This window comes from Ovis canadensis, chromosome 8 (genome assembly GCF_042477335.2).
Source record: "Ovis canadensis isolate MfBH-ARS-UI-01 breed Bighorn chromosome 8, ARS-UI_OviCan_v2, whole genome shotgun sequence".
NCBI lineage: Eukaryota > Metazoa > Chordata > Mammalia > Artiodactyla > Bovidae > Ovis > Ovis canadensis.
In genome coordinates, this window is record NC_091252.1 from 13250843 (window position 1) to 13827558 (window position 576716).

The 576716-nt window shown below is 40.6% G+C and overlaps 3 protein-coding genes, 1 non-coding gene and 3 pseudogenes across 10 annotated transcripts; 2 read left to right on the forward strand and 5 right to left on the reverse strand.

The window, feature by feature from the left end:
- Positions 1–13690: 13690 nt before the first annotated feature.
- Positions 13691–16549, reverse strand: LOC138445175 (protein BEX2-like; annotated as a pseudogene).
- Positions 16550–20205: 3656 nt separating this feature from the next.
- MYO6 (myosin VI) lies at positions 20206–178107 on the forward strand. Of its 7 annotated transcripts, XM_069598031.1 has the most exons (38): positions 21050–21199; positions 23869–23915; positions 24211–24422; positions 78292–78433; positions 84398–84467; positions 88355–88428; positions 91443–91572; positions 93675–93780; positions 97747–97802; positions 100331–100428; positions 100763–100927; positions 105036–105116; positions 107768–107948; positions 113336–113480; positions 114580–114737; positions 116106–116197; positions 118062–118134; positions 133020–133147; positions 135896–135991; positions 136283–136456; positions 139777–139815; positions 141413–141506; positions 150693–150823; positions 150905–150982; positions 152814–152943; positions 154899–154989; positions 156535–156685; positions 158168–158376; positions 159010–159088; positions 159960–160123; positions 162819–162842; positions 163248–163277; positions 165020–165058; positions 168674–168777; positions 170036–170167; positions 172938–172964; positions 175542–175760; positions 176271–178107. In XM_069598031.1, exons 4-38 carry the CDS (start codon positions 78317–78319, stop codon positions 176468–176470), a joined length of 3885 nt encoding a protein of 1294 aa, XP_069454132.1. In that variant the 5' UTR covers positions 21050–21199; positions 23869–23915; positions 24211–24422; positions 78292–78316; the 3' UTR covers positions 176471–178107. The 7 variants fall into 7 exon arrangements, 6 of the variants coding, with proteins under 6 accessions (XP_069454131.1, XP_069454133.1, XP_069454134.1 ...); XM_069598030.1 differs by lacking the exons at positions 23869–23915; positions 24211–24422 and having other exon boundaries at positions 20206–21061; XM_069598032.1 differs by lacking the exons at positions 23869–23915; positions 24211–24422; positions 172938–172964 and having other exon boundaries at positions 20206–21061.
- A 3690-nt stretch (positions 178108–181797) lies between these two features.
- Positions 181798–367375, reverse strand: IMPG1 (interphotoreceptor matrix proteoglycan 1). Its single transcript, XM_069598931.1, has 19 exons — positions 367286–367375; positions 360066–360141; positions 359558–359626; positions 312066–312299; positions 306259–306425; positions 305965–305993; positions 303213–303277; positions 302531–302634; positions 298616–298768; positions 290665–290723; positions 286240–286260; positions 284638–284885; positions 282371–282447; positions 281365–281443; positions 220616–221157; positions 217430–217649; positions 200092–200257; positions 184319–184391; positions 181798–182867 (listed from the first exon to the last, which is right to left on the reverse strand). Exons 1-19 carry the CDS (start codon positions 367373–367375, stop codon positions 182832–182834), a joined length of 2508 nt encoding a protein of 835 aa, XP_069455032.1. The 3' UTR covers positions 181798–182831.
- Positions 250614–253994, forward strand: LOC138444711 (MLV-related proviral Env polyprotein-like). The gene is made up of 2 exons (XM_069598036.1): positions 250614–250918; positions 251618–253994. The coding sequence occupies exon 2, from the start codon at positions 251698–251700 to the stop codon at positions 253624–253626; it is 1929 nt and encodes a 642-aa protein (XP_069454137.1). The 5' UTR covers positions 250614–250918; positions 251618–251697; the 3' UTR covers positions 253627–253994.
- Positions 367376–370502: 3127 nt separating the features above from the next.
- On the reverse strand, positions 370503–371411 carry LOC138445177 (PITH domain-containing protein 1 pseudogene; annotated as a pseudogene).
- Positions 371412–431572: 60161 nt separating this feature from the next.
- Positions 431573–431645, reverse strand: TRNAC-ACA (transfer RNA cysteine (anticodon ACA)). Its single transcript has one exon. It is a non-coding gene; the product is annotated as a tRNA-Cys (tRNA).
- Positions 431646–511475: 79830 nt separating this feature from the next.
- Positions 511476–511966, reverse strand: LOC138445069 (peptidyl-prolyl cis-trans isomerase A pseudogene; annotated as a pseudogene).
- Between the last annotated feature and the right edge of the window lie 64750 nt (positions 511967–576716).

Consider the following 576716-nt stretch of genomic DNA (forward strand, 5'->3'; position numbering starts at 1 on the left):
TACATTTGTCATTTCACTACTCCCAAGAAGAAGTAAAACAGTTACGAAAACTGTTCTTCAAAACTTAAATTTAACCACAGAGGAAGTATTGGTTGATCAAGTGGAAGAAATGTGTGCCTTGGGGGAAATAGGTCTCCCATCTTAATTCTGAAAAGCCAGATGAAGAAATAATGGTAGAATGCCCTGAACTATTAAGGATATCAGAGTGCAGTGTACTTAGAGGAAAGTACCACAGACCCCATAGTCTGAAACAGAAAAAAGTTAAAAGCTTAGAGGCCTTCGCTATCTTTACCTCAAGTCATGCCATACTTACTATAGATTATAGCGAGGAACATATTATCCAAAACAAGGATTTTCTAGAAACGTGCATCAGAATCATCTGGGGAGCTTTTCTGAATACTCATATCTAGGCTCTTTACCCCAGTGGTGCCATGTACTTTCAGACAGTTCCTCAAGTAATTCTAGTAGTCACCTCCACTGATGTAAAAAGGGTCGACATATGTCCCTGACGTCTTTCAAGTTGCTGGTCCCAAAGGTAAAGGCTTGTCTGCATTTTCTTCTCTCAGATGCTTTAAGATACCACTTTACACCTACCTCCCAAGTTCTCATTAAGAACTTGATAGGTAAAGTTAATAAATTCCTGTTACTAAACTTTGCAGAATTATAAAGAAATTAAGGTACTCAAAGGTTAGAGCCCAGCTGATACCTTGTTTTTCAAAAGGCAGAAAGTAAATTCTGCAAATTACAAGAATGTCAACTCTTGATAGGATTCTAAAGTGGATTTATTAAATGGATGATTTGTGAACTCTTAATGGTCCACCAGGAGTTACGGGTCACTATAACCAGGGTTGTTTAGTATTTTAACTAGGATTCTGAACTTGTCAATCTGTAGAATGCAGTCAGACTAACAATTCTCAAAAGTGTTTTTGCTGACTCTAGTTTTGAGAGATATAAGTTCTCTGGTTGAATAAGTTTAGAAAAATTTTAAAACAAATTAGGCAGGCTTCTTGGAGCCAATATGCAGAATGATTAAACAAGGGAAATACAGAACACAGTATACTAAATTCAGAATTTAACCATATCCTCTTTCTCTTTTCCCGCACTGGTTCTCTAAACTTCCTTATAAATACTAGCCATCAGAAGACAGAATTAACTCTTTGGGGTGTTTGTGAACTGAACTTTATGAGGAGTTGTTTTTGAGACTTATCTGAGGCTGGTTATTTTTTTATATTTTATTTTATTAATACTTGGGTATACCATTTGGAAACTTAAAAATAAATGACTAATGTCTTGGGGAAATGAAGTTTCATGTGAATCATTCTGGGGGAAATGAAGTTTCATGCGAATCATTCTTTTATAATTAATTAAAAATTACAGACCTAACTCTTTATATATAAAGTGGATTCTTCTAGAGAAAACAGATTTGATGATACTAATTTTTATAAGTCATCAAACTTCCTAAACTCATTCATACACAAGTAGAGATTGTGTAAAAAGATGAAAGTGAGCTGAATGGTTATCTGGAGACTCTTCCTTGTTACATCTGAATCACTTAACTGCAAGCTTATGCCTCCCCTAATTTCCATTCCATCAGCCTCTAATTTAGAATTAAATTGAAACCCACAAACTTTATAGCTAGGAACATTTTTTTTTCCTTCTGAAGAAATCTGCAAAGAAGTACTCTTTATTGATTTAACATAGTTTCCATATGTTTAATCCCTGAAATAACTGAATATTAGTTGTTTAAAGCTTGTTATAAAACTTACTACATTTATCATAATTAGCTTTATACATGTTGATAGCAGAGGATTTGATCCAGAACAAATCAGATGAAAAGAAAGTGTTAGTCACTCGTGTCTGAGTCTTTGCCACCCCATGGACTGTAGCCTGCCAGGCTCCTCTGTCCATGGAGTTCTCCAAGCAAGAATACTGGAGTGGGTTGCCATTTCTTTCTCCAGGTGGTCTTCCCAACCAGGTATCAAACCTGGGTTTCTTGCTTTGCAGGCAGATTTTTTACTGTCTGAGCCATCAGGGAAGCCCAGAGATGAAAAGAAATTGATCCTTAAATACAGAAGAAATGCTCTGAGTACCTACTTTTGTACTAGGTACTCAGGGTTTAAAACAGGGAGCCAAACAGATACCATCTTCCCCCCCTTATAGTATAATGGAAAGACATCTGTTAATCAGCCTCATGAATAAATAATTTTAAATAAGTGCGATGCAGGAAAAGCATAAATTGTATGAAGGCTAATCTGGGGAGGTTGGGGACATCTTCCCTGAAGTTGTGACATTTGAACTACTGGTGGACATGAAGTATGGGAGGGCAGAAGAATCGTGCTTGCAGGCTGCAAAGTCCATGAGGCAGGGAGATGTGTAACCTGTGCTAAACGATGACGGCCTTGTTCGAGTGTGCACTATATGCCAAACATTGTTCCAAACTTTAAATGTATGAGTTCATTTATTTACAATGACTATGAGCTATGTACCATTATTACTCCCACTTGACAGAAGAACCAACAGGTCCAAAGACATAGTTTCTCCAGCAAAGCTCGGCACCATCTACCCTAGAGGCTAGGTCAGCCCGGCTAGATAAAAGAAGATGAAAATTAATGCAATGTCCTTATTTTTAAAAGATACCTTATTTCTAAGATGGACTTTTTTTTTTTTTTTTCACATTTTAACCTCTGAATTAAGGCTTCATCTTACTGAACAAGGAATGAGTTTGCATTGCATTGGAATCACCTGCAAAGCTCGATAAAACACATATTACTGGGCCTCATCCTCAATTTCTGATTCAGGATTGTCTTCAATTGAGCCTGCACATTCTCATTTCTAACAAGCCATGGAAGACCACAGTTCGAGAACCACTGAGGTGTTTCTTATTTAGCATTTGCAGCCATATCTGTGAAAACCTCTTGAAGCAGGTAAGACCAAGAGAGCACCAAGCATCGAAGCGTCCTAGATTCAGCAAACTACTATATGAAATTATTTGATGATATCTACTCAATAATACTTTATGTGTGATTACAGTTAAATGTGACTATCTCGGAGGCATGTGATCATACCACATAGCTTTTAAAAAAAATGGTCAAATCTAGATTTATCTTTTATAGCCTCATTTAACAACTTGGTATTTTTCGTATATTCTCCATACTCATATAATCTCTATAGAATATGTATAAAGAAGTATTAAATGTGTTTTTTATAAAAACTGGGATAACTATAAACTTTTAAAGCATCTTCTGTTTTTCAGCAATAACTTGTGAAAATCAATCCAAGCCACCTAGTATAATCAAGGTCAAAGTGAGTTATAGAAAGAAAGTGAAAGTGCTGGTCACTCAGTCCTGTCCAACTCTGCAACCCTGTGAACTGTAGCCCACCAGGCTCTTCGTCATGGCGTTCTCAAGGGAAAAATACTGGAGGGGTTGCTGTTTCCTTCTCCAGGGGGTCTTCCAAACCCAGGGATAAAACCTGGGTCTCTTGTACTGAAGGCAGATTCTTTACCATCTGACCCACCAGTGATGGACTCTAATTTAGCCATTGTCTTAACTCTAGCAGTCTGGATAGGCTTGGTTATGTTGTAGTAACAATTCCAAAATCTCAGTGGCTTACTCTGTCCAAAAGCTTTCTCCCTTTGGTCAGGCTACATGTCCAAAAGAGGAAGGCAAGGGAGTTCTGTCCCAGTTTCTTGGCTACCCAGACAGGAAGCTCCAGGCTGATACGAGCTTTCACGGCCACAACAGAGTAGGAAGGAAGCCTGATGACGAGCAGCACGTGAACCGAAAGCTTCTACCCAGAGGGGTGCGTCACTTCCACCCTCACTGCCCTGGCCCGAACATGCTAGGTGACACTCCTAATTTCAACATGAACAAAGAAGTTCACTCTTACCATAATTCCAAAATGGAATATTTTTAGCCGCTTCCATGACCACCACACTACTGATGGGCTTTCCCTTTATTTCCATGAGCATGTAATATATTTCCCTGTTTGTTTGTTAATACACTGATAGTTTTTGCTCTTTGGAGTGGATTCCTAGGGATTGTAGGATCAAAGATCCCCGATAGTTTTAAATTTTATAAATATTTTCTACTTATTTCCTAAAGGAATGTAAGAATTTATGTTTCCACCAGAAATTTATTAAAATACATTTTTTTCTGCATCCCCAGCAGCAGTAAGTATTCTAGCTGTTTTATTTTGCAAGCCTTGTGAACATGAAGCTGTTTGCACTATTATTTTGATTTGCATTTCCCTGAGCTCCAGTTTAAATTTGAGCATTTTTTTCATGACAGCTGTGCTTTTCATTTGTTTACTTTTCCATTGTATTAGTAGGTTTTTTCTATTAACATTTAAGCTTTCTGCATATTACATTGTCATCTGTTTTATAAGTGTGTCTTTCATGATTACTATTTGTAGCCTTGTTTACATATTTTTCATACCAGTTTTTTGTTGGCTGAGCCCTGTGGCATGTGGTTCAAAATGGGGATTGAACATGCACCCCCTGCACTGGAAGCGTAGAGTCTCAACCACTGGACTGCCAGGGAGGTGCTTCATACCAACATTTTAATGTATTTTCTGAGTTTAAAATCTTAGTTAAGAAGCTCCTTCTTGAATCCTGATAGTATACACAGTCACATGTATCTTTCAAGATTTTTTGAAAATTTAAGTAATAAAACTGTGGAACTCATTTCTGTATATGGCAAAAAGATATGGATGTTATATTATTAAATTTATATTCTTCAAATAGCCATTTGTGCCAGCATTATTTATAAAAACTTTTTAGCATTAAAATGAATTTCCATCTTTGTCATATAATTACTATAACAATAATTTATGAAATTTCCATTTTTTTCTTTAAGTGGTCTCATTACTCTATTTATGGGGCTTTTCAGGTGGCTCAGTGGTGAAGAATTCACCTGTCAGTGCAGGAGATGTGGGTTCGATCCCTGGGCTGGGAAGATCCCCTGGGGGAGGAAATGGCAACCCACTCCAGTATTCCTGCCTGGATAATCTCATGGACAGAGGAGCTCGGTGGGCTATAGTCCATGGGGTTGCAGAGAGCTGGATGAAGTCGAGCCCATGTGTGCACATGTACATGCACGCACACACGCACACACACACACACACGCAATTACTTCATTTATACCTACTAACTATAAGACATAATATATCTAACAACTCTAGTAACTATCTGGGGCTTCCCAACTGGTGCTAGTGGTAAAGAATCTGCCTGCCAGTGAAGGAGATGCAAGAGACTCGGGTTTGGTCCCTGGGAAATCCCATGGACAAAGGAACCTGGTGGGCTGCAGTCCATAGGGTTGCAAAAAATCGAACATGACTAAGCACACACACAGCTATAAAGCACAGTGACAGCTGAACCCAAAGGAAGTTTATAGATTTAATCCCTTCCATTATTACACAGAAGAATGAAAAATAAGGGTATTTAAAACATGTTAGAAGATAAGAACAGAACAATAATATTTTCTCAAAAAACTATGGCAGAGGAAATTAAGGAAAATGAAAATTAATGAGCTAGAACTAACTCTATTGCACTACCATTCCTTGGCACGGTTTAGTTCAGTTCAGTCGCTCAGTCTTGCCCAACTCTTTGTGATCCCTTGGACTGCAGCATGCCAGGCCTCCCTATCCATCACCAACTCCCAGATCTTACTCAAATTCATGTCCATTGAGTCGGTGATGCCATCCAACCATCTCATCCTCTGTCATCCCCTTCTCCTCCTGCCTTCAATCTTTCCCAGCAAGAGGGTCTTTTCCAATGAGTCAGTTCTTCACAGCAGGTGGCCAAAGTATTGGAGTTTCAGTTTCAGCTTCAGCATCAGTCGTTCCATGCATATTCAGGACTGATTTCCTTTAGGATGGACTGGTTGGATCTCCTTGCAGTCCAAGGGACTCTCAAGAGTCTTCTCCAATATCACAGTTCAAAAGCATCAATTCTTCAGTGCTCAGCTTTCTTTACAGTCCAACTCACATCCATACATGATTACTGGAAAAACCATAGCCTTGACTAGATGGACCTTTGTTGGCAAAGTAATGTCTCTGCTTTCGAATATGCCGTCTAGGCTGGTCATAACTTTTCTTCCAAGGAGTAAGCATCTTTTAATTTCATGGGTGAAGTCACCATCTGCAGTGATTTTGGAACCCCCCCAAATCTGTCACTGTTTCCATTGTTTCCCCATCTATTCACCATGAAGTGATGGGACTGGATGCCATGATCTTAGTTTTCTGAATGTTGAGTTTTAAGTCAACTTTTTCACTCCTCTTTCACTTTCATCAAGAGGCTTAGTTCCTCTTCACTTTCTGCCATAAGGGTGGTGTCATAAGCAGGGTGACAATATACAGTCTTGACATGCTCCTTTTTCGAATTGGAACCAGTCTGTTGTTCCATACACAAAACCTACCCAAATCTGGATTTTTGGAAAAGATAATAATTTATCTTTTCTTATCTCAGATAAACTCTGAGCCTGATCAAGGTAAAATGAAAAAAAGTAAAAAAGGAAAAGGAAAGATATCACAGATACAGAAAGGCTTTAAAAAGGGACTTTAATGTGTAATTCTATGACCACAAATTTGAAAGCTTGAAGGAAACAGGTCTTGGAGAGTTAGAGTATATTAGAATGGATTCAGGAAGTAGACAACTTGATTATATTATGTACAGTTAGATGCTGGCAAGGTATTACAGAGCCACTGTTACATTGCACAAATACCTTATCAATTCTTGGATCTGAATTTTTAAACAGTTAAATCTGAGGTTATTTAAACAATATAGGCCATAAAAATGGGTGAAAAACTCCCAACTCATTTATGAGGCCAGCATACCTTTAATTAAAAAGTTCCAGTGAAGACTGTATTAAAAAGCAACACTAAGGAAGTGCAATTTGTGCTTCAAGATTGACAAAATTTAAATAAAATATTGATCATTAGAATCCAGCAATAACAAACAAGTGATATCCTATGACCAAGTTCAAGGATGTTCAATATCAGAAAATATATCAACTTAATTATTACATCAAAACTTAAAGGGAGAAATTTATGGGACTGTATAAAAATTCAGTCATTCATAACAGTCTTTAAATGCGAATTGAGAAATCTGTTAAAATACAAATTCCTAATATATTCAATGATGAAACACAAAAAACTAAAATTTATACTGAGAAACTAGATGGCTCTCAAACTTTTAAACATTGTTTTTGCACTCAAAACATGTAAAAAGACAAGAATATGAGATATCTGGTATAAACTCAGTATAAAGAATATTTTTTGACATTTAAAAAAAGAACTGGTCCATTGCCTGGATAAATGCACAATGAGAATCTAGAAAAGAAATGTGGGGGAAAATTATTCCAGTAATGACCAAGAGCTATAAAATATTTCGGAGTAAATTAAGCAAGAAAAGGCATACAGCCTGACAGAAAACTACACGGTTTCATCGACAGCCACAGAATAAGTGCTGAAGGGATGGAAACATGATCATGTCCTCAGACGGGAAGGTATTACACTGTGAAAACGTCAGCTCTCTCAAAATTGAACTACTAGTCAATGTTACATAATACTGGTAGTGTTGTTTTAGATAGATTTAAAATCCCAAAGCTTATATAAAAGTAAAAAACGAATCCCTGAGAGAATCCTAGAGAAAAGGTATCAGAATGTATGACAAGTCACTATGAAAAATCAATACTGAATTTGGGAAGGAGGATGGAATAAAAACGAGGCGTGTTCAGAGAAACAGACTGAAGCAGAGGGAGGCAGGAGCGACCACATGATAAAGGCACTGTTGTACGGAATGAAGTAAGTCGGATACAGAGAGACAAACATACGATATTGCTTACGTTTGGCATCTTCTTCATGTGAAAGCCATGGCAAACCTAGACAGCGTGTTGAAAAGCACTCTGTCAACAAAGGTGCGTCTCGTCAAGGCTGTGGTCTTCCCCGTGCTCATGTATGGTTGCGAGAGCTGGACCGCAAAGAAGGCAGAGCATCAAAGAGCTGATGCCTTCAAACTGTGGTGCTGGGGAAGACTCCTGAGAGTCCCTTGGACAGCAAGGGGATCAAACCAGTCAATCTTAAGGGATCAACCCTGAATACTCATTGGAAGGACTGATGCTGAAGCTGAAACTCCAGTATTTTGGTCATCTGATGCAAACAGCTGACTCATTGGAAAAGTCCTGGATGCTGGGAAGATTGAGGGCAGAAGGATATCAGGATGTCAGAGGATGAGATGGCTGGATGGCATCACTGATGCAACGGACGTGAACTTGGGCAATCTTCAGGAAATGGTGAGGGACAGGGAAGCCTGGTGTGCTGCAGTCCATGGGGTCGCCAAGTGTTGGACACGACTGGGTGACTTAACAACACATGTGGAATCTAAAAAAGGATACAGATGAATTTACCTACAAAATGGAAATAAAGTCACAGAGGTAGAAGACAAACATGGTTACCAGGGGGTGAGGGGAGGGGGAGGACAAACTGGGAGATTGGATTGACATATATACCCTGCTGCTGCTGCTGCTGCTGCTGCTGCTAAGTCGCTTCAGTGTCCGACTCTGTGCAACCCCATAGGTGGCAGCCCACCAGGCTCCCCTGTCCCTGGGATTCTCCAGGCAAGAACACGGGAGTGGGCTGCCATTTCCTTCTCCATATATACCCTACTATGTATATAAAATAGATAACTAATAAGGACCTACTGTACAGTACCAGGAACCCCACTCAGTACTCTGTAATAGCCTATATGTGGAAAGAATAAGAGAGTGGATGTGTGCATGCCTGATTTCCTTTACTGTACATTTGAAACTAGCACATCGTGAATCAACTCTTCAATAAAAATTTTTAAATGTGTGTGCGTTTTTAATCATCACACTGTACACATTAAACTTATACAATGTGGAAAACAAGAGAGCAAGACACCAGCAACACACAAAGGGTGAAAAGAACAACATAGCAAATACTGACGTGACCAGTCATCCAACTGTTCATTGTTGCTACTTCTCTAACCTGCTGTTCATTTAGGCTTTAGAATAAACTGCTGCTGTCATCAGCCATGTCTGAAGTACTAATTAACACTTTATAATAACAGTCCTTTAGTTGTTTTTATCGTTCACTCACTGGAGACTTGGCTATAAATAGGATAACCACAATAACTCTGGGGAGAAGTTATTCTCTAGACACAGCACTAGTCACGATTTCTTCAAGTTGCCAAGTAACCTACCAAAGCCCCAGGCAAGACTAGGTTCATGGACTAGAGACTATACTCCTTCTGCAAGAGGCAGCGGATGTCAGACGTTTCTTTTCTTCGCAGGTTTTTCGACAGTGACATCACAGACAAATGTATTTTAGATTTTGACTCTGTATAAAGTCCAGTTCTCTATACATTGCCTCCCTGCCCCTGCCCCCTTCCCCCACCCCTTGCCTGCCACCTGAATTTGTCACACAAACACACAAACAAAACTGGAAAGTTTCAGGAGGAAACAATTCTTATACTCTGCGGGGATGCATTATGATAATTTCTGTTTTATTCTTTTTTAAAATGCTCCTTGAAAGCCACCACCTTGATATTATCATCCACAGTTTGAATAACACCAATGTTTTAACTTTATGCACTTCTTTTATGCACAAAAGAGTAAAATTTTATCTAGTGACAACTTGCATACATTGATATATCCATGTTGCATAAATTATGAAAATTGTTTTTTGAATTCTCAAATTTTTGTTTGACAATGTATCACTGATTCAAAGATGACGTTGAACTTTGGAATGTGTGGAGTATATGTTGAGGCAGGATGTTTTCTGATTATTTTCATTTTGCTATTGGCAAGATTATCTTGCATGACCAATATATTTCTCCACAGACTTTTATTTAATTTTTAGAATGGGCAAAGTATACAAGAAATCTAATAAAATATGAATGACAGACATGAAAAGACTTTCAACCTTATTAGTAATCAGAGAATACTTTGTTGTAGGAGTTTATACTGAAACAGCCACTTGGGTAAACAATTTTGTATTGTCTAGGAAACCTGAATATTGATAATCTAGGAAGCCACAGTTCTGCTCTCAGATTAATACTCTGGAAACATTTTTGTGTAAAAATGGACTTGGAAACATGTAAATAATAATACTTATAATAATACTATTCACAATAGCATAGACAGGGAAAAGCTCAAATGTTCACTGACAGTCGAATGGATAAACTGTGGTTACTCATATCACGTTATTTCACACAACAGTGAAAATGAATTCCATCCACATGTAACAACACGGATGAATCTAAAAAACACTACTGTGAGCTGAACACATGTATCAGGAGAATTTACAGTATAAGATGCTGTTTCTTTCATGTTAACATTCAAGCTAAAATTACATTGCATAGGAACTCATATATATGAAAACATAGAAAAGTCAGAAAATTATTAAACTAGAAATCCAGGTTAGTAGATGCCTCTTCGGGGGAAAGTTGAAGTTGTGAGTGCAGTGGAACACACAACGTACAGACATTTGTTTTAAAATGTCCAAGCGCAAAATTAAAAATTTTGTTTGTACCCAGAAATGACCTTAGACATTTTTTTAGAATTTGCTTGAGTTAATTAACTTAGCCAGCCTATCTTCACTTTATTAATAAATGTGCAAATATAATATTTATTTCATCTTAGGGATATATTTCTTTGAAAAGACCTAAGTTTTCTCACAGCAATTTTTTAACAAAAGATTTCAAGAATCATGCCATTTATTTCAATCTGACTCTTCTAAGGGAAAGTAACTAAAACTTTAGAAAGCTAAAAAAAAATGTTGAAAATGTCTCAGATTATTTTTTCTTTTTAAAAGATACAAGCTTCTATTTTTAAGTCTTACAAACTTACAGAAAAAGTACAAGGCCATAAATGAATGCATAACTCAAAGAATTAGCACCAATGAACCCACCTGAGCAACTGCCACCCACTCAGGTGAAAAACAGAGCATTACCAGAATCTCAGAAGCCTTCCACACGCCTCTTATTAAGCTACCAACCCTTTTTAATGCATCATTTTGAATTACTAATAAGTGCAATAGACGATTCAGGTTATTTGATTGCTGTTCAGCAAACGTTCACGGCCTGTGCATCCACGTTCAGACCACTCATCCTGCCCTACTGACGCTACACTTGGTCATCTGAACTTTTACATCTAATGGAACCGTGGCAGAAGCAGCAGGGTGCCAGTTCTGGGCCGAGGCTTTAGGAAACACAGCAGGTTTCTGACCTCAAGGAGAATGTACCCCCGGGTAGCCACTGGCCCTTCATTTTGACCCCTGGAATGAGACACGTAGAGCAGACCTGAATTTACTAGCAGCCTGAATTAGAGTTGTCCCAGGCAACCTACATACTTGACAGGAAGAAAAGTGAATGCTTTTTGCTATATGCCACTGAGATTGTGTTGGTTGCAGCAAAGGCTGACTGATACAGCGACCATTCAGTATACTCGACAAAGCATAAGTGAGTGAACCCCGCTTATTACTCTGTGAATCCATTTAAGGCTTTGTTCACTTCAGGCTCACGTTTATTATTAACTGAAGGATAATATTTAACTCTGACATATATTTAATTAGATACTTCCTGGTCAGAGATTACTTGATACTTCCTTGGTCTATTTCAAGATACTACTATTTTTAAGGCAAGGAAATCAGTCAGTGCCAATATTTTCATTTGTTTAAAAAACACTGCTTTCAGAATAATACTGTTTATCACTGATTTGTCTACATAGTACTCCCCACACTGAGTCTTTTTTTTTAATGTTATATACATAGCAATTTTTTGCATTATGCAATATCAACTTTGAATATGTTATTTACCTTCAGAAAAGGTACAATTTATTTTCATTTTTATATTTTTTGTAAGATAGCAGCATCATAATGTTTAACTCATATGAAACTGAAGGAGAATTGGTAAAAATAAAAATAAGTATAGTGACAGCTCAATAAATACTGAATTGCATGTGAAGTGGTGGTTTATATTTCAATGACTATAACCCTGCCTTTCTATAACATAGTTCTAAAATGTTTTAAAAATATTCATTTCTGAAGGACTGTCAAGATCATGGACACACAGAAAATCTCAAGTGTATTCAGCTCAGGTCCACTGCACAAAAATTTCCTCAATGCATGCCTTTTATGAACCCATTGGACCGGTAGGATCTCGGTGAGCTCACAAACTTGTAAATAAAACATCCTTTATTATTAGGAAGTGTGCTAATGTGGAGATCTGCACAGGATATGTCAGTGGGCATTAAATGCAGCCTGAGAGTTGAAACTTGTTTATGATATTAACTTCTAAATAAAGATCAATAAGGCACTGAAAATGATTAACTTGCAATCAAACTGGGATTAATTTGTAAAGATACAATCTTGAAGATTTTAAACACCACTAATGTTTCGGTGTGTTTTCTGGGACGATTTAAGCAGGATGTGCAGAACTGACCTTTCCAAATTGTGTCACTGAATATTTTAAGCAGATTATTTATTTAAAGCAAATATGTATGCATAGTTTCCTTTCTCAAAATTTAATTCAAACTTGTTTTGATAGCTTCTTAAGGCTTCTTTCAACTGGACATTTTGGTTTTTTAATTAAATAATATCCATAAATTCAACTGTAATCATTCACTCATAATAAGCAACAAAAATAGATAATCAACTACTTTTCTCACTATATTCCTAGAAGTACAGCAGAACTTCTGCTTCAGCAGAAGACTTCTCTAGACTGGGAAAATTTTTAGAAATTATATGTTTTACATAAATTTTTATGGATTTTTTAAACATTCATATTTCAGCACCTTAGAAGACATTTTATAACTGTCTTCTCAAATTAACTTCTAAGTTTAAAACAAAGTTAACTTCAAATAAATTTTATCATTGGTTTTATTTTTAAAGATTTATATTTTCTTTCTCAAATATATTTCAAACTTTTCTAGCATGTAACAAGTTCAAGATTATATGGGCATGTATTCTTACAAATGCATTTATTATTGTTTACATGATCTACACATGGGATTGGTAACGAGCTGTTTGCAAACCTCCATTTAGTTTGCAAAACGTTTTCATTTTTGTATCATCTTATTTAGTGCCTTCCCTGAGGAGGAGGTATCGTTATCATTGCTATTTTATTGATGAGCAAATTGAGTCTGAGAGAGATTAAGTGACTTTACAGGTCACAGGCCTGGAACCTAGTTTCTCTTCACATTATTCACCTCAAATTAAATAAGCTTTAATATAATATTGCACCTCTAGAGGGGCCTTCACACTTTTTTAAAAAAATTTCTACAACTTGATTAATTACAGTTGACCCACTGAAATCTGGAAAGAAAAAATAATCATCTTTCCTCTGCTTTTCTTCAAATTATCCCACTTGAGCTGGAGATCACAGGATATGGCAAATTAGACGAAACATTATTTTTAAGGCATTTGACAGTGCGATTAAAGGGTCTGAAGTGACGACCTTTGGTCAGACTGCTGTTTCAGTTTTATTCGTTGTTGCTGTTTTCTGCTTTTTCAAACTGCTCGATTAACTTCACAATATCTAATGAACATCTCTCCACGCAATAGGTAGAACTGTAGCTGGCAGAAACTTAACAGATTGGGTCAAAAACAACAGTCAGTGAGAAGCCGGTAACAGGAAGCCCACAAGAAACACCACCAGAAGATTTACAACTAAGGTCTGTCACGAACATGTAAGTTTAGGAAGCAGGTGTCCCTCTATTAGCATCAGGCATCACGGCATAAGGCGTAACTCATCATGATGGCCGTGGTGAGGCGGTCAGCGCTAACTGCCCGCAGATTATGACTCAACTGCTTCTCCCAAAGCTTTTCCATTAAGCTGCTTCACCCCTTCCCAGTGCTTCCCATATTCTCCTCTCTCACCCTTGCCTGTGGCTCTGCAAGCCTCTGAGCCATGTCCCATCTATAATGCAGAAAGGGCTGCCTAACATGGAAGCGCCTACGATTTCCCTAGGTACATGGCTTCCAAAAGGAGGGCCACAGGCTCTCTTTATTAGCGTCTTGCCCCCTTTCATCCTTGTTTTCAGTCTCCTGGTTGGCATTTTCCATGCCGAGATTTTTTTACTGCTGTTCCTCTTTGGACGCCACTGCTTCTGGGCCTATCCTTGCTGTCTCCTGGTCTTCCCCATCCTTGCTGCAAGAGTGACGCTTCCCCTCCTAGTCACTCCCAGCCCCAGCACATCCTATTCTTGGGGGCCGCCCCCGGCACACATACCCTCAGGGCCATCAGGAGCAGGGACTGAGAAGACAGTGGATGACCAAGAGGTCTCTCAGCCTTAATTTTAAGACCACTATAACAATTCAGGAAAAACTAGATGCAAGTTTAAATGAGAAAGACACTGCATTAGAAATTTCCAGGATCTAGAATCAACTAGATCTAGAATCAACTAGAAAAGTGTGTTGATCTGGTTAAGGAATTTTCTTTTAAAGCATCTATTGATAAATAAGAGACCACACCATTGTGTGTGGCTCAGTATGTTAGCAAATTTGGAAAACTCAGCAGTGGCCGCAGGACTGGAAAAGGTCAGTTTTCATTCCAATCCCAAAGAAGGGCAATGCTGAAGAATGTACAGACTACCACCCAGTTGCACTCATTTCACATGCTAGCAAAGTAATGCTCAATAATCCTTCAAGCGATGCTTCACCAGTATGTGAACCAAGAACTTCCAGATGTATAAGCTGGGTTTGGAAAAGGCAGAGGAACCAGAGGTCAAACTGCCAACATTTGTTGGATCATGGAGAAAGCAAGGGAATTCCAGAAAAACATCTACTTCTGCTTTATTGACTACGCTAAAGCCTTTGACTGGGTGGATCATAACAAACTGGAAAATTCTTAGAGATGGGAATATCAGACTACCTTACCTGCCTTCTAAGAAACCTGTATGTGGTCAAGAAGCAACAGTTAGAAGCAATGTGGAACAACTGATTGGTTCAAAAATTGGAAAGTAGTATGACAAGGCTGTATATTGTTACCTTGCTTATTTAACTTATATGCAGAGCACATCATGTGAAATGCCGGGCTGGATGAATCACAAGCTGGAATCAAGATTGCCAAGAGAAATATCAACAATCTCAGATATGCAGATGATACCACTCTAATGGCAGAAATGGTTTTTCTAGCAGTCATATTAGAGTTGGACCATAAAGAAGGCTGTGTACCAAGGAATTTATATTTTTGAATTGTAGTGCTGGAGAAGGCTCTTGAGAGTCCCTTGGACTGCAACGATATCAAATCTAAAGTCAATCCTAAGGAAAATCAATCCTGAATATTCATTGGAAGGACAGATGCTGAAGCTGAAGCTCAATACTTTGGCCACCTGATACGAAGAGCTGATTCACAAAAGACTGATGTTGAGAAAGATTAAAGGCAAAAGGAGCAAGGGGTGGCAGAGGATGAGATGGTTAGATAACATCACTGGCTCAGTGGACATGAATTTGAGCAGACTCTGGGAGACCGTGGAGGACAGAGGAGCCTGGCATGCTACAGTCCATGAGTTCGCACAGTCAGACATGCCTTAGTGAGTGAATGACAACAGCGTTAATAAATGAGGTTTTAGCTTTAATTTTTGTCCTTTATTTAGGAATTATTTCTAACATATATTAGCCTACTTTCTTTCTAGGGAATATGTTTAGGAATGATGTTCAAAACATGATTTAATCTTTTTTAAAGATTGTGCTTTTATAGTGACTACATTAAGCATATGTTTTTCCTGATAAATTATGGGAGGTACAGGTGTTGATGGTATCTGAGGATGGGCTAAATAATACCTGTAGGAAAACAATCATAAGACTAGCTCGTTAAGGATCAGCTTATTCCCTGTCTTTTAGTTGCCTATAAATTCTAGATGATCACCATGAATGCAAACTTGTTAATAACTAAAGCAAATCGAAACTTCTTTCAGAAGCTATATGTAAATATCTCATTCATTCTTGAAATAATACTTGAGTACCTACTCATTCCTCCTTTGTCGGATGGGGATAACAGCTGAGCTTTCTGTATCAGCCAGGTTTCTTTGTTGAAGACAACATGAGTGAGCTCCGGCTGTACCCTCCCTGGCGGGCCAGTGGCTAAGACTCATGCTCCCAATAGAGAGGGCCCGGGTGCCATCTGTGGTCAAGGAACTAGACCCCGCATGCCATAGCTAAAGATCCCGCATGCAGCCAGATACATATATGAATATTAAAAGGAGAATAAACCTTGGCTAACTTATCTGGAAAAAGATTGTGTTGGAAGAAAAAGGGGATGGAGAAGTCGCTGTGGAAAACGGGCCCGCCATGACCACCAGCACTGTCTCAGCCAGACCCAGGTCGCCACAGTGACGCACACCGCTGGGGGTTATCTCTGCATCTCTGCGGCACTTTGTGCAGATTCCAAGTTTAAGGTGAGTGCACCCAATTGACGTAACCTGGGTCCCATGCCCTGACTACTCCCTAGTTACCAGAGAGTGGTGACAAGTACGTGAGCCAGACTCAGCTTTCCAACTGCAAAGTGGGCACTGTTCCCACCAAGACTCATAATTACGGATTCTCCGCAAATAGAATGGGAGGTTAGAAATTAGGCAGGTAAAAAGCAGTGCTCACTGTAGGACCTCACAAGACTGGGAAGACTCAGTGTGGGGGTCTGTGTAAAGCACTTGGCACAACGCTGGCACAATGCTGGCACAAGGAGGCAGTTGATCAGCTTCAGCACTGTTATCATTATTAACTCTATGAGGCGGGCAATGCGCTCATTTTAGGGATAAAAATGTGATAGGGCACATTTCTAACCAAAAGCCTCAATTATTTTGGAAAGCTTTACGGGCAGAAACAAATGTAAAAACATAATAATAACACCAATAAATAAGTGCTACAGTATAGGTATGACTTATACTATAAGTCATATACTTTGACTCATACTGTGACTCATACTGTGACTCATACCTATGCTGGAAAAGAAGGAAAAGGAAAAACAGTCAGAACAGAGAGGAAAACAGACTAAGTTCTGAATCCTGAGCGCCGCATCCTGAAAGGACTTGGCATGTCTGAATTCCTGTGACTGGGGCAGGTTCAGGATTGTGAAGGATTCTGTGTATCACCGAAATGAGTGATTTCACTGATTACCCTTGGTAAAGGGGGTGACCTAATCAGACCTGGGGGGTGGGGTGAGAGTGGATGAGACTGAGCAGAGGCAATGTCGAGTTCAGATGAGAGAAGATGACGGGCTGTTCTCGGGGAAGATGAAAAATAAGACAACAGCTTAGAAATACTGGGTCGACCAGAATTCAGGGTTCATTCAGGGTTTTCTGTAAGAGATTATGGGACAACCTGAATGAACTTTTTGGCCAACCCAATAATTTAGTACATAGAATGAACTACATTCAGTGCCTCCAACACTAGGAGTGAGGAATGGAAGGATCCTGGGTGACTAAAAAAACCACACAACTTCTTATGTCGAGTGGATGGCCATGCTATCATTATAATGATAGGCAAGGGAGTAATTTGAAGCAGTTGGGAGAGGAAAGAGAACGAGTTTCTGCGTGGTTTTTGGCTTGCCTCACATTAAGAATTGGCAACAGGGAATGCAGCTGAAGCTATTAAAGTGGCTATCAATCAGGGAAGGAGGAAAGACTCAGTAGATATCTATAATATTGATTCCTATCAAAATGAAAGAACCAAATCACAAGATTTTGCATGCGATCTCAGAGGTAGTTCTTGGAGACCACATCTATGACAGGAAGAACTGAGATCTCTGGATCTCAGTTTAGGAATCTATGGGATAGCACAAAGAGACCTGGGGAAGTCTTACAAATATTCACTGAGTGAGAGCGAAGCTGAAATGTTTACAAACATAAGTATGGAATACATTTTTACGATGAGTTCTGGCAGCAGGTAAGATACAGTTATATCCACTATGCTTAGCAACATATGCTCAGTCTCCTAGAGCTGTCTATTCTCTTGCTGTTTGTTTATCTGTGGGTCCCATGTATTTAATAACAACAACAGTTGGCACTGTTAAATGAGATGTAAAGGCCATCATGTCTGGCACTAGGGACACAAAGACAAATTAAGGACCCTACCCTGCTCTCAAGGAGCTTACAGTCCAGGTGGGCAGTACTTGTAAATAACTAAAGTACCGACGGGGAAATGAGTGTTGGAAGATGTGCATGCGATAGGTGCTGAGAGAGAGCACCATACTGCACCGCAGTTTTGAAACAAGGTTTTGAGGGAAAATTTCTTGGAGAGGACCAAAAGGCTTTATTCTGAAGAATTCACTGTATTTAGTCTGGCAACACTTCAATGCAATCCATAGCATAGCTGTTTGTTCTGTACTGCAAGCACTTCAGAAGGGCTTGAACGTAAAGTACAAGAAATGGCAAAAGGCGGTGGGTGGAAATGAAACTAGACAAGTAAGCAGGGCTAAGACAGTAGTCTAAAAGGCCAGCAATTTCCAAGAAAGGTAACTCAGTCTGTGAGGAAGCTGTTAGGACGGCTTTATGGATTTTTAGCACGGTGATAAACTAGGAAACAATGAGGAGGCATCCAAATTCATTGGAAAAAAAAAAAGACAAAGGAGATCCCCACTGTGCTAGTCAAACAAAAACAGTTGAAGGATCATATGAGACATCTTAAGGAGTTTGGGCTTCCCTCATAGCTCCGTCGGAGAAGACCTGGGTTTGATTCCTGGGTCAGGAAGATCCTCTGGAGAAGGACGTGGCAACCCACTCCAGTATTCTTGCCTGGAGAATCCCATGGACAGGGGAGCCTGGCAGGCTACCATCCATGGGGTTGCAAGAGTCGGCTCGACTTAGCGAGTAAACCACCAAGGAGTTTGGACTTTATACCAAGGGTAGTGGAGTGCCTCCACAGGAGTTTAAAGAGAGGAGTACCTAATCAGGCTTTCATTTTATAAAATGCAAATCTGATGGTACTGTACAGACTGGATTAGGAGCAGACAAGATTGCAGCCTGGGAAATGCCGCGTGAACGGCCTGAAATAAGACAGCAGCTGCTAGGAGAAACTGGATACACCAGAGAGGCAGGGCTGCTGTTTAGGCACTAAGCTGAGTCAGACTCTGTGTGACCCTATGCTCTGTAGCCCACCAGACTCCTCTATCAAATGGGATTTTCCAGGCAACAATACTGGAGTGGGTTGCCATTTCCTTCCCCAGGGAATATTCCCCACCAGGGAGCCAATCCGCCTCTCCTGTACCGGGCGGATGGAGTCTTTACCTTTGAGGCACCAGGGAAGCCAGAGAAACAGGGAGCTAGGGGCAAAGAGACAGTAATGAATTGCAAGTGGAGGAGGAAGGGGAGGAAGAGGGAGAGAGAGAGAAAATCAAGTCACTACTCACAGTAAGTTGTGTGTATGGGCTTCTATTGGTCTGTCAAAGCCTTTTAATCTTAAATCCAAAATGAAGTCAAAGCAGTGAACTGAAACCATCCACTCCTTTTCGTTTTGAAATCTAATTAAGTTTTACCTCCTGGCAATCTGGAATTAAATTTCTGAGATTGCTGTCAATTATTTCCTTTCTTGGTTTCTCTTCCTCTTTCTTACTTTCCTATTTTATTCTTAACATCTTATGTTTTAACTCTATGCTAAAATACCTCATCATAACTTAGCTTTCCCCCTAGAACTGTGGAACATCTAAATAACTGAAACTTGTCCCCATCACAATCTTGTAGATTTCCCAAAGCTTTCCCAAACTTGTCCTTGATCAGAATCTTGTAGGTTTCCTGAAGCCTTCCCCTTGCTACTTGGAATGTTTCCGGGTTAATGTTCACAGGGTAATTGCTGTGAGTACGACTAGCTTTTTCTCCGCGGAGACTCTCAGCATTATAGTCATCATATCATTTTCTTAAAAAAACAAAACAAAAAAACTTCTTTTTGTCGTAAAGGCGAAACATATTTTCATCATATTAAACTTTCGAATACGACTCACAGGTATGTCACTTGTACAAACAGAAAAACAAATAAACAGATTATATCTGGGTTCCACTAAGTGTATACGGCGGTGGCAGAAGAAATGCAAAATTTCCATCTCAGACCCCCGTTCCCAAAGGCAGAACAGCAAGTTTGTTGCACGGGGAGGTGACCACCCTCGTTGAGCAGCGCAGCCCTAGGCTGCGGGGGAGTCCGCCTCCCCCCGCCTCCGCCCAGCGGCCCGCCGCCCCCCACTACCCCCCCACCCTCTCCACAACCCAGGGTCCTCGCCCCGTCCCCGAACTACTTTCTCCGTCCGGGAACTGATTCCTGCTGCGACGGACTGCACCGTCCCTGCAGCCACAGTCCGCAGGGGGCTCTGCAGGCGCCGGGAACCACAGCCCCGCGAACCAGGCGGTTTTGCGGGGGCAGGAACTAGGGCTCCGGGCCAGGCCAGGGGAGGCTCCTCCGGGAGCAGCCGAGCGCCCACCAGGTCCGGGAGGCTCGGCGCCGCGGGCTGGAGAGGAGGGGAGGGGCGGCTCTGCGCCGAGCGCGCCCCCTCCCGGCGCGCCCCCGCTTCTGGCGCGCGCGCCCTCCTCCCGGCGCGCGCCCCCCTCTCCCGGTGCGCGCCCACCCCGCGCGTGCCCCCTCCTCCCGACGTGTGCCCCCTCCTCCCGGCGCGCGCGCGCCCTCTCCCGGTGCGCGCCCACCCCGCGCGCGCCTCGTCCTCCCGGCGCGCGCCCCCTCTCCCGGCGCGCGCCCACCCCGCGCGCGCTCTGTGCTCCCGGCGCGCGCCCCCTCCCCGGCGCGTGCCCCCCTCTCCCGGCGCGCGCGCCCGCTCCGCCCGCCGGGCCCGCGGCCTCCCCGCCCCCTCGGGCGCTCCGTAGCCGTGACGTGCGCGCGGCGGGGCCGGGGACTCGGCAGGGCGCCGGCCGGCGGGTGGAGACGGACCCGGGATCTGTCCGAGCAGGAAGCGAGCCGGAGACCGGTCGCCGCCGCCGCCGCCCCGTCCCGGTGCCGGCGCTCGCCGTCGCTGTCTCTTCGCCCTCGTCAGCCCCAGACCCCACCCTCCAGCCTCGCCGGCGACAGGTAGCCCCGCCGCCGCGCACCTGCCCTCGCGTCCGCACCGGTGAGTGTCCGGGGCGCCCGCGCCTCGCCCTCTGCAGCCTCGCTGTCCGAGCCCGGCCTCGCTTCGAGGCCTCCGCCCGCCGCCCGGGGTCGACGAGCCGGCTCGGTTCTTCTCCCCAGGACGCCGGGGGTGAAGCAGGTGATGCGTGGGCCCGGGCGGCGGCGGTCCCGGGAACTCAGGGCTGGGTCTCACTTCCACAGGACAATGAGAGTCTCCATTCATGGGTTTGTCATCACTAAGATACCTTTGTGTATCACCTCTGGCTCCCAGGTTGAAACAGAGCACTCAGGTGTCCAGCTCAGACCTGGACGCTCCGTGACAGTTTTCTCTTTCGTCCACGAGCTTAAAATTCAATGCAGAAAGAGTACTTTTTGTTCTGGGATGCGAGAATCAGCTGCTATTACTATTAATCATACAGGAGCCCGGATTGGGACTATGTAAACTTGCATTTTTAGTCTTCGGTTAGTCTAGTGTTTTGGGTTTTTAAATTTATGTATCTGCTACTGAACAAGAGCTTTTCATATTTGTAAGTTTCCGAAACTCTTTAAACGATTAAAATTGCTCAAACTCTGGGATAAGGAAATACTTTGAGAGGGTTATTGTTATTAGAGCATCCGTATCAGAAATATTTCCATACAGTTTTAGAAAAAGTGTTACATTTTATCCGGCGTGAAGTTTGTAGTGGAGGAATGCTTAAATCCTAATCTACAGATCTGAGGAGCTAGGAACACTGCCCCAATTTAATAGGCTGCTGTTCATGCTAAGTAAGTTTTCCTGGTGGTTGTGCTCTGACCGTGTAGATGCAGTATAGGTAAATATCGTCTGGGTTTGAGAGTTTTAAAGTGTTATTCTTAAGATTTAGCTGAACACTGTTCACACCATAAAATGTGAATCTTGAACTTGGTCATGGTACAAAGGTTGGCAGCAAAAGGACGCTTCTCTACAAATTAACTAAACCTCTTAGATTCCTTGGCTTGTGGTTTGCCATTGAAAATTGTTTACTGAAAAAACTACCTTGGTGTCTTTTAATATTAGTTTTAGTAACACCACAACTTGGTCTATAGCCAGAGCTTGAAACAAAGCAACCTTTTAAAATAACTCATTGACTTTTAAATATCCAGCTTAATTACTTGCATAGTGGTAAACAAAAGTTATTTTAGTCTTATGCACACTTGCCCAGTTGCACTTGTATGTTCTGTGCGACATGCTATTCATTGTTGGCTTTTAAGTTACATTTTAGTTTCCAAAAACTGACTTTAAGAGGGAGTAATGGAAGTGGTGAGCAACGTTAAGAAAAGATAATGATTAAAAACTCTCTATATAATATTTTAAACTATGTATAATATATATTTTTTTTCATTAGTGCCTGGAAACATGGGCAAGAAAAATGTAATAAGGTATTGCAAAATTTAATGTAAATTCATGCAAAGTCTTAAAAATATCATAAGTCGTAACCCATGGAGCTCATCTGAAATGGATTTTTTCCTCTGTTTATGTTTGTGTGATCAAGTTTTAAAATAACAGTGGCCAGGAAATCTGAGAGAAGCTGAGGCCCTTTTCTCATCCTGTTGTGACTTTGCCTGGAGACTGTGGTAGATTATGTAGTCCATTGTTTAGATAACCCAGCTGTCTCCGGATTCTCAAATACAACTTTCTTTTTTTTTCGTTAATTAATTTTTATTGCAGTATAATTGCTTACAATGTTGTGCTACCTTCTACTGTACAGCAAAGTGAACCGGCCATACATAATACATATACCCCTCTTTTTTGGATTTTCCCTCCCGTTTAGGACATCACAGTGCATTAAGGAGAGTTCGCTGTTCTGTACAGTATATTCCCATCAGTTCTCTGCTTTATACATGGTATCAGTTGTGTAGATGTGTCAGTCCAATCTCCCAATAAAACACAGCTTTTCAAATAACATTTTAAAGAAATGATCATGAGGTTTGAATAAATATAAGCACCCCAGACTTTTTTCTAAGAAAACTTTACAGTCTGCCGATATCTTTTGTGTCAAATGTCAGTTTTACAAGGATATTTAACCTTTGTGAATTTTTTATTTCTATATATTAAAACATTTTAAGTAAAAGATTGAAAAAAAGTATGACAACTGTAATAAATTCCATACGGTTTATCTGCGATGCTTATGAGATATTTGGTATTAGTATAATTGGTGACTGGCCCTTTGGTAGGATAAAATTGTCGTTTATTAGGCATCTGGCATGAGCAGAACAGTGAGGAACTTGATCTACAAAATAATTTTCAAGGTTGGTGGTCTTGTGTGTGTGTGCATGCTCGGGTGCTCAGATGTGTCCGACTCTGTGACCCTCTGGGCTGTAGCCCCCCAGGCTCCTCTGTCCATGGAATATTTCAGGTAAGAATAGTGGAGCAGGTTGCCACTTCCTACTCTAGGGGATCCTCCTGACCCAGGGATTGAACCTGCGTCTCTTGAGTCTCCTGCATTGGCAGGCGGATTCTTTACACTAGCACCACCTGTCCTAAATTGTCCCTTGAGGAAATTTAGGCTCAGAGAGTAAATATTTGCTCAAGGTAATGAGGTCCTGTCAGTTCCTGAGAGATTCTGGATTCACGCTCAAGTCCTCTGACCGTGAAACCTCGGTCCTTTCCACCAGAGCGGGTTACCTTGATCTCAGGTGCATTTGGTAGACTCTTCTGGTAAACCTGCAGAACTGGTATTGTTCTAAAGAATGTAACTGCAGAGTGAAGGAGGTATAGAGGAGCAATGTTGAGAAAGACTGGACATGGGACTGTGGAACTAACTTTGAATTCTGTTTCTTCGTTCTTAGGTGGACAGCCTTAAACAGTGATATGATGTTGCTTTATCATTTTGGGGGTAAATTCCAGAATATTACATGTATTGTGCACTTTTAATTTTGGTGGGTTATAGGAACTAGAATCAGACTGCAATGTAGTACTGGTTTTCATTGTAGCTGAAATGAATAGCATAATATTCTTGGTTAGGATGGAACTTCAAATGAGGTAGACTATTGCCCATAAGTACAGTAGTTGCCTTTTAAATAATACATAATTAACTGTGTAATACTAAGGGGGGAAATGGTTTTTAGATCATGATTAAATGGGGACCTGTTCGATTAGAACAGTTTTTTAATGGCCTGTGTTTATTTCAGGAATGTCCCTCGAGCTGTAATAGACGTAGAGAACAAAAATGAGCACACGAAGTCCACCTTCTGTAACAAATGAGTCATTTCGGCAGTAGGATGTGGCTGAGTAAATGAGCAGAAAAATGGTGGGAAGGCGGAGTTGGGTGACTTCTGTTACAGGTGTTTATTTGTTTTAAACTGCGGGGAATTTCGCATCTGGAAGATACTCATATTCAACTGTAAGTACAAAACCATCATCCAAAGGCTAAGTGTAAATTATTAATGGATGATCTGTAACACATCTGCTTAGGGGTGTGTGTGTATGTGTGTGTGTGTGTGTGTGTGTGGATAATCAAGAACTAACTAAAGCTTAATAAGCTTAATTTTGTTTTTGATAATAAGCTTAACTGTTTTTGAGGCATATATAATGTTAAGAGGAACCAGGACGGTCTGCATTTAAAATAGTTACACTTTTATTTGACACATTTCAGTTCAGTTCAGTTCAGTCGCTCAGTCGTGTCCGACTCTGCGACCCCATGAATCGCAGCACGCCAGGCCTCCCTGTCCATCACCAACTCCCAGAGTTCACTCAGACTCACGTCCATCGAGTCAGCGATGCCATCCAGCCATCTCATCCTCTGTCTCCCCTTCTCCTCCTGCACACAATCCCTCCCAGCATCAGAGTCTTTTCCAATGAGTCAGCTCTTCGCATGAGGTGGCCTTTAGCATCATTCCCTCCAAAGAAATCCCAGGGCTGATCTTCAGAATGGACTGGTTGGATCTCCTTGCAGTCCAAGGGACTCTCAAGAGTCTTCTCCAACACCGCAGTTCAAAAGCATCAGTTCTTCGGCTCTCAGCCTTCTTCACAGTCCAACTCTCACATCCATACATGACCACAGGAAAAACCATAGCCTTCATACACTTAGTGGACTGTTAATAATCTTAAAGTGTAACTCTTAGGATATCTTTCTAATTATGGTGTTCAAAACAAAGATGAATTTTTTGTTTTCTTGTTGAGTGGTGTAAGAATGACACAGTGGTTTGAGAAATGACCACAAGTCAGCAAGAGTTCTCCTTGTGAGTACTGAAGCGTGGGAAGTCAAACCGGAAGAACAGATCCAGCTAGAAACCTTGCTAGTGTCAGAGAGAGGGGGAAGGCCTTTTCTATTCACAAAGCAGACCTCCAGTGAAACCAGAATACCTAGGCACATTCCTCAGGTGATATTCACATGCCTGCCAGGAGATGTGCACAAAGCCCGGCGGCGCTCCCGCAGAACCGCAGGCATCGCTCTTGTACCTTGCCTCACTTGTTCTTTTCTTTGAAGGTAATCTGCCGCTTAACCTTTAGACGGTAAGGTATTCGATATCGCAGATTTAAAATACTTCTGTTCTATATGGATGAGCTCCTTTTCCAACCAGTATTTACTGAGGGTCCATTGTGTCTAAACACAGCTGTTAATGGGCACTGGTTCTTCCCTGTCCTGGCAGATTTAGGGTACAGAAAGCATGGAGCAGATGCAAAAAGAAAGATAATCAGAAACATCCATTTAAAACCTGAAGACGTTTATGTCAGAAGTGAGCACCTTACAATGTGTGGTGCTTTCCCGTTTTGGAATTCGCTTATGTACATTTGGTCCTAGAGAAACTTGATTAAGTAGATGTGGTAAATTCATTCCTAATCTGCAGATGAGAAAATGGAGACCAGAGGAAAAAATAAAAGTATTAGGTTGGCCAAAACGCTCATTCTGGTGTTTCCTGCCACCTCATGGGAAAGCCTGAACAGACTCAGTGGCCGCGGCTGTACTGTGTTCAAGGCCACATGGGAGGCTGCTTGGGGGCACCCCTGAGAACTGGACCTTCTGCCCACATACTCCCGTAGATCCGCCCTCCTCCAGGTCTCTTAGCTCTTAGGTGTCAGTTGGGGTCAACCTTTCAGTCAGTCCAGTCGCTCAGTCGTGTCGGGCTCTTTCGACCCCGTGGACTGCAGCACGCCAGGCTTCCCTGTCCATCGCCAACTCCCGGATGAGTTTACTCACACTCAGGTCCATCGAGTCTGTGATGCCATCCAACCATCTCATCCTCTGTCGTCCCCTTCTCCCCCTGCCTTCAGTCTTTCCCAGCATCAGGGTCTTTTCCAATGAGTCAGTTCTCATCAACCTCTCAGCAGTGACTTATTTCATTTTATGGATTTAAGTCAGACGGGTCAGAAAATTCTGAATAATCAGAGTCACTAAAGTGATAATTATTAAATATGTAGTTACAAATTGTTTTTCCTTTTTCTTCCTTTTTTTTTTTAAATGGAAGGTGGAAGATGAGCATGATGCATTATTATGGAACTACTCTAACTTTTCAGTACATTAATGGAGTCAGTGTTGGTAGTTAACTTTTCTAGTTGTAGAGTTTTTAAGAGAAAACTGCAGTTGGTTTTGAAAAAGGAGAGAAGTATTCTGGGGAAATTTTGGAAATAAATTTTATGACTTGGCACATTGGTATTGATCTGATGGTTATCTTGCTTTTGTAAAGGCTCACTAATGAGCTGTAAGGTGTGACTGTGTTGGTATCTATATGCCTTCATTCATTCCACAAATATTTGAGTGTCTTGTCACATGGAGGCATGGTTCTAAAGTGTCAATAAGGTGGTAAATTAAAACCAAGTCCTTGTACTGAGTGACATTTTATTGTTGTTTTGAATTAAGTTAATTATAGACTCTTCATTCTAGTATGTCATTAACAGGGCTGACCCTAAAGTTGGGAAATAGTTGCCACAGTGGTGCAATTTGAGGGCTACTGAAAGCCTCATTTGCTCTAAAATATTCTATTCTTGGCCTTCAGTCCCCTGAGTCACAGCCCTATTACCAGTCGACTCCTGGTAAATACTAATATGTTCCACCTTTTATCACAGTTTCAGGAAACAAGGCTGAGAGATAAGTAAAGGGAGGAGAGAGGGTTGGCAAGGTGTGATTTCCATGGCAGCTATTGTTTGTTGAGCGCTTGCCGTGTGTAGGTGCTGTGTCAGTCGGGCGCTGTGTGTGCCTTAGCCCAGTTAATCACCGTGCCACTTCAGTGCCCTTGGCATTGTGACTTGTGTCTTGGGAAACAGAGACACAGGCGTGTTAAACTCGCTGCCAGCCAGTACTGGGTGAAGTTGGGACTGAACCCCTTGCTGTCCTCAGCGTGTGGTCGCAGACACTCCCGTGGGGAGGGCGTCGTGCCGACCGCAAGTCATGGCGCACCACGCGGGGGAAGGGCTTGGTGAGTGAGGGGTGGGCGTGGAGGGTCAGGGGAGCTTGTTGGGTGAGTGGGGGGAGTTGTGGGGGGGCAGGGACAAGGTGGGTTATTGTTGTTTGCGTTACTGCTGACCCCTGACCCGCTTCATTCCAGCCCCCAGGCCCCAGAGTTGCATTTGTGAAAAGGGCTTGCTTGTCCAGCCCCTCAGTGGGAAGGCAGGCAGAGGGGAGGGCATCCCGGTTTTGCTCCTTGTTACCAGGGTCACATGGCTTTGCTTCTCTGGGCTTCAGTTTGTCAGATGGAGGCTACAGTATTACCTACCTGGTATGGTTCTCGTGAGGACTGGATTAGACACTAATACAGGGAAAGCACATAGCTAGGGTACAGTATTATTGTTACTGTGTTGGGATTTTCCCCATGTTTAACGTGGAATGTTCATCCAAAAGGAGAAACAAGCTATGTATTGGAGATTCAGGTGAAATCTTGAAGGGCTGACCTGTTAAGTAGTACTTAAAACAGGTGCACACCACAATTACCTGGGGAACTAGTAAAAACACGTCAGAGAGGTGTGGGTGGGGTGTGGGCAATGGGATTTTAATAAGCTTCTCAATTGATTTATTTGTGCACCAAAAGTTGGAAACCACTGGCTGACACCTTTTCTTCATCCTCTGCTTTGGGAGGGTGTTCGCAATTACACCAAAACATTGCTTGGATTTACCAGGCAGCATGTGGTAGAAGGAAGTGAAATATCGGTTACCAGAATCTCTCCATTGTTTGTTTTCTTCATTTAAGCTTATTTGGAGCTCACAGCATTTATCATGAGAGGACAACGCAGTGTTAAATTTCACACGTTAATTGTATAGAGTATTTCAGCTTATTAACCAGCTTCATTTGGAAGGGAGCTGGTCATGTTTAATTTTTAAATGACTACACAGATAGCAGTGGAGCTTCCCAGATGGAGCTGGTGGTAGAGAATCCACCTGCCATTGCAGGAGCCATGAAATACTCGGGTTCGATCCCTGGGTCGGGAAGATCCCCTGGAGAAGGAAATGGCAACCCGCTCCAGTCTTCTTGCCCGGGGAATCCCATGGGCAGAGGAGCCTGGTGGGCTGCAGTCCACGGGGCCACAAAGAGTCAGACACGACGGGGTGGGCGCACACGTGCACACACACACAGCAGTGTTATATAGATAATTCTCATTTAAATCTCAAGACCTCTTTAACCTTTTTAGCTGGATTTCTTTAGATAATGCACTGTTTCTGAATAACCAGTCTTGGGCTTGTTAGCCACAGCAGGTGAGGTCCAAGCAGGAAGAGATTCCATCCTGGATGGTGCCTGCGAAGAGACTGCAGGGGTTGGAAGCAAACATGGAGTAGGGAGGTACCCAGGGGATAGCAGTGGTGAGAAGCCCTCAGTTCTCCAGAGATCCTGGGAGTAGAGAGCTGGCCTCGAGGAAGAGGGCGGGTGGGAGCCCAGGCTTCAAGGCGGGGAGCAGGGAGGTTCCCGGGGCCCCCTGTCTTCTGGGTCTTGGCCCGTGGCGTCAGTTACCAGGCAGCTGGGGAGGCCAGCTAACATGGCTCTGAGTAGGGAGCCTTGGGCAGGGTGGAGCAGAAGAGGGAAGGGGGTGCAGAGGAGCAAGTGAATAACTCAGGCATCAGGTGGGAACTGTGGGATTTTGTTGCATTGCCTTGGTGCATTTTAAATGATTTCTAGCTTTGTGATCTGTCGGCAAAGTGCTTGAGACTACCTGTCTTTTACATGCTTTTAGAAAATGCTTTCTCATTTAATCAAACGATTAGGAAATTTAATGATCCATATAGCCTGATGAGAAACATTATCTAGGCAGGTTAACATAAAGCAATTTTATTCATGTGTTGTTATGCCTTAGTAAGTCTTTCTGAAATTTTCTTCATTAGGTAGTCTTAGTTTGATAGAATGAATGTTTTTCATTAAAAATTTTTTTTTACTGATTAAGTTTAAAATATTATGGCAAGATAAGTCCTTTGCCTTCTGGAATTTATACTTTCTATTCACTTGGACTGATAGCAGGAACACCAGACTACGGTTCATAGAAGTAGGACTATTATGAAATAATTGTTCTTTTTCCCCAAGTCCTTTTAAAGACACATTGAATTTCTGTATGAATCTGTCACCGTGTACTGTTACACAGCTGCCTTCTGCTAATGCCAACTTTACCTAGTTAATCTGAATTCTGGCTAAAAGTTTAAACCTCTGCTCTTCATTTTGGATAGATTCCTGAAGATTACTAAAGAAAAAGATTTCTTGCCTTAAAGAGATGGCGTGAAGGTCGCTATGAGCATTATGAGCATTACTTGAGACAAGGCAAGGCATTGTCTTGAGACAAGGCAATTAGAATAATTTATATTTCCCCTCTTATGGGTTCCAGGGAAAAGAGTCCAAGATTTTATTCAGATTAAGCAGCAGCTAGACTGGATCTTACTCACAGCTTCCAAAAAAAAGAGCAAAGTAATCAGTAACCAACACCTAGGTATGAAACTTTTAACATACAAATAAAGAGTACGTCTGTGTAAATGTTATAACTGGAGGTGGGGTTTGGGGGAACAAATAAGTTTCTCAGCTTGTCTTTAAAAGAGTATGGTGGAAAAAATAAACAGGTTTGGGGTCAACAAAAGCACACCTGTGCTTGGAAATCATATATTTAGATTTTTTTTTTTTCCCCTGTAAGTGAGCCTTTTTCTGAAAGGAGCGAGTTCAAACTTTTGTGAAATCTTCTGAAAGCATATTGTTTATTTTGATTTGATGCTGATAGAATTAGTATCCCGCAGGAAAGGATTGAGGCTGTTGGCTTTTCCTTGTTACGCTCTTTGAATTTCCTTGATTTGAGGATTGAGTTATTCCAGAGAGAACTTTTCTCCCTTTCCTTGTTATTTTTTTTCTAAAATTAGATGAAACAGCTGTGTTTTGGTTTGTGGGCATGATTTTCTGTCTGTTTTCCTTTTGGTATTTTGGGGAAGAACAAAGTATGCGTGTGTGTGTGTTTTGAGAGGGAATGAGTTACTTTCTCTGTGTTTCTGCTCTGTCATTATTGAGTTGAAGATGAGAAGAGCAAGATGACTGATGTATCTGTTGTGCTTGAGGTTGCAAACAGAACTGCGGCTTGTGTTGGCTAATGAGATGATGGAGAAAACTGTTTTAAAGTGTAAAAATAGTTGTTTTGTATCCACCTGCTAATGAGGAGGTTAGCATTAGTTGGGAGATTCCCAGGGGTGCTAGTGGTGGAGAATCCGCCTGCCAGTGCAGGAGACGCAGGAGACGGGCTTGGTTCCTGGATGGGGAAGATCCCCTGGAGGAGGAAATGGCAACTTGCTCCAGCTTTGTTGCCTGGAAAATCCCATGGACAGAGAAGAAAGATTTTCTGTCAGACGTGGTGGTGAGGGGGAGTGGAGGAAGAGAATTGAATGAGTTTGAGCATATGACCAGATTCACCTCAGATGGCTTTTTGGCCAACCGAGTAAGTCAGAGAATAAAATTTGAGTCAGAATTTTGTGTTTTATAGAGATAGATTCTACTGATGAGTTTGCTTTTGAAAGGGGGGTGGGTGTGCAGCATAGATTAGGAATCTATAAACCAGTTGTATGCTCTGATGATTTTCACGAGTTACTAGCATAAATGGAGATAGCCTGATGGCTGCATGGAATGTTAGTGTGTCAGAAAATGGGCTGTTTGTTAACAGTGTGCCTCTGGAACTGGCCCAGAATCTCACGCACTTTGGTCCTCTTCTCTGCGATCCCGCTGTTTGGCAACAGCGTTGACCTAGACTATTTTCGGGACCTACAGACACCTGAGTACCTCAGCATGCTTGAGCAGTGAAGGACAGCAGTGTCTCATGATGGTGATTGAAGGAGTGGGCCCAGAATGACTCTCCAACAGTACACTTCTGACAGCTCCTGAGGGCCAGAGACGTGCCACCACTCTGCGAGCCCTATAGTCCTTTCCTCATTAATTCTAACGTGGGCCCTGTGAGGTGGCTCGTCTCACCTCCTTTTGTAGCTGAGAAAACCGAGGTCTAGCAACTTGCCTAGGTGACCCTGCAGTGGGCCAGGGCTGAAGGCGTCTTCAGGTGGTCTGGATCCAGAGCCTCTGTCCCGTTTAGAATGTTATTTCCTCTTCTGTGTGTTCTTTTGAAGACTTGAAGCTTTGAGGATTAAGCAGCTGTGTCCTTCTCTGTCTACACGAGGGTGGTAGCATCCTGACCCTCAGGCAGCAGTGGTGTGGGCGGATAGGTCCTCTGTGATGTGCTCAGGTGTCCCACCCACTCATTCCTGTTGTTCACAGGGCCCCAGCCTCTCCTCGGACTGATGACAGGGGAGACCTTGTGGGCCTGTAGAGGCTAAACCATTCTAGATGATGTTTTAAATTCCTTAACCACTATCCCTTTCACTTACCTTATTAATTTGCTTTAAACAAACATATTGCTCTCAAGTTTTGTATAAGTTAAATAACTAAATTGTAATTTTTTGTTATCCTTGGAAAGCTACTTGTTTAAAGGATCCCAATAAGTGACTTCTTTTGTAAAGGGAAGAATCTTTTTGTAAAACAAATGATTGTTTTCTAAATTATACTAATAAGTCTGGATCTTTCACTTATGACCTTTGTATAAACATAGACCCGGCTAAACACACATTTCATATGAATATGCCTAAATTGAGTTTGACTTCATACTGTGCTTGATACTGTTAATAAAAAGGGATTGAAAAAATTGGCTTATTAAGTGGTGTTTGTTGTATTTGTACTAAAATGTACTTTAGTAGGCTTATCTAGACGAAGAATAATGTTCTTTTAAGCAGTAGGTTGAGGTTAAATATATAGCACAACAGTAAATTATTTTTGTGTCATAAAAATTTATTAGGTAAATGTTAGTGTTCTGTTTAAATGCCAAAGTAAGTGTTTTACATGAGTCTGAAATACATTCTCTAAAAATAACAGATAAAGTTTAGAGTGAGAGTTTATGAAACAGTTGTTATGGTTGAAAAGCAGACAGACTGTTGGTTTGGAACACACAATTTCATGCAGTCCTGAGTTAAATATTTATTTCCTGCACCTAATACCTTGCTAATGAGGCTGTGAGCCCAGTTCCATTGTAATCTGTGTTCTCTCCCCGAACACTCAACAGAGACCGCTCTGTAACCTCCTAGTTAGTAGACCAGTGGCCTCGTTTAGGTCCTTCTTCTCGTCCAACCTCTTCAGCTGCTGCTGCTGCTGCGTCTTCCTGAGCTCTCCTTCTCAGCGCCTGTGTTCTTGCACTCTCCCAGATCTCCAGCGTTTGCGGTCTGGTTTTTGCTGCTTTTCTCCGCCCATGCCTTTACTGTTCATGTCTCATAAAATCCTGTGCCTGGCACTTTGCTCTACGCACTCTGTTCTTATTTTTGATAATTAGATCAGCTCTCATTTCATGCCGCTTTCCCCTCAGATTGCTTTCTGTGTTATCTTGAGCAGCCTTTCCAAACGGATGCTGCGCAGACATCTTCATGAACTATAGAAGTGATCCCTGAACGTATGTCTCCACAGACGCCTTCCCATTTCACGTTTCCTCCCAGGCCACCTCCAGGCAGAAGCTGCCTTTCCCCCGTTTCCCTTACGATCCCCTCCTTACCCTAATGGTTCACGCTCGGAACGTCACTGTCACACTCTGTGAAGGTAGGCCATCGCTTTCCTGCCCGGGACCAGGTGCAGCCTCACGCCTGCTTTCCTGCACGGCTCCCTGCATTTGGCCTTTGCCCTCAGCGTACGGGCTGCCCTGTGCATTGCCTTCAGAGTTCTGTTTCAGAGTGGAAATCTGACTGTAATAATCTCTTCCTCAGTGAGAGTCCCTGTTTACCGCTTTAATACACTGGCAAGTCCAGACGTTTCCTGTGGGATCTGACACTCTTTGTGGCCTGGTCTCTTGGCCCGCTTTTCACCTGAGCACTCGTCACGCTTTGGCATTGTCCTGTGCTCAGGCCCCATCGACCTGTTCCCCAGACACGTCCCGGTTCTCGCATCTCCCTTCTCCGCTTCAAACAGGCCTTTGTCTGGAATACTTTCCTTTAGTCAGGCTTACCCGTCTCTCAGAACCTGCTTGAATTAAATCTTTGAAAGTAGCTTTCCCCAGTTCACTGTTTTGGAAGCATGCCTGTATTATAGTATTCATCACGGGTTATGTAATATATGTGTGTCTTCTTTCATGCTCCACTACTCTTCCTAGATGGTGAATGACTCAAGTGTGTGAACTGCCAGCAAACGATTTGGCGATGTTTTATTTAGATCAGCAGATCTTGGGTCTTAGGGCTCCTTTATACTCTTCAGTTATTGAGGACACTGTAAAGATGTTGTTCATCTGTTTAGTTATGTTTATTGATATTTGCTGTATTAGAAATTTTAAAAATATTTAATCTACTTAAAAATAAAAATGCATGCATTTTAGCAGAAATGACATGTTTTACGAAAAAGTTATTTTCCTAAACACCAATTAGTGAAAGAGTGCCACTGTTTGACACTTCTGTAAAACTCCTTACTGTCTGGCAGTAGAAGACAGCTTGATTGTCATATCTGCTCATGATTCAGTTTGTTCCATTATTTTGATTCACTTTTTTTTGTTGAACTGTTAATGAAGAAAATCTGGCGTCCTACAGATACCTTATTGGGGAAGGAAGTATTAATTCTACCTTTTCAGTTAATTGTGTATATATGCTTCAGTCTTCATCACAACTAAACAAGTGGTAATTTCTTAAAGTCCCAAGTGAAATTTTAAACCGTGTCAGTAAATTTTTTGTGTCTTGTGACCTTAAAATTCGTTATTCAGTTTTGCGCTTTAAATGGGTCTTCTCCTCATATGTGATTTCACAATATAATGTAATGGTCATTTGAACATACTATTTCCCTGAGTTATGCAGACCTTCAAAATATAGGCAATCTCATCAAAAAGTCAAGTGTTTACACTTCTACAGGATGAATTGTTTTATGTTCAAGGTGGCACATACAGGCGTTCCCAGGTTCTGTTTTCGTTTGAATTTTCTCGTTGTTAGCAGATACTGTCAGTTGCTTTCCTTGATGTGACAGGCTGCACTCAGAAAAGCAAAACTTGCTTACCAAGAGCTCAAGCTTGAGTTTGTTAGTCAAGGTTTGTTATAACTAACCAAGCTTTGTTAGCCATTCTTTCCAGTGAAAAGAGTGTTTCATGAAAAAACGCCACTTCCTGAAGATGAGAACTCAAACACTCCCGTGAATGTTTTCCTTGGGGCAACACCATGCTTCGTTTTACAGTGGAAGTAATTTGTGCACCATCCCCGTTTATATGACAGCTTTATATCTGAGGATCAAAATGTAATAGAGTTGGGGCTTCTGTGGTGGCTCAGTGCTAAAGAATCTGCCTGTCAATGTAGGAGATGAAGGTTCGATCCCTGGGTGGGGAAGCTCCCCTGGAGAAGGAGATGGCAACACACTCCAGTATTCTTGCCTGGAGAATCCCATGGAAGAGGAGTCTGGCAGGCTACGGCCCACAGGGTCACAAAAGAGTCAGAGTGCCTTGACAACAACAGCAACAACTTTGGAGGCACTGTTTTTTATTGAAATATAGTTGATTTACAATATTGTATTACTGTTGTACAGCAGAGCGATTCAGTTATGTATATACACACACATACATACATATATTCTTTTCCATTGTGGTTTATCATAAGATACTGAGTATAGTTCCCAGTGCCACACAGTAGGACCTTGTTTATCCATTCTGTGTATGAAAGCGTGTACCCGCTAACCCCAGCCTCCCCTCCATCCCTCCGCCAGCTCACTCCCCCTTGGCAGCCGCCGGTCTGTTCTGTGTGTCTGTGAATCTGTTTCATGGATGGGTTCAGATGGCTAGTTTGTGCCATATTTTAGATTCCGTATGTTAGTGATGTTATGTGGTATTCGTTTTTGTCTTTCTGACTTACTTCCTGGGTGTGATAATCTCTAGCTTCACATCAGAGGTGCTGTTCAATGGGGCAGCCTCCTTTTTACTGTGGCAGCCGTGACCGTTGGTACGGTTTGGCTCCCCTGCCTTTATTCTGGCTAAAGTGGTGGAAGTTTTACCCATCATTGGTTCTGCATTATTAGGGCAGATTCCTCAGCATCACTTTGAGAATTGTTTTGTTGTGTTGACTGACTGTGAGGGTCTCGGAATCTCCTGCGGTCCTTTGGCCACACTTGGAGAACTGCTGGTCTAAATCACCATCCACCGGAGTTGTGTGTTCAGGTTTTCTGTAGATCTGACGTGGAGATGCCTGGAGAGTTAGAATTAGACATTCAGTTCAGTTCAGTTCAGTCGCTCAGTCTTGTCTGACTCTTTGTGACCCCATGAACTGCAGCGCGCCAGGCCTCCCTTGTCCATCACCAACTCCCAGAGTTTACTTAGACTCATGTCCTTTGAGTCGGTGATGCCATCCAACCGTCTCATCCTCTGTCGTCCCCTTCTCCTCCCGCCTTCAGTCTTTCCCAGCATCAGGCTTTACCTTCAAGTTAGTTTAATTCAGACTCCTGGGCAAGAAGTGGAGGACCCGCAGCGCTGTTCACAGCAGCCGGGACGTGGGAGTGATCTGAATGAGGACCCGCAGCGCTGTTCACAGCAGCCGGGACGTGGGAGTGATCTGATGAGGACCTGCAGCGCTGTTCACAGCAGCTGGGACTTGGGAGTGACCTGATGAGGACCTGCAGCACTGTTCACAGCAGCCGGGACGTGGGAGTGACCTGATGAGGACCTGCAGCGCTGTTCACAGCAGCCGGGACGTGGGAGTGATCTGAATGAGGACCTGCAGCGCTGTCTACAGCAGCCGGGACGTGGGAGTGACCTGAGTGTCCGTCGATAGAGGAGAGGGTGAGGAAGATGTGGCCCAGGCTTGCCGTGAGGTGTTACTCAGCCAAACAGGAAAGACGCTGGGTCGTTTCCAGTGATGTGGCTGGACCTAGAGTCTGTCATTCAGAGTGGAGTAAGTCAGGAAGAGAAGAACGTAGCATGTATTAATACATGTATGTGGGATCTAGAAAAATAGTACAGCTGAACCTGTCTGCAAAGCAGAAAGAGACACAGATGTAGAGAATAAACGTGTGGACGCCAAGGGAGTGGGGGCGGTGGTAAACCGGGCGAGTGGGGTGGACGAGTGCGCACGGCCACGTGTGAAACACACGGCTAGTGGGAACCTGGCGTATAGCTCAGGGAGCTCGGCTCGGTGCCCTGTGGCCGTCTAGGGGGTGGGGTGGAAGTTGAGGGGGTGCATGGCGGGTGGGGGTGGGCTGGGGACTCCTCCAAGGGGGAGGGGATATATGTGAGGATACAGCTGCCTCACTTCACTGTACAGATACTAACACAGCATTGTAAAGCAGCTATGCTGCTGCTAAGTCGCTTCAGTTGTGTCCGACTTCGTAGACGGCAGCCCACCAGGCTCCCCCGTCCCTGGGATTCTCCAGGCAAGAACACTGGAGTGGGTTGCCATTTCCTTCTCCAATGCATGAAAGTGAAAAGTGAAAGTGAAGTCGCTCAGTTGTGCCGACTCTGAGCGACCCCATGGACTGCAGCCCACCAGGCTCCTCCGTCCGTGGGATTTTCCAGGCAAGAGTGCTGGAGTGGGGTGCCATTGCCTTCTCCCTTTTTTTCAGCTAGTTGGCTATGAAATGGCTTGCTGTGATCAAATGGAAGATTGGGTGACTTACTTAAGATAATTTAGCAATTAATGTCTAATTACTACTAAGAGAAAACTTTATATACCTTAGTAAAAATGAGTATCATCAGCTTAACATTTGAGATGGTGTAGGATATGATTATATAGGAAATCGAAAAATAATTGAGCATCTTTTGGAGTGTATTTCTTTTAAAAATAATTTTATTGTGTAAAGTTTTAAGCGTATTCAGAAAAGAGCATGTGAACCACTTCGTACCACTCAGATTCAGCAATTAACAGCTCATTGTTAATCTTATTTTACCTTTTTTTAAAAGAAATGATGTATCATCTAGAAGCATTTCAGTTTGTAGGAGAGAATATTTCTTAACACTTTGTAATTAGAGGAGTTGATAGCTAAAATAACCTCTCAGGGGTTTTTTCCTAGCCTAACCAACAAAGCCAGAAGCAAACGAACCCTCCTCTTACACCCTGTCGTCTCTGTGTTCTCTTGCTTTTTCGCTCCCTTACCAGCAAACTCCCTGTGCACTGTTTTCTGTTTTCCTTCTGGTCACCCTTTTACCCACTGCAGTGTTGCTTCTGCTTCAGCTGACCCTGCTCCCAGGTCGCCGCTGCCCTTCCTGTTCGCAAATCCATTAGCTTCCTTTCAGTTGGCAGCCTCTTCTGAGCCAGCTGGTGATGAGGACAGCGTCGTCTTGTTCAGACTTTTTTCTCCTTTGGCAACATACTGTCTCCCAGGGTGCTCCCTTTCTGTCTACTCTTCCCAGTTGTCCCTTCCTTTTTCATTCATCCTTAAAAATGCCTTGCTTCTGGCCTCAGTCCTGTTCTCTCTTTTTTTTTTTTTAATTTTAGTTTTTTATTTTTTAAATTTTAAAATCTTTAATTCTTACATGCATTCCCAAACATGAACCCCCCTCCCACCTCCCTCCCCATAACATCTTTCTGGGTCATCCCCATGCACCAGCCCCAAGCATGCTGCATCCTGCGTCAGACATAGACTGGCGATTCAATTCACATGATTTGGGAGTCCTGTTCTCTTTTACTTAATACTAGTGATTCTCTATTCTGTCAGACTTGGGACCCCCTTTTCAAAACAATTGTAAAACCCTATTTGCTACACTGAATTAACCTACACTTACATGTATATTCATGTGTCTGTGCATGTATAATTAAAAACATAGTGATGTTACATAAAAGAAGTAATTATTAAATTATGTGTTTATCACAAATATATTTATATTAAACACTATATTTATTATATAATTTAAATATATTTATATTAGTTACATATTACTATGCATACTTCAGTATGTGAAGGCTTAGATACTCCTATACTATAACACAGAACAAAGTAATCCATTGCTAACATCCATATATAAAACAGTCATGAATGCAGCTACTTCAGCTTAGACTAACATATGATCAGCATTGCTCTGTAATAGAATATTCTCCAAAATAATAAACATCTTTGGTGAGAATCCAGATGAAAGACAGTCTTCTCTCAATTTATGTGATATTTTATTTCGGGAAAACTCAGTAAATGTTAAAACAGTGCAAAAATATCTTAGAGATGATTCTGGTCTCTACTGTCTTCTCTAGGTTCACTGTTTATTCTGCCTTCTATGTATCATTGATGGCATCAGAATAATTTGAAGTAAAATGTAAAGTGCGCTTTCTGCCCCTCCCCACAGGAGTCATATCAGTTTGAATTGTCCTAGATACTTGTTTTGGCTGCATTAATTTCATTGGATCATCATCTTTAATTCATTATGGATTGATGTGTAACCATTTTTAGGTGAAATACTGAAATTTAAATTGAGTAGAAAATACAAATAGTGAAATAATGAAAACATTTATTCTGATGTAAATTAGCAAAGGTGGTAGTTGTAAATATATGTAGTTTTTTAAAAAATGCCATATGATTCACAGATTCCACTCAAATTAATAGCTATTCATTGCAACTGATAACAAATTTACTACAGAAATCATATTTTGTCTCCACAGGTGTTGTATTATTAGCTTTTTAAAGGCCATATGTGTTGCAAAATGCATAAGTAACCTTTTATCTATAGTTTTAGAATATTGAGATCCCAATAATCTGCTCTATTTTGAATCTGAGTTTAAATACAAGAATTTTTCTTTATCTTATGAGAGATTTGCCCCAGATGGAGATAATCTGTTTTTTATCCTCAAGGAGATTGTGAGTCTCAGAATGAACAGAGGTTAGAAGTAAATTATTGCTGTAAGATATGTTAATTAGTTTGCCATAAAGATACACTAGAGAGAGATTGTCATGAATATACATAAAGAGGTATGTATTTGAAAAGATGGCCAGAAATAATTTTATCATGTTGTTTATTATTATAGCATTAAATATTTGTTGTGCTTTGTTTAGTGTTTGCTGGAGTAGGAAACGGCAACCCACTGCAGTATTCTTGCCTGGAAAATTCTGTGGACAGAGAATCCTGGCAGGCTACAGTCCTTGGAATCTGCTCTTTTTTATATACCATTAGTTTTATAGACATTTTCCAATGACTTATATGTGCAGTTGAAAGCAAGATATCTTTTAGTTGACTTATCTTTTTTGATTTTTTTGATGTCAAATTGACAGTTTAGCTGAACCTTGACAGGTAACAATATAAAGAATCTAAGTGTTGTAAAAAATGGTAGTTGTAGATGGCTTTGCCTAAGAAATATGTAGAAATGTAGACTTAGGAGATATACATGTAAGTTAGCAATGCTTTTCCTTACAAAAATTTTCTTTGAAAAGGATTCTGCAAAATCCTTTTTTTACTAGCCTTTGCTAAAGTGTGTATATATTCCAAGAATTGATTAATGAACAAAAGGGAAAGAAATGAATGAGTGTATGTTTTAACTCAAGATACATTTATCTGTAATTGTTCCTCATCAGAGCTCCAGTATTTATATTTGGACACCAGATGCTAAATGTTTTCTCTGTGAATAAAATTTAAAGGGAAAAAAATCAGTCAAAATTAGAACCTGAACATTAAAGTGAAAGCGAAAGTGTTAGTCACTGAGTTGTGTCTGACTCTTTGTGACCCCATGGACTGTAGCCGGCCAGGTTTCTCTGTCCATGGAGTTCTCAGGCAAGAATACTGGAGTGGGTAGGGGGATTCTCTTCTCCAGGAAAGCTTCCTGACCCAGGGATCAAACCCGGCTTTCCTGCCTTGCAGGCAGACTCGGTGTGAACCATTGGGAACTCCACATTGTGTAAGATAAAGAGATTCTATCTGATGAAGGAAAGGCAGTGGTGAGGAAATGACTGAAATGAGTTCAGAGACGGCCTGGAGCACTGGGAGCTCGCGGAGTCACAACCGTGTGGAGACGCCAGCTCTGTTCAGAAGTGGATGAAGCTACACATGGGGTTTTGGTTGGAGAGGCAGAGTATTGGGAAGTTTCACAGCTTATTGCATTTTTTTTTTTCCCCTGTCAGGTAGACATTAGGTCATCACAAGTTTTTATAAGGTAAAGGTGATATTGGGGCCTTACTGAAATTCCAGAGTTTTGAGATGATATATGAACTGTGTTAGCAATCTTGTGATTTTAGGAAACATACAGATAATTAAAGCAAATTGTCCAATTACCTAGTTCAAGGATTTGGATTTTAATTATATTTACTTGACTTTGCAAAAAAAATTTAAATTGATTCCATGAGGTTAGGAAGTAACTATACATTTATCTATATATGTCTCTTAAAAACAGAGTAAGAAGTTATCATGATTATGACATAGAATCTGTAAAAAGTAAAATAATACCATTGGTGAAAATACTATACTAGTGATGGTAGTGAAAGGGGAGAATGAAAGAAAGTCTTAGAAACTTGAAATTTTGTATTCTGGGAGGGCAGGATGTTTATGTATGGAGGGTATTATAAACACTTGATTGAATTTGTCCAGCTTTTGTATAAAATTATGTCTATTCCTCTAGTTACAATAAATAGTAAATAAGAATTCAAATGTTTGGCTTGTGAATCCTAAACTTTGCAACTGAACCATTGTGAAGAAACTAGGATTCAGAATAAGAGCCACGTATCTGGAGATAATTTCAGGGGATTGAAATTGATTAAATTGAAAAGAATAATGATGTGATTCAGATGTGTTTTCAAATACAGAAGACAATGATCTCTTATCAGACAGCATTTTTTAGTGGAAACAGAAGAAATCTTGCTTGAGTTGCATTCTGAGGGATTTAGACCAGTATGTTCATTCAGGTTCAGGTTCAGTTCAGTTGTTCAGTCATGTCCAACTCTTTATGACCCCATGGACTGCAACACGCCAGGCCTCTCTGTCCATCCTGGAGCTTGTAACTCCTGGAGCTTGCTCAAACTCATGTCCATTGAGTCAGTGATGCCATCCAACCATCTCGTCCTCTGTCATCCCCTTGTCCTCCTGCCTTCAGTCTTTCCTAACATCAGGGTCTTTTCGAATGAGTCAGTTCTTTGCATCAGGTGACCACAGTATTGGAGTTTAAGCTGCAGCATCAGTCTTTCCAATGAATATTCAGGACTGATCTCTTTTAGAATTGACTGGTTGGACCTCCTTGCTGTCCAAGGGACTCTCAAGAGTCTTCTCCAAGACCACAGTTCAAAAGCATCAATTCTTTGGTGCTTAGCTTTCTTTATAGTCCAACTCTCACATCCATACATGACCACTGGAAAAACCAGAGCTTTGACTAGATGGACCTTTGTTGGCCAAGTAACGTCTCTGCTTTTGAATATGCTATCTAGGTAGGTCATAGCTTTTCTTCCAAGGAACAAGCGTCTTTTAATTTCATTGCTGCAGTTGAAGGAGGAAACAGACAGAACAGGTTCCATCTTGCAAATAGGACTCCATCTTGGGCAGGACTGTGGACTTTGAGCTACGTGCCCTGTATCTATGGAAATGACATACACACTTTGATTTGTTCAGACTAGTTTCAAGGAATTTGGGGAGGTGGGTTTGAGCACGTACACTTAGGGAATATAACGTTTTCACAAAAACTGGTCGGGGTCCTCGGCTAAGAGGGACTCTGCCTTGGGCCCGCCGGTGTAATAAACTGCACTCCACTATCTGCATTGTCCTTCCGAGTGAGTTTGGTTTCCAGAGCGCGTGGCTACAACACAGTCACCATCTGCGGTGATTTTGGAGCCCCTCCCCCAGATCGCCTCTCTCTGTTTCCACTGTTTCCCCATCTATTTGCCATGGAGTGATGGGACCAGACGCCATGATCTTCGTTTTTTGAATGTTGAGTTTTAAGCCAACTTTTTCACTCTCCTCTTTCACTTTCATCAATAGGTTCTTTAGTTCCTCTTCAGTTTCTGCCGTAAGGGTGGTGTCATCTGCATATCTGAGGTTATTGATATTTCTCCCGGCAGTCTTGATTCGAGCTTGTGCTTCTTCCAGTCCAGCATTTCACAGGATGTACTCTGCATATAAGTTAAATAAGCAGGGTGACAATATACAGCCTTGCTGTACTCCTTTTCCTATTTGGAACCAGTCTGTTGTTCCATGTCCAGTTCTAACTGTTGCTTCTTGACTTGCATGTAGATTTCTCAGGAGACAGGTCAGGTGGTCTTGTATACCCATCTCTTTTAAGAATTTTCCAGTGTTTGTTGTGATCCACACAGTCAAAGGCTTTCGCATAGTCAATAAAGCAGAAGTAGATGTTTTTCTGGAATTCTCTTGCTTTTTCTATGATCCAGCAGATGTTGGCAATTTGATCTCTGGTTCCTCTGTCTTTTCTGAATCCAGCTTGAACCTCTGGAACTTCACAGTTCATGTACTGTTGAATCCTGGGTTGGAGAACTTTGAGCATTACTTTGCTAGCGTGTGGGATGAGTGCAATTGTGTGGTAGTTTGAGCATTCTTTGGCATTGCCTTTCTTTGGGATTGGAATGAAAACGGACCTTTTCCAGTCCTGTGGCCACTGCTGAGTTTTCCAAATTTGCTGGCATATTGAGTGCAGCACTTTCACAGCATCATCTTTCAGGATGTTCATTGATTTACCTTCAGTCACTTGTCAGCCTACTGGGTAGGGGCGCTATGCCAAGTTCTAGAGATACACTGCTGATCAGTATGGACGTGATCTCCCGTCATTACACTTGTGTTCTAGCAGGGACATAGACAGTCCTATGGCAGGACTTGAATGGACAAGCTGTGTGGGTGCTTTGAGAGCGTGTGATGGGGAAGGATGTGAGGAAGAGCAGTGCAGTGGAGCTGAAACATTAAGAAGGTTGTGGAGTGCCTTTGTGGACTAATCCATTCTCTTATGCTCTTTTCCTCCTTACGAATTAACTCATGGTTGGTTCATGGTGCAGAATCCACATAACAACGTGAAGTTAAGACTCCTCAATCTTCCTGTCACATTGAGATAATCACTATTGTTGGCATTCTGTTGAGTGATATTTTGGTATTTTTTCCTGTGTGTATATATGTGTGCCTATATATTCTTCACAAAAATGAAATTAATCCCCCCTTCCCCATGTCCTTTTTGGAAGTCCTTAAAAATTACATGCATTTCCATTTTTTGTACAATGATTTGAGAAATTTCATTTCTATACCTGGAAATTTATAAGTTGGGTCCTCTGAGTATTGTTGCTGTATAAAGAAAAATAACTACCTTTAGATACGAAAGTGCTGTAGCCCCACTTAATAATTACTTGATAACAAGTTGATGAACGTCTATTTATAGCCCAAGGCAGATGTGTTCTTATTAAGGTATTATAGATAACATGTAATACACGTTTATTGTTTTTTAATTTTGTACAACAAAATGGTTGTGAATTGTGTATTTTTCTAAGGATATAATTTTAAAGCATGATAGTCCAGTATTTTTGCACCAACTGGGATTAATGAATTTATACTAATTTTGTGTGTTAGTCAGTCAGTCATGTTCCACTCTTGGCAACCCCATGGACTATAGCCCCTTAGGCTCCTCTGTCCATGGGATTCTCCAGGCAAGAATGCTGGAGTGGGGTGCCATTCCCTTCTCCAGGGGATTTTCCTCACCCAGGGATTGAACTTGGATCTCCTGCATTGCAGGCAGATTCTTTGCTGTCTGAGCCACCAGGGAAGCGCAGATATAAATTATAGCCCTGCGCAAATTTAAGGAATTGTTAGATTTCCTTCTTATAATCTAACAGTTTGAAAAAACTTGCCTTTTATTTTTGACATTCTTTTTATTTATTTGCATAACTTTATGCCACCAAACTGCTAATATCCTTTAAGATTTTTTTTAAAACCAGTGTTAGAGAATGGATGTAATTAGTATTTTACGCGGCTATTGAGATCTGTAAATATTGAAATACACTGAAGCATCATGGGTGTTTCGTTTTTTACCTTTCAAAAAATGGCTTCTTAAGTAATGGGTAGAATTTTGTGGTGTAATTTAGAGAAGCCAAGTTCCCCTTCGCCTTTTTTGGGAGCTGAGTCTTATGGCTTGCAGGTTCTTAGTTCCCCAACCAGGAACTGAACCTGCGCCCTTGGAGTCCTAACCGCTGGACTGTCAGGGAATTCTCTCCCTTTATCCTTTAGCATCCCCCTTCCCTGAAACCTTGGGGGATTATTTTGCTCTAAACCGTGCAAGAGTGATGCTTAGCATTATCATTTATACATGGTAAAGGAGGTGCTGTTTTGCAGTCCTTAGTTTCTGTCCCAAGAGACCATATGCTCTCTGCAGTAAATATGATCCTCCCAGGACTTGAAGCCTGTGGTTGCTGGGTTGCCAGTGGTCAGGCTGGAGGCTGCACAGCTACTGGACTGAGCAAATTCCTGTCTGGTTATCAGCAGGTAGGGAAGAGTGCCTGCAGGTCAGCTCTGGGGCGGGAGTGCAAACTGAAGGTGCTGCTGCCTGGGCTCCGGGCGTGGGGGCTGGGCTGGACTTGGCCCCTGGAGACTTTGAATGGGATAGGTTGGCAGCTGTCCAGATCGGACATATACCTGCTCGGGTTCTAGGTCTCCCCTGGCTCGTCCGCCGGCAGCATGCAGAGAGCAGCACCCAGTGGATGCCCGGCCTGCAGGAGAGCCGTCTCCAGCCCTGAGGGCCTTGCTGCTGGTCTGTGGCCCCTCTGGGAGTGCTGTGACCTCTGGGAGGTCAGGAGGTGCACGTGACCTGTCAAAAGGATCCTCTCCTTTTCCAGTTAGGCTGTTGGAGGCTCGAGCTTTTCCGGTTGTTATTTGTTGATGTTATTTTGTTATTGGTTAACATTTTGGTGTTTAGCAATACATTTGTTTGAGGGACTGTGGCTTGTGTCAGAAATTCTTAGGACCAGTTTTATAGACCCGTGAAAGTGGCTTTTTAATGGCCTTAACTCGTGCATTTGTGGGAACAGTAATTTCCACAAGTGGTTTGAGTCCTGACCTGCAGAGCACGTTGGCTGTCAGCTGCTCAGTCGTGCCCGCCTCTTTACGACCCCATGGGCTGTCCTCTGTCCCTGGGATTCTCCAGGCAAGATTACTGGAGTGGGTTGCCGTTTCCTTGGCACATTGGAGTTTTGTTTTATTTTCCTAGAATGTGTAGCACACCACTGCCTTAAGATTTTGCTCTGCTCGTCTTTAAATACTCTGTTTAAAATGGGTCTCCTTTGTCCTGGCCCTTGTCCTTCACTGTGTCGCCCACCCCAGTCTCACCCAGTCCCTCCCCCTAGAATTCTCTCAGCACTTTTTTAAAGTGTTGCTCTGCAACCCAGTTTATTTACCTGGTCTTTCTCCTTCAGTGAGTTGTGAACACTAGTTTTATTCTTGTGAGTTTAGGACCTAAGACTTGGCCCTGTTTTATTAGATGCTCAGGAAATGTTTATTCAGTGAATAATTAAATCACAAATTTGAACTGGAGATATATTGTCTGCTTCTTTGAAAAAGTTTTTTCTCCAAATAGAAATGCTAGGTCATCTTGTCAACCCTAAAACCTCTTAGAAAATTACTTTAAAGATAACTTTTTAAAAAATTTCCTGATTATTAAAGCAGGTGAGATTGGGATAGTCAAGGGTTTAATGAACCCAGGTACCTAGAATATTGCTTAAAAAAAAGAAAAGCATTGAAACTAATGGCAGTGGTAAGAAAGATCTGTTTAAGGAAGGTGAGACTTTAGCTCAAAGAACCCTTTCTTTAATAATTTGGAGGATGTGGTGCAGGATACATGGTGGAGACCAGGCCTGCTTGTTTGCATAACTGTTAGGGTTTGATCAATCATTTTGAAAAATTAGAAAGCTAAATGTAGTAATTTGCGCATATTCGGCCTTTTGACCTCCATCCTGAAGTTTTGTGTACTATTGTTCTTGGCCTGAACAAGTTCACCAAGTAAAAGAAAGACTGTTGTAAACACACATACATGTATAGCATCAGTTAGAGTTTCTATACAGTTTATTATATATTTAAATGAAAGTTAAAGATAACTCTTCTTTCTATTATAAAAGCAGTCACTATCCTTCAGAAAACTTGAAAAATATGAAATGTGTAAAGGAGAAAAGAAAACTCATTTATAATGGCACCAGTTAGAAACAAGAAGTACTCATACTTTAATATACATATTTTTAAAACTTTATTAATTAACTCTTACTGTGAAATCAGGTAAGTATTATGCTCCACTTTCTCTTTTCCTAATTAACTGTAATTTGTCCTACATTTATTTTGGAGCATGGTTGAACAGTTACTTTAAAATTGTAATATTTGATCATTTTCCTTTTATCACACAGTGAAGTCTGATAGTTTGGATTGTATTAGGGAAATTTTACTTTGTAATTCCTCTGTATTCTTTGTTTTTTTTCTTTCCTTTTGGCTGTGCCACACAGCACGTGCGGTCTCAGTTCCCTGTCCAGGGATTGAACCGGTGTCCCCGCAGTGGAAGTGCAATCCTAACCACTAGACCACCAGGGAAGTCCCATTTCCACTACTCTTAAAAAAAAAAAAATTATTTAGTTATGTTTTGGCTGTGCTGGGTCGTCGTTGCTGCATGCAGGCTCTCTCTAGTTACAGCAAGTGGGGGCTCCTCTTGGCTGACGTGCTCGGGGGTCACAGTTTGGTGCCTCTTTTGTGGAGCAGGAACTGTAGGCTCCTGGCTCTGTGGTTGTGGCCCATGGGCTTAATTGTTCGCGGCATGTGGAATCTTCCCGGAGTAGGGAACGAACCCATGTCCCCTGCGTTGGTAGTCAGTTTCCTAACCACTGGACTGCCAGGGAAGTCCTCCTCTGCTCTTTATTAAAGCCCCATAAATTTTTTTGAGTAGTATCTTTTTCAGTGTGTTCATTTTAATCAACTAGCAAGTGATTTGCCACAACAAAACAGTACACTTCCAGTTGATGTTCCCATGGACACCGCCTTTTCTCCGTCTAGAAACCAAGCGTTGTTTTCAGTTTGTTGCATATACTTCTGTTTCTTTTAGTGTTATTTATAGTTTTATGCTTGTCATTTTGTGTATTTTGACATAAGTACTCTGAAAGATGGTTTGCAACTTTGTTTTTTCATGTAACCACATGACTTCCGTGGCCATGCTGGAAGGTGTAGACCTCCTTTATTGCTTTTAATTTGATGGTTTTCCGTAGTCCAGGTATTGTGTAGCTGTTCAGCTGTTTTCCTTACTGCTGGATACTTAGACTGTTTGTGGTTTTTCTCTCTTACTTATAGTGCTATAGTGAATAGCCTTGGTGTATCCTAAGAAGTGCTGATTCAGAGAATTTACCACTGTGTAATCTCACTAAGAGAACAACTTGATGTTATTGGATTTTAATTTTTAATCAGTGTAATGGGTGAAAAAAGTATCTTGTTTAATTTTATGTAATAATATCTTTCTTAAGGGGAAATATCAGAATTTAATGATAAAGATGGATAAAATGTGGATTTCTGGTGTAATTCTTTACAGAGACATGTCTGGCTATTTGAAATACAGACTTTGTGTTTGAAAGGCAAAAAAAAAAAAATTGTTTTGAATTCATCATTTTGTATAAAGAAGCACTTACCTCCCTACCCCCAATTCATTTTAGTTAGTTTAGGTTTCATTTGACTTGAGCTAAAACACAGGGACAAAAGTATTCTTTGCCTTTCAGTTTTTAGAATCAGATGTTTTAAAGTCTTAAGACCTTGAGAAATGTCCTCAAACTTAAAAAGGTGCAGTTTGTTTAATAAAATATGGAACCAAGATTTATTTTGGTTTAGAGGAATGGAGAAATAAGAATACGTTTTAGTTGTTTGGCAAATAGACAAGTAATGAATTAACGTTAGAATTCAGATAGATACTCGAGTGTAGCATTTGCAGCGTTAAGGTTAAGCATTTGGTACGTGTATCAGTGATTTTTGGTTGGCACTGGCATGATCTATATGATAAGCAAACAGAAACAGATATGAGTATGGTATTAAAAGGACCTGATCATAAAATACCCAGCGAAGTGTGGATAGTCCCCTCTGACATGAATTTTACTCTTTTTTTTTTTAGTGTTTTTCTGTCTCCATTATTTATGGTGGTCAAAGTCTAAAGCATCTTACAAATACTGTACAGTACATTTTCTTCTGTATTTTATGATTTCTTGAGAATTGAACAGCAAATGAATTGTTTGCTTCTTTTTAAGGTGTTTAGTTTCGTATGACTGATATTGGTTCAGTGAATATAAATAATAGGAATAGCTCTGCCTACACTTTTCTTATTTCCTGGTGGAAAAAAACAATGCTTTAAAAAAGAACCAGAATAAAAGGTAATCTTTCCCCTGTGTCTTTGACTGCCAGTTAACTTTCTTAAATTATTTTTAAAAATTTAATTTTTATTTTATATTGGAGTATAGTTGATTTAGTTGTGTTAGTTTCAGGTATACAACAATACCTTTGTTAATTAAGTTGCTATTAAAAATGCTTTTTTAAAAATGATAAGCACCTTTATTTATTTCTTTTTAAATTTTTATTTTGTATTGGGGTATAGCCAGTTAACAATGTTGTGATAGTTTTAGGTGAACAGCAAAGGGACTCAGTCATACATGTAGATATATCCATGCTCCTCCAAGCTGCTTTCCCATCCAGGCTGCCACATAACACTGAGCAGAGTTCCCGGTGCTGTACAGTAGGTCCTTGTTGGTTATCCATTTTACATACAGCAGTGTGTACGTGTCCATCCCAGACTCCCTAACTATCCCTTTCCCCTGGCAACCATAAGTTAATTTTATGAGTTTTGTGAGCCTCAAGATAAGCACTTTTAAAGCCAGTATATTTAAATGTTTTAATTCACGAAGTTGTCTTTCATTGTAATACTTTATTGTAGTGTGTCAGTTTTACTTAAGAAACCATTTTGTTATGTTTGCCAACATTTCTGGGTAATGGTAAAAATCATTTCTAAATTAGGACACTTTGAACGTGTGCTGTTAAAATTCCACTCAAGCATATTACCAATTTTTTGTTCTTTACGGAGACAAGATATGTTCTGTAGAGATGAGCTAGTAATGACACATACCTGCTTTCTTGAAAACCTTTATCTTAGCATCTGACAGTATCGTTCGTTCAGATTCTAACCTTAACATACAGCTCTGTTTAGTCATTTGGATTGAAGAGGGCATTGGCTACATATTATTTGATCAACAAATATTTAATAATCCCCTACATATGATACGTTAAGTGCTGGCAGTATATGAATAGGCAAGACATGGAAACAGAACTTTAAATAAAGAGGTTAAAATTTAACAAGAAGGTATGAAACAAAAGAGAAACTGATGCTATTCTCTGTAAAGTTGAAAGCCGATACAGAGGAGGGAACACCTAATTATGCGGATTATCAGGGAGGAGTGATTTGCTGGAGTCTTGGAGCTGTGATGTGTGAATGGAATGAATGCTGAGGGGAAGGGGAGTGTGCACTGTGTGTGTGTGGATGGGCGACTCTTCAGCGTGTTTGGGGAGCAGAGTGCATGAGATGTGTCGAAGCAACCCCAGCAGAAGCTGACCTGTTCAGGCTGGTGAAAGGGAGACCGTCCAGGCGCCTCGTCTCCAGAAATGCAGTCAGCACGTCCATCTGTGCTGGGCGATAGCTCGGCTTCCCGGGTTTGCAGGCTTGTGTGTGTTTCCTCTAGTGTCACTTGGAGAAACTGTTTCTCTGCGAGATAAGATAAGACAAAGGTATGAGGGTGGGCGTCACCTAAACCACCAGAACAGGTGAGCGGCTGTGCTGTAGTTCAGAGTGAGACTAATTGCTCTGAGCAACCTTACTCCAAATATTACAGAGCGCAGGGTGGATGATGGCGGAGATCACTTTGCAGTGGGTTTCCCAGTTCTCTGGCTTTAATGGAACTTTTATAAACACGTTTGCTTTGCATTTGGATCTAAATTTGTGCTGGGCATTTTGTTGGACGTTAGTGATAGGTTGAAATACAATTCATATTCATTAGTTACCTTAGTTTGTACCCATTTAAAATAGCTTTATGTTGTGATTTTATTTTGGTTTCTGTCTCTTCCTTACCCTTATATTCAAGGTGACGGTACTCACTGCTGCTGCTTCCGCAGAATCTTGGTGTTTTTTTTTTTTTTTAAACTTTTCTCTATAGCTGGTTAGAAAGAAAAGTAGAAAGATGACTTATGGTTTATCACTTAAATATGGTGGTGGTTACAGATCTCTCATTTCCCCTTGCCCGCCGTCATTGAGTTTTCAGTGCTGAGTGAGTTGCAGTTTTCCTAGCCAGTGTGTGTTGCCCTGGGTGTTCTGCTTTCATCCTTGTTGATAGCCCATCCCGAGATTCATGTTTCCCTTCTCTTCTTTCTTTTTCCCCTTTTCAGCCTGTTTTCCACCTGTCCTTGTTTCCTTGCCCCATATCTATTATTTCTGTGCTAACTATCTCTTAAGCTGAAAATAGAGATTCTGTTTGTCTGACCAAGGGTTCTGGCTGTCTTCATGAACCTCCCCGAAGTGGTATTTGCTGCAAACCTAGCTTTTCCCAAAGAACAAGCCATAGTCTTCGATATCCTCTGGGGGCTTTTTACTTTTTAGTCTTGCTTTCCTCAGAGTGCCTCCGGTTTTCTCCCAAAGCTTTAGTTTTCTCTGTCCTTTGGGAAACTGCCTGCTGGCATAGGTTCTTGTTTGATTTCAGATGATTCTTTCTGATTGGATGCACTGACCTGGGAACCCCACTTGTGAAATTAGGACATCGAAACAGCCTTGGTTTCAGCACGCCTCCGTCTCTTCCTGCGTTTTGGTGGAGCCCTTTATTTTACTAATGGACTATTTCACAGAGGGGTGTGCTGTGTGCACGCGTTCACTCAGTCAGGTCTGACTCTCTGCGACGACGCCGTGGACTGCAGCCCGCCAGGCTCCTCTGTCCTTGGGGATTCTCCAGGCAAGGATACTGGAGTGGGTTGCCATGCTCTCCTCCAGGGGATCTTCCCAACCCAGGGATTGAACCCAGGTCTCTTTAAGTTTCCTGCATTGGCAGGTGGGTTTTACCACTAGCACTACCCCGGAAGCCCCTTACAGAGGGGTATTTCCACCCTAAGATGGCATCTCATAGCTGTCCTCCTCGCGTCAGTGGTGCGGACACATGCCATCATCAGACAAGGCCTGGGGCTGTGTCAAGAGGTCAATAAAATCGATTATTTTGACAATAGCTGTAATTCTCTCCTACTCAAGTCTAGGATCTGTGGTCATTTTTATTATCATTTTAGCGTTCACTAGCAGTTTTGAGAGAGTTAGAAATTTCTAATCTAGACTGGAACAGTTACATGATCTCGACTCATATTTGTGAATCTCCTAAGTTGGGGACAGCAGAAGGCAGGCTGTGTTTAAGGGCGGCATCAGATTTCTGCTGTAAGGTGAAGGACTGGGTGGAAGAAGTTGGGATACAATTCTTGTTCATCAGAGTTTGCCTTCAGTAGGGCCCTGGTGGAAAGACCGTCTACATAAGTGGTTAAGATATCCTGAAGGGGCGTCTTTATTTGAGGGGTTAGGAGGGAAGTTTGAAGTAACTAGGGCTGGGCACAGAGAAATGGAGGTGAAATAGTGTAATAAAATCAGTCTGGGGAAAACCAGCAGACCACAGGGTGTGACAGTAAGGAGCAGACCAGAGGGGAAGTGAAGGTCCTACTTTAGGAGGCAAAGGAAAAGAAGAGAATGGAGCTGGGGAAGACAGTACCAGCCGACGTGAGATGGGAGAGTACTCGTGTTTCTGTAGTTTGAAACCACTGTAGAGAAAGCGAAGGCTACCTGCTGTTTAATTTGTTAATCCCTGGAACTGGGAGGAGAGACCCACGTGTTAACAATGTAGGGATCCCTCTGTAACTCATTATGTGTTAATACTCAGTGCATAGTCTGTCCTCCAAATATGTATTTGTCATCAAGTAAATGTAAATTTTCATTTATTTATCTAGTGGCTTACCCAGTAACTATTTCATTGAGTGCTAACCATGAGATTTTATTAACCATGATTAATAGTTAATCATTTAAAACACAGAGTAGCAACCTTTCTCATCATGAAGAAAGTCATAACTCGGTAACTGGAAGTTCTGCTAAAGTACCTTCTTTGGGGGAGAATAGAATTGTGTAGTAATTAAGATCACAAATTTTTCGCTTGTCAGATTTGTGCATCTTTTTCTTTGTGTTTCATCTTCCCTCCTCCCCTCCACGTTTAAAGTCCTTCCCTGTTCTGAGGCCATAAAGATAATCTCCTGTAAAACTTCCAGAAGCTTTATTGTTTGCTTTTCATGTATAGATTTATAGCTCACCTGTATATAATCTTTGTGTTTGATGTAAAGTAGGTCTCAAATTTCATTCTTTCCCAGACGTGTTTCAGTTTTTCTGGTAGCATTTATCGAAAGGTGAATCTTGGCCCTGCGTGGCTTCCTCTTGGGGACTGCTGCTTGTGTTGTGAAGCGGGTGTGCACGGATGCTTCGTGGGTGCTCGAGTCTTTGTGGCGTTCCATTGGTCTCTTTGTCCATGTTCCGTTGTCACACTGTCTTGTAGCTTTATACTAAATCTTACCTTTCTTACCATTCTTCTCAAAGATGTCTTGGCTATTCTTGGCCTTCACATTTCTGTATAAATTCTAGAATCAGGTTGTGAAGTCCTAAAAAAAAGACCTATTGGAATATTAGTTGGGATTCATTGAACCTAGAGGTCCCTGAAGAGAACTGACATCTGCGCTGTTGAGTCTTTTCGTCTAGGATCGGAACGTGTTGCTTTATTTAGGTCTTTGCTAATTCCTCATAGGAATTATAGGAATTAACATCATCCTGCAAGGAGATCCGACCAGTCCATTCTGAAGGAGATCAGTCCTGGGATTTCTTTGGAAGGAATGATGCTGAAGCTGAAACTCCGGTACTTTGGCCACCTCATGGGAAGAGTTGACTCATTGGAAAAGACACTAATGCTGGGAGGGATTGGGGGCAGGAGGAGAAGGGGACGACAGAGGATGAGATGGCTGGGTGGCATCACCGACTCGCTGGACGTGAGTCTGAGTGAACTCCGGGAGATGGTGATGGACAGGGAGGCCTGGCGTGCTGCGATTCGTGGGGTGGCAAAGAGTCGGACACGAACGAGTGACTGAACTGAACTGAATTCCTCATGGTGATATTTTCTAGTTTGCTCTCTAATAGTCTTACTTGTGTGTGTGTGTCTTTTTTAACTTTAATCTCAGACTTTCAGAAAAGTTCCTTTAAGAACAGTTCTTTACAAAAATTTCTGTATTTTACAAAAATATCCTTTACCGATATCCTTTACCGAGATTCCCAAAGTGAATACCTTGCCACATTTTCTTTATTCCCCTCATAATGCTTACAGACAGAACCCTGTTCCTTTACCCCTAAGCACTTCCATATGTATTTCCTAATAACCAAATGGTATCTGAAATTTTCAGGTTATAATCAGAGTTCATGCATAGCAAAAGTGAACCCCGGATCCTAGGTTGTATTTGGTCATCAAGGTGCTTTAGTCTCCTGCCATCTTTCTTTGCATTTCACGACCTTGAAGTTTCTGAATAATGCAAGCTAGCTCTTTTGCGTGAAGTCTCTCAGTTTGAGTTTGTCTAATGTTTTCTCATGGTGAGATTTAGGCTGTACGTTTTCAGAAGGGGTATGAAGTACTGAATAGAATTTTGATCATTTGGTTAAGGTGGTATCTGTCACTTTACATAGAAAGTTACTGTTTCTGCTTTGTATCTATGGGGGGATGGACGTATTCTAAAACAGATTTATTCCTGGGTATTTGGTGCTATTATAAATGGTATCTCAAAAATTGTTTTTCAAAGATATTTTTTTATTGTGGACCATTTTTTAAGGCGTCTTTATTGAATCTGTTACAATACTGCTTCTTATTTATATTTTGGCTTGTAATCACGAGGCATGTGGGATCTTAGTTCCCTGACCAGGGACTGAACCCATGCCCCTTGCATTGGAAGGCAAAATCTTAACCACTGGACCTCCAGGGAAGTCCCTGAAATTTTTTAATTTTTAAACTGTTGTTCGTGTGCAAAAATGTAATCCACTCAGTACATTGATCTTTATTTCACACATGTACTTAACTCAGTTATTGTCCCTATAACTTATCTGTAGACTTGAAAAGTATCTTTTGTATATAGTCAGGTCTGTGAATGAGATTTTCATTGTTTCCTTTCCACCCCCGACCCCCATGTCTTTTGCTTTTCCTTGCCTTACTGAATCTGCAAAGACCTCAGCTAAAATGGTGGGGTGGTGGTAACGGGCTTCCTTATTACACAGTGTCTGTTTTTAAAGGAGAAACTCTCTGTGTTTAACCAATACGCATCATTTTTCTTTTTTCATAGTCGGTTAGATCAAATTACGGACTTTATGTTTTCTTCCTGGTTTTCTGAGGGTCTCTTTTTAAAAAAAAAAAAATCACAATTGGCTGTTGAATTTTACCAGGTGTTTGTAGTGTAAATGAGTCCTAATAGTTGATTAAAAATAAATTCAAGTTTACTGGAGGTATAGTTTACATACAATAAAATTCACTTTTTAAGTAATATAGTTTCAGATTTAGAATAGCTCCCTTTCCCCGCAGAGTGCCTTCATTCCCCTTTGCAGTCAGTCCCATCCCCCCTCCTCGGCTCATGATCCCCTCCACAATCTGATTCCTGTTATTTTAGAGTCATTTTGCCTGTAGATGGTGTCTAACACTATATATTCCTGGTATCTTGTGTATTTTTTTTTTTTTTAATGCTTTTGAGTTTCATTCCTGTTGGCTATCAGCACTTCAGTCTTAATTTATTACTGAGTAGTTTTCCATCGTATCGATTTTTGTTTATCTGTTCTTCTGTCACTGGTTGCTGGAATTGTTTCCAGTTTGGGGCAATTAAAAAAAATTGCTGTAAACATTTGGTTATAAGTCTTTGTGTGGCTATTTCTTTTGGGTAAATTCCTAGGAGTAGGATTTCAGAGAGTATGGTAAACAGTATATGAGAGTTCTAATTGTTCTGCATCCTTGCTGACATTTGGGAGTATCATTTTTTAAATTTTAGCCTAAAGCGGATGCATAGTAGTATTTCATTGGGGTTTTAAGGTGTATTTCTCCGATGATTACAGTGTTGAATATTATTTTCTGTGCTGCTTTTGCCATCCATTATACTTTGGAGTATCTTTTCATTGATTTTTAAATATTGAAACAAAGTTGCTTTCTTGGAACAAATGAAATATGGTTGTGATTTATTTATTACTGGATTTGCTTTGCTGATGTTTTGTTTAGGATTTTTGTATCTACGTTTGTGAATTTTATCAAGTTTGCTCTATCCTCAGGATGAATTGTGGAATTCTTTGCATGAGGGCTCTGTAAAATATGTGTTGGTTTAACTCCTTGACTGTTTCGAGAAAATATTGGCTAAATGAAGTATATAAGAAAAGTTGGACTATTTTCATATTCTATGACAAACATGTAGGACTAAAAGCTTATTTCCGATGCCAGTTGTATTTCTGGAGTGTACAAGGTCTAGTTAGTTCTGCAAGTGATGTCCATTGCGCTCTAAACCCCTCTGTGTGCAACGTTTATAGAACATTTGTTGTGCCCTCGGCTTGAGGATACACATTTACGCACCGGATGTCCTCACCATTAGGTGCTTCAGTGTAGGGGGAAGAGCTTAAGTAAACACTAGTATAATAACATTTTCTCATGCTCTATTGGAAGATTTTATGTGGGATAAAGTGGGACCAAATAGGAGGAAGAGTTGGAGGGGAAAAGATTGGGCTGAGGCAGGAGAATCTTCAGAGAGAGCTGACGCCAGAGCTTTGGTTCTGGAATGATCTTGTCAGAGGAAGCTGATCGAGAGCAGTGGCTTGGGGGTTGCCTCAGCCTGGAGTATTACGCTTGGGTTGAGGATGGCTGGAGAAGGAGGTGAGAAAAAATAGTTACCCAAAGAAATAAGCATTTGCCATGCTCTTAAAGAAATGAAGACAATTAAGGCAACGTGATATTCCTTCATATGCAGCGTAGAGTTTAACTGAAGACAGTAATGGGAGGTCCTTTGTGTGTTATCGTCGGCTCACCTGATGGGCTGAGGGAGGCGGCCGGAGGCTCTGTAGGCTCACTTGCCATCCAGATGACTGGATCAAGGCGCCAGTTGTACTGCGTGCTACGCCTTTCAAACTTGAGCCAGGCTCTGCAGTCCATTGCCGTGTTTCACTGAATCTAAATTCCATCCTGCTGCTACTGCTGCTGCTGCTGAGTCGCTTCAGTCGTGTCTGAGTCTGTGTGACCCCAGAGACGGCAGCCCACCAGGCTCTCCTGTCCCTGGGATTCTCCAGGCAAGAACACTGGATTGGGTTGCCATTTCCTTCTCCAATGCATGAAAGTGAAAAGTGAAAGTGAAGTCGCTCAGTCGTGTCCTACTACTAGCGACCCCATGGACTGCAGCCCACTAGGCTCCTCCATCCATGGGATTTTCCAGGCAAGAGTACTGGAGTGGGGTGCCATCACCTTCTCCGAAATTCCATCCTAATAACCATCAATTCTAAAGTACCTAATTATTTTATATACTGTTGAAAGAGAAAAAGAAACACTGCCAATTAAATCATGACACACCATTGATTGTAAATAGATCTTAGTTCTAAACATGTTAGCACGTGAAAAAAGTACATGTTATGATTGTTGAGATATGTGGTATTTCGTTTAATCCTCACAATAATAGTGTTGGTTGGTATCACTCCTTTGTAAATCACTATATTATGGTTTTTCAGAGTGGCTCTTATTGGATATTCAGACCTGTGGTTTTGACCCCTCAAATGCTGAATTACACAACACTATAATTTAGTTAATTTTCCTTTATTATTAAACAGATAGTTTATTTCAAAGATTTTTCTTTGTTTTTCTGGTTTCTTTTTCTATTCATTGTCTTTTTTTTTGTAAGTACTTTAGAGAATTTAGCTAAACTTCTCATTATTTTCTTAAGTATAGATGCCTAGAAATAAGAAAAGTCTAAGCATTCTTAAAACAGCATACAGGATCTTAGTTCCCCAACCAAGAACTGAACCCTTGCCCCTTGCAGTAGAAGTGAGAGTACTAACCACTAGATCTGCACAGAACTGTAATACCAGTTTATATTTTTCACTATGATGCTGAAAGATGTAAGTTCCATCACAACTTCTTCAACATTAGTTATTACAGTAAAAGTTTTTTTCTAATTCTGTAGACAAGAATGGCATCTCATCTTAATTTGCATTTTTCGGGGTATTAGATTGAAGACTTGTTCACATTAATTTTTATAGGACCTTATCATTGATGTTAAGTTTCTGGATTTTTTTATGGCAATAAGTAAATTATAAAGTGCAGATTTAATTATGCAACTGTTATGACATTTTTAATTATTAGATTTATTTTTCTTCTGCAGTAGCATAATGGCCAAATTTTTAATTATAAAAAATAATCGTTATAGTTAGAAAAATTTTGGAGTCCTGTTGAATTTCTTATTTTGATCTGTTGCTCAATTTGTGTTTATTTTGTTTTCTTAGATGAGATTTTATATTTTGAAGAATTAATGAACTTAATATGTATAATGTTTATGATCCTGTTAATGGTAGGATAAAATTGTATCTGCTGTGAAACCGAATCTCTGAAAAAATTTAAATTATAATGGTATATGATTAAAATATAGTAATATGTATTACATTAGATGGTAAAAATAATTTTGGCACTTAATAGAGAGATACTGTAAAATCTTTTCCTCTTGATTTTATTCCATTACTAAAAGTACTTCATCAAAGAGACTGATTTTTCAGCTGACATAAGAACGAAAAAAGTATTTTTCATTTTTATATAAGAATCTTAGATTAATTATGAAGCATTTGGGTTGAACATTTAAAAAGTTTTTTCTTGAGCCACACTATCTGCTGTTTCTGAATGGCTGTCAGCAATATATTTAGAAGTGCATAATTGAATCTTTTGGGGGGAAGAAACAAAAATTGAATGTTAAGTAGTATATATTAAAATGCAGAATTTTCTTGTGGCTCTGATAGAAACAGGTCTTTGAAGGAAGGTTGAAGGGCTGGCAGTTTAGTGGAAAGGCAAATGGATGGACACAAAGTAGCCTTGTTCTGGTGTCCAGTGCTCCATGGCTATGGATGAGTCACCTAACTTTTCTCTGCCTTTGTTTTTGGAAATGAGGACAATAACATACGTCACTGATTGTTCATTACTGCGGAAACAGTTAATTCTGATATTCTGCGGAAGAGTTGGTCCACCAGTCTCTGTTGTTACTTGGTTCTTGGTTTTTAAGGTTTGAGGTAAGATGAATTTATTGAATGGCTCGATCCAATCTAGCGTGTTCTAGCTGATTTTGCTCTGTTTATACTAGTGGGGTACACTGGATGATGACATGGGTTGTCAGTATCTTGTTAACAGTGTAAAATTAGATTATTCTCTAGAAGATAGGTTGGACTGTATAATTACTTTTACAGAGTTAATAAGGGAGAATTTGTGCCAGAGAATTCAAGATCCCAAACCTGTATTTTTGTCTTGCCAAAAGATGACGTTAATGTTTTCTCTCGTGCTTACTCAGAGTGAACACTCGCGCGCTGCACCACCCCACACATAGTTTCTCTGAAGTTCCCTGCATCTTTCTACATCTGTTTTTATCCAAGTGTTGAATCTTAGAATGTAGTATTTGAGAATACTGAAGTAAAGCAAAACTGCAAAAGTTGTAGGCCTTTTGTGGGATTGGTACTACGTGGTGGGCACAGCATGTGAAGAGCGATGGGCAGGAGCAGTGCTTCTGCTGGCTTCTGGTTCTTGTATCTTTCATTTATTGTGCATTTTCATCTATTGTATGTATTTGAGTATTTCAGTTAACATTTCTGTGAAACTAAGTTTTTTTAATGACTAAAAAATTTAAAAGATACTAAATGGTTTTACTCTACCCTGGGCTTAAGCCTCTTTCCTCTTAGGGAAAACAATCCCAGTTTTATAATGAAAAGTAGAGTACAAGTCACTGAGCTCACCAGAATTTACCTACGTGAAATGAATTTAATTGTGCTCTGTCACTTCAGTCGTGGCCAACTCTTTACAGCCCTGGGGACTGTAGCCCACTAGGTTCCTCTGGCCATGGGACTCTCCAGGCAGGAATACTGGAGTGGGCTGCCGAGCTCTCTTCCAGGGAAGCTTCCTGACCCGGGGATAGAGCTCGTGTCTCCTGTGTCTCCCACATTGCTGGTGGGTTCTTTACTGCTGAGCCATCAGGGAAGCCATTTAATGGCAAACTTCAAAAAGTTAAGAAACAACTCTTAAGTAGTTATTAATGTGTTAATATTAAGGCAGTGGTAGATGAGGAATTTCAGCAAATTTGGATAAAGGAGCATTAAACTGACTCAGTTAAGCGGATGAATCTATATTCTAAGATTGTGCCGAGACAAAACCCAACAAGAGCAGATTAGATCAAACTGAAGAATCCCTGCGAGGCCTCGGGCTCCGGGGTTTCGGTTAGTGCAGAAGTGAGGCTGGAGGCTCGGGGCAGAGGATGGGGCGCTTGGCTGGAAGTCTGCATGTGAAGAGCTGAGGCCTCCAGTTCCATAACTGTCTCACCAGAGACAGAGGCCAGGTTGTCTGGGAAGCGGACCTTTACCAGACTAAGGTGAACAGACACTGCCGGCGGCTCTTGCCCACAGAGAGGCGGAGTCCTGCCTGGGCAATTGAGAATGAAGACTGCCCTCCGGGCGATTCCAGAGCTTCCCGTCAGAGCCTTCTCCTGCCTTGTAAACGCTGGAAAATAAATGTGTTGAGGAAAAGCCTTCCTACAAAAGAGAAAGAACAGAAACAGTGGGGAAACACACAACAAGGAAACCAAGATGGTGGAGGGAAATTAGGAATCTGATTACAGAACAAAAATTTTGACGACAGGACTAGCCAGTTGAATGGGGGACATTTAGGTGGAATAAAGAGGTGAGGGATGCATGCTGGAAAGGAGGAGAAGGGAGCGGACGCGGGGGAGCAGCATCAGGTTATAGAGCTGTCAGAGAGAGCAATAAGGCCTTCTAAAGAAGTAATACTGGGGGAGTTGTCACTTTCGCGTGACTTGTGACCCCAGCGTGAATGTCCTCTCCTGAGTGTATAGCTCAGTGAATCCAAGTACCCCACACCGAACGCATCCTCGGGGGGTTTCAACCCTTGAAGCTTGCAGTTCCAAGGGGATAAGAAAAGGAATATTAAGTGATGGGGAATCTGAAAGGCAGAACAGTCGTTGGATGCTAATTGTTACACCTTTGAAATCCTGAAAAGACTTTAATCCTAGAATTCAGTGTGTGTGTGTGTGTGTGTATGTGTGTGTGTTCAATCTATCACTGGTATGAAGGTGGACGTGAATGGGCTCCAGTGTGTACCCAGGAGGGAAGGGCACCTCTGTGATGCTGGGTGGCAGGTCCAGAGAGCAGCTGGCTGGGAGGGGAGAGAGGAGGACAGGGCCCTGGGGTTGGTTATATAAGCCTTCTAAAATAGTATATTTGGTTTAAATACTCTGTTCTTTTAAAATCAGTTTAATTTTTTAAAAAAGTTAATATAAAGTGCACCATCATGAAGTGCTATCAGTATTACATAGGACTCATGGGAAGATTGTAATTCATGCAACTTGAAGTGAACAGCTTAAACTGACGGAAAGGAAGACCAAAATTAGGGTGAGAAGAAATTCATGAAGAGTACTCAGTGATTCTAGCGAATTCTATTCCAGGACAGTAATTCTTGTGAATTGAGACTAAATTGTAGCTGAGTTGAATTTTAATTGTTGAATAATTACAGTGTAATTTTATGCCCACAAGATGCATGTGATTATAAAAATAGTAACTGAGGACAAGAACTACTCTGATTTAAAGTCTTTGGACTCAGTTGACCTTAACAACTAGGAACTTTACAAATAAAGTTGATACTGTAAAAACTCAAGATTGAATTTTGGTGTAGGTGGAAAGCAGCAGCTTTAAAGGAAACCATTCATAGCTATGTTGGAGTAAAGGCAAAATGCCCAAAGTGCGATGGAGGAGAGAGTTTTCGCCGTGAGAGCTGATTAAAAAACAAAACAGCTCACTTACTTTTCACTCTGTTTAGGGAAACTGAAGCCCTTTAACCCTGGAAGTAGCATTTCTTTGAGATGTCCTGTTTTATGAGCTGGGAAGATGTACGAATGTTTGGATTGTGCAGTCACTGTTTTACAGTTTTAGAATGATTAATTGATTTTGTCTGTGAAAAGTTAATTGTTTAACCCTTTAAGTGCTTTGACAAAAGCATTGTAGTTTCATAAAACACTTTGTATGAGGGATCATAGCAGTGTATAAATTGTGTTTGACTCAAGTCTTGCTCAGAAAAATAAAAAAATCCAAGTAGATTTTTCCACTCAGGGAAATCCCAATTACAGCGTTTGATTTATTTTGCTACTTATACTTTTTAATAAAAATCTACCTTAAGAAAAATTCTTGATTTTCACCTAAACTTTGCCGACTGGTAAAGCTTTGTGTTTTTATCCATGTTTTGAGAATCTGTTGTGTTACCCTGTTTCCTTAACTTACTTTTCCACCACATTTGCGGGAATTGCTAGGTTGGATGGCCAGCAATGAATATATCTGACTGGTGGGTGTATACAGTCCAACAGATTGTAACAGTCAGTGTTCTTTTAACTTTGTCTGAAACATCCAGTCAGTTACTAAACCTGTTCTGTCTTTTTGTCTGTTCATGCATTCACTAATTATTTATTGCTGTCTGGTTTCCATCCTATTTTGTCATTCTGTCTGACACTGCTTCAGTTTGGATTTTTTTTTTCTTCTCATCGTATTGGTTTCTTAAGTACAGGCTCTTCTATCAGAACACAGTGATCTTTCTCATGCAGATCTAATCAGATGGCTCTCCATTGCCTGTGGATACAGAATTAAGAGTTAGGGCCCTTTATACTTTGGCATGGATCTGTCTTGCCAGCTTTTTTTTTTCTCTTTAGTACCCTCCAGTTTCAGTTCCGCAGTTCTGAATTTTTCCTTTTTCTTTCATTTGTCTGGAATGCCCCTCCCCGATTCTCTACTTGTTGAAATCCTTGGACTTTTTTTTTTCTGTGCTTTTTTTTTTTTTAAATTTTTATTTTTACTTTATTTTACTTTACAATACTGTGTTGGTTTTGCCATACATTGACATGAAGCCATCAATCCTTGGACTTTTGAAACCCAGCTTACATCACTCTGTCTAAAGTCTCACCCCCACGTTGACTTCAGTCAGGTGGCCAGAGTCGTCCTGTCTTAATGCTCACATACGAGACTGTCTTACTTTGGCCTCTGGTCTCTTGTTTGTGTAGAACAGCAGGGCCCGGGAAGAACACAGGCGTTTGTAGGCGGGAGAGGAACAAGGACGGTAGATCCAGAAGCAGCGTGACCATTGTGAATGTCATCAGTGTTTGAAATTTTCAAATTAGTGTTTCTAAAAATGTACAAGCCCGAGGAGTTTATAAGGCAGGCAAATGTAGACTTGTTTATAAAGCAGGAAAATACTTCCTTTGGTTTTTTTTCCCCCTTCCTAATTTACTCACTAACCAGTAAGGTTTGTGTAGGTTGGGGTTTGAATCTTCACTTCAGGGAGTTAAGATAGCCACTGTGTCTTGATTTTTTGCCTGTGTGGATGCCTGAGTTAGTGTGCTTAGGTGGAGAAAGGTGAGGAAAGAGAAGATGGTGTAGGCTAATTTTACCCACATTATAACTCTGGGGGAGCGTTGCAGTACTGGTTTTCTGACCTCCTCTCTCCTCACCCCTGCATTTGGGCCTCTGGGATGTTGTCACCTTAGTTATTCTCCCCTGACCCTGCTGTGAAATAATTGGTATGAATTCTTTAAATGGCATTGGGAGATAACTTTGAAGTTTTTGGAGTTTTTAGGATGTGTTATGTTTGGTCCATAATTGTTTGATGTTATCTGCTGAAAAAATTGTATTTTGTAGGAAGGCATGTTTCTAAAGTACTTACACAGCCTCATCGTCCTATGACTACTTCAGATGGTTATTACTTAATATAAGTATGACAAGTGAAGGTGTTAGTTGCTCAGTCGTGTCCGACTCTTTGCGACCCCATGGACTGTAGCCCACCAGGCTCCTCTGTCCATAGAGTTCTCCAGGCTAGAATACTGGAGTGAGTCGCCTTGCCCTTCGCCAGGGGATCTTCCCGATCCAGGGATCCAGCCCAGGTCTCTTGCATTGCAGGCAGATTCTTTACCATTTGAGCTGCCTGGGAAGCCACAAGATAAGTATAGTTATGCCAGATACAACAGTGAGAAGAAATGTAATTAGCTGAATCACTCAGTATTCTCCATACGAGTTATTTTGGAATGGATTTGTCAGAGATTTAACTTTTTAGTGCTGTATGGTTGCGTGTCCTGTTAGTGGTTGGTAGTCGAGAAAGAAGAATGACTCCTGAAGTCCATAAATATGGTCAGTTTGTCCTTCCAAACCTGGTGCAGTTCCTGTTAGAAGATATTATTGAACAGTGTATTGTTGACTCAGGCGCCCACCTCATAATCCTAGGACATTTGGTTGAAGTCTGATTTTGTGGAAATGGTTTATTGTTTCTCTTACACTTGCTTGTTCGCTTTTTTTTTTTAAACTCTAGTGTCTGAGATATATTTACTTTGTGACTTTAATTAAAAGTTAAAACAGAGTTTCTGCTCTGTTGAAACCTTCTTTCTCTGCGCCTTTGGGGCTACTAAGAGTGTTCTGTTGGAGCCCCAGCTCCGGTGGCAGTGAGTCCCACTGCATCAGAGGGTGCTTCATGGGCCCACATCCTGTGGGGCACGACTGCCTGGGTCCCAGTGACTTTCACCGCCTTCTTCTTGGATTCTTGTTTGCTCTATATTGGAGTCACAGGAGACATGTGATGTCAGCCCTTACCTTTAACCCAAGAAAATAGAGAATTATTGTGAGGCTGAACAAATATGAATGGGTTAACATACCATTCAGAAACACCCGCCATGAGGTGTGCTCCCTAACAGATCAGCAGCTGGACCTGGGAGCTGCTGAGAAAGTACCGAAGTTCCCATCTTGAGGGCCCTCAGGTCCACATGGCTCTCCTTCGTCTGCTTTCAGTATTCCAGAAAGCCTGATACTTGCTCTGGTGGGACTGGAGTAGGCACCCTGCAGCATCAGCTTTCTCAGTTTTTGATTTTGAATCTCACTGCAGTGACCCTAGCTATTTTATGGTTGGTGAGACTATAGAATTAATTTGTCAGTTTAACAGATACCTATCTTATGCCAAGCATTGTTCTGAGCATCTCGATTTATAGCAGTGAATAAAGCCCCTGGATTGAAGAAGCTGATATTCTAAATAACCAAAACATATAATTAGTATGTCAGATGGTGAGTACTATATGAATAACAAAGTCGAGGGGAGTGTTAAGGGGTGCTGGTTTCGGTGGATGGGTGGGGTTTCTCTTTTAGTGAGGTGATGAAGGAAGCCTCCCTTTGAAGGTGACAGTGAAGCAAAGTCCTGAAGAAGTTTGGAGAAAGCAGTGTCGTTCACGCAGAGGGGTTGCACTGGTAAAGACCAGAGGCCTGAAATAGAGGCATGCCTAGTGGCTCAGCTGGTAAAGAATCTGCCTGCAGTGCAGGAGACCCGAGTTTGATCCCTGGGTTGGAAAGATCCCCTGGAGAAGGGAGTGGCAACCCACTCCAGTATTCTTGCCTGGAGAATTCCATGGACAGAGGAGCCTGGTGGGCTACACTCCATGGGATTGCAAAAGAGTCAGACATGGCTGAGTAACACTAATAGTGTGTTCAAGGAACAGCACAGAGCGGGAGTGAAGTAGTAGGTGGGGTAGCGTCAAAGGGGCGGGGTAAGGGAGGGCTTTTGTGAAGGGTCCTGTGGGCCCCTGGGAAGAGTTAGGTGTTCCGTTAGTAGTGGGAGGCATTTGGAGAGAGTGGAGCAGAGATAGGCACTGGCCTGAGTTATAAAAGGATCTGACTGACGGCAGGGCCAGCCCTGATCCGTGTGGGCGAAGGAGAGAGAAGGAGAGCCCAGTCAGATGCCGCGGCGGCAGTCTTAGCGAGAGGCCGTGTGGACTCGGGCTGGGGCGGGGCCCGTTGCACTGATGAGACCCTTCCAGGTTCTGGATAGAACTCGAAGTTGGAGCCAAGAGGTTTTGCAGAACTAGACAGAGAATGGAGAGAAAGAGGAGAGCTGAGGACTTCAAGGTTTTGGCTCATACACGAGTGAGGGTGACATGGTCATGGGGTGAGAAGACCAAGAGAGGAATGCATCGAAGGGGAAGTCGGAGGCCACTTTAGGATAGAAGGTCCAGGTGCCTGCCCTTTCCCAAAGAGTGATGCTGAGCGCCGAAGAATGGATGCTTTTGAACTGTGGTGTTGGAGAAGACTCTTGAGAGTCCCTTGGACTGCAAGGAGATCCAACCAGTCCATTCTGAAGGAGATCAGTCCTGGGTGTTCATTGGAAGGACTAATGCTGAAGCTGAAACTCCAATACTTTGGCCACCTAATGTGAAGAGCTGACTCATTTGAGAAGACCCTGATGCTGAGAAAGATTGAAGGCAGGAGGAGAAGGGGACAACAGAGGATGAGATGGTTGGATGGCATCACCAACTCAATGGACATAGGTTTGGGTGGACTCCAGGAGTTGGTGATAGATGGGAGGCTTGGTGTGCTGCAGTTCATGGGGTCGAAAAGAGTCAGACATGACTGAGCAACTGAACTGAACCAATGCGAAGCAGGCTGTGGATGTTGGCTGCCTGGAGTGAGGGGAGAGGAGTCAGCTGAGGTGGAAACTTGGGCGTTGTCAGCTTGTGGGGGGTTAATGCCTGAAGCCTTAAGACTAGGTGAAATAAGACTTGATGAGGGATGAGAGTAGATAAGAGAAAAGGCCCAAGGATTGATTCTCCAAGAGTTTCTGACCTTGAGGAGATGAGGAGAATCCAGCCAGAGAAGTTGAGGCAATCCAGGGAGCAAACCAGACGAGCTCAGGACCCTGAGAGCTGTGAGGAGCTGCTTCAGGGGCGAGGCCTAAGCTCTCAGGTGGGGCTGCTGATTTGCGTATGAAGACTGAGCCCTGGTCACGTGTCTTAGCAGTGTGGCGGGCTCTCTAGTGACCCTCCAGCGTAGGGATGTGGTCTGCTAAGGCAGGGGCTCGAGAGGGGAGGAGAAGAGCGGAAATGGAGGCAATGAGTGTGGACAGTGAATTGGAGGATAGTCAGTTGTGATGAGGGGGAGATGGGCAGGCAGCAGAGATACCAGCTTTGTCTTTGTGTGGCCGAGGGGGTAGGATCTGGTGGATAAATCGAGGAGCTGGTCTCAGGTCTGAGGAAGACTCACTCAGCCTCAGTAATAGACCGGAAAGCAGAGTACATGGGCACAGATGCAGGATGGTAAGTCGATGCGGTGAGGGAAACTCGGGAATGTTTGATTATTTTAAAAAGTGAGAAGAATTGAATTTTCACAGGTATTTTGGTAGATACTGTCTTCAAAGCATATTGTAAAGTAGGGTGGGACGTAGTTGCAGTCAGTTAGAATATCTGAACATTCTTATTGCGTGATTTTTACTGATGTAGCAGTTCAGAAAGAATAATATAAAAATATAACTGAATCAATAAAATGGAAAATTCCAGTGAAAAACTCCAGTCCTTTTCATTTTCCCTCTGACTCTCTGTTAGTCACTTGAATGCAGTACTAACTGGCAGACAGAATTAACTCCACGTATCATCATGTTTTAGTGAAGAGCAGGAAAACCTGGCGTGCTGCAGTTCGTGGGGTTGAAAGGAGTCGGACACGACCTAGTGACTGGACAACAGGAACAGCAGCAAGCATCGTGTTTGTCTTTCAGCACAGAGCACCCAGGCGGAAAAAAAGTTCTGGTTTGTGCTTCCCTGTAGTCTGCCCATTGAAGGATTTAAATCCGAGTTAAGACTTTACAAATAAGAAATAATAAATGTTTTAATGTTCATGAAAGAAGTAGTAAGAAGGTTTTCATAAAGCCTTTTCATGCATATCTTTTAACTTTCATTTGTTTCTTATGCCATTAAAAAACAGATCAGGACAGCACAGTATTATCCAGCTAGGTGCTCTTGCAGGTCTAGTGACTAATAGACATCACCACGTGCCCAACAACCCTGATGAGGCCGAGCTGTGCAGCGCGGTATTTTGGCCGTAGTTGCGCAGGATTCGGTCCTCCACACCTGTTTCTCAGTTGTCTCTATCTGGCTAACTCGCCCAAGCTTCCGAGCCTCGCTTTCAGAACAGGGCAGTAGCTGCCTCCCAGAGCTGTAAGAGTGAACTGAGGTAACATGTGGGAGTGACTCAGTGTGGCGTCTGTGTGTGAAGGTCTGTGTGACGTTGTGACTCTGCAGTTCCCTTTGACAGGCTGCACGAGAAGAAAAGCCGGTGTGCCTTCAGTTCCTGCTCTATGTGACACATGTACCCTCGTTAGTGCAGGTAAACAAGCACGCACTGGGACTTCCTGGTGGTCCGGTGGGTCAGACTCCATATTCCCAATGCAGGAGGCCCAGGACAGTTCCTGGTCAGGGAGCTAGACCCCACGTGCCACAGCCGTGACCTGGTGCAGCCGAAAGAAACCAGCCAACGAATGCTTAGTCTCATGGGTTACCTGAGAGCTTCACCGAGTATCCTGGATCATGTCGGCTCACTTAGGGGAGGGGGACAGGAATGACAGTGGAGCAGCACCTTCTCCCCTTCCTTTTTAATTTTTGTGTTTCTCTGAGTTTATTCCTCCTGATTTGTTTGTTTGTTTAAACAGTTCCTGTCTCAGGAGAACAGTGGCCTGAATTGGATTGGTCTTGCAGCCACCTCTTAAAACAACTCTGCTGTTCATAAGTGAAACTATCCAACTCCTGTTTTGGGACATTTTTGTTGCCGTCGTTCAGTCGCTAAGTCGTGTCAGACTCTCTGTGACCCCATGGACTGCAGCACGCCAGGCCTCCCAGTCCATTACCAACTCCCGGGACTTGCTCAAACTCAGATCCATCGAGTCGGTGATGCCATCCAAGCATCCCATCCTCTGTTGCTCCCTTCTTCTCTTGTCATCTGTCTTTTCCAGCTTCAGGGACTTTTCCAATGAGTTGGCTCTTTGCCTCAGGTGGCCAAAGTGTTAGAGCTTCAGTGTCAATCCTTCCAGTGAGTATTCAGGGTTGATTTCCTGGAGAGTTCAAATGCCAGAGATGTCACAGATGTGTTTAAAGGCCTAAAGGATGTTCCGACTTCTTATCATCTTGATGAATGATACTGTACAGTCTAGACTGTGGATTTGCTCACACGGAAACTTTTACTTCCTGACAAATCTTGAGTCACAGGGAACAAGGGGCTGCAATTTAAGCTGCAGAATGTTTTACTTTGAGCAGAGTGGGGCCATTTTACGTAGGTAGGGTGACCCTAGAGAAAAGGCATCTCTTTAACTTGAAGACCAACGTGGCTTCTTGAAATATGATTGTCCTTTTCATTAGCCACTTATTGGGAGGCTAACATTTCCCATTGGTGGAGAAAGTGAAAAAGTATTCAGTCTTTCACAGACTCCACTTTTGAAAGACCAACAAACTTTCCAGAAGTAGCTTTTAAGTCTAGCACTAATTATCCAGCGGTCAGGATGTAATCATTGGACAATAAATAAAATCCTATTATTAGTCTCAGGGTATGGAAAATTTAAATCACCTGGCGTAATGAATATCTTGCTGTTCTATTCTGATATTTTAACATCTGTAAAAGAAAATTTGAGCTTCTGAAATAAACTGGGATGTTTAGTCTCTGAAGAATATAGAACTTTCCTTCAGTTCAGTTCCGTTCAGTCACTCAGTCGTGTCTCACTCTTTGCGACCATATGAATTGCAGCATGCCAGGCCTCCCTGTCCATCACCAACTCCCAGAGTTCACTCAGACTCACGTCCATCGAGTCAGTGATGCCATCCAGCCATCTCATCCTCTGTCGTCACCTCTCCTCCTGCCCCCAGTCCCTCCCAGCATCAGAGTCTTTTCCAATGAGTCAGCTCTTTGCATGAGGTGGCCAAAGTACTGGAGTTTCAGCTTAAGCATCATTCCTTCCAAAGAAATCCCAGGGCTGATCTCCTTCAGAATGGACCGGTTGGATCTCCTTGCAGTCCGAGGGACTCTCAAGAGTCTTCTCCAACACCATAGTTTAAAAGCATCAATTCTTCAGCACTCAGCTTTCTTCAGTCCAACTCTCACATCCATACATGACCACTGGAAAAACCATAGCCTTGACTAGACGGACCTTTGTTGGCAAAGTAATGTCTCTGCTTTTCAGTATGCTGTCTAGGTTGGTCATAACTTTTCTTCCAAGGAGTAAGCATCTTTTAATTTCATGGCTGCAGTCACCATCTGCAGTGATTTTGGAGCCCCCAAAAATAAAGTCTGACACTGTTTCCACTGTTTCCCCATCTATTTCCCATGAAGTCATGGGACCAGATGCCATGATCTTCGTTTTCTGAATGCTGAGCTTTAAGCCAACTTTTTCACTCTCCACTTTTACTTTCATCAAGAGGCTTTTTAGTTCCTCTTCACTTTCTGCCATAAAGGTGGTGTCATCTCCATATCTGAGGCTATTGATATTTCTCCCGGCAATCTTGATTCCAGCTTGTGCTTCTTCCAGCCCAGCGTTTCTCATGATGTACTCTGCATATAAGTTAGATAAGCAGGGTGACAATGTACAGCCTTGACATACTCCTTTTCCTATTTGGAACCAGTCTGTTGTTCCATGTCCAGTTTGTTGCTTCCTGACCTGCATATAGGTTTCTCAAGAGGCAGGTCAGGTGGTCTGGTATGCCCATTTCTTTCAGAATTTTCCACAGTTTCTTGTGATCCACACAGTCAAAGGCTTTGGCATAGTCAAGAAAGCAGAAATAGATGTTTTTCTGGAACTCTCTTGCTTTTTCCATGATCCAGCAGATGTTGGCAATTTGATCTCTGGTTCCTCTGCCTTTTCTAAAACCAGCTTGAACATCTGGAAGTTCACAGTTCACGTATTGCTGAAGCCTGGCTTGGAGAATTTTGAGCATTACTTTACTAACGTGTGAGATGAGTGCAATTGTGCGGTAGTTTGAGCATTCTTTGGCATGGCCTTTCTTTGGGATTGGAATGAAAACTGACCTTTTCCAGTCCTGTGGCCACTGCTGAGTTTTCCAAATTTGCTGGCATATTGAGTACAGCACTTTCACAGCATCATCTTTCAGGCTTTGAAACAGCTCAACTGGAATTCCATCACCTCCACTAGCTTTTTTCATGGTGATGCTTTCTAAGGCCCACTTGACTGCACATTCCAGGATGTCTGACTCTAGGTGAGTGATCACACCATCGTGATTATCTGGGTCGTGAAGATCTTTTTTGTACAGTTCTTCTGTGTATTCTTGCCACCTCTTCTTAATATCTTCTGCTTCTGTTAGATCCATACCATTTCTGTCCTGTATTGAGCCCATCTTTGCATGAAATGGTCCCTTGGTATCTCTAATTTTCTTGAACTTTCTTTAGAATGCGCTAAATTGTGACCAGCTTATCTTAATGTAGGTTGTTTACATGTGTTATTTGAATGATGTCTAAATTAAAATCAGTTTTGTGATAGTAATTTAGGTAGAAGTTTATTTCTTAAATGTAGTTATAATTCTTTTCTGAAAATCTATAAGAACATTAAATAACCAGTTCTCATAATTCAGATTATGTTTATTTGGAGAAATTTGCCTCATTGTATTGGTTTTCAAGTAACCTTATAAGATATCTTAAATATTTAAGATATTAAATATAGCCACATGATAACCTTATTAATAAAATATTTGCCTTTATATTTTTACTGTCTTGTTTGTTAGCTAGTTAATTTTAGCTATATCGGTTAAGCTAAAGTTAACCTTGGTGTTCTGAGGCTACATCTAAGAATCAAGGGGTAATAGACTTAGCTTTAGACACCAGTGGGTGCATTGGGCTTTCTGAAGTTATATTTGGAAGTACTGTATAACCTTTGTAAAAACCATCTATGGCTGTGATCGCTGGACCTAGCACTACTAAGACCAGGAGCAGTGTCATAGCTGGCCTGGCTGCTCCTTAGACTAAGAGCTGTCTTAGACTAAAAAACATTAGAACTCTATTTTCTTATCAGTATATAAGCCTAAAACAGTAGCTAGCACTTGGTAGGTCCTCAGTAAGTATGCACTGAAAAAATGAATGAGTGAGTTCCAGAGTTACTTCTTCATTGAGATAGTCAACTTTTGGATCTTGAGATGTTTTCTTATTTTACTTCTTTGTCAAGAGTTTGTATTTAATGGTGGCTATTTTCTCCCCATTGTTAATGAATGTTTATTGCTGATAAAACCAAGATATTCATGATAAATTTTAATACGAATGTTTAGTGAATTCATAATATAGCATTAGAGCAATTAAATAATTGCAATTAAATAATTCCCATGTTGTATAAGTAGCTGAACAAGATTAACAGGGAAATGTTTTCTAGGAAAGCTTTTAGAAGATAAGTTAGTGACAGAAGGGAAACCTGCTGAATGTTTTTGAGAAATTTGCTCTACAGATAAGTTCTTATGGAATTGAAATGAAATGCTCAATGAAAGGTTGTGCTCGAAACACACGAAGCACACCGGCCACGGCCAGCGGTTCCCTGGTGCCCAGGTTTCTCAGTGTCTGGACACCAGGGAAGCTAATCGCCTTGAGGATACACTGATACACGCGAGAGAAGTTGCCAGTTTAAAGCTGGTGTGCCAAAGGTGCACGCAATATTCCTTTGATCAGCAGGGCTGGGGCCTGGCCAGATGAAAGAGTAGTCTTTTAAAAAAGCAAATTTGATACATCTATGCAGCTCCCTTACCCCCAGCTAGAATTTAAGATCCTGGAGGGCAAGGATATTTGCCAGTTTGGTTTACTGCTCTGTTCCAAGTGATTGTTTTACTGTTGGAAGGCTTTCATGAAGCCAGGCCATGTCTTTTTTCTTTTCGCTTGTTTCTGGCCTGTCATTATACCCTTAGCACTTAGCAGTCTGTGGTATATAGCAGGTGGTCAAATAAGTAATAAGTCACAGAATGAGTGACTGTGGGAGACAGTCTGTAAGGCTGCTTCTCACCCTGTTTAATGCTTCTTCCTTTTTGGTATCTTACGCCCGCTCTTTCAGCTCAATTCTAAATTAACTTCTGCTAGTGCTCAGTTCCTGATGCCCTCGCTACTTGAAACAAGGCGTTGTCATATGATCACAGTTACAGAATGTTAAGAGGGCGATCTTTGAAGGCGATGGTGGCATGGCAGGCAGTGGCCCGTGTGTGGTGGCTTGGGTCTACGCGTTCTGCTTGGCGTGCGTGCTCGCTATTGGGATCATCACTGGAGTTGCAGAAAAAAGAGAATATGAATGTGAATGTATTTGTCACCCTAGTCTCCAGTGTATTTGCTCGATAAGGAGTCTCTTGGTGATATACTTTTTACTTTTCAACAAAGCCTAAATGAAAAGTTAGGAACGTACCTCTCAACGGCTACAGATTACTGTCTGTAGGTTTTTTCTGTTGGTTACTGAACTGCTTTCTTATAAAAAGCTGCCATCAGGTGAGTACTGAAAATGAGGCAATTTTCAGTTGATGATAGTTCACTATAGAGCATTCCCTCTCTTCCTGAATAACTTAAAGAATTTCAAGAGTTTTAAATTTGCTTAGCCAACCCCGGTGCTTCTTATCATTTTTTCCCTTCGTATTTGTGTGTATATGTGGTCAGCTGTAATGTGTTTCTGGTTTCTAGCACAGTAGCGCTTGTTTAAGTGCTCTTCCTGTGCAGGCATTCTTGACATGTAAGGGTGTTGATTGCATTGGTGTTCCGAATGATTTTCTGGGGCCAAATAGTAGTATTTCTAAAAGAAAAAAATTTTTTTTTCATGGAATGAATAAGTTAAACTTCATTCATGAGAGATAATTTATGTCATAAATAATGAGGATTCCAGAAATAATTAAATAGAGTTATTTTAAAAGAGGTTTTGCTCTAGTGCAAACTTTGCCCACGATGGGCTTCCCTAGTGGCTCAGTTGGTAGAGAATCTGCCTGCAGTGCCTGAGACCCAGGGTTCGATCCCCAGGTCAGGAAGATCCCCTGGAGAAGGAAATGGAAACCCACTCTAGTACTCTTCTGGGGAATTTCATGGACAGAGGAGTAGGATAGGCTGTAGTCCATGGACTCACAAAGAGTAAAGAGTCAGACACGACTGTGCAGCTGACTTTCACTTTTTAACTTTGCCCTTGATATAAAATAATATTTAATTTAATAGAAGGGGGAGTGAGTGTCTAGCACCCCTCCAGATACAAGTTATAGCATTGACACAGAGTAAGATAAATTCAGATCAGAATCTGGGCCAGACTGGGTTGGTTCAAAGGCAGTGGGTATGTTTGATAACGGTGTTCAAAGTAGCTCTTCTGGAGTCACACTGCTCCAGTTTGAATTGGTAACTTGCCTAAGTGTTCTAGGTTGGAAATCATTTTCCCTCAGAACTTTAATGACATTGCTTTGTCAATTTCCTGCTTTCAGTGCTGCTGAAGCCATTTTGATTCATAATCCTTTGGGTGCGACTCAGGTTTTTTCCTCCTTTTTCCTCTCATCTCTCTGGAAATGTTCAACATCTCTTTATTTCTAGTGTTCTGAAATTTGACTGTTTTTTTTTTTTTTTGAATCTGTTTTCGGTTACTATGTTGAGAATTTAATGGGCATTTTGGTTAGACTCTGGAAAATCAGGGCTTTCAGTTCTGGTGAGTTTTCTTTGGATATTTCAAAGCTTTCTCCCCTCTTTATTTTGAAGGATGCAGGATATCTGCTTTTCCTGGTATTTTGATGCTGAAATCTTTGTCTCATTTTTTGTTTTTTCCTTTTATTTTTCTTTTTTGCCCCCACTTTCTCTTTTTCTCCCCTCCTTGGATTTCTGAAGAAAAAAAAATTGTCTCGACTTTATTTTTTTTACTTCCTAATAAGTATTTTGTTTCTGCTATTATGTTCTTAAAGAAAAATTATCTTGACACTTGTTAAGATGACAAATACAGCTTTATTTAAGACCATAAAAGTGTGTTAGGTTGCTTGTGCTGGCATAATAAAATACCATAGACTGGGTTGCTTAGACAAACATTTATTTTTTCACACTTAGGGGGCCAGAAGTCTAGGTCAGGTGCCAGCATGGTTGGAGTCTGGTGAGGACTCTCTCTGGGTTTCATATAGCTGCGTTTCTGCTGGATGCTCACAGGGCCTTTCCCTACATATGTACACTGAGGTGGAGAGATGGCTCTCTTGCCTTTTTTTGTAAGGCCCTGATGACTCAGATGGTAAATAATCTGCCTACAGCGCAGAGACCTGGGTTCAGTCCTGGGGTTGGGAAGATCCCCTTGAGAAGGAAATGGCAACCCACTCCATTATTCTTGCCTGGAGAATTCCAGGGACAGAGGAGCCTGGCAGCTGCAGTCCATGGGGTCGCAAATAGTTGGGACACGACTGAGCGACTAACACTCCCCACACCACCAGTCCTGTTGGATTTGGACGATGCCATGTAACCAGGATTACCTCCTGAAGGCCCTGTCTCCTGACAGTCACAGGGGGATTACGGCTGCAACATACGAATATTCAGAAGAATACAATGCAGTCCACAGCAGACACATACATTCAGTCTATAATAGGGGGGTTACGGTAGGGAGAGAGACTGAGTTCCACTTGGAATACAGCAAAGACAGCTGGGGACTTGGAGCCAGTGAGCAGGGATCAGGGGATGCAAAAATCTAAGTGGAAACTGCACAGGTAGGGGGCTACACTGAACTAAAGGGGCTCTTGTTGAAGGCAAATTAAGGATTTATATATCAGAGGGATGAGGAACTTGATAAGATATCAAGGGTGAGGGAATTTCCCTAAACAGGCTTAGCAGCATTCTTGCTAAACTGGCCTCTGTAGGCTTAACAAGGACCGGACAGACTCGGAAGGCCCAGCTGAGGCCTCAGCAGGAAGAGGGCTCAGAGGCCCGGTGAAGTTTGGTCAAGAAGAGAAGTTTTGGTCTGCACACCCTTCATTGTTCCTGGTGTTTCTCTTTCCAGAGACCTTCTGTTGGCTTCCCAAGTGGCTAAGACGGTAAAGAATCTAGCTGTAATGTGGGAGACTGGGTTCAATCCCTGGGTCAGAAAGAGCCCCTGGAGGAAGGCATGGCAACCCCCTCCAGTATTCTTGCCTGGAGAGTTCCATGGACAGAGGAGCCTGGCGGGCTATAGTCCATGGGGTCGCAAAGAGTTGGACATGCCTGAGTGACTAACACTTTTCTGTCTCCTTCGGAGAGGAACCTCTAGGTTTCTCTTGGGGCAAAGATGGGAGAGAGGAGGGGTTTGCCCAGTGTATGGAGCGTGTGGCCGGCATTAGAAAGTCTCTTTCAGAGGGTTTCTGTGTAGTCTCCCTTATGTTAGAGCTCTTTTCACCCTTGCTCCTAGAAGACTGTCGTTTTAAGTCTCTTGAGTGTCAGTGGTATAATTTGGGCTGTCTTTTGTCTTTCTTCCGCCCAGATCTGGGGTTTGGCTCTCGGGTGTGCTGAGTCAGCTGTCCTCCAGCCGCTCACTTCCCAGCTTCCAGAATGTTGTTGTCGTCGTCTCCTGGGTTCTCCCCGCCTTGTGGACTGATACCTTTTTACAGAACCTTTTTGCAGTAGATTTAGGAGTTTGATGGAACAACAGTAGGTGTATGCATTTGAGTCTCCTTTAAGTCTGTTGTCTTAACTGGGAAGCTGCAGCAAATGGTTCAGAATGGGAAAACAATTTGAATAGTTCCAGGAAATTTGCTGTTCTTTTTTGAACTGTGTGGGTTTTGCTTTATTGTGATTTTCCCCCAGATATTTAATGATTCCTAAATGATCCCTCTTAACTGTCCTGTAGTTTCCCTTTGTATGTAGAACTTAACAAGACCATTTTTCTTGAAATTTATTGGTGGCTTCAAAAAAAAGCCTGTGGGGAAATGTAAGGGAAGACGATAGTGTTGATAGCAACAGTTGGGTGCCACTAGAATGGGGATCTCAACCTTATGTCACTTAATCCTCATAGCAATTCTGTAAGGTAAGTGATATTATCACTTATGGGTAAGGATGAAGATAATGATCAGAGAGATTAACTAACTTACTTAAGAGCTAGTCAGACAGTGGTGGAGCTTCATTTCAAACCTAGACTTTAAGACCTTTCAGTTCCTCCTAGGCTACCAAACTGTGTGAACAATTCTTTCATTCTCTCAGTTTATGCTGTGTCGCCTGCTTCGTGCTGGGCCTTGGGGCCACAAGAGGACCATGCCCTGATGCAGCCAGTATATCATGATCAGACTTAACTTTCAGTAGAATTTCTGGTGATCTGTGAGTGTCGGCAAGAGTAGAAGTAGGCAACTAAGTTAATTACAGGAGTCCTGGTAAAAGGCATGTTGGTTTTAACCAGGATGGCAGAGGAGCTACAGAGAAGTGGGTGGATTTAAGATACCTATTGGAGGTAGAGCCTGTAGGATTAGGGGGTAATGAGGATTTGGAAGGAGCTGAAAGAACGGAGGATGACTCCAGGTTGAACTGAGTGATGCTGGTGCCTTTACTGACATAAGGAGTGTAGTGGAACAGAGTAATAATAACACAATACTAATAACAGTGTTGCATCTGTTAGATATCTCCGTAAGGAGGTGTCCAGCATGCAGGCAGATACCTGGGTATTCAGTGGTGTTACAGACTGGAGGAGTAAATTTGGGTATCACTTACACATAACTGTTGTTGTTTAGCAGCTAAGTCGGATCTGACTCTCTTGTGACCCCACGGACTGTAGCCTGCCGGGCTCCTCCATCCATGGGATTTCCCAGGCCAGAATACTGGAGTGGGTTGCCATTTTCTTCTCCAGGGGATTTTCCCGACAGGATCACAACTCATGTCTCCTGCATTGGCAGGCAGATTCTATACCACTAAGGCACCAGGGAAGCCCATCACTTACATATAGATTCTGCTTAAAGCCCTGGAACTGGATATGATTATTTAAAGAAGGTGTGTAGATATAGGTGTGGTCATCCAGATCTGAAGCCGTGTTGCTCATTCACTTCTGTGGAGAATCCTCAGTTTATTTCTTAACTGTGAATTGCACTTAAATATGATCGCATTTGGAGAAGGAAATGGCAGTCCACTCCAGTATTCTTGCCTGGAAAATCCCATGGACAGAGAAGCCTGGTGGGCTACAGTCCATGGGGTCGCAAGAGTCAGACGTGACTTAGCGACTAAACCCCCACCTCCGTGATCACATTGACTGCTTTTCGGACAGCAGATCCCATCAGGTCACCATGGCCTGGAAGACAGTAACCAGCAAGCACTTTGCCGACTTGCCACCAGCTAGCAGCTTTTCGATTGAACCATGTCCCAGACATCCTTATCCTTCATGAGGGGCTAGGCCTGATGACGAATCCACGGGGGACATCGCAGATTTGAGAGTGCCACACGGAAGGAGAGTGTGGGCGCAAGCGTCTTTAGGTGTCTTTGAGTAAGGAGGTGCTAGCGTAGCTGAGAGTGGGCAGGAGGTAAGCGCTGTGACCGCTGCTCTCTGCTTTGTCCTGCTCGCAGCGTAGTGAGTTCCCTGCAGTCGCCGTCGGAGGAAGGCGCTGGCAGAGTAGGTGCTCCCCTGGGTGCAGCGGCCGCTGCTGGGTCCTTCTGTGCAGTTGGTAAAGGGTGGGGCGAGGATTACCCGTGTGGGGGTACTCGTGTCTTTCTGTGAATTGTGATTTACTTGTTAACTGAAAGAAAGATTGTTGTTTGAAAAAAAGCCAAAAAACTCCAAAGTGATTCACGTTACTTTGTTCCTTTGAAACAGGAGGTCGTGGTAGCTCCCTTCGAAAATGGAGGACGGAAGGCCCGTGTGGGCCCCGCACCCCGCAGAGGGGTTTCAGATGGGCAACATCGTGGACATTGGCGCCGACAGCTTAACTATCGAGCCCCTGGGCCAAAAAGGCAAGGTAAGAAGCTTCTCAGAACGGCCTCAAAATCTCACTTCTTAGGTGTCTCCCTTTTTAATGAAGTAGGTGTGGTTTTTTTTTTTTTTTTTAGCTCAGATAAAGGGAACCAGTTTTCTGGGGAGTGAATCATAGTTTTCTACCTAGTCATTTGATTAAATTAGAGGTATAGACCCCCAGGGGGAAAATGATATCCCTTCCTAAAATCAGATAATAATTTAGTGAGCCTGTAAGTAACATATTCTTAAGAAGAAATAGCTACGTAATAAAATATAAACAGTACCATTTTTATTCCTGATGCCATATAACTGAAGTTATGAATATATATCTGTGATATATGCAACCTGTTACCAAGTAAAGATATGAAAAGTGAATGATATGAAATTTTGCTGTTTGCTTTAGCTTTTGAATAATTTTAAAAATCATTTTAAATTGAAATATAGTTGATTTACAGTGTGTTAATGTCTGCTGTACAGCGAAATGATTAAGTGATACATATATATGCATTCTTTTTTATATTCTTTCCCATTATGGTTTATCATAGGATATTGAACCTTGTTTATCCATTCTGTAATTATTTTTTGAAAACTTTTTATTTAGTTAATTTACTGTGTGATTAGAATAAAAATATTTCTATTAAGGAAAGATACTGTACTTAAGTCTTAAACATAAAACCATCTATTATTGTTTTTTGTTGTAATGGCATTTTTAAACCCTAAAAGCATATTTCTGTTTTGTACACATGGTATCTGTCTCCTTTTAGGCTTAGACACAGACTAGACTGCATAACAAAATGAAAGTCTGGCTTAAAAGTGACCTGGAGTCTTCATTTTTCGTGGAGACTGTAGGGCCTGTTTTGTGGGAGAGCTTCACTCTTCTTGGTTTAATAAATATTCCTGTTAAGTAGGACTTCTAACTTAAATTTGTTGATATCATTTCTGTTTACTTTAGACTCTGCCATTGTTCATGAATAATTTATATTCTACTGATACATGGTTAACTAATGCCATATGACTGCCATCCTTCTGGGAACCTTAGAAAAACAAGGTAGATCTCTCATGAGGTCTGTTCACAGAGAAAACTATTCTGTTACTGTAAACAACCCAGGAACCTAAATGCATAATATATAATGTGCCATGTTAGAGGCGGCCAATTAAAGATCCCCTCAGGAAAGAAAAGACAGAGTGTTTCTAGTTTTTCCTTTTATTAACAACTGCCTATTTGTACTTAACAATGTGGTACATGTTCTAAAAAAGAAAGAATTTTAAAAATAAGCACAATTATTTGTATATATTTGAAGTTGTAGGGGAGGAAAAATTTTCCTCTACCCTTTTGGATCTCCTGGCCTGAAAATTAAATTGACATAAGACAGATTCACAGTAGGAACACATACAACTTCTGTCACATTTTTACATGAACGTAGCAGCCTTCACAAGAGAATGAAGAATTAAAGAAGTAACCAGCCCAGGAGGCTTTTATGTCTTTTAGACAAAGAAACAACTCTTCTTTGAGAAGAATTGATAAGGCAGGGGCTTTTGGGCTAAGGGTGGTGAATTGTGGAGAAGTGGCAGGGAGGGCCGGGGTTAGTCTGACAAGACAGGGTTTTTCTGCACAGGTTTCTCTTGGCCTCCATTCCCTCCCCTGGTGATAAGCATGTCTCTCTCCCCCTGGTAGAGGGAAGGACCTTTCAAGTGGGAGTTTTATCTCTTGCTTTCAGGAATAAAAAGGGTCAGAGTGCACTTGTTACAGCTGCTGTTTCTCAAGTGCTTTTAACTCAAGATTATCAGTGTTCCAAAGTAGTATATTTGGGGGGAAGCGACAGAAATGTAGTGAGCCTTTCTTTGTCCTTCAGAGTCTCTTTTTTTTTTTTTTAACATATTTTGTTAGCACAGTAAATCAAAACCACAAAATGAAATGAAAAGTACATTTCCTAGTTATATTCTGTTATATTAATGTATATTCTGTTGTATCCACAAGTATTCAGTTCAAGGATGGAAGAAACTTGCTTTATGGGTCTATGCTTTTTGTATTTTAAATATTTTATGTGCTTTCTGCTGTGCCTTGTTAGTATCAATCAAGTGCACACATAGAATCAATTCAAACACAAAATTTAAATTGTGGAGTCATAAAAACCGTATGGATTATAGATTATTTGTAACTAAAATTGAAGTTTCTTTTCACCAGATTTTTTTGAAAGTGAACAAATTCTCAGTGATTTCTTTTAATTCCCCCTCTCCCTACTTCCTGGTCAGAGCCTTAATAAATTATAAAGTGTCATGACAACCATGTGGTTAAAAATATCTGTAAGAGAAGCAGCCTCTTGTGTGGATGATTCATGGAGTAATGATCATCAGCATTTGAAAGTTAAGAAAGTACAGAAAGCAGTGGACAAGTTAAACAGATCTATTTGCTGATACAGTGGAAGCGTGGGAGAGGTGGTTAGCTCTCATGGGGAGCATGTTTTAGATGATAGCAGTGCCTTTTAAAGTTTTTCAGTTGTGGTACATAGTAAGAAGTAGGTTTTAAATCGCATTAGGTGGGTGTATTATTCATGTGTATGTGTACTGATAACAAATAGATATTTCATGTCAACAGCACACATGTGTATGTATTCAGATGAAACGTCTTTTTCATGTGCGATGCATTCTGATATTTTCTGATATCTTTTATTCTGTTAAAAATGCTGTCTTGAACCTCTCGGTTGACTTCATGTTCCATATTTGCAGCTGGCTGGCCTTCAGACTAAAGCCCTGGGCACACGGCATTTAGGGCTACCTTTCCTTTTCCCAGTCTGCATTGCTAGTCTTGTATTTGTCGGCCAGCAGTCTCCCCCTCACACTGTACCCTGGGTCTTGTGTGTCTTTCTCTTCCTCTTGCAGACCTTCGCCCTCAGTCCTCAGGGGTCCGGGTGGTGCTGTGTGTCTCTGCTCACAGTACTCCTTTTGCCTGGAATGCCGCTCTCCAGAGCCCTGCGCTCAGCAAACACTAATCCATCTCTCAGGACTGACTGAAGTCCCCTCCTTTCTAGAATTTTCCCACAGATGCTCTGTCTCTTCCTCCTCCTCCCATGCAGTCAAGTTTACTGTTGATGACTGCTTTGAGGAGTGGTGTACATCCTTAACCTCCAAAACACTTCATTGGAGATTGGTTTACATTTCCCCCCGCCTACTCCACTGTAATCTTCTCAAGACGGGGGCGGTTTCCTTTGCCCAAGTTTCCGTGGAGCTGGATGCACTGTGTTTGCTGGGTGGTATGTGTTTACTGCAATCTCTTGAGAGGAGGAAAAGCCTCCTCCCTCTAAGAGAAAACAACTGCCTTAATGAAACAAATTTCCTCTTTCTCACTGAGTAGTCGTAAAGGGGGAAGAAGGTGGAGGCTGGTGGTCATTTGGGGGATGAAACAAGATGGAGAGAAACTAGCTTTAAGGGCTCACTACAGGCTGGATCATCAAAAAAGCAAGAGAGTTCCAGAAAAACATCTCCTTCTGCTTTATTGACTATGCCAAAGCCTTTGACTGTGTGGATCACAGTAAACTGGAAAATTCTGAAAGAGATGGGAATACCAGACCACCTAACCTGCCTCTTGAGAAACCTGTATGCAGGTCAGGAAGCAACAAGTTAGAAGTGGACATGGAACAACAGACTAGTTCCAAACAGGAAAAGGAGTACAGTCAAGGCTGTGTATTGTCACCCTGCTTATCTAACTTATATGCAGAGTACATCATGAGAAATGCTGGGCTGGAAGAAGTACAAGCTGGAATTAAGATTGCCGGAAGAAATATCAATAACCTCAGACAAGCAGATGACACCACCCTTATGGCAGAAAGTGAAGAGGAACTAAAAAGCCTCTTGATGAAAGTGAAAGAGGAGAGTGAAAAAATTGGCTTAAAGCTCAACATTCAGAAAACTAAGACCCCATCACTCCATGGGAAATAGATGGGGAAACAGTGGAAACAGTGTCAAACTTTATTTTGGGGGGCTCCAAAATCACTGCAGATGGTGATTGCAGCCATGAAATGAAAAATGCTTACTCCTTGGAAAGGAAGTTATGACCAACCTGCTAAGTCACTTCAGTCATGTCCGACTCTGTGCGACCCCATAGGTGGCTGTTCACCAGGCTCCTCCATCCCTGGGATTCTCCGGGGAAGAACAGTGGAGTGGGTTGCCATTTCCTTCTCCAACCTAGATAGCATATTAAAAAGCAGAGATATTACTTTGCCAACAAAGGTCCGTCTAGTCAAGGCTATGGTTTTTCTAGTGGTTATTGTATGGATATGAGAGTTGAACTGTGAAGAAAGCCGAGTGCCGAAGAATTGATGTTGGAGAAGACTCTTGAGAGTCCCTTGGACTGCAAGGAGGTCCAACCAGTCCATTCTAAAGGAGATCAGTCCTGGGTGTTCATTGGAAGGAATGACGCTAAAGCTGAAACTCCAATACTTTGGCCACCTCATGGGAAGAGTTGACTCATTGGAAAAGACTCTGATGCTGGGAGGGATTGGGCGCAGGAGGAGAAGGGGACGACAGAGGATGAGATGGCTGGATGGCATTACTGACTCGATAGAAGGGAGTTTGAATGAACTCTGGGAGTTGGTGATGGACAGGGAGGCCTGGTGTGCTGCGATTCATGGGGTTGCAGAGTCGGACATGACCGAGCGACTGAACTGAACTGAACTGAACAGGCCTTTCAGCTCTGAGCTTCCCCTTCCCACTGCAGGAACGCTTTTTCCTATAGCCCTTTTTCTGACCTCTTAGAGGCTCCAAACATAACAGAGCCAACACCTGTAGTCTGGGGAGGCCTTAGCCTCGTGGCTGAGGCTGTGAAAGTGGCGCGTAGCCCTGTGACGTCAGGAGCTATTTCTGAATGTATTTTTCCTGTAGAATCATTGTTACAAATTGTGGATTGTTTCATAGCACCATTAATATGCTAAATGTACATTATAGATTAGTTCTCTACTTGTGATTTATCCTTTAAACCTTCCCTCACATATAATGTTAAGAACATGTGTAGTGGGTTCCGAATAATTAACTTCTAGGGTCTTCAGGGCATAACAGTTTTCTAATTTGGATATGACTTTGAGTGGTGGTAGTACAAACAGCCTGATTTTAAGTTTACTCTGTAAACTGTAGCAGTAGCCTTGTCTTATACGCTTGTATATATATTCATATATAGAATTTATACAGATTATTCTAAAATCATTGAGCAGCTTTTCCTTAGAGATTTATTTGATATGGACGGTTTAGAACTTCAGCCATAAGAGCAATTGTAGTTGTTTGAGAAATAGAAATGTATAAGCAACTATTAGAATGGCATGGAGAAAATTTAATTCTCTTTAGATGTAATTTGAGATCATTCTTTCTTTCTTACAAGATACTATCTTAATTCTAGAGTTTCTGCCATAGCATTTAAGTGATACAGTAAACCCAGACTTATTCATAGGTAACTGTAATTTTATGTACCTAATAGTTTTCAGTACTGTGTATTTTTGACACATTCCTGTATAGGACTTTGTCTCTAATGTATTTTACTCAGACAGTAGCATTAATTAAATTATAGTCTGTTAGTGTATTTGATTGATTGGCTGTTACTTTTTCCTTTTTTAAAACAAAATTGCAGTATACATACACGTTAAAATTTTTATTTTTTGAGAAGTTATTAAAAAACATGTCTGTGTAGTGTACTATGCAGTGTGCTAGTATTAACATATTTCTTGTTTTGTGCCACTCTGGGTGTTAGAGCACAGGATTCTTTTTATTTATTTCTGTTACTGATTCCATGTTCATAGTAATAATGGATAATATATTGGACTGAAGTTATCCTTCTTTTGTGTTAATGACTTGTTGGATCTGGTATTGCATCTTAATGAAGAGCATATTATCGCCATTATTTCAGTGTGTGCAGACAGTTAAGCTGCTTTGTCTTTACCATTGATAAGCTTCTGGTCTAATAAGCTCTTGTTTTGGATTTTAGACATTTTTGGCTCTCATAAATCAAGTGTTCCCTGCAGAAGAGGACAGTAAGAAAGATGTGGAAGACAACTGTAAGTATCCGTTTAAAAAGTAGTTCTCATCATAGAAAAGGGAACCATTCCTTCCAAAAATATGTGAGTGATTATATTACAGGGTGCACTATCCTGGTTGAGAAGAAAGGTTTGATGTGAAGGTTTCTGTGAACGGAGAATAGATGCGTTGGTCTCTCACACATGGACTTTGGTGAAGGAAGTCTCTTGAATGCCTTTTAGTATTATCTCAGTTGTGTAAATACAGGGAATGGGAATAATTTATTTACTCTGAAGCTTGAACTGAAGATCTCATGGGGATTTTTTTTTTTTGGAAGAGTTATTTTGAACCTTATCTGGAATCAGTTTTTGTTGTTTTTTTTTTGTGTATGTGGTTCAATAATTTGGAAGTTGAGTCAAAAGCAGCCGTTTAATGCCTCTGTTTGAAAGAAAAAAGCATTAAAAAATACTGTGCAATAAGTACTAATTGAAAAATGGATTTCAGAACAGTATATTAAAGTGCAGCATTAGTTTGACTTATAACTGCTGTGCAATGTTTGGTGGAAAAGCACTATATCCAGAGCAGTAGACCATGTATATTCTTACCTTGTCCAAACGAAGCGGTAATCGTGTTTCATTTTTTATGTGGCAAGATTTAAGAGCCATGTCCAGTTGTCATGGATTTCTTTAAAAGTATGTGACTTTAAAAACCATTTAAAGAAGAGAGGTAAAGAAAGGAGTGTGTTTTGTCCTTGCTGGTTTTTCTGGAGTTCACATTTGAGCAAGCCTGCAGGATTCCCATCTATGATGCGGAATACAAGAGTAGCGGTGGGCATCCAGTGCCCAGATTCTGACTATGCAGTTAGGAAGCTGGGTGCCTGTGGGCAGTTTCTCTCTCCTTTGGGCTTCTCTGTTGAATGGGACTAATAATGATTCTGTTTCATCCTTAGAGATGATACATATAAAATGCTTGGCACAGTGCCTGACCTCTAACAGCCTCTCAGTAAATGGTATCTGTTGTTATTAGATGTAAGAGACTGAAGAAAAAAAATGTGGAGCTCCCCTCCATTCCAGAATTGCTAGAGTTTGTCTGATGGGATAACATTTTTCTAATTAGCAGTCAGAACCACAGCAACAGAAAGGAATGAGATTGTTCTGTATGTAAAATGAGAGAGAAAATTCTTCTCTGTTTTAACTTGCTACGGTATTCAGAATTGGTAGCAGTCCTTTTCGTGTATCAAGACAGTGTTTTCTGGCATTCTGTGGGAAGCACCATGAAGAAAGGAGAAAGTAGTCCTCGTGGGGGTGGGGTAGTGAGGATCAGTTCAGTTCAGTTCAGTTGCTCAGTCGTGTCCAGCTCTTTGCGACCCCATGAATCGCAGCACGCCAGGCCTCCCTGTCCATCACCATCTCCTGGAGTTCATGTCCATTGAGTCCGAGATGCCATCCACCCATCTCATCCTTGGTTGTCCCCTTCTCCTCCTGCCCCCAATCTCTCCCAGCATCAGAGTCTTTTCCAATGAGTCAATGGGGAGGTGTTGTTTGAGGGATCATCTTTGAGCTGACCGTAAAGGACAGGTAGGTTTTTGACATAGAGATGCAGAGGCATGATATTTGAGTTTGATGAGTGGTTTAGTCTGCCTGCAAGTTAGACCATATTAAAGAGAGTTATGGAAAATTACGTGAAAAGGTCAGTTGAGTGCCGGTTTACTAAGGGCCTTGAATAGTGGACTTGAATATGGACTTTGGTAGTTGATGGAGACCCACTGATGATTTTTGAGGAAGAAAGAGATTTAGTCAGGGGTCTAGTGTAATTATAAGCTTCCCTAGTGCCTTAGTCAGTAAAGATTCAGCCTGCAGTGCAGGAGATGCAGGAGACCCTGCTTTGAGCCCTGGGTTGCCAAGATCCCCTGGAGAAGGAAGTGACAACCCACTCCAGTACTCTGGCCTGGAAAATTCCATGGACAGAGGAGCCTGGGAGACTACAGTCCATGCAGTCGCAGAGTCGGACTTGACTTAGCGACTAGGCCGCCACTAGTGTAATTAGATGAGGGCCATGAGCAGTCAGGGTTAGAGGGAAGAGAGACTGGGGCAGTAGACAGGCGGGAGGCTCCTGTGATTACAGAAGTGGCGATGAGACCTGCACTGGGCTCGGGACTGTGGAGTTGGAAAGAAAGGAGAGCCATTTCAGAGGCCCAGACTGTTAATTTTGAGCGCCTTCCATGAGGCGAGTGCTGTGCTGCACCTTATTACATGTGTAAGGACTTTTCCAGTGGTCATTTATGGATGTGAGAGTTGGACTGTGAAGAAGGCTGAGCGCTGAAGAATTGATGCGTTTGACCTGTGGTGTTGGAGAGGACTCTTGAGACTCCCTTGGACTGCAAGGAGATCCAACCAGTCCATCCTAAAGGAGATCAGCCCTGGGATTTCTTTGGAAGGAATGATGCTAAAGTTGAAACTGCAGTACTTTGGCCACCTCATGCGAAGAGCTGACTCATTGGAAAAGACTCTGATGCTAGGAGGGATTGGGGGCAGGAGGAAAAGGGGACGAGAGAGGATGAGATGGCTGGATGGCATCACTAACTCGATGGACGTGAGTCTGAGTGAACTCCGGGAGATGGTGATGGACAGGGAGGCCTGGCGTGCTGAGATTCATGGGGTCGCAAAGAGTCGGGCACGACTGAGTGACTGAACTGAACTGAAGGACTTGGAAGTGAGTTCAGAGCAAGGAAGGGGAGAGGAGGGTCCTCGTATCCACTCGGCTTGCAGAACAGATGAGTGGGGAGTGGTGGTGCAGATGATGGAAGCGGAGTGAGTGGGGTAAGAGTGGGCTTGCCTGCCTGAGTGTGTGGTGGAAACGTGAAAATGGAGCTCAGCCAGCTGTGGGCTGGGGCAGTAAATCAGGCTGGGAGAATCGAGTGTTTCAGAGTGTTGGTGGAACAGACGTCAGAAAACCAGGATTTCGACCCCGATGCTGCTGTTCTAGTTTAAGACACACATAATTTCTCCAGGATTCTTATTTTGTCATATCAGTTGTAAGGCACTGACTGAGTGACCTGTTGCCTTCACATTCTGAAATTTCATCTTTTTTATTTTCTGTAAAATTCTAAGCATCATATTGGATTAGTGTCATCCACTAATCTTTGTTGTGTCAGAAATGTGTAAACTCAGCACTGTCTGTGACTTCCCTGGTGGTCCGTGGCTGAGGGTCACTTCCCAGTGCAGGAAGCCGGGGCTCTACCCCTGGTCAGGGAACGAGATCCAGCAGGCCACACCCAAGACCTGGTGCCGCCCTGTAAACAAACAGTAAATATTGTTAAGAATCAGCACTGTCTGAAGTAGTGCTGTCTTTCCACTTGAGTGGTGCCTGCTTTTTTAGCCAAACTTCATTACTGCGTGTGTGTGCTTAGTCGCTCAGTCACGCCCGACTCTGCAACTCTGTGGACTGTAGCCTGCCAGGCTCCTCTGTCCATGGGAGTTCTCCAGGCAAGAAAACTGGACTGGCTTGCCGCAGGTTCCTTATCGACTGAGACACCAGGAACGCCCAAGATCACTGGAGTGGGTAGCCTATCCCTTCTCCAGGGGTTCTTCCCGACCCAGGGATCGAACCAGGGTCTCCTGCATTGCAGGCGGATTCTTTGCTAGCTGAGCAACCAGCGAAGCCCTCCTCACTGTGTATTCACATGATACTCACTGGAGACACTCCTCTAGCTGAAAGTTTGTTCAAAAATATCATTATAACATGTATGTAAGCTAGATATATTTTAAATCGGCTTCTGGAGTTTACAGGTACCAGGGAAAAGATGGAATTAAACCTAACCTAACAGGTGAATTTTAGCTTGAGTCTGAGTGATTCAGATTAAGATGGCATTGTTTTATTTTGCCTTTTTCCTTCAGATATCTAATGATTTACAAAATTTCCATCTCAGGTTCATTAATGTATTTAAATGAAGCCACACTACTCCATAACATCAAAGTTCGATACAGTAAAGACAGAATTTATGTAAGTATTTTACCTGTGGTTTAAGTTTTGTGGGGGTTATTATTTTACATGCTGCTGTTTGATTTTATTGAGCTTGAAATTTTCTTACCAGGAGATCACACTTGACCTGAGCCTGTTGAATGGAGCCTGAGCTCCATGAGGATGACAATTTTTTCATAATCTAGTGCTCTTAATTCCAGAGCTTAGACCAGGCATGGTACACGGTACTTAAGAAATATTTGTGGAATGAAATAATGAATTCAGGGCATCATCTAATATTTTTCAGCCTTAAATCTATCCAATTTGGTTATTTAAAAAAGCATTAATTATTTTGAACTTTGATTTTTAAATTTTTGGCATATATCTATAGATGTGTTTAATTAATGCACTTTCCACATTGTTCTGCAAACATTTAAGTCAGACTTAAGGCATACACAATGAGATTAAAAACTTGGATGACAGAAAATGTAAATTAGAATAGAAGGCAGTATGTGAGGAAATTTCAGGAACACGGAAATGCTGACTATGAGCCTGAATAGTTGCAATATTTGATTCCACAGAGAGAACTTTCCTTAAAAGCCCAGATATTTAAAAATGAAAGACAGTGCTTCTAGTGTATTAAATAGAGTTTGCACCAAAGCATTCAGATGAATGCTTAAATGGTATGTTTTAATGATCATGATTCACTGGGCATGTATGAGGTTTTATTCTAGTTATAGGTTCCTTTGTTGGCTGGAGATAAATTACCCTGCTGTAGTTCTCCTGTTATAAAGATGGGACTCTTCATTATTTTTGAAAGAAGAAAACACATGGCTTCTTTGACACTTCCTAGATCAAATGACGTTCTTAATTTTTTATATCACTATCAGTTTGCCTAATTGTACTTACTTAATTCTGACTAAATTACCTTTAGTCTCTGCCATCTGTCCAAGCAGTGACAGCTGGGAAATAGAACTAATCTAGTTAGTCTTTTCCAAAAGAATTTATCTTCACTTATACATAGTATTAAGTCTTTCCTTTTCTCTTTTTTTTTTTCCCCCAAATTCAACTAAATAGTATATTTAGGTTAATATAGATATGGCTATTCTTACTTACAAATATATTTGGAAGCAAAATTCATTAATCAGCAGACTAATGTTGAGTATCAAATGTGTGCTAAATGTTTTAGGTACTAAAATAATAGTTTTTAAAGTTTGTTTGTTAAAGCAGTTTAACTTGTAATAGGTCCGTAAAAGTTGATATAGCTGTAACCATCTTTCAGGAGGAACTGGCCACTAGTTTTTCTTTACATGTCTACATTACTTGGTGGTAGTGAATCAGTTTTACTTACCTGAGCAAATTTTAATTGTTTTAATATCTTTTTCTTGAAGTTTACACATTTTAAACTACCTTTACAGAATCATCTTACTCAACAAAACACTGAGATAGTTGGTTTTTATTTGGGATGATTATACATAAACTTCTCACCCTAGAATTTTCACTGGTCCATTAATGTTTCCTATGCAGCGGTGATGTTCTACTTGCTGACCGTGGCCACTGATAACTGAAGGTTTACATGCAGAATTCATTGTACTTCCGTAAGAAGATTAGCACTACATTTGATCAACAAGTCTCTGCTTGAATCACATACCTGATAGAAATAATTACTTATTTGTGAAATTTTAAGTTTTTGTTCCTCATGTGTGAGTCTGCATCACTCTGGAGAATTTTAAGATTATTTCTATTTGTTCTGGCCTTCTTTTCCTAAGACGTGTATGCAGTTGGGTGTACAACCTCTGTTAGGCAGTGGCTGTTTAGCATCATCAGCCCTTGTTTGGAAAACCAGTGTTTTCAAAGTTAATGAAAGCCGTTAACTGGTAGGTTTTTGCCTAGCCAGTTATGCCTTTTAGTTATAAAACCATTAAATACCAGCAACACACAAACAGAATGGTCATTACTGTAACATATGTAAGAGAGTGAAGCAGTTCAGAATAGTTTGAGGTGGATATTTTTATACTTCTCATTGACCAGAATTGCCACCATTCTCCCATAGACATTTAACATTTTCCTTGGTTACTAAAGTCTTTTGTTTTCCATGGAAAGATTATTAACTGGAATTTACTTTTCACCCCACCCCAGGAAACAGGTTTGAGAGCATTCACTGAATTTTAGATTAGCAGGCTGAGAGTTTGGGGTTTCCACATCATTTCCCTTCCACAGCTAGAAGCAGAAGAGAAAAAAATATGGTCTTCTATGCCCTAGTTTGGTCTGCAAACCACAACCAATTGCTAAATCACAACTCTCTTTCTACCCACAAAGAATTTTATAAATCCTATTGGTGGCATTTTTTTTTTTTCAGTCTTTTGAAGCCACGATGAAATTTCAGATTTGAAAGCAAGCTTCATTGCTCATCAAACATTTAGCCCTTCAGTATTCTAGGCAGTAGTTAGCAAATGGTGTTTTGCAAAAGTCTGGGACCAAGTGGTCACTGCAGAGCCAAATCAGTCCTAGGTTTTCAGTGATGGGTACAGGCCTCAAGGGTTCCATGAGCTATGCTATACTCCTTAGTAGCTGTGTTACACTCTTCAGTGAAGAAAGTAGTCTAGACAAGGAATACAAATAAGCAACATGCAGGCTGTAGGGATAGAGCAGATGTTGTAAGTGGAGTCAGCAGAAGATGTCTGAGACGGAGGAGCAGGGGCTCAGCTCTGCCCATGCGGATCTGGTGGTGGTGTCTTGAACCTGTGAGGGCGGGTGGAAGGGAGTGTGTTTCCTTTGATGCAAAGGAAGGTCAAGAGAGGTGATTTTGATTTTGGATGTGGCGAGTTTTAGATGCCTATGGGATAAGAAGATGTAAATATTTATTAAGTGTTGAAGAAATAGGAGTCCAATAGAGATCAGGAATGTTTAGGGCCAGAAATGCAAATTTGGTATTTCTAGTTACAGAGAGAATTGGGGGTGTCTACTTGCTGTATGTTCTTTCTTTTATGAGCTTTGTTTGATTTTAAATGAAAATAATAATTGGAAAGTTTAATGTTTACGCTTTTCCCATTTAGACCTATGTGGCCAACATTCTGATTGCAGTGAACCCATACTTTGACATACCTAAAATCTATTCTTCAGATACAATAAAGTCGTACCAAGGAAAATCTCTTGGGACGATGCCACCCCATGTGTTTGCAATTGGTAAGTAATTTCGTTATATCTTAATTTTTATTTCAGTTGTACACACTCATTCAGTTTTTCTTTTGGATTAGTAAAAGATGCCGTGAATCGACTGTGTGAAGGCCTGTGTACACCTGACTGTGTCACTGTGTTAGGAGCGTGTCGCTCACACCGGGTGGGGAGGAATACTTTGGCTGCCGACTCATGGGGTGGTTGTACCTCATGACCTTTGTTAAATGCCTGTGTTCTCTTAAGTGTGTCTATCCAGTTGAAAGTGGGTCGTAATAAAATGTGACCTAATGTTTTTGTTTGACTCCATCTTTAAAGTGTCCTCCTTCTACAACTAAGACAGAGGCCCAGACCATTTGCTCTTACCCTTGCTTGTGAGTGTTTACCTCAGCTAGAAGGGGGATGTGAGAACAAACACCTTCCATGCTTTATCCCTCATCAGGGCATCTTAAATTGTAAAGGACGGGACAGTGACACATGTTTCATATCTCTGGAGAATCTGCATGGAATGGCAGCAGCGTCGGTCTTCGCCTTTCTTGGGCTCTGTCTCTCATCTCGAGGCACTTTAGCTCTGAAGAGCAGAGGTAGAGGTGCTTGAGAGGCATCCCCCGTAGCTGGTGGCTACAAGTACAGAGATGCTACCTAAGCCTTGGAATTCAGACATAACCAGCAGTTAAATTGTGACACGTTTTGGTTCAGGTGTTTAGCGCAGTTAGTTTCTCTTCGTACCTGTGTTTTGGCTTGACTGGGCTTCACCTCCAGATCTGACTGCACATGTTCTGGGTGCTGCTAGGCAGAGTGAATATGGGGCTTCCCTGGTGGCTCAGAGGTTAAAGCGTCTGCCTCCAATGCGGGAGACCTGGGTTTGATCCCTGGGTCGGGAAGATCCCCTGAGAAGGAAATGGCAACCCACTCCAATATTCTTGCCTGGAGAATCCCATGGACGGAGGAGCCTAGTAGTCCACGGCCCACTCCAATATTCTTGCCTGGAGAATCCCATGGACGGAGGAGCCGAGTAGTCCACGGGGTTGCAAAGAGTCGGACACGACTGAGCGACTTCACTCACTCACTCACTCACTCAGCCCAGTGCAGCTGGCTCTCTGATGCTCGGATGGGCATCTGCATGCGTTCTACCAGCTGGAGAAATGGTGAGCAAGTTCATCACTAGACAGAGTTACATGTTTAAAATGTAGCTGCTTACTACTAAAAAAGTGTTTACGACAGTTCCACAGAATTGGGTGAAACAGATTGCTGATGAATTGGTCAAAGGGGTGTGAACACGCTTGCGTGAGTTTGCATTGGGTCCTTAGAGAAAAAGCCATCTGTAGAGCCTTCTTCACTGGTACGGGTAGCACCTGCTTGGGGTGAGAAATAGCTGCCATATAGGGCTCAACTTGTCAGGACCTCATTTTTAATTCAATTTAATTTAGTCCACTTTAACAGAATCAAATTGTGGTCATCTTGTCTGCAAAGTCCAAAAGATATAGCTTAAATTGTTGGAGGATAATGAAGACAGTTAAAAATTGTATACATAAATAATGGCATATCTAAACAATTGAAAGCAGTTAATTTTGCCTTTTTATGAAATGTTGGTAAATTCTGCAAGATGTCTATGTTTAATGATAGAATTACAGGAGGGGGAAGAAAAAAACACTACAGATCTGTTGTGCAATTGTGTTTTCTTTTTTTCTCCAGCAGAAATTTTGGCTGCCAGATTTCTTAATTGGTAGCTTGTTACTTTTTGTTTAATTCTCTGGGGATGTCATTAGTTACGTATAGTGAGCATTTTTCGTCTCTCTGAAAATATGTTCTGGTATTAGGAAAAACTGAGCCACTGCTCATAATATGGAGACATTCTAGTGCAAATATAAGAGTTGTTTATTTGGACTTCATATCACTTAGCTGTCAGGATAATTATAGAGAACATTTAAAGTATACACTTGTAGAGATGTTTTGAATACTTTTAAATGATTTTATTTAAACATTTTGGTAACTGTAAACACATTTATAATTTCTTTCAGCACAGTGTTTTTTGTTAGTAAATGGACTTTCTGTCATTTGGAAATTTTTATACTTTGTTCATCACTAACAGTGTGGTATTATTTTGACTCCAGCTGATAAGGCTTTTCGAGACATGAAGGTGCTCAAGATGAGTCAGTCCATCATTGTATCTGGAGAATCAGGAGCTGGCAAAACAGAAAATACAAAATTTGTTCTAAGGTGAGGAATATTTAGCTGACCTAAAATGTTTTGAACAAGTTATTTTTAGTTGTGGTAAAAAAATATACAACATAAAGTTTACCATTTTAACTGTTTCTAAGTGTACAGTTCAGTAGTGCTAAGTATATTCACATTGTTGTTCAGCCAATCTCCAGAACTTTTCATCTTGCAAAACTAAAATCCTATACCCTTTAAACAACTCTGCGTTACCCCCTGACCTACCAGGCAACCACTGTTCTTACTTCCTGCCTTTTTGATTTTGACTACTCTGGACACCTCATATAGGTGAAATGTACAACTTTTTGTTTTTCTGTGACTGGTTTTCCCCCATTAGCACGATGTCCTCAAAGTTCATCCATGTTGAGGCATGTGTTAGCATTTTCCTCATTTTTAAGAAGTAATATTCTGTCATGTTGATATATCACATCTTGTTTATCCATTCACTCATCAGCGGGCACTGGAGTTGCTTCCATCTCTTGACTCTTGTGAATAGTGTTGCCTTGAACATGATATGAACAAAGAGTTAACAAAGATCTCCTTGATATTTGACCAGATTAACCTTGCGTATTTTGCATGCTTTATGACATAGTTTGAAACAGTGGGCTCTGTTTCTGTTACAAAAACAGGCACCTTATGTGGAAGCTAAGCTGGAAATTTTTGAAATCTAGCTCTGATATGTTATTCTCAGGAGGATCCTAGAGGAGACCAGTGCTGATTAGGCAAAGGGAAATCTCCAACCATTCCTTCAAAACCCAACCATTGCATTCTGTTTTCAATATTCCTGCAACTAGAGTGGTCAGAATAATTTTTTACCTCAAGTTTATGATGACTGAACTTCTTGCTTCTACCTCCCCACAACCCTCCTCCCAGCGTCAAAGATAAATATTTCTATGTGTAATGTATAAAATATTTCAGATACAATAGTTGGTTAAAATCAGAATGTTCCCAAAAAGTTCTAAAAAAATAATGCTGATTTAGATGTCAAAGACCATCCAAATAGGATTTTAAATATCAGAAAAGCTATAATAGAATACTAGGTACATTTAAATACAAATCTGTAATAGTAAATGAGCCATTCCAGTACATGATTCAGGTTTCAATGTTAGATGTGTTAAATAATATTAAAATTAGAATATAGGCTGCCAGTTCAAGATGGCAGTATAGAGGGACATACACTCATCTCCTCCTGCAAGGGCACCAAACTTGCAACTAGCTGTTGAAAAACCATCGGCAGGCAGAAGGACACTGGAACCCACTGAAAGAGACGCCCTATGTCCAAAGACAAGAAGCCACAGTGAGACGGTGGGAGGAGCACAATCGCAAGAAAATAAAATCCCGTTCCTGCCAGGTGGGTGACCCACAGACTGGAGAAAAACAACACCGAAGAAGTTCTCCCACTGTTGTGAAAGTTCTCAACCCCATGTCAGGCTACCCAGCCTGGGGACCTGACAAAGAGACCAGGACTCCCCAGGGAATCTGACCTTGAAGGCCAGCGGGATTTGATTATAGGACTTCCATGGGACTGCGGCACACAGAGACTTTAGTCTTTGAGGGCACAAAGTCTTGCATGCACCAAGACCCAGAGGAAAGGAGCAGTGACCCCAGGGGAGATTGAACCAAAACTACCTGCTAGTGTTGGAGGGTCTCCTGTGGAGGTGTCAGTCGGCAGGGGCTCATCACAGAATCAGGAGCATTGACAGCCGCAGTCCTGGAAGGTCCCCCATAGCATAAGCCCTCTTAGAGGTTACCATTAACCCTGCTCTAAAGTCCATAGACCCCAGGGCTGGGTCTCCTTCGGCTGTCAGGGAGGGAGTGTAACTCCATCCATCAGCAGATAGTTGGATTAAAGCTTTACTGAGTAAGGCCCTGCCCATCAGAGCAAGACCCAGCTTCTCCCCTCACCATTCCCTCCAATCAGGAGGCTTACACAAGCCTCTTAGCTTCCTCCATCAGAGGGAGACAGAAGAAGCAAGAAGAACCACAGTCACACAGCAGCTAAAACAAAGACCACATTACAGGATGAAAAAGAAGAAAGTTGTGTTCCAGGTGAAGGGACAGGATAAAAGCCCAGAAAAACAACTAAATGAAGGGGAGCTAGGCAACCTTCCGGGAAGAGAATTCAGAATAATGATAGTGACGATGATCCAGGATCTTGGGAAAACAGTGGAGAAGATCCAAGAAATGGCTACCAAAGACCTAGAAGAACAAACAAACAGATAGGTAATACACTAGAAGGAGTCAGTAACAGAATAGCTGAGGCGGAAGAATGGATAAGTGACCTGGAAGACAGAATGATGGAAGTCACTGCCAGAAAACAGAAGATAGGAAAAAGAATGAAAAGAAGAAAAGAGAGCCTAAGAGACCTCTGGGGCAACCTTAAAGACAACAACATTCACATTATAGGGGTCCCAGAAGGAGAAGAGACAAAGGACCTGAGAAAATATTTGAAGACATAATAGCTGAAAATTTCCCCAACATGGGAAAGGAAATAGTCAACCAAGTCGAGGAACCCAAAGAGAGTCCCAGGTAGGATAAACACATAGTAATCAAACTGACAAAAGTTAAAGACAAAATATTAGAAGCACCAAGGGAAGAATAGCAAATAGCATACAAGGGAACTCCCATAGGCTGTCAGGTGATTTCTCAACAGAAACTCTACAAACCAGAAAGGAATGGCATGATACATTTAACGTGATGAAGGGAAGATCCTGCAACCAAGAATGCTCTCCCGGCAAGACTCTCCTTCAGATTTGATGGGGAAATCAAAAGCTTTCCAGAGAAGCAAAAGTTAAGAGAATTCAGCATCACTAAACGAGCTTTACCACAAAGCTAAAGGAACTTCTCTAGGCAGGAAACAGGCAAGGAAAAGACCTACAGAAAATAAACCACAAACACTTAAAGAAACAGTAATAGGATCATAGGTACTGAGAATTACCTTAAATGTAAATAGATTAAATGTACCACCCGAAAGACAGACTGGCTGGGCAGATGGAAACGTGCCTGTATACACTTCCACTTACAGCATCACTCTGCTTGACTCCCCCGAATTGTGTATAATTATTTTATAATGTTAGGTTAGTCATGTTCCCATTATGACTTGCAGTTATAATTAGTTTTTATTTTTTGTCTGGCTATTGATTGTGAAAACTGATAAACATCTTTTACTGTTGTGATTATGCAACTGTTACTCACTCAGTACTATTTGTATTATGATTGGTCAACAGAAAAATAATAGAACTCTATGTCACCAGAACTATGATTTAATAGAAAAGCCTGTAATCACTTTTTAAAATCCAGATACATGGCAGAATTATCTTGGAATTTTTTGAAAAATACAAATGCCTAGATATCGCCTCTCTTTTCTCCAGAGCCCCAGATATGTTTCTAATAAGCAGCCGTGTTTAAAAACAACTGTATTGTATGGTGATATATCATTTTAATCTAGCTCGTTTCACTTTTTCCGTTTCATATTCAGTGCTCCCATTTCATTTAGTTTATGTCTTCCGTTTTTCCACCTCTTCTTGTTTTTCTTTTGCTGTTCTTTCTCAAGTCTTTAGCAAGTGTAGTAAAAAAGCTTTTATAGAAGTATATATGTAAATAATATATGTATTTCAGAAAACTTACGAATTTTTGCCTAAAAAATTTATGACAGTTTGATCCCTTGTTTGACAGTATGACTAGAATGCTAGATTTCTAATTAAAAAAAACAGATATGGAACAAGCAACAAAGGTTGACTTTATAGCAAAGGGAACTCTAGTCAATATCTTGTAATAACCTATAATGGAAAATAATCGCAAAAATAATATGTGTATATGGATAACTGAATCACCTTGCTATGCGCTGGAATCATTGTAAATCAACTGTACTTCAATAAAATATATAAAGAAAAAAATTGTTTTAAGCAATATAGTACATGCAATATCACTGTCATCTAACTTTTTTTTTTAATCCTGTATTTTAAACAGATATCTGACTGAATCCTATGGAACTGGTCAAGATATTGATGATAGAATTGTTGAAGGTGATAGAACTTTTTAAATTCTTATTTTTTATTGTTATGTATGAAATTAACTAAGAAGAACCCTCTAAGTGGTCTGGAATGTTCTCACAGAGATCCAGAAGACTCCAATCTCTTACAAATCTTTGCTCCGTTTTTATCTCGTCATTTATTTAATGTCGTTTTTCCCTGACCCCATGTACACACTAAGAGGGCGGAGATCTTATAGACTCAGAATCCCTGGAATAGCGCCTGATACGCGGCATGCGCACCGTCTTTTATGGAGCTGTGAATGAGTGAAAGGAATGCACGAAGGCTTCTGGCCTCCTGTGTGTGTTGCTGACCTTGTTTTAGTAAAGGAGAAAAGGGGAGAGTTACTTGGAATGGAGGTGCTGGGGGAAATCATTTTAACAAAAGCGTACACTTGGAAGGCAAGAGTCTGTATATTGATTTCCTTAAGCAGTCAGTGTCTGTACACCCCTTAGACAGTCTTCCCGTACCCCATTTGGACACTGCTGGTCCAGGCAAGTCTGCAGGAGCCTCCGGCAGCATGGGATCCTCTCTGGTCTCCCCTCCTGTAATCTGTTCTCTGTGTGGAAGCTGGAATGGTCTGTTTTGCTCTAAGCTCTTTATTGGCTTCTTATGTCTCTCAGGGTTAAACCTACCTTGCTTTTGGTGGCCAGGTACCTGCCTCTTCTGGTCTGATTGAGTCATTTTCCTGTGAATCCTCACGCTTTAGTCACGTTGGCCTTCTTGTAGTTCTTTGAGGTGTTTCAGGCCTCCTTGACACGTCCCTCACCACTTCCTCACTTTTTCCTACCAGACACTCGGTATTTAATGATGATGATGGTATTGGCATGTGTGGGATGCATTAGGTGTTATCTGATTTGCTTAAAATGGGTTACCTAACTTATATCTTCACAGAATACGAGGTAGGTAATGTTTTATCCCTGCTCCACAGGTGAGAAACTAAGGTAAAAAGAGTCTAAGTGACTTTCTGAAGAGTAAATAGCTCATCACTTGTGGAGAAGGGACATGAAGACAGACATCTTAATTGCATAATCTACTAAGTGCTCTTTTTAATACTCCTGACATTAAAAAAAAAAAAAAATTTCAGTTGAACAAAGATTTGTCAGGAGCCTTCATGCATTTTGCTAGATCATGGCAGGCAAAAGTTACATAAACTTTTCCACAATTATGTAAAATATCCATGTACATGAATATAAATTCTACTCTAATAAACATTTTAAAGTTTACATAATAAGATTTTTCATATTTCTTGACGTAAATAATTTTCTAATTTTATGTACAGTTCTCACTGAGGTATGGTGGCACACGAAAGTATAATCACAGTAAAGTTCCTTGAGTGAGAGAATTGTCATTTAAAATTGGATGAGTAGATAAAAACAAATTAGGGATTAATTTAATGAAATACTAACTAATATTCTCACTTGATGATGTGAGGCGCAGATTCACTTGTGAATTGCATATAAGCCTAGTTTCTGTCATGAGAACACTCTGTGTGCTGTGTGACAGGCTGTAGTTGAGGACCAATGGAAAGGGTTATTGCACATTTTTCTCCAGCCCCTTATGGAGGATAGTGTATGTTAACTGGCAGGACCCTAGAACTCTTGAGGTGACGTGTACATGCTAACATTGCTTTCAGTTTTAGTACTTTCTTACTTACTTTAGCAAGTGAAGCAACCTGGGAGTGATCTTTAAATGGATTTGGAGACTAGTTACGCTTTCTACTGTGGACAGACAGAGAGAAATGGACTTTAGACTACTTCATAAGAAATATTCGAGCAATAAACAAATGAAGCAGTTTATGAGATTGGTGAAGGAGTGTGTGAGCAAGGGTGACCCTAGTCTGGTATAATTATAGTTGAGACTGTGGTACGCACAAGAGTGGACTCTAGTACTCTTTCAGTAATGTAGAGTGTGTGTGTGTGTGTGTGTGTGTGTGTGAGAGAGGCATTATAAAATGAAGACAATTGAAATTGGGTTCATTGGGATTTCAAAAATTCTTCTTCTGAGCACCTTTTGTAGGCAGTTCTATAAACTGACTTTGTTAGGTTTTGTTGGATGTGCATGTAAAAATGTTAAATCTGGAGGTTATGTTAATATATGTATTTAAAAGTAGGTTAATAACATTTTGCCTGTATTTTATCATAGGAGGTCTGCTGTTTTCTGCTTGTGTAGGGCTGATGTGGAAACTATAAAAATATTTAGGGAGTAATTTTTAAAGTTGAGTTATAAATTTTGTAATCTAATGACTTTTGAAAATTTCATCTTTGCCATAATACTTACATTTTCTTTTGATAAATTTTAAATAAATTTTTCATCTCTTGTACTTTAATAGGGCCTGACATAAGGGGAGTCAAGAAATATTTGTGGGATTTGACATTACAAGTGAATTCATTCATGTTAGTTTTTTGAGAATATTTTTCTAGTTATATGTATTTATTAATAAATGGAAACAGTATGTATATTGCTTTGTAATTTTCCTTCATGTTAATTTTTATGGCATATTTTCATTTCTTTTTTAATAGCTAATCCACTCTTAGAAGCTTTTGGAAATGCAAAGACTGTTCGCAACAATAATAGTAGTCGATTTGGGAAATTCGTAGAAATACATTTCAATGAAAAGGTAAGTGAGAGTGAGTTTTGGGTTAATATATTTGGGAAGTGTTTTTAGAAAAAGCAAAAGGTCTTAATAGAATTGGTAGTGTACTTGAACTTATGGCAAATATATTAAAATTTTTCTCTGTTAGATATTTGGGAGAATATATATGTTCACTGTGATCTCTGTAAATTCTAAAGCTTGTATTTATTAATAGTTATCTGTTTTTCCCCTTTATTTGATAAATATTGCAACCTCTTTGATAGACAAATGGTTATTAGGAAAGATAGTTTAACACTGGTAGGTTATACTTTAAGACTTCAGATGCAAAACCGTAATTTCTCTCTGTTTTGTTTTCTAGAGTTCAGTTGTTGGAGGATTTGTTTCACATTATCTTCTAGAGAAATCTAGGATCTGTGTTCAAGGCAAAGAGGAAAGGAATTATCATATCTTTTATAGGTTGTGTGCCGGTGCTTCTGAAGATATTAGGGAAAGACTTCATTTGAGCTCTCCAGATAATTTTCGGGTAGGTTGGATGAAAAGAAATTTCATACAGTTTTTGCAAATTGAATTGTCTTCTATTCTAAAACTTATTTCAGTGGATTTTGATGTCTAGTTGCACATAACTTACCTTAAGTTCAGTATATTGGGATAGAATGACTTCTGTAATAAGTGGATCTGTATGGAGGTTTATTGCTCAGTTTATAACACTATATGAGAAGATACGTAATGGAATAGGTAGAAGGAAAGATGCTAAACCAATTATAGCAATTGGTTATCAACTTATCTTCAGTAAGTAGTTTATAATAGTTCTGTAATGCTAGCTTTACAGTTACCTTTGACTTACTTACAAAAAAAAAGTTTGACCACTGAATTAATATTAATAAAAGATTCCTACTTGCCTTCCTAAATTCATTTCAACAAATACTTATTGCTTACCCTTTGGGTACCAGGATTGTGACATAGTTAAAAAGATAAATGATACCCAGTTCCTGCTTCTGAGCAATTTAGAAACTGGTGGAAAACATGCACACACTTTTGACTGATCTGTTGGATGAGTAAGAGAGATGCATAGGAAGCTGATCATTTTGGAAAAAACCTTACTGGAACAACTGATGCTTGATCAGAATCCTGAGGGATTTTCAGGTATTAACTAGAGGAGGAAACATGCAAAGGGTATTCCTGGTAGATGCAAAAAGATAAAGAAAAGCAGGAAATAGCTTGAAGTGAAGGACAGGAAGGATGGGAGTTGAAGCTAGAGAGTTTGGTCTTTTTTCTGTAGTTAGTAAAGAGTGGTTGAAGGGTGTTAAGTAGAAAGTTGGATATCAGGTCTGTAGTTAACTTCAGGGTTAATATGGAAGGTAGCTTTAAGCGGGAGGTGGGGTGGGGTGGTAGAGGAGAGGGGATGGATAGAGATTGCAGCCGTGGGCCAGTGAGCTGGGGACCTGTAGGCAACATAGCAGTTACTCAGTGCCTGAGTTTGGTTTAGCGATGGCAGGGTTACTGAGGAGGGGATATGTGAAACAGGAGGTAAAATTGACATGACTCGGAGACTGAATTAGGTAAGGAGAAGGAGGAGTCTGAAATTATTTTCCAGGATTTGATTAGGATAACTGAGTGGCTATAAATACCATGTTGGGGCCAGAAGGAAGATTGGTGGTGTGTAGGATGTGTCCAGCTTTGGAGTCTGTGGAATATCCAAGTGGAGCTGTTCAGAAGACTGTTGGGTGGGATAAGATCGGGTCAGAGCTGTGGGGACAGGTTTGTGAGATGTCAGTACGCTGATGATAGTTAGAACTGTGAGAGTGAGGAGATGAGATTGTGCAGAGAGACTGCACAGTGTAGAACAGCATGTGCCAGGATCCAGACTCTAGAGGTAAAGTGGATGAGTAGACGAGCTGTCTAAGACAGGAAGCCCAAGTGGAGCTGGGAGAGAAGCATGAGGAAGTCAGGAAAGCCAAGGATCGCAAGTCAGTGTTCAGTTTCAGGAAGAGGTCACTGGGAGTGGTTAGTGTAATTTACAAGTTCTCGGCTGGAAAATGGCGTCCCTATTTGGGACGTGACAGTTGTGGAGTGCAAGTCGGAAGTGCAGACCGTATAAAGTTCTCCAGGTGATTCTCGTCGTCCTTTTTGGCCAGTGGTCCTCCACTTGAGAATCATGACACACATTTATATTTAATTATTGTTCTGTGTGTGTGTGTGCAGCCTGGCTTCTCTTTATTACTTCAGTCAATTTCTTTTAATGTATATTTGGACATCTAAAAACTCTGTTGTTTTAAAATGCTTTATAACTGCGTCTATGTAGGTAGTTCTGCAGTGTTCAACCTTCTCCGGTGGTGGTGGTGGTGGTGATGTAGTCACCAAGTCATGTCCGACTCTTGTGACCCCACGGACTCTAGCCCTCCTGGCTTCTCTGACCATCGGATTCTCCAGGCAAAAATACTAGAGTGGGTTGCCATTTCCTTCTCCAGGGCATCCTCCGACCCAGGAATTGAACCCAGGTCTCCTGCATTGCAGGCAGATTCTTTACAGACTGAGCTATGAGGGAAGCCTTTAACCTTCTCTAGAACTCACCAAATTAATTGGAATTGGGTTAGTTGCCCACGGTATCTTCATGACAGTAGAAGATGCGTTTCTCTAGAGTGATTTTTAGAAAAGGACTATAAATTAATATGACTCACATGGAATTTAATAATGTTGATGTGGCTTTGCCAACACTGAGTTAAGGATAAAGTGACATGCCTGCTGTCTTAACATAGCGTTTCTTTCTACTTGGGGGCTTGGGAATGTAGTTCCTGTGTCTCAGAATGTAGTCTTTCCTGGCACGAGGACAGCCATCCTAAGAGGGCAGCCTCTGAAATGCTTTATCAGGTAGGAGTTTCCTGTCCCTGTGCAGTGAGCTAGGGGCATGATTTCCTCTTACAAGGGAGTCCTTTTGGTGATAAGGGGAAAACTAGAGGAACAGCCTTAGCTTTTACCTAAAAACATCTGCCGTCTTGGACATTCGTCTCTGGCAGGCGGACATGCACCTCTGTATCCCTTCCGCCAAATTATTCCGCCTTAGAGGGACTTCGAGTCTTGGTCACTTCATCAGGTTTTTCTCTGGTTTAGTTTAGGCCTCCAGTTATAACTCGGGGATAAAGTTGTAAAGACAGAGGAGAAACTGCAGCAGGGTGAACACTTCCCCCCGCCCCCAGATTTGTTTGTCACTGCTGTATACAAATTAGTGACTCTGTCCAAGTTAGTGTATAAAAAATTGTAGCATTACAGCTGCTCAAAACCATCCATATTAACTACACATGTATTTTAGAAAATAAAAGGTTAAAAATGCTTGCATTATTCAAAATTTTGAAGTATTTTTGCACATGTTCCATGGAAGCATTCATTATAGTCATGCGAGGATCTTTGAATATAAATAAGGCTTGGACAGAATGAGAATGGGTGACTAGAATAGTTACAGCTTTTTAGTTACAGAAAAGTTAGAAGAAACAAGTATTGTCCTTAGGTTTTACTATTAAGTCCATCTGTCCAGAAACCTAGTATTTGATAAAAAACAGTTGCAGTAGGTGGATTAAACTCTTGCTAGCAAAGAAAACATTTGTTTTGGGTCCATACAGTTAAGCTGTTATTATCCTGCTAAATAAAAGAGCTCTGTTTTAAAAGTCAGTTGAAAATGCTTACCAGTATTATCCCTTTTATTTTATTCTTTCCCTCAAGATTTTAGTCTGCAAAGAAAAGTTCATTGGATATTATTTTCTGGTTTTAACTGTATTTTAATATTTCACTATAATGGGGGGAGATAATGCATTGATTATCTTCAGTATTAATTTATCCCTAAGTCATTGAATTTACTGATTTTTTTCTTGATATCTGTATAATCTTGGAATTCATTGTCATGGGAGAGTAGAATCCTAGTGACCTGATTTAAGAAAAGCTGAGATGTTTAAAAAACTTTCTCATCCTGTGCCCTGTGCCCTTCCTTCTGAACAGCCCCCACCTGTTGAATGTGGGTGGTAGATTCTGCTGAAGACCAGTATATTATTTTCTTTTCAGTTGCTTCCCTTGTTCTGTGCTTTCAAAGCACTTAATCTTAAAAAACTTCTGGGCAGGGAAGTAAATCATTGAGATAAAAGCTGAAATTGTTATTTGAATACCTGTGAAGGTTCATAAAGCAAATGTAATTTATGTACAGTTAGTGTTAACTGTCAGTCACTATGAAAGGCATGTTTTGAAGGACTGATTGTAAAAACCAGAAATTAAGAAACTTAATTATTTGTTAATTATTCAGAATTTAAAATATTACTCAAATATTACTCAGACTTTTTGCATATTTAGGTCATATCTTGTAAAGATTTAAAATTGCTCCCTTTTAAAAGTAGGAAAGCTTTATGGTACTGTTTTTTTTCTGCTAATCATTTAATTCAACTTTCAGATTCAGAGTTTCACCATCCCTGGTTTGACTAATAGAAGTAAAGTGTTTATGATATACAGAAGTATTGATTTTAATTGAGAAATTGAATGATGCTCAGGTTATGTTTAGAAATGGTTAGCACTGTTGGATAGATTGCGTTTTCCTCTGTGTTATTTTCCTGTGGATCATATTGTTAATTCTGTTTTAAATCTCTTTGTCACAGTATTTAAACCGAGGCTGCACTAGATACTTTGCTAACAAAGAAACTGACAAACAGATTTTACAGAACCGAAAAACTCCTGAGGTAAAGTAGGCTTTTAAAACAGATTATAATCTTTAATGCAAAAAAATTGTGCTGAAAGATACATTCTGTTTTTATTTTGAAACCCAAGTAAGATTTCTTGCTTTAAGCCTATGCGTAAAAGACCTACATAGTCATTCACGCCTCTCTCGCCATGAAACGCTTTATTCCTCTTTTGCTATCTCTAGAAGCTGCAGGTTCTGAGTCTTCTTGGTGGGACCTCAATGCACTTCTTTCCCTGTTATTTTCCAAACATGAGGGTATCAAATTGCCTAAAAAATCATCCTTTGCTAACAGTTTTGAAACTTACTCTCATATTAACCATTAGGATTAAATATAAAATATGTTCTTTATAATTTATTATCTGTGTCAGAGCTGAAAGAAGCTTTGATGTCCACAAAGAGTGAGCATTGTTGTGAACTAGTTCTTATGTATTATTGTGATATTTCTCTTTAAAGCAGCATGTTTCTGTGATTTATTATGAAAAGTTTAGTTTTATATGTAACTTTTACTAAATTATTGTATTTCTAGGATTAATTAGATATAATTATACCATTAAGTATTACTTTAAAAGAAAGAAATCCTTAATCTAAAAATCTACAACCTTTATAAATTTTAAGATACAATGTGTAAGTGGTAAGTGGTATAAAGGTATAGCTACTCAGGCAGCTTGAATTACGAGATACTAAGTCAGGATTAATTACAGGGACTAGTTCATATTGTCTTTATTAATTTTTTAAAAAGATTTGTGTTGAGTGTGTAATTGAACAAAATTTTATTATATTCAGTTTTTAATGTCTCTGCATTTGAGTTAGATGCATTTGAGGAGTTAGATGTTTGTGACTACTTTCAAGATAGTGAGAATTATATCTTTAGTATATTCATAAAAAAGAATAGAAAACAAAAATCCACATTATTTTGAATTCTAAACAGATGAGTCTGCAGTTAATGTTTGTTTAAATTGATATTTTGTTATTTTACATACAGATGTCTGGATTATAAATTGTAAACATCCATGGTAGAGACTTTAAGAAATGATGTTATTTATTATAGTATTCTCTTTTGTTATGATAATCTGTATTTTTACAAGGTACCATTGAAATACAGAAATTGTATTACTTACATTAAGATAATTGGGACATTCCCTGGTGGGATATTGCTGCTATCCCAAAGGGAAAAAACACAGATACACATATATTTAATCTTTTGGTGTGGGAAAGACTGAGTGGAGAGGAAAGAAGACTGCTATTTCACTTTCCAAAGAATATTGCACTCTTTGTACTCTCCTAAGAAGAAAGTGTTCACTTTCTGGTTCTAGAGTCACCATACATTGTTAAGAATCTTATTCACATTATTGAGTTTATATATAAAAATATGTAAGTGACTAATGGATTTAATATGTTTAAATTACTTTTTATTGTTTTCTGTATCAGGAGGATGAGGTGATCATTTTGACTATTCAGAATTCTTTGCCTAGTTCCATTGGCGTGTCTTTAAGCTGTGTGTAATTTTTAGGAGAATGCAGTATTTTTAGTCTGCTATAACAGCAATATATTCATGGACATTTGATTAGAAACAGTTTTCAAGTGAAATAACTGATCAACTGCAAGACTAAAAATTCTGCATGATATGTGTTTTCTTTTAAATTTGGCTGCATGTTGTTGTTTGCTTCTTTGAAGAATAAAATTAAATTTTTGTCTAGAAATTTTCCAGAAATTTTACACATGCATAATTAAACATTTTAAAGACTGTGGAAAGGCAGTTACAGCTTTAGCTGGGAAGCAATTGGCAACCCGGAGGAAAAAAGAACTCTCCTTGGGATGTCTAGAATGGCCAGTTAATTCCGACACTGTTACCTCATGTTTAATTTTGCTTGTTCATTCTCAAGTTCTGGAAAATTGCTAGTCCAGTCTCTCTGTGTCCAGTAACTTTGTTTTCCCTCCTTCTGGTTTCTGCAGGGCTGACTTTTCTTCTTCCTTTTTCTGAGTTTATTATAGGTTCTAGTAAAGAATACAGTAGATGAACATTCTTTTAAGAAAGAAAGCAAATTTTCTCTTCCATTTTTTCTGAAATGTTTTCAGTCATTGCGTGAATTCTTAGCATAAGCATAATGCTTACTAATACAGTTTACCTCATATATACTAACAGATACAGGCTTAAAAATTAATTCCCAGGCCATGAAAACTGTTTTTAGCCTTTCCACTGTTCACTGCTTTTGAATACTGGTACAGCTCAGATTTAAACTTTTATTACAGGTTTTAAAAACTTCAGTTCTTTTTGATCTTTGGTTTTATGTTGATTCAACCACTGATATTTTCACTCAATTATATTTCATTTTCACTCAATTTATATTTTTCTATAATATCTTTAGAGTTAAAACTGTAATTAAATTGGAAAACATCTCACTCCATTTTTGATTGAAATTTTCATGGAGATAGGTCTAGATTCACACATCATTGAGAGAAATAATATATAGATCCTGTGTACACTTTGCCCAGTCATTCAGTTTTTGAATGTGTTGAAACACTAAAGTTTTCTGATTGACACATTTTATTTTTGCATGTTACGTAGTGCATTAGTAGACCTTGTGTAGTTGTGTTGGTGATACTTAAGCAATATAGACCACAATTAATTGATGTCTTCTTGTTTTGTAGCATCTTAAGGCAGGTTCCTTGAAAGATCCTTTGTTGGATGACCATGGTGATTTTATTAGAATGTGCACAGCCATGAAAAAGATTGGCTTGGATGATGAAGAAAAGCTTGATCTGTTCCGGGTAGTAGCTGGTGTCCTGCACCTTGGGAATATTGATTTTGAGGAAGCTGGCAGCACTTCAGGTTGTTTTGTGTGTGTGTGTGTGTGTGTGTGTGTGTGTGTGTGATCTTTTTGTTTTGTTTTAAAAAGAAGTAAAATTTGAAGTTCTGTCATGTAATTGCATATGTATTTTGACTCTGTGTGCTAGTTTGTTAAGCCCCTACATTTCCAGACTATATTGTGTCACATGATGAAACTTGCAGCCGAAGGATGCTGCATTTTTGGTTATTGTGAGCTTTGTTTTTGAATAAATCAGTGATACTGATGAGGAATTCATTTTATGAAGGATAAGTAACTGACTACTAGGGTCATATTTGGACTGATGATAATCTTTTCCAATAAGTGAACAGAATAATCCTCTGCTATCTTTTAAGGTATTTTGATATTTTTCTGGTTCACTGATCTAAACTTGGATTAGTTAGTTAGGATCATTGAGTACATAAAAGCCCATATACATTATTATCGGAAATGAAAACAAGTTAAGCTTGATACACATTGAAAAAGCATTTAAATGCCTTCATGATACAACTTTTCAACCATATTGTTTCAGTCTCTGTAAATACCAAGGCTTCCCTGGTGGCTCAGATGGTAAAGAAATCTGCTTGCAATGCAGAAGACCCAGATTCAGCCCCTGGGTTGGGCAGATCCCCTGAAGAAAGGAATGGCTACTCACTCCAGTATTCTTGCCTGGAGATGTCCATGGACAGAGGAGCCTGGCGGGCTACAGTCCATGGGGTTGCAAGCAGTCGGACATGACTGAGCAGCTAACTCTTTGTATGATCTTAAGTTTGATCCATGAATGCGGGGGTTGGCTCATGGTCAAATCTGACTAGCTGCCTGTTTTTGTTTTGTAAATAAAGTTTTATTAGAACACATAAAGACATTTATTTATGTCTTATCCGTGTGAGCTTTCATGCTGCAGTGGCAGAGCTGGGTAGTTGTGACAAAGACTGCGTGGCTGGCAAAGCCTAAAACCTCATACTTTAGAGGAAAAGATTGTTGATTCCTGCATACATACATTGTTTTACAAAAAACCAAACGCACCATGTAACACAGCGATCAGTAACGTGGGCTTTAGTGTTAGATCCCAGAAGCTTTGTAAACCTTGACTTTTTCACTCATAAAGTAATGAGATAATCCACGAGGGAAGTGTTTTTAAAGTACAGTTACCTTAGCAGTAGTTTGCATATAAGGAGGGGCACCAGAGGAAGGAAGAACATAAAGAAATGGATGTGTCTGCTACGTGTAAGACCCTTCATATATTGTGTTTCATTATAAACATCATAGGCATAATCTGAACTTAATAAAGATAATGAGATAGAGGATATTATCTCTGTTTTACAGAAGTAGGACTTTTGACAAGTTTGAGTAGTATGGTCACTAGTGAAGTTGTAGGTATGAGAGCTGGTTCTCCTCGCATGCGACTGACTCCAGCGTGTGTGATAACTGCCCCTCATTGCCCTCTGTCACTGAGCGTCCTGAGCAGGTGGACGTCGACAGTCTTACTGGCTTTCAGGCTGAGTGTCTGTGCGTCTGTGACCTCAGCATCAGGGGACAGTGTGGTGTGTAAGGGTACGTTGTCTAGTCTGTGCACCATGGGTTACCTGCCTGTGTGACCTGGGGCAGGGGCTTAACCTCTCGGGGTCTCGGCTTCCTCACCTGTAAAGTGGGAATAATAAATACCAGGTCCAACCTCCTGTCATAAAGAGGAATAAATGAGTTGAATATTTGTAGAATGATGCAAATACTTATGCCTGCCATGTAGTAACCTCTGTTTTTAATGCATGAGTAAAATAAAAATACTGATTAATCCCAGTTTAAAATGAAACAAGCAAAAAGAAAAACCAGGCAATATCAGGTGTATACTTAGTATGCATTAAAATTTATATTAGGTTTTTTTTGAGGGATTTGAAAATGTAATGAATGTTAGTACATTTTCATTTGCTCTGTGGCATCATTATACCAAGGGAGCATGTAGGAATTCCAAGTATTTATAATATCCAAAAATATTTAATTAATTCACACTTTGTTTGTTTGAAGTGATAGGTGGCGTGTTCACACGCCTCATGTAATTACCTTGGGGTAGGACATACAGGTACACACAGAGAATCATGAATGTGGATCTAGTTAGTTGAAAAGCATTAAAAAATAAATAAATAAAAATAAAAAATGACCGAAAAAAAAAAAAGAAAAGCATTTAATTGTCAAAAGGCACTTAGTAGATATTTACATTGTCTTTTATTTTTCTTCTCAAACTTCCTTCTGTCGACGGGAAAATGAGCAGAAAGCAGAGCAGATTGGAATGAGGCAATAAATCAAAAGGATTAATAAACTTAGTCATTTTTATTTTAATAGCTAAGATTTTATTATATTAATCTTTATCATTCCTATAATCCTTCCTATAGATTCAGATGATTTCTTTCTAATTACAATTTATTTTTTCCTGTCCCAGAGAGCTCAATTTTGGCATGACTTTGCAATTTGAAAAAGCTCTGGATATTTTGTAATTATTTAATCAGAAAATTTATTCTTTAGTAAATATGTAGACAGCTCCCACTGCTATTTAGAAGTTTTTACTTGATGGAAATGCAAAAAATACCTATTGGGACTTCCTATGTTTTTAAAATTCCACATAATGAAATATACATTATTATAAGAACAAGTGTAAAAAATTGTTCAAAGAAGTTCATTTTTAGAAGGCGTGACATGAAAGCCTTACATTATTTTATAGTATTTGTGGGGTTTTTTGCCTTTTTGAAACGTTAAATGTTTTAAAAAGTTTAATTTACTAGCATAAACTACAATTCCTGAATGTATATAAGAAACTTTTCAAAATAGTTAAAAAAAAAAAGCAGCATTGAGATGAATTGATTGGTTATTGGTGGTAAATTTTTTGAGTTATATAATTTTAGATCATGTGTATGTGTGTACAAACTAGAAATTAGTAGTAATTTTATTTTCCTGGAATTAAAGGTTTAATATATCTTCTAAGTATTCCTCTTCCCTTATTGTTTTGTTCCGCTTTATTGAAACATAATTTGTATTGAGTTGCACAATAATCACACTAATCAGTTTTAGAACATTGTCATCACTCCAGAAGGAACTCCATACCCTTCCTTAGTTACTCCCCAGCCCTCCCGAATGAATACCTAGCCTTTAGGCAGCCCTTGTTCTACATTGTCTCTGTCAACTGGGTGTTTCATATAAATGAAATCAAACAACATGGGCTCTTCTGTGACTAGTTCCTTTCACTTAGCATAGTGCTTAGCAGGCTCATGTATGTTTAAACATCTGTCAGTGCACTGTTCCTTTTTTTGCTGACTAATGTTTCATTGCATGGATATATACTGCATTTTGCTTATCCATTTGTCATTTGAGGAACTTCTGGGTTGCTTCAACCTTTGGCTATTATGAATACTGCTACTGTAAGCATCCATGTGCAGACTTGTGTGTGCGTGTATATTTCCATTCCTCTGTCTGTATGCCTAGGAGTGGAATTGCAGAGTCACATGGTAATTCTGTATTTAACCTTTTGAGGAATTGATTTTCAAAGTAACTGAACCGTTTTACATTCTCACCACTCTAGTGCATGCAAAGTGCTGCCTCATTGTGGTTTTTATTTGCATTTTCCTGATGGATCAAGTTGCCGAGCATTTTTTCATGATTTTATTGGCCATTTGTGTATCTTTTTTTTTGAGAAATGACTGCTTATATTCTTTACTCATTTATTTGATTGCCTTTTAAAAATTCACTTGTAAGAGTTTTTAAGTATATTCTGAATATAAGTTCCTTATCAGATATATAATTTGCAAATATTTTCTCTCATTCTGTGATTTGTCTTTTAAATTTTTGATAGTGTTCCTTGAAACGTAAAAGGTTTTCACTTTGATGAAATCCAATTTGCGTATTATTTTCTTTTGTTACTTACGGTGCCAAATCTAGGAAACCAACCTAGTCCAAGATCATATGGATTTATGTCTGAATTCTTCTAAGAGAATGGTGTTAACTCTTACCCTACAGTCTTTGAGTTTGAGTTAATTTCTTTGTATGGTGTGAAGTAGGAGTCCAGCTACATTCTTTTGCCTGTGGACGTCCAGTTGTCCAATGCCATTTGTTTGAAATGCAGTTCTTTCCTCAATGAATTGCCTTGACAACCCCTTATTCATATGAGATCTCATAGTCTATTTCCCCTGAGGCCAGTCTATTAAATAGTTTATCTATTTGTTGTGATATAATTCTCATATGATTACATGCATTCTTTGTAATTTTGAAATTAGTTTTAAATGAATCATTTATACAGTCCTAAAAATATTAATTACTTTATTATTATTAATAAGACAGTAATTATATGTGCTTATTATGCACCAGACTCTCTTCCAGGCAATTCATGTATCCACCCTTACTAGTCTTCATAACGACCTTATTAGATTGATAGAGTTACTATCCTTATTATATGGGTAAGGAAACGGAGCATAATAAGTAACTCATTCAAGGTCACCCAACTAGTAAATTCTAGAACCATAACAGCCCGGAGTCTAAAGCACTATTGTATGCTGTCTTGCTATAAGAAGCATTTTGAAACAGCCTCCATACTAGGAACCTGTAGATATGATGTTCAGAAAAAGTAGCCGTGGCCGCCTCACCCTCCTCCTTTGTCCCCGGGTGTCACGAGCACATGCCTGTGTGCACACTCACACCTGCCCCTGGACAAACAGCCACACCCACGCTGACCTCACGGCGTTTACCACTGCAGCTACTCCTTGACGTTTTCTTTTTGTTGTTGTTAATTTTTATTTTTACTTCATTTTACTTTACAATACTGTATTGGTTTTGCCATGCATTGACATGAATCCACCACGGGTGTACATGCGATCCCAAACATGAACCCCCCTCCCGCCTCCCTCCCCACAACATCCCTCTGGGTCATCCCCGTGCACCAGCCCCAAGCATGCTGTATCCTGCATCGGACATAGACGGGAGAATGGCATTGAAACATGTATACTATCATGTAAGAATCAAATCACCAGTCTATGTCCTTAACGTTTTCTGCAGTCATACCAGTTTTGGTGATAAGGCATTCTATTACTCGAGAGACTTAATATGTTAACAAGGTTTGTAATCTATCATTAGTATATTTCCCTTGCAGAGTCATGAAAAATGAAACCCTGATAGGTTAAAATTTTGTCGGGCTGAGAGGATTGTGTCATGGGCTGCCCTGAATGAGTTGCCCAGTGACCTTGGCAATATGAGTGTCTGACAGGGGTGGGGAACAAGGGAGGTGAAGTTAAAAGTCACAAGTAAGCCTTGTCTAGTTCATAGCTTTATGTCAGTGAAGTGTACTTCTAAGAAATGCATCTTGAAAATATCGTGTAATGTGTATTAATTGGAAATTAAAATATGTTTTCAATAGGTGGTTGTAATCTGAAGAATAAATCTGCTCAGTCGCTGGAATATTGTGCTGAATTGCTGGGTCTGGATCAGGATGACCTCCGTGTGAGTTTAACTACAAGAGTCATGCTGACAACAGCAGGGGGCACCAAAGGAACTGTGATAAAGTAAGTGCCCTGCTCGCCGCTCCTTCCAAGCCCTGCCTTGTGGGGAAAGCCAGATCCTGTCTCTGTTCCTTACTGAGCAAGGCAAAGGAATGCTTCAAAACATTTCAGCAAATTTAAAAAGTAAGGATAAAAAGAGCCCATTCCACTACACAGAAAGTGCTGGAGCTTACTTTGGGAAATATTAGCAAGGCATGTTTAGCCTGGTTCTCTGCTAAGCTAATTCCCCACTGTGGTTATGATGAAGAAAATCTCAGTGAGGAGAGTATATGGTAGCGCCTGCAGTACTGTGGTCCTTCAGAGACGTTTCTGGAGCCCACGGGAAGGCTGGTAAAAGCCCCGGGTGTGGTCCTCAGCTCCATTTCCCCTGTGTTCTAAAGCAGTTCTGTGTTTTATGGATGGAGTGTCCACGTAAGAGTCCCTTTAGGAAAGGGTTCTTCTGCAAGAAATGCAAGTTGGGAAACCACTGTTTAGAAGAGGCCTGAATGACTTTTGAGATTTCTTTCGAAGTTTGATCATTTTTTCTGGTGTTCGCAAGGTGCCTCATGCTCTGTGACAGCATTTAGCACAGCGTCTGAAAATTCTTTGGCATGGCACTCTCTTCATTGGACCGTGTGTCTGTATCTGCAGCGTCTGATGCTGTTATACTGTAGAGTTACCAGTACTTAGTTGAAAGTGTAGAATTGGACAGTTTGGATTTTAAGATAAACTTTTTTTTCTTAAGCAGTGTTAACAAATTACTGAAGTTTAAAGTTGTCTGGAATTAAACAGTTTCTTTTGCATTTAAGAAAGTCACATGGAAGATTATTCCTTTGAATAAATTTTTTGTGTATTCAGCATGTACTGTGAGGTATAAAATTAAGGTTAGAAAGATTTTTTGAGCCTAATATTCTTCTACTCAATAATAGGTCTCTAATTATAGATAACTCTCTTGTGGTATTTTACTTGGCCCTATTCATTTGTTTCTATTCGCAACTGACATTTTGTAGCTATTTGCTTTGTCCTTTGCGTTGACTGTGTGTGCTCAGCTCCTGGGAACCTGGCGTTATTTCCATAACATATTACTAGGAAGAATTTCTGTTGACTCGGTCTTCTTTTACAGGGTACCCCTGAAAGTGGAACAGGCAAACAATGCCCGGGATGCCTTGGCAAAGACTGTCTATAGCCATCTTTTTGATCACGTGGTAAACAGAGTAAACCAGTGTTTTCCTTTTGAAACATCATCCTATTTTATTGGAGTCCTGGATATTGCTGGGTTTGGTAAATATAGTTTTGTTTGTGAGTTTGTATCTGTTTGATATTTTTACACCCAGTTTTTCCACACATGATTAAAAGTTTAAAAACCTTTTTTCCCTGTAGTACCTTTTGCTTAATGTATTTCCAGTTATATGTCCATACTATCATTTCATTTCATAATATGATTCAAATAAGAAGCTAATGTTTCAGAAAAAAAGGAAAGACTTGTGGATTTTGGTCACAGTAATGCTTAAATTAGAACATGTTGATTGAAACTACTGTGGATAGACATGTCTCAGTGCTCTTAAAGGAGTACAGCGGAATAAAGTCTTCAGTGTTGCTGATAAAGAGAATTGACTCATTAAGACCATTGACTCCAGTGTAGAGCTGGGTACAGGTTGACCTAGCACACAGGCCAAACTCATAACTATGTATAAAAATTCATTCTTACTGATAGTTGTCAACAGAGAGCTAGTTCCAGTTAATTTCTACCGAATGAGTAAGCTATTAAGATAAACATTTGAGAAGAACTGTGGCTGTGTATGACCAGAAATGAAATGAGTCACTGATGTCTGAATGCTTTGTTCGGAATGACCATGTTGTAAAAATCTCAACGTTAAGTCTGACCAATTTTTTATTGAGCTTTATAGGTGTGGGCGTTCCTTCTGTCTGTGCACAAGTGGTGTCCTTTGTAATTTGTTTGCAGTTGCCATGAGAAGATATGAGTGTTTACATTTTTGGGAAGGGCAGAGTTTTGTTTTTGACGTGATATAAAAATTTACAATAAAGCATTACCTTTTGTTCAGAGCTAGAGAAACACTCATTACTGACCTGAGAATTTCATAGTCTTCAGACATTTGTTTCCTGGTCTGCACCAGTTTCGCACAGCACATAAATACACAAAGTCATAACATTTTAAAGCTGCAGAGATCTTAGAAATAGTGTAATACAATGCCTTAATTTTAGAAATGCATTAGTATCTATAATATTTTTTCTAACTATAATCTCACAGATTATACAGAAAAATATGAAGTGCTTACATTTTAAGTCATTTTCTTCAATTTAGATTGCTTTAACTTCTGTGCCTTAAAAATATGTTACAAGTGACTTTTATTTTATTTTATAAAATAAAAGATATTTTATATCTTTTACTATATGATATTTATTTAACAAACAAATTTTTGTCAAGCCGAGGTGTTTCTAATACTTAATTTTAGTGCCTATCAAAATTTAAGTCTTGAAATAAGAGCATTTGAGGACTATGAAACAGTTGTACATACATTTTGACCTACTGTTAAATTAAGCATTGATACAATAAAATTTTATCCTAAGTTAAATTTATTAATGTGAAGTTGATCTGATGATGACTCTTGATTCTGGTTTTATTTTCAGAGTACTTTGAACATAACAGTTTTGAACAATTTTGTATCAACTATTGCAATGAGAAGCTTCAACAATTTTTTAATGAAAGGATTCTGAAGGAGGTAATTGGCGTCCAATTTAGATTTAAGAACGGCCCTCTATTTCAAAATTTCAGGGTACAGAGATAGACTGCAGTTACCTGGATGGATGGGGTGTGATGTAAGGTGGCCCAGGGACTCAGAGAGGCCCTGCGTGGGCTATGGGGGCACATCCTAAGTGTCGATGGTACAGCTGAGCTTAGGGACCAAGCTAAGTAAAAACTCTAAAATAGATGCCTCCTCAGAAGTGAGGGTATCTTGCCTTTTACTAGTGACTTTTACTAGACTTGAAATGCTTCTTGTTTCATTTCCTGATTTGGCTGTTTCCTCCTCCACTGCCAATCAACAGTCTCCTCTCATCCTGTCCTGGGCACCCCTCTCTTCCCCTGGGTCTCTGCTTCTGCCCAGTCGTTACCTGCTCACCCTCTCTGTATATGGCAGCGGAGCCCCCAGGTTGGGAGAGTCCGTGGGCACTGGCCTGGCCTGCCTCCCTAGCCCTGCCAGGTTACACTGTGCGCTGCCAGTGGCCCGTCGGTGCGGTGTTTTTGGCCGGACACCGTCTCTGGTCGAGTAAGGAACTTCCTGCTACTACTCATAGTAGATGGCTGTGGGCCTGTCCTACTCTTGCAATCTCAGGTTTTAAGGAAGTTCCTCTGTAACCCTTCAGAGTGCACAGGAAGTATAGGTAACTTTGGATCAGTAGATTTGTGGTTAGTCTCACCACTTTTTACCTTGTATTTTGAATTTTCTGCCATTTCCTATTAATACTCTTCCCTTTCCTTCGTTTGAGCTGTTTGAGATGTGTTTTCCTGAGTGAAGCAAGCAGAGGTAAAGGGAACTCAGAATCACCCCGTTAATCTCGTCCAGCCCTTTGTTTCACAGATGAAGAAGCCACAGCAGTTCAGTGACTTCTGCAGGTCTGCACCCTCCTTCCTGGCTGCTGGTTCCCTCCATATCAGCACTGCTGTTTCCTGAGCTCCCCTCTGTATCTGGACTTGAGATGTGAAACCCTTCCTTTCCTGCTCCGATTCTATTCCTCTTTTCCTCCTTTCTTACTATGTTTTTGTCCTTTCGGGTTTCCCAGCACAGTCCAACTCTTATACCGCTCCTCATATATTATAGTTAAGCCAGTTCTGGCATAAACAAACAGGTGAAAACAAGTACTTGGCAGTTAAGATAGTTTCTCTGAAAATGTTCCCTCCGGCTGCCTTAGTCCTTCCATTACTGTGTGAAGTTTGACGTGTATGCTTCTCACTTAACCTGCCTTAATTCTTCCCTTCCTACCAGCCCAGCAAGCTTTATCTAGAAACTTCATGAAGAGGAGACAGTCTTGATTTATATTTATACCAATTCTTTAAAATAAAAGTGAATTTCAAGTTCAGATTGAGTCCAAGTGGACACCGCCTCCTAGAATGACAGAACCTTTTGCTAGTATGTCTCTTAGGAGGAAATATTTAAACATTCAGGGGGAAAAATAAGAAATACCCATAACCCTGAATTCATTGCATTGCTCACTCATCTGTGATAAAATTCCTGCCTGCCTGCCCCGGTCTTGTCTTGGGTTGGAGTGATTATTAACAGATCCCTGTGTCTGTGCCTGGCTGCCCAGCGTATTTCAGGGAAAGCGTGCTTATCTGTGAGGGAATGTTTCCACATATGTAAATCGTATGTTATGTTGGCCATTGAAGTTGTGATTTCACCTTGCCTTAGGGGCAAGGATTTTTCTTCCCTAATGTTTTGTAAGACTTCTCAGTCACCGAATCAGTTGGTGTGAACCTTTGTACACTGACTAATCAATAAATGTTATGATTATATCTGGCACCAAACAGTGAGTCTTTCCTCTCACATGGCATCTCCATATCTATGATTATGACTGTTTTTTTTCTAGGAACAAGAACTCTATCAAAAGGAAGGTTTAGGTGTGAATGAAGTGCATTATGTGGACAATCAGGACTGCATAGGTACGTATTGGTTTTACTCCATTTGGGGGAACTATGGGAAGATACAGTGAATGTTTTCACTAGTCATTCTTCTGTGCTCTGTGGTTGATACTGCTGGTTATGGGACTTGAAACTGTGGTGTTCAAGAGAGCTTTTACTTCTCTAGCACTGCTAGGAAGTTGTTTTTTCACATGAAGGCACCAAATTCAGCTATACTGAAAGTATTCTGAAAATTTCTTCTGTTTACTGTGATGGGCATTTTCTTTCTTAAACAGTTAACATGTGGCTAAGTTAAGGAGGAAACAAAACTGTTTAAGCAGTGAAGGGATTCCTTACTTGGCGTGAGGAAGCCCGTGGTATAGCAAGGTCCCTGCGGGGTCTGCAGGGGGTTGGCTCTGCGTCTGCCGTTCTTCATCTCTGTTCTCTGTGCGTCGGCTCTACCCTCCAAATGGTTGCAAGTAGGCCTCACAGGTTCAGTGGGTCCCATCAGATAGTGCCACGCACAGGAGAACAGTCTCTTTCCTGGTCTGTTGTTGGTAGAGAGACCTTTTCCTGTTGTCACCCAGCTGGTGCTCAGGCTGTCTTTTCCTTCCAGCCAGTCTCTAAAATCAGCTGTTGGATAAACCTTGCTGTGAAAGTGGAATTTGGCAGTTGAGCCAGTAACTCTTGCTCGATTTGGACAAGAGGTAGCAACAACACAGTCGCAGTGATAACACTTTACATTTATGTAACTTCCCAAAGGACTTTCATATCCTGCCTGGTTCACTTAGCATATCCCTCCGCATGCCTTGTCCCTTCTTAGATCTTTGTGCCTCTGATGGTGTCGTTGGATATCTTGGCTGGAGCTCCTCCCCTTCCGTTTACCTTTCTGCCCACTTGCACGTCCTGCATCTGTCAGAATACTCTCGTTTACAGCTCAGCTAGTGTGCCCCCCTTCACCCCCACTAACTGCCCAAGATGCATCTTTCTCTGCCCAGTGCAGTTAGAGTCTTGATTGCTCTTCCTGTGTCCTGTAGCTTTTATTTATAATTAATTAATTAATTTTTAAATTGAAGGATAATTGCTTTACAGAATTTTGTTGTTTTCTGTCAATCCTCAACATGAATCAGCCATAGGTATACATATATCCCCTCCCTTCTGAGCCTCCCTCCCATCTCCCTCCCCATCCCACCCCTCTAGGTTGATACAGAGCCCCTGTTTGAGTTTCCTGAGCCATATAGCAAATTCCCCATGGCTATCTATTTTACATATGGTAATGTAGGTTTCCAGGTTACTCTTTCCATACATCTCACCCTCTCCTACCCTCTCCCCATGTCCGTAAGTCTGTTCTCTCTCTGTTTCTCCATTGCTGCCCTGTAAATGAATTCTTCAGCCATTTTTCTAGATTCTGTACGTATACATTAGAATATGATATTTATCTTTCTCTTTCTGACTTACTTCACTCTGTATAATAGGTTCTAGGTTCATCCACTTCATTAGAACTGACTCAAAGGCATTCCTTTTTATGGCTGAGTAATATTCCATTGTGTATATGTACAACAACTTCTTTGTCCATTCATCGATCGAGGGAAATCTAGGCTGCTTCCATGTTCTACCTATTGTAAATACTGCTGCAGTGAGCAATGGGATACATGTGTCTCTTTCAATTTTGGTTTCCCCAGGGTATATGCCTAGAAGTGGGATTGCAAGGTCATGTGGTGGTTTTGTTCCTAGTTTTTCAAGGAATCTCCATACCGTCTTCCATAGTGGCTGTATCGATTTACATTCCCACCAACAGAGCAAGAACGTTTCCTTTTTTCCACACCCTCTCCAGCATTTATTGTTTCTAGACTTTTTGATGATGGCCATTCTGACTGGTGTGAGGTGACAATCTCATTGTGGTTTTGATTTGCATTTCTCTAATAGTGAGCGATGTTGAGCATCTTTTCATATATTTATTAGTCATCTGTATGTCTTCCTTGGAGAAATGTGTGTTTAGGTCTTTTCCCACTTTTTGATTGGGTTGTTCGTTTTTTTTGGTATTGAGTTGTATGAGCTACTTGTGTATTTTGGAAATTAATCCTTTGTCAGTTGTTTAATTTGCTATTATTTTCTCCCGTTCTGACAGTTGTCTTTTCACCTTGCTTATAGTTTCTTTGCTGTGCAAAAGCTTTTAAGTTTAATCAGGTCCCACTTGTTTACTTTTGTTTTTATTTCTGTTACTCTAAGAGGTGGGTCATAGAGGATCTTGCTTTCATTTATGCCATCGAGTGTTCTGCCTATGTTTTCCTCTAAGAGTTTTATAATTTCTGGTCTTTCATTCAGGTCTTTAATCCATTTTGAGTTTATCTGTGTGTATGGTGTTAGGAAGTGTTCTGATTTCATTCTTTTACATATAGCTGTCCAGTTTTCCCAACACCATTTATCGAAGAGGCTGTCTCTGCCCCATTGTATATTCTTGCCTCCTTTGTCAAAAATAAGGTACCCATAGGTGCATGGGTTTATTTCTGGACTTTCTATCTTGTTCCATTGGTCTTATTTCTGTTTCTGTGCCATTACCACCCTGTCTTGATGACTGTAGCTTTGTAGTATAATCTGAAGTCAGGAAGGTTGATTCCTTCAGCTGCATTCTTCTTTCTCAAGACTGCTTTGGCTGTTTGGGATCTTTTGTGTTTCCATATGAATTGTGAAATTTTTTGTGCTAGTTCTGTGAAAAATGCCATTGGTAATTGGATAGGGATCACATTGAATCTGTAGATTGCATTTGGTAGTGTAGTCATTTTCACAATATTGATTCCCTACCCAGAAACATAGAATAGCTCTCCATCTGTTTATGTCATCTTTGATTTCTTTCATTAGTGTCTTATAATTTTCTGTGTACAGTTCTGTTGTCTCCATAGGTAAGTTTATTCCTAGATATTTAATTCTTTTTGTTGCAGTGATGAATGGCATTGATTGCTTAATTGTTCTTTCTGATTTTTCATTGTTAGTATATAGAAATGCAAGTGATTTCTGTGTATTGATTTTGTATCCTGCAACTTTGCTAATTTCACTGATTAGCTCTGGTAATTTTCTGATACTATCTTTAGGGTTTTCTATGTACAATGTTGTGTAAACTGCAAAGGGTGAGAGCTTTACTTCTTTTCCAGTTGGATTCCTTTTATTTATTTATTTTCTCTGATTGCTATAGCTAGGACTTCCAGAACTATGTTCAATAATAGTGGTGAAAGTGGACACCCTGTCTTCTTCCTGATCTTAGGGGGAATGCTTTCCATTTTTCACCATTGAAAATAATGTTTGCTGTAGGTTTGTCATATATGGCCGCTGCTATGTTGAGATAGGTTCTTTCTGTGCTGACTATTTGAAGAGCTTTAATCATAAATGGGTGCTGAATTTTGTCAAAGGCTTTTTCTGCGTCTATTGAGATTATCATGTGGGTTTTATGTTTCAGTTTGTTACTGTGGTGCATCACATTGATTTATTTGCGTATATTGACGAATCCTTGCATCCCTGGAATAAACCCACTTTGATCATGGTGTATGAGCTTTTTGATGTGTTGCTGAATTCTGTTTGCTAAAATTTTGTTGAAGACTTTTGCATCTGTGTTCATTAGTGATATTGGTCTGTAGTTTTCTTTTTTTGTGTTGTCTTTGTCTGGTTTTGGTGTCAGGGTGATGGTGGCCTTGTAGAATGAGTTTGAACATGTTCCTTCCTCTGCATTGTTTGAAAGTTTTATAAGGATAGGCATTAGGTCTTCTCTAAGTGGTTGATAGAATTCTCCTGTGAAGCCATCTGGTCCTGGGCTTTTGTTTCTGGGGGATTTGTGATCACAGCCTCAGTGTCAGTGCTTGTAGTTGTGTTGTTCATACTCTCTGCTGCTTCCTGGTTCGGTCCTGGGAGATTGAGCTTTTCTAGGAATCTTTGCATTTCTTCCAGGTTATCCATTTTATTGCCATCGAGTTGTTCATAATAGTCTCTTATAATCCTCTGCATTTCTGCCTTGTCTGCTGTAACCTCTCCTTTTTCATTTCTAATTTTGTTGATTTGATTCTTCTCTCTCTTTTTCTTGATGAGTCTGGCTAAAGGCTTGTCAATTTTGTTTATCTTCTCAAAGAACCAGCTTTTAGTTTTATTAATCTTTACTATTGTTTCTTTCATTTCTTTTTCATTTATTTCTGCCCAGATCTTTCTGATTTCTTTCCTTCTGCTAATTTTTCTTTCTTTTTCTTTTTCCAGTTGTTTTAGGTGTAAAGTTAGCTTGTCTATTTGATATTTTCCCTGTTTCTTGAGGTAGGATTGTACTGCTATAAACTTCCCTCTTAGAACTGTTTTTGCTGCATCCCATGGGTTTTGAGTTGTCGTGTTTTCATTGTCATTTGTTTCTAGAAATTTTATTTCCCTTTTGATTTCTTGAGTAACATGTTGTTTATATAGAAATTTATTGTTTAATCTCCATGTGTCTGTGTTTCTTACAGTTTTTTTCTTCTCATTGATACCTAGTCTCATAGTGTTCTGGCCAGAGAAGATGCTTGATACAGTTCCAGTTTTCTTAAATGTGCTGAGGTTTGATTTGTGACCCAAGATGTGGTGTGTCCAGGAGAATGTTCCATGTGCACTTGAGAAGAACATGTATTCTTCTGCATTTGGATGGAATGTCCTGAATATATCAATGAGATCCCTCTCATCTAATGTACCATTTAAGACTTGTGTTTCCTTATTAATTTTCTGTTTTGATGATCTGTCCACTGGTGTGAGTGGGAGTTAAAGTCTCCTACTATTATTATGTTACTGTCAGTTTCTCCTTTTCTTTCTCTTAGTGTTTGTCTTATGTATTGAGGACCTCTTATGTTGGGTTCATAGATATTTACAATTATTAGGTCTTCCTCTTGGATTGATCCCTTGATCATTATGTAGTGTCCTTCCTTTTTTTTTTGAATTTTTATTTTTACTTTATTTTACTTTACAGTACTGTGTTGGTTTTGCCATACACTGACATGAATCCACCACGGGTGTACATGAGTTCCCAATCAGGAACCCCCCTCCCACTATACTGTCCTTCCTTATCTCTTGTTCAGTTCAGTTCAGTTCAGTAGCTCAGTCATGTCCGACTCTTTGCTACCCCATGGACTGTAGCATGCCAGGCCTCCCTGTCCATCACCAACTCCTGGAGTCCACCCAAACCCATGTCCATTGAGTCGGTGATGCCATCCAGCCATCTCATCCTCTGTCGTCCCCTTCTCCTCCTGCCCTCAGTCTTTTCCAGCATCAGGGTCTTTTCAAGTGAGTCAGCTCTTTGCATCAAGTGGCCAAAGTATTGGAGTTTCAGCTTCAACATCAGTCCTTCCAATGAAGACTCAGGACTGATCTCCTTTAGAATGGACTGGTTGGAATTCCTTGCAGTGCAAGGGATTCTCAAGAGTCTTCTTCAACACCGCAGTGCAAAAGCATCAATTCTTTGGCGCTCAGCTTTCTTTATAATCCAACTCTCACATCCATACATGACCATTGGAAAAACCATAGCCTTGACTAGATGGACCTTTGTTGGCAAGGTAATGTCTCTGCTTTTGAATATGCTGTCTAGGTTGGTCATAACTTTCCTTCTGAGGAGTAGGTGTCTTTTAATTTCATGGCTGCAGTCACCACCTGCAGTGATTTTGGAGCCCCCCGAAATAAAGTCTGACACTGTTTCTCGAACCATTTGCCATGAAGTGATAGGACCGGATCCCATCATCTAAGTTTTTTGAAAGTTGAGTTTTAAGACAGCTTTTTCACACTCCTCTTTCACTTTCATCAAGAGGCTCTTTAGTTCCTCTTCACTTTCTGCCATAAGGGTGGTGTCATCTGCATATCTGAGGTTATTGATACTTTCCTGGCAATCTTTATTCCAGCTTGTTCTTCCTCCAGCCCAGCGTTTCTCATGATGCACTCTACATATAAGTTAAATAAGCAGGGTGACAATATACAGCCTTGATGTACTCCTTTTCCTATTTACAACCAGTCTGTTGTTCCATGTCCAGTTCCAACTGTTACTTCCTGACCTGAATACAGATGTTTCAGAAGGCAGGTCAGGTGGTCTGGTATTCCCATCTCTTTCAGAATTTTCCACAGTTTATTATGATCCACACAGTCAAAGGCTTTGGCATAGTCAATTAAGCAGAAAAAAAATGTTTTTCTGGAACCCTCTTGCTTTTTTGATGATCCATTGGATGTTGGCAATTTGATCTCTGGTTCCTCTGCCTTTCTAAAACCAGCTTGAACATCTGGAAGTTCACGGTTCGCATATTGCTGAAGCCTGGTTTAGAGAATTTTGAGCATTACTTTACTAGCATGTGAGATGAGTGGTAGTTTGAGCATTCTTTGGCATTGCCTTTCTTTGGAATTGGAATGAAAACTGACCTTTTCCAGTCCTGTGGCCACTGCTGAGTTTTCCAACTTTGCTGGCATATTGAGTGCAACACTTTCACAGCATCATCTTTCAGGATTTGAAATAACTGGAATTCATCACCTCCATTAGCTTTGTTCATAGCGATGCTTTCTAAGGCCCACTTGACTTCACATTCCAAGATGTCTGGCTCTAGGTGAATGATCACACCATCGTGATTATCTGGGTCGTGAAGATCTCTTTTTGTACAGTTCTTCTGTGTATTCTTGCCGCCTCTTCTTAATATCTTCTGCCTCTGTTAGGTCCCTACCATTTTTGTCCTTTATTGAGCCCATCTTTGCATGAAATGTTTCCTTGGTATCTCTAATTTTCTTGAAGAGATCTCTAGTCTTTCTCATTCTGTTGTTTTCCTCTATTTCTTTGCATTGATTGCTGAGGAAGGCTTTCTCATCTCTCCTTGCTATTCTTTGGAACTCTGCATTCAAATGGGTATATCTTTCCTTTTCCCCTTTACATTTCACGTCCCTTCTTTTCACAGCTATTTGTAAGGCCTCCTCAGACAGTTATTTTGCTTTTTTGCATTTCTCTTTTCTTGGGGATGGTCTTGATCCCTGTCTTCTGTACAGTGTCATGAACCTCCATCCATAGTTCATCAGGCACTCTTGTCTATCAGATCTAGTCCCTAAAATCAATTTCTCACTTCCACTGTATAGCCATAAGGGATTTGATTTAGGTCACACCTGAATGGTCTGGTGGTTTTCTCCACTTTCTTCAATTTAAGTCTGAATTTGGCAATAAGGAGTTCATGATCTGAGCCACAGTCAGCTCCCAGTCTTGTTTTTGCTGACTGTATAGACCTTCTCCATCTTTGGCTGCACAGAAATACAATATAATCAATTTAATATTATAAATCAATCTGATTTTGGTGTTGACCATCTGGTGATGTCCATGTGTAGAGTCTTCTCTTGTGTTGGTGGAAGAGGGTGTTTGCTATGACCAGTGCGTTCTCTTAGCTAAACTCTATTAGCCTTTGCCCTGCTTTATTCTGTACTTCAAGGCCAATTTGCCTGTTACTCTAGGTGTTTCTTGACTTCCTTCTTTTGCACTGAAATAATGAAAAGGACATCTTTTTTGGATGTTAGTTCTAGAAGGTCTTGTAGGTCTTCATAGAACTATTCAACTTCAGCTTCTTCAGCATTACTGATCAAGGCATAGACTTGGATTACTGTGATATTGAATGGTTTGCTTTGGAAACAAACAGAGATCATTCTGTCATTTTTGAGATTGTATCCAAGTACTGCATTTCAGAGTCTTTTGTTGACTATGATGGCTACTGCATTTCTTTCTTCTAAGGGATTCCTGCTCCCAGTAATAGATATAATGGTCATCTAAGTTAAATTCACCTGTTCCAGTCCATTTGAGTTTGCTGATTCCTAGAAAGTCGATGTTCACTCTTGTCATTTCCTGTTTAACCACCTCCAATTTGCCTTGATTCATGGACCAAACATTCCAGGTTCTTATGCAGTATTGTTTTTTATAGCGTCAGACCTTGCTTCTGTCACCAGTCCCATCCACAACTGGGTGGTGTTTTTGCTTTGTCTCTGTCTCTTCATTCTTTCTTGAGTTATTTCTCCACTGATCTCCAGTAGCATATCGGGCACCTACTGACCTGGGGAGTTCCTCTTTCAGTATCCTATCATTTTGCCTTTTCATACTGTCATGGGGTTCTCAAGGCAAGAATACTGAAGTGGTTTCCATTGCCTTCTCCAGTGGACCACATTCTATTAGATCTCTCCACCGTGACCCGTCCGTCTTGGGTGGCCCCACAGGGCATGGCTTAGTTTCATTGAGTTAGACAAGGCTGTGGTCCGTGTGATCAGATTGGCTAGTTTTCTGTGATTGTGGTTTCAGTCTGTCTGCCCTCTGATGCCCTCTCTCAGTGCCTGCCTCTTACTTGGTTTTCCCTTACCTTGGGTGAGGGGTATCTCTTCATGGCTGCTCCAGCAAAGCGCAGCCACTGCTCCTTACCTTGGACATGGGGTAGCTCCTCCTGGGCTCCGCCTCTGACCTCGGACATGGTGTAGCTCCTCTCCGCTGCTCTTCTGTGCCGTCTCGGCTGTCCGCGCTTGTAATCTTCTTTATTTTAAGGTCTGTTTTATCTGATGTGAAGATTGCTGCTCCAGCTTTCTTTTGCTTCCCATTTGGGTGGAATATACTTTTCCATCCTCTCACTTTCAGTGTATATGTGTCTTGAGGTCTGAAGTGGGTTTCCTGTAGACAGTATATATATGGGTCTTGTTTTTGTATCCATTCAGTGGGTCTGTGTCTTTTGGTTGGAGCATTTAATCTGTTTACATTTTAAGTAATTATTGATGTATATGTTCCTGTTGCCAGTCTATTAATTGTTTGGGGTTGACTTTGTAAATCTTTTTCTTCTCTTCTATTCTTGACTATATAAATCCCTTTAACATTTGTTGTAAAGCTGGTTTGGTGGTACTGAATTCTCTTAACTTTTGCTTGTCTGAAAAAGCTTTTGAATTCTCCAGCAGTTTTGAATGAAATCCTTGCCAGGTACAGAAATCTTGGTGGTAGATTTTCCCTTTCAGAACTTTAAATATATCCTGCCATTCCCTTCTGGCCTGCAGAGTTTCTGCTGAAAGATCAGCTGTTAAGTGTATGGAGTGTTCCTTGTATGTCACTTGTTGCTTCTCCCTTGCTGCTTTTAATATTCTTTCTTTGTGTTTAGTCTTTGTTAGTGTTATTAGTATGTGTCTTGGCATGTTTCTCCTTGGGTTTATCCTGTATGGGACTCTGTGCCTTTTGGAGTTGATCGACTATTTGTTTTTCCATATTGGGGAAATTTTCAACTATAATCTCTCAAAAATTTTCTCATACCCTTTTTTTTCTCTTCTTCTTTGAATGTTTAATTCAAATGTTGGTGCTTTTGATACTGTCCCTGAGGTTTCTGAGACTATCCTCAGTTCTTTTCATTCTTTTTACTTTAATCTGCTCTTCAAAAGTTATTTCCACCATTTTTCCTTCTAGCTCACTGATTCCTTCTGCTTCAGATATTCTGCTGTTATTCTTCCTAGAGTATTTTTAATTTCAGTAAATGTTTTGTTTGTTTCTGTATGTTTATTCTTTAATTTTTCTAGATGTTTGTTAATTGATTCCTGCATTTTCTCCATTTTGTTTTCAAGGTTTTTGATCATCTTTACTATCATTATTCTGAATTCTTTTTTAGGTAGTTTGCCTATTTCCTCTTCATTTATTTGGACTGCTGCATTTCTAGTTTGTTCCTTCATTTGTGTAGTATTTCTCTGCCTTTTCACTATTTTTTTTTAATTTTTATTTTTACTTTATTTTACTTAACAATACTGTATTGGTTTTGCCATACATTGACATGAATCCACCACGGGTGTACATGAGTTCCCAAACATGAACCCCCCTCCCACCTCCCACCCCATATCATCTCTCTGGATCATCCCCCTGCACCAGCCCCAAGCATCCTGTATCCTGCATCGAACATAGACTGGCGATTCGTTTCTTACATGATAGTATACATGTTTCAATGCCATTCTCCCAAATCATCCCACACTCTCCCTCTCCCTCAGAGTCCAAAAGTCCTCTCTACACATCTGTGTCTCTTTTGCTGTCTTGCACACAGGGTCATCATTACCACCTTTTTAAATTCCATATATATGTGTTAGTATACTGTATTGGTGTTTTTCTTTCTGGCTTCACTCTGTATAATCGGCTCCAGTTTCATCCATCTCATCAGAACTGATTCAAATGTATTCTTTTTAATGGCTGAGTAATACTCCATTGTGTATATGTACCACAGCTTTCTTATCCATTCATCTGCTGATGGACATCTAGGTTGCTTCCATGTCCTGGCTATTATAAACAGTGCTGTGATGAACATTGGGGTACATGTGTCTCTTTCAGTTCTGGTTTCCTCGGTGTGTATGCCCAGAAGTGGGATTGCTGGGTCATAAGGCAGTTCTATTTGCAATTTTTAAAGGAATCTCCACACTGTTCTCCATAGTGGCTGTACTAGTTTGCATTCCCACCAACAGTGTAGGAGGGTTCCCTTTTCTCCACACCCTCTCCAGCATTTATTGCTTGTAGACTTTTGGATTGCAGCCATTCTGACTGGTGTGAAGTGGTACCTCATTGTGGTCTTGATTTGCATTTCTCTAATAATGAGTGATGTTGAGCACCTTTTCATGTGTTTGTTAGCCATCTGTATGTCTTCTTTGGAGAAATATCTATTTAGTTCTTTGGCCCATTTATTGATTGGGTCATTTATTTTTCTGGAGTTGAGCTGCATAAGTTGCTTGTATATTTTTGAGATTAGTTGTGTGTCAGTTGCTTCATTTGCTATGATTTTCTCCCATTCAGAAGGCTGTCTTTTCACCTTGCTTATATTTTCCTTTGTTGTGCAGAAGCTTTTAATTTTAATTAGATCCCATTTGTTTATTTTTGCTTTTATTTCCAGAATTCTGGGAGGTGGATCATAGAGGATCCTGCTGTGGTTTATGTCGGAGAGTGTTTTGCCTCTGTTCTCCTCTAGGAGTTTTATAGTTTCTGGTCTTATTAATCTTTTTTTTTTTTTAACTTACTGTATTTGAGGTCTTCTTTTTCCAGGCTTCAAAGTTGAATTCTTTCTTCCTTTCAGTTTCTGTCCTCCTGAGTTTGGCCCAGGGGTTTGTGTAAGCTTCCTATAGGGTGAGATTTGTGCTGAGGTTCTGTTTGTTTGTTTGTTTCTTTCTTTCTTTTTTCTCTGATGGACAAGCTGAGTGATACGGTGATCCTGTATGCTGATGATTGGGTTTGTATTTTTGTTTTGTTTGTTGTTCAGATGAGGCATCCTGCACAGACTACTATTTGTGGTTGGGTGATGCTGGGCCTTGTATTCAAGTGGTTTCCTTTGTGTGAGTTCTCACTATTTGATACTCCCATGGACGGAGGAGCCTGGTAGGCTGCAGTCCATGGGGTTGCTAAGGGTCGGACACGACTGAGCGACTTCACTTTCACTTTTCACTTTCATGCATTGGAGAAGGAAATGGCAACCCACTCCAGTGTTCTTGCCTGGAGAATCTCAGGGACGGGGGAGCCTGGTGGCTGCCATCTATGGGGTCGCACAGTCGAACACGACTAAAGTGACTTAGGAGCAGCAGCAACAGGGTTGGTTCTCTGGTAGTCTAGGGTCTTGGAGTCAGTGCTCCCACTCCAAAGGCTCAGAGGTTGATCTCTGGTCAGGAATGAAGATTCCACGAGTGGTTTGTTATGACATTAAGTGAGATTGAAACAAATATCCAAAAATGAGAAACCAAAGATGAACCCCAGATAAATGGCAGTTACAAAATCAGGCAGATAATTTAAAAAAATGGAACATACGCATATACATATACACCCATGAGCAAAGTCAACACAGTCCAGGAAAAATAAAGTACAGTAGATTGACCTGGTGAATAAAGGAAATCAAAACCTATATTTACCAGTTAAGAACAAAACTAACTAAAGCAGAAAATTGAAAACAAAACTAATGCAAGCTTTCAAGTGGAAATAAAGCAATGATAACAAAACTAACAAATATGTTGAGAGGAAAGGAAGGAAAGAAAAGAAAGAAAGAATAGATACGCAAAGTTAAGTAGTGGTAGATGAAGAAGATTTACATACATTAAACATTAACTGCAAGGGGAAAGGAACAATAGGAAAGGCAGACAAAGGAATAAATGTAGAAAATATATAATAGGTTTCAAAAAATTAAAAATTATAAAAAAGAGAAAAGAAAAAAGTGAAGAAATCAAAAATTATATCTACCAGAACAAAACTACCTGAAGCACAAACTGCAAAACAAAACTAAAGCAAGGTGCCAAGTGGGGAATAAAACAATGAAGATAACATTAACAAATATGCTGAGACGTAAGGAAAGAAAGAATAGATATGCAAAGTTAAATAAAGGTAAATAAAGAAGATTTATATACATTAAGGATTAATTGCAAGGAGAAAAGAATAGTGGGAGAAGCAAACAAAGGGATAAATGTAGGAAAAATAATAGTAGGTTTAAAAATTAAAAAGTAATATTAAAAAATTAGAAAATAAAAAAAGGAAAACTCCACAAAACTGAAAAAGCCCAGCGTAGAGGTAGAGGTTCATAACAATAATAAAAAATGTAACTAAGGAAAAAAAGAAAAGCTCAAAAGCTTAGATTTCCTAGTGCCAATAAAATCGACAGCTGCAACAAAGTGGGGGAAAGGGGGGGAAAATCCAACAGAATCTACAGAATAAGTCAAACACAAGAATAATAAATGTTTTTCTTGGGTCACTGCTGTCGGAGTCCTCTCCCTCGCTGAGAGTCACAGCCCACCTCACCTCTCTAGGACGCCCTCCAGCACTGTGCTGTTCTCTCGACCTGCTATGGGGGCAGCTCAGCTTCTAACCTGGTCCTGCTCCTGTGCATTCTTGCCTCCAGTGTCCGCAGCTGTCAGGACTAGTGCGTTTTCTTCTGTGGGAACTCTCAGTGGCCTTTTAGATATTCCATAGACGCAGAGTCTGCCTAGATGATTGTACGGATTTAATCTGCAGCTTTTACAGCTGGTGGGAAGGTTTTGGGTCTTCTTCCGTAGCCACACTGCACCTGGGTTTCACTTGTGGTTTTATTTCCACCTCTGCATGTGGGTTGTCCACGGGGGTTTGCTCCTGAGGCTGCTCTGGAGGACTTGGGTTTGCCTGTGAGGGCCAGTTGTGGAGGTGGTGCAGCTGGTTGGGTCTCAGGGATTCTGGCAGCACCAGGTACTCAGGGGAGTTGGTGGCTAGGGCAGCAGGAAATATTGTGCTCTAGAAGAGTATGGCAACCAGTATTGGCCAGTATGCTCCAGTATTCTTGCTTGGAGAGCACCCCCTCCGTGACAGAGAAGCCTGGCAGGCCACAGTCTACAGGGTCGCAAAGAGTCCAGACACGACTGAAGTGACCGTGTGTGCATAGATGCAAGACTCTTTTGCCTGTGGCAGCTCTGCCCCAGTGAAAGGTGAGTGTGAAGGTGGAGCAGCTGCCTGGCTTGTGGGGACCCTGGCGGCACCAAATGTGCAGGGACATGGACTGCCTCTCTGGCAGGAGTTATGGCCCTCTCAGAGTTTTTTCGAGCCTCCTGTAGCTGGCGATCAGAAGGCCTCTTTGGCCAGTCTTTCTCTGTAGCTCCGCCCATTCATGCACTTAGAGGGCTCCCTTGCCTGGGGTCCTTCTCTGTTGTGTGGGGTGTCAAGCACATAGAGGGGCCCCCCCTGACTGGGATCCTAGTCAGTATATCCTTGTGTCAGGCACTTAAAGGGGCTCCCTGGCTGGGGTCCTACTCTGGTGCCTCAGGCGTTTGATGGGCCAGCCTCTGTTGTTCAGCTGCTGTTGCTGGCGTGTGGAGAGAGAGGCTCCATCCCCTATGCGTGACTCATCGCCTTGCTTCCATGGCTGCCTGGCTTTCCTCCACAGGCATTTCCCACCACAGTCTCCTCCCTCACGTCCCCTCGATCTGTCTCTCCACAGTCCACAGCAGCTCTTGCCCTGGGATTGCTTTACAATCCCTAAACTCTAGCTCTCAGCTGCTGCACCTTCCAGGGGACCTGGGTCCCTGTCCAGGGTATGTGTGGCTGCAGCAAGGACTGTCTGATTCTCATTCCATTTAGGCTGCCACAGATCACCTGTTTCAGTCTCAGCCTTAAATGTTTCTCCTCTGACTCAGACAATTGCCCTGATGTGGGGATCGGACCCCTGCTTGTTCCCCCACCTGCCAAGGGCAGGTCCAGTCGTACTAACACTCCTGTTTTTCCCCCTAGTTCCTTCCTACCGAGTTTTGTGTGGTTCTATATGTTCTTTTCTGCTGGTCAGTTACTCTCGTCCACTCTCAGCTGGTGTTCTGCCTACATTTCTGTGTCTGAAGGTGTGTTCCTGATGTATCCGTGAAGAGAGATGTACTCCATGTCCACCTATTCCTCTGCCATCTTGTTCTTAATTCCTATCTTTTAGAGTCTGTCCCATTTAACAGTTCTATCTACTGCATTTAAGCAGCTTACATTCTATAGTTATTTTGGACAGGCAGTAAATTCAGAACATACGAATATAAGGAGCATAAATATGTGTTGTTGCTGAAGTTTTGCTGGAAAGCTTTTGAATCCATATCTGTAAGTAGTTTTAAAAACCTAAGCTTACAAAAGCTTCTGTAGTTTTACTTCGTTTTGAATATAGAGGTCATCTGGGAGAGGAAGATTGCTGGCTCTTTGGCCTCTGTCCTAGCTTACAGCCAGGATGGTTATTACGTTAGTCATTTTCTTTATGGAGTTGTTCTCTAAACTGTGTTGAGTATATGATGTTACTTTCTAATAAATTGCCAGATGTAAAATAAAATTCATTTACTCTCTGTAGCTTTTGAGAGAAAACAGTATTTGTGGAATCATATTACTTTGTTTCTGACCAGCCCTCAAAATTTGTGATCAGTGTTTAAAGTGTTGTATTTTTACCCTGTCATATTTGAATTTTTTGAAATAGATTTAATTGAAGCAAAATTAGTGGGAATATTGGATATTTTGGATGAAGAAAATCGCCTTCCCCAGCCAAGTGATCAACACTTCACATCTGCAGTTCACCAGAAGCACAAAGACCATTTCCGACTCTCTGTGAGTTTGTCATTTCAAAACTGAGGCTTTGGCTGGAAGAGAAACTTTCAGAAAGATGTGCTAGATGTTAGATATTAGATAATCAGACTCCTAAGTTATGTAAGGCATTTAACAACTATATGCATCTTCTATAATTAATCCAGCACAGTGTCTTCTATAGATGACCATTAATTTATATCTGTATATTTTTGCTGCTGCTGATCTATCCAATCAAGGCCCTTTTAGCTGGATATAAAATACATTTCTCCCATATATGATGTACAAAAAGATTTATGTCCTTTTTTTGTACATTTATGTGCTGTTTTTATGTTCTCCCTTCTGGGTGAAGTGGCCATCAGTCACTGTGTTCCGTATCATGTGCACTGGATCACTTCCCAGGGGTTAGGACCTAGAGTCACATGCAGCCACCTGCCTGCACGTTTGTAAAACCAGCAAAGCTTGTGGCTAAGAGTCTGACTGGTAGAAGCAGTTCATTTAATGATGAGTGATTTCATTTCGATGCTCTTTCCTTAGGAGTTTTGAATGGCAGTCGTACTCAGAGAGGGTCATAGAAGCTGAAGCAACAGAAGAACTAGCTGAAGGGTAAAATAGACACAGAGAGACAAGAGACACAGAGAGAAATAAATGAGAAGTACTCTTCCAAAAAGGGTCAGAAGACCTGGTTCCCTAGACTGCTGTTGTGTCATAGAGCTGTGCTTGAATCCCCGCTAGTGGTGGTGGCTGGTAGGGCCATTCTCCATAAGGCTGGAGCATGTTTCTCTTGAGGTGTTTTCTTTGTTTAGGGAGCTCTGTGTTTATCTTTACAGTCAACCTACATCCCCTGACTAATCCAAATACAACTCCATCCTTGTGCACAGAATGGTTGTTAATTTCACCCATGTAGGTAGGTGCTGCCTCATCTTAGAATGAAGACAGGAAGGAAGGAAGATGGAAGAGAAAAGAAAAGCTGTCCAGAGTTGCAGTCGCCTCCTGTACTGTCACAGTTTTGAGACTGGGACATAGTATAACAGTCATTGCTTTGATGGGTCCAGGAGTTCAAGTGAATGAAGCAGATATTCTTGTTTCCATACATCATTAACTAAATCAGTAGCACAAGCGGGTTGAAGGCATTTACTGAAAAAGCTGATGTAATTATGCTAACCTTCTCTGGAGACTGCATCCCACAGCCACCTACTGCATCAACTTGCAGTTCTTCTTATCCTTAAATAAATCTTGGGATGTGAAGGCTGCCTCTCTTCACTTCAGTTGAGATAGAAATAAAACAGCATGTGTCCCCAGGAAAACTTCTGCTAAGACTGAAGACGTGTATCTAGTCCTGTTTATTCACTGCTCTCTGAGAACCAGTCTGGATGCACAGTCACTTTTGCTAAGAGAACTGACTGCTGGTCAACAAATTGTGACCAAGGTTTCAGAGACATAGCGCTCCAAGGACAGCCAACAAAAGCATCAGAAATGGGCTTTGGTCACTTTCCCCAAAACAGAACAAGAGCACAGCAGTAAATTCTAATTTGCACGGTTCACTGCTTTTGTTGTATTTCTTTGAAAAGGTAAAGAATGATAATCATTGATCGAATTGCTTGCCATGTGCCAGATGCATTCTAAGCATTTGCTTGAATTACTTTATTTAATCCTCATGGTGGGCTTCCCTGGTGGCTCAGATGGTAAAGAATCTGCCTGCAGTGTGGGAGACCTGGGTTCAGTCCCTGGGTGGGGAAGATCCCCTGGAGGAGGGCGCGGCAACCCACTCCAGTGTTCTTGCCTGGAGAATCCCCATGGACAGAGGAGCCTGGCGGGCTGCAGTCCGTCGGGTCACGAAGAGTCGGACACGACTGAGTGACTAAGCACAGCACCGCACATTGCTCACAGTAATCCTTTGCTGTTGCTCCCGCTTGCTTCCCCATGCTAGAGATGAGGGGACGGGCACGGAGCGGGCAGGTGACCTCCTTTCCTAGAATGGGGAGAAAGGGCTGGGTTTGGGCATCAGGCTGGCGTCTTGATCCCAGGGCCCCCCTCTGGCTCGTGCTATTTGCTGCCACACAGAGGGGAGGCTCTGTGGTCTGCCAGCTCTCTCGCCCAGGAGAAGCCTGGTGAGGTTATGGGGCCTTAGCTTTTCCATTTTTAAATGAGATCGTCTTTCTTAACTTTAGGCTATTTTGTGGGTCAGAGGTGATATTTTATCTTGGAAACTTTTAGAAATGATACCAGTAGGAGATATTATAGTGATAGTACAACCAGAGAGTGATTTTGTTTTCTTCAAATAGATTCGGGCTCATTGTGTAAGAGTGTTAGGAGGTATGGCTAAAATCAGTAGGTGAGTCCCTGTGCTGATTTCAGGTGTTTCTATAGAACAGTGCTTCTCAACCTTGGTCACACCTAGGAGTCAGCTCATGTAAATGGTTTGGTGGTTTAAAAGTGCTCCAGATGACAATTCAGCAGCTACTGCTTTAGACATAAACAGTTAACTTCATAAAATGCCTGCTGTGTTTTGCATGTGCTTCTGAATAGTGTGGTTTTGTTTTGTTTTGGGTCTTATTCCTTTTTTTTTTTCTTCCTAGGAGATTATGACCAAAAATATTTGCTAGATTTTATTGGTACATTAAGACTTACTTAAGGAGCAATATGATTGTATAAAGTATGAAAACTCCCTTTTTGATTTTAAGTATTTCACACCCAGATGTTTTCTAAAGGGAGTTATTAATGTTGTATATTTTTGATAATTTAATGACTGATATATGTATTGATTTTCAGATTCCTAGAAAGTCTAAGCTGGCAGTTCACAGGAACATCCGAGATGATGAAGGCTTCATCATCAGGCATTTTGCCGGGGCAGTGTGCTATGAAACAGTGAGTAGAGCATTTACAGGGAGAAAACCATTCGATGTTAAAGCTGCGCTGTACAATACGGTAATGTCTAGCCACATCTGGCTTTTTAAAGTTAAGCAAAATTTAAAAGTCAGTTCCTCAGGACCCTGCCACATCTCACGTGTCCGATGTCCCCGTGGCTGGTGGTGGCTGTATTGGACAGTGCAGACGCAGGGCGTTTCTGTTACCTCAGGGGGTTCTGTTGGACAGCACCGTGTTAAGGAATATTACCACAAGATGGACTGAATCGTTCCTGTCTGCTTTGTTTTTCAGACTCAGTTTGTGGAAAAAAATAATGACGCTTTGCATATGTCTCTTGAGTCCTTAATATGTGAATCCAGGGATAAATTTGTCCGGGAGTTATTTGAGTCATCCACAAATAACAACAAAGACACCAAACAAAAAGCAGGAAAACTTAGCTTCATCAGTGTGGGAAACAAGTTTAAGGTATTTGTGGCAAACGTATTGCTCGATTTTTTTTTTTCTCTTACTGCATTAAAAAATTGAGTTTTACGCTATCCGGGGGATAATGTCGCTCACTCTGAGAAACCCCGTGAGTAAGATTCAAAGAGCAGACTGGATTGTTGATGTTTGTATACAAAAGAACATAAAGTTGCCATAGTAACAGAACATACAGAAATCTTGTAATTTGGTGAACGTGCTCTTCCTTGGTGCTTAACATGTCTGATCGCTTCTCCTAATGTTCTTGCTTCTGCTTACTGTCTGGTTGACCTTCAAACCTTCTCTTTCCCACGTGTTTTCTGTTTCCTTCCTCATTCAGCAGTTTTCTTGTAGCTGGAGTAGTCCAGCTCGAGATGGCTAGAGAGGCCTAGTTGAGTTGAGAGAGGAAAAGCAGGCACTGCCAGGGGCTTCAGGTAAATGATCGCCTTCGTGGACTCCTACTTAATAGAGCGGCTGCTGTGTTAAAGCCCAGCTCAGTCAATGGTGCAGTTTGTAGTTCGTTTTTAATGTGTTCTTTCTCATAGTGCATTTTGGGTGTGCATATTATACTAAAATTTGATTAAAGCTTCTAATAACTTCCATAAAAAATAAATACTTGGTGTGGCAAACCCTTCTTATTGTTTAACACTGAAGAACGCTTCATTTGTTTCACTGATTTTGGACCAGGAATTTATTCCTTGAGGTCTGACAGGGAATTGTCACATGATGCATCTAAGAAATGGAACACTCCTGTTTGGTTCTAACTGTTGAGTATTTTGCATATAAAAAGATAATTTAAAACCTTTATATTACTTTTAATGAATAAATGAAAATGAATAGATAAAAGAAATAGAATAAATGTCTCCCTTATACATTTCCACAGTCTTGTTCCGTTTATAAGAAACCTGCATATGCCTTTCATTTTGTGTACTTCAAACATTAAAAAATGATTTAATTAGGAACAGTATTTAATTAAGACTCAGAATACTAGGCTACTGATAATGTAAGCTTCCTGAAATCCACTCTGGGCTGAAATGGGCTCTAAATAACTAACTTGATAAAATCATGGTTATAAAACAAAAGCTGAAGCATAGATATAAGAGAAGGCTTGTCACATATTTTTCAGGTAACTGAATAAAAAGTGTTAAACTCTTGTTAATTAATTACGAGTTTCTTCTCTTGAGTATTCTTTCTCTTATTTAGATATTCTGAAATTGTTATATAAACATGTGCTGACAGATTGGTTTAAAATAGTACATTAGCCTGTATGAAATGGAGATCATTTATTAAGTATTTTCTTACATGATATATTAGTATTGCTGGCAAGAACACACTTGAAATTTTAGACAGTTTATATAAATAAAATAAAAAACATTCTTAAAATTCTTTGGGCTAAGGTATTTCATGTTAAGACTTTAAGTGCTTAAAATTGCTTAAATGCAATATGATGCATTTTGCACGTCAGACTACTTGAAAACTGTAATTAAAAGCTGTAACATTATTACTAATAAAATTTCAAAATGTTCTTTTGTGATGCTTTGAAATGAAATAATAGTAATTCTTATTTTTAAGTATAGTAGAATAGTTTATTAAATTCAAGTTATGTGTGGCAGTAAAATAAAACAGGCTAGCATTTACATTACTGAGCATCACTGAGAACCAGAGGCTTTCCAATGAAATGTGACATTTTCAGGTTATTGAAACAGAACTCTTTTACTATAAGTGTTTTAGAAAAAGTTTTTTTTATGAAAATCTTATTCTTTTATCATACACAGGAATGATTGTATGTTTTAAAATAAAATACAAATAAAGCATGAGTTGCATAAGGCTGCTATGCCTTGTTGTCTTTGACCACTAGTCTTTGGTAATGGACATTCTTCCCTCTTCTCTCAGATACTGTAGTTCATTTTTGCTGCTTCTATTCTTCATTCTCACTTTATCTCCATTTTGAGGAGAGTACTGTGCTATGGATTAGGAACCATAGGCTTTGTGACAGTCATTTTCTTTCCAAATTAGCGGCTCGTAACACTTGCTTTTCATTTGTGTGCTGGTCCAGACTGGTTAAGGTTGTCAAAACTGTGGCAACCAGATAAGTGGGTGTATTATTTTAATCTAAATTCATTCTGTTTTTATAACTTAAGCCTCTAATGTCTGAAGCGTGCTGGAGAAGCGTGCTGGAGTACCGTGCTTAAGAGAATGAACCTTGGTGTTAGGCCTTTGTTAGAGCCTTGGTCTTGCCTTTACAAGCTCCATGATCTTGGCAAATAAGTTCTCTCTCTGGGCCTCAATGCTTTCACCTGTAAAATGAGACTGCTGCTGCTGCTACTGCCGCTAAGTCGCTTCAGTTGTGTCCGACTCTGTGCGACCCTGTGGACTGCAGCCTACCAGGCTCCTCTGTCCATGGGATTTTCCAGGCAAGAGTACTGGAGTGGGTTGCCATTGCCTTCTCCTAAAATGAGACTAATATATCCCTAATTAGAGTTGTGCAGATTAAACTAGATAGTACCTGTGAAAAGCTTTGAGCAGTGTCTGACTCATAGAAAGCATTCAGTAAAGTATACCTATTATTATTACTAAATATAGCTATAAGTAGATCTGTTAATTTATCTTTTGTTAAGTAGTACAATAAGCATCCCAGTATAAAATCAGTATAACAGTTTTACACAATTTACTTTGCAGAGAAGTAAAGCAAATACATGATTTTAATGTACTGAGCCAGAGTAAATTATAATCACTTAATATTTTAAAAAGGAAAGCACAGTAACTACTTATAGTGTCCATTGTGAATTTTACTTTGAGAAAATTGTCCTAGCCTTTAAAAGTAATTGGAATGAGAGATTTTTTAAAACAGTAAAGAGGCTTTCAACAGGTAGGCAGGTTGGTTTCATTTACGATAGGCAGTACATAAAGCAGTTCCAATGTACAGCATGAGTGGATATTTTGAGCACACCCTCGCTCGTAATGGAGTGAGACACAGGCTATGCCCAGCTTGCCGCCTATTCACATGCTGGTCCGTTGGTTTCTTTCTGAATGTATCACACCTGCGTTTTCTTCTTTCATTGCTGGTGTCCTTTTTCCTCATTCACCCCACCTCCAAGCCTGCATGTATGTTTTCTAGTATTGCTAATTTTCAGTCTTTTAATTACACAAGTTCTGTATATTTAAGTTATTGTCCTTGGTGTTATGTATTAGCCATACCTTTTTGCATGTTACTGTCTGTCAAAGAGATGTTGTAGATGAGCAGTATTGCATGTTGAAGAGCTAATGTTTACTTATGGTGTTGTATACTTTTGCTTTCTGAAATAATGAAATGATTTCTTCTACAGACACAGTTGAATCTGCTTCTGGATAAACTTCGAAGTACAGTGAGTATACTTAAAAAAAAAACAGGGTTTTTAAATGGTCTTCTTAAACTATTATTAGTAATTATTAAAATAAGCACAGTAAACCTGGAATAATTAAAAATTTATTAAAAAAATTTCCTCATTGAAAGAAAATCAGTTTTTAAAATGGTTATCATTTTGGTTAGGTTTGTTCTGAAGACAAGTCAGATGTATATGTGCAATCAAGTTGTTTTATAAACAAAGAATTCTCTGAATGTTACTAAGATTATCCTGTAGCTTCAGGAGAGTGAAAACAATTAGTTATTGTAGAGAAGGAAGGTGTAGTTTTTAGGATTGAAGACAGCGCATGTGATCCATTTCCACTCCATGTCTCTGGTGGAAACATTCAGTGCTGCACGACAGCGCGACGTGACAGTGTTGATATGGAAAAAGTGGACGTAGTATTTTTATGCCATAGAATAGAGGCAGTAGTTCCCCAGAGACTTTTTAAAAAACTGGACATTTTAATCCCCTCTGTTTGTTTAAAGAAAATTCACCATAGAAAGAAATTTGATACGTGGCTTATGTTAATGAAGCATGACTTTAGGAGAAGATTACTTTTTAAACAAATCCTCAGAACTTAACTAAATACTCTTCATTTTCAAGTAGTCATTTTGAAAAGCCAAATATTTATTCTCTGTGCTATTATTGCTTAATTTATTGTTAGACTTGCTTTTGAAACCATCAAGAAATTCTCTTAAATATCTTCATTGTTTGCAAACATTTATCTCTTAAGGACAAAACTTCTTTGAAAACTAAACCTGATGAGGTCTTTTATTTTTATCACCCAAATAAGATGCTACTGTAAAATGACTGTGTTATAGTTGTGATTTTTTTAAAGGCTTTTCTAAAAAGTATCTAAAAGCATTTGCAGTGAGCATCATTGCTGATATAACTGTTCAGCTTTGCAGGGTGTGACTACTTGGAAGAGAAGCCGTTACTTGATGTTCAGTGTGTTAGCTTCAGTCCCCAACAGCCTCGCTGTGTGCGTGGCAGTGTTCTCCCTGCCTCATTCAGCGTAATCTGGTAACTGACTCTAAAGGAACGCCTTTAAGCTTTTTAAAATACATACCATTTAACAAAACTTTGAGACGTACAGTAGTGCAGCTCAGGGACCTATTGTATGTTTCTAAAACAGAACAATGAGAAAAGTGATTTTTGTGTTTTTAATACTTTGCCCTAAATTTTAAGAGGCATAATTTTATTTGCTCATCTTGTCATAGGGCAGTTTTCTTATCACAGCAACACAGCACATAAATACATTTAAATGTGGAGTATAATCACATGTATGCCATCCTATGAAATATATTGTTTAAATATATTGAAACATTTTATTATGAAAGACTCCTTTTTACAATAACACAATTTTTGGCACTCAATATAAAACAGTATTTTTCTAACATTATTACTGTATAAATGCTTTACATTGTAAAAGTATGCTAGTTTGTTTTAAGTTCCTTAGTGATTATTTTAAGAGAGGCTCATAACTTAATGATAATATGCTCTGAAAGTTGCTGGAATTCTTAGAAAAATAAGAATGCTGCATGTATTATGTTTTAAAGTACCTTTATTCTTCTAGGGAGCAAGCTTTATTCGTTGTATCAAGCCTAATTTAAAGATGACAAGCCATGACTTTGAAGGAGCTCAAATTCTGTCTCAACTTCAATGTTCAGGTATTTCTCTATTTTATAATCTATGTTGGACTGTATCAAGAGTCTTATTTAGTTCAAATACAATTTAATATATCCAGTGCATTCAGATAATTCACAACCATCTTGATTATTTTTAAGCACAATAAGACTTTTATATTCTTTTATTTATAAGAAGAGAAAGGTGGACAAATTATTTGAACAATATTGGTGTATAATATCATTTCACAATAATCTTTTACCTCATTGAAGTATAATTTATAAAAGCTTTTCAACTGTGGAGAACAGTATGAAGATTCTTCTAAAAACTAGGAATAAAACTGTCATATGGCCCAGCAATCCCACTACTGCGAATATACCCCGAGAAAGCCATAATAGAAAAAATGTTTGTACCCCAGTGTTCATAGTAGGTGTGTGTGTGTGCTCAGTTGTGTCAAGCTCTTTGTAACCCCATGGATGGCAGCCCACCAGCCTCCTCTGTCCCTGGAATTTTCCTGGCAGGAATACTGGAGTGGGTTGCCATTTTCTACTCCAGGGGATCTTCCTGACCTGGGGATTGAACACATGTCTCTTGCATTAGCAAATGAGTTCTTTACCACTGTGCCACCCGAGAATTCCACCCCCTGGCCACCCTGCTCCCCGCAGTGTTCATGGCAGCACTCTTTACAGTGGCCAGGACATGGAAACAACCTAGATGTCCATCGACAGAGGAGTGGATGGAGATGGGGTGCATGTACACAATGGGATATAATTCAGCCATAAAAAAAGAATGCGTTTGACTCAGTTCTAGTGAGCTGGGTGAGCCTAGAACCTGTTAGACAGAGTGGAGTAAGTCAGAAAGAGAAAAACAGATATCCTATGTTAACTCATATATACGGAATCTAGAATAATAGTATTAATGAACCTCTTTGCAGGGAAGGAATGGAGACGCAGATACAGAGAACAAGCTTGTGGACACAGCAGGGAAAGGAAAAATTGAGACGAATGGAGAAAGTAGCATTCACATATACATACCACCATGTATAAAATAGGCAGCTGGTGCGAAGCTACTGTTTAACACAGGGAGCCCAGCCTGGCGCTCTGTGATGACCTAGAGGGGTGGGAGGCTCAAGAGGGAGAGGGAGGGCTTGTTGTTCACTTGCTCAGTCATGTCCGACTTTCTGTTACCCCATGGACGGCAGCACACCAGGCTTCCCTGTTCTTACTTATCTCCCAGAGTTTTCTCAAACTCATGTCCATTGAGTCGGTGATGCCATCCAGCCATCTCATCCTCTGTTGCCCTTTTCTCTTCCTGCCTTCAGTCTTTCCCAGCATCAGGGTCTTTTCTAATGAGTCGGCTCTTCACATCAGGTGGCCAAAGTATTGGAACTATAGAATCAGTCCTTCCAATGAATATTCACAGTTGATTTCCTTTAGAATGAACTGGTTTGATCACCTTGCTGTCCAAGGGACTCTCAGGAGTTTTCTCCAGCACCACAGTTTGAAAGCATCAATTCTTAAGTGCTCAACCTTCTTTATGGTCCAGTTCTCACATCTCTACATGACTACTGGAAAAACCATAGCTTTGACTATACGGACCTTTGTCAGCAAACTGATTTCTGCTTTTTAATATGCTGTCTAGTTTTGTCATAGGTTTTCTTCCAAGGAACAAGCATCTTTTAATTTCATGGCTGCAGTCACCATCTGCAGTGATTTTGCAGTCCAAGAAAATAAACTTTGTCACTGTTTCCATTTTTTCCCCATTTTTTTGCCATGAAGTGATGGGACCAGATGCCATGATCTTCGTTTTCTGAATGTTGAGCTTTAAGCCAGCTTTTTCACTCTCCTCTTTGACTTTCATCAAGAGGCTCTTTAGTTCTTTTACACTTTCTGCCATTAGGGTGGTGTCATCTGCATATCTGAGGTTATTGATATATCTCCTGGCAATCTTGCTTCCAGCTTGAGCTTCATCCAGCCTGGCATTTTGAATGATGTACTCTGTGTGTAAGTTAAATAAGCAGGCTGACAATATACAGCCTTGACGTACTCCTTTCCCAATTTTGAACCAGTCTGTTGTTTCATGTCTGAAGGGGATATATGTATAATTATGGCTGATTTGCATTATTGTATGGCAGAAACCAGCAGAACATTGTGAAGCAATTTTCCTCCAATTAAAAAATAAATTAAAAATAATTCAGAAAACCAAAAACACTCTAGCTGTGAACCCAGACCTCCTCTGTGGGTGCTTTCTGTGGCCTTCTTTCCACGGCCTTCTCAGTCCCACAGCAGTTCTTTCCCCATGTGACTGGGTCAGGTTTTGTCCTTGCTTCTCACTCTACTGCTTATTAAAAACAAACACCACAGTGCCCTTGAGAAAGGACAGACATGGCCAGGTGAGGGGTAGAGAGTGACAGTTTAACCAAGTGCAGAAAAGGTCCACAGGAGCCAAGGGCATTGTGCTGCTTTCAGTTTTATTTTTTTTACAAGTAGTAGAGTGAGAAGCAAGGACACCAAAACCTGACCCAGTCATGCCGGTCAGGGGCCCGGGACTGTTTTCTTTATCCTGTGCCCATCCTCCGTCCTTCTCATACCACCCCTGCCTCTCCCAGGGCACGGCCTTTCCCTCCTATAAATTCAGGCTTGGGACACTTCCTGAAACCCTCTTTGCCAACCTGACTCCATTTCTTGCTCCTCTTGGCGGCAGATTTATTAGAAAGCTGAGGTCGCCTTAGCTTCGGAGTGCCTTGTTTATATGGGCTCCTTTCAGAACCCTGTACCTGATATTATATTCTTTGTAATTTATAATTTCGTAGTTATTTCTTAAAGAGCCCTCCCCCAATTATATAAGCTTCAGTTCAGTTCAGTTCAGTTGCTCAGTCGTGCCTGACTCTTTGCGATCCCATGGACTGTAGCACGCCAGGCCTCCCTGTCCATCACCAGCTCCCGGGGTTCACTCAGACTCATGTCCATTGAGTTGGTGATGCCATCCAACCATCTCATCCTCTTTTGTCCCCTTCTCCTGCCTTCAATTTTTCCCAGCATCAGGGTCTTTCCAAATGAGTCAGTTCTTCGCATCAGGTGGCCCAAGTATTGGAGTTTCAGCTTCAGCATCAGTCCTTCCAATGAATATCCAGGACTGATTTCCTTTAGGATGGACTGGTTGGATCTCCTTTCAGTCCAAGGGACTCTCCAATGCCACAGTTCAAAAGCATCAATTCTTCAGCTTTCAGCTGTGTCTACCCCTGTCGATGAATGGTTTTCTCCTCATCTGCATGGAGAAGGTGGGCAAGGCAGATAGGTGCTGTTGTAAACTCATGATCACTAACCTTCAAAGGGCTCTCATACCCACCCACCGAGTTTCCCTGGCCAGCAGGTTTTGTTTCTCCCCAGAGACCAGTCTGACTCACCCTGCCCTGAACCTTTTCCAACAGGCAGCCTCACCTCTGTTTTACTCAAAAGCTGAACGCCTGTGTGCTGCCTGTGTGCTGCCAAATATCTTTACCTGCATACCTTCCCTCCTGATGGAAAGTAGAAAGTGCCTCTCTTCCGTATTGAGACTGTATTGTTTTGGATTCATCCCTCCCTGCCTTCTCAGGAACCTTGAGTACTGACGACCTGTACTGAAGCTCTGAGATGGCCTCTCCCTCTGAACCTCATCTTCTTTCCCTCTCACCAACATTTCCTTCCTGCTCCCTCCCCATCACTGGCCTTACTTTCTGATCTCCAGGTTTTGCTTTTCTCTCCAAGAATCTTCTCTTCTCGCTTTCTGAGTTTCCTGCCTTCCACTCACTCTTGAGCCCAGGAGAAATCAGCTTCCACCAGGGTGATTCTGGGTAGGATCTCTGGTGACTCTCCTGATCCTGAATTAGGCGTTTCTTTGCAGACCTTATCTCAGTGGACTGCAGCAGCATCAGGCTCCACTCTGTCCCTGTAACGTCACCTTTCCTTGGCTTCTAAAACAGCATGTGTCCCTGCTTCTCCTGAATGCTTGGCCACTCCTGCCTGCTCTGCAGGGTCGTCTTCTTCCCACCTGGGTATCCCTTGTTGGGGCTGTTCTTCTTCTCACTTCTTTCAGTGCTGTTTGATATGACTTTCTGTGGAGGTGGAAATAATCTGTACCCGTGTTGTGCAGTATGGCAGCCACTAGATACTTGTGGCTGTTGAGCCCTTGAAATGTAACTAGTATGAGTTAGATACTGAAGTTTTAATTGTGCTTAATTAAAAAAGATGAAATAGTCACACGCGACAAACCTAGACAGTGTATTGAAAAGCAGAGATGTTATTCTGCCAATGCTGCTGCTGCTAAGTCGCTTCAGTTGTGTCTGACTGTGCGACCCCATAGACGGCACCCCACCAGGCTCCCCCATCCCTGGGAATCTCCAGGCAAGAACACTGGAGTGGGTTGCCATTTCCTTCTCCAATGCATGAAAGTGAAAAGTGAAAGTGAAGTCGCTCAGTCGTGTCCGACTTCGCGACCCCATGGACTGCCAGCCCACCAGGCTCCTCCGTTCATGGGATTTTCCAGGCAAGAGGACTGGAGTGGGTTACCGTTGCCTTCTCCGAAGGTCTGTATAGTCAAGGCTATATGGTCTTCCCATTGGTCACGTACGGTTGTGAGAGCTGGACTGTAAAGAAGTCAGAATACCAAGGAGCTCATGCCTTGGAACTGTGGTGCTGGAGAAGACTCCCGAGAGTCTCTTGTACAGCAAGGGGATCAGATCTTAAGAGAAATCAACCCTGGGTACTCACTGGAAGGATTGATGCTGAAGCTGACACTGTAAAGAAGTCAGAACACCGAGGAACTGATGCCTTTGAACTGTGGTGCTGGAGAAGACTCCCGAGAGTCTCTTGTACAGCAAGGGGATCAATCTTAAGAGAAATCAACCCTGGGTACTCACTGGAAGGATTGATGCTGAAGTTGACACTCCAGTATTTTGGTCGTCTGATGTAAACAGCTGACTCACTAGAAAAGTCCCTGATGCTGGGAAAGATTGAGGGCAGAAGGAGATGAGGGTGTCAGAGGATGAGATGGCTGGATGGCATCACCGATGCAATGGACATGAACTTGGGCGAACTTCGGGAGAGGTTGAGGGACAGAGAGGCCTGGCGTGCTGCAGTCCATGAGTCGGACATGACTGGGCGACTAACTACCACCACCAAGTCACATGTGGCTAGTGCAGCTACAGAGCACGTGTCCAGCAGCTGCCACACTGGACGGCCTAGGCATGTGTTCTCAGTCTAAGGCTCCCGAAGCCCCCTTCCATGTGACCTAAGGAGTGTGTATTTTCCTCCTTCAGATTTGCTGCGATATAATTGACATGCAGCATCGTGTAAGTTCGAGTTGTGCATGTGTTGATTTGACACACTTGCGTATTGCCAAATGGTTACCACCATAGCATTGGCTCAGTCCTGTTGGGCCACGTAATTACCACTGCTTGCTTGTGGTGGGAACATTTAAGATCTACTCTCCTAGCAAACAGTGAGCCTTAGGACTCCCTAATTCAAGCTGTCACCTGGCTCTTTGCTGAAGTTCCTTAACTGTCCTCCTTGCATCTGCTTGGTCTGTTCTCCACATACGTCCAGAATTACTGCCTTAAAACTCACACCTGAGCATGGCTCTTCATTGCTTGACTTCTGACTCTGGTTGGGATGAAGAGCAGAATTCTCGCAGCTTCCAAAGCCCCTGTGGTCTGGCCCGTGGGCCCGTTTGCCCCTGTTTCCTCTCTGCTCTCCAGTCGCTCTGGCCTTCGTTTCAGTCCCTTAAATGCCCTGTATTCCCTCGGGGCCTCTGCATCTGCTGCTTCCTGTTTGATAAACTCTCTTCTCCCCTTTGTCTTTGTTGTTCACATCTGGGCTTGGTTGTCCTTTTCCTTGTGGAAGCCTTTCTTGATGCCCCAGCAAGGAAGGGGGCCCGAGTAAAGGGTGCCAGGCACTTTCATTTCAGAGTCACAGATTTTATTTAATTTCTCGTTTCTCTCATCTGTAAACTCTTGAGGGCAGAAACCGTACTGACTTGTATGCATATTCCTGCTTCCTGGCAGTGCAAAGCATGTACTAGACTTAGTAAACATGTGTTGAATGAAATACACAGGCTAGGAAATAAAGATTTATTCTTGACTGATTTTAGCAAATACTAGAAAGTTAAATATGGCAACCCACTCTAGTACTCTTGCCAGAGAAATCCCATGGACAGAGGAGCCTGGTGGGCTACAGCCTATGGGGTCGCAAGAGTTGGACACAACTTAGTGACCAAACCACCACCACCAGAAGGTTAAATAAATGATGTCTATTTAATTCCTACATATGTATAGTTGTGTTTTTGTAATGTTTTCTTCAGATCATTTTTGCTTGGAGTCTGGTTATTTTCCTCATTTAAATTTCTCTTTAGGATTTGGTTAGCCTAACGTAATATCATTTACTTCCTACTGAGCATCCAGTGTCCTGGCAAGTCAAGTGTGTTTAGATTTGCACTATGCACTATTAGATTAGCAGAATGTGGGCTCACTAATGCTTTAGCTGGGATTCCTCTTTCAGTAAGCAGTTCATTTTAACAAGATACGTTGGCAGTTTAATAGATGCCACCAATTCATAATGGTTTGATTTTTTTTAATAATTGTAGTAAAATGGCTTAGAATTGGTAATTGTATGACTAGGTAATGAGAAAAAGCCAAAAAATTTACCAATAACTGGTAGAAATAAAAATAGTTGTGATGCTTTTAAAATAAAGACATCTAAGATTGGAATTCTCCTTTGCCTTTCCTTTTCTATTTTTTTCCCAATTTAAGGAGAATAATTAATTTAGGACAGCTTTTACTAAAGGGACTATCTTCTGATCAGCCAGCCCCAGGAAAGTAGGGGAAAGGAAGAGAAGGCAGGTCTTCCTGTAACATGGGGGCCACGCTCCCTGCATGGCAGCAGAGAGGGTTCTGGGGATGGCCAGCTGGGACTGTGCCAGGAGGCTCCTCACTAGACTCCCCTGAGGAAAAGACAGGCGTGGGAATCTCCAGAAGGAAGGGTACTTGGTTGGGTGATTCTTATATTTTTAAGCCTCACAATATCTTTAGAGTAAATTAGCTTCAAGTGTGGAGAAAGCAACCACAGACTTGGTAATTTGTTAAGCTCCATGAAGTTCTTAATGAACTTCTGTGAGCCACTTCCTATGTTGGCTGCAGTGGTAGGGCAAGCCAAGGGACTCAGACGACGCTCACACTTCCAAGGGTGCTTGTGTATTTGATGTACGTGGGCAACAATTCTGACAGTACCAATTAAACCTTACTTTTATTTCTCCAAACAGAGCCAGAGCCTCAATCTAGTTCTGGAAATTTCTTTCCATAAGAACAACTGCCTTTATGTGTTCCATTATATTAAGTTAAATTTAATATTATATTTAATTTAGTATTAAACTTTATTTTATGTTATATATTATAGTAGTAAATATAAATTATATATTGTATATATTATATAATTATATTGAAAATTATAATAGTTATATATGTTCACTGTAACAAAAATTAAATGGTACAGAATAATGTAAGTAAAAAGAAGTCTCACTTCAAAAAGGTGACCATTTAACTCTGTGCCTTGAACATATTTTTTATACTTGCTAAAGCTCTGCTCTATTATTTTTAATTAATATATCATATTCTGTCATATGATTATAGTGTAATTTGATTAGTATTTAAGTCATTTCTGTGCTTTGTTTTACTAGCAATGACTCAGTGAATTGATGTGTATCTTTGCCCACATATGTGAAGTTGTAGGATAGATTCATAGAAGTGAAAAATCATCAAAGTGACAACTGTTATTACCATTGAATATTAATAATATAAGTACTTATTCCAAATTGCCATCTGAAACTGCGACGATGGCTTACTCTCCCCCTAAGAATGTACATGTGTGTTTTCCTACACTGTCATCATCCCTGAGTATTATTGGGGTTTTACACCTTTGCCAGTCAGATTAAAATTCAATCTGATTGCCTAGGGAGCCTCTCTTTCCAATGAGATTATTTTAAAATAAAAGCCTACCCATTTAAGAATACTTTATAATTTTATTTTGCTAATTTAAATTTTTGAACAGCAGAAATTTATCTTGGTTATAAGGAGTGCGGTACAGATATGATGTTGTTTTTGTTTTCCTTATGTCTAACCATTTGTCCTAACACTTTTTATTGAATAATCTTATTTTCTTCATTGATTTAAATAGTCCTGTAGACTGAAATCCACGTCTTTTTATAAACAAACGTCCTGGTATTATCAATAGTTGACCCTTTTCTTATGCTGTTCCTGCCATGAAAAGCTCACACTGACTCAAGGCTCAAATTAGTCATTTACTGAAGTTATACTGAATGTTGATAGTCATCCTGTAGACTCTTCACCCCGGTAGACTAGCTCCTTTGAGAGGTGAATGAAATGGGGGTCTTTAGAGTGACATAGTCTTCTGTCTTCTCCATTTGCTTCAAGTGCTGATGAGAACCAGGAAATATGTTTGACTTCGTCTTGGAAACTCAATCTTATTCTAGAAGTAATCTCAGAACTTGGAAAATAGCCAAAAGCAGGTCTTTGCCTTCTATACTGTGACCCAAAGGTTTCCAGCAGAAAAAATAGATACAAACTGCATTTGAGAGCGCCGAATCCTAACCACTAGACCACCAGGGACGATTACAAACTGCATTTGAATTTTCAAGAGACCAGTAGTTTATTTTTAGAAAATATAGTCAAGCTAGTTTTACTTTATTTTCATTTTATTGCAATTTATTTTATTTCTAATATTTTGCCTGACACTCAGGGACACAATGAACATCACTTGTAGATATCTTCATTTATTTCTTCTGGAGAAATCTGTTTCATCACTAAAACAGAAAATATGCATGTGTTTAAATTTGACAGATTCTGTAGCACTGCTCTGAAAATCCTGAAGCATCTTTTATTTCCAGAAATAGTGTATTAAAAAGTAATTTTCCCCCACAGTCTTAGCAGTACTAAATATTATCAACATTGAATATATTTCAAAAGGCTAGAGATGAAATTTGGTTGCAGTAGTTTTTAGGTGGTGGATGAGTTGGGAACATAAACATGATGTAAGTATGATATTTTCTATGTAATATTTCATTGTGGATAATTTCTGTAAATTACCCCTTTTAATTTGTGAAATTTTTTGATCATTTGCAAATTATCTTTGGACTTCTGTACGGTGATTGGCAGTAAAACTTGTGTTTGTTTATGAATCTAGGTATGGTGTCTGTCTTGGACTTGATGCAAGGCGGTTTCCCATCACGAGCTTCATTTCACGAACTCTACAACATGTATAAAAAGTATATGCCAGATAAACTTGCAAGATTAGATCCAAGACTATTTTGTAAGGTATAAATACTAAATTGAGATTTATTAGCTATAAACTCTTTCTTATTAATTCCTAATAGGCATTTAACTTTTATTTTTCAGGCTCTTTTTAAAGCCTTGGGCTTAAATGAAGTCGACTACAAGTTTGGGTTAACTAAAGTATTTTTTAGACCTGGCAAGGTAAATGCATTTTTATTTTAAACTGTAACATGATTAGTATGGACAGTTGGAGTCAGTGAATATTTTTAAGTGTTTAGTGATTTATTTTATTCTTAAATTAGATAATTGCTTAGAGCATGCATATATATATATGGGACACACATATACAACATTTTCCCGCTGGTGAGAAGTTTCCAATGTATAGCACTCTATAGAGATTTTGTTTCTGTTTTTTTTTTTTTCCCTCTAGCTTTGGAATTATTGGAATCAGAGGATTGTTTAGTTGAATTTTTTACTTAAACTAAGGGTTAACCAGGAATACTTCTATTTTAAACAAGTTGAAAGGTTTTCTAAACCATTGATTCGGTCTTCAGTAATTCAAAGTTTCACAGTACTTTTGAGTGTTTCTTGTGAGAACAAGATCTGTTAGAGCATGATGGATGTATAGCATATAGAAAATTAGACTGCAGTGTGTGCTGACTTCTTTCAAATCATAGAAGGGATGGCTGTATGCATACTTTTGTACTAATACAGTTTTCTTAGGCTACCCATAGTTTTAGCATTTACAGATCCTTGCACTGGTCTTGTGCTATGATACAGAATTGAGCTATGGAACATTTCATGACTAAATACATACGATGCAGAAATACTTACTTCCCATTCACAGTCTATTCATAGTATTTTCACCATTCTTGACTTCCTTAATATTGATTGAATATTGCTTTTTCATAATTTTAAACACAATTATTATTATATAATAGACAACTATACTTGTTTGACTAAGCAAAATCATTCATTAATATCTCTAGTGCCTTGAAGGCTAAATTAATCAGATATATAAATCTGATTTCACATTTTGAGGCATGAGATGAAATCTGTGTAATGCATTACCAATGTATGCCCTTTCCTATGAATATTTTTACTGCAGAAAACCTGTATCATCTCTTATCAGAAATGGAAGCAAGTTAAAATGAATATATAAGTATTCATAGTTGGCTTAGCTGTAATCATACATATTTATCAGAAACTCAACATTTCTTATTTCAGATCTGTAATAACTATTTTAGGGATTTATGGCTTGATAGAGAAAGCACTTGGTTTTATCTGCCTCCAGAAAAATTAATCAGTCAGAAGGACACAGTGCAGGCACAGGACAAGTTTTCAAAGATCTTTAATCTTACCTTTAATTTTGATTATAAGAAGCTGTTATTTTGATAGGTGTGTGACATCCTCAATATATTGTAGTGGGATGTTCGGTAAAGGATAGAAATCAATACGTAATTTGGTGGTAGATTGTGAAAATAATGCATTTTGTGACTTAATAACCTAATAGGTGTTTTATTTGTGTTGTCTGCCTCTTAGTAACAGTTTCTTCTTTCTGACCAAAAGAGGGATGGGGTTGGGAGAGACACGGTGGTTTTGGTGGTACCCAATTTTATAGAGCTGACATTCACTTGTACAGTTATCTGGGAATATGGATGAGCCAGTTCAGAGATATATCAGACTCTTTTTCATTCTCACCATAAAACCTTTTTGCCTGTCATCTAATAGTGGTCATTTAAGATTTTTTTTCCTACTTTCTGTTATTGAGTCTGCTAACTAGCAATGAGTAACTCACCCTCCCCATAACCTCTACACAACAAGTCCTGGAGGAAGGAAGAGAAGGGCAGCAGAATTCAGTCCCATGTGTCTGGGTTTGCTGTGAAACGCCGCTGAGACGTGTCTGTGTAACGGGCTTGTGACCCCATACAGAAAGCTAGATTTTGATTTCTATTCTGGTTATTTTGTATCTCGCTGTGTGTTTAAGCACATCTGTCTTTTGATATTATTAGTCAATTATTTGATTTCCCAGTTTGCAGAATTTGACCAGATTATGAAGTCTGACCCTGACCACTTAGCAGAGCTGGTCAAGAGGGTCAACCACTGGCTGATCTGCAGTCGCTGGAAGAAGGTCCAATGGTGCTCGCTGTCCGTCATCAAACGTAGGTGTTTTCTTCTCTCAGGCCTGGGATTATGTTGGAGACGAGCTGGTTTGTGGAATGTTATTAATTTGTCTCAGTGGCGAGAGCCAGGCCACAGGGACTGTGCCACTCACGCTGCGTCCCTGGTTCCTCACGTAGCACCTTACATGCAGTATGTGATAAATTAGTGCTTGGGGACTTTCTCACTTCTTGAGTGTATGATACTTAGCTTCTTTAATCACATGTATTATAATTAACTTCATCTTGTTCTAAAAATTCTATCTCACTATCTTGACTCCTTCCCTCTCTCCTCTCTGCCCCTCTCCCCTCACGATACCCCAGTCTCTGGGACTTAAACCAGAAGTTTTCTTTCCACCCACATGGCATCACCAGAATACACACTGAAAATTTCAGCTGTATTGTCTCTTCTTTCTTGTCCCTGAAATCATGCCAGTCACCAAACTCTGTTGATTCACCCTCCAAGCTGCACATCTTTGCTCCTTGTTGCCACTCTCTTCGTGGAGCCCCTCTCCCCAGCTTGCATAGTGACTTCAGCGGCTCCCAAACTGGTTTCCCTGGCTTCCCAGGCTTATCTTCCCAGAGTCTCTAATTAAAAGGCTTTGGTTATGTCTTTTCCTTAATACAGGGCAAAGTCTAAAGTCTTAGAATGTTACAACAACTACTTATCTCTGACCTAAAACAAGGATGAGGGACAGAATAATTGTGGGTTACCTGATGGTGGTGGTCTATGCAAAACCTTTAGTCATAGGGAGTATTGTCAGTAACTTGATTAAAATTTTAAACCCCCACCCAACTTTCTACCTTACCTGGAACAGTGCTAGAGGCACAGGAAAAGGATTCAGTACATTTCTGCTTACTAATAAAAAAAAAAAATTCCTTTGACTTAATGAGAAGGAACCATACAAGCAACATGCAACCATGAGGTCTTGTTAGTCAATTGTAATATAAATAAAAACAAGACTATAATAAAAAAGATAACAGAAGCTGTTTCCCCATCACTTTCCAACTGAAATATGAACATACTTTTTACTATAGTTAAATGCTTTCAGCTTTAAACGTTGTATTATGATGGAAAACATATTTTATTAACATTATTTCTACTATACTATTCCTTTGTAGACTATATTGTGCAGTGGTCAAGTCACTAAGTAGACAGAATCGTTGCAGGATGTTAATGGGGAATGTCTCCAGGTCAGATTAGTCTAGGATATTCTGAGTGACTGAAGTTAGGTAGAGTCCTTTGTGGTAGGATCCTTAGAGGCCACACTCAGTATGTTCATTGTGAATCTTCAGAAGGAGGCATAGCAGATAGCTTTTCCTGAGTTCATTTGACAGGTGAATCCTTATTTCAAGACACACCTGTTGGACTCCCGTGGTGATACAGTGGTTAAGAATCTGCCTGCCAATGCAGGGGACACGGGTTCAGTCCCTGGTCTGGGAAGGTCCCACATGCACAGAGCAGCTGAGCCCGTGTGCCACACTACTGAGTCTGCACTCCGGAGTCCGCTGCAGCCACCGAAGCCCGGGCCGCTAGATCCTGTGCTCCACTGTCCTATTGAGAAGCCACCACAGTGAAGAATAGCCCCAGCTCGCTGCAGCCAGAGAGCTCACATGCAGCAGTGGAAAAAAGTGCACCCAGTAAAAAAGAAAGAAGACACGTTTTAACATTTCCTAAGCCAGTATTGCATAGGACAGTTTGGGACACATTAGTGTAGTGTAACAAGGAAATAGCATATTTAAACTGTACACTTAGCCAGATAGTTGATATACTTTTTGTTTTAAGAAGTTTAAGGGACTAAAGAATTGTGCCAATTTTGATGTCTGGTATAATATGTTCATCAAGATTTTTATGTTTCTTGAGAATTGCTTTGTGGAAATGAGTGGTTTTTAGAAATACTGGAAGTCTAATTTAAGGTAAATAATTTTCTATCATTATATTTTTCTCTTACACTTAGTGAAAAACAAAATAAAATATCGAGCTGAAGCCTGCATTAAAATGCAGAAAACTATTCGAATGTGGCTTTGCAAAAGGAGACACAAACCTCGGTAAGATGAATAGATTCTAAAGAATCCAAGATACCTGTTTATCCTAATATAAAATGGCTATAAGGTCAAAATGAAGAGCAATTTGCATACTCAGAGTTTTCTTTTTCCTCGTGCTCTTTGTAAAAAGATGTGTTAGTCTGTTACTTATTGGATATTAATTAATTTCTTCACTCATTCATTCATTACTTGCCTCATTCTGTAATAGGATTTAAAATAGCATAGATTCAGTTCAGTTCACTTCAATCGTTCAGTCGTGTCCGACTCTTTGCGACCCCATGAACTGCAGCACACCAGGCCTCCCTGTCCATCACCAGCTCCTGGAGTTTACCCAAACTCATGTCCATTGAGTCGGTGATGCCATCCAACCATCTCATCCTCTGTCATCCCTTTCTCCTGCCCTCAATCTTTCCCAGCATCAGGGCCTTTTCCAAGGAGTCAGCTCTTTGCATCAGGTGGCCAAAGTGTTGGAATTTCAGCTTCAACATCAATCCATCCAATGAACACCCAGGACTGATCTCCTTTAGGATGAACTGGTTGGATCTCCTTTCAGTCCAAGGGACTCTCAAGAGTCTTCTCCAACACCACAGTTCAAAAGCATCAATTCTTTGCTGCTCAGCTTTCTCTATAGTTCAACTCTCACATCCATACATGACTACTGGAAAAATCATAGCCTTGACTAGATGGACCTTTGTTGACAAAGCAATGTCTCTGCTTTTTAATATGCTATCTAGGTTGGTCATAACTTTCCTTCCAAGGAGTAAATATCTTTTAATTTCATGGCTGCAGTCACCATCTGCAGTGATTTCAGGGCCCCCAAAAATCAAGTCAGCCACTGTTTCCACTGTTTCCCCATCTATTTGCCATGAAGTGATGGGACCGGATGCCATGATCTTAGTTTAGTTTTCTGAATGTTGAGCTTTAAGGCAACTTTTCACTCTTCTCTTTCACTTTCATCAAGAGGCTCTTTAGTTCTTCTTCACATTCTGCCATAAGGGTTAGGTTAGAGAAATGTAAACAGTATAAGAGATCAAAAGGAGCTGTTTTATTCTGATTATTTTAGTGACTTGAGTTTATTAGTAAATGTCAAATTGACATTGTTTTTAAAAACATCTCATTAATATTTTGACCATAATTTTCAAGATTATCTGTAGGAATTATACTGTGTCACTGTAAATTTAGCCTTTATTTCTTATTTGATTCTTTTATTATTAATTTATAAATTTTAAATGTGGAGGTCTGAATAACTGTTCATCTATAACACATTTTCAAAGCAATTACTCTTTAAAGTTTTTCTGCAGTTTGAATTCTCAAATTCTTCAGTGTAAGTATAGAAGTCTTAAATCTTACTGACAGACATTAATGTCATTCACATCCACGCTTGATGATTTCTTTTACCCTCAACAAGAGACCTTAAAAAAATATATATCGCATAACATGAAAACAGAAGTATTCTGTTTAGTCATATTTTTAGCATTTAATTAAAATGAAAAATCTATTTGTATGATTAAATGGTAGAATTAAAGTGATAAAGTATTATCTTTGCAGCATTGATGGCCTGATTAAGGTGGGCACACTGAAAAAACGGCTCCATAAATTTAATGAAGTAGTAAATGCATTGAAAGATGGAAAACCAGAGATGAATAAACAGGTCAAGGACCTTGAAATTTCTATTGATGCTTTAATGGCCAAAATTAAGGTATGTAGTTTTAACCCAAATCACTTTTGACTTTTAAAAACAGTTTAATATTTTTTGTTACTATATTGAAATTTTATAGAAAAATGTCCTTTTTTTAAAAAAATACAGACTGTTAGATGTGTTGAGTCTCAGTGATAAGTGATAGTCATATTATTTTCTCTACTCTGTGTTTGAAATTTTTCATAGCAAAAAAATTAAAATGAAGACAATTTTTGTGCAATTCATTTGTTGCTAGGAAAGACTTTTCCAAAATATTAACTAAAATATTATATTTTTGGTAAGCTTTTGCAAAATCATTACTGAGAGAAAATTAATGCAAATTGTTTTATTTTGTTTCATGTTTTTCTACTTTCAGAAACTAATTTTTAAATTTTAAAAGTAATAGTCTCAAAAATTTGGAGAAAATCTGCCCCACTTCTTTACCCCTCACACTAACACATTCACCTATAGACTGTTGCATGTTCCTCTCAGTCTTATTTTATATGCACATATTTTTGCACCGTTCTTATAAGGTACATTATATTTCACATTCCTATCATTATGTTATTGCCTCGTCCCTATTATTAAATTATTTTCATGTAGGCTATATCAGAAATTACTTAACTTTCACGAAATAACAATTAATTTTCTCCCATATTTTGTAAGAAAAAAAGCGAGAGGGCATCTTTGGTTTTGATTTTTGTTTGATTACTAGTGGGATTGAAAATTTTTTCTTTGTGCTTATTTGTTGATTTTGTTCATCTATTCGTATCATTTTCTGTAATATTTTAGGGCCTCAGTGTTTTTCTCATTGACTTTCATAATTCACTGCAGTTATGTGAAATATAATATCTTAAAGTGAGACTTTTAGATATTTTCTACAGATAATGATAAATCTTGGAGTAAGAATGGAGAAAGAAGTCAAGAGAAAACTGAAAATGCTTTGGATAGCCTTAGCTGATTTTACAGATCTGTCCAGAACCACCCCTGTTTATGTGGTATTAATCGATTAAAATCAACCCAGCCACATTTAAGAAAATCATCCAACAATTTTGGGTATAATGATAATTTCTTAAATATCCCCAATGTATTATTTGATCCTTAATATTAAAGAGTAGTAAATTCTGGCAAAATTAATCATTTCTTAAAAAATAAACTTTAACTACAGTATATTAGTTTGTGCACAGTATACTCTTAAGATACTTGATTACTTGATAGGAAGTAGACTCAAATTTTGTTCATAGAGATAACTTAAAATTTTAAGTATTATTTAATATTTAAGCAATAAAAAGATAGTGGGCCTCCTGCTTACCAGCTTTTTCAGTTTTGCTGTGTATGTGCATGGTGGTTTGTTTTCTTAATTGTGGTGAAACGCATACCATTAAACTTACCACTTTAACCAGTTTTTAAATGTACAGTTCAGTGGTGTTCAGTGTGTTCTAACTGTTGTACAGCAGAAGAGATGACTTTTTAAGTGCATGTCCATTGTGTTCTTTCTTTCAGTCCACGGTGATGACAAGGGAACAAATACAGAAAGAGTATGATGCTCTAGTTCAAAGCTCAGAGGTCCTTCTCAGCGCGCTGCAGAAGAAAAAGCAGCAGGAGGAAGAAGCAGAAAGGCTGAGGCGCATTCAAGAAGAAATGGAAAAAGAAAGAAAAAGACGTGAAGAAGATGAGCAACGTCGAAGGAAGGAGGAGGAGGAAAGGCGGATGTAAGGCATTTATGTTGTTGCCTTGGATTAGAAACTGACGCCATAGTGAACTCTGAAGTGTTGACGGTGGTTAATGAATATTCTTATCTGTAAAAGTGATATTCTTATATTTAAATACTAATTTTAGAAGAAGTTTGAAAATGGAGAAAGTAAGCTCACTTTACAATAACATAAACTGATTTAAATTATAATCTGAATTTTGGTTAAACTCACACCTGAGGATTTCTTAACTTCTTTCTGAAACTGACTTTCATATTATTTCATGATCTAGGAAGAAAGTACTTCTTTGCAGTTTTAAAACTGATAAAATTTTGGAAGCTTGACATAGTAGGGCAGACAGAAGGAATATGAGTTGTCTAATTGGAGAGGCAGTGTGATTAAGACCTTACAAGTAGGCTTGGTAACCAAGTTAATCCAGAGATGTTAAAGGTTATGGAATATAATTATTTCTTTTGTTTCTAAAGAGCTGCTATCAAAGTTAGATTTTATTTTTCAGAAAATAAGTTAATAATGTAATAGGTTAATTTGACTTCCCATTTTGTAACATTTACTTATTAATAGTTAAACTTTCTTCTGAAGAGTTTCTTATTTTCTGTTAATTTTTGAAGAGTTTTCTAATTTTTTTTTTTTTAGGAAACTTGAGATGGAAGCAAAGAGAAAACAAGAAGAAGAAGAAAGAAAGAAAAGAGAAGATGATGAAAAACGTATTCAGGTCTGTACTCTCTAGGCAGTCAGACTGAATTCTTACTAAATAGAATCTGCAAAACTATAAAACAAAAGAAGATCTTCATTTACTAGATAAATTGTCACTGATTTATCCTAGAGAGCAAAGGCAGTTTCAGAAGTGGTTATAGGAAGGGACTTTGGAGCTAGGGAAGTGAGTTCAAATCCAGCCTCTCACTGACAGAAATCATGATATTGCAGGAGTTACAGTGAGTGACTGTGGGCCACAGTTTTCTTTCTGGAATGGAGATAAATAATAATTGTGAGCATTAAATGAGATAATACCTATTAAAGCATTTAGAACAGTGCCTTGTTTAGTAGGTATTAGTTTGTCATCATTCAGAGGGGTACAGTCAGATCAGCATTCAGTCACAACATAATTATCTAATATTTTAAAATGTTATTTTATAACTTTGTAGATGCTAATATTAATAGGTTAGGATTAAGATACTCTCACTACTGCCACCATCTTTTAAAAAAAAAAAATCCATGTATGAGAATAATTTAATCCTATTTTGAGTGTCTGTCTGTCTTGGCTTTCTGATTTATCCTGAACACAACCAATACTTTAAATTCCTGAAATCTGCAGTGTAGGTGTTGGTATTCAGGTCACACCAAGGCTACTGATGTGATGTTTGGGAGACTCATATTCTAGTGATAGAATGGCGGATTCTTACTTTGGGGCATGAGGAAACATTAATCATAATATAGAAGGGGAGAAGATGGTAGATTTCTGGGTAAAGAGTATGTATTTCTTAGTTAAAAAAAAAAAAGAAAAAACGTGTATGGAGCAAGTGTGCACAGTGAGGGGGATGAGCAGAGAGAGAGGGGCCCGGCGTCAAGGCCTTCTGTGCCGGCAGGCAGAGGTGGAGGCGCAGCTGGCCCGGCAGCGGGAGGAGGAGACCCAGCAGCAGGCGGTTCTGGAGCAGGAGCGCCGGGACCGAGAGCTGGCGCTGCGTATCGCCCGAAGCGAGGCCGAGCTCATCAGCGACGAGGCGCAGGCCGACCCGGCGGCGCTGCGCAGGTACCGCGTGCCGGGGGCGGGGCGGGATGGGGCAGGCAGGTGGGCGGGGCGCTCGGGTGGGCGGGGCGATGCCGCCTGCGGGAGGGCGCTGCTGCTTTACTCACCTGCCGCCTTGCCTCTCCTTCGACGGAAAGGGGAGCAGGGGGAAAGTCACGTTGCCTAGGTCTTGGTATATTTGCCACTTAAAAGTTATTTCTGTTTACTTTTACACTTAAGTCAATGAAACTGTTGATTTCATCAAGCTGTGTTGAAAATGAAAACTGGTATTTCAGTTCATAAGTACTTAAAGGAAACATCTTGGTTTACTCTGAAACTATCAAAGAATATTGTATAAAGGGTAGACAGTTTTTAAATATCTGCCACTAGATACTGGCATAAAAATGGTGAATATGTTGTGATCCAGCTTAATATATTTGAGGCTGGAATGTATTACAAATTTTTCAAATGTATCATATACCCTAACCCCTGAGAAATTTTACACATACACATACCTTTCCCCACTGTGATTTAGAATAAATAAGATTTACCCTTCCAACAAGGCAGCTTAATCACATGGAAATAACTTTGCTCCTCGGATCTGAATTATCTCTAAATAGTATGGAGTGTGGAAGTGTCAGGTCAGTTTGTTTCTCTTCCTTGGTTCTTGTCTCCTTGCAACAAAAATTTGGAACAATGGACCAAAAAGTGTTAAACAACAGACAAGTTACAATTTCAGCTTAAGCAGACACTCCCAAGGGAGTCCTCATCCTTCCTATCCACCCCTCTTGGCTTCCCTGTTTTATTCTTCCAGTCTCCCCCTTTTTGTTATACCTGGTTCAGAGTAGGGCTTGTACCCACCACCAGTCAACGAAAGGGAATGCAAGTAGGCATACCCTCAAGGCCGATTGACGATTTCAAGTTATATAACAGCGGACTGTGTTGCTTACGTCTTCCCATAATTCAGTCTGTTAGATTAGTTGTAGAATATTCATCAGCCCTTACTGGGCTCCTCATGGCCAAAGGTTACTTGGAGAAGCCTCTGTGGTTCTTTTGTATCCACTGTGTTAGTAGGGTGCCTGTGCAGGAGTTGCAGAGTCTCTGTGGTTATCTTGTAGCATCTGTGAGCTCTCCTAGGTGTGTCTGGGATGGAGTTTAGAAATCAGATTGCATCCTTTTCAGCCAGGCCTCCCCTTGCTGCCCATGTCTAACTTCCTACTGAACAGAGGAATACAGAAGTTCTTGCTAAAAGCTGAAGGAAGGGTTTTACTATAACAGATTCATTTTTAAAAATATAGAATGTACAAACATTCGTTATTACTATTTATTTGGAAAAACAAAACAAAACTCATTTGTGGAATTCCTTTATGCATAAGTACCTATGTTGTATATATATTGCAGGCCTGTGTGTAACCATACTTTTCAGAATGTCCAAGTGCTGTTTATGACAAAATAATTAAAACACGACCACTAGATGTTGCTATTTCCTTGTGAAAGGTAGAAAATTTGGTCTACATCGGAACAAGGCAATTAGATTTTATTTAGTTGAAAACAAAGACAGGTAAGGAAAAGGGTATGTGAAGTTGCCTTTGCACGTTTTGTACTGAGTGATTATATTGGGGAGCTCTGGAGCTTGAATTGTACATGAAAGTTATATTTAAATAAAGTGAATAGGCCTATGTGTTATGATAATTGTTGAGGTCATTGGTTTGGAGCCACTCTTTGGGCTCTCAATTACTAACATTCTTACTATAGCTAAAGTGAGTTTGCTTGATACTGGCTTTTTAACTGCAGGCTCAGCCTAGCTGCGATTCAGTTCCTTCCACGTGCCTCTTGGTGATGTGTCTGGAGCCTTTGTGGATAACCAGCTAGTGGGCTAGGCTGGGTTCCCAGTGAGCCAAGGCTGGCCATGGTGTGTGAGGAAGTTCCGCACTTGACAGAGCTGACATTATTAAGGCTGAAGCTCTTTAGTGAAAAACTCTTTAATGGAGCCCGTGTTGGTATTTATGGCTTAACTCTGTGTTTAAGCATTTGAAATATTTAGCTCTATCCAGTGTCATTCCGTGTACTATGAATAAGATACTAGCTCATTCGTGGACTCCTTCCCATCCTCAGAAAGATGCAGTTCATCCAGTGTGAGTGGTCTTGGATAGAGGGGACCATTTAGGAACTTGAGCATAAGGGATGAGCTACCTATGATTTAAATTAAACAGCATTAACTGGGTGATGAGATTACTACGAGGTAATTAGGAGATATGCAAGTAGGTATGACTTGAACGGCAGAAGAGTTTTAGTTCTCCTGTGGGATAGCTGTAGGGATGATGTCGCCTTCTTGGACTGTCCCTTCAGATCCTTTCTGCCAGCTGTCTTCCAGGCAGCTTTTCTCTCCCCTCGGTTTCCTGTGAACTCCTCCACTTCTGAACCACCTGGTTATTTTGTACACTGAACTACAAGCATTGACACTTTATTGTGGGTGATGTTCTCTGTGTATTTTCCCATGTTTGATTATTTTATCTTACTCCATGGGCTACAAGAGTTTTTGAATGTTTATGTTACGTTAGTTAGCGCTGAACTTTTTCTAACATGTTTATGAGTAAGAACCTAAGTAACTCTGTTCTCAATATATGGCATGAAAATGTTCTTGGGATCTGTGATATATTTAAAAATATATATGTAGATAGATTCTGCTGCAGTGAACAATTTCAAGTTACTTTTCCAGCTTGGATTTCCATCCAGTAACTAAGTAAGAATTGTTTCCTATGTATGTAATGTATTTCAAATTATGATCTCATTTAATAACACTAATGATCCTTGATACAAAGTAATGATTTCACATTTATATTATCATTTCTAAATTCTACTAAAACCGAACACAAACCCCACCTGAGTAATTTTTAAAAATCTAGATATAATATATTCACTCCTTAATTTTCACAGAATGCCTTTAGTTTATTCTTTTCTAATCATTTGTAATAAAGATTTAAAAACATTAATATTCTGAGTGTTCTCATACATAGGTTAAATAGAGATAATGGAGTTTTGAAAATCAATTTGCAAAGTCACTGAAACATAAATTTGGCACAATCCAGATTTTCACAGTTCAGAATTGGTTATGGTATTCACTAAATTATATGTATTCTTTTCGCAGAATTAATGGAACAAGACGCACAATGACACCGTATGTCATTTCCCTTTTAAAGTTGACTTAATCGTGTAAACTTTTTTTTCTCTTTTTTAATAGGTTGTGGATACTTTTTAGGAGAGATATTTTCCTCATTGAAGTAAATTTTATGTCATTATTACTATCATCATCATTACTATTTTTCCCAGGAAAATGTTTGATGCTCCTTTTGGTGTTCAGTCACAGTGGTTTATGATTTGGTTTCTTTCTTTGTGTTTGGTAACTTTGTTTAAACTTTAACACCCATTTTATGTGTTTTTAATTTCCCTTGCTGATGTCTTTATAGAAGTAGATATAGAGATATAAATAAGAATAAACAAAATATTTAAAGTGTTTGAGTCATGGCAGGTAGCTGTCTTTCAGTATGTGTAATAGTTTATTCTGCTCACACCTAAAACAGCTCATAATTTGAAGTTATATATATGTATTGCTAGCTGTGGTACTCGTGTATCTTTTTGTTATGAAAATCTCCCCACAGAGAGAATCTAAGTAACATTTTGGGATATACATATACATTATATGCATAAAATATATACTTTTTGCATATATTTTTGTATATGTGCTATATATATAAAATTTGGAAGTTTGTTTAACAGCTTTTATTTCTCCAGCTGTACCCTTTATAGTGAAGGTTCTTAACTCTATCAGATCCCAGTACCAATACCAAATGTTTCATAAATGATGCAACCTACTTTAATAGTTTTCTCTAAATAATACACATAAAAGAGAAATAAAAGTCTACAATTATTTATTTTATTACATTTTATTTATTTTAATATGAAAGTGCTGACTCTCAACTATAGAAAAACAGTAGTTACTCAGATGTTTTCACATCTACATAGAATCACCATGAATGCAACAGCTACCAACGCAACTTGATGTGAGAAACTTGTTTTGGTCAGTTAAATGCCATGAGATCTCCTTGATGATCAGGGCCCGGCTCTGAGCCCTGAAGCAAACATGGCCATCTTCTTTTCTCTTGATTTTTTGCTGATTTATAAGATTTTTGAGGTTACCAGAGTCTGATGAATAGAATGAATGAATGATTGATTATGAAGGAAGAGAGCAAAACAGGAAAATAAAGTACTAATGAAGCTGATGAATATGATTACATGAACATTCCATTACACAGCATTAAGCAGATTTTGAGAAAAGTTACAGTCTTCTCGTTAATCAAAAAAAAGTAAGTTTTTGCCTTTGGGAAATGTTTATCCTTGGAAGGTCAGAACACTTCTGATCTTTAATTTAACAAGTGCTTGATGCATTTGAATTTTTTTAGGCATGATTTAATTTAGAATTTTAGAGTTTTGAGCACATCAGACTCTTATTTAAACTCTGACACAGTAAAATAGATCATTTGGTGTAACCACCATTATGCCCTAATTAATATTTACCAAGCAACCCCAGTGCAAAAATCCTTGTACAGATTCTGAATTCCACCAAGTTCCCTGTTTGCATTTAGAACATGCTGATTATATTCTGTACATAAAAATATCACAGAAGCATGGCTCTCATGAGCCATTATCCAAAAGTTTCTACTGCAAAAATGAAGTTCAAATAACTTTTTAACTGGATTTAAACAAAAATTTTGTTGTATTTTATGGCTACAAAAAGTGTATTACCAACTTTTGCAAAGTAAAATAATAGTATATGGTTACTAAAGCAATAATCTTATTGAAATTTTCATTATACTTTTATATAGTTGTCCTATATAACTTGTAATATTATTTTTCTTATAGGGAGCAAATGGCGAAAGAGATGTCAGAAATTTTGAGTAGGTTAGTGCAGTGTAATTTGGGGAGATCAGTGTCACATCAAAATCATATTTTCATCACTTGGACCAGAACCTGTTATATAGAGTAGCCTGTTCTTCCCACGTAAATTTTCTATACAAGTAATGTCACTCTGCCCTCTTCCCACACTAACATAGAAAAAGGTTAAAAAAAACCCAAAAAACCAGCGCTCCTGTAAATTGGCCTTTTTCAGTGGGGATACGACTGGTGTTTGGGCGGGACTGTCCCTTGTTGCCAATGCTGTCGCGCTCACCTGGGACCCCACCAGTTCAGCCTCAGTCGGGGAACCCTTCCTGTCCTTGTGACAGAAGGGACACTTTGAAACGCCCCCTGAGGGTGGTGCTGCCCCCTGACTGAGACCCACTCTGCCTGGGGAAGGAAAGAGAAGTGAGGAAGCGTGTGGCCCAAGGCCCCTGCCCACCACAGCACAGGGATGGAAGACCAGGGTGGAAAAGCTGAGCCACCGAGGGATAGGGCTTCCCAGCAGGATCTGGTCCATTATCACCTGGATACGAATCAATAACCTTTTAACTTTCAATTCTGAACTTACAGAGCTAATTGAAAGTGTTCAAATTAATGTTTTTTTTAAAATCTAAGTCAATTTTGTCACTGCCTTACTCTGTTGTTCACATGATTGTCTTTATAACAAGTCTAAATAATCAGTCATTGAAAGTGAACCTTCATTTTCTATCTTAATACTTCCAAAGATGAGGGGAGCATTTAAGTGAATTTGATTTATGTACTTCTTTGGATGCTGAATAAGCTTTTTAGCAGGTGTATTTTTCTCTGAGGTAATATGAATTAAAAGTTGGTAACAGTAAAACCATATTTCAAGCAGTAATAATTTGAATTCAGTGTGATTTTTAGAAGTATCAAAATACATCTTATGTATATCAACATCTCATATATATTCTGACAGTCTATAAAGCTGTATATTGTGTAGAATCACTTTCTCTTTCAAAAGGAAAGAAAACAGCAAAAATGCATAATTTGAGCTGCCTTTCTAGAAAAGACTGGTAGAAGAGCTAGGAAGAAAAGATAATTTTTTGGTTAAACTTATTGAATGGTGGTTTCAGATTGCAGGAAAGAAAAAAACAGATATTTGAATAATGTTAAAAGCATAGTTTATTGTTAAGGGTAATAGAGCTTGCTGACACACAGCTGGCTCTTTTTGAGCAAAGCATTTAAGAACAAAAAGCTCTGTGAAGAATGGCCAGTTACACGGCTTATGAAGAAATTCTGCAGTGAACTTGAAACAGATTGTAACCATGAAAATGCAGGAAGGGCTAAACAGGCACACATTATTCTTTAACTTGGCTTATAAGTGACTGAAAATCGTCAGGTCTAACAGTTTTTAAGTATGTAGAGTGAAGTATGCTACTTTTTATTCTCCAAAAATGCATAACTACCCCTTTCAAAGAGTCAAAAGTACCTTGTTTCAATTTTAAGCTTAGCACCGAAGGAGTAATTTTATTTCAGGAAGGACGATTCATATTTTCAAGCATCATTTTTAAATAACATTAGTCTCATTAAGTGTCTTATGTCTTGGTTGCTTGCCATGTTTGCTGTTGTCTTTCAAAATGTAAAATGCTGAGAAAGTATGAGGTCATTTTGAACATTATACCATGGTCATCCCTCAGGAGCATTGCTGTGAAACAGCTTATCCCATTTAATTTTTAAACTATTTATTATTTTACTTTTTATATTGTAAATACATGTATTTTATTTTTTATTTCTTTCTATTTTCCCACTCAAATGTTCCTACCAGTTGGGGCATGTTATAGTACTTGTACCCTTTGGAATCTCCATTATCTGTCTTATGACCTACAACCATTTTCCTGTAATTTACTAGTTGTCATATTATTACTCACTGAATACCAAGATGTGGTTTTATCTGCTTATAGAACTTTTCAAACTTTTGACCTGAACTCAAAAGTCACAAGAGTTTCCAGGCTCCAGCAGCTCTTCTGGAGACTTATGCAAAGGGTGGCAGTTTGACTACTCCCCTGGGGACTTGTAAATATCCAGACATTCAGGGAGAATCAGCCAGTAGGAATGGTTGGGGCTTGGTCATCTCTAGCTTACAACAGTCTGCAGGTGACTGGCCCTTAACCCGTCACGTGCTTCTAACGATCTTAAAGTATGTGATTTTTTAAAACAATTTTCAATTAAAGTATAGTAGGTTTACAGTATTGTGTAAGTGTATAGCACAGCAGTTCCGTTTATACTTTTTTAGATTCTTTTCTAGCCCATGGATGGGCTATCCACTCCAGTATTCCTGGGCTTCCCTGGTGGCTCAGCTGGCAAAGAATCTGCCTGCAGTGAGGGAAACCTGGGTTCGATTCCTGGGTTGGGAAGATCCCCTGGAGAAGGGAACATCTACCTATTCCAGTATTCTGGCCTGGAGAATTCCATCGACTGTATGCTCCCTGGGGTTGCAAAGAGTCAGATACAACTGAGCGACTTTCACTTCACATAATCACATAATACTGAGCTTAGTTCCTAGGCTATACAGTAGGTCATTGTTGGCTATTAATTCTATACATAATAGTGTGTATATGTTAATTCCAGCCTCTCAATTTATCCCTTACCTAGCACCTTTTCCCCTTTGGCAACCATAAGTTTGTTTTTTGTGTCTGTGATCTTTTTCTGTCTTGAGAATAAGTTCATTTGTGTCTTTTTTTCTTTCTTTTAGAGTCCATATATAAGAGATATCACTTGATATTTGTCTTTATCTGTCTGACTTAGTACAATAATCTCTAGGTCCATTCATGTTGCTGCAGATGGCATTTTACTCGTTTTTATGGCTGAGTAATAGTCCATTGTATCTATTAATTATACCTACATCCTCTGTCCATTCATTTGTCGCTGGACATTTGGGTTCTATGTCTGGCTGTTGTAAATAACTCTACTATGAACATTGGGGTGCATGTATCTTTTCCAGTTATGGTTTTCTCTGAATATATGCCCAGGAGTGGGATTGCAGGATCATATGGTAGTTCTGTTATTAGTTTCTTAAGGAACCGCCATAGTGTTCTCCATAGTGGCTGTACCAATTTACATTCCCACCAACAGCATAGGAGGGTTCCCTTTTTTTGCACATTCTCTCCAGCATTTATTATTTGTAGACTTTTTGATGATTGCTGTTCTGACTAGTGTAAGGTAATACCTCATTATGGTTTTGATTTTGAGGAATATATATATATATATATATATATATACTATATATATATAAATGTATTAAGTCTTGATCATATATCCATGAGTTAAAATATTTAAACAGATGTGGGTAAAATATTTAAACAAGTATTTAAAAATTTTAAATTTAAAAATATTTAAATCAGAACTTCTGAGTCCATGGTACTAGAATATTGGAATCAGAAGTTCCAATTTAAAATCTAATACAAAAATGATGCAGTGGAAAATTTTAATTTGCCTGGGCATTCCATAGTATACCATTTTTAATCTCATCTATTAAAGATAAAAAAATTATATTTTCTAGTAGTTGTTTCCACCTTGCAAACTTAGGTTCATTTTCTTGCCTATTTAGTCAGTATTTTGTGTTTCTAGTTTCAATATGTAAAAATGTAATAATTACAGAGGCCCTGCTGTACAAGCCACCAAGGCGGCTGCTGGTACCAAGAAACACGATCTTAGTAAGTGGAAATACGCAGAACTCCGAGATACCATCAATACTTCTTGTGGTAAGTGTACAAGGAGGATGAAAAGTGGGACGGTTCCATAGCTGGCAAGTAAATACCTAGATTGGGGTGGGAATTTTTTTCATATAAATTAGTTGAAGCCATTCTCTTTTTACTCACACCTTGCGTGAAGACCTAGTTTCTTCACAAAGCTAAAAGACAGGTATTAAGTTAAATTGATTTTGCAGGCCAGAGAGGAAGAGCACAGAGAAGTTACAGTTAGGGCTGTATCAGTGGCTGACTCTCCTAACATGTGCTTCCTGGTGGCTCAGACAGTAAAGAATCCTCCTGCAGTGCGGGAGACCTAGGTTCGATCCCTGGGTTGGAAAGATCCCTTGGAGGAGGGCATGGCAACCCACTCCAGTATTCTTGCCTGGAGAATCCCCGCGGACAGAGGAGCCTGGCAGGCTACAGTCCATGGGGTCACAAAAGAGTCAGACACGACTGAGTGACTAAGCACAGCTCAGAGCACTCCTGTCATTATTCGTAATAGCTAAATGCCTGTGTATCAGACCCTTTTGGTCTGTGAGCTCAGTTGCTTCAGTTGTGGCCAACTCTTTGCAACTCCGTAAACTATACCCCTTCAGGCTCCTCTGTCCATGGGATTATCCCAGCAAGAATTTTGGCCCATAAATGTAGAGTGAAAAATGGCAGTGGAGGTTTTCCTTTTTAAAGCTGTTTTTCTTCCAACAGAACAGAGTAAAATACTGTATCCAAGGGATCCCACACAGTTGTGTTCACGTGTCAGTCATAGTATTTGAATTTGGGACACTGTAACTAGGACCTCAGACGTCATAGCTGTACAGGATGCCTCACTATTGTTTTTTCCCTTGTCACTGAATTTATCTGCATAATTACAAATGTAAGACACGTGGTGCTTTTAAATCTAGCTTATATTCGAGCACAGTGACTTCTTATTCTGTTATTCTGGTCTATGACCTTGGACAAATGACTTAACCTCTCTGATCCAAGTTCCTTATCTATAAAAGACCTGTTTGGTCCAGAGTTCTTGTGTGGAGTAAAGATATAAGATAGTAGTTATGCATAAGAAAATGCTCTGTAAGTATTAAAAAATAGTATTACCATGAAAGTACTCATCTTTGGCAATAATTGGTTTACTTTTGATTTTGTACTGTTAATTTAAAAATGAAACCTTCATTTAAAAATATGTATGTTTCTGCCAAAGAATAATTATGCTAGAGAACTAAATTAGGATGTTAATTGCTTTTTTTTTTTTTAAATCTTTCTGTGTACCTGATAGATATTGAGCTCCTGGCAGCTTGCAGAGAAGAATTTCATAGGCGACTAAAAGTGTATCATGCTTGGAAATCCAAGAACAAGAAGAGAAATACCGAAACAGAACAGCGTGCTCCAAAGTCTGTTACTGATTATGGTAAAAACACATCTGTACTTCTGAATGTTCCAAAGTATATGTGTATAATTACATGTAACTATGCATAAGGCATTTGGGTAAAACTCTCCAAGTTTCGTCTTACTTTAGAACTGTGGGTCCACTGAACTTAACACACCCGTAATGGCTTATCTTTCAAAGTATTATTTCTGTTAGGTAAATAATACTTTAAAGTCATGTTTTTTTTTTTTACAAGTATTGAATTTACTTGTTAAGATAATTTCTAGGGGTAAGAATTGCCTCTACTGAGGAAGTTGTGTGATAATGCTGTAGATACATATTCTTTCCACATATGCATATACAGACATATGAAAAGATTAAATGTAGAAATATAAAGAGTACTATGAAAAAAGAATATTTACTGCAAATGCTGCTGCTGCTAAGTCGCTTCAGTCGTGTCCGACTCTGTGCGACTCCATAGATGGCAGCCCACCAGGCTCCCCCGTCCCTGGGATTCTCCAGGCAAGAACACTGGAGTGGGTTGCCATTTCCTTCTCCAGTGCATGAAAGTGAAATTTGAAAGTGAAGTCACTCAGTCGTGTCTGATTCACTTTATAATACTGTGAAAATATAAGAGTGAGAAATAGTACCTTGGTTTAGAAGAATTTTCCCGCAACCAGAATTTGATTTTTTGACTGAGGCCTAAAAATGAATCTTGCTACTTTGCTGTATATGTGAAATTGGGAATACAGCAGAAGAGTCATAACCTAGTAAAAGCGCATACTAGCTTTAACATTAAGTAAGAATAACTGTGAGTTGTAATTTCAGTCTTAATAGTTAGAATTTCATTTATTCAACTTGCTACAGGAGCAGTTTATTAGGTTAATTCTAGTTACTGTCAAGATGACAGCTATTAATATCTTTTTTTTTTAAAGAGGTATATCCCCAATTCTTGATAGTATAGTTTAGCCATGCATGACCCAAGCTGACTTAGGAAATGAGCTCACGGTTGTATTTTGTCTCTTTACTACCTTCCTAGCAAATAAAACAGTGTTTGATGAAAGGCAATTAGATGGTAAAATTTAAGTGTTTCTAAGCTGTTGCAAAGATTAGATTGAGGAAGGGACGTGCTAGTGACTGCTTATGGGTGTCGTCAGTCGGAATGTCAGACTCTTGAAAGAGCAGTAAGCTTGCCTTGCGACTAAGAGATGGCAGGTGGAAAGCCCTCTAAACATTGCTCTTCTGTAACTACCACACTCTTCTCTGGTTTCAAACTTGGTCTCTGGGAATTGAAGATGACACAGTGATTCCATTCTCTGTTCACTGTCTGTACCATGTTCCTACCACTGTTGCTGTGTTTTGTGAAAATGGCAAAGGAGTATTCTTTTTAGCAATAATCTTTAGCTGTAATGTTCTAATCATGACCTTCAACTGATTGACTTTCATTATGTTCTATTTTAAAATTTATACATCTGAATGATTGCACTTCTTTAAAGAAATAAATGTTATCATACTTGACATCCACATTTTTAATGAATATGTAAGTATTTATTGTATTATTGTATCAAACCAAACTTTGGCACCTTACTCAGCCAGCTTTGCCCCAAAAGGAGCAAATAAAATGTGGCTTACCTTACTGGTTCCCATACTGTTTCCATTCATAATGTACCACTGGGAAGAACAACAGAGTAGATTAAGAAAATTTCCCAAGGGTCCCATCTGATATGTGAACAAAACTAGGACTTGTATATGGACATACTCCACATATGTGTAGTCTTCAGAGAGTTTCAATTGAACATGGTGCATTTTCAGGGTAAAATGTAACTTCGGCTCTGAAAAGTACATTTTTCTTTTTCTTTTCCTCTCATGTAAAATTCATTCTGACACAGGAATACAGTTAAAAGGAAAGGTGATGAGCACCAAGATGCTTATTTGAGAAAATTCTGTTCTCCAGGAGGTTTCCTAATGGTGCAGCTGCTTGACTTATAAAAGCAATGGCTCTGCAATTTAATATTTAGAAGGATTAGAATTCCTTAATTTGAGAAAGCAAAATGATGACAACCTAGCGATTAACAAAAATATAACCTTGGTGTTGCTGCCTTAAAGAGGTAGACGATGGCAAATCATGATTAGTTCTGAAGAGTTAGGAATTGGGAAGCTCAGAAACCCCTTTCCTTTTGCTGTAGTAGGGGAGCATGCCCCTCAGCACATTTACCCTGGAAAGAGGCTTTCGGAAGTAATTTCGGGGGGCAGTAGCAAATTGCCCAGTAAAGATTTATATTTACTTGCTTGAAACAGTGACTTTGGAGAGTAGTTTTATTTCATCGTCCCTAAGTAAAAATGTTGTCAGCTTAAGATTTAAGACAGTGTGAAGAAATTAAAACCTGCTGAGTATATGTAAGTGTGGTAGTGCTTTTTCTCTATATAAAAAGCATTTTTAGTGAATTTATGAGTTATTCTCTCCCCCCCCCCCCACAAAAATTCTAGTAATACTTTAATGGTACTCTCATGTTGATTATTCAGTTGCTGTTTTGGATTTTTATTTGGATATTGCTGTGTTTAAAAATTAAATTTTGGTCCTCTTTGTATGTCTATCAAGCAGGATGTCCCCCAAACATAATCAAAATAGATATTTAAAAGTTGGAAAGCAGCATCTACTTGTAGGTTATTATAGGAGTACTTGGTTATGGATAGGGAATTTATCTGTTAGTCACCACCTCCATTGATGGGAAATCATTATGAATTAGAAGAATGCTTATTTAACATTTTTGGCATTTTTATCTTTTCTTCAACATAAAATATTTGTTCGCAGATTTTGCACCATTTTTGAACAATTCACGTAAGTCAATGGGTGGTTTACTCATGAGCTAACTGGAAGATGGGTTAAAAATATAAAGTACTAACTTCTTCTAGACATTGTTTTGCTACAATTTTAAGGTGAATTATAGTACATTAATTTTGGTTTATATGTACTAAGATACTTAATTTGAGATAGTACTTTGATTTGGATCACTCCAAAATATATTTGTAGAAAAAAATTTAATTAATCTGTTATTTTATCAAAGTGCTCAGTCGCTCAGTCATGTTTGACTCTTTGCGACCCCATGGACTATATAGCCAGGCTTCTCTGTCCATGGCATTTTCCAAGCAAGAATACTGGAGCAGCTCACCATTTCCTGCTCCAGGGGATCTTCCCAACCCAGAGATTGAACCTGCATCTCCTACTCTAGCAGGCGGACTCTTTACCAGTGCTCCACCTGGGAAGTCCCTATTTTACCAAATTGCTTCCTTTTTAAAAAACCTAGCATTTTAAGCTGAGTATAAACAATTCTTATTGTAGCAAAACTCTATCTGAATGAGCAGCTAGTCTTTTAGAATAAAGACTAACTTTAGGTGCTGGTTTCAAATGCTGTAATAGTATAAGGATTTCTGTCCAAAGAGATTTGACTTTCATGTGATAATATACACAGCTTAATAGAATACCTCTTACTAGGAAGAGAAGATTATTCTGATACTTCTATAGCTTCCTATGATACATGTGTTTTGATAATGTAAAAATCTTTGAGTCATCTTAGTGTACAGTAAATTTCTTCTAGAATCAGTTGAACAGTAATGATTTGAATATGATGCCATATTTATTTGCCAAATGGTTGCACATAATTATTTTTTACTGCTTCTAGTAACTTACAAACTTAAAGATTTGAAACATTTTCATACACTTTAGAAGAACAATTGAATGTGAAAGAAATAGTTGTTTAGAAGATTAGTTTTAAGCTTTCCACAGCTGTATCTTTGTACTTTTCCGGATGACTGTTCATTTCCAGGCTTCTGAAATACAGTTTGCTTTCTCACATTAGTAAAAAAAAAAAGCCATCCAAGGCTTTCTGTTGGGTTTCTTAATTTTATCCAACAGGAGATTGTTATTTTGAAAGAAAAAAAGTAGGTTATACTAATGTGTGGCCATTGGTATCTAGTATGTTTTGATCAGTAGGACCTTGTTTTCTAATTCACTGTTTAAGATGGAAGGGAGGGTTTTTTCCTTTTAGTCCTTTTAATAGACTGTTTTAGTTTTGAGTTAGTGTATATCCTGAAGAGTAGCTAGTTTTTAAAACTCGAAGTGGAAACACTGAACTGTAAGTTGTTTTAAGGGACTAGGAATGAGAGGATAAATAAGCTCATCTCTGGTAACATGCTGAAGGCGGTACAGCTTTTTTAAATCACTAATAAAGCTGGGACTCTCTTCTCATAGGCATATACAACTTTGCTAACTGCTTTTTGCTTTCTGTTGTTTGCACAGAAATAAATTCAGCTGCTCTATAGCTTTTGCTGTTGGTGCAAGAGGTAGAATAAGAGTAATTTCATCCTTTCAGTACTTGGAAAGTCTTACAAAAGCCATGTGACTGTCCTTGACTTAGACATATAAGTTTTCATTGACATACTTAGTTTCAGTGAGATTCTTAACTGAGCTGCAGTAAATGATTGGTCTACCTTTAAAGTTGTGAGTATAGAGAATATCAAGCAGATTTACCATAATTATGCTCCTGAAGATGTAAAGTCATTGCCCCAGAGAACTGTGTGTTTTCAGGAAAAAAAAAAAAAAAACAACCTTAATGAAAATTGAGCAAGGGAAAAGAGGTTACTGTGAGCTCAATACTCAGTGTTAACAGAAAAGCAAGGATTTTTCTTTTCTATTGGCAAAGAGAACCAAATATTATACACGTTCCACTTACTACAATGGATTTTATTCCAAGAGAAGTCTAATTTCAGAGTAAGTAAATCTGAGTGAAAGTTCATGCTCACTGTTACAGTTTTGTTGTCATGAAGTTGTTAAATCTTATTCATAAAATACCTGTGTTATCTTGGCCATTTTAAATCCCCAAATCAGTTGGCAAATGAGAAAACTTTTATGTCTTTCACTTCTTTGAGGAAATTGTGGTTAAATTGTCTAATATCTAGAATCCCTTAGATTTGTAAAATTGCTATTTGTTTCATCATAAATCGTCCCATAAAAATCATTCTGCAGTGTTCGTATGAACTCCTTGGAGGAAAACTATAAATCTAGTAAACAGAACTAGTTTGCTTTCCTGCCGTGTGAGTTCATTGCATGAGTTCATTTTAGGTAGGGATGCAAGCATTTGTGGGAATTGCTGGGGGCTGCTGTTGTTATTGCTGCTGCCAGTGGTGCTGGTGGTGTGGTGCTGGTGGTTGGGGGGTGTGTGGGGGGAGAGAATATTCTAAAAAAAAAAAAATCCTGCTTTGAATTGTATTCATTTGTAGAGAATTCATATTTACATTTTGTTTTAAATTCACTATTAGGACCCCCTGTCTCAGCTTAAAAAAAAAATTGGTAGTGCATTCTAGGATTAAAGACTGTTTACCTTATCCCTTGGGTGACTGTCCTTATTCCCTGTGACAGCTCAGCAGAACCCGGCAGCCCAGCTCCCTGCCAGGCAGCAGGAGATCGAGATGAACCGACAGCAGCGTTTCTTCCGCATCCCATTCATCCGCCCCGCAGACCAGTACAAAGACCCGCAGAATAAGAAGAAAGGCTGGTGGTATGCCCATTTTGATGGACCATGGATCGCCCGGCAGATGGAGCTTCATCCTGACAAGCCCCCCATTCTCCTCGTGGCTGGTGTGTACAATTCCCAAGAACAAACATTTATAAAGCAGAAAAGTAGTGCATACCGTCTGAATGAAATGGGCTAAGGTAATAATGCAGTGAAGTTCAGGGTTGAGGAATGGAGTTTTGCAGTTAAATCACATCAGTTGAGGATAACTTATTTACAGCGTGGAATCAATTGTTTGGATTGTGTCCTCGTGGAGCACACAGAAATTTGTCTGTGTCCTTTCGTATCTAATTATATAGGTTGCCTTGTAGTGGTTTAAGGAAATGTGGCATTTCTCTTAACCCTGGTAACTTGTTGGACCACCTGCATCCTCACTATATTCTGAAATGGTGTGCTTGGGGGAGGACACATTTCTTACTGATGAATTTATGAAGCAAATTTCAACCTTCGAGGAAGGAAATAAAGTTTTAAAAGTTCTCAAATCTGTGACAACTGGTGGACATTTCAGGAATAAAGTTTACAGTAAACAGATCTGAAAGGAGGTATGGTTAATTCTGATGTCTCTATCCATGCAGGGAAGGATGACATGGAGATGTGTGAGCTGAATCTTGAAGAGACAGGCCTGACTCGAAAGCGCGGTGCTGAGATTCTGCCAAGACAGTTCGAAGAAATCTGGGAGCGCTGTGGAGGCATCCAGTATCTCCAGAGTGCAATCGAGAGCAGGCAGGCCAGGCCCACGTATGCCACGGCCATGCTGCAGAATCTGTTCAAGTAGAAGGTGCGCTACCCTTGCAGCTGGGAGGCCTCGCCGTGGCACTAGGTAGGGAGTGTGCCCCAGAGCTTGAACCCTTCCACGATCAAGTTAGGATTACTCACACAAAGTGAACAGATTTTACTAATCATGGCTTTTTGTTAAATCAAGGTTAATTATGGTAGTGACTTTGGGACCGAAAAATTGTTTTCCTGTATCCAGCTGTAACTGTTAGACCTCTCATCATTGTGATACTTGTTACACTTGGACAGACTCTGACATCTCTCTTTCTTTGCCAACAGACTACCTTAAATCCATTTTAATTGTTCTCTAGGAAAAGAAGTTGTTGTTTTTTTTTTTTTTAATGCAGAATTCTTGCTTTTTAAGGAGGCCACAGTCCCATAAAACTGGAATAAAGAAAACTTAACTTCAGTTTTCTTACAAAAATCAAGGCACTTGGAATGATCAAGGCACCGGTGTTTTTTATCTGAAAGCTGTATCCTTCCTTACTCACTGTTTCAGAAATTCATGGAAATTTCCATCAAAGGTGGAAATCCGCCCCCCCCCCCCCCCACTGTTTCGCAACGTCTTAGTTTGAGTAAAGCAATTTACCTGAAGTTCTAGAATTCTGGAGAGAGCCTTGATGTGTCTGATACAATCTTTGATAGAGAAGGTACATAGTATTCTGCACAGATTTGCTCTGCTTTTCTCTCACATTGTGTTGCTATAAGAATATGTTCTTACACTCCATGAACAGATAAAGGAAATTTCGATCATTTAAAGGCTTGAAAGTTTTGAGATAACTTTTGTTTCATTTAGAAAAAGAAATAGGTGTTAGGAGGCAGTTTGGCTTAACTGACTGAATTCAGATATTTCAGTTTCATCTCAGTTGCAGTTTTATATCAGAGTCTTGTCCAAGTTGTTTCATGTGATTTTAATCTAGTGTTCTGCTGCAAAACTCTCCTGTTTTTTTAAAAAAATTCCTATTGTCTTTTTTGGCCTTTGAGATTCTGGTAATTGTAGAGCTCTTTTATAAGCTTTGTAATTCAAAAACTTAGAAATTGCTTGTTTCATGTAACTGATAATTTAAAAAATGTTTTTGTTTGTGTGCTGTTTAATTTTGATCAAATGTCAGCAGTTTCAAGCCTAATATTTCTAACTTTCATATTAGGAATTTGGAAACAGAAATACATCAAGGAGTTATGTTGACATAGTCCTAAGGAGTCTTGTTTGTGTTTTAGAATAAAATTAGAAAATAAAATTATTCTCTGTACCTTTTTCCCCTGATGTTCAAAGACTCTAAACCTTTGAAATGAATTTCTAGTAATTTTTTTTTCTCCTAGAGAGAGCCACCTCAGTTAGGAAAGTATTTCCCAGCTGACTAGATTAGAGCTTGTGAGCCAGACACTGTTTTCAGAATTGCTTCTCTCATAATGTGTCTTAGTGTAGAGATATTTATTTATTATGACACTGTGCAAATGATGGTCTTCTGTTAAAGAAATTAAATGGTCCTGTCTGTCCTGTTGAGAACGTTGATGTGATCATCCTTTGAAAGCTGTATTACTGCATAGACTCACCCACCCCTGGGTCATGCGGTCCCTGTGATTTGGTGACAGAAGGTCTGGTTACTGAAAATAAATGTCCTCTTCTTCCTCTTCTTATCACTTGGCTTTAACTGGTGTTTTTATTTGTACAGGATAGTGAATTAAAAGCTTTTTTTCTTAACTGGTAGCAAGTAGAGTCCTGGAAGAAAATTTAGTAACCAAATAGATTTTTAATGCCTGTGTCTTTAGTACTGTTTCCAGAAACAATTTTGTGTGTGTCCAAGATCCATGCAGGCATTTCGTCACATAGGTTAAATTATGGAAACGAGAGAACTTAAAGTTGTGAAGAATTTGTGGGAAATGTATCACAGTCCATGCCCATCTCAAGCACGGACTGGAACCTAGTGCTCTGAGAGCAGTTTACTTCTGTTTTTACAGCTCAGATCCTGTCCGAATCAAGTTTCTTTATGATGCCACAGATCATTATCTAGGCATTGGAAAGCTTTAGTTGCTCAAAGGGTTTGTGAAATGGGCCTGACCTTTATGCTCTTTGAATCACTGAAGGGTACAGAAAAAAGTTTAGCTAAGAAATAATAATTAAGAGTATTTTTTAAAAAAGAAATATATCACAGCAAAGCATTGTTACAGATCTTTATAGTGTTTTACTTTAATAGCTGATAAAATTATCGTCAGTCTTAAGCCTGAAGTCATTTTATTGCTAATTGTGTTACACAGCTGTCCTGGAACACATCTATTTTAAGTAGTCTCCTGAGTGAGTTCTGACTCCAGGAGACCTGCCCTAGTTCAGATAGACTTCCAGTCACCTCCATATAACAGCACCACCCACGCAGAAGCCCCTTTGCTGGAGAAGCCTAGGACCCTTCATCCTTTGAGGGAAATAGTGGAGGAAATAGTGGCGTTCTGAAAAATGTGGATGCAGCTTCTTGCAGTGTTCGCAGTCAAACCCAGAAATGCCAGATGAAAACTGGATGAATCAAATGTAAATTTAAATTTTAATCAGTCATTTTAATTGGGATATAAAATTAGAAGTTTAAACCAGCATACTCTACATTAAGAGTCAATTTTTCTTAATGCTTGTCTTGCTCAGTACCAGTTCCTTCCTTAGCATATGCTTTGTAAAGGTAGATGTCCATAAAATATTAAAACTGAGAAAACAGAAAGTTTCACATTCAACTATAGTGGAATTCCTAATTCATTAACACATTTAAGATACATATTGTGAGCTATGGGTAGGCTCGGAGAAAAAGTTTCTCTAATACTCACATGGTAAGAGAGAAGTGAGTTTTCTTAGTTGTGAGTCTGAGTAGATGGCACCGTCTCAAAGGATAACATGAGGAAGAAGTAAAAGAGTGCACTTAGGAGCCCAGGCCTGCACAAAAAACGTTCTATTGTAACTTACTTTCTGCGTCCTATAGTGACTTTTTATACAGCTTTCCAGCAACATAGTGAACCCTTTTGTAGAGAGCAAAACAGAAGATCATGTCAGATCACAAAAGAAAATAGCATCTTACGTGGAACCCAAGTGGTATTTGTGAAAACTTAGAGAATAGAAACTCACAGGCTCAAAGAATAATGAGGGTCTTGTAGTTTTATTAATTGGATTTTCAAACAGCTGTTTTCATTCACAGGTTATTGCAGTGGTTCTCAGGGGATCCAAATAGGGAGATCTTTGGTTTCTTCACCTGAACCACCTTGAGAGTACCAGATCAGTAGAATAAATAGTATTGGATGAATCAGTCAGTGAATTATCACAGTGTTAGTGCTAGACTTGACTGCTTTTACGTGAGAGGTTAACAGAGATCCAGACAGCTCGAGTAATTGAGTTCTAGACCGTGAAAGAGACGTGCCTTCACCCCACTCGTGGAGCGTGCAATCAAAGCAAGCAGACTTCTTCGAGTAACCCCTGGGGGTTGGCAGAGGGTTGCTCCCCTGTCACTCCCCATCTTCAGAAGGGGTGGCAGCTCTTGTCTGTATCGCATAACCACCAGTAACAATTACTGAGTATTTTCATTTCTCCTAGAAGATAAATTAACAAGGGAGAGGAGGGCAGAAGATACCTAAAGATTACAGTAAGGACAGGCAGGGGCAGGGGGCGGGGGCAGCTGTAACAGTAAGGAGAGAGAGGCGCGGATGGGAGAGAAAGAACCGGGGTGCATCCTGAAGAGCTGCATGCCAGGCGGAAAGCACTGATGCGGTGTGGGGGGCCGAGCGCTCCTAGATCCTCCCCAAGTTGTAGCATGAGCTGTATGCAGTGCAAGAGCAGAACGCATGGCCCTGCTGAGCCCGGACCGAGACAGGCCTGGTGTATACATTCTTAGCATATAGAAATGGTATGCTGGGGAAGGCCAGTGGACATTCTGTGCGTAAGCCTTGTGGAAGGATGAAATAGAGATCCTTCGAGAGGTCAAGCCTACCCATTCCTGGACCAGATCTGGAGGACAGTGAAGTTCAGGTCAAATCAGTGTAGCCTTCCTTCCCCATGACTAGCCTAATGTATGTCCTAGTCTTCAACAGGAGATAACCAGGAAAAAGTTCACATCAAAAAGAAAATCTTCAATCCTAACTTTTACCTGTACCGGACTCTCACCTTCAGATCCAAGCAGGTGTATTGGCTGTTTTCTTTTCATTTTGAAAATTCAATGAATTATATCTGTTACTTAAGTTTTCCTTATTTCCTTAAGATGTGTATCTGACACTGTCCTAAATACTGATGTCCTGGAAATACAAATAATAAATGCTTTCTATGTAGAACTTCCTCTTGCTTCTTGTGCTTTTCATACAGTTGCAAGGTGTTGCAAAGTTGTAAATGTTACATGTGTTGCCATGTTGCCTCCAGGCCAGTGGAATAAACTGGAGAAGCGAGGATCTTGAAGTTGGTCCAGTCACCGGACACTCTGTGCCAGGAGGCGAAGAAACAGGCAAGGAACCTGGGTAATTGGAAGGTCCTTGAGCTCTGACCCCAAACTTCTGGGTTCTCCCTCCAGGGAAAAGCAGGATCATATGTGAGCCACTTTGCCTAGATTAAAGAGAAACCAAATCTTGGCTGCCTTTCCCCAGACCCTCATCAGTCTCTTTGTGAGGTGACACAGGATATAAAAACTGGGGACCCAAAGAAGAGTCCTTCTCCCTGAGAGACAGCTGGTCTCTGAAGGCTGACTTGTGTGAAGCCTACCGTGATCCAGAAGGGTCTTCTGACGGCAGGGAGTCGGGCCAGCTTACCTCAGCAGCTCCTCTCTGAGCGGTTGGAAAAGACCAAAAAGTGGGTGATCCAAAGGGTGGGGGACATTTGCTTCCACAGGAGCCCTTCCCCACAGAAGCTGGAGTCTTGCCCACTTCTCTTTCCTTAGCCAAAGTGACATTCTCTGTAGTAGTTACAGCACAACTGACGTAGATGGGGAGGCCACGTTATGGGGAGGGAATGGCGTTAGATTTTCATTTCCTGTCTTGATGGAATTGTTCTTATATGCTTCTGCTTGGCCTGTCAGGCTTCTGACAAGCACATTTTCCTCTGGGGAGTTCCAAGGCCATGGAAATGAGCAGGTACATGTCTTGCCACCATTCTTGGCTTTGCAGCACTTTATCAGGACACACAAAGTCTCCGTCCCATATCATCACTCCTCACTTTGGGGAGGATTGGGATGAGAATAGGGGTGAAAGTTATTATGCCTTTGGAAGACAAATAGTGATTTTGTTTCCCAAGGGTTTGCATGCTTAAAATCATTGACCATAATCTATAAAGCAAATCCAGGAGATACCTAGTAAACACACATTATAAATCTATGGAGCTATAGTACATATCATATTTTATTGAAATTAAAGTTTTGCATCCAGTATAACTGATAGTTGAACATTTGAGAGAGAGATGGAGGAATTCACTTTTCATTAAATGCACCTTACAAACTGGCTGGACTAGAATACCTTGATGCCAGTCTACCTATACACACACCACAGTTGGTGTCAAGGATTACCCAGTGAAGTTACCAAATTGTAGAAATAGAGTTCATCCATGTTGGGAAAGAGGAATTAGTTATGTCACAATGTACAACCTCACTTTTTCCCCCCAATATAATATCTTCCTTTAAAATATGTATATGCAGTTATAAGAAAAGTAAGATTTTTTCCATGGTATATATATCCCAGTTCTTCAAAGGAACAACCTAGGAATTATTGGCAGCAAAATTATCTACTGTGTAAACAGCAATTTCTTACACGACTAGTATGCCTAAGAACTGAAGAGGTGTGTGAGTTACGGACACTGAAGTGTGGAGCATCTGTGTACTCACCACAGTTCATGTCCCATATGCATTCATTCTGAACCTCCTTGCATGCGTAATCTTTTATGTGCATCCTAACACGTGAAGAGCTCTATTCCCCGGTATATGGTCAGTCCCACCCCCCTGCCCCCAAATAATAAGTTGCACTTGTAGATGGTCGGTGAGCAATATTTTAAGGGTGGCTGGACAAAAACCTGGTCTGCTATCACCTTGACTGAAACACTGAGAAATAACCAAAATATTTAATATGTTTCACTGATTGTGTTTTGGGTTTTGATAATAAGCTGCTTTTTCTTCAGAATTTATTGGTCTTCAAGTATATAAGTCTTCTCTATTTGAAATGTGATGTTTTCTGGTTCTTAGTGTTGACTACATGCCTGGATTTTGATGACCAGTGGATATGCCTGCCTAGGTTTTCAGAAGTTTGAGAGAGTGAATCCAGTTTTCCTTGAGAAAGCAAGTCATTTCTCTTGAGATAGATTAAACGATAATTTGTATACTTCCAGTTTTTAATTTCCTTCCCAATCTTGATAAATTCTTCATATCCTATAGTCCATAATTCAAATTTCTTTTCATAGTTACCTGGAAAATAAATATTTTTAAGAGATTAAGAAATGCCACCCAAGGTCAAACCAGTGATTCATTCTAATATTACCTCTGCTGGCAGATGAGATAATATGCTTGTCATTTGGGATATATTTTTTGAAAGGTGGGAGATGTCCTCCCCCCAAATATCTCTAACTTTACAACCTATTGAGAATGTATTCAATTTCTTCCTAAACTTTCTCAGACTGAATCAGTATCTCGAAGCAGGAGTGGCAAGTAGCTTGTGAATCAGTCACCATGTGCCCTTCCAAGCATTATTTTTCCAGACTGCTGCTTCATTTGAAATGTGGTTTCTGATTCTCCCTGGTCCTTCTGGATTCAGTTGGTGTACACTTCATCCGGGAGATTTTATTACCAGATCCTGTGTCCCGTTGTCATTTGATGGCCCAAGTCTGACCCTTTCCTGTCTTTTCAATGTTCTTTGTTTTAGGCAATAAAAATGGCACACATTATTCTTTGTGCACCCTTGGATATGTGTGTGTGTGGTGTGATGGCCTCAGCATCCTTCTTGACTGTATATGGACTGTATGATGAGTTTCAGTTGCAAGCTTTGTCATGTTTGTTTCCATTTAGCACTGTGTGTGTGTATATATATATATATATATATATATATATATATATATATATAAAGAGAGAGAGAGAGAGAGACTTCAGGTGGACTGGGCAGGACACTGGCTGATTAACACTCATTTTTACCATAAAGATTAGGTATAATTTTTGAAACTAGGTTATTTTAGGCTATCAATTGTCCAAGGTATTTTTTGAAAAGTTATTTTAAAAGCTCTTATGCTAACTTGGTTATTAGATAGGTTATTTCCCTTTGTAAAATAAAATTACAGTAGAAAAAAAAAGATTGAATGGATGAGTATCTTGAAAGAGACATCTAGAACACTGGAAGAAACCTTTATCTGAGGATGAACTTTTAGGAATTTTTGATGCTCGTTGTTCACAAATCTTGTTTCTCCTGCATATTTTTGTTTTAGTTGATTATTTGAAATAAGACATTTCACAAGATTTTATGTGTGTGTGTGTATATATATATATATATATATATATATATATATATATAATTACTCAACTCCAGGTATATAAATAATGATTATGAAAAAGTCAACCTGTTGAAATGCATTTGATAAACTGCATGTGTATTTTTATAAGAAAAGGTTAGAAATATAATATGCTTTTTTTTCCCCTGAAATCTCACTGTTGTGTCTACATATTTCAATTAGTGCCAGTGTCTGTCTATCCTTTTTGTACCAGGAATTGCCTTTTTCCCTCTTAAAACACAAAATTAAAAAGCCTGGCAAATAAAGGAAAAGTGTTTTTTCTTATCTTTATTTAAAATATGAGTCAGGCCCTGAAATATTTTTAATTTCCTTCAGAATTCTAATTCAACAATTAAAACCAATATAAAAATACAGTCTTACCTTGTTATCTTGCTGACGTTGGAACTTTTTAACACCAGGTTCATACACTCGATTTTTAGATTGGTCTAGTGATCTACAAAAGAAAGCAAAAACAAGATATCCTGCTTCCTGGACTTACCAATATTAAGAGCAGCTACAGTTTTCTCATATGTTTTAAAATGATTATGACACGTGAAAATAGCATATTTTTTTGCAGGTGTCTTCCATTGGAGGTGGAGGAAACATGCTTCCTGCATTCCCCCACCCCCACTGAGTTTTGCCTTCCAGTTGGCTTACTATTCCATCGGCAGTGGTCTCAGAAGGATTGCACAAAGCTCTTGGGAAAGAGTGATGTTTATCTTGCAAGAAGTGGGGTTATTTTTGAACTCAAATTCTGACTTGTATTTGCTGAAAAACAACCCTGTAATAACATTTTGTCCATGCAATTTAAAAATGTAATGTATTTAAAATTTCTATGTGTATAGTTCCAGACTCATATATACATGTCATATAATCTCTGATAATACTGTACACACATTTTGCACCTTGCTTTTTTTTCCTCTTTAAATTACAAAATGGGGAGAACTGTAAAGATGGCGGAGGAATAGGACGGGAAGACCACTTTCTCCCTCACAAATTCCTCAAAAGAACATTTCAACACCGAGCAAACTCCACAAAACAACTTCTGTAGGCTGGCAGAGGACATCAGACAACCAGAAAAGCAGACCATTGTCTTAAAAAACAGATTTTTAATCTTTGCTCTTAGGTTTTTGTCAATTTTGTACATTTAAAAACCCAAACTTCACTACCCAAGTTTACCTGAGAGCGAGATTACTGGCTTGACCACTCTCTCCTCCTTTGGACTCTCCTTTTTCTCCACCAGGTGGCCTCTGTCTCTTTTCTCCCCCATCTCTCCTCTATCCAACTCTGTGAATCTCTGTGTGTTCCAGATGGTGGGGAACACCTAAGGAACAGGTTACTGGCAGGATTTGTCTCTCTCCTTCTCATTCCTCTCTCTTATCCTCCTGGTCACCTCTGTCTACTTCCTCCCTCTCCTCTTCCCCGTATAACTCCGTAAATACCTCTGAGCGGTCCAGACTATAGAGTGCACATAGGGAAGTGACTACTGGCTAGCTTGCTCTCTCCTCTTTCGATCTCACCGCATCTCATTCCAGTTACCTCTAACTACCCCCTCCATCTTCTCCTTGTAACTCAGTGAACCTCTCTGAGTGTCCCTCAATGTGGAGAAACTTTTCATCTTTAACCTAGATGTTTTATCATCGGTGCTGTATAGATGGAGAAGTCTAGAGGCTACTGTAAAAATAAAACTGAAAACCAGAAGCAGGAGGCTTAAATCCAAAGCCTGAAAACATTAGAGAACTCTTGAATTCAGGGAACATTAAGCAATAGGAGCTCATCAAATGCCTTCATACCTACACCGAAACCAAGCTCCACCCAAGGGCCAACAAGTTCCAAAACAAGACATACCACTCAAATTCTCCAGCAACACAGGAACACTCCCCTGAGCTTCAATATACAGGCAGCTCAAAATTATTCCAAAACCTTTGATGTCTCATAACCCATTACTGGTCACTCCACTGCACTCCAGAGAGAAGAAACCCAGCTCAACCCACCAGAACTCCAACACAAGCCTCCCTAACCAGGAAACCTTGACAAGCCACTGATAGAACCCCACCCACAGTGAGGAATAAAGAGAACTCCACAAATTACCAGAATATAAAAAGGCCACCCCAAACGCAGCAATATAACCAAGATGAAGAGACAGAGGAATACTCAGCAGGTAAAGGAACAGGAGAGTTGCTCACCAAACCAAACCAAAGAGGAAGAAGTAGGGAATCTATCTGAGAAGGAATTCCGAATATTGATAGTGAAAATGATCCAAAATCTTGAAATCAAAATGGAATCACAGATAAATAGCCTAGAGACAAGGATTGAGAAGATGCAAGAAAGGTTTAACAAGGACCTAGAAGAAATAAAAAAGAGTCAAAATATAATGAATAATGCAATAAATGAGATCAGAAACACTCTGGAGGCAACAAATAGTAGAATAACGGAGGCAGAAGATAGGATTAGTGAAATAGAAGATAGAATGGTAGAAATAAATGAATCAGAGAGGAAACAAGAAAAACGAATTAAAAGAAACGAGGACAATCTCAGAGACCTCCAGGACAATATGAAACGCTCAAACATTCGAATTATAGGAGTCCCAGAAGAAGAAGACAGAAAGAAAGATCATGAGAAAATCCTTGAGGAGATAATAGTTGAAAACTTCCCTAAAATGGGGAAGGAAATAATCACCCAAGTCCAAGAAACACAGAGAGTTCCAAATAGGATAAACCCAAGGCGAAACACCCCAAGACACATATTAATCAAATTAACAAAGATCAAACACAAAGAACAAATATTAAAAGCAGCAAGGGAAAAACAACAAATAACACACAAGTGGATTCCCATAAGGATAACAGCTGATCTTTCAATAGAAACTCTTCAGGCCAGGAGAATGGCAAGACATGCTTAAAGTGATGAAAGACAATAACCTACAGCCCAGATTACTGTACCCAGCAAGGATCTCATTCAAATACGAAGGAGAAATCAAAAGCTTTCCAGACAAGCAAAAGCTGAGAGAATTCAGCACCACCAAACCAGCTCTCCAACAAATTCTAAAGGATATTCTCTAGACAGGAAACACGAAAAGGGTGTATAAACCCGAACCCAAAACAATAAAGTAAATGGTAATGGGATCATACTTATCAATAATTACCTTAAACATAAATGGGTTGAACGCCCCAACCAAAAGGCAAAGACTGGCTGAATGGATACAAAAACAAGACCCCTCTATATGCTGCTTACAAGAGACCCACCTCAAAACAAGGGACACCTACAGACTGAAAGTGAAGGGCTGGAAAAAGATATACCACGCAAATAGAGACCGAAAGAGAGCAGGAGTGGCAATACTCATATCCGATAAAATAGACTTTTAAAACAAAGGCTGTGAAAAGAGACAAAGAAGGCCACTACATAATGATCAAAGGATCAATCCGAGAAGAAGATATAACAATTATAAATATATATGCACCCAATATAGGAGCACCGCAATATGTAAGACAAATGCTACCAAGTATGAAAGGGGAAATCAACAATAACACAATAATAGTGGGAGACTTTAATACCCCACTCACACCTATGGACAGATCAACTAAACAGAAAATTAACAAAGAAGCACAAACTTTAAATGATACATTAGATCAGTTAGACCTAATTGATATCTATAGGACATTTCACCCCAAAACAATGAATTTCACCTTTTTTTCAAGTGCTCATGGAACATTCTCCAGGATAGATCACATCCTGGGCCGTAAATCTAAACTTGATAAATTCAAAAAAATCGAAATCATTCCAAGCATCTTTTCTGACCATAATGCATTAAGATTAGATCTCAATTACAGGAGAAAAACTATTTAAAATTCCAACATATGGAGGTTGAACAACACACTTCTGAATAACCAACAAATCACAGAAGAAATCAAAAAAGAAATCAAAATATGCATAGAAACTAATGATAATGAAAACACAACAACCCAAAACCTGTGGGACAGTATAAAAGCAGTGCTAAGAGGAAAGTTCATAGCAATACAGGCATACCTCAAGAAACAAGAAAAAAGTCAAATAAATAACTTAACTCTACAACTAAAGCAACTAGAAAAGGAAGAATTGGAGAACCCCAGAGTTAGTAGAAGGAAAGAAATCTTAAAAATTAGGGCAGAAATAAATGCAAAAGAAACAAAAGAGACCATAGCAAAAATCAACAAAGCCAAAAGCTGGTTCTTTGAAAGGATAAATAAAATTGACAAACCATTAGCCAGACTCATCAAGAAGCAAAGAGAGAAAAATCAAATCAATAAAATTAGAAATGAAAATGGAGAGATCACAACAGACAACACAGAAATACAAAGGATCATAAGAGACTACTATCAGCAGTTGTATGCCAATAAAATGGACAACGTGGAAGAAATGGACAAATTCTTAGAAAAGTACAATTTTCCAAAACTGAACCAGGAAGAAATAGAAAATCTTAACAGACCCATCACAAGCATGGAAATTGAAACTGTAATCAGAAATCTTCCAGCAAACAAAAGCCCAGGTCCAGACGGCTTCATAGCTGAATTCTACCAAAAATTTCGAGAAGAGCTAACACTTATCCTCCTCAAACTCTTCCAGAAAATTGCAGAGGAAGGTAAACTTCCAAACTCATTCTATGAGGCCACCATCACCCTAATACCAAAACCTGACAAAGATGTCACAAAAAAAGAAAACTACAGGCCAATATCACTGATGAACATAGATGCAAAAATCCTCAACAAAATTCTAGCAATCAGAATCGAACAACACATTAAAAAGATCATACACCATGACCAAGTGGGCTTTATCCCAGGGATGCAAGGATTCTTCAATATCCGCAAATCAATCAATGTAATTCACCACATTAACAAATTGAAAAATAAAAACCATATGATTATCTCAATAGATGCAGAGAAGGCCTTTGACAAAATTCAACATCCATTTATGATAAAAACTCTCCAGAAAGCAGGAACAGAAGGAACATACCTCAACATAATCAAAGCTATATATGACAAACCCACAGCAAACATTATCCTCAATGGTGAAAAATTGAAAGCATTTCCCCTAAAGTCAGGAACAAGACAAGGGTGTCCACTTTCACCGCTACTATTCAACATAGTTCTGGAAGGTTTGGCCACAGCAATCAGAACAGAAAAAGAAATAAAAGGAATCCAAATTGGAAAAGAAGAAGTAAAATTCTCACTGTTTGCAGATGACATGATCCTCTACATGGAAAACCCTAAAGACTCCACCAGAAAATTACTAGAGCGAATCAATGAATATAGTAAAGTTGCAGGATATAAAATCAACACACAGAAATCCCTTGCATTCCTATACACGAATAATGAGAAAGTAGAAAAAGAAATTAAGGAAACAATTCCATTCACTATTGCAACGAAAAGAATAAAGTACTTAGGACTATATCTACCTAAAGAAACTAAAGACCTATATATAGAAAACTATAAAACACTGATGAAAGAAATCAAAGAGGACACTAATAGATGGAGAAATATACCATGTTCATGGATTGGAAGAATCAATATAGTGAAAATGAGTATACTACCCAAAGCAATTTACAAATTCAATACAATCCCTATCAAGCTACCAGCCATATTTTTCACAGAACTAGAACAAATAATTTCAAGATTTGTATGGAAATACAAAAAACCTCGAATTGCCAAAGCAATCTTGAGAAAGAAGAATGGAACTGGAGGAATCAACTTGCCTGACTTCAGGCTCTACTACAAAGCCACAGTCATCAAGACAGTATGGTACTGGCACAAAGACAGAAATATAGATCAATGGAACAAAATAGAAAGCCCAGAGATAAATCCACACACCTATGGACACCTTATCTTTGACAAAGGAGGCAAGAATATACAATGGAGTAACGACAATCTCTTTAACAAGTGGTGCTGGGAAAACTGGTCAACCACTTGTAAAAGAATGAAACTAGATCACTTTCTAACACCACACACAAAAATAAACTCAAAATGGATTAAAGATCTAAATGTAAGACCAGAAACTATAAAACTCCTAGAGGAGAACATAGGCAAAACACTCTCCGACATAAATCACAGCAGGATCCTCTATGATCCACCTCCCAGAATTCTGGAAATAAAAGCAAAAATAAACAAATGGGATCTAATTAAAATTAAAAGCTTCTGCACAACAAAGGAAAATATAAGCAAGGTGAAAAGACAGCCTTCTGAATGGGAGAAAATAATAGCAAATGAAGCAACTGACAAACAACTAATCTCAAAAATACACAAGCAACTTATGCAGCTCAATTCCAGAAAAATAAACGACCCAATCAAAAAATGGGCCAAAGAACTAAATAGACATTTCTCCAAAGAAGACATACGGATGGCTAACAAACACATGAAAAGATGCTCAACATCACTCATTATCAGAGAAATGCAAATCAAAACCACAATGAGGTACCACTTCACACCAGTCAGAATGGCTGTGATCCAAAAATCTGCAAGCAATAAATGCTGGAGAGGGTGTGGAGAAAAGGGAACCCTCCTACACTGTTGGTGGGAATGCAAACTAGTACAGCCACTATGGAGAACAGTATGGAGATTCCTTAAAAAATTGCAAATAGAACTACCTTATGACCCAGCAATCCCACTGCTGGGCATACACACTGAGGAAACCAGAATAGAAAGAGACACATGTACCCCAATGTTCATTGCAGCACTGTTTATAATTGCCAGGACATGGAAGCAACCTAGATGTCCATCAGCAGATGAATGGATAAGAAAGCTGTGGTACATATACACAATGGAGTATTACTCAGCCGTTCAAAAGAATTCATTTGAATCAGTTCTGATGAGATGGATGAAACTGGAGCCGATTATACAGAGTGAAGTAAGCCAGAAAGAAAAACACCAATACAGTATACTAACACATATATATGGAATTTAGAAAGATGGCAATGACGACCCTGTATGCAAGACAGGAAAAAAGACACAGCTGTGTATAACAGACTTTTGGACTCAGAGGGAGAGAGAGAGGGTGGGATAATTTGGGAGAATGGCATTCTAACATGTATACTATCATGTAAGAATTGAATCGCCAGTCTATGTCTGACGCAGGATACAGCATGCTTGGGGCTGGTGTATGGGGATGACCCACAGAGATGTTATGGGGAGGGAGGTGGGAGGGGGGTTCATGTTTGGGAACACATGTAAGAATTAAAGATTTTAAAATTAAAAAAAGAAAGAAAGAAATTTAAAGGAATAAAGATGGGAAAGGAAAATAAAATAAAATAAAACAGCTTAAAAAAATAAATTACAAAATGAGTGTGGTATTTATGAGATGTTTTCTGATGTATATTTCCTTATCAGTAAACTCTTTCCCTTCTGTCAATATTCTCTCCAGTATAATTTCAGGGAAAGGGGGAAGGCGGGAGACCCTGTCCCTGCCTTTGTGTTTGATTGGAAGAAAGTGGAAAACTGAGATGGGTGGTTTGAAGAGGATGAGTATCAAGTTCCTGGTTCCTCCTGACTCCAGCTAAGGTAGCATTTTTGGTTCGTATTTGCCCTAGCTGGGCAAATTGGAGGCTCTGAGAAAACCAAGGATCAGGCAGATATTGGCGTCAGGACTAAGAGGTCACCGCTGAGAGGACCATGGCAATAGAAACTTCTCAAAGGATCTTGTAAGACAAGGAGAGCCGCCTCGCTCTGCCATACATCCAGATACCACCTGGGAGGAGAGGGGAGTAGGGAGGACCTGTGAGCTGGGCTGTATATCCCAAGGGAGCTGAGTCGCCTTAAATGATTATTTAAACTATTAATCAAATGCAGTTTATAAACTAGATTGGAGTATATTAAAATCTAAGCTCTCCCTCTCATATTTTCCCCCACACCTCCATTATCCAGTTGAGAAAGGGTTCAAAAGGGAGTTAGGAATAGCTTATAAAGGGGGAAAAAAAAATGGACCTTCCCCCGCCCCACCCTATTTGAGGTATAGTATGTGAGTAAACTTACGATCTTGCTGTAGTTGAAACATTACTTCCATATTATTAAAACCTCCTCATAAATGTCACTTTTTACCACCATGTACTTAATCTGGCCCCTATATTTGGAAATGGTTTTCATTGTTATAATGTCATAGAGAACATGTTAGGCCCTACTGAAGGAGAAAGTGGAAAAGTTTAATTCGGAAGAGGGAAAACCATGTATAGTTCACTCTGTTAGATGTAGATTTGCATGTTCACTCCATTTATAATGGTAATTGTGATTAATAAAAGTCAAGCTCATCAGGCCAAAAAAAGAGACCTTGGAAAATGGAAATTTTGTTTATTCTGGAGAGCAGTTTGCCATGTTGCTAGCACAACTGATTCTATGTATAAAAATTGAAACTCGAAGGAAATGAAAAATGTATGGTCTATGTTCATAAATACTGAACGCAGGAAACGAACTGGAAGGAGAAGTTGAAAATACAGCAAATGACAATGACTCGGCACTAGAATGAAGCCCTGAACCAGGGGCAAACATGTGCTGTGTGTCAGGGGCCTCCTCTCCCCAGCAGGGCCCTGGCCTTCAGTACACCCTCCTCATCTCTTTGTTCACTTTCAGGTGGAATAACAAAAATGCAACCAAGTGTACGGTTCTTTAGAGCATGCTGCTTTCAAAGCTGTAACACTCAGTGTCCTCAGCTGATTTCCCTCTGAGATTAGTTGTAAGTTCCAGGTAGGGAATCAATGTTTCCTTACAGGGCTGCCCTTTGTTGATAATCGTCACACAGCACGGAGCAGCTGACACCCAGGAGCATCTAAGGTATTGCTTACCAAACCCACGAATTTATTCTTCTTGTCCTCATTTTAAGATGAGACATTGAGGCTTAAAGTGGGGAAATGTAGCTTAAGGTCGCAACTAGTTTGGGTAGAGCTTAAACTTGGAACTTGGGACTAACTTTAAAGCCTCCAATCTCTTTTTCTTTCAGCTTAACTGAGATATAATTGACATCAGCTTTGTATAAGTTTAAGGTGTAGAGATGTTTTGACTTACATACATCATGAAATGATGTATAATTTTAGATAATTTTAATGAACATACATCATCTTGGGTAGAAGACAAAATTAAAGAAATAGAAAAAAATTAATTTTTCCTTGTGATGAGAACTCAGTATTCTCTTAACTTTTCATTTATAATGTCACAGCAGTGCTAATTATACATTACAGTCATAGTGCTTATCTATTTCATAACTGGAAGTTTGTAACTTTTGACCACCTTCATCAAATTCCCCCTAGCCCAGATCCTGCCTCTGGTAACCACAAATCTCATCTTTCTGTGTTTGTTTGTTTTTGAAGTATAACTGACCTGCAATACTGTTATTTCCTGTTATACAACACCGTGATTCAAGATTTCTGTACATTTCAAAATGATCAACACGGTGTGTCTAGCTGCAGCGTGTCACCCTATATACATTTATTACAGTTATTGATGATATTCCTCACACTCCACATTTCATACCCATGACGTTTATTTTGCAACAGGAAGTTTGTACCTTACCTGTGTGCTTGAGTCCAGGCTTCCCATAGCCCACCTGTTAGTCCCAGCCATCTTCCAACCAGCCAGGCGGCTTGTCTCCCCCATGTAGGACCCCAGGACTGGGGCGTCAGATCTGGAGCTCTCACTGTGGGCCACCCAGGGAGGGTGTCTACTGGTGTAATCTCCCCTTTCCACTGAGCTCCCCTCCAGGAACACAGGTCTGGACCTGATCGCTTTTCTTCATTTCCTACCTGATGCCATGTGGATCTTTCTCATAGCCTTGGTTGTACAGGCATCTTTCTGCCAGTTTCCAGTTATTTTTCAGGGAGAACTGTTCCATGTGTAGATATATTTTTGATGTGTTCATGGGGGTATTTGTTCATGGCTCATGTCCTCCTATCCCACCATCTTATATAAAGTAATTATTGACAGTGAAAGTGTGAGTGAAGTCGCTCAGTCGTGTCCGACTCCTTGTGACCCCATGGACTGTAGCCCACCAGGCTCCTCCCTCCATGGGATTCTCCAGGCAAGAGTACTGGAGTGGGTTGCCATTTCCTTCTCCAGGGATTGGGGGTTTGTTTTTGTAGTTCTTTTTTTTTTCTTTCACTCTCTTCCTTTCTGATTTATTATCTTTAGTGTTATATTTGAATTTATTTTCTCCTTTTTTGTGTATCTATTATAGATTTTTGGTTTGTGCATACCATGAGATATCATTTAGATAATATATAATAAATAAATATGATGTATATAAAGTAATCATACATATAATTATTTTAAGTTGTTGATCTCTTAAATTCATTTGCACTTTAACAACCCAGCATTTTTACTCCCCTAGATCATGTTTTACACACTTTTGTATATTTCTAAACTACTTACTGTGAATATAGATGATTTTACTGCTTTTGTCTTTAACCTCCCTATTAGCTTGATATGTGGTTGATTTATTAACTTTACTATATATGAATATTTGCTTGTAACAAAAAGAGTTTCTTTCTTTCATAATTTGCATATTTCTAGTTGTAGAAATTTGTGCTTGGTAACATCCTTTTAACATTTCTTGTAAAACTAGTTTGGTGGTGCTGAATTCTTTTGGCTTTTTCTTGTCTGTAAAATTTTGATCTCTCCATAAAATGTGAACGAAAGCCTTGCTGGGTAGGGTACTCTGGGTTGTATGTTTTTCCCTTTTATCACTTGAAATATGTCATGCCCCTCCATTCTGGCCTGCCGCGCTTCTGGTGAAAAGTCAGCTGACAGCCTTACCTTCTTGTCGCTTTTCCCTTGGTGCTTTTAATGTTCTTTTCCTCTTCAATTTTTGCCATTTTAATTGCAGCGTGTCTTAGTGTGGTCCTCTGTGGACTGTTCCTGTTTGTGCTTCCTGGACCTGGGTGTCTGTTTCCTTTCCCAGGTTGAGGAAGTTTTCAACTCTCATGTATTCAAATATGTCCTTTTCCTCTTCATCTCTCCTCTCCTTCTGGGACCCTTATGGGCTTGATGTTGTCTCGGAGGTCTCTAAATCTGTCATCATTTTTTTTTTTTTGGCTCAGCTTCAGGGATTTCTAAATCTCTGTCTTCCAGTTCACTCTGTATCATCTAATCTACTATTCTTTCTAGTGTATTTTTTAAAAATTTCAGTTATTGTATTCTTCATCTCTGGTGCTTGTTTATATTTCTCACTTTGTTAAAAGCTTTTAACTTCTCACTTTATTCATCCACTCTTCTTCCAAATCCTTTGAACGTCTTTGCAATCATTACCTTGAACTCCTTATTGGGTAAATTGTTTATCTCCACTTCACTTAGTTCTCTCAGGGTCTTATCTGGTACCTTTGGAGCATATTCTTCTGCTTAATTTGCTGCTTTCATTTCTGTGTATTTGATTTGTTGGTTACATTTCCTAACCTTGAAGAAGTGGCCTTTTGTAGGAGATGTCCTGTGCATCCAAGTGGTGCACTCCCCGCTGGTCACCAGAGCTACACGCTCTAGACACGCCCTTTGCGTGTGCAGCATCGGTTCTTCTGTTGTGCCCGGCTGACTGCTGTGGATGGCCTGGTAGATGTGCCTGGTCCTGCTCTATTTGGTTGCCAAACCCTGACCTGTGCGGAGGCTACTGGTCACTTGTGGGTGGGACCAGGTCATTAGGTGGCTGACTACATGGCCCTGATGGGTGACAAGCTTAGCACTAGGTCACTGGTGGGTGGAACCTGGCTCTAGGGTGGGTTGTTACAGAGCCAGTGGTCCAGGATCCAGTGTTAGCCTGCTGGTAGGCAGAGCCAGTTCCTAATGTGGCTGGCCTGGGGGTCTAGGATGTTCTAAAAGAGGTGTTGGCCCACCCATGAGTAGGGCAGCTGATTGAGGGCTCCAAGGTGTCTCAGACCTGGAGGCAGCTTGCTGATAGAGGGGCCTGTGGCCCAGGGAGATCTTCGGGCTGGTGCCTACCCACTGGGCGGTGAATCCAGGTTCCAGGGTCTCTGACTAAGGGCTCTGGGGATCCTGGAGTTGATAGTCCACTGGTGGGTGAGGCTTTTCCCCGGGCTCTCAGAATGGCTAGGGGCTCAGGAGCTCCCAGGCAGCCAGTCTGCAGCTTGGTGTGGCTGTGCCCCCACCCATCTACGCTTCATGTGTCATCTGATCCTCAAATAAGTAAATTGCCAGAGTCACACAAATGATGCATCTTGTGAAGGACAGAAATAACTGATGAGACAAAGAGCAGGTGGTAGGGGTCCAGGAGAGATGCTCAGAGCACCACTGGGCTCTGATTTTTCTTCAGTGAGAATCTGTCTGAAGCAGCTCATGGGGGCAGTGGGGTTTACCTTCATGCTGAGGATATAATGCTGCTGCTGCTGTTGCTGCTAAGTTGCTTCAGTCGTGTCTGACTCTGTGCGACCCCATAGATGGCAGCCCACCAGGCTCCTCTTTCCCCGGGATTCTCCAGGCAGGACTACAGGAGTGGGTTACCATTTCCTTGTGCATGCAGGCTAAGTCTCTTCAGTCGTGTCTGACTCTGTGCAACTCCATGGAGAGCAGCCCACCAGATTCCTCTGTCCATGGAATCCTCTAGGCAAGAATACTGGAGTGGGTTGCCATTTCCTTCTCCAGAGGATATAATACTCAGGGCTTAATACTTCACATTTGAAAAGGGATCTTTAATCAGAGTTGGAAAGAGTAGAACTGAGGGGATGTGGCAGATTTCTCTTCTCCACCCCCTGGAGAAATTGAGTTTCTCTTCATTCTTCTGGTGTCCTTTCCTCCAACTCTCCTTCTCTCTCCCTCCCTTCCTATCTGTTGGGCTTCCCCGGTGGCTTAGACAGTGAAGAATCTGTCTGCAATATGGGAGACCTGGGTTTGATCCCTGGGTGGGGAAGATCCCCTGGAGAAGGAAACGGCCATCCTCTGTAGTGTTCTTGCCTGGAGAATCCCATGGACAGAGGAGCCTGGCAGGCTACAGTCCATGGGGCCCTTCTCCCTCCCTCCCTAGCTATTACCCAGCATCTAACACGGCAACGAGCACATGGGTACTCAAACATGTTGCTGAATTGAACTGGTGTAAGGGGCACCTTCTTCCTGTGTGACTGCATTTTGGGGTCCCTGTCAGCCCCCAGAGGCAGGCACAGGTGGAGGCAGCAGAGGCAGCAAAGCTTCCTGAGAGCTTTCCAGATCGCCGTATGCTTTGCTCTGCTGACCTCATTCATAACCACCCAGAAAGCAGTCTTTCTTCCTCCAGAAGAAGGGTGACTAAAATGACAAATTGTATAGCCATCTGAAACAGGAAATAAGGTTGACTAAAGTAGAAATCATAGTCATTGTTGGTAAAGGGCACGGGCAACCCCTTTCTCTTCCACATCTTATCAGGGCCTTGCTCGTTACTCTCTCTTCCTTTCCTCCCCCTTTCATTTTATGTTACGCGGGTGAAACAGGAACATATTCACATAACTAAAAACTGTGGACCACAAATCTGCTCCTCTCCATTGTGAAGTGGAATGATAGTTAAGTGAACCTATTAGTCCACATATTTGCGATGATTTTAAAAGCACGTTGTATTTACTTCCTGACCCCTTGCCCAGTCCCCATCTCTCCGAGAGAGAGAAGCTTCATCTAAATTATTTCATCTGATTGATGCTTGTCATTTGTCTGTCTCCGGTATTCCTTTGGAAAAGGTGTATGGATTCATTACATATTCCAATGTATCGTCCATAGATTACAAGATAAAGTCAAGCTGATACTTTTTAAGCTGACCTGTCTCTATACTGAGAAATGTCTCTCAATAGTAGGCTTCCCTCCTGGCTCAGATGGTAAAGCGTCTGCCTGCAATGCAGGAGACGTGTGTTCGATCCCTGGGTTGGGAAGATCCCCTGGAGAAGGAAATGGCAACTCACTCCAGTACTCTTGCCTGGAGAATTCCATAGACAAAGGAGCCTGGCAGCCTACAGTCCATGGGGTTGCAAAGAGTTGGACATGACTGAGCGACTATCACTAGAATGAATCGTATAACATTGTATGAATTGTGACTGACAAAATGGCAATGCCATATGGTTGAACCTAAAATACTTATAAGTACATATTCCTGTTATTAATAATTACATAAATGGCATTTATTATCCTGAAATTTACTTTTCTCATTTAATGAAATGTCTTGCTCTTTTTCTACAGCATTTCTAGTAGACTATCTTACTGCTTTTAATTGCCATGTTTCACAATGAATATAACTCCACACTATGGATTTAACTGATCCCCTACCGATCGGCTGCACAATTGTTTCATGGCTCAAAGCAATGATTCTGTGAACACTGCAAAGTGCAACTATTTTTGTAAGGATAATTGTCTAAAAGAAAAGTATCTTAGTCAAATTTAAAATATTGACAACTTTCTCTTGCAATAAGGTCTTCCCATTTTTTCTACTGGTAACGCCTGATAAAACTAGTTTTTCCCTGATATTATCTGCACTGGATGCTATTAACCTTTTTTTTGCTAAACTCATGAGTAATGAATGATATCTCCATATTGTTTTTAGATTTCCCTACTTGTAGTGAGATTGATTATCTTTTCCTGTGCTTCATGGGTCATTTGGATATCTTCTATGAACTGTGCCTCTGTATTTTTTGCTCATTTTATTATTAGTATGTTTACCTTTTATTGATGTGTAGGAGCTCTTATTAGTAGGGATATTCATCCTTTATCTATAAGTTGTAAATATTTTTCTCCCACCTCATTGATTATCTGTTTATTTTATTTTTGGTGTCCTTGCCCCTGTGGAAATCCTCTTCTTAATGTCTTCTTGGATTGATGTTTTATTCAGGAAAATTTTTTTTCAAAGCCCAATTTGTAGAAATGTAGAAAAAAATCTCCTCATATTTTCACACTTCCAATTTTAGGTTTGAATCTTTGATGTTGATTTGTGTGTGGTAATAAACTAATTTTAATTTATTTTTCTAAATGGAGGGCCAGTTTTATACTAACTATTGCGAAGAGTTGACTCATCGGAAAAGACTCTGATGCTGGGAGGGATTGGGGGCAGGAGGAGAAGGGGACGACCGAGTATGAGATGGCTGGATGGCATCACTGACTCGATGGACGTAAGTCTGAGCAAACTCCGGGAGTTGGTGATGGACAGGGAGGCCTGGCGTGCTGCGATTCATGGGGTCACAAAGAGTCGGACATGATTGAGTGACTGAACTGAACTGATTGCTGTTAACTCTATACTCTGACTGATTTGAAATGCTTGTTAAAATAAATTTCCTGATATATAAGGTTTTGTTTGGGGCTTATATATGTTTTATTGATCTACTGTCTAGGTCTGTATCTATCTTAATGCTGTAAATCTTATTATTTTATGTATTTCTAGTTTATAGAGTGGCCTCCCCACCACTGTACTTCAAGATTTTCTCTTGTACATTTTTATTTCCAGAATGTCAAATTCCATAATGAATCCTGTCAGGGTTTTAATTGGGATTAACTCAGGGAAAACTGACACCATCGTTATAATCCCCCCTTATTTGAACAGATACTCTGTGTTTTGTGTTCTTTGTAAAGATGTTTAATAAATGTCATTTCATATACCCCCTGCAGCAAGCCAGCAGGGGGGGTTTATCAGTCTCATTATCCAGTGAAAAAATTGAGGTTTGGAGAAGTGAAGAAGTGTGTCTTGCTACTTGCTTAGTAAATTGCTGAGCCAATTGCTTCTTAACCCCTACTGGATAATGGTCTTTAAGATACTTGAAAGTAACAGGGTATGTTTCATCAAGAAAAGGGCTAAATTTCTCTCATTTCTTGTTGATTGTGTAAGCAGCTAGCCATGAGCCCCCCAGTGGGAAATTGGGGTAAGTGTCCATTAGATATCATTAGAAACTGACATAGGCTCATTTTTCTTCCCTTATTGGTCTTAATGAAACACTGTGGAAAGGCTGAGGACAAGTGGTTCTCAAAGTGTGGTCCTTGGCCCAGCAGCAGCAGCCATGCCTGGGCCCTACCCAGACTCAGTGAATCAGAAACAGCCTCGCATGGCCCGGCCACGTGTGTTTCCACAAGTACTTCTCTGACAGATTCTCGCTGAAGTTTAAGAATCATAGGTTTAAGGGACCGTGTGAAGACATTCTAATGATGGGTGTCTCAGAAGTCTAAGGAATGAATTCTCGGGTCTCAGCGCCGGGATGCTGGCCTCACCTGCATGGTGTTCCCTTCCCCGGGATGTCTTCACAGTCCTCTATGGGAACACAGGGGCCTGGGTCCCCCGATCGACAGCGACACTCAGCTTCCTCGGTCCACTCATTCCTCACACACTGAGCGAATTCGCCGCAGGCCAGGAATTTGCAGGGATCTGCTTGATCCGCTGTAGAAAACAGGGTACATTTTACTGATGCGTGGATGCCTGAGCAGTGGGACCAGCAGAAGTCAAGACAGAAGATGGAATAGGTTTGCCATCGCCCCACTGTGACGTGAGGTGTACAGGAGTGAGAACAGAGTGGAGCAGAGAGAACCAAGCCATTTCTGTATCTTTAAGGAATGCGGTTACAGACACAGGTGATGACATATTTAGCTCCGCATTTAATTATGCACAAACTGGTGAGCATCAGAATCGGCTAGAGGCCGTGCTGGATGTCAGACTCCTGAGCCCTACCGTCACAATTTCTGATGTAGGAGGTGTAGAGACCAAGAATCTGTATCTCTAAGGCACAGAGAGGGAGGCTTCCCTGGCAGTGCACTGGCTAAGCCTTCTTTCTAATTAAGGCGGTACAGGTTCAATCCCTGGTCAGAGAACTAAGATCCCCACATGCCTCATGGCCAAATCAAGCAACCAAACAACAACAAAAAAACCAAATGACCCACAAAAAACAAAAGCAATAATGTACCAAAGTCAATAAGGACTTTAAAAATGGTCCACATTTTTAAAAAAAAATCTTAAGAAAAAACCAAGCAGAACATTTAAAAATTTCTCTAATGTAGATGATGTTAATGTATCTGATCTGGGGAGCACATTTTGACAACCACCTCATTAGAGAATTAAATTTTTTTTCCCCCTGGGCATATATCTAGAAAAGACAAATTCTAAATTCAAAAAAATACACCCACCCCAGTGTTCATAGCAGCCAAGACATGGAAGCAACCTACATGCCCATCAGCAGAGGAATGGATAAAGAAGATGCATATTTATATATACACAACAGCAACATGGAGGGACCCACTTACTAAGTAAAGTAATCAGAGAGAGACAAATATCATAGAGTATCACTTATATGTGGAATCTTAAAAAAAGAAATGATACGAGTGAACTTATTTACAAAACAGAAATAGATTCACAGCCACAACAAACTGTGGTTACCAAAAGGGACGGGAGTGGGGAAGAATGAATTGGGAATTTGAGATTAACAGATACACACTAGTACATATAAAATAGATTAACAACAAGATATTGTATGGCACAGGGAACTATATGTAATACATTGTAATAACCTATTACAGAAAAACTCTGAAAAGAAAAAACACATGTATATTGTATGTATGTATAACTGAACCATTTTGCTATACACACGAAACACTAGAAATCGATTATATTTCAATAAAATTCTTTCTCTTGGAGTTAGAATTTTTTTTTAAGGCAAACATTTTCTGCAGCGATTAGTTGGTAAACATATTTAAGATCAGGGTTACCTTTTAAAGTAGTAGTCAGTAGTTTCAAGAGCTTCCTGGTTTGAAAATCTCTTTCAGTCTCTTGCTGATCCCTAGAGGTTCTTTTCTTTGAAAATTCAAATAGACCTCAGGTCTTTCTTTGTTTTGTTTTTAGTCATCAATTGTTCTTTTTCACTCTATTCTTTTTTTAAATATAAATTTATTTTAATTGGAGGTTAATTACTTTACAATATTGTATTGGTTTTGCCATACATCAACATGCATCCGCCACAGGTATACACGTGTTCCCCACCCTGAACCCCCTGCCCTCCTCCCTCCCCGTACCATCCCTCTGGGTCGTCTCAGTGCACCAGCCCCAGGCATCCAGTATCATGCTCCACCCACCAGAACACCGACACTCTATTCTTAATTCTGTAGGGTTGTCTCAAAATCTTGATCAAGTGGATTACAAATCAACAGACAATTATAAATCTCAGACTATTTAGCTCTGGGAGAATCATGGCCCCTTCCAGCCCCTTCCTTGTCCTTTTGGAGTTGAGCACACCTTGGTCTCCAGGGGAGAAGCAAAAGGTCAGTATCATCACATGCTGAGGGCAGAACCACAACAGGCCGCGGGGCCCCAGACCACTGTTTTTCTGCCTAGAAGGGTTTCCCATTGAATCGCATCAGCTACTTATCCTTCAGATTATTTCAATAAGCACCTATCATGTGCTAGGAACTAGTGAAGTGAAAGGGAAACTTGCTCCGTCAGACTGCGACCCCATGGAGTGTAGTCTGCCAGGCTCCTCTGGGCAGCCCATGGATCTTCCCAACCCAGGGAGGGAACCCAGGTCTCCCGCATTGCAGGTGGATTTTTTTAACATCTGAGCCACCAGGGGACCCAAAAATACTGGAGTGGGTAGCCTATACCTTTTCTGGTGGATCTTCCCAACCCAGGAATTGAAGAGGGGTCTCCTGCCTTGTAGGCAGATTCTTTACCAGCTGAACTATCAGGGAAGCCAGATAGGGACTAGGGGACAGGGAATCCGGTATGAAGCCACTCTTTCAAGAAGCCGAGGGGGGGACAGTAAGACACACACACAGATGCTCCTCTACAAGAAGCTAAGTGTCTCGTCCAGTATAAGAACTCTAACCACGAGGATACATTAGAGACAAGGGGCCAGGGAGATTGCTGAAGCCTGTGTTTAAAGTGGATTGCATTTGGATGTGCAAAGACTAGGAGAGGAATTGCGACCGGACCCAGCATAAGCAGAGGCACGGAGGTGGGAGAGAAGCAGGCATGTGAAGAGGGTGCAGGGCAAGCCCAGCAAGCGGGGAGCAGAGACTCGTGGACGGGAAGGAAGGGAATTGAGCCTGGAGAGGTAAGTTCTGGCCAAGCTCTGGTAGGGCTTGAATGCCATGCTAAGGACTTTGGACTTGACAGGAGATGAGGGGCATGGAGGATCTGAGGGCAGGGGAGGGCTGTAATCAGACTTGTGCTTTAGAAAACATGTACATAGATCTCAGAAGTTTCAGAGTTAGGATCGTTTCAGTGATCGTCTGAGCTAGTATTTCCCAAGCGGGAACATTTGCAGAGCTCGATTTCAGCCGGACTTCATGTTTTATAGGGCTTTCCAGGTGGTGCTAGTGGTAAAGAGCCCACCAATGCAGGTAGACCTAAGAGATGTGGGTTGGATCCCTGATTTGGGAAGATGCCCTGGAGGAGGGCATGGCAACCCACTCTAGTATTCTTGCTTGGAGAACCCCATGGACAGAGGAGACTAGAGGGCTATAGCCCATGGGGTTGCACAGAGTCAGACACGACTGAAGCGACTTAGTACACACACATACTAAAAGTAGGCTTGGTGGCTAATTTTTTAAAAAAATGCTAGATAAAATAAACATAACGGGTTTCTCTCTTTCCCCTGGACTTTGACCCCAGCTATAGTCCCCTCTCTTTGTCCTTGTAAGCCTCTCCGAGTCATTGATAAGCTAATCTCTACTGTGCATCTTCGAGGGAAGGCTGCAGTCAGCTGCTTTGCCAAGTTTACTGACCACACAGAAGCCCAGCCTGTGGGTGTGGGCAGCTTGTGGCATGAGATTCCTCTGAATCTCATGTTCATTTCTGATCCAGTGCCTCCTTGTGGTGGAAAAAGAGCGGGGGAGGTCAGTGACACCAGTCCAAAGGGTGGGCAAGAGCAGTTCCTTGAAAACATATTTTTGGATCTCCCAGCAAGGTAGACCTGCTAGGTATTTACGTAAAGTTATATTTTTCTGCAATTTGAGGTTTCCTGTGGACAAAGAGGCCTGAGTAATGCGAAGTTTCCCTGCCTGACAGTTCCTAAAGCCGGCCACGTAAAGGAATCTTTGTCACTGTTTAGAAAATAACTCACATTTACCCTGACAACCCAGGTGATTCACGTCCGGGGTCTGGCGTAATAAATAGCAGCTGTCAGCAGCTTGACACCGGGGCCTGCAGCCCTGAAAGCGGAGGCTGCGAGGGGATAGCGGAGTCTCCACCGCCCTCTCTCTGCTGCGGAGAAACAGCTTTAACTTGGGAAGGAGGCTGAACGCACAGGCCTGCCCCTCTGAAACGGAATAGGAAATGTGGGGTAGCCACATGAGTTTCTATTTTAAAAAATGTTTCTGTTTTACCAATATTCCCTTCGGGCCAGCCAAGCACAGTCTATGCACCAGTAAAACTGGACCAGACACAGTAAGGCAGAAGCTGAGAAACGAATTTATCCACATTTGGGGGCCCTGAACTGGGTAAATCTGAAGAACAAATGCACTTAGTTTATAGAGTACTTGCTTTCCCTCCATTTTTGGGGGGACTAGCCTACAGAGCAGTGGCGTCTAGGTGGCGCTAGTGGTAAAGAACCCGCCTGTCAGTCCAAGAGATGCAAGAGACATGGGTTCGATCCCTGGGTCGGAAAGATCCCCTGGAGAAGGCCATGGCAACCCACTCCAGTATTCTTGCCTGGAGAATCCCATGGACAGATGGAACCTGGCGGGCTACAGTCCATAGTGTCGAACATGACTGAAGTGACTTAGCATGCACGCATGCAGAGCAGTAGGTTTGCATTTTAAAGGTCTTGAAAAGCATTCCCAAGCGCTGACTGAGGAAGGTTGTCTCTCAACTCTACATTATATAATCAAAACGCATTTAATGAACAGTTCCTGCTGCCTGCAGGGGACACTTGGAAGCACTTTACAGTTAAAGCTAAAAAGATTATGATCCAGGTCATCAAGCAGTTTATAAATTCATAGGTCCCTGATGGTCCAAGACTGTCTTTTTCAAACCCTCTGTTACCGATCCCAAAGGTACTCTACTCATCTGCTCAGGCCTGAACACAGACTCTCCCTTCCTGCCAGCCCCTGAGGGTCTCAGGCCTACGTGTCACTAACTCTGGATCATTGCACTCACACGCCTTCCCCTAGAACATCCTGTCACTTGTCCCAAATCCTTAGGTCTGTGTATTGATCCCTTTCTGCCGTGTACTTCATCATTCTTTACCATTTTATCATCCCCTTGCCTTGTGCTGCCCTAACACTCAAATGTTGGACAGGAGGTGAGGCATCTCCTTTGATAGGGTTCCGTCCTAGGGCAGGATTTCTGCTCAGTGTGGCTGAAACCTAGGCTTCTTGGGGCTGCTCCTGGCTGAGGGCCTGTTAGGCCTTTACTGTGGACTTTTTTTTTTTTTTTGCGATGAAATCTAGTGATCGCTAGGTGGCGCTCAATAACAAAAGAAGTAGAAATAGACTCGGAATGAAATTAAATCGTTAATATGAGTCCGAACTGATTTCTGTCTCCTTAAAAACTGCGGAGAAGAACTGAGACTCTTGATGAAAGTGAAAGAGAAGGGTGAAAAAGCTGGCTTAAAGCTCAACATTCAGAAAACAAAGATCATGGCATCCGGTCCCATCACTTCATGGCAAATAGATGGGGAAACACTGGAAACAGTGACAAACTTTATTTTCCTGGGCTCCAAAATCACTGAAGATGGTGACTGAAGCCATGAAATTAAAAGATGCTGGCTCCTTCGAAGAAAAGCTATGACAAACCTAGACAGCATATTCAAAAGCAGAGATATTACTTTGCCAACAAAGGTCCGTCTACTCAAAGCTATGGTTTTTCCAGTGGTCATGTATGGATGTGAGAGTTGGACTACAAAGAAAGCTGAGCAGCGAAGAATTGATGCTTTTGAACTGTGGTGTTGGAGAAGACTCTTGAGAGTCCCTTGGACTGCAAGGAGATCCAACCAGTCCATCCTAATGGAGATCAGTCCTGGGTGTTCATTGGAAGGACTGATGCTGAAGCTGAAACTCCAATCCTTTGGCCACATGATGCGAACTGACTCCTTGGAAAAGACCCTGATGCTGGGAAAGATTGAAGGAGGGAGGAGATCTGGACGACAGAGGATGAGATGGCTGGATGGCATCACTGACTCAATGGACATGAGTTTGAGTAAGCTCCGGGAGTTGGTGATGGACAGGGAGGCCTGGAGTGCTGCAGTCCATGGGGTCGCAGAGTCGGACACGACTGAGAGACTAAACTGAGCTGAAAAACTGCGGTGCTGAGCGCGCCAGGAGGTGCAGGGAGGCAAGGTCTGTCAGGAATCGGGCGGTGGGAGGAGCAGCTCCAGAGGACCAGTGATAGAGCCATTAGGACTCTGATCACCACGGCAGCTCTGGCCTGGCCGGCTAGAGGGTATATTGCAAACTCCTGGGTCATCCTTTCCCATTTCAGAAAGGCAGAGCCGGGGCTCTGGAGTTCCCAGAAGGCTGAGACCAAGTCTGAAAGGAGTGGAAAGCAGGGGCCCCATCTTTCCCCAGCCATGGAGGCTTTGCAGTCCCGGTTTTGTTGGTGGGGAGGAGGGGGTGTCATTCCTTTGCCTGGGGCATCAGAGAATGACAGACTCACACATCCCAATCCATATAATCTGAGGGGCACTGGACACACAGTTTTGACCGCCATACTTTTAGGAACTTAAGAACATGTTTTAAATTCTTTGAAATCAGAAAAAAAAATTTAATACAATGCAGCTTGGATTATATTTGTCGCTATACCACTGCAGATAGTATATATAATTTTAAAGATTAATTAATATTAATGTTTGAAATTAGTATGCATGAAGCAAAGGGTCTAGAGCCCAGGGAATCCTTAGGCAGCCTGACCTTCTGACTGCTCGTTCTTAAGGCATGAGTGTCGATTCAGTGCTTGGTGCTGAGTGCTTAGTCATTTGAATAACTATGGCGCCCTTCTGGGGTTTCATCTGAGATATAATGCAGATGCCTCACCTTCCACACATGTCCATCTGGCTTATTTTCCTAAATTCTGAGGACTTTTGTGGGCTTGGCTTCACTTGCTGTGGAGTTAACCTGCTCATCCTTGCTGTCAACTCCCAAGCACCCTGGGCGAGAAGAACTGGCTGCTAGCAATTGTTTGTGGCCTTGGAATGTGGGTTAGCATCTTTGAGACCCATTTCTTCCCTCTATAAAAAGAGGTATTTAAATAAAGTGATCACTAATATTCCTCCAGATCAAATATAATAAATCTCCCATTTGAGGTGTCCTACTGGAACAAAGCTAGCAGGAGATGTAGCCAGGCTCCAGAATTACCGTGCAGGTCAGTGACTAAAAGAACTTAAAAAAAACCAACTACATTTAAGTTCATATTTATCATTTTACTATTATTTTATTATTGGCAAGAAATGTTTTGCTTATGACTTATTGCTGAAGGGTAGGATTAGGAATAATTATTTGATGATACATAGGACCATACTCATGGCTGTTGGAGCATGCACTCCAAGTTTGTGGAATCGAGTCAGTTATCCATGGGATTTTTTTTCTGGCTTGAAGGGGCATGTGATAAGAAGCTTGGGTTTCAGTTCAATTTTCTACCATTCTCAAGAACAACCACCACAGCCTGTTTATAGTAGGCTTTCAGGAACACTTCCAAGGCAAACACACGTAGCTTATCCTGGACAAAAGGCTGAAGAATGATCTCCGCTCTCAGTCATTTTTTATATTTACCAAACCGAGGGATTCTGGGTGCACTGATCTTAGGGCCTGAGTGTCCCAGGACAGATGGGGACCCCGACAGCAGCGTGGGAGGTGGCCCTGCAGCTGGGCAGAAGCCCAGGCTCGCCTGGAGGGTTTGCGTTAAGGGTTGGATGAAGGACCCTGGCAGCTTCTTAAGGAAGCTCCATGGGGTGGTTGGGGGTGGGCTGAGGGCACAGGTCGAAACTCCGGAGCAGGCAAAAGCTGTCTGGCAGGCCAGCTGGCACTGTGGTTCCCTAGTGGAAGCAGGCGTTAGCAGAAAATCCCCTACGATGGCGGCACAGGGAACACAGGGCAGCAGGAGACACAGCCGGAGACGGAGGCTGGGGGAGCCTCCTGGAGGAGAGCCTCCTGGAGGAGAGCCCTGAGGCTGCCCCAGCTGGGAGTGCACTCCTGGCAGGGACAGCAGAACATGGGAAGGGAAGTTTAGGACTTCTGTTTCTGAGAATAATTTTTTTTTAATCCTAGAATATGGTAAAATATTGTAGGAGATTTCGCTTGGTGAGATGTAGAACCTGATAGTTCATTTAGGTTTTCTAAGTGGATTAAATACTTGGTTGCTTAAACCAAGTGATTAAACCCGCTTGCTGTTGTTTAGCTGCTAAGGCATAAGCCGACTCTTTGCGACCCCATGGACTGTAGCCCTCCAGGTTCCTCCGTCCATGGGATTTCCCAGGCAAGAATGCTGGAGTGAGGTGCCATTTCCTTCTCCAGTATACCAGTAGGAGGAGGGTTAATAAAATTCCTTTTCACAAAAAGGCAGCAGGTAGAGTTGAGGGAAGCACATAAAACTGCCTTTGAATTCAGTTCCAGCCCTTGGTGACTGTTTAACAGTAAAACATAAGTTACTTACACTTTTAGGAAACACAGTTTCTTCAACTATGGAACGGGGGGAAATAACTTTGTGTAGTTATTTATTAAGATAAAACATTTGTGTTAATTAACAGCAATTACCATTTTTATTGCAATTGTGATGAGTGACAACTACCACCACCTTCGCAGAGCTGGTGACTAAGTGCGAGTCTTACAAATTATGCACTTTCCAGAGGAAATGAGCATTGACCCACATTCTGGCTGGAAGCGTCTTGGATGCCAGACTGTAATTAATTTCAATGTTTACCACTTACGAGCCTTGAGGTCTGCCTGTTTCTGAGGAAGATTTTTAGGAATTCAAGAAGAGAAGAAGTTGGAATAAGTTATATGGAGTTTTGCATTTTTGAAATCTTCAACCTGCACAGTTAACTGGCATAAAAGCCCTACATGCTTCTGAAGAATTTTCACAGCAGCTTAAATGAAAGACGACCCTAGTGGCCGGGGATGCCAGCAGAATACTGAGCAAGCTGTGATTTATTCAGCTTCTCAGTTGATGAATCAGATGGTTCTAACATTGGTTTAGACTTTTTATATCACAGATTCATTTATTCAGGGAGTTTCAAAAGGTGAAAGGCAAACCGCACGCTGTACCAACAGCGCGTGGCTTCTCCTACCTGTCTGTGCCTCTGAGATGCTCTCTGCCCTAACCGCTGCTGACCCTTCTTTAGAGGACGCAGCCCCACATCCTGGTGCTGATCTGAATGTGGAATGAGACTCACCTGGAAATCTCCGGAGGATTTTCAAATTCTCTCTTTCTTCTCTTTAGTCCCCAAGTAGTAAAGGAAGAATATTCCCCCCTCCCAGCACTGCTACCCCAATCCGCTTTCCACCCTGACATTAGGCCAAAAGAAAAGAAAAAGACCTGATTGGGTTTTGTTTCAAATTTTGCAAATGCACCTAAATAATTGGTCTGTCTGGGCACTGCCTATAAATATATTACAATTGGGGCAAAGAAAAGAAATGCTACATCCTCTGGCTGTTAAGCCGTCTGGGACTGTTAAGCTCAACTCATCTTTACCCAGGCTTCTTTCCTTGACCTCTCTTTCCTTACTGTGAAACCGAGAAGGACCCTGTGGGGCTCCTGGCCACAGAAACTTTTCTGTGTCCCCCATTTCTTGTATGGAACAGACTCCAGCCTCCATGACCTTCCCTGAGTTCCCAAGGGCAGATTCGAACAGTTGCTAATCACGGAAGGGAAGGGATACAGGCTTGGGAGGAGCAGCTGAGAATCAATAGCGTAGCCTTCAGGCAGGGTCATGGTTCCGCTCAAGGGATATACAGAACACTATCTTTTGAGGTCTTCATAGAACTCAATGGACGTGAGTTTGGGCAAGCTTTGGGAGTTGGTGATGGACAGGGAAGCCTGGCGTGCTGCAGTCCATGGGGTCACAAAGTTGGTCATGACTGGGCGACTGAACAACAAGAATAGAACTAAAACCCCAAATAAATAGAAGATATCAGCTTCTTCATTTCAGGGAAGGCCACCTGAGACCAGCTCTTCAAGAGACCTCCTGAGACCAGATGAAAGGAGTGCCTGCCCTGCACAGAGCCTAGTCTTATCAGCAACCTCACACTTGAACCACTGCTATAAAACTCCTTACCAAATCCCACCAGGTTGGTACACACAGTCTTGAGGAGCATGAATCCACTGTGTCCCCCTTTGCCTGGCAAAGCAATAAAGCAATCCTTTTCTGCTTCACATGAAACTCTTGTCTCTCAGATTTGATTTGGCACCAGTGCACAGAGGCCAAAGTTTTGGCATCAAGAGTAAGACTTTAGAAAACTTGTAATGTCTTCCTCTATCTGTTTGAGATGGAAATCTCTTTAAAGCTTCCTGCCAGAATTTGGACTCCTTACTTTCTGCAGGACCTGGGAGCCATTCCTTTGACCTGTAATCATCAAGGAAGATAGCACCCCTTACCTTCCAATATCTGTGGAAGGGTTAGAGCCTTGCTCCAGTTTGTAAGATGGGAGGTGGACAGGGCGTGTTGACTTCCTCATTTTCCATATCGTTGCAATCTCACAGAAATGTGGCCTCTGCTCCTGCTCCTCCACTAGACTGCTTTTGCAGAGGATTCTAACGACCTATGAACTGTCCGCTTAAAGTAACTTCATTTACTGTTCACTCACCCAAATGCATCCTTTCAGTATTGTCCCCACCCAGGCCTCCAGACGCCTACTTCATAGGTTAGAGGTCAATTCACCTAATATCCATTTCCATAAAATTGGCTTCCCCAAAAATGTCTTTTGAAATATTTTTATATCTTTAAGGCATTTTATTAATTTTGCCCTTCATCTTTTAAAAATGAGTTACTTTATGTGTCCTTTGTAACTATTTATAGATTTTTAACAAGTATTTTCTAAATTTTCAGCATTTTATGAATGATAAACTCTATGTGTTTTTACTTTATAATCTTGGGAATGCTTTAAGCATTTAATTTGAAGATTTTCACAATTTTTTTTTAAAGTTTAAAAATCCATAAATCATGAGGGGAGCGGGGGGAGAAAGAACAGAAAAATGGGCCCCAGAGAAGATGAAATAGACTGAACAGGGGCTGTTAACAACCTGACTTTAACTGAGCAGATAGGATGGGGTTCCCAGGAGATAGAACCAGGCATGGCTTTATTGACATAAGAGAAGCCACTTTGGCCTAAGCTATTTTGTGATCTAAGCCTGGCTACAGTGTTTGCCCTTGAACAGTTTTCAGTAATTAATCTTAAGGGAACAAAAGAATGCAGAAACAAACAGCAGGAGAAATAACAAAGATAACGTATCAGTTTTAAAGTTACAAACCTATAGCAAAGATAACAGATCAGTTGTAAGGACTCCCAGTTCTGTTTCAGTGGGAAAGATTAGCCTGAAGGTTCAGCCTCCAGGTCACCTGGAACCTGAGGGAAGATGATGTTGACCTTTTCTGACCCTGCTGACTTCCATCAACTAAAGTTCTGACTCTGTTAACCTTTGTCCTAATTTTGTCCTTAATTCTCCTCTTCTCAAGCCCCACATGAATATGCATGTACCTTTGGCTTAAAACTTTCCCTGTTTTGCGGTTGGGGAGACACTGCTTTCGGAAGGATCCTTGGGGTTCTCCCTCCTGCTGCAGGTAATGCGTCCTTACTTCTCCTGTTCTTTGGCGGCTGCTGCTGCTGCTCAGTCGCTGCAGTCGTGTCCAACTCTGTGCGACCCCGTAGACGGCAGCCCATCAGGCTCCCCATCCCTGGGATTCTCCAGGCCAACAATACTGGAGTGGGTTGCCGTTTCCTTTTCCAATTCATGAAAGTGAAAAGTGAAAGTCAAGTCGCTCAGTTGTGCCCAACTCTTCGCGACCCCATGGACTGCAGCCCACCAGGCTCCTCTGTCCTTGAGATTTTCTAGGCAAGAGTACTGGAGTGGGGTGCCATTGCTTTGTCCGCTTGGTTGTGTTATTTAGCTAAACACCCACCAAGAGGGAAACCTTGCGTCTGGGATAACACTGCCTCATTCTTGCCTTCCCTTCCTTCTATGCTGAGCATCTTTGCTTTGTATCCAAAGCTCCTTTCACAGTGGGAGAAGTACTCTACCACTCCTAGGAATCTCTTTATTTTCCTCTTGCCCTTTCTAGACTAGCTCCACCCTGAAACTGAGCTGGACACTGTGGGGTTCCTGGACATGGAAGCCTCTCTGTTCCCTGTCTCTTTTCTATTGAAACAGAGTCTAGTCTCCATGACTTTGCCTGAGCTCCAAAGGGCAGATTCAGTCAGTTCAGTTCAGTAGATCCGTCATGTCTGACTCTTCAAGCCCATGGACTGCAGCATGCCAGGCTTCCCTGTCCATCACCAACTTCCGGACCTTAGTCAAACTCATGTCCATTGAGTCGGTGATGCCATCCAACCATCTCACCCTCTGTCGTCCCCTTCTCCTGCCTTCAATCTTTCCCAGCATTAGGGTCTTTTCTAAGGAGTCAGTTCTTCCAATCAGGTGGCCAAAAGATTGGAGTTTCAGCTTCAACATCAGTTCTTCCAATGAATATTCAGGAATGATTTCCTTTAGGATGGACTGGTTGGATTTCCTTGCAGTCCAAGGGACTCTCAAGCATCTTCTCCAACACCACAGTTCATAAGCATCAATTCTTTGACACTCAGCTTTCTTTATGGTCCAACTCTGACATCCATACATGACTACTGGAAAAATCATAGCTTTGACTAGACGGACCTTTGTTGGCAAAGTAATGTCTCTGCTTTTTAATATGCTGTGTAGGCTGATCATAACTTTCCTTCCAAGGAGTAAGCATGTTTTAATTTCAGGGCTGCAGTCACCATCTGCAGTGATTTTGGAGCCCAGAAAAATAAAGTCAGCCACTGTTTCCACGTTTCCCCACCTATTTGCCATGCAGTGATGGGACTGGATGCCATGATATTAGTTTTTTGAACGTTGAGTTTTTGATTAGCAGTGTCCTGATCTGTGATCTCCCTTACTATGTGCTGGGGAATGGGTACTGCTGAGAATCAGCCAAGCCTTAGACACCGGAAGAGACCATACCAGCTACAGAGCCAGAGGCTGTATAAATTAGAATCTGAATCTTTGTTGTCTAGGAAGCTGAAGTAATTATCTTCACTAGGGGTCCAGGGAGCTGAGAGGCAGCACAATCAGGTGGTTGCACTGGTTTACTCTACGAGGAAGACATTTTAATCAGCTTGCCTGTCAGTCGCCATGACAGCTTACACTCAAGTACACCACCACAAGCAGAAAGTCTGGATTAGCTAGTCACGCTGAAAAACTGGGAGCAAAATACCTGTCATCTTCTAGATTTAAAAAAAAAGGAAGAAAACTATTGAAAACCATGTGCATATTTTCCCCTAATAAGGGAAAGCCCATTTCTTCTATAATCAAAATACTAATTTTGTGAGTATTTCTCCAAACTAAAATTGTACAGGAGAACTAACGCTATAAACACTTTACTGTACGATGAGTATACAGGTGTTCTTTTTGTTTTAAGAACAACATTTTACATTTCAAGTTCAAGAAGTTTTATAAAATGAATAAATTCATAGAAGTATGGAATTAATGAACTCTGCGGAAGCATTTTTCATACTGTTCATGGGGTTCTCAAGGCAAGAATAATGAAGTGGTTTGCCATTCCCTTCTCCAGTGGACCACATTCTGTCAGACCTCTCCATCATGACCTGTCTGTCTTGTGGTGTTGGAGAAGACTCTTGAGAGTCCCTTGGACTGCAAGGAGATCCAACCAGTCCATCCTAAAGGAGATCAGTCCTGAATATTCATTGGAAGGACTGATGCTAAAGCTGAAACTACAATTCTTTGGCCATGTGATTGGAAGGACTGACTCATTTGAAAAGACCCTGATGCTGGAAAAGATTGAAGGAGGGAGGAGATCTGGATGACAGAGGATGAGATGGTTGGATGGCATCATCGACTCAATAGACATGAGTTTGAACAGACTCTGGGAGATGGTGAAGGACAGGGAGGCCTGGCCTGCTGCAGTTCATGGGGTCACAAAGAGTCAGACAAGACTGAGTGAATGAACCATAAAATAAAGCATATCGGAAAGTGCTCATTAGAAAGTCTTTGAAGGAAAAAGGAATAGCTTTGACCCCAGCATTGTTGTAAGGTGACCATCCTTGGCCACTGGGCATGTTCCTTTGGGCAGGCACTTTCACATATTTACAGTTCATAACTATGGTAAATGAACGGTGATTGTTTTGGATTACACGTGTGTAGAAGATGGTCACGGTTTAATCAGTCTCAGCCAGTTGCTGGTCACTTGGGTGACTCTTCACTTTGCTTTCTGTGAAATGACTAAACCAGCGAGGTAGGAGGAAGCCCCACCTTCTCCCACCTTGTCCAGCTCCCTGTCGAGTGGAAGGAGCATTTCTGGGGGTAGATGGCACAGTGGCTTCTCAGTATAAATAGGATCCCTTCTGAATACCGGATTTATCCACTTTGATTTATGTAGTTCATAAAGTTCTTTGTTATTTATTTTAAACTTTTATAAAATAATTTTTGGCTTTCTAAATCTGCTGTCTTCCAGCTCGCTGGTTTAGGGAGTACTTATGTCCTGGCTGGCTCACAATAGTCATTCTTGGCAGACCTTGTCCATCTATCCATCTGTCCATTCATTCAATTATTCTATGAGTCTCCAATGTATCAAAAATTCAGAGCTTCTGAATTTTCCAAAGAGTAAGGTAATGTCCCAGGCTGCCCAATGCTCTCTAGCTTCCCCTACTGTTCTACCATTAAAGTAATCAGTGTAAATTTGGCTTCAGGAAGGACCAGGTGGCACTAGCAGTAAAGAACCTGCCTGCCAGTAAGAAGACATAAAAGATGCGGGTTCGGTGCCTGGGTCAGGAAGATCCCCTGGAGGAGGGCATGGCAACCTACTCCAGTATTCTCGCCTGGAGAATTCCATGCAACCATAGGGCTGCAGAAGAATCGGACATGACTAAAGTGACTTAGCAAGTGTGCAGGGACTGAAGTCCATGTTAGCACTGTCTCGTTTCTCTTGCTCTTGGCTTCTTAGAGGAAAGGCTGCACAGCGGAACTGGTCATGAGAAATTGGTGAAATAATTTCAGTTGACCCTACACACAAATACCTTGTCATGGTGCTTGTCATTGTTCCCACTGGTACCCTGTTCATATCACAAAGTATGAGCCCATTTACTAATGACGGGGCTATCACATTAACCACTAACATTTGTTAGTCAAATGCAGTGTGTCAAATGTGACACCAAGTGTTGTAAATATAATTTTGATTGGTCCTCACAACTGTCACTATCTCCATTGTTCCTGTTGTGGAGACGGAGTGTTGCTGTTAGTGAAACCAAGCAGGACACTGTGGAGCTCCTGGGTATGGAAGCATTTCTGTGTCCCTTGTTTCTCGTTTGTAAGGAACAGACTCCAGCCAGCATGACCTTCCCTGAGTTTCAAAGGGCAGGTTTAAATAGTCCTAATCAGGGGAGGCAGAGGGTGCTGAGACAAGGGAGGAGCAGTCAGGAAGCAACAGTGCAGCCTTGGGGCAAGGTCCTGGTTTCGCCTCAAGGGATACACAGAACAGTGTTTTTGAGCTCTTTTAGAAACTAAGACCCCAAACAAATGGAAGATGTCAGCATTCTTCCTTCCAGAGAAGATCAGAGTATGATAACCTCCATAAGTTCATCGAGAGAGCACCTGAGGACAGATGAAAGACACCCAGAAGCTTATCAGGGGACCTCTTGAAGCCGGAATAAAGGAATGCTGGCCTGGTAGAACCCAGTCCTTATCAGCAACCCTGCCGTTGGATGATTGCTATAAAACTCCTCACCAGATCCCTCCCCCAACTCTGGGTTGGGACACAGTTTTGAGAGGCCTGTGACTGCTGGCCCCCTTTACAGTAACATTATTCTTTTCTGCTTCACATTCCGCACACATGCACAAAGACTGCGTTTCCAGCGTCTTCAGCATGCAGATTCGGGACCATGGTCTTACAAAGGCATGGCTTTCTGCAGTGCTTCCTTCCAGTATCACCAGGGTCTCCTGTGCATCACTGGCAAATGCATTACCAGCCTCCTGCCCTGTTTCTAGGAGGCGCCCGGTTTCCCTGCCTCAACTGGGCTCCTTGCTTGATCTCCTGTTGTTGGAAGGGTCTCTCTGTTGTCTGTCAGCTCCGCAGGGAAGAAAGGGAGAGGACTGGGCCCTTGCCTCTCTTATGCTAACTTCTCCCTATATATGTTTCTGTTTTCAATTGACTGGAAAAAATTGGTCTTCTGATTTCAACTGGCAGGGACCCCCTGGAAGTTTTCAGGGGAAGAGGAGGTATCTTACTAGCGTTTAGGAGGTCTTTGATTTCCTAGGGGGTCCAGAGGGTTTGCTTAGCTGCTTGTGTTCAAAGGTAAGTGCTTCGGGGCTCAGCACCTTCAGGGCTTTCTGTCTTTTAAATAATCCTATTTATTAAGGTAGGAGCCAATTTTCTTAAAGTTGCTCAAAGTTCTGCTCGGTCAAAGATAAGTATCTCCCAACAGAGGCTTTTTGTTTGCATTTTGCCCAAGGCCTATCTCTCTGCTTTCAGTCTGGGGAAATCCAGGGAGGATGTTAGAGATCCACTTCACTAATTCATGGCCAATTAGGGAGCTTTGTTTTGAACCTGACTCGAAGGTCGCTTTGCCAGTAGATTTGGAGCCTTGCCCGCTTGCACTCTGGGGAATTAAAAAAATTTCCTTCAGTTGGTTAGAAAACAGAATTTTGAAGCTAATGGTGGAAACAGTTCCCACTTTGGGCATAGCTTCTTACACTGATACAATACACTATGCTTTATTATCGAACAAATGTTTGCTTTCTATTATGTAGCTTCAGGCTAAGTCCCTGTATCTTTAATTTGTTTTTTTTTTTTTCACATCTAACTCTACTTTGTTGTAACCTGCACACCTGGAAGCTGATCTAGGGTATACATATAGAAAGGGACAGGATTCTCCTATTGGGTGATGGTGAAGTGGGTTTTTTCGAAGTTGGAGTTTTGGTCTAATTAGTTTTCTTTGCTTGGGACATTGTCTCAGTTTCATCCTGAATTATGCTATGAAGAGGTGATGACCATAGTTAAACAGGACTGGAAGGTTTCTTAGGTGGTTGCTGTTGACTGATAAAGTGCTTTTGACTTCTGGAAGGATGTAAATTAGCTTAGGTGTGGCTTACATTGAAAAAAGAAAAATCTCTTAGGCATAGCAAAAGTTTTGTTCTGTGAGGAAACTAAAGTGCCCAGATTGTGAAGCAAGAGGTATGCTTGCTCTTTGTTTTTTAATGAAGGAAAACCTTAACGTGCATGTCTTAGGGCCCTACCTTTCTACTATATTGATTCATAGCTTCCGAAAGATTATTTTGCTAAATGCCATTATAAGTTGATTTTTTGTGGCCTCAAACTTGAGCTCCATGCTTAAACAAACAAGCAAAACCAAAAACACTCCCACGATTTTCTGGGTTGGATTCTTTTACCTGCTTCAACGTCGAGAGAGTAGCTATCTATTTCCAGATCAAGTCGTTGGGCTGCTGTGGAACGAAAATCCTCCAAGACACCTCGCACCGCCTTGGTGAGGTTATATGGCACTGATTTAGCAAACCTCACTTTGCTATTCACAATCACGCTCCCATTTCTGAAGTTAAGTATCTCAAGTTGCTTAAAACCCGTAAGATTGGATCGCAGATATGGAACCAGCTGCGAAAACAAAAGACAGTTTACTCTTAATGGTGTTGCAAGTGCTCAGCTGCTGCTAATTCCATTTATACTCACATTTCATTATCTGAGGCATAAATTTCAGTTCCTTTTTTATGTTTGTGTTTGGATTTAATGTGAGACCAGAACACCGCTACTTAGAGGTCTGTTTGCAGTGATTATGTCCCATATTTCCACTTTTCTGTGTATTAAGATGGATGGGCAGTGATTTTCTTCATGATGAATTGTGAGAACAGAGGATTGAAAAAGAAATCCTGGTCAACACGGTCAGCCAAGCAGGGATGCCAGGTTCAGTTATTTAAAAAAAAAATCCAAGTAAATAAAAACATGTTCCAAATGGAACAGTAGCAGATTGACCTATGCGCGGTAAATGGAGCATCTGTTTGGAAGCGACCACTATGAAATGACCTACTGAGATAAACACCAGCATAAACCTGGGCTCATTGGTCTGTTCAGGGTGTTTCATGCCACCACCAACTCCCTGCAGTGGGAACTGAAGAACTCGGTCCTCAGGAGACTAGGTGTCAGTCCTCAGATAGCTGCTCACCAGACGTGTGACTTCCTCAGTCCACATACCCTACTAAGTTGTACCCCAGTGCTCTTATTTGAATTGTGAGGGAGAAGAAAAATGGCTCCCTAAGGACCTTTTTCAGGCTAGAATTTAAGTATCTTAAAATGATGCTACAGGGAGTTGTGCTTCACATTCCCACACCTGCCTCCTGAGACCCACAACCAGCCTTTTTTTTTTTTTTTTGCCACACCCCATGACACATGGGAACTTAGTTTGCTGACTAGGGATCTGAACACTGGAAGCACAGAGCCTTAACCACTGAACGGCCAGGGAATTCCCCACAGCCATCCTGGAGATCACTTTTCAGGAATGTCTGAAACTCAGTGATGTCTGCTTTGTTCCTGGCTCTGAAAATGGGACCTCTCCTTCATGAACTGACACCCACAGACCCAGAGAGGACACAGATACAAACTCTAATCTCCCAGGCTTGGCCCAGACCTGCTTTTCCTTTGTCCCCATCTCCACCCCACCAGACTCTGACTCAAACCCACATGTTGGTACCACCTCCAGTTAACCACCCCCTCAAGGTTATTATGAAAATATAATGAAATTTTATACAGAGTGTGGAATTACTCCTATTTTCTCCCATGTACTTTGACTACACTCATTCTTTGTGTCTTAACATTGCTTTGGCCTCTAATGGGAATTCCCTGTCCTCACTTCATGTGCAGACAACTAGCTGCTCCCTTTCCCCAAATCCATTCTTCTCTTCTTCATGGCTAAGAGGCTGCCTTGCTAGAGCCCACATTTCCCACCCTCCTTTGCAGCAAGGTGTGGCCACATGACCAATTCCCACCAATTGGATATGAGTTAAAGAGGTGTGGGCAACTTTGGCATCACTTGCTTAGGATATTGCTTGCCCCGGGGTTCCTCACTTTCCCCTTCTCACAAGTAGAAACAGAGATGTATCAGTTACGAATGATTCTACATGCAGCACAGCAAAGGAGACACCAACATGAAGAACAGACTTTCAGACTCAGTGGGAGAAGGACAATGTGGGATGATTTGAGAGAATCGCATCGAAACATGTACATTGCCATATGTGAAGCAGATGACCAGTGCCAGGTCAGTGCATGAAGCCGGGCACCCAAAGCTGGTGCTCTGGAAAAGCCTGGAGGGGTGGGGTGGGGAGGGGTGTGGGAGGAGGGCTCAGGATGGGGGGACACATGCGTACCTATGGCTGATTCATGTTGATATATGGGAGAAACCATCACAATATAGTAAAATAAATATCCTCCCATTAAAATAAATAAATAAAAGAGATGTACCAGTGACCCAGCTTTGGATGTGAGAGTAAGGAAACACCCTTGGGGTTGGCAGAGTTATAAATGGAGGGAATGTGAGTCCGTGGATGACTCTGTAGAGCAGAGTTGTCCCACCCACCAAGTGAAAGAAAATAAACTCATATTCTATTTAAGTTGCTATATTCTTGGTCTCTTCATTATGGCAGCCTAGAGGCATCCTAGTTAATACGCCTGGACTTGGTACCCTGGGCCTCTGTTCCTTGAGATTGTCCCAACATCAGTTTACCTCACTTGGGAAGTGGGTACCGCACAAAGTCTTATTTAAAGTTCACTTGAAGAATCGGTTTTAATGTGGTTTTAATTTGCATAGTGATTTAACTTACATGGAGCTTACAAATATTTTTTTCTTATTTTCAGAAATTCTGTAACCTTTGTGATGGGCATTGTGTACTTGAATTTAATTATCCATGGCTGTGAGAAGTTCATAGGTTAGCAGTTTTCATTGTGTATGTATTTCTACAAAAGTATTTGAAGAAACAAAATAAATATGCGATTTTGGGGGGCGTTTCATAATCAGAGTTATATGCTTTTTGATGATCTCACTTTCTTTGTTAGTTGTTGGGATGCTGAGCCATTTTGTAATTTTATTTTTTTGTTGGTTTGTTTTGCAAGAACATAAAGGGAACTTAAAAAAAAAAAAAAGATTTCTTATACCTGAACACTTGACCTCATCTCTCCTGGACTTTTCTAGCCTTGAAACTTTTTGTCAGATGGCTGGTAAAACAGAATGAACTTAGGAAAAGCCTGCTTATATTATTTATAAATTCCAAGTTCAGTTCTTGAGTGGTTATATATTATTCCCAGGAAAACGAAATCTAGAGGAACTATAATGAAAAGGTCTTAGGAATAAGTTTGTTCCCAGATAGCTGAGTGGCTGCCTCATATGTCTACCATAGAGTTCTTATCTGTTGGATCCAAATCCATCTCAACACTCTAGTTGAATGCTATCAGCAACACATATCTCAGAAGCTTGTCCCTTCCAAATCGCATTGCTCAAGACAGCAGTGATTACATTATAAAGTAACAACAAAAAGGAAAGGAGACACACAGAGTTGTAAGCGGTGTCCACTTACCAGTTCTGTGAATCGCTGCTCCAGAGCTTGATATTCAAGCGAACTCTTGTTAAACAGGTCAGTGGAGAAGGGCATGTTGGCTACACGCAAACTGAAGAACACCACCAACTCCCGGCCCCTGGCAGCAACGGTCATAGTGCTGGTGGTGATGTAGTGCAGACCTGGGTCAGGAGTGATGTTCTCCAGGAAATAATCCGGGCTGGAAGCATACCCGCTGAATCCTGGGACCTCAGAGGAGGTAGGAGTGTTAGTGAGACCCGTTCCATCTAAGTCTTCCATTGCATCTTGGCTGCTGGTACTCAACCGGTCTTCTGAAGATGTAGGCAAGTGTGAAATTTCTGGAACCAATGGGCTGATGGCAGAATAATCATCAGTGGGGACAGTAAGCCGTGGGATTAGTACTGTCTGGTCAATGGACATTATGTCTGTGGCACTTTGATCAGTCTGAGAAAAGACGCTTGATGCAGTGAAAAAAGGTAGAGTTTCTGATAGGGAGGTAGAGGTCACAGCAGATGGAGCCCAAGAACCATCCGTGGGCGAAGCTCCTGAGACCAATTCATTATGTCCAAGCAGCCCCACAAAAAAAAAGAAAGCAAAAAAGAAAATCCAAAGTTAAAATTAATTTTGGAAAAGATAGCATTTGAATTAATTATTTTAATATCATATTTGGTTTTACTTATTTTTTAATTTCTAGATTTTTTCCAAGTTTTATTGAGATATAATTGATATACCTCACTGTATAAATTTAAGATGTATAGCATAATGGTTTGACTTACATATACAGTGAAGTAATTACCACGTTTAGTATCATATTTCAAAAAACAAATTGGTACAGAAAGGGCAGGCAGCCCTATATCCACACTTAGGGAGACAGAGGCTAGGTGTCTATAACCATTTTATTCAGGTCCAATACTTGTGGATATGTGAGTCTAAAAGAGCACCAATTGCCTAGAATTTTCAGAATTACTGCCCAGTGAGACACAGCACACATAAGGACCAGGTGGTAAAAAATGACTAGGTCAGCAGGTGGTACAAACCACAGATGGCTTTGGGATAGACTTGGATCCCACATACCCATCTGGAACTCTCAGCCAATTAGTTGGGCACTTTTGGCCTGAAAATTTCGTTCAGTTTCCAATCATGCAGTCTGAATTTTATGCAACTGGATTTTTTGGGGATCACAATTATCACATTTTGGTAGTTTTACTAATCAAAATTTAAATCATGCTTTTCCAAAATTGGATAATCGAAATGAACAATTTGCCTGTTTGCAAAATAATATTGAAAGTGTGAAGCTGTAGGTTACACACAAATAATTTTGCATTGGCCATGCAAGTAAATATTTGATACTATTTAAAGGTATTTTCATTCCTACATGATTATATCTTGATAATACTACAACTTTGTATTACTTTCTTGAGTAAGTACATATTGAACTACTGAAGTCCACTCCCTTTTTGGTGCAAAATTAAAATCAATAAGTATTTATGAACTAAAAGAGTGGTTATATGAAGCTTTCAGATAAAGAGATTGGTGGGTTATTAAAATATTCCAATAAACCTAAATTCCACAGCCACTGACAATATTTAAGGCATTAGGTAGATCAAAACAGGGAGCTTTCTGTGATTACTTTGGTGGCATTTTGGCAAATATGTGGGAAAGCTGTGCTCAAATTCAAACGCTAAGCATGATGAATGGACTGTCTGGAGGCAGATATAATCTTTGGACTCTCAGTCAGCTAATTTACTAGAGTACAATCACCCAAACTGAAATTCCAAGTGATAAACAGCTCTGAAAGGTGGAATCATATTACTTTTATTAGTTTCTTAAAATAAAAACTGTCTATGGTGAATTGCAAGCAGATTTCAAAGAAGTTCCCCCTTTCTTTCCCCCTTGGAGGATGCCTAGGTTTGTCTACTATTAGAATGAAGTTTCCCAACATCTAAGATATGTCTGGACATACACTTGTAGTTTTATTCACCTCTCCATTGCTATGGACTGAATGTTTGCCTCCTTCCAAAATTTATGTGTCACAGTCCTCACCTCCAGTGTGACAGTATCTGGAGGAACAGTCTTTCGGAGGTAATTAAGTCATGAGGATGGAGCCCTCATGAATGGGATTAGTGCCCTTATAAATAAGAAGAGACAGGAGAGATGATCCATCTCTGCCATGTGCAGATGCAGCAAGAAGGCATCTGTGTGTTGACTGGAAAAAAGACCCTCTCCAGGAACCAGATGAGTCAGCAGCTTGATTTTGGACATTTTAGCCTACAGAACTGTGAGGAATAAACTTCTGTAGCTTAAGCCACCCAGTCTATGACGTTTTGCTATATGGTAGCAGCCCGAGCTGTCTAGAACACCCGTGGGAGGACCTGGGATGAGTGAATCGAACACTTTGAGTACTATCAGTGGTTTGATTCGACCTCTTGGTGTTATGGAGAAACACATTTGAATTCATTCTCCTAGGATGCGATCTCAGCACCCTTCCAGATGACCAGGGCCAGGGAAGAAGACCAATGACATGTGTCTTCATTCTTCTCTGGGTCAATGTCTCACTACTCACACCTTTTCCAGTATGCAGACTTCAGTCAGATTAAAACAATCTGCAGCATTACGTTATCAGCCAACAAAAATGAATTTCTTTTTCCCTTTGTAGCCTCTTCACATCAATCATTCACATTCACAATAAACCCAACCAAGTTCATTTCACTGATAGAATAGTTGGCTATTTAAATGAACATTGTTAGGTGAAAGACAGGGTTCCCACTGGAATACACTTATACTAAATCATCATTTCTTTATCTGAAATTTAAACTAAGTTGGTTATCTTGTATTTTTCTTTGCTGAATTTAGTATCCCTATCTAAGTGTGATTTTAAAAGACTCGTTATATTGGACTTCCCTTGTGGCTCAGACGGTAAAGCCTCTGTCTACACTGTGGCAGATCCAGGTTTGAGCCCTGAGTTGGGAAGATCCCCTGGAGAAGGAAATGGCATCTACTCCAGTACTATTGCCTGGAAAATCCCACGGACAGAGGAGCCTGGCAGGCTGCAGTCTATGGGGTTGCAAAGAGTCGGACATGACTGAGCGAATTCACTTCACTTATATTCTCTCAGCTTGATATTGAAACCAGTAAGGCTATAGTCAGAGACTGACAGAGACTGAGCCAGAACTGTGTTTGAGGTCAGCAGTGGACTGCCACAGGGGCAGGGGCTCTGGGTGCAGTAGACTTGGGTATGGCATAAGCCCTCTTGGAGGAGGTGGCCATTAACCCCACCATGGAGCTGCTGGAACGTACACAGGACTGGGGAATAGACTCTTTGAGGACACAAACAGAACTTTGTGTGCAACAGCACCCAGGAGAAAGGAGCAGTGATCCCACAAGAGACTGACCCAGACTTGCCCATGAATTTCCAGGAGTCTCCAGCAGAGGCATGAGTCGGTGGTGACCACCTGCAGGCTTTGGGGCAGTGAGTGTAGCAGTACATGCTTGGGATCTGTTGAAGGAGGTCCCCATTATCTTTATTACCTCCACCATAGTCTGGCACCAGGTAAATAGCAGGGAGGGAACACAGCTCCACCCATCAACAGAAAATTAGATTAAAGATTTACTGAGCACTCCCCAGGAGAGTGCTATTTCATGGGAAATAGATGGGGAAACAGTGGAAACAGTGTCAGACTTTATTTTGGGGGGCACCAAAATCACTGCAGATGGTGACTGCAGCCATGAAATTAAAAGATGCTTACTCCTTGGAAGAAAAGTTATGACCAACCTAGATAGCATATTCAAAAGCAGAGACATTACTTTGCTGACTAAGGTCCGTCTAGTCAAGGCTATGGTTTTCCCTGTGGTCATGTATGGATAGTGAATGTTGGACTGTGAAGAAGGCTGGGCACCGAAGAATTGATGCTTTTGAACTGTGGTGTTGGAGAAGACTCTTGAGAGTCCCTTGGACTGCAAGAAGCTCCTACCAGTCCATCCTAAAGGAGATCAGCCCTGGGATTTCTTTGGAAGGAATGATGCTAAAGCTGAAACTCCAATACTTTGGCCACCTCATGTGAAGAGTTGACTCATTGGAAAAGACTCTGATGCTGGGAGGGACTGGGGGCAGGAGGAGAAGGGGATGACAGAGGATGAGATGGCTGGCTGGCATCACTGACTGGATGGACGCGACTCTGAGTGAACTCCGGGAGTTGGTGATGGACAAGGAGGCCTGGCGTGCTGCGATTCATGGGGTCTCAAAGAGTCGGACATGACTGAGCGACTGAATTGAACTGAACCCCACCCATCAGAATAAGATCTAGTTTCCCCCTCAGTCAGTCTCTCCCATCAGGAAGCTTCCATAAGCCTCTTATCTTTCTCCATCCGAGGGCAGACAGACTGAAAACCACAGTCACAGAAAACTAACCAATCTGAGCACATGGACCACAGCCTTGTCTAACTCAATGAATTTATGAACAATGCTGCGTGAGGCCACCCAAGACGGACGGGTCATGGTGGAGAGGTCTGACAAAATGTGGTCCACTGGAGAAAGGAATGGCAAACCACTTCAGTATTCTTGCCTTGAGAACCCTATGAGCAGTATGAAAAGGCAAAAAGATAGGACACCGAAAGATGAATTCCCCAGGTTGGTAGGTGCCTGATATGCTACTGGAGATCAGTGGAAAAATAACTCCAGAAAGAATGAAGAGATAGAGCCAAAGCAAAAACAACACCCAGTTGTGGATGTAACTGGTGATAGAATCAAAGTCCAATGCTATTAAGAGCAATATTGCATAGGAACCTGGAATGTCAGGTCCATGAATCAAGGCAAATTGGAAGTGGTCAAACAGGAGACGGCAAGAATGAACATTGACACTATAGGAATCAGCGAACTAAAATGGACTGGAATTGGAGAATTTAACTCAGATGACCATGATATGTACTACTGCAGGCAGGAATCCCTTAGAAGAAATGGAGTAGCCATCATAGTCAATGAAAGAGTCTGAAATGCGGTACTTGGATACAATCTCAAAAAAATGACAGAATGATTTCTGTTCATTTCCAAGGCAAACCATTCAATATCACAGTAATCCACGTCTATGCCCCAATCAGTAATGCTGAAGAAGCTGAAGTTGAACAGTTCTATGAAGACCTACAAGACCTGCTAGAACTAACACCCAAAAAAGATGTCCTTTTCATTATAGGGGACTGGAATGCAAAAGTAGGAAGTCAAGAAACATCTGGAGTAACAGGCAAATTTGGCCTTGGAATACGAAATGAAGCAGGGCAAAGGCTAACAGGGCAAAGAGAATGCACTGGTCATAGCAAACACCCGCTTCTAGCAACACAAGAGAAGACTCTACACATGGACATCACCAGATGGTCAATACTGAAATCAGATTGATTATATTCTTTGCAGCCAAAGATGGAGAAGCTCTATACAGTCAGCAAAAACAACACCGGGAGCTGACTCGGATCAGGAACTCCTTATTGCCAAATTCAGACTTAAATTGAAGAAAGTAGGCAAAACCACTAGATCATTCAGGTATGACCTAAATCAAATCCCTTACGATTATATAGTGGAAGTGACAAAGAGATTCGAGGGATTAGATCTGATAGACAGAGTGTCTGATGAACCATGGACAGAGGTTTGTGAGATTGTATAGGAGACAGGGATCAAGACTATCCCCAAGAAAAAGAAATGCAAAAAAGCAAAATGGCTGTCTGAGGAGGCCTTACAAATAGCTGTGAAAAGAAGAGAAGTGAAAAGCAAAGGAGAAAAGGAATGATATAAGCATCTGAATGCAGAGTTCCAAAGAATAGCAAGGAGAGATACGGAAGGCTTCCTCAGCGATCAATGCAAAGAAATAGAGGAAAACAACAGAATGGGAAAGACTAGAGATCTCTTCAAGAAAATTAGAGATACCAAGGGAACATTTCATGCAAAGATGAGCACAATAAAGGACAGAAATGGTATGGACCTAACAGAAGCAGAAGATATTAAAAAGAGGTGGCAAGAATATACAGAAGAACTGTACAAAAAAGATCTTAACAACCCAGATAATCACAATGGTGTGCTCACTCACCTAGAGTTAGACATCCTAGAGCATGAAGTCAAGGGGTCCTTGGGAAGCATCACTACAAACAAAGCTAGTGGAGGTGATAGAATTTCAGTTGAGCTATTTCAAATCCTAAAAGATGATGCTGTGAAAGTGCTGCACTCAATATGCCAGCAAATTTGGAAAACTCAGCAGTGGCCACAGGACTGGAAAAGGTCAGTTTTCATTCCAATCCCAAAGAAAGGCAATGCCAAACAATGCTCAAACTACAGCACAATTGCACTCATCTCACACACTAGTAAAGTAATGCTCAGAATTCTCCAAGCCAGGTTTCAACAACATGTGAACCGTGAACTTCCAGATGTTCAAGCTGGTTTTAGAAAAGGCAGAGGAATCAGAGATCAAATTGCCAACATCCGTTGGGTTATTGAAAAAACAAGACAGTCTCAGAAAAACATCTATTTCTGCTTTATTGGCTATGCCAAATTATCACCACAAACTGTGGAAAATTCTGAAAGAGATGGGAACAAAAGGCCACCTGACCTGCCTCCTGAGAAATCTGTATGCAGGTCAGGAAGCAACAGTTAGAACTGGACACAGAACAACAGACTGGTTCTAAATAGGAAAAGGAATACATCAAGGCTGTATACTGTCACCCTGCTTATTTAACTTATATCCAGAGTACATCATGAGAAACGCTGGACTGACTGAAGCATAAGCTGGAATCAAGATTGCTGGAAGAAATATCAATAACCTCAGATATGCAGAGGACACCACCCTTATGGCAGAAAGTGAAAAAAAAAAAACTAAAGAACCTCTTGATGAAAGTGTAAGAGGAGAGTGAAAAAGTTGGCTTAAAACTCAACATTCAGAAAACTAAGATCATGGCATCCAGTCCCATCACTTCATGGCAAATAGATGGGGAAACAATGAAAACTGCTACAGACCTTATTTTCTTGGGCTCCAAAATCACTGCAGATGGTGACTGCAGCCATGAAATTAAAAGACGCTTACTCTTTGGAAGAAAAGCTTTGACCAACTTAGACAGCATATTAAAAAGCAGAGACATAACTTTGCCAACAAAGGTCCATCTACTCAAAGCTATGGTTTTTCCAGTAGTCATGTATGGATGTGATAGTTGGACTGTGAGGAAGGCTGAGCACCGCAGAATTGATGCTTTGGAACTGTGGTGTTGGAGAAGACTCTTGAGAGTCCCTTGGACTATAAGGAGATCCAACCAGTCCATCCTAAAGGAAATCAGTTCTGAATATTCATTGGAAGGACTGAAGTTGAAGATGAAACTCCAATCCTTTGGCCACTGATGTGAAGAACTGACTTATTTGAAAAGACCCCGATGCTGGGAGAGATTGCAGGTGGGAGGAGAAGGGGACGACAGAGGTTGAGATGGTTGGATGGCATCATCGACTCAATGGACATGAGTCTGAGTAAGCTCCGGGAGTTGGTGAAGGACAGGGAGGGCTGGCGTGCTGCACTCCATGGGATCGCAGACTCGGACACGACTGAGCGATTGAACTGACTGACTGAAGGCTATAGTCAATTCTTTCAAAATAAAACTTTCTTAGAAACCTTACCACCATTTATAAATGTATTTTAAATAATTATGTTTTCACCAGATTCTTATGCAAAACACATGGCAACAGCAAAAGCCATTCTGATCTTGAAGTTTTTACACGGCAGTGGAGACGGCAAGCACAAAGAGCCAAGGCCACTTATTTCATCATGGGGGATGCAGAACAGATCCAAAACAACTTGACTTTTTAGGTATCAGCCAAAGAACATTATGCAAGTTAAAAAAAAGAAAAGCAAAAACAAAGAAAATGTTAAATTCCAGGAAAACAGAAAGTAAACATATTTAGGGCAAATAGGTCTGCTGTGAATACATAATGTAAGCCCTGAATATTGATTCAATAATAGTTGTTACCATGCGGAGAGGGAAGCGTGTTGTAGAACCTCAAATTCCTAATTGCAGTAATAGGAAGTTAGTAAATAATATATGAAACAGATGGCTCAAAGGATACATATCATTTAGAAATAAGGCAAGAATAAATACCAGAAGAAAGAGCGGAGTTAAAAGGGAGTACTTTTGGTAACTGGGCCTGCACAGAAGGGAAGTGTGAGGTAGCAAAATGCCCTATTTGTCAGAATACTTTAATACGATTTGGCTTTAGAAAAAATGACACTTTTTATTTTGAGGCCACTGAATATTCAAATGCTGTTCTAAGAACTGTAGAGAGGGCATCGGTGAAGATGGCAGAGGAAGAGATCCCAAAAGTGAAGCTGGCCTTCACGTTGGAAAGTTACAGGTCGCAAGTAGCTGTGATACAATAAGAAAAACATATTTGTCTCCGCCTCCAGTTCCTGACGCAGAGCTCCTAAATTTCTGAACCTTGGGCAGCAGCAGCTGGAAAAGTCTGTAGTCAAATCTGTTTCAGGGAGGAAACGGGAGCCGTGCGTGTTTGCCTGCTTCCCCGGTGCTAAATCCAGGGAGATGATCACAGGAAGGGCTTGGTGTTCGTTTAAAACTGTTTTCGTTTTCTGCGGCTCTGGGGGACGTGTGAATGATGAATGCCATTGGCTGCCAGAGCTGGGTGACCTGGGAGTCAGTTCCTCCCATGGCAGCCATAAAAACTGGCAAAGCTCAGTTTATAACTTGTTGATCAGAAGTACAAGTGTCAGCTTGGCACTTTGGTATCTATGGTAGGGGGCAGTTTTGAGGATCTGAGCTCCTTATCTGTGGGCTCTGTACCAACTCCAGGTGTTCAGTGTCATAAATGAGTTGGAGGACACCCAGTTGATGTCTGGAAAGTTAAGCATTGATTTTAGGAAAATACCCTACACGTTTGATTTTAGAAGTGCTGTGAATAGAAAAAATAGTTCGTTTAGTAACCAAACCCTCAGGAACTTTGATAACCAGAGCCCTCCTTGAAGCAGTTACTTGATGATACATTCCAGCCAACTGAAAGATAAATCAAAACAGAGAACTTAGGAATGGAGAAGCTGTGATAGGAGGTTTGAGATTGAGCCTTAAATTCATTTAAACGTGGAATTCTGTCCAAGAAGCCACAGGAGTTGTAGCAGCAGAATCAGTTTTAAATTTATAAACTTTGACAATGTATAATAACTCACCTAATTATCAAGACTTGGGATATGGGGGAGTGAAGACGGCTGGACTGTGAGTATTCTGATAATCCTGCCTTTTATAATAATACATCAAAATGCTGTTTAATGTTGGTACATAGACAGGAAATGTGATAATGTCTCAAATTAATATTTTAGGTAATCTTTTTTAGCCTTTAGGGATCTTTCAATAATGAGTATATCATAAAGTAAGGAAATATTTATCTGAAATTCAGCAGTTTCTTAAGTTTTATCTCAGTTTAACTTTCTTATGTTAAAGTCAAGTAAAATTAAATGCAGTCCATTTTATTTGAATAGCATTCCAGAAACATTTCATATTTGTAAAAGCACTTAATCTAGCCTATCTTTTAAAATGTATTGAGAGACAGCTGGAAAGACAGATTTAGCATTTAAATATTTGTGAGCAGCACAGTTTTAATATTATTTTATTTTCTCTTTTTGGTAATTTTCTTCATCCTTTAACACTTTAAATAACAAGCATGTATCACTTAAAAATATTAAAAAGAATTTTTTAAGTCTATTGTTTAGTCTCTTATGTAATTTTTTCTTGGTGAAACTTGAGGTCACTGAAATCTCCAATATTATCCTTCTGTGCACTGTGAAATATATAAATGCATGTTACATAAATAAACATGTACAGAAATATATAGTTTTAGATTTTGTAAACTTCAGATAAAAAAGAGCTCCTTGGTTAACTGAGGTAAATGTAAAATTTCACATGTGCCTGCTTATTAAGTAAAAATCTTATGCAGAGAGTCACCACAGAAGTAAAAATATTTCACTACCAAATCTTTATTACTGTTAACATTAAAATAACATTTCAATTAAAACTGACATTGTTAAGAAATTGAATTCCTACACCTTGCAGGACCTCATTGTGCCTTATTACTATTTTAGTTAGATGTTTCTATGGGGTTATGGCCTCAGAATCTAAACTCTTGAGAGACAGGGGGAGGGATAGATTGGGAGTTTGGGCTCAGAAGATGTAAATTATTATACATAGAAAGGATAAACAATAAGGTCCTAAGCACAGAGAATTATATTCAATATCTTATAATAAACCATAATGGAAAATTATATAAAAAGAATACATATATATATACACATTATATATATATATATATAATATATATATATATAAAACTGAATCACTTTGCTGCACAGCAGAAATTAACCTTACATTGTAAAGTAACTATACTTCAATAAAATAAATAAGAAAAAAGAATATTGAGAGACAGGACTGAGGATGAAATGGGAGGAAACTAATATTTATTTGATATCTGTTGTGTTCTAGGTACTGGAATATTAAAAAAAACTTCATTTACTTTAAGGCATTTTATACATTTCCATAGGATTTTACACTTTGCACTCACTACTTGATGTCTTTGAAATATCTAATTATGTCTTCTTAAGTGATTAAAGTGAGTAATTCCAAGAAGTGAGTCAAGGCTATGACGACGAAGTTCCTATCATCAGAATGAAGCATGCTGTAAGTGTATTTTAACAAATCAAGCAAGGCACAGTTTTTTCAAGTTTAGTTTGTTACAGTTTTCCCTCATTAAACAAAAATGCCTAATCTGTGATATCTTATTACACCGAAACCCTGCCTCATATAATATAAATGCTACAGAGCTCTGAGTCACATCTGACTACTTCCTCTCTTCCTTGTAGCATAATTTATAATAGCTTTCAATTTAGAAGCTTAGAATCAGCCCTCTAGGAAGAAATTATGAGTATGACTTGGAAAAAAAGAACAACGATCCTTGGTTTGTTGATGACGATAAAATTACACTGAAGAAGTGAATATTTTGGGCTAAATGAAGTAACTGTGACAGTATTGTGGTAGTGATTGAGGATGAAATGGGAGGAAACTAATATTTATTAGTTTTAATAACATGGTCATAGTTTGGTTCTGAATGACTTTTGAATCATTTATTCCAAGGTTATTGAAAAGGTGTTTTTCCAGCTTTGACTTGCGAAGAGAAATAATCGATATATTTTCTCTTTACTAATAATTTCACATGTGCCTGAGGGAATAGTAAAGATTACAATTACATAAAATGTGCATTTGGGACTGTGGAAAGCGCACAACACATTACCTGATATGGTAGCCTCTTATGGGGTTACTGATAGAACTACCTCCTGTTAGTAAGATCCCTATAGATTCCCCTTCCACACAGCAGAGGGCTGACTTCCATAGAATGCTATGGAAATGATGATGCAAGACCCTGAGGTTAGGTCATAAAAGATATGACTTCTTCCACTTCGCTCTCTTGGATGAATTGCTTTGAGGGAAATCAGTTGTCATGTGAGAACACTCAAGCAGCCATGTGGAGAGGCTTGAATGAGGAACAACTGAGACCTTCTTGTGGGCAGTTTGCAAGGTTCTGAGTATGTCATCTTGGAAGCCGATCCATCAGCCCCATCAGTCAAGCCTTAAGATGATCGCCTCAGCTGACATCTTGGCTGCAACTTCATGAGCAACTCTGAGCCAGAACCAGTCCGCTAAATTACTATATAGATTTCGAACCTACAGAAACTGGGAGAGACAATCAATGCTCATTGTTGCTTTTGGCCACCAGATTGTACAGTCATTTTTTATTGCAGCAACAGATAGCCAATCCACACAGAACCCCTTAAGGACCTGGTGTTGTAGGAGTTTAGGTCTCTTACTCTAGCTTTTATCAGAATACCACAAAGGATCTGGCTTTGGGTTAAGATATCCCCCTTTTTTTTAAAATGAAAATTTAAAAAACTTTAATGTTTAATTGAAGTATAGTTGATTTACAATGCTGTGTTAATTTTTCAGATGTAGAGCAAACAATTCAGTTATATACCTATTATATGTATATATAATATATACGGGCTTGCCTGGTGGCTCAGATGGTAAAGAATCTGCCTGCAATGTGGGAGATCTGGGTTCCTTTCCTGGGGTGGAAAGATCCCCTGGAGGAGGGCATGGCAACCCACTCCAGCATTCTTGCCTGGAGAATCCCATGGACAGAGGAGCCTGGCGGGCTACAGTCCATGTGGTCACAAAGAGCTGGACACGATTGAGTGATGAAGCACACACACACACACACACACACAAACGTGTAAATTCATATATATATTCTTTTCAGATTCTTTTTTCTTATAGGTTATTACAAAATATTGAGTAGAGTTCCCTCTGCTATATAGTAGGTCCTTGTTGGTTATATATTTTATATACAATAGCGTGTATATCTTAATCCCAAATTGCTAACTTATCCCTCCCCCTGCCTTCTCCTTTGGTAACCATACATTTGTTTTCTATTTCTTTGGACCTATTTCTGTTTCATAAATACATTCGTTTGAATTATTTTTTAGGGTATCATATATAAGTGACATCATACGGTATTTGTCTTCTCTGTTTGACTTACTTCACTTAGTATGACAATCTCTAGGTCCATCCACATTTCTACAAATGGCATTATTTCATTCTTTCTTATGGCTGAGTAATATTTCATTATATATATGTATGTATGTATATACATATACCATATCTTTCTTCTTTTACAGGAAAATGTCATAATCTACATAATATATGATGAAAGCTGCTGCTAAGTCGCTTCAGTCGTGTCCGACTCTGTGCGACCCCATAGACGGCAGCCCACCAAGCTCCCCCATCCCTGGGATCCTCCAGGCAAGAACACTGGAGGGGGTTGCCATTTCCTTCTCCAATGCAGGAAAGTGAAAAGTGAAAGTGAAGTCGCTCAGTCGTGTCCGACCCTTAGCGACCCATGGGCTGCAGCCCTCCAGGCTCCTCTGTCCATGGGATTTTCCAGGCAAGAGCACTGGAGTGGGGGGCCAAGGCTTTATCAATATTCTAATCTGCAGTGGGGATTAGATGACAACCTATTTACAGGAAGCTTGTAGAACCTGGTGTGTGTTTGTGTTTATGGTGGGAAGAAGGGGAGGGCTGCGCAGAAGGAAGGACAGACAGACAGATCTTACGTGCGCAGGAATGTGGTCTCTCTCCTCAGTGTTGCTGCTCTGACCTAATTTACCTCATCTAGGTTACCATAGGCAACCTCCATGCCAGGTGCCCCCAAGCCAACCAACTCAGCACCCCTTTCCCTGAAAATCTTTTGTAATGCTCACCACCTGATCCTGAAATGAGCTTCATCAAGAATATAATCAAGGACACATACGCTTTCCAAAAATCAATGCATGGTTCAAACTGTAATATAAACAAGGGGGCAGGGGGATGGTCAGGGAGTTTGGGATTGACATGTACACACTGATATATTTAAAATGGATAACCAAAAAGGACCTACTGTATAGCACAGGAAGCTCTGCTTAATATTATGGAACTATCTAAGTAGGAAACAATCTGTAAAAGAACAGATACATGTGTTTGTATAATGGAATCCCTTTGCTGTACCCCTGAAAATAGTACAACATTATTAATCAACTAAATTCCAATATAAAATAAAAAGTTAAAAATGTAATATAAAAGATAAATAGAAAATAATTTACAATAGTATAATATGTAATTTGAAAGGCATTATAGCATCACAAGACATAATAAACTAGTCAGATTCAATATGTACTTACATGTAAACATCTATAAACATCACTTCTATAAACATCTATAATCACCAGGGTCTTCCCTGGTGGCTCAGACAGTGAAGAATCAGTCTGCAGTGCAGGAGACCTGGGATTGATCCCTGGGTCAGGAAGATTCCCCTGGAGAAGGGAATGGCAACCCACTCCAGTATTCTTGCCTGGAGAATTCCATGGACAGAGGAGCCTGATGGGCTACTGTCCATGGGGTTGCAAAGAGTTGGACATGACTGAGCATCTGACAGTTAATGCTTTCCTAAACATCACTATGAATTCTACATCTATAGTGGCAGATTCAGATGTTGTATTGGACACAAATACAGTGATCACCACTATGGTAAGAATAGTACATGGTTTTCTGAATTGGTGGCTAACACTTCATAAAGTTCCCTATACATATTAGTTGAATTTGCAGGAAAATTCAGGTTAAATTAAATTTTGCAAAATGTATTTTGCAAATTATATAAAAAAGTGTTAGGAAAAAGTGTGAAGGACTTTAGTGTCTTATCTAGAGCACTTTCTGGGTTTTCTGATCTATAGGAGTCCACACCAATTATTATTTATGCAGTCTTTTAGTTGTAGTATACCTAGATCACTGCAGATGGTGATTTCAGCCATGAAATTAAAAGACGCTTACTCCTTTGAAAGAAAGTTATGACCAACCTAGATAGCATATTAAAAAGCAGAGATATTACTTTGCCAACAAAGGTCCATCTAGTCAAGGCTATGGTTTTTGCAGTGGTCATGTATGGATGTGAGAGTTGGACTGTGAAGAAAGCTGAGAGCCAAAGAATTGATGCTTTTGAACTGTGGTGTTGGAGAAGATTCTTGAGAGTCCCTTGGAGTGCAAGGAGGTCCAACCAGTCCATCCTGAAGGAGACCAGTCCTGGGTGTTCATTGGAAGGACTGATGCTGAGGCTGAAACTCCAATACTTTGGCCACCTCATGTGAAGATTTGACTCATTGGAAAAGACCCTGATGCTGGGAGGGATTAGGGGCAGGAAGAGAAGGGGACAACAGAGGATGAGATGGCTGGATGGCATGGCCAACTCGATGCACGTGAGTTTGGGTGAACTCCGGGACTTGGTGATGGACAGGGAGACCTGGCATGCTGCGATTCATGGGATTACAAAGAGTTGGACACAACTGAGTGATTGAACTGAACTGATAACTAGAGTAATGCAAATTACTCTTGTTCATGAAAGACAAAGGGTTTTTGTTGGGGGAATATAATTGACTGTTTCCATGTGGATATTGACCAATTTTGCATAAACTTGTAAATATATTTCTTCGTTTTTAAATTGCTGATTGTGCATTGTTTGAATTCTCCTTCAAACTGCTCATCTTACTGTTGCCTCATTATTAATAGTTAATTTGTAACATACAAAATCTTTGACTTGTTTATTTTATATATGAGAGTAATGAGTAATGCAAGTTTTTAATAAAGTTTTACATTAACATGGGGCTACCCTGGTGGCTTAGTGGAAAAGAATCTGCCTGCTAATGTAGGAGATTTGGGTTCAATTTCTGGGTCGGGAAGATCTCCTGGAGAGGAAATGGCAACCTACTCTAGTATTCTTGATTGGGAAATCCCATGGGCAGAGGAGCCTGGTGGACTACAGTCCATGGGGTCACAAAGAGTTGGACACAACTTAGCAACAAAGCAATAATAATAACTTTAACAGGAGTCAAGGTATAGGCTTAGAAATTTATAGTTTTTTTCCCTCATATATATGAATATCTGGAGATGGAATATTTGAATATTTGATTCAATTCTGCTTTTATTCCAATCAATCATTTGTTTAATAAATATTTATTGCATACTGAGTTGTGGCCCAACGTGCTCTTAATTTTTGGTTACATGGTATGTACCAGACACAGATCTTTTATTTTTTAGAGTTTTAAACTCACTTTTTTTCTATTGAACTACAGTTGATATAAAATGCGGTGCTAATTTCTGCTGTACAGCAAAATGACTCAGTTTTATGTATGTGTATATATATATATATATATACACACACTCTTTTTTATATTCCTTTTCAGTGTGGCTTATCCCAGGATCCTGAATATAATTCCCTGTGCTATAGAGTAGGACCTTGTCGTTTATCCATTCTGTATATGATAGTTTACATCTACTAACCTCAAATTCCCAGTCCATTTCTCCCTCTGGGCACAATTGTAAGTATGCTACATACTAACAAAATCTTTGTAATAACCCCATGAAATAAGCACTGTTATGACCATTTCATAGAGGGGAAACTGAGGCACAGAGATTGGTTAAAGAACTTGCCCAAGGTTGCTAGTGGTTAGTTCAGTTCAGTTGTTCAGTCGTGTCTGACTCTTTGTGACCCCATGGACTGCAGCACTCCAGGCTTCCCTGTCCATCGCCAGCTCCTGGAGTCCACCCAAACTCATGTCCATTGAGTCAGTGATGCCACCCAACCATCTCATCCTCTGTTGTCCCCTTCTCCTCCTGCCTTCAATCTTTCCCAGCATCAGGGTTTTTTCAAATGAGTCAGTTATGGCTAACTGGAGTTTACATGCACACAGTCACACTCCAGAACACTCCTCACTGCACGGCTGACACTAGAGTGATGAATATGGCAGGCCTAGCCCTTGTTTCCAGGGAACTTTCCATCTTCAAGCAGTAACTGTACAGTCAGAAGTGTGCCAAGTGCCGCCAGAGGGATCACCCGGGGTGCTTTGGAAGACATAAAGGGAGGCCTAACTCTCACTACCTGGTGTGTCTGTGTTTGTGAAAGGAGACAATACGACCTGCTCTGCTGACTTTAGGGGTGTGGTGAGAAGCAAAGCCAAACACAAGAAAGCAAAACTTAGCAAGCGCAATTCTTTGAACCGCAAACTGTGATCATTTATAGAAACCAAACTAGTGCACCCTGGAGACACGTCTGGCTTTAGGAGAGAGTCTCTTCAGAGAACAGCCTTAAGCAATTTTCATTGTGAACTGCTAAGATCAAAGCAAGTCATTTTTTAAGAACAATGCAAACATTTTAGTGCAGGTTTGAAAGAAGATTGTTTACCTCACAAAGTTTTCCATAAGAATGTCATCAAAACACTGAAGGTATATTTAATGAGAATTTTGTTAATTGCAGTAAGCATTCAACGTTGATTGAAAAGTCAAACATGTATTTTAAGGGATGATCAGAGGATATCAGAGGAAACTGATTTTTATGCAGACTTGTTTTTCTACCAGTACATGGAAGAAATACAGTCTAGATAAGAATTTTAGAAGGATGCTGACTCTTTTTTAGGGGAAGCAGGAAGCTGTAAAATCACAGAAGAATCAGATCTAAAATGGAGTATCCCTATAAACCAGTCAGTCTTAAAGGAAATCAACCTTGAATACACTTTGGAAGGACTGGCGCTGAAGCTGAAGCTCCAATGCTTTGGCCACCTGATGCAAACAGCTGACTCTTTGGAAAAGACCCTGATGCTGGGAAAGATTGAAGGTAGAAGGAGAAGAGGGTGACAATGGATATAATGGTTGGGTGGCATCACCAATTCAATGGACATGAACCCGGCCAAATTCTGGGAGATGTTGAGGGACCAGGAAGCCTGGCGTGTTGCAGTCCCTGGGGCTGCAAAGAGTCAGACATGACTTGGTGACTGAACCACACTGGTTTGGGAATGTGTGTGCTAGGAACACATGCTCTCTCAGGGTAGAGCCTGGGCCTTTGTTTAAAGGAGCTCCTTGCCCAGGGACAAGGCACAAGCCAAATAAGGACTCATGCTTGGCCTGTGAATGAGAAGCTGACATTCAGGGGTCAGTTAGTAGTGGTCAGTCACTGGTACGTAACCAACTCCTAGAGCAGGCTGAGAATATGGGTTATAAAGCAGGGTCTGGCCCTGTCCTAAGCACATCTGAAATATAAGAAGTTCTGTTTGAAGTAGGTTTCTGTTGTCTAGAAAAAGCACATAAGAAAATGCTCAACACCACTAATTACTAGAGAAATGTAAATCAAAACTACAATGAGTTATTACCTCACGCTGGTCAGAATGGCCATCATCAAAAAGTCTACAAGCAATAAATGCTAGAGAGGATGTAGAGAAAAGGGAGCCTTCCTACACTGTTGGTGGGAATGTAAATTGATGCAGCCACGATGGAGAACAGTATGGAAGCTCCTTGAAAAACTAAACATAGAACCTCCATATGATCCAGCCCTCCTCTCCAAGGCGTATGTACAGAGAAAAACATGGTTAATAAGGATGCGTGTACTCTAGTCTTCATTGCAGTGCTACTTACAGGAGCCAAGATATGGAAGCAACCTAAATATCCGTCAACAGAGGAGTGGATAAAGGAGATGTGGTGTATATGTCTGATGCGATATTACTCAGAGGATAAAACAAAGTAATGCCATTTCCTGAATATTCACTGGAAGGGCCGATGCTGAAGCTGAAGCTCTGATACGTTGGCCACCTGATGTGAAGAGCCGACTCATATGAAAAGACTCTGATGCTGGGAAAGATTGAAGGAAGACGGGAGGAAAAGGGGACGACAGAAGATGAGATGGTTGGATGGCATCACCGACTCAATGGACATGAGTTTGAGCGAGCTCTAGGAGATGGTGAAGGGCAGGGAAGCCTGACATGCTTCAGTACCCGGGGATGCAAAAAGTTGGACACAATCGCGTGACTGAACAAGAACAATAAATGCCATCTGCAGCAACGTGGATCGACCGAGAGACTGTCATACCGGGTGACTTCAGTCAGACAGAGAAAGACACATATTATATGAGACTGCTTATATGTAAAATCTAAAAGAGTGATGAAAATGAACTTATCCACAAATAGAAACAGAGTTCCAGAGATAGAAAGCAAACTAATGGTTACCAGGGGTAAGGGCCGGGGAAGGCATAAATTAGGATTGACATACACGTATATCAAATAGCTACTGTATAGCACAGGAAACTCCATTCAATACTCTGTAATGGCCTAAATGGGAAAAGAATTTTAAAAAGAGTGGATATATGAATATATGTAACAAATTCACTTTGCTCTACACATGGAATAACCACAACATTGTTAATCAACTATACTCTAACCAAATTTTTTAAAAAGTGAATGCAGTTTAGTTTTAATCAGGAAAAATTATGAAAGATTGTGATATGGATGTAAAAGATTACTGGGTGTCTTTTCAAAGGAATTCTGAGCATCAGTGAGCAGATTTTAAGGGGTTTTCTAATTCTAGAGAATTCCGTGCTTTTCATTGTCTTTGGGTTATTTTACAGCTCCATGAGCTATAAGAAACTAAAGGTAATGCAATAATTCTAGTCCATAGAAATGCAAGTGAAGTTTGCCTGATGGGGAGGTCATTGATTTCCCTCCTCTGGAAGAAATGATTTCAAGCATTATATTTTACTGCTGGGTAGATTTTGACCCCGTTTTGCATTAATTTGCAAATTCATGTTACCATCCCTGATTGCTTATATCAGGGGTTGGCAAATTTTTCCTAAGAAGGGCCCACTAATAAATGTTCTAGGTTGTATGGCTCATCTGTTCTCTTTCAGAGCTACTACTGTAGCTCTAAAACAGCAGACCAAGGGGCTTGGCTGTGTTCCAGTAAAACTTATTTATGGGGGTTGAAATTGGATTTCATGTTCTTTTCACATGTCACAAAATATTCTTTTGATTTTCTGTCAGCCATTTAGAGATGCAAAAGCCATACTTAATGTAGGCTGTTTGGAAACCCTTGGTGGGCTGGGTTTGGCCCAGGGGGCTGTTGTCAGTCCCTGACTTACATTTTGCCTGTCTTTGAATTCTCATCTGAACCAATTGTAACATCTTATCTGTCCCATTGTTAACTAATGAGCTGGATAAAATCTTTGACGTGTGTTCATTTTATATTTGAATGAGAGTCATGATTTTACCCCTTTAGAGAATTATTCTTTACTGTTTGCCAAAGGCAGTCGGAATGAAATTCAACTGAGGTATTTGGAGACCATGACCACAGGCTGAAAGACTCTGTCCTGAGTGAATATTAAAATCTTGGCAAATTTTCAGAACTGTATCTGTATCTGGGCCCTTCTGCAAAGGAACTGAACTGCACAATTAGATCCTCAGAGACGGCCCCTGCATTGTTTGAAAAGCTTTCCAGGTCATTCTAACATGCAGTCTGGATGGAGAATCAGTACATTTGAGGAAGTGGCATTTAAAAATATTACTTGATATAGCAATGATAAGTTGTTTCTTTGAGAAAGACAGCATTTAATAAATAATGGATAGAACCGTGATATTAACAATATATAATATTCTTACAAAGAAATAGAGGAAAACAATAGAATGGGAAAGTCTAGAGATCTCTTCAAGAAAATTAGAGATACCAAGGGAACATTTCAAGCAAAGATGAGCACAATAAAGCACAGAAATGGTATGGACCTAACAAAAGCAGTATTAAGAAGAGGTGGCAAGAATACACAGAACTATACAAAAAAGATCTTCATGACCCAGATAATCACAATGGTGTGATCACTCACCTAGAGCCAGATATCCTGGAATGTGAAGTCAAGTGGGCCTTAGGAAGCATCACTACGAACAAAGCTAGCGGAGATGATGGAATTCCAGTTGAACTTTTTCAAATCCTGAAAGATGATGCTGTGAAAGTGCTGCACCCAATATGCCAGCAAATTTGGAAAACTCAGCAGTGCCACAGGACTGGAAAAGTTCAGTTTTCATCCCAATCCCAAAGAAAGGCAATGCCAAAGAATGCTCAAACTACCGCACAATTGCATTCATCTCACACACTAGTAAAGTAATGCTCAAAATTCTCCAAGCCAGGCATCAACCATATGTGAACCGTGAACTTTCAGATGTTCAAGCTGGTTTTAGAAAAGGCAGAGGAACTAGAGATCAAATTGCCAACATCCGCTGGATCATTTAAAAAGCAAGAGAGTTCCAGAAAAACATCTATTTCTGCTTTATTGACTATGCCAAAGCCTTTGACTGTGTGGATCACAACAAACACTGGAAAATTCTGAAAGAGATGGGAATACCAGACCACCCGACCTGCCTCTTGAGAAATGCGTATGCAGGTCAGGAAGCAACAGTTAGAACTGGACATGGAACAACGGACTAGTTCCAAATAGGGAAAGGAGTACGTCAAGGCTGTATATTGTCACCCTGCTTATTTAGCTTATATTCAGAGTATGTCATGAGAAACACTGGGCTGCATGAAGCACAAACTGGAATCAAGATTGCTGGGAGAAATATCAATAACCTCAGATATGCAAATAATACCACCCTTATGGCAGAAAGCAAAGAAGAACTAAAGAGCCTCTTGATGAAAGTGAGAGGAGAGTGAAAAAGCTGGCTTAAAGCTCAACATTCAGAAAACTAAGATCATGGCATCCAGTCCCATCACTTCATGGCAAAAAATGGGGAAAAATGGAAACAGTGACAGACTTTATTTTTCTGGGCTCCAAAATCACTGCAGATGGTGACTGCAGCCATGAAGTTAAAAGATGCTTACTCCTTGGAAGGAAAGTTATGACCAACCTAGATAGCATACTAAAAAGCTTTGTCATTACTTTGTCAACAAAGTAATGTCTAGTCAAGGCTATGGTTTTCCCAGTAGTCATGTATGGATGTGAGAGTTGGACTGTAAAGAAAGCTGAGTGTCAAAGAATTGATGCTTTTGAACTGTGGTGTTGGAGAAGACTCTTGAGAGTCCCTTAGACTGCAAGGAGATCCAACCAGTCCATCCTAAAGGAGATCAGTCCTGAGTGTTCATTGGAAGGACTGATGCTGAGGCTGAAACTCCAATACTTTGGCCACCTGATCTGAAGGGCTGACTCATTTGAAAAGGCCCTGATGCTGGGAAAGATTGAAGGCAGGAGGAGAAGAGGATGATAGAGGATGAGATGGCTGGATGGCATCACTGACTCAATGGACATAAGTTTGAGTCAACTCCGGGAGATGGCGATGGACAGGAAGGCCTGGTGTGCTGCTGTCCATGGGGTCGCAAAGAGTTGGACATGACTGAGCCACTGAACTGAACTGAACTGAACTGAATATTCTTTTAAAGCATAATAGAAAGATCCAATTACATGAAACAGAAGATTAAGAATATGAACATATTTAATCTTTTCTTAAAGTTTTTCTAATTGTTTGGAAATTGGCAAGTTATGGTCATTGCAAAACTCAAACATTAATTTTCATTATTGGACCCTTACTTCATTGCATAAGGAATTCAAGATGGACTGAAAACATAATAACAACCTGGTAAGTGTGATTTTCCACTCCATCTCATAGTGTTCTTAGTTTTTTGAAAAGGAAAACTTAGAGAGTCTTTTTAATGCAGGACCTCTAAATTTTCGAGTAACTTAGCTGCTACTGCTAAGTCACTTCAGTCGTGTCCAACTCTGTGCGACCCCATAGACGGCAGCCCACCAGGCTCCTCCGTCCCTGGGATTCTCTAGGCAAGAACACTGGAGTGGGTTGCCATTTCCTTCTCCAATGCAGGAAAGTGAAAAGTGAAAGTGAAGTCACTCAGTCGTGTCCAACCCTTAGCAACCCCATGGACTGCAGCCTACCAGGCTCCTCCTTCCATGGGATTTTCCAGGCAAGAGTACTGGAGTGGGGTGCCATTGTACTTACTAATTGTGATGGGTTAGCTCTGATATACCAAGTAGCTATATACTTCTCTGACTTTTTATACCTCACAAAGTATTTTTATGTATTTTGTGTAAAATTAGCTTTGAAGATTTTAATACGTATTATAAGAGTTAGTTACATTGCATAAAATTTGTAATTTATTTTCCATTTGAAATCAAAACTCTTCTCATTATTTGACTCTTGTAACCCCATGGACTGTAGCCCACCAGGCTCCTCTATCCATGTGATTTCCCAGGCAAGGATACTGAAGTAGGTTGCCATTTCCTTCTCTGGAGGATCTTTCCAACCCCGGGGATAGAACTCATGTCTCCTGCATTGCAGGCAGGTTCTTTACTGACTGAGCTACCAGGGAAAGTGAAGTGAAGTTGCTCAGTCGTGTCTGACTCTTTGCGACCCCATGGACTGTAGCCTACTAGCTCCTCTGTCCATGCGATTCTCCAGGCAAGAATACTGGAGTGGGTTGCCATTTCCTTCTCCAGGGGATCTTCCCAGCCCAGGGATTGAACCTAGGTCTCCCGCATTGCAGGCAGACGCTTTACCATCTGAGTCACGAGGGAAGAACTCAAAGTGTTCCTGAAGCCCCACTCAAATACTCACTAAATACAAGCTGTCTTTGACCTTTGTCTTGGTCCTCCCTGCTCCTCTTTGGGGGTCTTCAGAGTCCGGTCTCTTCTCCCTGACTCTCTGCCATTCACAGGCAGTGCACCCCACGGACTGCAGTGAAAATTACGCATTGTTGTGCTTTCTCCATCTTTCCTGTTGGTGAGACCCAGTATAGTCTTATATTGCTGGCATATGTTTTACTTGCTTTCTATTGTCTATGCCCATTCTTTATTTCATTTATGTCTATCAACCCCTCTTTGAGAAAGGCAAGGTAGGCATTGTTGTCCCATTTACAGAGAAAGACTGAGAAAGCTTAGAAGTCCTACTCAAAATTTACTTGGGCTCCACTCTAAAATTCAGTTTTCCTAACTTATCCATTTTACTTCCACCAAGACCCTCCCGCCCCAAAGTTGTTGCTTCTCTGCCAGGGCCTTCATTCATTCATGTATGCATGCTTGCATTGAATTCAATAAATCTACTCAATATCTACCAGCTGCTGGCTACTTACAAGTCACGAGGGCAGAGGCAATGAACAAGATATATACATTCAGTGCCTCAGTGCTTATAGTGGCCAAAAATATGGCAATGACTCTATTTATTGAGAACCTCCTATGTATTTATGTATGTATCTAAAGGCCACATCTAAGTTATAACGTGCAGATAAAGAAATTGAGGCATAGACAGATGAATACTCTTAATAGAATCAGTCGTGTGTGCTTAATAAGGCTGGTGTTGGGACCGTGGGAGACCCGTCGTCTCCAGAACAACCGGTAATTTAACAAGGTGCTGGATCTAATACACACCGTGAAGAATTGGAAGAAAAAGAGGTGGGTAGGTGGGCGGGTGGATGTGGGGACATCCAAAGAAATGGCTGTGGTGAATCTTTGTGAATTATAAGCTACTTCCAACAGAGGACAATCAGGGCATGACAATCAGGGGGCATGTGGGCTTACTAGCACCTGATCGATTGACTGAAGTCACTCAGTTGTGTCAGAGTCTTTGCGACCCCTTGGACTACAGCCTGCCATGTTCCTCCATCCATGGGATTTTTCCAGGCAAGAATACTGGAGTCGGTCACATGATGTAAAACAAAAGGTTAGTTTTTTATTTTTCAATAATGAATCTCTAAACTACTTAAATCCTATTTTCCAGGTAGTTTAACTGTCTTTGGGAACTGGGACAGGCAGGTCTACTGGCAACAGTGTTTATCACCTCCTCCCCATTTTGTTTAGGGGGGAGGGTCCAGGAGCTGAGATTTGAGGGAGCATTAAACAAGGAGTCTAGAGAGACTTTCTTTCAATGAAAATACAGACTTCAGAAATTTCAAGTTAAGGAAAATTACCGTAGCTATATTTCTTAATGATTTTGAGTCTGACAGTTTAGCAACATTGTTGTTTATATTCCTCATAAAGTTTCCCAATAAAAGGGTAATTGTATTTATCAATATTAGTGTACAATTTTTCTCGGGAGAGCAGCTCACCCCATTCAACCTCAGGCCTTGACGAGGCTCCACTGAAATTAATGAGCCCAGGAGAAGAAGGGGAAGACCTCTGAATCCGAACACTTGTGAGGGTGAAAAAGCAGGTTGAATGAAGCTGGAGAAATGGGACTCAGATTCCATAGGGAATTAGCGGATTAGCTACTCCAGTTCCCAACTGAAGAGGCCTCGCCACGCATGCCTCATGTGTTTCAAGCAAGATTGTTTCGGACCCAATCACACACTTGGGGAATGCTGAATTTTAAAAACAAAATGTGGTCTGCTGAATAAAACATAAATCTCAACTTTTGGGTTGTGTAGTTTTTTCTGTTGATGGTTTATCAGGAAGAGAAAACAGTGTGTACAAAGGCACAGACACGGAAGGGAGCAGGACGCTCAGCAGATGGGGACTGAGGGCCGCACGGCGTGGAGGCACTGTGGTGCTGCAGGTGAGGGCGCGGACAGCGGAGGGCCTGGGGGCACTGCTAGGTTTCCAGCTTGAGCACTTTCATTGTTGGTGGTTGTAGTCACTGGTTTAGATACTAAGTCGTGTCCAACTCTTGTGACCCCCAAGGACTGGGGCCCGCCAGTTTCCTCTGCCCATGGGATTTCCCAGGCAAGAATACTGGAGTGAGTTGCCATTTGCTTCTCTGGGGTGTCTTCCCAACCCAGGGATCGAACCCAGCTCTTCTGTACTGCAGACAGATTCTTTACATTCTGAGCTGGTCACTGAAACAGGAAATACTTGGGGTGGGGGGAGGGGTACGGGGGGTGGGGTAGGGGTGGGGGGTGGGAGGTGGGAAGCATTCTGCTTGCGCAGCATTCTGCTGTGTCAGAGAGGCTGGGACCCTGGTGCGCCAGAAATAAACTCCCTTTATGCCTTTTGCATTACTTTGGTGGACTTGTTCATTCGGTCGGGTAGGGGACACGGACACGGAGCATAACATTTGGGGGCTCGTCCGGGATCTCCGCCCCACCGGAGGAATAATTCCCCTGGTAAGAGGGAGAAGCCCCGCTGAGAGGCAAAGAGCTCTGAACTCCGAAGCACCGGTGCTAATAGTCCAGGCCTAGATTAAGTCCGGGGCCCAGTATCGTACTGGGGAGGCATCTAGGTGTGAGAGACAAGGCAAGCCCAGCGTAAGGCCGAGTCCCCGGTAGCGTACCGGGAAGGCGGCTGGCACTGAGGACGTCCTGACGGTAAGACATTTGCAAATAGAAAAGGGGTCTCTAGTGCTAAAAGAGACTGAATTGGAATCTGTTTGTTGTGTCATTTTTGTGACTCTGTGTGCCGGCACTGTCTGTGTGAGTGTCTTGTTGTCATTGTCTGTGTTCTCTGTACCCATGGGGCAATCTACTTCTACTCCGCTGTCCCTGATGACTGACCATTTTTCTGATTTTAAGTCTAGAGCTCGGAATCTTTCGTTACTAGTAAAGAAGAGCAAACTGGTGACGTTCTGTTCCGCCGAATGGCCCACCTTTGATGTCGGATGGCCACAAGAGGGAACCTTCAATCCCCAGATCATCCAGGCAGTTAAAGAGAGGGTGCTTACTCCTGGTCCTGCTGGGCACCCAGACCAGACTCCCTACATTCTGGTCTGGCAGGATCTAGTGAAGAACCCACCGGAATGGCTTAAACCCTTCGTTCTTGCTTCTCCTAAACCTCCCCGTCCCTCTTCCCCGGCTCCAACCTTACTAAACCCACAGGTGCTAGTCATGAAAGCGTCTGAGAAAACGAAAGAAAACCAGGACGAAAAACGACCCAAGCCGGTGTTCCAGGAATCTTCCTCTCTGTACCCTAATTTGATTGACTTGGAAACCGAACTGTCCCCACCCCCGTACGCGGATCCAAATCCACCTTTGCTTCCACAGGTTCCTCAAGTCTCGTCGGGAGAAGCCCAGAGGAGGGCCGAGCCCTCAGCTCCCCCTAGGGGAGGAGGCCCCGCCCAGGGAACTCGGGGAAGGGCAAGGGAGATGGCTAGCGCAGCGGAGGAGGAAGGCCCGGAATTGCCCTCCTCCACTGTTCATGCGTTTCCGGTCCGGGCGGGGCCAGCCAGAGAGGGTGGGGAACGCACATATCAGTACTGGCCTTTTGCTACTAGTGATTTGTACAATTGGAAAACCCAAACCCCCTCTTTCTCTGAGAAACCTCAAGGTCTTATTGATCTTTTAGAATCTATCCTCTTTACTCACAACCCCACTTGGGATGATTGCCAACAACTGCTACAAGTACTTTTCACTACAGAAGAGCGTGAACGGATCCTGTCAGAAGCCCGGAAAAATGTGCCGGGGGTGGATGGGAGGCCCACAGTACAGCCTCACCTCATTGAGGAGGGGTTCCCCTTGGTGCGACCCAACTGGGACTTCGAACGCGCTGAAGGTAGGGAGCGTCTCCGAGTGTACCGTCAGATCCTCATGGCTGGCCTTAGAGCGGCCGCCAGAAAACCAACTAATTTGGCCAAGGTAAATTCGGTGAGGCAAGAGCCAAATGAGAGCCCGGCAGCCTTCCTTGAAAGGATAATGGAAGCTTTTAGACAGTATACCCCCATGGACCCCCAGGCAGATGAGTCTAGGGCAGCAGTCATGCTAGCATTTGTAAATCAGGCAGCCCCCGATATTAGGAGAAAGTTACAAAAGATAGAGAGGCTCGGTGAACAGTCCCTACAAGATTTAGTGAGGGCAGCAGAGAGGGTTTTCAATCATAGAGAGACCCCGGAAGAAAGAGAGGACCGCATTAGAAGGGAAGACAGAGAATTTAGGGCTGAAGAAAACCGTAAAAATCAAAAGGAGCTGGCTCAGATATTTTTCGCTGGGATTGAAAACAAAAATAGATCCCAAAAAGGGAAAAAGCCAGATTCAAAAACTGAGGAGAAACCTGCAAGGCGCAAGCTTGAAAAGAACCAATGTGCATTTTGTAAAGAGTTTGGACATTGGAAAGATAAATGCCCCAAGAAAAACCTAAAAGAGGGGCCAAAAAATTCCAAGAACGAGACCCCCCCTCCTGACAGTCATATCCTCTACGCAGGAGAGGATAGTGACTAGGGGGGTCAAGGCTCGACGCCCCTCCCCGAGTCCTGGATAACTATAAATGTGGAGGGGAAACCGGTTGGCTTTATGGTAGACACGGGAGCTCAATACTCAGTCTTAAACCAAAGAGATGGGCCTATGTCTAAGAAAAGTAGCTGGGTACAGGGAGCAACCGGGACTAAGCGATATGGATGGACTACAAAACGGCATGTGAATTTGGGGACCCACCAAGTAACTCATTCCTTTCTGGTGATACCCGAATGCCCAGTGCCCTTGCTGGGAAGAGATTTACTGTCTAAAGTGAATGCCCAAATTCATTTTGGCCATGGACAAGTGTCAGTTTTAGATGGAACCGGGCACCCTCTACAGGTTCTGTCTCTGGCATTGAAGGATGAATACAGACTGTACTTGCCAGAGGCCCCAGCGACAGTAAGTCCTGAAGTACAGCCATGGGTTCAAAGATACCCTCAGGCCTGGGCTGAAACAGCAGGAATGGGATTGGCCAGACAGAGACCCCCTATTGTTGTGGAGTTAAAAGCGGGTGCCACACCAGTGAGGGTACGGCAATATCCCATGAGTCAAGAAGCCCGGCGAGGAATCACTCCTCACATACAACGCCTCACAGACGCTGGGGTCTTAAAGAGATGCCGGTCCCCATGGAACACCCCCCTGCTTCCCATAAAGAAGCCTGGGGGAACTGATTTTAGACCAGTTCAAGACCTGCGAGAGGTCAACAAGCGGGTGAGTGACATCCATCCTACGGTTCCTAACCCTTATACATTGCTAAGCAGTTTGCCACCAAGCTACGTATGGTATACTGTTTTAGATTTAAAAGATGCCTTTTTCAGTCTGCCTCTCGCCCTGGCGTGCCAAGAAATCTTCGCCTTCGAATGGCTAGAAGACGGTGGACAGACTCCTGTGCAGCTGACGTGGACTCGCCTACCACAGGGGTTTAAGAACTCACCCACGTTGTTTAACGAGGCCTTAGATGAAGACCTCCGTGAGTACCGGGTTGAACACCCTACCATTGTTTTATTACAATATGTTGATGACCTTATGCTGGCGGCGACTACAGAAAAAGAGTGCCAGGAGGCAACAGGTGACCTTCTCCAAACCCTTGGGACTTTAGGTTACAGGGCTAGCGCCAAAAAGGCCCAGATCGTCAAGCAAGAGGTTACATACCTTGGTTACAAGATAAAACAGGGCCAGAGGTGGCTAACACAGGCTATGAAAGACACCATCCTTCAGATCCCTGAACCTACCACTCCTAGGCAAGTGAGAGAGTTTCTGGGAACTGTAGGATATTGCCGATTGTGGATCTTGGGGTTTGCAGAAAAAGCCAGGCCCTTATATGAAGGGACCAAAGAAAACAAAAACTGGAAATGGACTGAATCAATGAAAACGGCTTTTCAGGAGCTCAGGCGTGCCTTGCTGGAAGCTCCTGCCCTGGCCCTTCCTGACCCATCTAAGCCGTTCCAATTATTTGTGGATGAAAAGCGAGGGATAGGAAAAGGGGTACTAACACAGAAATGGGGACCTTGGAAGCGTCCCATAGCCTACCTTTCAAAGAAATTAGACCCAGTGGCAGCCGGGTGGCCACCTTGCCTCCGAATTATTGCAGCCACCGCGCTTCTAGTTCATGATGCTGATAAGCTGACTTATGGCCAGAAACTCTTGGTTTACACTCCTCATGCTATAGAGAGAGTCCTGAAACAACCTCCGGGCAAATGGATTTCCAATGCCCGCTTAACACACTACCAGGCCTTGCTGCTCGACACCTCCCGGATTCATTTTCAAACACCCTGCACTCTAAACCCAGCTACTCTTTTGCCCAATCCGGAAATAGATAGCCCCCTCCACGATTGTGACGAGATACTAGCTGGAGTAACAGCAGTACGAAAGGACTTAACAGACACGCCACTGGATAACAGTGACCTAATATGGTTCACAGATGGAAGCAGTTATGTTAGAGATGGACAGAGACGGGCGGGAGCCGCAATAGTAGATGACTCTGGACAGACGATATGGGCAGAGACTCTTTCCCCAGACACCTCAGCCCAAAGAGCAGAGTTAATTGCCCTGATTCAGGCATTAGAGAGAGCTAAAGGTAAAAGAATAACTATTTTCACTGACAGTCGCTATGCTTTTGGCACGGTGCACATTCAGGGCCCGATTTATCGGGAACGCGGGTTTTTAACAGCTGAAGGAAAAGAGATCAAAAACTTACCAGAAATCCGTCGACTTCTGGAAGCTGTGCAGTTGCCTCGAGCTGTATCAATAGTACATGTACCTGGACATCAAAAGGGGGACAGCCTCACAGCCCGAGGAAATCGTGCCGCTGATTTGGCGGCTCGGAAGGCGGCTGACAAAGAGTACACCGCTCCAGTGCTGGCAATCGGACTTCCGCCCCCAGGTATGGGAACTTTGCCCCCAACCCCTGAGTATTCGTCCACAGACCTGGCCTGGATCCAGGAATATCCCAACCTCCAACAAGGAAAGGATAAATGGTACCGGGACTCCGATGGCTACTTGATACTTCCTGCTCAGTTGGGACGACAACTGTGTGAACATCTGCACTCATCTACTCATCTGGGAGAGAAAAAGACTCTGCTGCTTTTTCAAACCGCGCGCCTACGATTTCCCCGGCACCAAACAACCGTAAAAAACATAGTACAAGCTTGTAAGGCATGCCAACAGATGAAGCCAGGAAAGAGGCAACACGCAGGACTGAGGTATCGAGGGGAAGGCCCAGGACAGCACTGGGAGATAGATTTTACTGAGGTAAGGCCAGGCAAGTATGGTTACCGCTACTTGCTAGTGTTGGTAGATACCTTCTCAGGGTGGGTAGAGGCTTTTCCTACTAAGGGAGAAACTGCAATGGTAGTGGCTAAAAAGATTTTAGAAGAGATAGTACCCAGGTTTGGCCTGCTGGTGACCGTTGGCTCTGATAATGGCCCTGCTTTTGTGAGCCAAATAATACAGAACCTTGCCCGGGCTCTAGGAACTAAGTGGAAATTACATTGTGAATACAGCCCACAGAGCTCGGGGCAAGTTGAAAGAATGAATCGGACCCTAAAAGAAACTTTAACTAAATTGGTTATGGAGACTGGCGGGGACTGGGTGACTCTCCTTCCCTTCGCCCTTTTTCGCGTGCGTAATACTCCTTATCAGCTCAATTTGACCCCATTTGAAATTCTGTATGGGCGCCACCCTCCCGTATGTCCAAAATTTGAAGGGAAAAAGTTTCCACTTCCCACCTTGGGACAATTCCAGGAGGCTTTGATGGCTTTGGGCAAAGTACATTCTCGCGTCTGGAAACTACTCCGAGAGGTACATGAGGGTCAAGGTGAGGGAATTAGCCCCTCACATAACATTGGCCCCGGGGACTGGGTGTGGGTCAAAAGGCACCACGCCAGGGCACTAGAACCCAGATGGAAAGGTCCTTATGTTGTTCTTCTTACCACCCCAACTGCCTTGAAGGTCGACGGTATCGGGCCCTGGGTGCATTGCAATCACGTACGCCCAGCTACTTCAGCCGAACAAGAAGACGCGAAAAGACAATGGGAAGCGTCTCTACACCCGTCCAACCCTTTAAAATTGAAGATCCAGCGCCGGCCGCAGGACCGACGAGACTCATCTGGACCGTCATCTGGATGACTGTGTTGCTTTGTCCTGTGACTGCCAGTGTGAACCCCCACCAACCTGTTAAGATCACCTGGACGCTCTGGAACGGACTGACTCGAGAGGTACTCAATTTGACCACCGGAATTCACCCCCCTAATACGTGGTGGCCGGATCTGTATTTCAACCTCAAAGACCTTATAAAGACTACTTGGACAGCGGCCCAGACCAGAAACTTTGGATTCTGGGCATGTCCCGGACACCTGAAGAGACATAATTGGGAGACTTGTGGGGGGCTGCAACATTATTTCTGTTGGTCCTGGAGCTGTGTGACCTCCAATGATGGGAGATGGAAATGGGAGGTCGGGAACCGGGACTTAGTCAATTTCTCGTTTGTCCAGCCCTATCGCGGGCCCTGGAACCAAGATTACCAAAACCTGTTCGGAGATTATGTCGGGCGGCAATGGGAACAGCACTGGAGCCCAATTGCTCAGGTGAAAGTAATGTTCAACCAGGAAGCGGCTAAACTGGAGAGGTCTTGGGTCTCCGGGCTATCATGGGGCCTCCAACTCTACGCTGAGTGGTTTGAAGCAAAGCCTGGGGGAATTCTGGTTATTAGTCAGACAATAGAACCGATATTAGTACACAGTATCGGACCTAATAAGGTAGAGAAATTAGGTGCTGTGACCCTATCAACCACAACCCACCCAACTTCGTTGACTTTAACTAAACCTAACAAGGATGAAGCTCTTGCTGAGACAGACCCGTTGTGGAAATTAGTCAAGGCTGCATACATCACCTTAAACCAGACTCATCCTGAGGCAACTAGATCCTGTTGGTTATGTTACAACGTAGCTCCCCCATACTATGAAGCCATAGGCCTCAATGCTTCTTACAGCTTGGTCAACGCCTCAGATCCCTCCCAGTGTCAATGGGGAGACCGCAAGGTAGGACTCACGATGAGGCAGGTATGGGGAAAGGGGCTATGTATAGGCACAGTGCCGTCAGATAAAACCCCCCTATGTGTCAATGTCACAAGATCTGTAAACGGGCCTCTGGCTAGCTGGATGATTCCCCAGATGGGAGGATGGTGGGTATGTTCCAGAACCGGGTTGACCCCTTGTGTACATGAGTCAATTTTTGATCCCAAAGAAGAATTTTGTGTCATGGTAGCAGTAGTACCTAAAATAATATACAGGTCGGAAGAAACTGTGTACGACTATTGGGCCCATAGGTCAACCCTCATTCAGCAAGAAAGAGCATATAGAATTAAAAGAGAACCCCTTACTGCAATTACTATAGCCACTATGTTTGGCTTAGGGATAGCCGGAGCTGGAACTGGAATTACAGCTTTGTCTATGCAAAGTCAAGGATTTAACTCTTTAAGGGCAGCGATAGATGAAGATATCACCCGACTAGAACAGTCTATAAGTCATTTAGAGTCTTCTTTAACTTCCTTGTCTGAAGTAGTTTTGCAAAATAGAAGAGGGCTAGATTTGCTATTTCTACAACAGGGGGGACTTTGTGCCGCCCTGGGAGAGGAATGTTGTTTTTACGCAGACCATACGGGTATAGTTAGAGAATCTATGGCCAAAGTGAGAGAGGGGCTAGCCCAGCGTAAACGAGAGCGGGAGGCCCAACAAGGATGGTTTGAGTCTTGGTTTCAACAATCCCCTTGGCTGACTACTTTAATCTCAACCTTACTAGGACCCTTGATAATCCTTCTAATAATGCTCACGTTCGGTCCCTGCATCATCAACAGACTTGTAGCCTTTGTAAAAGAACGTATTAACACAGTGCAGTTGTTTGTGCTACGGCAACAATATCAAACTATACCACCGGGAACAGAGGAAGATTCCTCTGTATGATCAAAGAACAGGGGGGAATGTTAGGTTATCGGAAGACTTAGTGAGGTGTGTAACTACATCAGGGACCTGGGACAGTAGCTCCTGCGCTAAACATTCCATAACCAAATAAGGAGGTCAGTAGCTCCTGCGCTAAACATTCCATACCAAATAAGAAAAATCTATAGGGAAGCAGCATCAGGGGAATGTATGAGCTCAGCTTCGCATGTAACCAATCAGGTAGTGCCAACTATGCCTGTTGCTGGACTAAGGGACAAACTGTATATAAACCGCCATACCTCTTTGTTCGGGGTCCAGCCGCATTCTGCTGTGTCAGAGAGGCTGGGACCCTGGCGCGCCAGAAATAAACTCCCTTTATGCCTTTTGCATTACTTTGGTGGACTTGTTCATTCGGTCGGGTAGGGGACACGGACACGGAGCATAACACTTAGTCACTCAGTCGTGTTCAGCTCTTTGCAACTGCATGGACTGTATCCCTCCAGGCCTCTCCATCCGTGGGGATTCTCCAGGCCAAAATACGGGAGTGGATTGCCATGCCCTCCTCCATGGGATCTTCCCAACCCAGGGATTGAACCCAGGTCTCCCACATTGCAGGTGGATTCTTTACCGTCTGAGCCACCAGGGATTCATCCAGGCTACCCAGGTTCAATTCCTGGGCAGGGAACTAATATCTAGATTCACACTACTGCTCACTGCTGCCTCTTCAAGATCACAGCGATGCAGGCAGCCCAGCCGATCAGCCCCTGAGGAGGATGTAAAGCAACATTGTTCTCAATCCTCGGAATCCCTACTTCACCCACCATTGCCCCTTCATTATAGTTTGCTGGTAAAGACTTGGGTCCAGAAGGGTTACATGAACGTTTATGTTAAATACCAAAATCTGTAAGGGAACTCTTCTTTAGAATTAATTTATTAAAGACAAGAAAATTTAACTTTAGACAGCAGCTTTTTACTCTAAAAGTAAGAAAGCTATAATAAGATCACATTGAAGTTCTTTCAGAAACATTCTTCCATTTGACATATAAAATGCTTTTTATATCCGTGAATGTCATTTTGGGAAAAAAATTAACGTTTCCTGCTGTATATCTATAGAACTTGCTAAAAAGCAAATATATGTTAAAAGCATGTTTGAATTCCCAGGATGTTGTCAGTACAGGCTGGTTTAGGATCTTTCTTTGCTTACTGCTTATTGGAATATAAATCCTCCTGAGGAAGGCTGGTATGATAGTTTTTAGTGGTTTTTGTCAAGTTACAGTCACAGAAGTCATTTGCATATCAGCTGCTTAAAACCATAACATCTTGCCTCAATGCATTTTGTAAGTTGGTTTTGTAAATACATATTTTGAAGATATTACTAGAGTACACCACATTTTATCAACTAGAGGGAATCCTTACATGCAAAGGAGGGAGGAATGCAAGAGACTGGCTCTAAATTTCTGTTTTTCAAAGATAATTTAGAAGCAAGAACTTCTGGGGGGATATCTTAATAGTCTTAATTTCAAACTCAAATTTCGAGGCACCACTTTCAGCCTCAAGTGATCTATAAAGATCACTTAAATTGCCTTTAGTCTTTTGGATGCCTGGCTAATTTTGTGCTCTTGGTATTGACAATCATACCTAAAATATATTTCATCTGCTTTTATTTTACAATGGATTTTGAATAATTTGCAAGATTTATTAAAAATAATAAACTGTATTTGAAGAAATAATAGCCTAATCATATATTAGCATTAAGTAATAAAAATTCAGCTCCATAGGACATTGTAGTGGTGGGTTCCAGGGCAGATTTATAGCATTCTGCAAAGGCTGAATGTACAGAGAATGTGAACATTAAGAAGAGAATCTGAATAATTCAGGCAACAGTTTATTATTTATTACCTGAATTAAGAAAATACATTCAAATGCTCCACATCTGCTGGGAGGAATGCTTGCATCATTAATATCTTTCTGAGAAAACCATCTCTTTCTACTTTTAATTTAACATTTTAACTACAGGTAGAAGATAAAGTGTCATATTGATGAGGTTCACATTTTACATCTATGACCTTGAATCAACTGTGGCACTTGTGTGTATCAACCTGCAGCCCCCAAAAGAAAGGCTGGGACCATCGCCTTATTTAAAATCTGGGGACATCATCATTGTCATTAACATCCATCCATCTTCCATCACCCACTCCTCCAGCCCTTCATCCATCTGTTCATCTAGAGTGTGTCTAGAGAGGCAAACAAGGTAATGGTAAGAGCTGGTGTCCAAAGATGGAGGGAAATTGCTTCAATTCACGTATGACTAAGGCGGATAACTACATCAGGAAGATGTCAGTAACAATGAGGACTGTACCAGGTGATTATGCTGTGTACTACTTTATAGAACCTCATAGGTCTGGGTACTCAAGGAGCTATTTACCTGGGAAAATAAGCAGTCCTGTTGCAATTTTAAAATTACATAACACAAACAGAAACAGACTCACAGACTTTGAAAACAAACTTACAGTTACCATAGGGGAAAGGTGGGAGAAGTGAAAGTCGCTCAGTTGTGTCCGGCCCTTTGGACCCCAAGGACTATACAGTTCATGGAATTCTCCAGGTCAGAATACTGGAGTGGGTAGCCTTTCCCTTCTCCAGGGGATCCCCCCCAACTCAGGGATTGAACCCAGGTCTCCCACATTGCAGGCAGATTCTTTACCAGCTGAGCCACAAGGGAAGCCCAAGAGTACTGGAGAGGGTAGCCCATCCCTTCTCCAGGGGATCCCGACCCAGGAATCGAACCAGGGTCTCCCGCACGGCAGGTGGATTCTTTATCAACTGAGCTATGAGGGAAGCCCAGAGAGGGGAGGGATAAATTAGGAGTTTGAGACTGACATATACATACTACAATATGTAAATTAGATCATTTGTCAGGAAGCATTTAATGGGAGGCTTCCTGTGTGCTGTTTTGGATCTGTCATGAATCCTCTGTCCCTTATTAATTCCTGAATATTCAGGAATTAAGTGGAGCAGCAAGCTACTCCTGGGGGCTGAAGTAGGCATGCATTTCCATACGGTGATAAGCAACTATTTATGACCCTCTTCCTTTTTATGAAGCATACGGTAAAGTGATTATTTACAACCCTCTCTCTTTCATATGGATGACCTCATGTTTCCTTGATAACTTGTAAGTTTTGATTTTATCTCTGCTGAAAATAGTTACCTTGTAAGACAGTATAAATACCCATACAATGTTGAATAAAATACCTTTGCTCCATCAGAGCTTTGGTCCCTGTATCTTCTCTCTCTCTCCCCCTTTCTCTCTTTCTCTCTCTTTCTTTTTCAGGCTAATTCTCTGGAGTGCAGAGGCCCTCTGGGTTCACTTTCCTGCCTGGGCTTCTAAGACCCTCTGGAGAAGGCACTCTGTGCCTTCACCCCATCTAGAGGGCGCCTGAGGCCTTTGTGAACAGAGCAACCCCCATGTCAGGGACTTTATTGGTTTTCTGCGTAAACCAAGGAATATCAGCCTTTTTCTCTCTCCTTTACTTTCTTATCATCAACTCTGGACCACAAGATTCTGGTTCATTAAAGGACCTCAACAATCATTAACCAGAACCTACTGTACAGCACAGGAAACTGTACATAATTCTGCAAAAACCTGTATGGGAAAAGAATCTGAAAAATAATGTGTATATATATATATATATGTATATGTATATGTATATATATACATATACATATATATATAGTCTATAACCAAACCACTTTACTATACATCTGAAACTAACACAGCATTGTAAATTAACTATAACATAGTGCGCACTAAGTGCGGCCGAGAGGAGCTACCCAAGTCCGAGGTCAGGGGCAGGGCTGGGAAGACCTACCCTGCGTCCGAGGTCAGTGGCGGCCGGGAGAAGCCACCTCACGCCCGAGGCCAGGGGTGGCGGCCGGGAGGAGCAACCCGAGCAGCGGTGGCTGTGCGGGCACAGGAGGGCCTAGAGGAGCTATCCCACATTGAAGGTTAGGAAGGGCGGCGGTAAGGAGATACCCTTCGTCCAAGGTGAGGAGCAGCGGCTGCACTTTGCTGGAGCAGCCATGAAGAGATACCCCATGCCCAAGGTAAGAGAAACCCAGGTAAGATGGTAGGTGTTGCAAGAGGGCATCAGAGGGCAGACACACTGAAACCATAGTTATAGAAAACTAGTCAATCTAATCACACTAGGACCACAGCCTTGTCTAACTCATGAAACCAAGCCATGCCTGCGTGGCAACCCAAGACAGCATGGTGGAGAGGTTGGACAGAATGTGGTCCACTGGAGAAGGGAATGGCAAACCACTTCAGTATTCTTGCCTTGAGAACCCCATGGACAGTATGAAAAGGCAAAATGATAGGATACAGAAAGAGGAACTCCCCAGGACAGTAGGTACCCAATATGCTACTGGAGATCAGTGGAGAAATAACTCCAGAAAGAATGAAGGGATGAAGCCAAAGCAAAAATAATACCCAGCTGTGGATGTGACTGGTGATAGAAGCAAGGTCCAATGCTGTAAAGAGCAATATTGCATAGGAACCTGGAATGTCAGGTCCATGAATCAAGGCAAATTGGAAGTGGTCAAACAAGAGATGGCAAGGGTGAACATTGACATTCTAGGAATCAGCGAACTAAAATGGACTGGAATGGGTGAATTTAACTCAGATGGCCATTATATCTACTACTGCAGGCAGGAATCCCTCAGAAGAAATGGAGTAGCCATCATAGTCAATGAAAGAGTCTGAAATGCAGTACTTGGATGCAATCTCAAAAACGACAGAATGATCTCTGTTCGTCTCCAAGGCAAACCATTCAATATCACAGTAATCCAAGTCTATGCCCCAACCAGTAACACTGAAGAAGCTGAAGTTGAATGGTTTTATGAAGACCTACAAGACCTTTTAGAATTAACACCCCCAAAAGATGTCCTTTTCATCATAGGGGACTGGAATATAAAAGTAGGAAGTCAAGAAACACCTGGCAAATTTGGCCTTGGAATGCGGAATGAAGTAGGGCAAAGCCTAACAGAGTTTTGCCAAGAAAATGCCCTGGTCATAGCAAACACCCTCTTCCAACAACACAAGAGAAGACTCTACACATGGACATCACCAGATGGTCAACAGCGAAATCAGATTGAATATATTCTTTGCAGCCAAAGATGGAGAAGCTCTATACAGTCAGCAAAAACAAGACCAGGAGCTGACTGTGGCTCAGATCATGAACTCCTTATTACCAAATTCAGACTCAAATTGAAGAAAGCAGGGAAAACCACTAGACCATTCAGGTATGACCTAAATCAAATCCCTTATGATTATACAGTGGAAGTGAGAAATAGATTTACGGGCCTAGATCTGATAGATAGAGTGCCTGATGAACTATGGAATGAGGTTCGTGACATTGTACAGGAGACAGGGATCAAGACCATCCCCATGGAAAAGAAATGCAAAAAAGCAAAATGGCTGTCTGGGGAGGCCTTACAAATAGCTGTGAAAAGAAGAGAGGAGAAAAGCAAAGGAGAAAAGGAAAGATATAAGCATCTGAATGCAGAGTTTCAGAGAATAGCAAGAAGAGATAAAAAAGCCTTCTTCAGTGATCAATGCAAAGAAATAGAGGAAAAGAACAGAATGAGAAAGACTAGAGATCTCTTTAAGAAAATTAGAGATATCAAGGGAACATTTCATGCAAAGATGGGCTCGATAAAGGACAGAAATGGTATGGACCTAACAGAAGCAGAAGATATTAAGAAGAGGTGGCAAGAATACACAGAAGAACTGTACAAAAAACATCTTCACGACCCAGATAATCATGATGGTGTGATCACTAATCTAGAGCCAGATATCCTGGAATGTGAAGTCAAGTGGGCCTTGGAAAGCATCGCTATGAACAAAGCTAGTGGAGGTGATGGAATTCCAGTTGAGCTATATCAAATCCTGAAAGATGATGCTGTGAAAGTGCTGCACCCAATATGCCAGCAAATTTGGAAAACTCAGCAGTGCCCACAGGACTGGAAAAGGTCAGTTTTCATTCCAATCCCAAAGAAAGGCAATGCCAAAGAATGCTCAAACTACCCCACAAGTGCACTCATCTCACACGCTAGGAAAGTAATGCTCAAAATTCTCCAAGCAAGGCTTTAGCAATATGTGAACCGTGAACTTACAGATGTTCAAGCTGGTTTTAGAAAAGGCAGAGGAATCAGAGATCAAATTGCCAACATCCGCTGGATCATGGAAAAAGCAAGAGAGTTCCAGAAAAACATCTATTTCTGCTTTATTGACTATGCCAAAGCCTTTGACTGTGTGGATCACAATAAACTGTGGAAAATTCTGAGAGAGATGGGAATACCAGATCACCTGACCTGCCTCCTGAGAAATCTGTATGCAGGTCAGGAAGCAACAGTTAGAACTGGACATGGAACAACAGACTGGTTCCAAATAGGAAAAGGAGTATGTCAAGGCTGCATATTGTCACCTTGCTTATTTAACTTATATGCAGAGTACATCATGAGAAACACTGAACTGGAAGAAACACAAGCTGGAATCAAGATTGCCGGGAGAAATATCAATAACCTCAGATATGCAGATGATACCACCCTATGGCAGAAAGTGAAGAGGAACTAAAAAGCCTCTTGATGAAAGTGAAAGAGGAGAGTGAAAAAGTTGGCCTAAAGCTCAACATTCAGAAAACGAAGATCATGGCATCTGGTCCCATCACTTCATGGGAAATAGATGGGGAAACAGTGGAAACAGTGTCAGACTTTATTTTTGGGGGCTCCAAAATCACTGCAGATGGTGACTGCAGCCATGAAATTAAAAGATGCTTACTCCTTGGAAGAAAAGTTATGACCAACTTAAACAGTATTTTCAAAAGCAGAGATATTACTTTGCCGACTAAGGTCCGTCTAGTCAAGGCTATGGTTTTTCCTGTGGTCATGTATGGATGTGAGAGTTGGACTGTGAAGAAGGCTGAGCACCGAAGAATTGATGCTTTGGAACTGTGGTGTTGGAGAAGACTCTTGAGAGTCCCTTGGACTGCAAGGAGATCCAACCAGTCCATTCTAAAGGAGATCAGCCCTGTGATTTCTTTGGAAGGAATGATGCTAAAGCTGAAACTGCAGTACTTTGGCCACCTCATGCGAAGAGTTGACTCATTGGAGAAAACTCTGATGCTGGGAGGGATTAGGGGCAGGAGGAGAAGGGGACGACAGAGGATGAGATGGCGGGATGGCATCACTGACTCGATGAACGTGAGTCTGAGTGAACTCCGGGAGTTGGTGATGGACAAGGAGGCCTGGTGTGCTGCGAATCATGGGGTCGCAAAGAGTTGGACACGACTGAGCGACTGAACTGAACTGAACTGAACATAAAATAAAACTTAAAAAATTACTTGATATATAGGGAGACAGTCACCTGTTTTTAATTAAGTGCAAATAATAAGGGGACAGTTTCGAAGTGCAATGGCCTGTGTGTTCCCACAGTACTGGAAATGAAATGGCTGGATAGCCAGAGCTCTGTGTTGGGTGTAGATGAGCAATGAATTGCAGGAATGCCCCTCTAACATTTGTTTCTCTAGCCTCGGGTGGGAGTTGGGTAGAAGCACTGCTCTTCTGCATCTGTGGGCAGCCTCTCTCCTGTCTGGCTTCTCAGTTCCTCTGTTAACTAATAGATTCCTTGCATTAAATTATCTTTCTTGTAAATAATACTCTAAATCATTATAAAATTGCTCATGTTTGACTTTTGACCTGAAAAAAGGGCAACCTAATTCCTGAAAGAGTTTCTGTTTTTTTTTTTTTTTTTCCTGGTTAAATTCTGACTCTTACAGGTCAAATAAGGAAGGAATCCTTTCCACTAAAAAGGTACTTTAAAATGCTGATCCTGACACCACATTGTAAATCAACTCTACTAAAAAAAAAAAAAATGCTGTCCCTGGCAGAGGGGAACACAGAGCACAGAGAGCACAGGGCCCCGGAACACAGTGTTGGGACTGGGAGGAGGCAGAGGGCAGAAGATTTGCCTGGCCCGTCCAGGGACCAAGTTAAGGTGGCCAACATTTTCCAGCTGGGACCAGATCCAAGGTGATAATCTTACACTGACTGGGTGGGTCATTAGGGAAGAAAAATTTAAAAATTAATTCTGAACCCTTCTGAAAAGCATATTTCAGTGAATGCCTGGAAAAATGAACACATTTCCACATCCCAAAGAATGCTTTAGTGAATTACAACAAACCTTTTTGCTATCCTTGTAAATACTGTCTGTACCGTTTACATTGTTACCTGGTCTGTTGCAACCCTGCCACTCCGTGACCTGGCACCGGGTTGCTGTACAAAGCTTGGAGGGCAGTACTGTTCATAGAACACAAAGTTAGCAAAACTTCATTCTATTTGCCCTGGGCCTACTGGGTCCTGAGGCAAAAGGAAAAATGTGTGCCCCTGTATACACTTAGGAAAAATTAGCAAAAGCACTGCCAAAAAACCCCCCAAACCAAGCCAAACCATAACTGTCTATGAAACACTATGTTTTTCAGTCATTTGCACCAATGTCAACCCCCAGAAACCTGTCTGAAGGGGCACAAAAGCTGCACAGATTGGAAATGCCTGTCACTTTCATATGGTAATGCAGGATTGTAGAACCAACAACAGCTTATCTGTATTTAAAATTTTGATATTTTATTCCTCATGAGTTTTTGCATTATTTTTTTAATTGGAGCATAATTGTTTTACAATGTTGTGTTACTTTCTCTCATACAACAAAGTGAGTCAGCTATATTTATACATATATCCTTTCTTTCTTGAGCCTCCCTTCCACTCCATATGTCCCACCCTTCCAGGTCATCACAGAGCACAGAGTTGAGTTCCCTGTGCTCTACAGCAGCTTCCCACTAGCGAGTTATTTTACACATGGTGGTGTGTATGAGTTTGAGTGAACTCTGGGAGCTGGTGATGGACAGGGAGGCCTGGCCTGCTGCAGTCCATGGGGTTGCAGAGTCAGACACGACTGAGCGACTGAACCGAACTGAACTGAATGTATATATGTCAATCCTAATCTGCCTGCATTAATCTTGATTTTTTGGGAAATCTTACATTTCAGTATTATCTTGATGACTGAGTCTGTTGGATCACCTTTGACTCTGTGCCTCACTAAGCCCGGTCCTGCTGGGGTGCCACTTGTCACACCTGCACTTCAGGCGTGCTGAGATTAGGTTGAGAGAAGCAAGAGAAAGGGCTGAATGTCTGTGCAGGAATTCATTAAGGAATTGAGAAAAAATATTCCAGTGTGCATTTGAGGTCCTAATAATTCCTATAATAAAGTCTGAGGAAGAAAAACCAGGTCCATGGAGTCCTTGGTAAATTGACTTTATATTTGCCAGGTGGTGGGCACCCTGAAGACACAGATCTGGATGGGGATCAGGATAAAGATACTTTATTGATTATCATGGGTTTGCCAAGAAAACTTGAAATTGGGAAAATGGCCTTACAACAGAAGAGAATGACATCTGTAATAGAACCTGCCTTGAGAGCACTGGAGGATTTCACTGCAGATTTATTGCTGTCAGCTGTAAGAGATGTCAGATTGGATCTCTAGTCCAGCCTGTGCTTCCTAACAGGAGAGAAAATGAGAATTTCCCAGGGAAAAATGAACTGAGAAACTCATTAATTTGTGTGTGGAGTTTGCAAACTTGAAAAACAAACACGAAACAAGCCCACAAACCAATAAACCCCCTCAGATCAGTCTCATGAAAACAGGAGAGCTTCATATCTCTCAGATATGATGAAACAACAGATTAAATGGCTCCAGAAACGAGCCTTCTGATATTTTCTTTCTCTTTTTTTTTAAGTTTTTTTTTGGGGGTGGGGGGGCTGTTCTGTGCAGACATGTGGGATCTTAGTTCCCCAACTAGAGATGGAGTTCTAGGCTCCTACAGTGGGAGGGTGGAGTCCTCACCATTAGACGGCCAGAGAAGTCCCCAGAAATGAGCCTTCTACTGTAGTATGCAATCTCAGGAAAGTTTTCACAGTCCTTTTTTTTTTTTTTCTTTTTCAGACAGGAATTAAGGGCACCCGTGAATCAGCGAAGGGGCCTTCCTGGTGGCTCAGGGATAAAGAATCTTCCTGCAATGCAGCAGACACAGGAGATTCGGGTTCCATTACTTAGTCAGGAAGATCCCCTGGAGATGGAAATGGCGACCCACTCCAGTGTTCTTGCCTGGAGAATTCCATGGACAGAGGAGCCTGAGGAATACAGTCCATAGAGCTGCAGAGTCTGACGCGACTGAAGTGACTGAGCACAGCATAGGGATCAGTGATGCCAGCTGGCAGGTTCCACTTTCCGAAGGGAGTATTAAGGCAGTTGGGGCCTGGTACAGCAGGACTAGTTTCCTATTTTTCTTTGCTTATGCTTAGCATCCTCTTTGCCTCAGAAGCAGCAACCTCATTGGGAGGAACCTTAGAGGAGGGATTCACCCGAGGTGAAGTGGAAAAGAGTCTTGCCCCAGCCCTCATTGCAGGAAGATGGGGAGGTCCTCTTGCTCAATTTTGGTCAGACATTAAAGTCTTGCTACGTATTCTCATCCTTATGTGCATGACAGTTATTCAAAATATCCAGTTCCTTAGAGCCCTGTGAAAATCCTGTGTAAAGTTTGTAAGCGAGTTAGCTAATTGCAGGTACCCAAGACTTTGATGTTGGGAGGGATTGGGGGCAGGAGGAGAAGGGGACAACAGAGAATGAGATGGCTGGATGGCATCACTGACTCGATGGATGTGAATCTGAGTGAACTCTGGGAATTGGTGATGGGGAGGCCTGGTGTGCTGCGATTCATGGGGTCACAAAGAGTCGAACACGACTGAGTGACTGAACTGAACTGAACTGAACCCCATAGTGGTGTGGCTTTGTCCACTCAAAGGGCGACTCTGCCTCATCCTAGAGGAGATCAGTCCTGGGTGTTCACTGGAAGGACTGATGCTGAAGCTGAAACTCCAATACTTTGGCCACCTGATGTGAAGAGCTGACTCATTTGAAAAGACCCTGATGCTGGGAAAGTTTGAAAGAAGGATGGCATCACCGACTCAACGGACATGAGTTTGGGTAAATTCCGGGAGTTCGTGATGGACAGGCAGGCCTGGTATGCTGCAGTCCATGGGTTCACAAAGAGTCAGACACGACTGAGCGACTGAGCTGAGCTGAATTGCCCCCTCAAATCAGTTCAGCTTTTCTCCTTTCCCTGGTTCTTGATCAACTGTCTCTTCAGGGACCAATCAGCTCCAGTTCCATCCCCAGCTCCCTTTCCAGAAGCCTCTTTCTCCCCAGCTGATAAGACCCCCCTCATGCATGGTACCTCTCACCACTGCCACTGTTCTATTTCCAGGGTCTCTATCACTGGCAGCCCTCTAGATCCCATGATTAAAACGAGTATTTCCCACAAGTGGTGGTGGTTTAGTCACCAAGTCATGTCTGACTCTTGTGACCCCATAGACTGTAGCCTGCCAGGCTCCTCTGGCCAGGGGATTTTTCAGCTAAGCATACTCTAGTGGGTTGCCATTTTCTTCAGGGAATCTTCCCAAGCCAGGGATGGAACCCACAGTCCCTTTGCATTGCAGGCAGATTCTTTACTGATGAACCACCATGGAAGCCCATTTCCCACAATTAAAAGGCCCTTAAGCTATTGCGGTTTGTATTCTATCTTATTTTCCTTCTTCCGTCTTTCCTCTTCTCTCCAAGGCCCAGTTCTCTCAGCTGTAATATTTCCTGTTCTGTTTCTTGAATATTCTTCTCAGTTTCATGTCCAACTATCTCTACTTAAAATTATCATACAAAACACACTTAAAGCAGACAGTGGTACACCTCATTTGCTTACTACCCTCAAGTCACTCTAGCTTTTAAATTTGAAGAAATTTATAAGAATGTCATGCAATCTAGAGGGGTGGGGTGGGGTGGGAGGTGGGAGGGAGATTCCAGAGGGAGGGGACGTATGTATACCTATGGTAGATTCATGTTGATGTATGGCAGAAACCAACACAACATTGTAAAGCAATTATCCTCCAATTAAAAATAAATTTAAAAAAGACAAAAAAAAAAAAAAGACTGTCAAATATACAACTGAGGGCTTGACTAAAATGATGGCAAATTCTCCTGGAAAGACTCAAATCAATTGGCAGTTTGTCATCCTACAGAATGAAGGCCTGGATTGAAAACCTTAAGAGAGACATTTTCTTAAATTTCAGACCTGCTCATTCAAAGCAAACAAACAAACAGATGCAAATACAAGTATTCGTTTACCTCTCATCAATGCTTTCAATTGTCCTACCCATAAATATAGCTTGGTAAGTTTTGTCAGTGCAGCCTTTGGATGCTATTTTGAGCGTTTTATTAAAATTCTGTGAATTAGCACTTGTATTAACATTTCAAATAGCATAAAGCTAATACACTTGCTCTGGCAAGGATTTTACCTAATCTGACAGTACAGAGAACTTGCCAAGTAGCATGGGAGAGTTGTTATTCTTCTATCTCATTCATTGACAAGCAAAAAAGAAAAAATAAGAGAGGTAGATGAAACTGAAAAATCCTTTTATCTTTTGGCTTACTCAGTGGTCAAAAGAGATTAAATTCTCTCTGTGACGATAGAATCTAAAGATGAAGGTCCCATTTCCTGACATTCACATTTTTAAGGTCAGACGGATGACGTGACCTATCTCTTCAAGCAGAAGGGCCCGTCAATGACCCATTTTCTCAGTTGCCTGTGCAGACTTCCTTCTAGAAACTGACCACAGCATGCAACTTGTAGTCTCTCGATGCCTTTAGAAATGCAGTTTCATCTTACAACTAAAAAAATTAAAGGGAACATTCATGGAAATTTCTGTCCATGTAAATGGATAGAATTCCCTTGTAGACACTCTCGCTATTTCTATCTGAAGATTGCTAAAATGTCACTGTCCCTCAATGGAAGAGTTGCTTCCTTAATGCCAGTGCTGATCCTGTTGTAAACCTGCAATTCTCCACAGCAGGACCCAGGGGACAATCATTCCCCAGTCTCAAAGGTGACCTTTCCTATTCCAGGTTACTCTCTGGCCTCAAACCATTTGTATAACCAGAGGCTCACACTCTGTAAAAATGGGCAAAAGAGGGTCAGAAACGTTTTCCTTTCCACCGTAATTCTGATGTGACCTCATGTGGGTCAAGATAACAGACGAGACAGCAGTCCTGTAGCTGTGGACGTGCCCAGTCCCTCGAGAAGTGACTCAGGTGGGAATGCATGACTTGAGAACTGCTTAGATGTCTCTTGGAAGTCTGTCTGGCCTCTGTCATGCTGGTGCCTCTCTCTCCATGGCTCTCTTCTGGGCAATGCTCTTTCTACTGTGAGTTTCCTGCCCCTCTTTCTACCATGGGTTTCTCTTCCGAACAGCACAAATACTGACTTCCTATTATCACTGATAACAAATGCATGCACACGATGATTAAGGGCATTCCATCAGGCCACCCTGCTTTCTGTTTGCATCAGATGAATTGTCAAACTACTACCTGGTTCTGTTTGTTCTAGTCCTGACTTTGCATCTTTTCCTGCTGAACTAAGGTATTAAGTACCCGCTGTTTTTTTTTTTTTTTTAACCTACTACTTTGAGCTCATTAAAGACATACCAGCAACAGCAAATAGGAGAAGGAGTACATCAAGGCTGTATATCATCACCCTGCTTATTTAACTTCTATGCAGAGCACATCATGAGAAACGCTGGGCTGGAGGAAGCACAAGCTGGAATCAAGATTGCTGGGAGAAATATCAATAACCTCAGACATGCAGATGACTCCACCCTTACGGCAGAAAGTGAAGAGGAACTAAAGAGCCTCTTGATGAAAGTGAAAGAGCAGAGTGAAAAAGTTGGCTTAAAGCGCAACATTCAGAAAACAAAGATCATGGCATCCGGTCCCATCACTTTATGGGAAATAGATGGGGAAACAGTGGAAACAGTGGCTGACTTTATTTTTATGGGCTCCAGAATCACTGCAGATGGTGATTGCAGCCATGAAATTAAAAGACACTTGATCCATGGAAGGAAAGTCATGACCAACCTAGACAGCATATTCAAAAGCAGAGACATTACTTTGTCAACAAAGGTCTGTCTAGTCAAGGCTATGGTTTTTCCAGTGGTCATGTATGGATGTGAGAGTTGGACTATAAAGAAAGCTGAGCACCAAAGACTTGATGCTTTTGAACTGTGGTGTTGGAGAAGACTCTTGAGAGTCCCTTGGACTGCAAGGAGATCCAACCAGTCCATCTTAAAGGAGATCAGTCCTGGGTGTTCATTGGAAGGACTGATGTTGAAGCTGAAACTCCAATCCTTTGGCCACCTGATGTGAAGAACTGACTCATTGGAAAAGGCCCTGATGCTGGGAAAGACTGAGGGCAGGAGGAGAAGAGGATGACAGAGGATGAGATGGTTGGATGGCATCACTGACTTAATGGACATGGGTTTGGCTGGACTCCAGGAGTTGGTGATAGACAGGGAAGCCTGGTGTGCTGCAATTCATGGTGTCGCAAAGAGACAGACACGACTGAGCAACCGAACTGAACTGAGTATCGTTAATTTTTTGTGTCAAGTTGGCTAGGCTACGGTACCCAGATATTTGGTCAACCAGATAGCTGGTTCTGTGAAAGTGTTTTTTAGATGAGGTTAAGATTTAAATCGTTAACTTTGTGTGAAACAAATGACCTCTATAGTGTGGAAGGTCCTTATTCAATCAGTTGAAGGCCTCAGTTAAAAAAAGAAATGAACTTGACCTCCCCATAGGAGTTGGAAATTCTGTCAGCAGATTCCTTCCCTGGGTCTCTGGTCTGCCAGAGAGTCAAGTTCTTAAAGTCAATCAGTCTCTCTTCAGACACACACACACACACACACACACACACACATACACACACACGCACCCACCCACCCTACTATTTCTTCCCTGGAGAACCCTGACTAATACATTTTCAGTCAAATTCTTTACCACCTGAGCCACCAGGGATGCCTGACTAATACATATATTGAACATTCAACTCACCTCTAGGTGAAATTCCAACTACTTAAGGGAGCCTTTCTCATACATATTCAAATCCCTATTCTCTGACCTGTACTGGTTTTTCAAAGAAATAGAGAGAGGCTGAGGGGGGAAAGAGAGAAAGAGGGAATATGTTGATCATTATACTCCATTATGTTTCAGGGTGAGGAGAAATTTGATGTCTCATGTATAATATGGATGACCACGGAACTGTTCAGCCTCGTGATCATGCAGATACTTCAACTCATACTTTCCCTCCACTTACCACTAGCCCTGGGTTTTTTTTTTTTAAATTTTAATTCTATTCTAGTTTTAAATAAAATCTTTTGTGTTTCTTCTTCCTCCCCTCTTCCTCTGCTCCTACCCTCTCCCTTGCCCCCAAAGCTTCATACTACATGTGCGACAAAATCTCTCACTGTCCTTTGCCTCCATCAGGCTGTGGCCAGACTAACTTTCCTAAGTCCCATCTTCACCATTCCCCTTGATTTCCTGAAAAGTTGGAATGAACATTTTTTTTTTCTGGTTTTCAAAGTCTTGCTTGATATTTGCCCTCTTCCTACTTATTTTTCTGTCTTCTATCCTGAATCTCCAACCTCTTCCCCTGTGCCTCCTTGGGGCCACTTACACCTCACATATGCCTTCTTTGGTGCTTCTGCTTTTCACTGATACACGTCCCTCTGACCTAAAACAATTGTATACATACATATGTTTAGTCCAGAAGAAATTTTTAGTCTTTATAGTTTGTACATAAAAATCTTACATTGTTCTATTTCTTGTGTATAGGTCTTGAATAAAGGAAGCGGAGGGAAAGCACACTGTGGTCCGATATGAACTCAGCCTCCCTTTCCAGAGCCAAAGCTGTGGCGTTATTATAACTGAGTTCTCTAACATGAAACAAGAGTCCTGGAGTGGGTAGCCACTCTGTTCCCCAGGGGATCTTAACCCAGGGACTGAACCTGGGTCTACTGCGTTGTAGGCAGATTCTTTACTATCTGAGCCACCAGGGCAGCCCCTTCAACATGAAATTTTAATTTTCCTCTAAATCTAGGCCTTGAAAACATCACAGGCATATGTGACAGTGCATTCATATCTTAAAGGTAGATTTCCTTCAGAATTTTTCCTGTGCAATGTCCTATTAGTTTCTCCCTTTTGTCTTACCTTTTTAATTTTTCCTGAAAATGTTCTCAATTCTCTACATGTGATAAGAGTTCTGTTAAAATTCTCATAAAAGCTTGCTTTTGGAATGCATTTAAAGGTGAATGCATGCAGAGACATCGGCCTGGTTGTTAGAGCTGCTTTGCACCGAGGTTTGATTCTGGGACTTGAGTTCACCAGGTTTATTCTAATTGCCTCAGTGCCACCATGTGTGAAAGGAGACAGAACTGAGCTGGTGCCTGATGCCCCGGGAGGGACCACGAGCCTGTGGTGTGGGGCACATGTCCCACAGAGCTGGTTCTCCAGTGCTGCTGAGATGCTGGCCTTGTAGTTACAGTGAGGAAGATACAAAAACAACTCCTGGGGTGTGTCAGCAGCCACTCCAAGAAGCAAGGGGATAGGATGCAGATGCTAAACTCAAAGTGAAAAGTATGATAGATGCCAAAAATTGAAATTAAAAAACAAACCAAATGAAAGCCCCTGGGTGGTTAGAGCGGAACCTCTAAGTCAGTCTGTGTTGGAGGATCAAGTGCATACAGGGGCTGTGAGCTCTACAGATGTGAAGTAATCTTGGAGACAGTTTCCTAAAGTGGGTCCTAAAGAGACATCCTGAGTCTCTAGGAATAATTATCTTGACCTATTTAGGTGGCACAGTTTTCTGTACCCATCAACCTCTCCGTTTCTCCTCTCTGTAAAATACTTAACAGATTAATCATAAGCATTGCTAATAATGGACACTAATCAATCTTCCTAGAGAAGGCGATGGCAACCCACTCCAGTACTCTTGCCTGGAAAATCCCATGGATGGAGGAGCCTGGTAGGCTGCAGTCCATGGGGTCGCTAAGAGTTGGGTATGACTGAGCGGCTTCACTTTCACTTTTCACTTTCATGCATTGGGGAAGGAAATGGCAACCCACTCCAGTGTTCTTGCCTGGAGAATCCCAGGGACAGAGGAGCCTGGTGGGCTGCCATCTATGGGGTCACACAGAGTCGGACATGACTGAAGCGACTTAGCAGCAGCAGCAGCAGCAATCAGTCTTCCTCCTTATGTAAATATGAACCAATAAAAATGGATCAGAGTGATGAAAATTGAGCATGCCAAGCATCTGGGAACCAGGGAAGGCTAGCACCTCCTAGGTTGTGCTCACTGGTCACGTGACCATAAAGCGGTAGCTGGAACAGACTATTTGGACATCTGTGAGCGTGGCCCTGACCAGCTCACTCACATATAGCACAGACACTGCAGGCTCACACAGATCACCACCACCCATACACTGTTCATTAATCAGGCCAGGCCATTCACAGCTTCAAAATTCTGCATAACGATTTCACCTCTTAAAGACCACTCAGAGCAGTTCATTTTTGTCCATCTCCCCTTGGGCAGTAGTAGCCCAAGTCCAGGCCAGCAACATTTCCAGCTGGGATTGCTATTAACAACTTTTCTAATTGATTGCTTGCATCTGCCTGCCTCTAGCCAATTTTCCACAATGCAGCCAAAAGATTTATTTAAACTCAAATTTAATGTGTCATTCGCATGCTCAAGACTCGATGTTCTTAACAGGGCTCATAAGGCTCGATGTTTCTGGAGTTCCATTGCTTTCTAACTCTAACTCCTTTGTGCTTCCGCGACTCTGCCTTTCTCCCTCAATGTGCCGTCTACTTCCAGCTTCACCCACTCCTCTCTGTGCAAAACTCTCCCCCCACTATTGCTACTTTTGCTCCCGTCATCCCGATTTCAGTTTGAATAACTTCCTCAGGAGATTTGACTGGCTATACCGAATCAACAGTAAAATATATGTATATTTTATTATTTACAGATTATTATTATTTGCTACATATCCTTTGCATCAGAAACATTTTATGATAAATGGCTATATGCATATATATCCCAGATTTTCTTGAGATTGGTTGTTAAATATTCACCAGCACATCACCAGTGAGTTCTGGTGGTCACAGGGTTAACTGGGTTAGCTGGCTGGATCAGTTTCCTTCCCTTCCATGTTTCTGTTGCCTGTTCCTTTACTGGGTTTCCTGGGATCTTCTCTGAAACAAACTCCTTTTAAGCAAATCCTGGTCTTAGGGCCTGTTTTTAGGGAAACTCAAACCACAACAGTCACGGAGTGTCCTTAGTTTCTCCACTATTTCATCTCCATTATCTAACAAGCATAACATAAATATTTGTTGAATAAGTAAATAAATGAGCACAGCCTCCCAGCATCCCACTACCAGTTAAGTGAGCTTGTTGAAATCCTTTTTCCTCTGTGGCTTACTGGCACATGAAGAGTTTGCTTGGCTCTGTAGTCTACGGTGTCCCTGGAATTCACCAAGATGGTGACCAGTCTTGTATCTGATGCGTGGAGAAGTTATAGGGAACCACTGGGGAAATCCACATATACTAGTGCCATATGGGGTAAAACCAGGAGATAATACATGATATAGTGGAGGAAACAGAGAGCTCCCCTGAGAAAGCGGGAGAGGAGAAATGGGGCCCTAAGGTGAGCTGAAGTGGCCAAAGTTACTGGAAACCGCCGGGTACAGGGCATCATCTGTGTTCGTGAGTGTATTCACGAGAAGGATTGTGAGCACGGAAGGGAGAGAGAGAGACAATCTCTAATGACGATCACTTCTACTTGTTTTGCTCTTGTAGAAGTGGCAGAATTTATCTTAGAAACGTGTGGTTCAGTTTCAGTTCAGTACAATGCTGAAAAGAGATTAAAGGGATAAAAAAATGCATAAAAATGCATAAAAAATGGGTTATAACTTGAGGACAGAATTGGGAAGAGCCTAGAAAAAGGGTGGACACTGAGGGGAGGTTTGAGAAAATGAGGACTGAACAGCCCTGCAGCAGAAAGAGGGTGTCAGATCAGTTCAGTTGGGGGCAGAAAGTCAGAACGCACGTTGTCTTGGGAAATTGCCACAATTTGGGGCAAGGCATTGAATTTCCCAAATATAGAATCTGGTAACAGTAACAGTCTCAGCTTTGATTCAATTCGAGAGTCGGAGAGCCTTCACATTTCTACTTTCTCCAGGCATTGAGAAGACATTATCTAGGGAGGGAGCGCAATTGCAAGCTTCTGCTGAGTGGCCATCCCTTCCTTCTTTGAGATGGGATTTTCCCCATGGACTTCACTGAACTATGTTTGTAAATGCCATATTCTGGCTGGGAAAAGTTACTGTTTGGTCCTTGATCTATAAGGAGAAGGAAGAAAAGGCAAACATATTGTCCACAGTGGTCATTATGTGCAGCTGAGGTTTCCTTACGAACCTTTCCAAGTCTTAACCATTATCTTTTCATCTTGCAGTGGAGCAACTTAAATAACATCTTGACCAGGCCCTTCTGGTTGAGAGTTAGGATATAAAATGTTTTGGTTGGAAGAGGGGCTTGTTGCCTATTTCCTCCACTTCAGGCCTACACATGAGTCAGTGTGATATTAATACATCACATGTGAGGGAGATGATTAAAGTTGTTCAGTAAGTTCATTTTGACAAAAGTATTTGCCAATGAGGAATATCACCTTTCATTTGAGCCTGTCTCTGGAGATGCAAGAGGACTGAAACAGGAGATGTATCCTCCAGAAACACCGATGTCAATGAAGTACACAATGGTAACAAAGAATTATGAAACCCCAAGGGTGTGTCAGACACTGTGCTCAGTACAGGATTTTTTTTTTTTTTAAAGGAATAAGAATACATTTTTTCACTTTAGCAAGTTAATCTTGGAGGGACCCCAGATATGCCTAGCAATCCTGTTAGTACCAAGTGGTAAATGCTTGATGAAGGTATATGTACTTTTTAGAGTTAGAGAATTATGAGTCTTTTCAGGTAGCGCTTGGGGAAAAGCTTCACAGAGGAGGTGGCACATTAGCTGGAACTTAAAGTGTCAATAGGAGGTCTTCAGGCTAGAAGGATGGATGGGTATTATAAGCACAAGAGAAAACAATTTGTGTAAAGCCGTAAAAGTGTGAATATGGATGCCATATGGTGGGAATGGTGAGCAATCCAACCAGAAGAGACCACTCTTTCTGGACCACTTAATTGGCTCTCTTTTCACTCCTTGGAAGAAAAGTTATGACCAACCTAGATAGCATGTTGAAAAGCAGAGACATTACTTTGCCAACAAAGGTCCGTCTAGTCAAGGCTATGGTTTTCCCAGTGGTCATGTATGGATGTGAGAGTTGGACTGTGAAGAAAGCTGAGTGCCGAAGAATTGATGCTTTTGAACTGTGGTGTTGGAGAAGACTCTTGAGGGTCCCTTGGACTGCAAGGAGATCCAACCAGTCCATTCTGAAGGAGATCAGCCCTGGGATTTCTTTGGAAAGAATGATGCTAAAGCTGAAACTCCAGTACTTTGGCCACCTCATGTGGCTGACTCATTGGAAAAAAACTCTGATGCTGGGAGTGATTGGGGGTAGGAAGAGAAGGGGACGACTGAGGATGAGATGGCTGGATGGCATCACAGACTCGATGGACGTGAGTCTGAGTGAACTCCGGGAGATGGTGATGGACAGGGAGGCCTGGCGTGCTGCAATTCATGGGGTCGCAAAGAGTCGGACATGACTGAGCAACTGAACTGAACTGAACTGAACTGAGCTTCTCAGATGGTAAAGTATTTGCCTGCAATTCAGGAGGCAAGGGTTTGATCCCTGGGTCGGGAAGATCCCCTGGAAAAGGGAATGGCAATCCACTTCAGTATTCTTGCCTGGAGAATCCCATGGACAGACCATGGGGTCACAAAGAGTCAGACAACGACTGAACAACTAACCCTTTCACTTCACTTCTTCTTTCAAAAAGGGAAATAATCAAATTAACCCATCAATTCTGACTTTCACAGAGGTATTATGCTATAAATTTGTCCATTAACTCCTTCAACTCATTTAACATAGGTTAATTACCTGTCTAGATGTTCTAAGCATCTGGCTTCACATTGAAGATACTGCAATAAATAGAGACAGACCAAGTACTTGACCTCATGGAACATGAGCAGTTAGTTCTCTAATGGGTTCATTCAGTTTAGCTCATCTCACTGATTCCTTTCACTGGAGTCAAAGGCTGAGGGAAGATTAAGAAAAAACAGAAACCCGTGGTGTTTTGACCTATTACCCAGATGAGGGCTGTGATGGCTAATTTGACTGGGCCATGGGATGCCCATATATTTGGATAACTACTATTCTGGGCATGTCTGTGAGGGTGTTTCAGGGTGGAATTAAGATGTGAATTAGCAGGCTGAGTAAAGCAGGTTATTTCCTAATGTGGGTGGGCCTCACCCAATCTGTTGGAGACCTGAATAGGACACAAGGTGAAGTAAGGTAGAGTTCACTCTCTCTCCCTGTCTTGGAGCTGGAATCCTGGTCTTTTGCTTTTGGACTTGGACTCAGACTGGGACTTACACCACTGATGCCCCTGGGTCTCCAGCTTGCTGACTGTAAATCTGGGATGTCACAGCCTCTATAACCATATGAGCTAATTCCTTATAGTAAACCTATCTCTATCTCTATTTCTGTCTCTTTCTCTCTTTCCCAGTCTCTATCATCTCTCTGCGTGCTGTGTGCTAAACTGCTTCCGTCGTATCCAACTCTGTGCTACCCTATGGACTGCAGCCTGCCACACTCCTCTGTTCATGGGATTCTCCAGGAAAGCATACTGGAGTGGATTGCCGTGCCCTCCGCCAAGGGATCTTCCTGACCTAGGGATCAAACCCGTGTCTCCTATATCTCCTGCTTTGGCAGGTGGATTCTTTACCACTGGCACCACCTGGGAAGCCCAGGTGGGCTCTTTCTCTATCTCTGTCTGTATCTCAATCATCTCTCTATCTCTTCCTCTGTCACTATCGTCTCTATCTTTCTCTATCTCTTTCTCTATATCTAATCCCCTGTTGGGATTCCCTGGTAACTCAGATGGTAAAGAGTTTGCCTGCAGTGTGGGAGACCTGGGTTTGATCCCTGGGTCAGGAAGATCCCCTGGAGAAGAAAATGGCAACCCAGTCCAGTATTCTTGCCTGGAAAACCCCATGGACAGAGGAGCCTGGCGGGCTACAGTCCATGAGTTCACAAAGAGTTGGACACGACTGAGCGACTTCACTCACTCAATCCCCAATTGGTTCTACTTCTTTGGAGAATCTAGTCTAATATAGGGTAATAAAAGGCAAAACAATGTCCAATATAAAATAGCTCTGCCTAAAGTTTGCCTTTTCACCTTTAAAATATTGCAAATTATTGAGAGATCTGGCTTTCATCTTAAAAGGCATTCTAGCAAGTGAAAAACTCTGGTATTTGAGAGAACACTAAAAAGCTTCTTTTTTGATAGTTCAGGTGATCATTCTAATGAGTGAAAAGGAAAATGTATTACTGCCTACACCCCCCTACACCAAACCAAACCAAAACACACAAAATTTTTATCCTAATGATTTGATACTACTTTTGAATGTGTTAGATGAGTGTTATATGGAGAAGAGTATGTTGAGTTTATTCTGTAGGTATATGACTTATATTTATGAAATAGGTGTAATCTTAACAGATGACTGGTTCTGCAAGAAAGAAAGGGGTGCCCTAAAAAAATATAGAAGACCGCCGAATTCCAGGCAAGATAGATAACAATTTATTTAGGGTTCCAGAGGCACATTTTGCAAGTACTTTCTCTCACAGGATTAACCATTATATTAAACTACTTCAGTTGAGAGCTTTCCATGAGTACTTGACTGAGATTTTAATAGCTTAGTGGGTGTTTGGTGACACTGACCTTAAAAATCTTCCAGGCTAGAATTATCTTAGTGATGCCAAGGTGCAGGGCTGTGGAGTCCTAGCTGTCAGCTACCTATGCTGGGGAAAGACCCAGAATTTTATGAGGAAGGGAACCCTTGGTCCTGCCTAGGGCTACTCTTTGTTCCACGACCCCCTCTGTTCTACATAAATATCCTTTTTTATCAGGGAGGTTTTCTAATTGGGGCCTTCATTGGTCATTGAGATACATCCTTTCTATCCCTGGTTGGGCTGATTTTGAAAGTGTATGGATCTCCCATTCATTGGCAACACAGCATATTTGTTGTCTTTGCACAGGCCAGCAAATATAGTGCTTCTTGGTCAATACTAATCAAAAGCTCAGTTGTGAGAATAATTTTTTTTTCTTTTATGGAGCATTGGCTGAGGGTTTTGCAGTATAGTCATTCCTATGGATATTCTAAAATCAATCCTTGAGTTAAGGCAGTTGGTCAGCACCTGACCTCTCATGGAACTGCTGTCGTGAACTGGGCTTGGGAATTGGCTATGCCTCTCCAGTGAGCGCTTTCTAGGAAATATCTGACAGCAAGTTTACGCTGTAGGGAAGCTGATGCAGACAGGACACAGTTCACTGTAACCCAGATGCTCCTCCTTAAAAGGACCTGTAGGAGAAAATTTTTCTCCTAAGCAATTACCATGCTGTAAGCACACAGATTCCAAACTGTGTGACTAATTGCATTGTCCTCACTGTACAGTCTGCCAAGAATCTCAAAGCCAAATTCATGAACCACCTAAAGCACACAAAGACCTTTCTGATGTTTATTTTGCATACAATTTTCTCTACAGAATCACGTGACTTAAAAAAAATATTATTGCGGTGAAACATAGCATGAAGCTAGACATTTTAAAGTGGTTGTTTCAACAAATGAGATAATCTAAAAAACAGAAACAGATTCACAAACACAGATAACAGACTTGTGTTTGTCAAGGGGGAGGGGGTGGGGAGGAAAGTGTTGGGATTAGCAGATGCAAACTATTATATACAGGATGGATAAACAGTGAGGTTGCACTGTATAGCACAGGGAACTATATTCAATATTCTATGATATATCATAATGGAAAAGAGTAAGAAAATAATGTAAATATGTGTTTAACTGATCACTTTGCTGTACAGCGGAAATTAACACAACCCTGTAAATCAACTATACTTCAATAAAATAAATTGAAAAAACAAATGGTTCAAATTGTAAAATGTCAAATATACAAAAGAAGGGATGATGCTATTCAGCTAAATATTGTCTTGATTCTGTTATTCTAAAATTATTCATGAGTTATAAATATTTGATGACTTACAAAAAATAAATGATTCAGGAATTGTGAGGAAAATTCACAATATAGTGTAACCATCACCTCTGTCTTGTTTCCAAACCTTTTACTACTGTAAAAGTATCATCTGACCTAGCTTTGTTTCATCTTTTCTTCCATTTTCTTTCAATTCTTTAAAAACAAAACCTTACTGTGTTTCATATATGTCTGTAAACCCTCATTATCTTTTTGGGGGAATGATGCAGCATGTTATTAAAAGATTATTGATAAAACCTAAGAAACAGGAGTGACTCATTTGTGGAAGACGAATGGAGGAGTTTCAAGAAGGCAGCATGAGCAGGAACTCATGCCAGCAGCATCAAGCAAAATGAAGATGGAAATGAAGCTGCTAACTTGAAAACAAAATCTGTGATTTTTGTGAAAATTGTGTCCCTGTAATGTGTGAAACGTTGTGAAAACTGTGGTGATTAGGAGGTAAGATTAGGAGGTGAAGACTTACAAGGTTAGACTACTAAAACAATGACGATGGAGTGAAATAGAGAAAGAAAAGGCTACGAATGGAGGGCAAACAAGATTGAAAGAACATAGTGTTTTAAATGATGGGACTACTTAAGCCAAACATATGGACGGTCCTGGCTTTGTGACCAGCTATGATGTGACCTTGAGCAAGGCACTTCCCACCTCTAGCCTTGGTTTTCTTCCCTGTGAAACGTCAAGTTTAACTAGACTATGTCTAAGAGTCCTTCCAGCGTTAGTGTTCTGTGATATATTTATGAATGGAAGGCATGTATAATAAAATGAAAACAGTAAAGCAATTTTGAAAATACGATAATACTTTCATCATAGATTTACTATCATTTTAGTTAATATACCTGAAATGCTGATCTTATAATAAAGCTTTTTTTGTATCATAATGAAGGAAAAGAATTCAGTGAGAACTTTATATCCCTCCTGTCATCAAAAGTTGGTTTGTTTTATCCAACCAACTTTTAAGTAATTTAAAAGTCAAAGTAGTGGTTGATGTGGATTATGGCTGATTATCAATAGCCATAAATGCTTTGTTACTTTTTCCATCAAGAGACAAGATCTGTGTTCCCTCCTCTTTAAACAAAATGGCTGCCTAACCATGGGTATGTGAGGACGTGACACTGTTTCTGGGCCTGAGGAGACTGGCACCTTCCACATTTTTTCTCTTGTGGTAGTGGCTCTTTGAAACCAGCTGTCACGCTGGGAGGAAGCTCAAGCAGCCCCTCGAAGAGGATACATAGAGAAGAAATGAGGACTCCAGCCCTCTGGCTGAGCACCAACTTGCTAGCCTTGCGAGTGAGCCCCCTTGAAAAAAGATCTTCAATACCAGTTGAGATAGTCTAGCTGACACAACATGGGGCAGAGAAGAGCTGTCCCTACTGATTCCCACCGAATTTCAGATTTATGGGCAAAATATATGGTTGTTAATCTAAGACACTCACTTCAGGGGTGGTTTATAATGCAGAAATAGATAACTGTATCATGTGGCTAACATTCATTCACTGGTAATCATGTAAACCAAATATCACCTGTATAGGTGGTTCTGCAATCATGTTATATATGTTTTTGGGAAAAACCTATACAATAAAATTACATACTAATTTCACACAAGGTTTATGAGGAAAATGGAAATGAGATAGATCACTCAAACGTGTGGAAGTTTGTAAAGAGCCCTAACTAAAACAGTAGAACTCCTGTAAAAATATCAACAATGACAATCTTCCCTGGCATTTTCACTTAGAATCACAGATCATACTTATCAGCCTCATTCTGAGGTTCCTTCCATGTTTCCTAAAAGGCATTTTTATTTAGAGCTTCACCAGAGAGCTGTACAAGGTGGGAAGCATAGAGATTCCTAAGAGGCTTCCCTGGGGGCTCAGTTGGTAAAAGAGTCTGCCTGCAATGTGGGAGACCTAGGTTCGATCCCTGGTTGGGAAGATTCCCTGGAGAAGGACTGGCAACCCACTCCAGTATTCTTGCCTGGAGAATTCCATGGACAGAGGAGACTGGTGGGCTACAATCCATGGGGTCACAAAGAGTAGGACAAGACTGAGTGACTAACTTTCACTTTCAAAGCCATTATATCCACTATTTCTTACACTAAAAAAGGACTCTTCTGCAGAATATTGGTTTTTTGTTTTCCTAAGGTCTTCATATATTGATAAAGATTTCCTCTTAAATTATGAGAAAATTTGACCCTATTGCCTCAAAATTAAACATTCTTGAAAATTCAGAAGTGAACTCGAAGCTTCAAAAAACTAAAGATAGAATTGTTATATGATCTAGCAATCCTAATCCTGGGCATATGTCCAGACACAATTGTAATTCAAAAAGATACAGGCATCTCAATGTTCATAGCATCACTGTTCACAATAGCCAAGACATGGAAACAACCTGAACATATGTTGACAGATGAATGACAAAGATGTGGTATAGATAAACAACGGAATACTACTCAGCTATAGAAAAGGGTGAAACAGTACCACTTTCAGCAATATGAATGGAACTGGAGATTATCATACTAATTGAAGTTAGAAAGAGAAAGCCAAGTACCATATGACATCACTTACATGTGGAATCTAAACTATGACACAAGTGAAGCTATCTATAAAACAGAAATAGACTCACAAATACAGAGAACAGACTCATGGTTGCCAAGAGGGTGGGTGTTCAGGGAGGGCTGGGAACTTGAGTTTAGCAGATGCGAGCCATTATATACAGGATGAATAAACAATAAGATCCCTACTGTATAGCACAGGGAACTAGATTCAATATCCTGCGATAAACTATAATGGAAAAAAATCTGAACAAAATGTGTACATATGTATGAGTGTATCACTTTGCTATATAGCAGAAATTAACACAACATGGCAAATCAACTGTACTTCAATTTTAAAAAAATTACTGAAAAAGTGAAAAATATAAAAAAAGTGAACCAGGAGGATTTCAGTATTTACTGACATCCTTATAGACCAATTACACATGTGGTAACTGTGTAAAGAAACACACATGGACGAACAGTATCCATGGTCAACCTGTATATTGTGAACAGGAATAAAACACTGATTGTAAGGGCCCAGTCCTCTGCTGCCATAGCCCTTTGCCATGGATGTGGGCTTCAGGACCTACCTTGTCCTGACAAGCTCTCAGGTTTGAAGCCCAGCAGAGACAGCTGTTCTGTGTGGGCAGTTGGTGCTGCTTTGGTTTCAGCTTCTTTCACCAGATCTGTTGGGAAAGGGCTTACAGCGTTCTCTGCGGGACTGGGGCCGAGAGCTGAGGAAAGGAGCCTGAGGGTGATCGCCTCGTCAGAAGGAGGAGTTCAGTGGCTGGCTCTCCTGTTGGAAATGCTGTGGGGAGCCAACCCTCTCCTGAGGGCTGAGGAATACTTTAATCACTGGACTTTGAAGCAGCGTCATAGATGTAGTCCTCAAAGAGGATGCTGTCATCTAACATAGACCCTATGGGAAGGGTCTATGACTCTGGAACATAGACTCTACTCACCAGGCAGACTGTGTCCTGCTCTGTCCACTGTCTCCAGTCTGGGTTGACCAAGAGGAAGTTCTGGACTCAGAGTAGCATCCTGAAGGATTTAGAGACAGCTGTTAACAAGGGACACTGCTCTGTATCTGAGAAGGGCTATGCTCTGTATTTTTTCTTTTCAATTAAATTTAAACAAATCATTTTGTAGTTGACTTGACTCTACTGTGGATTCTGATATAGGTTCTGATACAAGTCCTGGCTAACTGAGTCTGCCTGTATAGGGTTAGCTTATAACTGAAACACTTTGAAACATGCGTCAATCATGTTTGAACTTATGAATTCTTTCATTAAAAAAGGGAATAGAGCTTGGTCAGCACTTTCAGTTATGGACCCCCAGTGACAACTTTTAGTGTAAATTAAATGAACATACCTTTAAATGAAATACATAAATTATTACTGAATTCATAACTTTGTACTTCCTAAGACATTCATTTATACTTGCAACCCCCCCATAAATATATAAAGACCTTAAGACTTAAGAACAAATGTATTTTTATGCTTGTATTTGTGTCAGAAAGTCAAAGGCAAATAATACGCTCTACCGTAAGTATTGTTTTTCACTTCACGAACACATATTTGTTTTACAAAAAAGGCAAATTCTGATTCTAATTAGAATAAAGCTCTAACTACGTTGAAGAAAACTTTGAATTTAACAATATTTGAAATGCAAGTTGCATTATGTCTTATTAATACAGACACTGAGAGTGGGGAAGCAAGTACTACCTGTGAAACACAGAAAATAATTACATTTATTTGATTATTTTTATTGGAGTATAGTGATTTTAAATGTGTTAGCTTCAGGTGTACTAAGTGACTCAGCTATATATACATGTATTCATTCTTTTTTAGATTCAATTGGCACTGCAGAGGGGATCTTGCTCTGTTCAGTCCTTAGGCTGTTTTTTTTTTTCTGATGGAAGTTTGGAGGCTTTGTTCCTATTTGAAGGACAAAGGATAACAAACTCACCTTTGTGATAACAGTGAGGAGAGTGGGCAGCACCAACTGGGTGTCAGGATCCAGGCTTGGCAATGACCCAACAATTTCTGCGGGTGAAAAAAATATCACAAGGGTTCAATGTCCCCTCTGCCCTTTTATTTATTTATTTATTTATTTTGTGGTTGGGGCAGTAAAACAGTGAGGGTTGTAAAATGAGGCAAAAGTCAGTCCTTAAGGAGGACACAACAAATGATCAAGAAATCAGCATCAGATGCATCGGTGGTCCCTGATCCTTTAGGATCTACGGAAGGACGGGCAGGGGGTGCGTTGTGCAAGTCTATGCGATAGAACAGTTCTTAAGGTGGTTTTCAAGGTCTTTAGTTGTACACATTTGGACCAAGCAGCCAGGCTCACTGGCTAGGCCAGTGGGAACAAAAATATTGCTAAGCTGACAAAGAAAGGAATGTCGAGAATAAATACTGGAACCAAGGACCATTTGTGAGCCCTTGTGAGGCTTGCTTCCACCCTGAAGCTGGATTTTCAGATTATCCCATAGGATTTAACCAAGAGACCAACCCAGAGTATCAGGTAGCCTCAGAGATGAGCCTGAAGTTTTTCACTAAACTAGAAATTCAAAAGTGAACCAAGAGGATTTTAATGCCTACTGACATCTTTACTGACATGCCCTCTACCTAATCTCAAGAGATCTTTGTAAAGTTTTCCAGAGTTGAGTTTGACTATCTAAATTACAGAAACAGAACTGACAGAGAATGCCAGTTTCGTGCCAGGTCACACTAAAATGACATTTCCAGTGCTCATCTATTATGCCTGGAGCACCGGGAGTTGTGAAGAGTTCCAGGCTCCTGGGTCCCTTCAGGCACCCTCTGAGGGTCCTGCTTCTCTGCTGACGTCTTTAGATCTATACACTCTTCTCTCTCCACAACTCTCTGCCCTGGGAAGTTGACTTATATGAGCCATATCAGTGGTTCCTCACTCCCTGTCCTTGGGATGGCTTAGATGAGGGGTCCTCAACACTCAGGCCCATACCAGTCCAAGGCCTGATAGGGACTGGGCTGCACAGCAGAAGGTGAACGGCCTGTGAAGGAGCAAAGCTTCATTTGCCGTTCCCACGTGGCTCCCCACCGCTGCATTACTGCTGAATCAGTCCCTTTCCCCTTTATCTTTCTTCCATGAAACTGGTCCCTGGTGCCCAAAATGTTGGGGACTGCTGGTTAGATCAGGCCTGGAGGTAGTGGCGGGGCCTTGCTGCTTCCAGCCCCAGGGAACTAACTGTTCCAGTCCTCTGGGCATAAAGTGCATGTCCAGTCGTGTCTGACTCTTTGTGACCCCATGGACTGTAACCCATCAGGCTCCTCTTGTCCATGAAATTTTCCAGGCAAGAATACTGGAGAGGGTTGCCATTTTCTTCTCTACCTCTGGGCATTGGGGAAACCTTTATAAATAGTCCCTTTATCAAACTCTTCTCAAATTATTCTAATTTGAGTGTGCCATCTTTCCTCCTGGCCCCTGACCAATTTACTAGATGAGGGAATCTGGGTTGTGCCAGGGGAATACAACCCAGGTTCTTCTCTCCACCTGGACTTGGTGGGTGACTGTTGTTGAGCTGGATGGAGCTACGGCTGTTGGCTTCCCTAGAGCTATTTATGGCATGAAGTGGTCATGAAAGCTTTATCAAATGAGACCCTGGGGACAGTGAGGAAAGACAGAAATGATACCTTCCAGAGTCACAGTTGGACCATAAGGAAGGCAGAAAGCAGAAGAATTGATGCTTTCAAACTATGGTGTGGGAGAAGACTTTTCAGAGTCTCTTGGACAGCAAGGAGATCAAACCAGTGAATCCTAAAGGAAATCAACCCTGAATACTCATTGGAAGGACTGATGCTGAAGCTCCAGTACTTTGGCCACCTATGCGAACAGCTGACTCACTGGAAAAGACCCTGATGCTGGGAAAGATTGAAGGCAGGAGGAGAAGGGGATGACAGAGGATGAGATGGTTGGATGGCATCACTGATTCAATGGACACAAACTTGGGAAGACTCTGGGAAATAGTGAGTGACAGGGAGGCCTGGCGTGCTGCAATCTATGGGGTCGCAAAGAGAGGACATGACTTAGTGACTGAAAAACAATAGCAAAACAACAAAACAAAAAGCAACAAAAGTCACAGAAATGATCGACTCTACAGGATCCATTAAAATATCAGTGACCAGGGGACATTCATGCCTCCTTGTCTCTATCAGAATGAGGATAATCCCAGAGCTATGAAATCACCCACTGACCGTCAGTGAACTGAATTGTCCCCACATCCAAGGATTGGTCTTCCTCCAGGGCTCTGCTGATCAGCTTCCTGAGCTCTGACGCTGTGGGATAGAGTTCTCTTTGCTTCTCTTCCTCCATCGTTCCACGAGGGTCTCCTTCACTTTCAATTTTGTTGGAATCAAATGACGGAGGGTCACTGGCAGGGCTTTTTGCTTCTGCCTTGCCTTTCTTAAAGATGGCTGTAAGTTGCATCTCTGTGGAGCTTGTCCTGTAGACAGCAGGGGACACGTTGCACCCCAAGCCATGGTTACATGCCTTGTAAAGAGGATCACTATGCTGCTACAAAGCTTCAGGACAGCTTCAACCTCTTTCCTGATGGGCTTTTGATGAATATCACATTTGAAACTAATTTCAGTGTTTATTAGAAATTTGAAAGGTGGGAAAGAATTAATGTATATTTTAGCTCTGAAATAGATTGTTATGATAAGACTTAAATCCAGCTTGAAGAGGGACTGCTAACTGGGTCAAGGGGCCACAGATTTTCATTTCAGGTCTTTGTGAAACAGTGTTAATTGCCAAGAGTTGCTGGTGTTGATCAGTGTTTTTCATGGCCAATCAGTGGGAAGGACGAATTGTCTTTTTCTCTCTACAAGTAGCTTCCTTTAGGAAAGACTATGAAACAGAAGTAGGATAGAGCAATAGGACAATAATGTTTGAGTGTTGTAACCAAGTCAAAGCTTCAGTTCTCAAGGCTATTTATTTCCTGTTTTTTTCAAGAGGCATTTTTTAATTAAAAAAATGCAACTCTATATTAAACATAATTTTGTCTTCCCTCAAGTTGCTTTTAAAATAACATCTTGGAAGGAAGATGTGAGAAAAGAGAAAGGGAAGTAGTTCATGATTAACTGTATTTATTCTCACATTTATTGATTCAATGCCTTTATGCATTTATAAATGAAATAGGATTCTCTCTAGCTCTGTTGTCTAGGACCAGATTTCACCTCTTTGTTTATGCCATAAATTCACACAGAGGGATACAAAAATGTTTTAAAGGCCACAGGAGCCAATAATGTGTATTCTCAGCAGTTCTTCAAGCCACATGATTAGTCAAAGTCTACATTTGGTTATTTCACCAATTACAAGAGCCAAGCTGGATACCTATTACTGAGCTCTCTAAGGTATAGTGGGCCCAGTCATGCTGACTTTGGAGCCAATTAGTTTCTCTGCTTTATTCCACACCTAAATATGTTGCATGCATGAGTGTGCAACCAGACTGACAACTTTCCATCACAAACGACATTTAGGAAATTGTTGAGACATACTTGCATTGCAGATAGGTGCTTTTATGTTTTTCTTTTGAAAAGCTTTTGAGTTTTATAGAAGACAGTTCCGCTGATAAAGTCACCTTTTACCTGCGTATCTCATGTAGTGATCTTGATTCAAGAATTATTTTCTACTACTGACCAATTGATCAGTTACTCCCGTTAAACTAAGTCACCAATAGTCAATGACTTGTCCAGATTTTATATGTGAAAATGATCTCTAAGAGATGAGCATATAAATGTGTCTATGTAGGGGGAAGCACTATATTTCAAAACCGTAGGAGAAAAAGTTCAAATTACCCATCTCTTTCTTTCTTTGGTCTTCATTTCATCATGCACAATGGAAACATGGAAAGGAGAAAGAATTTTCAAGAAATTTACTGAGACATTCAATGAATCGACTCATATACATATTACATCGTCTCTCACACTGGTTCAGAGCTTTGAAGGAAATATATAAACTGCCATCAGAATCTGGATGGAAATTTTGAGAACCATATGAATCTCAGGAAGTAAACATTATTCTATGATGCTTCTTATTAGAATATGAGCCCTAATTCAAAGATTATGCATCCTTAAACTCTTTGATTTCCTTATAATCCTTTTATAGAGGTTGCAAATATATCCTATAGCTCTTAGGTTTTCAGGGCTACTGGTACCAGGAAGTTTTAAAAAAAAAATATTTTGTAAATGGATTTCTCATCCTCTGTATGGCATTATATGGTTAGTTTATTCCTGAAGGTAATTTATTTGAGACTTGACGCTGGAACTGGAGTTTTGTTGACTGATTGTCTTTTGAATTGGTTTCATCAGGAAGACTTAAGGGGGATGGTACAATCCACTGTGCAACAGGGTGCAGGAAAAACAAATACCTGCTTACTGAGAGGGTGGTTTGCTGCAGGCAGTTTAGGTGCATCCTCACTTAATCTTTGCAACAACAACTCCCATTTCACAGATAAGGGAAGATGCAGAGAGAGGGAAAGCTATCATTTGGAAAGTGGCAGAACTGGTATTCAAACCCTGGCCATAAACCTGGGTTCATTTTGCCATGTCACTACCTGTTTGTGCCAGCAAGGTCATTTGGTGACCAGATTGAAAAAAATATTCTGGACTTCTCTGGGCATATATGTGAATTTAGTTCAGAAGCTACATTCAGTTTTCTCACTTTATGTCTCAAGTGCTGCTGCTGCTGCTACTGCTAATTAGCTTCAGTCGTGTCTGACTCTGTGCGACTCCATAGACGGCAGCCCACCAGGCTCCCCCGTCCCTGGGATTCTCCAGGCAAGAACACTGGAGTAGGTTGCCATTTCCTTCTCCCATGCATGAAAGTGAAAAGTGAAAGTGAAGTCGCTCAGTCGTGTCCACCTCTTCACGACCCCGTGGACTGCAGCCCACCAGGCTCTTCCATCCATGGGATTTTCCAGGCAAGAGTACTGGAGTGGGGTGCCATTGCCTTCTCCGGTCTCAAGCGCTATGACACTCTGCACACGTGATGGGATTTGCATTGCTGCTCTTTCTGCCTGGATCACAAAGTCATTCACTGTCATTCTTTGATGTAACATGACTGAAACGGCCTCGGCTTCTACTGCTAGACATTTATTCAGGGTTTGTCTCTTGCTTGTTTTCAGCAATAGTTTTCAATCTGTGAAGTTCTGGAGAAAGACCCAGCTTCCTGGGCCAAGAACCTAGTCCTATTAACTTCACAGAATTGTTTTGTTGAGATGCAACTGTCATGAAACAAACTACACACGTTGCAGGTGTACAGTCTGATGAATTTCATATATACACCCGTGAAGCCACCACTGCAATCAAAGTCATACCACCAAAAGTTTACTGATGGCTGTTTATAATCTTCCCCTTTCATCCCTCTCTGTCTCCCCCTCCTTAAGGAGCAACGGATCTGTTTTCTCTCACTGTAGACTAGTTTGCACGGTGCGTGCTTGCATGCTAAGCCGATTGATTCCGTCATGTCCGACTCTGTGTGACCCTAGGAACTGTAGGCTGCCAGGCTCCTCTCTCTGCGGGATTCTCCAGGCAAGAATACTGGAGTGGGTTGCCAGGCCCTCCTTCAGGGGCTCTTCTCAACTCAGGGATGGAATCCGAGTCTCTTAGGTCTCCCGCATTGGCAGGCAAGTTCTTTACTGCTGGGGCCACCTGGGAAGCCCTGCTTTTCATTATCTAGAGGTAAATGCAAATAGAAGTATACCAAACTCCTTTTTTTTTTTTTCTTCCTGGCATCTTTCACTCAACATAATTATTTTGAAATAAATCTATGTTGTCGTGCATTCTGATAGTTTGTTCCTTTGCTAAGTAGAAGTCTATGATAAGAATATACCAGTTTGTTTATCTATGGCTCTGTTGAAGGACACTGGGGTTGGTTCCAGTTCTTGGCTAATACAATTAAACTGCTGTGGATATTTGTGTGTAAGTTTTTGAAGGAGTATACCCTCTAACTGGGCTTCCCTGGTAGCTCAGCTGGTAAAGATCCACCTGCAAGGCAGGAGACCCCGGTTTGAATCCTGGGTTGGGAAGATCCTCTGGAGAAGGGGTAGGCTACCCACTCAGAGTGTTCTTGGGCTTCCCTGGTGGCTCAGACAGTAAAGAATCCACTTGCAATGCGTGTAGACCTGGGTTTGATCTCTGTGTTGGGAAGATCCCCTGGAGAGGGGCCCACTTCCAAGTTCTTGCCTGGAGGATCCCCATAGACAGAGGAGCCTGGTGGGCTGCAGTCCGTGGGGTCACAAAGAGTTGGACACAACCGAGTGACTAGGCACAGCATTTTCTAAGTAGACTGAATGATTGTTACAGCAATATTTAAAGTGGAAATTTTACTGCTCCTCTTTATAATTATGGTAATAATAGGTGTTCTAATTACTTCCCAGTTGTGTTGAAAGATTCAAATGAGGTCACTGATCTAAACATACTTGTTCAATTATAGATCAGGTTTTCTATAATTGAGCTCACACAAAGAGGATACTTTGAGGCTCCTGTGGTTTTAGGTCTTCTGTAGGGGGATCTGGCTCTGTGAGAAAGCAATTTTCTTCGTAACAAGTTTGCTTTATAATATTCTGAGCATTGTTTTAACAGTTAAAAGTTTGCCACATTCATAAGCATATTATTTAGTGTTTTCAGAGGTCAAAATATTTTCTGGGAGACTAATTCTATACAACATAATGGAAATCATTGACAAAATGTGATCAAATTTACATTATAAGCATCCTCGACAGAAATAAGAATAAATTCTTCCAGAGAAACACACATGGGAAAGATGCAATTTCAAGGGATATGTCTTTACAATTTTTACCATGCAAAATTTCATCACCTGACATTTTGGTCTCCTTCTGAAACAGTTTTTTTTTTTTTTAAATTATTAGTTTTTCAATTTATTTGAAGGGTGGGGATAATGAGTATGTGAACATTCACCAAGAGAATTCCTATCATTTCTGTCAGGTTTAACCTAAAATTTTGCTCTTTCACTGCAACGATCTATCCAGAAGACCTTGCGTCTACACTAGTATCCTCCTATCACCTTTTATTCCCCTCCAATCCATCTGATTTCACATGGAGTTACTGTGGAGCAACATCTTAAAATTAAGGAAAAAAAAAAACCCAGTTTGCTTTGGTAAATGTTAAGACTTTCATCTTTTGTTGCTTTCGTGGTTCACGTCGACAGTTCCTTCCTCTGGAATTACACAAACCAGAGGTGCCTGATAGCTCGGGAGAAATAAATGGATGGACAGCCCCTCACCTCTCCCCCAACCGAAGCTCTTCTCTGTGAGTGTGGGACCTGCCCTATGGACCTTCTTGCTTTAAGACATCAGATGATGATGAGCTGGGAAGGACTTTGAGTCAGGTCTGTCCTCCCATTTTATACATCCCTCTCCATGCAAGGGATCTCATTCTGCTCACACCAGGGCTGCTATATTTATGCCCTGTGGCACAGTTTTTTTTTTAAAATACCGTATTTTGATCCCACTTGTAAATGTTTTGAATGACAAGAACTTAAAGCTGCAAAAAAAATTGTTGCCCCAAATCCTCAACCCACAGCAGACTGTTGAGAAGCCTGCTTGACAGCAAACCCTACAAACATGATGGAACTCTGCTTCAGTGTGGCACTATTTTATTTCATGTCTTCTATTTAAAATTTCAATTTTTAAAATTTTGCATGGTAATACATTACTATGGTTCAGACATCTGAAAGATGTAAAAGTATGCTCAGACATCAGAACGATAAAAAGGTACTTGCCTCTCCACCCCTGTCTACCCAATTATCTTACCCCTTGGGTACCACTCTATTAGTTTCCCTGGTCTCCCCAGGGTCAGACTGATTTGCTTAAACGATGATGGTATTTAGTACTGAATAGGAAAATAGTCAATCAGACAGCAAGGTGACTAACTGCTACTTTTTTGGGTCTGTCTTTGCTGAGGGATTTTCCTAAAAGGTTCTGTAGTGACATTGCCAAGGACAGAGGACAAGCTCTTTGCAGAAAGCCATGTTTCTGACTCCAGAGGGAGGAAGGAGCAGCTCCTGTGTTATGCCTTAAAAATCACCTAAAGTCATGTTCTAATTAGTCAAGTCCTTTATCTCGAATGTATTTAGATTTCAGGATTTGGCAGAGTTAAACAACTGGGGCATAAGGGACCTTAAAATCCTCATGACATCGCTTTTAAAAGAGGATAAAGAGATGGTAAATTTAAAAATTGAGAAGAGTCCAATTCTCTTACCTAAATCCTGACACATGGATCTCTTTGAATCCTGGAAGTTTCTTAAATATCTTTTGCATCTGCAGAGAGAAAAACATTTATGAAACCCTCTTTGGTTCTACTGGGTCAGATCTTACCTAACTGAAAAAGCCTAAACACTTTTGATGAGTTAGTGGAAACAATGAAAATGGAAGTAACGATTGAGGCCAAACTCTTTGTTCTCAGTTATTTCTGAACGCGGAGGAAAGTGCTTTGCTATTCATTGAAAAGCTAATAATTGGGTAGTTCTGAGGTGCTTTACTGGTTACCTTATATAAAACGTGAAATAATTTAAGGTAGCATTATTTGGAAGAAGGATACAGTACTTTTAGTTATATGTACTGGGTGGTCGTTTAGTCTCTAAGTCGTGCTCAACTCTTCCAACCCCATAGCCCACGGATTCTCCAGGCAAGAATATTGGAGTGGGTTGCTATTTCCTCCTCCAGGGGATTTTTCCCACCCAGAAATCAAACCCAGGTCTCCTGCATTGCATGCAGACTCGTTACTGACTTGAGTTATGAGGGAATCCCACACACTGAGTAATGATCATATTTTCTGAGTAACTAACACACAGGGCTTCCCTCAGCTGGTGAAGAATCTGCCTGCAACGCAGGAGACCTGGGTTTGATCCCTGGGTTGGGAAAATGCCCTGGAGAAGGGAATGGCTACCCACTCCAGTACTCTGGCCTGGAGAACTCCGTGGACTGCATAGTCCATGGGTCACAAAGAGTCGGGATGACTGAATTACTTTCCCGTTCACTTGGTCTCCCCTGGTGGCTCAGATGGTAAAGAACCTACCCACAGTGTGGGAGAAGGGAATGGCAACCCGCTCCAATATTCTTGCCTGGAGAGTTCCATGGACAGAGGAGCCTGGTGGGCTGCAGTTCATGAGGCTGCAGAGTCAGACGTGACTGAGCAACTAACACACACATTATTGTCGGTGTTGTTCAGTCACCAAGTTGTGTCTGACCCTCTGTGATCCTGTGAACTGCATCAGGCCAGGCCTCCCTGTCTGTCACCATCTCCTGGGGTTTGCCGCAACTCAAGTCCACTGTATCACATGATTCGGAAGATTCTGTGATGCTTAAAGGATTATTAATGTCAGACTGGCTGCTGTACCTAAATAAAATGGTAGAAGCCTATAGTAGATTAGTATATAACAAAAAAGACACAGACAGCTAGAGACAGCAGACTAGAGATTACCAGTGGGGAGAAGAAAGGAGGAGGGGCAAGAGAGGAGGATGGGGTTAAGTATAAAATACCGTCTATAACATAAGTTACAAGGATACACTGTACAATGCAGGGAATATAGCCAATGTTTTATAATAATGATAAATGGAATGGAACCTTTAAAAATTATGAATCACTATACTGTACACCTGCAACAAATAATATTGTATAGCAACTATACTTCAATTGAAAGAATAAAAAAGAATGAGTAGAAAAACGGTAGCAGCAGCTTCTAATCTTATTAGATTCGCTCTTAGATTTACACGGACTTTACATTTTCTTGATTTGACCTTGCTAATGAGGCATATGATCAGAATGTTTTACAGCTGCAGCACTCAATGACTGCCTGACCCACGGCAGCCTTCTTCTGTCTCTGGGTTCCCCCAGGAGGGATGCTGCTGCTGCTAAGTCGCTTCAGTCATGTCTGACTCTGTGTGACCCCATAGACGGCAGCCCACCAGGCTCCCCCGTCCCTGGGATTCTCCAGGCAAGAACACTGGAGTGGGTTGCCATTTCCTTCTCTAATGCATGAAAGTGAAAAGTCAAAATGAAGTCGCTCAGTCGTGTCCGACTCTTAGCGACCCCATGGACTGCAGCCCACCAGGCTCCTCCGTCCATGGGATTTTCCAGGCAAGAGGACTGGAGTGGGGGGCCATGAGATGGTTCTCGCCAAACTCAGCACAGCATTCTGCATCCCTTCTTCACTGAGTCCCTGCTTTTCTCGGGTTCTTTTTCCATTCCTCTGGCCACTTTCTCAGTTGCCTTTGCTCCATCCTATTAATATTTCTGGCTTCACCCGCTCCTTTAACTGCAAGGATTCTGCAGGTCTGCATCCTCAGCCTCGCGTTGCACTTGTGTTTCCATTTAGGCAGGAAGTTCACCCTGGGCTCTATGTTAGGCTCTTGGGACGCATCACCATGGAGATGTGCCCTGGGCAGCTCACTAGTGGGAAAGCAGGGAGGCAACAGAGACCACGAGGAAGTAATAAGTTTGTAGCGAGGCGTGGGAGGGAGAGGAGGGCCAAAGGAAGTCTGGAGAGGTGAGCAGGACCTGCCCTGTCTGCCATCCCCTGTGCCCACTCCCCTCTACCTCTCATGGGAGATCTGGTTTGCTCCCACGGCTTACATGATCATCTAAGAAACAGCTTCGAGTCCTTCACTTGCAGATCCCAACTTTGCCACTAACTAAATAAGGCTGAACCAGAGTCAGTCTCATCCTTCCCGATCTGCCTGCCTCCCCCAGGCGCCCTGTATCAGTGAGGGTCATGGATACTCATCAGCTTCCATCCAGAGAGCCCAGCAGTCCCCGCACACCTTCCCTCCACGCTCCTCCCATCCAGTCACCAACACATGCTGGTCCAATTCCCCCACGCCTTTCGATGCCACCAAGTTCTCCTTATTCCCATGGCAGGCACACCCTCCCTGTCTGCTGAAATGGTTTTTCTGGATGATGTGTAGGGGAAAGGAAGAGCTTTGGGGGTAAGAATGGCATTTACGACCCTCCACGATTTACCCTGTCCACCCCCAAGTACCTTTCCATTGCTCTTCCTGCCATCCTTACTCCCTTGGCAAATATCCTGTCCTTAAGTCAGTACTCTTGCCTGGAAAATCTCATCGACAGAGGAGTCTGGTGGGCTGCAGTCCATGGGGTCGCTAAGAATCGGATACGACTGAGTGACTTCATTTTGACTTTTCACTTTCATGCATTGGAGAAGGAAAAGGCAACCCACTCCAGTGTTCTTGCCTGGAGAATCCCAGGGACGGGGGAGCCTGGTGGGCTGCCGTCTATGGGGTTGCACAGAGTCAGACACGGCTGAAGTGACTTAGCAGCAGCAGCAGCAGCAGCAGCAAGTCATACTAAACTAACCCCTGTGTCTCCCTAAATACAACCTGTGCTTCTTCCCGACTTCTGTGACTGTTCTTCCCTGTGCCCTAAGAGGGAACATCTACCTTCTGCTCACTGACTGTCCTCCCCATCCCCAATAATTCAAAGGCATCTCAAACATCTTCTCTATTGAAAAGCATTTGTAACTCCCCAAAGTCAGGCTCCATTTTATCTTCTCCCTACTGTTCTAGAACTTATTGCCATATATCCCACAAGATAGTCCATGAGGGGCATGCTGCCTCCCTCACTGCGACTATGCTTCTTGGACTCCGGGCTTAGGTCAACTTTATTCTACTTTATCTCTCTCCCTCCCTCCCAGTCTACCACCCTTATAGTAGGGACTCAGCAAATTTTGCTTAATCGAGTTGTGTGCATCTTTTCATTCTCTAAACTCATCCTCATGCCTGCATCGTCACAGTATCTAAAATTACTGCTGATGCTATGCTATCTACACCAAGGACTAGAGCAGTCATGCACAGATAACCCCAAGTCACTTACACTGGGCTTTGGAGTGCATCGTGGATTTTCTTTTTTCTAGCAGACTGATTTACCATCTAAATTATATTTTATTGTACCAGTTTTATAAATAGTCCCTCCCCACCCCCCCACCCCGAGTGTGTAATAACTGCAGTGATGAAGGTAGCTCAGCTTTTGGGTGAGGAGGAGATAGCTGTGTACACCTGAGTTTAAACCTTGGTTCTGCTACTTTCTAGCTGCAAGCTCTTGAGCTTATTGCTTAATCTCTCTGAATCTTTGTCTTCTTACCTGGCATAGGATAACAATACATATAGCGTAAGGTTGCTGTGTGTGTGTGTGCTAAATCACTTCAGTTGTGTCCGATTCTTTGCAACACCATGGACCATAGCCCTCCAGGCTCCTCTGTCCATGGGATTCTCCAGGCAAGAATACTGGAGTGGGTTGCCTTGCCTTCCTCCAGGGGATTTGCCGACCTGGGGTTCAAGCCTGTGTCTCATACGTCTACCTGCTTTGGCAGGCGGCTTCTTTACTACTAGCGCCACCTGGGAAGAGAGTTGGTGATGCTCTATTATTTATTTACTTAATCTCTGCCTCTCCTACTGGATTCCTAGCACCTTAAAAGCCCAATTTCCAGTGATTTCCTCAGTGCCCACATAGCACAGAGTCTGGGGAGGGCAGGGCAAGCCTTCAGTCAGTTGTTTTAGACAGACTTACGGGGGGAGGATGGAGGAGGAGATGGCAGCCCACTCCAGTATTCTCGCCTGGAGAATCCCATGGACAGAGGAGCCTGGCGGGATACAGTCCATGGGGTCACAAGAGTTGGGCATGACTTGGTGACTAAACCACCACCATGGGGGTAGGAAGGACAGGATGACAGTCCCCATAGAGGTCGAGGGCAGAGGGACTGGGGAATAAGTTTCCGTGCCTCCACTCATGTGCCTCACCATGAGCTTGACAGAGGTGAGTAAGGTTTTGAAGAGCCTGTCTTTATTTGGGGGCAGGTGGGAAAGCTCAGTGACAAAAACCCTGCAACAAATGGCTTTGGGGCCACAAAGCGATTGTCATGCCAGTCCAGTGACAGCCTCGTGGCTCAGATGGTAGAGAATCTGGCTGCAACTCAGGAGACTCGGGTTCGATCCCTGGTTTGGGAAGATCCCCTGGAGAAGGGAATGGCAACCCACTCCAGTATGCTTGCCTGGGAAATCCCATGGACGGAGGAGCCTGGTGGGCTACGGTCCAGGGAAGCTTTAAGTGTGAGCTATAGATTCTGTAGCTAAAGGCTTGGACCCTGACTCATCCCTCTTTCTGGCTCGGGATACCAGGGATGCTCTTACACATCTGAAAACAATGTATCACATACAGGATCGTTTCTGGAGAAGCCCTGGCTGCAACGTGGGCAGCAGGGAGCCTCGTGGGGAGAGCAGCCCCGCAGCCCTGGCTCTGGGCGACTGGATTGATTGCTCGTGTCTGTGTCCTCTTTGTGAACCTGGCTGTAATGGATTAAGAATCAACGTTGCTTAGGAGGGTGCAGAAGGCATCCAGGGAAACGATGACAAAGGCCTTGAGTTAATTCTGCTAAATTATCTTCTGGGGACCTTCTGATCATGGAGTGCTAACCACTAAATTGCTAATTAAGTGCCCAGTTAACCTTATTAATAATATGAAATGCACAGGGGCCTTCCTGATTCTGCTGGGATGTGTGTTAACGGGGCTGTAAAAAGGCAGCCGTGTGGAGTTCTCCCGAATGTTTGCATGAGAGAAAGCCTGCAGACAACAACTAAGCAATCCTTCTGACATTTGTATTAAACTGGCCATTAAGTTTATTGTGGAAATTAAATTACTGCCGGGGACTGGCCATTAATTCTTGATTAGGCCTGGATGGCTGCGCTAATGCGAGTGCTGGGCTGCGGTGGGGCGGGCTGTTTCTCTCAGGGTAGCTGCTGGGAGGTCGAACTGCTGGGGCGCCTGGAAGGGAAACAGAAGCGCTGAGCAGAAGTGGTCCCCCGACTGTGGAAGTGGAACCAGAGCACTGGTGTGATGGTCTTTGGGACAAGACTCAGCAAGACATACTCTTCTTTGGCGGACAGATTTTTCAGAGACTAGAAGAGGCATGTGCATTTGCTGATGATGCAAAAATGCTTTCCCACACTTAGTTATTTGGGAAAAATAGAGAGTATAGCGTAATGGTTAAAAGCAGGGGTTCTGGAGTCAGGCTGTCTGGGTCTGAAACTTGACTCTGTCAGTTGGGTGAATTAATTAATCCTCCCGCACCTCAGTATCCTCACTTGTCAAAAAGAGAAATGATTTTACTTTAAGTATAGAATCATGCGAAAAATGAAATGCGTTTATATATATATAAAATACTAAGAACGGTGCTACTATTTTGATGCAGAACATTTTAGACTTGGAAAGGGACTTCAAGGTCATCTTTAGTTTCTAAATGAGGGATCCAAGTTCAGGGAAGATCCCCAAATTCTCATGACTACCTTGTGGGGAGAAACAAAAATTCAAACTAAGATTTGAAAAAACTATAATTTATCTGCATTATTCTATATCAGGTGGTTTTAGGTGCTTAGAGAATTAACAACAGGTCGATGAAGACAGTCGATGGCCAATTATCCAATTTTAAAACATTCTGACTCTCCTGAGGATTTGCTGAAAAGAATATTTAAAAGAGCAAATGGCAAAGTTCACAGACTATTCTTTAATTCATGCCATCTACTAATCCATGCCTCAGTCCTTCTCTGGTCCATAAACACACTGATGCTTTCTCTTTGAAGTCTGTAGAAAGGATTCTTTACCATTTTGCTGACTGAATGCTGATGCAGGAAGAGATTGGAGGCTAAGAATGTATTTCGTTATTTATCTCCTCTCCAGCTGAGAGGAGGGGAACACTGAATTCTCCAAGTATGAGAAGCGGGTACTGGTGGTTCCCTGACTATGTTGAGTAAGATGCTTGGGCACCCAGGCTGTTCAGAAATGTAACTCATGGTTACCTAATCTCACAGATGATTCTATCTTCAGTTGCATTTCTGCAGACAATTACTGAGTAGTTAACTGCCTGCAAAGCTCTGTATTAGGAGAAAAGCGGCAGAGATGAAAGAAGCAGCTCCTGACCTCAAGGGGAAGCTTATGCCCTGGTGCTGGTGAGGGGGTCTGGGAAGTGGAGAGGAGTGGAGACCATGAAACCCACAGATGTGTAAGCAAGCAATCTCAAGATAGGGTGATCAGTGCTGTGACGACAGGGAGCCCTGGGTGTTAGCCCAGAGAAGAGGCCCTGAGCCCGGGATGGGTAGGGAGAACACTTCACGATGGTCTGTGCAGTGCAACTCAGGGACGGCATTCCAAACAGAGGAGGCAGTGCGTGTAAAGACTAATGGTGATCAAAGATTTGCAAGCAGTTTCATTTTTGTGGAGTCTGAAGACGGGGATGGTGAGAAACTGGTGTTAAGAGGAGGCTGGAAAGGAAGGCAGGAGTCTTATCATGGCACATAGATGCCAAGTTTAGCACTGACGTTTGAAGAGCTTTTAATTTAATCAGAAACAGGCAGCTATGATGATGGTCAGAGATAGAAGAGACATCTTGGGATAGCATCTCGATGGGGTTCGTATCACTTCTTCCACTTATCACCCATGGAAAATGCCTTTTAAAAATAACAAGTGTTGGAGAGGATGAGGAGAAAAGGGAACCTTTGTGCCCTGTTGGTGGGAATGTAAATGGTGCAGCCACTATGGAAGCAGTATGGAGATTCATCAAAAAAAATATTGAACTATCATATGATCTAAAAATTCCACTTCATTCCAATTCTGGGGTTTATCCGAAGAAAATGAAGAGACTAATTTGAAAAGATATATTCACCTTCATATTCATTGTAGTATTGTTTACGATAACCAAGATATGGCTATAGCCTGAGTGCCACCAATGTATAAATGGATAAAGAAGATGGAATATATCACACACAATGGAATATTATTCAGCTATGAAAAAACGAAACCTTGACATTTCCAACAACGTGGATGGATCTTGAAGGCATTATGCTAAGTGACATAAATGAGAGAAAGATAAATACTGAGTGAATCCACGCATATGGGAACCTAAAACAAGACAAAACAAAAACCCAAACCAGGCTCATAGGTACAAAAAACACACTGGTGACTGTCAGAGGCAGAGATGGGTGGAGGGAAGCAGAAGTGGGTGAAAGCGGTCAAAAAGCAAAATAAACAGATAAGAGTAAAAAGAATGCTTGATCTCCAGAAGAAGAGCCGAGGGGATTTATGTGCAGGTGGCTCCCAGATCTGAGTTGTACCTTGGGTTCTGGCTGTGTGGGGTGGGTTTGCTCACCTGAAGCTGAGACTTGGCTGCGACCTCCTGGTAATACGGGGACCGGGAGTTATCCAGCTCTGGCTTGAACTTCTGGTTTGCCAGAGAGATGCTTAGCTCTACTTTTTGCTCCAGTGCATCCTCAGCAGCATCGGTGAATTCTATTTTTCTTTCCTGTGTTAGAGTTAGAAAAAAGAGAAGTGATTCTATTACTGTAAAACATCAGCAAATAGTTACATCATACAATATGTATGCATTGCTATTGTCTCAAGAAGCGGGCTATGAAGCATTAAGTGCTTTTAGAGTAAGTCCTATTAACTAGAAATGGCCTCTGAATTTCACTGAGAGACAAAGTATCAGAGCTCTAGTGAGTTAATTATGTAGAGTCTTCAAGAGCATTGTCATTTTATGACTGTATGCTCTTGTGGAAGCATTTACAAACATACACACACACACTTGTTTACTTTTTATATCCTCTGGTTCATTTAAAATAATATCTCCTCTATCATCTAGGGGGGAAATCTTTACCTTCTCTGGACCTCTGTACTGGTGAATAACATCTGAATCGCTCATTTGATACCTTTGATATATTAGATAGAGGTTTTGTTTAATGGTAATCTTGTCATCCCACAAATAATTCCCTTCAATCCAGTGTGATTCTCACAGTTCACTGAGTCCCCCACAACAGAAAACATGAGACCATTTCTGTACAAAACTCTTAGGGAATTTATATGATGAGGCAGGTCACATCCTCAGTAACCTGTCTTGGCTTATTGATTTCATCTTCAGTCACAGGACTTATTTTTTGTCCTCATGTGCACTATAAACTCCTCGAAGGCAGGGACTAAGTCTTGCTCATCTTAGTATCTTTATGTATAGCCCAGTGTTTGCTGAATGAAGAAACTAGACGTAGGTGGGAAAAAGGATGTGAAGAGGAGGATGTGATGAACGTGAAATAAAATCTTTGGAGCATATTTACTACAGAAGGAGGGACCTATATCAGACTCTGAAGGAGATGGAACACTGGTAATGTGAGAAAAGAGAAGGCAAACTGGAGTTGTCAGAAATTTTGTAGTGAATATGCTTAATCTCATTAATTTTTTTCCAATGGCAGATTTCACTGTTGGTAAACCAGTATTTCTGAGAAAAACAGAGCATTGAAATTTGTTGTTCATGGCAATAGTTCCATCAGGTCTACAGTCATCCAGCCTAAAATCCAGAGAGAATGGCCTGTAGGGTTCTCATCTTTGAGTTTCCGTGTGGAACTGATGAGACTGAACTTCCTGTCCTCATCTCCTGGCTTTGACCTGTGCTTTGGAAGGCGGGTCAGAGGAAAGAGAACGGGCCCGAGAAGCCTCACAGACCTCAGAGAATGGTAGACCTATCACAGTGGCAGTGTAAGGATAAAATCCAGCTTCTGCTTTGGGGCCCTTTCCTTAGATTGCTTACGTCATCCTGCTTATTTACCTTATATGCAGAGTGAAAGTGAAAGTCGCTCAGGCATGTCCGACTCTTTGTGACCCCATGGACTATACAGTCCATGGAATTCTCCAGGCCAGAATACTGGGGTGGGTAGCCTTTCTGCTTTTCAGGGGACCTTCCCAACCCAGGGATCGAACTGGGGTTTCCTGCATTGCAGGCAGATTCTTTACCAGTTGAGCTATTGGGAAAGCCCATATGCAGAGTACATCATGCGAAATGCCAGGCTGGATGAAGCTCAAGCTGGAATCAAGATTGCTGGGAGAAATATCAATAACCTTAGATACGCAGATAATACCACTCTAATGGCAGAAAGTGAGGAGAAACTAAAGAACCTCTTGATGAAGGTGAAAGAGGAGAGTGAAAAAGTTGGCTTAAAATTTAACTTTCAAAAAACGAAGATCATGGCATCCAGTCCCATCACTTTACGGCAAACAGATGGAGGAAAAATGGAAACAGTGAGAGACTTTATTTTCTTGGGCTCCAAAATCACTGCAGATGGTGACTGCAGCCATGAAATTAAAAGATACTTGTGCCTTGGAAGAAAGCTATGACCAACCTAGAGAGCATATTAAAAAGTAGAGACATCACTTTTCCAACAAAATTCCATATAGTCAAAGCTATGGTTTTTCAAGTAGTCATGTATGGATGTGAGAGTTGGACCATAAAGAAGGCTGTAGAAGAATTGGTGCTTATGAACTGTGGTGTTGGAGAAGACTCTTGAGAGTCCCTTGGACTGCAAGGAGATCCAACCAGTCCATCTTAAAGGAGATCAGTCCTGGGTATTCATTGGAAGGACTGATGTTGAAGCTGAAGCTCCAATATTTTGGCCAGCTGATGTGAAGAGCTAACTCATTGGAAAAGACCCTGATCCTGGGAAAGATTGAAGACAGGAGGAGAAGGAGGTGGCAGATGGCGAGATGGTTGGTTGGCATCGCTGACTCAATGGACATGAGTTTGAGCAAATTCCAGGAGATAGCGAGGGACAGAAAAGCCTGAAGACCATGAAGAGTTGGACACAAGTGAGTGACTGAACAGCAACCACTGTACATTACTGAGACTTCCCAGATGGCCCAGGGGTAAAGAATCTGCCTGAAAATGCTGGAGACTCCAGAGATGCATGTTTGATCCTTGGGTTGGGAAGATCCCCTGGAGTAGGAAATGGCGACCCACTCCAGTATTCTTGTCTGGAAAATCCCATGTACAGAAGAGCCTGGTGGGCTACAGTCCATGGGGTCACAAAGAGTTGGACACGACTGAGCATGTGGGCACAAGGGCATTATATCACTGCCTTCTTGTGGGTCTGCTGCCTGCCTGGTGCTTCCGCAACTCCACCACTGGAACAGAGGGAGTGATATTTGCCTGCTTCTGCACTGTCTGGGCCCAAAGGCTTTTGGAGGGGTTGAAAATATCCTCCTTTTGATTGTTGCTGTTTAGTTGCTCAGTCATGTCTGACTGATTGTGACCCCGTGGACTGTAGTTTACTGAGCTTCTCTGTCCATGGGATTCTCCAGGCAAGAATACTGGAGTGGGTTGCCATGCCCTCCTCCTCCTCCTTTGGATTAGGAGATGCAAACTGCTATGTACCAAATAAATAAGTAACAAGGATTTATTATACAGCATAGGGAATATAGCTATTATTTTGTAATAACTTTAAATGGAGTGTATAAAAATATTGAACCACTATGTTGTACACCTGAAATTAATACAATGTAAATCGACCGTGCCTGCATGCTCAGTCACCTCTGTCATGTCTGACACTTTGCGACCCCATGGACCATAGCCCGCCAGGCTCCTCTGTCCATGGGATTCTCCAGGCAAGAATACTGGAGGGGGTTGCCATGCCGTCCTCCAGGGGACCTTCCTGACCCAGGAACTGAACCTGTGTCTCCTGCATCTCCTGCATTGCAGGTGAATTCTTTAACCACGGAGCCATTTGAGAAGCCCAAATCAGGACCTTTAGTGATCACCAACATTCAATTCCCTAACAATCCTCTCATCCTGAATGCCTTTTCACTCCAACAGGGTGGTGACCAGCATTGCTTTTTGCCAGAAAACACTGCTTTTATTTTCCCCCAGCTCGACAGGCAGGATTTCAGTCATTTGGATATTTTTCTGGACTATTCGAGCTGGACATAACTGAGAAAAAAGCCTCTGTCCTTGCTGTCAGGGTGGGATTACACTTTGGTGGGGAAAGGACTTTGTTGATGAGTTGAGAGACGCATTCATTCATTCATTCATTCAACCATCATTTATTCACTGTAACGCTAAGTGAAAGTCCTGTTAGTCAAGGTCATGTTTAAAGGGCTGTCTGTATATAATGTTGGCCCATTCTAGTAAGCTTTAATAATTAGAAGGGGGTAGCACTAATGGCAGCGAATGGCCAGCCCATCCCTGTTTTACTAATAAAACCAGACAGACATGCGAAGAGCTAGACTGAGTCTGAGAACTTCTTACTTTTGTAGGCACTTTGGTGTCTGGAAGGGTGTAGTTGAGGATTTCGTTGAGCAGTGTGTCATCGGTAGGGAGAGGCAAGGGCCTGGGTGAGACACTGGCCACATCTGCAGAAATTTTAAAAAGAACAACAATGAGACTGTTAAAGTTTAAAGTAGAACAAGGTCACGATGTCACATGCTTTTCCTGTCACTCTGGAAATTACAGATATCAGAACTCGTTTTCTTTCAAGATCACATAAATATGTTCTTGGGCAAAATATAACTCATACTCTTGATCCCGCTTAAATTCCTCATTACTCCTTTCCAGGACCCAAGCTTGGTGCTCCCCTAGATATGTCAGTTAAGTGATTTTTGCCAAATGAGATCTGGTTAATTTTTCTTTTTGTGACTATATTAAGGACACAAAGATATCCTATCTTGAATTTGTTTGTTGGAAAATATTGGTAATGATTGCCTCCAAGTGGTAGGATAGTGGGTGATTTGGTTTTCCATTTATTCTTTCCTATATTTTCTAAGATTCATGCTATGAGTTTAAATTATAAAGTTAGAAATCCAGTCAGTTTTGAAGCAGTGCATTATAAACTGTGTCAACTTCAATTAAGGATTGCTTTTCAAATAACATGCTTTCAGGATGATGTGTATTAAGGTTCAGAAGCAGATGAAATGAGGACACCTAAGCTTACCTGTTGAAGACACAGGGGTTTGACCAAGCTCTCCTAAGGTCTCTGTTGTGACTACTTCATCTTTTCTATCAGCACAATAGAAAATAAAAAACAGGTGGTGAAAAGGAGCTTGGTGACAACAGAGGAAACACATTTAACACATTTTTTTGTATTTAGACCTGAAAATTAGAGAGAAAGTATACTTGAAAACTAGGTTTACCTATTCTTTTAATCATAAAAGTAATCTTGAAATATATTTTCATTGAAGAAAAATTCAAACAACTTTCAAAAAAATTATTTTTGACTCCAGGGTTTTTCCTAAGCACCTTGGCTTTTTGTAGTCCTGGGGAGCATTTTCATGGTAGACAAATGTTTAGGGGGCTTGATACTTTATAGTCCTACTATGCTCCAACTGTGTCCTTGACATCAAAGACAACTGGTCACATGAGCTATGACTGAAACAATCTTGCTAAAATCTCAGACCCTCAAACAAGCAAACTCAGAGAGTCATTAAGTTTATCTGATAAAGTAACTCTTGTGGTTACGATAATGAGAGAGAGATAGATTTTTGGATAATGCAGGTGTATTAAAGCCCTATTCTGGACATAATCATTGCCCACCATGGTGACCTGCTGGGGACCTGTGGGTAGGCTTGCAGCGCCAGGGACTGTCAGTGTGGATGATATCCAAGGGCAAATCCAAGGTCATGGTTATGGGGCTGTCTGCATATAATGTTGGCCCATTCTAGCAAGGTTTATTTAGAAAGGAGTAATGCACCTGCCTGGAAAATCCCATGGATGGAGAAGCCTGGTAGGCTGCAGTCCATGGGGTCGCTGAGGGTCGGACACGGCTGAGCGACTTCACTTTCTCTTTTCACTTATGCATTGGAGAAGGAAATGGCAACCCACTCCAGTGTTCTTGCCTGGAGAATCCCAGGGACGGCAGAGCCTGGTGGTTTGCCGTCTATGGGGTCACACAGAGTCGGATACGACTGAAGCGACTTAGCAGCAGCAGCAGCAGCAGCAGCAGTGATATCTATTGAAGCGTACTGAGTGATTTCTTACTGTAAGCTATCAGGTCTCAAAGGATGGTGTCTGAGTTTGTACAACATAGCCATGATGGACTGTTTGATCCAAACAGCAGCTCATGCTGACAGCATACCAGAAGTAAGGGCGAGGTCCTCAGTTGTAGGGTCATGGAAAGGTGGGACTCTCCAGGGGGCTTGAAAGGAGAGCAGGATTTGGATGTGTGAAGAGAAGGCAGGTTCTCCAGACAGAGAGGAAGACTGCAGTCAGAGCCCAGGATGAGCAGGGTGTGGGCTGGACGAGGTGGGGAAGTGTCATGGTGACCGCGGTAGGGTCATGGTTTGTGGAGAAAAGGCTAGAAAGGTCAGGGGGTGAAAGCTTTGATTAATTAGTTTGGCCTCTTCCTCAGTGGAGGTCCTAACAGGGAACAGATGGCTCACTCAGAGTGTAATCTGAGCAAATTTTAACAAAGGCCTTGCTAAGTCATGGGACAAGTGTGAGAGCAACCACAAGGGTGAGTGCAGAACCCACGGCTGGTAACAGCGAGGGGCCAAAAGCTCCCGTCATCCAGGACGGGTGAGGAGATGGAGCAGTGATGCCAACCAGAGGCCCAGAAGGCTCTGTCGGAAGAGACGGCTGCCTGACAGGGGCGGAGTGGAGGCTGAAGGAGGCCAACCGTCTAGAAGACTTTGCAGGCGGGAGGTGCAGGAGGTGATGCACTCCTGACCCCCACTGTCTGGTCCTTCTCAGAAGTCAGAGGCCAGGGGAGGCGAGTGAGGCAATCATTCCTGCTCAGCCCTTGGCACAGAGCAGGTGGAGATGGATGGGGAGGGGAAAATCCCAAGGGCCAGAGGAGGATGTGGGAATATTTTCAAAAGCCATTGAACCAAGTTCAGTGCCAAAAAGGGCCTATCTCAGACATATAAATCCAGCGGAAGTTATGCAAGGTAAGCAGGGGAAGAGGTTAGAGGCAGGAAAACCTGTTAGGGAGACCAGATTTGATTTTTTTCACCATGTAAATAAAAAAGGTCCTGGACCAGGTGGTGGCAAAGGGAGCAGAAATGAAGGAGCAAATGTGAAAAGCATTGTCAGTAATTCCTATAGCCCAATTTGTGTCTCTCTCTGCAGCATTGTTATCTTCAGATTTAGATTTCTAAATGTTATATAATGTGTGTGATTTGTGAGTTTAGAGTTTGGCAACAGCATCTCTCTTTTTAAATCATTTTATCGAATGTACTTTTCCTTTGCTTTTTTTTTTTGCGTTTCGATTTTCTCATTTGATATTCAGTTCTTGTTGAAGGCATAGCTCAGTGCTTCAGTAATTTAGTTTGAGAAATACTAACACTTTATAGAATACCAAATGAGAGTTCAAAATTCAGGTTGCTCTCTGATTGCATTAAATATGTTTCCGATGTAACTAATATTTTTCAACACCTCTAAAAACAACTATTTTAATTGCTCTATGTCTTATAAGTAAAAAAAAGCATATTAGGTAATTGTCACCTGGTTAGCATTCATTTTTATCTGCAAATGTAGTGCAAACATCTATCTCAGTCTATAAGGTCTATCCATTTCCCTTTTATATACTCATTTATCTTCAGCAAAATACATGCACAAATTGTCTGTCAGAATTACCTACTCAGATCTCAGCAGCTGAAATAATATAAAGGCATTAACAGCTCAGTCTCACTCCACCGTGTGATCCTTCAAAAGTCAAGAGCATGCCGCACTCTATTTTGGGTACTTACCTCTCAAGGAAGTTTCTCTGTTTCACTCTCTGCAGAAAGATAAAAAGTCATTTTACCAAGAGATAACGCCAACTGAAGAGCCAGAGTCTATTTTCATTCCTCTTTCTCTTTAAATTTACTTCAACCTGCCTGTGCAATGTTATTTTGCAGAAATGAAATTACCACTGGCCTTCTCAGATCTTTCCAAGCATTTCTTTAACCAACCCATACCCTGGGGAAACTAATTCTAAAGGGGCCAGGGCTGGTGGCCTGGGAGCTACTTTGGACTAACTTACATACCGTGTTTGGACTGACCTGCTGAAGAAGATCCAGGTGCTCCTGGGAGTTGCTGAAATTTTTCCCAATGTCGAAGAGGCAGAAGGTCTCCTGCTGGCAGACGCTGACCCAGTCCTGGTATTCCCCCGGCTCAGGGAGGCGATCCAGAAAGATCCGGTAGGCTTCCCACACCACCTCCTGGCAGACTGAAAGGCAGCGTGCCTTAGAAGATGCCACATCCTTAGAAGATGCCCTTCTCCCAACCCAAACACAGTCCTAAACATGGAGAGCTTTGCCATGGCTGATGTTGACACAGTAGCTTATAGCCCATAGAGATTAACGCATTCAACAAGTATATATTGAGCAGGGAGAAATATATACCTGGGAGAAATACTCCCAGGTGTGTATATATGCACCAGGGAGAAAAATAAAAGAAGGGAGATAGGAATACGTATGTGTCGGTGACTGCTATTTATAATAAGGTGGCTGAAGAAGTGCTCATGATCAAGGGGACTTTTGAACAGTTTGGGAAGAAGTCCCAAGGCTGAAGAACAGGGAGCACACTGAAAGACTAGCAAGCAGGTCAGCTGTGGCCAGGGCAAGGCTGAGAGCCACAGAGGCTGAACACAGAAGGCTGTGGTGGGAGGCGCACGGATGGTACAGGACGTGTAGCCCTGGCATCTTCTGCTAGGCCGTGGGTACCTGTCTGGATCTGCAGATTTGCCAAGGGGTAAACAGTCACACATACATTTAAACACTCAAGTGTCTAGATCTCAGCTTTCCTCGCACGCTTTCCTAAATTTCCCTCAGGACACGACTTTTCCTTCCTCATCTGCCCCTTGGCCAGCATCCTTGCCCGACTCCCCCATCCCTGACCTTTCTGTGGTATGGTGCCCCTGGGCTGCCACACAAAGGGTGTTTGAAATAATTGTGTTTGAGGTTAAGACAGGGAGGGAACTTGGTTGACGGATAGCACACGGTTTTTGCAAGTAGGGCAGTTTCTGACTCTTTGCGTTAGAAGTCCTAATGGAGTCAACAGCTGATACATCATTAAAAATAATGATGGCAGATCCCGGTGTGATTGTTTGCCTAAAATGCCAGAGGAACTTGAAGAATAAGAATATCACTATAACAGAACTCCATCTCTTCCTGTCGACTTTTTTATGTATCACATTTTCCTAGCAGTTAAGCGAAACTAAGGAAAAGAATAGAGATAAAATTGATGTTAAGTTCTGTCTAATGTTTGCAATGCATAATAGAAATAACAACTAATGGCACATGAATTAACAAAGGAAAGGAACAGCCCCAAAGCAATCCCATCTCTCCAGGGAAGAGGTGAGGAGAGCTTAAGCTACAGGCTCTTCATTTAAATTGGCCCTTTCCAAAGCCTTGTTCCTAACTTTGTATTCATAAACATTAGTTACCCAAAACCAAACAACTGAGCTTACATGCATCTGTCAGGACAAAAAATAAAAACTTTTGTCAAATTTACATCTACTTACTTTAATCAATCCTATATTAAAAATAATTATAAATAGAACTGAATCCAGAAGAGATTTCTGAAAATAAGTAAAATAAGTTATTTACTTAGCAAATAAGTTAAAATAATTATCTTCAGTTTATGTATATTTTGCTGCTGAGGAGTATCTTCAAGCACCCCATAACAGACTCTCAAGTATGACAGAAATCACATTAAGATAAGACTCTGCAGTAAGAAGCGGGATGGAAATGTGGATGTGTGGAGACAGAGGGACCATGTGACATTGCCTGCTGTTAGGAAGAGGTGTTCATGCATTTGTAAAGAGTATTTGATGGTAAGTATTGAGCCTGTGGTAGATTCCACTGTATATGGGAGAATGCTCTAACTCCTGTTTTATTTTCAATATCAATATTTACAGCTCACCAAATTTACACCTTATCCAGTTATTTAAGCTCATAACGAAAACTTTAGAAGAAGAATGCAGTCAGTCAGCTCAGTCACTCAATCATGTCTGACTCTTTGCAACCCCATGGACTGCAGCACACCAGGGTTCCCTGTCTATCACCAGCTCCTGGAGCTTGCTCAAACTCATGTCTATGGAGTCAGTGATGCCATCAAACCATCTCATCTTTGTTGTCCCCTTCTTCTCCTGTCTTCCATCTTTCCCAGCATCAAGGTCTTTTCAAATGTGTCAGCTCTTTGCACCAGATATTGATGTGAAAGTATCAAAGTATTGGAGCTTCAGCTTTAGCATCAATCCTTCCAATGAATATTTAGGACTGATTTCCTTTAGGATGGACTGGCTGGATCTCTTTGCAGTCCAAGGGACTCTCAAGAGTCTTCTCCAACACCACCAACAGTTCAAAAGCATCAATTCTTTGGTTCTCAGCTTTCTTTATAGTCCAACTCTCACATCCATACATGACTACTGGAAAAACCATAGCTTTGACTAGATGGACCTTTGTTGGCAAAGTAATGTCTCTGCTTTTTAATACACTGTCTAGGTTGGTCATAGCTTTTCTTCCAAGGAGCAAGCGTCTTTTAATTTCATGGCTGCACTCACCATCTGCAGTGATTTTGAAGCCCAAGAAAATAAAGTCTCTCACTGTTTCCATTTCTTTCCCCATTTACATCTACATGCCATGAAGTGATGGCATGCAAGGGGGGACTGAATTTACAAATTATTTTAGGGGATTAAGTTACATTTTTTAAAAAGTTAGATGATTTCAATCATAAGCAATTGCAATATATTGATTTTTTCCCTCTGGAGGGGTGGGGAGCAAGTGGAGGCTTTGGAACAGAAGTTGACATCATCTGATTTCCTAGAGAAACCCTCTGAATGCCAGGCAGAGAAAAAGGTTTGTGAGTCGTGGGGAGGAACGAGATATGAGAAACCTAGTTTGGAGACTTTTATTTCTATGATTTACCCTCCCACACTCCCCATCTGGTCCGCATCTGGGTTTCTCTTAGCTTTCTGTTTTGAGAAATTAAGAGAATTCCAGACCAGCAGAAGCTCAGGCCATTTATCATCAGCAACGTGACCAGAACCCATAGAGCTGGGGGTGGGTGCAGCTCCCACCACTTGGAATGAGCCGTTTAAGTTGTCCACCTGTGAAGTGTGTGTTCCCTGGAGTTCTTCCTACATCACCAAACAGCCTAGGCTGAGACATTCAGCAGAAAGGCTGAGGTCCTGTGGTCAGATCTCAAGTAACTGTGAGGAGACTGGGGACTCAAGGCTCTGATTTCTCCAAAATTCTTGTGACAATCCTTCCCAATCGATTCAGAGAAGGATGGTGCAGAGTGGTATACCAAAGGGTTAGAAAATTCCAGATGCCTCCCAGCCCCTGAGATCTTTTGATACCTCAACTTACAAGGTTTTTATTTGCTATGCCTTCAGTAAGGATGGATGACTGTCCCGGTGAGTCACAGGCTGGTGCCCCTGTTCTCCTGATCACAAAAGGATTCTTTCTCTTGGTTTGTGCTGAGCTTCCAAGAGGGCAAAAAAATGACATCAGGGGAGTCACAAAAAAAAAAAAAAAAAAAAGAAAGAAAGAAAAAAAAGGAAAGAAAAATTGTCCCTCAAAAATAGTCTAAAGAAAAGACACTGGCCCCTAGATACATCCTAACATTTTGATCTCTAGAAACTACAATGTCTTAGGGAAATAAGTCTTTAAGCAGCTTCAGCCATTTGTGCTTCAGGGAGAATTTTCTCTCAGAACATTGGTGAAAAGTTTTAATGGGAACAAGGGCTTTCTGTGTCCCCAAGGTGTAAGAAAAGGTGTCAGGCAAAAGAGCAGGATTATCTGGGCAAATCATTAAAATGCAGGTTATGAAGTAGGTGTGTTATGGAGTCTGAGTACCAGCATCTCTAGCTGGTTCCCAGCTGATGATGATACTGCCTGTCTGTGGACAGCAGTTTGAACAGCAAGAACCAGGGTTCCCTCCGTCTTTAGCTTTCTCTGGGTCACACAGTAACATGAAAGAAAGATCTAACTTCTATCTAACTTTTAATGTTGGGGCTGGGAGAGAGTGAAGACAGAGGAAGGGAGAGAAGAGGGAGACATGGGGAGAGTGGCTTCTCGAAGGACTCACAGAGGACGCTGAAGGGAGGCAGCCCCGGCAGTCGTCTAGGTGGGCGCACAGGGTCCTGCCTGGGAATCCACCAGGAATGACCTTGGCTCTTGTGTCTGTGATTTCTGATGAGCATGCCTGTGATTCCACCAGGAAGCACAGAACATTTTCCCTTGTGTTGCTTTAGGATTGGGAAAAGAAATAGCTCAATATTCCATTTGATTTGAGGAATGTGGATGCTGTCACCCCTAAATTTGAAAGATAATTTTATAAAAGCAGCTATGAGAACAATAAGTGGGTTACTCTGTCAGAGAAATGCCACTTTAGAGCTGGGTCTTAGTTCTAGTTTCTTTGTGAACCAATTTGTTAGACTTAAGAACACTATGCTGATGAATAGTAAAATTTCATATCACCCAGGGGCAGCCATGAAGATAATGGGCTGTCACTGCTGTGGGGAGAAAACAGTGGCTTGTTTCATCCAGGGAAGCAAGAATGAAAGAGCCAAACCTAATCAAGGATAAAGAGCTATGAATAAAATTCAGAGCAAAGAATTTGGTTGCAGCAATGAGTAGTCTAGTCTGCAAATTCCTGTGATGAATCCTATTTGTGAATGTCGTAAAAGATTAGAAGCTACATGAAAATAGGCAGCAATAGCTGTGTTCATGGTCAGTGTGATGCATATATTATGCATTTGTTTTTCTATCTATTAACAGATAACATGAAATTTACCAGCATCATCAGCTGACTACTGTGTCGTCACATTCAAAATGAATGCTTTACAAGCAGCACAGTCTTTTCTTTGCACTTCCAATGACTTCCGACATCCATCAACAAGCATTTACTGAGAAACTGCTACACAGAGGTGCTGGGCTAAATATTATATTAATAAAGAATATTAATACAGTGCCCTTGATTTTCTATAATTAGAGTCCTCCTTCTGACTCTGATCCAGTACCTGTCATTTCTCTGCAGGTGTGGCTTCTGTCAAAAAGCAAGTATCTCTTTACTTCCACATAAAATGAGGCATACAAGGAACATAAGGCTTGGTATTTTTGATACTGTTAGCTAATGCTGCTTCCCGAAGTCAATAAGAATGCCCCACATTAATTTCAATCCTTGATGTAAATACTTAAGAATTTGGTGAGATGTTAGTGTGAAGACATACTCTTCAGTTGTCGTAACGTGTAACACATCAAGGCTAGAATTGAACCAGCTTGCCCTGGTCAATAAGTCTGGAGCCAGGTGACTGCGCTGTTTGTAAATCCCATTAACACCTCTGCATTTATCTTGGTAACTACTGCTAATTTGTGCCTCTAGGTCTCCCAGCTTCAGGCCTTTTTGCTGAATCAGCAAACTTACCAAGAAGGAAGGGAGGATCAGGATTGTAATGCGGTTTTTGAAAAGTGAGATCTTAAGTCATCAATCAATTTGCTTAGTTTCCTGATGTTGCAATCATTCTTGTGCTTCTTCATAATAACAACATTCAAATTCAGTACTGGGCTTTGGCAGAAATAAAACAAAGAGGTGAAACCCATAGGTGAAGGCTTTCTGGTGGCTTGTTAAATGCCCTAATGGTTCTGCGTTGTAGAGGACACAGCTTTAAGACATACAAACACAGATCTACCATAGTTTCAAAGGTTTATTAGTCACAACTTTCAGTTCAGTTGGCTATTTTGTATAACTCTTGTGACTGAAGCAGAAACTGGAAGTCCTGGGCTGAAGACAACCTAAGTATGGATGAAAGAGAAGAGACAAAAAGAGGGGAAGTCTGAACAGGCTACATCTCTTTCCTTACCTCTCAATCTATAATAAGCTTGAAGACTGGCTAAAATCTGTTCCATGGATTCCTGTGGACAGACTTTAACCCCAGTTGGGAAAAATGCTGATCTTTTGGTTCGATGCTTTGCCAAATCGAATATTCGTCTCATGGTTGACACTTTGTACGTTTTTGCGGTATTTTTGGTTGCTTCAATTCTTGGGGCATTATCTATGTCTTTAATTTCAGAACCGTATATTTTAATGGAGAGATCTGTAAAAGAAAGATTGATTTCCTGGTAATAGTACTCAGCCATAAAATAAAATAAAATAAAAAAATAAAATAGCGCTATTTGCACCAACATGGATGGACCTAGACATTATCATACTAAGTGAGGTAAGTCAGAGACAAACAGCATATGATACTGCTTGTGTGTGGAATCTAAGAAGATGATACAGATGAATTTATTTACAAAACAGAAACAGACTCACAGACATAGGAAACAAGTTTATGGTTACCAAAGGGGAAAGGAGGGGGGAGGGATAAATAGGGAACCTGGGATTAACAGATACACACTATTACATATAAAATAGATAAACAACAAGGTCTACCATATAACGTGTGCTTAGTCACTCAGTCACGTCTGACTCTTTGTAACCCCATGGACTCTAGCCTGCCAGGCTCCTTTGTCCATGGGAATTCTCCAGGCAGGAACACTGGAGCGGGTTGTCATGCCCTCCTCCAGGGGAATCTTCCCAACTCAGGGATTGAACTCAGGTCTCCTGCATTGTAGGTGGATTCTTTACTATCTGAGCCACCAGGGAAGCCCACTATATAACATAGGGAGCTATATTTAATATCTTATAATAACCTATAATGGAAAAAATCTGAAAAAGAATATATATATGTGCATAACGGGATCACTTTGCTATATACCGGAAGCACTGTAAATTAATGATTTAAAAAAATCTTTTTTGATTTAAAAAAAGATTGATTTCCTGGTGAACATATACATTTGTGTGTTATAGGTGAAGCATATGATAAGTGAACAGAGAAAACTAAAAACTGATCCTGCGGCTTATGGAAGTTTTATTTTAATGCAAATGTCAAATTCCAATGATAAAGCATTTTCAGAAATCAGGGAATAGCAGAATGAGCCAATCAAGTGTATTTTTCAAAAAAGTCTCGAATCATCTTGCCTTTAGGAACTGCCAAATATTGAAATGATTTCCCACACATCTCTCTAAAAATCACTCCCCACTTAGCACTCAAGCCTCCCGAGAGATGCCTCTTTTGATAGACATTATAATGCAAGTAGGGAATGATGTAGCATTGTGGTGCCCAGAGGTGTGCTCTTGATGAGGAAGTGGAGTGCTTCTAAAAACCGAGGGGAAAAAAATGCAACCAAACAACCTCCCTGCCCATTAGTGGCAGCCCTAGGATTTCTGTGTGGGCAGGGCTCTGGGGGTGGTGGTGTGGCTGAAAGAGATTTGAGGCGTTAGAATTTCATTCACAGAGCACGCTTGATATTTTACGAAAGATGACGAGAGAAGGGGTGGAGGACAGGCCAAAGAGAGGGTGTTGGCAGACGATTAAACTCCAGGAGCCATTCATCTGGGCCCCACCACGGTGTCCGGTAGGGTGAGGTCTGGATTTCATTTGTAACTTTGTGAGCCTCTCATAAAAATACCTTACATGCACAGAGCACTATTTCATTTTGAGTTTTCTTCCATATGTATCATTTCCTATCACTGTCACAAAAGCTCTACTGTATGGATGTGTATGCATGCTAAGTCACTTCACTCTTTCAGGCTCTTTGTGATCCTATGGATGACAGTCCACTAGGCTCCTCTGTCCATGGGATTCTCCAGGCAAGAATACTGGAGTGGGTTGCCATGCCCTCCTCCAGGGTATCTTGCCAACCCAGGGATCAAACCCATGTCCCCCATACCTCCTGCACTGCAGGCAGATTCTTTGAGCCCCTGGGGAAACCCCTCTTTATAGACGAAGCAGATACTATTTTATATCTCTGTTTACCACCCAGTTGGGTTCTGGGGTCCAGAGCTGTCAGAGCATGTTAACAGTGTGGTCACATCTCCATTCCTCCCCTCCCGTTCCACCTCCTTCCTTTTAGCCAGTCTACTGTTTCAGAGGTGAATTACTGATGACCTGGGACCACTTACTCCGGCCCCTGGAGACCACCAGCATGTGGATTACAAAGACTGATGCTGTCATTTTACTAAAGAAGGCACTCCACCCCTTAGCTTCTGAAATATGGTCCAGATGAAGGGATCAAGCAGAAATGAAAGCATGTAGCTGCAGAGCAACTCAAACCTTGCCGCAAAGCATACAAACCCCTCCTTCACTAGGGGTGGGGTGGGTGGGCTGACGGAGTCCGGGTAGGAACTCATTCTCTGTCATATTGAGGAGGCTCAGAGGACACTGCCAGTCGTGGGGAGTGACCCATTCTTAGAGACTCGTCTGCTCACCCAGGCATGCACCAGAGCAATGGAGTGAAACCTCTGATTGGAACACAGGGATCAGCAGCTTCTGAAGGTCTCCAGGTGATTCCAAGATGCGGACAGGTTTGGGAACCACTGTTTTGTGGATCTGTAAGGAGACCTTCAGCTGAAGAGTCAGGAGAACCCTCTTCACATTGGCTTAAGCAATAAGTAAGTTATTACTGCATATGAAAGAAAGCTAAAAGGTATGAACTGCCTGGTGCAGTGAAACCCTGATTGCCTTTCTACTACTCTCTCACTTTCTCTGCTCCATCCCCTCACGTGGGACTTTATTTGTAGGCCAGCTTCCACCAAATTAAATGCGCTTGCCCTGTTCATGTTGAAAAATAGCCTTTCCCTACAGACTGGCTGATACATGCCACGTGCTTTGAATACCAGCTGCCAATGGGGATACACTGGCGCTGTTAGCTTGAGCTGAGTGGCCCCAGGCAGGGAACTGGGATGATCCTGAATGGCTCCTTCTAACTGGAGGTGGGGGTCAGCCTTCCCTCTGTCAGGTGGGCTGCACTGCAGAGTGGAAGGTGCCCATTCCTAGTCAGGGCAAAAGCTGCCCGAGGGGGATTCTAGAAGCTGAATACACAGCCACGAGTGGCCACTGCAGTTGGTAAGATGGGAATTTTAGTTTAGGAATGTTAATTTTTGATAAACTTTTCAACATTCACAAAGTTTTGTAATCGTATTTCAACCGTCACGAAGAATGGAAGAGAAAAAAAATGTGCGTTATCGGATGATTCTAAGCCTCTCTGGCGTGGTGAGCACAGACCCCACTCGGGGAGCTCATGTTCCCACACTCCTGCACTCCCTATCCTTGCTGCAGCACCTGACTGCAGGGTGGGGCCCTACTCTTAGGCTGGTATTGCTCTTGCCTGAGCCACCTCCAAAGTCTTTGGTCCTTTGGAGTTGGTCTGTTCTTACTTGCTTGCTATGCGCTGGTAGAACCATCTGAAAGGCTTGGTTTGGGAATAGCATTTCCATCCTGGCTCTGGGAACAATGCCCCCATCCTGGAATTTTTCCCAATCAGATCCCTTTGGATCTTAACACTTTGCTGATACACAGGCTCGCTCACAGAGATCCTGCTAGATCTATGACTTTGGACTTCATCTTATCAGTAGTGGGAACAGAAGGAGAGAAGAGAAGGTCACAGATTTCCCTGTTTCCCTGCATTTGCATGGGATCTGAGCTATTCCCTTTCCCTACCAGGGCTGATCTTTCACAAACCTCCATGTGTCCGTAAGTCCATGATGCTAGTGGTCAACAATGAGGTGAACTAGGAGGGTGTGGGACTTGGTGGGCTTTGGGTCTCCTGATTTCTTGCTGCTGTCCTTTCATTCTCAAATGTGTCCCTACTTGGAAAATAAATAATACAGTCACCCAGCTTTTCAGATCTCCTTGTGGGAGGAGACCTAATGCAGGTACTCTGCAAACGGCTGCCTCCCTCCTCAAGGAAACGCCGAGTTCCATTTTTGAATGTCTACTTAGGTAATTCTTTCCTTTGAGCTGAAAATTCTTTTCCAACAGCGTCCACACGTTAGTTCTACTTCTGCCCTCTGGTCTAGCAAAGACCAACTTACAGATGCTTCTGCAAGCAGCTCCTTGTATTTTCTTTATATTAGGCAATTTTTTACTTTAGGGTAAACATCCTCTACCTTTCTTTGCTTTCTTGCGTCACCTAAGCATCAGATTCCCCAGGCTTCTGTGTTTCTGCAGATCACATGAAGCTAACCACAGGGGACCCACTATGATAATACTCTCATTTGAGCAGGGTGCCCCCATCCCCTGTCATCTCTAGAGAAAATGTGGGCAAGATTTTTGAGAAAAGAAGCTTAAGTTTACCTGGCTTCAAGAATATTTACCAGACAGGCTACATGGTTGAAGCTTGTCTCTTTCCCAAGGATTTCAAATAAAAACAAAATATATGTAAAGAATTGAAACATGGAATGTTACAAATTTAGAGGAGGTAAAAAGAGCTGATATTTATTAGAGCTAAGGAAAGCACTCTTGGGTAAAATAATTAGTTCACAGTAGATGCTGTCCTCCAGCGTTGCATAAATTGTAATGTTGATGTTGAACTGAACTCTGATTCTCTGGATACATTTTTATGAGTTGATAGTTTTAGTTTATATAAGCATTTGGAAGGTATGGGGTAAAAGTTTAATGAGAATGAATTGAGAGTTGAAAGACTTGCTATAAAAAGGGAGTGCATTTAATAGATTGGAAAATTTTTTGAGGCAGAAAATATTTCTGTAAGATAGAGATAAAACATAAGTATAACCTGTATGATGATGAATTGGCTGTCATCAACAACTGTCTCTGGATAAAGTTCAAAGTTACAAAGAGAAAGACAAAGTGATTTCATTAAAAAAAAACTATATTTTTCATAGTATTAGAAAAATTTAGTTAAATATGCATTTGGATAACAGTCAATGCAGTTGAGCTATATTATATTGTAGATTAATCATAAAGAAAACAATCCATAAGCCAGTAGTTTTGGGAAATAGTCATACCATTGAATGAAGAAAAGTGGAAGTTAATATACTTGACTATTCAGAGCTTCTAAGTACAGAGGTGGTGGTGGTGATTTAGTTGCTAAATGGTGTGGGACTCTTGCAACCAGGGACTGTAGCCCGCCAGGCTCCTCTGTCCGTGGGATTTTCCAGCCAAGGATACTGGAGTGGGTGGCCATTCCCTTCTCCAGGGGATCTTCCCAACCCAGGGATCAGACCTGTGTCTCCTGCGTCGCAGGCGGATTCTTTACCGCTGAGCCACCAGGGAGGAGTAACAGCTAATATTCATGGCGCTTAACTTTTAAATTTAACTTGAATATGTCCATTATTTGTGAAGGGAAAATGTAGCAGCAATGCAAACCATATCCCTCCACAATTCAAAATGTTTTTTTTTTTTTAAATTAATTAATTTATTTTTTTATTTTTTAAATTTTAAAATCTTTAATTCTTACATGCATTCTCAAACATGAACCCCCCTCCCACCTCCCTCCCCATAACATCTTTCTGGGTCATCCCCATGCAAAAATGTTTTAATTAATAGTACAAGCGGTGCCCGTGGCCGTGGCTCTGCGACTGGCCAGCTGTATGAGAGGTATAAAATTGACCTCTTTGTCTGAATTTTCTCACCTGTAAAATGGAGACTTGGTGGCTATCTTACAGGGTTTCTGTGGTATTAGAAGAGCTACGGAGTTGGGCACAGTGTTAAGTGCTCAATAAAAACTCATCAGATAGATCACGGATTTTTCGCGCCGCTATCGCCCTTCCTTGCTGAGGCTCTTGCACGGTACTGCCTAGCAGTCTGCAACTAGACTGCGCCTGCCCCATGCATCCCTGCGCTTCCATGCTGCTTGTACATCTCAGGCTTGTCTTCGTAGAAAAGGGCTCTTTTCTTCCCCCCTTTTTTGTTGGGCTCCTATTTTTCCTTCAAGGCCCGGCTCTCCTTCTCTCTTTTCTCAGATCTCACTTGCAGAATTCCTGTGTTGGTTCCTCCAGCCCCTCTAGCCTGGCTCAGATCTTTTTTACATTTACTGTACCCACTAGGTTTCTACTGGGTTTCAGGCCCACTGTGGTAGGTAAAGGTGAATTAGGTGAACAACTCTCATAGACCTTGTGTGTAGTGCTTGCTTTGTCCTGCCTTGCACAATAATTTGTTGTAAGTAAATGATTTTAGACTGCAAATACCTTTGGATTTGCAAATACCTAGAACTTTTAGACTGCAAATTCCTGTGTGTTATAATCCTATCCTCTCCCCAGGTCACCTCAGTGGTTGCCTAGTACAGTGTTTTGTACACAACAGATATGCAATACATAGCCATTAAGAGAACTAGTGAAAAATTCCTATAGAAATAGTGAGTCTTTTACGTATGGGTATGAGTTAATTTGTTTTATAAACCGTTAGACTATGAAAAGTAGCTTCATATGTCCTGTCATTATACACTATTGCAATCTTCCTTTGAAACATCTTCTCCTTTCCACAGTGTTAAATATCAGAGGTTTTAGATATAGTCATCTTATTAAAGATAATATCCTAAGTGAAAAGACAAACAAAAAATTCCTTTGTGAAAGAAAACCAAAAGAACAGAAAGGAGATGGCTTATACACAAATTATAATTTAGTAAAATCATCATCCCCAGAATCTTTCAATTTATCTGAGAGTAAACAAACAACAGGAAACTGAGTCATTAAAAACCTGAGCGTAATAGGAAAGGAAATTAATATTGCCTGGCTCTTTAGGAGGACAAGCCCTCCACTCTCTTACCCCCCCAATTATTGTACTTGATAGGCAAAACCATAGCCAGGGTTAAACCCTGCTCGTTGCCTTCTCCTCACTTGCACCCTTGTAGCTGAACTTGGCTGGAGAAAAACAACCATTAGGACTCACTTTAAATTTATGATCCTTAAATAATATCACACTACATTTCTCTGGTCCATTGAGTTTCTCTCTCTTGGAGAACTATGCACAACTTATCTCAGATTTCCCGTACTTCTTGCCAATTCTCAGTCTCAGCTGATGACCTTGCTTCACATTTTTTTTTTTGAGAGCAGGAGGAGCCAGAAGATAACTTTTTGGATTTCTAGCACTGCATCAGCTCACTGGCTGCGTCTGCCCTCAAATACTCACACTTTCTCTTCTGTGTCTGATGACTGGTCTGTGCTCCTGTCCAAGGCCAGTTCATTTACTAAAGCTCTGGATCCCAGACTTTTCACGTCTCAAGGACATTCTTCCAGAAATGCTCCTTGTTCACCTACTGGATCATTTTTTTCTCTTTCTACTGGATCATTCTTTTTAGCCTGTAGAGATTCTATTATTTTCTCCTTCTACTTAGAAGATTCTTTCTTAATATCACTTTCCCTCCATTTTTCTACTTGTGCTTTCAGCAAAACTCTTTGAAAGATCTGTTTTTACTTCCTTTCCTGACAAAAGCAACGTTCCACATGAATAAGGGAGGGTTCCTGTGATGTCACGTGCAAAGCTATCGACATTTCCCTCCTCTTTTCCCTTTCTTTCTTTTTACTTTTTTATTTAAAAAGTTTTTGTTTGCAATGTGCTCATAAGTGAAAAAGGGAAGGCAAAAATTGCTCAGTTGTGTCTGACTCTTTGTGACCCCATGCGCTGTAGCCTGCCAGGCTCCTCTGTACATGGAATTCTCCAGGCAAGAATACTGGAGTGGATAGCCATTCCCTTCTCCAGGGGATCTTCCCAACCCCGGGATAGAGACCAAGTCTCCCACATTGCAGGTTCATTCTTCCCTGAGATAGCAGGGAAGCCCAAGAATACTGGAGTGGGTAGCCTATCTCTTCTCTAGGGAATCTTCCTGACCCAGGGATCGAACTGGGGTCGTCTGCATTGCTGATGAATGCTTTACCAGCTGAGCTATCAGAGAAGAAGCCCTAATATGCTCATAGAGCCCGTTGTATTCAACATGTTATTGCGTTACTGCACCAGAAGGTGTCGCTATGCAACACATAATATAATGAAAGCTGACCATTGGATAATGAAATAATCAGTTCTTTGACTTTGGGATTGTACCTGTTGAGCACTGACTTTTGTTGATGAAGGTGATGGTGAGGGTTGTGATTTTGCAGAAAAGCAGACCATTTGAGGAAGGGTTAAGACTTTATATGCTGAGATGGACTCCCACTGAGCTGGGAGGTACTCCTGAAAGGCCTGCCAGATGGGAAATATTTAGGTGGTGGGAAGGAGGACCATCAGTCCACAGGAGGCATCTTTCAGCAGACTGAAGAAGGTGGTTGACATGACACCAAAGTTTTAAGTTGGGGATTAAATTATGTTTCTTTACAGCCAGACATCCTGGAATGTGAAGTCAAGTGGGCCTTAGGAAGCATCACTACAAACAAAGCTAGTGGAGGTCATCGAATTTCAGTTGAGCTGTTTCAAATCATAAAAGATGATGCTGTGAAAGTGCTGCACTCAATATGCCAGCACATGTGGGAAACTCAGCAGTGGCCGCAGGACTGGAAAAGGTCAATTTTCATTCCAATCCCAAAGAAAGGCAATGCCAAACAATGCTCAAACTACTGCACAATTGCACTCATCTCACATGCTAGGAAGCAATACGTGAACCATGAACTTCCTGATGTTCAAGCTGGTTTTAGAAAAGGCAGAGGAACCAGAGATCAAACTGCCAACATCCACTGGATCATCAAAAAAGCAAGAAAGTTCCTGAAAAACATCTATTTCTGCTTTATTGACTATGCCAAAGCCTTTGACTGTGTGGATCACTATAAACTGTGAAAAATTCTGAAAGAGATGGGAATACCAGACCACCTGACCTACTTCTTGAGAAATCTGTATGCAGGCCAGGAAGCAACAGTTAAAACTGGACATGGAACAACAGACTGATTCGAAATAGGAAAAGGAGTACGTCAAGGCTGTATATTGTCATCCTGCTTATTTAACTTATATACAGAGTACATCATGAGAAACGCTAGGTTGGATGAAGCACAAGCTGGAATCAAGATTGCCGGGAGAAATATCAATAACCTCAGATATGCAGATGACACCACCCTTATGGCAGAAAGCAAAGAAGAACTAAAGAGCCTCTTGATGAAAGTGAAAGAGGAGAGTGAAAAAGTTGGCTTAAAGCTCAACATTCAGACAACTAAGATCATGACATCCAGTCCCATCACTTAATGGCATATAGACGGGGAAACAGTGGACACAGTGGCTGACTTTATTACTATTTTTTTGGCTCCAAAATCACTGCAGATGGTGACTGCAGCCATGAAGTTAAAAGATGCTTACTCCTTGGAAGGAAAGTTATGACCAACCTAGACAGCATATTAAAAAGCAGAGACATTACTTTGCCAACAAACTCTGTGTAGTCAAAGCTATGGTTTTTCCAGTAGTCATGTATGGATGTGAGAGTTGGACTGTAAAGAAAGCTGAGCACCGAAGAATTGATGCTTTTGAACTGTGGTGTTGGAGAAGACTCTTGGGAGTCCCTTGGACTGCAAGGAGATCCAACCAGTCCATCCTAATGGAGATCAGTCCTGGGTGTTCATTGAAAGGACTGATGTTGAAGCTGAAACTCCAGTACTTTGGCTACCTTATATGAAGAGCTGACTCATTGGAAAAGACCCTGATGCTGGGAAAGATTGAGGGCAGGCAGAGAAGGGGATGACAGAGGATGAGATGGTTGGATGGCATCACCGACTCAATGGACATAAGTTTGGGTAGACTCCGGAAGTCGCGATGGACAGGGAGGCCTGGCGTGCTGTGGTCCATGGGGTCACAAAGAGTCGGACACGACTGAGCGAGTAAGCTGAACTGAACTGAGACACTCAGTCCTGGGGCTGACCCAGATTGCACCACCCAGGGTAGCAAAGACAAGTTTGGAAATGTCTAAATGTACAGAAAGGGAAGTCAATGAAACAACTATTAGATTCAAATGCTGAATTCCAACACTATATTACCCAAAGAAAAAGTCAAATCTGGCTGGGGTGGAGAGGCTGCTCTGAAATACTGGGCTTTTGACCCTTCACTTATCGTGTCAAAATTAGATTGCCTGGGCACCATCTAAACGTGCCCACTAGTTCATGTGAAGGCTAGCCCTTTAGTCAAAAGTATCTTTTCCTCTCTAGACTGTAGGTTGGTTCTTTGATACTGACTGGCATCCCAGAAACCATCTCCCTATCACATCACTGAAGAGTTTATTTTTTTCCTTCATGTACCAAAGTTGGCTGCTGGTCATAGATTGCTTAGGATTCCCAGGTGGCTCAGTGGTAACGAATCTGCCTGTCAATGCAGGGCATGCCGGAGATGTGGGTTCAATCCTCGGGTCGGGAAGATCCCTTGGAGGAAGGCATGGCAACCTATTCCAATATTCTTACCTGGAGAGTCCCCATGGACAGAAGAGCCTGGCAGGGTAGAGTCCATGGAGGGGAGGTCACAAAGAGTTGGGCACAATTTAGTAGACACACACACACACACACACACACACACAGATTGCTTACAAGTTTTCCATTTCAGGGCTTAGCCGTGCCCTTGAATCTGCTTCTCTCTAGGTTATGTATTCACGTGGATCTTTACTAACCTGTTCAGACCAGACACTCTTTTGTGGAGAAATATTTTCTCACCATCTAAGCTTGCAGGTTTATAATCTAGGATTACTGCACATGCATAGTGACAGTAATAGACTGTAGGAAGAGGAGAATGGGGTGTTTGTGGCATCACTGTTATGAGAGTAAGTGGCTGGGCTGGTAAAAGCACTTAGTGAACCCATTATGTTTTCCTAACGGAAAGCGTTTCAATGCCTAATGAATGAATTACCAGGAGTGGAGATGTAAGTTACTGGAATCCTACAGAATAAAAATCTCCATTTGAAGAACAGGACTCCACAGAGAGAAAAGTAGATAACACTCCAGGACCAAATCAATGACTGGAAGTCTTAAAGAATAATAATTTAATTTCACATGTGCTTTCCAGACAGACCTTAACAAAAAAGAGTATGCAGTTGTGGCCTTTCTGCAAACGCTCAGCTTGCTTGTGATCTGTTATATCCCAGTCCTCCCCCTCCATTAGAGGAAATGCTCAATTACCCACTTGAAATTGTTTTTCTTCAAAGATTAAGGGCAACTAAACGTACGTCATGCTTAACATACCTGAACATGCCTCAAATTACGCAGAGGTACTGAACACCTTCAATGCTGTTCCAGAAAATAGCATGGATTTTAAGCACACTGTCTTCTGCGTGATCAAGTAGAGCTCGCTAAAGCTCCTACCTTCTGCTTTCCCATTTAACGCGCAGTTCCTCCTGAACTTCCACCGTGACAGCCCAGTGCAAGTGTGTTGGAGTAAATGATAGAAAAAAGAACCATAGGGATTAAGGGCAATTCCAGTGATTTTTTTTTTTAAGGGGAAAATGAAGGGAATAAACATGTGCTCAGTAGTTCAGTTGTATGCGACTCTTTGCGATTCCATGGACTGTAGCTCACCGGGATCCTCTGTCAATGAAAGTTTCCAGGCAAGAACACTGGAGTGGGTTGCCATTTCCTACTTGAGAGGATCTTCCCGACCCAGAGATCTAACCCAAGTTTCCTGTATTGCAGGCGTATTCTTTACCAACTGAGCCACATGGGAAGCCCCTGAGTGTCAGCATGCACAGTGATTATCAGTGATGCAGCTGGTGGATGCCACACCATTGTCCTCTCTGAAGCTCTGGAAGCCTGGATGCCATCAGAGCCTTCCTTGCCTCCAGCACTAGCCTTGTTCAGCTCCACTTTTCCCTGCTGAGGGTGAAAGAGGAGTTCCTTTGAGAGGGTTCCTTCTCTCAAAGAATCAAAGCAGTTGCATTATTTTTCTTCACAATGCAAAAACCAGGTTTGGCCACTGCTTTTGCTACATCAGGAGGAAAGGATTAGGACCTGGGAAAACCATTACAAGAAACAACAGTTGCTATCTTCTGTTCTCTTGTATATTTATATGGATACATCTGTATTGAGCTCCTCTTCCATCTCACTGAACTGAGGAAAAAAAAAAGAGAAAGGACAGAATCTACAGGTGAGATGCTGGGAAATTTTGCTGAGGCCATTTTGAAATGGCAAATTTTGCCAGGAAATTTTGCAACTTGGTAACAGGGCAGAAACAGAACTGAAATTGAAGGGAGAAGTAGAAAAGAGAGGAGTGAACAACAGAATCCCTGCTGGATAGTTCAGGGAACTATATTCAATAATCTGTTATAAATCATAATGACAAAGAATTTGTCAAAGTATATATATATATGTATAACTGAATCACTTTACTGTACAGCAGAAATTAACACAACATTGTAAATCAACTCTACTTTAGTAAAAAAATAAGCTAAATAATTAAAAATGCCTACCATGTTAAAAAAAAAAAAGAGTTCATTTGACTTCTGGGCAAACATTAAAAATATATTTTGCTGATCCGATTTTTACAAAATAATTATGTATTCATATACTTGGAAGAATCGGAAAAGATCTATAAAAATGTTAATTACTGATTAAAACAATAAGAAAAGAGAAATGGAATGGTGTCTCTTTTGTGTCCTGGGAGGGGGATGCCCTGTGAGCAGCTGGGGTCATGAGCTCTTCATATCTGGTAGGTGGCTCAGACAGTAAAGAATCTGCCTGCAATGTGGGAGACCCGAGTTTGAGCCCTGGGTGGGGAAGATCCCCTGGAGAAGGAAATGGCATCCCACTCCAGTATTCTTGCCTAAGGTATCCCATGGACAGAGGAGCCTGGTGGGCTACTATCCATGGGATCGAAAAGAGTCGCAGGCGACTAAGTTAGTAACTTTCGCCTTTTTCAGGGAGTGAAGACACAAGAGTCCAGGAGGGCAGGGTCCTTCACTGTACCCTGAAGAGAAACGGGTGCTTGCTCCCCACTCCCTTCGAGGGGGATGTTTCGAGGGAAAGGAGCATTCAAGAAAAGACTGGCTTTCTGTGCCCTGAGAAAGCAGAGCAGCACAACTGAGGTGCTTGTCGCGGCGTAGCTTGGAGATCGCTCAGGCGGCCTTCATCTAAGCCAAGGGAGTGCTTCACAGTGGAGCCTCTTGACCAAGGCCCATTCCCAGCCCCTGCCAGGTCCACAGACACTGTTTCTGCTACAGTTCAGCACCACCGGGTGCCCTTAACTCTCAAGTGCCCTCAAGGGTTGCAGTAGTGTGTCAGAGGTCGAGAGAAGCCATGCGATCAACATTTAGCTTCTTCCTGCAGTGCTAAATTTACTTGAGCATTTCAGGAGAAAAGTTGAGAATGTGAAGGATTGTAAACGATTTCACATGAATACACAAGCGAAGTCAGCAAAATTCTTTCTCCCTCAAATAAGCCGGTCTTGAAAGTGAGACGAGTTGGGTATTTCTATAAGCTGTGATTAACTGTAAAGTGTATTTCCTTGGAAAATGGTGAGTGGAGTTGGTTTAGTGCAGAGGTCAGGTTGAAGTAAACGGGATGTGAAACTGAGGTGAGAACGATTATGTTGAAGTTGCTGGTTGGCCTGGTTAAGGCTTCTTTTCAGACGAAAAGAAACCAGTGTTTTCCCCAGCTAGATGTTTGCTGCTGCTAAGTTGCGTCAGTCGCGTCTGACTCTGTGCAACCCCACAGACGGCAGCCCACCAGGCTTCCCCGTCCCTGGGATTCTCCAGGCAAGAACACTGGAGTGGGTTGCCATTTCCTTCTCCAATGCATGAAAGTGAAAAGTGAAAGTGAAGTTGCTCAGTCGTGTCCGACTCATAGTGACCCCATGGACTGTAGCCTACGAGGCTCCTCCGTCCATGGGATTTTCCAGGCAAGAGTACTGGAGTGGGGTGCCATTGCCTTCTCTGAGCTAGCTGTTTAGCTACCCCTCAGATCACCCTGGGTAGACAGGTACTTTCTCCATATCCATATAGGACTAACCCTGTTAAGCCACTTGAGAAGGGGATGCCAGAGGATGTTGTCCTAGTCACCTGATGTTTGGATGGCATCGCTGATTCAATGGACATGAGTTTGAGCAAGCTCTGGGAGATGGCGAAGGACAGGGAAGCCTAGCGTACTGCAGTCTGTGGGGTCGCAAAGAGTTGGATGTGACCGAGCGACTGAACAACGATCATCTTTTTCTTACATTAACTTCTCCTGCCTTCCCTGGTATGTCAGTCGGTAAAGAATCTGCCTGCAATGCAGGAGAGCAGGATTGATCCCTGGGTCAGGAAGATTCCCCTGGAGGAGGAAATGGCTGGATTTTTGCCTGGATTCTTGCCTGGAAAATCCTGTGGGTAGAGGAGCCTGGCAGGCTACAATCCATGGGGTCACAAGAGTTGGACACGATTTAGTAGCTAAACCCCACCACAAACTCTTACTTCTTCCCAGTCACTGACCCATCACAAAAACTTCTAGGGCACCATCTCCATAGGTTTCAGAATGTGGAGCTTAAACAAACACACAGGTTATGAATAAGAGAATCAGAATGGAATTTTACAAATTAATCTGAGATCTGTACATGATGAGTTGCAATTGTATCTCACGAATGTTTATGGGATGTGACAGTATTCGGAGCGTTTTTCTAGCCTGGCTGGACAGAAGTTTGAATGATACAGAGACCAAAGGATTTTGCTGAAACCATACAAGGTCATTCACAAGACAAGTAGCAGCAATCATGAAGAACTACCAAGAGCCTATTAAAAAAATCCCCCCAAATTAGGAAGAAGCTAACTTCAGAAGCTGGGAGTGCACTGAGGAAATATATCACAGGCAGGAATACAAATTTGCTTAGGGGACACATTAGTGACATGTGCAAAATACCCACTTTCTTCTGGTTCCAGCTGTGCTGGTGTGTTTCCCCTGTGATCCCTAGGGCTGCTATGTATTGGGACATACTTATCTCAGTAGAGTCTAACCATGCCTGAAGGACTCATACCAGAAATATCTCTAATTTAGCCCAGCATCTTTGTTTTTTGTATCTTTTTGTTACTTGTGATTCTAATATTGCAAACTATGAAACAATTCCTTTTAAATTTTAGTGCTCTCATGTAAGCCTGATCTTAGAGTCTATTGGGAGTTCTGAGTAAAGAGTCTTGCATGTACAGTGTTCTTGCCACAGAAGAGTGATACTGTAGCTACTCAAGGAGAGTTGGAGACAGATTAAACAGTTTAAACAGCTATAAATCTGTGTCTTTCTTTTTCTTTTTTAAATTTGTGTTGTGTAAACACTCTCCGACATAAATCACAGCAGGATCCTCTATGATCCACCTCCCAGAATACTGGAAATAAAAGCAAAAATAAACAAATGGGATCTAATTAAAATTAAAAGCTTCTGCACAACAAAGGAAAATATAAGCAAGGTGAAAAGACAGCCTTCGGAATGGGGAAAAATAATAGCAAATGAAGCAACTGACAAACAACTAATCTCAAAAATATACAAGCAACTCATGCAGCTCAATTCCAGAAAAATAAATGACCCAATCAAAAAATGGGCCAAAGAACTAAAGAGACATTTCTCCAAAGAAGACATACGGATGGCTAACAAACACATGAAAAGATGCTCAACATCACTCATTATTAGAGAAATGCAAATCAAAACCACAATGAGGTACCACTTCACACCAGTCAGAATGGCTGCGATCCAAAAATCTGCAAGCAATAAATGCTGGAGAGGGTGTGGAGAAAAGGGAACCCTCCTACACTGTTGGTGGGAGTGCAAACTAGTACAGCCACTATGGAGAACAGTGTGGAGATTCCTTAAAAGATTGCAAATAGAACTACCTTATGACCCAGCAATACCACTGCTGGGCATACACACCGAGGAAACCAGAATTGAAAGAGACACATGTACCCCAATGTTCATCGCAGCACTGTTTATAATAGCCAGGACATGGAAACAACCTAGATGTCCATCAGCAGATGAATGGATACGAAAGCAGTGGTACATATACACAATGGAGTATTACTCAGCCGTTCAAAAGAATTCATTTGAATCAGTTCTGATGAGATGGATGAAACTGGAGCCGATTATACAGAGTGAAGTAAGCCAGAAAGAAAAACACCAATACAGTATACTAACACATATATATGGAATTTAGAAAGATGGCAATGATGACCCTGTATGCAAGACAGCAAAAGAGACACAGATGTGTATAACAGACTTTTGGACTCAGAGGGAGAGGGAGAGGGTGGGATGATTTGGGAGAATGGCATTGTAACATGTATACTATCATGTAAGAATCGAATCGCCAGTCTATGTCAGACTCAGGATACAGCATGCTTGGGGCTGGTGCATGGGGATGACCCAGAGAGATGTTATGGGGAGGGAGGTGGGAGGGGGGTTCATGTTTGGGAACGCATGTACACCCATGGTGGATTCATGTCAATGTATGGCAAAACCAATACAGTATTGTAAAGTAAAATAAAGTAAAAATAAAAATTAAAAAAAAATTTGTGTTGTGCAATCCATTTTTTTTCTTATTTAAAAAAATTTTTAATTGGAGTATAATTGCTTTATAATGTTGTGTTAGTTTCTGCTGTACAGTGAAGTGAATCAGCTATATGCATACATATAGACCTTCCTTTTCGGATCTGCCTTCAACCACCCCATCCCATCCATCTCTACCTTTCTTATGCTTAAGAACCTATCACTGTTCTTGTAGAGAAGAAAGGTGAACTGCAGTTTGAGTACCTGGGGGGCTGAAGTTGCAGTAAGATAGCTCTGCTTTCCTAAGTTGTTTCCTGAACTTGGGCAGATAATCTCGACATGCTTTAACTTTCTAACCTACAAAAGGCAGAACTATAATCCCACCATAGTTTTGTTTTAATGTTTGCATGTTATATAGTTCTGTTTTGTTTTGAAGATCAAATGAGAAACTAGATGTCAGGATATTGCAGAAGGCCTGACATATTGTTGGCTGTTATTCTATTTTGAAGTTTAAGGCTAGGAATAGGATTGCCTGATTTAGCAAATAAAATATGACACCAGTCAAACTTGAATTTCCAATAAACAACTATGTAATTATTATTATTTTTTTAGTGTAAGTATGTCCCATGCAATATTTGGGACACATTAAGCATAAAAGGACAAAAAAGATTCTGTTAAAAGACAAAGATGGTCAGATTGCATTAAAAAAAAGCCCACTATATACTTTTAACAGGCACATTTTAAAAAAAGATATGGGGAAGTTGAAATTAGAAGGATGAAAAGAGTTACATTATACAAACAGTAATCAAAGGAAATTTGGTTTAGCTATATTAATATCATATTAGATCAGAGGCCTGTTGGTAACTCCCCAGGCCTTGGGGCTGGTTGAGAAGGCCTGATTTGTAGCATTTGCCAGTTTTTATGTGTTATAAAATATGTGTACTCCTCCATGACTAATTTCAAGCCACAGAACTCAGAGAGATGTGAACAATTAGTGCTGTAAATCAGTGTGGGCCAGTTCCAGCACACCCATGGACAAAGTTCCCTCCTTGGCAGAAAGCTTTACAAAGATGAATATAGTCACAACATAATGATAAAAGTTTAAAAGTCATCAGAAAGATATAGCAAATTATAATTTTATATACTAAATAATATAACCTGGAAATTTATAAAGCAAAAGTTTAAAGAACAGTAAAGAATGTAAAATCAACAATAATACTAGGTAGATTTTAAGAGATCTTTCTTGGTAATTGATAGAGCTGGCAGATTAAAAATCAATAGAGGATTGAGAACATAAGTAAACTTAATCAATGGACATAGATGGAACATTATAAAAATAAACCTTCTTTCAAGCTTAGGGTGAACATATGCAAATATATGAATATTGACTATACATTGGACTGTAACGCATGTACATTATGTTCTCAATCCAACAGAAAGGTGAGTTTAAATGCAGCACTGTTTATAACAGCCAGGACATGGAAGCAACCTAGATGTCCATCAGCAGATGAACGGATAAGAAAGCTGTGGTACACATACACATTGGAGTATTACTCAGCTATTAAAAAGAATACATTTGAATCAGTTCTAATGAGGTGGATGAAACTGGAGCTGATTATACAGAGTGAAGTAAGCCAGAAAGAAAAACACCAATACAGTATACTAACACATATATACGGAATTTAGAAAGAGGGTAACGATAACCCTGTATGTGAGACAGCAAAAGAGACACAGATGTATAGAACAGTCTTTTGGACTCTGTGAGAGAGGGAGAGGGTGGGATGATTTGGCAGAATGGCATTGAAACATGTATAACATCACATAAGAAACGAATCGCCAGTCTAGGTTTGATGCAGGATACAGGATGCTTGGGGTTGGTGCACTGGGATGACCCAGAGAGATGGTATGAGGAGGGAGGTGGGAGGGGGGTTCAGGATTGGGAACACGTGTACACCCATGGCGGATTCATGTTGATGTATGGCAAAACCAATACAGCATTGTAAAGTGAAAAAAAAAAAAAAAAGAAAATCCCTATGTTTGAAAATTGAAAAAAATTCTTATAAATAACCTATAAGTAAAAAAAATTAACCTATGAGTTAATGAAGAAATCATGCTGGGTATTAAAAATATCTTTATCAAGTGATTAAAACTTTACATAATAAAACTTGTGGGATATAGCTAAATCACTACTTGAAAGGTAAATTTAGTTCATTAAAATGCTTATTTTAGAAAAAGAAAAAAGTTAAATATTAATGAGCCAAGCATCTATCTCAAGAATTTAACAAAAGAAAACAAAATAAATTAAAAAATGTATAAGAATAAAGATAAGAGTAGAGATTAATAAAATATAAAAGAAAGATAACAAAAAAGAGAAGAAAAAGCCATATAAAAGCAAAAAATTTTTCTTTTGAAAATACTAATAACAGAAACAAAAAATATGAGAAAGAGAAGGTACAAATAATTACTATTAAGACTGGAAAGGAGGACATCTCTATACTTCCTAATGGCATGAGAAACTTAACAATGTTTTGTTGATAAATTTGAAATTTTGAGGAAATGGATAAATTCTAGAAATATGCAAGTTATAAATTTATTATACAAAATGAATGGAAGCAGAGACAGAAGAGTTATTATAATCTTTAAAAAACTGAGTCAGTAGCCAAATATCTTTTTGTAAATATAAGTCTTCACCTAAGAGTTCTATCAAACATTCATGGAAAGAATAACATTATTTACATACAAACTCTTATAAAACCTGATGAGGAAAGTATGAGAAAAAAAAATCATGGTCCAATCTCACTTATGAATATGAATGTAATAATGTGAAATAAAGTATTAGCAAATGGAATCCAGCAGAGTGTGAAAAAAGATGATGACCAAGTCAGATATATCTCAGGAATATCAGGTTGGTTTAATATTTGAAACTGATTAAGGTAATTTTTCACAGTAATGAATTAAAAGAGAAAAAACATTTGATAATCTCAGTAGGTACCAAAAATGTTCATGATATATACCTGTATTTATCCATGATTAAAACTCTTAGGAATAGAAAGGAACTTAAAAAACTCGATGTAGCAAATTTTCAAAAACAAAACAAAACAAGCACTGAATCTAAAACAAATGTCATTCTTACTGGTGAACTATGAAAGCATTCCCCTCCAGATCAGTATCAAGGTACATGCAATATCAAGGTATATGGTGTTTGCAATCACCATTTCTCTTTATATAGAATATAAAGGAAATAAACATAGGCAATAGTGGATGGCCTATGGAAGGCAGTAAGAAAATATAAAGAAAGAAAAGATAAACCTACTGAAAAGGGAGATCTTTAGTTTTCGTTATTCAAAAATGATATAATTTTTAAGCAGAAAACTCCCAAGAATTGCTAGTGAATTTCCAGAATTAAGATTGTTCAGCAAAGCTAAGGGATATAAAGCCAATTACTTTTCTGCACAAAAACTGCAATAAGAGAGCCATTTACAAGATTACAGTTAATATCAGGTAACTAGGGATAAGTCCATGGTGTGGAAGCCCTTTACAATATAATTAGGTGACTTTATTATAAAGTACTAATAACAGGAGAGATAGTCCACGTTTCTGGATAAAAGTCTTAACATTATAAGGGTATCAATTTTTCCCCAAATTGATCTACAGATTCAACACAACTCCAATCCAATCTCAGTGGTACTTAGTGATCGAATTTTAGACATATTATGGAAGAGCGGAGGGTGAAGAATAGCTTAGACAGCCCTGTAGAAAGAGAACAATGCCAGGGAAGCATGGTTATAAGATTTCAAGATTATGATAAATTTGTAATAATTAAAGCAATGTGGTACCAGCTCAGGTGTAATAAAAGTAACAAACCCGTGTTCAGGACATGGGGAGAGAGAAGGTGAGGGTGAGATGTATGGAGAGAGTAACATGGAAACTTACATTACCATATGCAAAATAGACAGCCAATGGGGATTTGCTGTATGTCTCAGAGAATTCAAACAGCGGCTCTGTATCAGCCTAGAGGGGTGGGATGGGGAGCGAGATGGGAGGGAGTTTTCAGAGGAAGGGGATATATGTATACCTATGGCTGATTCATGTCGCGGTTTGACAGAAAACAACAAAATTCTGTAAAGCAATTATCCTTCAATTTAAAAATAAATAAATTAAAACAAGCAAATAAACCCATGTTCATGACAGAAGAGGTATCACAGACCAGAGAGAGAAGAGGAAACTATCCACTGAACGGTGCTGAAACACCTGATGATCCATATATATATATATATATATATATATATATATATATATATATATATATATATATAAAAGAGAAACTGTTTTCCTGCTTCACACACATATACATACACAATAAATTTTTGTGGATTAAAAACTGAAAATAAAACTACATCTTTTATGGGCCGTCCCTGGTGGCTCAGTGATAAAGAGTCTGCCTGTAATGCAGGAGCCACAGGAGAAGCGGGTTCGACTCCTGGGTCAGGAAGATCCCCTGGAGGAGGGCATGGCAACCCATCCAGTATTCTTGCCTGGAGAATCCCATGGACAGAAGAGCCTGGTGGGCTACAGTCCATGGGGTCACAAGGAGTCAGACAGGACTAAAGTGACTTAGCACTCATGCACACATGTATATCTTTTATAAGGGGATAGAGTGGAATATTGTTATGCCTTTAAGATAATGAAGGATTTTTAAGGTAAGACAAAAAACTCTATAAACCATGCAGTTAAAGGCTGATGATGAAACAACATTAAAATTAAGAATATGTGTTCACTGAAGGGTACCATTTAGAGAGGAAGAAGAAAAAGCTACACACTGAGAGAAGGTATTTGATGGGTAATGAAATGCCAAAGGGTTGACATCCACAACTTCAGTAGAACTGCTCTAAACCAACGAGAAAAGACATATGTCTTATATCCTAGAAGAGGAAGCAGAAAGCGTCCTAAATGTATGAAAAGATACTGCACCTCAGCAGTAATCTGAGGCATGCAAAATAAAGCCACAATGAGATACTACTTCATTCCCAAAGCTGACTGACAGAAAATAAAAAGTCAGGCAATACAGAGTCTGGATGAAGATTTGGAATAAAAGGAATTCTCACTCAAAGTGGCGCAGACATACAGGGAGGCAGCTTGGTATCACCTGTAAAGTTGAAAATGTCTTCCTCTTGACACAGTGAGCTTTCTCTTCTACTCAGCAGAGCGAGACAGGGACAGACTCTGGAGAGATTCCGCCTGGTGTGAGCCTCGGGGGACACTTGGGAATATCTGTACCAGTGTTGTAGGTAATGTGGAGCCCATCAAAAGAAGAGGGAATACCCGGTGGTGTGTGCACACCAGGCTCAGGTGCTCCTGATCATCTCAGGCCGGCTGAGCCTCACCTGTCTCTCAGATCAGCTCTTCACAAACTCTGACCCGATATGGAGACACACACCCACAGCTCCTTGCCTCATGGCTGTGTCACAGTGTATGCTTTCCCTGCCCCAGGATTTTCTGTTGCTGCTGAGGCGTGAGATGCACCACGACCCACCCTCAGTCCACAGATGAGCGCACTGTAAGTGCAGGGAAGTTAGTGTACTCTGAGGCGAATCTCTGGGGAGAGCACATACGTTCTTCTCCATTCACCCACAGGCTCCCAACCTCACCGACCATCTGGAGACAGTGTGGTCTCTACACATGGCGCCTTGAGATCAGCAGTCGGTTGCACTTGAGTCCAAGTGCTGGCCAGTTTGGGGAGGCATCTTTACGTTGGTTTCCCCTCTTTTCCTGTCTCACTCCTCTTTTCCTTTCCCTCCTGGTTCCCTGAGGAGCAGGGAAGCTTTTGCCTCAGGGTCTGCTATGTCCAATGATGTGGAAGACTTTTTGCTTTCTTTCTTTTTTAATCAAAGATTTTTAATTGCACCATATTGACAAGTAAAGAAAAAAATACAATTATTGGAGGACAATTGCTCTTCAGTATTGTGTTGGCCTCTGCCACACATCAACACGAACCAGCCACCAGGTAGACATAGGTCCCCTCCGTTCTGACCCTCCCTCCCATTCCTCCCATTCCTCCCATCCCAGCCCTCTAGGTTGTCCCAAAGCACTGGAAGCATCCATGCACTAAGGGTGGTTGTGGACCAGGCTCACACTGGTGTCCAGGTCCTGAAAGGCAACTATGCACAATCCCTGTTGGGAAATGGCATGTTGGTAGTCTGAAATTGGTCACGGTAGGAATCTTTATTTACATTATGAGTATTGGCAAACACTGTGAGTACGGATTTTCACCCCTTGGAAAGATAGTGGCTAATTGTTTATCAGCACACCACTTGGTATGGCAATCCACTCCAGTACTCTTGCATGGCAAATCCCATGGATAGAGGAGCCTAGCAGGCCACAGTCCATGGGATCACAAGGAGTCAGACATGACTGAGCAACTAAACAACAACAGCAACACCACTTGGTAGGATTTGGACAAACTAGATGTGAAGAAGAGGAAGAGGTCTTAGATGATACCGAGATTCCTGGCTTTAGAGATGGAAGATGACAGCACAAAATGAGGCCAAAGGCAGAGAGCAGAGTGATTTGTGCCTGAAAGCAGAGTGCTGAAGATATTACAGAGAACAAGATGGACATAGCTGAGAAAAGAAGCAAAGGCAAAGGAGAAAAGGAAAGATATACCCATCTCAGTGCAGAGTTCCAAAGAATAGCCAAGAGAGATAAGAAAGCTTTCTTAAGTGAACAATGAGTACAAAGAAATAGAGGAAAACAATAGAACGGGAAAGACTAGAGGCCTCTTCAAGAATATTAGAGATACCAAGGGAACATTTCATGCAAAGATGGGCTCAGTAAGGGACAGAAACAGTAAAGACCTAACGGAAGCAGAAGAGATTAGGAAGAGGTGGCAGGAATACATGGAAGAACTCCAGGAGACAGTGAAGGACAGAGAAACCTGGAATGCTGTCGTGTATGGGGTCACAAAGGGTCGGACACGACTGAGAGGCTGAACAACAACAAAGTTAAAAAGAAAGAAACAACATAATGAAGGGAATGATTATACAAGGCATTTTATCAATCGTATTCAATGAGACTGCTTCTTCCAAACTGGAAATACATTTATGATATAACATTTACTAGAAAAATGAGAGAAAAACAACCCCCCGGTGGCCCATATTATAATGACCCACATAAATCTTTCTAGAAGGCAATAAATCATGTTTCTCAAATCTGGCTGCATAGAAGGATCACCTGGGTAGATTTAAAAATTATTCCAGCTTGTTCTAACTGCTGTTTTGTTAATTATTTTGAATTTATTTTTGGAGAACTCTTTCCCCTTTATTATTCTTTTGTTCTCTTATAACTCTCTTTAATGTTATGTTTGGGCTTTCCCTGGTGGCTCAGACAGTAAAGAATCTGCCTGCAATGCAGGAGACCTGGGTTTGATCCCTGGGAAAATCCCCTGGAGGAGGGAATGGCTACCCATTCCAGTATTCTTGCTTGGAGAATTCCGTAGATGGAGGAATCTGGTGGGCTACAGTCTATAGGATCACAAAGAGTCAGATACGACTGAGTGGCGAATACACACGCTGTTGTGTTTGGATTCTTTTTCTTTTTTGTGTGTATATCTGTTACAGATTTTCAGTCTGAGGTTACCATGAGGTTTTTGTCTAGCAGTCTCCATATATATACATCCGTCCATGGGATTTTCTAGGCAAGAATACTTTGAATTGCTGATCTTTTAATTTTAAATGCATTCTAAAAACCTGGTATTTGTATTCTCCTCCCCTCATGATTATTATGTTCAATATCGTGTTTTACATCTACTCATATTTTACATCTAGTAATACTCATTTTGTATATCCCCTAACTTAGTGGATTATATATTGTAGAATAGAAGACTTTACTACGTTTGTCTTTTAATCTCCCTGCTAGCTTGGACCTCAACTCAAACAACTTAAATCTTCAATGCTGAAGCCTCAGAATTGGTGTTTTTACCAGTGTTGAGAAATGTCACATAAAATTTTGCAGGCCAGGAAACTGAAGTCAATGGAAAAGGAGATGGTCAGAGGAAAGCCTTAGAGTTGGTGGTAAATGGAGTTAACATCATAGGAGATAGAAACAACATTAGCAAAGGTATGAAATCTTTTTATTCTCTCTGAAACAAGAGAATGAAGAGAGTTTAGATGGAAACAGAGAAACTTTGAAGTGAAAAAAAGAGATGGCAAATGAAATCAAATGACCTCAGTCTTCTCAGTACATAGGAGGTGGTAACAGTAACAGTGATGATCATCACTGTCATTTAGGAGCTGGTGTTTATTGAGCAAAAGTTTCTACAATAGTAATAGATGCTTCACTAATCTTCATTACAGCTCTATGAAGCAGATTCTGCTATTATTTTTCCCATTTTATTGATTAGAAGCCATAAGATGGAGAGATGTGTGGAACCCAGCAATTTGCCAAGATCACACAGCTCATAAGTGACAGAATTCTTTCTGTATCTGTGTGCTGTACTGGGGACTTCTCAAGTGGTGCTAGTGGTAAAGAATCTGCCTGCCAATGCAGGAGATGCAAAAGACTCAGGTTCGATTCCTGGATCAGGAAGATCCCTGGGAGTGGGAAGTGGCAAACCATTCCAATATTCTTACCTGGAAAATTTCACGGATAAACAAGCCTGGCAGGCTACAGTCCATGGGACCACAGAGAGTCAGACACCAACGAGCTGTGTTGAATGCGCTGCTGTGCAAGCCTGAAAGCCTTGGCTTTGAACTGTGCCACCATGGAAATGAGGAAGAATCAGACTGCAGGTTCAAAGAGAAAGAGAAGCTTTGAAAATCAACTTTGGACTAGGTCAGGGAGTCAGAGATGAGTTTGACTGTGAATAGTGTGGAGGGCCCAATTAAAGGTTTGAGGCATGAATTTGTTCATCAAGCATTTTGTCTGACATACTCTAATGACATTCTTGAAAGCTAGTTACCCAAAACGGGGTTAATCAAAGCAAATGGAGCAGAAGGTCAAGGACTAAGGTTTCTAATGTACTAATAAGAAGACGGTTGAGAAAAGTTCAGAAGTGGATCCGAGTACCGAAGGTTAATATGAAGGATTCTGAGGGCTGGATAGGCTGAAGAATTGGAGAAATTGAGAGAGACTTCCTAGACGGTGCTAGTGGTAAAGAACCCGCCTGCCAATTCAGGAGACATAAGAGATGCAAGTTGGATCCCTGGGTTGGGAAGTTCCCTCGAAGGAGGGCATGGTAATCCACTCCAGTATTCTTGCCTGAAGAATCCCATGGACAAGGAGCCTGGTGGGCTACAGTCCATGGGGTTGCAAAGGGTCAGACATGACTGAGGTGACTTGGCACACAGCACACAGAGGGATTGGGGTGTTTTGCTGATAGTGAAAACCATATTCCATAAAGGCAAGAAGGAGAGATTATTAGAAAGAGGTGATGTTCCAGAATCGTGTATCTTGAATCTGGAAATATTACAGACCTGTAGGTGAAGATTTAGCATTTTGATAGAGGGATATTTTTGGTTCAGGAGAGGCTTTCCTGCTGTGTCTGATTTCACCCATTTGGCCAGGTACTACCTTTAGATATATAAAATACTCTTAATAAGTCACTTGCCGCTAATGTTGTTCTTCAGTCACTCAGTCGTATCTGACTCTTTGTGACCTCACGGACTGCAGCATGCCAGGCCTCCCTGTCCCTCACTATCTCCCAAAGTTTGCCCAAGTCCATTGAGTTGGGGATGCTGTCCAACCATCTCATCCTCTGCCGCCCCCTTCTCCTTTTGCCTTCAATCTTTCCCAGCATCAGGGTGTTACCACTAAATTTAGACCATAATATCAGGCATTTGAAGTGACACTGTGAAAAAACAACTCTTTCTTTGAAGAGTTCAGAGTGTCACGCTTTCTTAATGAGTAATAGAACTTTTAAAATTGATGCTTCCATTTTTAGGGTAGAGCTAAAGGATGTGGCCAGCCACCCTGAGATCAGTCATGCGAACAGATGTTGGAGACGGTCCAGAACTAGCTATCATCTGGTGCTGCTAGCAGAGGAAAGTTGGCTTTTAAATGACTAATAAAAATCATATTAATTGTACTCATTATATTATATTGAATTGATTAATAGACCAAGTAGATGTAAAATGGGACTGGATACAGCTGAAATCTCAGGTATGGTCCTAACCTTCCCACCTCAAATGATTTTAGGAACATTACTTAGCATCCTCTGCCATAGGTTCCTGACCAGATATGAGCACTTTGTCTACCAAGCAGTGAAATCTTAAGAAATAAGATTAATTAAAATTTGGTTGAGCTTTTACAATAAAAATATAATATTAAGCAAAAGGATTGTTAATATGATTGCTAGCTACAAAGCATTGTGATCAGCTCTGAATTGACTACTGTTGTTTAAAAATAGTGCCCCTGGGATTCATGCATGCCAGCTAATTCGCTTCAGTCACATCCAACTCTTTGCGACCCCATGGACTGTAGCCTGTCAGGCTCCTTTGTCCATGGGATTCTCCAGGTAAGGATACTGGAGATGGTTGCAATTTCCTCCTCCAGCAGTGGTGTGTGAGGGGATGAAAGACGGTTGGATGAAGGAACCCAAGGTGGAATGAAAGAAGATGCCTTTACAAAGGCATCCAGAAAGACACTTTCCCCAAGAACGTGCTGTGTGTGTGCTCAGTTCCTTCAGTCATGTCCAAGTTGTTGTGATCCTGCCAGCCTCTGTAGCCTGCCAGGCTCCTCTGTCCATGGAATTCTCAGGGCAAGAATACTAGAGAGGGTCACTGTGCATCTCACTGGGACTCCAGAGGACTGGGGGTGGTTCCTGCTCCACGTGGGCAATGCTGTTTACACAAAATCTGGGTAACCCCTAGTTGCGACAGGCACTGGGCAGGCACCTCTAGTCATCCTTGGACTTTGTTTCTTCTCCAGAGGAGTGCCCGCTTTGTGTTTTGCTGCTCCTCCCAAAATGCTCTGTGGCAGGAAGGCCTCTGTCAGACGTCAGACACGCTACTGTGCATCTTAAGTTTGGTCCTTCTCGGTTACCCTCTTGCTCTGTGTGAGAATGAGAGGAGGGGATATAAGCCCTGATTGAAATGCCAAGTTCTCTGGAGTCCTTCTGGCCCCTGATGTGGAGCAACTGGTTAGTTTTGCTCGTTGGACTGGCAACTATTGAGAAATCAAGCCCCGAGCCTTTGGAGTGGGAGCACGAGCTCTAAGACCCTAGAAGTGAAAGTGAAAGTAGCTCAGTCATGTCCAGCTCTTTGCAACCCCATGGACTATACAGTCCATGGATTTCTCCAGGCCAGAATACTGGAGTGGGTTGCCATTTCCTTCTCCAGGGAATCTTCCCAACCCACGGATCAAACCCAGGTCTCCCAATTGCAGGCAGATTCTTTACCAGCTGAGCTACAAGGGAGGTCCCAAGACTACCCTAGACTACCAAAGAACTAACCCTAAGGGCATGAAATTTTGAGAACTCACACCAAGGAAACCACTTGAATATAAGACCTGGCATCACCCAACCACCAGTAGCACCCTGTGCAGGACACCTCATCTAAATAACAAACAAAACAAAAATACAAGTCCAGTCATCAGTAGACAGGATTACCACCTCACTCAGCCTTATCTATCAGAGGAAAAACAAACAAAAACTCAGCACAAATCTCACCCTATATGAAACTTACACAAACCACTGGACCAACCTTAGGAGGGAAGAAAGCAAAAGGAAGAAAGAATTTAAACTTGAAACCTGGGAAAAGGAGACCTCAAACAGAATAAGTTAAAAAAAAATTAATGAAAAGGCAGAGAAATACTACACACATGAAGGAACAAACTAGAAACAGAGAAGTCCAAATAAATGAAGAGGAAATAGGCAAACTACCTGAGAAAGAATTCAGAATAATGATAGTAAAGATGACCAAAAACCTTGAAAACAAGATGGAGAAAATGCAAGAATCAATCAACAAAGACCTAGAAGAATTAAAGAATAAACATGCAGAGACAAACAACACAAGTACTGAAAAAATACTTTAGAAGGAATTTAGTATTTAGAAGTATTTTAGTAAAAATACTTTAGAAGGAATCAATAGCAGAATGTCTGAAGCAGAAGAACGAATCAGTGAGCTGGAAGGTAAAATGGTGGAAATAATTTCTGAACAGCAGAATAAAGTAAAAAGAATGAAAAGAACTGAGGATAGTATCAGAGACCTCTGGGACAATATCAAATGCACCAACATTTGAATTAAAGGGGTCCCAGAAGAATAAGAGAAAAAGAAATGGTATGAGAAAGTTTCTGAAGAGATTATAGTTGAAAATGTCCCCAACATGAAAAAGGAAAATCCAAGAGGCATATAGAATCCCAAACAGGATAAACCCAGGGAGAAATATGCCAAGACGCATACTAATGAAACTAACAAAGACTAAACACAAAGAAAGAATATTAAAAGCAGCAAAGAAAAAGCAACAACTAACATACAAGGGAAAACCCATACACTTAACAGCTGATCTTGCAGCAGAAACTCTGCAGGCCAGAAGGGAATGGCAGGTTATATTTAAAGTACTGAAAGGGAAAAATCTACAACCAAGATTACTGTACCTGGCAAGGATCTTATTCAAAACTGATGAAGAAATAAAAAGCTTTCCAGACAAGCAAAAATTAAGAGAATTCAGTACCACCAAACCAGTTTTAAAACAAATGTTAAAGGGACTTAGATAGTCAAGAAATAGAAGAAAAAAGATCTACAAAATCAACCCTAAACAATTAAGAAAATGGCAATAGGAACATATATATTAATAATTACTTTAAATGTAAATGGATTATATGCTCCAACCAAAAGCCACAGACTGGCTGAATGGATACAAAAAACAAGATCCATATACATACTGTCTACAAGAAACCCACTTCAGACCTAAAGGCACATATAGACTGAAAGTGAGAGGTTGGAAAAATATATTCCATGCACATGGGGAGCAAAAGAAAGCTGGAGTAGCAATCCTCATATCAGACAGAATTGACCTTAAAATAAAGATTATAAGAGGTAAGGAAGGATACTACATAATGATCAAGGGATCAATCCAAGAGGAAGACATAACAATTGGACATATCTATGCACCCAACATAGGAGCACCTCAATACATAAGACAAACACTAACAGACATAAAAAGATAAATTTACAGTAGCACAATAATATTAGGCGATTTTAACACCCCACTCACACCAACGGACAGATCATCAAAACAGAAAGTTAATAAGGAAACACAAGTCTTAAATGATACATTAGATGAAATGGATCTCATTGATATCTTTAGGACATTCCATCCAAATGCAGAAGAATACACCTTCTTCTCAAGTGCACATGGAACATTCTCCAAGATAGACCACATCTTGGGTCACAAACCAAACCTCAGTAAATTTAAGAAAATTGAAATCATATCAAGCATCTTCTCTGACCACAACACTATGAGACTAGGTGTCAATCACAAGAAAAAAACTGTAAGAAACACAAACACATGGAGGTTAAACAATATGATCCTAAATAATCAACAGGTTACTGAAGAAATCAAAAGGGAAATAAAAAAATTTCTAGAAACAAATGACAATGAAAACATGACAACTCAAAACCCATGGGATGGAGCAAAAGCCATTCTAAGAGGGAAGTTTATAGCAATACAATCCTATCCAAGAAACAAGAAAAACATCAAATAGACAACCTAACTTTACACCTAAAACAACGGGAAAAAGAAGAACCAAAACCCCCCAAAATTAATAGAAGGGAAAAATCATAAAGATCTGAGCAGAAATAAATGAAAAAGAAATGAAAGAAACAATAATAAAGATTAATAAAACTAAAAGCTGGTTCTTTGAGAAGATAAAAAAAATTGACAAAACTTTCATGAGATTCATCAAGAAAAAAAGAGAGAAGAATAAAATAAAAAAAAAGATAGAAATGAGAAAGGAGATGTTACAACAGACAATGCAGGAGACTATTATGAACAACTATATGGCAATAAAATGGATAAGCTGGGAGAAATGGACAGGTTCTTAGAAAACACTCAATCTTCGAAGACTGAACCAGGAAGAAGTAGAAATTATGAACAACCCAATTACAAGCACTGAAATTGAAGCTGTGACCAAAAATCTCCCAAAGAACGAAAGCCCAGGACCAGATGGCTTCAAAGGAGAATTCTATCAAACATTTAGAGAAGAGCTAATGCCTATCCTTCTAAAACTCTTTCCAAAAATTGCAGAGGCAGGAACACTTTCAAACTCATTCTCTGAGGCCACCATCACCCTGATACCCAAACCAGACAAAGACAACACACAAAAAAGAAAACTATAGGCCAATATCACTGATGACCATAGATGCAAAAATTCTCAACAAAATTTTATCAAACAGAATTCAGCAACACATCAAAAAGCTCATACCCCATGATAAAGTTGGGTTTATTCCAGGGATGCAAGGATTCTTCAATATATGCAAATCAATCAATGGGATACACCATATTAAGAAATTGAAAGATAAAAATCATATGAAAATCTCAATAGATGCATAAAAAGCATTTGACAAAATTCAGCACCCATTTATGATTAAAACTCTTCAAAAAATGGACATAGAAGGAACCTACCTCAACATAGTAAAGGCCATATATGATAAACCTAGAGCAAACATTGTTCTCAATGGTGACAAACATAAAGCATTCCCCCTAAGATCAGGAACAAGACAAGGGTGTCCACTTTCACCACTATTATTCAACATAGCTCTGGAAGTCCTAGCTACAGCAGTCAGAGAGAGAGAGAAAAAAAAAAAGGAATCCAAATTGGAAAAGAAGAAGTAAAGCTCTTACTGTTTGCAGATGACATGGTACTGTACATAGAAAACCCTTTAAAGATAGTATTGGAAAATTACTAATCAGTGAATTTAGCAAAGTTGCAGGATATAAACTCAATACACAGAAATCTCTTGCATTTCTATATAGTAACAATGAAAAATCAGAAAGAGAAGTTAAGGAATCAATGCCATTCACCATTGCAACAAAAAGAATTAAATATCTAGGAATAAACTTACCTAAGGAGACAGAAGAACTGTACACAGAAAATTATAAGACACTAATGAAAGAAATCAAAGATGACATAAACAGATGGAGAGTGATTGCATGGTCCTGGGTAGGAAGAATCAATATTGTGAAAATGACTATACCACCGAATATAATCTACAGATTCAATGTGATCCCTATCAAATTACCAATGACATTTTTCACAGAATTAGAAGAAAAAATTTCACAATTCATCAGTCAGTTCAGTTGCTCAGTCATGTCCAACTCTTTGTGACCCCATGGACTCTAGCATGCCAGGCCTCCCTGTCCATCACCAACTTCCAGAGTTTACACAAACTCATGTCCATTGAGTCAGTGATGCCATCCAACCATCTCATCCTTTGTTGTCCCCTTCTCCTCTTGTCTTCAATCTTTCCCAGCATCAAGGTCTTTTCAAATGAGTCAGCTCTTTGCATCAGATGGCCAAGTAGTGAAGTTTCAGCTTCAACATCAGTCCTTCTAACAAACATTCAGGGCTGATTTCCTCATGGAAACACAAAAGATCCTGAAGAGCCAAAGCAGTCTTGAGAAAGAAGAATGGAATTGGAGGAATCAACCTTCCTGACTTCAGATTATACTACAAAGATACAGTCATAAAGACAGTATGGTACTCACACAAAAACAGAAATATAGACCAATGGAACAAGACAGAAAGCCCAGAAATAAACCCATGCACCTATGGTGGGCTTCTCTGGTGGCTCAGAGGTTAAAGCGTCTGCCTGCAATGCAGGAGACCTGGGTTCAATCCCTGGGTCGGGAAGATCCCCTGGAGAAGGAAATGGCAACCCACTCCAGTATTCTTGCCTGGAGAATCCCATGGATGGAGGAGCCTGGTGGGCTACAGTCCATGGGGTCACAAAGAGTCAGACACGACTGAGTGACTTCACTTTCTCTTTCACCTATGGGTACCTTATTTTTGACAAAGGAGGCAAGAATATACTATGGGGCAAAGACAGCCTCTTCGATAAATGATATTGGGAAAACTGGACAGCTACATGTAAAACAATGAAATTAGAACACTTCCTAACACCATACACAAAGATAAACTCAAAATGGATTAAAGACCTAAATGTAAGACCAGAAACTATAAAACTCTTAGAGGAAAATATAGGCAGAACATTTGATGACATAAATCAAAGCAAGATCCTCTATGACCCACCTCCTAGAGTAATGGAAATAAAAACAAAAGTAAACAAGTGAGACCTGATTAAACTTAACAGCTTTTGCACAGCAAAGAAAACTATAAGCAAGGTGAAAAGACAACCCTCAGAATGCGAGTAAATAATAGCAAATGAAACAAGTAACAAAGGCTTACTTTCTAAAATATACAGCAGCTCATACGACTCAATGCCAGAAAAACAAACAACCTGATCAAAAAGTGGGAAAAAGACCTAAACAGACATTTCTCCAAAGAAGACATACAGATGGCTAAGAAACATGTGAAAAGATGCTCAACATCACTCATTATTCAGTTCAGTTCAGTTGCTCAGTCATGTCCAACTCTTTGCGACCCCATGAATCGCAGCATGCCAGGCCTCCCTGTCCATCACCAGTTCCCGGAGTTCACTCAAACTCACGTCCATCGAGTCAGTGATGTCATCTAGCCATCTCATCCTCTGTTGTCCACTTCTTCTCCTGCCCCCAATACCTCCCAGCATCAGAGTCTTTTCCAATGAGCCAACACTTCGCATAAGGTGGCCAAAGTACTGGAGTTTCAGCTTTAGCATCATTCCTTCCAAAGAAATCCCAGGGCTGATCTCCTTCAGAATGGACTGGTTGGATCTCCTTGCAGTCCAAGGGACTCTCAAGAGTCTTCTCCAACACCACAGTTCAAAAGCATCAATTCTTCGGCACTCAGCCTTCTTCACAGTCCAACTCTCACATCCATACATGACTACTGGAAAAACCATAGCCTTGACTAGACGGACCTTAGTCGGCAAAGTAATGTCTCTGCTTTTGAATATGCTATCTAGGTTGATCATAACTTTTCTTTTTTTTTTATTTTATTTTTATTTTTTTTAATTTTAGTTTTTTATTTTTTAAATTTTAAAATCTTTAATTCTTTCCAAGGAGTAAGCGTCTTTTAATTTCATGGCTGCAGTCACCATCTGCAGGGATTTTGGAGCCCCCCAAAATTAAGTCTGACACTGTTTCCACTGTTTCCCCATCTATTTCCCATGAAGTGATGGGACCGGATGCCATGATCTTTGTTTTCTGAATGTTGAGCTTTAAGCCAACTTTTTCACTCTCCCCTTTCACTTTCATCAAGAGGCTTTTTAGTTCCTCTTCACTTTCTGCCATAAGGGTGGTGTCATCTGCATATCTGAGGTTATTGATATTTCTCCCGGCAGTCTTGATTCCAGCTTATGCTTCTTCCAGTCCAGCGTTTCTCATGATGTACTCTGCATAGAAGTTAAATTAGCAGGGTGACAATATACAGCCTTGACGTACTCCTTTTCCTATTTGGAACCAGTCTGTTGTTCCATGTCCAGTTCTAACTGTTGCTTCCTGGCCTGCATACAGATTTCTCAAGAGGCAGGTCAGGTGGTCTGGTATTCCCATCTCTCTCATTACAGAAATGCAAATCAAAACCACAATGAGATATCACCTCACACCAGTCAGAATGGCCATCATCAAAACGTCTACAAACAATAAATGCTGGAGAGGGTGTGGAGAAAAAGGAACACTCTCGCACTGTTGGTGGGAATGTAAATTGATACAGCCACTGTGGAAGACAATATGGAGATTTCTTAAAAAATATGAATAAAACCACCATATGACCCAGCAATCCCTTTCCTAGGCATGTTCACTGAGGAAACCAATATTGAAAAAGACACATGTATCCTATTATTCACTGCAGCACTATTTACAATAGCTAGAACATGGAAGCAACCTAGATGCCCATCAACAGATGAATGGATAAAGAAGTAGCGGTACATATACACAATGGAATATTACTCAGCCATAAAAAGGAATGCCTTTGAGCCAGTTCTAATGAGGTGGATGAACCTAGAACCTATTATACAGAGTGAAGTAAGTCAGAAAGAGAAAGATAAATATCGTATACTAACGCATATATATGGAATCTAGAAAAATGGTACTGAAGAATTTATTTACAGGGAAACAGTGGAGATACAGACTTAGAGAATAGACTTATGGACATGGGGAGAGGGGAGGAGAGGGTGAGATGTATGGAAAGAGTAACATGAAAACTTACATTATCATGTGTAAAATAGATAGACAACAGGAATTTGCTGTATGGCTCGGGGAACTCAAACAGGGGCTCTGCATCAACCTAGAAGGGAATATGGGGAGATGAGAGGGAGGTTCAAAAGAGAGAGGATATGTGTATACCTACGGCTGATTCATGTTGAGGATTGACAGAAAACGACAAAATTCTGTAAAGCAATTATTCTTCAATAAAAAAATAAAAGAATGCTAGAGGGGATTGCCATTTCCTCCTCCAGGGGATCTTCCCAACCCAGCGATTGAACATGGGTCTCCTGTGTTGGCAGGCAGATTTTTACACTCTGAGCCACCAGGGTAGCCCTCCTTAAGAATGACTGACTGTAAATGGGAGAATATTTATCTACTGAATACAGCCACATGCTTAGAAGTGTTTACTGCTGTTTAGTAGCTCTTTCATGTTCTTTCCACATTCGCTGTGGCCAGAGGAAAGGGGCTGCAACGGGAGTACATTCTCAATAAATAATCATAGTGATGCACGCGGCTGTTCAGACTTTACAGTGGCATTTCCATATGTGAATTCTCATTACCACAGCTTTGCCAGTCAACCACATCAACTCACTATAGGATAAGCTGTGGCATGCAGCTTGCCTTGGACTCAGAACAAAAAGTACACTTGTTTCCCTTATTAAAATAATTCCACCTGACTTGGTGCTTTTCATTTGTGGGGTTGACTCCCAGTGACACTGTCTCTCACTCTCAGACAGGGAACTCAAACCCTGTGGTTGCTGCTGCTGCTGCTGCTAAGTCGCTTCAGTCGTGTCCGACTCTGTGTGACCCCAGAGACAGCAGCCCACCAGCCTTCCCCGTCCCTGGGATTCTCCAGGCAAGAACACTGGAGTGGGTTGCCGCTGCTGAAAACCAGACTTTTATTATGGTCACTTCCACATATCTACTTAATTATAAACTTACAGATGATTGTGAAAAACAAACTTGATTGCCTTAGATGGATTATTTTAAAACAGCATAAAACCTGTGAACGTGACTGAGGCACCAAAAGTTTACAGGATCTGAATTTGCAGACAAGTTTAGCATGCAAATACAGTTGATATTTAAGGTGGTGGTTTGCTCATGAATGAAGGAAATGGCCAAGAAAGTAATAGATCATGCCAGTGCTGTCTAATTAGCTCCCACATACAATAGTCCTTTAGTGTGATCCTCAAAATAAGCGTGGGAGGGTCACAAGGCAGCAATCACTTTTTCTTTTTAAAGTATATAATCTAATAAATGGTCTGACGTGTGCTGCCATGGTTTGTTCAGTTGGACACAAACTGTCTTCAATTTACATGACTTCAATTTTAAGGACATCTTTTCAGGTATAGTTTAACAGAAAAATCTGCCTTCACCCTTTTCAATTACACTGTTCTGAAACTGTAGCCGAGATGAAAAAATAGAGGAGTCACAAAGTTAATGTGATTGTCATTGGGCAGGTATCTCAGGGATATAAATGAAGCTTTGTTCTCTGTTCTTGGAGCCACAATAAAGGAAAATACCTTCCTGGGTAATTTTATGAAATGAGAACGTATCCCAGTAGTAAAGGATTAGCAAGAACTGGAGAGTCTTCAAATGCAAATTTCCTGACATTTCACAGTTGCTAAAATAGTTACGTTACCTTGGGGAACTAATAATAACTTAGCTAAAAGTTTCATTTAGTATAACCAAATATAATGCAAAAAGCACAGACTCTGATAAACACCATTTCCATTTTAGGGCTTGCTAAGGCTGGGTTTTTTCTCTTCTCTTTCTTCCACACATAGGACTGTTACAAGCAATTCGATGAAATTATTTATGTGAACTGGAAAGCTAAGAGCATAATGCTGTGCTGTACACACCAGATGTAACTAGCATCCCCATTTTGAAAACTGAAGAGAGGCCCCTTTGTATCTTGATGAAGTAATTGTTCTTTGAAACTATTGAACTGTCTTGTTTCCCTAAACAGTTTTATTTAATCAAAACCATTTCATTTTCATGTATCAATGGAAAAACTACATTTGGAATCTGCAAAGCTTAAAGGAGACTTCTTGAAATGTTGCTGTGTCTCCAAATCTCTTAATAATCTGTGTTGGGTACAAATACTCTAATAAATAGCAAATACTCTACTTGTGGACTCAAATTGGGAAAAATTACCAAAGAGGATAGGAAAACTTTTGAGGAGCAATTTGGCAATATGAATAAAATACCATGAAACTGTTGATATTGCTTTGACCCAATAATTTTACTTTAGTGAATTTATGCTAGGAATCTTAAATACTGAGAGAGGCTTATGCACAAAGATATTCATTGTAACGTTACTCATCATAACAAAACAATTAGAAACAGTTCTTTCTTTTTGTTGTGTATTTAGATAAAGCAAATCATGGTGTAACAACTGAAAGGAACAGTATGCAGCCAATAAAATGATGATTATCAAAGCAAGATAACAATGGAGACCAAAGTAGATCTAATATAAAACTTGTGCAAAAAGCTCTATGTAAAATTGTGTGCATGGTAGAACTGCAACCATGTAAATATTAAATGAGCATAGAAAAAAGACTGAGGAAACGTATGAAGATGCCAGCATAGGTTATGTTTGGATAGGTGTACTACGGGTAATTTTCCATACCTTTTAAAAAAAATAATCTATAACTTTTTAAAACTATTCAAGCTGGATTTAAAAAAGGCAGAGGAACTAGAGATCAAATAGCCGACATCCATTGGATCATAGAAAAAGCAAGAGAGTTCCAAGAAAATATTTACTTCTGCTTTATTGACTGTGCCAAAGCCTGTGAGTGTGTGGATCACAACAAACTGTGTAAACTTCTTCAAGAGATGAGAATACCAGACGACCTTACCTGTCTCCTGAGAAATTTGTATGCAGGTCAGGAAGCAACAGTTAGACCCAACATGGAACAATGGACTGGTTCTAAATAGGAAAAGGAGTACATCAAGGTATATATTGTCACCCTGCTTATTTAACTTATATGCAGAGTACATCATGCAAAACGCCAGGCTGGATGATGCTCAAGCTGGAATCAAGATTGCGGGAGAAATATCAATAACCTCAGATATGCAGATGACACCACCCTTATGGCAGAAAGTGAAGAACTAAAGAGCCTCTTGATGAAAGTGAAAGAGGAGAGTAAAAAAGTTGGCTTAAAGCTCAACATTCAGAAAACAAAGATCATGGCATCTGGTCCCGTCACTTCATGGGAAATAGATGGGGAAACAATGGAAACAGTGACAGACTTTATTTTCTTAGGCTTCAAAATCACTGCAGATGGTGACTGCAGCCATGAAATTAAAAGATGCTTGCTCCTTGGAAGAAAACCCATGACCAACCTAGACAGCATATTAAAAAACAGAGACATTACTTTGCCGACAAAGGTCCGTGTAATCAAATTTTATGGATTTTCCAGTGATCATGTATGGATGTGAGAGTTGGACTCTAAAGAAAGCAGAGTGCCAAAACTGTGGTGTTGGAGAAGATTCTTGTGAGTCCCTTGGACTGTGAGGAGATCAAACCAGTCAATGGTTAAGGAAATCAGTCCTGAATATTCATTGGAAGGACTAATGCTGAAGCTGAAACTGCAATACTTTGGCCACCTGATGTGAAGAACTGGCTCATTGGAAAAGACTCTGAAACTGGGAAAGATTGAAGGCAGGAGAAGGGGATGACAGAGGATGAGATGGTTGGATGGCATCACTGACTCGATGCACAAGAGTTTGAGCAAGCTCTGGGAGTTGGTGAAGGAGAGGGAAGCCTGGTGTGGTGCATTCCATGGGGTCACAAAGAGTCAGAAGTCGGACATGAGTGAGTGACTAAAGTAGCTTACTGATTGACTTTAAATTCCCAGCTTTTAAACTCAAAAGCTAGTTTTATTGAGTTGAACTCCTCTCTCTACCAGAAGTATTTTCTATGTAAATGGTTAATTAGCCATAAATGGGAAACCAGTCATAATGCCTAATTAGCCATAAATGGGAAACCAATCTGGCTAAAGTACATAAACTCTAATTAATGTAAACCTCACTAATGAAGATTAACAGAAATTCACAGATCGGAGATTCTTACGGAATAAAAAGCCCCAAACAAGTAACCATGTAAGATCTTTTATTATGCAGTTATAGTACTTTATTTCTTAGACATCGGCATATAACAAATAGCAGTTCTTTTGGTAAGTTTCTTTCACTTAACTTTCTATATGTAATTATGCTATTTGAAATTGTAGTAGCTGATATATAATATATGAAAATAGAAAAAAAATAGCTAAATTAGTTAGCAATTAATTAAACAAATAAAACCAAAGCTGATTTGATGGGTCAGGTTTTGGAAAGTGACAGTTGGTTTGCTTCAGCAGAGTAAGCTCAGAATATACTGAAATCTCATCATTTGTTTCTAATTAAAATGTTTTTATAAATGTAAACATTTATATATAATTGACAACTGAAAGGTAAGTAAACTTTTTCTCCATCCTTTATCATCAGTAGGTAGCAAAACATAAAGGGAGTTTTTATATCATTTTTCCATAAATTTTCTCTTCCCTCCAAATGCAATGACTAAGACGTTACATATAAAATAACTGTTGGAATCTGTTTTTTTGTGACTTAAGAAATGCAATCAAGTATGTGTTTTACTTTTCCACAGCCATTTTAAAATCAGTGCTTCAGTTAAAAGGTTGATGTGGAAAGTTACATCATCCTTACAGAACTAAACATTACTGATTTCAGATGTCTTAAGAAGATTAAGTATGTTATAATGATCAGTATTATACTTTAAAAAGTGAAGTTTTCTTCAACAGGTTATTTTTTAGTACACTATTTTTCTGAAATATACCTATTTTTTGTGACTTGCTTTAGATTCACTTGAAGATTTGCCATAAAAACTTGCAGTGCCTAGTTCTTTCATGCATATAGCTTTACAAGCAACCAAGTTTCTGAGTTGGTCCTCATCATGGACTCTGAAGATGAAGCATATTTGCTATTTTCTAAGGGAAAGCAGCTCATGATTTAACTATGAGAAAGTAATGAATATGTTTTTTGTCTGATCATAAGTGACAAAATATGAATTTCATGCTTTTTGTGGACCTACTAATGCTAAACATTAGTGTTATGAATTTTGTTCATTTTTTTAAAGAGCAAATAGGATGCATTCATCTCTCTTGTTTACATACGTTGCACTTAGCATGAAACTATTAAAAAAATATAATGTAAATATAAAATAAATATTTCAAAAAAATCAAGTGAAAATCATTTCTGACGACCATTCAGTCATGATTAATTCAGGGCCTGCTGTATACGAGCCCTCAGAAATACAGTGGCGACTTCCCTGATTTTGACTGTTCACCTTTGTAAATAGATTTTATATACAAGCAGTTAAAAAAATAAAGAAGTGTTTAACTTACCTTTGATTGCTTGAACTTGAAAAAAAATCCAAAGGAAAAAAATAACTCTTCTAGCTTCCAAATGCATCCTGGCTTTTGTGCACTGATATTTCTGATAATAGTCACAGAACAGCCCACACTCACATTAAAAAATATGACAGAAATACGAAAAATAATGAAATACTGAATTGACTGAGGATAACCTTCTTGGCTTACCTTTATGAGGGTGCCAATTTATGAAGAACAGGAGGCAGTGCCTGCTTCTGGAATAATCTCCTTATCTTCCTCTCAGGTGTAATCTCTGCTTAAGGACCAGCTGGAGAACCTTTATCTCATTAACCTTCTGGAAGAGCATCTGTCAGCCCAGCTCCGGGACCCCAAATGCCATTAAAAACAAGTGTCCACAGACAGAAGGAACGCTTTTCCCCTTAGTTATTCACCTATTACAGGGACACAGAGAGCCAGGGAACTCCTGACAAACGAAGAAGAAGGCTGACAGTTAGGGTCAAATGTTTTCCAAAATGACATGCGCAGGATCAGCCATTGAAGGAACTTAATTGTGAGCCCACGGAAGTATGTGATTATTTGATATGTTCATCTCCAGAGGTAGCAAAGCTGTCTCCATTCTCATAGAATTGAACTGCTTTGACTATAGCTTTCTTTCTGGCATCTGTGAGTGCACAGATGACCTTTTAAAGTCCAATTTAAATGAAAAAATTTTTTTTTTTTTTGCACAGAATGTATAGAGTCAAATAGTTCTACAAGATTTGTGAAAAGTAATGGTACCATACCTACTTGCATTCAAAGGTAATGTTGACTTAAAAAAAATACCCCACATGAGAGTTGCTAGTTTTATTTGCAGCAAAATGAGGACTGCAACCCAGGAGACAGCACCTCAAACAGTTCTGAGAAACTGTTCCAAAGAAGCAGAGGGGAATGGCAATATATTTGAGATTTTGGGGAAGTGGAGGTACATGCCACCAAGCACATATTTTTCCAGAAGGTTTCGGCTAGTCTGGGGAAGCTTTCTGCTGGTCATGAGGAACAGTCGCTCTTCTAGATTTGAGAAGATACAAGAATTCGGCTCATAAATTTGGCTCCTGAAAACACCTAACTATGAAGACCTGTCCTGCCAGTCCCCCTGCGCCCAGCGCAGCGTGCCTCGCTCCTGCTCTCCACCCTGAACTCCTCTGAGTTTTGACGATCAGCAGCTGCAGCAGCACGTGAGTTAATCGTGGTAGAGATAGATGGCAAGTGCCCACGGGCATCTGCCGATTTTGTCTTGGACAGCAACCACTTTTAATTCTTTAAGCTAATTCTTCTAGTAGTCTCATTAGTACCTCTAAATAGTAGGCTTCTGTTGCTAATCTTTTTGTTTTTCACTTTCAGGCATTGTCAAATAACGAGTGTTGAGAACGCCCTCTCCCTTGACCCCACCCAATCCTTGCCCACCCTCAGAAACAAAACTCTAGTCCTATCCTTCCACCTGCCTCAATTTTATTGTATTTTCAGTGTATTGAAAATTCAGTCTTACATTATTGTGACTGTATGCATGCTACATATTGCTGAGCCTGGAATATACTATAATTACTAACAGGTATTGAACTCATATGTTGTGATCAACATTGTTCTTAGAGATTTCTGTAGATTCCCCACCCATATTATTCAGATGGTGGCATTCTTGAACTGATTCTCTGACTTTTAAAATTCACGCTTTCTTCTATTTCCCCCATACTCTTTCTACTCTCATTTCTAGAACATTTTCTAACTTAATCTTTTAACCTTAAATTTTTACTGTCATTTGTAATTTCTGGGGAATTGTTTTTGGTGGTTTCTGTCTTAAATTCTTTTCTTTTTAAAAAATTTTGATAAGATACTATTTCAGGATTTCAAGGATAAAAATTCTTTTACTTCTTTAGTGATATTAGTAACATTTTCAAAAATTACTTTCTTTTATTGCCTGTTTCATCCAAGCTGAATTTAAATTTTTAAAATCTTTTATATTCAAAGCTTTTCACAAATACCTGATAATTCTTGGCTGACCACTCACCTGTTTTAAAGTCTGTAAATAGTTGACTGAAAGTTTTGCACATAATATTGGAACCTGTGAACTGTGGTCTTCAATGTAGTAGTATAAATTTGTCACAAGCATTACATGTGACATACTATAATATTATTTGTCTATCTAAGATCCAAATTTAACTGAGAATTCTATGTTTTTATGCTACATTTGGCAAATCTTTTCTCAGAATATCTGAAGTCAGTATCTTTAAATATTTCCTCCCCAGCTGGTCAGATCTTCCTGAAAAGACTACACTCATCTCTTGATTTTAGGAGATAGCCTAACTCCCAATATATCAGTACCTGAGTGAAAAAGTAGGTCTGGAACTTGGGTCTTAATAGTCTGATATATATTTTAATTTAATCTTCTTGTTTTCAGAGAAGTACCTTTATTTTCAAATCTGTCAAATATTTAATAGTCCAGAGAATGTTTTACCCTGTTCAGAAAATAAACATGCATCCTTCTGTTGGATGGCAAAAAGACAGTTATATAAATAATGGAATAGGGGAGGGGAGTTGGAAATCTAGGTGATTATTAGCTACTTCAATTTATTCTTCTATTTTTAATGTAATCTTCCATTAAGTTACCTACATATCTAGAAGTACTCTGCATTAAATACATATATGTGTGTATATATATATTTACATTTATATGAGTGCATGTGTGCTTAGTGGCTCAGTTATGTCCAACTCTTTGCAGCCCCTCAGATTGTGGTCCACCAGGCTCCTCTACCCATGGGATTCTCCTGGCAAGAATACTGGAGTGGGTTTCTACACCCTCCTCAAGGCATCTTTCTGATTCAGGGATCAAACCATGTCTCCTGCATTTCAGGCAGATTCTTTTATCTGCTGAGCTACTAGGGAAGAATATATATATATATATATTTGGATATATCCAAATATCCAAATATATCTATATATATTTATAAATATAAACTTGTAATATATATATTTGTATACAAGTATATACAATTTATATATATAATATATATGTATACAAATATTTATATATATATACAAATATATATATGTAAATATATATGTAAGTTTGATTGTTTACCTGCTGATTGTTTACTGGAAGATTCTTTACCTGCTGAGCTACTAGGGAAGAATATATATATATATATATATATATATATATATATATATATATATATATGTGTGTGTGTGTGTGTGTGTGTAAATTTGGATATATCCAAATATCCAAATATATATATTTGTATATATATAAATATGTAATATATACAATTTATACAAGCATTTGTTTACAAATACATATTTGTAAATATATATATATGTAAATTTGATTGTTTCAGAGCTTTCTCTCCTGCCAGTTTAAGATTAGTCCTTCTAAGTCTACTGCCATTTATCCACATTTTAAAACTTGGCTTCAACCTACATATTCAGCTCAATAAAATTATTATGAAGTGAATACCCTGGTAACATACAAGTAAAACCAGGGAATATTAGTAGTCCTCCAGAGCGATACATGGTCCTATTCACAAAGAAAGACCTTTATTCTCCATGAAATATAATCACTAATTCTGATTCCCATGGTGATCACTTACTTGCTTTTCTTATTTATTTATTTTTGCTGCTTAACCACACATCTGCAAGCACCATTGCATACTTCTGCTTATCCCACCACCATCTGTTGAAAGAATCATTTTCTGTATTGTTTTGAAGCTCCACCTTTGTCATAAAATCTGTGTGTATCATGTGCTCATGTTTTCCCTGCCTTTTTCCTCCCTCTAACTTTCACTATATTGACTCATCTTTTATTTCACTGTTATCTCTTCAGCTGGGTATAAATTACTGTTTTTAATTTTAGTTACTGTATTTTTCTGTTCTGGGATATCCATTTAGTTTTTTATTTAAATTTATTTACTTTTTATTGAAGGATAATTTAGTTCTTTTTCAAGTCTGCTTCATCATTTGTTAAAAGTAGTTTATGCCTCTGTGTTAAAATCTTTAATTTTGTGTTTTATCTCATTGAGCATAGAAAGAATAGTTTGATAACTCCAAATTATGGAGCTCTGGGTGTTGTGTTTGTTGTCTTTTTCTTATTCATTATTACCTCATCTCCTTGTACAAGTGGTTATCTTTTATTATTGTATGATATAAATTATATTTTAAGAGTTATAGTACAATAAGCAAGACATAGCATCGTATTGGTGAAAGAAAAGATGTAAAGATTAATGAAATGGAATAAAGAGTCAAGAAGGGCTCACATGAATACAGTTGACTGATTTTGGACAAAGGTGCAAAAACAATTCAATGGATAAAAGGACTGTCTTTTCAACAAATGTTTCCATATGAATCCTCCCCCTCACCAAAAAATCCTATAAAAGACAAAGAAAAAATGAACCTACACACAAACATTACACTTTACCCAGAAAGGAAGTAAAAATGGATCATGCACATAATTGAGAAATGTATGTAAAATTCTATAAAAATGTAGAAGAAAATCTCTTTGGGCTCAGGCTTAATGATGAGATTCTTAAACAGAAGATGAAAGCATGAACCATGAAAGAAAAGAGTAAGTTGGATTTCATAAAAGTGAAAAACTTTTGGCCTTCTAAAGAGACTGTAAACAAAATTAAAAGTTAAGTCGCAAACGGGGAGATAATATTTGCAAAACACATTTCTCATAAAAGACATGGATCCAAAATATATGAAGAAAGCTTAAAACTCAACAATAAGAAAACATAGCAAGTTGATTAAAAATGAGCCAAAGGTCTGAACAAGACACTTTGCCAAAGAAGACGTACAGATGGCAAATAATCAAATGAAAAGATGCTCAATGTCATTTGTCATTAAGAAATGCAAACTGAAACATCAATGAAATATCACTACATAGCTATTAGGGTAACTTAATACAAATTAATGCCACCAATTGCTGGCAAAGATGTGGAACAACATGATTTCTCATTCATTACTGGTGGGAATGCAAGTGGGCACAAGCAGTTTAGAGGACAGTTTGGCAATTTTTTATAAAAGCTAAACAGTCTCACTGTACAATCCAACAATCACACGCCTAGGTATTTACCCACCTGAACTGAGAATGTTGGCCCATGCAAAACCCTGCACTTTAATATTTATAGAAGCTTTGTTCATAATCAATCACCAAAACCCAGAAGCAAGATGTTCTTTGGAAGATGAATTAATAAACAAACTGTGCCTACCCATACAAGAGAATACTATTAGTAATAAGGTATGAACTGGGCCATGCAAAGACACGGATGAATCTTAAATGCACATTGCTACGTTAAGGAAGCCATTCTGAAAAGACTGCGTACCATGTCATTCCATTTATATGACACTTGGGAAGGGACAAACAGGTGAAACATTTGTAGGCATTTTGGGGTATGTGTACTTTGAATAGATGAACACAGATGTTTAGAGCATGAAACTGCTTTGTATAATACTGTAATGCATGACATTATACATTTTTCAAAACCCATAGAACTTTATAGCAGAGGAATGAATTTGAAAGCATGCAAGGTAAAAATAAATCCTTCAGGTAGTACCTAACTATGCTAATTGTGACAGTGCAGGCTGTAACTAAATAACTATTAAAAATGTCTGAAACCGTCACTGAAGAGGGGGAAAAGCTGACCTATATAACTTTGGCAATGTCTGTCAGACAACAGGCAAAAGGAACTGTACCTAGGCAGTGTACTCTAGTTGAAAAAAAATTGTTTTTTTTCATACTCATACTCAATTGTTAACTCATACTCACAAGGGTATGAGTTAACAATTCTGAAACAACTGTGTGCATGCTGAAACTGAACAGTTACGTAAATGAATGATGTGAGTCAGATTTCTCACTGTTGGAGTGGAGGTTGGAGACAAGCAAGTAGAAGAGGCAAAAATAACAGATATGGTAATAGAGTAGAATTGGAGATGTCAGTATAAACACATGCTTCAGTGCAGTTCAGTCGCTCAGTTGTGTCCGACTCTTTGCAACCCCATGAATTGCAGCACGCCAGGCCTCCCTGTCCATCACCAACTCCCAGAGTTCACTCAGACTCACGTCCATCGAGTCAGTGATGCCATCCAGCCATCTCATCCTCTGTCGTCCCCTTCTCCTCCTGCCCCCAATCCCTCCCAGCATCAGAGTCTTTTCCAAAGAGTCAACTCTTCACATGAGGTGGCCAAAGTACTGGAGTTTCAGCCTTAGCATCATTCCTTCCAAAGAAATCCCAGGGCTAGTCTCCTTCAGAATGGACTGGTTGGATCTCCTTGCAGTCCAAGGGACTCTCAAGAGTCTTCTCCAACACCACAGTTCAAAAGCATCAAGTCTTCGGCACTCAGCCTTCTTCACAGTCCAACTCTCACATCCATGCATGACTACTGGAAAAACCATAGCCTTGACTAGACGGACCTTAGTCGGTAAAGTATGCTTTTGAGTATGCTATCTAGGTTGGCTTAGTTTTACATAGATGGAGATGGCTGTATTAGTTTGTTGTATATATTTAAACATTTATGGACTTGTGCATACATACTGGCTAGTATACACATATTTTCTTTCTCCAACAGCTGAAAGAGGCTAGAAGCTATGGTACCCCGGGAGTGAGTGCACTTAGCACCCAGATCTTGGTTCTTTCTGTTCTTCAGGGAAATAAATTAGGACTCCTGGAGAAACGGTTGATTTTAAAACTGCGGCAGGAAGTTTGATGAATCTGGAGCGTCTTGTAGTGCCAGAAAGTAAGGAAGTGCTCAAACAAAACAAGAGCCAAAAAGCTGAACACTGGTGGCATCTGTCAAAGGGACACGGGAGCCACCCAAGAGAGGTCCCAATGACCCAGACTGAAGCAATCTGAGGAATCAAGTAGTTTGGATTATAACATAAAGTGTAAAATAAATGCCCACAAGTCCATGGTGACACATAAATTATGGAATAAATGAACGGGAGAGAATAGACAAATATCCCATGTGGAATAATTCCAAAAAATTTGTGTAGGTAACATCCCTTTAGTAAGTGCAGCATAATTCCCACTCCTTAAGTGTGACTTGTGACTTCCTTCCAAAGAGTTCAAGATGGAAAGGAGGAAGAAAAGAGTAACTTTAACAGTGGGGAACTCTGACGCACATCTCATTTGATTAAGGTCAGTTTCAACAAAAGAGTCATGTTGAGCACATAGTCATGTTGGTGGCATGTTGACAGCACCCGCCTTCCTACCATGTGATGGGAATGGCACTTTACCTCTGTGGTCCTCCTCCAAAACACTCGTAATCCTGCTCCTATCGTGAGAAAAAAAAGTCGGACAAATCCCAGTTGAAGGACATTCTACAAAGTGCCTGGCAGTTTCTCCTTAACAACTGTCGCGATCATCAAAGATAGGAAAAGTCTGAGAGACTGTCACAGCCAGGACTTGCCTAAGGAGGCATGGTGACTAAATGCAATGCGGTGTCCTGGCGCAGAACAGCAGAACACGTCTTCTGTTCCTGGAACAGGAAACGGACATTAAAATTAAAAACAAACCCTAGGAAAAATTTTAAAAAGTATGGGCTTCAGTTAATGGGTTTCAGGTATTAATACTGATTCATTAGATGTACCAAATGTACCATAGTAATAGAAGGTATTAATATTAGGGAACACTGTGCTTCCATAGGGGTATAGGGGAACTCTAATATTTTCACAAGTTTTCTGTAAGTCTAATTTATTCTAATATGAAAAGTTTATTAAAATATAAAAAATAATTTTATAGAAAGAATTTGAAGTCTAGGATATTTCCTTCCAGAGAGAATTTTCCTTTGCTTCTTCTCAGCACTGAGAATTACTAGCAATCCAAGATTAGTGTAATGAAATTTCTGAGTTAGAGATTTCCTAGGCTATGCAGGAGCTGGGCTCTAATTGGTGGAGGCATGGATCACCTAGTTTCACCTTTGTTTCTAGGAGGCAGCTCTTCAGAATTCACCAGGGCTCTGCTATGACCTGGACTCCAAGTTTTGTCCGCTTCCTACCAAGAGATTTTCAAAGCCCCGTTCAGCCTCTGTGTTTCATACAGATCGCAAACGCTTTGGAGCAAATGCAGCCCAGAGCTGGGCTCACTTGTTTTGATTCTGACCTCTTGTAAATCTCTGTTCTGCTTCATTAGTTGTTAGTTCTCTGTTCCCTTCCATCAGATGCTTTTATATTGCATCCAGCCTTTCTACATTTCTTCAGCTAGAGAATTGTCTCAGATGTCCTAATTGCTTTACCTACTGCAAAAATTTTAAAGTTTTATTGCTATTGTCTCCTTTCTCATTCTGTTTATTGTTGTGGCTTTATACTTTAAAAATGCCTTTAATTTTATTTTGAGGGAGTATCTAGAGGGTAGAATAGGGTAATAAGTTTTCAGCTCTCCTCTTCAACTACAGATTATTTTGGTGATAGCTAAAGAAAATTAGAATCATCAAATTGGTGTAGGCTTTTACTCAAAATTGTGCATCTGAAAATGAGAATTGAACTCAATGAAAGATGAATCCGCCTTTAAGTAACTATATCCAGGAAAAATGGTCTGAGGACTTAGAATGGAAACATACTTACATGTGGGTGTGTGTGCTCAGTTGCTCAATCATGTCTGACTCTTTGCAGCCCCATGGACTGCAGCCTGCCAGGATCCTCTGCCCATGGAAATTTCCAGGCAAGAATATTGGAATGGGGTGCTATTTCCTTCTCCAGGGGGTCTTCCTGACCTAGGGATCGAACCCAAGTCTCTTGCATCTCCTGCACTGGCAGGTGGGGATTCTTTACCACTAGTGCCACCTGGGAAGCCCATACTTCTGTATAGCTGCATATATAAATATTTCTAATATATATTTTTATGGGCTGAAAAGCTGATAGGTGGTAACATAATACTTTCTTCGTTTGCTGTATATCCCTGTGTTATACTTAGTTTTTAACCCTGTCGTGAAACATCAGTATTCTTTCTCTAGGATAAAAAGCAACAATTTTAAGTTTTGAAAATAAATTCTACTTAATAGCCTGCTTAACAAAACATGTTGGCTAAAAGAAAATGTGGTATAGACTACTTTGCATTCTTAAAAATATCCTATATGATATTGTTACTGAACCAAATTTGAGGCTGCTCTTCCACCTGCAGTAAAACCAATCTACTGATACTAGGTTGTAGGGAAGGAAAGTACAGCCTTTATCACAACATGGGGACAAGCAAAGAGAAGTGGCAGCTCATGCTCAAATGACCCAAAGTTTGCAATGGCTTTCAGGGAAGGGATTTTTGAAGGTCTGGTTAGGGGTATGGATTGCGGGGTGCTAATCAGCTTCTGCATACATCTTTGATTGATTGATGGTGAGGTAAAGGACAAAGTTTTGGGAATCTCAGTTATCAATTTTCTAGCTCCAACCTATCTAGGGTCTTTGTGCTGGTGATTAACATGCAATTAACTTCTTCCCATGGTGGAGGTATCAGATCAGTATCTGCAAAACAGCTCAAGGATATAACTCAGAATATTGCCTATAGTCTTTGAAGAGGAACTAAAAGTCCTTGACTTGGTTTCATAGCTAAACTATTATTGTTTTGTCTTACTTGACTGTTTTCCTCTGTTTTTGCATTTTTTACTTCTCTGATTAAATTTGCTCTTTGAAACTCAGAGATGGGAAGGTAAAGCTTTTCTACAAACAAGAGGCAGGGGACACAGTATGTGTGCGCGCGCGCGCGCGTGTGTGTGTGTGTGTGTGTGTGTGTGTGTGTGTGGTCTGTCCCTGGGGAATTCTTCACTGGGTCCTGCTCAGTTGCAATAAATATGATCATGAATGCATAGAATTTATACTACAATGACAAATATTTAAAAGTTTCTTTTGACAGTAGTACCTAATTAATTTTTTTGCATTGGTAACTTAACATTGATACCTGCTATTTGGGAAGCAAACAAAAATGATAAATACTCATTATTATTGTTACTGCTTTCTGGGACCATCAGGTCTTTCTATAAGTACTATTGTTCTTAATTGTGGGTCACTGTTAATTCAGAAGTACTTCTTCAAGGTGGTTAACCATCAAATAATAATTATATATTCTTAAATAAATGAATGTTCCCCTTTATTTGCTGGCAGAATTTCAGAGGTGTATTTAAAATGTACAAGGTAGGGTGAAAAGGGCAGTATATATTCTTTCACCTGAAATCAGTAGAAATGAGAAATGGTTGCCAAAATGAATCATTCAGTATTATAAAGAACTTTTCCCATTTGTTAATAAACTAACATAATTGTTTGTGACCACTACATGTCAAGCTTTCCATTAGGTGCTATATATTCATGGATGGCATCTTCTCAGCACCTCTATGAGGTAAATGCTATTGATACTTTTATTTCTGCTTTATAGATGAGGAAATTGGGGCTCAGAAAGAATACTATTAATAGTAGAGATAAGCAGGGTTTCATCCTGCATCTAAATTCCAAAGCCTGTGTTCTTTTCGTGGGTCCTCACTAGTTTCCCTCCAGAAGGAAAACAGGTATTAAGCATGTAAGTGATTTTGTTGTTGTTCAGTTGGTAAGTCATGTCTGACTCTTTGCGACCTCATGGAGGTCATATGCTAGGCTCCTCTGTCCTTCACTGTCTCCCAGAGTTTGCTCAAATTCATGTCCATTGAGTCAGTGATGCTATCTAACCATCTCATCCTCTGTTGTCCCCTTCTCCTCCTGCCTTCAATCTTTCCCAGCATCAGGGTCTTTTCCAATGAGTTAGCTCTTAGCATCAGGTGGCCAAAATATTGGAGCTTCAGCTTCAGCATCAGTCCTTCCAATGAATACTCCAGGTTGATTTCCTTTAGGATTGACTGATTTGATCTTGCAATCCAAGGGACTCTCAAGAGTCTTCTCCAGCACTACAATTCAAAACATCAATTCTTTGGCACTCAGCCTTCTTTATGGTTCAACTCTTACATCTGTACATGACTACTGGAAAACCATAGTTTTGACTATATGGACCTTTGTCAGCAAAATAATGTCTCTGCTTCTTAATATGCTGTCTAGATTTGCCATTGCTTTCCTTTCAAGGAGCAAGCGTCTTAATTTCATGGCTGTAGTTACCATCTGCAGTGATTTTGGAGCTCAAAAGAAGAAAATCTGTCCCTGCTTCCCCTTCCCCCCTTTTATTTGCCATGATGGGACCAGATGCTATGATCTTTGTATTTTTCATGTTGAACTTTAAGCCAGCTTTTTCAGTCTCCTCTTTTACCCTCCTTAAGAGGCTCTTTAATTCCTCTTCATTTTCTGCCATCAGAGTGGTATCATCTGCATATCTGAGGTTGTTGATTTTTCTCCTGCCACTCTTGATACTCATCAGAAAAGTTAAGAACTAATGGATTCTGACCACCCATTTCAGAATGTGTACATGTAGGGGTATTTTCTCCCACACCAACAAGCAATTCTTGGATCCTTACCAGCTGGGTGTCATATGTGTGCTTCATCACTCAGTCATGTCTGACTCTTTGCGACCCCCCTGCCAGGCTCCTGTGTCCATGGGATTCTCCAGGCTGGAATACTGGAGTGGGTTGCCATTTCCTTCTCAGTGGGTGTCCTTTAACTCATCTCAATTCTGTCCCTTCCTACCTGGAGATAGTGTCTGATCCCACAGGTTAAGAGTTCTGTCCTGCTCCCCCTGAAACATCAATTGCAAGTCCAGGTTGTCACCTGGGCTTCTGACTAACTGGCTGTAGACTGAAGGCTACAGTGATCACCTTCTTGGGTTTCACAGACTTGCTGAGTGGCTCACACAGCTCAGAAGCATTTTGCTTACTAGATTACTGGTTATGATAGGATATCATATAAACAGTCAGATAGGAACAGTCAGATGGAAGAGATGTGAAGGGCAAGGTCTGGGGAAAGGATGCAGAGCCTCCATACCCTGAATATATCACTCTCCCCAAATCTCTATATGTTTGATAACCCAGAAGCTCTTTGAACCTTGTTATTCTGGGCTTGAAAAACCAAATGGAGGCTTCATTATGTGGGCACAGTTGATTAAGTCATTGATCATTGGTGACTGAGTTCAGTTTCTGGCCCATCTCCCCTCCCCAGAAGGGAAGTGGGACTGAGAGTTCTCACCCTCTCATCTCATGGTTGGCTCCCTGGCAACCAGCTTCCATCCTAACAGGGGGTCCTAAGCCATCTCATTAACATAATCAAAGACACCCTTCTCACTATGCTCACTTAGGAAATTCTAAAGGGGGAGCTCTGTGCCAGAAACAGGGAAGAAGAGCAAGTACATTTTCTTATAAATCACGAAGTCACAGCAATATTGAATAAAAAGAGAAGATGATGAAAACACAGGGTCACATCTGAAGCCCACTGTTGGCCTTGGTCTTTTCCTTCACTAATTTGGACATCATGGATAGAGTGGCATCCTAGGAATCTGGGCAGTTTCCATCTCTGGAAACTTGCACCTCTTTTCTTTGGTAGAGGAATGACTGTCCACTTAGGATTCTAGGTTTCCTTTTGCTCATTTGTTGCTTTGCCTCTTCAATTTGGTCAGGCAAAGGGGATTCTTGAGGTCTTTCCATCACCATCAAGATGAGTGACTACCCAGGAGTGGCTGAACCACTCCTAGAAGGGACTAGTCCTAGTGAAGCAGGAAGGACAGGGTCAGGCATTAGGCAGAAAAGCAAAGCCACCTCCTTGTTTTGCACTTAGGGAGGCAATGGCACCACGGAGGAATGGCATCTAAAACAGGAACTTTGTAACATCTGAGCAAGAAACTCTGACCATGAAAGAGTTTTTATGGAGTTTGTGTGATAAAAAATGCATAGGAAGCTGATGACTGCTGCATAACCTTCCACATGTGGTCCTGGACTAGTAAGGGAACACTTAAGGCAGAACAACTCTCACAGCTAATGTCCAACGACTTCAGGAGACAAATGGGCAAGACCAGGGGCTGCTGGAAACTGGTGCAATACAGGCCCCGCCTCAACTCAATGAATATCCCATCTTTAATCAAAAGCCCTCCACCCATTCAAAGGGGTAAAAATAAAGTGAGAGGCGATCAACAACCCTACAGTGTGCCCCTCACTTCTGAGGACACTCACACTCTTCTTCTCGGGGTATGTAACTTCCGCTTCTGTGAAAGTTACTAAATAATTTGCTTCTTTGTTCTCATTGCACCTCTGTGTGTGTTTGTGGTTTCCTTTGTGCTTTGCGTTCCTCACCCAAATTCTTTTAGATGAGTTGGACAAGAGCCTGGACTTCTGACAAAGCATTTCCCGTATCAGTAGGAGGGGCAGGTAGACAGTGCCATGGGTATTAAATCCATGATCTGGGGTGAAGAGGTTCTGTGACCTCTGATAAAAATGCAGTGTCCAGAATTGAAAGAGACACGTGTAGCCCAGTGTTCATCACAGCACTGTTTATAATAGCCAGGACATGGAAGCAACCTAGATGTCCATCAGCAGATGAATGGATAAGAAAGCTGTGGTACATATACATGATGGAGTATTACTCAGCCATTAAAAAGAATACATTTGAATCAGTTCTAATGAGGTGGATGAAACTGGGGCCTATTATACAGAGTGAAGAAAGCCAGAAAGAAAAACATCAATACAGTATACTAATGCATATATATAGAATTTAGAAAGAGGGTAACGATAACCCTGTATGAGAGACAGCAAAAGAGACAGAGATGTATAGAACAGTCTTTTGGACTCTGTGGGAGAGGGAGAGGGTGGGATGATTTGGGAGAATGGCACTGAACCATGTATACTATCATATATGAAATGAATTGCCAGTCCAGGTTCGATGCATGATACTGGATGCTTGGGGCTGGTGCACTGAGATGACTCAGAGGGGTGGTATGGGGAGGGAGGAAGAAGGGGGGTTCAGGATGGGGAACACATGTATACCTGTGGCGGATTCATGTTGATATATGGCAAAACCAATACAATATTGTAAAGTAATTAACTTCTAATTAAAATAAATATATTTATATTAAAAAAAAAGAACTAAGGGAAAAAAAATGCAGTGTCCTCCTCTGCCCTTTGGGTGTCTTGAGTAAGTGCCTTTCTTGTTAATAGAAGAGTCGCACTATGTAGCTTAGAGAGCTTCCCCTGCATATGTTAGGGAGGATGGATAAAACACCCAGAAACACAAGGGGGGCACAGGTGGGAATGTCATCTAAGGGGGATGCCTATCTTTTGGGTTTATCCCCCCAGATCAGCTCCTGTTGACTGTCAGGATTAAACCAAAAGGGCTGCCTTGGACAGAGTGAGGGGAGGAGCAGGAGATGGAATGTGACAAAAGCTGCATCAGAACAGGGATGGAGGGAGGGAATCGTAGGGCTGAGAGCGGATGCGAATGATAGCAATATTCCGGGGATGTCTGCCTTGAATCCTCATCAAACTCGATTATCTTCTCAGAGATGTGACAAAGAATCCTGGTATGGGAGGACTCGGATGGCCCTGTGCTCTTGTGAACACCAAGCAGCACAGTCTGTCCCCCGGGGCTCCCTGTCTCTCCTTCTTACCCCCTGCAAGTCTGTGGTAATAAACAGAGTAAAGCAGAATAAATGGAACTAGTCTCTCTTTGGGAAAAAGAGTTCTAAGCTGAACACTAGAAAAGCAGGTGAGTTTTAAAAATATCTTAAAGGTGTCAATCTGCATGCATTTTAGTTAATTTTTTTTTCACAGTTTGTGAGCTTTTATTTCAATCAGGAAATGATTAAAACTATATACAATCTAAAAAGGTCTAGAAAAAGTAAGTGAAAAGACCTGCAGTCTATCTAAAATGGGGACAGAAGGTGGGATGGACCAGATTTTTCTTGGTACCCAGAGAGAGGGTGCTGAGCTTTGTCCTGGAGGCAAATGATGGCAGGGCCAAGCAGAGCGAGGCTTGTGGGGAATAGGGTGGGAGGGAACTGCCCAGCTGGCTGAGAAGTCTATTTAGCCTGCTGTCTTGTCTCATAGTGTAAGCAGAGACCCTGAGATCACTTCTGTGGTCAGTCCAGTTCAGACAGGCCTAGGAAGGGGCCAGAGGAAGTCAAGAGCTGGCCTGGATTCCCTGTGAGCAAGTCCAGACTTTCCCAGCACTGATTGTGTTATCCTTGAGCGACCATAGAATGTGCTGGAAACTGATCCGGTCTGGTGACAAGAGGCCACAGCAGGCGTGCTGCTCACATGGCCCTCCAAGATCTGCACCTGCTGCTTGGACTTGGTGTCACATATGTGGATAAGGTTCTCCTGGTGTGGCACGTTGTGGTGATTCATCGTGGTGACCCCTCTGCCAATGTCTGCAGGTCGTGGATGCAGCTGAGTGCCCAGACATCCCAGATCTTGGCTATTTGGCTAGGAGTGGCCTTCCAGGTACAGGTGGCTCTGGGTGGTCAGCAGGGCCTACACCTAGTGGTTGAGGCCCATGTGTGGCTTCTTCAAGGTCATCTCAGTGCCCATCCGTGATGTTCCAGACCCGATGGCCTTCATGGAGCTGCTGAAGAGAATGCTGAGTGATGAGGCCAGCATGCACAATGCTTGTCTGGGCCCAGAGGTGTTCTCCTACAGGCTCCGGATGTCCCTCAGGTGACGGCACAGTCTACTGAGCTGCCATACCATACCACTGCTTTCCATGCAAGCTTGCACCCTGATGCAGGGTGCAGACACAATTCTGTCAGAGCCCTGCAGCATCTTCTGACACTTGCTCATGGTACAAGTGTCTTGTTACAGGTGGTCACCCTTGGAGTGGACATAGGGGCACCAGACAGGGCCCTGATGACTCTGCAGTTTCCTTTGCGCTTAAGGATCTGCTGAAGGTCACAGGAGCCTTGGATGTCCATGTTCAGCGATACACTGATGCAGGATATGCCTATTGAAGAGTTCCCTCCAGAACTCCTTGAGATCCTTGCTGAGTTTGCCTCTGGCTTCACTCCAGGGCAATCAAACCTAAGTTTAGGCTCTTTTCCAGTCGGTCAACCTTCTCCGAGGGCTTGCCCATTGAGGAGGACAAGAAAGCCATCTCCTGGTCCTTTTGGGCCATGAGTATGTCCGTGCTAAGTCGCTTCAGTTGTGTCTGATTCTTTTGTGACCCTATGGATTCTCCAGGCAAGAATACTGGAGTGGGTGGCCATGCCCTCCTCCAGGGGAGCTTCCTGATCCAGGGATCAAAGCTGTGTCTCTCACGTCCCCTGCATTTGCAGAAGGATTCTTTACCATGAGCGCCATTGGAGAAGTTGTAAATCTTGTGGAAGTTCTTGGCCATCTGCTGCAGGCAGGAACTCTTTCACATCCCCTTAGGAAATGGCAACCTGCTCCAGTACTCTTGCCTGGAGAATCCCATGGACGGGGGAGCCTGACAGTCTACAGTCCACGGGGTCACAAAGAGTCGGACATGACGGAGCAACTAAATTACAATAATAATCATGGCTCCTGGCCAGATGCGCCTCATGTGTATCTTGCTCCTCTATGAATGTACACCTACCTGTACTGGAAGTGGGGAGACCTGACTTGTTCACACTGTTAGAGATGGAACTCCAGGTTCATCTCCAGGAGGCAAGAACAGCTGGGGTTGTTGGGGCCCCACTGGGGCCCTGAACTTGCAGCAGCCTTCTTGACCCTGCCAGCTACAGAACTTGATGGTGAAGGGGCACCCTCAGGGGTCTTCCAGAAAGACCCTGGGCCCTGCCCCTTTTCCCCCATGCCTGACAGCCATACTGCAGTGGATGAAGAGCTCTGGGCATGCTCACCACCATATCAGCTTGGGATCATCCTTGGGACACTTCTCTGACCTCAAGGCACATCTTTGACTGAGCACACTGGGGAAGAGCTGCCAACAGAGCTTCACTGAGCTCGCCCACAAACGCCAGTGAATCTGCTCATCCCTGTCCTTGGGTTGCGAGACAGGAGGCATAGGGACAGGCTGGACTCAGAGGCAGGGAGCAGCTGGAGGTGAGGGTGGCATCAGGCTGGCCCCACCTCAGTTTTGTGATGGCCTCAAGGTCATTTCCATTCTGGCCCTGATGGTGAAGTCTGGGATGGAAATGTTGGTGGGCTCCTGGGAGGAGCGGTTGTGTTAGCTTATTCTTCGGTAGCATCCCCTGACAGTGGTACCAGGACCTTCAGCACTGTCCCCCCACTTTACAGGGCTCCCTTGGCCTCTGGTGGAAAAAGGGACCTGCATGCATTTTAAAATACATCATTTTCAAAATAATTATCAGCCTTATCTACTAAGAGAAGCAATAAGGTATGATCTGATGTCAGCAAGCTACATATATTCCTTTCAATATGAAGCCATGATGCACATTCTGAGAGCTATAGCATTTTCATCAGTGACTTGAATTTTATAGACATTAAAACAAGTTTAAATGATGCTATTGAAAGATCTTCCATGGCTGAATTCCTCCAGTGCTTGGGCCTGACACAGAGCAAGATGGAGTGGGTGGTCAGCAAGGTCAGGAGGTGCAAAGAGAATAGAGACTATGAGGCTGAGGAAGTCCTGAGATCTGTGATAGGGAGAAAGCCACCACCCCTGGGAGCATGTCAGTAGCACAGTGGAGACAGAATCCACTGATAGTGCGTTATACAGTAATGGGGTAGCAAAAGAGGGACAGTGAGTGAGACTTCTCTTTGTAGCAGTGAAATATGGGAGAGAATTAGTTCAACAAGCGAGCTGGGTCAAAGTATAATTTTTTGAAAATTTTATTGAAGTTGATTTACAATGGTGTATTTAATTTCTTCTGTACAGCAAAATGACACACACACACACACACACACACACACACATGTTCTTTTTTCATATTCTTTTCCACTATGGTTTATCACAAGATATTGAATATAGAACGCTGTGCTATAAAGTAGGATCTTGTTATTTATCCATTCTATGTGTAATAGTTTGCAACTGTTAATTCCAAACTCCCAATCCTTCAAAGTGAAAAATTTTTATTTTCTTTTTATTTTTTTATTTTTTTATTTTTTTTAAGTCTGGCAAGGATTTATTAGGAAGCTTATTAGTCACAGTGAATAAAAAGCCATGAACAGAAGAACTGAGATCTCCAAATTCTGCCATTGGGCTTACAACACTAGTTAAAAGCTGATAAACATTAAGGATGTCCCAAAGAGAAGCATATCAAAGTCCCAATCTTACCCTGACCAGGATACCCACATAGAAACAATGCTCTCCTCAGACTGCTTACCTGGGCAACAGGAACAAAAGACCCTCCCAAGCTATTAAGCAACATCAGGAGATTTCTGCTCTTCAAGCTATAACATGGGACACTGGTGCATGACAGACAACTCCAAGCTGGGCAACTTGACAAGAATGTTGAAAGATGACAGGGAGAAGGAGCAAGCAGGGACAAGTATTTCTAGCTGGAGACCCTCCTGATGGTTAATACAAACACAATGCTGAGGCTTCAGAAAGTTTACTGCAGCCCAGGAATAGTTTCCATTTTAAAAACAAGTCACACAATAATCCTGCCACAAAGCAACAAGACACTTGGGATCCCATGGCCACATAAACTGGGAAGGCAGGCATTATCCACGGCTGCCAGGTACTGACCGGCCCAAGACCTAATTTCTTTAGGGCCCTAGAGAACCACGATTGTTCCTCGGCACCCACACAACCCTTCCTGGGGGTGTGGTGTCTTCTATAGGCCAGGTTTCTGCAGCAAGCCCCAAAGACAAAGCTTGGTAGAGGCTGTGGCAGCCAACTCTCTTTGGAGCCCCATCTCTCTTTGTCCTTCCCAACAGGATGTCATACTTCTTCACCAACACAACACCTCTGTGGGAGTCTTGGTCAGCCCTTAGGAAATAAAGTGTGTCTGTGGGGTAACCTGATGTACCTTGTGGTCAGCTGGATTGGCTGATGCTTCATAATTGCAGATGGTCACCTCATGTCGGCGAAGAGTCTCATCTCAGAGGGGTGTGAGTCATCATCTTCTCCCATTATAATGATGCCTTTTAGCTTGACATTGCCTGTAAATGGAATATTAAACAGAAGCTCTTCATCTGCATCACTTTCAACAAACTTGGAGCGGTCCGTCCGCTCCTCCCACGGCTTGAAGACGCCGCGGCCGCTGCCCTCGCGGCTCTCGTTGAGACACTGCAGCCGCTCCAGGTCGATGCGTAGGTACAGGCCGTAGGCCAGGCCGCGCTGCTCGGGCGGCTCCTCCCGTTCTGCGGCGCAGCGGCAGCCGCCCCCGCCGTGGCTGTGACCGTGCGACGTGGCGACGCCACCGCCCGCGCGTCCCCTCGGCCCTGCAGCCGCCGCCGCCGCCGCCGTTCCCCGCGACTCGCTCTTTTCACTCTTGCCCAAAGTGAAAAATTTTTAAAGGATTGTTTATATGCCCAGCAGAAGGGATGGGAGAGATATGCATTCATAACAGAGTTCAGGGTGGTAGAGGGAGGTAGAGAGAGGCGTTTGTTAGCAAAACTTCCCAGGAGCAAGGGCTCAGTCAGCTTGATAAGCAGTTACCAAAAAAGGAAGTTTACAAGACTGCCTAATTGTTGTAGGACTCAAAGGAATTTCAGAGCATGAAACACATAGACATTTGTCCTGGAGGGGCTGGCAACAAGTGACGCAAAGCACATAGAGATAATGAAATGGACTTACCGGTTCAGCAGCTTTCAAAATGATACCAGCCGAAAGATTTTAGCCAGAACACTCTAACCAGAAGAAAAAACATTGCATGACTTTGTTCGGGATATTTAGCTAGTATCCACGTCAAGTTCGTACTGTTATCACTTTGCAAATGAGGAAACTGAAGTTTAGGCATGCTATAGGCCAAGGAAGTCCCTAAGAAATCAATGTTAGTCATAGCTAGTCAATGATTTAAATCTTGCCTCTGATCACAAGCTGGGCTCTCACCTAGTCAGTAGAACTCCTGAGTGAAGCTTGTAACTTCAACTCTCCAATGAAAATGCAATAATGTCTGTATCTTACTTTATGTAGGATAATGCATCTTACTTTAAAATATTTGGGCATAGGTCCACATGTATGCACATGTATTTGTATGTGTGTTTGCCTGTGTGAGTTTGAGCTACACTCTATTTATGGCCAATTGCCTGGTCTCAGTACATACTCTAGAAGAAGGGGATGGTCAACTTTTAATAAAAAGGCCACACTCCAGAGATAAATACAGCAATCTTCAATAGTCTCTAATTCCAGTTAATACTAGATTTTAAAATAGTATCATAATGAAAGATGGAGATGGGTATTCATTGGCGAAGTCAGTGGATTATTAGTTAGATAATAAATGTTAAAAATGGGCTTTCATTAGTGAGATTAGTAACAGCATGTACCATATAGCCTTTTGCTAGATTCCAGAGAGGTTAAGAAAAACTATCACCCACTTCTGTCACACTTTTGTAAGCAAGCATTTAAAAATCAGGCTAGCAAACAACCTTGATTTCTTTTTCTCAATCTGAGTTTATCCACACATTTTTTCCATATGTTAATGTCAATATTCTGAACTTTCTCTCTTTGGTTGGAAATTTCCCTTTGATTTAAATTTGATTTTGAATTTGAAAATCAAGAGCTGTTTTCATGTGTGAATATGCACACTTTTACCACTTTTTTTTTTTTAACAGTGGTTCAAAATGCTCAGAGTGGCCTTTGCCTGTGAAGATTAGGAGCAGTAGATTAGAAGAATCTGCCTGACTGGATTTATTGTGCGTGAACCTCAATTGCCCTGCTTAACTTTCCATTTTTTTCCAGGAGCTTCTTAAGGTGGTAATGAGCACAGTTCTAATGAGCTGGAACCTTCTTTCTCAGCCACTGTTTTGACAGGTTGTTTGTGTCTAGCTTGAAGAGATTCTTATGGAGCTTAAATAGAAGAGGCACAGAATCAAGAGAAATCTGTAGATTAGGAAATTTAAATGTATCTGCTTCTTCTGTTTTAAGATAACTGCTGAATGCAGTGCTTGGCCAATTTGTTGACAAATCACTCCAGAATGTCTTAAAAGGCAGCAGCATACACACCTTAATTGGTTGTTTTTGCCCTCAAAACTTGATCAAAAACTTCATTGACTCATTGCTGTGAGCCCAGCATTTGATTAATGCACTTGACTTTGCAGGCATATTAGAAGCCACGAATTTGATTTGCTAATTTTTTTGAGGATTTTTGAATTTATGTTCATCAGTGATTGTTGTTGTTTAGTCACTAAGTCATGTCTGACTCTTCTGTGACACCATGGACTGTGGTCTGCCATGCTCCTTTGTCCATGGGATTTCCCAGGCAAGAATACAGGAGTATTATATAGGCAAGAATACATTCCCACAGAAGTGGTTTGCCATTTCCTTCTCTGGGGGATCTTTTGGACCTAGGGGTTGAACCTGCGTCTCCTGCATTGGCAGTCTCCTGTATTGCAAGCAGATTCTTTACCACTTCATCAGTGATATTGGTCAGTAATTCTCTCTCTCGCTCTCTCTCTCTTTTTTGTTTTTGTGTGTGGTATCTCTGTCTGGTTTTTGTATGGGAGTGATGCTGACCTCTTAGAATGAATTCAGAAACATTCTTTCCTCTTCAATAGTTTGGAATAGTTTGGCTGGTCACAAAGAGTCAGGCACAACTGAGAGACTGAACTGAACTGAACTGAACTGAACCTGCTGGTGGGTGGGGCTGGGTCCCCATGTGGTTGGCCGTGGATCCCTGTTGTTCCCAGAACTGGTGCCATTTTGCTGGTGGGCAGATAAACCCTTCACGCCACTGGGCTAGAGGAAGGGCTCCACGGTAATGCTTGCCAGCACTGTGTCCTCATGGTAGAACGTGCTCCCCAAAATGACTGCTGCCAGCGTGCTGTTCTTGTCGTCATTCAGTTGCTAAGTCATGTCTGACTCTTTGTGACCTCATGGACTGCCTCATGCCAGGCTCTCTTGACTTTCACTATCTCCTGGAGTTTGCTTAAATTCATGTCCATTAAGTTGATGATGCCATCCAACCATCTCATCCTGTGTCACCTCCTTCTCCTCCTGCCTTCAATCTTTCCCAGCATCAGGGTCTTTTCCAATGAGTCAGTTCTTTGCATCAGGTGGCGAAAGTATTGGAGCTTCAGCTTCAGCATCAGTCCTTCCAATGAATATTCAGGATTGATTTCCTTTAAGATTGACTGGTTTGATAGCCTTGCTGTCCAAGGGACTCTCAAGAGTCTTCTCCAGCAGACAGTTTAAAAGCATCAGCTCTTTGGTACTCAGCCTTCCTTTTGGTCCAACTCTCAGTAGTCCATACGTGACTACTGGAAAAACCGTAGATTTGACTATATGGACCTTCGTCTGCAAAATGATATCTCTGCTTTTTAATAGGCTGTGTAGGTTTTCCATATAAGTGTGAATGTTGTCAAAGGGCCTCCAAGTTGTCTTCTGCCTGTCTGGGAGATTTTCCAAGGTCAATAAGTGGATCCAAATCAGGTGCCTTTCAAATTACTGTCTCTACACTGGAACTTGGACCATGTGAATTTTGTATGTACTCTTTAAGAGCACAGTCACTGTTTCCCACAGCCCTCCAGCTCTCTTCCTGTATATAGGCCCTGCTGGCCTTCAAAGCCAGATGTTCTAGAGGCTCATCTGCCCAGTGCAGGACCCCTGGGCTGGGGAACCCAGTGTGGGGGCTTGGAACCCTAGCTCCTTGGGGAGAACCTTTGTAATTATGATGATCCCCCTGTTTGTGGGTTACAGGAGAGTGGGTCTTGACTGTATCATGTCTCTGTCCTTCCTACCCGTCTTGTGGTTTCTTCTTTATGTCTTTAGTTGTGGAAAGCCTTTTCTGTTAGTCTTCAGGGGTTTGTTACAGATGGTTATCAGTAGCTTTAAAACTGGTGTTCCCTTGGGAAGTGAGCTCAGAGTCTTTCTACTCTGGCACCTTGGCCACGCCACCAAATAAAACTTTATTTAGGGATACTGCTGTTGAAATCTCATATCATTTTCACAAGTCATAAATATTATTTTTCTTCTAGTTTTTCCAACTGTTTAAAATTGTAAAAGCCATTTTGAGCTCACAGGCCATAGCAAATGTGGCAGGCCATAGTTGACCCTTGAGTAGCAGTTTGCAGGGTCATGATGTGCACAGAAATGTGTTTAATTGCAGCAGTAAAGAACATAGCTATATGTAAAGTACTTGTGAAATGAGGTTGTTGTAGGAAAAAATATTTTGTATATAATTATAGATGTCAGAGACAGATGGGTTGCAAAATGATCTAAGCCAAGTGGGCTGTATACAATCAATGGATAAGTCTTAATTGGTAGAGCTGTTATCTATTTTCATGTAGGTGACAACTAGAGATGTCCCCTAACCACACCTCCATGTCTGATAGGCAGGTTACAGGCAAAGCAAGTCTCACATCAGATTTTGCATATGTATAAACATCAAAGCCTTGACTGAAGGTCATGCATGTGACTCCTGCTGGGTGCTCCCCAGGACTAAGACTGGTGGGCACCATCTTTGCATCTTTCTTTTAAGCCCAGCATGCCTGTGTGCTAAGTCGCTTGGTTGTGTCCTACTCTTTGCAACCCTATGGACAGTAGCCCACCAGGCTCCTCTGTCCATGGGGATTCTCCAGTCAAGAATACTGGAGTGGGTTGCCATGCCCTGCTCCAGGGGATCTTCCCAACCCAAGGACTGAAGCCACATCTTCTGTGTCTCCTACACTGCAAGGGGATTCTTTATCGCTGAGCCACTGGGGAAGCCCATCATTGGGCAAATGCCATTTAAAAGGCCCAAAACTCTAATCCCCCTTCTTTTTCTCCTCTTTCCTCTTTAAAGAAAATTTCCCAGTGATTGCCATCTTTGTTTTCTCCCTCTGCAGTGTTCCAGAGCACCAGTCCCTCCTGTGTGGAGGGAGGGGGAGTTTTATCCATATCTTGTGCCCTGGCTTTATGTCTGGTGCTTTGTCTTAGTGGCTTCAGCCAGGGAACATTGCCTGACTCTGGTGTCACTGTAAGATACTCTTGGATCCTATAAGACTAACCAATGCACTAAACATCAAGTGGATTAACATTGACATTACAGAGACTTTACTTTGTATCCATATTTATACATTTTCTCTCCTTTCCTGACCCTGAAATACTGCTGAGATTTGGGGAAAAATTATTTTTAAAAGCTTTGTAAAGTGGAAAAGAGACCATAGATGAAAATGATAAATACAAGTATTACTGATGCTGCTGCTAAGTCGCTTCAGTTGTGTCCAACTCTGTGCGACCCCATAGATGGCAGCCCACCAGGCTCCGCCGTCCCTGGGATTCTCCAGGCAAGACCACAGGAATGGGTTGCCATTTCCTTTTCCAAGAAGTATTACTGCTATATCCCAAATCACAATAAAACTGATAATAAAAAATAAAACTCTGTGATGGAATTGTGGATGTTTCTGTATCCTTTCTTGTGTTTTTAAAGTTTTAAGCCTCTTGATGCAGGTGAAAGAGGAGAATGAAAAGGCTGGCTTAAAACTCAACATTCAAAAAGCTACAATCATGGCATCCTGTCCCATCACTTCATGGCAAATAGATGGGGAAGAAATAGAAACAGTGACAGCCTTTATTTTCTTGGGCTTCAAAATCACTACAAATGGTGACTGCCGCCATGAAATTAAAAGACACTTGCTCCTTGGAAGAAAAGCTATGACAAACCTAGATAGCATATTAAAAGGCAGAGACATTATTTTGCCAACAAAGGTCCATCTAGTCAAAGCTATGGTTTTTGCAGTGGTCATGTATGGATGTGAGAATTGGACTATAAAGAAAGCTGAGCACTGAAGAATTGATGCTTTTGAGCTATGGTGTTGGAGAAGACTCTTGAGAGTCCTTTGGACTGCAAGGAGATCAAACCAATCAATCCTAAAGGAAATCAGTCCTGAATATTTATTGGAAGAACTGATGCTGAAGCTGAAACTGCAACACGTTGGCCACCTGATGTGAAGAACTGACTCACTGGAAAAGACTCTGATGCTGGGGAAGATTAAAGGCAGAAGGAGAAGGGGACAAGAGAGGAAATGGTTGGATGGCATCACTGACTCAATGGACATGAGTTTGAGCAAGCTCTGGGAGGGAGATAGTGAAGGACAGGGGAAGCTTGGCATGTTGCAGTCCACGGGGTCACAAAGAATGGGACATGACTGAGTGACTGAAAAACAACAACAGGTTTTCAGCACAGCATTAATTAGAACATTATTAGACCGTGATACTTCTCAGTTCTTCCTTTTTCTATAATCACATTTTTACAATTTATTTATTTTAAAAAAATTACAGCATATGTGAAACATATCCAACAAGAGAATAACCTTATCTAATCTCATTTCAGCTATGTCTCCACATCCTTGCTCTGCTCCCAATATTATTTTCAAGAAAATCTCATGTTTTTTTCACTTATAAATAGTTTAGCTTTTTTTCTAGAACATAGAAGCTCATTTAAAAATAATCATAATTCAAATATCACCCCCCAAAATTAACAATAACTCTTGTTGTTGTTGTTCAGATGCTCAGTCATGTCCAACTCCTTACAACCCCATGGACAGCAGCATGCCAAGCTTCCCTGACTTCACTATCTCTGGAAGTTTGCTCAAACTCATGTCCATTTAGTTGATGATGCCATCCAACCATCTCATCCTCTGTCATTCCCCTTCTCCTCTGTAGTATCATCAAATATCCAGTGTTTACAATTCTAATTATGTCATAAGATCCACAGATTGCAATGGCTTGATATGTTATTTTAGTCTCCTTTAACCTATGGATCTATAAATCCTTTCCTCTTTTCTCTCTCTTCCTTGCAATTTTCTAAGTGAACATACTTTCACATTTTGGGGAGTTTCCCAATAATCTGAGCTTTGTTAGTTTTTATTTGATTCTGAGAATTCCCTTTAATTTCTTAATATTTTCATTATATTTCAGTGTATGCTCATTGTGTTTCTTGTTGCAGATTATTTTTAAATATAGAGAAATCTAGAGAGAAATATTTTAATCTTTCTTTAAAATATTTTAGGAGACTATCCTCTCCATTGTTAGGATAGTCTTGCCACTAGATCTTTTTCAATTGGGTTAATGTCTTGTGGTCTCTTAGGAATGAAACTGTGTCCTAACAAGTATCTTCCCTCCTTCTATCCCTCTGTCATTCTTTAATTCAATGGTTCTTGGTTGGGTAGTTTCAGCCCAAGGGCTGTTTCAGAAATTTCTGGGTTTGCTTCGATTGTTAGATGTTTGAGAGAGTTGGGAGCTAATGGGTTCAGCAGGCAGGGTTGGGGAGGTAAGTATCTTGTACTTTGTCCTTCACAGTGATGAACTGTCCCATGTATTTCATTGCTTTTGAATGTCAACACCAAATTCATGTAGGTAAAAAACTGTCTGTTCTTATCTGAGACTGGACCTTAGTTCTGTTTTCTTATAACCACAAAGTAATTTTTCCATAGTTTTCACTATTCATTGAATTTTCTATAAAAACAATCACTGGGTACTATGAAGGAAGATGGAAAGCTGTTTTGTTTGGCTCTTTCCATTTCAGGAAACTACTAGTAGAATTGCTACCTACAGTATTTAATTCATCAACACAACACACTTTCATTAATGTGCTGTTTGGCCTTTGCCTTCACAAGGCTACCTCTAAGTACAATTTGTTGTTATTGTTCAGTAACTCAGTCATGTCCCACTCCATGAGACCCCATGGACTGCAGCATACCAGGGGGTCCTTGCAGCCTAAGTACAAGCACGTGATGACTACTTTGTTTCCTCATTCAGCATAGTTCCTCCCAAACGTTAATGTGAGGATGTTATTGTAGTTTGCCCAAGAATTTATGTCCTGAAAGTAATAGTATTTTATTATAATTTTTCATTTGTTGTTGTTCAGTTGCTAAATCATACATAACTCTTTGTGACCCCAGGGACTGCAGCACACCAGGCATCCCTGTCCCTCACTATCTCCTGGAGTTTGCCCAAGTTCATGTCCATTGAATTGGTGATGCTATCCAACCATCTCATCCTCTGCTGCCCTCTTCTCACTATCTCCAAGGTTTTTTTTTTTTTTTTTAAAATATCTCCTATTTATAACAGTTGGGGCATTATATGAATTACTTTGAGATTATGTACTTAGGTAGGTTGTATTACCAATGGATGGTAATTTCAGGACCATGAGATATTTGTATTAAATGGGGAATTGGGTCTGAAGGGCTTGAGCCCCACAGATGTAACCTGGGGTAGGAAGAGTCCAGATTGCACTGACCAGCCAGGGATCCTTGAACATGTGAAATATTTAAATAGTGGAGTTTACATAATACAAGCTGATACTTTATATAGTGCTTGCTTAATATGTTTGGAACTCTTCTTTCTAAGTGCTTTACCTAAATCAACTTCTTTGATTTTCACAACAGCCCAAGGAGGTCAATAGGAGCTATCGTTCTCTCCATATTATAAACAAGGAGTCATTTAATCCATTTTGAGTTTATTTTTGTGTATGGTGTTAGAAAGTGTTCTAGTTTCATTCTTTTACAGGTGGTTGACCAGTTTTCCCAGCACCGCTTGTTAAAGAAATTGTCTTTTCTCCATTGTATATTTTTGCCTCCTTTGTCAAAAATAAGGTGTCCATAGGTGTGTGGATTCATCTCTGGGCTTTCTATTTTGTTTCATTGATCTATATTTCTGTCTTTGTGCCAGTGCCATACTGTATTGATGACTGTAGCTTTGTAGTATAGTCTGAAGTCCACTCTCTGACATAAATCACAGCAAGATCCTCTATGATCCACCTACCAGACTAATGGAAATAAAAGCAAAAATAAACAAAGGGGACCTAATTAAACTTAAAAGCTTTTGCATGATGAAGGAAACTGTAAGCAAGGTGAAAAGGCAGCCTTCAAAATGGAAGAAAATAATAGCAAATGAAACAACTGACAAAGAATTAATCTCCAATATATATAAGCATCTCATGCAGCTCAACACCAGAAAAATAATGACCCAATCAAAAAATGGGCCAAAGAACTAAACAGACATTTCTTCAAAGAAGACAAACAGATGGCTAACAAACACATGAAAATTTGCTCAACATTACTCATTGTCAGAGAAATGCAGATCAAAACCACAATGAGGTACCATTTCATGACAGTCAGAATGGCTGCTATCAAAAAGTCTACAGGGTGCTCAGGGCTGGTGGACTGGGATGGCCCTGAGGAATGGGATGGGGAGGGAGGTGGGAGGGGGGTTCAGGATGGGGAACACGTGTACACCCATGGCTGATTCATGTCAATATGGCAAAACCACTACAATGTTGTAAAGTAATTAGCCTCCAATTAAAATCAATAAATTAAAAGTCTACAAATAATTAAAGCTGGAGAGGGTGTGGAGAAAAGGGAAGCCTCTTACACTGTTGGTGGCAATGCAAACTAGTACAGCCACTATGGAGAACAGAGTGGAGATTCCTTAAAAAACTGGAAATAGAACTGCCATATGACCCAACAATCCCATTGTAGGGCATACACACCAAGGAAATCATAATTGAAAGAGACTTGTGCACCCCAGTGTTCATTGAAGTACTGTTTACAATAGCTAGGACATGGAAGCAATTTAGATGTCCATCAGAGGATGAATGGATAAGAAAGTTATGGTACATATACACAATGGAATATTACTCAGCTATAAAAAAAGAATGCATTTGAGTCAGTTCTAATGAGGTGGATGAAACTGGAACCTATTATACAGAGTGAAGTAAGTCAGAAAGAGAAACACCAATATAGTGTATTAATGCATACATATGGAATTTAGGAAGATAGTAACGATGACCCTATATGCAAGACAGCATAACAGACACAGATGTAAAGAACAGATTTTTGGACTCTGTGGGAGAAGGTGAGGGTGGGATGATTTGAGAAAATAGCATTGAAACATGTATATTACCATATGTAAAATAGGTGACCAGTCCAAGTTCAATGCATGAAACAGGGCACTCAAAGCTGGTGCACTGGGACAACCCAGAGGGATGGGATGGGATGGGAGGAGGTGAGAGGGGGTTTCAGGATGGGGACACATGTACACCCATGGCTGATTCATGTCAATGTATGGTGAAAAACCATCACAGCATTATAAAGTAATTAGCCTCCAATTAAAATAAATTAATTTTAAAAAATCCAGAAAAAATGCAAATTAGTTATGAAATAGGTATAATTAGACCCTTAATTAGTAATGATTGAGCATATTATAATGTTCATGTGGATTTTATGCTATTGCCTTTCATTTTTAAATTTATTAAGCAAATAATTCTTTCCTTGATGTATTTTCCTTGAAAGCATTTTAAAAATATACAGTTCTTCTTTAAAAAAAAAAACAAGGAGACATTTATAAGATGGGGAGAAGTGAAGTAATTTACCAAAGATCACATAGTTAATAAGTGCCAGAGCTGGAGACCAAACCTGGTGATTAGCATGTAAAGTCTATTCTGTGAACCACCATTTAGTTGCTTTTCTTTTATATATATTTATATATATATTTAAATTTTTTAATATATTTATTTATTTATTTTTACTTTACAATACTGTATTGGTTTTGCCATACATTGACATGAATCCGCCACGGGTGTACATGAGTTCCCAATCCCACCTCCCTCCCACCTCCCTCCTTATGCCATCTCTCTGGGTTATCCCAGTGCACCAACCCCAAGAATCCTGTATCCTGCATTGAACCTAGACTGGCAATTCGTTCCCTGGTGGCTCAGAGGTTAAATTGTCTGCCTCCAATGTGGGAGACCAGAGTTCGATCCCTGGGTCAGGAAGATCCCCTGGAGAAGGAAATGGTAACCCACTCCAGTATTCTTGCCTGGAGAATCCCATGGACAGAGGAGCCTGGCAGGCTACAGTCCATGGGGTCACAAAGAGTTGGACACGACTGAGTGACTTCACTTCACTTCACTTCATACATGTTTCAATGCCATTCTCCCAAATCATCCCACCCTCTCCCTTTCCCACAGAGTCAAAAAGTCTGTTCTGTACATCTGCGTCTCTTTTGCTGTCTCGCATACAGGGTTATCATTACCATCTTTCTAAATTCCATATATATGTGTTAGTATACTGTATTGGTGTTTTTCTTTCTGGCTTTCTTCACTCTGTATAATCAGCTCCAGTTTCATCCACCTCATTAGAACTGATTCAAATGTATTCCTTTTAATGGCTGAGTAATACTCCATTGTGTATATGTACCACTGCTTTCTTATCCATTCATCTGCTGATGGGCATCTAGGTTGCTTCCATGTCTTGGCTATTATAAACAGTGCTGCGATGAACACTGGAGTACATGTGTCTCTTTCAATTCTGGTTTCCTCGGTGAGTATGCCCAGCGGTGGGATTGCTGGGTCATATGACAGTTCTATTTCCAGTTTTTTAAGGAATCTCCACACTGTTCTCCAAAGTGGCTGTACTAGTTTGCATTCCCACCAACAGTGTCAGAGGGTTCCCTTTTCTCCACACCCTCCCCAGCATTTATTGCTTGTAGACTTTTGGATCGCAGCCATTCTGACTGGTGTGAAATGGTACCTCATTGTGGTCTTGATTTGCATTTCTCTGAAAATGAGTGATGTTGAGCAAATTTTCATGTGTTTGTTAGCCATCTGTATGTCTTCTTTGGAGAAATGTCTCTATAGTTCTTTGGCCCATTTTTTGATTGGGTCGTTTATTTTTCTGGAATTGAGCTGCAGGAGTTGCTTGTATATTTTTGAGATTAGTTGTTTGTCAGTTGCTTCATTTGCTATTATTTTCTCCCATTCCGAAGGCTGTCTTTTCACCTTGCTTATAGTTTCCTTTGTTGTGCAGAAGCTTTTAAGTTTGATTAGGTCCTATTTGTTTATTTTTGCTTTTATTTCCAGTATTCTGGGAGGTGGGTCATAGAGGATCCTGCGGTGATTTATGTCAGAGAGTGTTCTGCCTATGTTCTCCTCTAGGAGTTTTGTAGTTTCTGGTCTTACATTTAGATCTTTAATCCATTTTGAGTTTATTTTTGTGTATGGTGTTAGAAAGTGTTGTAGTTTCATTCTTTTACAAATGGTTGACCAGTTTTCCCAGCACCACTTGTTAAAGAGACTGTCTTTACTCCATTGTATATTCTTGCCTCCTTTGTCAAAGATAAGGTGTCCATAGGTGTGTGGATTTATCTCTGGGCTTTCTAATTTGTTCCATTGATTTATATTTCTGTCTTTGTGCCAGTACCATACTGTCTTGGTGACTGTGGCTTTGTAGTAGAGCCTGAAGTCAGGCAGGTTGATTCCTCAAGTTCCATTCTTCTTTCTCAAGATTGCTTTGGCTATTTGAAGTTTTTTGTATTTCCATACAAATTGTGAAATTATTTGTTCTAGCTCTGTGAAAAATACTGCTGGTAGCTTGATAGGGATTGCATTGAATCTGTAGATTGCTTTGGGTAGTATACTCATTTTCACTATATTGATTCTTCCGATCCATGAACATGGTATGTTTCTCCATCTATTAGTGTCCTCTTTGATTTCTTTCATCAGTGTTTTATAGTTTTCTATATCTAGGTCTTTAGTTTCTTTAGGTAGATATATTCCTAAGTATTTTATTCTTTTCGTTGCAATGGTGAGTGGAATTATTTCCTTAATTTCTTTTTCTATGTTCTCATTATTAGTGTATAGGAATGCAAGGGATTTCTGTGTTGATTTTATATCCTGCAACTTTACTATATTCATTGATTCGCTCTAGTAATCTAGTAGTCTTTATGTAGAAGATCAATGTCATCTGCAAACAGTGAGAGTTTTACTTCTTCTTTTCCAATTTGGATTCCTTTTATTTCTTTTTCTGCTCTGATTGCTGTGGCCAAAACTTCCAGAACTATGTTGAATAGTAGGGGTGAAAGTGGGCACCCTTGTCTTGTTCCTGACTTTAGGTGAAATGCTTTCAATTTTTCACCATTGAGGATAATGTTTACTGTGGGTTTGTCATATATAGCTTTGATTATATTGAGGTATGTTCCTTCTATTCCTGCTTTCTGGAGAGTTTTTATCATAAATGGATGTTGAATTTTGTCAAAGGCTTTCTTGCATCTATTGAGATAATCATATGGCTTTTATTTTTCAATTTGTTAATGTGGTGAATTACATTATTTGCAGATGTTGAAGAATCCTTGCATCCCTGTGATAAAGCCCACTTGGTCATGGTGTATGATCTTTTTAATGTGTTGTTCGATTCTGATTGCTAGATTTTGTTAAGGATTTTTGCATCTATGTTCATCAGTGATATTGGCCTGTAGTTTTCTTTCTTTGTGGCATCTTTGTCAGGTTTTGGTATTAGGGTGATGGTGGCCTCATAGAATGAGTTTGAAAGCTTACCTTCCTCTGCAATTTTCTGGAAGAGTTTGAGTAGGATAGGTGTTAGCTCTTCTCAAAATTTTTGGTAGAATTCAGCTGTGAAGCCATCTGGACCTGGGCTTTTGTTTGCTGGGAGATTTCTGATTATAGTTTCAATTTCCGTGCTTGTGATGGGTCTGTTGGGATTTTCTATTTCTTCCTGGTTCAGTTTTGGAAAGTTGTACTTTTCTAAGAATTTGTCCATTTCTTCCACGTTGTCCATTTTATTGGCATACAACTGCTGATAGTAGTCTCTTATGATCCTTTGTATTTCTGTGTTGTCTGTTGTGATCTCTCCATTTTCATTCTAATTTTATTGATTTGATTTTTCTCCCTTTGTTTCTTGATGAGTCTGGCTAATGGTTTGTCAATTTTATTTATCTTTTCAAAGAACCAGCTTTTGGCTTTGTTGATTTTTGCTATGGTCTCTTTTGTTTCTTTTGCATTTATTTCTGCCCTAATTTTTAAGATTTCTTTCCTTCTACTAACCCTGGGGTTCTCTGTTTCTTCCTTTTCTAGTTGCTTTAGTTGTAGAGTTAGGTTATTTATTTGACTTTTTTCTTGTTTCTTGAGGCATGCCTGTAATGCTATGAACTTTCCCTTTAGCACTGTTTTTATAGTGTACCACAGGTTTTGGGTTGTTGTGTTTTCATTTTCATTCATTTCTATGCATATTTTGATTTCTTTTTGATTTCTTCTGTGATTTGTTGGTTATTCAGAAGTGTGTTGTTCGGCCCCCATATGTTGGAATTTTAAATAGTTTTTCTCCTGTAATTGAGATCTAATCTTACTGCATTATGGTCAGAAAACATGCTTGGAATGATTTCAGTTTTTTTGAATTTATCAAGTTTAGATTTATGGCCCAGGATGTGATCTATCCTGGAGAAGGTTCCGTGAGCACTTGAGAAAAAGGTAAAATTCATTGTTTGGGGGTGAAATGTCCTATAGATATCAATTAGGTCTAACTGGTCTATTGTATTATTTAAAGTTTGTGTTTCTTTGTTAATTTTCTGTTTAGTTGATCTATCCATAGATGTGAGTGGGGTATTAAAGTCTCCCACTATTATTGTGTTATTGTTAATTTCCCCTTTCATACTTGTTAGTATTTGTCTTACATATTGTGGTGCTCCTATGTTGGGTGATTATATATATTTGTGATTGTTATATCTTCTTCTTGGATTGATCCTTTGATCATTATGTAGTGTCCTTCTTTGTCTCTTTTCACAGCTTTAGTTTTAAAGTCTATTTTATCTGATATGAGTACTCCTGCTTTCTTTTGGTCTCTATTTGCATGGAATATCTTTTTCCAGCCATTCACTTTCAGTCTGTATGTGTCCTTTGTTTTGAGGTGGATCTCTTGTAGACAACATATATAGGGGTCTTGTTTCTGTATCCATTCAGCCAGTCTTTGTCTTTTGGTTGGGGTATTCAATCCATTTACCTTTAAGGTAATTATTGATAAGTATGGTCCTGTTGCCATTTACTTTACTGTTTTTGGTTTGGGTTTATACACTTTTTTTAAAAAAAAATTTCCTGTCTAGAGCATATCCTTTAGGATTTGTTGGAGAGCTGGTTTGGTGGTGCTGAATTCTCTCAGCTTTTGCTTGTCTGTAAAGCTTTTGATTTCTACTTCATATTTGAATGAGATCCTTGCTGGGTACAGTAATCTGGGATGTAGGTTATTTTCTTTCATCACTTTAAGTATGTCTTGCCATTCCTCTTGGCCTGAAGGGTTTCTATTGAAAGATCAGCTATTATCCTTATGGGAATTCCCTTGTCTGTTATTTGTTGTTTTTCCCTTGCTGCTTTTAATATTTGTTCTTTGTGTTTGATCTTTGTTAATTTGATTAATATGTGTCTTGGGGTATTTCGCCTTGGGTTTTTCCTGTTTGGGACTCTCTGGGTTTCTTGGACTTGGGTTATTATTTCCTTCCCCATTTTAAGGAAGTTTTCAACTATTATCTCCTCAAGTATTTTCTCATGGTCTTTCTTTTTGTTTTCTTCTTCTGGGACTCCTATAATTCAAATGTTGGAGCGTTTCATATTGTCCTGGAGGTCTCTTGAGATTTTCCTCATTTCTTTTAATTCATTTTTCTTTTTTTCTCTCTGCTTCATTTATTTCTACCATTCTATCTTCTATTTCACTAATCCTATCTTCTGCCTCCATTATTCTACTATTTGTTGCCTCTAGAGTGTTTCTGATCTCATTTATTGCATTGTTCATTATATATTGACTCTTTCTTATTTCTACTAGGTCCCTGTTAAACCTTTCTTGCATCTTCTCAATCCTTGTCTCCAGGCTATTTATCTGTGATTCCATTTTGATTTCAAGATTTTGGATCATTTTCACTGTCATTATTCAGAATTCTTTGTGTGGTAGATTCTCTATCTCTTCCTCTTTTGTTTGGTTTGTTGGGCATTTGTCCTGTTCCTTTACCTGCTGGGTATTCCTCTGTCTCTTCATCCTGTTTATATTGCTGCATTTGGGGTGGCCTTTCTGTATTCTGGCAGTTTGTGGAGTTCTCTTTATTGTGGAGTTTCCTCACTGTGGGCGGGTTTGTATCAGTGGCTTGTCAAGGTTTCTTGGTTAGGGAAGTTGTGTCAGCATTCTGGTGGGTGGAGCTGGATTTCTTCTCTCTGGAGTGCAATGACGTGTCCAGTAATGAGTTATGAGATGTCAGTGGTTTTGGAGTAACTTTGAGTTGCCTGTATATTGAAGCTCAGGGCTGTGTTCCTGAGTTGCTGGAGAATTTGCATGGTATATCTTGCTCTGGAAATTGTTGGCCCTTGGGTGATGCCTGGTTTCAGTGTAGGTATGGAGGCATTTGATGAACTCCTATAGATTAATGTTCCCTGGAGTCAGGAGTTCTCTGATGTTCTCAGGATTTGGACTTAAGCCTCCTGCTTCTGGTTTTCAGTTTTATTTTTACAGTTGTCTCAAGACTTCCCCTTCTATACCACACCATTGATAAAATATCTAGGTTAAAGATGAAAAGTTTCTCCACATTGAGGGACACCCAGAGAGGTACACAGAGTTACATGGAGAAAAGAAGAGGGAGGGGGGAGTTGGAGGTGATGTGAATGAGATGAGGTGGAATCAAAAGAGGAGAGAGCTAGCTAGCCACTAATCACTTCTTTATGAGTGCTCCACGGTCTGGACCACTCAGAGATGTTCACAGAATTATACAGAGAAGAGGAGAGGGAGGCAGGAGACAAAGGTGGTCAGGAGTATAAAAGAGGGGAATGAAAAGGAGAGAGACAGATCCAGCCAGTAATCAGTTCCCTAAGAGTTCTCCACTGTCTGGAACACACAGAGATTCACAGAGTTGGGTAGAGAAGAAAAGAGGGAGGGAGGAGACAGGGGTGATCTAGTGGAGAAAAAGGAAAGTCCAAAGGAGGAGAGAGCCGTCAGGCCAGTAATCTTGCTCTCAAGTATAAATGGGTACTGAAGATTGGGTTTTTGAAGGTACAAAATTGATGACAAATACCAAAAAGCAAAGATTAAAAATCTAGAGTAGAGGTTGGATTTTCAAAAATACAATATTAAAAAATAGAAGAAGAAGAAGAAAAAAGAAAAAAAAGTCACAAGAATTATTAAAAAAAGTAATAAAAATAAAATTAAAAAAATATATATGAAGTTTGCTTTAAAAATAGGGTCTTTTTTGGGGGGAGTAATAGTAGGTTATAAAAATGAAAACTAAAGGAGAAATAGAGGACTTAAAAATTAAAAAGTGTAAAAAAAAAAGAAAAAACAAACATCAAAGAAGAGAATGATCATAAAAATGGTAAAGATATATCTAGGACTTTCTCTGGTGTTGTCGTGGGCAGTGTGGGGTCACTTCATTTTCGGATAGTTCCTTGGTCCAGTTTATATTTCTCAAGATCTGTAGGCCCCTTCCTATGTAGTCAGTACTAACTACAGGGTTTTAATCTACTGCACCTGTTACTTCCAAGGCAGTTCCATTTGTTTTAGCTTCTTCTATTTGCTGGTCTCTTCAGTGTCAGATTTCCACCCTGACATAAGGAGGGCTGTGGTGGACAGTTCTTTTTTAAGCTCACTTGTTCAGTCACGCTGTGGGGAGGGAGGGATGCTGCAAACCAATAACACTGGAGAGTGCTTGCAGTGTCCCAGCCACGCTGGGCCTGCCCCACTCATGGCACACAGAGTTCAGGCTCTAGGTTGCTCCACTGGGAACCGTCTGAGGCTGGCCCTGGGCTGCATGCACCTCCCAGGTATAGCCACTCAGGCTCAGGCACTCAGGTAGTCCCCAGAGGCACAGACTGGTTGGGCCTGCGTTTTGTGCCCTTCCCAAGTCCGAGTAGCTTAGGTGTTTGGCGAGCACGGTCGCTGAGACTTATCGCCTCTCCCGTTCCTGCTGCTCAGTTTTCTGGGTGTACAGCTGGCGTACTTTCTCAGGCAGATGATAACTGTCCAGAACCCCAAGAAGTCTTAGTTAGCAAAGAAGCCTGTTTGCAGTTTCATGGGTAATGTCTCTCTGGGGCTGCGATTGCCCCCTTCCGGCCCTTCTGACTCTGGCTGCCTGTCACCGGAGGGAGATGGTCTGCAGCCTGCTAATTCTGCTCCATCCTTTGTTCTGTGCACGGTCCTGGTGGTGTCTTATGTTAGAGCTTTTTGCGTGGTAGCTATCCCACAGCCTGGTTTGCTAGCCCAAGTTAGCTCGCTCTAGTTACACTCGGGGCATTTGGGGCATTCGGGCCGATCCTTGTAAAGCAATGCAGCCCGTGCCTCCCTGCCCAGCCGCCACTTGCTAGTGGTGGGTGCAGGCATCTGTGCTGCTTCTCTGCTGGGGGAGTTACCGTTGGGCTCATAATCTGTGGGCTTTTATTATTTATTTATTCCCCCCCCTGTTATGTTGCCCTCTGTGCTTCCAAGGCTCTCCACAGACTCGGCAGTGAGAGTGTTTCCTGGTGTTTGGAAACTTCTCTCTTTTTAAGACTCCCTTCCTGGGACTAAGCTCCCTCCCTACTTCTTTGTCTCTTTTTTTGTCTTTTATATTTTTTCCAACCTCTTTTCAAAGACAATGAGCTGCTTTTCTGGGTGCCTGATGTCCTCCGCCGGCATTCAGAAGTTGTTTTGTGGAATTTACTCAGCGTTGAAAAGTTCTTTTGATGAATTTGTGTGGGAGAAAGTGGTCTCCCCATCCTATTCCTCCGCCATCTTAGGACTGCCCTCCCCCCATTGACTCTTAGTTGCTTTTCTTTTGAAGTCTAATTTACTGAGCACAATGGAAGGAAAATCAAGCATATTGGCAGAAAATATACTGATGATAAGTTTAAAGGGAAAATGGATTTGGAAGTTGCGCTTTTTAGAGAACAGGTAATCTGAGCTGGTGGTAGTGTGCCAAGAAAGCACATACTAGCTTCCTGGAGGGGCTTGATAAATATTTGTTGAGTGAGTGAATGAAGTACTTTCTCAAAGTTAATAAAGCAGGACAATATTTGGGCATCTGTACTACACAAGGGACTAGACCAGTTTTTGTCAAGTGGACATATATGGACAGGGGGGCCTTAACAAGAATAATTTCATATGGAAGTTGCTTCATTCACCCACTCAGGATCACAGAACTTTATCTTCAGTTGTTAAGTGTCAAATATCCTTCTTGACCCTCTTGAAAGGAGGTAGGGTGGGAGGGGAGTGCTTTTTTTAACAGAAAAATTTAAATGAATTGCCAGAATTTATATTATATAAAGAGCCATATGCTTAAAGTGTTAACTATGGAAACAAATTTATTCCCAGCTGTTCACTAGCAGCATCTGCAGGAACTGTCTTGGTCCTAGTCTTACTGGGAGTCCTGTTTGGTTCACCCTTTGATCCTCTGCAGTGTCCTTCACAAGTCTGGGTCTCATGACAGCCCTGTCTGAAACTGCCTTTGCCTTGCTTCTGCCTGCAAATGGACAGTGTTTAAAAGTTCAGACTACATGATAGTATACATGTTAGAATGCCATTCTCCCAAATCATCCCACCCTCTCCCTCTCCCTCTGAGTCCAAAAGTCCGTTATACACATCTGTGTCTTTTTTGCTGTCTTGCATACAGGATTGTCATTGCCATCTTTCTAAATTCCATATATATGTGTTAGTATACTGTATTGGTGTTTTTCTTTCTGGCTTACTTCACTCTGTATAACCGGCTCCAGTTGCATGGGGATGACCCAGAGAGATGTTATGGGGAGGGAGGAGGGAGGGGGGTTCATGTTTGGGAACGCATGTAAGAATTAAAGATTTTAAAATTAAAAAAAAAAAGACTAACTGTAGATTTTTGCTAACTGAATTTCTACAGCTCTAGCTTCCCAGGTGGCTCAGTGGTAAAGAATCCACCTGCCACTGCAACAGACCCAGGAGACTCAGATTTAATCCCTGGATCAGAAAGATCCCCTGAAGCAGGGCATGATAAACCCCCTCCGGTGTTCTTGCGTGGGAAATCCCATGGACAGAGGAGCATGGCGGGCTACAGTGCATGGAGTTGCGAAGAGTAGGACATGACTGAGTGAGAATGCATGCTGTTATTACACACATTAGAATAAAGCAGAAACTTCTGCAGGTTTACTTCCTTCATATGCCTTGTGTTTTCCATGCAATATATTCTCAGGTTAGCAGATCTACTTAATATATTGGCTTATTCTTAATTTCCCTAGGATAGCATATTAACAAATAACACGTAAGATACAAAATGGAGACATTCACTTATTAAATACAATAAATGGCTTAGGAGAGCAGTAGGATTTAATAATCTCATGAAACTTGTTGAGAGCAGCTATAAAAGCCCACCCTGGACCAGCGATGCCCACTGAACAGCTATTTTGAATGTTGCTACGTGGCTACAACATGGTTATGGAATCCATTTTAGAACTGCACCTTTGGGCACATCTGAACATCACTTCATCTCTAAGTCTCCTGAAGGCTGACATGGAGCATGTTACCTGCCAAGTCAGTACTTGATGTCATTTTTAGTTAATTTCTTGCTTCATTTTTTTTTTTTTTATTGCCAGTCAACCCCTCTGAGGCTAAAAGTGAGTGATAATCATCTTTGACATATCTCTGTTCCCCTCTAACAATGTACTAAAATTGGGAACTCATATCAGGTGTGGCTCTGACATAGGGTTGGCCTTACTTGGAAAAGTCTTCTTGAGGCAGCCAAAGTCTGTGGCTCTAAGTTACTTCCTATTAGCAGTGACTTCCTAGATTGCTTTTAGAAAACTCCTTTCTTTATACTCTTGGTAAATCCCTTTTTGATAGGTGTTCACTTTTCTATGCCCTATACCCTTAATTCTCACAAAATATTGTGAGGGAGAAGATATCAAGCTCCCTTTTAAAGAAGATGAAACCAAATTGCCATGGTTAAGAAACTTTTAGAAGTCATTATTTGTAGCCCTCAGACTTCCTATATGATTCATCCTTGTATCCTGTCATCTCTAAGTCTACAGTGATTCTCGACTTTATCCCTCATTTCTATTCTCACTGCAGCTGCCCTAGAATAGCATCTATTAGCTCTCACCTGGAGGTTTGAACAGCTTCCTAACGGGCTTCACAGCTCTAGTCTCTCCATCTTCTCACTCTTTCTACCTCCTGTGGCCACAGGTGTTTTTCTCCAGTACAAAATTTGTCATGCCATTTTACTTCTCTAACCCCTCCTCCTTCCCCTCCACACACACACTGACCATAGAATACATTTTCAGAAACCTCAGTGAGTGATTCAGGGTCTTCACCAATCAGGTTCCAACTTGCCTTTTCAGTCTTTCATATCATGTCTTCAGGCACTTATACAACACCCAAATCACAGTCCTGCTGTTTCTAGAACAAGTCCTCTGGCTTCCAGGCTCTAAACTTTCCTACAGTCTCTCTTGCCTGAGAGGCCTTCCTTCTTTCTTGCATTTCTGTCTATGCAGACTACACCAGTCTCCTCGTATCTACCCAAGACTTCGAGAACTTGAGCTGAGGAATCCATCCCCTGCCTTCACCCCTCAGAGTTTACGCTTTTCATGACACTTGCCACCTTTTCTGACCCTTCATTGTAGTCAGTTGTGTGCTTTTCTATCCTCCTTTGGAATACAAATAGAACCCTAACTCCCGTGGTTAAGAATGCTGCCCTCTGCTTTTAAACATGGTAAAACTTAAGATAGTTTTCTAAATATATATCAGGTTGTCAACAAATGTTGACTGTTTGTAACCCCATGGACTGTAGCCCACCAGGCTCCTCTGTCTATGGAATTCTCTCCAGGAATAGTGGAGTGGGTATCCAGGGACTGAACCCGGGTTCCCCGAATTGCCAGGTGGATTCTTTACCATCTGAGTCATCTTCTTTTAAAATGAGCATATATTTAGAAATGCTTATAGGAAAACACTTGAGCATTTATACCTTTGTTTAGTGGTTCTTGACCATGAAGATCATATGTGGGTCCTTGAGCTACTTCCAGTATTTTAGGAGGCATAATGGAAATCACACACTTATCTATAATGAGACTAACTAAAATGTCAAATTTTCTTGTTTTTGTTTGCAAATAACTCTGTAGGAAGAATATTAATACTAGTCTAATGTTGTTCGGTAGAAAGTAACAGGATATAGTAAATCCACTACATACAAACAAGTTCTATTCAGAGAGTGCATTCCTAAGTCGAATTTGGTCATAAGTCCAACATAGTTAGTCTAGGTACCCAAGTAACATGATCTGCTAAATAGTACTGTACTACTGTAATAGGTTTATAATACTTTTCACACAATACATGTAAGACAAACACAAAAATAAAGAAAACATTTTTAATCTTACAGTACAGTACCTTGAAAATTACAGTAGTATAGTACAACAGCTGCACACAGGGGCTGGCATCGAGTGAACAGGCAAGAAGAGTTACTGACTGGAGGAGGGAGAGGAGGTGGGAGATGGCAGAGCTGAAGGATCGTCAGCAGTGGAGGATGGAGGGCGAGCTGCAGTTTCACTCCCACAGGTTCTGGTTCCTTGCTGGACTCAATTCTGTCTGCCCTCTTGAAAAAACAATCCTGAGATGTTTGGCCAGTGGGTCTTTTTTCTTGTCCTAAATGACACGGTAGTGCTGGATTGCATTCTGAATAGCTGCTGCAACTTTGTGTACTGTTCTACATTCAGGTCCTGCGCCTCAAAACTAACAGAGCCTCCTTAAATAAAGTCCCCTTGTCAGTTCCTATATCATGAATCCCTTCAGTTCTTCTGTTACTTCTTCCTCTTGTCTCTGTCCTTTCTCTGGCCCTCCAATTCCATCAGGTCTTCATCAGTCAGCCCCTTGTGATGCACCGTAAGGAGTTCAATAATGTATTCTTCTTGTAGATTTAGCTCCAGCTTCTCACTGAGAGTCACTTAACTGCTGAAAACCTCTTTAGATTCTTTCTCCACTATCTCAAATTCACAAGAATTGTGGACAAACTGTGGGCAAAGGTTCTTCCAAACCCATTCATAGTGGAGGAAGGCATGGCAACCTACTCCAGCATTCTTGTCTGGTGAATCCCATGGACAGAAGAGCCTGGAGGGCTATAGTCCATAAGGTCGGAAAGAATTGGACTTGAATAAATGACTTAGCATACACATGATGATGTCTAGGATTGCCTGTATCAGCTATGGCTCTGTTGACTAAGGTAGAGTGTGTTACAACCCTCCTGGACACAACTGAAGTGACTTAGCACACTATTTTTTTTTTTTTTTTGCTTCACTTCACTCTCTCAATTATTTTCACGATTGTTTCCATCTTTATTGCTAGGCACTTCTTAGCAGTACTAGCTACATCACTGCTGCTTTCATGCTTGCTTCCTGGGCTTGAAATAAAGATCCTATACTACTGTCCTCTATACAGTACCACACCATAAAGGATGCAAAAGCACAACCACTTGCCAAGGATGCACATATGTGAGAATGTCCACCAGATACATGTGCTAATTTACCTGCTTGCATATACCAATGTACAGTCCTGTCTTTGAAAGTTTGAGATGTGAAGGTTCGTATATAGGGGACTTACTTGTACCACTCAGATTCGTTAAGGAAAAGGGAAAATTGAATATAATGATATTGGTATCTTGTACAAGCCAAAATCAGGAAGTACAGCTAGGTCTCATACAATATTGAAAGCAGAAGGACAAAATGGACCAAAGATGAAGGCAGCTGTCTTGAGTGCTCACCTTGCAGCATCAGATGTCCCCTATCTGCTTTCTTGTGGGCACAAGTTTTACCCAGTTCCCTGTAGGCTGGATACTTAGGCTCTGCCAGCAAATGGCTGTTATGTTTATTTAAAACACTTCAATGAAGATACTCTGTGTATTTATTTATTTTATGTGTATCTATCTACACTCATGTATTACACATGCACTCGTGTGTATATGTATGTATGTATATACACACATTTGTACACATATACTTAATCTGTTCTTCAGGGACCAGTTAAATTTTGAAGTACTAAGTCAAGTACTTCTTCAGGAGTATTTGACAACCTACACAAGTTAGTTAACATTTGAAAAAACTTAAATGGAAATCTGAAGACAGTTACAAGTTTCAAATATATTTACTTCATCTTAGCTCTGTGTGTGTTAGTTGCTCAGTCATGTCTGACTCTCTGTGACTGTATGGACTGTAGCCTGCCAGGCCCCTCTGTCCATGGAATTCTCCAGGCAAAAATACTGGAGTGGATAGCCATTTCCATCTCCAGGGGATCTTCCAAAACCAGGGATGGAACCCAGGCCTCCTGCATTGTAGGCAGATTCCTTACCATCTGAGCTACCAGGGAAGCCCTAGACAGTTTTGAAATTAGCACTCAGGGCAATGGAAATGACTTTGCATGAGTGAAATGTGTGATATTCAAGATATAGAGATTGGTCAGAAGTATTATATGTATGTCTTTATATAAGCAGGTATAAAGTTACATTTTTTGAAGAGGCATTTCTTGTCCTTCAACTCAGTTCCATTCTGTTTCTGGATTCTGTTACCCAGCTGTGGAGAGAAATTTAACTCCCCTAAATGTTGCTAAAATGTTCTTGTCTCTGCCTTCAATAAATATATAAGTGGCCAACTTATTCGAGGTCTGTTTGCAATAAAGACACATCATCATTATGCCAAAACAAGCATATAGGCTCTTAGATTCCAGATAACTGGAATCTCTCAGTTCCATTTCCAGTTTCTCTGGAAAGAGAACAAATTGGCTCACTTTGGTTAAGTTGTCTTGGCCCAATTGTTACTGAACTAGGTTTGTTTGACTGAAGTACAACAAGGCAAATGCTGAGCTCTGAGGTCTGCAGCACAGAAAAGGTTTTTATTCATCAGGCAGTCAAGAGAGGAGATGGAAGAACAAGTTTCAGATCTGCCTCTCCCAAGGTTAGGGTTTAGGGATCAGTTTAGTTCAGTCGCTCAGTCATGTCTGACTTTTTGCAACCCCATGAACTGCAGCACGTCAGGCCTCCCTGTGCATCACCAACTCCCGGAGTCCACCCAAACTTATGTCCATTGAATCGGTGATGCCATCCAACCATCTCGTCCTCTGTCATCCTCTTCTCCTCCTGCCCTCAATCTTTCCCAGCATCAGAGTCTTTTCAAATGAATCAGGTCTTCGCATCAGGTGGCCAAAGTATTGGAGTTTCAGCTTCAACATCAGTCCTTCCAATGAACACCCAGGACTGATCTCCTTTAGGATGGACTGATTGGATCTCCTTGCAGCCCAAGGGACTCTCAAGAGTCTTCTCCAACACCACAGTTCAAAAGCATCAATTCTTTGACACTCAGCTTTCTTTACAGTCCAACTCTCACATCCATACATGACTACTGGAAAAATATAGCCTTGACTAGCTAGACCTTTGTTGGCAAAGTAATGTCTTTGCTTTTTAATATGTTGTCTAGGTTGGTCATAACTTTCCTTCCAAGGAGTAAGCGTCTTTTAATTTCATGGCTGCAATCACCATCTGCAGTGATTTTGGAGCCCAGAAAAACAAAGTCAGCCACTGTTTCCACTGTTTTCCCATCTATTTGCCATGAAGTGATGGGACCAGATGCCATGATCTTCATTTTCTGAATGTTGAGCTTTAAGCCAACTTTTTCACTCTCCTCTTTCACTTTCATCTAGAGCCTCTTTAGTTCTTCACTTTCTGCCATAAGGGTGGTGTCATCTGCATATTTGAGGTTATTGATATTTCTCCCGGCAATCTTGATTCCAGCTTGTGCTTCCTCCAGCCCAGCGTTTCTCATGATGTACTCTGCATATAAGTTAAAGGAGTAGGGTGACAATATACAGCTATGACGTACTCCTTTTCCCATTTACAAGCAGTCTGTTGTTCCATGTCCAGTTCTAACTGTTGCTTCCTGACCTGCATACAGATTTCTCCAGGGGCAGGTCAGGTGGTCTGGTATTCCCATCTCTTTAAGATGGGTTTAGGGATAGTTATGGGATTAAAAGGCAGCGTAGTCTGAGGCATGGGGAAAGGTGATTGGAGGTAAGAAAAGTGGGATAAAAAGTGGTCTGGAAAAGTATATCCAAGCTGCATGACACTTTTTAGGAGGTGTGTTCAGAAAATGGTGGCATTAGGCTGTTCTGAGGGTGGAATTTTTGGCTCTGTGATGTCATACGGTCATCCTTTGGATGCTCACACAGATCCAGTTGAAAGGTCGGTGGTCTCAAGCAGTCTGAACTGCCTAAGAACTAGCTCCAAGTTCCTGAAAAACAATTTAAACAACAGTTACTCGAGTCATCCCTGCATCAGAGGTGATATCTCTTAGGAGGCTAGTGGAAGTTAGTTGAGGTAGGGTAGGTTTTTTTATTGTTCAGTCTCTCAGTCATATCCGACTCTTTGTGACCTCATGGACTGCAGCACACCAGGCTTCCCTGTCCTTCACCAACTCCTGGAGCTTGCTCAAACTCACGTCCATCGAGTTGGTGATGCCATGCAACCATCTAGTCCTCTGTTATCCCCTCGTCCCCTTCTCCTTCTGCCTTCAATCTTTCCCAGCATCAGTCTTTTATCATCAAGGGTAGTTTTGGTGAGCCTAATCAGGTTGACCCTCACTTTCACAATCAGTAGTAGCCAAGGAAGCCTACTCGTTGTTTAAAAGTCAACAATGCTAAAGAAAGTCTCTCCCAGGAGCTGGGGGGTGCACCTTTGAAAAGGGGGTCCAGGCTGGGTTGTGGATGAAGCACAGACTTCATAGAAAGGAGCGCTCACAATGTAAGTGCTTTGAGACTTCATCATTATCCAATTCAAAGCTAATATGTGTCTTTGATCCAAAAAAGGATATAAATTTCTTAAAAATTCAGCAGACATTTAAAAAATACATTAAATTTTACAAATAACTGTGTTGATTTGTAAAATAATAAAATTATTCTTGATAGGTAATAATTTTCTTTTTCACAGCTTCATTAATGTGATACATTTTCCAACCGGACTTGCATGAGCATCCAGTGGCTGACCATATGACATCAGAGGGCCAAAAATTCTACCCTAACAGCCATGTAGCATGGCTATGGTTTTCCAGACCACCTTTTACCTAGCTTTTCTTACCTCCAATCACCTTTCCTCATTTCCAGTGAAATGGGGACTGATCCTTGGAAGAAGGAAGGCAGTTTTGCAGAAGGTAGGGAAATAGACCACTTGCTTATTATGGGATAGAAGCAGGGAGAATGGTGAGAAGAGGAGCAAGCAGGACTTTGCAGACAAATGAATTATTTTCATATTTATATCTAAGGCCAGCTCTGCCTGCTTACAATGCAAATAGCAAACAATACCCAATTAACTGTTTTTCTCTGGGGAGAATGACTCTGACATGGAGTGTGATTATGACAAGGCCATGGAACAGCAAGTGTTTGTTGTGCAAAATTTGTTTTGACTAGACCTACAAGGCTGTTTCGATGGGCCATCTGCTAGGACATCTAACTTTGTTAGGCAGAATCTTTGTTTAACCTACATCTATGAACAAGGGGATGCTAAGTAAATTAATAGAGTAAACGAGGGACATCTTATGCTGATTTAGAGTGAAGACCTTCAGCTGAGGCATTTGTATTCAAACAATGGATGTGCTAATTATAAATATACTATCGGTTGAAGTGCCTCCACAGCTTGCCTTTCTGTGAGAGTGGTTTCATTGCTTTGTCCTGGAATATTTTGAAACCTAGTTCCTTTAGGAAAAGTTCTCTTCCTCAAAGTTTCCACTAAGTTATATAACCTTTTTTTCCCTCTCATGATTATGATGAATTACAGAAATTTCACTATATGAAAAAACCTTGAATTCAAACATCACAGCTTTCAGGAATCAATATGGTGAGCTGGAGGGAAGGTAGAAAGGAGGTTAAAATAGGAGTGAACGAAGAAGTGTACGTGCTTAGTCCCTCAGTCGTGTCCTACTCTTTGTGACCCCAAGGACTGTAACCTGCCAGGCTCCTCTGTCCATGGAATTCTCCAGGCAAGAACACTGGACTGGGTTGCCATGTCCTTCTCCAGGAGAGCTTCCTGACCCAAGGGTCGAACCTGGGTCTCCTGCATTGCAGGCAGATTCTTTACCAACAGAGCCACCAGGGAAGCCCAATGAATTTGCCAAAAGAAGTTCAAAGTAAAGAAAGAAAAGTGAGAGAGAGAAGGGGAAAATTAGAAAGAATAATGAGCAGAAAGGAAGTGGGATAAAGAGAAGCAAGGAAGAAAGAACTGTCGAGGTGCAAAGAAGAAGAATAAGATGAAGGGTGGCTGGATGGAGAAGAAAGCGAACAGTGGCAGGGTATAAGATTTCTTAATCATATAAAAGCTAAGTAATGTCAACTGAAAAAACGCATTATGTTTTATTCAGTGGACAAAACTGAGGACTTAGGCCCGGGCCACATTATCTGAGATAACTCTGGGAGACTGATCCAAAGAGGCAAAGGGGTGGAGGGGAGTCAGGATATGCAGGAGTTTTTGCAACAAAAACCAGGTAGTCAGAACATCAGAAGATTACTGCTAATTAAGAACAACCAGATATCCCAAGTTAACAAATTTAGCACTTTTCTGTGCATGGGAAGATGCAAGAGTCTGGGTTCATAGAAATCATTCCTTTGATCTGCACCTCAGCTATCTGGGGCCAGTATCCCATATTTTCACATTCCGAGTCTTCTGAGGTGCACCTTTGTGGGTGACCGCAGTAGTTGACCGCCAGCTGTGGGGAGGCATCCTGACTCCATCTTGCTTTCTTTCAGGGCTCACCATCAGGGCAGCTGTAATGTGATGGCTCAGTGGCTGCAACATTCTTTGTTTACTGATATGACAGACTATTTTTCATTCACAGTATAAATACAGCTAGCAGTGAACTCAGAATGAAGTATCTTTCAAACTTGCTCTCTTTGTTATTACTACAGGAAGCATCAGAAGGAGATTGAAAGATAATATAAACAAAGAAGAACAAGATAGCATTGCCCACCACCAGTTCTACAAGGAGTAAGTCATTATCCACTGCAGTTGCCCACCCACGGTGCTACCAAGAGGAATCCAGGATGAAAAATACTCTGAGTCACTCTGGGCTTTAGATAAACAGGCTTTTACATAGTCAGATGCATATCTCTAGAAGAATTTCAGTGACTCTAGATTATTGTGTCTTCCCATATGTAGAAAAGCATTAAAATTGTTAACTGATGTTAATTATTCTTTGTGATTAACAGTTTATCAAGATGTCTGCTTGACTCCATGTTTTCCCAGACAAAAATGTCATATAGAAATTGGCCTCTCCTCTAAGAGTTGGACACGACTGAGCGACTTTACTTTCACTTTTCACTTTCATGCGTTGGAGAAGGAAATGGCAACCCACTCCAGTGTTCTTGTCTGGAGAATTCCAGGGACGGGGTGCCTGGTGGGCTGCCCCCATGGGGTCGCACAGAGTTGGAAACAACTAAATCAACTTAGCAGCAGCAGCAGCAGCAATATCCTGGGGAGCAGTTCCTCAGTGCTAACTGAGATGCTGTCTCCTGGGCTCTAGTCCTCGGTAAGACTCTGAATAACACAGACTCACAACTCATACATTGTGTTTTTCTTTGTCAACAACAGGCACCTGAAAAAGGCTACTGTTTGTTCTGACTGCAGCTAATTGGCTTGACTATCTCTCCTCAGACCTAGAATTCCAGCACAGATCTCCATTAACCAGAATTCCTGTGGGCAAGGTGATTGAACAGGCTGATCTGGGATGTGAAAGAAATGACATGACCTTGGGAACAGAGTTCATGTTCAGGAGCTGTCTCTCCTTACGCCCTTCTTTCATCTCTATGCTGGCTGTTTCTCTTTCCTGTCTCTTTGCCTTCCTTTCTCTCTCTCTCTGTTGACCTATCCTTTTGTCTTTCTTTCTGTCTCTCTCCCCACCCCACACAATAAGACACACACACAGTAGAGGCGGAGTATAGAGTTGCTTTAGGAGGAGGCCATGCTTGGTGAGAGTAGGATGTCTCTACAGTTTATACAGTTTGTGAAAAAACTCTCAGACTCAGACAAGGACACTGCATATTCCTTATTCTCTGCCATATCTATGCATTTCTTTGTGGGTATAGCATAAGTATCAGATGATTTTTCCCTCTTAAAGTAAGTGTGCTTTAAGAGTCAAAGGCAGATTGCATGCTACATTTTTTCTTTGCTCAACCTACATCTGTCTGGGGCAATTTCTCCCTAAAGCTGAGATCTAGGTGGAGGGAATGTTCTCTTTGCGCACTGAGATTAATTTCCTGGTTGAGAGTTTTCCAGGGAAATTGATAGGCTTGATGAAGTCATTTGGAAGCAGATTAATGATAATCTCTTATTTTTCTTGGCAAATCTGGGAGACTAGACATTTTGGGGGATTGGGGCTGTTATTAGCGGATCCTTTTAAATCTACTGTACATTCTGCTCTCATTACATGATACCTGGACTCTGAGACCCATTATGTTAACGGATGCTTATTTTCTTGCCTTAGTTCCTTGTCAATGATTTTCCCTGAAGCTGGTTTCATTATAATTTTAAAAATACTACCTGTCTTTCTAAAAGCTTTCCCCTTCTCCTTTGGACAGGCTTATATCCGATTTCTTTCATATGGTTCTACTGAACTTCCCAGGTGCAGAGAGTAGCAACTGTACAGTTTCTGTCTAAAGTCATCTTTTTTTCACATGATTGCTGGGCAACAGTTGGGGAAGTTTATCGCTGTTAACCTTGGGCTTTTGTTGCAGAGATGAAGTACCTTAATCGGTTTATCCAGCATGATACCAGCATAATTTAAATCTCATCCTCATCTATGCACAGTTCATTGCTTTCACCCCAATATTTACAAGATGTCCTTCAGTCTTTTGTATTTTGCATCTGTTTTTTTTTCTGCCCGCGGTACTCTTCTTTACTTGTGTGTTACATGTACTTCAATGACCACTGCATACTGTGCTGGTATAGCTAGCGCTCACAATGGCTCCAGATGTGTTGTCTAATTGACTTTTTAGCTACTAACATTTTTGGTGGTGACATCTTGAAAATTAAACACAAGAAAAATGTGGCAGTTTTCTGGATGATCACTTTTATTCTTTTTTGTTTTCCTCTGAAGATTGTTCCTTCCTTAAAGCATTTTTAAAAAATATACTTTGCCTCCTTCTAATAATTTCAATCACTCCCATATTCTTAATTCTTCTCGCCTTTCCCATAATTTTCAACTCACCTATAAAGTATGTTTTTAATGTTACTTTTTAAAAAAGATTCAAAGCACATACTTTAGCAAAGAGTCAGACACAACTAAGTGACTGAACTGAACGGAACTGAACTTTAGATTCACAAGCTGGAAACAAGATTGCTGGGAGAAATATCAGTAACTTCAGGTATGCAGATGATACTATCCTAATGGCAGAAAGTGAAGAGGAACTAAAAAGCCTCTTGATGAAAGTGAAAGAGGAGAGTGAAAAAGCTGGCTTAAAACTCAACATTTGTAAAACTAAGAGAATGGCATCTGGTCCCATCACTTCATGGCAAATAGATGGGGAAAAATGGAAACAGTGACAGACTTTATTTTCTTGGGCTCCAGAATCACTGCAGATGGTGACTGCAGCCATGAAATTAAAAGACGCTTCCTCCTTGGGAGAAAAGCTCTGACAAACCTGCTGCCGCTGCTGCTAAGTCACTTGAGTCATGCCCGACTCTGTGTGACCCCACAGACGGCAGCCCACCAGGCTCCTCTGTCCACAGGATTCCTCAGGCAAGAGAACTGGAGTAGGTTGCCATTTCCTTCTCCCATGACAATCCTAGAGATTGTATTAAAAAGCACAGAAAAGGCTTTGCCTACAAAGATCCATCCAGTCAAAGCTATGGTTTTTCCAGTAGTCATGTATGGATATGAGAGTTGGACCACGAAGAAGGCTGAACACCAAAGAATTGATGCTTTTGAACTGTGGTGTTGGGGAAGACTCTTGAGAGTCCCTTGGACTGCAAGGAGATCCAACCAGTCACTCCCAGAGGAAATCAGTCTTGAATATTCATTGTAAGGACTGATGCTGAAGCTGACGTTCCAATAGTTTGGCCACCTGATGTGAGGAGCTGACTTATTGGAAAAGACCCTGATGCTGAGAAAGATTGAAGGCAAAAAGAGAAGGGAATAGCAGAGGATGAGATGGTTAAGTAGCATCTCCAACACAATGCACAGTGGACATGAATCTGAGCAAACTTTAGGAGATAGTGAAGGACAGGGAAACCTGGTCTGTTATAGTCCGTGGAGTCTCGAAGAGTCAGACATAACTTAGTGACTGAACAACAACAATTTTAGCTTTATTTTATCTTCTTGCTCTGCCCTTTCACTATTCTGATTTTAGCAGTCATGTTATCTATGGCCCAATTTACAGACAGATCCATTTCTTTTCACGCTTTGAACAAACAAGACTCAATGCCAATGGTATTCGTGGATGGGTGACTATCCAGACTTCATAATGTAGAGAGTGAATCACCGTCATTTACTCTTTAACTTTTTTTTTTAATATTCCCAACATTTGTTGTAAAAAATGAAACTCTCACAAATCATGAACAAGAAAACAACTCTTCCTTGTTTATACATCTGTTGCAAGAGGTAGCCCATCACAAAAAACTGTCGCTATTTCTTTGAAACTGAAGACAGCCAATATCACCTCCATAATTTTGCTTTATGGTCAGCAGGAGAAAATCTTGTGCAGAGCTTTGTATTAGCCCTACTTTTCTCTTTCTGTTTTAATTTGGATTCCCTACAGATCCCCCAAATTCTGGAGACTATTTTTTTTAAAAAACACATTTAATTTTCTTCCTTTAATGTAATGTTAAAGCTTACTGCCACTGTTGTGGATGATTGCAGCCTTCTTCCAGTTGGCTATTTTTCCTCATATTTTCTCACCCCAGACCAAAAGGTAAAAATTGGTCAAACAAGCCTTCAGAGAAAGTCACCATGTTAGGTTTTTCTTGCTCAAAAATATGCCTAGATTTTTTTTATTACTCACCCATTGAAGTCCTGCTTTCAATTTCCCCCCAAATTTGCCTCTTTAATTCGATCCCCATCCAACCACATTTTTCCTGTGGCCCCATATACACCCTTGTATTGTACTTGACTTTAGCACATGTGATGCCAATTCTGGCGCTCTCTCTCTCTCTCTCTCTCTCTCTCTCGTTTATTTTTGGTTGTGCTTGGTTTTCATTGCTGTGTGCAGGCTTTCTCTAGTTGTGGCAAGCAGGGGCTACTCTTGAGTTGTGGTGCATGGATTTCTCATTGTGGTGGCTTCTCCTGTTGTGGAGCACTGGCTTAGCCACGTGGACTCAGTAGTTGTGGCACATGGGCTTGGTTGCTCAGCAGCATGTGGAATCTTCCCTGATCAGGGATCAAACCCATTGACAAGCAGATTCTTAACCACTGGAGCACTGGGGAAATCCCAACTCTGGCTGTCTGGCTTGGAAAACACTTCTTTATTCTCTACATCAACATATTCTCTCTACAAACTTCACATTCACCCATGTAAACAGAGAGGATGTCAAACCGTAACTCTTCCTTGGCATTCTCCCTGACTGCTATAGATCTTCTTTTGTGGAAACTGAGAGCTTCATTATCTGAGAGGCTGAAAGCATGAAGTAAGAACAGATGAAAGGGTTTATAACAGAGAAGACTTTGTCTTATTTGTGAGATAGGTTGGATACTTAATTTTTCTACTTGTTTAGACTCTCTCAGGATAATTTTATAGCTGATGATTGCTGTTTTCTATCTTCTTCTCTGGTTTTATTTGGATTCTATTTGGAAGCTTCCCACCAATTCTGCTGAATTGGAATTTGAGTGAATGTGAGGACTACGTGATCATGACCCACAAAAGTAGGACCAATCACTTAACTTGTGGAGACCAGGGTAAAATGGGGCCCCCTTGTTCAAGAATTATTAAGAATTTCAAGACAGTGATATCAGAGGATTAAAGCAAGCATGAGATACCATGAACTGCATTGGTCACAGGCCCACAAATTTCCCCCCTCTCAGATCGGAATATATCAGACTAGTTCATGTCTCATCAGTCTAAAATAAATACATTTACTATATGCATTGAGTTGCATGGTTAGAAGTAGGACCAACCACTTAACTTGTGGAGACCAGGGTAAAACGGGGGCCCTTTGTTAAAGAATTATTAAGAGTTTCAAGACAATGATATCATAGGATTAAAGCAAGCATAAGATACCATGAACTGCGTTGGTCACGGGCTCACAAATTTCCCCCCTCTCAGATCGGAATATATTTGACTAGCTCATGTCTCATCATCACTAAAATAAATAAATTTACTATATGCATTGAATTGCATGGTTAGAAGGTCCAACTCAATGCATATAGTAAATTTATTTATTTTAGTAAGTTCCTAAACCCATAACCTTGAGCTACTGAAACACCATGTGATATGAGAATTTTGAACTCTGTAGGTGATTGTGAGAGATCATAAAAGGCAAGGTCAAATTGATGATCTTGACTTCTTAAAGAGAGTTATTTTGATATGGACCATTTTAAAGTCTTTTAAAATTAGTTACGATATTGTTTCTGTCATCTATGTGTTTTTTGTTTGCTGTTTTGGCTGTGAGACATCCCAATCAGTGAAAGAACTTGAATTCTTTTGTTGGAAAGTGAAGTCTTTACCACAGGACAGCTATAGAAGTCCCCAGTGTTTACATTCTAATAGCAAGTTCAGTCTTTCACATGATGAGACAAAAATGAGTATTTGTGCATGTGTGTGGTCGCGGGGTGGGGGGAGGCCAATAACCTTGAGTATCATCTGAACTCCACACTGTGTGCCAGGACTTCTAGAGAAAATCAGTAGGAGATATTGAGTAGCTATTACAAGCTTTTGACTGAAAGAAGTCACGCCAACTGAGGGATAAAGGACAGGGGAGGAGCAGAAGGTATAAGCCAGGTAGGTGTCCAGGGTGATGGCTGAGAGAGACGAGATTCAGGAATAGAGACCGAGGACTTGGATCAGCTATCAGCCCAGGGGGAGGATCTTGGGAGGACAAGGCGGGAGGCTCTATTAGTTATGGATAGGGGATGAGAAATGGAAGTGTGGAAGACATAGAGAGGATGATCTCACTCGTCCCATAGAATAGACATGTGGTGGGTGTTTTTATTCCTACTAATCCATCCCCGAACTCCTTGCTGATTCTAGACACTAATATCACCATCTTAATCTCTACAAGCATAAAAGTGTTTCTCCAGCACCAGGTTCATCGAGTCACAAACCAGCTCAGCCAACGTCAACTTCCTGGAAGTCTCATCTCCCATCACTGCTTTCTGCTCCCAAGAAGAGTGTGCAAGGACTTCTTGGCGGCGATGCATTGCCTTTGCTCCCTGCCTCTCTGCTGCTCGAGCGTGGGTGCTGCTGCTCTCCTGCCAACATTTTCCCCAGGGGACATACGGCCAGTGCCGCTTTCGCAGCGATTTCCACTCTCGTGGCTGCCGCTGCTGCCATCTCTGTGGTCATCCCCGTTGCTTTCGTGCCTGGTTCTGGGCCTTTCACCAGCCTGGGCCCTGGACCACAGCAGCTGAGATGCTGCAAAAGGTTTTGTGCTCATGAGCCAGGGTGATGGGAGTGAATACCTGCTTTGGCCTAACATGGCCTGGGGCTATGATCCGCTCTGTTTCACCCTCACAGACAGTTGTAATTGTTAGGGTCTGAGAAGCACGAGGTCTTCTTTATTTTTTTCCTTTTAAAAATCTTTATTATCTTCTTTTTTTTTTTTTTTTTAAGATTCCTAGTACCTCACTGGCCAGGGAACAAGGAGGACCTTCTGCCTTCTCATCCACAGCCCTGTCTTCCATCTCCCAGAGGCCTCCTGCCCTGGAATATCAATACAAAAGTGGGGATAACCAGGTAGATGGTGATGGTGGTGGCAATAAAAGTGGAAATTGCAATGGTTTCATGGGCAGATTTAGACACCTTTATCTTTGGGCCTTTTCTACACAGGACATTTAGCAGAGCCACTGGCCAAATTAACTCTAGGAGAGAGCTGCAAGACCAGCCTCAAAGGTGATTCTGAATGAGTTGGGGCAATGCTGTTTTCCTATTTCCAAGACAGTTCAGAACCTCTGTAGGCTATTTGTGCTCTGAAATCCATGGTTGCTGACTATGCCAATTATCCTGAGTGCCGTGTATCACAGACAGAGAAGGAAATAATTGTGAAAACTTTACTAGGGAGGGATCTATAATTCAATTTCCTAGGACTGTGCTGGACAACATCCAGGTAGTTTTGACTGTTCCTCCAAAACTTTTCTGAGAAGGTCAGAATCATTGGAATCTTTTATTATGTTGACCTATTTCCAGGATAAACTTGAGCAAATTGATTTTCTTCTCTTCAAAGCACAGATTCAAAAATTTCCTCATGTGTTTATATAGTCACTCTTCTTGCAATTATGTAATTCTCATCCCAGTTTATTTTATGATTATTTTGTTGTATCTTTCTTCGTGCAATGAGAGCTTCATGAAGACAGGGATTGTATAGGTCTCTTTCACCACTGCATGTCTAACATTTAGTAGAGTCTCTGGTAAAAACAGGCACTGAAAAATGTTTGCTGAATGAATAAATGAATGATGATGATGACCCAGTAGTGCCTTGCATTCAGACAGGATGACACATGTCTACAGGACTGGGGGGACAGGTCTGCCTCACTCACTATATGAACAGAGAAACCTCTTTGGAGAGACATGAAGCAAAGGAAAGAGGAACATCAAGACACGTGTGCCTGCTGTCACAGTCGACTCTTTGTGGCCCTATGGACTGTAGCCCCCCAGGCTCCTCTGTCCATGGGATTCTCCAGGCAAGAGAACTGGAGTGGGATGCCATGTCCTCCTCCAGGGGATCTTCCCCACCTAGGGATCGAACCTGGGTTTCCTGCATTGCAGGAGGACTCTTTCCTGCTAAGCCACCGGGGAAGCCCAACATCAAGACATAAACTAAGCCCAAAGGACTGTGGACTAGCGTCTGAGAGGAGGAAGGATTTTGATGATGGCGCATGTCATCATTCAGGTTTCACCCTGTCTGCAGCCTCCTAGGGCTGAGCTCTGGGGTGAGAGAGCTCAAATTATGCTCCAGTGAAAAGGAAAGGAAATAGAAATAAAGTATCTGCCGCATCGACGCCACTTACAGAACCATTACAGTGACCACAGTTAGCCCTGGAAGGGATGAAGACCCTGGGAGGTATCATGGTTAGCAACTTCGTGCCATCAGCACCTGGGAGGGTAGCACATGCTTGCGTGTGAGGGCATCCACAGTTGTGACCTTGACTTTGGTGAGCAGAGTAGCAGAGATCCCTCTAACAACACCGTTCTGGGGCAGGCAGCGCGGATTAAGAGAAATGGAGGATGCCTGTATCGTGGAGAGGATGCCCCGCCCTCTCTGGAGATTCCGCTGAGGCTGCTAAGAAACGTGGGTGGGGAATTTGAGCGGAACAGAGTGCTAGCAGGTGGCTCTGGGATTGGGCTGTGCTGCACTCAGTCGCTCAGCTGTGTCCTAATCTGCAACCCCGTGGACTGTAGCCCTCCAGGCTCCTCTGTCCATGGGATTCTCCAGGTAAGATTACTGGCATGGGTTGCCATGCCCTCCTCCAGGGGATCTTTCCAACGCAGGGATCGAACCCAGGTCTCCTGCATTACAGGCAGATTCTTTACCGCCTGAGCCACGAATGGGAGATTGTAATTTCCAATGGCGATTTCCCTCTCTTTCTGTTGATGTCCCCTCCACTGCTTTTCATTAGCTTGGTATATCCTGGAAAACATAAATTAATAAAAAGAAACTAATTGGTTAGGGTTGGAGTTATCTCCATCTGGAGTTTCAGCACAGGCAACTTTGCACCCCCAGTCCTGGGATCCACAATGCCTTCAGATCAGGGAACCTCATTTACTCCCTCACTCCAGAAAAAATGCAGCTTTAATTAAAAAAACAAAACAAAACAAAACTTAAAATAGTAGAGGTCCTACTGCAAACATCCCTTGTTTATCTGGCGAAAAATTGAATAGCTTTTCGGGTTAGGCTAGCGGTCCCACAGAGCATTATGTGTAACGCCAGGACTCACTTCCCAGTGGAAAATCACTTTACTAACAGTCTTTCCTTGGACTTAATTTCCCACCTTTCTTGGCTTGAATTCATTTGTGCAGTTCATTTGAGTTCTTATACATAGCGACCCCATTTTCCCTGTAATTGAGAAACTCAGTCAGTTGACTCCCCTCACATTTGCCCAATAAAAAAAAAAAAAAAACCAAAACTTGAATGTGATCTCTTTCATTTTCTCTTTCTGCAGCCTGGTGGTTAGTCCCATGCCCATCCAGTTTCATTCTCATCAATTCCTGCGTGCTCTTGGCCCACAGAGCTGGCTGACTTCCCCCAGCAGCCCCTTTTCTTGAGATGTTAACTGAAATAGTCTCTAAATTCTCCCACTTCGGGAAATTGGTCAGGTGCGGTGTATTCACCAGGCTTGTCAAACCCTGTCAGAGTCAGCAAATCAGGAACTGGAGATACATTCTATGTGAAGTTACAAAAGGCAAGCAGCTGCATAGTCCCTGGTCCTGTCAGCTCTGAATGTTTCCAGAAACAACAAAAAATAATTGTATCTTGAAATTTGGCAGGGCAGGGAGGTAAACACACTGGCTGCCTCCTCAAATCTTTTCCCCTTGCTTCTTTCTGGGGGCGGGGTGGGGGGGGCGGTCCTTGACGTGCTCTGCCTACTAGTGACCTGGAGAATAACTTAACTTTATGTTCAAGGTCTTAGGTTTCTTTTCCATGATTTTTTCATCAGATAATGAAGTTAATAACTCAAGGGGATCAGTATTATTAATTATTTGTTGTATTGATGCTCTTGATCACTGGCTAAAAGTGATAGCTTCTTTGATCCCTCAATTCCCCTCTTCAGAATAGAATGGTGTGACGGGGAGAACCAGAAAGTGCAGAGAGAAGAAAAGCCTTTTGTGCCGTCAGTATTCCTCTTTCAGTCCAAGGAACAGACTAGGATTTGCTGTGCGAGTGCTCCATCACTCAGTTGTGTCTGACTCTTTGCGACCCTATGGACTGTAGCCTGCCAGGCTCCTCTGTCCATGAGATTTTCCAAGCAAGAATACTGGAGTGGGTTGTTGTTTCCTTCTCCAGGGGATCTTCCTGATCCAGGGATTGAACCTGAGGCTCGGCCATGGCCACGTCTCCTGCACTGTAGGCAGATTCTTTAGAGCTGGACCACCGGGGTGATAGCCTGATTCACTACGGATGCTTTTTGTAAGATATTTCTTACAAAATAGCTTAACATCAGAAAAACGTGTGTGTGTGTGTCCTCAAATGTGGTCCCTGGATTTTTATGATGTGGTTCCTAGTAGAGATTATAGGGCTTTCTAATGAGGTTGTTGGTAGGGGGACAGTGAATGCTAGGCGACTAGAAAGGATGCTTTGTATTGTTACAGCTGGATCAGATGCCTGCCGAGGTTGGGATGAGCCGGAATGTTAAAGCAGCTCTCTCACTCTGATTAGACTGTCAAGCATGAGGCAAAGTAAAAACCGTAAAATAAGATGAATATGATGATGTGTGGGCTTCTCCGGTGGCGCTAGTGGTAAAGTGCCCACCTGCCCATGTAGGAGACATAAGAGACGTGGCTTCAATCCTTGAGTTGGGAAGATATGCTGGTGGAGGGCGTGGCAACCCACTCCAGGATTCTTCCCTGGAGAATTCCACAGACAAGGGAACTTGATGGGTTACAGCCCATGGGGTCACAAAGAGTCGGACATGACTGAAGCAACTTAGCACACACATGATGCTGTGTAGGGTTGTCAGTATCAGCTATGGCTCTGCCAACTAAGGGAGAATGTCTAACACATTCTCACACAGCAGCTGACACACCTTAGATGGTGGTGAGTCTGTGGATAAACAGCTGAGGATAAACATTCTGAGGCAGGATAGGAAGCCTGTGGGTCAGAGAGTTCCTAAAATTGAACTTTTATTTTTCTTCTAACCAGGTATTCCTCAACCACGTGTGTGGTTCAGTACCAGGTAACTTCTGAATGTCATATAGACATGCTAGAAGCTAATTACTTGCTCCACAATAGCTGACTGATTGGTGGCTGATGCTGTCCTTAGCTTGGGACTTGGGATTCAGGCACGTTCTAGAGATGGGGAACTGGCCATTTGTAGATTGAAAAGCTTTACAGATTCTTCTGGTTTTCAACTGTAGTTGGCTAACAAAAAATGAATAACATGTCCAGAGAAGATTTTATGTAAGTGCTCTTGAAACTCTTTTCTTACTCTGAGTGTGAATTCTTGCTATATCAGTTATTCTAATTAACTCTCCATAGGAGGAATACAAAGTATGATCTCATTTGTCTTTACAAATCTTGACCACTCACCTCCATGACATGTGCACCAGGATTCTGAACAGCCTCTCAGATGTTCACAACACTTTGTTTCTAACTTTGGTATCAGTTTTATAATCTTCCTTGTCATTGTGGTTTTGATTTGCATTTCCTGAGAATTAGTGATATTGAGCATCTTTTCATGTTCCTATTGATCATCTGTATGTCTTCTCTGGAAAAAAGTGTTTATTCAGAGCCTCTGCCCATTATTGATTCAGGTTTTTGTTGTTGCTGACTTGTATGCATTGTTTATATAATTTGGATATTAACACCTCATTGGATATAAGATTTGTAAATATCTTCTCCCACTGGGTAGATTGTCTTTTCATTTCCTGATGGTTTCCTTTACTGTACAGAAGCTCTTTAGTTTGATGTAGTCTCATTTATTAATTTTGCTTTTGTTTTTCTTATCTTTGGAGTTAGATACACTAAAGTGTCGCTAAGACAGATTTTAGTGAAATCACCACTTATGTTTTCTCATAGGAATTTCATGGTTTTGGGTCTTTAATTCATTTAGAGTTCACTTGCTGTGTATAGTGTCAGAGAGTGGTCTAGTTTCACTCTTTTGCATGAGGTCTAGTTTCACTCTTTTGCAGTTTTTCCAAACAATTTATTAAAGAGGCTAGAGCTAATCAATGAATATAGTAAAGTTGCAGGATATAAAATCAACACACAGAAATCCCTTGCATTCCTATACACTAATAATGAGAAAGTAGAAAAAGAAATTAAGGAAACAATTCCATTCACCATTGCAACAAAAAGAATAAAATACTTGGGAATATAGCTACCTAAAGAAACTAAAGACCTATATATAGAAAACTATAAAACACGAATGAAAGAAATCAAAGAGGACACTAATAGATGGAGAAATATACCATATTCATGGATCGGAAGAATCAATATAGTGAAAATGAGTATACTACCCAAAGCAATTTACAAATTCAATGCAATCCCTATCAAGCTACCAGCCATATTTTTCACAGAACTAGAACAAATAATTTCAAGATTTGTATGGAAATACAAAAAACCTCGAATTGCCAAAGCAATCTTGAGAAAGAAGAATGGAACTGGAGGAATCAACCTGCCTGACTTCAGGCTCTACTACAAAGCCACAGTCATCAAAACAGTATGGTACTGGCACAAAGACAGAAATATAGATCAATGGAACAAAATAGAAAGCCCAGAGATAAATCCACACACCTATGGACACCTTATCTTTGACAAAGGAGGCAAGAATATACAATGGAGTAAAGACAATCTCTTTAACAAGTGGTGCTGGGAAAACTGGTCAACCACTTGTAAAAGAACGAAACTAGATCACTTTCTAACACCACACACAAAAATAAACTCAAAATGGATTAAAGATCTAAATGTAAGATCAGAAACTATAAAACTCCTAGAGGAGAACATAGGCAAAACACTCTCTGACATAAATCACAGCAGGATCCTCTATGACCCACCTCCCAGAATATTGGAAATAAAAGCAAAAATATACAAATGGGATCTAATTAAAATTAAAAGCTTCTGCACAACAAAGGAAAATATAAGCAAGGTGAAAAGACAGCCTTCTGAATGGGAGAAAATAATAGCAAATGAAGCAACTGACAAACAACTAATCTCAAAAATATACAAGCAACTCATGCAGCTCAATTCCAGAAAAATAAACGACCCAATCAACAAATGGGCCAAAGAACTAAATAGACATTTCTCCAAAGAAGACATACGGATGGCTAACAAACACATGAAAAGATGCTCAACATCACTCATTATTAGAGAAATGCAAATCAAAACCACAATGAGGTACCACTTCACACCAGTCAGAATGTCTTCGATCCAAAAATCTGCAAGCAATAAATGCTGGGGAGGGTGTGGAGAAAAGGGAACCCTCCTACACTGTTGGTGGGAATGCAAACTAGTACAGCCACTATGGAGAACAGTGTGGAGATTCCTTAAAAGATTGCAAATAGAACTACCTTATGACCCAGCAATCCCACTGCTGGGCATACACACCGAGGAAACCAGAATTGAAAGAGACATGTGGACCCCAATGTTCATCGCAGCACTGTTTATAATAGCCAGGACATGGAAACAACCTAGATGTCCATCAGCAGATGAATGGATAAGAAAGCTGTGGTACATATACACAATGGAGTATTACTCAGCCTTTAAAAAAAATTCATTTGAATCAGTTCTGATGAGTTGGATGAAACTGGAGCCGATTATACAGAGTGAAGTAAGCCAGAAAGAAAAACACCAATACAGTATACTAACACATATATATGTAATTTAGAAAGATGGCAATGACGACTCTGTATGCAAGACAGCAAAAAAGACACATATGTGTATAGCGGACTTTTGGACTCAGAGGGAGAGGGAGAGGGTGGGATGATTTGGGAGAATGGCATTGAAACATGTATACTATCATGTAAGAATCGAATCGCCAGTCTATGTCCGATGCAGGATATAGCACGCTTGGGGCTGGTGCACGGGGATGACCCAGAGAGATGTTATGGGGAGGGAGGGGGGAGGGGGGTTCATGTTTGGGAACACATGTACACCCATGGTGGATTCATGTCAATGTATGGCAAAACCAATACAGTATTGTAAAGTAAAGTAAAGTAAAAATAAAAATTAAAAAAAAATAAAGAGGCTGTCCTTTTTCCCATTGTGTTTTTTTGCCTCCTTTGTCATAAACTGACCAAATTATTGTAGGTTTGTTTCTGGGCTCTCTTCTCTGTTCAGTTCCATTGACCTGTGTGTCTTTGTCAGTATCATGCTCTTTTGAGTACTGCAACTTTGTGATTACAGTAGAGTTTGATCAGGGAGCATGGTAACTCCAGCTTGTTCTTTCTCAAGATCATTTTGGCTCTTTAGGGAATGGAGTGTATTTTTTCCTTGGCATGACTATATATCTACTTCTCCTATCCTCAGTGCTGTTCCTTTACCCTTCATGTGGACACTCTGTTCATCTAGTATTCAGGTCTCCTTCAGAGGGAATTATTCCACATGCGGTTGTAGATTTGCTATATCCTTGGGAAGATATGAGTTCAAGATCTTCCCATGTTGCCATCTTGAACCTTCCCTCTCCTCTTCATTTCCTTCTTTCTGCATTTCTCTATTTTTTTTGACTCTCTACTTTTTGCTTTTATGTTATTTACTGATTAGTTCAAATGTTGGATTTGGTAAACGTTTTAGTATTTACATTATATATTACTCAAATATTTTTTGAGTTCCTAGTAAGTTCCAGGAACAGTCGTAGGCTTGCAGGGGGAGGGTTGTTGGAGAATTTAGCAAGAGGACATTCCTTGTATTTTAAATACTTATGATTTTTATAATCTTTGCTTTTGTTGTGAACTGCCTCACAGTATTTGGGGAGAATTAAATGTAATATGTACTTCATCTCTCCCTACTATTGTAACAACCCAAGCTTTCCTTTCCTACAAAAAAATATCTCTCCAGTTAGATCTCAAGTTCTGCAGATCACGTCTGAAAATTGCTTCTGGGCATGTGCTCTTATGGGCTTCCTTGGTGGCTCAGATGGCAAAGAATCTGCCTGAAATGCAGGAGACCTGGGGTCAGATCCCTGGGTTGGTTAGATCCCCTGGAGAAGGGAATGGCTACCCACTCTAGTATCCTTGCCTGGAGAATTCCATGGACAGAGGAGCCTGGAGGGCTACAGTCCATGGGGTGGCAAAGAGCAGGACACGACTGAGTGACTAACACTCTCACTCTTCAGCTGCTCTTGGGGCTTTACGTCTTCTGTTCCTTCCCTTCTCTGGCTTCTTTTCCATTTTTCCGTGTTTTTCTTTAGAGCCTCTTGAAGGCATCATCTTGCTGCTGTTGCTTCTTGTTTGCGGCTGGCCCCCTCTTTCCAAACTATCCTGCACCAAGGCCACCTTGAACAAGAGCATTCTGGCAACATGGGTGGAATCTCTTTTCCTCTCTTCCCCTACTCTCCAACTCCTTCTGCCGTGGTAAACCCCCAATGTTGCCTTACTTGTCCAGTGTTATTGTTGCAGGAGGTCATCAGGAGGATGTGACCATCAGTTGACCCATTTGCTGGACTGGGGCTATCAGAGGCTCTTTACCCCTTCCCCTGACTTGAACTGTATATGCTACACACTGTTCCCACAGTGGGAGCCAGCCCCACACAGCCTTGAGAGAACAATGTGTTATTGAATCTATCTGCGTATATATGTGACTGAATCCTATCAAGGTCTCTGGATAAACTCTCAGGATTCTGACAAGCAAGGGTGGTGATCTATTTGTCATGCAGCTGCCCAAGACAAGGCTTGTATGTAAGTTCCCTTGCTTATTAAACCTCCTGCATATCAATCTTTAGTGATCTGCCTCTTTCTTTGGATTTTCCTTGCCCTCCATGTATGGGGGCCAGTTTTAGATTTCACCTGGGAAGCTCCTGAGGTTTCAAACCCAACAGTTTCATAGAGATTTAATGAGACAGCTATACCTGTAGCTTCTTTTTGCACCTCACTCTCTGGAGTTTTAGTCCTTGCTTCTGGCGATCCAAACACCCCAGAGCTCCTAGTTCATCCAATATTTGTCTTTTACGTTAATGTACATCACTACAGTTAACTAAATGTAAGTATAAGCTGATGTGGCATTTCAGAACTTTTCCTGTGCTGCTGTATTGGCTTTATCCTCATTGATCAGCACTTCAAATAGTTTGGATGATGATATTTTCTATCAGTGCTACTGAAGTCATAGAGAAAAATTACAGTTAATGGTTTAGTGACTCACAAAAAGGAACATATGATTATTTTTCAAAACCCCTTATTTCCTTTCCTTGAAGATCAGGAAGTCAACCCCTGATTTTTATTGATTGGTTGGCTTTTGCCAAATCTATGTTATCTTCTTTGGCAGTTACCATGACACCCCAAGAAAAGGTAGTTGGTACTCTTTGTTTCCAATACACGGTCAAGAGAACAGTTAATTACTTGTAAGAAAGTTGAGAAAACTTATCATATTAGCATTTTAGTGCAGGGTATTAAACATTACACCAGGGAAGGGAGACAAAAATTGAATCTCAAAAATATTATGCTGAGTGAAATAAGCAATGTTCAAAAGAGTACCTACTATATGACTCCATTTTTATGTCATTCTAGAACTCATCTGGGGTTGCTTCTGGGGGACAGATTAACTTGGTGGGATGGTGGAAATTAGAAGTGTTCTAGATCTTGGTAGAGGTGGTTATACATAGGTTGACGTATTTGTAAAAAACGATTAAATTTTACACTGAAGATCTATGCATTTCACTCTATGCAAATAAATATCAATTAAAAAATTAAAAGAATTCAACTAGCAGAAGCAATAGGGTAAGGGATAAACCAAATAATCTTCTGCTTATCTTTTTGGTCAGCAACTTGGTACTCCTAGGAGACCAACCAGAAATATCTTGCTGAATTATTTATTACAGTCAGAGATAGAATTAGCCTTTGGATTTTGTAGCCATATCAGAATACTATGATGATGGTTGGGAGGGAAATTGATTGAGAAGTGGATGGGTCTTAGGCATGTAAGAAAACATCGTGAACCAGGCATAAGAAATGATTTACTATACATAACGTGCAGCAATTCTTTCCAGGATTCTGAAAGACAATTTGTCTTTGAAAATACCTAAGAGACTCTATGCTAACTTTATCAGTTAAGATAATAGGGAGGGGTGGGATGGGGGAGTGGGAGGGAGGTCAAAGAGAGAGGGGATATTTGTATACATATAGGTGATTCACTTTGTTGTACACCAGAAAGTAGTACAATTTTGCAAAGCAATTATACTCCAATTAAAAAAAGAGAGAGTAGGGCCACTTTGAGTTTACAAGATAAAAGATTTCTTTAACACTAGCCCATGCACAATTGGGAACTGGAACGTGAAAGTTCTAGGGTTAGAGGAGGAATCACTAATTATTCTGCCTGCTGGACCAGCATTAGTGGACAGACAGGAACTCACAGGGCAATCTGCAAAGCTAGCACATCCAGCTATTGAACTGGAGTGAAGGGGCAGTTCAGGGAATGACCCATGAGAAGCAGCTGCTGTGCAATTACTGCTTCTGTGTAGCCAAATGTTAGGTGGCTGATAGAACCAACACCTGGGATGGCGGTAGAGCGAAAGAGAGTTGAGACCCACCAGGCACCCCATCATCCTTAATAGTAGCTTACCACAAAGGCTTCTAATAGTTTTGTTTTGCTTCTGTTTTCTGGTCTCATGCAAGTTCCTCTTTCATCCAACTCTAACTCAGATATACATGTATTAGGAAACATTGTTAAACACAGTGTTCCCAGATTAATCAAGTTGAAATAGCAAAATTCAGCAAAGTCTTTCACCTGTAAAAAAGGACTCAGCTCTGACCAGAGGATGGGATACTATGGAGAGAGTGCCCATATTCATTTCTGTAACACTGTGATTCCCCCAAGGCTGTGACCTAGTTCATAATGGTAACCTCTGGCAGCTGTCTCTGTGCTGGTCTCCTGAGTAGTTGCATAAATATACACTGAATGAAAAGGACGGATTCTAAATCAGAAGCTCTGAGTTCAGGTCTCTTTCTGCCACTGTGTCACTTATCTGTCTTCTGGTTCTTAGCGTCACGCTTGCCATTTTGTATTCTCTGGATTGCACAAGCCTGGCAGTCTAAAAACGTTATTTCTTAAAGGTGCTTGACTTAGTCAATGGAACAACTTGTATAAGATCTTAAGATGGGAGAAAGAGAGCAGCTGTATTTTTTTCTGCTTCTGGCTTCAGCAGCAGGAGCTGTTGCAAGTGACTATGGAAATTAACAGTGAAAGCAACCAGTCAGAAGCTTCAGCAGAGCCGTCAGGAGACACCTGGGGTCCTGCATTTCTCAGTAATGCAGTGACTATTGGTTCAGGACAACGTCACTTTCTTTTCTGTTCATTCTGCTCTAATGATGATAGCGGTTCTGTGCCATTACTCATCATCTTCTCCTTTTCTCTCCTCTAGGCTTTTTGACACTTTGGTAGCCAATTCCTTGTCCCAAGTCACCTTCAGTTGAAATAATGAATGTGTTTGCAGTTTGGATGGATACAAACTGATGCAAACTTCTCTTGCTTTGGAAACTTCAGCATTTGGCTCTCAGTTACTGCAACTGGAAAATGGTGGTGAGAATTCTCAGGCTATTGTAAAGGGCTAAGGCAATGATGTTTGTAAAGGGGCCCTGAATATTGTCAACCAATCTGCACATATAAATTATTATTAGATAACATATGGTTTTTCTGAAAGGAGAGTAATATAGTGCTTGCATGCATGGGTTCTGCCTGGGTTCAGAGTCTCTTCAGCTATTGACCAGCTGCGAGAAGTTGGGTGAATAGCATATTTCTCTGAGATTAATTTTCCTTTATATAAATGGGATAATAATAGCACTGGTCTCACCAGATAGGAGGTATAAAGTGGGGTATCACATATAATATATATATATAAAGTGGGATGTCATATAAATATATATGTAAAATGAGGTATCACATATATAAAGTGGGGTATCACGTAAAGGCCCCTGGTGGCTCAGATGGTAAAGAATCCACCTGCAGTACATAGGAGACCTGGGTTTGATCCCTGGGTTGGGAAGGGAATGGCTACCCACCCCAGTAGAATTGCCTGGAGAATTCCATAGACAGAGAAGCCTGTCAGGCTACAGTACATGGGGTTGCAAAGAGTTGGACAAAGTCTTAATACACATCCCAAACCCAAAGTGAATGTTCTTTTTTCATCTTCTTCCTTCCCTCAATCTCTCCTATCCATTGTTGATCTATATATTTTTCACTGCTCCTAACAGTGACTTATATACATTGCAGACCCTTAATGTCAATTAAAATCAGACATGGTTCCTGGACTAATATAAATCCTTAACATGATCTTGAAACACTTGCAAGGCAACATATGGAAAAATGCAATAGTCTCATGACGTAGTGTAGACAGAGTAGAAGTAAACCTTTATCATAACTAGAAAAAAAGCATATCAAATAAGCTCATATGGAAGATTATTCTCCATTTCTAGAGGCACTTACAAGAGAAGATGGAGAAACATGGCATTTATTTTATGTCGCAGGGTTAGCCTTTAATAAAATTGAAAATACTTTTTCTTCTCTTTTTGTAATCTTTCTTCGTGAGCCCCTTCTTTCTATACTTCTCCAGACTTTTAATTCCCGTTTATATAAGAGAACACCAGAGAGCTCTCCTCAATTAACCCAAATGCATTTGACAACCATCTTCCCAAGGGCCTGTTCCCCTGTTTGAAAGGTAAACTGCAGTGGTGAGTATTTCAGACCTGGAGGGAGGCACTGTCATGCCAACTTGCACGGAGACATTTTTCAGCTGACGGGCCTGCTGGCATCTTTCTCATTACTCTGAGGAGGCATGTTCCCCATGAATATGCAAATATTTCACTCCGAGACATAAAAGATCCCTTCGAACTCAATCATGCTTCAAATCTCAGAGTGGAGTTTCTGTCAGAATTAATCATAATTTTGAAACTGACGTTCAGCAAGAGGAAAATTTGTATGTTCGGTTTTGCTCTCTTTCAACAGCTTTTGGCTCCAATATTTTACATTTAATTTGTGAATGACTTCATGTAAAATATGTTTTTTTGTTGTGCAAAAAATTTAAACAGTTGCTGGATTAGACCAATGACAGAAATAACATTGCTGGAAATCACAATCAATTTCTGTGACTTCATACACTGTTTTGTTCTACGATGATTATCTAAATGGCACTTCTTAAAAATTTAGATCCAGGATCACCTCAAAGTCTTTGCCTGTGCAGTCAAGTTCTAGAATATCAAAAGAGCTTGGAAATAATGATGACTAATTATGTATTCTGTGAAAACTGCAACTTTTTTTGGCACTAATGGTTTTGCTAAGGTGAAGAAAAGTTCAGGTTATCACCATCAGGTGTACAGCTCAATGTCTAAGACAGAAAAACAGAGCCTGGCTCCTTTGCCTCCTCCTCCTGTGTGTTTGGAACTGAGCAATTTCACATATCCACGAAGAAAATATTTCAAATGAGATGTCTAATACTGATAGTTTCATAATAATTGGCTTTCTGGAGGCACAGTAGGGTGTGTATATTTGCCTTTCAGGGTGTTAATCATGCCCTTCTCAACTCTGTCTCCAGCGTTAGTGGCAAACTTAGAAGACACTAGGGATACTCTACAAATGTGTTAACAAAAGAATTCAGATTGAGAAGTCTTGGGTTTAAGCACTAGTTTACCGCTTATCACTCTGCCCATTTCATTTACCCATTCCCTTTTTTCCTTTCATTCTACCTCCATAGAGAGAGCACCTGCCCCATGTCAGATGGTGTGCAAAATTCTAGGAATAGAGAAGCAAGAAATGGTTATGGGTGCTCCCTCAGCATCTACATGGAGGCGTAGGGGGCAGACGAGGTAAAGTCATGTGATAAATTCATGAAAAGGTGAGTACAGCAGGAAGCAACCTGTATCTAGAGAAAGTGGGAAAGGAAAAATCAAGGCTGACTTCTTTTAGGAGGCATAATGCTTAAATTAAACCCGCTTCCCTGGTGGCTCACACGGTAAAGAATGCACCTGCAGTGTGGGACACCTGGGTTTGATCCCTGGGTTGGGACATTCCCCTAGAGGAGGGCATGGCAGCTCACTCCAGTATCCTTGCCTGGAGAATTCCCGTGGACAGAGGAGCTTGGCGGGCTACAGCTCCTGGGGTCGCAAATAGTCAGACATGACTGAGTGACTAAGCACAGTACAATGTTTAAACTTAGTCCATCTTATTTAACTTTTTATTTTACATTGGGAGATAGCTGATTAACAATGTGATAGTTTCAGGTGCACAGCAGAGGGACCCAGCCATTACACATGCATGGATCCATTCTCTCCCAAATTTCCCTCCCATCCAGGCTGCCACATAACCTTGAGCAGAGTTCCCTGTGCTATGCAGTAGGATCTCGCCGATTCCATTTTAAATCATAGCAGTGTGTGCATGTCAATCTCAAACTCTCTACTTATCCCTTCCTCCCATCCTTTTCCCCAGGGAACCATAAGTTCATTCTCTAAGTCTGTGAGTCTGTTTCTGCTTCATGTATAAATTCGTTTGCATCATTTCTTTTTAGATTCTGCATATAAGGGATGTCATATGATATTTCTCCTTCTTTGCCTGACTTCTTTCACTCAGTATGACAATCTCCAGGTCCATCCAGAGAAAAACATGGCTTGAACATAGTCTTGATAAATAAGTAAAAGTCGGCCAGGTGGCCAGGAGTTAGCCTAGAGAGGAGGTGTTTCATTCCTATCCATTCCTATCCAGATGAATGGGTTGGTGAATTGAAAGAAAGTGATGTGGCTTGTGTGTAGGACCACATCAGGAGTTACCCTAGGGAAAGAGACTAAACTTTATCCTAAAGATGAAAGATGAAACAATTTAATGTGTGTGTTGGGGAGTGACATGATGGAATTTATGTTATTTAACCTGATAACTAAGCTTTTTATATCCATAAAATGTAGAAAGTACTAGCTATCTCTGAAAGTTACTATGAAGAGTGAATGAGATGATAAGCTCGAGGGTCTCCTATAATATGTGACAGAAATGTTTACCAGTATTATTGATATTAACTACACACACTTATTATGCATTTATTTCTCTAAGTACTCTATGTGAATTAAGTCATTTAATTCTTACTGTATAATTAACTGAATCTGTGAGTGGGACACCCACTTTGTATTGTTTTCGTAATGATAATGCTGGATTTGACTTGATTTCTCACTTAAAATATTCATTTATCTTGATGATAGTTCTAAATGGTCTTTCAATGAGCTAAAGAAGAAAGGGGTTTATTTTACTTTTCTCCAAATTCACCTACAGGTGGATGTGAAATGAGCTTTTGGATTTATATATATATATATATATATATATATATGGTCTTGCCTGGTGGCTCAGATGGTAAAACGTCTGGCTACAATGCGGGAGACCTGGGTTCGATCCCTGGGTTGGGAAGATCCCCTGGAGAAGGAAATGGCAACCCACTCCAGTATTCTTGCCTGGAAAATCCCATGGACGGATATAAAGGTGGATTAAGAACCAAATTACAGGGTAGAAAGGGGAAAGAAATAAGTGGTATCAACCAACACGTTTCTCTCTTCTTTCTTTCCTGCCTCAAGACAAGACACACCCATGGGCTTCTCTGGTGGCTCAGTGGTAAAGAACCTGCCTGCCAATGTAGGAGACGTAAGTTTGATCCCTGGGTCAGGAAAATCCCCTGGAGGAGGAAACGACAACCCACTCCAGTGTTCTTGCCTGGGAAATCCCGTGGACAGAGGAGCCTGGCGGGCTGCAGTTGTGAAGAGTCAGAAATGACTTAGCAGCTGAGCACGTGTTTTGGGTGAGATGCTTTCAGTGAGGTGGAGGTAGCTCCTGTCGAAGCATGCCTGGGCCGAAGTGTCTCTGTCCAGGGTCCTGGCCATGGGTTGCTTCTAGAACTGGCTCAGGTCTCAGGCCATTGTCTGAATAGGAAGGACACATCAGTCAAGTAAGGCCATTCTTATTACTCAATCATTGAAAAGAATCAAATAATGCCATTTGCTGCAAATGCATAGACCAAGAGGGTGTCATACCAAGTGAAATAAGTAAGACAGAAAAGCGAAGTCACTCAGTTTTATCTCTTTGCGACCCCGTGGACTATAGCCTATCAAGCTCATCCATCCGTGGGATTTTCCAGGCAAGATACTGGAGTGGGTTGCCAATTTCTTCTTCAGGGGATCTTCCTAACCCAGGGATCAAACCCAGGTCTCCCACATTGCAGGCAGATGCCTTACTGTCTGAGCCACCAGGGAGGCCAGGAAAAATACCATATCACATCCTCTATATGTGGAATTTAAAAAGAAATGATGTAAATTAACTTACAAAAGAGAAAGAGATTCACAGACTTAGAAAATGAACTTATGGTTGCTGAGGGGAAGGTATAGTTAGGGACTCTGGGTAGCTCTTGTACACACTACTATATTTAAAATGGATAACCAACAAAACCTATTGTAGAGCGCATGGCACTCTGCTCAATGTTATGTGCCAGACTGGATGGGAGGGGAGTCTGGGGGAGAATGGATACACGTTTATGTATGGCTGAGTCCCTTTGCTGTTCACCTGAAACTACCACAACATTGTTAATCAGCTATGCCTCATTACAGAATGTTTTTGGTGTTAAAAATCAGTAAGGCCATTCTTCCTCCTGGGCTCTGTCCTGTGAGAGTGTTTCCTCCTGTTCATCATAAGCAGATTTCCTCCTCATCATTTCATCTCCCCTAAGACTGATTTATTAGAAGTAATTGATTATTTATCACCATAAATAAAGATGATGTATCTTTGCACTGGTTCAGAGAAGTGAAGTCTAAATACTATTGGCTCAGTGGCTTCATTGTGTCAAGGGAGACGATATTTAGTAAATTAGACTCTGAAAGCAAATTATTCAAAGTCAGAATATTTGGTAAGACTCTCATTTTTCTTTTCCCCAAGCTGAGATAATTGTAACAATATTCTTAGAATTTGTAGAAATTCCACAAAGAGCAACAGCATTTTCTAAGTACCACATATTGTTTAGGTACTTACTATTTGTGTATCAGATACTAATCTTTACTCAAGGCAAATTGAATGTTTAATCTTAGCTCCAATGATGCAAAGCAAAAACAGTAATACAAAGGATTTTCAAAATCTGGGTGAATAAATCAGTTACTTAACTAACTAATTAATTATGATGAAGACTATTGAAGCCAAATTTTCTTTTATTATAGAAAATCTGCCCAGAGCTCAGTGCGATCAAATAACAAAAGGCACACTGCCGAACTTAATCCTTTAAAAATGTGGCCATTAACTAGTACTGCATTCTGAATGATGATAATTGTCAATCATATATATAGTTTATAAACAGTCTGTGACAGGACATAAAAATTTTAAAGCAAAGTCATAATTTTCAGTTGCATTTGGTATAAATAATGGCATCTTAGAAGTTTCTTACACACGGAAAATCTTTGATAAAAATTTTTAAGATAAAATTACATTTTTAATAAAATTATTACTAGTAATTTTCTATCAAAGAAAATTAAGAAGTAGAGTGCTTATTCTGCATTTTGGGTCTATTTTTCTAGTTAGCTACTAAATTGCTCACAGTCACAAAAATTTCTGGGCTTTATTGACTTAATTGTAAATACAAACATTTATTGTGCTTTCCCAATGTCAGCAGCATAATGAAGTTTTTCTGAAACAATGAAATTTTTTTCAGTGTCCATTAACATTTTTTAAAATTTCAAGGTAATAGATAAAATTAACAATAACTTTCTTTGCTACTTTTCTATAACCAAAAGGTAATATTCACTATACAGGCTTTGAAATTTCTCACCCAAGATTTTGAAACAGAAGCTGCTTCATGGAGGCTATAAATTTGCACATAACAGTATAAAGTAAACTTTTGATGAAGAAAAAGAGATGGCACATGAAAGTCTAGTAGAAGACTGGCTTCATTGCCTCATCTACAGCCCTCACTGAATGAGAGTATTCTCCTAACCATGAATAATCATGTAGGCTGTTTATCATAGTGATGCCACAGGGAAACAGAAAGAAAAGCAACAAAACCTTTTTGAAGTCTGGACCATCTGATAGGAACCACTAATCTGTTTAGGACATGCAGCCCCAGTGAAAATACGTGTCCAACGGTGTTTCAACAGTTACTGACAGCTAATTAGCAGCAAAAATGCAAACTTGCCGACTCTATTAACGGGTGATTTTTTGAAGGTGGGCAAGCAAGTGATATTTGGTATTTAGACGTTCAATATGCAGTTATGTGAATTTTTTCTCTCACTTTGAGTAGTATAGACAGTAAATTTTCATCCTGTATTGACCTCTCCCCTAAAAGCCACCATCCATCTTTGAACCTTACCTTAATACTCTTTTTCAAGTTAGTGCAAACACATTTTAATTTGAGCCCAAGGCAGGCAATTCAGAAAAGTAAATCTTTTAAAAATCAGAACTTGTATTCTGGTTATAGTCACATCTTTGCTTTGCTTCCTCAGAACAGATAATAGAAAGTTTACTAAAATCATGAGCATCAATCCTGAACAAGGGAGACAGGATCACTGGTGGTCTGGTAAGCCAAAGTCCCTGTGAGAGACCCAATAGATTTTAGACAGAAAAAAACTGAAAAGTTTTTTACAGTGTGTTTAGGAGTTTACAGGAAAATGAAGTTATATTTATCAAGTTCAAAGTGTTAGTTTCAATTAATTAATTTATTCTTGCATCCACTATTTTCTTATAGTGGATTGGGTGCTGTTTGGAATATATAAAAATAAAACTAATTTTTACTCAGGAAATTTCCAGTTCATTATTAGTTTTCTAGGTATAGATGGTATAGGAAGAGGTTCTGTTAAGGAAAATGATAATAAGAAAAAGTAAAAATTGTTTGTGACCTAGGCAGTTCTAGAAATGTGAAATTTATTGAACAAGGGATGACATAAAATTAGAAAGAAATAAGTACTTTTTTTTTTTGAAAGAAGTACTTTTATCAGTGAGATACAAAGAGGATGATCAATGTCAGACAAAGCTTCCATCAGTAAGATACCATAAAAATCATGCTGAAAAAGTTAGCTTAGTTAAGTTTTTTGTATGAAGCTAAATTGCCCCTTATCCTCATTTTTTAAATTGAATTTTCTAATTGTGTAGAACTCTGACCCACTTCTGAAAAAATTGTGTATTTATGGGTTATCTGTAGATGAAAGCTTTGTAAAGTCTTGTTTGAGGGCTCAGAACTTCACAGTCATTTTGGCTTCATGTAGACACACAATATCTGTTGGAAAATAAGAAGATAAGACAAAATTTATGGCTTAATTTTTAAATAGTTTGAAAGTATAGGACACAGCTAAAAGAAAATTTCTTGCCTAGAAGGATGCCAGTAGGTGTAGATGTTCTAATTTACATGAAAATCTAAGGTGTATTTCAGGCCTTATCTGTGAGAATTCAAGCCTCTTCTGCAAAGTGATAACCCAATTCATTCAAATTATGATTAGATGGAACATAAAGGCAGACTGATATTAAGAAATGTTTTGGGAACTGCATAAAGTTCTAGAACTTCGAAACTTCACTTTTGAAGATGTGTGAAATCAACATGACTTCTGAGATGACAGTGATAAAACAGATGTAGTACTTATTTTCCTGACTTTGGTTGAATTTTCTGACCTATGAAAGGTGGAAAATTAAATTTGCTTGTGTTTTCATGCATGTGTAACTCGAGGGGCATATCTGTGCAGAAATATGCCTGGCTAGGGAGAGTTTCTGTAACTGGCTCACTGCTTGTCTACCCTGATATCTGGATTTTGACTGCAAAAGTTAGAAAGGATCTCTTCATTTTAGCTCTCTAACTATGGCTATATTTGGAGGGACTTTAAAAAACCTTTTTATTTTGTATTGGGGTAGAGCCAATTAACATTGCTGTGATAGTTTCAGGAAAACAGTGAAGGGACTCAACCATGCATATATGCAATGATATATGGCAGCCTGGATGGGAGGGGAGTTTGGGGTAGAATGAGGGATGTTTTTAACCGAGGAGTTTATGGAGATGATAGAAAAGTCTAGTGGAGAATGCCTGGATGCTCACTAATGGGTGAGAACTTTATATAGTTGATTTAACCGCAACTTTTCCATTGCAGTGTGATTCCAAATCCTAATGCCTAAGAAAATGTTAAACCCAGTACCCCAGCTTCTAGCCAATATATTCAAATCTGTTTTTGATTCTTTCTTTCTTGTTCTGAATTTTTCTTATGTTCCAAACAGTTTCTGACATGTGCCATTTTTGAGCCAAGGTGCTGTTTCCTAGTATTAGAGCACTTTCGGGAAAGTTGGGACAAGTAATCAGTTCCTAGTCTGTAACCGCTTATGGTTTCTTTCTTTCTATTTCCCTCCCTCCATCCCTCCTTTCTTTTTCTCTCTCACTTTTCCTTTTTTTTCTTCCTGTGTAAAAGTGTTTTATTTCATAGTTCACCAAAAATTTAGGTGTATAGGATGCAAAGTAAATAGGCAGTTTTCAATCACAAGTGGATGGAACAACCTTTACTGCGGAAGCATATTTAATGTAAACTCTTCAACATTATGTATAAATATTTTTAATGATGCAGTCTAAGTTCTGGGTTTAAAAATATTAAATCTGCACATATAAGACGTTTGCAGTCAAATTTTAAGATCGATAAAGCCAAGGACTTCCCCAGCAGTTTAGTGGTTAAGTCTTCACCTTCCAATGCAGGGGTGTGGGTTTGATCCCTGGTTGGGCAGCTATGATCTGGCATGTCTTATAGCCAAAAAAATAAAAATAGAAAAAACCCAAAACCAAACCATGAAACTGAAGCAATATTGTAACAACTTCAATGAAGACTAAAAAAATGGTCCCCATTAGAGTTAGTTCTTTCTTTATGCTCTCTTGTGCATTACTATATTTTGGTATTGGCTACAATGTATACTGTGGAATTCTATTTTCATCAGTCTGCCCCCAAAGCATATATGCATATTACCCAGTTTCCTCAAGTCTATATCACAGCACTTGGTGCATACAGGCACCAGTATTTGCATGATCTTTCAGTGATGAGGTTATCAGTCTTGGGCCTCTCTGCATATTGGTCAGGTCAGTGCAGAGCACCAAGGATGCACAGGTCTGCAAGGCTTGAGTATTTTTGCAGGTTCTGCTGTATTTCACCATAGACTCCAGCCCATCATCATCTTCTGAGACGTTGATTTTCAGAGGCTATTTTTCTCTGCCACTATTGAAATCATAGGGATGGTTGTTTTAAAACAATCCTTATTGATACTTATTTGATTGTTTGATACTAACCATAGGGAAGGAGCAGATATTTTGAGGATTTCTTTAAATCTGGTGTGATGTGCTGACTTTTAGGTTGTGTATAACTTCAAAGGATGGGGAAGGGACTATTGCAAGGAACTGTGAGCATTTCCATAATTCTTTTAACGACGCTGCTGTGTTCTAAATCAGTGGTGGAGGCTGAGCGATCTGATCAGTCTGTTCTCAGTTCCTGTGAGGAGTGCAAGATGCCTTTTATGTAAAGCCTAAACTTTTGACTTTACCTGGGCAATACCATTAATAGCTCACATAAGCAGAAAGGGACTAAAAAAAATGGATTTGTTGTTTCAAAACAGACATGCAATTTTAGTTTAAAATAGCTTATTTTGACAATATTTGATGCAATCTATAAAGACCTGTAGATGCTGATTGTTCTCTATTGAAAATTATTTCCTGTTAAAAATAATCAAAGATGACTATTCTTTATACATGCACACATAGAAGAGATTCAGTAGATAGATAGTCTCAAACCTGCAGATAAAGAGCTTTGATTTTTGGCTCAGTGTCTATTATAGTTAATAAACTGTAGCTGTGATTTGGAGCCTCTTATTAGAAGTCTGTCAGCTTTATTCATAGGAACAGAATCAGTTTGGAGGAAGAAGTTTTGAACTTCAGGATTGCTGTCCCATTTTCACAATTGCAAACTCCTGTGATGGGAACTTTACATGCTCTTAGAGATTTTTTGAGCCAGGGGTACAAAAAAAAAAATGAAAAAGAAAAAAAAGAAAGAGAGAAATAGGAGAGTGAGAATAGAGACAGCTGCTGAAAGAGACCAAGGGAAGACCTTAATTATTCAGTGGGTCTTTGTCACTTTTCAGCCAGGGACATATTTTTGCAAAAAGAGGAAAACTTTGATTTAACTAAATAGCACATAGAACCCATCTTAATGAGCTTCTGCTTGAGTTTTCTTTATCTTTTAGAATGTCCTTGTTCTCTCTGAATCCCCAGATCTCTGGTCTTTCAGTTACAATATCATTTTTCAAAGGGAAAAAATTGAACAACCCTTTGCATTTTATAAAGTTTTGTAAGGCATTATCTGTTATAGATAACAGGCTTTTTACAACAATCCTTTGTATTTTGGAAAGTTTTGTAAGGCATTGCCAGTTGTGGAGTTGGGATCTTTACAAACTCTTGGAAAAAATAAAAACCAAAAGGGGGGAGTTCATTCTGAGAGATTTAGTTCTACTCTATGGGGTCGTGCAGAGTCGGACACGACTGAAGTGACTTAGCAGCAGCAGCAGCAGCTACTGCATGAAACTAGAACATTCAAAATGTGATAAAAATAAGGAAATGGTTAAATAAATTATGGTATTTATTTATGGGATATAATGGGATATAATATGGTATTTCTTATGGGATATAATGCAGACTTTTATTTTTTTGATATTTTAAAAATTGAAGTATAGGTTTTGCACAATGTTGCATAAGTTATAGGTATATGACACAGTGATTCTATTTTTAGAGGCAATATTCCATTTATAGTTATTGTAAAATACTGGCTATATTCCCTGTGTTGTACAATACATCCTTGTATATAATGCACATTTTGAAAGAGCAATATGACTATATCTAAGCATGGGTAGCAAACTTGGAGATTTAAAGGGCCAGCCTGAAAGGGCAGCTGGGGGTTGCAGGAGTCTGCGGTGTACTGAGAGTGTGCATTGCATCAGAGGGCCTCCTGCTTCTGGTTGGACAATGTTGCTGGATATTTTCATTGAAAGAAAATAATGACTTTGTATGATGAAACAAATACAATTTTTAAAAAAGATTTGTGAACTGCGAGCTTCTAGTCGGCAACCTCTAGTCTATACACAATGACCTGGAATGATGTCTGAGACAAACTGTTAAAGGAAGAAAAAGCATCCACAGAACAATAGATATAGAATAAACATTTATTTAAAAAACACTCTCCTCCATTACAGACGTGTGTGTATGTATGTTTGTAGTTGCATAGATAAAAGTTTGTAAAATACTCTTGGTTTGTTAACTGCTATTACCAGTGAGGAGGGAGGTGTGATGTGTATTTTGGGGGATGGGATTGGTATATTTTAGGGAGGCTTTTGTTTTCATACTGTACACTTGTTGTATTCATTGGCATTTAAAAACTATAGTGTTTTTGTGTATTGCTGTTGAAATTAAAAGCTCATTAAAACTGGATCTCAATGTTCAATTGCAAAAAAAAAAATCTTGAAAAAGATTGGTAAAGCCAATTTCAAGCTACTTTTATTTTGAGTACAAGTTCACCATTACAAATATATGATGCTAACTAATGAAATAGTAATCCTCAAAGATCTTTGCTTTGTCCCACACAGACACATTTGTAATCTGAGTCCATGTGTTAAGTTTCCTTTCTGTGGTTACTCTTAAAATTACAGTGGTCATGCATTGAGTTCCATATGCATTTCTAACACCTCCTTTATCTCAGCCATCCCATACTTTGCCATTCTCTTCTTTCTGGAAAAAAATAGTGCAGTGATCCCAGATATGATCATTATTGCCATGACCACAATGGTAGTAACAACACCAACTTTTAGACCTCGTATTAAAAATCCAGGTGCTTTCGGTGATGACCCAGAGAGATGGTATGGGGCGGGAGGTGGGAGGGGGGTTCGTGTTTGGGAACGCATGTACACCCATGGGGATTCATGTCAATGTATGGCAAAACCATACAGTATTGTAAAGTAAAATAAAGTAAAAATAAAAGACAAAAAAAAAATACAAAAAAAAAAAAGAAAAAAAAATCCAGGTGCTTAAAAAAAAACAATACTGGGGTGTAGTGCTTTATAATGTTGTGTTAATTTCTGCTGTACAACAATGTGAATTGGCTATATGTATACATATACCTTCTTGCTAGTGAGCCTCCCCCCAACCCCACCTCCCTAGGTCATCACAGCACTGATCAGAGCTCCTTGAGCTATATAGCAGTTTGCCACTTGCTGTTTTACATATGGCTTTAAAAAATTAGCATAGTAAATTAAAGTTTGACCAGGACTCAGGCATTCGGATTTACCTTAAATATTTTAAAGGCCTTATATGAGGTGTTTGTAAGGAAACATTTTCTAAAACGTCTGCCAATAATTACTAATGGCTTTTGTTCTTTCTTCGTTTGCCAGGACAGTGTTTTTGCAACAGTCTGATTCACATAAGAAACACATTTTACATTGTTATTCCTTACACAAACGTGCACATATACTAATGAAACAGAAGTGAGATCATGGTAAAGTATTTTCATCATTGTGATCCACAATGCACTCACCCATGTTTCCATCCTAGTCTCATCTATTTCATTAAGAAATATGGTTTGAACTTATAAAATTGATTTAATGACAGGTTTACATCAAACCTCAGTTGATAAGCAGTCCGACTTTTTGCGACCCCATGGACTGTAGCCCGCCTGGCTCCTCCATCCATGGGATTCTCCAGGCAAGAGTACTGGAGTGGGTTGCCATTTCCTTCTCCAGGGGATCTTCCTGACCCAGGGATCGAACCCGGGTCTCCTGCATTGTAGGCAGACGCTTTACCATCTGAGCCACCAGGGAAACCCAAGAAATATGGTTTGAACTTATAAAATTGATTTAAGGACAGGTTTACATCAAACCTCAGTTGATAAGCAGTTGCTTAGAAACACACCTTGGCTTCCTCTCCAGCCACTTTCTGTTTTCAAGCTCCCCTGTCTCCTCCTGTCTTGATGGAAGGAGTCCCAGGAGTCAGTTCCTTTTGGCAGGAAGAGTGACATCTGGGGCTAGGTCTGTGTTGAGCATTTTTCATTCTTGGTTAGAACCACAGACACCACAGCACCTGTTATTAAATTCACCAAGTGTCCCTCCTGGAAAATGCAATAACTTTCTCAGCAGTCTGAGGCTCACTCTGCACTCTTTCACCCCATCCATCGTTGTATGGCTCTACAAGGGACTTTCTGACATGTTTTCTTATTTTCTGACAGTGGTCCTGCTATGCTTGGGTTGTGTTAGGGTTCATGGGGCAGAATGAGCTGATGTGCTCTAGATTCCATTCTGACTTCTAAGCTATAAGCCATGATAGGTGATGCCCAGGAAAATACATTTTCTCCCTCAGATTTATTGAGATATTAATGATATACAATATGTAAGTTATATGTCATATAACAATGTGATGATTTGATACACACACACATATATACACATTGCAAAATGGTTATAGCAATAAGGTTAGTTAGCACCTCCATCTCCTAATGCAGTCACATTTTTGTATGTATGTATGTATGTATGTATGTATGTATGTATGTATGTATGTGTGTGTGTGTAGGTTATTCCCTCAGTTGTTTGTGTCCAACTCTTTGTGACCCCATGGACTGTAGCCCACCGGGCTCCTCTGTCCAGGGAATTCTCCAGGTAAAAATACTGGAGTGGGTTGCTGTTCCCTTCTCCAGAGGATCTTTCCAACGCAGGGATCAAACCTGGCTCTCCTGCATTGTAGGTGGATTCTTTACCATCTAAGCCACCAGGGAAGCCCATATGTGATATTTAAGATTTACTTTCTAAACATGTTTCAAGTATATAAAGCATTGTTGTTAATTACAGTCAGCACACTGTACCTTGGGTCCTCAGAATGGATTAATCTTATAGCTGGAAGTTTCTACCCTTCAACCAAAATCTCTCCATCTCCCCAGTCCCCAGCCTCTGGCAACTACTTTTTTTTTTTTTCCCCAGTCAGGGTTTCTAATGATTTTATTTATTTCTTAGTTTTGGCTGTGCTGGGTCTTCTTTGCTGCACGGCTTTCTCTAGCTGCAGCAGGCAGGAGCTATTCTGTAGTCGCAGTGCATGGACTTCTCATTGTGGTGGCTTCTCTCGTTGGGGAGCACAGGCTTTCAGTCTGCGAGCTTCAGTATTTGCAGCATGTGACTCAGTGGTTGCAGTTCTTAGGGTCTAGAGCACACACTCAGTAGTTGTCCCTTGGCATTTGTGATCTTCCTAGACCAGGGGTCGAGTCTGTGTCTCCTGAATTGGCAGGTGGATTCTTTACCACTGAGCCACCAGGGAAGCCTCTACTTTCTGTTTCTATGAGTTTGGCCTTTTTAGATCACATAAATATGTGTCTAAATAGATCACATACAGAATTTGTGATCACAGATCTTTGTCTAAATCGATCACATACAGCATTTGTCTTTGTCTCACTTATATCTCTTAGCCTATTGCCTCTGTGTCTGTTCATGTGGCTGCAACTGGCAGGATTCCCTGCTTTTCCTTCTTTTTACATAGAATAACGATGGAATAACATTCCATTATTTCTATGTCTCTGTTCCTGTTTCTGTCTCTCTCACACACTCTCTATTCATTCATATACCCCAATTAAAATAAAAGATAAGCTCAGGAAAATGTAGCTTTTGGGGACATCTCTAGTGGTTTAATGGTTAAGACTCCTTGCTTCCACTGCAGCAAGCACGAGTTTGATCCCTGTTCCAGGAACTAAGATCCTACAAGCCTTGCCACTCTTGGGTAAAACGTTAAGAAAAACATATATGTAGCTTTTAAAACTAAAGATTCACTTGAAATGCTTTGATAAGTCTTGTGTGACTTGTCCTAAATGAAGGTAAAATTTCAAAATACATATTATATCTGCTCTGTGGTATTGATATTCATAATATTAATAGACTAAAATCATACAAAATACATATATAATACCCAAGTACATTTAAACAGAATGATCACTGTTAGATGATTTTTTGATGTAGAGTTGTCTGCTGTGATACGTATTCTCATTTTCAATACAAGAAGGAATAGATTTAATTTCCTTTGTGGAGGAAAGACTTCCTGGGAAAAATCCAACAGGCTCCATAGAAATTCATATCACAAGAAGGAGACCTCTTACTTAGCATTTGTCCTATTATTACTAGATAAATATCCTGGAGTATTTAAGAGAAAAATGCTAAAAATTAGCAGCGGTGTAATTTCCTTTCCATTCAAATTTAATGACTTGCTTCACTGATGAATCTTTGTACCTTTCACTGCCCAAACTTTGGTGGTCAACTTTTCTTGTTATTAATGAAAGTAATTAAAAGAAACAATTATAGATCTTTCTGTGGAATTTAAGCCATTTCATCAAATATTCTAAAAGTTTCCATTTCACCTGATAGAGGACTTGAAAAAAATGTCCTTGAGGAACAAACCTTAGAGCCCAATATTATACCACCTCTATGCATAGTTCATTACCCTACAAGAAATTATGCCCTTGGAAATTGCCAGCAACTATTTTTAGAAAGAACAATGTATTCTTATTCACAGTGGTTAGTAGAAAAAAGAACGTGAAACTACTTTAGAGGACAAAACAGATGTCTTAGAATTTATTTAATTACGCTGCTTCTGGTGTCCCAAACTCACTTTCAATTAATAAAAAGTTTTAGAACTTTTTCACACTTTATGTTGAAAACAAAATAGTAAAAAAACTTTCTTGATAATATTCATGCAAAATTTGTTTTTTTTTATTGGTTCCTTTCTATCTTATGTCTGAAGTCGTTTTTTTTTTAAATTTTTATTTTTATTTTTTTTAAAATTTTAATTTATTTTATTTTTTTTTATTTTTAAATTTTAAAATCTTTAATTCTTACATGCATTCCCAAACATGAACCCCCCTCCCACCTCCCTCCCCATAACATCTTTCTGGGTCATCCCCATGCACCAGCCCCAAGCATGCTGCATCCTGCGTCAGACATAGACTGGCGATTCAATTCACATGATAGTATACATGTTAGAATGTCATTCTCCCAAATCATCCCACCCTCTCCCTCTCCCTCTGAGTCCAAAAGTCCGTTATACACATCTGTGTCTCTTTCCCTGTCTTGCATACAGGGTCGTCATTGCCATCTTCCTAAATTCCATATATATGTGTTAGTATACTGTATTGGTGTTTTTCTTTCTGGCTTACTTCACTCTGTATAATCGGCTCCAGTTTCATCCATCTCATCAGAACTGATTCAAATGAATTCTTTTGAACGGCTGAGTAATACTCCATTGTGTATATGTACCACAGCTTTCTTATCCATTCATCTGCTGATGGACATCTAGGTTGTTTCCATGTCCTGGCTATTATAAACAGTGCTGCAATGAACATTGGGGTACATGTGTCTCTTTCAATTCTGGTTTCCTCGGTGTGTATGCCCAGAAGTGGGATTGCTGGGTCATAAGGTAGTTCTATTTGCAATTTTTTAAGGAATCTCCACACTGTTCTCCATAGTGGCTGTACTAGTTTGCATTCCCACCAACAGTGTAGGAGGGCTCCCTTTTCTCCACACCCTCTCCAGCATTTATTGCTTGCAGATTTTTGGATTGCAGCCATTCTGACTGGTGTGAAGTGGTACCTCATTGTGGTTTTGATTTGCATTTCTCTAATAATGAGTGATGTTGAGCATCTTTTCATGTGTTTGTTAGCCATCCATATGTCTTCTTTGGAGAAATGTCTATTTAGTTCTTTGGCCCATTTTTTGATTGGGTCGATTATTTTTCTGGAATTGAGCTGCATAAGTTGCTTGTATATTTTTGAGATTAGTTGTTTGTCAGTTGCTTCATTTGCTATTATTTTCTCCCATTCAGAAGGCTGTCTTTTCACCTTGCTTATATTTTCCTTTGTTGTGCAGAAGCTTTTAATTTTTTTTTTGCATTTTATTTATTTTAGTTTTTTTTATTTTTAGTTTTTTATTTTTTACATTTTAAATTCTTTAATTCTTACATGCATTCCCAAACATGAACCCCCCTCCCACCTCCCTCCCCATAACATCTTTCTGGGTCATCCCCATGCACCAGCCCCAAGCATGCTGCATCCTGCGTCAGACATAGACTGGCGATTCAATTCACATGATAGTATACATGTTAGAATGTCATTCTCCCAAATCATCCCACCCTCTCCCTCTCCCTCTGAGTCCAAAAGTCCGTTATACACATCTGTGTCTCTTTCCCTGTCTTGCATACAGGGTCGTCATTGCCATCTTCCTAAATTCCATATATATGTGTTAGTATACTGTATTGGTGTTTTTCTTTCTGGCTTACTTCACTCTGTATAATCGGCTCCAGTTTCATCCATCTCATCAGAACTGATTCAAATGAATTCTTTTGAACGGCTGAGTAATACTCCATTGTGTATATGTACCACAGCTTTCTTATCCATTCATCTGCTGATGGACATCTAGGTTGTTTCCATGTCCTGGCTATTATAAACAGTGCTGCAATGAACATTGGGGTACATGTGTCTCTTTCAATTCTGGTTTCCTCGGTGTGTATGCCCAGAAGTGGGATTGCTGGGTCATAAGGTAGTTCTATTTGCAATTTTTTAAGGAATCTCCACACTGTTCTCCATAGTGGCTGTACTAGTTTGCATTCCCACCAACAGTGTAGGAGGGTTCCCTTTTCTCCACACCCTCTCCAGCATTTATTGCTTGCAGATTTTTGGATCGCAGCCATTCTGACTGGTGTGAAGTGGTACCTCATTGTGGTTTTGATTTGCATTTCTCTAATAATGAGTGATGTTGAGCATCTTTTCATGTGTTTGTTAGCCATCCGTATGTCTTCTTTGGAGAAATGTCTATTTAGTTCTTTGGCCCATTTTTTGATAGGGTCGTTTATTTTTCTGGAGTTGAGCTTCAGAAGTTGCTTGTATATTTTTGAGATTAGTTGTTTGTCAGTTGCTTCATTAGCTATTATTTTCTCCCATTCAGAAGGCTGTCTTTTCACCTTGCTTATATTTTCCTTTGTTGTGCAGAAGCTTTTAATTTTAATTAGATCCCATTTGTTTATTTTTGCTTTTATTTCCAGCATTCTGGGAGGTGGATCATAGAGGATCCTGCTGTGATTTATGTCTGAGAGTGTTTTGCCTATGTTCTCCTCTAGGAGTTTTATAGTTTCTGATCTTACATTTAGATCTTTAATCCATTTTGAGTTTATTTTTGTGTGTGGTGTTAGAAAGTGATCTAGTTTCATTCTTTTACAAGTGGTTGACCAGTTTTCCCAGCACCACTTGTTAAAGAGATTGTCTTTACTCCATTGTATATTCTTGCCTCCTTTGTCAAAGATAAGGTGTCCATATGTGTGTGGATTTATCTCTGGGCTTTCTATTTTGTTCCATTGATCTATATGTCTGTCTTTGTGCCAGTACCATACTGTCTTGATGACTGTGGCTTTGTAGTAGAGCCTGAAGTCAGGCAAGTTGATTCCTCCAGTTCCATTCTTCTTTCTCAAGATTGCTTTGGCTATTCGAGGTTTTTTGTATTTCCAAACAAATCTTGAAATTATTTGTTCTAGTTCTGTGAAAAATATGGCTGGTAGCTTGATAGGGATTGCATTGAATTTGTAAATTGCTTTGGGTAGTATACTCATTTTCACTATATTGATTCTTCCAATCCATGAACATGGTATATTTCTCCATCTATTAGTGTCCTCTTTGATTTCTTTCATCAGTGTTTTATAGTTTTCTATATATAGGTCTTTAGTTTCTTTAGGTAGATATATTCCTAAGTATTTTATTCTTTTTGTTGCAATGGTGAATGGAATTGTTTCCTTAATTTCTTTTTCTACTTTCTCATTATTCGTGTATAGGAATGCAAGGGATTTCTGTGTGTTGATTTTATATCCTGCAACTTTACTATATTCATTGATGAGCTCTAGTAATTTTCTGGTGGAGTCTTTAGGGTTTTCCATGTAGAGGATCATGTCATCTGCAAACAGTGAGAGTTTTACTTCTTCTTTTCCAATTTGGATTCCTTTTATTTCTTTTTCTGCTCTGATTGCTGTGGCCAAAACTTCCAGAACTATGTTGAATAGTAGCAGTGAAAGTGGACACCCTTGTCTTGTTCCTGACTTTAGGGGAAATGCTTTCAATTTTTCACCATTGAGGATAATGTTTGCTGTGGGTTTGTCCTCAATCGTTTTTTTTTTTTAAAAAAGAATAAATGCACTTACTGCATTGCTTTAGTACACATTTGCCTTTTTAAAAAAAATTGGAGTATAATTGCTTTGCAGTGTTGCATTAGCTTCTGCGATACAACAAAGTAAATCAGTCATATGTATATATATCCCTTCCCTCTTAAGCCGCCCTCCCAGCCCCATTATCCCACCGCCTAGGTCAGCAGAGAGCACAACACGGATTTCCCTGTGCCTTATAGCAGCTTCCCACTAACGATTTATTTTACACATGGTAGTTTCTCCCTGAAATTGAGACTAATATCACCAATTTTGCTTACTCTTTGGCTACTAAGTAGACATTAGATTGTAAATACATTTAAAATACAGTAATTGCCATGGATGGGAATACCAGACCACCTGACCTGCCTCTTGAGAAACCTGTATGCAGGTCAGGAAGCAACAGTTAGAACTGGACATGGAACAACAGACTGGTTCCAAATAGGAAAAGGAGTACGTCAAGGCTGTATATTGTCACCTGGCTTATTTAACTTATATACAGAGTACATCATGAGAAATGCTGGGCTGGAAGAAGCACAAGCTGGAATCAAGATTGCCGGGAGAAATATCAATAACCTCAGATATGCAGATGACACCACACTTATGGCAGAAAATGAAGAAGAACTGAAGAGCCTCTTGGTGAAAGTGAAAGAGGAGAGTGAAAAAGTTGGCTTAACGCTCAGCATTCAGAAAACGAAGATTGTGGCATCTGGTCCCATCACTTCACTGGAAATAGATGGGGAAACAGTGGAAACAGTGTCAGACTTTATTTTTTTGGGATCCAAAATCACTGCAGATGGTGATTGCAGCCATGAAATTAAAAGATGCTTATTCCTTGGAAGGAAAGTTATGACCAACCTAGACAGCATATACAAAAGCAGAGATATTACTCTGCCAGCAAAGGTCTGTCTAGTCAAGGCTATGGTTTTTCCAGTGGTCATGTATGGATGTGAGAGTTGGACTTTGAAGAAAGCTGAACGCCTAAGAATTGATGGTTTTGAACTGTGGTGTTGGAGAAGACTCTTGAGAGTTCCTTGGACTGTAAGGAGAGCCAACCAGTCCATCCTAAAGGAGATCAGTCCTGGGTCTTCATTGGAAGTACTGATGCTAAAGCTGAAACCCCAATACTTTGGCCACCTCATGGGAAGAGTTGACTCATTGGAAAAGACCCTGATGCAGGGAGGGATTGAGGGCAGGAGGAGAAGGGGATGACAGAGGATGAGATGGCTGGGTGGCATTACCAACTCTATGGACATGAGTTTGAGTAGACTCCGGAAGTTGGTGATGGACAGGGAGGCCTGGCATGCTGCAATTAATTGGGTCACAAAGAGTCGGATACGACTGATTGACTGAACTGAACTGAACTGAATTGCCATGGGATTACTACATTTTAAATGTATTTACAATCTAAAGTCTACTTAGTAGCCAAAGTGCAAGCAAAGTTGGTCCTATCAGTCTCAGTTTTTTGGGGAAATTGTCTGTATGCTGGAGAGTGTGCTTTTTAATCATTCAACATTGAACTTAATTTTAATAGAGGAATTAATCAAGTCACCAGCAATTATAACCTGGAAGAACATTGCTGTGCTGCAGGCTTGCGAGGGGAATGATGGGAAAAGAGGAGGGAAAGCAAATCTGAATTGAGGGGTGTGTAGCCAGAACATGAGCTAAGAAAACCATACTGGAGGGGTTAGAGCTTGACCTGAGGGCTGAACGATGTGTGGGATCTGCGCAGAACAAATCAAATATAAGAAGAAACTTGTGTCCATGCCCCAAAATTGGTGCAAAAGACGCAGTTTGGAAGGCTGAGAGATTCCACTGATGAGGAAAGAAGCAGTGGCTACATCATGACAGGCCTTACATGATGCTCTACGAAATTAGAACCTCACCTTGAAAGATTTAGGTAGGTGAGGGAAATGATGATATTTCTACTTATAAAGATGTATTTCCATGCTGCAGGAATCATGATAAGCATCATCAGGGATTTTTTTTTCAATTGTGCACTTGCTATGTCCCAGAGATTGTTATTATAGGTAACCCTCAAGGCAGCACTAGTCATTTTATAGCCTACAAAATAGGCTCTGAATTGTTGTTACTTGCTTAGGGTACACATGTTGGGAGAGGCTGAACTTGAATGGAGATTAAGATGGTACAGCTGACAGTAACTTGATTTCCCTGAACACTGTGCAGTCTGCCTTCCATAAATCCTAAAGGAACCTAAAGTTAAGCAGATCAAAATCAATGAATTTTCATAAACTCTCAAACATATTCATTTGGAGAGGTTGTTTCATTTTCCATGATTTTCTGTTAGACTTGCTTGCCCAATTACGTGCACTTGTTAAGTAAATTTTTCAGAGGAAAAACTTTAAAATATCATGGAAAACGCAAAGTTTGTTGCCAAGTTGATATGTCAGTGTGATGACACACTGTCACCTTGCAGGAGGGAGAGAAGCTTAGTGGCAGTAGTGTGAGAAGAATGTATATTTGGGGGCAGAGAGACATGTGGTGGATGCAGAACAATTAAAATTTTGCATGAGACCTGGGGCTTCCCTAGTGGTTCAGATTGTAAAGAATCTGTCTGCAATGTAGGAGACTCACGTTCAATCCCTGGGTCTGGAAGCGCCCCTGGAGAAGGAAATGGCTACCCACTCCAGTATTCTTGCCTGGAGAATTCCATGGACAGAGGAGCCTGGCAAGGGATACAGCCCCTCGGGTCACAAAGAGTCAAACACGACTTAGTAACTAACACTTTTCACTTTCACTTTGAAGGAAGGAGCAGCATTAGCTTCCTCATACTCCATTTTGTTACTGATAAATAGAAATAATAATAGCTACCTTTCAGGGTTGTTACCTACATTAAAAGAGATAATGCACATAAAATTCCTAGTTTAGTGCTTGAACAGATCATTGTTACCTCTGATCCATGGATTTTGATTTTGATATGTGGGACACCTTGGGAGAAAGTGTTTCCAAATATTTAGGGAACATACAGGTGCAATCATAGTTGAGCTTATTCAAGAATTTTGAAAATTCTGTTGCAAATTTTCAGAAGGCAAGATAGTAATGTATATACAAGTTTCTATTACCCAATGGTAGAAAGATCGTAGATGCTTAAGTGATATTTTTATTGTTGGATGCCCATGAGAATTAAGATATTTCTTTATCATTTTGAAGCATAGAAGTTACACAGTGAAGAGTGAAAGAAAGAAATAAAGAGAGGCCATATAAAGTAATTACAATTGTAAAACTAATAGGACCACGAGGAAGAAAATAGCAAGCAGCAGAATTATGAGAGCTTAAGTGTGAGTTAACAATATGGTAATACAAACCAGGGAAAACAACTCAAGATGAAAACATGGTGCTAATATTCTATGGCAGTTAGTGTGCAGTTCCTGTGTTTATGAAGTGCGTTAATTTTACTGTGAGGAGCATTGCTTAATTGATGTGATCCATCAACCAGGAATAGAAAAGGATTTTGCTAGGCATGCAGTCCCTTTGGGTTGTTACTTCTTGTAGGGACATTTGGTTATATTGCTTTAACTAAAATTGTTTTTAGCTGTGGGGATTAGAATTGGTATATTTAGACCAATCAGTGCTTTTGCCCAAGTATTGCTGTAATTGCTGTATGAGGAATCAAAGATGGAAAGAGAAAGTGGGCAGATGGACAGACTGAGTGTGGCCCAAGGACTTATGTGGCCAGGAGGATGGGCTTTAGTTGAAGGCTCACCCTCCTTTGGTCTGGGATGGACACATATTACTTGTGAGTCACAAACACTGAACTGAAAACAGCTACTGGTCCTTTAGGCAGAAACTGGAAATTAGAATTGCATTTTCATGTGTTAAAGAAGCATGGCATATGATTTTGGGTTATCAAAATGACAAATCAATTTTCTATTATACACCAGTTCTTATGGGTGAATCACTCTATCCCTATTGCCCACATTCTCTGAACACAACTGTTGTCTAATTCTATCATTGTGGAAATGAATCATTTAGTATTTCTGTAACATCTTATGGAAAAACCTGAATGATCTTTTTGGCTAACCCAATACATTGTGGCCCATCATATGTTGTTTTTAAAGTCATTTTTGGTTTAGGTTAATATTTAAGCAACATTGGTTGACCCTCATGTTTGCTTTCCTTGTTTGTCAAATATGTCATAAGCTATCCAGGCAAAGAGATAGGTCTTATTGATCGCTGGGACCTCGAATTTCTTAGCATTGTGCCCTATAGTGCTTAATAATTGGTGATTAATTGAAAATTAGTTTGGTTGTCCTTAAAGCTGCTGCTCAAATACAAAAAGGCAAAGTAATTTCAAACAAATCAAGTTTAAAATGATGAACAATTTGATAAAATTGCATGTAAGTTTTCAGTAGGATTAAAAAAAATAATGATATTTTAATTGCATAATATATTTTAATTACATAATAATTCAATTGAATAACCATTGTTGTTGTTGCTGTTCAGTCGCCCAGTCATGTCCAACTCTTTGAGACACCATGGGCTGCAGCCCGCCAGGCCTCCTTGTCTCTCACCATCTCCCAAAGTTTGCCCAGGTTTAGGTTCACTGCATCGGTAATGCCATCCAACCATCTCATCCTATGATGCCCTCTTCTCCTTCTGCCCTCAGTCTTTCCCAGCATCAGGGACTTTTCCAATGAGTCATCTGTTCGCATCAGATGACCAAAATACTGGAACTTCAGCTTCAGCATCAGTTCTTCCAGTGAATGTTCGCGGTTGACCTCCCTTAAGATTGACTGGTTTGATCTCCTTGCTGTCCAAGGGACATGCAGGAGTCTTCTCCAGCACCACAGTTTGAAGGCATGAATTCTTTGGCATTCTGCCTTCTTTCCGTTCCAGCTCTTACAACCCTCTGTGACCACTGGGAAGACCACAGCCTCGACTATACGAACCTTTGAAATGGCAGAGTAATGCCTCTGCTTTTCAACACACTGTCTAGGTTTGTCATCGCTTTCCTGCCAAGAAGCAATCGTCTTCGGATTTCATGACTGCAGTCACTGTCCGCAGTGATTTTAGAGCCCAAGAAGAGGAAATCTGTCACTACTTCCACATTTCCTCCTTCTGTTTGCCATGCAGGAGTAGGGCCGGACACCATGACCTTAGTTTTTTAACATTTAGTCTTAGGCTGGTTCTTTTGACATTAGGGTTTCACATTAGGGTTCACCCTTGGTGTTGTATATTCTGTGGGTTTGGACAAATATATTATGACATTTATCCATCAATGTAGTATCATACAGTGTTAATTTCATTGCCCTAAAATTCCTCTATGCTTCACTTGTTTATCCCTCCCTTTCTGTGGGGCTTCCCTGATAGCTCAGTTAGTAAAGAATCCACCTGCAATGCAGAAGACCCTGGTTCAATTCCTGGTTTGGGAAGACCTGTTGGAGAAGGGATAGGCTACCCACTCCAGTATTCTTGGGCTCCCCTGGTGGCTCAGCTGGTAAAGAATCCTCCTGCAATGTGGGAGATCTGGGTTTGATCCCTGGGTTGGGAAGATCCCCTGGAGAAGGGAAAGGCTACCCACCCACTCCAGTATTCTGGACTGGAGAATTCCATGGACTGTATGGTCCATGGGGTCACAAAGAGTGAGACACGACTGAACGACCTTCACATCACTCACTTCCCCAAGTCTGTGGCGACCAGTGACCTTTTTTACCATCTGCGCAGTTTTTATACTTTCCAGAATGTCATATGGTAGGAAGCACGCACTATGTAACCTTTCCATGTTGGCTTCCTTAATGTGCATTGAAGTTTCTTCCACGTCTTTTCATGGCTTGGTATCTCATTTCCTTTATGCACTGAGTGACTTTCCACTGTCTGGAAGTAGTGAATATGTGTTAGTCACTCAGTCGTGTCTGACTCTTTGCAACTCCCTGGACTATAGCTCACCAGACTCCTCTGCCCAATTGATTTAACCGTGCACCTACCTAAGGATATTTTGATTGCTTCCAAGTTTTGGTAGTTATGAATGAATGAAGTTGCTATAAACATCCATGTGCAGATTTTGTGTGAACATAAGTTTTCAACTCCTTTGTGTAAGAACCGAGGAGTGGGATCCCGGATAGTATGCTAAATGTACGTTTAGTTTTATAAGAAACCACAAATCTGCCTTCACAGTGGCTGGACCGCTCCACCTCCCCATCAGCAATGAATGTTGCAGTTCTTGCTGCTCTGCATCTTCACCAGCGTTTGGTTGCCAGGGCTCTGGATTCTGGTCATTTTAAGACGTGTGTAGTGGTATCCCATTGTCGTTTTACTTTGCATTTCCTTGATGACATATGTGTGGAGCATATTTTCATATATTTATTTGCCATCTGTATATCTTCTTTGGGGAGGTTTCTATTTAAGGTTTTTGGCCTGCCTTTTAATCTGGTTGTTTGGGCTTCCGTCAGCTCAGTTGGTAAAGAATTCGCCTGCAATGCAGGAGGCCCCGGTTTGATTCCTGGGTCAGGAAGATCCACTGGAGAAGGGAAAGCCTACCCACTCCAGTATTCTGGTCTGGAGAATTCCATGGACTATACAGTCCATGGGGTGGCAAAGAGTCAGAAATGACTGAGTGACTTTCACTTTCTCTTTTCACTTGCTTTTCTCATTGCTGAGTTTTAAAGAGTTCTCTGTATATTTTAGACAATAGTCTTTTAACTGTTATGTCTTTTGAAATATTTTCTCCCTTTCTGTGGCTTGTCTTTTCATTGTCTTAATAGATAGTCTTTTGACAAGCAGGACTTTACATTTTAATAAAATGCAATTTATCCATCATTTCTTTTATGGATCATGCCTTTGGTATTGCATCTAAAAAGTTACAGCCATATCCAAGGTCATCTAGGTTTTTTGCTATGCTTTCTTCTAGGAGTTTTATCTTTGTTTTTTGCATTTAGGTTTATGATCCATTTTGAATTAATTTTTTTGAGGGGTCTTAGGTCTGTGTCTAAGCTCTTTTTCTTACATCTAGATGTCCAGTTGTTTCAGCACCATTTGTTAAAAAGACAATATTTTCTCCACCATGTTGCCTTTATATCTTTGTCAATGATCAGGTGACTATATTTGTGTGAGTCAGTTGCTTTTCTTAAAGAGTGAGATATGAGGGTTCTGAATTAGCTGTTACAGTTTATGTTAATTTATCATCATCGTAATCAACAAATATGTGCAAGTCACTTGAGATTTTTCCAAAACAGGCTTCTTATTCTCAGGCAGTACAAGGCAGGTTATGAAAATCCTTACTGGATCTCCCTTTTAAAATCAGTCCTTGTTGAACTGTCTTCAGTGATTGAGCAAGGTTTTGATCTTTTGATTGAAACAATTTAATTAAAATAACATCTCATTTGGTTAGTCATACTTAGAGGTGCTCCAGGAAAGCAGGTTTTGAAGATGGAGGGAGTTTCATAAGCTTACCTTGAACACAGTACTTGGTACCTTAGAGCAACATCTTATAGGTAATGTCAAATGGTACCTCTCAGGGGAAAAAGAATTCTGCAGGGAAAAAAAAAATTTCCTGCCCTCCCTTGTTAGCCACCCAGTCTCAGTTCCTTGAGGTAGGAGTCCACTTCTGCAGTTTTCTAGGGTTAGGAGTTGTAGTTTGGCCTAGAGAAGCATGGAATATGAGACTCTTCTATCAATTGTTACTGATTAGAAGACAGCAATGACACAAAAGTACCATCCTGTTCCATCAGCACTGCCTGCTTTTTCGCAACAGCTTCTTAATTGGTCCCCCTGACTCTCTTCTCAAAGCACTCAAATCCATTCTATAGATTTGTCAGCTAGAGCGCTATTTCTAAGATGATAAAGAGTATGGAATGGTTTTACTTTTTTTGCTTACAACACACTTAGGACAGCATCCAAAGCCTTGGCTGCTTCCCTGGGCTCATTCCTTGGGATCCTCTCCCATACTTTATTTCTGAATATTATTGTTTCTCTGGGTATTCTGCCACTTCCCCCTTTCCTGTTGAATATGTATATTGTTGTTGTTCGGTCGCTCAGTCATATCTGACTCTTTGTGACCCCATAGACTGCAGCATGCCAGTCTTCCCTGTCCTTCACCATATCCTGGAGCTGGCTCAAACTCATGTCCATTGAGTTGGTGATGCCATCCAATGACTTCATACTCTGTCGTCCCCTTCTCCTCCTTCCTACAATCTTTCCCAGCATCAGGGTCTTTTCTAATGAGTCGGCTCTTTGCATCAGGTGGCCAAAGTATTGGAGTTTCAGTGTTGGGATCAGTCCTTCCAATGAATATTCAGAACTGATTTCCTTTAGGATGGACTGGTTGGATCTCCTTGCAGTCCAAGGGACTCTCAAGAGTCTTCTCCAGCACCACAGTTCAAAAGCATCAATTCTTTGATGCTCAGCTTTCTTTATAGTTCAGCTCTCACATCCACACATGACCACTGGAAAAACCATAGCTTTGACTAGATGGACTTTTGTTAGCAAAGCAGGGTCTCTGCTTTTTAATGTGCTGTCTAGGCTTGTCATAGCTTTTCTTCCAAGGGTCAAGCATCCTTTAACTGCTGCTGCAGTCACTATCTGCAGTGATTTTGGAGCCCAAGAAAATAAAGTCTGCCATTGTTTCCATTGTTTTCCCTTCTATTTACCATGAAGTGATGGGACCGGATGCCATAATCTTAGTTTTTTGAATGTTGAGTTTTAAGCCGCTTTTTCCCTCTCCACTTTCACCTTCATCAAGAGGCTTTTTAGTTCCTCTTCACTTTCTGCCATAGGGATGGTGTCATCTGCATATCTGAGTTTATTGATATTTCTCCTGGCAATCTTGATTCCAGCTTGTGCTTCCTCCAGCCTGGCATTTCTCATGATGTGTACTCTGCATATAAGTTAAATAAGCAGGGTAACAACATACGCCCTTGATGTACTCCTTTCCCAATTTGGAACCAGTCTGTTGTTCCATGTCCTGTTCTAACTGTTGCTTCCTGTATGTTTCTGCATACAGGTTTCTCAGGAGGCAGGTAAGTTGGTCTGGTATTCCCATCTCTTTAAGAATTTTCCACAATTTGTTGTGATCCAAAGGCTCTGGCATAGCCAATGAAGCAGAAGTAGATGTTCTGGAATTCTTTCGCTTTCTCTATGATTGAATGGATATTGGCAATTTGATCTCTGGTCCGTCTGCCTTTTCTAAATCCAACTTGAACATCTGGGGAGTTCTTGGTTTATGTACTGTTGAAGCCTAGCTTGGAGAATTTTGAGCATTACTTTGCTAGTGTGTGAGATGAGTGCAATTGTCCAGTAGTTTGAACATTCTTTGGCATTGTCCTTTGGGACTGAAATGAAAACTGACCTTACCAGCCCTGTGGCAACTGCTGAGTTTTCCAAATTTGCTGGCATGTTGAGTCCAGCACTTTCACAGCATCGTCTTTTAGGATTTGAAATAGCTCAGCTGGAATTCCATCATGTCCACTAGCTTTGTTTGTGATGCTTTCTAAGGCCCCCTTGACTTCACATTCCAGGATGTCTGACTCTAGGTGAGTGATCACATCATCGTGGTTATCTGGGTCATGAAGATCTTTTTTGTACAGTTCTTCTGTGTAGTCTTGCCACCTCTTCTTAATATCTTCTGTTTCTATTAGGTCCATACTGTTTCTGTCCTTCATTGAGCCCATCTTTGCATAAAATGTTCCCTTGGTATCTCTAATTTTCCTGAAGAGATCTCTAGCCTTTCCAACTCTCTTGTTTTCCTTTATTTCTTTGCATTGTTCACTTAGGAAGTCTTTCTTAGCTCTCCTTACTATTCTTTGGAACTCTGCATTTAGATAGGCATATCTTTCCCTTTTTGCCTTGCCTTTGCTTCTCTTCTTTTCACAGCTATTTTTAAGGCCTCCTCAGACAACTATTTTGCCTTTTTGCATTTCCTTTTCTTGGGGATGATAATACCTACCTGGGGAGCTAGGTGAGTAGGTCTGACGTCATCGTCATGTTCAGTCACTCAGCTGTGTCTGACTCTTTTGCAACCCCATAGACTGTAGCCCACCAGGCTCCTCTGTCCATGTGTTTTTCCAGGCAAGAATATTGGCGTGGTTGCCATTTCCTACTCCAGGGAATCCCTCTTGCATTGGCAGGGGGATTTTTTACCACTACACCAACTCAGAAGGATCTATATACACACATATATTTCAATTCAATGTGCTATATAGATATTCAATGTATATATATGTATATATGTACACACACATATATATGTGTATATATATGTTAATGTCAACACTATTTTACCCTAGATAAAAACACTGCTCAAGTATTATTTCTTTTCAGAAGCCTTCCTGACTGCCATAGACAAATGTAATCACTTCTGGCTCTCTATTTCTGTCTTTCATATATACTATGCCTCCTTTAAAAAATATCATTTGTAATGTCATATTGCATTTCAGTGATACAAGTTATGTTTCAGACTATGAGAAATCTGAGAGGTGTAATCCTGCTGCCCTTTGGTCATGGTGGTGTTATCCCATAAGATGTGTAGAAGCTAATTAGGCTGAATTGCATATCACAGAGTCATGCATGACTGGAAGTGAGGGACTTGAATTGTAGCAATGAGAAAACTAGGTTTCAGGTAGAATGGAGGCTAGTTACAAGTTTTCTTTTGGCAGTAGATTTTATCTTACCATTTGTTATTTGTCTTAAAATCACCATGACTATCCTAATGGCAATAAAAAATGTTGTAAAGAAATGACCCAAAGACATGCTGGTATATATGAATGATTCTTAAATTTTTAACCATTTTGATCCAGCAAAAATTATTGAGTTGATAATCATAGGTTAATCATTAAAATGTGACTCTGGACCCATTGAGACAGATTTCACTTAAGTGTTCATGCAATACCTACTGAGTGCCAGGCATTTTGGGAGATGTGAGGATAGAAAAGGAAGTGAGCTTAGCATGGCCCCCAGCTTCCCAAAATGCATTGGCCAGTGGAGCTTCTAGATAATAAACAGGAATTAGCATGCTTGGAGAAAGGAGTTGTGATATAAGTGCTGGTTTCTGTATGATGGAAGGACATGTAGGGATGCTTCATGCAGATGTGAGGGTCAGAGTATGTTTTCCTGAGGGAATTAAAAAACCTAAAGAGGATATCAAGCAAGATGTGGGGGTGTGGCATATATAAAATGATAGAGCCTTTCATCACAGTGCATCACACATATTTGTTTAAATGTCTAGCTGGTATATATTCTGTTGGAGAAATTACTTCAAAGTTCACTATATCCTTGGTGTCTTATTTTCGGTAATTAGCATCTGTAATGTATACATTCTCCAAAAGGCAGTTAATGGACTTACATTACCCATACTTTGGATGCTTTGAACGGTTTTCAAAGCATGATCTTCCTTCATGAATATTTTAATACATCATCAATCATCATTTAAATGATAAAATGCTAATTGATTTTTCCCCATCTCCTGTCACAGGACATTAAGTGTAGCCTAGAGGAAGAGGATTGGAGAAGGCAATGTCACCCCACTCCAGTACTCTTGCCTGGCAAATCCTGTGGACGGAGGAGCCTGGTAGGCTGCAGTCCATGGGATTGAGAAGAGTCAGACACGACTGAGCGACTTCACTTTCACTTTTTACTTTCATGCATTGGAGAAGGAAATGGCAACCCACCCCAGTGTTCTCGCCTGGGGAATCCCAGGGACAGAGTCGGACATGACTGAAGTGACTTAGCAGCAGCAGCAGCAGCAGCAGAGGAAGAGGGTTAGTTGCTGTCACGGCCATTTTCTATGTAGAATTGAAATTAGATTCATTGACCTCAGGATCAGAACACTTTTTCTTTTCTCCCTACCTAGTTTCCTGTCTCTTACACATATGAAAATCATAGATTGACACTAATTTTAATATTACAGTCATGTTCCAGACAAAAACCATGTTGACATATATTTTACATTATTCTATTAATATAGTTGAGTCATTGAATAAGGTTTCTCTTGATGCATTTTACATCAAGAAAATAACGTAAAGTTTGAAAAAGAAAGGTGGTGCTAGTTTCAGAATGGGCCTGAGGCGATGTTACTGAATCCAAGCTCGTACTGCTCACAGCACCACAGGCCAACAAATAGAGAGACGAATTGCTGAGGCAAGGAAAAGCAACTTTATTCAGAAAGCCAACTGACAGAAAAGATGGTAGACTACTGTCTCAGAGAACCATCTTAACTGAGTTAGAATTCAGGCTTTTTTTATACTAAAAGAAGGGGATATGGCTGGCTGTTGCATACTTCTTGGTATCAGAATCCTTTGTTCTTTTAGCTCTTTACATAGATTAGGTCACAATGTTCTTATAAACCTCCAACAAGAAAAACAAACAAACAAACAACAACAACAACAAAACCAAAAACCTCCAACAAAAAAAGCCTCCAAAAAATTTTTTTTTAAAATTTTGCTGTGCAACTTTTAAAGAATCAACTTTTAATCTCTATATGAATGGGCCTTTATACCTTTAAAGGTCAGAGCCTTGAGAACGGGCTATATCGTATATATCAGGCTATATGCAAAGTCTTTTAAAAAAGTGTAGGGTCAGCATGACTAAGCACAGGCAACAGAGCACAAGGGTTAGAGCTAAAGAAATAGATCATATACAGAATCAGGTTTGTTCTTGGCTACACAGGCACAATTTGTATAGCTATGTCTTTCTGTGATTAACTTCTCTTCTTCTCCAATTAGCTAGAGTTTCTCTTTTCCCAGCCACCAAATTTTTAGCCACAGCATTATAACAGAAACTTGTGTTTGGCCTATTTGGGCTATTATAGTTAAATTATGCTTGTGGCTACTAATTGCCAAATTTATAGTAATACAGGTTACATTTTTAAATCAAGCTAGCTTCATGTGTGGACTTAAAAAGCTCTGTTCCTGACTTCAGACTATATTACAAAGCTACAGTCATCAAGACAGTATGGTACTGGAACAAAAATGGAAATATAGATCAATGGAACAAGATAGAGAGCCCAGTGATAAACCCATGCACCTATGGGCATCTTATCTTTGACAAAGAGGGCAAGAATATACAAAGGCGAAAAAACAATCTCTTCAATAAGTGCTGCTGGGAAAACTGGACAGTTATGGGTAAAAGAATGAAAGTAAAGCACTTCCTAATACCATACACAAAAATAAACTCAAAATGGAATAAAGACCTAAAGGTAAGGCCAGAAACTATAAAACTCTTAGAGGAAAATATAGGCAGTACACTCTTTGACATAAATCATAACAAGATTCTCTTTGACCCACCTCTTAGAGTATGGAAATAAAAACAAAAATAAACAAGGGACATCTAATTAAAATTAAAAGCTTTTGCACAGTAAAGGAGACCATAAACAAGATGAAAAGACAACCCTCAGAATGGGAGAAAATAGCTGAAAATGACACAACTGACAAAGGATTAATCTCCAAAATACATAAACAGCTCATGTAACACAATATCAGAAAAACAAACAACCCCATCAAAAATTGGGCAGACCTAAACAGCCATTTTTCCAAGGAAGACATACAGATAGCCAATAAACATACGAAAAAAATCCTCAACATTGCTCATTGTTAGAGAAATGCAAATCAAAAATACAATGACGTATCACCTCACACTGGTGAGAATGACCATCATCAAAAAATCTATAACAATAAATGCTGGAGAGGATGTGAAGAAAAGGAAACCCTCTTGCACTGTTGGTGGGAATGCAAACTGATACAGCTACTATGGAGAACAGTATGGAGACTCTTTAAAATACTAGGAATAAAACTACCATATAACCTAGCAACCCCATTCCTGGGCATATGTGCTGAGAAAATCATAATTCAAAAAGACATATTAAAAAAAAAGACACATGTACCCCAGTGTTCACCACAGCACTATTTACAATAGCTAGGGCATGCAACCTAGATGTCATCGACAGATGAATGGATGAAGAAGTTGTGGTACATATAATATACACAATGGAATATTACTCAGCCAGAAAAAGGAATGCGTTTGAGTCAGTTCTAGCAAGGTGAATAAAGCTACAGCCTGTTATACAGAGTGAAGTAAGTCAGAGAAAAACAAATATTGTATATTAAGACATATATATGAAATCTGGAAAAATAGTACTGATGAACCTATTTGAAGGGCAGCAATGGAGATGCAGACATAGAGAACAGACTTGTGGGCACAGTTAGGGGAAGGAGAGGATGGAATGAAGTGAAAGAGTAGCAGTGAAACACATACATTACCACGGATAAAATAGACATCTAGTGGGAAGTTGCTATATAACACAGGGAGCTCAACCAAGTGCTCTGTGACAACTTAGTGGGGTGAGAAGTGGTGGGGTGTGGGAGAAAGGTTCAAGAGGGAGGGGGCACATGCATACTTATGGCTGATTCACGTTGCTGTGTGGCAGAAACCAACACAGCATTGTAAAGCAATTATCTTCCAATTTAAAAAAGAAAAGCTCTGTGAGAAGCTTTCCTTGTAACCTCGCTGTTGACCTGTAAATACTCCTTGCAGCCTGATTTCTTTCTTTTAAATAGTTTAGTTTCTTTACAATGTTTTGTTAGTTTCTGCTGTACACCAAACTGAATCAGCTATAGGTATACATATCCCTTCTTTGTTACCGCGGAGCATTGAGTAGCATTCCATGTGCTATCCAGCAGGTTCTCATTAGTTATCTACTTTATTCATAGTATCAACAGTGTCTGTATGTCAGTCTCAACCTCCCAATTCATTCCACACCCCTCTTTCCCACCTTGGTGTCTGTATGTTTGTTCTCTACATCTGTGTCTCTATTTCTGTTTGGCATATAAGGTTCACCTGCATTATTTTCTAGATTCCACAGGAATATTTGATATTTGTTTTTCTTTTTCTGACTTACTTCACTCTGCATGACAATGCAATATTACTCTGGCTTAGAAAGGAATGAAACTGTGCCACTGCAGGGACGTGGATGCATCTAGAGACTGCAGCGTGATTTCTAAGTCTGCATTTCGATGGTGTTGCCATTGTGGGGGCTGATTTAGAATGTGTGGTGGCACCTGGATCTGCATGCATGCACTATTCAGGAGGAGTTAGGAGAAAGTCCTAGGTGATGGCTGGTTCATAGAGCAGCTTTTTCAGGACCTGTTGTTTCTTTTGCTTCTTTAGCACTTTGAAGTGTCAATATTCTGTAGTACTAGGGCCTTTCATAATAGGAACATTCTAACTCCCTGCATTCTTATATTTCTGTACCAAAGAGCTCTAATATTTTTTAAAACACATTTTATTAAGCACAACTCATGTAGAAAATGGCTTCCCAGGTGGCACTAGTGGTAAATAACCTGCTCGTCAATGCAAGAGACATAAGAGAGTTAGGTTTGATCCCTGTGTTGGGAGGATCCCCTGGAGAAATGGCAACTCACTCCAGTATTCTTGTCTGGGAAATCCCATGGATAGAGGTGTCTTGTGGACTACAGTCCATGGGGCTGCAAAGAGTCAGACATGACTGAGTGACTTAGCACACAGTAGAAAATAAAGTTGATGATGAGAAAATCACTATTTGTCTTTTCACCAAATGCCAGTTCCTTCTATCCTCATTCTCCTAGAAATTTAATAGGGACCAAATGCCACTTTGCTTAATATTTCTCTAGAAGCTCTGGTTGGTGCTGAGTATACTTGTAAATTATCACAGAGAGTAATTTCTCAGTGTGATGGTGAGAAGCAGCAATGTGCCTTGCTGGATGCCTTTGGATATTAAATGAGGATTAACTCTATTTCTCAGAACAATACCAATTATTTGGAAAAGAAACCAAGGGCTTAGAGTAAAATGAAACAGACACTTTTCACCAGTCTCCATCTAAATTCTCTCACAAACATCCAATTTTGCCAGTTTCCTGCTGTCAGCTCTGACTTTCTTTTTGTGAGCGTGCTTCTGTGAAGTGGAGGGGCCTTCCTGTACTGAGCATCTTGATCACCCCTGTTCTCTCTCTCCTAACATCTAAGAGACCCAGCACAGGGGCACAGATGGATGCTCACATACCATATGCCTCATCAAAATTATTTAAAGAAAGCTGGCCTTTAACTTAAAGTATTTCATTAAATCTTATTTAATGTTTTATCAGACTATTTGCAGTTCTAATCACTGTCCATTTTGTTAGCAATGGAGAAAAATCATATTTTCCTGAAGGTCAGACTAGATATTCCAGAATTTATAAAATGGGTACACAAATTAGTGATACCAGGTCCCATACAGTGTAGAATGAGCCAATATTTGAAACTATTTCATGCTAGGACAAGGAAAGTAGTATTACTGTGTTTATTTCTGAAATTTGAAAGCTCATGTCTGATCACAGGAAGTTAACAACATGATCACAAAGTTTAGCTCAAACTATTTTGAACCTGGTAACATCAGTTCAGTTCAGTCACTCAGTTGTGTCCAACTCTTTGTGACCCCATGGACTGCAGCATGCCAGGCTTCCCTGCCCATCACCAACTCCTGGAGCTTGTTCAAACTCATGTCCATTGAGTCAGTGATGCCATCCAACCATCTCATCCTCTGTTGTCTCAGTCTCCTCCTGCCTTCATCTTTCCAGTCATCAGGATTTTTTCCAAGGAGTCAGTTCTTTGCATCAGGTGGCCAAAATATTGGAGCTTCAGCTTCAGCACTGGTCCTTCCAACGAATTCAGGACTGATTTTCTTTAGGATTAACTGGTTTGATATCCTTGCTGTCCAAGGGACTCTCAAGAGTCTTCTCCAACACCACAATTCAAAAGCATAAACAACTGGTAACATAGTTCTCCAATATTATAATTTTAAATTTATTGAGCTTATGGAAATCAAGAAGAACTGTACAAAAAAGATCTTCACGACCCAGATAATCATGATGGTGTGATCACTCACCTAGAGCCAGACATCCTGGAATGTGAAGTCAAGTGGGCCTTAGAAAGCATCACTATGAACAAAGCTAGTGGAGGTGATGGAATTCCAGTAGAGCTATTTCAAATCCTGAAAGATGATGTTGTGAGAGTGCTGCACTCAATATGCCAGCAAATTTGGAAAACTCAGCAGTGGCCACAGGACTGGAAAAGGTCAGTGTTCATTCCAATCCCAAAGAAAGGCAATGCCAAAGAATGCTCAAACTACCACACAATTGCACTCATCTCACATACTAGTAAAGTAATGCTCAAAATTCTCCAAGCCAGGCTTCGGCAATACATGAACTGTGAACTTCCAGATGTTCAAACTGGTTTTAGAAAAAGCAGAGGAACAAGAGATCAAATTGCCAACATCTGCTGGATCATGGAAAAAGCAAGAGAGTTCCAGAAAAATATCTATTGCCTATGCCAAAGCCTTTCATTGTGTGGATCACAAGAAACTGTGGAAAATTCTGAAAGAGATGGGAATACAAGACCACTTAACCTGCCTCTTGAGAAATCTGTATGCAGATCAGGAAGCAACATTTAGAACTGGACATGGAACAACAGACTGGTTCCAAATAGGAAAAGGAGTACATCAAGGCTGTATATTGTCACCCTGCTTATTTAACTTATATGCAGAGTACATGGGAAATACTGGACTGGAAGAAGCACAAGCTGGAATCAAGATTGCCAGGAGAAATATCAATAACCTCAGATATGCAGATGACACCACCCTTATGGCATAAAGTGAAGAGGAACTAAAAAGCCTCTTAATGAAAGTGAAAGAGGAGAGTGAAAAAATTGGCTTAAAGCTCAACATTCAGGAAATGAAGATCATGGCATCTGGTCCCATCACTCCATGGGAAATAGATGGGGAAACAGTGGAAACAGTGTCAGACTTTATTTTTTGGGGATCCAAAATCACTGCAGGTGGTGACTGCAGCCGTGAAGTTAAAAGATGCTTACTCCTTGGAAGAAGAGTTAGACCAACCTAGATAGCATATTCAAAAGCAGAGACATTACTTTGCCAACTAAGGTACATCTAGCCAAGGCTATGGTTTTTCAAGTGGTCATGTATGGATGTGAGAGTTGGACTGTGAAGAAAGCTGAGCACCGAAGAATTGATGCTTTTGAACTGTGGTATTGGAGAAGACTCTTGAGAGTCCCTTGGACAGCAAGGAGATCCAACCAGTCCATTCTGAAGGAGATCAGCCCTGGGATTTCTTTGGAAGGACTGAGGCTAAAGCTGAAACTCAAGTACTTTGGCCACTTCATGCGAAGAGTTGACTCATTGGAAAAGACTCTGATGCTAGGAGGGATTAGGGGCAGGAGAAGAAGGGGACGACCGAGGATGAGATGGCTGGATGGCATCATGGACTCGATGGATGTGAGTCTGAGTGAACTCCAGGAGATGGTGATGGACATGGAGGCCTGGCGTGCTGCATTCATGGGGTTGCAAAGAGTCAGACACGACTGAGCGACTGAACTGAACTGATGGAAATCAAGCAAAGATTTCTAGTTACATGATTACAACTTAAATATTAACTCAAACATAGCTACAACTATCAATGAGTGGCTTTTGACCCCTCTGTATTCAGAATGAGAATGGAAAAGAAAAATAAATATTGACATAAAGATCATGACTTCGGGTTGACCCCTGAGACAAGGATTTGAGCATAAGAAGTTTTATTTGGGAGGTGATCCCAGGAAATATTGTCAGAAAAAAAAAGAGCTATTAAGTACATTAATAAACAGACTGTCACTGTGGGCACCTGAAGCGCAATGTCAGTGTGCTGCTGCTGCTGCTGCTAAGTCGCTTCAGTCGTGTCCGACTCTGTGAGACCCCATAGACAGCAGCCCACCAGGTCCCCCGTCCCTAGGATTCTCCAGGCAAGAACACTGGAGTGGGTTGCCATTTCCTTCTCCAATGCATGAAACTGAAAAGTGAAAGTGAAGTTGCTCAGTCATTTCTGACTGTTAGCAACCCCATGGACTGCAGACTTCCAGGCTCCTCTGCCCGTGGGATTTTCCAGGCAAGAGTACTGGAGTGGGGTGCCATTGCCTTCTCTGAATGTCGGTGTAGACCTCTTTAATACTATGTAGAACAAAGCCAGGTTGTCCCTCAGAGGGACAAACAAACCTACTAGCTCCTGCCCATCACTGGTGAAGAGTTACCCCTGAGGCATTAACTTCCCAGCATCTCTGACCTTCCCATCAATACCTGCTTCTTTAGTCTGAGAGGCTACTCAGACAGACTTGCAATGAAGTTCTTGGCCTGAATGAGAATGACAAGAGATGAGGAATGTGAATGGGGCAGAATATGTCTGTTACAGAAGGATTCTTACGGGAGAAGTGAATTTCAGAACATAGATAGAAAATGGGAGAGAATATAGGAAAACTAGGGGAAAAAAGCAGGGGATTTTTATCAGAAGTGAGCAAAGATTTTCATCTTCTTGTGCTTAGATTCAGTTCAGTTAAGTCGCTCAGTCGTGTCTGACTCTTTGCGACCCCATGAATGCAGCATGCCAGGCCTCCCTGTCCATCACCAACTCCCGGAGTTCACTCAGACTCACATCCATCGAGTCCGTGATGCCATCCAGCCATCTCATCCTCGGTTGTTCCCTTCTCCTCCTGCCCTCAATCCCTCCCAGCATCAGAGTCTTTTCCAATGAGTCAACTCTTCGCATGAGGTGGCCAAAGTACTGCAGCTTCAGCTTTAGCATCAGTCCTTCCAAGGAAATCCCCAGGTTGATCTCCTTCAGAATGGACTGGTTGGATCTCCTTGCAGTCTCAGGGACTCTCAAGACTCTTCTCCAACACCACAGTTCAAAAGCATCAATTCTTTGGCGCTTAGCTTTCTTCACAGTCCAACTCCCACGTCCATACATGACCACTGGAAAAACCATAGCCTTGACTAGACGGACCTTAGTTGGCAAAGTAATGTCTCTGCTTTTGAATATGCTGTCTAGGTTGGTCATAACTTTTCTTCCAAGGAGTAAGTGTTTTTTAATTTCATGGCTGCAGTCACCATCTGCTGTGATTTTGGATCCCCCCAAAATAAAGTCTGACACTGTTTCTACTGTTTCCCCATCTATTTCCCATGAAGTGATGGGATTCATCCCATGTAAATGAAAAATCATGTGTTTGATGAGATGGTGAGAGACTGATGAGAAAGTGTGACCAGTTGGAACTGTGGATTTAGTGCCTTCACATTGGGATTAACCCATGCAATACAATTAAAATAAAACAAATGAATTGATTTATAGGTCAAAGTTTTGTGAATTTCTTATTTTCTATTTGTCAAAGATGTGATTAATTTAACCGAGGAACACATTAGTTACAAGAAACTATGAAAATGATACATGTAAAAGACAGAGAGACTGGGTAGATGAAACCACTCCGGAAATTAGTATACTGGTACTTCCTTCCTGAGCATTGCTAGGACTTTGGCAGTTTCATGTGTAAAAAAGTCAAATGAACTTCATGAAGTGAAGATAAACCAATAATAGGTAGCTTTAGGAAGATAAAATGATTATTTTTCAGATCAGTTTATGTGGACTGACTCGTGTTATTATAATTCATTGTCAGACATATCTTGTTTAACCTCAGCAGTTATAAAAAGAGAGGTCAGTAAGTCTACTTGTAGAAAGGAAAAGGCTAGAATTTTGAAAGTAATTGCTTTATTTTATGAGGTTAGTTCTTTTATTTATTGAATTAAGGATTGTCCATAATAACCTAATTATGGAGCATGTACTAAGATAGTCAAAATATGCATTTTGAATGCTAAACACTTGGTTCTAGAAAAGTTACAGTGGTGCTTCAATTTGCACAGTGTTATTTTGGAGAAAGATAATATTTCAGTGACAATATAATTTCTGTATTTTAGGGCAAAGTTCTGGCTTTTTTTTTTTAACTGCAGAAGTCTGAGTATGGCTTAAGAAAAGGGCAAATCTGAAGGATGAAATTTAGCGGTGCTGTTATAATGCTGCAAGTCTGCTAAATAGTTTGTTCTTTTGCACTGTTGAGACTTTTTAAAAAAAGAGGTTAAAAAAATCACAAAGATGATTAAAGACAGAAAATATGACCCATGAGGGAAAAGGTGAAAGAATCAAAAAGTTATTTGGCCTCCAGACTAAAGGTCATTTTCATAATTGTCTTTAAGTACTTGAACAGCATTTACCCACACTATGGTATACCACATTCATATCTTCATCTAGAAAAATCAAAAGGAAGATGAGCCAAAATTGTAGTATAATGAATTTAATTAGATTGTAAGGAAGAGTTTGGGGGAGGAACAGTAAAGTAATTTAATTGTAATGATCATCAACTGATGAAAGCTTTGGGTCTTCTATTGAGTTCTTTAAAATGTAGGAAATAACTACATTTGATATTGTCTTGGAGAAAAAGAAAAAGTCTATTTTTTGCCATTTTTAGCATTTACCTGGCCATTCAATGTGAGCAGGGATTTCAGTATTCACCTTGCGTGCTTCTGAGTATCATTGACTATTCCTATTTATTGTATTATTAATATATTTTTATTTTTTAGATTTTAGGTTATCAGAATAATATCACACTTATGGAAAAGTTACAAAGAGAGTGCAGAGTTCCCGTATATGCCCCACCCAATTTTCCCTTTGGGGGTACATATTAGTGTATATATTACACTGCACTACATTAATATGGCACATTTATTCCAACTAGTGAACCAATATTTATTTACTATTGTTGACTAAAGTCCATAGGTTATTCAGATTACTTAATTTTTAACCTAATGCCTTTTTTCTATTCCAGGATCCAATTCAGTATACATACCACATTACATTTTAAACACTGTACTTCCTTAGACTTCTTTCATTTATACAGTTTTTAAGACTTTCCTTCTTTTTGATGACCTTTTTCCAGTTTTGAGCAGTACTGGTCAGATATTTTGCAGAAGAAGATTAAGCATTTAAAAATATGACCTATAAAGGAAAAGGTGAAAAACAGACATGTGACCTCAGGACTAAATATCATTTAGTTTTTTATTTCCTCAATAAGAACTTGCCTGATATTTTTCTCATGATTAGAGTGTGGCTATCAGGGCAAAAGTGCAAATCTGAATTTCTGGAGAGGAAGACCATAAAGTACCATGCTCATTTCATCATTTGGGTGCATACTGTCAACATGACTTCATATTTGGTATTGGCCTTGATCACCTAGCTGAGGCAGTTTTGGTCAGGCTTTCCCGTTGTAGAGCTCTCTCTCTCTCTCTTTTGACTGCATTGGGTTTTCACTGTGGCCCGAGGGCTTTCTCTAGCTGTGATGTGCAGGTTTCTCTTGTGGAGCACAGGCTCTAGAGTGCTTGGGCTTGGTAGTTGTGGAGCATGGGCTTGGTTGCTCTGCAGCATGCAAAATCTTAGTTCCCCAATCAGGGATTGAACTCTTGTCCCCTGCATTGCAAGGTGGATTCTTTACCACTAGGTCAACAGGGAAGTCCTTGTATCTTCTTAATTATATTCATTCATAGGTATTTTATTCTTTTTGATGTGGTTGTAAATGGGAATGTTTTCTTGGTTTCTGTTTCTGGTATTTTGTTGTTAGTGTATAAACAAACAGATTTCTGCATATTAATTTTATATCCTACAACCTTACTGAATTCATTGATAAATTCTAGCGGTTTTTTTTTTTGATGATGTCTGTAGAATTTCATAGTATCATGCCATCTGCAAACAAGGACAGTTTTACTTCTTCCTACTGATTTGGATTTCTTTTATTTCTTTTTCTTGTCTAAACGCTGTGGTTAAGACTTCCCATATTATGCTGAATAAAATTGGTGAGCGTGGTCATCCTAGTCTTGCCCTGATCTTAGACAAAATGCTTTCATCTTTTCAATGTTTTGTATGATGCTGGCTGCATATTTGTCGTGTGCATGCATGCTTAATAAGTTGTGTCCAACTCTCTGCCACCCTTTGGACTCTAGCCCACCAGGCTCCTCAGTCCAAGGGATTCTCCAGGCAAGAATACTGGAGGGGATTGCCATGCTCTCCTCCAGGGGGATCTTCCTGACTCAGAGGTTGAACTGCATTGCTGGTGGACTCTTTAGCTGCTGAGCCATTGGAGAAGCCCAGGTTTGTCATATATGGCCTTTATTATGATGAGATATATAGTCCATTGGTGGACTCAAAATGAGTCCTTGCTCATCAGTATTTTGGAATAGTTTGAGAAAAATAGGTGTTAATTCATTTTTAACTGCTTGGTAAGCTATCTGGTGTTGGTATTTAGTTTGCTGGAAGTTTTTAAAAATACTAATAAATTTCATTGCTGGTAATTGGCCCGCTCATGTTTTGTATTTCACTTGATTCAGTCTGGGGATATTTCTATGAATTTAGAAATTTAAATTCTAAATCCATTTTCTCTAAGATGCCCATTTTATGGGCATTTTCTGAGTTTTGTTGCTGTTGTTGTGGCCATCCTAATGGATATGAGGTGGCATCTCACTGTGATTTTGATTTGGAGTTCTGTAGTGATTCAGTTCAGTTCAGTCTCTCAGTTGTGTCCGACTCTTTGCGACCCCATGAATCGCAGCACCACAGGCCTCCCTCTCCATCACCATCTCCCGGAGTTCACTCAGACTCACGTCCATCGAGTCTGTGATGCCATCCAGCCATCTCATCCTCGGTCGTCCCCTTCTTCTCCTGCCCCCAATCCTTCCCAGCATCAAAGTCTTTTCCAATGAGTCAACTCTTCACATGAGGTGGCCAAAGTACTGGAGCTTCAGCTTTAGCATCAGTCCTTCCAAAGAAATCCCAGGGCTGATCTCCTTCAGAATGGACTGGTTGGATCTCCTTGCAGTCCCAGGGACTCTCAAGAGTCTTCTCCAACACCGCAGTTCAAAAGCATCAATTCTTCAGCGCTCAGCCTTCTTCACAGTCCAACTCTCACATCCATACATGACCACAGGAAAAACCATAGCCTTGACTAGATGGACCTTAGTCAGCAAAGTAATGTCTCTGCTTTTGAATATGCTATCCATAGTGATTAGTGATGTTGAATGTTTTTCATATGCTTGCTGGCCATTTGTATATCTTCTTTAGAGAAATGTCTATTCATATATTTTGCCCATTTTTAAATCGGCTTGTTTCTTTTGCTATTGTTGCATTATTAGGAATTCTTTATATATTCTGGATATTAACCTCTTAACAGATCAGTGATGTGCAAGTATTTCTCATATTTTGGTTGCCTTTTCACTCTGTTAATCGAGTGCTTTGAAGCACAGAAGTTTACACTTTATTTAGTGCAGTTTATCTAGGTTTACTTTTGTTGTCACATCTAAGAGACGATTGCCATTCGCAGTGTCATAAAACTTTCCCACATATTCTCTTCTAAGAGTTTTATAGGTTTCTGTTTTATGTTTAGATTTTGATCCACTTAAATTTTTTATTTAAGGCTTCCCTGGTGGCTCAGATGTTAAAGCATCTGCCTGCAATGCAAAGAAGGCTGAGTGCCGAAGAATTGATGCATTTGACCTGTGGTGTTGGAGAAGACTCTTGAGAGTCCCTTGGACTGCAAGGAGATCCAACCAGTCCATTCTGAAGGAGATCAACCCTGGCATTTCTTTGGAAGGAATGATGCTAAAGCTGAAGCTCCAGTACTTTGGCCACCTCATGCGAAGAGTTGACTCATTGGAAAAGACTCTGATGCTGGGAGAGATTGGGGGCAGGAGGAGGAGAGGACAAGAGAGGATGAGATGGCTGGATGGCATCACAGACTCGATGGACGTGAGTGTGAGTGAACTCCGGGAGATGGTGATGGACAGGGAGGCCTGGAGTGCTGCAGTTCATGGGGTCACAGAGTCGGACACGACTGAGCGACTGAACTGAACTGAACTGCAATGCGGGAGAAGGAGAAGGAAATGGCAACCCACTCCAGTATTCTTGCCTGGAGAATCCCATGGATGGAGGAGCCTGGTGGGCTACAGTCCACGGGGTCGCAAACAGTCGGACATGACTGAGTGACTTAACTTTCACTTTCAAATTTTTTATTATGTGACATAAGAGTCCAAATTCATTTTTTCCCATATGTTTATACACTTTCTCCAACACCATTTGTTGAAAATACTGTCCTTTCTCTACTGAATGATCTTGGCATCCTTGTCAAAAGTTATTTGACTGTGTACCTGAAGTTTTATTTCTGGCTTCCCAATTTTATTTCATTGGTATATATGTCTGTGGGAAGGTACACTCTAAAATACATTTTATGTCTGAAATATCTTTAAAAATATCACCAAAACTAGCTAATATTTTGGCTGGGTAGAGAATTGAGTTTCCTTTTATAATTTAAAGGCATTATTCTACTAACTTTTATCTTCTAGGGTTGCTGTTTAAAACCAGTAAGCTGGACGTTTGGTGTAACCTTTCAATCTGGAAATTCAAGGTCTTTTTTTCTGTTGAAATTTCCTGTAATATCTCTTAAATAATTTTCTTCCTTCTACTGTCTCTCTTCTCTCTTTTGAGCATATATTATATGGGTGCTGCACTTCATGAACTGATTCTCTCCTCTCTTATTTTCTTTCTTGTTTCCATTTCTTTTTCTTGTTGCTGACTTTCTAGGGATTTATCTTGCAATCCTTCACTGATATTTTTAAATTTTTGCCTTCCTGAATGTTGTTTCCAAAACTGCTTTATTGCATTCTTTATGTTTTTACAGAGTTAGTATCTTCTCTCATTTTTTCAAGATGAATAATATATTTTTGGTTTTATTCTCCCTCCATAGTCTCAGTTTCTTTTATTTTGATCCTGTTTTCTTATCTTCCAAGTTATAAGTCTTGCTCAGGGGTCTGATAATTCTTGGTTCCCAGTTCCCGGTTAAAAATGTGGGACAAAAATCATATTGGTAACTTTGACAGATTGTCAGGAATTGTGAACTTTGAATTTCTCTCTGGGCTAGGATTTCTCAACCTCAGCACTATTTAAAATTGGGGATAGATTTCTTTTTTCTTTTTTTTTTGACATTAGAGGTGGAGACTGTCCTGATACATAGCAGCATTCCTGACCTTTACCTGGTAGATGCTAGTAACACTCCTTTCTGTTGTGTCAGCAAAATGTGTCCAGATATTGCTAAATTTTTCCCTGGGGGAGTGGGGTGGGAAAATTGCTCCCAGTTGAATACTACTGCTTTAGTGTAGGCTGCTTTTTAGAAAAACTTCCTAGAATTGGGCTTCCTAGGTGGTGCCATTAGTAAAGAATCTGCCGGCCAATGCAGGAGACACAACAGATGCATGTTCAGTCCCTAGATTGAGAAGACCTCCTGGAGTGGGAAATGGTAACCTGTTCCAGTATTGTTTCTTGGGAAATCCCAAGGACAGAGGAGCCTGAACGGCCAAAGGTTTACAAAGGTTTAAAGGTTTACAAAGAGTTGGACATGACTGAATGAGGACGTGTGCAGGTGAGTGCACACATGTGCTTACACGCGCACACACACATGCGCACGCACACACGCACACACACGCACACACACACACACACACACACACACACACACTCTCTCTCTCTCTCTCTCTCTCCTAACTCCTCTTGGGCTAGTCAGATTTCCAGGAAAGAACCTTCTAATCACTTGTTTGTAGGATAAAGGTGTGACTGTCAGACTTCTGAGTGGGGCAAGGGTATTGGGAATTTCTGCATTTATGTTGGTCTGCTGTTTCATTGTTTTCCCTTGTGTAGATGTAATAATGAAGCCCCCAACTCTTTCCAGTATTCATCAGTCTAGAGACCTTCTGTTTTCTTTATCCAAAAGTATAAACTTTCTGTCAAAAATGGGATGGGGCAAGAGATTTAAACATGTAAATATCCTTTAAAACTAAATTTTCCTTAATTGCCTCCATAGTTAAGCACCTCTACAGGAAACACCGAGTGCTGCCTGTTCCTGAGCAGTTTGGAGACTCTATGCTGTAAACCAGGGTGATTCTTAGCTTTCCTTCTTACTGACTTGGTTACTACCTTTCTTGATTTTAGGCTTTTTAACTTCCAAAATTCTGTGTTGTAGTCTTCCAAATATATTTGTGGGTTTTGTCTTAGTTTAGGCTGCTATAACAACACCATAGACTAGGTGGCTTATAAATAACCAAATTTCATTTCTCATATTTCTGGAGGTTGGAAGTCTGAGATTAGGTGTATTTATTTGTTTAAAAAATGCCTTTTATTATGGGTTTTAGTAGTATTTCAGGAGAGAAGACATTTAGATATGTCTTCACATTTTTAGCCCAAAAGGTTCTTGTTTTGTTTTCCAAGATTTTTGAAATGTGTAATAAAATATGACCTGTTAAAACAGTGTGTGACTTGGACTTACAAGAGTGATGTTCTAAGAAAATGTATTTGTTCAACTTGTAAGTCTGCCTTTTTGTGTTTAACATAGTTGAGAGAGTCAGGTATACTGAGTGGGTAATTAAGACTTGAATTGTCTAACAGGATTTGATTAATTATGTATGTAAGTGGTATTAAATGTTTTAAAAGGATTTAATTTGTTAAACATGAATTATTATGTATTATTCAAAGAACAAATGAAATTTAGGTTTTCATTTTTAGCTAAAAGTTCAGAAATAAAATAAGATCATTCAATTTATCTTATGGAGCTAAGTAAAGCTATATTTTAACATGTATAAATTTAATAAATTAAATATTAATCAAAATATGAAAATATCACAAAGAATTTCTTTCCATGTAGGAAATCCTGCCCTTCCACCTCCATATGTTAAAAGACCACTGAAAAATATCTATCTCAGATTGTAGATTACATAGAAATGCAAAATAACCAAAAGATAAGCTGTTATCACAGAGATAATACAATTAAAATACAACAGTTAAGGCAGGGAAGACTAGTTCTGAGGGTTTGCAGTAGTTCAGGTGTGAGATGAGGATGGAATGGGCTGGAATGAGGGCATAAGCCATGGAGAGAAGTGGATAGAGGAATGCTTTTGAGAAGAATTGCTACTTGGTTACAGGCAAATTATGGGATGTAAGGGGAAGGAACTTTCATGGAAGGCTCCAAGCTTTCTGGCATAAGCAAATTTGGGGAAGAATGGGTCATTTATTGAGACTTGGAAAATTAGAGGAAGACTAGATTGTGGGTGGGATCTAGCCTTTAAGAGCTCAATTGCAACAATAATCTTTTTGAGGTACCTCTTGGCTATATAAATGGAACTATAGAGTAAGAGATATAGATATGGAGCTCAGAAGAGTGATCTGGGCTAGTGATAGATGGTATCTCGAGTCTTGTGGTGAGGGGAGTTTGTCCGTTCAGCTCCGAAAAGAGAAAAGTAGAATGAAAAGAAAAGGAAACCTATATATGGTTTGTCACACATAATGGTAAATTAATTAGTAGGCTGTATAGCCTATAAAGTGTTAAACTTGTAGGATATATTTACACTACATTTTAAACTTAAATTTACTAGACAACATATTATTTTGATGTGTAGAAAAGTTTTCTTTATTTAAAGGCTATTTATTAAGCCACTTATGAGTATGGCGCTATGCAATTAATGTGCTGTCTGAAATAATTTAAACAAGCAGAAGTGTGTAACTTCTGTCAGATTAAAATCTTCCTACTCCTGTTCACACATAGAATTACAAAGCTGGAAGGGATATAGTAAGTTTATGTATTCTGAGCCCTTGTTTCTTGCCTGGATTGCTTGCATAATACTTCTGAGAAGTGATGGTTGGCCTTTTGATTGAACACCTACAATGTAAGTAAACACTCATATTCTTAAAGAAGTTCATACAATTTTGTTGTTGTTCTTTAGTCATAAGTTGTGTCTGACGTTTTGCAACCTCATGGACTGCAGCATGCTAGGCTCCCCTGTCCTCTACTATTCTAGGAGTTTGCTCAAATTCATGTCTATTGAGCTGGTAATGCTACCCAACCATCTGTTGCCTCCTTCTCCTCCTGCCCTCAATCTTTCCCAGCATCAAGGTCTTTTCCAATGAATCAGCTCTTTGCATCAGGTGGGCAAAGTACTGGAGCTTCAGCTTCGGCATCAGTCCTTCCAGTGAACACCCAGGACTGATCTCCTTTAGGATGGACTAGTTGGATCTCCTTGCAGTCCAAGGGACTCTGATGAGTCTTCTCCAACACCACAGTTCAAAAGCATCAATTCTTTGGTGCTCAACCTTCTTTATGGTCCAATTCTCATATCTGTACATCTGACTACTGGAAAAACCATAGCTTTGACTATATGGACCTTTGTTGACAAAGTGATGTCTCCACTTCTGAATATACTGTCTAGGTTTGTCATAGGTTTCCTTCCAAGAAGCAAACACCTTTTAATTTCATGGCTGTAGTTACTGTCCTAGTGATTTTGGGTGCCATTTCCTACTTCTGGGGATCTTCACTCCCCAGGGATCTAACCCTTATCTCTTGTGTCTCGTGCCCTGGCAGGCAAATTCTTTACCAGTGTTGCCACCTGGGAAGCCCCTCATACAATTTTATGTGACTTTAGTTGCTTCTGAAAGTTTCCCTTATAGTGAACTGAAACATTCTTCTCTGTGTCTTCCAATCATGATTCTTATTTTGCTTTAAAGGGCCATCTAGAATATAAAACTTTCAAATATTTAATGATCACTAGTGTGACTTTTCTGGTACAGTGTCAGAACTTCAGGGTCCAGTGTGGCAGATTTCTGAGCTCTCGGCTCTGTTCTATCATCATTTTCTCTAAAACTGACTGAACCCTGGTACTCTGGACATGATCCAACCAGTGAAAATTGAGTCTCATTATGGTCCATCTTGTTTGGACACTGAATTTCCATTAAAGTAGCCTTAGATAACTTTGATTGTGTTGGGGGGAGTTGTTACATTACAGTATTGTCTCCTGGAGCTTGAAATCTACTAAAATCCTTTTATGTACCAGCTGCTAATCAGGCCTGCTCTCTTCAGAACAGGTACATTTGAGTTTTTAAATTTAATTACAGGGCCTGGCTGTTATCCTGTGAAATTTCCTCTTGTTAATTTGGCCAACCTTTAGAGCTTGTCAAGGATATTTTAGAGCTGAGTTTTGTCCTTAGTACATTAGCTGGTATTACCTGTGATTTTGTAAGCAAAGCTGACATTTTTTGTGCTAGCCATGTCACATGCACTCTTTCACCTGGTGCTTCTGACACCAGGTGCAGTGTTGATGGCAGATTTTTTTCAGTCCCTGGAGGCAGCATAGCACGTGGTGGAGAGGAAAGTGGGACATGAAGTCGAGGTCAACCACATGAGCTCTGCGGTCTGAGTGTTTCAACACTCTTTAGGCTTGTCTTTCCTTATTTCTAAAACAGGGATCATAATAAGTGCCTTGTGAATTTGTTCTGAGGACAAAATGAAATAATTCCCATAAATCGCTTACCACAGCTCATGAACAAAGTACATTTTCAATAAAAGTTAGCTTTTGGTTTTATAGTAATTCCTTTCCAGCAAGGGACTGAGGTCTGGCAGGCTTAACTCACTTTCCCAAGGTCACAAGTTGGTCAGAGAATGAATTAGGGCTTAGTCCACAGGTGCCAGAGTCAGAAATCATGGAATTCTAACTTTGGGCTTGACACTTGCTTATTATTGGTCAATTCATGACCTTGGATTAGTGATTTAAACCCACTTACCTTCAGTTTTTTCACCTATAAAGTGGAGAATTTAGTGTCCCCATCAAAGGTTGTTAGAAGAATTCAATTAATAATATGAACAAAATCCATAATGTTTAACTCCTCAAACAATAATTCTCTTTACCATCTATCTTAACCTACCTCTTGGTTACCCAGACCCATTAGGTTTAAATTAAACAAGATAGGAAAAGCACATAGCCTATAGTATGGAACATAGAATGCATTCACTAAATAAGAAGTAATTTTAAACAACTTACACCTATGGGATTTGAGGAAATCAGAAATATATTTCTGAGTGTTTTCCCTAGGGTTTAATTAACATAAAGGTATAATTTCCAATAATTTCCAAGTGATTTTAGTTTTTGTTTAAATTGTTTTCAATTTTAAGATATGCAGCAATCTGAGACAGTGACATTCAGACTATATAAAACCCTTAGGAATTGAGGAAAGGCAAGGTGCCAACTTGCCTGTTATAGTCAGAAAAGAGTTTTGACAGAAGTTCTACTCAAGATGGACTGTAAAACATGGGTAGCATTTGAAAAATTTTATCAGAAGAGGAATCAATAAGAGTTAAGAGAACTGTTCTACCTCCAACATGGAGAGGCAGTCACCAAATTATGTATGAGTGGTGGGGAGAAACAGACCTGAGAGACAATTTGAACTTATTGATTTAAATACATACCTGAGAAAGACTTATTTGAATAGATTTTTAGCTAAAATAAGACAGAGCTACATTTCCACACATGCCATTTGCACATGCCATTCAATCTGTTTCAGACTGAACTTTGCCAGGCAGAGAGGGCCAGTTTCTTTCTCAGGCACTGAGCTCATGTGGAGAGAAGGTGGAATGGACCATCACACTGTGTTTAATGACTGTTAGTATTTACCATCCTGTGTGCACACTTAATCCTCACAAGAACCCTATGTTGAGGAAGGTACAATTATTATGTTCATTTCACATGTGAGGAAACAGGCTCAGAGAGATTAAATAATTTACTGGAGGCCACCTGATGAGTCAGTGATGGAACTGAGCTTGACTGGGAGAGTTGGATTCAAGAAATTTTGCTCTCATAAGTGTGTGTGTGTGTATATATATATGAAAGAATCTCACCTAAGAAATGGCCATAATTAACAGTCACACACACTGATGCTAAGCAAAGAATTTTCACCTCTAGAGAAAGCATTTTTCAGAAATGTCACTTACATTCCATTAAATATTCCTAACAATTTCAAACTCAACATGGGATCAATAACAGAATTATACATCTCACTTGCACTCAAAGAAAGTGAAATTGTTAGTTGCTCAGTCGTGTCTGACCACGACCAAAATTTACAGTATGATTTGAAACAAGTCCATGTTTTAAAAAGCATTCGTTAAAGATAATTCCATGAAAGGAGAGGATAAAGAATGAGATGACAAGAAATATTTGGTTATTTTATATATATATATATACATATATATATATATATATATATATATAAATGTAAGGCCTTGAGACAGGTAGAATGAGAGGGATCACCTACACCATGTTTAATGACTGTTTACTATATATCATCCTGTGTGCACACTTAACCCTCACAAGAAACCTCTCAGGAAGGGTATATATTATATAAACATATCATGCTTGCATGTGTGCCAAGTGGCTCCCTTCATGTTCGAATCATTGCATCCCATCGACTGTGGCCCGCCAGGCTCCTCTGTCCACGGGATTCTCCAGGCAAGAGTACTGCAGTGGGTTGCCATGCCCTCCTCATGTATATATCACTTCCCTGTATAATCGTGGCAGATTTGCGTTGCTGTACGGCAGAAACAAACACAACATTGTAAAGCAGTTTTCCTCCAATTAAAAAACAAATAAAAAAGAAATACTTAGCCTTAATAAGCAATGAAATATAGACCTATTAATCTTTAATTTTAAAATATGATTTAAATAAAGCTGTTTATAGTTATTCTCTCTCACAATAGTTAAGCATGTTGGCTTTTAAGAAATTTTTATATACATTTATAAAATACTGGAAACCAATCAGATCAGAAATGAGCACATAACAACTCAACTTTTTTATGAAAAAATAATGCTAAAGACCAAAACTGATGTCATCATTGAAATTAACAGCTTTCTATAACAATAGAATGGGAAAGACTAGAGATCTCGTCAAGAAAATTAGAGCTATCAAGGGAACATTTCATGCAAAGATGGGCACAATAAAGGACAGAAATGGTATGGACCTAACAGAAGCAGAAGATATTAAGAAGAGGTGGCAAGAATACACAGAAGAACTGCAAAAAAAAGATCTTCATGACCCAGATAACCACAATGGTGTGATCACTCACCTAGAGCCAGACATCCTGGAATGTGAAGTCAAGTGGGCCTTAGGAAGCATCACTACTAACAAAGCTAGTGGAGATGATGGAATCCCAGTTGAGCTATTTCAAATCCTAAAAGAAGATGCTGTGAAAGTGCTTTCAATATGCCAGCAAAGTTGGAAAACTCAGCAGTGACCATAGGACTGGAAAAGGTCACTTTTCATTCCAATCCCTAAGAAAGGCAATGCCAAAGAATGTTCAAACTACCAACAATTACATTCATCTCATCATGCTAGCAAAGTAATGCTCAAAATTCTCCAATCCGGACTTCAACATTATGTGAACTGTGAACTTCCAGATGTTCAAGCTGGATTTAGAAAAGGCAGAGGAACCAGAGATCAAATTGCCAATATCAACTGGATCATAAAAATAGCAAGAGTTCCAGAAAAATATTTACTTCTGCTTTATTGACTACGCCAAAGCCTTTGACTGTGTGGATCACAACAAACTGTGGAAAATTCTGAAAGAGATGGGAATACCGGACCACCTTACCTTCTTCCTGACAAATCTGTATGCAGGTCAAGAAGCAACAGTTAGAACTGGATATGGAACAACAGACTAGTTCCAAATTGGGAAAGGAATACGTCAAGGCTGTATATTGTCACCACACTTATTTAACTTATATGCAGAGTACAGCATGAGAAATGCCAGGCTGGATGAAGCTCAAACTAGAATCAAGATTTCCAGGAGAAATAACGATAACCTCAGATACACAGACGATACCACCACCCTTGTGACAGAAAGTGAAGAAGAACTAAGAAGCCTCTTGATGAAAGTGAAAGAGGAGAGTGAAAAAGTTGGCTTAAAGCTCAACATTCAGAGAACTAAGATCATGGCATCTGGTCCCATCACTTCATGGCAAATAAATGGGGAGACAATGGAAACAGTGAGAGACTTTATTTTTGGGGGGCTCCAAAATCACTGCAGATTGTGACTGTAGCCATGAAATTAAAAGACACTTCCTCCTTGGAAGAAAAGCTATGACCAACCTAGACAGCATATTAAAAAGCAGAGTCGTTGCTTTGCTGACAAAATCTGTCTAGTCAAAGCTATGGTTTTTCTAGTTGTCAGGTATGGATGTGAGAGATGGACTATAAAGAAAGCTGAGTGCCAAAGAATTGATGCTTTTGAATTGTGGTGTTGGAGAAGACCCTTGAGAGTCCCTTGGACTGCAAGGAGATCCAACAATTCAATCCTCAAGGAAATCAGTCCTGATTATTCATTGGAAGGACTGATCCTGAAGCTGAAACTCCAATACTTTGGCCACCTGATGGGAAGAACTGACTCATTAGAAAAGATCCTGAGGCTGGGAAAGATTGAAGGCGGGAGGAGAGGGGACAACAAAGGATGAGATGGTTGGATGGCATCACCAACTCTATGGACATGAGTTTGAGCAAGCCCCGGGAGTTGGTGATGGACAGGAAGGCTTGGCATGCTGCAGTCCATGGAGTTGCAAAGAGTGAGACACAACAGAGCAACTGAACAGAACTATTTGTATTTTAAGTCACAATGGGAAAATTGAAAATTCTTATTATTTGTGTAAACCATGGAAGATTTTAAATGTGATGTTGCCTTGACAATGTTTTAAATTTGAGTCACATTTTTTTCTGATCAGAATTTTTATCAAGACATTGAATTTTGGGATTTTGAAACTAGTTTGCCATAATATATTATGCCTAATCATAGTGTTTCTTTTCTAGGACTATTGTGAATATGTAGATTTATGTTTAGGGACAAGGGAATAATTTATTTATAAAATAATATTAAATCCAGTTTTAGCTGCCTATTTTAGACATTTAATACTTGCAGAAATCCATGTTATGTTTACCACGCTGAAGTTTTTTCTCTTTTTTTTTTTTTCCTTTTTTGAGAGTGACTCTCATTGGTAAGTTAATGTACACTTAGGGTGCAAATTTTTGTGTTCTGATAAGCAAATGATTATATTAAGGTGGTAGTGAGGGGGAAGACAATCTTGATTCCATTGGGAATCTTGCTGCTGCTGCTGCAAAGTCACATCAGTCTTGTCCGACTCTGTACGGCCCCATAGGCAGCAGCCCACCAGGCTCCCGGAAAATCATTTTTCCTATACTGTTGAAATTTTTTTTTGGTAAACAGTATTTTCCTAAAAGAAAAAAGGTGATGGAGAAATTGAGGGGTGTACCTTTGTTCAAATGATCAGCATTGTATTCTGGGTATCTTGCAACGAACAGAGTAAAAACTGTTCAGTTTTCATTCTGAAGTGAAATACTTTCCAGAACCTTTAGTTTGTTCATCCATTTGTTTTGTACATTTCATCACTGTTTCTGGCTCCTGTCTTGTTTCTGTTTTTAAGTTTTAATACTTTTTATAAAGATTTTGTAAATATGTCAAAAACTAGAGACTCCGCTCTCAGAAATGTGATGGAAGAAAGACTCAGCCAAGAGCACGAGAGGAGATATCACGGAGAGAAGGCAAGGTTTGAGGGACAGCTGGGGTTGCACAAAGGTCAGACTCTGACCCATTTAGGTTTCGGTCTTAGTCTTTAATCCAATAGTGATGGTACAATTCTTTCAACATGAAGTGTTGAGTGGGCCTTTGGGAGTTTGCAGACTGTATCTGTCTATTGTGTCAGTTCAGGGGACAGAGCATAAGACATCAATAGATCATAGTTGCGCTGCATTTTTGTGCGCAGTTTTCAAAACTTTTCTATTTTATGGCTTAGAGATCTCCTCTACCATGTAATTCAATTTTCTCAGCTCTTGAGATTTGTTGAAAGTTCTGTGCTGATTTCCCTGTCTTCTCTTGTTCCCTACTGAGCTTTAGGCAGTATGATGAGCATTGGAGCCAGAGTTGTGAACCAGTCAATCAGAAGCTCGTGGACAGCCTATCATTAAGGTACCTTGAACAGTAGCCTCTTAAGGCTGGAAAAGTCTGTTCCAGTATATATTGTGTTGGTTGCTTAGTGCCAGTTGTAATTTGACTTCAGAAAGCTATAGTTAAGGGAAAGATAAACTTTTCCCTAGAGCCAATTTTACTGCTTAATAATCACCACACAGTATCTGTCTTCAGGCAAAGGTAGTGGGACTGCAGACTGGCTTCCACTTCATTCCATGTGATGTAAAGTGGAAACCAACAAACTAGGCAAGCAAAGCAGAATGCAAGCAAACTAAAATCCCTATCCTTTCTCTGCACTATACCGAAGAGACACTGGGAACAAAAGTAACATTATCATCAATCCATATGAATAAAAAAATAAAGATTAAACTTTATTGATGGGATTAGCACTTTGGTTTGTAATATTGTCTTTCTGCCGCCTGTAATAAATTTCTGCATTACTATTCTGGATGCACAAAAATGGCATACTAATTTTATTGGTCCATGGAAGCCTGGGACATATAAGGAGTTCACAATGTATTTACTAATCTATAACACCTTAAACTTTTTGCAAAGAGCTGGATAATTAACAATCATGCAGTGAAGTACACAGTAGTAGTTTCTCCTTGAAACTGAATTACTTTAAGAATGTATTAATACTATAATCAAGAATCATTGATAATTAAGGTAACAACTAAAGCTGTGAAGAACTGTTTGCATACTTTTCTCGGTTGGGATGCTCATTATCTGCTGATTTGGGGCAAGATTTTGATGAAATAGCTAGTATTTAAGCTATAATTTGCCTGAGAAATGATCTATGTATATATGATAAAAAGTTCTCATGTACAATTCTTATAAAGGATTCATAGAGTAAAAAGAACAAGAACAGCAAGTAAACTATACATTTTAACAGCACACTTTGAAAATAAAATGTACTTTACAACAATGATGTACATGCACTGAAGAAAGCATGATCTATAAAAGGACCAATTGATAAGCTGGACTTCATCAAAATGAGAAGCTTTTTCTCTTCAAAAGAGATTGTAATAGAATGCCATGACTAACTACATGCTGGGAGAAAATATTGGCAAATGTTATATCTGATAAAGGACTTGTACCCAGAATACAAAATGAACACTCGGTTCTTAGCAATAAGAAGACAACAAAAAAAATTAATTAAAAAAGAAATGGATTTGAAAAGATACTTCACAAAGAAGATAAACAGTTTGCAAATAACCACACAAAAAAATGCTCAACATCATTAGTCATTAGGGAAGTGCAAATTAAAATTCCCAAAGAGATTCCACTTTATCCGTTAGAATAGAAACAATTAAAAAGATTAACCTTACCAAGTGACTAGATTCCCCTTGGAGTTTAAATACATTGGTAAAAATAACACATGCCTATTTATGGCAGCCCTGCTCAAAGAATCTGGAAAGTTAACTTGCAGAAGAAATCAGGAGAATTAAAGTTGCTTTGAAAATTAAATTGAGTCACAGACAGAATACCTTGAAACCGCTTATGTATCATAGTATTCTTTCCTAGAAAACTGTGTGGATAGAGGAGCCTAGTGGGCCACAGTCCATGGGGTCACAAAAGAGCCTGACACAGCTTAGCACAGCAGAGCACAGTGGTTGCTCACAAGATTATTTGTTAAATTCCTTCCAAATGAGACATTAATTGTTTGGAGACTTTCCAACCGAGCGGCGTTAACATGATGGATAAGCTTTACGTTTCCAAGGTGTCTGTACCTCTTCATACTGGAGGCAGTGAAATATAAAACAGAGATTCTATTCACTGAGGTCCCTCTAAGTCAAAACTCTCGGGCTGTAATTAAGTTCTATTCTATTGTTAAAACTAATGAATGAAGAAAGCTAGTATCCGGTCACCTACTTACAATGAATATCCCTCACCTAAGCTTGTTTCATTTACTTGACTCTAAATAGGGAAACGACCTAAACGTCCATCAACGGAAGAATGGATAAAGAAGTCATGGTACATATGCAATGGGATATTTCTCAGCCATAGAAGGAGCAAAACCGGATCATCTGTGGAGCTAGTGCTGGACCTAGAGACTGAGTGATGTAAGTCAATAGAGAGAAACATACTGTATGTTAACACGTATATGCAGAATCTAGAAAAATGGTATAGACGATTATACTTGCAAAGCAGAAATAGAGGCACAGATGTAGAGAACAAACATATGGATACCGACTGGGGAAGGGGGTTGATGGGATGAATTGGGAGATTGGGACTGACGTATATACATTACCATATATAAAATACACCAGCTAGTGAGAACCTACTGTGTAGCACAGGGAACTCTGCTCAGTGCTCTGTTATGACCTAGATGGAATGGAAATCCAAAAAAGAGGAGATATATGTATATGTACATCTGATTAACTTTTCTATACAGCAAAAACTAACACAACACTGTAAAGCAACTATGCTCCAATAAAAATTAATTAAAAAATACAATGCAGAATCATCATTATTGGAGAAACAAAGGGGGGCGGTAGCTAGTTAGATAACCAAAGGGAACAATTATCTTGCTGCAGGCGTGATGCTATTTCAGCTGCTACTGACTATAGTTCACACACTTGTACTGCAATATCAGCATCTGGACAACAGAGGAAAAGCCACTGGACTTGCTGTTCAGAATGGCAGATCCTGAAGGGCAATGGGGGCTTCTTTTAGCATCATTTGTGATTTTGAATAAAGTAAGCTTCACTATTGGGAAAAAAAGCTTACATGCATGGAAAAAAGATATTGTTGGTTAAGATCTGTATTGCATTTACAGTTGGAACAAGGAATGAATGATAATTTGTAATGTGCTTTTGCTTACGTGCCAACTCCCTGCAGTTTATCCTAACACATAATTTGTAGCACAATACTGTCTGAAACTGAAGGGCTGGTTAATAATAAGTGGAATAAGAGTATAGTAAGTCCTTCCTGAGATAATTTAAACATACTGGAAGAAGTCTAATTATATTATATGAAAAATTTAAGTGCAAATTTTTTCTTTTAACCTTATACCTTTGACAGAAGAATAAATAAGTTCCTGATGAAATAAGAAGCCCTTGAACACTGAAAATTAACACACACACACTCTCTGTCTAGAAGGCAGCACCTTCTCCCACTCTTTCTATTCTCTTTATTGCTGAAACAGGGTCTTTGTATAAGTTAAAAAAAAATCATGGGGTTGAGGTCTTCTAGTGCAAATACAAAAAAAGAGTAAAATTAATCTTTCCTAGCACTTGCTTTTTGCTAGATTATAATCAGAAAACAAACACTTTTGGATAAAATTTTAGGAAGAGTGAGAATAATTATAGCAACTACTAATAATCTCTCCCCTAAAGTTAAATTATGGTACAAAAGAAGAACTATACATATGCTAGTCTTGGTTTTACATGATGTATCTAAAAGTTATTGGATTATATCTAATTACTAGTTATAGGATTGCAGGGTGCTTTTGGCAGTCAAAAGTTATATTTGCAAAAATAGATGAACAGTCTCATTACCTGAAAGATACTTGGTCTTATTATGCTAATCTTTTCTAAAATAAGTTCAGAAAACGTCATGTCTTAAAACATGGCAAAAACTGCAATTCAACAGCATTGTATGAGGATCAAATAAAATCTTCTCCAAGTTTATCTCTTTCTACCTCTTATGAAATTGCTGTTATATCTAGACCTGGCTGCTCGTCAGCATGCCTGTCTTACCACTTCTAAAGCAACCCAAACTCTGTCTCTAACGTTCTTCCCTCATGACCCTACCCTTCTCTTCATCATGAATCCTTGGCTTTGCTCTGATGCCTGTCCTCCCCATTTTCAGAGTAACTTCTCTCTCCAAATCTCCTTCTCTGCTTCTTCATGTCCAAGTCACAGGTCTTCTGAAAAACTATCCCAGTGATTTCTTTGTTCTCTTAATTCCACAGCATACATTGTTTGTATCATAGTTTTGGGGCAATTGATTTAATGTAGTGTCAGTATATTTTAGTTAGTAGGCTAACTAAAAACCCCTATGTTCAAGAGCGTTGAGGCATCAGGACAGTTTTGTGTATATAGTATCATTTCAACTATGGATAGAAAATGCATAAAAAGAAATTTTAGTAAAAAAATAATGATTGATTTCCTTTTTGTGCATATATGTGTGTGTATAACACACACACACATATATATAGTTTTCTATAATGAGCATGCATATTCAGAGGAAAAAGGAAAACATGAAAGAAATATGAAGAAAAAAGGGAGTCTCCTTGGACAAAGTCTAATCACTATGTTATGCTATTTTATAAAATAGGCAGTATGAAAGTGAAAGTGTTAGTCACTCAGTTGCGTCCAGTTCTTTGCAACCGCATGGACTTTAGCCTGGCAGGCTCCTCTGTCCGTGGAATTCTTCAGGCAAGAATACTGGAATGAGCTGCCATTCCCTTCTCCAGGGGATCTTCCCGACACAGGGATCTAACCCAGGTCTCCCTCATTTTGTGCAGATTCTTTACCATCTGAGCCACCAAGGAAGCCCAGGCAGTAGACTTCATTTTAAAAACTTAATTTGAAGCAAAAATGAATTTTTAAAAAATGAACTTTCATTTTTACTTCATTTTCAGTTTAGATATTTTCATTAATATTATTTCACCTAACTGAATTTAGGAAATAAAATTTCCACACATTTTTGCCGTACCTGTGAGTAGTTGGATAGAAAGCAGGCTATTTTAATCCCACATGAACTATGTGCAGAGACTGAAGGGTAGAGAAGCCTGAAATCCAGCCTCTGATAGTTCTTCCCTATGTAATGGGTAAGGCGTGAGAACCTCTGTCAGAGCATATTAACGAATCTTTGGAGGTGTGTAAGGACAACTCTGGAAAAGAGTAGGAGGTCAAATGCAAATTATTCTGTATAAGGAAGTGAGAAGGTGGAGCTTTTGGAAGGGAATCCAGAAAACAGGAATCTGGAGGCTCCATTGCTGGAATCAACAATAATCTGTGTGCCTCATATGGGCAGACACTGGTCTATGCGGCTCTTTATGACCCCATGGACTGCAGTCACCAGGCTCCCCTGTCCCTCGGGTTCTCAAGGCAAGAATACTGGAGTGGGTTGCCATTCCCTTCTCCAGGGGATCTTCCCCACCCAGAGGATCGAATCCATGTCTCCTGTGTTGCAGTTGCAGGCAGATTCTTTATGTTTGAGCCACCAGGGAAGCCCCTGGCCCACCAGGGAATTCCCCTGGCCCATTTCCTTCAACCCAGGATAGAATTGGCACACCTTCTGATGCCTATGGACCCCCTCTTTGGACTTGCTGGAGCTGAGTCCATCACATGGGTCCTTAGGGCCTTGGCACAGTTTAATCTTTCCATCCCTAGCCTCTGGCTCCTCCCTGGTTACATCTCAATTTGTCTCTTCCCCAGAGAAGCTTCCTTTGACTTCCCCAGGTTAGATCTCCCTGCTTCAGTGCTCTTAAACAGTCTCACAGCCCCGTGCACACTGAGCCCACCTGGAGCACCTTGCTCTGCAAGGGCTTGATTTCTGTGCTGGAGGTTAAGTTTTAATTGTTCATTGACAGCTTTATCTTGCTCACCTTTGTATCCTCAGAGCCCAGTCTAGTGACCAGCAGGAGCTTAATTGAGCAGACAGCAGTTTCTGGGCATCCGGAGACCAGTTAGAGTGACAAACTCCAGGCTGTGTTCAGAATTTACCTGCTTTTCCATGACCAAGGAGCTTTGTGTCTGAAGGTGGGTGGAGAGGGGACGGGTGGGTGGGGGGTGGGGAGGGGTGGGGTGTCCGGGGTTGGAGGAAGGGGTGGGTGGAGGGGAGAAGTCTCTCTCTGCTGAGATGTTGCCACTCCTCTGAGATGACTCTGTATTGTTCCAGGTTGCACGTTTCTCTCTAGCTTGTCTGGGCCCAGGATGGGACATTGGGTGCAATCCATTTGTAAATCTTAGATCAAAAAAAATCCACATGATGTCCAGAGAGAAATAAAAACCAGATGGCCACTGTGGACCAGCAGCTCTGCAAGAGTGACCAGTAGTGCCCTGGGGGACGCTAACTGCCTTGCTCGTACAATCCCTAGGGCGAGGAAAATCAATAGGAAAAGGAGTACGTCAAGGCTGTATATTGCCCCCCTGCTTATTTAACTTATGTGCAGAGCACATCATGAGAAACGCTGGACTGGAAGAAGCACAAGCTGGAATCAAGATTGCCGGGAGAAATATCCTCAATAACCTCAGATATACAGATGACACCACCCTTATGGCAGAAAGTGAAGAGGAACTAAAAAGCCTCTTGATGAAAGTGAGAGAGGAGAGTGAAAAAGTTGGCTTAAAGCTCAACATTCAGAAAATGAAGATCATGGCATCTGGTCCCATCACTCCATGGGAAATAGATGGAGAAACAGTGGAAACAGTGGCAGACTTTATTTTGGGGGCTCCAAAATCACTGCAGATAGTGATTGCAGCCATGAAATTAAAAGATGCTTACTCCTTGGAAGAAAAGTTATGACCAACCTAGATAGCATATTCAAAAGCAGAGACATTACTTTGCTGACTAAGGTTAGTCTAATCAAGGCTATGGTTTTTCCAGTAGTCATGTATGGATGTAAGAGTTGGACTGTGAAAAAGGCTGAGCACTGAAGAATTGATGCTTTTGAACTGTGGTGTCGGAGAAGACTCTTGAGAGTCCCTTGGGCTGCAAGGAGATCCAACCAGTCCATTCTGAAGGAGATCAACCCTGGGATTTCTTTGGAAGGAATGATGCTGAAGCTGAAACTCCAGTACTTTGGCCACCTCATGCGAAGAGTTGACTCATTGGAAAAGACTCTGATGCTGGGAGGGATTGGGGGCAGGAGGAGAAGGGGACGACAACAGAGGATGAGATGGCTGGATGGCATCACTGACTCGATGGACGTGAGTCTGAGTGAACTCCAGGAGTTGATGATGGACAGGGAGGCCTGGCGTGCTGCGATTCATGGGTCGCAAAGAGTCGGACAGGACTGAGCGACCGAACTGAACTGAACTGAACTGGCAAACAATTTGAGATTGTTCATGTGTGGGCAAAATTACTTGTATTTTGGAAAGGCCTAGAGTAGTGTGATCTATCAGCTTCCTCCACCTCCTTTCTCTTCCCAAATCACTCCGCTTGACACGCGAGGTGCAGTTTCGTCTTTAACACTTCAAGGGTGTCCAGCGCTTCCGCTGCTTCTCACAACTCATCTTGGCGGGATGCCAGGGTTCAGTGACACCTGGCTTCAGTTTGTGTTTTAGATTTATTCATTTGTGTCAACCCAAATTGTTTCAGAATGTCTGTTGTCATTTTTATACAGGCTGTGGCCTTGGCGCTGATCTGTTTTCTTCTTAGAGACTCTGAAATCCTTAGGGATCTAAGAGGCAGAGTGAGGAAAAACCAATTGCAGAAAAGCTGCTTCAGCTGAACAGTGAAGGGCCCTTGTCTGTGTGCCCGGCGAGCCCTCCTCGTCCACCTTTTCAGTTCTTCCTGAAGCCATGTTGTGCTCTAACTTGGAGGGCCGTATGTGCTGACAGAAAAATACATGTACCTCTATTCCTTTCTTCTTATCATCCCAGAAATTTTAACAATCTCGGTGAAACTAGGATCGGGTTACCAGAGGATAATTTGGGTTGGTCTGTTTTTATTAAACACTAGCATCGGTGTTGCATCAATTCTATTTTCTACATACTGTTAGTCCATGCCATTTAGGCCAATTAAGTTTACAAAAATTGAATTTGATTGGAATTATTTTATCCTGTGCAGAGAAATTGTCCTAGAGCAATTAACCTATAAGAGAGAATAAAATTGGGAAAGTCACACGTTTCCTTCTCTTTTTTTGGAAACAGATCACAAAATCTAATTTGAGTAACAACTTCAAGAAATTACGTGCTGTTGCTGCTTGATTCTATACAAAAGCTTTGCCTCTTCTCCTTGTTGGCCACCTCTGTTGTCACGGTAACAGCTGCGATTTCACAGATTCAGCAGTGCATTTGCTGAGGAGGAAGATAAGACCGTTGTTTATGAGAATAATTATTTAGGAGCAGGTGATATTAACATAAAACTCATTGACAAACTGGTTGGAAAAAGGACAAAGTAGAATATTGTTATCACATGAGATCAGGGAAATTTTAGAGGAAATATAGCATAAATATATACTTGATGTACAGAGCTACTTTTGTGTGCTTATTCAGTTTAATTATGAGAATACATGGAATATAAACATGAGGTCATTGAAATTTAGCCCTGGAAAGGACTTTAGGAACAATCTAGTATAGCTATTAACTTGTTCTAATGCAAAAAAAAAAGCACTGTTCCTCAGCAAACTGCATGTATAATTTCTTGTGGGAAATCAGTGAACCCTGGAAACATATTGGGACCAGGAGAAATGTGGAGTAATCAAAGTAGACATCATAAGGTTTCAAATTCACTTCTTTATTAATGAAATAAATATATTTTCTCATAATATCAAAGAATCTTCTGTTTGGAGTACACGTTTTTATGGTAATGAGCCATTTCATCTAGGGAGGTGATCTCAGCAAAGTAATTGAGTTTTTAATGCAATTTTTTCTTGTATATGTGAGATAACTAATTATTCACTACTGAAAATGAAGTTGAGCTAAATTATGTTATTCTTGAAGGTATAAGGAATGACTCTGAACTAAAGAGCAGTTGCTGATTGCCCTCAAAACTGCCTTATTCATCTTTAAAACTTATCTAATAACAATCTCCTATTGGAATTATTTGAAAATAAATGGACAAGATAAGGGTCTCTCAATTTCAAGAGAACTCAGGATTAGGTGAAGTGCTAATGAATAGTTGTGAACCAATAGAAGTCTGCTCACAGATTTAATAACATCCCTGAAATCCTGGGGGGCATCTCTCTTCTCACACTGTGATTACCATAAGGTTGAACTTTCAGTGACTTCCCCAAGATTTAAACTTTGCCTTCTCTAACATTTATAAGACATTTTCAACATACCAGGCATGGTTCAATTTGCCGATTTCTGAAAGTAAATTATATTTTCCTGTCAATTGCTGCTGTGGAATTCTATCAGCTGTGTCTTGGCCTTATTTCTAAGAACATTTCGTTTCATTCTAAATGTTCCTCTTACTGATAAGATGGGGCCAAATGGATGTACGGATTGTAGGCTCAGATTCATTTTCCCCATTCAATCATAGGACCCAATTTTTAGATATTGAAACCAATAGGAAAGTGTTGACTTTGTGACTTGCTATATTATTTTGGATCAAAGATAACACTTAACCTAAAAGAAATTTTTTAAGTATGTGCAGTCATTGGTACTAAACTGAAATTTCATTGCAGAATGTTGAGGAGATGTGAGAAGCAGGAAAGATTTTGGACCATAGATTCACTATGTAATGAAGGGGTTTGACTATTGTGGCAATTTCGATACAAATATTTAGTTGGTGGATGAATTAAAACTAACAACCCAGTTTAGCATAAACTCTCAAAGGCAGTCAATTTAAACAGCCTGGGACTACACGTTAGTTATGAGCGTGTCAATAATCATTATGATTAGTTCAGAGCACAGTTCTGATGATTTTAAGCTGGTAAAAAGAAACAGTTGTATTGGTCCATGCGTGGGAACAATGTATGTGCAAGAAGCAATAGACTGTTAGTGGTTAAATGGAGGAAATTTGGAGTCAGAGAGAAGGTTCTAACCCAAGCTTGGACTCTTACCTGTTGTGAAACTAGGTAAGTTAAACTCCTTAGGCCTCTCAGTTTTGCTTCTGTAAAATGGTAATAATAATTTCTGACTCGTAAAGTGGAGTATCAATGTGTTAAAAAAAAAGTAACTTACAATGTATAACAGGTACTCAACAGTAATAATAATGATTACTGCTTTGATAGGTTTAATGAATCTTTGTATGGTGGAAGTAAAATATTATGACTCATTTTCATTTTAATTAAAAATACTGTTGTTCCAGCAAATTAAGTATTAATTCCTAAGTCCCAAGTATTTACAAGTTGGCACTCCAGTAGGAGCCAGCTTCCGCATATCAGTGCCAAGTTCTAATCTACTCATCCCGTTCAGATTTCCTGAAGACTGCTTTCATGAGTCCATTCCTGTCTGTCATTGAAAACTGGTTGTCCCCACGCTGCCTGGGGATGATAAGACAGGCTTACTGTGTAATGACATGTCGTGATTGGAGAAGCAAATTTGATCTTTATCTCCAAATGTAAGGTCCATAGAAAGAATTGCTGTTCTCTTTGCTGGAATTTACAATTGCTAAGGTACAAACTAGATGGATCCCCATAAAAGAAAATGTCAGTTAATTCCTTTTTTGGATCTTCAATGCTTATAGATATTCATGGAAATTCAGAAGGCAAAGATGTTTTCTTTGGGTATTTATGACTGTGAAGTGAAGTGAAGGGGCTTCCCTGATAGCTCAGTTGGTAAAACATTTACCTGCAATGCAGGAAACTGTGAGGAGAGGGCAATTTATTTATATATGTGAATAATACACATTTACACACAGAAACACACACTGTAAGTAGATAATATATATGTGTAATTACATGCTGCCCTTTATAATAATTGAATTAACTATAAAGACAAAACTTTACCAATCAGATATGTTTATAATTCTTACATTTTATAAATACTATTAAGTAATTTGTGAATGTATTTTATCTTATTTTGGTTAAAGTATTATAATTGATTCTATTTTGGGGAGAAAATTAGCACTAACATGCAGATGTCTGATGGAAAAGAATGCTCATTTTGAAAAGAGATGTAATTGAAATAATTGAACCTTTCATTATAGTTGCAATTTCCTTCTGTCTCTTTCTTTTTAGCAGTCATGATAGATTGCAGAATTAATTTCTTTTACATTCTTTAGCTTGATTAGATGTCCTTAAATATTCTAGAGAGAAAATGAAAAAAAAAAGAAACCCACCCAGTTTCTTGAAAGTCCTGGAATTGACTTTTTGACATGGCTTTCTTCCTAGGTCAGCTTAGAGGAAAAGTTTTGTTGTTGTTCAGTTGCTAAGTGGTGTCCGACTCTTTGGGACCCCATGGACTGCAGCATGTCAGGCTCTTCTGTTCCCCACTATCTCCTGGAGTTTCCTCAAATTCATGTTTGTTAGTCAGAGATGCCTTCCCCTTCACCTCCTCCTGCCTTCAATCTTCTCCAACATCAGAATCTTTTCCAGTGAGTCGGCTCTTTGCATTAGGTGGCCAAAGTATTGGAGCTTCAGTTTCAGCATCAGCCCTTCCAATGAGTATTCAGGGTTGATTTCCTTTAGGATTGACTGGTTTGACCTCCTTGCAGTCCGAGGGACTCTCAAGTGTCTTCTGCAGCACCACAATTCAAAAGCACCCTTTCTTTGGTGCTCAGCCTTTATGATACAGCTCTCACATCTGTACCTAACTGCTGTAAAAACCATAGCTTTGACTATATGGACCTTTCTCAGCAAAGTGATGTCTCTGCTTTTTTAATACACTTTCTTGGTTTGCCATAGCTTTTCTTCCAAGAAGCAAGCATCTTATAGTTTCATGGCTATAGTCACTGTTCACAGTGATTTTGGAGCCCAAGAAAATAAAATTTGTTATTGTTTCCACTTTTTTCTCCATTTGCCAAGAAGTGATGGGACCAGATGCCGTGATCTTAGTTTTTTGAATATTGAGTTTCAAGCCAGCTTTTTCACTCTCCTCTTTTGTCCCTAAGAGGGTCTTTAATTCCTCTTCACATTCCTGCCATTAGAGTGGTATCATCTGCAAATCTGAGGTTATTGATATTTCTCCTGGCAATCTTGATTCCAGCTTGTGATTCATCCAGCAGGGGATTTCCCATGATGTACTTTGCATACCAAGTTGAACAAGCAGGGTGACAGTATATAGCCTTGTCGTACTCCTGTCCCAGTGTTGAGTCAGTCAGTTGTCCCATATCTGGTTCTAACTGTTGTTTCCTGTCTCACATACAGGTTTCTCAGGAAACAGGTAGGGTGGTCTGTTATTCCCATCTCTGTAAGAATTTTCCATATGTTAACTATGTGATCTAATGTGATCTATGCAGTCAAAGGGTTTAACATAGTCAATGAAGCAGAAGTAGATGTTTTTGGAATTTGTTTGCTTTCTCCATGATCCAACAAATGTTGGCAATTTGATCTCTGGTTCTTCCGCTTTTTCAGAACCCAGCTTGTACATCTGGAAGTTCTTTATTTTTGTACTGCTGAAACCTAGCTTGAAAGATTTTGAGCATAACCGTGCTAGAATGTGAAATGACTGTAACTGTATGGTAGTTGGAACATTCTCTGGCATTGCCTTCTTTGGCATTTGAATGAAAACTGACCTTTTCCAATCCTGTGGCCACTGCTGAGTTTTCTAAATTTTCTGAGATATTGAGTGCAGCACTTTAACAACACCATCTTTTAGGATTTGAAATAGTTCAGCTGGAATTCCATCACCTCCACTATCTTTGTTCATAGTAATGCTTTCTAAGGCTTACCTTACTTAACACTCCAGGATGTCTGACTCTAGGTGAGCGACCACACAATCATGGTTATCTGGGTCATTAAGACTCTTTTTTTGTATAGTTCCCTCTGTGTATTCTTGGCACCTCTTCTTAATCTTTTCTGCTTCTGTTAGATCTTTACTGTTTCTGTCCTTTATCATGCCCATCCTTGCATGAAATATTCCCTTGATATCTCCAATTTTCTTGGAAAAGGTAGGGATATGAGTTTAAATTGCTATTAGAGAAAAAAGCTTAGTCTATATTTTTGCAGGCACAGAATCAGAGATTATTTTAATCATCCTTCACAAGCCTGTATACTCACATTCTGCATGTTCCTGGACCGGCCATTTGGGTGTGGCTGTCATTAGCATTGTTTGGGACTTTCCCTTGGTGGCTCAGATGGTAAAGACTCTGCCTGCACTGCAGGAGACCTAGGTTCAATCCCTGGGTTGGGAAGATCCCTAGAGAAGGGAACGGTTACCCACTCCAGTATTCTTGCCTGGAGAATTTCATGGACGGAGAAGCCTGGCTGGTTACAGTCCATAGAGTTGCAAAAAGTTGGACACTCCTGAATGACTATAACTTTCACTTCACTCCCCCCTCAAGTTTCTAGCCACTTTTAATAGATGTGCATACAGATTTGTGGCTGTTAAATAGTAATCTCACAATTGCTGTTGGAGAACTTCACCATATGTCAGAACTTCCTTACTCTTCTTTAGCTATGCCAAATTATTTTAAGAAACCAATTGGTGATTAATAGAACTGTTTAGAGAGACTTTAGGAAGAAAGGTGTCTATGCATTTGTCCTAAAGAAATACATGAAACAAGAAAGCAGAACTGAACCAGAGATCTCAGTGTCAGTTCTCACCTGAGTTCTGTCCTTCCTGCTTCAACTGCCTTATCTCTGTAATAATGCAAAAAATCTTCAGCTTGAAAGAAGGAAGATGAGAATCAGAAATGTACAGCATGCAACGGCCAGAATGCAGTTAGGACTTCAAGATGAAATCAGGCTCAACTCCCCTGGGAAAGGTCACTTTTCCTGACAGGGTGCGGTTTCTCCTTGTGGGCTGAAGAAATAGAAGAATGCAGAAGAAGGAGAGAGTCATTGCTTCTGTGAAGCTGTTGGTAGCCATGGGAAGTGAGCCTCCTCTAAAGCAAGGGGTTCTGCAGCAGAAAAGAAAGGCAGCAACTCTGAAAAAAGCAGTGAGAGGGAGTCAAGAACAAAAAGAAGAAAGCACCAAATCTGAAGTAATTTAAATGTGATTTTGAGGAGTCTGCCTGCCTGTAATTCTTACATATATAGCTGTAGTTAAGTAACAGGAAAGTAAAACAAAGAAAGAAACTAGGAGTCTATTATTAAACCCTTTGGAAAACTTTTTCTCTTACAGCATCATTTTTTTGGGGGGTCTATATTTTCACTCTTTTTTTGCCATTAAATTCAAGAGCAGAGCTATGTGTGGATAATAATGCAATATCCTGACCCTGAACTTCAAACTGCAGATGAATTCTAAAGTGAGATGAGTTATTTTAACTAATGCCTCACAGATTTAAACTCAGATGTGATAATTCACAAGGAAAAAATATTCATGATATCCAGGCCTTTATGCATAGTAGAAAAAGTCAGTGCAGGCTCACTCAGGTCATTTACTGGGATGTCTTCAAGGCCATTCATCCAGTCTAGAGAGCACTAACATTTGCTGAGTACCTAAGTGCTAGATGCTGTTGCAAGTACTAGTATTTTTGAACAACAACAATTCTATCAAGAAGGCTGTGAAATCTTCAGTGCAGAGAGGAGGAATTCAGCGTTTAGAGAAGCAAAGCACTATGACAGATTGCACAATAGTGGCAAATCCATATGGGTGTTGCTGCAAATACCAGTGCTGTCCACTAGGGCATGCTGCCCTTCTAGCTGGGAAGCATTGTACAGGTGTAAGTTGATGGGGTTGACAAGTCTATTGTAGGTAATATTTGCCAATGCATCCCATTACAAGGATTAGTGGTGTATCATCCTCTAATGTTAACATCATCTTGTTGTTGTTGTTATTCAGTTGCTAAGTCATGTCCAACTCTTTGTGACTCCATGGACTATAGCACACCGGACCTCCCTGTCCCTCACTATCTTCTGGAGTTTGCCCAAGTTCACCTCCATTGAGTTGGTGATGCCATCCAACCATCTCATCCTCTGCCACCCTCCTCTCCTTTTCCCTTCAATCTTTCCAAGCATTAGGGTCTTTTCTCATACTAGTGGTGGTTTAGTCACAAAGTCATGTCTGACTCTTGTGACCCCATGGACTGTAGCCTGCCAGGCTCTTCTGTCTGTAGGATTCTCCTGGAAAGAATACTGGAGTGGGTTGCCATTTCTTTTTCCAGAGCATCTTCCCCAGCCAGGGACTGAACTCTGGTCTCCTGCACTGCAGGCTTCCCTGATAGCTCAATTGGTAAAGAATCCGCCTGCAACACAGGAGACCCTGGTTTGATTCCTGGGTGGGGAAGACCCACTGGAGAAAGGATAGGCTACCCACTCCAGTATTCTTGGGCTTCCCTTGTGGCTCAGCTGGTAAAGAATCACCCTGCAATGTGGGTGACCTGGGTTTGACCCCTGGATTGGGTGTTCTGGCCTGAAGAATTCCAAGGACTGTAGAGTCCATGGGGTGGCAGAGTCAGACACAGCTGAGTGGCTTTCACTTTCTCCTGCATTGCAGGCAGATTCTTTACCTACTGAGCTACTCCTACCTTAAAGCTTTCCTCATGTTCAGTTCAGTCACTCAGTCATGTCCGACTCTTTGCGACCCCATGGACCACAGCACGCCAGGCCTCCCTCACGTTAATCACCTTCAAACCCAAGTAAATAAGACGATCCATGTCATTTTCCTAAGGGTCTTCGCTTTCTAGTACAAACAACATGCAGATCTGGTTTTTAAGTTGTAGACAGCAGAATCCATGCTAGTAATTTAAATAGATTTATTAAAGAAGAAAAAAAGCTCAAGATAAATAAGTAGACTATAGGCTACATGACAGTTACTTCCTGCTAGATGTCTCCCTGGTTTCTCCCTGCTCCATTCTTTGCCCTGTAGTACCCCAGAACATGGACCTCCATGAACAGCATTAGCTGGGCTTTTTGCACCCTGGCTTCCAGTCAGGTGCAGCCAATAGGAGCATGAAGCAGAAGAGCAGAGTTCAGAGTTCAGAGGGAAGTTAGGCATTTATTCCTCCTTATTCTTTTCTGCCATGTGGTGGTCTGCATTTCTTTAAGGTTGTATCTGTTGGGGGGGGGGTCCTCCTCCCTGGCTATACTTTACTCTTTTCTTTATTGTCCCCTCACTTAATGGCGACGACTATCTGGTTGCTTAACCATTTTGTTTGGTTCCTTTAAATTCTCCTGAAACTCTGTATCAGTCATTCCATTAAATCCTCTTCAGCCAAACTTTTCTGAGTATATCGACTCTTTCCTGTGGGGAGACTGATGGATACAGACTGAGTTTCTGAAACTGACAGCACCATCTGCTAGCCCTGCAAAGACCAGCACCTCCAGTTATGAAGGTGCCACTCCACTTGCCAGCTCCAAAAATGTGCCATGCCTTCCATGATCTGTAAGATGCTGACTCAGAGCTTCCTCTGGAGCTGGGACTTCAGAACAACACCGCCATGGCTATGATCCACATCCATGGCAACCTCTTGTCCCATCTCTTCCTGTAATTTAGTTCTGAGTTAAAGTCATGCACAGATACTTCTGATGGTGGGATTAAAACACCTATCATGGCTTAAGCAATAAAAGGGGGGATGGATACGTATCTTGGGATACGTATATTTTCAAACGTGAATAAGGGTTCAGAAAATTTGGGACGTGTGTGAATTATGGTTTTATTTTTGTTATCACTCTTTTCCTCCTATCCTTAAGCTATCACATTCATTCAATGAAATCTACTTCTATTTTCCCACTGCTGCTTTCCCGATTTCTTTTTATTTTGTTCTATTGCTCAACCTTCTTCAACAGACTCATGGTAGAGTTATTTTCTGTTCTTGGAAATACCCAAGGTCAGAGGATAGAGGCCCTGACAGGGAGGGCCATTTGGCAGTTAGAGCAGGTGTCCTTGACATGCAACCTGTAGGATACGCTTGCTATTCCCATGTCTGACACTCCCACAGGCCCACTCCTACCCACTGTTACCAATGTGCTGGTCATAATGTCATCTCGTTATCTTTCTCATGAGAGCATATCAGAATGCAAGTGAGTGAGAATAATCTTATGATGTCAGTAATTTATTGTAAAACTATTTGCGCTCTAATTTATTGTAAAACTATTTGAACTTGAATACTTGCTCTAATGTGCTCTAATTTATTGTAAAACTATTTGAACTTTAATACTTTTAATTATTAGTATCTCCAGATAATTTTTGTTGTTCCCAGTAACTGAAGTTGCCATCATGTTGCCAAATTCTATAACAACTAATTTTGGAAAATTCTTAGGAATGGGAACACCAGACCACCTTACCTGTCTCCTGAGAAACCTGTATGCAGGTCAAGAAGCAACAGTTAGAATCAGACATGGAACAACTGACTGGTTCAAAATTGGGAAAGGAGTATGTCAAGGCTGTATATTGTCACCCTGCTTATTTAACTAGTATGCAGAGTGCATCATGCGAAATGCTGGGCTCAGTGAAGCACAAGTTGGAATCAAGATTGTCAGGAGAAACATCAATAACCTCAGACATGCAGATGACACCACCCTTATGGCAGAAAGCAGAGAGGAACTGAAGAGCTTCTTGATGAAAGTGAAAGAGGAGAGTGAAAAAGCTGGCTTAAAGCTCAACATTAAAAAAACTAAGATCATGGCATCTAGTCCCATCACTTCAGGGCAAACAGAAAGGGAAACAATGGAAACAGTAACAGACTTTATTTTGGGGGCTCCAAAATCATTGCAGATGGTGACTGCAGCCATGAAATTAAAAGACACTTGCTCCTTGGAAGAAAAGCTATAACATATCAAGACAATGTATTAAAAAGCAGAGACATCACCTTTCCAACAAAGGTCCGACTAGTCAAAGCTGTGATTTTTGCAGTAGTCACATATGAATGTGAGAGCTGGACCATAAAGAAGGCTGAGTGCCAAAGAATGTTTACTTTTGAATTATGGTGCTGGAGAAGACTCTCTCTCGAGAATCCCTTGTAAGGAGATCAAAGCAGTCCATCCTAAAGGAAATCAATTCTGAATTTTCATTGGAAGGACTGATACTGAAGCTGAAGCTCCAATATTTAGCCATTTGATGTAAAGAGCTGACTCAGCGGGAAAGACCCTGATGTGAAAGATTGAAGGGAAAGGGAGAAGAAGATGACAGAGGATGAGAGGGTCAGATAGCATCTCTGACTCAGCGCACAGAAATTTGAGCAAACTTCGGGAGATAGTGGAGGACAGAAGGGCCTAATATGCTGCAGTCCATGGGGTCCCAAAGAGCCAGACATGAGTTAGCAACTGAACAACAAAAAGAGTTCCAGACTACGTAGATTTTAGGGTTTTAAAAATAATGTAAACATTTTTTCCCATCAATTCATTCTCAATATTGGTACAATCAATGTTGTAACTTTTAGGTCTAAAAACTCATTTCACATGAAAACATAGTAATACCATGCCTGCTATAATATACGATGTACAAAATCAATTTAGGCTGTTTACATGACAAAGTGGTTTTGGATTCACTCTCTTTCAAAGAGTGATTAGTGAGATATAAAATATGGTATGGATATACATATATATATATTATTATGTATATAAATTATGCTTCAGGGAACAATATGAATGAGAGAACTCAAATGTTGCACAAGGGTTGTGCTCAATAAATGTTCAAATCCCAATAATCTATAAGTTTTATAAATTACTTTGGTTTTCTGTGCTATCTGATTTTTAAAATGTCATCATTAAAAAAAATGGCTTTCTAATTTTAACCTCAAACAAAGATGCATTTGTATCTATTTTTTGTAAATAAAAGCCTATAAAGACCATTATTAGAGTAAGGCTCTGGTCCAGATTAGATTCTAGTTCATGCTCCATATGGTACCTTATACTTTATGTTCTTTAACACTTAATCACAGTAACCTTCTTAAAGCCTCCTCCTCACTGCCTTGGGCCAGGGGGCGAGGAGTGTTTTAGTCCAGTTCACTCCTCTGTCCCCAGAAGTTAGCACAGTGGCAGACGCATGACTAATTCCTGTCAACACTTAATTGAAATAAACTGAATTGATCAGAAATAAGCCCTCATTGGGCTTCCCTAGTGGCTCAGAGGTTAAAGCATCTGCCTCCAATGCGGGAGACCTGGGTTCGATCCCTGGGTCGGGAAGATCCCCTGGAGAAGGAAATGGCAACCCACTCCAGTATTCTTGCCTGGAGAATCCCATGGACGGAGGAGCCTGGTAGGCTACAGTCCACAGGGTTGCAAAGAGTCAGACACGACTGAGCGACTTCACCTTACCTCACCTTAAGCCCTCATTAAGGAGAAGGCAATGGCACCCCAATCCAGTACTCTTGCCTGGAAAATCCCATGGATGGAGGAGCCTGGTGGGCTGCCGTCTATGGGGTCGCACAGAGTTGAACACGACTGAAGCGACTTAGCAGCAGCAGCAGCAGCAGCAGCAGCAGCAAGCCCTCAATAAACATCTCGTGAATAATTAGAAGAATTATTAGAGAGGAAGAGCACAAGAGAGCTCCTAATTTAATTAATGCAACATAAAACTCAGGTTCAAAATAGTAATTTCAGGAGCAGTTCTCTCAGGGTTTCTCTGGTGCTTCAGATGGTCAAGAATTTGCCTGCAACGTGGGAGACCTGGGTTCCATCCCTGGGTCGGGAAGATCCCCTGGAGAAGAGAGTGAAGTGGCTACCCACTCCAGTATCCTTGCCTGGAGAATCCCATGGACAGAGGAGCCTGGCCGGCTACAGTCCATGGCGTCGCAAAGAGTTGGACACGACTGAGCAACTAACACTTCTCACTTTCACTTCTTTCAGGGTTGCTTGAGATGCTGCCTCCCAGGCTTAAGTCCTAAAAATTTCCACCAAATAAAACATAATTCAATCTTTAAAACAAAACAAAACACTTTAATTTCAATTGATCTCTCACTAAAGGTCTTGCTGTCTTCTTTCCCTAACCTTCACTTTCAGGGGACAAGAGCTCACTTGGCCTTCACCCTCTGTTTCTTATCCCACCTAAACTGGTGCTGGCTGGAAAAAAGTCTAGATCTTATCTCTGTGACTAATAAATTGGGTATTTAGAATCACAGAATTTAGTTAGGTTAATCATTAAGATTTCTTGCATCTCAATTTCCCTCATTCAGAATGAGGAAATTGTGTCACGTCTGTTTGTCATTTGTGGAGGGAAAAGCGTCCGCCACATGAGCTTAAACTGCTCAGCTTCTGTGGAGATCCATCTGGCAGGAAAGGTGCTAATTATAGAATTTCTCTGGGTTCTAGTCTCTCCATTTTCAAGTGTAATAAGTTTAAAATTCGCAGTTACAACTCAGATATGCAGGCATCTAATTTTATTTCTCTGCAAGTGAACTTGAGCCATTCCTGAGACTTGTCTTGTGTGGCAGGATTGATCATCTGGCTCTTTAAAGACAATAGTCCTTCTGGTTTCCTCAGTTTCATCAGGCTATGTCAGTGTCTTTTGAGTAAATACTCAAGCTTTCAGAGTATCTCTTTTTCCTTTTCTTCTCCCTGCTGAATCTGGGGACAGGAATACCCTTGCTCACCAATACTACATCCTGACTGAGCTTCACAGCATTAGGGGAGGAACCTGCTGCCCTCTGGCCCTTTCTGGCCTCCAGTGAGGGGTCTCAGTTGCCGGTCATGTGCGTCTCCTCCTCTGCCCCTGCTGGTCCCAGTATGTCTGTTGAACTGACATTTGTTCTCAACACTGAAGGTGCACAGTGGTCCCTTCCCACTGACTTTCCCATTCACATGGGTCTCAGATTGTGCTGTCAGTCCTCAGTTCAGTTCAGTTCAGTCTCTTAGTCGTGATTGACTCTTTGTGACCCCATGAACCACAGCACGCCAAGCCTCCCTGTCCATCACCAACTCCCGGAGTTTACCCAAACCCATGTCCATTGAGTCGGTGATGCCATCCAACCATCTCATCCTCTGTCATCCCCTTTTCCTCCTGCCCTCAATCTTTCCCAGCATCAGGGTCTTTTCAAATGAGTCAGCCCTTCACATCAGGTGACCAAAATATTGGAGTTTCAGCTTCAACATCAGTCCTTCCAAAGAACACCCAAGACTGATCTCTTTTAGGACTGGTTGGATCTCCTTGTAGTCCAAGGGACTCTCAAGAGTCTTCTCCAACACCATAGTTCAAAAGCATCAATTCTTCAGCGCTTACCTTTCTTTATAGTCCAACTCTCACATCCATATATGACCACTGGAAAAAACCATAGCCTTGACTAGATGGACCTTTTTTGACAAAGTAATCTCTCTGCTTTTGAATATGCTATCTAGGTTGGTCATAACTTTCCTTCCAAGGAGTAAGTGTCTTAATTTCATGGCTGCAATTACCATCTGCAATGATTTTGGAGCCCCCCAGAATGAATTCAGCCACTGTTTCCCCATCTATTTGCCATGAAGTGATGGGACAGGATGCCATGATATTCATTTTCTGAATGTAGAGCTTTAAGCCAACTTTTTCACTCTCCTCTTTCACTTTCATCAAGAGGCTTTTTAGTTCTTCTTCACTTTCTGCCATAAGGGTGGTGTCATCTGCATATCTGAGGTTATTGATATTTCTCCCAGTAATCTTGATTCCAGTTTGTGCTTCGTCCAGCCCAGTGTTTCTCATGATGTACTCTGCATAGAAGTTAGATAAGCAGGGTGACAATATACAGCCTTGACGTACTCCTTTTCCTATTTGGAACCAGTCTGTTGTTCCATGTCTAGTTCTAACTATTGCTTCCTGACCTGCATACAGATTTCTCAAGAGGCAGGTGAGATGGTCTGGTATTCCCATCTCTTTTGTCTCCAACTAGAGAAGCTCACGTCCTCTGCCATGGGCCTCAGCTGGTTGTCCTTTGAGTCACCTTGGGAAGAGTGAGAGAAACTCTGGTTATGTTTGCTGTATCTCAGGCCCTCTTCTCCCACTGTCCCCCCTCCCCCCCCCCCCACACGCATCTGCCCTGCTGCCATTTTGGTTCCACTGTGGTCATGTGTCAGTCTGAGGCTCTGGGGAAGATGGCCTCAGACTAAAAAATAGGGTATAAAATGAATGGAAGGTGGTGAAGTAGTGACGATGAGTATAAACAACTTGATATAATTGGCTGTGAAGTGGATGTAGAAAAATAACGAAATGTGTGGAGGGGGTTGGTCAACAGGGTTTGACTTGCTAGTGGGGTGGAGAGAGTGGACACCTTCCTCACTGTCTTTCTTGTTTTGTGTTCTTTGTGGAAGCCTCTTCAGTGACTATGCTGCTTTGCATTTCATTTACTCATTCAACAAATAATTATTATAACCCTACCATATACCAGATCTAAATCTCTCTTATTTCTACACCTTTTCATATTTAATTATTTTAATGTGTTTTAAAAATAATGTGAAATTGTATAGCAAATGATTCTATCCCCTCTCTCTAAAACAATGTGTTGGTTTGTATTTTGATCATAAGAATTGGGTTTTTTATTGTTATGACCAACCTAGATAGCATATTCAAAAGCTGAGACATTACTATGCCAACAAAGGTCTGTCTAGTCGAGGCTATGGTTTTTCCAGTAGTCATGTATGGATGTGAGAGTTGGACTGTGAAGAAGGCTGAGCACTGGGAGAATTGATGCTTTTGAACTGTGGTGTTGGAGAAGACTCTTGAGAGTCCCTTGGACTGCAAGGAGATCCAACCAGTCCATTCTGAAGGAGATCAGCCCTGGGATTTCTTTGGAAGGAATGATGCTAAAGCTGAAACTCCAGTACTTTGGCCACCTCATGAGAAGAGTTGACTCATTGGAAAAGACTCTGATGCTGGGCGATTAGGGGCAGGAGGAGAAGGAGATGACAGAGGATGAGATGGCTGGATGGCATCACTGACTCGATGGACGTGAGTCCGAATGAACTCCGAGAGTTGGTGATGGACAGGGAGGCCTGGTGTGCTGCAATTCATGGGGTCGCAGAGAGGCGGACATGACTGAGCGACTGAACTGAACTGAGCTGTGTGGCTGGTGCTGCCTGAGTTGTGCTCTCTCAGTGCTGTGGTTCCTCTTGATAGTCATGTCATTAAGATTTAACTAGACTATAACTGCAAACTCAGTGGAAGGAGATGAATCTAAATTATGTTCAGATGTAAAGGAAATAAAGAAGAGCTGTTTTAGTACTTATGGGGCTAGTGTCCAGTAGAGTTGATTCCAGAAATCCTGTAGGAATAACCTAGAACTTTTCCTTCCAAATAGCCTGAGTCTCTAAAGGGGAATATGGCCCTTCACAGCCATTTCCTAGGTAAATGTGCATCCAAACTCAAGACGTGGTGAGTATGTTGCTGATCATTGGGTAAGGTAAAGATCTTTAAATAAATAATGTAAAAAGTCTAATGTTTTCTTGCAATATAAAGAGCAATTCTGACAATGAATTGAGGAAATCCTTCTGGACTTGTTTTTGAGAAAAAAAAGTGTTATTTTTGAGATACCTGGATAATCCTATTTAATTCATAGTAAGGAAAATCAAGAATACCAAAGCCTTTATTTTACATAATATCAAAGCTATTAAAACATTCTGAGATAGTTTTTTTTTCACCTCTTAGTTACTAACAAGAGATAAAAACACAAGCATCAAGAAGTCTAAAAGTAATTGTTTTATTAAGTCATCAACATTCTTACAGCAGATTTTTATATTTGGATATAAAAATTATATAAACATGCTTGAATGAAACATTTAATATATGAATGGGCTTTTACTATCTCACATTACTCTAAACACTTAATAAATAAATATAGTAGTCCTCCCAGCCCATTTGCACTTTTTCTTTTCATGGTTTCAGTTAGCTATGGCCAACCATGGTCCATATATGTCAAATGGAAAATTCTAGAGATAATTCATAAGCTGTAAGTTGAGCACCATTCTGAATAGTGTAATGAAACCTTGCACAGTCTGGCTCCATCTCTCCAGGACATGAATCACCCCTTTGTCTAGAGTATTCTGCCTTTTAATCACTCAGCATCTTCCTCAGTTATCAAGCTGTCTGTGGGTTATTGCTATGCTTGTGTTCAACTGACTCTTATTTTACTGAATAATGGCTGCAAAGCCCAAGAACAGTGATGCTGGCAATTCTCATAGGCCAAAAATAAATAAATAAATAAATAAATAAATAAATAAATAAATAAGCTATAACATACTTCCTTTAAGTGAAAAGTTGAAAGTTCTTGACTTAACAAGGAAAGAAAAGAAGTCACTGAAGTTGCTAAGATCTAGGATAAGAATGAGTCTTCTATCTGTGGAATTTGAAGAAGGAAAAAGAAATTTCTGCTAGTTTTACTGTTGCATCTCAAACTGCAAAGGTTATGGCCACAGTGCATGATATGTGCTTCTGTTTGTGTTTTGGCAGCTCCAAGCAGCTTGTGAGATCTTAGTTCCCAGATTGGGGACTGAACGTGGGCCGCCATGGCAGTGAGAGTCCTGAGTCCTAACCACTGGACCACCAGGGAATATCCCATACATGCTTAGTTAAGATGGCAAAGGTATTGTTATTGTTGTTCAGTCGCTAAGTTGTGTCTGACTCTTTGCGACCCCATGGACTACAGCATGCTAAGCTTCTCTGTCCTTCACTGTCTCCCAGAGTTCACTCAAACTCATGTCCATTGAGTCACTGATGCCATCCAACCATCTCATCCTCCGTTGCTCCCTTCTCTTGTCCTCTAGCTTACCCAGCATCTGGGTCTTTTCCAAAGAGTTGACTCTTCACATCAGGTGGCCAAAGTATTGGAGTTTCAACTTCAGTATCAGTCCTTCCAATGAATATTCAGGGTTGATTTCCTTTAGGATGGACTGGTTGATCTCCTTGCAGTCCAAGGGACTCTCAAAAGTCTTCTCCAGCACCACAGTTCAAAAGGCAAAGGCATTAAATTTGTATAATAAGATACTTTGAAAGAGAGAGAGAGACTACCTTCATTTAACTTTCATTACAGTGTATTATTAAAGTTGTTCTATTTCATTATTACTGTTACTCTTTTTCCAGTTCTAATTTACATATTAAACTTCATCAAAAGTATGTATGCATTGGAACAAAGACAGTATGTATAAGAGTTTGGTACTATCCAAGATTTAAGGTATTCACTGGTGGTCTTGGAATATATACCTCAAGGACAAGAGGAATTACCACACCTCATATGAGTGCCATGTAGGTATAGGGAGATAATACATGGCTTAACCTCTTTTTCTATCCTACTTCCTCAGGTGGAAACTTACTTTCCTCGAGCATCACAAGCATTATTTCTATATAATAGAACTACAACAAAAGCTTTACTGGAGAAGCAAGGTAGAAAAAGAGGATTCCAACATTGCTATGAAGAGATTATAGAATGAAATCCATTGAAGACAATGACAGGAGATTAAAGAATAAGGAGGCCTATATTCTTTTCCATTCTTTGGTTCTTAAGTTTTCAATAGGTGAACTCATACAGTATTGCAATAGTTTAAAAAAATGGTCTTAGGTAATGGCATTTTTAATAACAAGAGTTCCATTTTAAGTATAGGTTCTATACTAGATGTTAAACCATATATATGTTAATTACTCAGACGCAAATAAGGGGAAAATTTAAGGAGTTTAGATGAAGACTCTGCTTTGCTGTTAATCCTTTTAAGCCCCTAGATGTCACTCATTCAAATCTCTGTTGCTAGTTAAGAAGGTTTGAACAATTTCACATTTATGGTGGGCCAGGCCAGTTTATGGTAGGCCATGCTTCTCTAATATTCATTGTGTATGATTATCAAGTTTCTAATTTCTAGATTAGATAGTGGGATCATCACAAAAAAGCCAAATATTTTTAATGTTTATTTTGTTTAGTAAAAATCATGTTGCACTGTTATTTAGGATTTAAAGCTTAGAGAGGATCTGAGGCAACTTACAAGATTAACTGCAGTGCAAAATATTATCATTTATTCTGTCACATGTCTGCAAAGATGGCTAGGATGGCCATTTCCTACTTTCGGCTGTATTTCATATATGACACTTACCTGGTTTGCTTTTTGCAAATTATGTGTCTTTGTAGGAAGAATGCCTATGGTTGGAGAATTCACACACACACACACACACACACACACACACACACAAGTGGCCTTATTGAGATGTAATTGACACATTACACTGTGTAGGTTTAATGTGTCCAACATGATAATTTAGTATTCTTATATATTGTAAAATTATTACCACACCAAGATTAGTTAACACATCCATCACTCACACTACCTTTTCTCTGGTGTGTGTGGGGTGAGAGCTTGTAAAACTTGTTCTATGAGCAGCTCTCAAGTATACAATATAGTATTGCTGACATGTTGTCATGCTATTTACCAGTCTCCAGAACTTATGTATCTGGTAACTGGAAATTTGTACTGTTTGACCACTTTCATCCATTTCTCCCACCCTCACCTCTGGCAACCACTCTCTGTTTTCAAGTTCAGTTTCTAGATTCTAGATATCATACAGTATTTGTCCCACCCTGGCATTTTTATAGGGAGTACATTGAATCTATAGTTGGCTCTGCATAGCGTTTGAATGATTAATTCTTCCAGTCTATAAGTATGCAGCATCTTTCCATTTATTTGTGTCTTCTTCAATTTCTTTCATCAATGTCTTACCGTTTTCAGCACACACAAACTTTTATCTGTGTGAAGCTAACTAAGATGAGCAGGGGTCAAAATTATTTCAGGAGGTACTGTGTGGAAAGAGATAAGCCTAAATTATGTCCAGATATAAAGGAAATGAAGAAAGAACTCTTAATACTTATGGGACTTAGATAACATTCTTAAAAGCAACCCACCTATAACATTAAGCCTCAGTTCTGTTCAGTTCAGTTACTCAGTCGTGTCTGACTCTTTGCAACCCCATGAATTGCAGCATGCCAGGCCTCCCTGTCCATCACCAACTCCCTCGAGTCGGTGATGGCACACAGCCATCTCATCCTCTGTCGTCCCCTTTTCCTTCTGCCCGCAATCCCTCCAAGCATCAGAGTCTTTTCCAATGAGTCAGCTCTTCACATGAGGTGGCCAAAGTACTGGAGCTTCAGCTTCAGCATCATTTCTTCCAAAGATTTTAAAATTAAAAAACAAACAAACAAACAAAAAAACAAAGAACACCCAGGACTGATCTCCTTCAGAATGGACTGGTTGGATCTCCTTGCAGTCCAAGGGACTCTCAAGAGTCTTCTCCAACACCACAGTTCTAGTTTGATTTAATTAGATAAAATATAATAAATCTGATATTCTTTATAAGGATGGATAATTATAAGTTGAAAAATATGTTATAGGAGCCTCATGTGTTAGAATGTTTTTTCTAAACTGTATGTTTATGTTGATTCACACTTGATCTTGGATTTCAGAGCATTTATAGCTTTTGTTGGCTACAAGTTGCTGGCAAGATAGTGTTGACATTTATAACACCTATGAATGGCTCACTTGAGTTACAAAGTCCCCCTTTACCCTAAAACATCCTCCTTTGCATCTTATGTTTAAAGAATTCTTGCATCATCCCTTAAAATTTCTCATCGTTAGTCCATTTATAATTTAAAGTAATGCAGACTGCCATTGAGCTCACCCAGTCTCACTTCACAATGATGAAGCTAGATAAAACATTTGCTTTCTTTATCTACAGTTACTCAGCAGAGTTCTGAGGGTATGTTTGTGGAACAGATATATTTTTGTGGGGGTGAGGTCTTGGGGGTGAGGGTGGGTGTTGTTATGATGCACAGAAGGCAACATGAAGGTACAAAGACCCTGAGAGACAGCAGGAGACCAGAGCAGTCGGGTGGTGTTGGGAAGGCTTCTCTGGGGGGGACCACTCTTTTGCTGAAGTTTGAAGAATACTATGAATTTAATATAATCATGTGATGGAGGAATTTCTTGGCTGAGGGAAGAGAGTTATAAAAGTTGAGAAGCTGTGAATCTCCTAATGTATATATTATCTGAAGTGTTAAATTGGTAAAGACCAATTTACTTATAACAATTGGAAGACTCAAAAGTAAAAAAATTTCAGAATACATTTTACATAATATTAGATGATACTTATTATGTTATCTTTCAAAACTTTATTTTGGCATTTACTATGTTCAAATAGCTGGGTGATAGAGGGAAAGTAAAGGTAAGCATATTGAACTAATGCAATACTAAATTATGATTCTAGTGGGAAAAGGGAAATAGAAGGGAAATTGACATTTACAGAAAATGTTATAAAATTGGATTGCTTAAGCAAGTTTTATGGGTTTTACTCTTAAGGCCAAATCAAATAAATTGAGAGCAGTTCTTGGAGGGAATGTATGAGCAAGAGAAAAGTCTTAGGGTTCAGTTGGGTCAAGAATTTTGTTCTCAAGAAAGCTATCTTAAATCTTCAGATTTTTTGGACATTTTGCCATTAGTAAGCATTAAAAATCCCTTCAAAACTTGTGGTCTTATGTGACATAGTACATTTCCTTCTTTCTTCAAGGCATGCTAATACATTATTTTTTCATTATACTGATTTTCATGGGGATAAAACTGGGCTATATCCTAGAGATAAGGTAAACTGTGTCTCCTGTGAGATGTTCATGCTGAAATGGGAGGAGCTGAACACAGGTCCGATAAACGGTAGAGGTAGGTCACCAAAGCAGCCTTGGGGAAGCTCAACAGGGAAGAAAAACTAGTAGCTAAATCTCCAAACCTGAATAAGCATGAATAAGAGAATCTGAGGCCAAGAGGAAATTTAGGGAGTTGGAGGAAGGAGACATGCAAGGGAAACATGTATACAAGCATATGCATGTCAGATGATGCTGGAATATTGTGTTCGGTACCATCTTAGCCGTAGGCCTTTCAGAAGACTTTATTAGAGGGATAGTAATTATCAATCCAAATAAAATCAAAGCTACTTCCACAATTTCTAAAAAGCTTATGGCAAACGGTAACTTTTGCCTGGAAATGTTCCACCCAGCTTAACTTCTGCACAGATTTCTTTGGAACTCCACCGGTATATTCTTGCTAAATCTCTACTATGTGAATTTGTACTCACCTTGGAGTTTCTACTCTTATCACAGTGTCCTTTTCTAATATGTCAGCTTGGCCTCAACAACAGGTATTTCACAGCTGTTTCTATAAATTATTATAATTATTTCCTAATATTTTGGGTTTATTCTTTCCCTCCCCCATAAGATAGCTCTAATAATGCTTAGTTGTCTTTAACTTCATTCAAAATAACTTTTTAATATAAATTTATTTATTTTAATTGGAGGTTAATTACTTTTGTTAGATTGTATTTTGACAGCTGTCATATCAGTGTGGTTAAAAAAACATTAAAATTGGTGAATTTTTAGGTAGCCATTTTAATATTGAAGATGGAAGAAAAATATTTTTGGCATATTATGCTTTGTTATTTCAAGAAAAGCAAAAAAGATTGTGCAGTGTATGGAAAGCTGTTATCACTGACTCAATGAGTCAAAAGTGGTTTGCGAAGTTTCCTGCTGGGGATTACTCACTGAACGATGCTCCACAGTTGAGTAGACCAGTTGAAGTTGATAGCAATCAAGACATTAATTAAGAATAACCACAGTTATACCACAGCGGGGATAGTCGACAAACTCAAAATATTCAAATCAAGTGTTGAAAAGCATTTGCACCAGCTTGGTTATGTTAATCACTTTGACGTTTGGGTTCCACATAAGCTAAGTAAGAAAAACTCTTCTTGACCATATTTCCTCATATGATTCTCTAATTAAATGTAACAAAAATGTTCCTTTTTTTTAAATTTGATGGGTAATGAAAGATGGATACTCTACAGCAATGTGGAACAGAAGAGATTGTGGGACAAGTGAAATGAACCACTGCCGACAACACCAAAGACTTGACTTTGTCCAAAAAAGGTGATGTTGTGTCAATGGTGGGATGAAAAGGGAGTCCTCTATTATGAGCTCCTTCTGGAAAACCAAATGAATAATTCCAACAAGTCCTGCTTCCAGTTAGACCAACTAAAGGCAGCACTCAATAAAAGTGAAAGTGAAAGTCGCTCAGTTGTATCCAACTCTTTGCGACCCCATGGACTATACAGTCCATGGAATTCTCCAGGCAAGAATGCTAGAGTGGGTAGCCATTCCTTTCTCCAGGGCGTCTTCCCACCCAGGGGTTGAACCCAGGTCTCACACATTGCAGGAGGGTTCTTTACCAGCTGAGCCACCAGGAAAGCCCAAGAATACTGGAGTGGGGAGCCTATCCCTTCTCTAGTGGATCTTCCCAATCCAGGAATTAAACTGGGGTCTCCTGCATTGCAGGTGGATTCTTCACCAGCTGAGCTATCAGGGAAGCTCAACAAAAAGCACCAGAATTAATCAAGAGGAAATACATAATCTTTCAGGATAATGCAATATTGCATGTTTCTTTGATGACCAGGCAAAGATTGTTATAGTTTGGCTAGGGATTTCTGATTCACCTGTATAATTCACTTGCTGTTGCACCTTCAGATTTCCATTTATTTTGGTCTTTATAAAATTCTCTTAATGGAAAAAAATTCAGTTCCTTAGAAGACTGTAAAAGGCACCTGGAAGAGTTCTTTGTTAAAAAAGATAAAAATCTTTGGGAATATGGAATTATGAAGTTGCCTGAAAAATGGCAGAAAGTAGTAGAAGAAAACGGTGAATATGTTGTTCAATAAAGTTCTTGGTGAAAATGAAAAATGTGTCTTTTATTTTTACTTAAAAAAACCAAAGAAACTTTTTGGCCAACCCAATACAGAATTTGATCTCCTTGGCATTTTTTTGTTTTAAATCAGAGCTCTAGTTTACCTTTAGTCTGCTCCAACAGATAAGAACTAAAATAAAACTGTGGAAAAATAGAAAATCTATAAGATGACTTTTAAGTGATATACATAGACACAACATTTATATCTTGATTTTAAATTGAATTTAATTTCATTTAATAATACTTCAAAAAGATTTTGGAAGTACAATTGAGAAACATGATCAGTCTCTGTACATATTATTTTTCTTTTAAGTCAAAGGTTTGGGTTTAGCAATGGTCTATTTACAGCCTTAGAAATTTGACCAGCACTAGGATTGTGATGAAATTGGAAAGAAGGTTTAAAATTTGGTGAAACTTTCCACTTGTTTTCCTCATTTCTCCTTGACTTTCAAAAGATGAAAATTTCAAGTGGAAGAAATGAATGACTAATAGCTAGAGATATTCAGAAATAATATCAACACCTACACTTGGTAAAATTAAACTGTAATAGTCTCAAGCCTACTTTTTTTGTCTTAAATGATGTGTGTATGTGCCTTGGTGACAGTATTAATAGGGACAGTCTTTCAGTTCTGATCCTGGTTGCATTTCAGGAAAGTAAAGACTAAATTGTCTAAGTATGGCATTGGAGAGTGGAAACTCAAATTTCATTGTAAGGTGTGTCCTTCATAGCAAATAGAACAAAATTATCATCCACTCTAATAAAACAATATTATGAACATTTTGAGGGTTTATAAGGATGGCGGTATTAACGCTTATGTTTACCTCCATCTTTCAAATTGGCTCTGCAATTGATTGCCTTTTCCTGCAGTTGTTCTGGGGGTTCCCAGGTGGCTCGGTGGTAAGTAAAGAACCCATCTGCCAATGCTGGAGACATAAGAAAACAGCTGGTTTGATCCCTGGGTAGAGAAGAGCCCCTGGAGGAGGGCATGGGAACCCACTCCCATATTTTTGCCTGAAGAATCCCATGGACAGAGAAGCCAGAAGGGCTATTGTCCACAGGGTCACAAAGAGTCAGACACAACTGAGGCAACTTAGCACGCACGCACATGCACAGTTGTTCTGATGGTTGCCCATAACTCCAAGTTAATTCCATTATCAAGACCTTATACTTTAAAGGTTGAAACCAGACATATATCATTAAACAATCAAATAGTAGTAAAAGCAAAAATGAAGGAGGGATGCAAAAAAGCACTTTAAATGTTGGTCAGTGGCATTGGTTTGGAATAGCTACAGAGATCATCAAGGAAAGCAGAGATCCTTATAGTGAATGACCTTGGGTAGAATTTAAATCAGTAGAGACAGAATTCCATGTGGGATGGGAATAAACATGAATATTTATTTCCCTGTATAGGTGCTGTTGGTGTGTTAGGAGATGATGAGAGAGAGGAGAGGTGGAGTCATATTGTGCTGACTTTGTAGGACTATGTAAGCCTCCTGGACTTCATCTTATGGTCTTTAACTACCTGAATGCCTCCACTGTGCTTGAAGTCTGTGCCTTAAAACTTATAGGATCTTAAGCAATTGTTTAACCACATCTAGAGCTTCACTAGTGGCTTGGATGGTAAAAAATCTGCCTGTGATGCACAAGACCCAGGTTTGACCCCTGGGTCAGAAAGGTCCCCTGGAGGAGGGAAGGGCTACCCACTCCAGTATTCTTGGGGCTTCCCTGGTGGCTCAGATGGTAAAGACTATACTTACTAGGGCCCCATATCTAAGATCTGGCATTTCTACCAGATTGTAAAACAACTTAAGTTATTAAAAAAAAATCAGTCTGGAAGTTAATGGTAAAATCTCGGAGCTTATTTTCTTGAAAAGCCAAAAATAGTTTGTAGTGTTCTTTGTCTATAAATAGTAATAATAACACAATAGATTGTTTTAAAATATATTATCTCATTTGATTCTCAACATGGCCTTCTGAAGCAGGCAGGGCAAATATTAAAGTCTCTGGGAGTAAATTAAAATGTAGAATTACCAAGCAACTGCAGGGAACAGTGGAAAAAGGACTCATGATTCCTAATTGTGAGTGTCAGTTGCTTCTGCAAGTGGTGTGTTACTTGTGTGTTATAAGTAGCTCTGTCAGTTTGACCATACATATGCTTTTCTTCATCACAGAACTGGGATTATGCTTACTTCCTGGATTTTAAGGATTGCAGAAGAATAAATATTGATTAACATAAATGTAATAATGTAATTCTCTCTATATAGGTCTCAATATTATAGCTGTTTTCATAAATAAATAATCTTTTAAAGAGAACTCTAAAGAAAAGTTTCTTGAAGCAAGTAATTTTTTTCAGAAAATAGAAAAGATTTCTTTGGAAAAGCTGTCATAGATACCAAGACCTCAGAAAGAGGCTTCAGAATAAGGAGTGCTATAAGTCAAGCAATGTGAGGATCCAAATCCAATTTTAGAAAGTGTTCTTACTTAAGATTAAAAAGGCATTTGCAAGGTAAGAAATATTTTGCAAAAGTCTTGTCCATTGTTTGATGTTGTACTTGCTTCAGGGAGAAAATGGTTGTTTCATCTCATGATTGACCTCACATGTAACAGACTAGAATGTCATCTAAAGTAGTGTGATATAAAAAGTCTCTTCCCTGCAGTCGGAAGAGATATCCACAGAAATATACACAGACATATAGGCAGTTAATATCTGGCTGCTTGGCTGTCATCTGTCTAGCTGTCTGTATCTGTCTGTCTATCTACTTACTTTTTCATTTTCACATATCTCTTTGTGCTGAAACTATTACAATCCATAAAAGCCAGTGCCAGAGAGTTGGCATTTTAGATTTATAAAGTTATTTAAGTATATGTATATATGTGTAAATATTCAAAATATTCATGGTGTTAATATTATATTTTATCTTTGTATTTGTGTAGACATTGCTATAAGCAGAAGACAGTTAAGTGGTACTAAAGCCACTGCATCTGAAAGGTGGTGGATAGAGATTTTTATGGCATTTGATGAGGGTCATGGTAGGTGTGTGGATCACAACAAACTGTGAAAGATTCTTAAAGAGATAGGAATGCCAGACCACCTTACTTGTCTCATGAGAAACCTATATTTGGGTCAGAAAGCAACAATTAAAACCAGACATGGAACAACAGACTGGTTCAAAATTGGGAAAGGACTATGTCAAGGCTGTTATATTTTGCTTATATAACTGATCTGCAGAGTACATTATGCAAAATGCTGGGCTGGATGAAGCACAAGCTGGAATTAAGATTGCTGGGAGAAATATGATACCACTCTAATGAGAGAAAGTGAAGAGGAACTAAAGAGCCTCTTGATAAAGGTGAAAGAAGAGAGTGAAAAAGCTGGCTTGAAATTCAACGTTCAAAAAAGTAAGATTATAGTATCTGGTCCCGTCATCTTTGGATAAGGAAATGGTGACCCACTCCAGTATTCTTACCTGGAGAGTTCAGTGGACAGAGAAGCCTGGCAGGCTGCAGTCCATGGGGTCGCAGAGATTCGGACACGACTGAGAGACTATCATTCACTCCCATCATCTCCTGGAAAATAGCAGGGGAAAAAGTGGAAGCAGTGACATATTTTATTTTCTTGGGCTCCAAAATCACTGTGGATGGTGACTGCAGCCATGAAAGACGCTTGCTCTTTGGAAGAAACGCTATGACCAAACTACACAGCATATTAAAAAGCAGAGACACCACTTTGCTGACAAAGGTCCATGTAGTAGCTATGTTTTTTTTTTTTTTTTCTCCAGTAGTCATGTATGGATGTGAGAGTTGGACTATAAAGAAGGCGGAGTGCTGAAGAATTGATGTTTTTAAATTGCGGTGTTGGAAAAGACTCTTGAGAGTACCTTAAACTGCAAGGAGATTAAAGAAGTCATTACTAAAGGAAATCAACCCTGAATGCTCCTTGGTAAGATTGATGCTAAAGCTGAAGCTCCAATACCTTGGCCACTCGATGCAAAGAACTGACTGATTGGAAAAGAACCTGATGCTGAGAAAGATTGAGGGCAGAAGAAGAAGGGGGTGAGAGAGGATGAAACAGATAGCATCACCAATTCAATGGACATAAATCTGAGCAAACTTTAGGAGACAATGAGAACAGAGAAGTCTGACATGCTGCAGTCATGGGGTCACAAAGAGAGAGACAGGGCTTAGCAACAACAACAAAATGGTAGGGGTGTGTGTGTGTGTGTGTGTGTGTGATTAAACCACATGGACAACTGGAGAAGGGCATGGAAGTGCTGTGGAGGAAGAAAGACAGAAAAATGGAAGAGCTGGAAAAAAAGTAATTTGATTTCATCTTTTCATTAGGATTTGTTAAGATTATCTTTTCATTAAGATTGGTACTGCTTCTAATGTCTTCCATGATGATGGTCCAACAGCCATTATTAATAACCAAGTCTTTCTGATGTAGTCCTGTATTGAATGACTAGATACTTGATGAGTTTCAATTAATCAGACATACTTATATCATCCTTTCTATTTGTGATGGATGTTTAAACATAAACAAGATCTCTCTAGCCTGAGAACTTAGCCACATTGCTATAAGTGGATGTGATTTGATTTAAGAAAAATATGGAGAGGTCTATTAATTATTGGAAAAAATGGAGTGCACCATCGACTTTCTACTCTTAGCCATAAGAAAAATTGAGGAAAGATATAGCTGTATGAGAAAAGAGATGATTTGTGGAGAAAGAACTGAAAGTTTTCTTCTTCTCCAGGAAGATTATAACTGGTCCTTAAGTGGTCTATAAGTTTTACAGTGTGTCTCCTGACACTAATAAAGGCAACTTCTTTAGGGATTTTGAGAGAAATATATATTTTTATTTCCTATTTTGTCCCCTTAAGCTGGAACCTAGCAGAACTTTTTGCCTCTAATGTTGCTCAATTTCACCTTAATATTACCCAAGTCCTATTTTAGCTCAGTTTTCTTCAGAGTTATACAGCTATTAGTCAATCAAAGTGCATTTGCTTTTCAGTTTCATACAGAGACACATGGAGCTAAATGTTTTTCTAATCTGAAAAATATGAGTTTCCAAAGATGTGAATGTGATGTGAGGAGCTTGGCTTTGATAGGTGAGATTTTTTTGAGGCCTCATAAAAAACATATTTTATACTTGTGTATTGCTTTATAGTTTTCACAAAAAGATTGTCTCATGTACTGTCATACTTTTCACTGGCACGAGAACTCTCTCACCTGAGAGTAATTACTTCTGTTTTACACCCGAGGAAACTGAAAGCCAAAGAGGGCATGTGACATGCTAGTCACTGAGCTGACAAGTGCTGGGAATCACACTGGGTCTGGTGGCTCCATGTCCCATGTTTTCTTGACAGACCTTTACTGGGTGACCCCCCCCCCCCCCAATGCTTGTCAAGAGTGTGGTGGTAAAATAGTTCTTTTCAGGTCAACATACTAATGTGATTTGTGAAGTTTACAAATATTAGGAAGTAAAATATTTCTCAGAGTTAGGAATTGGAGTCAAAGAACCACTTCTTTTGGTTATGAAGGCAAAGTATGTTTCCTCCATGCCCAACTGAATCATACTGACAACGAGCTGTACTAAGAGAGCAGCTTGGTACCCACGATTGCTGGGCTCAGACTTAGAGCCAAGAAAGTGAGGACCGAGATAGGGCTGGTGGAGCTGAAAGTACCCTGGAGAGCCTGAAAGAATTATCACGTAGACTTGTGAGAAACTGGTCTGTGGAGATGATCATTCAGTTTACTCATTTTCTCTGTTTTAGTCAATTATCAAGCAGAAAAGGAGAACATTTTCCTTGGAGTGATTTGTTTTCTTGTCAAATTTGCTCTCTGCAAAGTTTTACATTTTAGTATGGCATCTGATAGTGGCTTGAGTGAATTAGCCAATATTCTGGAGAATTATTATTTATGAATATTTGGTGACTTTCTAGCCCATGAAAATTATAACAATAATTGTTGCTATAATTGTTGTTGTCGTTCAGTCTCTACATCGTGTCCAGCTCTGCAACTCCATGCACTGCAGCATGCCAGGCTTCCCTCCCTGTCCTTCACTATCTCCTTGAGTTTCCTCAGACTCAGGTCCATTCAGTTGATGATGCCATCCAACTATCTCATCTGCTGTTGCCCCCTTCTCTTCCTGCCCTCAGTCTTTCCCAGCATCAGGGGTCGTTTCCAATGAGTTTGCATCAATTATCGGTGACTTTAGTTATCAATGATTTTTACCTCTAAATTCATAGAATAAATCATAAAACATTATTACTGAATAAATAAGGAATGATTTGTTATTAGGTGATTATAAGTGCAAAAGTATGTCTCATGGCACTTTTTTTTCATATCAGTTAAGAATTTTTTTCATTAGAAAACTAGGAAAAGGATGCATTTCAAATTTGATACGTGGTTGAATTATTACATTTTCAGCTAGACAAAGACACAGAGCAAAACTTTGCACTTGACTATGTGATAAGAAACCAGTTCTCTTGCAGAAAAGAATAATTAAACCTGCCAATGGGAGATCTTTCATTGAAAATGTTTCTTGATCTTCAGAAAATGAGACATGGGGATCATTTTGGAGGTTATTAGTGTTTGAACTCAGCTAAGATTTGCAAAGATCGTCTCCTGGACTAAAATTTTCTCCGGCTCTTCTGAGCTCTTCTTGGTTAAGCTCTGACTTTGGGCGTCCATGTCTGTCTTGGCCTTGTTAATTTTAGCAACAATCCTGCTGTCAGTGCAGCCAGAATCCCCTGCCTTTGCAATCCATGTGCCGTGCCATGCTCAGTCGCTTCAGTTGTGTCTGGCTCTTTGTGACCTCATGGACTATAGCCCACCAGGTTCCTCTGTCCATGAGATTTCCCAGGTAAGAATACTGGAGTAGGTTGCCATAGCCTCCTCCAGGGGATCTTCCTGACCTAGGGATTGAGCCCTACTCACCTGTGTCTCCTGAATTTCAGGCAGATTCTTTTTTTTGTTGTTGTTGTTTAGTTTTTATTCCATAATCATAAATTAAACTTTGAAATCCAGCTAAACTTGAAGAGAGGATGAGGAAAATATGGAACTCAAAAAACTAAAGTGAGAGCATAAAGATTATAGGATATTTCTAGTAGATGGAGGTGAAGGGTCCTTTCCTGGGCTGCAGAAGGAATGGCCTTGTGGTTAAGTAAGTTCGGTTCAGTTCAATTGCTCAGTCATGTCCGACTCTTTGTGATCCCATGGACTGCAGCACACCAGGACCCTGTCCATCACGAACTCCCTGAGTTTACTCAAACTCACATTCATTGAGTTGGTGATGCCATCCAACCATCTCATCCTGTGTCATCCCCTTCTTCTCTCACCTTCAATCTTTCCCAGCGTCTGGGTCTTTTCAAATGAGTCAGTTCTTCACATCAGGTTAAGTAAAGCACAAGTCAAATTTATTAGATTTGTCCACAGTCAGCAATGATCTTCTTGTTGGTCTTGCCATTACTGGACCCAAAGCACCCCACAGATTCCACAATATTCATGCCCTCTTTCATCTTGCAAACACCACATGCTTGCCATCCAACCACTCAGTCTTGGAAGTGCAGATGAAAAATTGGGAACCATTTGTGTTGTGGCCAGTGTTTGCCATGGACAAGATGCCAGGACCTGTATGCCTCAGGATGAAACTCTTGTCATCAGATTTCTTGACATAGATGGACTTGCCACCAGTGCCATTATGGGGTGTGAAGTCACCACTCTGGCACATAAATCCCAGAATTATTCTGTGAAAGCAGGAAATTCTATAACCAAATCCTTTCTCTCCAGTGCTCAGAGCAGGAAAATTTTTTGCTGTTTTTGGAAATTTGTCTGCAAATAGCTTGAAGGAGGTGAGGCCCAAGGGCTCACCATTGACAGCGATGTTGAAGAACATGATGGGGTTGACCATGGGGTTGACCATGACCATGGACAGCGTGGGAGGCTCTGGAGTGGAGGAGTCTGCAAGGCTGCAGGCAGATTCTTTACCTCTGAACCACCAGGGAAGCCCCTCCCTTGATATCAAATCACTCTCAATATCCACTTAAGCTCCTCATCCTCTACCACTTCCAAGTGATGTGTGATCACCTTGGCCTGCCTTTAGCAAGAATCCTGCTAGGTTAGTTTAGCCAGAATTCCCCTACCCCCACATTTCCCTTTAGTAATTTCCCATTCCCCAACCCTCACTCTGCTCCCTTATATTCCTGGCTATTAATCCTCACTTTTCCCTGTTGTATTTGGAGTTGAGTCCAGTCTCTCTTCCCTGGATGCAAAGTAAGAATGCAAAACTCCTTGTCCCTATACCAAGGACATTCATTCATTCCCCTAAGTGAATTCTGCCTCACTGTTCTTTAACAAGTATCATGGTACCATGAATTTATTTTCTTTAACAGATAAACTATTTGATCATTAATCTGAGGCTAAACAGTGACTTTACTAGTAATGAACCTTAAGTCACTGAGTTCAAGCAAAAGCAGAAACCAAATCAAGAAGGCTGGGGCCTTTTTGTAAGATTGGTAAAAAGTGTGACATCTAAGTATATATCAGTTAATTGGAGAGAATAAAAGATCAGAATAAGGGTTTGGATTTCCTTTTGTAATAAGCAGTCACTGAAAGCTTTCTAGGGACATTAGAAGATTCTGGAATGATGTATAAAACAGAATGTGAAGGAGGAAAAAATAGAGACAATTTGGAGACTTCACCAGTGCTTCAAATGAAAAATCCCAAGAGTCTAAAGTAAGCTAGTGGTGGTGAGAATGTGGAGGATGAAATGGATGTTAGAGCTGTTATGAAGGCAGAATGAATATTGATTACATGTGGGCAACCGAGGGAGAGTGAGCTGTTAAGGGTGTGAAAATGTTTTCAGCTTAAGGCTCAGGAGGATGGTGTCCCCACGAAGGAGGAAATGTATTTAGTTCAGTTAAAAATGTGGGGCTGACCTTGAGAGAAAAATAAGAGCTCTACATAGATAAAAAGGAATTATCAACATCCAGCTGATATTTCAAGTCATGAGCCTGGATCAAACTGACAAAGGAGAAAACAGTTTGAGAGAAGAGAAGAAATCCATGGATTAATCCTTAAGAGATGTTCATACTGAAGTTGGTGTCAGGAGATAGAGTAAGCGCAACAAAGAGAGAGGGGGAATGGAAGCAGAAGAGTCTATAGTGAACCAGTTGGAGGTTTTTATACAAGAAGGCTGCTAACAGAATCGAGTGCTGCAGGGGAAGTTGAAAATGGGAAGAAGCCAGTGGGCTTGATGGCTATGAGCTCACTGATGGCTATGGGAGAACAATTTCAGCACATCAGATGAGAATTTACTTTGGATTATGGTAAATGAAAAGAAGAATATAGGAATTTGCTAGTGTATTTTATTTTTGGAAAGTTTGGCAGAAAAAGGAAGGAAGCAGATAAGATTGCACTTGAAGAAAAAGGTAAGAAAAGTACAGAAAGGCTGTTGTTTAAGAAGAGGGCGTGTGTAGGTATTTATAAACTATAGGGAAGAGTCCTTTGAGAGGATGTGATGTGAGAAGTAAGTAGTGCTAAGATTCTTTGAGAGCAAGTTCTCAGAGAAGGTCAGGCCAGGTGGCATCCCGGGCATGATGGGAAGGATTATTATCCTTTCTTTTTTTCTCACTGAAATGGAAGGTAATAGAGAAGATTTGAGTCAGATAGGGGAATGTTGGGTTGTTTTTGCCTGATGATCTCAAACTTCACAGTGGTGGAGGATAAATGGAAAATGAATTTATGTGTTCTGATTTTATCCTTTACAGATGTTCCTTAATGCACTAAGTAAAGTGTTGTTACTAGAGTGAATCAATAGTTCATTTGATTAGATATACTTGTATTAATCTTTAGTTATAGAGTAGAAGATTTTCCTTAATTTTAATACATGTATACATTCTTCAAAATTCATACATCAGAAATAACCATGTTATCTGAAAAAAGAGATACATGCATACATATTTGTAGAAACTGAATCACTTTGCTGCATACCTGAAGCTAACACAACATTGCAAAGCAACAATACTTCAATGAAAAGAGAAATAATATTGGTAGCATAAAACAAAAAGCTGGTTCTTTGAATGGATAAAGTTGACAAACCATTAGCCAGACTCATCAAGGAACAAAGGGAGAAAAATCAAATCAATAAAATTAGAAATGAAAATGGAGAGATCACAACAGACAACACAGAAATACAAAGGATCATGAGACTACTATCAGCAATTATATGCCAATAAAATGGACAACGTGGAAGAAATGGACAAATTCTTAGAAAAGTACAACTTTCCAAAACTGAATCAGGAAGAAATAGAAAATCTTAACAGACTCATCACAAGCATGGAAGTTGAAACTGTAAACAGAAATATTCCAGATAACAAAGCCCAGGTCCAGACGGCTTTGCAGCTGAATTTTACCAAAAATTTTGAGAAGAGCTAACACCTATCCTACTCAAACTCTTCCAGAAAATTGCAGAGGAAGGTAAACTTCCAAACTCATTCTATGAGGCCACCATCACCCTAATACCAAGACCTGACAAAGATGCCACAAAAGAAGAAAACTACAGGCCAATATCACTGATGAACATAGATGCAAAAATCCTCAACAAAATTCTAGCAATCAGAATCCAACAACACATTAAAAATATCATACACCATGACCAAGTGGGCTTTATCCCAGGGATGCAAGGATTCTTCAATATCCACAAATCAATCAATGTAATTCACCACATTAACAAATTGAAAAATAAAGGACAAATGATTATCCCAATAGATGCAGGGAAAGCCTTTGACAAAATCCAGCATCCATTTATGATAAAAACTCTCCAGAAAGCAGGAATAGAAGGAACACACCTCAACATAATAAAAGCTATATATGACAAACCCACAGCAAACATTATCCTCAGTGGTGACAAATTGAAAGCATTTCCCCTAAAGTCAGGAACAAGACAAGGGTGCCCACTTTCACCGCTACTATTCAACATAGTTCTGGAAGTTTTGGCCACAGCAATCAGAGCAGAAAAAGAAATAAAAGGAATCCAAATTGGAAAAGAAGAAGTAAAACTCTCACTGTTTGCAGATGACATTGATCCTCTACATAGAAAATCCTAAAGACTTCACCAGAAAATTACTAGAGCTAATCAACGAATATAGTAAAGCTGTGGGATACAAAATTAACACACAGAAATCCCTTGCATTCCTATACACGAATAATGAGAAAGTAGAAAAAAAAATTAAGGAAACAATTCCATTCACCATTGCAACGAAAAGAATAAAATACTTGGGAATATAGCTACCTAAAGAAACTAAAGACCGATATATAGAAAACTATAAAACACTGATGAAAGAAATCAAAGAGGACACTGATAGATGGAGAAAGACACCATGTTCATGGATCGGAAGAATCAATATAGTGAAAATGAGTATATTACCCAAAGCAATCTACAGATTCAACACAATCCCTATTAAGCTACCAGTGGTATTTTTCACAGAGCTAGAACAAATAATTTCACAATTTGTATGGAAGTACAAAAAACCTCGAATAGCCAAAGCAATCTTGAGAAAGAAGAATGGAACTGGAGGAATCAACCTGCCTGACTTCAGGCTCTACTACAAAGTCACAGTCATCAAGACAGTATGGTACTGGCACAAAGACAGAAATATAGATCAATGGAACAAAAACAGAAATCCCAGAGATAAACCCACACACCTATGGACATCTTATCTTTGACAAAGGAGGCAAGAATATGCAATGGATTAAAGACAATCTCTTTAACAAGTGGTGCTGGGAAAACTGGTCAGCCACTTTTAAAAGAATGAAACTAGAACACTTTCTAACACCATACACAAAAATAAACTCAAAATGGATTAAAGATCTAAATGTAAGACCAGAAAATATAAAACTCCTAGAAGAGAACATAGGCAAAACACTCTCTGACATAAATCACAGCAGGATCCTCTATGATCCACCTCCCAGAATACTGGAAATAAAAGCAAAAATAAACAAATGGGATATAATTAAAATTAAAAGTTTCTGCACAACAAAGGAAAGTATAAGCAAGGTGAAAAGACAGCCTTCTGAATGGGAGAAAATAATAGCAAATGAAGCAACTGACAAACAACTAATCTCAAAAATATACAAGCAACTTATGCAGCTCAATTCCAGAAAAATAAATGACCCAATCAAAAAATGGGCCAAAGAACTAAATAGACATTTCTCCAAAGAAGACTTACAGATGGCTAACAAACACATGAAAAGATGCTCAACATCACTCACTATCAGAGAAATGCAAATCAAGACCACAATGAGGTGCCATTTCACACCAGTCAGAATGGCTGCGATCCAAAAGTCTGCAAGCAATAAATGCTGGAGAGGGTGTGGAGAAAAGGGAACCCTCTTACACTGTTGGTGGGAATGCAAACTAGTACAACCACTATGGAGAACAGTGTGGAGATTCCTTAAAAAACTGCAAATAGAACTACCTTATGACCCAGCAATCCCACTGCTGGGCATACACACCAAGGAAACCAGAATTAAAAGAGACATATGTATCCCAATGTTCACTGCAGCACTGTTTATAATAGCCAGGACATGAAAGCAACCTAGATGTCCATCAGCAGATGAGTGGATAAGAAAGCTGTGGTACATATACACAATGGAGTATTACTCAGCCATTGAAAAGAATACATTTGAATCAGTTCTAATGAGATGGATGAAACTGGAGCCGATTATACAGAGTGAAGTAAGCCAGAAAGAAAAACACCAATACAGTATACTAACACAAATATATGGAATTTAGAAAGATGATAATGATAACCTTGTATGTGAGACAGCAAAAGAGACGCAGATGTAAAGAACAGACTTTTGGACTCTGTGGGAGAGGGAGAAGGTGGGATGATTTGGGAGAATGGCATTGAAACATGTATACTATCATGTAAGAAATGAATCGCTAGTCTAGGTTCAATACAGGATACAGGATGCTTGGGGCTGGTGCCCTGGGATAACCCAGAGAGATGATATGGGGAGGGTAGTGGGAGGGGGGTTCAGGGTTGGTAACTCATATACACCTGTGGCAGATTCATGTCAATGTATGGCAAAACCAATACAGTATTGTAAAGTAAAAAAAAAAAATGGTGAAATAAAAAAAATGAATTTAGATCAACTTTAATTCCAATGGAATAAATCTGAATCATGAGCTGTAACTATCACTTTTGCTGTTGCTGCTAAGTTGCTTCAGTCGTGTCCGACTCTGTGCGACACCATAGACTACCACTGAAGCACACTTAAATAAGGTTGTTTTCCTGGCCTGTCCTCATTTGTTAGAACTGCCCTATACCCCAACTTTTCCTTGACATGTTCCCCTTAAATGTCTTAGAGACCTTTCAATGCCAGCCTGTCCTTTATTGAAGTCACAGTTTGTCCCCTTTGCTGGCCATCTTCCTAAGGGTCCCTACTCCCTGACGGTCAGCTACTTGTGTGATATCCTTCCGCACTGTATCAGGGTTGGTCTATGTGACCAGTATGGAGGAAGTGTTGGTATGTCAATTGTGCTATTAGGTTAAAAAACTCTGCAACTTCCATCTTGAAAGTTTTCTCTTGCTTGTGCTTTCTTTCCTTTGGTTATCTCACTCTATGGGGAAGGTGGGGCACAGAGTGGGGAGGAGAGGAAGCCAGCTGCTGTGTTGGGAGCAGTCTTATGGAGAAGAACGGACAGCTATGGTCAGTCACTAAGGAGGATCTGAGACCTGCCAACAACCACATGAGCAAGCCTAGGAATGAATCCTTCGGTAACAACAGACTCTAAGATGACTGTGCTCCTGGCTGGTAGCTTGGTTGCAATTTCGTGGAGACCTGCTCCCATATTTCTGACCTTTAGAAACTCTGTGCTTAGTATATTAAGTTGATATCTTATAGGGTAATTTGTTAAGCAGGAAAAGAGAGTTAATATACCCCTTACCAGACCCTCTTCTTGGATGCCTAGCATCGATGAATTGAACCATCATCTTGCTCACTTCCACGGGCCAGGATTAGAAGAGTCGTCCAGGGTACCACTTTCTCCTTCACTCTGCCAATCAATTATAAAGTTCTGTTAATCAATTATTGTGTACTGGGGACTAATTTAGATACTGTGTGTGTTATGTAGCTTCAGTCATGTCCAACTCTTTGCAACACTATGGACTGTAGCCTGCCAGGCTCTTCTGTCCATGGGGATTCTCCAGGCAAGAATACTGGAGTGGGTTGCCATGCCTTCCTCCTGAAGATCTTCCTGAGCCAGGGAACCCATTTCTCTAATGTCTCCTGCATTGGCAAATGGGTTCTTTACCACTAGCACCATCTGGGAAGCCCAATTTAGATACTAGGGTACATTGATGAATAAAATAAAGAAAATAATCTCCTCTTATGAAATTTACATTTTAGTAAAGATCAGGCAGTAAACAGTGAATAGTATATTTGTCTGATGATGGTGATAGGTGTTGTGAAGAATAAAAGGTGTGTGAAGAAGAAAGTGGTAGTGATGGGGAGCTTAGTTTATGCAGGAGGGTCAGGGAAGGCATCTCTAGTACAATGTCATTTGAAGAGAAATATGAAGGAAGTGCCCTGTGGATACCATGCAGAACGGTAGTCCAGATGGTGGGTATCATGGATGCAAAGACCTTGAGATGGGTGTGTGTCTGATATGTTGGGGGAACAGTAAGGAGACCACTGAAGTTGGATCAGAAAGACTGAATAGGAGGTTGGTAGGAAAAGCTATTTAAAAGGAGTATATAACCTTGAAGCTCATAGGAAAAATTCTTGATTCTATTCTACATTCATTGGGAAACCACTGAAACTTTTGAGTACAAGAGTGACAAGATCATGTTCAGGTTTCAACAGGATCATTATAGCTGATAACAGGTTTTGTGGAGGAATGGGAGAAGGGATAACAGCAGAAAAATAATGAAGATGTAGGTCAAAGCGTTGAAGTTAGAAGTGGCCTGATATGATCCGATTGTAGATGCATTTTGAAGTAAGCACTGATAATTAGTTGATGGGTTGAGTGTGGGCATGAGAGAAAGTGAAGAATCGAAGTTGTCTTCAGATGATGTTGTGATGTTCTTGTGGGCCTGAGGGAAGGATGTGTCAGTCTAGACCCCCCAACTCTTATGTCCCCAGTTGACCATTGCTCCCCACAACCCACCATTCCCTGTGCCAAGTGTTCCCTATGCCAAACTGCTTGCATACCCCGAGTGGCTCCTGAGAGTTCCTGGGTGAATTCTTCAGAGCCTGTTCAAAACTGGCTGGTGTGGTAATAGTGGCTGCAAGTTCTGATAATATTTATCTTTGAAGTTATGTTAAACTAGCTCTTATCCCAAGTTATATTAGACACTGTATTCTTTCTGTGAGATCTCAGTGGCTCAGTTGTGTCTGGCTCTTTGGGACCCCATGGGACTATAGTCAGTCAGGCTTCTCTGTCCATGGAATTTCCCAGGCAAGAATACTGGAATGGGTTCCCATTTCTTTCTCCAGGGAATCTTCCTGACCCAGGGACCAAACCCACATTGCTTGTGTCTCTTGCATTAGCAGGTGGATTCTTTATCAATATGCTGTAAAATGCATTTGAATGCATAAATAAATTCTTGCGTTCATATGTATTGAGTGATTTTCATAGATAATTTCATGACTCCTAGAGCAACCCTATGAAGCAGGCACTGTTATTAGGACAATTTTATGGCCAAGAATACTGAGGGTTGTAAAAGTTAAGGTAAGTTGCCCACACTCACACAGCTAATATGTGGTGGGGACAAAAATGTATGTAATTCTGCAATTCCAAATTCTAGTCCAACAGAACTACATTCTGTCTCTGTAAAGTAACTAATGTCTTTAACTCACACAGTTACACTGATTGCAAGATTATATGCCTCACTTTCAAATAATTGTACAAAAATTCTACATGTGAGGAATTAAATACTTAGTTGAGAGGAAATAGTGATATGTGCTAATAAAATCTCAGAGAAATGACATCATTTCTACCTGTACATGAAAGGACTTCAGCATTAAAAATTCTCTAATAAAGACTGACTAGTACAACCTGGAGAAGGGAATGGGAAGCCACTTCAGTATTCTTGCCTTGAGAACCCCATGAACAGTATGAAAAGGCAAAATGATAGGATACTGAAAGAGGAACTCCCCAGGTCATTAGGTGCCCAATATGCTACTGGAGATCAGTGGAGAAATAACTCCAAAAAGAATGAAGGGATGGAGCCAAAGCAAACACAATACCCAGTTGTGGATGTGACTGGTGATAGAAGCAAGGTCCGATGCTGTAAAGAGCAATAGGAACCTGGAATGTCAGGTCCATGAATCAAGGCAAATTGGAAGTAGTCAAACAGGAGATGGCAAGAGTGAACGTCGAATTTCTAGGAATCAGTGAACTAAAATGGACGGGAATGGGTGAATTTAACTCAGATGGCTATTATATCTACTACTGTGGGCAGGAATCCCTTAGAAGAAATGGAATAGCCATCATGGTCAACAAGAGTCCAAAATGCAGTACTTGGATGCAACCTCAGAAACGACAGAATGATCTCTGTTTGTTTCTAAGGCAAATCATTCAATATCATGGTAATCCAAGCCTATGGCCCAACCAGTAAATCTGAAGAAGTTGAAGTTGAATGGTTCTATGAAGACCTACAAGACCTTTTAGAACTAACACCCCCAAAAGATATCCTTCTCATTATAGGGGACAGGAATGCAAAAGTAGGAAGTCAAGAAACACCTGTAGTAACAGACAAAATTGGCCTTGGAATGTGGAATGAAGCAAGGCAAAGGCTAATAGAGTTTGCCAAGAGAATGCACTGGTCATAGCAAACATCCTCTTCTGACAACACAAGAGAAGACTCTACACATGGACATCACCAGATGATCAACACTGAAATAAGATTGATTATATTCTACGCAGCCAAAGATGGAGAAGCTCTATACTGTCAGCAAAAACAAGACCAGGCGCTGACTGTGGCTCAGATCATGAACTCCTTATTGCCAAATTCAGACTTAAATTGAAGAAAGTAGGGAAAACCATGAGACCATTCAGGTATGACCTAAATCAAATCCCTTATGATTATACAGTGGAAGTGAGAAATATATTTAAGGGACTAGATCTGATAGAGTGCCTGATGAACTATGGATGGAGTTTCCTGACATTGCACAGGTGACAGGGATCAAGACCATCCCCATGGAAAAGAAATGCAAAAAAGCAAAATGGCTGTCTGGGGAGGCCTTACAAATAGCTGTGAAAAGAAGAGAAGTGAAAAGCAAAGAAGAAAAGGAAAGATATAAGCACCTGAATGCAGATTTCAAAGAATATCAAGGAGAGATAAGAAAGCCTTTCTCAGCAATCAATGCAAAGAAAGAGAGGAAAACAATAGAATGGGAAAGACTAGAGATCTCGTCAAGAAAATTAGAGATACTAAGGGAACAGTTCATGCAAAGATGGGCTCAAAAAAGGACAGAAACGGTATGGACCTAACAGAAGCAGAAGAGATTAAGAAGAGGTGGCAAGAATACACAGAAGAACTGTGCAAAAAAGATCTTCATGACCCAGATAATCACAATGGTGTGATCGCTCATCTAGAGCCAGACATCCTGGAATGTGAAGTCAAGTGGGCCTTAGAAAGCATCACTATGAACAAAGCTAGTGGAGGTGATGGAATTCCAGTGGAGCTATTTCAAATCCTCAAAGATGATGCTATGAAAGTGTTGCGCTCAATATGCCAGCAAATTTGGAAAACTCAGCAGTGGCCACAGGACTGGAAAAGGTCAGTTTTCATTCCAATTCCAAAGAAAGGCAATGTCAAAGAATGCTCAAACTACTGCACAATTACACTCATCTCACACACTAGTAAAGTAATGCTCAAAATTCTCCAAGCTAGGCTTCAGCAATATGTGAACTGTGAACTTTCAGATGTTCAAGTTGGTTTTAGAAAAGGCAGAGGAACCAGAGATCAAATTGCCAACATCCACTGGATCATCAAAAAAGCAGGAGAGTTCAAGAAACACATCTATTTCTGCTTTCTTGACTATGCCAAAGCCTTTGACTGTGTGGATCACAATAAACTGTGGAAAATTCTGAAAGAGATGGGAATACCAGACTGCCTGACCTGCCTCCTGAGAAATCTGTATGCAGGTCAGGAAGCAACAGTTAGAACTGGACATGGAACAACAGACTGGTTCCAAATATGAAAAGGAGTACATCAAGGCTGTATATTGTCACCCTGCTTATTTAACTTATGTGCAGAGTACCTCATGAGAAACGCTGGGCTGGAAGAAGCACAAGCTGAAGTCAAGACTGCTGGGAGAAATATCAATAACTCAGATATGCAGATGACACCACCCTTATGGCAGAAAGTGAAAAAGAACTAAAGAGCCTCTTGATGAAAGTGAAAGAGGAGAGTGAAAAAGTTGGCTTAAAGCTCAACTTTCAGAAAACTCAGATCATGGCATCTGGTCCCATCACTTCACTGGAAATAGATGGGGAAACAGTAGAAACAGTGGCTGACTTTATTTATTTATTTATTTAGGCTCCAAAATCACTGCAGATGGTAATTGCAGCCATGAAATTAAGACACTTACTTCTTGGAAGGAAAATTACTGCCAACTTAGATAGCATATTAAAAAGCAAGGACATTACTTTGTCAACAAAGGTCCGTCTAGTCAAGGCTATGGTTTTTCCAGTAGTTATGTATGGATGTGAGAGTTGGACTGTAAAGAAAGCTGAGCACTGAAGAACTGATGCTTTTGAACTGTGGTGTTGGAGAAGACTCTTGAGAGTCCCTTGGACTGCAAGGAGATCCAACCAGTCCATCCTAAAGTAGATCAGTCCTGGGTGTTCATTGAAAGGACTAATGCTGAAGCTGAAACTCCAATAGTTTGGCCACCTGATGGAAAGAGTTGACTCTATAATGCTGGGAGGGATTGGGGGCAGGAGGAGAAGAGGAAGACAGAGGATGAGATGGCTGGATGGCATCACCAACTCAATGGACATGAGTTTAGGTAAACTCTGGGAGTTGGTGATGGATAGGGAGGCCTTGTGTGCTGTGATTCATGGGGTTGCAAAGAGTTGGACACGACTGAGTGACTGAACTGAACTGACTGATTATAGCCTACACTACTGGCTAAATGTTTGTTCCAAAATAATCTAATTTATGTGATAACCTGGTATGAGGATTGTCATGGATGCCAATATTGAAATATCTTTTCCATATGAGTCACAAACCAGGCTGATAGATTGATGTGACATTTCCCATTTGGTCCCTCTTTTTCTAAATTGTTATTTTTCTTAAACAACCCCCGCCCCCGCCCCCAGCCACTGCCCGGTGTATTTGGCAATAAGAGCTATCAGAACTCAATCAGCCAGTACTTTTCTAGAGAAAATAAAGTTCAGGGTTAAAAATAAAATAAATGCCTCTGCCATTTTGCCTTTCTTACATGTCTGATATTCTCAACTATCTTAAAATTCACTACAGATGCTATAACATTATTCAAATAATGATGGTAACACGGTAGTTCAATAGTCCATTTGCCTCCTTTTCATTATGAAATGATGTTTAAAAAGTACTTTAAGCTTCTTGGAAGAAAATCACTACTACTGTGATAATGATTGCTATTAATTTTGGTCATTTTTTTCCTCCCTTATTGGATATAAAGGAAATGTCTGAGAAAGGGGAAATGCCTACACTATTTTCCATGTAAATTTAAGAAGAAATGCTTTTTAAAGATCCATTGACAGAATATTTGAAATTATTTTTCTGCTTCTAATTATTTGGCAGAAAACAGAAAATTTCTGTAAAACAGTTATCCTTCAATTAAAAAATAAATACATTTAAAAATAAGCAAGGACACGTACAGAAGAAAAAGAAATTAGAGACCTTGAGTGATAAGACTCCAGTCACTTTCTTTCTTTATAAAATTGATTGTTCTGTTTTAATCTTAAAATTTTACCAATGTAGTTGAGTGTCAAATCCAGACAGAAGCTATTTAAAAAAAATCAACTTGGACACTAAGTTCCTCAATCCAAGTTCAAGTTATTATTATTATTTTTTAATTTTAGCTACACTGGTTCTTCATTGTGGCATGTCGGCTTAGTTGCCTCATCACACATCACTTAGTTTCCTGACCAGGGACTGAACCTGCATCTTCTGCTTTGGAAGGTGGATTCTTAGCTATTGGACCACCAGGGAAGTCCCCAAGTGCTTTTTCCTCCACAAAGCAAAAAAGGCAGAGTAGGGACAAAAATGGTCTTGGGGCCTCACCCCAGTGTTGCAGACTTTCCTCCCTTGACTCCTTTCCTCCAAGCGTGACAACATGGGAAGATTCCCTTTTGTCAGGTCTGAGTTGCTTTCCATTACTCTTTTCTCAAAGACCTGTTTTGCTGAAGCTCTTTCCAAAAACAGAATTTGACCAGTGGATTTTAAGTACTTCATCTTCTCCACAACTTCCTCAAGAAGTTGAAAGATTTCATAGACATTGTCTTTACACCTTTGCTTTCCCTTGAGCTACCAAAGAAGGAATGACCTGGAAGGGCTGGGTGCTGAGTTGTAGTGGGAGAAGGTTTCAGTGGAAGGAGGGTAAAGAATGAAAGATGCGAATATGAAAACTTTTCTTGTACTCTTTTTTACTATGCTTAAATTATAAAATTAAAATTTGGAAGACATGACTCTTTCTAACTCAAAGATGACTCTAGTGTTTTTAGTTGTTGAATGATGATGGGAAAGATTGAAGGCAAAAGAAGAGGCCGACAGAGGATGAGATGGTTAGATAGTATCACTGACTCAGTGGACATGAATTTGAGCAAACTCCAGGAGATAGTGAAGAACAGCAGAGCCTGACGTGCTGCAGTCCATGGGGTGGCAAAAAGTCAGATGCGACTTGGTAACTGAACAGCAACAGTGTAGCTCACACTTTCATAATGTCTCCTATGTGCCAGGCACTCTCTAATTGTTTTACATGTATTGCCTCATTTAATCTCCAACCTTAGGAAGCAGATACTATTATTATTATTCCCAGGGCAGGAAACAGGCCAGGGCTGGCTTCATGGGCTTGCAGATTTGTGCAATTACACAGGGCCTCAGAGGGACCCTGCATTGGTGCAATGCCGTGTTGTCATTGCCTTCAAAGTCTTCAAAATTTTTGAACAAAAAACATTGTATTTTCATTTATCCCAGGCATAGAAAAAGCATGGGCAATAGCAGAGCAGTGGGAAGCTGTATAAGCACTGACTGCTAAATCATGCCCTGTTATGTGGTTTTGGGAAGAGAGAGGCTGGAAGAATATGCAGCCTGGGGTTGAGTTTACCTTGTAGGTGATGCTGGGCTGACAAGATTTGAATTATGGAAGCATAGATGTGTAAGTAGACTGCACGCTTCCCACATTAATGTAGTGTATGGTACAGATTCACAGTGAACTTCTGAAAAACATTTGTTAGTGACCATTTTACTCAACCCACAGATGACACAAGAAGCACATGAGTAAAAAGCAATTATTGCTACATCTCGGAATGGAATCATTCATTAAAATGTGAAGCACATAGAGTCAGAACATTTAGACTTTTTTGTTTCTTTTCTTTTGCACTTTAGTGTATGAGAAGAAAGACCAGACAAAACCCTTGATAAGAGGAATATAGTGGACAAAGGTTTGGAAATGACCGTATTCTCCCACGGGATCATATTTACTTGACTTCAGTGTGTTTTCTGTGGTCTGAGACAAACACACATTTCCTAGGCAATCCTATTAAATAGCACTTCCCTGGTGGATCAGTGGTAAAGAATCTGCCTGCAATGCAGGGAGTGTAAGAAACATGGGTGGGACCCCTAGATCAGGAAGATCCCCTGGAGAAGGAAATGGCAACCCACTCCAGGATCCTTGCCTGGGCAATCCCATGGACAGAGGAGCCTGGCATGGGGTTGCAAAGAGTTGGGGGTTACTTAGCAACTAAATAACAACAATCCAATGCCAGGTGTTTACAGGCCCCTATGTGTGTCTGGAGCTCTGAAATTCCAGATCCAGAGCTCACTTCTGACTTGGAGGTTTGATTATTAGACACCTCCATTAGGATGATTCTCAGGCGCTGCTAGTGAGGGAAGTCCAGAACTGAGTCTTTGATCAACCTCTCTTGAAACCCTTCTTCCTCCAACATGCCCGCTTGGAACATGCCTGCTTCTGTCACCTTTGCAGTTACTCAGGCCAGAGTCATACTTGTTAGTTACTCACATCTGGCTCACTCTCTACATCCAATTCATGGCCAACTCTGTGCTTCATGCTGCTGCTAAGTCACTTCAGTCGTGTCCAACTCTGTGCGACCCCACAGAAGGCAGCCCACCAGGCTCCCCCTTCCCTGGGACTCTCCAGGCAAGAACACTGGTGTGGGTTGCCATTTCCTTCTTCAAAGCATGAAAGTGAAAAGTGAAAGGGATGTCACTCGGTTGTATCCGACTCTTCGTGACCCCATGGACTGCAGCCTACCAGGCTTCTTCATCCATGGGATTTTCCGGGCAAGAGTACTGGAGTGGGGTGCCATCGCCTCCTCCACTGTGCTTCATATCTATCTGTACTTCCTATTTCAGTTCCTGTCACCCTCGACCAAGCTGTCTTCATCTCTCACCTCGACTCTTGCTCTGGCTTCCTTAATGTTCTCCCCACCCCTTTTTTTGTCTCCTCTTTAATTCTTCTCCACACTATAGGCAGTGATCTTAGTAAGACGAAACCTGACTCATGCCTGATGAAAACCCTTCAGTGATTTCCCAATTAGAGCGAAACCCAAATTCCTATAGGGGGCTGAAGCAGTATGTCCCCGACCTGTCCTCAACTTTATGTCACATCCCTCCTCCCAGCTGACCAAGATTTCAGCACACCAAGAAAGTGTGGCTGACCAGCCATACTTTCCTTGTTGCTGCATCAGGAATGTGTGAGACTTAGTCCTGACTTGAGCCTGGATACAGGTTGACCTCTATCCTTGAATGCATATCTGCAAAGATTACCTTGTTCCTGATCATTGTTCAGAACCACAGAAGATGTCTTCTTTGCGATGTTCTTTTTCATCCTTTAAAAAGAAGCCTTTGCTATCTTCTCTCTAAGTGCTCCTTGAGTTTCAATAACAGTTTATTTGTTTAATGTCCTCCTCTTCTGGAGACTCTAGGCATCAGGTCATGTTATTTTTTTGTTCATTTTGTCCTTAGGGCCCAGCACAATGCCTGATGCATATGCAAATGTTTAACAAATACTTAATAAGTGAAATAAACATGGCCTTAATTTCATTGTTTTCCATACTTTGTGTATTTTACACCTTGGAACTTGTCTTTGTTGTGTTTTCCTGAACATCTTCCCCTTCCTGTAGATGCAGCGTTTCTGCTTGCTCCTCTCCTGGTACACAGCGTTCCATACTTCGTACTGTTTGCCTCTGATGAACTGTTCATCACTCACGGCTTGAGGCAGAATTTCCACTAAAGTGCCACCCACCGAAGGTGTGGGAGTGGGTTATACGGGGCTCTGGGAATACACCCCGATGCTTGCCACAAACGTGAAACTGCTTTGAATCTCTTATCTTTATTTAAAGCAAATTTGCATTCTATTTTATAATTATTCCATATTTTTAAACTATAAAAAGTAGATGCTTGGTGTTGCTTATTGGCTAGTACACGTATCACAGAAGCTCTGATTTAAACATTGGGAGGCATTTTTAGGCCAGCTCAGTTTTCAGAACAGTTCTTTCTCCACTCTTAGCAGAGACTTCCTGAGCACTATGAAGGATGCCCACGTCGTGCCCTTGCCTTTTGATCTCATTATTCTGGTTTGCTTGTCTTTATTTCATTTATCCCTTCTCCCCCAGTGCTTCCTGAAGTAATTCTTTTTCTTTTTAACTTTTTATTTTATATGAGAGTATGGTTGATGAGCAATGTTGTGATGGTTTCAGGTGTACAGCAAAGTGAACCCAGTTATACAAGCATATGTATCTATTCTTTTTCAAATTCTTTTCCCATTAGGATTGTTACATAATTTTGGACAGAGTTCCCCTTACTATGCAGAATGTCCTTGTTAATTATCCATTTCAAACATGGGTACATGCTTTCAGCAGCTCTTGATGGACTGTTGTTTGTCTTTTGCGTGGAAAAGCTCTTTGTTGGACTCAACTGTCCTGCTGATGTCCCCTCCACCTCTCTTCATATTGCAGAGAATTTAGCATCCCTGGCCCCCAGATACTAACTGTCCATAGCACAGTCATTGGGACAAGCTGATCTCACAGCGTATTTTCAAATACCCATAAGAAAGTTGCTCTTCCCCCTGAGTTGAGAACCACTTCTTTTACAAAAACCAGAACTTTCTGCCTAATAATAGCTTTAGAGGTTAATAGTTCACTCATTCATTCAAAACGCAGACAGCTGTTTAAATGTCGCTAATGTCATACACTGCTCTAGGCAATGGGGATACAGCAATGAGTTGACCTACCTTCTGAGCTTTGTTCAGTGGTTCTATTTGCCCAATGATTCACTGATTTTTTTTTTTACGCTAGCTTCCAAACAAGATTGTTCTCTTTCAACGTATCATTAAATTTTTTCACTTTAATGCCGTTTGCAGCATCATGGATGGACCTAGAGATTATCATATTAAGTGAAGTAAATCAGACAGAGACAAATACCATGTGATAATATCACTTGTATGTGGGATCTAAGATCTGACACAAATGAAATTTTCTATGAAACAGAAACAGGCTCACAAATACAGAGAACAGACTGTCATTACCAAGGGGGAGAGGTGGCTGGGAAGGGAAGCACTGAGAGTTTGGGGTTAGCGGATATAAACTATTACCTATAGGATGGATAAACAACAGGTCCTACAATATAGCATATGGAATATACTGAATATTCTATGATAGTCCGTAATGGAAAACAATATGAAAAAGAGTGTGTATATATGTATAACTGAGTCACTTTGCTATATAGCAGAAATTAATACAACATTATAAGTCAACTATATTTTAATAAAATAAATTAAAAATTTATCTTCATTTTATGTTCTGATGATTACATGCTTAAAAGTTATAAAGATATTGATATTTAAGATAGATGAAAACATTGACCAAAATAATAATGAAAATAATTTTTAAAAGTGCATAAAATATAAATAGTCAGTGCCTAATAAGCAACACATTAGTATTTACATTAAATTTTTTTTTACTTTATATACCGTGAACTCCCTGATGTTCAAGCTGGTTTTAGAAAAGGCAGAGGAACCAGAGATCAAATTGCCAACATCCACTGGATCATGGAAAAAGCAAGAGAGTTCCACAAAAACATCTATTTCTGCTTTATTGACTATACCAAAGCCTTTGACTGTGTGGATCACAATAAACTGTGGAAAATTCTGAAAGAGATGGGAATATCAGACTACCTAACCTGCCTCTTGAGAAATCTGTATGCAGGCCAGGAAGCAACAGTTAGAACTGGACATGGAACAACAGACTGGTTCCAAATAGGAAAAGGAGTACGTCAAGGCTGTATATTGTCACCCTGCTTATTTAACTTGTATGCAGAGTACACCATGAGAAACCCTGGGCTGGAAGAAACACAAGCTGGAATCAAGACTGCTGGGAGAAATATCAATAACCTCAGATATGCAGATGACACCACCCTTATGGCAGAAAGTGAAGAGGAGCTAAAAGCCTCTTGATGAAAGTGAAAGAGGAGAGTGAAAAAGTTGGCTTAAAGCTCAACATTCAGAAAACGAAGATCATGGCATGTGGTCCCATCACTTCATGGGAAATAGATGGGGAAACAGTGGAAACAGTGTCAGGCTTTATTTTTTGGGGCTCCAGAATTACTGCAGATGGTGATTGCAGCCATGAAATTAAAGGACGCTTACTCTTTGGAAGAAAAGTTATGACCAACCTAGATAGTATATTCAAAAGCAAAGACATTACTTTGCTGACTAAGGTCCGTCTAGTCAAGGCATTGGTTTTTCCTGTGGGCATGTATAGATATGAGAGTTGGACTGTGAAGAGGGCTGAGCGCTGAAGAATTGATGCTTTTGACTGTGGTGTTGGAGAAGACTCTTGAGAGTCCCTTGGACTGCAAGGAGATCCAACCAGTCCATTCTGAAGGAGATCAGCCCTGGGATTTCTTTGGAAGGAATGATGCTAAAGCTGAAACTCTAGTACTTTGGCCACCTCATGCAAAGAGTTTGACTCATTGGAAAAGATCTGATGCTGGGAGGGATTGGGGGCAGGAGGAGAAGGGGACAACCGAGGATGAGATGGCTGGATGGCATCACGGACTCAACGGAGGTGAGTCTGAGTGAACTCCGGGAGATGGTAATGAACAGGGAGGCCTGGCGTGCTGCGATTCATGGGGTTGCAAAGAGTCAGACACAACTGAGCGACTGAACTGAACTGAAACATTGCTTAATTAGACTTAAAATTAACCTTAAAAATTAACCTGAAAATGCTTTCATTTGATTAAACATATGTCTAAATTATAACTAAGAGATACAGATAATATTTTTATATACTTACTGATAGACTAGGATTCAAAAACATATTGCTGCTGCTGCTGCTAAGTCACCTCAGTCATGTCCGACTCTGTGCGACCCCATAGACGGCCGCCCACCAGGCTCCCCTGTCCCTGGGATTCTCCAGGCAAGAATACTGGAGTGGGTTGCCATTTCCTTCTCCAATGCATGAAAGTGAAAAGTGAAAGTGAAGTCACTCAGTCGTGTCTGACTCTTAGGGATCCCATGGACTGCAGCCTACCAAGCTCCTCTGCCCATGGGATTTTCCAGGCAAGAGTATTGGAGTGCGTTGCCATTGTCTTCTCCCCTATTACAACATTGAAACAAGCTTCTTTAGAGTATATATTTTCACCTACTTTTAATCAATATGTTTGTTGTAAACATAAAAATGATCAAATATAAAGTATGAGAGGATAGAAGAGTGAAATAGTGTATTTAAAAATAACATTTCAAATAAATGTTCACGTATTCATTACAAATTATGCAAGCAGATAATTTTATTTCAAGGTAACATTATGATACACAATTTATTGGAAAACACTTGGTTAATGAAAAAATATGTATTACTATAGCATTTTACTATGTTGAACCATCTAATACAGTAATCTTATGAGGTACATGATACCATTATACAGACTTTACAGTTAGAAAAACAGAGTCCCGGGTACAGGTGAGGCTTGTTTTGACCACATGCTCCAGGCATATTTCTCTTTCTTTTACCCAGAAGCAACCACTAGCATGAGTTCAGTGTATATTTTTATATTCAGTTTTTCCTTTTCATACTCATATGTGTATTAATAATAATGTAAAACAAAAATATTTTGGTGTTAAAGGGTGTACTTTTTATGTGAATTCCTGCTTCAGGTCTCTTCCTTTTTGACATAAGTAGTTTCTTTTGGCAGCAGTGATTTTATTTGCTGTATGCAATTACTTAATTTCTCTGGGTTTGTTCACATTATCATGTCACTGTAACAAATTTGCGTGTTCAGTCATGTATAAAGCTGTCCAATAATTAAGGAAGCTGCTGAATGCTATCAGAAGCAGCAGAGAGAACCCCTCATCTATCAAAGGAAGCAGCCGGGCAGGACAGGGAGGGGGAGTTGAGGGGTTGGTGTGAGGCCACCTTTTGGGAGAGCAAATGCTGGGCATGTTACTAAAGACAGCAGAGTGACGCAAGGATAACTGGTGTCAGCAGGAGGTCATTGAAAGATACCATTTGTTTCTTACCTGTTAATAACATTTGCAAATTTCAGAACCTGCATTGACCAGAAGACCCAATGGTAGCACTTTTGTCCCACTTTGTATGTGTCAGCTACCATTATAAAACAATGTATGGCAAAACCAATACAGTATTGTAAAGTAAAAAAAAAAAAAAAAGTAAAACAAACAAACAAACAAACACCTACCTGTCCAATCTTGACAGCAAACTTGTAAGGTAGGTTTATCATCATCGCTGCCCCCACTATCATCCTCCTCATTGTCATCATTCATATTTTCCACTGGGAGATTAAGTGACAGGTACTGTCAGAAGTGGGCTTCAAACCCCCGGAGTGTAGCTATGAGGCTTGAGTGATGAACCCTTACACTGTAGCGCCTCTGGCAGGATGAACGATGTTGGGAGTAAAGTAACATGATACTTTCTTTATTGATCAACTATGTATTAGTGTCTTTATGTTAGGCTTGGTAAAGTTACAAGGTTTGCCATTTTTTTACATTGGAATTTAATCTTAAAAATTTTACTTTTAATTTGTTTATTTTAATTTTAACTCTTTTCCTGTGTAAGGGAGATAATTCTTCAGCTTATTCCAATTAAACATTTTATCTCTTTGAATAAAAGCATTATTTTATAGAGAAATTTCTATGCAGTGATATGCAGTTTAAGTAAAAGCACAATTAGCTTCAGAAGGAAATTACTAAATCTGGAGGAGATTAAATATCATCCTCCAGGCAAGTATTCTTGCCTGGAAAATCCCATGGACAGAGGAGCCTGGTGGGCTGCAATTCATGGGGTCACAAAATAATTGGACATGACTTAGCAAGTAAACACTACCAATAACAAAATTTGCTACTGCCTGTCTATAAAGATTGCCAAAGTGTAAATACCTAAATGTTGGTTTCTCTTGTTTGTTTTCTACTTTGTCTCACTTTTGTTTTTTACTTTCCAATTACAGAGGGTAATGTTTCATGTGAATCTTCTCTTGTAGTTTCACTTATTGTTAGCCAAAATGACAAAAATCTCTAGGGATAAAACCACAGAAACCATGATAAAGATAAAACTGAACGGTACCTAACTGGTTTGTTTAACTCAACACAGTATTTTCTTTCTGAGACAATTAGAAAGTCATACTCTGTGTATAACAGGTATATGAGCTGTTCTTTGGAAGGACTGATGCTGAAGCTGAAACTCCAATACTTTGGTCACCTCATGCGAAGAGTTGACTCATTGGAAAAGACTCTGATGTTGGGAGGGATTGGGGGCAGGAGGAGAAGGGGATGACCGAGGATGAGATGGTTGGATGGCATCACTGACTCGATGGACGTGAGTCTGAGTGAACTCTGGGAGTTGGTGATGGACAGGGAGGCCTGGCGTGCTGCGATTCATGGGGTCACAAAGAGTCAGACATGACTGAGTGACTGAACTGAACTAAACTGAGCTATTCTTAGGTAGTTTATATACTGTTTGCTTGTGGGCACCAGGACCCAGGAGAAAGCAGTGACCCTACAGGAGACTGACCCCGACTTGCCTGTGAGAGTCCAGGAGTCTCCGGTGGAGGCATGGATTGGTGGTGGCCTGCTGCAGGGTGGGGGACAGGGAGTACATCTGTGTGTACACAGTCCTTTTGAAGGAGGTCACCATTATCTTCATTACCTTCACCATAGTTTGGTCTCAGGTCAGACAACTGGGAGGAAACACAGCCCTGCCCATCAATAGAAAATTGGATTAAAGATTTACTGAGTATGGCCACATCCATCAGAAAAGACCCAGGTTCCCACTCAGTCAGTCTCTCCCATCAGGAAACTTCCATAAGCCTCTTAATCCTTATTCTTCAGAGGGCAGACAGAATGAAAAAACACAGTCACAGAAAACTAATCAAACCGGTCACATGGAGCTCAACCTTGTCTAGCTCAATGAAACTAGGCCACACCATGTAGGGCCACTCAAGACAGATGGTTCACAGGGGAAAGTTCTGACAAAAAGTGGTTCACTGGAGAAGAGAATGGCAAACCACCTCAGTATGCTTGCCTTGAGAACCCCATGAACATTATGAAATGGTGAAAATATAGGACACTGAAAGATGAACTCCCCAGGCTGGTAGGTGCCCAACATGCTACTGGAGATCAGTGGAGAAATAACTCCAGAAAGAATGAAGAGACAGAGCCAAAGGGAAAACAATATCCAGTTGTGGATGTGACTGATGATGGAAGTAAAGTCTGATACTGCAAAGAACAATAATGCATAGGAACCTGGAATGTTAGGTCCACGCTGCTGCTGCTGCTGCTGCTAAGTCACTTCAGTCATGTCCGACTTTGTGCCACCCCATAGATGGCAGCCCACCAGGCTCCCCTGTCCCTGGGATTCTCCAGGCAAGAACACTGGAGTGGGTCGCCATTTCCTGAATCAAGGCAAATTGAAAGTGGTCAAACAGAAGATGGCAAGAGTGAACATCAACAATTTAGGAACCAGTGAACTAAAATGGACTGGAACAGATGAATTTAATTCAGATAACCGTAATATCTACTAATGTAGACAAGAATCCCTTAGAAGAAATGGAGTAGCCCTCATAGTCAACAAGAGCCCGACATGCAGTACTTGGGTGCAGTCTCAAAAATGACAGAATGATCTGTTTGTTTCCAAGGCAAACCATTCAATATCACAGTAATCCAAGCCTATGCCCCTATGCCCACTAATTATGCAGAAGCTGAAGTTGAGTGATTCTATGAAGACCTACAAGACCTAGAACTAACACCCCAAAAAGATGTCCTTTTCATCATAGGGGACTGGAATGCAAAAGTAGGAAGTCAAGAGATACCTGGAGTAACAGGCAAATTAGGCCTTGGAGTACAAAATGAAGCAGGGAAAAGGCTAAGAGAGTTTTGCCAAGAGAATGCACTGGTCGTAGCAAACACACTCTTCCAACCACACAAGAGAAGGCTTTACACATGGACATCACAAAATGGTCAGTAATGAAATCAGATTGATTATATTCTTTGCAGCCAAAGATGGAGAAGCTCTATACAGTCAGCAAAAACAAGACTGGGAGCTGACTGTGGCTCAGATCATGAACCACAGATATTGTGCTAGATATTGCACAATTCAGGCTTAAACTGAAGAAAGTAGGGAAAGCCACTACACCATTCAGGAGTGACCTAAGTAAAACCCCTCACGATTATACAGTGGAAGTGAGAAATAGATTTAAGGGACTAGATCTGATAGACAGAATGCCTGAAGACCTATGAACAGAGGTTCATGACATTGTACAGGAGGCAGTGATCAACACCATCCCCAAGAAGAAGAAATGCAAAAAGGAAAAATGGTTGTCTGAGGAGCTAAAGGCAAAGGAGAAAAGGAAAGATATACTTATTTCCTGTGTGGCGCAGGAGCAGCCGAGAGGAGATAACCCACGTCCAAGTGAAGGAGCAGTGGCTGTGCATTGCTGGAGTAGCCATGGAGAGATACCCCACATTCTAGGTCAGAGAAACCCCAGTAAGATGGTAGGTGCTGAGAGAGGGCATCAGAGGGCAGACAGACTGAAACCACAACCACAGACAAGTAGCCAATCTGATCACATGGATCACAGCCTGGTCTAACTCAATGAAACTAAACCATGCCTTGTGGGGCCACCCAAGATGGATGGGTCATGGTAGAGAGGTCTAATAGAATGTGGTCCACTGGAGAATGGAAGGGCAAACCACTTCAGTATTCTTGCCTTGAGAACCACATGAACAGTATGAAAAGACAAAAAAATAGGACACTGAGAGATGAACTCCCTGGGTTGGTAGGTGCCCAACATGCTACTAGAGATCAGTGCACAAATAATTCCAGAAAGAATGAAGAATGGAGCCAAAGCAAAAACAACACCCAGCTGTGGATGTGACTGGTGATAGAAGCAAGGTCCGATGCTGTAAAGAGCAATATTGCATAGGAACCTGGAATGTTAGGTCCGTGAATCAAGGCAAATTGGAAGTGGTCAAACGAGGGGGCAAGAGTGAATGTCGATATTCTAGGAATCAGTGAACTAAAATGGACTGGAACGGGTGAATTTAACTCAGATGACCATCATATCTAGAACTGTCGGCAAGAATCTCTTAGAAGAAATGGAGTAGCCATCATGGTCAACAAGAGTCCAAAATGCAGTAGTTGGGTGCAGTCTCAAAAACGACAGAATGATCTCTGTTCCTTTTTAGGGCAAACCATTCAATATCACAGTAATCCAAGTCTATGCCCCAACCAGTAATGCTGAACAAGCTGAAGCTGAACAGTTCTATGAAGATCTACAAGACGTTTTAGAACTGATACCCAGAAAAGATGTCCTTTTCATTATAGGGGACGGGAATGCAAAAGTAGGAAGTCAAGAAACACCTGAAGTAACAGGCAAATTTGGCCTTGGAGTACAGAATGAAGCAGGGCAAAGGCTAATGGAGTTTTGCCAAGAGAATTCACTGGTCATATCAAACACCCTCTTCCAACAGCACAAGAGAAGATTACATGTGAACATCACCAGATGGTCAACTCCAAAATTAGATTGATTATATTCTTTGTAGCCAAAGATAGAGAAGTTCTATATAGTCAGTAAAAACAAGAACTGACTGTGGCTCAGATCATGAACTCCTTATTGCCAAATTCAGACTTAAATTGAAGAAAGTGGGGAAAACCACTAAACCGTTCGGTTCAGTTCAGTTCAGTCACTCAGTCATGTCTGACTTTCTGTGACCCCATGAATTGCAGCATGCCAGGCCTCCCTATCCATCACCAACTCCCGGAGTTTACCCAAACTCATGTCAATCGAGTTGGTGATGCCATCCAGCCATCTCATCCTCTGTCGTCCCCTTGCCCTCCTGCTCCCAATCCCTCCCAGCATCAGCGTCTTTTCCAATGAGTCAACTCTTCGCATGAGGTGGCCAAAGTATTGGAGTTTCAGGTATGACCTAAATCAAACCCCTTATGATTATACAGTGGAAATGAGAAATAGATTTAAGGGACTAGATCTGATAGACAGAGTGCCTGATGAATTATGGATGGAGGTTCATAACATTGTACAGTAGACAGGGATCAAGACCATTCTCATGGAAAAGAAATGCAGGAAAGTAAAATGGCTGTCTGAGGAAGCTATCTGTTTCACAAATAGCTGTGAAAAGAAGAGAAGCAAAAGGCAAAGGAGAAAAGGAAAGATATCCTCATTTGAATGCAGAGTTCCAAAGAATAGCAAGTAGAGATAAGAAAGCCTTCTTCAGCGATCAGTGCAAGTAAATAGAGGAAAACAATAGAAGGCGAAACACTAGAGATCTCTTCAAGAAAGTTAGAGATACCAAGGGAAAATTTCACGCAAAGATACGGTCAATAAAGGACAGAAACAGTATGGACCTAACAGAAGCAGAAGATATTAAGAAGAGGTGGCAAGAATACACAGAAGAATTGTACAAAAAAGAGCTTCATGACCAAGATAATCACGATGGTGTGATCACTCACCTAGAGCCAGACATCCTGGAATGTGAAGTCAAGTGAGTCTTAGGAAGAATCACTATGATCAAAGCTAGTGGAGGTGATGGAATTCCAGCTGAGCTATTTCAAATCCTAAAAGATGATGCTGTGAAAGTGCTGCACTCAATATGCCAGCAAATTTGGAAAACTCAGCAGTGGCCACAGGACAGGAAAAGGTCAGTTTTCATTCTGATCCCAAACAAAGACAATGCCTAAAAATGTTCAAACTATTGCATAAATGCACTCATCTCACACACTAGCAAAGTAATGTCAAAATTCTCCAAGCATGGGTTCAACAGCATATGAACTGTGAACTTCCTGATGTTCAAGCTGAATTTAGAAAAGGCAGAGGAACCAGAGATCAAATTTCTATCACCCATTGGATCATAGAAAAAGCAAGAGTTCCAGAAAAGCATCTACTTCTGCTTTATTGTCTATTCCAAATCCTTTGAGTGTGTGGATCACAAAAATCTGTGGAAAATTCTTAATGATATGGGAATACCAGATCAGCTGACCTGCCTCCTGAGAAATCTGTATGCATTTAGAACTGGACATGGAACAACAGACTGGTTCTAAATCAGGAAAGGAGTATGTCAAGGCTGTATATTATCACCCTGCTTATTTAACTTATATGCAGAGTACATCCTGCAAAATGCCAGGCTGGATGAAGCACAAGCTGGGATCTAGATTGCTGGGAGAAATAACAATAACCTCAGATAGGCAGATGACACCACCCTCAAGGCAGAAAGCGAAGAAGAACTGAAGAGTCTCTCCATAAAAGTGAAAGAGGAGAGTTAAAAAGTTGGCTTAAAGCTGAACATTGAGAAAACTAAGATCATGACATCTGGTCCCATCATTTCATGGCACATAGATGGGGAAACAGTGGAAACAGTGTCAGACTTTATTTTAGGGGGTTCCAAAATCACTGCAGATGGTGACTGCAGCGGTGAAGCTAAAAGATGCTTGAAGTGAAGTGAAGTGAAGTCTCTCAGTCGTGTCTAACTCTTTGCGACCCCATAGACTGTAGTGTACCAGGCTCCTCTGTCCATGGGATTTTCCAGGCAACAGTACTGGAGTGGATTGCCATTTCCTTCTCCAGGGGTCTTCCCAGCCCAGGACTTGAACCCAGGTCTCCCGCATCGTAGACAGATGCTTTACCATCTGAGCCACCAGGGAAGACCTAAAAGATGCTTACTCCTCTGAAAAAGAGCCATGACCAACCTAGACAACATGTTAAAAAGCAGAGACATTACTTTGCACCAGCCCCAAGCGTCCTGTATCCTGCAAGCTAATACAGTATTGTAAAGTAAAATAAAGTAAAATAAAAATAAAATAAAAAAATAAAAAGCAGAGACATTACTTTGCCAACAAAGGTCCATCTAGTCAAGGCTATGGTTTTTCCAGTGGTCATATATGGATGTGAGAGTTGGACTATAAAGAAAGCTGAGCGCCAAAGAATTGATGCTTTTGCACTGTGATCTTTTTCACTCTCCTCTTTCACTTTCATCGAGAGGCTCTTTAGTTCTTCTTCACTTTCTGCCTTGAGGGTGGTGTCATCTGTGTATCTGAGGTTATTGTTATTTCTCCCAAAAATCTAGATTCCAGCTTGTTCATTGGAAGCACTGATGTTGAAGCTGAAACTCCAATACTTTGGCCATCTGATGTGAAGAACTGACTCATTTGAAAAGACCCTGATGCTGGGAAAGATTGAAGACAGGAGGAGAAGGGGATGACAGAGGATGAGATGGTTGGATGGTATCACCGACTCGATGGACATGAGTTTGAGCAAGCTCTAGGTGTTGGTGATAGACAGGGAAGTCTGGCATGCTGCAGTCCATGGGGTCACAAAGAGTCAACATGACTGAGTGGCTGAACTGAACTCAACTGATACTGTTTGCTGAACAGAAAATATCAATTGTTGAGCCTTTAGCTGCAGGATCCTTTTTGTTAATCTGAAAGTAGAAACTTCACTTTCTTTCAGTCATTTATTTCTGTGTTTATTCTCCCATCCGTCCACCATGTCCAGGTCCCTATCTGCCCTCAGTGAACACACTTGTCCACCACTTCCTGCTCATACCTGGCCAGAATCCTAGGTCTTCACAGCTTGGAGTTTATCTTTTATCTTTCCTGAAATCGCTCATTTGGCAGCTAATAACACTTCAAAGTTCATACCTAAATCTAGTGATCTCAAAAAAACAAACACAACATTTTAGGACATACAGTTTAATGGCATTACATACACAAGTTAGTGACTGGAGTTCTTGGACTCTTAATGGAAATTGATGAGAGGCCTGGCAAAATTTCAGGCAAGGCTTTATTGAGACTCGGCAGGAGGGAGTGAAAACAATTGCAGGAGCGGGTGCCCTGGGCTTTCCACGTGACTCAGTGGTAAAGAATTCACCCTCAATTCGAGTTTGATCCCTGGGTCGAGAGGATCCCCTGGAGAAGGAAATAGCAACCCAGCCCAGTATTCTTGCCTGGGAAAACCCATGGACAGAAGAGCCTGACAGGCTACAGTCTACGGGGTTATATTATACAGAGTGAAGCAAGCCAGAAAGAAAAACACCAATATGGTATACTAACGTATATATATGGAATTTGGAAAGATGGTAACGATAACCCTGTATGCGAGACAGCAAAAGAGACACAGAGGTATAGAACAGTCTTTTGGACTCTGTGGGAGAGGGAGAGGGAGAGGGTGGGATGATTTGGGAAAATGGCATTGAAACATGTATAATATCATATATGAAATGAATCGCCAGTCCAGGTTCGATGCATGATACAGGATGCTTGGGGCTGGTTCACTGAGAGGACCCAGAGGGACGGTTCGGGGAGGGAGGAGGGAGGGGGGTTCAGGTTGGCGAACATGTGTATACCTGTGGTGGATTCATGTTGATATGGCAAAACCAACACAATATTGTAATTAGACTCCAATTAAAATAAATAAATTTATATTAAAAATAAATAAAATGCAACAAACAAACAAACAAACAAAAAAGAATCGAACACAACTTAGCGACTAAACAGCAAACAGGTGCCCTTGCTTGCTCCCTGACCAGGGGACCCTGGGGCAGGCAATTGGTCCCCTAAATGGACGATGGTAGCGGTGTGTCTAGTGATTGGACTGGAGGGGTGGCTTAGGTATTTACGTTACTCCCCTTGGTGGTGATGTGTGTAGGGAGCATGTGTAATGCCTGCTTTTGCTCCCCACATTTCAGAAGTGGTAGAGGGTTTTTGGTCTTTATGTATCTTGTTCCTAATTTGCTCCAAACATGCACGTACACAGCTGTTTTTAGTCCCTTATAGTTTCTTTGTATTTTGTTGCTTGAGATGCAAGCACTGCAGCAAAATCCCCAGGTCCAGGTCCCAGCCTGTCTCACATTCACATCACCACCACCACTATCCCAGGGCTTCCCAGGTGGCGCTAGTGGTGTCTGTCAATGCAGGAGACATAAGAGACCCGAGTTCAATCCCTGGTTTGGGAAGATCCCCTTTAGGAGGGCATGGCAACCCACTCCAGTATTCTTGCCTGGAGAATCCCATGGACAGAGGAGCCTGGCAGGCTACAAGTCCGTAGGGTCGCAAAGAGTCAGACACAACTGAAGTGACTCACCACGCACGCATACACCACTATCCATTTCCAGAGCTTTCTCACCCTTCCAAACTGAAACTGCGCCCATTAACTCCCTATTGCCCCTCCCCCTAGACCCGCTAGGAACCACCATTCTACTTTCTGTCTCCATCAGTCTGACTAGCTACCACATGTAAGTGGAGTCATGCAATGTGTCGCACTTCCTAATACAATCTTTGATTTATTTAACTCAGCGTAAGGTCTTCAAGGTTCACCCAGTTGTAGCATGTGTCAGAATTCTCTTTCTTTGCAAGGCTGAATAATATTCCGTTATGGGCTCCCCAGGTGGCACAGTGGTAAAGAATCCACCTGCCAGTGCAGGAGATGCAAGAGCCTTGGGTTGGATCTTGGAACGAGGAGCCTGGCGGACTACAGTCCATGGGACGGCAGAGTCGGATGTGACGGACGCACACACACAGTATTTCATTGTATGTATATACCATATTATATTTGTCCACTCATCCTTGACTGAATATTTGAATTGTTTCTACTTTTTGGCTATTGTAAATAATGCCACTATGAACACGAGGGTCTCTGCTTTCAATTCTTGTGGGTATGTACCCAGAAGTGAGAAGTGAAGTTGCTCAGTAATGTGCAACTCTTTGTGATCCCATGCACTTGTAGCCTACTAGGCTCCTCCGTCTGTGGAATTTTCCAGGCAAGAGGACTGGAGTGGGTTGCCGTTTCCTTCTCCTGGGGATCTTCCCCACCTGGCAATTCAACCCAGGTCTCCCTCGCTGCAGGCAGGAAGCTTTACCCTCTGAGCCAGTAGGGAAGCCAGCATACCCAGAAGAGGAATTGCTAAGTCATATGGTCATTTCCAGTTTTTGAGGAGTTAGCATTCTGTTTTCCACAGCAGCTGCACCACTTTACTTTCCCGCCAGTAACACAAAGGGTTCCCATTTTTCTACATCCTCACCATTCTTTTCTTTCATTTCCTTTTTAAATAGTCATCATTCTACTGGATGTGAAGTGGTATCTCTGTGGTTTTGATTTGCATTTCCCTAATAATCAGTGCTGTTACCTCTTTTCACAAGCTTTTCACATGTCATCACTAGCAGATTTCTAAAGGAACCCCTATCATCAGTTTTTCTAAATCCATCCCTCCCAAGGTCAGTACCTTTAATATTTTTCTTGTGTTTCTGAAGAAACTCCAGCATCCTCCCACTCCCCTGTATGCTTAAACTCCTGCAATTTGGTTTCTGTTACTTGTAACCATTTTTGATTCAGCTTTCCTAGGGAACTCTTTATTCCCCCTTGCCTCTAACTTGGTAGTTAATCAATCATAGCATTTGCTTTACCCAGCTATTTTTATAAAACATTTCTGCAACATTCTTATCATTCTCTGCTTATTTTTGTAGGGAAAATGATGAATGATGGGAAAGAAAATCCCTAAAAATGTTGTTTTTTACTTTAGTGTAATAAACTCAGAAGCAGCACATTCAGAGTGTACTTTCCTCTCCTGGGGAGTCTTCAGGATATATGCTTACAGGTGCCCCTTAAGCCTGTGTTCTTTCTTCTGCCAGGATTTCAGGGCTGCCTGTGCTGTTGCAGCCAGCCCAGGGACCCTACAGGTGGAGGAACAGCAGACCCGGAGCTGGGGGTGTGCATAGGTGGGGTGGAAGTTGGAGGTGTACATTTCTCCTGCGTTTTCACATTTCCAGTATTGTCAGTCCTTGGCATGCCTGGTTTTGGATCTCATAAGATAGAATGATAATTAAATGACACAGTCTACATATACAGCTCTTCACCCAGTGCTTGGCATTCAATATCAGATCAGTAAAGGTTATCTATCTCCCTCTAAAAATGGCCACTTGAATATCAAAATTAAGAAATGCTCTTTGTTCTAGGGTGACTTGTCCCTAGCTGGTATTTCGGGGGCATGGGATATAGATATTTTATATCTTTTTAAATTTATGTTTTGTATTTAATGTGACAAGATGGCTTTCTAATTGTACAGTAATTAAACAAATGTTATAGCAGGAAAGGGGATTGACCATGCCATCATTTCAATGAGAAATGAGGAGAAGATCAATGCCTTGATTTTCCATAATCATTATAAGGGTTACACAGAATGTCATTTTTGGTAATGGGGGGCTACATTTTCATTGTTAGGATTTTTGAAGTAATGAGAAGGAGGAAAATGTTATAGTTTATTTCACCGACAGCTTAGAAGATTTGAATTAATATTCTTTAAGGATCTATGGAGTTTTGCCAAATAATAGATCAGCTCAAATTAAAATGAAAATTACTGTAATATTTTCCTCAGAAAGAACTCCTTTGTCTGATCTGTCAGAGTATCATCATTTATTCTTCTGTTATTAGAATAATCATCCAATCATATTTTTTTATTTTAGGGTTAATTACAAGCTTAAAGACTTGCCATCAGCCTCTCTCCCTAGTGCCATTACTGTATCCTAGAAAGTTTCTTTGTGATTCTGACAAAGCAGAATCTTGAACCTATATCTATCTTTTCTGTTCTGTTTTTGGAAGGGAAATGAGTTAAAGTGACTATATAATTTGTCAGTAGTCAGAAATCACCACACTTGCACTTTTTTTAGTTTTGTGTCTTCTTTTTCTAGGGAATTTTACATTGTACTTGGCTAGAACCATCTGTACAGATCTGGAAAAAACTGTGGTTCACCCTCAGTTGATGAAAATGACAGAGCTCAATGCTTATACTGTGCAGAACTTACCTGCTCCGTCAGACGTGGTTACAGTTTCTGGACGTTTGGTTCCTTAAACTGTGACTGTGCTTGCACCAGGTGGCTCAGTCATGTCCGACTCTTTGTGGACTGTAGAGCCCCCCAGGCTCCTCTGCCCGTGGGCTTCTCCAGGGGAGAACTGGAGTGGGTTGCCATTCCTTCCTCCAGGGGGTCTTCCCGACCCAGGGATCAAACCCGTGTCTTCTGCGTCTCCTGCATTGCAGGTAGGTTCTTTGCTGCTGAGCCGTCAGTGAAGGCCTGAACTGTGGCTACTCTCTGCCATCTCTCTGTTTGAAAAAAAGATGTGTTCTCTATTCCCTTGACTCAGGGGTCAGGCTTTCAGGAGAAGATCATGGTTCTTCAAGGCTTCAATGTAAGTATATTTCCCTGCCCTGCAAAATGTATCACAGTGTTCCATTTAGGGTTGTTAGGGTGCCTCTGACCAAGCCCTGTGCAGCTGGATCTGACCCATGATGCAATTCCAGGTGGTGCTTTGAGGATTTGATGTGGTGTTTTCATTTGTCTCCCTAGTGAGTGGATACATATTGCTTCCAGTTTGCAAGGTGTAGTCTCCTCAGCTGTAACGAGAATCCTGTAGGTATCTTTGATCATGGGCATGGATTTTAAAATTAGAGATGTGACCTCACATACAGAGCAGAGCAGTTTTTGCTTCCACTGGCTAGAAAAGGTTCTTGAATATCAACATAAACAATAGACACTTAATGATGCAGCATGCTCAAAAGTGTTAAACGCTAGTATTGTTTTCATACTAAAACCAATCAGCCAATCACAGAACGAAAAGAAAACAGTGCTTTTCTTCAGCTCACTCTGCCTCAGGCTTTGTTTCTATCCGGAGTTGCAATCTTTATCACTTAAAGATTTAACACATTTTCATACCAGCTACACCATTCCTAACAGTTTTCACTTTCCCTGGGAAAAGGTTTTGTGACAGTGAATACTCTCAGGACACACCTCTTTAGTGCGCTGCTCATTGTCTCATCCCCAGCATCTCATCTTGTTCAGTTCAGTTCAGTCGCTCAGTCGCTCAGCCGTGTCCGACTCTTTGCGACCCCATGAATCGCAGCACACCAGGCCTCCCTGTCCATCACCAACTCCCGGAATTTACCCAAACTCTTGTCCATCGAGTTGGTGATGCCATCCAGCCATCTCATCCTCCGTCGTCCCCTTCTTCTCCTGCCTCCAATCCCTCCCAGCATCAGAGTTTTTTTTTTTTTCCCAATAAGTCAACTCTTCTCATGAGGCGGCCAAAGTACTGGGGTTTCAGCTTTAGCATCATTCCTTCCAATGAACACCCAGGGCTGATCTCCTTTAGAATGGAATGGTTGGATCTCCTTGCAGTCCAAGGGACTCTCAGGAGTCTTCTCCAACACCACAGTAGCAAAAGTATCAATTCTTCAGTGTTCAGCTTTCTTCACAGTCCAACTTTCACATCCATACATGACCACTGGGAAAACCATAGCCTTGACTAGACGGACCTTTGTTGGCAAAGTAGTCTCTGCTTTTGGATATGCTATCTAGGTTGGTCATAACTTTCCTTCCAAGGAGTAAGCATCTTTTAATTTCATGGCTATAATCAGCATCTGCAGTGATTTTGGAGCATGGAGCTCAATAAATGATGGCTAAATGAAGGGTGACCTTTCCCTTATTTTATGCTTCTCTGTCATTTAAACTTTTTAAAAAGACCATTGGCTGGCGACATATGACAGTGTTATACTGGTTTTCATAGCACATGGGACTGTGCCTCCATGTGTGATCAAGGAGGAAAAAGAGGGCTCCATTTCCTGAGTACAAAGTGTTAGGTTCAAGAGGGAGGGAACATATGTAAACAAACCTATAGCTGATTCATGTTGATGTTTGACAGAAACCAAGACAATTCTGTAAAGCAATTTTCCTTCAATTAAAAAATAAAAAATATAAAATAGAATTCAACTCTCCAACCAAAAAAATTTCTATATTAATTACCATTATTTACTTACAAAATGCAAATACAGTAAAACAATCTAACCTGAATAATGAGTGCATGAACGTGAAAGTGAAGGGCTCAGTCGTGTCTGACTCTTTGTGACCTCATGGACTGTAGCCTACCACACCCCTCCATCCATGGGATTTTCCAGGCAAGAGTACTGGAGTGGGGTGCCATTGCCTTCTCCAGAGGATCTTCCCAACCCAGGTATCTAACCCGAGTCTCTTGCATTGTAGGCAGACGCTTTACCATCTGAGCCACAAGGGAAGTCTCTCATAACTTTTCACAATTGAAAAAAAAAATCTTCTAGCATGTTTTCCTTCTTTTTTTATGGTTTTTGAAAACCTCCCAAGTTGTAGGAGCGTCTGTTCTCACACATTTCTAGCTGTCTGCTTGGCTTCTTTACTGTGGACCCAAAGGTATGTCCCATGGACCTAAATTTCATTATGTCCCAAGCTGAACTCATCTTTTTTTTTTTTCCTTTTTTTTTCTTCTTTGCTTGTAATGTCTTCCTTTACAAAAATTTTTTTAAAATTTTATTTTTGACTCATTGGCATGTGAGGTCTTAGTGCCACAACCAGGGATCAAACCCACCTACTCTGCATTGGAAGAGTGGAATCTCAACCACTAGACCACCAGGGAAGTCCCCATCCTTTTTTCTTTTAATAGATTCCCCATCACTTTAACATCATCATACTTACTCCAGCTACTTCTTCCAGGGATTTGGCATTGTGCTTGACTTCCACCCCTTCCTACATGGTTCCTGGTCCATGGCCAAACACTGCCAATGCCACCTACCCAGCATCACTTAACCTTGTCTGCACACCCAACTGCAACTTACTTCACCACACCGTGGGTGTTTGGTTTTCTTTCTTCTTTCTGTTCTGTTCTAGTCCCTCAATTTAAACCAAGGGATATCTGCTCTCTTCAAGTTGTCTTGCAGCATACATCTAATTAGGTCACCCATCCATCCACTTTTCATCCTGAGGCCCCCAAATTGTTATGAAGCAAAGTATGAGCTTTATAGCTATTGTGACAGTAAAGAATCTGCCTGCAACGCAGAAGACCTGGGTTCAATCTCTGGGTCGGGAAGATTCCCTGGAGAAGGGAATGGTAACCCACTCCAGTGTCCTTGCCTGGGACATCACACGGACAGAGGAACCTGGTGGGCTACAGTCCACGGGGTCACAAAGAGTTGAACACAGCTGAGTGACTAACACTTTCACTTTCTTTCTAGAACAGTGTTTTCCAATAGAGTACAATTTGTACCACATACACAATTTAAGATTTTGTCATAGTCACATTAAAAAGAAATTATGTATTTGTAACCCAATATTTTGTTAAATCAGTTCAACACATCATCAATGTAAAAGTATTAATATTTTACATTTTATTTTTCTACTAAACCTTGAAATATGTTTTTAGCTGCATTTCAAAGGCTCAATGCCATATGTGGGTAATGGCTACCCCATTAGACAGTGAAGCTCTAGAACTTTCGCTATGTTACAGATCTGTTTCTGTCTCTATTTTTCTTTGCTCTGTTTATGCAGCATGTCTGAGTCAAGTTGCGCTCAACATTCGTGTCTATAACTCATCTGTGTTATCTTGCCACCATGTCTCTGTGCTGTTTTGTACCCATGAGATGCTATTTCCCTCCCACGCTGCCTAGTCTTGCAGGTGCTTTAACACTTTGTTCAAATGCAACCTGTCCCAGGAGGTCCTATCTTCCCTCACATGAAGTAAGCTTTCCTCTCTCTGACTTTTCAGGGCTTATATTCTGGGATGGCACTTAGCAACCTTAATTTTTGTACACAGCCATCACGTATCTTTTACCAGGTCATACATTTCTTGAGACCAAGGACTGTGTTTTCTTCTTTGTGTAAGAAAGCTTAGCCCTGTGCTTTGCTCATGATGGTATTTACTGAATGCTTAATGAATCATAAATTAAACTCTACCTGAGGGTGATTTTTATTAACTAGGTTTAGAAAATAATTGCAAATAATCAGAAATGAAAAATGTGTACCTGGATACATATGTAATTATTTTGGATTTCTGTGACTTTTATAACAGTGCTTTCAAGTTGGGGAAAATGTAGTTTTACCAACCACAGCATACTCATAATGAGATAGGAGGAAGGGGCCTAGGGCATAACCTTTGAAAGAATGGCATAGGGACTTCACTGGCAGTCCAGTCATTAAGAGTCTGTGTCTCAGCTGTAGGGGGCGTGAGTTCAATCCCTGGTCAGGGAACTAAGATCCTTCATTCTGTGTGGCTTGGCCCAAAAGAAAAAAGAAAGAATGACACAGTCACTGAGGATATGACAAAACTGGTTGGAAGCAACTACGTAGAAGATGGTGGAAGGTTCCATTTCTGGTGAACCTTGAGCCTCATTTTACTCATACTATATTAGCATATGCTAAATGACATACCCACAAATGCCACACGAGTTAGTATCAAGGCCCACTATAAAAGGAAGAAAAAGTGAGGGATAGCCCAATTCCTGGAAATATCTGCCCCTTCTCCAAAACAGTTGGAATAGCCCTTCTGCTCATTAGCCTATGAAATTACCCAGCCCATAAAAATTAACGTTCTCATATTTCGGGGCTCCTTTTGCCTTTTGAGACAGACTGCATTCTGCCTATGGCCTGTGCGTCTGTGTCAGTAAACCTGCTTTCACTTCGCTGTGGCTTGCTCTCAAATTATTTCCTGTGAGAAACCAAAGACCTTCACTTAGTGGCCTGTCCCAGGAGCTCACCCGAGACCTGGCACATTAGAATCCTCTCATGACCTACTTTTTGGCAGCAATGTGGCTTGTGTAAAGGGTTGATAAATATATATTACATTCAGTTTAGTTCAGTCGCTCAGTCATGTCCGACTCTTTGCAACCCCATGGACCGCAGCATGCCAGGCCTCCCTGTCCATCACCAACTCCCAGAGTTTACCCAAATCCATGTCCACTGAGTCGGTGATGCCATCCATCCATCTCATCCTCTGTCGTCCCCTTCTTCTACCCTCAATCTTTCCCAACATCAGGATCTTTTCAAATGAGTTAGCTCTTCACATCAGGTGGCCGAAGTATTGGGGTTTCAGCTTCAGCATCAGTGCTTCCAATGAACACCCAGGGCTGATCTCCTTTAGGATGGATTGGTTGGATCTCCTTGCATATTTCATATTTTCATTCACATATTTCATTAATAAGTGCCAGATGAATACTTTCATAGATTTCTTTACAATCACGATGATTAGCCATTCTTCCAGACAGGATGCTGTGGGAGCTCGCTTTGCTTTTGCTTATCAGTTACTAGCTAAGGACCCCAGGGAATCAGACTCTTTGCCTCTCCAGGCCTCTCCTTGAGCTGTTTAACTGAGCTTTCTTTCTTGTCAGCTGTACATGCTCGTTTCTCTTGGATGACTGAGTCTGGAAATTGTCTCTAAGAAAGCTTGATATTAGGGAGGTTTAAATATAGATTTTTTAAAATGATGGTGTCTCTCCTTAATTTGTCTTGGATTGTTTCCTGCTATTGTAAAATAGATTATTCTAATAGAAATGCCTTCATTCATCGGTGCACCAGAGCATGCCAAGTTTCCATATTTCAACACAGTTTCTTTTTTTTTCTCTTGAACATACCTGATTGGAAAGTTCTCTTTGGTCTCTGAGTATAGCAGATGTTGTCAGTTCTTCACCTGTATCTCCTGGGCTCTCTTGACCATTTCAGCCTGTTCCAGCTTGACTTCCAACATCTAGGACCTTAGAACCGTCAGTGAACGTGCCTGAGAATTCAAGTACTCCTGTGGCAGCCGCTAGCTGATTACTGAAGGATGTGGGGACAATTCGCTCCAACTCCCCCAGGCCTTGCTGGGAGGCCATGCACTTTATACTCTTTCCAACAGCTTCTCCCTCACCCGCTTCATTTGCTCACAGTGCTTGCTGCCTTGTAATGCATCTTTCATTTGTTTGCCTCCCCTTTTCTTCCTGTGCCCCTCCAGTCAAGGTTGGTTTCTTTGCCCCTCCCAAATCAACTCGATACATTCAGTCTTCAATGCAGTGCCTGGTTTCTGAAGAGTTTAAGACACTGAGCTAATCAAGGATTTAAAGCCCTCTTTATTTTTCTTTTCTCACTCTTCTCCTCTCTCCCTTCCATATGACTTTCCTTTCCTTAACCCCGTATTTGTGGAATGCCTATTTTATTGCAATCCCCAAACAATAGAGATGAGAGACAGTTATTATTATTTTTTCCCTTCAAGAATTTCAAAGTTGATGTTTGGCAGAAATCAACACAATTCTGTAAAGCAATTATCCTTCAATTAAATAAATAAATAAAATTTAAAAAAGAATTTCAAAGTCTCTCCAGAGAGACAGAACAGGAAAACAATGTTATAGTAGAGAGTAGTAAATGTGCTAAGATGGAGAGAAATACAAGGTAATATCAAAGTGAAGCTGGTAAAGAATCTGCCTGCAATGCAGAAAACACTGGTTTGATTCCTGGGTCAGGAGACCCCCTGAAGAAGGGAGAGATTACCCACTCCCAGTATTCTGGGGCTTCCCTGGTGGCTCAGTCAGTAAAGAACCCACCTGCAGTGCGGGAGAGCTGGGTTCGATCCCTGGGTTGGGAAGATCCTGTGGAGGAGGGCATGGCAACCCAATCCAGTATTCTTGCCTGGAGAATTCCCAAGGACAGAGGAGTCTGAGGGGCTGCAGTCCTTGGGGTCTCAAAGAGTCAAACATGACCGAGCATCTAAGGACAGCACAGCAGAGTGAAATGCAGGGGAAAATACAGGACATCAGAGATGGCTTTCCATAGGAGTTGATGCCCAGAGTGTTTTAAAGTGCTTTTTCTCAAAGTGTGGTTTCTGTATCCACATCAGCATCCCTGGGAATTACTTAGTAATGCTGATCTTGAGAGTTCACCCAAAAAGTGTACCTTCTGCTGGGTGTGCTCTGGACCCTTAGACACAGCTTTGTGTGCTTCAACAAGCCCTTGATTCTGATGCCCTTGTCTCACTTCACAATCACCTTCCAAATACTTTTACTTGTCTCAGAGTTAGCTTCTGGAGTTACCAAAATTCAAATTGTGCTCTTGAACTACCAGAATTTTTAATTACCTGGGGCTGCTTTGGATGACAGCAGCCTAGTTATATAGCAGACTTTCTACTGATTTCTGCTGAATCACATTCCACTGAATGTATCATGAAATTTATACAAGTTGGTTTGTCCTTGTTTTCCTTTTCCTTTATGACCTTTTCATTCTCCTATTGATCTCAATGACATTAGTTTTTTTCTTTTTTTGTCTTTGACTTCTTTTTTTAAGGAGCAAAAACTGGAAAAAAATTTGTTTCAACTTATCTCTACTAATATCCTCATCAAACGGAATGCTGAATGGAGAAAATGGTGTTGATTTTGACAGAACACTAGTGAAAGCCAACAAGAGAAAATTAATCATTTATTCTAAATTCTTAATTCCAAATTATTAAAACTCATGCACACATGTGGTTGCCCTGATCCTAACTTTTACATGAACCACTGTAGGGTAGCCCTCCATCAGTCATTTGCAAACCATCATGAACCCAATGAAAGAAAAAGAAAATCATTCCAGAAGACTTGGTGTTGTATCAGATAGATACCTGGATGATTACTTTAAAAAAGTATGATTTCTTTACAATTGGTTGATTGTTTTACAATTTTAAGTTTGGCAATGGAAAAAACTTCTTCTTGGTCTCAATGAGTATTAAGTGGTTTTCCTCTTAGTATATGCCACAGTCACATCATAAAACATACTAAAAATCCAAACAATTTGAAATACAATATTTCAAATCCTGGCACTAAAATTTTTTGGCAAGCTATTACCAACGTCATTAGAGAAGAATGAATAAAAACATATACCAAACATTAACCAGTAGCAGAGAGTGCCAAATGATTTTTTTTGTGTGTGTATTCTTACAGCTTTGTTAATCCTGATGTCTCAAATGCAAAATCATTCAGTGGTCATCCTACAGAGAAATGCCCATGCATTATCATTTTATATACAATCACATTCATCTTTATTATGTGCTGAACACATAACCCCATCTGATCTGCATAGCATAGGAGAAGCTGAAGCTGATCTAAATTATGTAGATTTAAATTGGTCTCTTCCCAGACTAGGTCCTCTCCTTACCCTCCTGTTCATCTGGGTCATTATCATTTTCCCTATGAATCCAGATTGAAAATCTGAGTTTTATCTTTGACTTCTCCTGTCTTAGTCAGCTCAGATCACCATAAAAAAATATCAAGATTAGGTGATTTAAACAATAGAATTTTATTTCTTATGGTTCTGGAGGCTGAGAAATCCAAGATCAAGATGCTGGCAAGATAGGTTTCATGATGAAGCTTCTTATCTTGGCTTGTAGGTAGCTACCAACCGTCTTGCCGTCTGTTCACATGACCTGTTTGTGTGTGCCCTGGGAGAGAGACAGAGCGGGAAAGCTCTCTTATCGTAAGGGCTTAATGACAGCCCAACCCTCATGATCTAGGGCTAAGTCACTTCAGTCATATCCAGCTCTGTAACCCCATGAACTGTAGCCTGCCTGTCTATGGGATTTTCCCAGGCAAGAATACTGGAGTGGGTTGCCATTTCCTTCTCCAGAAGATCCTCCCGACCCAGGGATCAAACCCATATCTCTTGTGTCTCTTACATTGGCAGGCAGGTTCTTTACCACTAGCGCCATCTCTCTTCTAACCCAATTGACTTCCAAAGATCCTCATCTCCAAATACCATCACTTTGAGGGTTAGAGCTCCAACATATGAATTTGAAAGGAACACAAACTTTCAGCCTATAATGTCTCCCTTTTCTCAGAGTCACCAAATCTTGCCAAGTATTTCTTTTTTTGGTCATACGCATTCATCTGTACCTTCCTTTCCACTCTCATCAAGACCATCTGAATTCAGAACCCTTATTATTTAATGCATGGGCTATTGCAATAGCTTTTCAATGGCACTTGCCTTTAAAATTTCTTACTTAATCCATTATGCACACAATTCCCAGCCCAGTCTTCCCCAAATAACTCAAACTGTGTTGGTACCTCCCTGAAGAATGTCAGTGATTCCCAGTTGTCTGTAGGTGAGGTAAGGCTGCTGATCTGGCTAAGGTTTCCCACAATCAGTTCACAGATTTACCTTTTCAATTCTCATTTTCCTCTGTTCCCACCTTTCAACAGCCAGGCTAATGGCCCCATGCTCCTGCATCCCAGGTTCGTGGCTTCAACCTGTGGAAGCCCTCCTCTCTCCTCCCCAGCTATTTGGAGTGTAGCTGTCCTTCCACTCAAGATGGCCTCCTCTAAGAATCACTAAACTTCAGTTAATGTGTTCTGAGCTTCTCCTTTGGCAGTGTTATCTTACCATGCAAGTATAAATGCACCCATGAACAATATATGGTGTCTCTGTGTGTGTGTTATAAAGGAATCATCTTATTCATCTCATCTCACAACTAGCTGCTGGTTTTTTAATTTAGCAGTAGAACAATTTGCTTTTCTTAAGATTTACCTGTGTAGATTTATTTAATCCCCTTTATTTATCTGTATGATATTTCACTGACTACACCACACTTTAATATGAGATTTCCCCTCTCCATGCATATTTAATTTATTTTAAATTTTCATTTGCCATGCGAGAAGTTTCACAAATGTTCTGGTACACGTCTCCTTCTGGCATCTCTTCTGAAAGTTTCCTTTCTGTTTCCTTGGTGTTGTCACTTTAATATTATCACTTCAAAAACAAGGATTCTAATTTTTTCTTTTTTAAAAAATTTGAGGCATAATTGTCATCTGATATTATATTATTTTCAGATGTATAACATGATGATTTGATATTAAATTTTTTATTGAAATATAGTTGATTTACAATGTGTTAGCTTCAGATGTACGTCAAAGTGATTCAGTTATACACACACACACATACACACACACACACACACACACACTCACATGGGCTTCCCAACTGGCACAGTGGTAAAGAACCTGCCTGCCAATGCAGGAGATGCAATAGATGTAGGTTTGATCCCTGGGTTGGGATGATCCCCTGGATAAGGAAATAGCAACCCACTCCAGTATTCTTGCATAGAAAATTCCACTGATAGAGGATCCTGGTGGGCTACAGTCCATGGGGTCACAAAAAGTCAGATGTGATTGAGTGACTGAATACATGGATATGCATATACATATATTCTTTTTTCCTTATCCTTTTCCAATATAGATTATTATAAGATATTGGGTATAGCTTCCTGTGCTATATAGTAGGTCCTGTTTGTTATCTATTTTATATATAACAGTGTGTGTATTTTAATCTCAAACTCTTAATTTGTCCCACCTCACCTTTCCCCTTTGGTAACTGCAGTTATCTTATGTTTGTATATAATGCAAAATGATTACAGCAATAAGTCTAGTTAACTTTCACCACCACAAGTAGTTGTACATTTTTTTCTTGGGATGAGAATTTAAAGATTTACTCTCTTCAGTTCAGTTTAGTCAGTTCAGTCGCTCAGTTGTGTCCGACTCTTTGCAACCGCATAAAGTGCAGCACGCCAGGCCTCCCTGTCCATCACCAACTCCCGGAGTTCACTCAGACTCACGTCCATGGAGTGAGTGATGCCATCCAGCCATCTCAAACTCTGTCGTCCCCTTCTCCTCCTGCCCCCAATCCCTCCCAGCATCAGAGTCTTTTCCAATGAGTAAACTCTTTGCATGAGGTGGCCAAAGTACTCTCTTAGCAACTGTCAAATATACAATACAGTGTTATTAACTATAGTCATCATGCTCTATATTACATTTTTGACATTTATTTCCTAACTGGACATTGTACCTTTTGACCCCATTCACCCATTTTAGCCCCACCTCCTCATGTTTCTGGTAACCATTGTGTAGCATTTTTCTTTCTTTGGCTGACTTAGTTCACTTAGTGTAATGCTCTCAAGATCTACTTATTGTTTCAAAGGGCAAGATTTCCTTCTTTTTTGTGTGACTTATGTGACATATGCCACAACTTCTTTATCCATTCATCCATCCATGGGCATTTAGTTGTTTGCATAGCTTGGCTATTGTAAATAATGCTGCAGTGAACATGGTGCTGCATATATCTTTTTGAACTAATGTTTCACTTCTGTCAAAGAAGTACCAAGAACTGGAATTGTTGGATCATACGGTGGTTCTATTTTAGATTTTTTGAGGACCCTCCATACTGTTTTCCACAGTGATTGCACCAACTACATTCCAACCAACAGCGCACAAAAGTTACCTTTTCTCCATGTATTTGCCCAAACTTACTTCTTATCTTTCAGATCGTAGGCCATTCTAACAGGTGTGAAGTGATATTTCATTGTATTTTTTATTTGCACCCCCCTGGGGACTAGCGATGTTGCATACCTTTTCATTTCTTGTTGACCATCAATATCTCTTCTTAGGAAAAATGTCTATTCAGATCGTCTGTCCCTTTTTAATTGACTTATTACTTTTTTTCTTGTTGAGAATTATGAGTTCTTTGGATATTAACTCCTTGTCAGATGCATTATTTTCAAGTATTATCTTTCATTCAGGTGATTGCTTTTTAATTTTATTGATGGTTTCCTCTGCTCTGCAGAAGTGTTTTAGTTTGATGCAGTTCCATTTGTTAATTTTTGCTTTTGATGCCTTCATTTTCGGTTCAAATTCAAAACTTACCCCTAATTTTTTTTCTTTATGGTTTTTGGCCTTGCATTCCAGTTTTTGATCCATTTTAATTTGATTTTTGTGTATAGTATAAGACAGTGTTTCTGTTTTATTCTTTTGCATGTAGCTGTTCAGTTTCCCCACGACTGTTTATTGATGAGACTGTCCTTTCTCTGTTGCATATTCTTGGCTCCTTTGCTGTAAATTACTTGACCATATATGGCTGGGTTTATTTCTGGACTGTTTATTCTGTCTCATTGATCTATGTGTCTGTTTTTATGCCAACACCATACCATTTTGATTACTGTAGCTTTGTAATATAGTTTGAAATCAGGGAGTATGTCTCCAGGTTTATTCTTTTTTCTCTGGGGTGTTTTGGCTATTTTAGGACTGTTTGTTCTATTTCTGTGAAAAAATGCCATTGCATTTTTGATAGTGTTTGGAAGATGGAAATTTCCTCTACACTTTTATATTTCTTGTGCCTAGATTACTAATAAAATAGACATGTCAGGTTAATGGGAGAAAAAGTAATTTAATTTTGTGTTCAGAGGAGACCATAAAATGATGTTCAGAGCATGAATACAAGCAGGCAACATTTATATATTTATTTTAATACAGATAAATGAGAAACTTGTGAGGATTTTACCAGACAAAGAAACTTAGGTTTGGGTGCTCAATTAGTAAAAAAATGTAAGCAAAGTTTGAGCTTGGGTAGGGCATCAGTAAAGAAATAACAAGGTTTGTTTATACTGGCTTCTTGGCTCTGAATTCGCAGTCTCTGGTGACAAAGATGTCTTTCTACCTTCTGGTACAGGAGAGTACCTTTCATATGGGAGATTTAGTTCCTGTTTTCAGGAATACAGAAAGAAGAATTGGATGTCCTTCTTGCCTCAGTTGTTCCTTAAATAATTTTAATTCAAAGTAATTGACATGCCACTGAGGCCTATTTTGGGGGTGGCCTGCCCTAAGCCCTGACAATAGGGATTGCATTGAATCTGGATTGTTTGGGGTATTTTGGACATTTAAAAAATATTAATTCTTCCAACTCATGAGCTGGTAATATTTTTCCATTTATTTATTTATGTCTTTTTCAATGTTTTTCATCAATGTTATAATTTGTATAGTCTTTCATCTCCTTGGTTAAATTGGTTGCTTCATATTTTTTTCTTTTTGCAATTTTAAATGGTATGATTTTCTTAGTTTCTCTTTATGATAATTACTAGTGTAAACAATTATAACAGATTTCTGTGTACTGATTTTTGTATCCTGCAACTTATTGAATTCATTTATTAGTCCTAACAGGTTTTGGTGGTGGTGTAAGGATTTTATGTATGCATGTAAATAATTTCATCTATGACATGACAAGTGACAATTTCACCTCTTCCTTTCCAAGTTGGATGACTATGATTTCTTTTTCTTATTTAATTGCTGTGGCTAGGACTTCCAATACCACAATGAATAAAAGTAGTGGTAAGAATGGGCATCCTTGTCTTGTTACTGATCTTAGAGAAAATGCTTTCAGCTTTTAACTGTTGCATGTGATATTAGTGATGGGTTTGTCATACACAGCCTTATTATATTTGGGTTTGTTCCTCTATATCCACTTTTTGGAGAGTTTTTATCATAAATGGATGTTGAATACTGTCAAAATCTTTTTTCTGAAGTAACTTAAGTACTTTATATATCATAAATGAATTATTGATTGTTTCACTAAGACTATAATGCTAATTTTTAGTATTTTCTCATTCTTGTTAATGTAGAAAAGTTTTTTTCTCACTCTAAACCTGTCTTCCAAAGATAATGTATATTTTCTACGCTAATTTTTTTTTTTTTTTGTTGCTGTTAAATTGTGTAAGCACCTTAAAACTAAATGAATACATTACTATAGTCTGCTTTTGGGAATATTATAGATAGGTTTCCTAAATAAGTGAATTTAGGATTCTAAAGGAAATCCTAATGGAAATCTGTCCTGAGTATTCATTGGAAGGACTGATGCTGAAGCTGAAACTCCAATGCTTTGGCTACCTGAAGTGAAGAACTGACTCACTGGAAAAGACCCTGATGCTGGGAAAAATTGAAGGCAGGAGGAAAACGGGATGACACAGGATGAGATGGTTGGATGGCATCACCGACTCAATGGATATGAGTTTGAGTATGCTCTGGGAGTTGGTGAAGGACAGGGAAACCTGGCGTGCTGCAATCCATGGGGTCTCAAAGAGTCAGACACAACTGATGACTGAACTGAACTGAAATATGTGAATGAGAAACATCTCAGTGTGTTTTATATTTTTATTTTCAGAGAAAAAGCAGTAAAGTTCCTGAATCAGGAACCTTCTACTGCCAGTGGTTCCTTGTTAAAATTTCAGGATGTTCATTGCAGTACTATTTTATAGCCAGGATGTGGAATTGACTTAAATGTTCATTGGCAAAGGAATGGATAAAGAATATGTGAGACATGTATACACTGGAATATTAGCTGTAAAAATTGAAAAAAATAATGCCATTTGCATGGACCTAGAGACTGTCACACAGAATGAAGTAAGTCAGAAAGAGAAAGAGAAATATCATATAATATTGCTTATATGTGGAATCTAATGGTACAGATGAACTTTTTGGAAAGCAAAAATAATGACAAATATAGATAACAAATTTATGATTACCAAGGGGGGAAGAGTAAGTGGGATAAATTGGGAGATTGGTATTGGCATATATACATTATTATATATAAAATAGATAACTAATGAGACCCTACTCTATAGTAACAGGAAACTCAGTGCTCTGTGGTGACCTAAATGGGAAGGGAATCTAAAAAAGAGTGAACTGAAAGAGTACATGTATAACTAACTCACTTCGCTGTGTAGCAGAAACTAACACACCACTGTAAAGCAACTATACTGTAATAAAAATTAATTAAAGAAAAAGACTTTAGGAGAATTACATTGACCAATTTTGACCTTGTTGATCAAAGGAATGAAATTTTATTATTCCGCTGTTTATGTGGTTAAAATACTTGAGCAGTAGAGAATCATTTTCTTTTACATATATCCACAACACATAAGATAGCTTCTGTCTTTATCTATCAGTGTTATAATTTTACTGAAAAGCTATCAACTTTGTCTGATTTATTCTTGAAAGCGCTTGCTGCTTTTGCTAATGATTCTTTGTGCTCTCTATTTTCTTTGTAAATGCGTGTTTCATTATTTCTCTTTAAATTGAAAAAAGGCTTTCAAGAACATAATTTTCAGGCTCACTCTAAGCATTTGGAAGCTTTGTGCCAATTTCTGTTCCAGTCTTCACTTCTTCATTTTCTGAAACAATGGCAATCAATTCATACACATATATGTACTCTAACAACTCTATTAGAAGTTAATCTCCAGTGGTGAATAAGATTGCACCAATTTTGCTTTTGAGCTGAATGAAATAGAGGAGAAATTAGATGGTTCAAGTGAACTTAATGGTTTTGGGGGTGGATACATGTTAAATGATCTTTTGTGTGTGTGTGTGACTGGCTGGCTATTAATGAGCAGAGTGCTAGGACTGATAAACTTCCATATGCTTGTTAGGAGACACTGGTCCTCAGTGACACTTGCCCTTGTTTGCTCTGAGAGAAGCTTCTGTGATAGCTTTAAGGGGAGAAAGAATAGTATCTGCAAAACATAAGTCTTTTCCTTGTCATTCAGCAGAATGGATTTGAAAATGAGAAACAGACCAATTGTGAATTATGCTCTATTACTCAGACACAGAATGTCATGTAACACCTGGAATTTGCCAGGGCCACATGTCAGGCATTTGTGAAATGCACTTGACAAGATAGTTTTTCAAGGAATGCCTGTAACATAATGTGATATGATGACAGGTCTAAGCCATAGACATACTGAAACCAATTAGATGTTGGCTTTGGAGTCAGTATTTCTATCCAAATATATTTACTTAAAAGGAGAAGTGAGAGTTCTAGGCTCCTAGACACTGATGCCAGACTTTGCAGTGTTTTCATAACATTAACTTAATTTGACTCAGTGGTACTCAATATATTTGTATATGTATTAATCAAATTAAGATTATAGAAGTCTGGGACAAAAGAATTATTTAAATCACATACACCACATAAGAAAAGAAGTAAGAGTTTGAAATATTTGCTAAAGCCATTCCTTTTCATTGAGGAACGTCTTAGCTTTGGGTCAGGTAATATAAATTAGCCCTTAGGGGTCATTAGGAGGTATCCTGCAAGTTGATTGACAGAGCTGAGCTGTTAGATCAGATCTTAGACTAGCTGTGAACTTCACCGTTTTCAGTATTCAAATTATACTTGGCATTTATTGCTAAATCCCAGATACCTTCAGGTAAAAAAAAAGAAAAAAATTGTGTGTGTGTGTGTGTGTCTTTGTGTGTGTCTTTGTGTGTGTGTGTGTGTGTGTGTGTGCGCATGTGTGCATGTGTTTAGTTGCTCAGTCATGCCCAACCCTTTGCAACCCCATGGACTGTAGCCCACCAGGGTTCTTCATCCATGGGATTCTCCAGGCAAGGATACTGGAGTGGGTTGCCATGTCCTTCAGGGGATCTTCCCCACTCAGGGATTGAACCTGGATCTCCTGCATTACAGGCTGATTCTTTACCACCTGAGACACCAGGGAAGCCCCATGTGAAACAATATATTTATGCAACTGACACTGATCAATGTACAAGCAGTTTTCAGGAATGCGTTAGAGCTGTGGTGTATGCGTTTTCTAAAGGCCTTCTGGTAGAAACTGCTTCACAGGACAATTGAAATGGGTAAAATGCATATTGGTGAAATTAGTCATAATGTATAAAACTGCAGCAAATGACAGTTTAGAACTTATTGGACTAAAGTGATGTTGGAGGATGAAGTCAATATTTAATAATGACAGGGCAAGGACATCAACCTTCCTAGGAATTCTAAGGGTAGAATATGCCGGGTGTCTTAGCTTTCTCATTTAATATAGGAATAGCAAGCCAGGTTCCTAACAAGAGGTGAAAGAATCAAACATGATAGTTATGGTATATATTCAATACAAAGTCTTTAGTGTCACGATTATGAAGAAAGCGTGTTGTTTTCTCAATTGTTCTATAATATTTTGGTTTCCAGAATGATTGATACTTTAGAAAAATTTAGAATCAGCCTTTAAATCATGCCTGGAATTTCAAATAGGAGACAGCAAAACAAATAGTCCCAATCAAGCAGGGTTTGGGATTTATATATTTGCATGGGGTTTACCGAGTTGCTCAGTGATAAAACAACACCTGCCAATGCAGGAGGCACAAGAGATATGGGTTTGATCCATGCATTGGGAAGATCCCAAGGAGTAGGAAATGGCAACCCACTGCAGTATTCTTGCCTGGAAAATTCCATGGACAGAGGAGCCTGGGAGGCTACAATCTACAGGGTCGTAAAGAGTCAGACGTGACTGTGCACACAGTACACACATGGGGCCATGCAATATAAGGAAAGGAAGACTCTAGCCCTGCTAACATTATGTATTTAAGAATAGTGATAAATTAACACAGCATTATAAAACAATATACTTCAATAAAAACAGAAATTATGGCACCATGTTATTTGAGAGAGCTATAATATTTTTGTAATATACCTTCACTCTTTTCCCAAAACAGTCTGTTATTTTAGGGTATATAATAACTTTATTCTGTAGTATGTATAAAATCCTGATGCTGGGAAAGACTGATGGCAGGAGGAGAAGTGGGCAAAAGAGGATGAGATGGTTGGGTGGCATCACCAACATAATGGACATGAGCTTGAGTCAATTCCAGGAAATAGTCAAGGACAGGGAAGCCTGGCATGCTGCAGTCCATTGTGTCACAGAGTCGGACGTGACTGAGCAACTGAACAATAGCAACAAAATGATATAAAATATAGCTGGTGCCTCTATCAAGAATATGTGTGACTGTCTTATAGCAGAATTCACTTCACACAAGCGGAATGCGGTCATCATCTTTAAACTGGAATGTCTATTTTTTCAGTATGCTTAGAAGCAAACATTGCAAAATTTAATATATTATTTATTTATTTTAATATAATTGCATATATACGTTTAAAAATAAAAGACATTAGATCAACTTCAGATTTGCTTAATTCTTCTTGAATATATCCCATCTGGTATTAGGTTTGGCTTCATCTGATGTGGCCGGTGATGCCACATCTATTTTGTTGTTTTAGTCGCTAAGCGTATCTGACTCTTTTGCGACCCCGTGGACTGTAGTCTGCCAGGCTCCTCTGTCCTTGGGATTTCTCTGGAAAAAATACTAGAGTGGGTTGCCATTTCCTTCTCCAGGGATTCTTCCCAACCCAAGGATTGAACTCGCATCTCCTGCATCGGCAGGTGGATTCTTTGCCACTGAGCCACGAGGAAACCCTGCTGCCTCTAGCAAGGCCACGTGAGACATGAGCTGAAAGATGAATTTATCACTAAGGGAGCTGATCTTGGAGAGGACTGTGCAGAGAGGGAAGGGTGGAGTTGGAGAACCTTCTGGTGGTGGCCATGATTGGACGTGGCCACGATGGGAATGAAGAATAAATAGTAAAGCAGTCTGTTGGATGGGGTATTGTATTAGCCAGCATTCTCCAGAGAAACAGAATCAGTACAAGAGGAGTTGTGTTAGGGAAACTGGTTCACATGATTATGGAGGCTGAGAAGTCCCACGGTGTCCTGTCTGCAAGCTGGAGAACCAGGAAAGCTGGTGGGATAATTCAGTCCAAAGGCCTGGGATGGGAGGGGGGGAATTGTAGGGGGTGAGGGTGCTGATATAAGTCCCAGAGTCTGAAGGCCTGAGAACCAGCAGCTCCATTGTGTGAGAGCAGAAGAAGATTGATGTCAGGCTCAAGGAGGGTGAGGGCGGGTTGGGGGGAGTGTGTCAGGAGTCTCACCCTGCCGGGAGCCAGCACTGGAGATCCCACCCGTGGCAAAGGTCATGAGGAAGAGCCCTGATGGGCAAAGGCAGGTCAGGACTCGAGGGACTCCCCAACCCCACCCATGACAAGGTCATGCGGGCAAGGCGGATCAAGACTCTAGGGGTCCCTTAGATCTGCTCGAGCATCTACCCCTGAAACCAAAATCTGTCTGTTATACTACACTCTTCTGACATTAACAGGGGCTATCCCCGACCACCTTTCTCTGGGAAATTAACTTAGAGCTCCAGTTAATAGTCTCCCGCATATAAAAAGAGTGTCTCAGGTCAAACCTCTCTGCTGGCAGACTAGCTTGTGTGACAGGATTATCTACACTCTTGCTACTACACACATGATTGTTTACAACCTCTCAACCATAAACAGCACAGAGAGTTTGGAGTATTTAGAAAGTCTTAGTTAGCATAGGGCTTTTCTAAAGATAAAAATAATGTTGGTGAAGGGTTTCATTGCTGAGTTAATGATTGCCGCCACGCCTCCATATCCTTAGGCACCTGGGAGTATGTTAATCAATGTAATTGGAATGTAGAAAAAGGAATATAGTACTTTTGATGTTAGCAATACTAGACATTTGAGTTAATGAATTTTTCTCTTTGTTATAAATCACTGTACTCCTCTTTCTTTGTTATAAATCATTGTATCCTTGCTATGTAAGAATGTAACTTTATCAATATCTTAAGACTAAGTAGATCTTAAGGGAAAACAAGTTTTCTGATTGACTAACCTTTATCAATAGAAAGAAAGATGGGGCCATAAAATGTTAATCGGTCTCCAGACCAGAAGCTATTATAAACAAATGTAAGACCTTTGTAAGAACAAAGATATGCAAAGAACACTGTGTCTTTAGATAAGGGTCTGAGCAGCTGACCCTGCATGACTCTGCTTCTTACATTTATCTCTATGTACAAGTTAAAGTATAAAAGCTTCCCTGAAAAATAAAGAGACAGATAAGGACCAGGACCAGTTCCATGAAAGCCTGGTTCCCCCTTGTCATCTTTTCTTTCTCACTCTCCTTTTCAGGCTAATTCCCATCTAGAGCACAGAGATCCACCATATTTACTTATTTGCCTGGGCTTCTAAGACCTGAACAAGAAGGCGCCCTGCATCTTCACTCCCTCAGGAGACTGGGAGGGTGCCTGTGGCCTACATAAATGGTGCAAGTCTCTTGTCTCGAGATTTTATTGACCTTCTGTGTAAACCAAGGAATATAAGCCTCTTTCTCTCCTCTATTCTCTTAACTTCAAATTCTTTCCTTATCTCTCTCTAAATCTATATATTTCTCTTGCCTCACCGTCCACGCTTGGGATACCCTGGACGCAACCGGGGCTGGACCCCAGTATCACCCTCTGCTTCCCTCAAAGTACTGGGTGATGCTCACATTGGTGAGAGTGGATCTTCCTTAGTCTGCTTATTCAAATGTTGAAATCTGAAAACACCCTCTCAGACACACCCAAAATTAATTCTTTACTAGTTATCCCAGTATCCCTTATCCCTTAGCCCAGTCAAGTTGACATCTAAAATTTACCATCACAGTTATCAACATGGTTTTTGAAGTTACCTAGGATGGTGGCAATGGCAACCCACTCCAGTACTCTTGCCTGGAAAATCCCATGGATGGAGGAGCCTGGTAGGCTGCAGTCCATGGGATCACTAAGAGTTGGACATGACTGAGCGACTTCACTTTCACTTTTCACTTTCATACATTGGAGAAGGAAATGGCAACCCACTCCAGTGTTCTTGCCTGGAGAATCCCGGGGATGGGGGAGCCTGGTGGGCTGCCATCTCTGGGGTCACACAGAGTCAGACACAACTGAAGTGACTTAGCAGCAGCAGCAGCAGCAGGATGGTGGCAGTACAGAAGATAAGGTCAAGGTGATATGTCAAAGTTTTTGTTCATGAGCAGGAGTGATCAGCATCTTAGAAGAAATCAGTGTTGGGGCCAGGCAGTGACTAGCAGGGCTCAAAATAGGAATTTTACGGATGCAGTGAGGTAATGGCCTATGTTCTGGTCATCAAAGCAGTTTAAACTAGTTTGATGTGTAGATGTGTAATGTCTCGAAACTACAGAAAAAGTAGGGCCACTGGGGGATGTACATGGGTTCTCAGGAGCTGAGTTTCTCTGTGTCCATCTTCCAAGGGCCACATTAAAGTTTCCTCTCATGTTTCTGTGTCTATCTCTGCTTTCTCTCTGGGTTTTCCTCATCTTATCATTGGTCTGCACCTAATACCCAACGTCAACCTACCCTTGAGCCTGAGGTTGTCTCATGACAGTTTCCCACCACTAACTCTCAAGATTCTCAGTGTATTTCAGTTTCAATGGACGCTGGGTGGGGAAGGCATTGAAGCCTGCTTTGTATAGTTTGTAAATGACACTGATTTCGGAGGCAATGTCTACCTCACTTCCTGGCTGTGAAGGGCCTGGGAGAAGAACTACTCTCAATTTCAGAGGCTCAGAGGAAGTCTGAAGTGTGCGAGTGCAGAATGTAAGGAGAGAGGCAGTTTGTTAACCCTGGAAGAGAGGCTCCAGAATGGATTGAGAGGGTGAGGAGCAGGGCAAGTTTGGGCTAGGAAGAAGGAAGTGCATAACCATATAGGTTTCGTTGTTTTGTCACTTCTTTTTAATTACATGTTCCTTAAAATATTTCACATCCCTAAGTAGACTGTGGGGTCTGAGAGGGCTTATATGCTATACGCCCTATGTGTTATGTCTCTTTTGCATTCCTGCACATTCTTGACCAAGTACCCAACAAAAGGCCCATTATGTCCAGTGGATTTGACATTTATTTTCTTATTTGAGACATGGATAATAATGTAGAGGTCCTATCAACTTCCCATATGTTTTATGAGTTCTTTATACTTGCTACATGCTGTAGCACTCAGCCTTGTGCCTGACCAGTAGACAGCAACTGACTGAATCAATTGAAGTAAAGGGTAATATGATGGAACAAAATTAGAGAAGCCATTGTTTCTAGTGCTTGAGGTTTTAGCAACTTTTTCAACACTTTGAAAGGTGTCACAGTTTCATGTGATATTTAAGAACTTATTTCCATTAATGATATATATGCATTCTGTTTTTCCATATTTGCAAATTTATTTTTAACAGAGTCCTGGGATTATAAACCTGCCAGAGAGAATTAAGGGTGGAAATGTTTACAGAAAATGCTGAACTTTGTCTGGAAATGTAGGGACAAGAAGAGGGGCATTTTGTCCAGAGGAAATTTTCTAGAATAAGAATGAGAGAGAGAGAGAGAGAGAGAGAGAGAGAGAGAGAGAGAGAGAGAGAGAGAGAGAGTTTTTCCTAAATGCAGGTTATGTGAAACTGAACAAAGTTAAAGTGGAAGTGCTAGTCACTCAGTGATGTCTGATTCTTTGTGACCCCATGGACTGTAGCCCACCAGGCTTCTCTGTCCATGGAATTCAGGCAAGAGTACTGGAGTGGGTAGCAATTCCCTTCTCCAAGGGATTTTCCTGACCCAGGGATCAAACCCAGGTCTCCTGTATTGCAGGCAGATTCTTTACCCTCTGAATCACCAGGAAAGCCAATAACCAACTAAGTGGGTCTTGAAATGGCAAAGTTTCCTGAATACCTCTGGATAATACTGAGCATCCCACCCTATCCTGAGGAACCTGCCTCTCCTTGGGATGATCAGTTAGCTTTTTCTTACCCAAATGGTGAGGGGCTAAAGTTTCAGAGGGTTTGGAGGATGAGCAATTGGAGATAGAACTGGTGGGTATGTCTAAGGTGACTCCAGAATGAAATAATTTGGGTATCAAACAGATTAATAACTAAGGTTGAGGAAGATACAATTGAGACTTATATATTAAAATTGCCAGTAGTTAAAGCTTTCTACTTTCTTCCTTCCTGTATGAGTTATCATCTATTGGATGAGTTCTTGAAGATTTGATGTCAGTGCAGTTCAGTTCAGTTGCTCAGTCATGTTTGATTCTTTGCGACCCCATGGACTGCAGCATGCCAGGCCTCCCTGTCCATCACCAACACCTGGAGTCCACCCAAATCCATGTCCATCGAGTCACTGATGCCATCCAACCATCTTATCCTCTGTCATCCCCTTCTCCTCCTGCCCTCAATCTTTCCCAGCAAAAGGGTCTTTTCCAATGAGTCAACACTTTGCACCAGGTGGCCAAAGTATTGGAGTTTCAGCTTCATCATTAATCCTTCCAATGAACACCCAGGACTGATCTCCTTTAGGATGGACTGGTTGGATCTCCTTGCAGTCCGAGGGACTTTCAAGAGTCTTCAACACCACAGTTCAAAAGCATCAATTCTTTGGTGCTCTGCTTTCTTCCCAGTCCAACTCTCACATCCATACGTGACCACTGGAAAAACCATAGCCTTGGCTAGATGGACCTTTATTGGCCAAGTAATGTCTCTGCTTTTTAATATGCTGTCTGCTGCTGCTGCTTCTAAGTCGCGTCAGTCGTGTCCGACTCTGTGCGACCCCAGAGCTGGCAGCCCACCAGGCTCCCCCATGCCTGGGATTCTCCAGACAAGAACACTGGAGTGGGTTGCCATTTCCTTCTCCAATGCATGAAAGTGAAAAGTGAAAGTGAAGTCGCCCAATCGTGTCTGACCCTCAGCGACCCCATGGACTGCAGCCTACCAGGTTCCTCCATCCATGGGATTTTCCAGGCAAGAGTACTGGAGTGGGGTGCCATCACCTTCTCCAAATATGCGGTCTAGGTTGGTCATAACTTTTCTTCCAAGGAGTAAGCATCTCTTAATTTCATGGCTGCAATCACCATCTGCAGTGATTTTGGAGCCCAGAAAATAAAGTCAGCCACTGTTTCCACTGTTTCCCATCTATTTTCCATGAAGTGATGGGACTGGATGCCATGATCTTAGTTTTCTGAATGTTGAATTTTAAGCCAACTTTTTCACTCTCCTCTTTCACTTTCATGAAGAGGATCTTTATTTCTTCTTCACTTTTTGCCATAAGGGTGGTATCATCTGTGTATCTGAGGTTATTGATATTTCTCCCAGCAATCTTTTTTTTTTCATTTCTTTTTATTTTATTTTATTTTATTTTTTAATTAATTTTTTTATTTTTTAAATTTTAAAATCTTTAATTCTTACATGCGTTCCCAAACATGAACCCCCCTCCCACCTCCCTCCCCACAGCATCTCTCTGGGTCATCCCCTTGCACCAGCCCCAAGCATGCTGCACCCTGAGTCAGACATAGACTGGCGATTCAATTCTTACATGATAGTATACATGTTAGAATGCCATTCTCCCAAATCATCCCTCCCTCTCCCTCTGAGTCCAAAAGTCCGTTATATACATCTGTGTCCTTTTTCCTGTCTTGCATACAGGGTCGTCATTGCCATCTTCCTAAATTCCATATATATGTGTTAGTATACTGTATTGGTGTTTTACTTTCTGGCTTACTTCACTCTGTATAATTGGCTCCAGTTTCATCCATCTCATCGGAACTGATTCAAATGAATTCTTTTTAACGGCTGAGTAATACTCCATTGTGTATATGTACCACAGCTTTCTTATCCATTCATCTGCTGATGGACATCTAGGTTGCTTCCATGTCCTGGCTATTATAAACAGTGCTGCAATGAACATTGGGGTACATGTGTCTCTTTCAATTCTGGTTTCCTCGGTGTGTATGCCCAGCAATGGGATTGCTGGGTCATAAGGTAGTTCTATTTGCAATTTTTTAAGGAATCTCCACACTGTTCTCCATAGTGGCTGTACTAGTTTGCATTCCCATCAACAGTGTAGGAGGGTTCCCTTTTCTCCACACCCTCTCCAGCATTTATTGCTTGAAGATTTTTGGATCGCAGCCATTCTGACTGGTGTGAAGTGATACCTCATTGTGGTTTTGATTTGCATTTCTCTAATAATGAGTGATGTTGAGCATCTTTTCATGTGTTTGTTAGCCATCCGTATGTCTTCTTTGGAGAAATGTCTCTTTAGTTCTTTGGCCCATTTTTTGATTGGGTCGTTTATTTTTCTGGAATTGAGCTGCATAAGTTGCTTGTATATTATTGAGATTAGTTGTGTGTCAGTTGCTTCATTTGCTATTATTTTCTCCCATTCAGAAGGCTGTCTTTTCACCTTGCTTATATTTTCCTTGTTGTGCAGAAGCTTTTAATTTTAATTAGATCCCATTTGTTTATTTTTGCTTTTATTTCCAGAATTCTGGGAGGTGGATCATAGAGGATCCTGCTGTGATTTATGTCTGAGAGTGTTTTGCCTATGTTCTCCCAGCAATCTTGATTCCAGCTTGTGCTTCATCCAGCCCAGCATTTGGGATGATGTACTCATAGGTACAATATACACCTGTTCTTTCCCAATTTGGAACCAGTTCATGGTTCCATGTCTGTTTCTAACTGTTGCTTCTTGACCTGCATACAGGTTTCTTAGGAGGAAGGTAGTCTGGTATGCCCATCTTTTTAAGATTTTCCACAATTTTTTGTGATCCACACAATCAAAGGCTTTAGCATAGTCAATGAAGCAGAAGTAGACATTTTTTAGAATTTTCCTCATTTTTCTGTGATTCAACAGATATTGGCAATTTGATCTCTGGTTCCTCTGCCTTTTCAGGAGTTCATTTATTAGGTTCATTAAGACTAGTATCTAAGAAAAAGAACTTTTAAATTGCAGTGATAATTATATACTTGGATGAACAGAACATATTAATAGTTCAGCAATGACTATTAAGTTCTGCTAAAACACTGTATGTTATGCTAGATATAGTTTGTTTCTTATTAATTATTTAATTTCTTATTTATACTTTCACCATTATTTTTAAAATTTTTATATATTTACAATTTTTCTGTCCATCTCTTTTTTCAATTAATTACACTAGTGGTTTATTCATTTTACTTAATTATTTTCTTTTCAAGAATGAACTATTGAATTTATTTATTAGTTATGGTTGTTTTCTGGATTATAATTTTTAACTTTCTAATATTCTTTATCAATTTTTTCTTTCTGCATTAAGATAGTTTAAATTTTTTTTTAGTTTCTTGAGATGAAATGGTTAATTTACTTATTTTTGCTTATGTGATACTGATTATTGCCCATTTTGCTGTGTTCTATAGGCTCAATATGTGATATTCTCATCATCATTATTTTTTAGCTCCTGTAATTTTTTTTCTTAGAGAGTTGGGAAGATAGCACTTTCACTTATCCTGACAATTATTTATTTATTTATTTTCATTTGTGGAGTTAGTATTTTGTGATCAGGGAATAGAGCTTGTATTGGTCATAGTTTTTGGAATGGATCTTCCTCCTGCTCTGTAGGAGATACAGGTTCAATCCCTGAGTCAGGAAGATCCTCTGGAGTAGGAAATGGCAACTCACACTGGTATTCTTGCCTTGAGAATCTTGTGGACGGAAGAGCCTGGTACGCTACAGTCCGTGGGGTTACAGAGAATCAGACATGACTGAGTTTCTTTGTGTAATATATTATCAATTTTGGGGACTATTACAGAGACCCTTTTTAGTTGGTATATGCTCTGTTTTCAGTGTGAATTTTCTACATGATTTCATGTGGGAAAGGACTTGAATAAAGGACAAAGGGCAAGGAGCTACCAGAGATGTCCCATAGGTTTTTGACCTGAGCAAATTGGTGATATGCACAAAGTGGTAAGGATGACCTTTGAAGTTTTACACTACCACTTGAGATGCTGAACAACTCTAATATCATCTACTGAAAAGTTTTAATCCATTGAAGTCTTAGTCTTAAGATGACACTTAAATTATTTGGAATGCCAAAGTTAGATAAACGAATCATCTGAAATGTACTGTTTCTTCTGAAGAAAAGTTTTCATATTTTGCTTCAATTTAGTTGCCAGATTCTAATGATTTTCTGTGACCCTAACGAAATATTCTTAATGTCTGTGGCAAGAACCCCGTTTGGTTACATGCCAAAATTCTTAGCATATCTTGTGGTGCTTATAAGAGCATAAAAAAGGAAAAACCTCTAGAAATATATGTGTGTATGTGTGTGTGTGTGTGTGTGTGTGTGTGTGTGTGTATAATGGAACTAATAATAGTGTAAACCACGAGGAATGAAGTGAGAACTGTGTTGGATAAGGAACATCCTTTTCAGGGGATCATCCGAACTGGTAATTCACCAGTGTTCTCTGTCTGCTGTTTGAGCTATTATGTAGCACTGGCAGCTGAACCAACTCCTAGAACAAGAATCCATCTGATTGCTGTGATTTCTGCTGCTTCTAATTTGTCCAAGACCAATGTGGATTCAGCTAGTAGAGTCATCTTTGGAGCTAGAGAGAGCTGGGTATAAATTCCGGCTTTTATCTCTATTATCTGTGCATCAAGGGGTAAATTGCATCACTTATCCATCTCTCTTTTTTTTTTTTCCTTTTAAAAAACGTCTGTAACAAAATCCACCTGAAAGGTCATTTTGAAGATTAAATGATTTATATGAAAGCGAGAATATTGGCTTGCCCACTATTATTTCTTCACTGAATTTAGGTCTTTGGAATACATTGGGAAATAAGAACTCAGTCTTGGTGATGTAACTGAGAGAATCAAGTTCCCTTCCTTAATCAGCAGTTTGGGGGCTTCAGAGTCTAGGAGCAGGGTTTACTCTCTCCTGGGTGAGAGAGCAGGATGTCACTGTTTAGCGGTTATGGCAGTGTATGCAGCTCTGTGTGGTGATATAACCATGGACTCTGCCACGCTATAGCTGGGGCCAAACCCCTGCTTCTTCTCTCTAGCGGTGTGACGTTGACTGTAGTCATTAGTCTCTCCCAGCTTCGGTTCTCTCCTGCTTTAAAACTGGAATACTAGCAGCGCCTGACTCAGGGCTGTTGTGAAGCACAAATTCAGTAAGCCTGGGAAGCAGTGAGCCTGCTGCTGAGGGTAATTGCCTGGTCATCATCTCAGAAACATGCGCCTGATCATTTTCTCTGTGAACACTCATTTCTCAAAGTTGAAAATAGCTTAGGTTAGACTTCAGTCATAAAACAGGATGGTCTGAAGACTGTTTTTTCTTGTCTATTTTCAAATTTTGACGATAAATGTTTAAGGTAGAAATGCTGAAATGCAGAAATAAAATGCTTCATTAAACCATCACATCTGTCTTAACAAGGAGTGTGACACTGAGACTTTAAAGTAGCAATTAAGGTTGCTCCAGAATTAAATAAGTTAAATATAAGTTAAATAAGCAGGGTGACCATATACAGCCTTGACATACTCCTTTTCCTATTTGGAACCAGTCTGTTGTTCCATGTCCAGTTCGAACTGTTGCTTCCTGACCTGCATACAGGTTTCTCAAGAGGCAGATCAGGTGGTCTGGTATTCCCATTTCTTTCAGAATTTTCCACAGCTTATTGTGATCCACACAGTCAAAGAAAAGGCTTTGGCATAGTCAATAAAGCAGAAATAGATGTTTTTCTGGAACTCTCTTGCTTTTTTGGTTATCCAGCAGATGTTGGCAGTTTGATCTCTGGTTCCTCTGCCTTTTCTAAAACCAGCTTGAACATCTGGAAGTTCACAGTTGATGTATTGGTGAAGCCTGGCTTGGAGAATTTACTAGTGTGTGAGATGAGTGCAATTGTGAGGTAGTTTGAGCATTCTTTACATTCCAGAATGTCTGGCTCTAGGTGAGTGATCACACCATCATGATTATCTGGGTAGTGAAGATCTTTTTTGTACAGTTATTCTGTGTATTCTTGCCACCTCTTCCTAATATCTTCTGCTTCTGAGAAACGCTGGGCTGGAGGAAGCACAAGCTGAAATAAAGACTCCTGGGAGAAATATCAATAACTTCAGATATGCAGTTATTGATATTTGGCTTCCCTGGTGGCTGAGAGGTTAAAGTGTCTGCCTGCAATGCGGGAGAGCTGGGTTTGATCCTTGGATCAGGAAGATCCCCTGGAGAAGGAAATGGCAACCCACTCCAATATTCTTGCCTGGAGAATCTTATGGACGGAGGAGCCTGGTAGGTTACAGTCCACGGGGTCGCAAAGAGTCGGACACAACTGAGTGACTTCACTTTCACTTTCAGATATGCAGATGACACCACCCTTATGGCAGAAAGTGAAGAAGAACTAAAGAGCCTCATGAAAGTGAAAGAGGAGAGTAAAAAAGTTGCCTTAAAATTCAACATTCAGAAAACTAAGATCATGACATCTGGTCCTGTCACTTCATGGCAGATAGCTGGGGAAACAGTGGAAACAGTGGCTGACTTTATTTTTCTGGGTTCCAAAATCACTGCAGATGGTGACTGCAGCAATGAAATTGAGAGTCTTACTCCTTGGATGGAAAGTTATAACCAACCTAGACAGCATATTAAAAAGCAGAGACATTACTTAGCCAAAAAAGGTCCATCTAGCCAAGGCTGTGGTTTTTCCAGTGGTCATGTATGGATGTGAGAGTTGGACTGGGAAGAAAGCAGAGCTCCAAAGAATTGATGCTTTTGAACTGTGGTGTTGGAGAAGACTCTTGAAAGTCCCTTGGACTGCAAGGAGATCCAACCAGTCCATCCTAAAGGAGATCAGTCCTGGGTGTTCATTGGAAGGATTGATGTTGAAGCTGAAACTCCAATACTTTGGCCACCTGATGCGAAGAGCTGACTCATTGGAAAAGACCCTTATGCTGGGAAAGATTGAGGGCAGGAGGAGAAGGGGATGACAGAGGATGAGATGGTTGGATGGCATCACCAACTCAATGGACATGGGTTTGGGTGGACTCCAAGAGTTGATGATAGACCGGGAGGCCTGGCATGCTACAGTTCATGGGGTTGCAAAGAGTCGGACACAACTGAGCAACTGAACTGAACTGAACAGAAGTAAAAAGTACAAGCTTTTTATGGAATCACAAATTTCCTAAATATTTAGTCAGATCTATACTTCTACCCTGGTGGCTCAGCAGTAAAGAATCTCTCTGCAATGCAGAAGTTCTGGGTTCGATCCCTGGGTTGGGAAGATCCTCTTGAGAAGGAAATGGCCACTCACTCCAGTATTCTTGCCTGGATAATCCCATGGACAGAGGAGTCTGGAAGGCTATAGTCTGTGGGGTCACAAAGAGTCAGACAACTGAGGGACTAACACTTTCACATTATTCTACCTACCTCAAATAAGGCTATTTAAAAATAAATAACAAGTAAAATAAGAAATACAGATATATCTGTTTATAGGCGAGGCTAAAAAGAGGGTTGAAGAACATTAGGAGAATACAGGAAAACCTGGCCGCTCAGCCCTGGCTGGTTCACGATATTAAACTGACTCTGGAGGGCATCCTTTCTTTCCTACTTCCTCTTTCCTTTCTTTCTTTGGGTGACAGATTTGATTGAAATCTGTTTTTATTTACTGCTTTGTTTTTTAAAATAAAAAAGTAAGTTGAAGAATAGTGGATTTTCAATGACGTGTTAATTACTAAGTGTTGGGTGGTCATGTGTTATTTTTCAGCCCACCTCAGGGAACTTCTGCCTTGAGTTAGAATGTGTAAGTGGCAGCATGGGGTGAGGGGGGGCTTCCCTTTAGAAGGATCTTTGGGTTCCAGCTATTAGAAACTCCAGATGCTTCTGGCTATTTGAATGACACATCACAGTGAACGACTTCTCTTTTTGAAGGTTAAAAAACGCACTATTTTTAAACAGAAGTAACAGATTTAAGTGAAACCATTTATCAAAGACCCCTGGACCCATGAACACCAGGGCTGCCCTGTGCCAACACCATAAAACCTTGCTGCGAATGCTAGAGGGTGAGTAAGGTCCCCTATGCAATGAGACTTCTCAACTTGACCCCAATCCTGGTGTCCCACTCTGTCGTATGTATTAGATGATAAAACAAAAATAAAGGGATGGGTGATGCAAGACATCACGCTTAGCGTATAGAAGAGCCTGCATATCATTAATCCAAGGAAGATGGGTGACTTTAAAAAAAATAACGTATTTATTTTAATTGGAGGATAGTTACTTTACAATACTGTGATGGTTTTTGCCATACATCAACATGAATCGGCCATAGGTATACATGTGTGCCCTGTCCTGAACCCCTCTCCTCACCTCCTTCCCCACCCTGTCCCTCTGGGTTGTCCCCAAGCACCAGCTTTGAGTTCCATGCTTCATGCACTGAACTTGCACTGATCATTTATTTTACATATGGTAATGTACATGTTTCAAGGCTGTTCTCTCAAATCATCCCACCCTCACCTTCTCCCACTGAGTCCAAAAGTTTGTTCTTTACATCTTTATCTCTTTTGCTGTCTTGCAAATAGGATCATTGGTATCATCTTTCTAAATTCCATATATAGGAGTTAATATATATTATTTGTCTTTCTCTTTCTGATTTACTTCATTCTGTATAATAGACTCCAGGTTCATCTACCTGATAATGGAATTCCTAAGTTCTAGGAAGACAGCTGGGAATAAAGCACCATTATTTGGGGAGGGACTCACTATTGGATTCATACTTTCACAATGAAGTATTAACAGAAAATAGGGCAGAAGTCAGGCTATGTAGAGGCAAACCTTTCTTCCCAACTGCATACCCTAGGCTTTTTGTTGTAAATGTGAAACCTTCCTTAACAGAACTTTATTCCCATGGAATCTATCAATAAACCCCTGGGCTGCAAAGTTCCTTGACTTAGGCTAAATCTGCAGATGTTCTGCAAAAGGTATCTAGTACACAAAAGCAGCAGGGACTTAATTTCCAAGGGAGTATGTATGTTCTGTCTGGGGCTTCCCTGGTAAAGAATCCGCCTGCAATACAGGAGAGCCCAGTTCAATTCTGGTTTGGGGAGATCCCCTGGAGAAGGGAGAGGCTACCCACTCCAGTATTCATGGGCTTCCCTGGTGGCTCAGATGGTAAAGAATCCGCTTGCAATGCGGGAGATCTGGGTTCTATCCCTGGGTTGGGAGATGCCCTAGAGGAGGGATGGCAACTCACTCCAGTATTCTTGCCAGGGGACTTTCAGAACAGAGGAGCCTTTTGGGCTAGAGTCCATGGGGTCGCAAAGAGTCAGACTAAGCGCAGCACAGCGCGTGGTCTGTCTATCCTGGCAGGCAGTGGAGGAGTACTGTGGGCCATGACTCTAGGGACTTCACTTGCACTGAGTGGTTTAGATTCCTCCAGGAATGTGATGGAAGTAACAATCGCTTATACAAAAGGAGTTCAACCTATCTCTGCAGCAGGCGGATCCATCTATGCTCCTGGCTTCCCTCTCATATCTTTAGTCTGCTTCCCCAAGCGTGTGTTTGTGTGTGTTAGTTTCTCAGTCGTGTCTGACTCTTTGGGCCCCATGGACTGTAGCCCACCAGACTCTTTCGTCCATGGAATTCTCCAAGCAAGAATCCTGGAGTGGGTAGCCATTCCTTTCTCCTGAGGGTCTTCCCAAATCGAGGGATTGAATTCGGGTTCCTGCATTGTAGGCAGATTCTTTCCCATCTGAGCTCTTTGGGGACTTCTTCCTCTATAAGACCTTTCCTCAAGTTTCTGGAGGGGCCACATCTGTGTTTCACCACTGGGAGAAAGGACAGTTTCCCTGGTGGCTCAGAATTCTCAGCAAAACACAAAGGATTTACTCCGGAGTATTCCAGCTTCAGGGCTGGTTGGTGAAACACAGATGTGGCCCTTCAGAAACTTGAGGAATAGTTACATAGAGGAAGAAGCCTCCAAAGATATAAAAATAGAAATTGCCTTTAGTAGTTGCTTCCAACTACAAACTCTCAGTATTTGGGAGGAAAAAGGAATCATTGGGCAGCAGGATCATTGTGGAAGATAGCGCTGGGCTGGTCTGATTTGCAGACGTGGGGCAGGTATATCCGCAGACTCAAAACTCAACTGAGCAATACACTTCACTTTTCTGTAACTGAATGTAATTTGTATTTTGAGCTCATAGTCTTCAAATTAGTAGATTTTTAATCTCCCTCAGTTTGGGTTTGCATCTTCCCTCCATCAGAGTTGGGGGGCGGATGTGAGAGGAGCACCTCTTGAAAAAATCGAAGGGGTGTAGTTTTGGTCCCATAGTCTTACAGCCCTCATTTATTTTTGAATCTATTCATTTATGTTAACAACCAGGTTCTGAGGTTTGACTTTGAACTGAATCTGGAGGGAAAGGTAGGCTATTTAGGTAATAATAGAAGAGCCTGACTGCACCAAAGCAGTCAAAGGAGAAAGAGGATAAGTTGGATATTTGATGTATAGGTGGTAGTCAAGATTAAATACAGAGAGCACGCAGGCAGAGAGGGGCAGGATATGGAATTGCAGACACAGGGAGGGGTCAGACAAAATTGGGGACTTCTCCTGTGAGTTATGGGAAATCACTGATGACCTTTAATTGATATGTTAATTAATGTTTGGTAAGCTTGTTATGGAAATTGTGTGTAGAGTGGGTCAGAAGAGAGAAAAAATGTGGAAAAAAGGAGTAAAAACGATTTAGACAATTCTGGTCTCTTGAATACTCAGCGGCTTTTGTGAGCAGGGGATTACTGCTCACAAAGTTAGTGGGATAGAAATTTTACCTCAATATCTAAAACATTAGTTTTG

Excerpts from the sequence above, each read along its gene's own strand:
- IMPG1 (XM_069598931.1), bottom strand. The coding sequence starts at position 367,375 with ATGAATCACCACAACGTGCCACACCAGGAGAACCTTATCCACATATGT. Across the intron at positions 359,627-360,065 it reads GCTGCCTCCTAGAAACAAAG|GAACAGAAGACGTGTTCTGC; the intron begins GTGAAACTAGGT and ends TTCCTGTTCCAG. Across the intron at positions 221,158-281,364 it reads AGCAGGACACAGTCTGCCTG|CTTCGCCCACGGATGGTTCT; the intron begins GTGAGTAGAGTC and ends TGGTCTCAGGAG.
- LOC138444711 (XM_069598036.1), top strand. The coding sequence starts at position 251,698 with ATGGGAAGCGTCTCTACACCCGTCCAACCCTTTAAAATTGAAGATCCA.
- MYO6 (XM_069598030.1), top strand. The coding sequence starts at position 78,317 with ATGGAGGACGGAAGGCCCGTGTGGGCCCCGCACCCCGCAGAGGGGTTT. Across the intron at positions 93,781-97,746 it reads AATACAAAATTTGTTCTAAG|ATATCTGACTGAATCCTATG; the intron begins GTGAGGAATATT and ends TATTTTAAACAG. Across the intron at positions 152,944-154,898 it reads CTCGCTGTCCGTCATCAAAC|TGAAAAACAAAATAAAATAT; the intron begins GTAGGTGTTTTC and ends TCTTACACTTAG.